Source organism: Lissotriton helveticus, chromosome 5_1 (assembly GCF_964261635.1).
Source record: "Lissotriton helveticus chromosome 5_1, aLisHel1.1, whole genome shotgun sequence".
NCBI lineage: Eukaryota > Metazoa > Chordata > Amphibia > Caudata > Salamandridae > Lissotriton > Lissotriton helveticus.
This window is the reverse complement of record NC_136065.1, coordinates 1,995,542,673-1,996,065,842: the sequence shown is the minus strand read 5'-3', so window position 1 is coordinate 1,996,065,842 and position 523,170 is coordinate 1,995,542,673. Positions and strand designations below refer to the sequence as shown.

The window sequence follows — 523,170 nt, the reverse complement described above, 5'->3', positions numbered from 1 at the left end:
CGAGCTCCAAGGGTATAATCGCTTAGCGGACGGTACTTATGCAACAGTACTTGCATGGTTGCATGCCGAGGTGTGAGTTTGTGTCTCCGGGTCGGCCTGACGACGGTTGCTCACCGTCAATTTTGCCTTGTGTAATCTAACTTTGCAATTTGTCACGTGTAATGTTGACATGTTTCAGTTCCGTTCCTATTGAAAAGCGCTCTGACACTCTCGTGTAAAGTCCGTGCTATATAACATCGCTTAAATAAGTGACAATTTCTGATTGAGTGATCTATATTTGCACTAATTATCGGATCTCCGTAACTGTACGAAGATCTTTCAAAAATTTGACTGGGTTGCCGTCGTCGGCGACACACGAGGTGCGGCTGGTTTGAGTGGTAGCATTATAATATGATGCCATCTGTTGCTTCACACGGAGTATTCATGTTTAATACATGGTAAAGTTAGAGCGGCCGAATTCAGAGTCCTTGGGTATTGCCAAATCGACAACGGTCTTTGCTGTTGCGACAGTTCTATGCTTTACACAGATGCATTATGGGTATGCTGGATTTGCCATCTCTTCTATACTCTGGCCTCATTTGAGATTTCCTTTAGACTGCAATTCTACTGACTGCCGACAGAGGGCCACGCTCCGGTTTACATTGTCAGCCCGGCTCACAGGCGATCACGATGATAACATATGCTGACTGAGGCTTGTGCATAGAGTATTTTCAAAAATGTAAGAATTGGCAGCTGCAATACACAGTTAGCTGCTGATACGTTTTATGTCCACGGGGGACATTTTTATGAAGAACCGAGAATATGCACCCTCATAGTCAATGCTCAACATGAAGTACATTTATTTCAGTTGGGTACCGCGTTCTTGCGGCGCTGCAGTCTGGCCACAATGATTAACTATATGGACAAATAAGATTACGGCTAGGGCGGGCGTCCTCGAATCTGGGGACCGTGGTTCGAGCCTCTGCAGGCGTCCTCGGATCTGGGGACCGTGGTTCGTGCCTCTGCAATGACGCTGTACATCCTGGATGTGAGTCTTGCCATGCCACTTATCTCCCCGTGCGTAACTATAATGAATGTGTCATGTAATGCAACTGGTGCTATGTAAAGGCGCTCTGAGACCCAAGCCGTGTCTAGCCTGTGCCATACATAATAAACTGGAAAATACTTGTGTCTCTGATTGCTGGGACATCACTCGCCAGCACGGGCAAGACTCGGTTGCTAACTAGGGCGCTATATCGCGCCGGGCCGTCCTGTGTGTTCGGCAGGGTCCTAGAATCGCCCGTTCTTGGGGAGAGCGTAGTTGTGTGCTTCTCCCTGGACTTCTCCCGGGTTCCGGTTGTGACTCTTGTCTCATGCGCGGGCTCTCTTGTGCATGAGCACATTACCCCATGCGCATCGGGAACCAGGCAGTTTTATTGGGGCCACTGGCTATCCCTTTGGCGCCAGTAGGATTAAGGTCCCGCTTTCTCCACGGTACCAAATAATTCGCTAATATAGCGTGCAACTTTTGTTTTGCCTGCACCAGTTCCCGAGCGGGACCAAGGCACCGGATATGCCCTTGGTAAGCCTCTGGTAGGCCTCCGGCAGGCCTCTGACTCTGTGTATTTGATCATCACCTGTTGTCTATCTGGCATACTTGGATATGGGCGAAATGTACGGAGTTAATCTAGCTCACAGATTGAGTGGCCGCTGGGCAACTCAGATAGGTGCCTTTTCCTGTTCAGATGCTGCTTACACCTGTCACACGCGGTCGTCTCTCGCTGCTATTCAATTCAAATAAGCGGGGCGTTATTTGAGTAGGCCAGAGGTGCACACGGGTCTCCGCATGACAGGCATGTGGTATCCAGCACCTCCATCCCACGCGGCATTGGGAATCGGTGCAGCCGGCAAGCATTGTGGTAACTTAGGTTCACACCCAGTATACACGATGTAGGTTAACAACCAGACACCTGGTCGTGAATGTTAGTGGTTATGACTGTCCTTGATTGCCACTCCTCTACACTGTGCCCCTATCTCCCTTGCTCCCCGCATAAACCCAATGTTGGCCGCCGAGAATAACTTACACTAGACAACTCGTTCGTGGTGCTCATGGGCATGCATCGGAAACTCTAGGCCTGTGGGCACAGGCGTTTGCCTGGCTCAGATCGGCGCATAGTAGAACCAGGTTCAAGTTACAAGCAGGGTTAATGCTCCCATTATGCAGCGGGGCAGGAGCGGTAGCTCCCTCTGCTCCCCCTGTTTTACATAGCGCGGCTTTTGCCCATTGGTGTCGGAGCACATTACGAGACTCAGTTTCACTACATCCCCCGGGGCTACTAAGCGGATATTAGACAGAAACGTCTTAGTTGCTTAGGAAGGTACACCTTAATTGGAAGTGCTTCAGTGCCTGTGAGACTAGCAGCCAGTCGACACTGCATGATTTACTCAACAAGTACATATTCTGGGTGCCTGCCTATGAGTTGTATTGATATACTCCTACTTTGGGTTGGAGTACCTGCATTTAGGGCGTGGTACTCCAGGCCTTCTGCTAGTGTGCGCTGCATGAGGCCGCTAATGTGCAAGTGTGACTGGCTGCCCCTGGGTCATTATATCCTGTGTATACCTAAAGTCCCTATGCTGGTGTACGTTGCACGAGGTGGTGGTTAGTAGAAGTAGCACAACGGTGGAGCTTACCTTTGCTCTTTTTCATAACAGATCCAAATCGCGTGATAGGGCCTAGGTAATTGCATGCAAAGTCTTGTGGTTGGGTCCCCCCCCCCCCTAGAAGCTAGAGGTGTTCGGTCCAGCTGAGATTAAGCCAATTCCTGTATGGAATGTTTTCCAGGTTTTAGTCGGTGCCATTCCGGTGGATCGCTTGTATAGGGTTATAGAGCCAAAGTTGGGTATGAAAGAGTAGTCTAAGGACAAATCATAGAAATATACAGAAGTAAAGTTGAGTGAATGTCATCTAATTCATCAAGGGGCAAATATACCTCCCATTTCTGGCATGCGTCATAACTATTATCATACCTGACACCACTAGTTATAGTAAGTAGTAAAGTAGCAATGGGATATTGGTAGCATTGCCTAAAACAGGTTAGTTCGACCATTTGAACAGATGCAAATAGAACACAACAGGGTAATCAGTGTGCCAAAGGTGGTAGTGGATGTGTGGAACTTTTCTTGGCCCCCGCAGTATTAGCAGTACGTCCGGTATACAGCCGGCAGCGTTTCTCTTTCCACATTTTGCGGAGTTAATTTTTTCCAATGCTGGAGCCTGAACTGCCTTTAATAACTATAGTCGTGGGCCCCTAGTAGACTCTCAATAAAGAGTGCGCCAGAGTAAAGTTTCAGCCACTGGGAAACCCGGAATGTCTCCGGTAAGCGTTACTAGCGTTAGCGTTAAGCGTTATCTCATCCCTCCCTGCTGGTAGACAGGCCCACCCAGGAGTGTATGGTTACGCGGGCGCTTGTGCATCTGGTGCGTTAGGTAACCAATCTTTTCTTGAGTAGCACATAGTGGTGCAAGAGGTTAGATAAGTGCATGTGATTACTAGTTATTCCTGGTAGAAGATCACCTGACAGTTGTCCTGTTGCTGGGAAGATACCTCCACAATCGGGGCAAGTAGAATTACTAGAAGTGTAGGTCCGCCTCCAATGTGGGGAAAGGTCAGGTAGTGTCAGTGGAAGTGTCCCTTGTTGGGAAATCTTGTTTGTCAGTTCCAAGACTCACGCCTTCTCCCTCTCACGCATCAGGCGGCGTAGCCACTCTAAGCTCTCGTCCACTGTGACGTAGAGTATGTGACGTATGCTTATATATGACGCATGCTTTTGGTAGAGAGAGTGTATTCTCGGTACCTGGCTGACTCTTTCCTTGGGTTACAATGTGAGGCCTCCCCCCCCCCTTAGTATAGGAGACCTTCCATTTTTCCCCATGCCTTCTTTTGGTGGGGGCGCCTTAGTGCTCGGGCCGTACACCTAATCTGACCTCTGCCGTGGGGGGGCGGTGTCGGCGGCCTGCGGCCCCCGTGGGTTAGTAGACAGGGGGGCCTGTCACCGTGGCACCCTTCCCGGCCTTTGTGATCTCTCCCCCCCTGACAGCATTGCTGCGGGCGGTGCGGGCTCGTACAGTGATTGGGCACTTGCATCCTTGGCATCCTGCTGGGCAGCTAGGACACAAAGTTCATTAGTATAGCGTCATCCCACGACGCCGGGAATCACGCACAGTGTTGTCTAAACACCTTGGCTGCCTGAGGGCTATAAATTCCTTTAGGCCCCTCCCAAAGTGAGAAGCTGGCCTGACTTGCCATGTCACGCCTTCACCTCTCTTATGCATTAGGCGGCGTAGCCACTCTTAGCTCTCGTCCACCGTGACATAGAGTATGTGACGCATGCTTATATATGACGCATGCTTACGGTAGAGAGAGTGCATTCGTGGTACCTGGTGAATCTTTCCTTGGGTTAATAATGTGAGGCCTCCCCCCCTCCTTAGTATAGGAGACCTCTTCCATTTTTGAGTTTCTCTTCAGATGAGAGAGGGCCTGTAGCTCCGGGAGGTGTCTTTAAGTGGAGAACCTTTTGGGCCCCACACCAGGCCTTCTTGTGGTGGGGGCGCCTTAGTGCTCGGGCCGTACACCTAATCTGATCCTGTCGTGTGGGGGCGGCCTGCGCCCCCCGTGTGTTAGTAGACAGGGGGGCCTGTCACCGTGGCACCCTTCACGGCCTTTGTGATCTCCCCCCCCTGACAGCTTTGCTGCGGGTCGGTGCGGGCTCGCACAGTGATTGGGCACTGTCATCCTCGGCATCCTGTCGGGCAGCTAGGTCACAAAGTTTATGTTAGTATAGCGTCATTCCATTACCCCGGGAATCATGCTCAGTGTGGTCTACACACCTTGGCTGCCTGAGGGCTACAAATTCCTTTATGCCCCTCCAGATGTGAGAAGCGGGCCTGACTTGCCATGTCACCAACCTGGTCCCCCCCCCCCCCCCCCTCCTGGGTTCAGTTTATCATTTCCCTCATGAGGGTCGTATGTCATCCTTCTCGACAGGCTATCCTCGAGGTAGCATGGACTTGCAGCCATCTGGGCAAACCAGGGGGCTGGTGATCCTGGCTGTTACCTTGGTAATACTATAGATCACATGTCAGGCTACCTCGCAAGTTGTATCCCAATAGATGCTACGCGCACTGCAGGAGACTTTGTATCCTTCGTGAGTTTAGTGCACAGCGTATACTTGGCAGTTTCAGTTGAAGTTTGAGAACTGCGCTGTGGCAGTAGTCGTACATCATTCGGTTTAGTTTACTGATGCTTTGTACGAATGTGATTAGCAGGGGTCGCCCCTTATCGCTTGGGCTCTTTCAGGGGTATTCCTTCTGACCCGGGTCAGCTGCTTTATCCCGGCTTTGCCCCTGTGCTCTCTCTAGTATAGCTGCACAAGCGTCATTCTAAGCACTCTTTCTCCATGTCTGCGGAGAACGGCGTGCAGCAGGAGTTACTTACTGGGTATAGCCTGCTGACGCTCGTGGTGAAAGGATGGGGTTGAGTTGCTGGGCATGTGCTGGAACACCTATTGTCGATTCAAAGCACATTCAGCAGTTTTGGGACCCTCCTCAGCCTTGTCATTCGCCTGGTAGAAGGACTTCAGATAACCAGGTTAGTGGTTTGACTTCAGGTAACCGGGTTAGGTTCTCCCTGTTGCATAGCTTTAAACACCCGGGGTATCGGCAGAGTAGGGGCAGAGGGGCCTGGGGTGTCTTTAGACATGTTATGTTCATGTCAGGATCAGGTCGCTTCGAGGTGGACAGGGTCCACCGCTCCCCGGTTGCTGTGGTCTTGTTCTTAGACCGTTTAAATGATGCTCTGCAGAGCAAGGTTCAGGTTTCCCTGAAATCTAAGTGGTGGGGGCCGTGAACGGTTTCCCCCAACGGAGGGGCCAGCAAACACAAGATGTTTCTGGACGAGGTCAAAGGTTACATCGAGGAGGATGGTGTTACCCACGCCCGCAGGCTTTGACCTGTTCTTCCTAGATTTTAAGAGGCTTTATGAGCAGAGGTTGCAGGTAATAAGGAGTAGCAGTGGTGGGGGGGCCTGTGCGGCAGCGGGTACCACCGCACAGGCTGTGGCGGAGTTACTGGGCGATCCGGAAGAAGAGAGGTGCAAACGATGTACTTCAGCGGGCACATAGGGGTGCCAGAGCCTAACCTGTATCCTCCGGTGAGGTGCAGGAATTCGTGTCGGCGCCCCAGTAGTCCTTCGGGCGGTTGTGGGCCTGTGCAACCGGGGGTTTGCCTAGTCACGCCCCACAAGGGGCGTGTCAGTATTTATAATTTTATTATACAGCAGTTGGGTGCTTTGCCACTGTGCTGTTTGGCTCAACAGGCGGGCAGGTGGCGAGAATGCAGCCTGCCCGGGATCGCCCGTAATGTCTACCCACCGTTATTACATATGTTGTATGTAAATAAACCTGCAGCAATTTTTCTCCCAAACTTACGTTGTCTGTGTATTATTTTGCACGTTTGGGGAACTAGGGGGTGGGAGTCTTCTGTGGCCCTGATGTGACTATGCGCCTGCCCGAGGCCACGCAGTGGCCATTGAGAGGGCGGGCCAATAGTCACGGAGGGCTGTCCCGCCCCCAGCATGATGTTAGCCTCTCCTCCCCTCTGGTTGGAGGAGGTGGCTGTTCGTTATTCTCGTCCAGGGGCGGCGGGGAGGGGCCTCCGTGGGTACTTAGGCTGCTGCACCACGTTGGAGGGCCTCTTTGCCGCCCCGGACGCCGACGGTGCTCGTCGGGACACTCTTTTCCCTCCCTTGCCTCTAACCCAGAGTGTGGGTATGGGGGAATTTGTGGAGGTTTTTTAATGTGTCCATTTATCGTTGCAGGTTGGAGTTAAGCGGAGTTACTGGGCGATCCGGAAGAAGAGAGGTGCAAACGATGTACTTCAGCGGGCACATAGGGGTGCCAGAGCCTAACCTGTATCCTCCGGTGAGGTGCAGGAATTCGTGTCGGCGCCCCAGTAGTCCTTCGGGCGGTTGTGGGCCTGTGCAACCGGGGGTTTGCCTAGTCACGCCCCACAAGGGGCGTGTCAGTATTTATAATTTTATTATACAGCAGTTGGGTGCTTTGCCACTGTGCTGTTTGGCTCAACAGGCGGGCAGGTGGCGAGAATGCAGCCTGCCCGGGATCGCCCGTAATGTCTACCCACCGTTATTACATATGTTGTATGTAAATAAACCTGCAGCAATTTTTCTCCCAAACTTACGTTGTCTGTGTATTATTTTGCACGTTTGGGGAACTAGGGGGTGGGAGTCTTCTGTGGCCCTGATGTGACTATGCATGTGACCCCAGAATGTTTGTGTCTGTAGTGCGGCGTCTGCTTCTAGGAATGTCGGAGTCTCGGCTGTGCTGCATCAGGGGGTGTGCGTCGTTGCTGCAAAACAAGCAGTGTATGCCTCTAGGCTGTTTACTGAAACACATTTCACACGCTGGCGTTGAACGGTAACAGTAAAACTACAAGTTCCAGACTGCAAAGCGCTGCAGTCTAAACAATAAGGACAGACCTGAAGGTGTCATACACGGCATGGTACACTTGTCAGCCTTGGCTCTGCGGTTATTGGAGCTTTGAACATCTGCAATATCCCCTATTTGTGACTGCATTTAGAGTGGTTTGCATGCCACAGGTGTACAGTCTCTGTGAGGGCAGCGTCAGCAAGTTATCTGGCAGCGTTTACGCCTTTTTTAAATCGGAATCTTCCCACTCTGACATGGGAAATCAATGGAGAACAAACACTGATAAAGCCATTAGGTCTGGCCAATTGCTAAATGAAATTGATTCGAAGATTTTTATAGTGCCTAATCACCCTTAAGGGTACCCTGGCGCTTAACAGGTGTGCGGTGCTTGGCTTGAGGGACCAGATCCAGATATTTCGCTTCTTGCGGAAGTCAAGAAGTGTTGTGGAGACTCTAATGTGATATTGGTAGTTGTTCTATTGTTCCACAATTAAAAAAAAATGTATGAGAAAGCACGACCGCCTGCTCTGCTGCCTTTGCGCAGGCGTGCCACGTCTATTGAGAGTCCCGCTGAGTGGAGGTGCTCGGCTGGTTAGTGGATCTGCATGCGGCTGTTCAGGTGGGCAAAACCTGTGTTGTGTACTGCTTTGTATGTGTGGATCAGGAGTTTGAACTGTGTGCTTATGTACATGGAGCAGGTGTACCTCCTTTAGGTGTGGGGTGATGTGAGACCAGGGTGGGAGGCAGAGACCAGTCTGGCTTCTACCTTCTGGACAGTCTGAGTCGTTTAGTAAATTGGTTGGTGATTTCCGCATAAAGGGTCTTCCCATAGTCCAATCTGCTGCGGTTGAGCGTTTGGTGACAGTTTTTGCTGGTGTTATTAGGCATCTACTTGAAAATCTTTTTCATTATCCTCAGGGTGTGGATACAGGCCGTGGCGACGGCGTTCAATTGGGGGGACATGACTAGCTTGATGTCAATGATGATCCTGAGGTTTCTTGTTTATGTGCCGGGGGTGGGTCCAGGGTCTAAAGACCACCAGGTGGACCCCCATGGCGAGGAACTTTTGGTGGATGATTGGATGAATGTGTATAATGAGTGCATTAGATGGATGAATATGTTAATGCTTGGATAACTAATGGGTGAATAGGTGAATGAATGATTAGCAGGATTTCTAGAGCGCACAGCTACTCCAAGGAGTGTCTAGGCCCTAAAACAGAAGTAAGAAGCAGAGGCTGAAAGAATTAGAGGATGAAAAGCCATGTCTTGAGTTGTTTTCCGATAGGCCTCTCACTTTCAATTTGACGTAGTTCAATGGAAAGTGTATTCCAGACTCGAGGGCCCAGAATAGAAAAGGACTTGCCTCCTATTTTTTGTCAGCCTAAGTCTAGGAACTTTGGCCAAATGTCCATGCGAAGAGCAGAGAGTTCTAAGGGGAGTGTAGTAATGGACCTTGGAAGACAGGTGCTTGGGGCAAAAGGATCCTTCCACCCAGTCCTGAGGCAAAATAGCCGGGAGCTGGAGGTACTCTTCAAGCAGACAATTTGCACTTTGATTTTAGAAATTGCATTTTAACCTGTAAACTTGCACTTTGATTTTAAAAATTGCATTTTAAATTTGTGTATTGCTCACTCACCCTTCTCTGTGTTTCACGCGCTTCTCACACCAAATCCTAAGCGCACAGCCGATCTTAACGCTGCTCGCGCTCTTACCAAAACAGCGGCCGCCATCAGCACAGGCGTGCGCGCAGGCCACGCCCATTCAGGCCACGCCCACTTAGGCCACGCCCCCGGACCGAGCTATAAATACACCGCTTCCTCTAGCGCCTGACTGATCTTTCCACCCAGTCCTGAGGCAAAATAGCCGGGAGCTGGAGGTACTCTTCAAGCAGACAATTTGCACTTTGATTTTAGAAATTGCATTTTAACCTGTAAACTTGCACTTTGATTTTAAAAATTGCATTTTAAATTTGTGTATTGCTCACTCACCCTTCTCTGTGTTTCACGCGCGTCTCACACCAAATCCTAAGCGCACAGCCGATCTTAACGCTGCTCGCGCTCTTACCAAAACAGCGGCCGCCATCAGCACAGGCGTGCGCGCAGGCCACGCCCATTCAGGCCACGCCCACTTAGGCCACGCCCCCGGACCGAGCTATAAATACACCGCTTCCTCTAGCGCCTGACTGATCCTTCCACCCAGTCCTGAGGCAAAATAGCCGGGAGCTGGAGGTACTCTTCAAGCAGACAATTTGCACTTTGATTTTAGAAATTGCATTTTAACCTGTAAACTTGCACTTTGATTTTAAAAATTGCATTTTAAATTTGTGTATTGCTCACTCACCCTTCTCTGTGTTTCACGCGCTTCTCACACCAAATCCTAAGCGCACAGCCGATCTTAACGCTGCTCGCGCTCTTACCAAAACAGCGGCCGCCATCAGCACAGGCGTGCGCGCAGGCCACGCCCATTCAGGCCACGCCCACTTAGGCCACGCCCCCGGACCGAGCTATAAATACACTGCTTCCTCTAGCGCCTGACTGATCCTTCCACCCAGTCCTGAGGCAAAATAGCCGGGAGCTGGAGGTACTCTTCAAGCAGACAATTTGCACTTTGATTTTAGAAATTGCATTTTAACCTGTAAACTTGCACTTTGATTTTAAAAATTGCATTTTAAATTTGTGTATTGCTCACTCACCCTTCTCTGTGTTTCACGCGCGTCTCACACCAAATCCTAAGCGCACAGCCGATCTTAACGCTGCTCGCGCTCTTACCAAAACAGCGGCCGCCATCAGCACAGGCGTGCGCGCAGGCCACGCCCATTCAGGCCACGCCCCCTCTCTACAATCATGTGCATGCACAGGAAGCGCAGCGGACGAGCGCAGCGGGAGCGCCGTTTGCGCGCCGAAGGCGCGCCTAAGGCAAGCCCGTCTGCGCCCGTCCGCGCCAAGACCGCGACAGGCGCAGGTAACTCTGCCCAACCCACCCCCCGTACCTCCTACCAACCTAGCGACCTTCGTCAACTACAGGCCACTAAACATTGTCCATGCAGATTCGATCCATCTACTTTTACAGGCCCACTTAGGTGCAAACTCTGCCACTGGTCCGCCGAGCTCAACTCAGCCGCCCCATCGGCCAACATTCTTCAGGCCCCCCTACCCTCCTTCAAAGGCGGCCTGATCAACGCTCGCTCCATGTGCAAGCACAACCAAGATATACACGACCTCATCTTGGAGTCCTACCTCGACTGCCTCATGATAACTGAGACATGGCTCACAGCAGATAGCAACCCTGACATCGCCGTTGCTCTTCCCCTGGGCTACTCACTTTTTAGGGAAGACAGAGCCAAAGGCCGAGGCGGTGGTGTGGCAATCATCCTTAAAGATTCCTTCCCTTGCCATACCTTTAGTCTCGAGTTTTTGAAAAAGACTGAAGGACTAGGCTTCTCTATCAAATTGAACGAACACACCTCGTTCTCCGGCGGACTCATCTACCGCCCACCCGGCAATGCATCAGAGTTCCTCGACTCGCTGTACGACTCGCTAGGACATCTCTCCCTTAGATACCCTTCTTTCACCCTCCTTGGTGACTTTAACCTCCATCTTGAATCGAAAATCGATACTCATACCATCAACTTCATACAATCGCTCGAGATGTTCAATTTTAGGCAACTCGTCACCTCACCCACCCACTCTCTGGGTCATACCCTTGATGGAATTTGCACAAACTTCCCTTCCTTGATCACTCTTTCCCCCTTACCCCAGATTTGGTCCGATCACTCCCTGATCCCATTCCACATCCTTAGTAAAAACCCACCCAATCGTGACAAAGCTACCTTTCACCCCGACAATCATATCAATTGGAAAAAGGTTCAAGAGAACATCACTCACAATCCTTCAATGCAAACTCAAACGCCCATCCTCTCCGGCAATGTTGACACTGACGCCGATCTTTTCCATAACTGGATCTCTCAAGAAATCAAATCCAGAATCCCGCCCTCACGCCCCCGTATCTCCCGGGGCAAAACTAAAACCAAAACCAATGCCCCCTGGTTCACACCAGAACTTGCAAAAGCACATCTGCTATGTAAAAGGGCAGAAAGAAAATGGCGTAAGACATACGAGGCTACCAATCGCTCCTCCTATATCGCAACAAGGAAAAACTACCTTTTGGAAATTAAACAGGCCAAAAAGAACTACTATGTCAATGCCATAAAAAACGCGGGCCAAAAACAAAAGGCCCTGTTCACGATTGTCAAATCATTCACGCATCCAAAGGTACTTCAGCCAGTTATCCCCCCTTCCCAGAAATTTTGCGATCAAATTTCTGATTATTTCGAGGAAAAAATAGCCTCGCTCCAAATTAACTTCCCCCCCCTCACTATTCCCCCAGTGTCCCTCTCACCGGCTTCCCTAGGCATCACGCTAAGCCGTTTCTCCCCGGTCACCCTTGAGCAGTCGAAAAAAGCCATTCTGGCCTGCAAATCTGGCGCCCCGTCCGATCCCTGTCCCCCCATGATACTTCACCAATTAATCGATAAGGTCAACCCGACCATCAACAACCTAATCAACTCCTCGCTCAGCTCAGGCTCAGTACCCAGCTGCTGGAAAAAAGGGATCGTCAAACCCCTTATGAAGAAAGCAAATAAACCCTTGACTGATCTCACCAATCTCCGCCCTATTTCGCTACTCCCGGCCTTAGGTAAAATCACGGAACATCTAGTCCACAGCGAACTGAAACGCTATCTGGACGATAACAACCTTCTTCACCCCCAACAATCCGGATTCCGCCCCAAACATTCGACAGAAACTGCTCTCATTGAACTGTCAGACACCATTAAAACTCTACAAGATCAGAGAAAAAACTCCATCCTAATCCTTCTCGACCTAACGGCGGCGTTTGACACCGTCTCCCACACCATCCTCATCAATAGACTCAGGGACATCGGGATCTCCGACTCCGCCCTATCCTGGATTACGTCTTTTCTCTCCGACCGTTCGCAAACTGTCACGCTTGGCCCGTTCCATTCCAAAGACAAACTGGTCTCCTCAGGTGTCCCACAAGGATCTATCCTAAGCCCTCTCCTTTTTAACGTTTACCTCATTCCTCTCCTTAATCTGATAGAATCATTCGGCATTCCTGTCACTTCGTATGCCGATGACACACAGCTCATTGTGCCACTGGACAAACTTTCTACCAAAGCTGAACTCAACCTGAAACATTGCCTGACTGAAGTATTTCGATGGATGGACACGAACCACCTGAAATGCAATTCAAACAAAACAGAGATCCTCCCTATTGGCACAAATATCTCCTTTTGTCCAGCATTATGGTGGCCGGAAAATTCTGTTGCCCCCCCCCCCAGACTGTGTCATCGGCCAGGAACCTCGGCGTAATCTTTGACTCTCACCTTTCCTTTGATCAGCATGTCAGAACCGTCGCAGGCAAATGCTTCGGAATGATCAGATCCCTGAGAAAGTTCTTCGACTTCCTCCCCATCGATGCCAGAAAGACGGTGACAGTCGCGCTCATAATCTCGCGACTAGACTACTGCAACGGTTTGCTTGCAGGAGTCAAAAAGAGCACCCTCCTAAAAATGCAAAGCGTACTTCACACTGCTGCCCGTCTCGTCCTGGGCCTACCCCGCAGATCCTCCATCTCCGCAGCGCTTCATTCACTTCACTGGCTCCCCCTTCACAAAAGGATTTTATTCAAAATGCTGATTATAGCCTTTCGTGCCTACAATAAGACAGGCCCTAAATACCTCACCAGGCGCTTTCCCCACTATGTGCCCAGCCGTCACCTTCGTTCAACCAATGACAACCTCATCCTCATCCCGAAATACAATCTGAAAACGAAAGGTGAAAAGACCCTCAGCTTCCTTGCATCTAAAGCCTGGAACAAACTGCCCAAAACCCTCAGACAACAAACCCAGGAAAAATCTTTTAGAAAGCTGCTAAAAACATGGATCTTCAACCTCCCGGACGTTTATTCCAAAACTTCCATCTAATCCTCCTGGACTGGTTCATTTAGGTTCCAAGCGCCAAGATGCTCCCTCCGGAGCGAACGTCGCGCTCTAGAAATACCACACAAAATATCACAAAAAAAAAATATCACAAAAAAAAAGTGGTTCAAGGCTCTGTACATGAGGACAACAGTCTTGAACAGCATCCTTTTTTGAACAGGGAGCCAGTGCAGGCTATTCAGGTATAGCGAGGCTGAAGTTCGTCTAGGTAGGTTGAGAACCAGATATCTGGCTCATTTGCAGTTTCCTCAACAGCTGTTGGGGGAAGACCTGCATACAAGACATTGCCATAATTCAGCTTGGATACAATGAAGGCCGGACCACAGTTTTCCTCACAAACAAGGAGAGCATCTGTAGAAATGTTTTGGCAGTTCACTTTCGGCCAAAGCATGTGCCAACTACTGTGTTAACTTGGCTATGTAGTGTCAGCTGTTTGTCAAACTTGTCTCCCAAGTTTTTTACTACATCAGCTTTCAAGTTTGGTAGGAGAGCCCCTTTTGGCCAATGGGTTTGCAGGTTGAGGTAGAAATTTAAGCCATAACTAAGAACCTCTGTCTTGTTGGTGTTGCATTTAAGCTCATTAATACTCGTCCAGTGGAACACAGCTGATAGGCAAGGTTTAATGGTATCATGGGTATCAGAATCTCCCTTCTTGAAAGAAAACAGCAGTAGAATGTCATTGGCGTAAGAGATTATCTTTGCCCAAAAAGAATCGACAATGCTGCTAAAGGGGTCAAATATATGTTAAACAAGCTTGGGCTGAGGTCCGAGCCCTGGGGCACTCCAACCGAGACACTGCTGTGCAGGACAAGAAAGATGTCATCCAAATCTGTCTTTGAGGAAGGATTTTGGCCACTTCAGCGCTGTGCCCCTATTGCCTATATCAAATAGACGGGCAAGTAGCCTGAAATGCGGGACCATATCGAATGCAGCAGAAAGGTCAAGCAAATACCAGGACTGCCTTTCCTGATGCATCTAACTTACTTCGGGCACTAAATTTAGAACGAACCCTTGATTGGCTGGGGTTGGGGAGTGAGTTGGATTTAATATAGTCTGAGATCTGCTGGTTTACAAACCTCTCCACAAGTTTTGATGAGGCTGGTAGTAAGGAAATAGGCATATAGCTGCTTGGAATATTTGGGTCTGGATTGGTTTTTTTCAAAAGAGGCGGAATGTTGTCCTGTTTCCAGTTAGAAGGAACAATGCTAGAAGACAGAGAGTTTGAGGGGGAGCCAGACTTAAGAATTAAAATGCAGCTCCCAAGTCATCTATAGAGATTGGGTCAAAAGAGGAAAGTATCCAGGTGACATTGACTGAGGGTGGAGTATCAATGACTCAGTGACCTATTATGGATAAACCTTTGTTCAATTTTTAAAATGTTATTATAAACAACTTGACCGAGGAAGTTTTACTGTGGTGGCAAGCCAATGTGTTTAATCATTTTTTGACTGTTTTAAAGATCTGTTTGGCTTATTTTCTCCAATATCAATCCCTCCCTCAAAAAATATCATTTTAGTGGAATTAATTAGATTGGCATAGGTTTTTATTGCAGACAGTGTGTGCAAGAGGTGTGGCTCAGCAGCCAGGGCGACTGCCCAGCACCATGTGACTGTGGGCAATAGCTTGCTTAATATTCTGATGGCCCCCAGTGCCGGGAAACCTACGGGTAGCTGTACGCTTTACAAATACAGGATAAAAAAAATACAGGATTGAAGAATCGTTTAACAAGAGGGTGCATGGATGGCTTGCCAGATGAATGAGTGAGTGAACGCTGATAAGGCTGTAAACTATCATTAACACTTCGCAGCCCTCATCCTACTCAACCTATCAGTGGCCTTCGACACCGTCTCCCACCGCACACTAATCGCCAGACTACACGATGCAGGCATACAAGGAACAGCCCTGGACTGGATCCGATCATTCCTCACTGGAAAAGCCAAAGGATCAGACTGCCACCCTTCCTATCCGATCCAATGAAAATCACCTGCGGAGTCTCACAGGGTTCATCACTGAGCCCCACTCTCTTCAACATCTACCTGGCCCCACTCGCAGCCATCATCTGACAACACAACCTCAACATCGTATTCTACGCCGACGATACCCAGCTCCACCTCTCCCTCACCAAAGACCCCACGACTGCCAAACTCAACTTCCAGAAAGGAATGCAAGACGTCGCAGTCTGGATGACCAACAGCTGCCTGAAGTTCAACGCTGAGAAGGCAGAAGTCCTCATCCTCGGTACCACCCCTGCTGCATGGGACAGCACCTGGGGGCGGTCCGCCCTCGAAAGCCCACCTACCCCCTCAGACCACGCCAAGAACCTTGGCATCGTACTCGACTCATCACTCATCATGTACCGACAGGTCAACGCCGTCACCTCCAGCTGCTACAACACCCTCCTCATCCGCAAGACCTTCAAGTGGCTCCCCCCTGAGTCAAGGAAGACAGTCACCTACACACTCATCACCAGCAGACTGGACGACTGGACTATGGAAACGCACTCTATGCCAGCATCAACAAGTCCCTACTCCGCAAACTCCAGACAATACAGAACACCGTCTCCAGACTCTTCCACGGTAGCCCCTGACACGAGCACATCAGCCTACACCTAAAAAGTCTCCACTGGCTCCCCGTGGAGAAAAGAGTCACTTTCAAAATCCTCACTCACGCCTACAAATGCTTACAGAACAATGGACCCAAATACCTCAACGACAGAATCAACTTCCACGTACCCAAAAGAAACCTCCGATCTGCCAACCTTGCACTGGCGCATCCACTGAGCCAGAGCAGGCTGAAGATCCATCACTCACATTGCAGCCAAGACCTGGAACGAGCTACCGGCAGACATCAGACGCGCCCCCACCCTGAACACCTTCAGGAAGACCCTCGAGACCTAGCTCCTCGGCTAAACAGATCTCCTCCCGCAGCGCCTTGAGACCCTCACAGGTGAGTAGCACGCTTACAATGCCCTGATTAATTGATTGATAGGTTAAATCACCAAAATTATGCTTGACTGCCTTCAGACATGGGCCGATGGAAAAATTAGCTTTCAGAGGTCCAATTTGGCATCTGTCCTGATTAGGGCACTGTGGAGCAGTCCCTCAATTTATATCTGTTTATAAGTAATATACTGTAGCCAGGAAGGGCAAGCTGTATCAGACCTTATGGACCTGAGCACTGCCTTCAACTCTGTTATCAGGTTTAAGCTCTGGAGCATACTGACTGATACGGGGGTGGACCAGTATATTGTCAATATCCTTGGAGAGCTTCATTATGAGGTCACCGCCAGTGTGAGATTTGGTCCGGGTAGAGAGACAACTTCAGCCTTTAACCTGGTGAGAGGCATACACAAGGTCTGTGTTTTGGACTTGTTCCTATTTTAATTGTTTATTAATGGCCTGGAGGAGACCTGCTTGCTTTTAAGGTTGACAATTCCCCGCATAGATGACTGCAGTGTGTTATATTCCTGTATTAGGTCATTCCTAGAATGATAATATGTCATGTAGAATGTACAGCATGTCATGTGGAATGTGTGGGAGTAGGAATAGTCAGTTGGATATTACCTGCCTCCTGTGGATGTCTAAGTTGTCTTGTCTCTACAATAAATCTGCTTGGAACTACCCCATGCGTGGACTCATTACATCCATTACTACATAAATACTGGCGACGATCGGGAGACCAAGTACAACGAGCAAGTAGAAGAATTCAAGACAACGTTCACATTTCGGAATTTTTACTTAAGCGACAAGGAGCTTTTCTTAAGGAAAATATTTCCCTGCGTTCCCTGCGTTGAAGAATCTTTGCGGCGCAAGGTAATCACACAGCAGCACTTATCTATTAAAAGCACGTCATTCAAAAAACGTGAAGCAGCAACTTAAAGAAGCAGCTGCCGACGGGAACCACTACAGCGGAGGAAGCTGCTGTCTACAGGAACTACCAAGGACTGGAGCCACAACTGTGAGTGAAAAGTAATAACTTTATGAAGAAAAACCTTCTTACTTACATGTTGTGTTTCCCACCGTTGAACGGTGCATCTTTTGAACAGTAGCGAAATCCTGCGCACCCGCTGCTGCATTGTGTCCTTGTGTGCCATAGCAACGCGCCAAAGACTCCATCGCGCACTCCGTGGTCCCGCGACTGTGAGGAATTCTCCGGCGGACAAACGGAGTGCATTCTGGGTATTACCCTTTCACCTGACTGACGTCTGACGTCAGCAACGTGCCGCCATTTTGTTTATTTTCTTCGTGATTCTTCACAGAAAATACAATCACGAAGCGTTTGTTCACACAAAATAGCTATTTCTACAATATTCTTACAATTTTTTTTTTTGGGAGCGATCAACTACTATTACCAACAGTCAACAAGGTAATAACATTTATTTAAAAAAAAAAAAAACATTTTTTTCTTTGTGGTAAATACAATGTCTAATATTGCTGCTCCACCTCACTTTCTACAAACTGCTGGTGAACCAAGCATTGAGTGGGATCTATGGTACCCAATGTTTTTAGCCTACGTTGATGTACTGGAAAAGGATGGGTGCTCAGCAAAACGCAAGTTAGCTCTCCTTAGACACTGCCTTGGTGGAGCAGGGATTAAAGAATTTGATAATCTTCCGCCCATTGAAGGTGCTGGAGACATTGATGTATTTGAAAAAGTTTCTAGACAAATGAAAGTCCGTTTTGGCAGAAAAATAAATACCGTTATGGAACGTTTTAAGTTTTATTCCCGCATCCAGAAACAAGATGAATCGATGTTTCTGCTTTACGCTCATTAGCTTGTTCGTGCGCATTTGAAACCATTTCTTACGAACAAGTTCTGCGAGATCAAATAATGATGCGCACAAAAAGTAAGAAAATTCAGGAGAGACTTTGGTTGGGCACAGAATCCTCCTTAAGTGCTGTCATTAACATTGCGAAGGGGATTGAACAATCAGAATTATTCGTCTCTGAGATTAGAGGTCAAACACCGAAGTCACAAGTTCCTGAAACTGAAGTCGCATTAGTAAAGGGTCAAACCGCCTCATCTGGTCCTAATAGATTTCCTCCCAAGAAAGACAATGAAAAAAAATTCCCAGACAATAAGAATGTTACTGATAATAAGTTTTCTTACAGGAGAAATGTATCTGGTTATAGATGCGGCAGTTCAAACCACTTAGGGAATTACCGGGGGTGTCCAGCTTGGGACAGAGTATGTGTCAAGTGTAAGAGAAAAGGTCACTTTGCTAATGTTTGTCGTTCTTCCCAAAGGGTTAATTACATTTCTCAAGAGGAAGAAGAAGTTTTACAGAGTTTCAACTGCATTTTATCTGTTGATGAATCGGAACAAAAAGAATTTCCTTCCTACACAATTTTAATTGATAACCAACCCATTCTTTTAATGATGGATTCATGTTCATGGTATTCCATTATTGGTCTGAATCTCTTTAAAAGTCTTTGGGGTGAAAGAAAATTATCATATCCTGATATTTCTCCAGGTGGGTATTCTGGGCAGAAAATAAATATTGAAGGTTTTTTTTGGGCTGATATTCAAGTGGAAGATAGGTACACCAAAGGGAAAGTATACGTAGCCACCAAAGGTGTCGCTATCCTAGGATGGCCACATCAAGGATTATTGGGGATCAAACTCGACCCCAATGCTGATCCTCCAGTGTATTTGGGTGATCCGTCCATATTAAGTATAAGCGATTTAGGAGACAATACTCTTTTTGTAGAGAACACTAGAAGAAATTTTCCCGAAGTTTTTAAGGATACTTTAGGGAAATTTACAGATTTCAAACACAGGATTATTCTTAACGATAATGCTGTCTCAGTTAGACACAGGGTCAGAAATGTTCCGTTGGCATATCGTGAGAAACTTAAAGAAATTCTAGGGGATCTAGTGTCTAAACGTATCATAGAGCCAATAGAGTCCTCCCCTTGGGTTTCTCCTGTAGTTTTGTCCCTCAAAAGTTCTGGTGAGCTCCGCCTATGTGTGGATCTCCGCAGCTTAAATAAAGAAATATGGATCGATAAACACCCCCTCCCAAATATTCATGAACTGATTTCCTCACTCACTGGTGCCACTGTATTTTCCACAATTGATTTGGCTAGTGCTTACCACCAGGTCGAACTGCATGAAGAGTCAAAGAAATTAACAGCTTTTGTGACTCCAGAGGGCATGTTTCAATACTTAAGGATGCCTTTTGGACTTGCCAGTGCTGCCTCTGTCTTTCAGCGTTTAATGAAGGAGGTTCTTTCTGACTGTAAAGGAGCTATCGCGTTCCAAGACGATATCCTAATTTTTGGGAAAGATCTTAAGGATCATGATCACAATCTACATTGCGTGTTGTCTAATGTTCAGAGAAAAGGTCTTACTTTAAAATTTAATAAGTGCAAGTTTAGACAACCGAAAGTGGAGTATCTTGGACACGAAATTTCTAAAGATGGCATCAAACCGAAATTCAATCATGTTAAAAGCATTACTGATGCTCCTGTTCCTTCTTCTAAAGAGCAACTACTGTCTTTCTTAGGACTTACTGAGTTTTATGGCAAATTCGTTAAAGATTATTCTACTATTGTGCACCCTTTACGATCTTTGTTAAAAAAGCAAGCTAAATTTGTATGGGGTAAAGAACAACAGTCTTCTTTTGACACTTTAAAGGGTAAAATTATCAATGCTCCTTTCCTAAAACCTTTTTCTGTCCATAAAGAATGTATAGTTTGTGTGGACGCGAGTAATGTGGGCCTAGGTGCCGTGTTGATGCAAAAAGAACATTTAGGTGAATGTGTGGTATCTTATGCATCCAGAACATTGCGGGATGCTGAATTTAATTATTCCACAATAGAGAAGGAGCTTCTCGCTTGTACATGGGCGACTCAGCATTTTCGTCAATTCCTTTGGGGAACAAAATTTACACTGAGGACAGATCACAAACCACTTGTAAATATGTTGTCAGCTGGTGGTGGAAGAACTCTCACTGCTCGCCTTGCACGTCTTGCTGCTAAATTGCAGGAATATCGCTGTGAGGTGGTTTATGTTCCTGGACGCTCTAATGTGCATGCAGATTGCATGTCACGTTTTCCTATTAGTAATTTTTCTGGCAGGGATCTCTCTGACGAGTGTGATGTAGCCTTCACCCTGTGTGATGTTAACTTAATTGCTGGGAAAGATCAAGAAAATCTTATAACCGAGAGTAGTTGGGCTACAGCCATGCTTCAAGATGTTGCGCTTGAGAAAGTTAAAGTTTTCTTGAAAAATGGTTGGCCTGAGGAAAAGAGAATGAGTGGTGATTTAGCTTCCTTTTTTAAGGTAAAGGATGAATTGATGGAAATTGATGGTATGATATATAGAGAAGATAAAATTGTTCCTCCATGTGGTATTAGAAACTCCATTTGTGGTCTGGCCCATGAGGGCCATATGGGGATGTCTACCACTAAGAGAAGGATCAGAGAATTTTACTGGTGGCCCAGTATGGACGCCATGATTGACAGGTGGGTTAGAAACTGCTCACCCTGTTCATTAAGTGATAAGTCTGTGAAACCAATTCCTGCTGGTATTTCTCCTGTTGAATTTGCTCTTGGACCTTGGAGGAAGTTAGGAATCGACATTGTCGGTCCTTTTAATTATCAGTCGGGGAAGGATATGTTTGCTGTAGTTCTTGTAGATTATTTCTCAAAATGGCCCGAATTAAAAATTGTTGAAAAGGTCAGTTCTGAAATCGTTGTGGAATTCTTGAATGAGGTTTTCTGTAGAGAGGGTTTGCCAGAAGAAGTCGTTTCCGATAATGGACCACAGTTTGTGAGTGAAGTTTTTGTTTCATTTTTGAAAACTTGTGGTATCCAACATAAGAGGGTCTCAAATTATTCTCCACAATCTAACGGCCAGGTGGAACGCTTCAACAGAGTAATTAAAGAGTCTTGCCAGTTAGCCTTGCGAAGTGGTTTGAAATGGAAAAAAGCTTTACAAGCCACTTTGTTCACTTATCGAATGTCCCCCAACTCTGTTACAGGGTTATCTCCTTTTGAGATTTTGCGGTGTAGGAAGCCAGGCACTAAAGTTTTCCCTTGGTGGTTGAAGGCGAAGGATTCTGTGTATTCGGAATTAGACATGAAGGAGGTTAGAGATCGTGTTGGTAAATACCAAGAAAAGATGTTACAGAATTTCCCTCAGAAAAATATTTCTTCCAAAATATCTGTAGGTGACTTTGTTAGGGTGAAGTTTGGTGGTATTATTCCGAAGGGTGTTTCCAGGTGGTCTTCTCCAGTTAAAGTCACTGAAGTTTTCAGCAAAGCTGTTAGAGTGGAAGGTGGGAAAATCTGGAATTTTAGGCGCATATCGATTTGCAAATCTGATATTTCAAAAAAACAAAGGAATGATTGCTCGGATGTGAAATCTCAAGGAAGTAAGCCATTGCCTGAGATTGATTCAAGTTTTCCTGGTTCACATGAAGTTTTTGACAGTTTGCAATCTCCTCATGCGTTTGTTCCCCAGATAAGTACTAATGATTCTTCACAGGTTGCTTCTTCTGGTGTGGATGGAGTTGTTTCTAACGAATGTACTCAGGATTGTAATTTAGAACCTGTTTGTGTACGCAGCAGTTCTCGGGTGAAACATTTCCCTGGAAAATTTAAAGATTTTGTATGTTCTTAAGAAAAAATTTTTTTTTCTTCTTCTTTCCTTTCTTCCTGTAGGATCTTTCATTTTTTTTGGGTGTTTTTTTTGTTTTTTTAGGGGGGAGGTGTGTTATATTCCTGTATTAGGTCATTCCTAGAATGATAATATGTCATGTAGAATGTACAGCATGTCATGTGGAATGTGTGGGAGTAGGAATAGTCAGTTGGATATTACCTGCCTCCTGTGGATGTCTAAGTTGTCTTGTCTCTACAATAAATCTGCTTGGAACTACCCCATGCGTGGACTCATTACATCCATTACTACACAGTGTTCTCACGTTAATCTTTGCCCATGACAGCAAGGGCCGTACAATGCTTGCTTGATCGCTTTTGCCAGGTCTGGCTTAGATTTAAGGATCAATCAGGCCAAGATGTATGTTATGATCTTTGGTGCAAAGAAAAAGGACAGCACAGCCTTTGTAGTTAACAGCTTTAGGTTTTGGACTGGGCCTTCATTTTCGTATTTAGGTCTCCCCTTTGACACTCAGTAAAGGTTCCCCAAAGACTAGTAGACCCTTGGCTTCCTCCAAAGCTGTTGAGGCTCTTCTCAACTTTGGCCGCAGAATGGGCTATATGCCATTCAAGGAACTTGTGGCCAACTACAAAGCGAAATGTTGTGCTGCTGCCTCCTATGGGGCTGGGTTGCAGGGCATTAATGACCAGCGGAGTCTGGAAGTAATTGAGAATAGTTTTATGAAAAGGTTACTAGCTGTCCCCGGAAGCACCAGCTCCTTTATATGCCACTCCTTGAGGTTGGGATTGGGTACGAGAATGATTTTATAATGTTTCAACCACTCCTCCCATGTCTTAGAATCAGGTCTAGGACCCAGACCTCTTTCAGCAGATCCCCTGCTCACCTACAGTCTTAAACTTGCCGAGGCCTGACAATTCCCTAGATAAGATATATTTGCGATACCTGCCTAAGTCTGCGACGCGAAGATCAGTTTACTTCACCTAGTAGTACAGCAGTTGCCTCCCTCCCTTCACTAAAAAACACTTTTTTAGCAAGTCGGATGAATGAGAGATTACGAAGGATGGTAGATAGGCCTACAGTTCAAGCACATATGCTGATCTGTACAAACAGTGGAACTGAACGCTACCTAACCTGGGTTTGTAACCAGCACCACAGATTCTTGTTGGTTAGACTCAGACTATGTACAGTGCACTTTTTGGCTGCTTTTCCTTGTCAGGGCTCTTATTTCCCCAGCGTTCTCTTCCTGTCCCTGTGAATATCACTCAGCACAAAGCATGGTCCGCTTTCTTTTTTTCTGTAAATCTTACACATCCCCCAGAAAACACCATGTGTTACCTCTTTTAAAAGAAGCGAACATATTGCAAAGCAGCTTTTAGTTATTTGAAGGCCCTTCCTTCTGAGGAAATCTGTTTTTTAACTTTCATTCAACGTGCTATAAAGCAGAGGGCGACGCCGATTATATTTGAATAGGTCTTTCACTTTTTACGACTATCAGTATTAAATGGCTTTTTTTTTACTGTATTTCAAATGAAACCTTTATCCTGTGCTATCTTATTATGGTTTGTTCTAGAGCTGTATGGTTTTGTTGCTTTACACTTGTATGGTTTAGTGACACCAAATTAACTTGTTCTGAGTAACTGAGTGTATCAATGGAAGCAGATAACATTCTTATAAGACGAGCACCTCTTGACTAAAGTGATGTTATTAAAATGACCTGTATCGTGGAAGTGCTAGTATCACACTGTTCGAGACATCATAATGCTAATAATTTCCACAATAGCTAAAGAATTGCCATCATTATGCTGGTACAAATAAATGTTCAGTAGTGGCTCCATTATGTTATTTGTGTTCACAGATTGTCTAGAATTATTAGTGTTTCCAAAGTTATTCTTTTGGTGGGCTTTGAGGTTCACATTGTGTACAGAATTATCCCCATTTTGCGAAGAATTGACACACTAATGTTAGGGCCAGCATTGTGCCTGAAGTGAGTACCATCTAGCTCTGGGGGCCACAGCGGGGAAATAACTACCATTATTATTCCAGGGTCTGCATTATGCTGTGGGTGCCCCATCATGTCATAGATTCCCAGATGACACATCATAAGTAGCTCATACTACTCTTACCTGCCACATTCCACTGTACATGTCTGCAGAGAACACTCGCAGGTTTCACACCACCATAACATCAACTTTCTATAACAGACACAAGCATACCCTTTATCATTGCTCCTCCTTCCTAATCATCCTAATATGATTTAAACTCATGGCACTTCCTTTCAGCACAGAGGACCTAAATTATTGTGCCTGCTAAAAATGTGCATGAAGTTTCAGCTGAAGCTCCAGCGCAATACAATATTAGAACTGTACACTGCAACAACACAATGACGAAACTAAACACACACACAATTGCCTTGTGTTTTTGTTTTTTGTGTGTGACCTGTTGAGTTGTGTGCTACAGTTATTGTGTTGTTTTCTGGTTGTTAATGTTATATGCTTTTCTATTTCCATAGTAGTGTGTTTTGTTGAAATGTTTTCTCTGTCTGTTATGTTGCTGCTATTTTGTTGTGTTGTTTGTTGACTGAATATGTTGTTGTATTTATGGGATGTTGTTCAGGTGGCTGTGGTTTTGTGTTATTATTGTGTTGCTACTATGATGTGCTGCTTTATAGTTATTGTGTTTTACGATATTGTCTGTTGTTATGTGTGTTGTTGACTGTGCTACTATTGTGGTTGTGTAGTTGTGTTTCATGATGTTTTTTGTGCTGTTATTGTGGTTATGTTTGTTGTGTTCTTGACTGTGGATCAGGTTTATACTAAACTGGAAATTCAATCCAACAAGAACTATGGCATTCTTCTTGCTAGTCAAGTCAGTTAAAGCAGCATACAAACCGTACAATGCCAATAGGTCTGGCTTATGAATGCACTGATAAGCCATACCTAGAAAAAAACAAGTACCTTAATGACCTCCCATTTGTGCTGCTGACAGAGAAAAACGCCATAAGTTATCTAGTTATCCAAGACACTTTTAATAGCTTTCAATGACGTGTGTGCCCCTGAAAGTTTCACCTTAGGCAGCTAGATAAATAAACAAAACAATCACAGCTTTGTGGAGGGCAAGCACTTTTTTGTGGAAGCACAAAACTTCTGCCCAATCAAAACATGTACTCCTGACTTCCAGCATGTGGGCATAGTTCAAGCATCTCTCCTGCGCTCTCAAGCCAGACCATGAAAAGGAAGCCCACTGTTCCATGAGGCAATAGGGAGACATTCTGATGTACTGGGCTACACGTTAATTTCATGGTACCCCTTGGACATTCTTTGAGACGAATGCCTATGTTTATACCACAAGATCCAGATTTCAACAGGCAGCTGCCATCTTGGCTGCTCCCACTATAAAGAAAGACAATGCACAAAGAAGCATACACCATACTGTTTTTCCAGTCGGTCCTAAAGGGGCCTTGACCTCGCACTGGTGAGAGAATCCAGTGTTAAGAATCGGGAGGTGGAGAGCGCACGGCGTGGTGGTTCAAGTTGGCCACCACTTGAAGAGTTCCATTCGGACGAGCAGCACTCACGAACGAAGGGACTATTTATTGGCAGCATTTCTGAATGGAAACGGTGAATTCTGTGATCGGAATTGACCGGACATAATCGGGCAAGTTTCTAGTTCATAATGCGGTCTCATGAGCATTCTGTTTGCTAATTTTGTTTTCTCTAACAAGCAGCCGCCATTTTGTTTTCTTTTTTCCACGCAGCATTTTTCCTTTTTTTCTCTCGCTGCAATGCTGTTCCTTGCTTTGCCCTCAGAGCTGCAGCATCGCTCTGTTGCTGAAGAGACCTGGTTTCTTTTTTGTGCCTGTCATGCTGGAATAGTGACTCCTTCAACCTATCTCCGCTTTGGCTTTTTCAAATTACCTCAGTAATACACTTATCAGCAATGGTTATAAATACCAATTACGCAATGGAAAAAAGGGTGTGAGTACATTCTCTACACAGCATTCTTTGTTTGCACATTTCACATGGTCTGACAGTCCGCTTCATTAATATTTTATTGTACTTTTAACCCGCTCATTTAGTGCTCTACATTTTAACGCCTTCTGTCGCTGCGCTGAGCGGATTGTCTGTCATTCTCTGGTCAAACAGGGTGCTGTTTTGCATTGAACTTTCTCTTGGCTACTACTCTACGACACCACAAACAATTGGTTCTTTTTCCACCTTTATTTTTGCTCCTTGTTACAACATTCCTGTGATGTTATTTTCAATATGGATCCCTCGCATTCAACCAAATCTCATGGCACTTCTTCTGGAGGTCGTAAAGAGCCAACTGCATCTTCTAGTAAACGCATCAAGAAAGATCCACCTTCCCCGTCGAAATTACCGCTTCCTCTCACGCTAGAGGATATCATGGAGGAATTGCGCCTCATTCGTCCTTTTCATGACTGACACGGTCGCTACTCGTCGCTACTCTTCAGAAGTTGGACGATAAATGGTCCAGCCTTGATACAAGACTTACTGATGTAGAACAAAAAATTTGTGATGCTCAGGACGTTGTCGCTAAAGTTGATACCCTTACTAAAGAAGTCAGCCAGCTTCAAAAGACCACAGATGATTTGGAAAACCGCAATAGGCGCAATAACCTGCGCATATATGGTCTTCCGAAAGGTTCTGAAGGGTCTGACATAATTCAATTTTTGAAAACTCAAGTCTTCAAATTGTTGGTCTCCGAAAGCACACGGATTTCAATATTCAAAGAGCTCATCGTCTAGGACCAAAGAATACATCTTCTACTTCTAAACCTAGAGGCATAATTGCCTATTTACTCCTATATTCAGACCATATGATGATTCTCAATGTAGCCAAACAACATAAGCAGATACTCTGGTCTGGCCACAAAGTTTTCTTCACCCAAGATGTTTCTAAACCAACTGCTGCTCGAGTGAAAGAATTCCTAGACCTTCGAACTGCAATGAGATCAATCAATGCACGCTACGGCCTAATCCATCCCTGTTTTTTTAAAGTAACCTATAAAGAAAGAACTTTTAGCTTTGAAGATCCTGCTGACCTTCGATGGTTCATTCATACTCACAAAGGAGAACTTATGGAACTGAGCAAACCCTAATTGTTCCGCTAATGACTCATTGCTTTGTTTTGTTAGTTTCAGTTTAATATGCAATTCATTAATTATAATACTTTCTTTGTTTATCCTCTCGCTTGTCTCACAGGTCTCCCCTTTGCAGCTTAGTTGTAAAATGTTTTCATCTGTCTTGTCCTGTCGTCTGAAATGTGTGATCCAATTCTGCTGCTCTTTCCCTTAAATGTTTGGTAAGTCCCCTTCATTCAGTCTTATTTGGTCACTTTCCGTTTTCGATACTTCTCTTTTAAGTAGTTTTATATTATTGTATGGTGACCTGTTCTTCTTTTTTCTGTGTCTCTTGTTGGTGTGGTTGTCTTGAGCCCTGCCGCCCCCCTTCCACACTAATGTTCTTTGGTGATTTGTTCTTTATGGCTAAAGCCATCCGGCTTTTTGTCATCTTCTTTTCAATGTTTTCTTTAGGGGTACTATGTTCCCCTCCTTATTAATATTCTTTTCTCTCTTTTCCTTTTTCTTTCTTTTACCCCTCTTTCCTTCTCTTTTTTTCACTGCTCTCCTCTTTCTTGTCCCTTTATCTTCCTTCGCTCTGGCAACATTTATATTACTTGTTTTGTTCTCCATCTTCCTTTTCTTCTTCTCAGTATATGATTCTCTACAGTTTCCCTATCCTGTTTGGGCTTATATTTGTATGGTGGTCATATGGTTCAATTTCTTCTCTTTCAGCTTTTCATTACTATATATATCTTTCCATCCTCTAGCTTCCCTCATTTTTCTCAATCTATTCTTCTTTAAATAATCTCTACTCCTCTGCCTACTCTTATCTAATCTCCAGGGATGAGTGGTCTTCGCGTAATCTCTTGGAATGTTAAAGGTATTCGCAAACCCTAATACAAAGCAATGTGTTTTATCTCATTTAGCACGATTGAAATGTCAAGTAGCATTGTTACAAGAAACACACCTTAGTTTACAAGACCTGTCTTCACTGCGTAAACAGTGGGTAGGAGAAGCCTTTCATTCTGCAGCAGTGATCAACACAAATGGTGTTATTATTTTGTTTCATAAATCTTTGTCTGTCTAGTTACACAACGAGTTTCACGATACCAATGGTAGATGGTTATTTTTTAGATATTACTGTTATTAACACACAACTTTCCTTTTGTAATGTATATGGCCCTAATGGCTTAGACTTAACCTTTATGAATGACTTTTCCATGCTTCTTTCTTCACATGCTAATGATGATATAATTGTAGGCAGGGATTGTAACCAACTCATGGACCCCTTCTTAGACCGCAATTCACGGTCCAGATATGTTCCCAACAAGATGCAAAAAACCTTTTATAAAAGCTATTTCATCCAGAGGCTTCATAGACTCCTGGAGGATCTCTCACCCCGACACACTTGAGTTCTCTTTCTTTTCTCCAGTACATGCATCACACTCCCGCATTGATTATATTTTTCCCACCCAACACGCTTTTCAATTCATAACTAACTCAGAAATAGGTTCTATTCTTATTTCTGATCACGCCCCTGTCATTTTGGACATGGACTACACTTCACCTACTCTCACCACTCGGCGCTGGCGCTTCAATAACTCTCTCCATTTAGATTCCTAGTTTAATGTGCAATTTACGCTTTTTATGGAAGAATTCTTCCATACTAATCTTCTCTCCACTTCTCAATTTCACTCTATTTGGGATGTCTTCAAGGCCGCTGCTAGAGGATTCATCATTGACTTTGTGTCTCGAAAGAGGAAGAAAGCCCTTTCGCAATCGTCCCACATCCTTAAACAAATTAAAGAACTTAAACACATTTATTTCACCACGAAGTCCTCTGACACACTCTCCTCTCTTATCCAAGCGAAAATTCAATATAATAAACACTCTTGGGATTCCGCAAGCAATAATATGCTAAAATGTATGGAGGACGAAACAAAGCAGGCAAATCCCTTGCAAATTACCTTAAAATTAAAAAGCAAAAATCCAAGATCATAGCTATCAATGATATCCATGGGGATCTTCAATCCACTGACGACAAAATCCTCGATTGCTTTGTACAATATTACTCTTCCCTTTACACTCCGGAATCTACTCCTTCTTCAGCACAAGTTGACTCCTTTTTTCAATCCATTCCCAAATCTCCTGATAATCTTACAGATCTTTCCTCCCTAGATAGTCCTATCTCTGAAAACAAAATACTTAATGCAATTACTCTTCTACCCAAGAACAAAAAACCTGGTACTGATGGCTTCACAGTCCATTTTTATCTCCACTTTAAGAATATTTTAATACTGCATTTCCTTTCATTGATTAATTATTTTCTCGCCAAAGGAGAATCCAAGGGTTACTTTACACAGGCAATGTTATGCCTAATCCCCCAAAAAGATAAAGATCCCTCTCAGTGCAAAAATTGATTGTAAAATGTATTCAAAAATTCTAGCCATTCGTATTAACAAAGTCATTCCCGAGCTTATTAATATTTATCAATCTGGGTTTATTAAGGGTAGATCCATTACAGATAATTTGAGAACTCTCCTAAACCTTGCCTCAATGTCGGACTCCCCAATTGCAGCCATCACCTTAGACGCGGAAAAAACATTGGATAGGGTCAGCTGGGACTTTATGTTTAGAGCATTAGCATGGCATGGCTTTAGCCCCTCCATTATTCAATATATTCAACTGTTGTATACTGCCCCCCTACTTCAATTTGGGTAAATGGTTCTCAATCAAATTATTTTTCTCTTCATAGAGGCACCAGACAAGGTTGTTCCCTTTCCACTCTTCTTTTCATTCTTGCTTTAGAACCCTTCTTAGAGAAAATTAGGCGTTCAACATCCTATACTGGTTTTACTTTTCAGAACATTGATATTAAATTCACTGCCTATGCAGATTACATTTTACTTTATATTTCCAACCCGACCACCTCCCTGCCCTCACTTTTCTCTTTAATACAAGAATACTCTTTAGTATCTGGATACACATTGAATATAGATAAGTCTGAAGTCCTACCTCTTAATAAATGTTGCCATTCCCATGTGTTCCACGGCTCTGGCTTTGAATGGAACCCTAGTAAGATTAAGTGTTTAGGGATTCTTTATGCTAATTCTATTGGAGAAAGTATTAAACATAATCATAAAGATGTACTTAAAAAGCTTTCTTTACTCATAGACGGATGGTCCCCCCTTTTCTTATCTTAGTGGGGATGGTTAGCAACTATCAAAATGATGCTTCTTCCTATCATTAATTTTTATCTCTCTGTGCTTCCTAATTCTCTCCTACTCTTTTTCTTTAAAACCATTAACTGCATCCTCGCGAAATTCTTATGGAATAATCGTAAAGCTAGAATATCTCTCTCCCGTCTCAAACAACCCAAAAACTTAGGTGGAGTCAACTTTCCCAACCTTAATCGATTTCACTCAGCTTTTACTTTAAAACAGATTTGACCTTTTTTAACAGTTTCGCCTGCCCCTCCCTTAACAGCCTGGAGTTCTATAGAACTTGCGCAATTCTTTGACCTTTTTCTTTACTCACAGCTACTCGTGAGATTTCTCACTCCCATATTCAAACACTCAAAAACACTTGCTCTCTCATTGTTTCGCTCCTTTCTCTCACAGGCTGATCTTCACCTCCTAACTCCAATTTGGTACAATAAATTCTTAAAGATTAAAAACAGAGTGCTTTTCTGGAAGGAATGGTTTGACAAAGGCATCATCACCTATAATAATCTATTTAAAGATAACTCCCTGAGGGATTTCTCAGACATTCACGACTCGTTTCTTCTCTCCAACAAATATTCCTCCCAGTATCCTTTGCTTAAGAATAACCTAACCTCCCTTCATACTCCAATCGGTTCCCAGACCACTGCTGTCTCCACCCTCTCCTCTTCACCAGATTGTTCTACTCCTCTCAAAGCTGCTGCCATTTATAAACTACTCTCTCATCCCTCTCCTGATAGATCCAAATCTAGGCTTGAGCTTTTGTGGGAGAGGGACTTAGCCCAGGAATTTTCCCTCCAGGTTTGGGATTCTATATGATCTAAAATACATATTGTTTCCCGCTCCGCCGGCACCACACAGACTTTATATTTCTTTTACAACAGACTTTTCTTTACTCCTTTTGATTTACATAAATTTAAGTTTCTAGATTCTACAAAGTGCTGGTCATGCTCATGTGCCGATAGCGATTTACTCCATATGTTTTTTCACTGCCCCTTAGTTAAATCCCTTTGGTCTCACCTTTGGTCTAAACTAAATATATCAGCTACAGATTACCCTTTTGACATTGTTCATATTTTTCTGGGTGGTTTCTCACCCATTTGGAATGTTCAATGTAATGAACGTAAATTTATAGGTCTGTAGCCTTTTCTTTTCAAATAATCACAACTAATTGAAAAAGATACCTCAAAGATTTAGTTTAGTGCCTGGTGGAACCTGTTATGTCACCACCATAGGCTGGATCGTGCCTTTGCTACAACTGTACCTTTATTGATTAATAAAAGTCATTTGTTATGACTGCCCTGAACTCATTTTCTTTCCAGACAAGTTCCTTGATTTTTACCTTCTACTTTTTCCCATTTTCCTTGTATACATTACTCAGTATTTCTATTTTTATTGACTGACAAGTTATGATGTCAAAAATGTATTTTAGGTTCCCTTTCTTCCCCCCTCCCTCTCTCTTTCTTTTTCTCCCCCTCTTCTCCTCAAAACAAAATACCTTTTAAAAAGCTTGTTGTTCTTTGTACAGTTTTTATGTCCCTTTTGGGACTCCATTGTATGCGGTTATATTTCCTTATTCTTTTACCTTATTTCATTGCCATATGTTTTTGTAATGATGTGTTGCTTGGCCTATCTTACTCAATAAAGCTTTCTAAACTAAAAAATAATCAGGAGGGGAGTCCTGAGGGTTTTCAAATCCAGAGGTGCTTGAGGGTGAGTTGAAGATTGTACATGATGACTCTGTTGGCTGCATGTGGTCCACGAAGGCGACTCTCATAGAGGGCGGCCTCCTTAGTGCCACATGAGGACACACAAGACAGTCTAGTGTGTGGGATTCCCCCCCTCCCCTTAGGGGTCCGTGCGCAGTGTCACTTCCAGTAGGGGGTGGGCGGGGATGAGGTATAAGGGCAGGGCTTTAAGTGGGATGAACAAACTGAAGGGTCTCTCAAAGGGGTATGACCAATGTAATTAAGGGCGTGGCTTAAAACAGATAAGCTAAAAATCTTGCTTAGCATAGTGTGCCGCCCGACTTTTATTTTGCCATGTCTGCATCCAGATATGATACAAGTAACATCGTACCTACAAGTAACCCTGGGCGGAGTACTACGCTACGCTTGCGTAGTTTGTGAAGTTTGCGCTACTTCGCACTACGCGAATTACACGCAGCACAGTGCAAACACGCGTAGCAGTCATTTTTTGCTTGCTCACGGTCCTCAACGTCAAGTTTGTGACCGCGAGCGAGCAAAATGACATCCCGGCAAGACTTTTTTCTCGTTCGCAATCAGCAACATCAAGTTGCCGATCGCCAGCGTGGAAAATAAACCACACGGTGAGATTCTCAACGCGGGGAGGTCAGGTTTCTCATTGCGAGTGGTCGCGTATGCTCACGACCGCTTGCGGTGAAAAACTACCAGTCCGCGTTGAGAAAGATGCTGCTCGAGTAGAAATCTACTCGAGCGGCAGAAAACGACTGCTTGCACTGTGCAAGATGCGGTTTGCACTGATTGCACAGTGCTGGATACTTGTCTGCACTGTACAATCAGTGCGAACAGCATTTTGCACAGTGTACAGTTCGGGCCTCACGGAGCGCAGTGTCTCATCCTTCGCAGGATGAGACACTGCGCTCTGTGAGGCCTGAACTGATTGATACTACGATTAAAGGGTCAATCAAAAAGGAGGACTCACATAAGGAGTTTGGATGACCTGAGCATCCCTTCAAGCGGGTACGAGAGACACAAGCTTAGTGAGGTCTTTCTAGAATTCTGTGTCCAACTCTGGTGCTGTGACGAGTTGTCTAGCCCTGAAGAGTTTGCCAAAGTCTGTAGGCACTGAAACATGTTGGCATGTGAGTTTGGTATGCATGGATAGCAACCAGCACACATTTTTAATTTGACAGTTCACTCCTAGTGAATAATAAAGTAATTGTGAGAAAGGTGTGACTGTCAATTTTAATCACACTTCATCACCACTATAGAGTGTACTTATTTGCCGCTCTATTGCACTTACACGGTCTCATTTCTTTTGTTTGGACACTGTTTTCTTTTTGGGACAAAGTGACCGCCGATGATGAGAACAGTGGGCTTATCTGGTGAGTACCTGCCAGTTACCCCTTTGGTGCTTCGCCCATGAGGGGTCACTTTGTCCTTCCACACTTTTTTCACCAATTGTTGCCGTAGACTGTTTATTAAGAAGCTGATTGGTGTACTGAACAGATGGAGTAAAGCGCAAAACATTATAAATCAGTCACCGTTTTTTCCTTCTGGAGGCATGTCAGTGGAAAAAGGGCTTTTTTAAGTGATAGGCAAAAGAGTTTGCAAACAACCACGGAAAAATAATAGGGTTCATTTTGCTAAAAAATAAAAAATGTATGTGATGTATACACTTCGCAGAGTAGGAAACCAAAGCGACTAACATACTCTATTTCAGTACAATTTGCCACAGAGAACGGGTTTGCTTGTGTTTGTGATTTGTGGGTGGAGGGCAACCCGCATTCTCTTTCACCCTCCGGGCTCCTTTTTGAAGATATGTTATCTGGATTAACCCATGCCTGATGAAGCAAAGCCCCATGGCTCTGCGAACTTGCGCCTGGCTCTGTTCATCCTTCTCCAGGACTGTTCGAGGAGGGAGTTCTACTTTTAGCCACAGCTATGTGGCCCTTCAAGCTAATGTTGGCTCTAACTGCCTGCAACCTGTGGTTGCTATACCTCTAGCCTTAGGGTGCCTAACACCGGTTTCTCCAATTTATGGAACAGCAGAATACTTGTTCAGATGCATGTTTCCACAACCAGCCAGTCTACTTAGGCTCAGAGGCTGGGAATTTTATGCCTTACTGAAGCAACCCGTAACGTGCGCATACTTCGTTGACGTTGACCGGACATTTATACAGGCATTTTTGATTGCCCAACCATGGTGACGAAGAATGCTAGTATTGTGCACTTTAGTGCAGCCCCCGTTCCCTGGACGGTGTGAAAACTTCCTCTGTCTACTAGGCTTGTTTAACTAGCGTTTGATCACGTGTCGCTTTGAGCTCAATTCAGCTAAAAAACTAGTTCTTTGTTATCCCTGGAATGATTGCCCTCAAAGCCGGACTCTGCTTTCCTTTTGATCACCTTAGAATTCAGGGTGGGACATCCATATCCCACATGGCCAGGGAGTCGTGCGTATATTAACAATGATACTGTTAGCATCCACTATTCACCGTTGCAAGTATTGCCGCAGCCCCCTTTTGCGGGCAGCTGGGACCACACTACCTCACCGCACGTTACCTCCTTCTTCATGCAACTCCGTTATGCTCTTGTGTGTCCCTGAAGAGCACCTGGCAGGCTACTATCTGATGAACTAGGAGCAAGTGACAGTAACAAAGTGTGTCCTCTTGTACTTGCCATGAATCCCCTTCATTCTTGCAGGAATTACACCTGTTCGGTGGGAAAGGGATGTCTAACCTTAACCACAGCTATATTACCCTTCAGGCTAATGTAGGATGCAACCTGTAGTTGCCGTCCATCTAGCACTATATGTGCCTGAACACCTGTGTCCCCAATCTATGGAACAGCAGCCTACTTGTTAGGTGACCGCTCCCACAACCCGCCTGTCTACTTTGGCTATCAGGGCGAAAAGTTTTATGCTTAACTGAAGCAACCCGTAACCTTCCCTGGGAGCAGAGTGCACATATTTTGTTGCGGTTAACCCGACATTTGCACAGTCCTTTTTGATTGCTAAATCATGGCGCACAGGAATAACTAGAAGCATGTGCTACTGAGCAAGTGTCTTCATGCACCTGCCATGTATCCATTATTCCTTATGGGAATTTAGCCTGCTCAGTTTCCTCCATGGTCAATCCCCCTAGGCATTCCAGGTTTGTGATTCTGTCTGATTTAATCCAGTATGCACTGTCTGTAATATAGTGCCTAACATTCGGGATTGACTTTGCCCTTGTTTACCTCACATGCTAGATTATTCCCACATTTTGGGAGGGGTTAATGCTGGCCACCCTGTGCAGTCCCCAGCAGTGGAACATTACCTGCTCCATTACATTTTTATTTTCTTGAATACTGGACATGCTAAATGCTCTTTTTACATAGTAGTCTTTTGTGCTTGACACCTTGTTTTTCCATGTATTGGGACAGCAGCACAATATGTTGCCTGACATCGTCCCCACCCAGCCTGGCTAATCAAGCTATCCTGGCATTTGAGCTTACTGTGTAGTGAAGATATGATATTGCTTGCAGACATTGCTATGTTATCATACGTGAACTATATGCTTCGACACCATTTGTCCGCTTTTGCACACAACACTACATGCCTCTGTTCTCGTAAATAAAACTGCTTGCTTTTCTTCACATGAGAACGGTCTGTTTTTCACAAGTGTAGGCTTACACCGCAACCTCAGTCTGCACAGAGTGTTCAAGGTCGAATAACAATGTATGCTGTTAATTCATGTTGATCAGTCCCACGCACTTAGACATAACACGAACGCCGCTGCAAATAACTGAAACTCAGGTGCTTATAATATGGCATTGCATGCATGAACTGGGCACTTGGAGAAAACCTTTCCATCTACAGAGAGCTGTGCTTGTCCTGGGATGTGATTCACTTCATCTGATCTTGGAGGTATGGGGTTCCCAGTTTTAACCTAGAGATCTTCTATTATTATAAAAGCTAGCTCCTAGCAAGGGAAGGGTGATACAGACTGTACTATAGTCCTGGTTCTACTATCATTATAATATTATTTCTCCCTTTGTGTTTTATGGAATTGTAACAATGCTGATTGTATTATTATTATGCATCTTTTTTAATTAGTATTGGCGAAAGTACTGCATCTTAGAGCACATAGTTAAAATAAACATTTTAAACTATACCGTGTCTCTGATTACTCACATTGTGGACTTGTATGAGAGTTAAAACTAAAGAGTGTTCTTGATTCCCACTATTCCTGAGAGTTCACTAAATCGCTTGTTCTGAATTGTCTAATCCTTGGTGTAGCACGGAGAGCGAATGAGACACTGATGCTAGTCGGATTGCGGTTCTGGGCACTACAATACACAGAGGTCCTGGTTTCCTGCGCATAGTTCTGTGCATGAGCAGAATCCCTGCAACAACTGAATCAACATGTCACCTACCCTCGGCTCTAGAGTGCACTTACTTTGCCCTGCTGACCAGACCATTGCACAGACCTCTTTGATTGCTAAACCGTGTTGAACACATTAATGGGGTCAATTCTGGTTCGAAAGAATGCATGTATTGTGCCCACTATAGGAGACACCTCACCCTTTCGTGAAGTTACATCTTACGCAGCTCCCAGACTTGCTTTACTGCAGTCCGATCACAGATGCACAGTGCCTGCTATCCAACTGTGACCCTAGATGTTTAAACCAGCAAGGGTTTTGAAATCCAACATTCCCAGCTGCAGCCCACTTTCAGTGAATCCTGTGGGACCCCTCTGCATCCCTGCAAAGGACCTTGTTACTTAATACCGCCCCTAGCACAAAATGCCCAGCAGCTTGGTGAGGAAGATTTCTGAGCCCAACGTACCCCAGTCTGTGTTTCCAGCATTTATTCCTTCTAGGGGCTCCAGGTCGTGTGAAGTGTGTGTCACTGTCCTGGCAAGGCAAACCCCATAGCCTGTCCCACCTTGGTGACTATCCCGCCCTGGAATATGTGACAGTAAGCCAGGGAGTCCTTGTGTACTTGTTATTTATAGCTGCTGCAAAATGCCTTGGTCCCACTAGTCAATACCTCGATTATTTAAATTAATAATACTGTGCATATGAATAAAACTATGCCCAGGCTGCTGAAAATTTCACACGTTAGTAAATGTGAAACATTTTGGATTTGTCCATCGAACTAAGCCCGTCACCACCCTAGATGAAGTCTTGCCCTCCCAAACTTCTGCTAGTATACCAGGGAGCAGACAGAACAGTGGGAACAGGAGGGGAACAGTATGCATCAATACCTGCCCTTTCTTGAATACTGGGAATGCCAAATGTTCTTGTAGTCTATTCATGCTTTAACTTTAACTTACTGATCCAACCCAGTTTGACCCCAAAACTTTGGGACAACTTTAGTAGTAACATGCCCTCATGGTACATGACATTCTACAAGCCCTGTGCAGAAATCCCCCTTTGACCTGTGGTCATTCTGCTGAAAGCCCTGTGGGCTTGGGGGAGGGGAGTGCTACTAACCCTCAAGTCCTAGGCACTCAGGAAGCATCCCTCACTGCGGCGGGTGCCCTAAAGTCTTTATTATAAAACCTTTAATGGGTAACAACCCGGTTTGCACCCACCTTAATGTGCCATGCTGTGAGCAATTAGGTACCCCACCTATCTCTTCCCTATGAAAAGATTAAACCAACTGGCCAAAGCACAAAGCACAGGCAGTGAGTGTGACCAATGAGACACCCCAGTTCTGTGTGATACAAACCCTAACGCACCGTGTGCCAGTTTGTGCATATCATTTTGGGGTTGACTAAGCCCTAATATGCCCCCTTACCTGGATGATCCCCAGTACGAGGGTATAGACTGATGACCAATTGCTGCGCCAGCCAATAAACATGTAGACATGGAATGAATTTACGCTATCTCATGCCCTACAAGGCCGCTTGGTGTGCCACCTCATCTAAACCAAGACAAGGGTGCAGCACCCTGTCCTTATAACCTGCAAACCCATCCATCATCTGCACTGACGGATGCTGTGTCGCCATGCTGGCGTCCCTCACCCAGCATATGTATCCTCTTAACACTTTTGCTATGGTATTCCAGCGTGACAAAAGGTTAGCCAATGTATTTGGATATGAGGTCAGGGAGTAAAACATGAGCAACTATACCTGCCCCTTAAAATGCCAACTGTACTGGTAATTGTCGGTATTTGTGCTCCAACCACATCTTCCCAGACTGTTGAGAGACGGCACACCTTTCATGAAGCTCCTGGGATGGTGAGAACAAAAGTACCTCCCCTACCTTTTTTTTAATTGGGGGCCTGCCCCATGACCAGTGAATTGCAGCCCATGTGCTGTAACCCCGAGATACCCAAAACATATAGAACATAGCATAGAATTGCCATACAGCCCTTCAGAATAGCAGTGGGATGCACTGTCAGCCGCCGGCCCAAATGAAAAAGAACGAGGGAAACCACACACTGTGCTTATTAGCACTCGCCGCCTGATGCAGAAGGCGGAAACGCGACCTATTTGTATAACCTTGTGAGGTGCACAATGAAGGTAGTTGCCGTGACCGAACGGATATAAAACTGTTACCAGCATCCGTCTTCCTCGTTGACCTCAGGCCCCCAAATATTGCCACAGTGACTTAAGAGCAGTTAACACTTGCACAGCGAGAAAGAATGCTTTGCACTTTTGGCAGTATTTGTGCCATGGACCGCACATGCCTAACAAATCAACTTTGAGCCCCCATAACAATCTACTGAGGGCGCATGACCACCCGCAGCGCCACCCCCGGCGCCAACCAGGACAGGCCGAGGTTCAAACCAGGCATCCAGCCGCCAAAGAACAGCATAACAATCCACAGCGAACAGCGCGGTCGCTCGCAAAAGCCCCAACATAATGACCCAACCTTGATCACAGTGCCGCCTATAAAACATAGTCTGTGGTTTGCCAGACACACAGCTTGCTAACCGGATTAGGCAGCATTGCTGATGCTGCCCCTAAGCAACACACGTCCTGGTAAAAATTGTAAATTGATACTTGTATAGCGCACTACTCACCCGCAAGGGTCTCAAGGCGCTTGTACGAATACCGCTGTGGAACCCATCCTGGCTTTCCCTGTGAGGCGTCCACTCCTGGGCACCCCCAAGGTGGAGGCCAGGCATCCTTAGCGTTGTGGAGATTAAGCAAGCTATTGCCCAGAGTTGCAGAGTGGGACTCCATGATTGGAATAGGCACCGAGGCGAGAATTATCAGGTCCGTGGAATTTTGAGCCCAAGACTCGCCGAGGCGGGGTATTGAACCCTGGTCCCGGACCAGACCTCTGCATCAGGGTCTGCTGCTCTAACCATTTGAGCCACACTTCTGTTTAGCTGGGCAGGCAATTTAGTGGAAACTGTTAAGGTATAGAGAGGGGCCAAGGAATGACATGGGCGGGAGTCCCACTTGCAGTGCATTTCCTAAACAAAGGAGCAACGCCCTATAAGGAGCATTTCATTACTGTATACGGAGCAACTGGCATGTCCTGGAATGCTGGCAAAGTCGCTGCAAGAGTGCAGTCAGCGCCACCCAAAAATGCCTAACAAAGCAAAGCATGTGCCCCCAGAAGCAATCTGCTGGAGGCGCATGACACCAGCAGTGCCACCCCCGGCGCTAAACAGGGCAGGTTGAGATTCAAACCGGGCATCCATCCTCCAGAGGAACAGCACCACCGCGTGTGACCCACGGGTTAACCTAGCAGCTAAAAGGGGTGCATCGGCATGACCAAACCACGACAATGCGCAGCCCAACCGGGTCTTGGCCCTCTCAATTTAATGACAGCCGCGTGGTCGGTGTCTTTTGAAGCTCCCGTTCGGCCTAGATTTGGTCCCAGCATTGCAAATCTGTTGGCGCAGTGAACTGCCGAAAAGCGGGTTTCCCTGGGCCCCTAAAGTGTGATCTGGGCCGACAGCAACCCCCACGATACAGCATTGCTGCCAAGGTTCTAGATTGCTTATGTCAGACCCCCCAGGATATAGCGGCATGGATTAGCAAATTTAGCGGCACAAAAATGGAAATTTAACGGCACAAATATGGAAATTTAGCTGCAATTTTGCAGCATTTTATTTGACCATTTTTCCTACAACAAACACAGATATCTTAGTTTTTTTTGTTATTTAACAACATGAAGCTATGTATATTTGGTTTATTTACAATGTAGACACTTTGTTTCCCTCGAAAAGCAAGACGTCCTCTCCGGCAGAACACAAAACGTCCGCCTTTCGCTACGAAGCCACCAAGATCATCTGCGGCATACGCTAGGGCTCATTCCTCAGCCATACGCTGGCACCACTCGCCCGACTTCACAACCTCAACATCATCTCCTATGTCGATGACACCCAGCTGATCCTCTCCCTCGCCAAGGACCCCCACACCGCCAAAACCAACCTACACGTAGGAATGAAGGCCGTCGCCAAATGGATGAGGAACAGCCGACTGAAGCTGAGCTCGGACAAGACGGAGGTCCTCATCCTCGGATCCACCCCGTCTGCCTGGGACGACTCCTGGTGACGACCGCACTGGGAACACCTCCAACACCCACCGACCACGCACGCAACCTGGGGGTCATCCTCGACTCATGGCGCCGTATAGTGGGTGGTAGGATCTCTCCCCAAGCTCCACGTGGGGTGCAAGCGGCAGGAGAGGAGTGCCGCAGCGAGGCCCAGCCGGGGGCGGAGATGGCGAAGCACGTGGGCGAGAGCAGCATTTTTACTTCTCCTTTCAAGCAGGAGCAAAGTTCTGTTTTCTGCCCTGAGAGTGCTGTCAGGGTGTGCCAGCACTCTCCTGGACAGAAAAAAGAAGTGTCCCGGGGATGGGGTCCCCGGGTCACTGCTAAGATCTGGCCCCAGATCATGGGTTTGGGGATAGGTGACCCACACACACACACACACTCCCCTTCTTAAGAGGATAACCCACATACACTTTTAGAACAACATGTTTTTTGTTGGCTATAAGCTTTGACTTCAACTACCAGTCTTCTTGATATCCTCCCTTATTTGTACTTGCTCCAGATAGATGGTAAACAAGAGAGACAAAAGCCACCCCTGACCTGTGTACCCTTGGTGATTCGCTCTGGTTCATAAACCATCCCCATTGTGACAGACCTTGTACTTGGGCCAATGTACAACACTTGTACCCACTATACAAATGCTTGCCCAAAGCCCATCATCTTCACATCCAACCAGAGGTAGAACCAACCGACTCTCTGAAAGGACTTCTCAGCATCTAGGATGATCATGCCAACCTCTGTATGAAAAATGATGACTGCATTAAATGAAGCAATGGCTTTAATGACATACTGTTGTGTCACTTCTGTGTATAGAACCATTCTGTTGGGGCAAGACGGCTCTCTTCAACCCCCTCCTCCCTTACTATACCAGCGTTGACTTCTAATACTTTTGGAGCCACAATTGATGAAAACGTTTATGAAAAACCATAGGCATAAAAAATCTTCCCCAGTTGCTTTTCCATTAGGAAGGGCACTTATAACCTGCAAGATGTCATCCAAAGTGGGGGGCTAATCTGACTTTATAGACGTCTCTGCAGTCAAAACCTATTTGAATCGGTTTCAGATATTACTCCAACTCTACGGTTGTACAGTTGATGTCCTCCCAAAAACAGTTTCTGATAAAATAATTGAAACGTGTCAGTAAGATCAAATTCCTAACATCCCAGATAAAAACTACTGTATTTGGTTTTAACAGATTTTTCTGTCCTCTATAATTTGATTCAGGAGTATTCAACTATTGGCTTGTTTCGCAGTTATTTATTGAAACAAAAAAAAACATAAGGGAAGGGGTCTGGGAACATAAGCACTGTACGTGAATCAATCATTCAGTACAGAATGCAGAGTGCAAATCAAACATTAGCACTGCAGAGACATAGCATGAGCTGGTCCCGCAGAGCAGGGGCCCTCGGAGGCCAAGTGAGGGTAGTACCAAGGACGATACATGGGTTCACAACTGTACACGGATGGTCAGCGTTGTAATGGGACAACACAAATAAAAGGACTCAATATGGCAAGAGGGGGAGAGGGGAATGGGTGGGAAGACAGGGGAAAAAGTGGGGAGCAAGCAAGTAAATTAGAGATAAAGGAGAAGGTAGATATGGAAAAGGCAAGAGGGGAGAGAGGGACGTGGATGCACACTCTCAAGGGTCGTGACTTGGGAGGGTCTCAAGTGCAACAACAGCGTAGTATATCATCTGTCCACCCCATGGGGGTCAAAGGTGCCCTAAACTAGGAGCTAGTGCGCATCATAATGGGTTAACTATATTCATACCATGTTTGCCGTTGTGACTTATATGTCACTGCCGCCTTTTCCCTAATACTTTTCCATAACCGTACCCTGCAAGTTAAGAGCACAAGCTAGATATCATGTTCATCGGGCAAATTTAAAAGATCACATAAGTGTTTTTTATGAAGGCAACATTAAAAAGTATATATATTTTTTTCTTCGCATCGCAGGGGGCAGGGCTGAGAGCGCCCCCCATTCTGTCGGGACTGTTTCACTTGCATCGCTGGGACACTAATGGACTGCCGGGGCAATCGAAGATGGGTATTGTACTGGTCGCGGGGCCGGGGGTCGGGCGGCCGGAATGCAACATTATGGTGTTTTTGGGAAATTCGATGGCCCTCCTCCGGCCTTTTGTGGATTAGGTTTTTTCTTCTTTTCTTCTCTTCTTTCTGTTCTAAATTTCGGGTTCGGTTTCTGGGCGACAGGCGCGCAGCTGGGGGGGGGTAGGCCGTAGCCTCCGCATACGTGCAGGGTGGGGGGGTGGGGGTAGGGGTTTGCTTTAGTTTCAGTTTCTATGGGCCTTTTTTCTCTTGTCTTCTCCTTTTCCTTTTCTTTCCTCCCTTAGGGTTGTTAGGTGCTTTGGGGTAGTATCACCTCCTTTCTCCGTGTTCGATTCTGTTTTTTATGGTTTTGGTGTTCCGAGTCCGTGGGGCGGGCGATGGGCAACATGTACTGTGTTATTGTGCTATTATCCTGATGGTCACTATCCTTTGTTGCTTTTTATTTTACTCCTTGTTTTGCTAATGACTCGTTGGTTACCTGCCATAGTTTTCGATGGATTGAATGCACCTGATCCTTCTTTACCACTAAAATTTAAAATTAACCTCATTTCTCCTAGGCCTGGTGGTCCCGCTTTATTTTAGCCGCGTCTTGGACAATTGCTGTTTATATATTCTTGGGGACTGCTGCGTTGCACTATCCGTACTTTTTGTGCTATTGATTGCTTTCGAGGCCGGCCTGTATGGTTGTGGGCCCGTATCTGTTTGCTGGCTATGCACAATAAAGGTTTTAAAAAAAAAAATAAAAAAAAAAAAGGATATATTTTTTTAACACACAAGAGATGTAGACCATAGATTTATAACAGTATTTCGAGAGTGTATTATATTTGTGTGCATCTCACCTGTGGCATTTTTTCTATGCAATACATATGTTCCCTTTTAAAAGCCTTTTGCTCGTTTGTAAGCACTCCCGAATTCATATAAGGAGCAAAGGCAATGTGAAACTAAAGGAGCAACTCATAAACTCGAAAAGGCCCTTCGAAACTGATTTATACATTTTCAATTAAGACTGCCTATTTATAAATGTTGAGGCCGCAAATGAAGCACATCCCACTAGATGGCGCTAGATGCTAGCGCGGTAGAACATAACACTTGCTCGTGCTTATGGTGTCCGTGGGTCCAGTTTAAGATTTCAGTATTCACTAGAAAAAACAAACCCGAGATGAAAGCTGATCTCGTCTACAGAATGTCTGTGTGCCATGTGCTTTCCAGGAGGGGGGGGGGGTGGCTGGCTAAATTTTCCAGCCCTAGGCAGAGGGGTCAAAGAAGGGTTGAAAAACAAAGCCTCATTAACAAGTGAAGGGTCTTTTAATGACCTGTGAAGTACTCGGGTGGCTGGCAGCTCGAAAACTGACTGTCTGTGTGTGTCCCGGGAAGCTGCTGACACACACGAGTGGGGGGCGCGGGGGGAACGAGTATGGGGGGGGAGGCGGCGCACAGCCAATAAAAGGCATTGTTTGTTTTGCTGTCTTCCGGTAGAGACACTTTTTTGTAAATATCGCGGCCAATATGGTTATTATCGCGGCCATCGCGGTAATCTGCTGATTTTGCGATTTTTTTCGTGAATCGCGAAATCGCGATAAACTGGAGGGTCTGTATGTGTGACACTTTTATAATTTCAGTGTAATTATGAGTGAGCAAAATCATGCATTAAAGTCTCCGGAAACAGACTAGTATCAGAAATTACACCCATTTGGGAAATGAAAAACTCTAAAGGACGTTGTCGCATGAGCTTTTAATCCTTTTATTTCTAAATACACAGCACCCACCAACCCCCTCAAGTCAGCACCAGGTGCAACTAAACCACAAGTAACAAAGGGATCTCTGTGACAAAAGCAGTAACCCACTGAGCGAGCCACGTAAAATGCAGTACTGTGTTATGCTGGTACACGTTCTTTGCAGCAGACACATTAACCCTCTGTGCTACTTCATGATGAGTCAAAACTGCCAGAAGATGAAAACTCTGACCACTTTCCAGCAGCAAAATCAATCTCCAGTGTTATCTTTGTCCTACCAAGTGCACAGTGCTGGGAAAATAACCACTGCTGCTTTGGACTGCCACTGTAGCTGAACCGTATGTGGAATGACAGTCACTGGCTGCAGACTGCTGCTCAGACTGTGTTACAGGTACAAAGAGAGGGGTCCCAGAACGGGAGAATAGATAAAGCACATCAATCAAGCGAGATACCTTAGCTTTTAGAGTACAGTGTTATTTAATCACTGAGTACTCATCTTTAGGTACATTGCATAGATAAATTACTTGACAAATATTAGTGCCTAATAACAAGGAAGGGGACGGGGGAAAAAAGTGGAGTGGTAGGAAGTGGTGCAAGGTAGGGAACGTGATGCAGGTCAAACATACTTATTTATAGGTGAAAAAGAACAACATTTCCAACTGGCTTCAGACGGGAGCCAGACATTTTTACATCAAATGATCATGAAGAATTAAAACAACCAAACTTCTGAGGACAGCAGTACAATTCGTGCTAGGTGTAGAAGCTGGTACAGGGGCAGGGCCGGACTGAGAACCAAAACCGGCCCTGGCAAAGTGCTCGGCCGGCCCCCTGGGGGTGCGACCGAGCTCTTTGCCTGGCCCGTTTTCGGCCTATTTTGTTACAGGGCCGATTTTGCAGGTATGCTGCAAAAATGGCCCTGTAACAAAAACGGCCCCCAGGGCCCAAAACCGGCCCCAACCCTTGCGGCGCACCGGGGGATTGCCCGGTGCCCGCAACGGCCAGTCCGGGCCTGTACAGGGGATGGTAGTCTACGTTTCGACCCAGAAGGCGTAGGATCAGTAGTCCCTTACATAAGGGTCTTCATCAAGACGGGAAGTGGTGATGGACAAACTTCCTGTGAATAGGTCAATCACGGGTATGTAGAAACGCGCGTGTGACAGTAAATGCATCAGCTTGTCATGGTGCTGTCAGAGTTGATGTGGTCTACTTAGAAAGGGAATGAATCCAGTGGAAGCCAACAGTCCTTCCAACGCTGGATTAATCCCCGTCTCAGACAACCGCGGTACGGGTTACCGCTTCCTGGCAGCACTACTCGTCAGCCTGATAACTCATGTACTAAGACCTAATCTCTTCCACCGGATTCATTCCCTTTCTAAGTAGACCACGTCAACTCTGACAGCACTTGCCAGTCAACATGGCATTACCAGACGGCACGCAGGCTCTGCAATGGCAGGCCTGAGACACACTTTTCAAGCTGTTTCTCTGGGTGGCACAACCAGTGCCCACCAGCAGCATATGATTTAAAAGCCCTGGGCACACGCAGTTCACTGTACCAGGGTCTGACAAGTAAACCACATAAGCCAATCATGGAGTCACTAATCCATACATCAATTTACCACAGGTAAAGCATATGCACTTTAGCACTGATCAGCAGTGGTAAAGTGCCAAGAGTCATAAAACAGCTAACTACAGGTCAGACAAAATACAGGAGGAAGGCAAAAAGTTCAGGGATGACCCTGCAAAAAGGGCCAAGTCCAACACCCACCTTAATTCCTTTTCCAACTCTGCGAAACGCAGATGGCACAGGACTTTTAAAGAGGGGCATACCAATTGTGTGCTACAGTATGTATCATGCTATCCCTACCATGATACAACCTGGCGAGTTTGGGGAGTAGAAATTTTAGGGCCCCCCACATGCCCCATGCTGTCTCTCCATACCCCCTCAACGTTCCTTTTACATTGTGGCTTAATCCAGAACTGTTTTTAATTTTTAGAAGCATGCTCCCGCAATTGAGATACGTCTTTTAATGTTGGGCCAAGAAACAAATCAGTTATCGTAAAATACATAGCAATACCAATCTTAGACAATGTGGCACTTCTAGCAGCTGAATTAACTAAGGCATTGCTCCTTGTATCCAACACGAGGGTGCTTGTGTGCAGTGCATTCACCACTGGTATCTTCTCTGGTGATTGTCAAGCATTTAAAAGTATTAGCACAAATTGCCAGTTATTCCTAGCAGTTCCGACTGAGGTAAGCAACACCTTTGCAACCACAGAAGCCCAACACCCCGTGTCACTCCCCAAGTGCACTTTCAGTCCATCTGTACAGTGATCGTCTTTATTTTGGCTAGGATGCAGGCTTTTGTGAGTGCAATAAGCACAGCAACCTGAGTGAAACAGTTGGTAGATGACAACTCCCCATCATTTGCTACATAGTGCTTACAGTGTCACAAAGATTCAGCTGTGTGGATCTCCATCCTCTCTAGTGGGCATTAGTGAAGCAGAGTTCAAAGCGGCACAATAGACCAGGATAAAATAGGAAAAAGACAACAACATTGTGTATTGAGACAGTCAGGATGTGCAGAAGTGCTGGGTTTCCGTAGCGAGGAGAAGCACAACCACAGAATGGAGCACAGCAACAGTTAAAATGGAATTTAACACAATGTTTGCAGATAATTCAACAAAATATGAGGGCCCTCCCACACACCCAAACATGATGGAAGCTCAGACCCAACTGGGTGTAGAATTGAAGAGTAATAATCGAAGTGCTTTTATTAATCCCCGTGACTCTGTACTAAGATTCAAAGTGCATCTCTATTAAAGTTATGGCAATACAATGCGAACGGATTGGCATACTCAGGGAATCCTAGAGCGGGTGCAGGACTCAAAGCTTGTTTGTTTAACAATGCTTTATTGCATAAAGAAACAGTCTAGTTAACCACCAAGGAAAGCACTTGTAACCCTGTATGTCATTGACATAATAACACAGTGACGGCCTTAAAGTCCTTCTTATCTATGTTCTCTTTTTCCCTTTATTAACCCTTCCCACCTCCATTCTTTCGCATCCCTCCCAATGAGTCACCCCTTTTTCAACTATGAATAAAAGGCAATAAGACTTCTCCGCTCTATCAATATAATATCTATCAAAACCGGTAGAGTTGAAAGCCTAATATGAAATAATAGAATAAAGCACTTTAGTGATGGACTTTTATTTCTCCTTTAATGTATATCCTCCTATCCATGGATCCATGGCAACCAGCAAATCAGCTTTCAGAGAACACATTTCTCAAGCAGTTTCACAATTGCATTTTAGGCTTCACCAGACTACTGGAAGTGCTCAGGGGTATCATTTTGGACATACTCTTGCAAAAGATTTGCCATTTTCATGTAGCCCAAAATCCACTGTCTACAATACCCAGCCAATCCCAGAAAAGTAAATACCTGGGAGACAGTTGCAGGGCAGTGGAAATAACAGATGCCTTCAACTAGTTTAGAGAACATGGTTCCAGGTGGCAGAAATTTCATGACCACAATATTTTACTCTGGCAAGGCAAAACTGTATATTTTCTTTTGAAGTTTATATGACGTTTTAGTAATTTTGGTGAGGATTTGGCCTAAGTCCTCCTTGCACGGATCTAGAGTAACAGATGCCAACAATAAGTCATCTACATATTGGGTTAAAGTAGAACCTCGGGGGAATGCCAACATGTCTCGATCAGCGCCAGTGCCAATGACATCCCGCCCTCACAAGAACTGTGCAACTCACTAGCCATCTTCTTCCACCGCAAGATCGCGGACATCCATGACAGCCTCAACACCACGACTGCCCCCACTAGGCCAGACTCCACCTCCCCTGCGAACACCACCAGCACCAACCGCCTGACCTCATGGTCCAACGTCAACGACGACGAGACACGCAAGGTCATGCACTCCATCCACTCAGGATCTCCGTCAGACCCGTGCCCACACCACGTATTCAACAAAGCAGCTGCAGCCATCGCACCCCAACTACAGAAGGTCATCAACATCTCCTTCGATACAGCGACATTTCCAGAAGACTGGAAGCACGCCAAAATCAACGCCCTCCTCAAGAAGCCCAAGGCGTACCGCAAGGACCTCAATAACTTCCGGCCCATCTCCCTGCTCCCGTTCCCAGCGAAGGTCATCGAGAAAATAGTCAACATGCAACTGGCCGCCACCTCGAAGACAACAACATCTTGGACCCGTCCCAGTCCGGATTCAGACGAAACCACAGCACCGGGACAGCCCTCATTGCTGCCACAGACAACATCAGGCGCCAACTAGACAACAGCGAAACACCAGCCCTCATCCTCCTGGACCTGTCAGCCGCCTTCGACACGGTCTGCCATCGCACTCTGAAGACACGCCTCCAAGAAGCCGGAATCCAAGAGAAGGCCCTCAACTGGACCACGTCCTTCCTCTCTGGCAGAACCCAGAGCGTCCGCCTCCCACCCTTCCGATCCGATGCCACCGACATCATCTGCGGCGTCCCCCAGGGCTCAGCCCGACGCTGTTCAACGTCTACATGGTCCCCCTCACACAAGTGGCCCGCCACCACGACCTCAACATCATCACCTACGCCGACAACAGCCAGCTCATCCTTTCCCTCACCAAGGACCCACACACCGCCAAAACCAACCTCCACTAGGGAATGAAGGCAGTCGCCGACTGGATGAAGAGCAGCCGTCTGAAGCTGAACTCGGACAAGACTGAGGTCCTCATCCTTGGACCCACCGCCTCAGCCTGGGATGACTCCTGGTGGCCGACCACACTGGGAACAGCACCGACACCCACCAACCATGCACGCAACCTGGGATTCATCCTTGACTCCTCCCTCTCCATGTCTAAACAGGTCAACGCCAACTCCTCCTCCTGCTACAACACCCTCCGCATGCTCCGCAGGATCTAAAAGTGGATCCCGACCAAATCAAGAAGAACGGTGACACAGGCCCTCGTCACCAGCAGACTGGACTACGGCAACGCACTCTACGCAGGAATCCCAGCCAAACACCTACGACGACTACAACACATCCAAAACACCTACGCCCGACTGATCGTCAACGTCCCCCGCCGCAGCCACATCACCCCCCACGAGAGGCCTACACTGGCTCCCCGTCGACAAGAGGATCACCTTCAAGCTCCTCACCCACGCACACAAAGCACTCCACAACGCCGGACCAGCCTAACTGAACAGCAGACTCAGATTCTACACCCCCACCCGCCTGCACCGCTCCACCAGCCTCGCCCTCGCCGATGTCCCCCGCATCAAATGAACGACCTCCGGCAGCAGATCCTTCTCCTATCTCGCCGCCAAGACCAGGAACACCCTTCCTACCCACCTACGGCAGACCCAAGACCTACTCTTCTTCAGAAGACTCCTCAAAACCTGGCTCTTCAAGCAGTAGCGGCACCCCCCCCCCCCCTCCCCTCAGTGCCTGGAGACCCTCATGTGTAAGTAGCGCGCTTTACAAGTACTCTGATTGATATTGATTGATCCTTCTTCACGACCAGTAAAAAGGCTGAGTGAGACTCCATACATCCTTGCGGGAGTGAGGTCCACGACAGCTAAGACCCTCAGAATTTCAAAGAGAAGACAAACTAAATTCTAACTCTCTTCATGTACGGGGATGGAGAAGAAAATGGAACAAAGGTCAAATACAGTGAAATATTGAGCGTTTGCTGGGATTAAGGAAAGGACGGAGGTGGATTTGGGGACCACGGAAAGCTTTGGTTGTCCTAAGGTCCTCTACGAATATAGACATGTTGACCTTTCCCGCCTTGCGATCAGGAGAATCAGGGTATTACATTGATTAACAATGGATACTAATCAAATTGGCTGTTGCACGGTAAATCCCTTCCTCCAGTTCAGTTTTTAGTGGGTACAGGATATCCTAGGTTGCTTTTTCTGAGGGTTGATCTTTACTTTCATGAGTTCCATTGAAGAGAGAAATCCCACGTCATTGGCAAAACTGGACAAAAATGTGGACAGTACACGTGAAAGCAATTCATTTATATCAGGGGCATTACAACCTCGCCCACTTGCCCTAGACGACTTCAGCTCTCACATAATATTGCATGTACATTGTTGTTTTGGTATCAATGTACATTTAAGAACACCCCTTCAAGGGTATAAAACACAGTGTCATTGAGTTTGCACAAATTATCCCACAAATTGGGATAATATGGACGTTGGGAGTAAGCAAGAAGGAATGACTATCAGCCTGAGAGAAGTGAACAGGGGAATTCTGAGGTTTTTAGAGCCAACCAACTAGCAACCATGTCAACAAGGTAAGTAGTGCCACCCGTGACACAATTCATGTACTGGTATTAGGACATTCATACCACAGTCGGAAGCTCTCGGGCTGTTTTAAATTTCAAGGTAAGGGTTTTTGGGCAACTTGATGGAAGCCAGACTTATCTGGGAGGCCTGTCACATTATTGGGATAGTCTTATTCCAATGCCCCAGCTGACAAAAAGTGAAACAAAAGCCTCCTGCGCGCAGGGCCCCTCCCCATCTCCTTCAGTTCTCTCTATCAAGTCTAATAATACCTGTTCTCCCCTTTTGTTCCTTCAATCAATCAATCATTCAATCATTCAAGACATTTGCAGAGAGCAACAGATAAGCTAAGAAGACTGCAGCCCCTTTATTCCCACTACACTGAAATTACCTTGCTCAAAAAAGTGCGACGCACAGCCAGGTTTTCAAAGATTTTCTAACTAGACAGTCAAACCTAACCTTGTGACAATGTGGTGGACAGTGATTCTAAGTCTGAGCCGCAAGATATAAGAATGATACCCCTTCCCATTTCTTGCAGCCTCGGGACATGGAGCTGTCTAGCATCAGATAACGTAAAGTTCTAGTTGGCTGATAATGCCGGAGTCTGTCAGAGAGGTAACGAGGACTTGTAACCTGTGAGGACTAAGGTTTTAAAAAGGATCCTCTCTTGGACCAGAAGCCAGATGAGGAGAAATTGGTAATTTTCTACGAATCTTCAAGAGTAGACAGGCTGCTCCAGTTCGTACGACCTGCAGTCTCTGTAGCAGGTAAAATGGCAAATCCATGTCTAGAGAATTAGCATAATCTATGCAAGAAGTGATCAATGCATGAATCACTGTTCTCTGCACCTGGAAAAGGAGCAAGCCCAAAAATCTTTTCAGAGATCTTAATAGAGCCAAGCAAGAGCCAACTAATTTAGAGATCTGTGGGGGCATGGTCAGGTGGAGCTCTATTTTAACACCTAATTTACCGTCCAGAGAAGTCGAAGGGGGTGGAGAGTTGGCCCACTTCGGGCAGCAATCAGATCCTCAGCAAGGGGAGGGTGAACCCAAACAATGAGAATTCGATTTTCCCCACTGTTGCACTGAAGGTTGATAGTCCACAACCATTCAAAGACCGCTTCCAAAGAGTTCTTAAATGCGATATATGCTTCAGATGTGTCCTTCTCCACAGAAAGAAAGCATGGAAATATTTCTGGCTCCAAAAGAGTCAACTAAAGGGGCAAGAGAAGCCATATAAGCATGAAATAAGGTCCACAGACCGGCAGTATGCCAAACTTGAGCTTTTTAAAATCAGAAGAGTGTGGGGCCATCCAAACTGCTTGGATCCTGTTCTCCAAAACGAGCAAATGCAATTCACATCAATGTCTTACAGATGCTGGAGAAGAATCGTGTGTGACATAGTATCAACAGCCACTGATAGATGTACTAAGACAAGGGCAGTCTGTTTTCATTGATCAAACAGCAGTTTGATGGAATCCATCACCTTTACCAAAATCTTTTCCCTGCTCTCCTGGAATTGTTGAACTCCTCCATCTTGAGTGGGATGGTACCGGCGACATGGAAGCATGCAATGGTACGGGCCCTGTTAAAAAAACCTTCCCTCGACCCAGCTAACCCTAGCAACTATCGCCCGATTTCTCTGCTCCCATGGGCATCTAAGATCCTGGAGAAGCACGTCAATACCATTCTGACGAAGTTCCTCGAGGAAAACCATCTCCTCGATGCGTCCCAGACGGGTTTTCGCCCTAAACATGGGACAGAGACTGCTCTACTGGCTGTGACTGAGGAGGCGAGACGGATCTTGGATCGGGGGGGGGGTCAGTGGCAGTGATCCTCCTCGATCTAAGGGCCGCGTTTGACACGGTACATCACAAAATTCTGATGAACCGTCTCGCCGACCTGGGAGTGTCCGGAAAAGCCCTGGTTTGGTTCGAGTCTTTTCTATCGGACAGAACCTTCCAGGTCTTTGACGGCACATCCATGTCATCAAGCAGGCCTTTGGGGTGTGGAGTCCCGCAGGGCTCATCCTTGAGCCCTACGCTCTTCAACGCATACATGAGGCCGCTGGCTGGGATTGTTCGTCCGCATGGCATCAACATCATTTCCTATGCGGACGACACCCAGCTGGTGGTCTCCCTTGCGCAGAAGAGTGGCCTCCAATCACCGCCCAATTTAGCGGCGTGCTTGGAGGAAGTGAGGAGTTGGATGATGAGCTCATGCTTGAAGCTCAACGACGACAAGACCGAACTCATGCTCCTGGGCCCGGCGGCCCCCTCTACTATGGATCTATTATGGCCCGCGAGCATGGGGGCGGCTCCTGCCCCCAGAGATAACATCAAAAGTCTGGGGGTATGGCTAGACAAGTCGCTGAGCCTCAATACACAGGCCACCAAGGTGTCGGCTACCTGCTTTGGCCTCCTCAGGGTGATCAAAAAAATTCGCCCCGTCCTTCCATTTGAGGCCAGACAAATAATCATACAGGGCCTTGTCCAATCCCGCCTGGACTTCAATAATGCCCTCTATCTTGGAGCCCCCGACTATACCCTGAAAAAACTCCAGCGCATTCAAAACTGTGCTGCCCGGGCGCTACTGGGAGTTCCACGAAGAATTTCAATAAAAACTGGCCTAAGAACCCTACACTGGTTGCCTGTTAGGGACAGAGTGAAGTTCAAAGCTCTGTGTATTGCTCATCAGACCCTCTGGAAATTGGGTCCAGAAATCAACCGCCCCCTGATTTCTCCTTACCTGCCCAACAAGGTGCTTAGATCCTAGACTGCATCACTGGCCAAGATTCCTAGAATCTTTAGAGCCATAGCAGGAGGACGTTCGTTTTCGTATAATGTGTCAAGATTGTGGAACACCCTTCTGTAGTATTCCTATGTCATCTAGAATCTTATGATGTCACTCAATAGAGTGTTAGGTCTTGGAATGTTTTCCCTTGACCACTGTCAGTTACTGCTGATCTGAGGCGGAGGTGATCCCTTCCTACCTGTGGTTGTTAAGCTGTTTTACTCATGAATAAACCTACTGAACCTACTTCCTGTGTAGCCTTCTTACTACACAATTATTGGCGACGTTGGGAGCAGTGAATTTCATGAAAACAGCGCTCACTCGTCTACTACAGTTCCTGTTTCGTGCAAAACCCGCTTTTGCCAACTTTAAAGAAGTGAGGAACTTCTGTTATCAAACTCAGCTACCAGAATTTGCTGTTATCACCCTCGACTACCAGATCTAATTTGTTACCATCGCCATCCTCCAGAGTCACGTGAGTCACTTTTCTGGATTTTAATTGATGTACCTCTACTTTTCGACCGCATTATCGAGCGGTGTAAAATTTAAAGCATTACGAATTTCGAATTAGATACCATAATACACTCTTCATTAAGAGCGTATCTCCTCTGTTGCTTTCAATTCAAAAAACTCACCTCGAGCGTTTTGAAATTCGTTTAGCTTCTCACGAGGCTTTGCTCGAGCCGCTCTTCACCGCGCTCCATCGCCTTTGTTTACCAAGACTGTTCTCTAGTCTCAAGTGCTATTACCCACGTCATCGCGCGTTGCAGACGCTCTTGGCGGCCATTTTACTAAAGATTGAAGCCGAATTTTCGCTTCACTGAAACATCTTCGCAAAAACCAATTACAGTCTCATATTACATGGCGATTTGGAGCGATAAAAAGACAGATAAGCGACTATATTAAGAACAATTAATAGTGACTCAAACAGAGAAAAACGACATTGGAAAGTCAAGGAAATTCATTCTGCAAATCTTTTACTACGGTGATTTGCACACCAATTACATGAAAATTTGCAAATATTTTACTACAACGATTTGCACAACAATAACATCAACACTTTGTTTTTCAGGTTGGATTACATTAGAATTCTTATTACTCAAGTTTCAAGCTCATTTATTTGCTTATAAAAATTTTTTTTAAATTTTATTTACAAATGTCTAACATTGCAGCACCACCTCATTTTCTTCAGGTTGCAGGCGATCCTCCAATAGAATGGGATCTTTGGTTTCCTATGTTTATTGCTTATGTGGATGTTTTAGAAAACGAGGATTGCACAGCAAAAAGAAAACTTGCTCTACTTAGACATTGTCTTGGTGGTGCAGGAATAAAAGAATTTGATAATTTACCACCCTTAGAAGACGCAGGTGATATGGATGTATTTAACAAGGCTTCTAAGCAAATGAAAATTCGTTTTGGCAGACGGATTAATACTGTTATGGAAAGGTTTAAGTTTTATTCTCGTGAACAGAAATCTGATGAAACTATTGAGGATTACGTGGCAGCTTTACGTTCACTAGCATGCACTTGTTCTTTCGAAACAATATCATATGAGCAGGTTCTCAGAGACCAAATCATGATGAAAACAAAAAGCAAAAAGATCCAAGAAAGACTTTGGTTGGGCACTGAAACCACTCTTGCCGCAGTTGTGAATATAGCTAAAGGTATAGAACATTCTGAAATGTTTGTATCTGAGATAAGAGAGAAAAATCTTAAAACCAACGTTCCTGAAGTTGAAGTAGCCATTGTTAAAACTCATTCCAGTAATTCCACTCCAAACACCTGTATTCACAAACCTGTTTTTAAGAAAGAATATATAAGAAACACTAGTGAAAATAAGAATTTTACCAAAAGAAGTACTATTGTTTGCTACAGATGTGGTAGTACTAACCATGTGGGCAATTATAAGGGTTGTCCTGCTTGGGATAAGATTTGCATCAAGTGCAAAAAGAAAGGGCACTTTGGCAATGTGTGCAAATCTGGTCAAAGAATCAATTACATCTCTCCTGAAGAAGAAGAGGTTTTAAATAGTTTAAATTGCATACTGTCCATTGATGAATGTATTCAAAATAATTTTCCTTCTTGTACTATCTTTATGGACAACAAACCTATTGAAATTTTTGTTGACTCTTGTGCATGGTATAGTATTATTGGTAAGGATATTTTCGAACGACTTTGGCGCAAGAGGGAACTCTTAAGTCCTGACATATATCCTGGTGGGTACACAGGACGGAAAATCGCATTGGAGGGTTTCTTTTGGACCAAACTGTTTTTTAAGAACTGGGATGTCTTAGCAAAGGTTTATGTTGCTACCAACGGGGTCTCCATCCTGGGTTGGCCTCATCAACGCTTGCTAGGTATCAAATTAGATCCAAATTCTGTACCACCAGTTTATGTTGAGGAGCCCCGGTTTGAAAAGCACATCACTAACTCTCTAGTTAACTTAACTTTGAAAACATCTAGTGATTCTGATTTCACTAAAAGCATACTCAAAAATTTTCCCGAAATTTTTAATGATAAGTTGGGAAAATACATCGATTTCAAGCACAAAATAGTTTTAAATGACAATGCTGTTCCTGTCAGGCACAAAGTGAGAAATGTCCCTTTGACTTACAGACCCAAGTTAAAAGATATTCTAGACGATTTAGTAAAAAGGAGTATAATTGAGCCTATTGAGTCTTCCCCTTGGGTTTCGCCCATTGTAATTTCAGTTAAAAGTTCAGGCGAACTTCGCTTATGTGCAGATTTGCGCAGTCTCAATAAGGAGATATGGATAGACAAACATCCTTTGCCTAACATACACGAATTGATTTCCGCTTTGTCAGGTGCAACTGTGTTCTCCTCAATTGATTTAGCTAGTGCCTACCACCAGGTGGAGTTAGATGAAGAATCAAGGAAACTTACTGCTTTTGTCACCCCAGAAGGCATGTTTCAGTACTTACGCATGCCTTTCGGATTGGCAAGTGCAGCCTCCGTCTTCCAGCGCCTTATGAAGGAACTATTGACAAATTGCAAGGGGGCCATAGCTTTCCAGGACGACATCTTGATTTTTGGAAAAGACTATACTGAACATGATGAGAATCTAGCTGTGGTTTTGGGAAGAGTTCGGTCCAAGGGTCTTACTTTGAAATTCAACAAATGTAAATTCAGACAAGATAAAGTGGAGTACCTGGGCCACGAAATATCTAGTTACGGAATTAAACCCAAAGTTAATCATGTTCAAAACATTGTCAAAGCACCCTCTCCCAATTCAAAAGAACAATTACTTTCCTTTTTAGGATTGACCGAATTTTATGGCAAATTTGTAAAAAATTATTCTGATATTGTGCATCCTTTGAGGGTTCTTTTAAAGAAAAATACTAAATTTATTTGGGGTAAAGAACAAGAAAATTCTTTTGCTATTTTGAAACAAAAAATTGTTGAGGCCCCATTTTTGAAACCTTACACTGTGGGCAAAGAATGTATTGTCTATGTTGATGCAAGCAACATTGGGTTGGGTGCTGTTTTAATGCAAAAGGATAAATCTGGTGAGTTTGTTGTCTCATATGCCTCTCGAGCTCTACGTGACGCCGAAAAAAACTATTCAACCATTGAGCGAGAATTACTTGCATGTACGTGGGCTACCCAACACTTCAGACAATTTTTGTGGGGCACAAAATTCCTTTTGAAAACTGATCATAAGCCTCTGATCACTATGTTAGCTGCTGGTGGTGGCAGAGTTCTCACTGCTAGATTAGCGAGACTAGCAGCTAAATTACAGGAATACCGTTGCGAGGTTGTGTACATTCCAGGACGTATGAATGTTCATGCGGATTGCATGTCGCGTTTTCCAGCTAGAGTAGAAGTTGGTGACAGTGTTGATTGTGATGTTGCTTATTCACTTGCAGATGTCAACATTATTTCGGATCAGGAAAGTTCTTTAATTCTTTCTGAGAAAGACTGGGCAGAAGCTATGGAAAACGACTCTGTTTTGACCCAAGTTAAACAATTCTTGATTAGAGGTTGGCCTGAAGAAAGGAAACTCTCTGGAGAGTTGGGATCGTTTTATAAAGTTAAGGATGATCTTATGTTAAGTCGAGACATAATTGTCAGATCAGATAAAATCATACCTCCTTTTAGTTTGAGAGAAAGTATTTGCAAATTGGCACATGAAGGACACATGGGCATGTCCACCACTAAAAGAAGGGTCAGGGAACACTACTGGTGGCCTGGTATTGACGCCATGGTAGATAGTTGGGTCAGGAATTGTTCTCCGTGCTCCTTGAGCGACAAGTCTGCAAAGGGCATTTCCGTTGAAACTACTCCCATTGAGTATGCTAAAGGTCCTTGGCGAAGGTTAGCAATTGACATCATTGGACCGTTTAGCTATCAGTCTGGTAAGGTTATGTTTGCATTAGTTCTGATTGACTACTTCTCTAAGTGGCCTGAATTGAAGATTGTTGAAAAAGTTTCTTCTGAGCATGTAATTGAATTTCTTGACGAGATATTTTCTAGGGAAGGCTTACCGGAGGAACTTATTTCGGACAATGGTCCACAGTTTATCAGCAATGAATTTGAGTGTTTTCTTAGGAATTGTGGTATTACTCACAAAAGGACCTCTAATTATTTTCCCCAGGCCAACGGCCAGGTTGAAAGGTTCAACAGAGTCATTAAGGAATCTTGCCAATTAGCTATCAAAAGCGGTCTGAAGTGGAAGAAAGCTCTTCAAACAACCTTGCTAACCTACCGGTTATCTCCCAATTCAGTCACTGGTCTATCCCCTTTTGAACTATTGCGAGGGAGGAAACCAGGTTCCCGTCTTTTACCTTGGTGGTTAAAAGGCGATACACCCTATGAAGTAGACTTTAAGGTGTTAAGAGATAGAATTGGGAAATACCAGGGTAATATGATTCAACATTCTTCTAAAAAGAGATACAATACCTGCAATGTTAAAATTGGTGATCTTGTTCGTGTAAAAATGGGTGGGTTGTTCCATAAGAATGTGTCTAGATGGTCTGATCCTATCAAAGTCATTGAAATTTTCAGCAAGGCTGTCAGAGTCGAAAATGGGAAAATTTGGAATCTCAGAAGGGTCTCCTTATGCAAACCTTGTGTTCCTTCTTCACAAAAAACTTCTTTCCCAGAGAAATTTGTCTCAGACAAGCTGGTTTCAGACTTTGGCTCAGACCATAATTCAGACGGTTTTTCTGGTATGCATGAAGTTTATGACAATTTAGAAAGGGAGGTTGTAAATAATTCTGATGTTGTTATTAATTCTGATACTCCACCAGCTCCATGCTTTTCTGTAGACAATCAATCTAATGCAGAATGTGAAGATACCTTATTAAGACGCAGTGAGCGTGTGAAATGTGCTCCTTCAAAGTTTAAAGATTACGTTAGATCCTAAGTGTTTTTTTTTCTCCTCTCTTTAAGAGTTATCTTAATTTTTTTTTTTCTTTGTTTTTTTTTTTTTTTTAAAGGGGGGAGGTGTGTAGTATTCCTATGTCATCTAGAATCTTATGATGTCACTCAATAGAGTGTTAGGTCTTGGAATGTTTTCCCTTGACCACTGTCAGTTACTGCTGATCTGAGGCGGAGGTGATCCCTTCCTACCTGTGGTTGTTAAGCTGTTTTACTCATGAATAAACCTACTGAACCTACTTCCTGTGTAGCCTTCTTACTACACCTTCCTTTGCACCTGAGAAGCAACCCCAACTTGACCAGTTTCCGGAAACAGCTCAAAACCTATTTGTTTCAGTAACTACAAACCTCCTGTTCTTCTGAGGGTTTCATGTTTATTTCAGCGCCTGGTCGCCTCAGGGCAACTGTAGCGCTTTATAAATTTTATTTTCATTTCATTTCATTTCACTGTCTCCGTACGGTGATGCGATCTGAAGCTAGATTGCAAAGCGTGAAGTAGGTAACCACACTCTATATAGGTGGATAACTGGGCATTAATCAATTTTTCAAGCATCTTTAAAGCAGCTGGAAGTAAAGAGATAGGACTGAAATTAGCCAGTTGAGTCCTATACACCAATGTTTTTTTTTGCAGTGGGACCAATCTGTTCTGTTTCCAACAGGATGAAACAGTGGCTGATTGAACAGATGAACTAAAAAGCTGTTTGAAAATGGGATTGGTCGTCTTAACAATTACAGGCCAGCATTCGGTGAGGTAAAGGATAATTTGAGGAGCCAGACTAGCAAGAAAGAATCAATAGTTCCGACTCCGGTAATGTGACCTAGAGGATCTGCATAACCTTTCAGTATTGATCCTCTTCATACCTATTTGTCTTTTGTCCATACTTGAGGAGATGGATATGCTTTCAAATTAAAATGATTTTGACGATCTTGTCCTCGAACAATTTAGAGAGATCTTGGCACAAGCCAGCAGAAGTTGCAGTTGGCTGTGAGAGGGACACCAGGTGGAGAATATGCTTGACAGTGATTTCAAGATTTCTCGCGGATTGTTTGCAGCTGAAAGTATGCGATCAGAAAAAAAGCTAGACTGAGCTTTTTTTCTATTGACCCATGATATTGCTTAGTGTACTTCTCCATATCATCTAAAGAATAGTGCCTCTTCCAGAGCCTCTCTAGTTTCATGCACCCTTTGAGAGGCACAACGTCCCATCCTTCACTATTCTTTGCATGTTTTGTAGTTTGAAGGAAACTAAGTTTTATTCAGCATTTTCTTTCCTTTTTGGTGATGCCCCGCACAATGATTGGTGACCACCACCAGTTCAGACAACGTTTTAGTCTGCCATCCAATACAAATTGTCGTTGACTGACTCCTCACACTTGGTGGTCACCTCTGTGCAAGAGCAGCACCTACAGCTTTCAGAGCCAACTCCGTCAGACGGGGTCTGTAAAAATACCTTTTAAACACATCCTTAAGTATGTCAAGATAATCAGCTCCATTATTTTCTTTTTGCGACTCAAGATCTTAGTCCAATTGGTTTTCATTAAGCACACATCCGCAATCACATTTAACAATGCTTCATTAACTGCACTCAATTCTCCATCATTTCCAGGGGCTACTCTCAGCAATGGCACTTTCTCTATCAGTCTTTCTCGGACATCTCTCAGCACCACCAATTGCAAAAACTGATTCACATCCTCCCAATAGGGTCTGGAAACCTCAAACACACTTTGCAGTTCTCTCAGAAGTGAGTGGGATTATCTCTAATATTAGGGAAATGTTGCTTGATACTCATTGAATTGGAGGCAGTCCTTGGGATGGGGACTATATCTTTACCCGCAGCTGCAGGGTAGTCCCTCAAGAGGAGAATGGTAGGAGAGAAAGGTCCTTCTTTGATGGTATCACTTGCTGTTCTGCAGTCTGTCTCAAGCTTTCCAGGGCAAATATAGGACTTTGTTCTCGTTCTCTACATTTCAGGCAGGACGTGCATGCACTCTAGAATGACCCACACTATTAGCCTCTGATCTGGTCACTATACCACCAGCCAATCACATTGCAGTGCTCGCTTGCACATGCGTTCCTGTAGGCACGGCACCATTTCCAGCCAGCAAGGAAAACACATCCAACAGTTTCTCCTATCTTTTGTCCTTGCTGTCTTTCTCCTTCTCTAGTGGTTCAGTGATCTGTGGGAAAAGATGTGGAGGCAGTGGAGCAGCTTGAGCACAAGTACTAACTCCGTATATAAGGTGGCTAATTTGGCATTTAAATTACACCTGGGTCCCGGCCATACTTTTGACTTGGGATTCATGCTATCATGTGTGTGCCTTCTCATGCCACTGTATGAAGAGGGACCATTGTTCAACATATATCATATTTGTAGGAAACTTCATTTTTTTGTTGTAAATTAGCTAGTCTTTCTGTATCAAAGATACAATGTTCAGGAAAGGATTTCTTCCCGTCCTCATCTGTGGGTCCCACCCACTCTTGCAAATATTTGGACACGCATTTGCCATGTTGTTATATAGTATGAGAAGGAGCTCATTTTCAGTGGGGGCTCGCTACATTTAGCTTGTTTAGCCACCATTACCGTTCGTTGCAGTTCACTCATACGTGAGTAACAGGATAAGTTTCCATGCAGTCATGTTTGGGGAGGGAAACGTATTGTGTACTCACACTCAAAGATGTCCTTGTGGGGGGAGGAGCCTAGCTCGCGGCCGTAATGGTCGCCCTTTAGCTCAGCTCCCGCAGCCCTCCGTCCTGATTGCCTATCGTGTCTTCTATCCTGTCCGGGGACGACACATTTTTGGGGCATTGGAAACATAACGGCTTGTTTGTACTTACCATCCGACCCCGGGGTCTCGGTGTGCAGTGGCTCCGGAGTTGTGGCCTCTGAGAGATCGGGGCCTCTGCGAGACTTGGACCGGGACCTGGCCGGTGGGATCCGACGGCTCTCGGCCCCGGCCGAGAGCGAGAACCAGTGTTGGGAGCCGATGTGCGAAGATCCCGGCGATCCTGACCCGGGCCTGCCCTGGTGGCCGCGCGACCGACGTGGGTGAGAGGCCCGGGGACCTTAGTCTGTGAAGGGGTCTCTCCCCGCCGCTGCTTTGTCCGGCGGCCCTGGTCCTCGGGGCCCGGACTCCGCTTGATTGGGGCACCGGTGCTGGTGCTGGCGGAGACCCGTCTCGGGCGGACATCCTTTTGGCATCGAGGCCGCCCTTGCTGGGACCCCCGGAGCTTGTAAAGTCCTACATTTGAGAACTGTTCTTTCCGGGGGTCTTGGTGAGCGGCGATTGGGCTGATTCACGAAATGGCGGCCGACCCTTTGAAACGAGAATCACCCTGTGGCGGCGGGCCCGTGTTGCCTATTGGTGTGGGGAGCGGAGCTGGTGGACGTGAACCGACGGTCAGAGATATCCTGGAAGCCCTGAGATCCCTACACGCTTCCCTGGCCCTGGGCGTCTCGGTGGGTACGCCACGATCTGCCGCCATTTTGGGCAGCCATTTCTTCTTGTCGCCCTCATGTTTCGAAGACTTCATTGCCTCGCCCCCCTCGATTGACTTGAGTGTCTCCGCCACTGATCGGAGATCGTGTAGTGTGTCGGTGACTTTGGGGCGCCCTGCTTTTCAAGGTTCGGACCCCGGGGACTTGGATGCTGTACTGCGACCCTGTTCGACATTGTTGCCTGAAACTATTGGTGGACTGCCTCCTGTGCCTGCTTCGATGACTTTGCCTGTGTCTATAATTGGGGCCACCTCGCCCGCTCCAGTGGCGCAACTGAACTCCTGTTTTTCATTGCTCGTGCTGCGATATTTGATGCATCGATACTTTCTGTTTGGACTATTGCTCCCTTGTGGATCTATCTACCCCCCACGTAACTATGCTAGTCACCATTCCACTCGATTATATGCTGATTTCGTATTTAGTATGTGGTTTTACATTGCCATGTGGTGGGTGGGGTTTGTCGCTCGAAAGGGTTGGGGGTGAAATGTACGACTTCCGCTTGATTCCGGTATACGATTTAATAGCATAATTGTTTTTAATCGTAGAAAGGTGGGAGGTCCCCTTCTCCTAATGTTTTGTGGCGCGTGATGGGCTGTCGTCCTGGTCTTTTTTTGACTGTGCTTGTCTGGTTGGGCGGAGGGCTGCGGCCGCCCGTTCGGATTATGGTTATTCTGCTCCTCCCTCCTGTCTTCTTTTCTCCGCTTTTGTTGCCTTTTTGTCTCTTTCTTCTTTCTTACTTCTCGCTATATTTCGGGTTCTGGTTTAGGGCGACAGGCACGCTGTTTGAAGGGTGGGCCATAGCCTTCTACAGGGGTGCAGGGTGGGACGGGTGGGTTGGGCTCTACTTTTTGTTTGTCTTCTGGTTCTATGGCCCTTTTGTATCTCTTTTTCGTGAGGCCGCGTCTGTCCCGACCTCATATGGTGTGTTTCGGGTGGGGGGTGTGGCGTCGTTAATCCTCCTGCTATGTTTCGGCTGTCTTTCTCCCCGATCGCCATACCCCCACTTGGGCCGCTACTCCTTTTGTCTCCTGTCTTCCCGCCACGGGGGGCCTGTGTCGGCGTGTCTTCTTCCTTTCGTTTTTCATATTTTCTTATTTTCCTTTTATTTTTTTATTTTGTCTTCCCTCCATTTTCCTTTCCCTTTTTTTTTTTTTTCCTTCCTGTGCCCCAGAGGTTACTATGGCGGGCTGGTTTTGATGCATTGTTTTTCCGATCCCTCTGTTCTGGCTTGGTAGTGTCTTGGGTGGCGGGCATGTTACGAGGATAATGCTCAGGGGCTGATTGTGTCTCACGTATCCTGATTTTCTTGAATGCACCTCTGTTGCTTCTTTCTGTACCTCTCTTGCCTCTTTCTGCACCATTCTTCCCTCTTTCTGCACCTCATCTTTTTCTACATCTCTCTTGCCTCTTTCTGCACACACAGGGCAACTTTTAAACTGACCTCAGGCTTAGCAGTGCACACATACAAGTGCAGAGAATGGCTGCTGGCCTCTAAACTGACATGCCCTATTATATGCTAGGGACTTAGAGGTAGTTTTAATCCACCTGCCCTATTATGTACTAGGGCCTTACAGGGGAGATTATGCCAATCACCGGGGTATTCCAACCCATAGTGTACCCTAGCGTATGTAGGTTTTTTCACTGTATTCTAAGTGTCTTTCAGCATTGCACTGGCTCCGGGCCTGGTGAGGCAGAGCCCTGGGTCAGTCAGTTAGTTATCACTAGTACCAGTCAGTTAGTTATCACTAGTACCAGTCAGCAAAAAGTTAGGGGGTGCCCAGGGCACAGGATGACTTTGCAACAAGGCCTCTTTCTGCACCTCTGTTGGTTCTTTCTGCATATCTCTCGCTTCTGTCTGCACTTTTCTTCTTCTTTCTGGACTTCTGTTACCTCTTTCTACATTCCTCTTGCTTTTTTATGCGCCTTTTTTCCTCTTTCTGCAGATGTCCTACCTCTGTAGGCATGGTTAGAAATTAGCATTTAAAAAAACCTTTGAAATTCACTGAAAAGAACCATAGGTTTCAGGGACGTTATAGTTAGAAAGTAGCATTTAAAAAACATGGAAAATCACTGGGAAAAACACCGTTTCAGGGACGTTATAGTTAGTTGGACATTTCACTTGTAGAAAACCAGAGAAATTCAGCCATTATAGCTAGTTGAGCGAACTAGAACTCATTCCCCCGCAATGCACTGCTGATGACTACTGGTTGTCACCGGTAGATAGTTACTGTTAGGACTTAGGTTTCCATAGGAAAAGCGTTTTTTGCTTTGCCAATGACTTTGGCACTGCTTGACATATCTTCACAAAATGTTCTCAAAACTTCTCCTTTTTGGTTCAGCTGCTGTGTTGAAAGTTTTGGGGTGCTCCGTCAAGCAGGGGCCGAGAAAAAGGGGGGGTCCCAAACGTGTTTTCCCCCATGTGATGTCAAAGAGGATTATTCATTTTTTGAACGTGACTACAGCCCGAACCGCTGAAGGCAATTACATCAAAATTGGCAGGAAGCTCGATGTTGATCTATAATGTGTGCTTTTAGTTATTTGGTGTAAATCCATTCAGTAGTTTCAGAGATATTTAAGTTTAATAAATATAGATATCTGGGAGCCCAACAGACTACTGAAAACCTACTGAAATTTGATAGGCTGCCAACACTCCAACCAGGAAGTGTTGGCAGGCAACTTTTGACTCGGTTGATGCTCCCCTGCAGTCCCAATGTTTATAAAGTGGATGCCCTAGGTGTGCCCTTTTGTCCTTAAGCCTGAGGGCTTAAGGACAAAAGTTGACTTTTCCCCCCTAACCAGTAGTGCGCCAGGAGGTGCGTTTGCAGAGTGGTGGAGAAAGGGGCATGGCTTCCAACTTCCTCTTTGCAATCCAGCTGTGTGGTACTTACTGGAGGTAACAGAAGGGGCAGTTGTCCCCCAAAGACCCTCAGGACTAAAGTGGATTTCTTCCCCCAACCAGTAGCTCACCAGGTAGTGTGTTTGCTGAGCAGTGGAGAAAGGGGGCGTGGCCTCTAAAGTCTTCTTAGCAATTAGCCTGTGTGGGACTTACTAGAGGTAACAGGAGAGGTGGTTGGCCCCCAAGGACCCTCAAGAGCCAAGGGGACTCCATCCCCCAACTAGTGTTATGAATGAAATTGAGACCTTAACATAGGTACTGTCTCAGAGGCACAAATCCTTTGTATCACAGAGACAAGCAGGCCCTTTCAGAGACAAGCAGGCCCTTTCAGAGACAGGCAGGCCCTTTGACCTAGATTAGCCCTCATTTCACAATAACGAGCAACAGAGAGGCTGTCCCCTTATCTGATCACTGTGTGCTCTGTGCACAGAAGACGGTCCATCCTAAATACGTAATCTCCATGTCCAACAGTGACTAACCTATGTCACAATAAATTCTTGGAAACAGACCAAGAACACATCTTCCTCTGACCAACATTACGTCAATCCAAGACACCTATCCAGTATAAGTATACCTCCCTTTGCCCAAGCAAACGAGAGGAGACAGAGACTTCCAGGCCGACACTCTGCCCGAGGCGCTGCAACCTGCGTCATGCCACAGCTCCAGCTGGCAGAGGTCCATCACCCATCTGTGGGTGTCCAGCTCAAGATCAGGATGAAGTCCCACTAAGGTAAAGGGGTTAGACTAACTCCTAGGGGGATTCTTGGCTCTCTAAGACCTACACACATGCTAGGTACACTTAGGTACATCTAGTTAGGCATCATAGGAGTATAGGCTTTATCTTAATGCATTCTGTATTTCATGTATTTGTTCATTACTATTGCAAAATGGTATAACTATACAAAGCCTTTTTATTTAACTGCACTGCTGGCCATAATTCTCTGCTACTGTCCGACAGTTGTCGCAGCACATATAACCAGTACTAGAAGAACAACTGTGCAATAAATTTTATTGTAAACACACCCAACTGTTTCTTCTATGTACTTCTCTGAGATGAGTGACTGAATGAAAAGTAGTATATTGTTTCAATGATCCTGAGGGATGTGGGTTTTATGTTATGTGGTTGCCAGAAGCTATTCCCATCTTGTCTTCAAGAAGTTTCTAGTGGCCTCTGAGCTAGCTGGTACACAGTAATTAAGTTTAATATACATAATAGGGGCATACAGACCTCAGTCCTATGCCAAGCCTATCGTGTATGTTATTCCAATGCGCAGAACCTATAAGGGATATAGGAACTACACTACATGGCGCCCAACTGTGATTGCGGACTTATTTAACAGTAGAATCTGAGTAATTCAGTCATGCTTATTCTCAGAGACCCTACTCACAAAACGACAGACGTCTGGAGTGGGTAGGCACAAAATTCCGCCACAGCCAAGTAGGCAAACCTCCTATGAAGAAGCTGTTGGTTAATCAAGCTTGAAGGAAAACTTTCCCGAACAATTGTGCCTTTTTAAAACCTTATCTGAAAACCCTTTGTTAGGACATTTTGTTTTCACAACACAATGTCTGCCGAGGCAGCTGCTTCTGTCACTGGGACACAGGTCTCAGACGACGAAGAGGAAGCAAATGCAATACATTTTGTACCCAAAATCAGGCATGGACTCACACAAAAACACCTCAGACATGATTTAACAGACCGAGGAGTTACAGTGATAATTATAGAGGCAAACGAAGATTATCAAACATGTGTTCTATTCGTGGGTTATATTCCCAGCAGTAAATGCAATAACTCAGACTTTTCATTCTTACATACATGAAAAAGTCCCAGCGGTCTACACTCCTTTTGAGGAGATTAAGATTCCGCTCACTAACCAGAATCACAATTTCTGGTTTAATGGCGCCCTACAAACAAATAAATAAAACCAGGCTCAGTCCACTCCGTAGACTAGGAGCTACATGGCCGACATTAGCCTGCTACACACAACATCCTGACATTGATATAATGCCACAAGATGCACTACTCTTACAACACAAAGAGTTAGTGAAACTCTTACAGAGCCATGACACAACTCGTCATGAGGACACTTGGTGTCCAGCCCACAGTAGCTACAAATAATACAGCTCCTACACAGAGCACCGCTTCTAAAAATCACTCCACAAAACACACACCCAGTAATGGGTAAACTGCCCATGAAACGTGAACAGATTCCTTTCTGGGTAGCTCAGAAAATCACCCAGTTAGAAGAAGTATTTCTAAATAACACACCATTTGAAAGCATATAATGCTAACACTCTGCTTGCCCATAGGGATAACACCACAGTTAGAGGACTGCACCAATTGAGGTACAGTCTTTGCTGCCATATATACCAGAACCCCCTGTGCCCCCACAGCCGGTCGCTCCTCCCCACTGCTCTGCCGCCTGCCTGCTTGCCGCTGCCTGCCTACCGCTGTGTGTGGTGAGTGAGTCGCTGCCTCTGCCTACAGCCTGCCTCGCAGGAACCACCGGACGCTCTCTGCTTGCCGCCGCTGCCCCCTCCTCACCCGCTGACCGCCGCCGCTGACCCGGTCACTTGACCCCCGTTCTCCCGCCGCCGCCCCAGTCTCCTCCTCCGCCTCCAGTCCCGCCTCCCCTCCCTGCCCATTGGCCACCCCGCCTGACCCTCCCTCCCGGCTCCTTATTTATGACGCCCCCTCAGCGACCGCGCAGCGGACGCGCGCAGCGGGAGCACCGATTGAGCGCCGAAGGTGCGCCAAAGGTAAGCCCGTCTGCGCCCGTCCGCGCCTGGACCGCGCCCAGTGCCAGGACCCCTGGCCCCCACCGACGGAAGACGACCCGACGAACCTACAACGCCGCCGAACTCATCGCACTCAACACCGGCGGCATCCCGGGGTGCCACCGAGCCACCCCGAAGCACACCCACGGACCCTTCCGCTGCCACGCCTGCAAGTTCTCCTGCATCCGGACCTACCCTGCACCAGCCAAGCCGAACACCAGCAGCAACCACCTCAAGTGCATCCTGCTCAACACCCGCTCCGTCCACAGACACACCATCGAACTCTGGAACCTTCTCGACACCACAGCCCCTGACATCGCCTTCCTCACGGAGACCTGGACGAACGCCTCCTCAGCGCCCGACATCGCCATCGCCATCCCAGAGGGCTACAAGATCACCCGGAGGGACCGCACCGCCAACCAGACGGGAGGAGGCATCGCCATCATCCACAGAGACACCATCCGCATCACGACCAACACCGACGACACCCTGACCACCGCTGAACACCTGCACTTCCAGATCCACACCGACCCGAAGACCACCCTCAGAGGCACCCTGATCTACCGACCCCCGGGACCACGCACACGATTCAGCGAGGACATCGCCGACTTCATCAGCCAGCATGCCCTCCCCTCCGCCGACTACATCCTCCTGGGGGACCTCAACTTCCACCTGGAGAACAACAGCGACCGTAACACCATCACCCTGCTCGACAACCTCGCCAACCTCTGACTAAAGCAGCTGGTGTCCACCCCCACCCACCTCGCCGGACACACACTCGACGCCATCTTCTCATCCAGCAAAGACATCGCCTTCAGCCACGCAACAGAACTCCACTGGACGGACCACAGCTGCGTCCACTTCACCTTCAAAAGAACGACGATCCACCACCACCAGCAACAGGTTGCCCGAAGAAGCTGGAACAAGATCACAGCCGACCAGCTCACCGCCTCCCTGAGCCAGCACCCTCCTGCCGGCTCAGCGAACCCCAGCCAGGCCGCCGACAACCTCACGAAGTGGATCAGCAACTGCGCGGACGAACTCGCCCCGCTGAGGACCCCGCCCAGCAGACCCGGCAGCAGAAAAGCCCCATGGTTCACCGACGAACTCAAGAGCTCCAAGAAGAACTGCCGAACCCTCGAGAAAGTATGGAGAAGGGAACCAACAATGGACAACATGACCAACCTCAAGCTCGCCACCCGGAAACACCACCAACTGATCCGCGCCACCAAGAAAAATGCATACAAGGACCGGCTGGACAACAACGCACACAACTGCAAGGAACTCTTCAACATCGTGAAGGAGCTCTCCAGCCCTAACGCCAGAAACAACTACATCACCCCGTCGCAAGACCTCTGCAACTCCCTCGCCTCCTACTTCCACAACAAGATCGTGGACATACACAACAGCTTCAGCATCCAACCGACACACGCCACAACCGCAGCAACGCCACCCACCACCACCCTCCGCGCCTGGACTCCGATCAGCACCGAAGACACCGTCCGCACAATGAACTCCGTCCACTCCGGATCTCCGACCGACCCCTGCCCTCACCACGTCTTCAACAAGGCCGACGTTGTCATCGCACCCCACCTGCGGGACATTATCAACACCTCCTTCGACACCGCCACCTTCCCGGAGAGCTGGAAGCACGCAGAACTCAGCGCTCTACTCAAGAAACCTACAGCGGACCCCACCGAACTCAAGAATTACCGTCCCATCTCGCTCCTCCCGTTCCCGGCCAAAGTCATCGAAAAGACCGTCAACAAACAGCTGGCCGCCTTCCTCGAGACTAATGGATCCCTCGACCCCTCACAGTCTGGCTTCCGAGCCAACCACAGCACCGAGACCTCCCTCATCGCTGCCACCGATGACATCTGAGCCATGATGGACAACGGAGAAACAGCGGCCCTTATCCTCCTGGACCTCTCCGCGGCATTCGACACTGTCTGCCACCGCACCCTAGTGCAGCGCCTCGGCAACATCGGAATCCAGGAGAAAGCACTGGAATGGATCACCTCCTTCCTCGACGGAAGAACACAGAGAGTCCGCCTACCACCGTACAAGTCAGAGGCCACCGAAGTCATCTGCGGCGTCCCTCAAGGATCCTCGTTGAGTCCCACCCTCTTCAACGTCTACATGAGCCCCCTCGCGGCCATCGCACGCCAACACAACCTCAACATAATCTCCTACGCCGACGACACCCAGCTAATCCTCTCCCTGACCAACGACCCCGCCGCCGCCAGAGCCGACCTACACGAAGGGATGAGAGATGTAGCCGAGTGGATGACGACCAGCCGCCTGAAACTGAACTCAGACAAGACGGAGGTCCTCATCCTGGGCTCCTCGCCCTCCGCCTGGGACGACTCCTGGTGGCCCCCCGCCCTGGGCACCGCACCCAAACCGACGGACCACGCACGCAACCTGGGCTTCATCCTGGACTCCTCCCTCTCCATGACCAGACAAGTCAACGCCGTCTCCTCGTCGTGCTTCAACATCCTGCGCATGCTACGGAAGATCTTCTGGTGGATCCCCACCGAGACCAGGAAGACTGTCACCCAGGCCCTCGTCACCAGCCGACTGGACTACGGCAACACCCTCTACGCCGGAACCACCGCCAAGCTCCAGAAGAGACTCCAGCGGATCCAGAACGCCTCAGCCAGACTCATCCTCGACATCCCACGAAACAGCCACATCTCCGGACATCTGAGAGACCTGCACTGGCTCCCCGTCAACAAAAGAATCACCTTCCGCCTCCTCACCCACGCACACAAAGCCCTACACGACCAAGGCCCGAGCTACCTCAACAACCGAATCAACTTCTACGCTCCCAAGCGCCACCTCAGATCAACCAGCCACGCCCTCGCCGCCGTCCCCCGCATCCGAAGAGCGACAACAGGAGGAAGGTCCTTCTCCTACCTGGCCGCCAAGACCTGGAACTCCCTCCCAACCGACCTGCGCCTGACCCAAGACCACCTCTCCTTCAGGAAGAAGCTCAAGACCTGGCTGTTCGAGCAGTAACGGCACTCCCCCCCCCCCCCCACCGCCTTGAGACCCTACGGGTGAGTAGTGCGCTCTATGAATGCCTTGATTGATTGATTGATTGATTGAACTCATGGTATTCCTTCCTTAGCAGTAATTCCAGATGTCTTACGACAGATACAGAACAAGTATGGAGCTGAACCAGCTCTGACCTTAGTTATGATATTACTAGGTAATTATGACCAGGTATCAACAATAATACTAGCTAACATTAAAGGGGAAGCAGCTTCAGTGGCGATCCGCCAACATCTGAGAGAGGTCAGTCTTATAGACCAACCACAAGAACTTCCCAAAATAATTAAAACTGCATATGCAGAACTGGGAAGGGACAGTTTGGGTGGAAAAGCTTTTAAAAATCACAGATAATGGGCAGTCCTGAGAAGGACACTTCTAAGCAGACATACTTCTTCTAAAGAAGAAGTGGGAAAATAAAATAAAAAACAACATTTTTCAGAAAAGATTCTCAGTCCCAAGGTAGGTCTCCTCAACAGGAGCCCTCTGCAAAGAGGTATAACTTTGGTATAGGGATAATATTAGGAAAACTACAGTGCTTAATTTGTAAAAAAAAAATATATATATATATATATATATATAAAACAAACAAAAAAAAGTAGTGCCGGGGCTCTCAGCAGGAGGACACTAGAGCTTGCACCACCGGTTGCCCCTGGCAGCTCTGCCAATGACAGCACCTACACACTACTAATCATCACACTCTTAAAAGTGTGACAATTCATACTATTCATACTATTACAGGCCCCCCAAAGCTATAAAAATGGCTTTGGAGGCAAATACTACTAATTGCAAATTTAAATTATGAACAGAAGTTGTTGTGCTAGTACCTAAATTGGCAGACATCACTACCATGTGGCAGACAGTCATAGGCCCCGGCACAAATTAAGCACTGGAAACCTGACAGGTATCAGGATACTGATACAAATTCCTCCAGATATACAACACAGGGAGTGAAGGAAAGTCAGCACACAAAGAAGAGCGCAAGCAGTCCAGGGACAAGCACGCTCAGGACTCTTCTAAAACAGAAGACAAGTCACACCTCAATTTAAAAAATAAAACAACACTTATCCGGAGTAATTGCTGAAACTAACTCGTCAAGGGAGAAAATGGCGGCCGGTCAGTGCGCCCGGTCGGGAGCTCCGTGCCTATACATGCAGCAGCAATGACCTAATCAATATGCGCTAGGAAAACTTTCGATCACCGAAGGGACTCTGGAGGGATTATTAGCGTTGGGAATTGCGAAATAGGGACATTCCACAATCGATAAACGGACGGGCAGTGGAAAAAACTTAATCCAGGGGATAGAAAACCTCTTCGAGCCTCCGCCCCTGCCCTCACTCCCTGCACTCCGTTCTACCCGCCGAGAGGTTTCAGCGCAAGAAGAATGTGAAAGGAATGCAAGAAAAGAAAAGTGTCTCACTCTTACCCGGGGTCCACGTCCTGCATCTGAAACAGCAACAGGCGCCGTGTGCAGTGCATCAGGCATCTGCCGGACGGTGGGAGGCGGCCTCCAAAGCAAACAGGAACTGCCAGCAGGTCGCACAGAGGGTCTCCTGCTTCTTCCGGGGCAAGGGAGGCAGGGACAGCAGGGACAGCAATCTCGGCAACTACAGCAAACAGAGGGTGCACTGTAAGCTCAATAGGCACGACGGAGCAAAAGGAGAGGAAAGCTCCGACAGGAAGAGAACATCATATCCCAAGACTGCTGTTGGCCCAAAGAAGGAGCGCAAATTGAAAAAGCGGAGCCAGATAGAAGAGTGGTGGGCAGAGGAGCCCATCCAGACTTCCCCTCTAGAAGTCTCCGGAGGACTCAAAGTTCGGTACATGAACCAGGTAAGCCAAGGACAAAGCCGGGAGGAGGAGGTGGAGGGGGGGGGGCTGAGGTCGTGGGGAGGAAGGCTGAAGGGCAGCAACTACAAAGGCAACTTCAACTGCAAAGGCAACAACAACAGGATAGCCACCTTAGAACAGATCCCTGCGAAAAGGAGGAGGAGGCCATTGCAGCAGGGGGACCAGAAAAACCGGAGAAGCCAGGTCAGACCCCAGAGCCTAAGGGGAGGTCCACATATTGCTTAAGGAATAGACAGTTTTTTAAGGTGAACCAGCTACCAGCCACTAAACACCCCGTTCCTCCACGAAGTACAAAAAGGAAAACTAAGAAACCCCCTAAGGTTCAAGCAAAGGCAGGGAAAACATCAAAAAACCCAGGGGGGTTAGCAGATGCGCGGGAGGGGACGGACAGTGTAAAAATTAAAATAACTCCCTCTCTAAGATCCTTTTTTAAGCTACAAGAGCAAAACCAGGAAAAGAAGTGGGAGCAAGGCCCAAATTTAAAAGCACCTGGTTCTGGTCCTGAGCAGAAGAGGCCTCGTGACCCCTCTACCTCAACAAACACCTCAACCAGACCCACGACTAGCCTGGATATGTCAGTATCAGGGGAAGCAGAAGCAGAACTATCCACACAAGCTCACGGCCTGATTCAGACCGAGGCCCTAACCCCTCTGGTAGATCCAATACCAAGTCAAACGAGAACTTCCACAGACATACTCCTAGAGAAAATGATGGAAGAAATCAAGTCGAGGTTTGAAATATCTGAAGGAAACCAAAGTAAGATCCAGGAGGCATGCGAACTATTAGATACAAAACTAAATGCCTTAGGAGAGAGAGTGTCCGCTGTAGAAGCAGAAGTGGTTTCAATAAGTAGAAGAGTGGAATCTAACCAGAGAGAAATCAGAACATTGAGAGAAACAGATAAAGTAATCACCGACAAACTAGAATCGTTGGAAAATCACTCTAGACGATGTAATCTGAGGGTTCTAAATGTACCGGAAGGTAAGGAAGGCTTGGACATTAAGAAGTACATTGTTTCCTTGCTAGAGGAGTTCTTCCCTTGGACCAAAGACCTTGGACTAGAAGATGATATACAGAGGGTACATAGGGACCCATTCGGAAAAGGTAAGGAAAGGAAGAACCCAAGGAAAATTTTGGTCAACTTTCGAACATATTCCCTCAAGGAAAGACTCCTAAGTGAAGCCTTGAAAAATGGTTCATACAATAAAGATGACTGGTCCTTCAGGATCCGTTCGGACATATCCAAAGCTACACAAGACAGGCAGTGGGAGTTGGGACAGATGATGCCTGAGTTAAAAGCACTTGGCGCTTCCGTCCAGATGAAATTCCCGGCCTCCCTCCGGATAATGTGGAGGAATAAAATGCACAATATCAGAGACCCTAAGAAAGTCGAAAATTTCTTAGATCAACTACGTGACCAAACACGGAAATAGATATCACGGAATAACTGCAGAAAATTTTTTGTCAGAATATTCCTAGCCCACAAGATCGAAGGCACGGATTAAAGGCACGGAGCTCAAAGAGGGCTATCAACAAAGCCCTAAAGAAGAAAAAGGGAGGTTTCTCCAGGGTAGGGTTTTTTTTAACTTTTCTTCTTAATTTGAGCACTACGAAAACAAGAAAGAAATAAGAAACAGTAAAATAATGCACGGGAGATGGGAGCAAGGTAGGGAAAAAAAAAAAAAAAAAAAACGTCCTCAGCAACAATCAGAATAATCAGAAAAAAGATAAGGAGTACTCGGGGGTCCATAAAAAAGAACAAAAAAAAAAAAAAAAAAAGAGAACTATATAAGAAAAAATGATGATGATGAAAAAGGATAAAACGCAGGTGAAAATAATCTCCTGGAACGTTAATGGCTTAAGAGTCAAGAGTAGAAGAAGGAGAATATTAGAATACTTAAAAACATCAGACAGTGAAATCATAATCCTCCAGGAAACACATCTGCTAAAAAAAGAGTGGGAAGACATCGTGAAAAAACTACATTGGGTAGACTCTTACATCTGCACTGACCAGGAGTGTATAGTTAAAGGCGTTGCGATTCTCCTTAAAAAGTCTTTAAACGCAAGAGTGGAAGCATCAGAAATTGATCCGAAGGGGAGATGGGCATTGGCCAAAGTAAGGATACGAAACAATGCCCTAACAGTAGCAGGCTATTATGGTCCAAACATAGACGACCCGGCCCCGTTACAATCCTTGTATTCGCATTTGCTCTCTGTCTCATCACCTATCATACTAGGAGGAGACTTTAATATCATACCGGACCCAAAAACCGACCGTCTTCCTAGTAGAAGACAAATAACCCTGCCAAAAATGAGAGAGTGGCTGGGGGTGTATAAAAGGGATCTGTGCCTAGTGGACATATGGAAGGAAAAGGGAGAGAGGCACAACAACTTCACTTTCAAAAATAAAAAACTCGGAATCCAATCAAGAATCGACTTCTACCTCGTAGATCAAGGGCTAATCGGAAAAACTGTAAAAGTAGAACATATCCCTGCCCATCTCTCAGATCACTCGGCGGTCTTGATCACCCTGGAACTGGAACCTAGTAAGGAGGGCTCAAGATGGACTTTGGATCGAACAACCCTCCTGGACCCTCAGATTATCGACCAGCTTAAAATACAGACGGAGCTCTTCTTTGAAGATAATAAGGAAGGCACCTCAATTCAGACCACCTGGGACGCATACAAAGCGGTGATCAGGGGACACATCCTTAGCCTAGCGGCACACAAATCAAAGGGAATAAAACAATCGATCCTAACTTTGGAAGATAAGATAAAAAATTCGGATTTACAAATTGCCGCAGCAACTTCTCCCTCTCGCACAGAGCAACTGGAGACAGAGAGATCAAGACAAAAAGAAGATCTAGTAGAGATCTTGGAAAATAAAGTTAGAGAAAAATGGGAAGCTAGCAAACTCGCCCATTATGAATATGGTGAGGGATGTGGTAAGATGCTCGCTTGGAAAATCAGGACAGATCAATCCAGGAACAAAGTTGCTTGTATCGACCCTAGAAATCCAGCGGAAAATGGATCAGAAGAAGATGTAATAAAACAAGAATTTCTTGCCTTCTTCTCAGATCTATACAAGGAAGACTGTAATCCAGAAATTGGAGAAATAAAACACTTCTTAGACCCCTTAAATCTTCCAATGTTATCACCAGAATTGAGAGAGGAACTAAATGCGGAGATCTCAACTCAGGAAGTAGAAGATGTATTAAAAAATCTCAAGAAAGGCAAAGCAGCTGGTCCGGACGCTTTGCCGAACGAATTCTATACAAAACTAAAAGAGGCACTGCTTTCCCCTTTAACAACTCTGCTGAATAAAATCTTCCTGGAAAAATGTGACCTTCCAGATTCCTGGAATGAAGCCACAATCACTATCCTCTTAAAACAGGGTAAAAGTCCAAAAAAATGCGAATCGTACCGCCCAATCTCAATCCTGAACTGTGATTATAAGATCTTTACACAGATTATGGCTAAGAGACTGGGGAAAATAGCGGGGCTGTTAATAAATAACAACCAGAAGGGCTTTATACCCGGGAGACAATTACAAGATTTAACGCAAGAACTGTTTGCCTCCATAGATATAGCTACCACTGAGAAATTACCTCTATCAATAATCACTATCGACGCAGCAAAAGCGTTCGATAGAGTCAACTGGGTATATCTAAGTGAAGTCCTAAAAAAATTCAATCTGGGGACAAATATCCTGAATATGGTGGCAAAAATATATACCTCCCCCAGAGCTCAAATCCTAGTTAACGGCAACCTCACCACAAATATCCAGATAAAGAGAGGAACAAGGCAGGGATGTCCCCTTTCCCCCTTACTTTTCAATTTCTATATTGAACCCATGGCAGAACGTCTTAGAATTGATCCTTCAATATCTCCTTTTATCTTCCGAGACTGGTCTAAGAAGATAGCCCTCTATGCAGATGATCTGATGATTTTCACTGATAACCTCAGTGGTTCTCTAATAACAATTGAGGAGACCTTGACCAATTTCGGAAGCTTCTCTGGTTACCAAATTAATCGAGATAAAACGGAAACAATGAGTTGGAATGACAATTCTATCAGTCCCTATAACAAGAATATTATCAGATACCTCGGAATAGACCTAGTTAAAGACCTGGATAAAGGAACAAACACCAACCTACAAAGAATTGAAAAGGAAGTCAAGAAGTTACTGAAAGTGTGGGGAGGTCTACCCTTGACTCTACTCGGTAAATCGAACATTATAAAAATGTCAATTTTACCAAACTTTACTTTTGCCTTTGGAGCTATACCTCTCGAATTTAAAAGAGAAACAATAAAAAAAATCCAGGGTGAAATCTCAAGTTTCATTTGGTCTTCAAAAAATACCAGAATTGCCTGGAGTAAGCTAAGAAGGAAGAAATATCAGGGGGGAATTGCAAGCCCTGATCTCCTTGAGTACTGCAGAGCATTCCAATTCAAATCAAGCAGGAAGCTCCTAAACACCTTTGAAAACTATCCGCCGCATTTTCAAACAATGACTAACAAAACCAGCCATTTTTTATACAAGTTTGGACACCCTAAATTTAAAAAAAAAATTAAACTCAAGATGCTGAAGTCTGCGGCCAAATCATGGTTCGGCATAAGATGTACTTTAAATATCCCCTATTACAGCGATCTGGCCCCCATCTGGGACTCACCTGGCACCCCAGAATGTCTTAAAGACAAACTAGCGCTCCCAATAAAATCAGCAGGAATAACAAAGTGGGGACATCTTATGTCCCAAAAAACCCCATTGGATTGGGAGATTCTATCCTCAAAAACTAATGGCTCTGTAGCAAAATTCAAGTATTATCAGATATCTAGCTGGGCTAAATCCCTGAAAGAAATCAGAGCGGGAAACTTAAACTTGGAAAAAGAAATGCTGAAAACGGATGTTATACATAAAGAAATCTCGCTGTGGTATTGGGCCTTGATCCATGCTGGGGAAGAAGAATTCCAGATACCGGAGAGAGTATGGGGGAAAGATCTGCCGACGTTGGAGCTAAACAACCAATGGCAAGTATCTATGAGCAAATGTTGGAAAATCGTAACATCAGCTGCCCTAAAGAGAAACCATTTGTTCACATCTCACAGAGCTTACTGGACCCCGAAAAAGTTATCGAAATTTCCCGGGGCGACAGTAAAAGCCTGCCCAAAGTGCGGTTTGGAAAGAGCCGACGACCTACATATGTTTCGGCAGTGCCCCCTTCTCGACGACTTCTGGAATGATGTGGGTAAGACGCTAGATGGGGTACTAGGAAGACATCTAAACGTGAGTATTGATTTAATTATTTTTGGGGTAATGAATCCTAGTGTTCCAGAAAAACTCTAAATTACAGGAAAATCTACTTTTCCTATTTATATTGTTGGCTAGGAGAGAGATCTGTGTGAGGTGGGTGAGTCCGGTTCCACCAACTCACAGTGAATGGCTAACATCAATACTAAGAATATACAAACTAGACAAAAGGAAAGAACCTAGTAAAAAATTTAAGTTCTGGGAGATATGGGAAAAATATCAGCTAGGATCTAGCTAAATTGTACTTGAGCATAATTTCAAGGGATATTGTCCCTATGGCTGGCTGGTCTGGAACAGATCCATCTGTGTAATAGTCCAATGATTATGTGCGAGCAATGGAAAGTCAGGAGAAGGCCTGCATGAGTAGCCATAATGGCTAGCTCTCCCCCCCTACGACTAAATCCTTCAATCAAGTAATGGAAATAAGGGGACCCTCCTCTCTGCTAAACGATGTAGGGGAACTGTCTAGATACTCACGTCCTGTTACACGACAGTGAAGGCATAGAACCAAAGAGAGATTGGGGCCCCGACAACTCCTTACCAAAAACATTGCACTAATGAGGACAAAAAAAAAAAAAAAAAAAAAAAAAAAAAAACACTTCTCTTTACTTTAAGAAGGCAATGATTTGCGAGATTTCTTAATGGGACCTCGCAAACCACATCAAAAACGTTTTATATACGCCGGTATATGTACTGCATACAAGGAGGCATGGAAAGTGACACAAATAGAGACTGCGGAAAGAATACGAGAGATTGATCGTATTAATTTAGAGAAAACACTCTCTGTAGTAGACAATGGTTTAACAACTCTGTCCTCCAGAATATATTCATTGGACACCATTGTATCATATGCAATTGATATAATAAAACAAGACTTGCTAATGTTACAACATGGCCAGTCTCAAATACGATTTTCCAGTTTCAGTATTGTCTGCAGCATATACCAGAAGGCCTATATGAAAGGTTGGGTAAAGAATACATTAAGTCAACATTGACTTTACCTTACACTACATAAAGGGAAAGAAGTAGTCCTTAAGGTCAACAACTGCAAAAATTCACTAATTGGTACACTTTTGTGCAAAGGTATTAATTTACACAGAGCCTGTGATAGTACTGCGAATAACCTTTCATGCCATCTGCACGGGACTCCCTCCACAGTGATAGAACCAGTTTTCAGGCAACTATGTCAGGGAGCGTCCAAAGGGAGAAAGTATATTTTTCCTGAATTTTGCAACCATGTTCCCTGTTGACCTTAGACATGCATAATGCACAGGAGTGGACAGTAGCCCAAGCCCAAGCAATGTATAAAAATCACACTGGATGGGATGAAGGCTCAACCCACCATGTGATCCTGTTAATAGTTTCACCACTTGCACAAAGACACATGCTGTCCAACATGCAGATAGTGCCGCATTAATGAATACCATTATGCAGGAGAAAATACAAATAAACACTTGTTATCTCAAATGAATGTTTCTGTCAAACTTTAGCACCTGAAAACAGGTACCTAACAGCATTTAGTATATTAGAGTCCCAGAGACAATTTTTTGTCATCTCCCCCGTGGGTATAAGAACAGCTCAGGGGTATTTTCTGAAAGAATTACTGAATTGCTAAAGCACTTTGATGAAGAAGCGTTGTCCTATATTGTGTGATATTTGTCTAAACGGACAACCTTTTGGGAAAACACTTGACCAGGGTGAGTACCATTATTATGGGATTGGCCTCTGGGGGCTACAAATTTAATTTCGAGAAATCAGAAATTGCCCACCTCAGTATTCTATTGTTGGGATATGAGCTTTCAAGTAAAGGGAAAAGCCTGGCAGCTAACTTTTTAAAAAAAAGTGTGCACTGCTCCAGCCTCCAAATACATTAAACAACTTCATATCAGTACTGGGATTCCTAGATTTTGGCAGAACATACATTTTTGATTTCACAAACCTTTCTACGACATTTTTCAAACATGACTTTTCAGTCAAACACTGGACATAAGAACACACCAATATTCTTTGTTCAAACCAGGAAGATATTATTGCTTCCAAATACATACACAGACGTGTAAACTGGCACCTATTGGTACTCAGTATCATTTTGGGTCAATTTGGGTACATTAATTTTAACTTTTAATAAAGGTGAAACTGTACCATTCACATACGATTCTCATCTGTACACAAACACAGAAATTAGTTTTAATTCAACAGAAAAATAAATAAATTCTGACAACCATTCAGGCTGTAGCAAAAGAAAGAGCACTGGCTAAGGGGAAGAGGCATGATTGTTGTCACCCCAGTACATGGGCTAGCATTCCGAATGCCAAAGCTTTTCATCCAGAATGGATACAAAGAGCTATCTCTTTTGCTGCATCAGACTTTGAATGCAGACTTGATTCAAGTTTAAAAACACAGGCATTCCTGCAATATGAAAAAGAACACCATCTACCAAATGAAATCTTGCCTCTAGATCAGTATGAATTTTAATTTACACTGATGGGTCTGCCCCACCGGCCTTTTTTGTGAAAGATCAGATGCTGGATGGCAAGTTCCGTCCTCTTTGCACCAAAAAAACTACCTCTAGGTAATAGCATGGCTTGGTTGGCAGCTTTTAAAGTCCTGATACTTGCACCTTTAAACACGGATCGAGAATTCCCCACACTCATTGTGTATGATTCCTTTTACTGTGTGCAATAATATAATAAAAATTTACACCATTGGGAACAAAATGGGTTTAAAGATGAAACAAGGTGGCACAATTAAAATACAAAATTATGGGAACAGGTAGTGGAGTTGAGAAACGACCTACCAAAAACTCACGTGATTAACACACTGAGTCATCAACGTGATGGCGTGCACGTTGAAGGGAATTCATTGGCTGTTGAAGCCACAAAGGGGGGCTGTTCACACAGCTTCCATAGCTGCACACACTCGTCCAACAACGAGAATAGACGGTTAGAATATGGTGGCTGTAATTGCTTCACGCAAAGCAGCACAGCAGTGCCTAAGAAATTTCCACTCAAATACTCCTACAAGTTAGATGCAAATAACATTCCATATGCTCAGATTCCTGGAGTGGGGGATAGAGTATTTTCAAAATATGGATAGTAGGCAGGAATTAATCATTTAAAGCACACAAGGGCTTGGGCTCCGCGCATTCAGGGGTAATAGCTACTATTTCTTCATTGCAACAGTGCTATTGGTGGCCTGGGATCAGAAGACAGACTATTGGCTTTGTCTTGAACTGCAACATCAATAAACAAATGCCAGGCTACACCATCACAAGACCCGCGCAGGTCCCATTGCTAGACAGCCTCAGACTGTCCACTTGATCGTGTCGTGTAAAGGACCACTGCGGCCCCTCACATTTTGAGGTGGCTTGAAAATATATCTTAGTGGCAGTGGGTCCTTGCTCAAGTTTCCTATAAGTATGGCCTCAATACTTGGCTGACGTTCAAAACTGTTATAGAAAGATTTGCGAGTCCACAACAGGAGATACGCAATCAACGTTACACCCTGACTGTGGCCCCACACTTGGCTCTCGAGCCTGCTGAGAGGCCAAGGAAGGGATGGACGCAGTATTGCGGTACTCCTCTCCAACGCCATCCTGAGGGAATTAAGGTAGAGGAGAGGAAGGACTGGTGCATAGAGCAATCCTTAACAGCTAGGGTATTAGGCGGGGCATTGTGGGGTCAAATACTTATATGGATTCAGGGGAAAATACACACTCAGCCAAGAAGCTCTCTAGGAGGTGTCACCTCATTTACAAATATGGGAACCTGATCATACATGTGAAGGCACAGTGGCGGATGAAAACCATTCTGTATCTATGATCGTTTGGCTGTTTTACAGGAACTAAAGGAAACAAAGATTCTGTCAAAGTGAAACAGGCCGCCACTGGGAAGTCGAGGTAATCACGGCATGTCCTGTCTGAATCCAAAAGTCATGGATCTGGGCAGGGAGAGAAAAAGATCGCGGACACAAAGGAATTTGGGCCCTCATACAGAAATACATGTGCCACTCCTTAAAGTGAAAGGAACAAGAACTGAACTTTTGCCACATCCTGCCGTGATAAAAACACCAGATTCGTTTCAAATGAAAGAATCAACCAAAACCTCTGTGGCCAATACTGAGCAGTAGGCCTTGTGAATTCCACAATAGTAGACGTCCCTCTCACTACTATTCCAGAAATTTAAACTGAAAGGCTCATCAGGTTTGAGCAATCAAATCCATGGAGTGGGGGACTATGCAACAATGCAATGGAACCAGTTCTCCTTGAACCAACCTTTCAAATTAAAAATAAAAATCAAGACTACACTCAAGTTGCAATTTGGCCAAAAACAAATGTGTACACCAACGTTTTTTTCAACAAAAGCACCTATTAATAAAAGCTTCTACGTTTTCTCAACAAAAACATCAAATAAAAAAGGCTTCAATGTTTTTCAACAGAAGCATCAATTAATAAAAGCTTCAACGTTTTTCAACAAAAACATCAAATAAAAGCTTCAAAGTTTTTCAACAAAAGCATCAAATAATAAAAGCTTCAAAGTTTTTCAACAAAAACATCAAATAATAACTTCAACATCTGAATGTTTTTTCAGCAAAGACAACTATTAATTTCAACATTTCAAGGTTTTCAACAATAACAGCAAAGATAACTTCAACTAAATACGATGCAATTTCAACAATTGAACTTACAGCTACTGGCTATTTCATTAACTGTGATACGTTTTCCATGGCTCCACGTGAACAGGAAGCAACAGCCAGCCAAAAAACAAACAACAAACATACAAGTACGAACTTTTGAACCTTTTCCTTTCCAAAAGATACAGACCTGGCTTCTCCATGAATAGAACTATGGGGTATTTCGGGGTTCATCTTTTTCTGTTCTGGCTTTGCTTAGAGCTAGCTTTTAGTATAACTCTTAGTGGACACTTTCTACAACACAGGATCAACATAAAACGGAAGCCACGTCCATTTTCAATTCAAATGCAAAATAGACTTATAAATGTATTCGACCTGAACAAACCTTTATATTCTAAATGATGTACCCAATCATCCAGTTTTTAATTCTGATTAATGTATTTTGAACTTTCATTCATTTTCATTTATTTTTATCATGCATTCAGTGATGTAATTACCTTCAGTACATTTTTCTGAAAATTGGGTTACTGATACAGGGTATAATATGCTGTCTGTTTTAAGAATAATTGCTACACTTTCAGATCATGAAATATTAGAGATTTATTCATATTGCAATGCTTTATACCTGTTACCTTCATTAAGGTTATCAACTCCTACAGAATTGAAATGCATCTAAAAATGTGGTTGTTTAAACACCAGTAGGAACGTTGCCAAACACCACCATACATACATCAGCAGGGGCAACTTTAGATGCTATTTACAACACAACAGGACAGACCCAGTTAGGAAAGCATGGGTGGTTTGGCCTTTTGACACAAATACCTGTCACAGAAATGATTCCTGAACGTCACCAAGGGACTCAGTATACATAGGCCAGACCTACTTTATGTACAGATAACATCCAGAGGTAGTGAAATCCTACAGTGTAGGGAAGCTGTGCCCAAACACTGACAGTAGTAAAAACGAAAGTTTCCTTTATAAAATTCAATGCTTAAAGGCAATCTGAAAACCATGCTTGTGCAGCATCTTTTAATTTTTCACTTTACATCAGCTAAAGAAATATTTTTTTCCTTTTTGCAAAATGGCACTCTTAAATACAGACTGCCCCTTTTTCCTTTTTGATAAATTCGGTCTTTCACATACAAGCAGTGTGATACACCTTGGGAATACCTCGAACAGGAACTATGCCTCTCATGGTTTCTAATTTAAAAGACCAGTCTGACAAGACTGCAACTTACCTATTCTTGCAATAGAGAATGTGCATCTGTCTGACACTTCCAAAGGAAAACGCCAGTGGCAATTACCACCATGCAGAGTCTGCTGAAGTCCCATGCTTGGCTGTGTCCCAAGCGTATTCCCATCAAACCAAAGCATTCCTTGCAAATCCAGTGGGTGCTTTGTGCTTCATTTAGCAACACCAAGGTATGGATTGAGGCCTCATCGGCGAATATGGCTGAAGGTGAGGTACGAGTAAATCCAGGCACACAGGTACAATCTTCAGCACCGGCTGCCTCAGAACCAGCAACTGGCAGCACTGTCTTTCTGTGCTTCCACAACGACTATGCGAGGTATTAAAAAGGTCTGTTCACTGCAGCAAATGGCTACGAGAAATGTTGTGACTACCAGCACTTTTTATCTCTAGTTCTTCAAAACATGTCCTGAAACACATTTTTTCTGTTATTGTTTCAACTTTCACCGAGTGCTTGGAGCTTTCCCTCTAAATTGACTTTTTTAAAGAAATCATGGTCTTCTGAAAAAAGCATGAAAGAGTTTTCAATTTTATAAACAGAAACTTTTATAAGTAACTACTTACTCTAAAGAGTATATATATCTTTTTTAATGACACTATAGATTTTTCCTGTCTCCACAGAGTCTATAGTAATTTTACATATTTTAACAGCTGCTATTTTTTTCAGCTCATACAACTCTCATGCAACTACCTGCCAATTATATGCAAATGCCTATTTTAGTCACGTAGTTTGCTTTTAATGGGTTATTAACTCTTGTCCATAGATTGGAGTGGGTGTTATGAATGAAATTGAGACCTTAACATAGGTACTGTCTCAGAGGCACAAATCCTTTGTATCACAGAGACAAGCAGGCCCTTTCAGAGACAGGCAGGCCCTTTGACCTAGATTAGCCCTCATTTCACAATAACGAGCAACAGAGAGGCTGTCCCCTTATCTGATCACTGTGTGCTCTGTGCACAGAAGACGGTCCATCCTAAATACATAATCTCCATGTCCAACAGTGACTAACCTACGTCACAATAAATTCTTGGAAACAGACCAAGAACACATCTTCCTCTGACCAACATTACGTCAATCCAAGACACCTATCCAGTATAAGTATACCTCCCTTTGCCCAATCAAACGAGAGGAGACCGAGACTTCCAGGCCGACACTCTGCCCGAGGCGCTGCAACCTGCGTCATGCCACAGCTCCAGCTGGCAGAGGTCCATCACCCATCTGTGGGTGTCCAGCTCAAGATCAGGATGAAGTCCCACTAAGGTAAAGGGGTTAGACTAACTCCTAGGGGGATTCTTGGCTCTCTAAGACCTACACACATGCTAGGTACACTTAGGTACATCTAGTTAGGCATCATAGGAGTATAGGCTTTATCTTAATGCATTCTGTATTTCATGTATTTGTTCATTACTATTGCAAAATGGTATAACTATACAAAACCTTTTTATTTAACTGCACTGCTGGCCATAATTCTCTGCTACTGTCCGACAGTTGTCGCAGCACATATAACCAGTACTAGAAGAACAACTGTGCAATAAATTTTATTGTAAACACACCCAACTGTTTCTTCTATGTACTTCTCTGAGATGAGTGACTGAATGAAAAGTAGTATATTGTTTCCATGATCCTGAGGGATGTGGGTTTTATGTTATGTGGTTGCCAGAAGCTATTCCCTTCTTGTCTTCAAGAAGTTTCTAGTGGACTCTGAGCTAGCTGGTACACAGTAATTAAGTTTAATATACATAATAGGGGCATACAGACCTCAGTCCTATGCCAAGCCTATCGTGTATGTTATTCCAATGCGCAGAACCTATAAGGGATATAGGAACTACACTACACTAGTAGTGCGCTGGAAAATGCCTTTAGCAGAGTAGTGGAGAAAGGGGGCATGGCCACCAAAACCTCTCAGCTATCCTGCAGTGTGGGACTTACTGGATTTAACAGGAGGCATAGTTGCCTCAAGAGCCAAGGGGACTTTGTTCCTCAACTAGAAGTGCGCCCCTGGGGGTTAACTACCCTTCCCGTTACCTCCAGTACATCCCTCACAGCAGGATTGCTAAGAGGTCTTCAGAGGTCATGCCCTCTTTCTTCCCCCACTATGCAAATACATTTCCTGGCACATTACTGGTTGGGGAATGAAGTCCTCTTGGATGGTGAGGGACCTTAGGGGCCAAGAAGCCCTCCTGGTACTTTCTGTAAGTCCTACTCAGCAGGAATCCTGAGAAATGATCAAAGGCCCCACCCCCTTTCTCCACCACTCTGCAAACACCATTACTACTTAAACAAGCATTTGCAATGCAATAGGTCCCGCATTTGTGAGAGTTCGAGCTATTGACGGTGTTAATGGCAATGTCTTTTACCTATGAGTTTTCTGTTAGGAGTGGAGTGAATGTGTGTGGAGTGGAAATATGTGGGTTGTTGTGGAATTGTGTGTGGAGGAATTATGTGGTGTGGAGAGGATTTGTGTAGTGGAATAATGTGGCAAGGTGTGCAATGGAATTATGTGGATGGTAGCAGGAATTGCACTATTGACTCCAATATTGGGACTGAAAGAAGTAGTAATGGAAGCTCAGTTTCTCGGCAAATACAAATTGGAACATTTATTTTGGTTTTAATATGTTAGGTAAGGTTCTTAGATGGGTTTTAAAAGGATTCTAGGTCTTGTTTTTATTTAGAAAGTCAGTAACAATATTTTCTCATGAAATCACCTTTTAATAATTTTCTTATGAAATCTTTTGCTAAAACTATTAAGACATTGAGGGTACTAAGTATTTTAGATATTGTATGGTTTTTATTAACTGAAACAATAAAAGACCTTTCACTTTCACATGTATAGTAATTATGTGGTATTGAGTGTACTGGAATTATGTGGAGTGGGATTGTGTGTTATGAAGTGCAACTATGCAGAATGGTATTTTGTGTTGTGGAGTGGTATGTAGTGGAGTTTCCCTTTTTTGTGTGCTGTTGAATTTTGTTGCATGATGTGGAATTTTGTGGTGTGGACTGGATGTATGTGGTGTGTCGTGTAATTGTATTGTTGATTTGAATTATGTGGTGTGGTGTAGAATGGAAATGTGTAGAGTTGAATTGTGTAGAGTTGAATTGTGTGGCATGTAAGTTTGTGGCGTTAAGTGAAAAATATGTGGTATTAAGTGGCATGACATGGAGTGTATTTATGTGGAGTGTTGCTACGTGGCATTGACTGGATTTCTATGGAGTGGATTTATGGAGTAGAGTACTTATGTGGAGTTGAATTATGTGGTGTTGAGTGGTATTATGAGGAGCATAAGTTTTGTTGTGTGTTAAATTGTGTGGAGCTGAATTGTGGAATTGTGTGCGGTTGTGTGTAATTATGTGGCATGGGATGGTATATAATTGTGCGGAGTGAAATTATGTGGCATGTTGTGGGGTTGTATTTTGTTGAGTGTAATGTGTTTTGGAGTGGAGTGTAAACATGTGGCATGAAGTGGAATTATGTATTGTGTTGTGTGGCATGTAAATATGTGGTTTTGAGTAGTATTAAGTTGCGTGGAGTACTATTATGTGAAGTGGAATTATGTGGTATGAAATGAAGTGGAAATATATAGTTGAATTGTGTGGCATAAAGTTATGAAATGTGCTATGTGTGGTAGAATTATGTGGTGTGGATTTGGAGAAGCCGTGCACACTGTGGCTTTTATGTCATCGAGTATGAAGTTGTCCATTTGTTGGAAGAGGACTTCTTTCAAACAATTAAAATGCAAGCCTAAACCTGTATATTTTTTCACCAGAAATGTTTCACCTGAAAATGATTCTTTGTATGTTGTGGTTGGTGCAAGAGTTTGTTTCCATTTATGTTATTGACATTTTAATTGTAATGAACAGTAAAAGGATGCTGTTTTCCTATGAGGCATGTAGAGCGGTTTCCTCTCCCTTTGTGAAAGTCTTCTGAAACTACTGGAGATCACTTGCAAAGGAGTCGACATGTGCAAGTGTTCACTGGTGTAAGCAATCCACTTCCTTTTCATCTATGGAACACTAGTCCTTAGTGTGGTGTACATGGCAGTAAGAACTCGAAACAACCAATGTTTCCTTCAAGCCTACATTGCTTCAGACACAAATCTTGCAGCACTCACAAACAGCTTCTCAGCTGCTAACCAAGGGAACAAATCATCTGTCTTCTACGGAAACCCTTACTGGTTTTGTTTTAGTGGTTGTACATTCTAGGAAGCTGTGCGTTAGTTAAGACCCTCTCATCTTCACATACGCGATCTATTTGTCAGGGGACTACAGGTAGTAGGCGGTCATCTGTTTTTTTATAAGTCCAATCTTTACTGCAGCCCCAAAATCCTCTCAAACAACTGGCCCAATTTATTAGTGAGACTGGGCAAAAAAAAAAAGCCTAGGGCTGCTTATAAAAAGTGCACATGACTGCGCTTAGACTCTACTTGTACTTTTAGTTTATAGTCTTTGTATTCTGCATTCATTATGCAAAGCTTGCATTTATTAATGTATTCTCTGAAGCAGCCTCATTGTGTGGCGACCTGGCTCAGAGATTTAATAGTTTATATGATCTGCTAAAGACATGTAACAATTTCTGAGACAAGAACGAGCGCTGTAATTGGAAGGGGCAGGCTGTCACTCTCGGTGCTGCGCAAGGCCTGGAGCTAGGGTAGGACGAATGTAAGTCAGCTACCTACACCTCTCCCAGAGCAACGACGTGCTCCGGCTTCCCAGTCAGCCTTAGACTGTGTATCTAGGGGTCTACAGTACTCCCCAGTACAAGTCTACTAGGGTACTCCCTACAGCATCTGGTAATTAACTCGCAGATTTTCAATAACAGACGGTAGTGCACCATTCACATTTAGTTACTTGATTCCTGATGAAAAGCCAACTGACCCGTTAGGGGCAAACTGGGCACAAAACATGTTGACCAACTTCACCATGACACCCTTTTAGGAACATTACTCCCACATAGGGGCACTCGCACCGTTTTTAACCAGGCTAGAGCTACCTAAACCATTAAAACTTGACCTAAGTAGAACTGCTCCAGACCTATTTTACTTTATCTCACTCTCCTGTGCACGACCCAGCCCTCACACGCACCTAACAGCTTCTTAAAAAAGGTCCCAGATAAAGAGCCCCGTTTACGGAAGCCTGTCAGACATTGCAGCGCCGGCCTGACGAGGGGCAAACGCCCTATGATGAAGCATGACATCCCCAGGGTGTGTGAGGGCATCACGAAGAAAGACCTGCCTGGCCCCCACGCCCAGCCAGGAACTGCACACTCTCTTCAGACTTGCACACAGGAGACATCTGTGGTGGGAGGAAGAGCAGTTCTGATGTGTTTTAGTGCACAGGCCCAAGGTGCCCACTATAGTGCGGAGTCATGTGACCATGAGCAGGCAGCCCACAAAAACAAGTCATTAACTGTAATGAGACGTTGGAACAAAACACTAGTGTATGCAGAGTTTTCTCCTGTGCCACTCTGCAGGGGTTGCTGCTACAGTCTTCCATCATCGCCCCTGCACAACCTAAAATAAAATCAAATGCTCTGAAGCGGCCAACGCTTCACAGTTGCGAGGGTAAAAATAAAGTCACAAGTGCGTTTGGAAGGGGGAAAACAAACTAGGACACGCAAGAGACGAAACAGGATTGCTGAACAGATGGTAAAATAGAAACAAGCAGTTGCAGGAGAGTGTCCTGCCTGCAACAGCTGGTAGGAGGAAGTCATTTAAGAAAAAAAGGCCCACAGACTGTTAATAACAAGCATTTGCAATGCAATAGGTCTTGCATTAGGAAAGTTTGAGCAATTGGTATTGTAAATGACATTTTTTATTTATGTGTTTTTTAAAATAGCGAAATAGCTTAGTCATTTACAATGCCAATAGTTTTAACTTTCGCAAATGTGACACCTATAGCATTTGTAATGCAACATGTGTTGTATTTTTAATAATTAATACTTAAATAAAAGCTATTGTAATTTATAATGGCAATAGCTTAAACTTTTGTAAATAACTTTTGTGAAGATTATGTTCAGTGTATTTTATGGTGAAGAAAATACAAGAACGGAAGTGAAATATTAACATCTTTTTGTGACATTTGTAATAAAGCTTGAAACATTGAGAGAACATATTTGAACCAGTTGTTGTTGAATGGTTGCACAGATTGATGCTGTGGTGGCGCTGAGTGATGTTGTGGTGGCGACAAGTGATGCTGTGGCGTTCAGTGATGCTGTGGTAGCGCATAGTAATGTTGTGGTGCCCCCCGAGTGATGCTGTGTTGGTGCTGAGGGATGCTGTGGTGGTGCTGAGTGATGCTGTGGTGATGCGATAGATAGAGTGAGAGCCACAGATAGATAGAGTGAGGGCCATAGATAAATAGAGTGAGGGCCATAGATAAATAGAGTGAGGGCCATAGATAGATTGATAGATAGAGGGAGGGCGATCTATAGATAGAGTGAGGGTGATAGAGTGAGGGCGATACATAGAGTGAGGGCGAAAGATAGATAGAGTGAGGGCGAAAGATAGATAGAGTGAGGGCGATAGATAGATAGAGTGAGGGCGAAAGATAGAGTGAGGGCGAAAGATAGAGTGAGGGCGATAGATACATAGAGTGAGGGCGATAGATACATAGAGTGAGGGCGATAGATACATAGAGTGAGGGCGATAGATACATAGAGTGAGGGCGATAGATACATAGAGTGAGGGCGATAGATACATAGAGAGGGCGATAGATACATAGAGAGGGCGATAGATACATAGAGTGAGGGCGATAGATACATAGAGTGAGGGCGATAGATACATAGAGTGAGGGCGATAGATAGATAGAGTGAGGGCGATAGATAGATAGAGTGAGGGGCGATAGATAGAGAGAGGGGCGATAGATAGACAGAGTGAGGGCGATAGATAGATATACAGATAGAATGAGGGCATTAGATAGAGTGAGGGCGATAGATAGGGTGAGGGCGATAGATAGGGTGAGGGCGATAGATAGGGTGAGGGCGATAGATAGAGTAAGGGCGATAGATAGGGTGAGGGCGATAGATAGGGTGAGGGCGATAGATAGGGTGAGGGCGATAGAGTGAAGTGGCCTTGTGGTGGTGGATGTGGTGGTGGTGGACGTGGTGGTGGTGGATGTGGTGGTGGAGGATTTGGTGGTGGTGGTGGATGTGGTGGTGGTGGTGGACGTGGTGGTGGTGGACATGGTGGACGTGGTGGTGGAGGAGGTGGGTGTGGTGGTGGTGGATGTGGTGGTGGACGTGGTTGTGGTGGTGGACGTGGTGGTGGTGGTGGACGTGGTGGTGGTGGTGGACATGGTGGTGGTGGAGAACATGGTGGTGGTGGAGGACATGGTGGTGGTGGAGGACGTGGTGGTGGTGGAGGACGTGGTGGTGGTGGTGGATGTGGTGGATGTGGTGAACGTGGTGGTGGTGGACGTGGTGGTGGTGGACGTGGTGGTGGTGGATGTGGTGGTGGACCTGGTGGTGGTGGTGGACACGGTGGTGGTGGTGGTCACGGTGGACGTGGTCGTGGTCGTGGTGGATGTGGTGGACGTGGTAGTGGATTTGGTGGTGGAGTGGTGGTGGACGTGGACGTGGTGGTGGACGTGGTAGTGGATGTGGTGGTGGATGTGGTGGTGGATGTGGTGGTGGTGGTGGTGGTGGTGGTGGTGGACGTGGACGTGATGGTGGTGGTGGACATGGTGTCATGAAGCTTAACCCCTTTCTGGAAAACCCACCCCTTTCCCGTGCTCCCAGCACGCTTCATTAGTCAGTGTGATTGTGTACTGTAAATCATGATTTTAGTGTTGTAACTTAGGGCTTTTCCTATATTCATGACTTTCCTTTTGTTACCACTTTATTTTGCCTAGTTTTTTTGCATCCCAGTGTGATTGGAAAGATCCTCGTTCTGTAAGTAAAGTGAGCCTTAATTATGGTGAGCCTTTGCCTGTGCACAGCCTGGAGTTCAAGATGCCAGCCTCCGTGCAGGTAAGGGCCCTGTGTTTAAGTTCCAGCGTTGCACGCACGTTGTCTGTGCGCGACTGGGTACGGCTGGGTGCGGTTCTCTATTTAAACCGCACCCAACCTTCCAGAAGACGCTTTGCCTTCCGCCCAGTGTTGGAGAAGGTTCGCGTCCGGAGCCTCGCAGGAACTCTTCAAAGGAGCGGATGGAAAACCGGCTGAGCAACGATCACAGAAACATCACATCTTCAAGGGAAAGCTAAGTGAAACCTTTGTTTCTTTCTTCAAGGCGCCCCACGCAAGAAAGGTCAAGAGATTTAAAAGGACAATAACACTATCTCGGGGAAGAAACGGAAGGGGACTTTGACCTTGTAACAGAAACATAGTGATTTAGACAAACCAGTATTACAAGAAGTATTGTGATTATTGGGTTTCTTGGTGTTTGTAAATGCTAGAGCTTCAGTAGAAGGCTTGGTGGACTTGAAAGTGTGCTCTAGAGAATCTATGAATAGTGCAAAACTTTATTTTAGTAAATGTTTTCAAAAAGATACCTGAACAGTTTGTGATGTAAAAGAAAGATACCTTTTGTATTAGTCTTTTGTACCAGTTCTTTACAGCCTAAAAAAGAATCCCCAATTGGAAGGAGACCAACAAGAAATCATACAGTAAGTGAATGTCTAGGAGTTAGTGTGTTCTTGAAGAAAGAATTAAAGAAATACTTTCTAATTCAGGCTTCTTGTTTTAAAACTCCAAGGGTCGTTTTTTCCAAGTGAAGACTGCGCAAGACAGACTACAAGAGGTATCTGACGCCTTGACCATCACGACAAGACAAGACAAAGAAATACTGGACGAAGACAAGACAACACTGATTGCAGGTAGGCGTTTAGGCAAACAAGACATTCACTTTTACAAAGTGGGAGGGGGTAGGTAGGGAAGGTTAGTGTTCTAGATTTTAGGGTAGTTAAGAAAGGATCAGAGGAGGCTCCTGAGTAATATCTTGATACTTGTTGCTTCGCAGGTCGACAGCAAATACAACCCTTCAACCCAACGTCTACGTCCAGTACCGGCCCTCTTCCCTACAGTCTTGCTGTGAATTGTAAATCAGTAAGGTTTTAGTTAGTAGTCAGGGAAGTTGGTCCCTTGCGTCTCTGCGAAATCTTCTACGTCTTCCTCAAGGCTTCAGCTTCAAGACAAGGTAAGGGACAACGTAGCCAGTCTTGACACATGGTGGACGTGGTGGTGGAGGAGGTGGGTGTGGTGGTGGTGGTGGACGTGGTGGTGGACGTGGTGGTGGTGGTGGACGTGGTGGTGGTGGTGGACGTGGTGGTGGTGGTGGACGTGGTGGTGGTGGTGGACGTGGTGGTGGTGGTGGACGTGGTGGTGGTGGAGGACGTGGTGGTGGTGGAGGACGTGGTGGTGGTGGAGGACGTGGTGGTGGTGGAGGACGTGGTGGTGGTGGTGGACGTGGATGTGGTGGTGGACGTGGTGGTGGTGGACGTGGTGGTGGTGGAAGTGGTGGTGGTGGACGTGGTGGTGGTGTATGTGGTGGTGGTCGCGGTGGTGGTGGTTGTGGTCGTGGTGGACGTGGTAGTGGAATTGGTGGTGGAATGGTGGTGGACGTGGTAGTGGACGTGGTAGTGGATGTGGTGGTGGATGTGGTGGTGGAAGTAGACGTGGTGGTGGTGGACGTGGTAGTGGCCTTGTGGTGGACATGGTGGTGGCCGTGGTGGTGGTGGACATGGTGGTGGACGTGGTTGTGGACATGGTGGTGGACGTGGTTGTGGACATGGTGGTGGTGGACGTGGTAGTGGTGGTGGACGTGGTAGTGGACGCGGTGGTGGTGGACGCGGTGGTGGTGGGCGCGGTGGTGGTGGTGGACGTGGTGGTGGTGGACGTGGTGGTGGTGGACGTGGTGGTGGTGGAGGACGTGGTGGTGGTGGAGGACGTGGTGGTGGTGGAGGACGTGGTGGTGGTGGAGGACGTGGTGGTGGTGGAGGACGTGGTGGTGGTGGAGGACGTGGATGTGGTGGTGGACGTGGTGGTGGTGGACGTGGTGGTGGTGGACGTGGTGGTGGTGTATGTGGTGGTGGTCGCGGTGGTGGTGGTTGTGGTCGTGGTGGTCGTGGTGGATGTGGTGGACGTGGTAGTGGAATTGGTGGTGGAATGGTGGTGGACGTGGTAGTGGACGTGGTAGTGGATGTGGTGGTGGATGTGGTGGTGGTGGTGGAAGTAGACGTGGTGGTGGTGGACGTGGTAGTGGCCTTGTGGTGGACATGGTGGTGGCCGTGGTGGTGGTGGACATGGTGGTGGACGTGGTTGTGGACATGGTGGTGGACGTGGTTGTGGACATGGTGGTGGTCGACGTGGTAGTGGTGGTGGACGTGGTAGTGGACATGGTGGTGGTGGACGAGGTGGTGGTGGGCGCGGTGGTGGTGGACGCGGTGGTGGTGGACGTGGTGGTGGTGGACGTGGTGGTGGTGGACGTGGTGGTGGTGGACGTGGTGGTGGTGGACGTGGTGGTGGTGGACGTGGTGGTGAAAGTGGTGGTGGTGGTAGACGTGGTGGTGGTAGACGTGGTGGTGGTAGACGTGGTGGTGGTAGACGTGGTGGTGGTAGACGTGGTGGTGGACGTGGTGGAGGAGGACGTGGTGGTGGTGGACATGGATGTGGTGGTGGTGGAGGTGGATGTGGTGGTGGAGGTGGACGTGGTGGTGGTGGACGTGGTAGTGGCCTCGTGTTGGACGTGGTGGTGGCCATGGTGGTGGTGGACGTGGTAGTGGCCTCGTGTTGGACGTGGTGGTGGCCGTGGTGGTGGCCATGGTGGTGGTGGTGGACATGGTATTGGTGGTGAACATGGTGTTGGTGGTGAACATGGTGAACATGTTGTTGGTGGTAGACATGGTGGTGGCGGACGTGGTGGTGGACGTGGTGGAGGTGGGTGTGGTGGTGGTGGACATGGTGGTGGTGGATGTGGTGGGTGTGGTGGTGGTTGTGGACGTGGTGGTTGTGGACATGGTGGTGATGGACATGGTGGTGGTGGATGTGGTGGTGGTGGTGGTGGTGGTGGTGGTGGATGTTATGGTGGTGGTGGGTGTGGTAGTATGGAGGGATGAATACAAGAGGCAGTGAGAGAAAAGAAGTTATGGGTGATGCGGTTTGCTGCCAGTTGCTGCTGCCACTCTCTGATCTCACTTTTCCACCATCCTCCATCTTTGTTACTCCACATGTGCACCATCTTCATGCCAATGAATTTGAGTTTATTAAACTTTCTAACATACCACAACTCTAGACCATAAAAATGTGTAATTCCCAAAACCTGCACCACAATATGAATCACACTGGAAATGCACAAAACCAAGAAGCCTGGAAACATGGCAAAACCCCAAAATAGCCCACTGGACCCTGCAGGGCTTTACGGCAGACGTGGGATACAGGAAAAACATATTGGTTGGGTGGGGGAGGGTATGGCGATAGAGTGAGGGCGATAGATAGACAGGGCGATAGATAGACAGAGTGAGGGCGATAGATAGACAGGGCGATAGATAGACAGAGTGAGGGCGATAGATAGACAGAGTCAGGGCGATAGACAGAGTGAGGGGCGATAGACAGAGTGAGGGGCGATAGATAGACAGAGTGAGGGTATATAGATAGACAGAGTGAGGGTATATAGATAGACAGAGTGAGGGTATATAGATAGACAGAGTGAGGATAGATAGACAGAGTGAGGGTAGATAGATAGACAGAGTGAGGGTAGATAGATAGACAGAGTGAGGGTAGATAGATAGACAGAGTGAGGGTAGATAGATAGACAGAGTGAGGGGCGATAGACAGAGTGAGGGGCGATAGACAGAGTGAGGGGCGATAGACAGAGTGAGGGGCGATAGACAGAGTGAGGGGCGATAGACAGAGTGAGGGGCGATAGACAGAGTGAGGGGCGATAGACAGAGTGAGGGGCGATAGACAGAGTGAGGGGCGATAGACAGAGTGAGGGGCGATAGACAGAGTGAGGGGCGATAGATAGAGTGAGGGCGATAGATAGAGTGAGGGCGATAGATAGAGTGAGGGCGATAGATAGAGTGAGGGCGATAGATAGAGTGAGGGCGATAGATAGAGTGAGGGCGATAGATAGAGTGAGGGCGATAGATAGAGTGAGGGCGATAGATAGAGTGAGGGCGATAGATAGAGTGAGGGCGATAGATAGAGTGAGGGCGATGGATAGATAGAGTGAGGGCGATGGATAGATAGAGTGAGGGCGATGGATAGATAGAGTGAGGGCGATGGATAGATAGAGTGAGGGCGATGGATAGATAGAGTGAGGGCGATGGATAGATAGAGTGAGGGCGATGGATAGATAGAGTGAGGGCGATGGATAGATAGAGTGAGGGCGATAGGCAGATAGAGTGAGGGCGATAGGCAGATAGAGTGAGGGCGATAGGCAGATAGAGTGAGGGCGATAGGCAGATAGAGTGAGGGCGATAGGCAGATAGAGTGAGGGCGATAGGCAGATAGAGTGAGGGCGATAGGCAGATAGAGTGAGGGCGATAGGCAGATAGAGTGAGGGCGATAGGCAGATAGAGTGAGGGCGATAGGCAGATAGAGTGAGGGCGATAGGCAGATAGAGTGAGGGCGATAGGCAGATAGAGTGAGGGCGATAGGCAGATAGAGTGAGGGCGATAGGCAGATAGAGCGAGGGCGATAGGCAGATAGAGCGAGGGCGATAGACAGAGCGAGGGCGATAGAAAGAGCGAGGGCGATAGAAAGAGCGAGGGCGATAGAAAGAGCGAGGGCGATAGAAAGAGCGAGGGCGATAGAAAGAGCGAGGGCGATAGAAAGAGCGAGGGCGATAGAAAGAGCGAGGGCGATAGAAAGAGCGAGGGCGATAGATAGAGCGAGGGCGATAGATAGAGCGAGGGCGATGGATAGATAGAGTGAGGGCGATGGATAGATAGAGTGAGGGCGATGGATAGATAGAGTGAGGGCGATGGATAGATAGAGTGAGGGCGATGGATAGATAGAGTGAGGGCGATGGATAGATAGAGTGAGGGCGATGGATAGATAGAGTGAGGGCGATGGATAGATAGAGTGAGGGCGATGGATAGATAGAGTGAGGGCGATGGATAGATAGAGTGAGGGCGATAGATAGATAGAGTGAGGGCGATAGATAGATAGAGTGAGGGCGATAGATAGATAGAGTGAGGGCGATAGACAGATAGAGTGAGGGCGATAGACAGATAGAGTGAGGGCGATAGGCAGATAGAGTGAGGGCGATAGGCAGATAGAGTGAGGGCGATAGGCAGATAGAGTGAGGGCGATAGGCAGATAGAGTGAGGGCGATAGGCAGATAGAGTGAGGGCGATAGGCAGATAGAGTGAGGGCGATAGGCAGATAGAGTGAGGGCGATAGGCAGATAGAGTGAGGGCGATAGGCAGATAGAGTGAGGGCGATAGGCAGATAGAGTGAGGGCGATAGGCAGATAGAGTGAGGGCGATAGATAGAGTGAGGGCGATAGATAGAGTGAGGGCGATAGATAGAGTGAGGGCGATAGATAGAGTGAGGGCGATAGATAGAGTGAGGGCGATAGATAGAGTGAGGGCGATAGATAGATAGAGAGAGGGCGATAGATAGAGTGAGGGCGATAGATAGAGTGAGGGCGATAGATAGATAGAGAGAGGGCGATAGATAGAGTGCGGTGGCCTGGTGGTGGACGTGGTGGTGGACGTGGTGGTGCTGGACGTGGTGGCGGTGGTGGACATGGTAGTGGTGGTGGACATGGTGGTGGTGGTGGTGGACATGGTAGTGGTGGTGGACATGGTGGTGGTGGTGGTGGACATGGTGGTGGTGGATGTGGTGGTGGTGGTGGTGGAGGTAGACGTGGTGGTGGACGTGGTAGTGGCAGACGTGGTGGTGGACGTGGTAGTGGCCTTCGTGGCGGATGTGGTGAGGGCTGTGGTGGTGGACATGGTGGTGGTGGACATGGTGGTGGTGGATGTAGTGGTGGTGGACGTGGACATGGTGGTGGTGGACATGGTGGTGGTGGACGTGGTGGTGGTGGACGTGGTAGTTGTGGTGGTGGTTGTGGACGTGGTGGAGGTGGACGTGGTGGTGGATGTGGTGGGTGTGGTGGTGGTGGACGTGGTGGTTGTGATGGTGGATGTGGTGGTGGTGGTGGTGGATGGGGTGGTGGTGGTGGATGGGGTGGTGGTGGTGGATGGGGTGGTGGTGGTGGATGGGGTGGTGGTGGATGCGGTGGTGGTGGATGTGGTGGTGGACGTGGTGGTGGTGAAGGTGGACATGGTGGTAGTGGACGTGGTGGTGGTGGACGTGGTGGTGGTGGACGTGGTGGTGGTGGACGTGGTGGTGGTGGTGAGACGTGGTGGTGGTGGATTTAGTGGTGGATGTGGTGGTGGACTTGGTGGTGGACGTGGTGGATGTGGTGGTGGTGGAGGTAGACATGCTGGTGGTGGACATGTTAGTGGCCTCCTGGTGGTGGACATGGTGTTGGTGGTGGATGTGGTGGACGTGGTGGTTGTGGACGTGGTGGAGGTGGGTGTGGTGGTGATGGTGGTGATGGTGCACGTGGTGGTGGTGGACATGGTGTTGGTGGACGTAGTGGTGGTGGATGTAGTGGATGTGGTGGGAGTGGTGGTGGTGGATGTGGTGGTGGTGGAGGTGATGGTGGTGGTGGATGTGGTAGTATGAGGGCTGAATACGAGAGGCAGTGAGAGAAAACAAGTTATGGGTGAGGCGGTTTGCTGACAGTTGCTGCTGCCACTCTCTGATCTCACTTGTCAACCTTCCTCCATCTTTGTTATTCCACATGTGCACCATCTTCATGCCAATGAATTTGAGGTTATTAAACTTACTAACATGCCACAACTCTAGACCATAAAAATGTGTAATTCCCAAAACCTGCACCACAATATGAATCACACTGGAAATGCACAAAAACAAGAAGCCTGGAAACATGACAAAACCCCAAAATAGCCCACTGGACCCTGCAGGGCTTTACGGCACACGTGGGATACAGGAAAAACATATTGGTTGGGTGGGGGAGAGGTGGACAGTAAGTTGCATTTTGGATTGGGCTGTAGTCCTCTGAGAAGCCAACCAGAACAGCTGCCCCGTGTGAGAGAGACACCACTTTCTTCAAGGTATGTACAAGATTTGCTTTTGAAGGAATACATCTCTGGTGTAACTATGTAAGCATGTGGATTATTGGAACATGTCAGAAATTAATTTAAAGAACAGCCCGTAAAAACCATAGCGGTTTCATTCATAGTTTTGGGAAATAGTGCTGAAAATGGATCATTTGGTAGTAGTTAAACAGTCAATTAAGCACTGAAAATACTCCCAAGTCATTGGCCTTCTTTGCAGGATAGGGCTATGGAAGAGAAAGTAGGTGGTCAGGGAATAACAGTAAGTGTCGAGTAGCAACCAACTAACGTTTCTCAAATATTCCAGACTACCAGAACACTGTAACACTTCATTAAACTGAGAAACCCATCATTCCTGTTCAGCCAACTCTGATGACGTAATGGAGGAAATGGAAGAGTTATTATCTATGATGGAACCATAAACTACATATACCCTAACTAGATGCAGGAGAAGGAAAAAGAAACAAAGAAAGAGGGTACGAAGGACAGAAAGAAGGAAACAACCATGAAAAAGTGCTGACAAATAGACCAAAAGGAGATCGATAAAGGAAAGACAAAAAAAAGGAAATATCGAAGCAGAGAAAAAGAAACCGCAATTAGACAGCAAAAAGGCAAAACTGAAAGGATCAAAAGGAAAAATGGTGATAAAGGAGAAGAGAAAGAAAAAAGGAAACGAAAAAGAAACAAAAGGGAAAGGAAGAGACAAAGGAAAAAGGAGGAGAGAAGAAAGATGAGAGAAAGAAACACGGGAAGAAGAGAGAATAAAAGCAGGAAAGAGAAATAAAGAGGGAAGGAGAAGAAAGGAAAAAAGAAAGAAAGGAGCGAGAAAGGAATTAAACCAGGAACAGTGCAGCTTTGAAAATAACCCTGTAAGTGTTTTAACACCGATCTTAATGAAAGAGAAGTTCACAAGAGGTAAAAAATGTTAAACGTGTGCTTTTATCGAACCTTCATTTTGCACTCAAAATATTGCAAGTAAAAATCTTGAGTAAGTTGATAGATAGCGCCTCACCTGAGAGTGTGTGCAGACATAAGGAAATGGATAAAAAAAATCGAGAGGATGAGTAAGGTATGGAAACAAGGATTAAAGCATAACAAGCTCTCGGCATTATCGTCTGTTTCCATGCATGCGGGCAGACAGAGCGGTAAACATCTCACATGGCTTCCCATTGATGTGGCAGCAGATTCAACCCAGAGGGTGCCTGGAACCCCGAGGCGGGTTTCAAGGAGCAGATAAAGACGTAAATGAGTGGAAAGAACGTCCCAGCGGCGACCAAAAGAAAGCAAGAAAAGTCGCTTCCATGCACTTAAAGTTAACTCAAACCTCGCACAGGAATACCTCACACACGTTCAACAAGGATTAAAGCATAACAAGCTCTCGGCATTGCGTGGTGGGGGAGCGGCTTAGACACTTTAGTGAGGCAGCTCTGCTCAGCAAAACAGCAAAGGCTTAGACAAATGGTGTGGGTTGTAGCTGGAGATGTGCACGCGCCTGGCTCACATGAACTGTACCCGATCCGCAGTTTGGGTAGACTTTTGAAAGCCTTACTATAATCTCGACAAACAAGCATTGCTAAAGCAATGCCGTAGTCAAGACCTAAAAACTGCAGAGGAACAACACTAGTAAATGGGCCAGTCCTCATGGGAGGTTTCAAAGTAGAAAAGGCAGTACTAAGGAGGGACTACTAAGCCTATTCATGTATCAAAAGCAACCATTTAGAAAGGACAGTAACAGGAGCCAATTGAAAAGATGGGCCGAAAATGGGCAGAGCTTCATGTCCATACCCGAATACAGCACGTCTCAAAGAGACAGCGCAAGGGCTGCCTATGCGAGATCTAAAAACTATAGAAATTCACTAAAAAACAAAAGATTACAAGGATGTTATAGTTAGGAATTAGCATTTTTAAAAACCTTGGAAATTCACTGAATAAAACAAATGTATATATCCTTATCATCCACCGGTAAAGCAGAAGCCAACTGAAGATTGGGAGAACAGTTCAAAAATTGAATCTACCAATGAAAGCTAAAGAAGAACCAAATGTTGATTAGAGGAAAAAATTAGTCACAGGAAGGGGGTGGGACATCGAAATTACCGAAACACCGTATAAGGGCAACACTTCTACAGCCCTAAGGTACATGGGTGAAGAAAACCAAGAATTGGGTTAAAGAAGTGAAATACACAATAGAGGGGGATATTCTTCATGAAGAAGAAACCCCATCAATAATAAGGAATGCATAGCTGTAATGATCAATTAATCAATGAATAAGGGGTTTATAAAGCACGCTACTCAACCGTGAGTGTCTCAAGGCGCTGGGCAGAGTTGGGGAGTGAGGCTGCTCCGGATCAGTCGAAGAGCCAGGTCTTGAGGCTCCTCCTAAAGGTGTGCATTGTGGGAGAGCGTCTGATGTAGACTGGGAGCTCGTTCCAGGTCTTAGCTGCGACATAGGAGAAGGCTCTCCCGCCTGCTCTGGTTCTGCGGATGAGAGGGGTCTCTGCCAGGGTGAGGTCTGCGGAGTAGAGGTTCCTTTTGGGTACATGGAAGGAGACTCCTTTGTTGAGGTATTTGGGTCCGATGTGGAGGGATTTGTAGGCGTGGGTGCAAAGCTTGAATGTTACGCTCTTCTCGATGGGAGCCAGTGGAGGTCTTGTAGGTGCTGGGTCATGTGCTCACGTGTCGTGGGATTCCAAGGACGATTCTGGCTGCGGGGTTCTGGATAGTTTGGAGCTTGGGTAGCAGGGTTTGTTGATTCCGGTGTAGAGGGCGTTACTGTAGTCCAGTCTGCTGGTTATGAGTGGGTGGGCGACAGTCTTTCTGCATTCGGGGGGGATCTCAAGGGTAGGATATTAGCAAACTGTACAGAACAAAATTAAAATAGTTGGTAATGGGGAGAGATACCAAAGGGGACAAGCAAGCCAACAAAAAAACTAGGTCCAAGAGGATGAAACCATAGTGTTCTAGGAATTATTTCAAGGAATGAGAAATCCACCAAAAGGGGGAGGAGCCATTATCACACAAAATGGACCACACACTATCTTGGCAAGGATACAAATGGCCTTGATGCCACACATATGTACAAGCTCTGAAAAAGGAGGTGTTTGTGGCAGTAAGACTTGCCTGTAGGCAATTAGTATGATAGATGTCCTGACAGGAAAAGTCAGAGCAAGGACAGCAAGACCGGTGGTAGAGAAAAAAGTTGGCACTTAAGTACTAACACACAGATAAAGAATGTGGAGAAAACCACAAAAAAGATGATCAGTGGAACTGTTTGAAAGAAGAAAAACACCCTTGTGAAAATTAAAAGAAGTGAATAGAACATGAGCACCAAGGTAGTCCATCAAAAGTGTACCCTGCTGAAGAAGAGCGAGAAGCTTAGTAAAAAAAAATTAAGGGCACATGTAGAAAAGAATGTGCCATTGGGAAATAATGGCCAGGCCAGTAACATGGACAACAGAGTAGAGACTGTGGCATGTGTCCCACTGCTCCAGTGGAAATGTAGAGCCTTTGGCGAAACAGAATTACACAAGGTTAGCAGAAAAGATGCTCCCTGTATAGCTCAAGGAGAAACAAGAGATTCATGAGAGAGCTATCATTGAAAAAGCTATAAAGAAACTCTCTCCAGGGGGAGAAGAGTGAAAGGTCCCTATAAGGGATACTAAACGCTATCTATCAGCGTAAGGTGCCAGGGTAAAAAGTTCCAGCAGTTAGGGTGCGAGGCAGAGCTCAAATTCTAGACAACAATTAGCTCTGGGTCATGTGCATATAAAATTGCTCTAATGAGCATGTAACACAGGGAATTATTCTTGTGTGAGAAAAGAATAATACAGAAAAACAATCTCTTAGGCACGGAGCCCACAGCCAGAGAACCAGAGCAAGAGGTGTTAAACCCAAGTAGGGTCATAACGGAACCATAACCAATCATCAACAGTGTAATATGGAGAAGAATAAGACCTGCAGGAATACCACAACGGATGTCACCATTAGCTGGGATAGACAACCATGAAATACTCAATCAACAAAGAATTGAACGACCAACATCCCCTATACACACTTAAATGGGTGGATTTAGGGTGATAGACGGAAGCAAGATCAGGGACAAATTTTGGTTGCACTCCGACTTTTGCAAAAACAGAGTCGGCATGGCACCGAAAAGGTGGGTGCTATCAAAAGGCATGTCAAGCAATTGGTCTGAACAGCCTCCAAACAAAAAAGCATTGGCATAGCCAATAGGTCTCGCCTTTGGGACCTCATAAGTGCTTAATCAGAGCTATTGGCTTTGGCAAGGTTTTTAAAGCATATGGTAGAACAGAGTACTGTACTGAATAGTTATTAAGTCACTCACAGGAGGCCTGCCGATTGAGCCCACAAATACTGTGGCGCTGCTATTATCTGGTCTGATCACATCCATAGAGCAGTGCAGATAGCAGCAGGGACTCAGTCCTGGCAAGACTATTATTCTTTTGGAGACACAATATAACACAATGTTGGGGAGCACTTTCTGTAAGGACCTTAACAAAGTGCTGGGGTAGCAACAGTTTGATACTTAAATAAAAACACTTAGACCACAAGGAGTAGATCGAGTTGTCCACTCTACTGTACTGTCTGCCCATTCATTAAGATCACAACAGATAAAGGTATTCGTTCAAAAAATATTAAATAAGCGATACAAACATGCACGACCCAGGTGTCCTACAATTAGCCCAAAAGGTCACCAAAACAAACGCACCCTGAAATAAAAAGGTGCAATGTTCCTACAATTTTCTTATCCCGTGCGCAGACTTGAGAGTGTTGTCCACCAATCTCTGTGAAATCCTTATACAAAACAACTCTCATCTGCGGTTTCATTGCCAAACCCAAAACAAAAATGCAGCCAAACCCAAATATAATTTTGATGAATTGATGAGTGGGGTGTCACAAGTAAGCGAAGCAGTGCAGTCAGTGCGCCACTGAGCGTACTAGCTAGCCTGTAATTGTTTTGTCAGGCATAGTGAAGCTCCCAACTGTGCAGCAGTTGGTAATGAGTCCCTTGAAATTATAATGCTGCTCTCCCTTTATCCATCATTAAAAAATAATTGAGCCAGACACATTGTTCTGAGAATCAAAACAGCTTGTGAATTAAAGGCAGAAAAGTCAGTTGAGTATTAATGCACTTAGAGGGGTCTCATGGTTTGAAAGTGCATGATTAATTGCGGTGAAGCTCAAATTGCTAGCAAAGAAATGTCTGCCCTATGTACTTTAATTAAAGGCTCATAAGGAGTCCAAGGATTTCACTAACACAACTTTGAGCTCACCACAATTCAAAACCGCATCACATGATTCATCAGACAAGAGATAGAAAAATATATCATTTTATTTTCTTTTTCAGGATATATATATTTTAGAAGGTATACAAAAATATCAATACATAGACAAATGACAATAGTTCAATCACATAGACATAGATAAAACACCCCACAACACCCATTCATCTTCACAAAAACGCTCCTCTTACATATCCTCACACATTCCACCAATCACATCCAGCTTAGACCAATTCATACAACAACCTCAGTACACATCGTACACTAATACACTGAGGGCGTCCTGCGGCGTCCTCTCAGCAAATTGCCGGGGAGCTAAGATAGTAGTAGCAGGACGGGAAGTAACCACGCCAATGCGCGTTTTGGTGCCAGGCCCGATCTACGGCCGCACCTTCATCAGGGCAGGTATACGATGGGAAACAAGGGGGCAACACAATATCAGGACAGCGGCCACTCTCATACAAGGGAGGCATGTCTATCGTGACGCACTTCTTGAATCGATATTATAGGAGTCGCGTTTTTTCAACGGTGACACACCTATTAGCAGAAACACACCCGGTCATCTCCAAATGTGAGAGAATCCAAAGAGGGCTTACTTCACGCAAGGTGAATGTAAGATAACTCTTCACGTCGAATTCCGTCTGGAAACAGCTTCCTTCGCGCAGGCTCAGAACACGGACTGGATTCCGAGATAGGCCGTTACGGCAGCAAGCGGAAAGCGCAGCTCCGAATAAGCTCGTTCATGGCTTCGGGCAGATTAAACCGATACCGGCGGACATCAAAGGTTCGGGCGCTAGAGGGCTCTCGTAACCAACAGGCGCCTATCTGGGCTTCTCAGCATTTCGTCCGGACGCAAACATAGGTGTGCAGCAGCTCCGGTTACGTTACACAAGAACATTCATTTTATTTTATTTTTTGGTAGGCACAGGGAGATTAAGTGATTTTCCCAGAATCACAGGATGTGGACCGACCCAAAGGCTCGAACCTTAGTTTACCAGCTTCTAAGTCGGCAGCTCTAGCCGCCAGACCACCTCCTCTTTGGTTCAAGGCAAAACTCACTGAACTGAACACCTCCTCCAATTAAGCAGTGGCAAAGAGACCGGTACGGTCAGGTGGCAGCACGGCATCGCAGGTGTCTGTGCCTAGGTCCTTTACTGCCTTGATGGTCTGGGCGTCCCACAGCTCCATATTACCCACTTTGTCAGACAGGCATTTGTGTGGCCCATACTCTGGGGTTACAAAATACAAACTGCATCTCTGTTGTAACTCTAACAAAACTATATACAGCTACGTAGGGTCAGGCAGCTGAGAAGGTAACCATTGTAATTGTAATTGTAATTGTAAAGGCTCTTCTATAGCGCATGGCTACTCGGGAGCATCCCAGCGCTTAGGACTAACCAAAGGGAGATAAGTTGCAGGAGAAGCGGAAAGCCTAAGTTTGTCTAGATCTTGGGAAACAGGACAGTTTTTAGCTTCTTTCGAAATGCAAGTAGGTTAGGGTCTTGTCGGAGGAATGGAGGAAGAGCATTCCATAACCTAGCCGCATTATACGAAAAGAGACGACCTCCTGTACGGACCCTATTAATCCTGGGAATTGCCAAAAGGTTTTGCTGATTCGAGCGAAGATTCCTGGATGGTTTATATGACTTAATCATATCATCTAGGATGGGGGGGCCCCTCCCATAGAGTGTTTTGTGGACAGTACAGAGGGTTTTAAAGTGAACCCGCTCCCTTATAGGAAGCCAGTGCAAGGTGCGCAGTGAGGGACCTGCTGATGTACGGTAACTAGTAACCGTAAGTAGCCTCGCTGCAGAGTTCTGGGCGACCTGGAGTTGCCGGGTGACCGAAACAGGGGCTCCAAGATAGAGCGCATTTCCATAGTCCAGCCTAGATAGAATAAGGGACTGGACTATGTTTTTTTTAGCTGTTTCGGGTAGCTGAGGAAGGATTTTACGAATTGTCTTTAACAATCCAAGCAAACGGCCACTGTCTTTCTTGCCTGGGTCTTAAATGACAGCTCCGCATCCAACCAGAAACCGAGGCTTTTAATCTCGGTCTTTGGAATGGGACCCAGTCCCATACAGGAAGGCCAGTGTGTAAGGTTGTTAAATGTGGCTTTTTTTCCAAGTAACATCAGCTCAGTTTTCCCCCCGTTTAATTTCAGGTGAGAAGAGTCCATCCATTTCGCAACCGCCTCCAGGCAGCTGCAAAGGTTGGTCGGGAGGGATTCCACCTGATTTAGGGAGACAACTAGCTGGGTGTCATCGGCATAGCTTACTAATCGGATTTCGAAGGGAGCCACTACTTCTGCCAGGGTCGCCATGTACACATTAAACAGTGTGGGGCTAAGGGAGGAGCCCTGTGGCACCCCACACTGTAATGGTACTGGCAGGGAACAGCTGTTCTCCAAAAAGACCTTAAAAACTCTATCACTAAGAAAAGACTCGAGCCACATAAGGGCCTTGCCCGTGACCCCAATCCTTCCAAGGCGAGATAGGAGGACACGGTGGTTCACCGTGTCAAAGGCAGCGCTGAGGTCCAGGAGGATAATGGCCGCGCTGCCACCCGCGTCCAGAATCCTCCTGGAATCCTCGACCACCCTCAACAAAGCTGTCTCAGTTCCCTGCCCTCTCCGGAATCCTGTTTGAGTAGGATGGAGCAAGTCATGGCTCTCTAAGAAAAATGCCAGCTGTTTATTCACCCATTTTTCGATAAGCTTACTGATGCCAGGGAGAAGGGAAATGGGGCGGTAATTGGAGAAATCTTCAGGGTCAAGGGTTGTTATTTTAAAAGCGCCCTGACCATGGCCAGCTTCCAGTCTTGTGGTACCATACCAGACTCAAGGGAGATGTTTACTAAATTAATGATGTGAGTACTGATGTGGGGCAGCGCCAGGTTTAAGATTGTCATAGGGGCAGGATCGAGCGGAGAACCGCTCTTTATTGAGTTAATAAGCGGGGGTAGGAGTTCTGCACTGAGGGGGGAAAAAGAAGAAAGATGATGCAAAATGAGATCAGTATCGCCTATCTGAGAAGGAGTTAGTTCTTCCATGAGTAGGGGGGGGGGAGGGAGAGGAGGATCTTTTGGATTTTAGCGGCAAAGAAGTTTGCTAATTTATCGCAACGAGCACCAGCTTCCTCAACGGATAGTAATGATAATGGCGGGTCCGGGGCTTTTAACAAAGATTTAACTATCTTAAACATGTCTCTTGGGGCATTGGCAGAAGCCTCAATTTTTTCTGCGTAGATGGTGGATTTGGCCATGTTAAGGGCAGATTTATATTTCTTTATGGCGAGTCTATATTTATTTTTCTTCTCATCAAAATGTTTTCGCCACTGCCTCTCCTCCCTTTTACATTCCTGTGCTAGCTGATATTGAGCACTATTCACGCATTGCGGGTGGTCCCTGATTTAAAAGCAGCCACTAGCGCATTTTTAAAGCTCCTGATTTGCTATTTGATTTAACTTTTACTTTGCAGCAATACCCACTGTTTTTAATTCCCAGCCCTCCCACCTGCACTTTAAATGACTGAAACCCACCGCTGTTCGGCGGGCCCTCTTCCCGGCTTCTGATCGGTCCGTGGCGGCCATATTGGGCAAACCTGGGGACGCCTGCCGGTGCCATTTGGGACATCGCGCGTTCTAGTCGTCAGAAGGACGCTAGAAGGCTTCAAAAGGAGGGAAAATTAGGCGCTCTCTCTTGCTAGCTGATATTGAGCACTATTCATGCATTGCGGGTGGTCCCTGATTTAAAAGCGGCCACTAGCGCATTTTTAAAGCTCCTGATTTGCTATTTGATTTAACTTTTACATTGCAGCATTACCCCCTGTTTTTAATTCCCAGCCCTCCCACCTGCACTTTAAATGACTGAAACCCACCGCTGTTCGGCGAGCCCTCTTCCCGGCTTCTGATCGGTCCTTGGCGGCCATATTGGGTGAACCTGGGGACGCCTGCCGGTGCCATTTGGGACATCGCGCATTCTAGTCGTCAGAAGGACGCTAGAAGGCTTCAAAAAGAGGTCATGCTGACGCGCAGCGGATAAGCGCAGCGGGGATGCCGGATTTCCGCCTGAGTTCAGCCCGTCTGCGCCCGTCCGCGCCGAGGACGGGCTGGACGCTGGACACTCTTGTATACTACCACAGGTAACCCATCATTATTCCCTTTTGGAGATATTAGCTCTCAAGCTGTCTCACTTGCCCTGTACTCACAGGTTTTCTCCGGAGGGTATAATGTACTCCTCCTTCTGTCATACCTGTAAATCGGCTCTTCTACCCTCTGCTTTTTCTAAAAGGAGCTCTATGAATGCCTCCCTATCACCTGGGGACACGACAACTAAAATGTGATTCCTGGTTAACGCCAGGTCTCTCATTAAAAACAATATCGCGTTCCATGAGTTCGTTGCGGACAGACAACCGGAATGGATGTTTGTGACGGAAACATGGGCCTCTGAGTCGTCGGGTCACGATCTACTATTGGCCATTCCCGAAGGCTTCAAATTGCTACGACAGGACAGATTTAAACGTAGAGGGGGGGGACTTGCCATTTTATGTAAATCCTCCTTGCCCTGTAAGATAAAATCCTTGTCAGTGGCCTCGGATCCTTTTGAGGCACTCTACTTTTCTATTCTATGTGCCCCGTCGGTTTCCTTCTCCGGAATCCTTATGTATAGACCTCCCGGTCCTAGAGCTGCCTTCAGCGGGGACCTTTTGAGGATCCTGGAACCTTATTTTGGTAAACCCCATCTGACAATACTAGGGGATTTTAATTTTCATTTGGAAAATTTAAGGGACATAGATACCGCTAGGCTGGTGGACTCACTTGGAGCCTGTGAGTGTACCCAACTGGTGAATAGTCCGACTCACCGGGCGGGTCACATTTTAGACGGCATATTCACTAATGATTCTAGACTTTCAGTTGGTACTCCGGTGCCTCTAGTTTGGTCTGATCATATGGCCGTACCTCTTTCGTTTGCCTATGCCCCGGCAGAACTATCTGTCCTAACCACTAGTACCAGAGGTTCGAAAAGGAGTTTTAGGAACATTACCAATGAAGTCTTTGCTCCATATATAGAGATGAGTAAGTACTCTCCTCTGAGAGATGTAGACGAGGCAGCTGATGGGTTGGTCAATTCCATCACCAAAGCTGTTGAGGAACTGGCCCCTCTATCTTATCGATACTCGGCGCGTCACAAACCCTCTGCCCCATGGTTCACAGAATCATTAAGACTTCTGAGACAAAGTTGTAGAAGACAAGAAAGAAAATGGAGGAAGACCTGGGATCCGACTGAAAGGGAGGCACACAAGCGTCTGTTAAGAGACTACAAAGCTAGTGTCATTAGGGAAAAACAGGAGTTTTTCTCTGATCTCACCACCTCCCTCACCTCTTCTAGGGAGCTCTTCAAGATTGTGGACTCCCTCTGTTCCCTTCAGGTGCCTGATCCAGTCGTGGGCTCGCATGAGCTATGCGACAATATCTCGGAGTTCTTCCATAAGAAAATTGAAGACATATATCTTGCTTTGGAAACTCAGAGGAACACCCTAGGGGATCTCTCTCTCCAAACTCTGGTCAATCTAGAATCTCGGCCAAAAGACCCCCCCAAGAGCCTTACTTATTTCCCGCCACTTACCCTTGAAGGGCTCGAGCTCTTGCTCGATCGGACCAAATCGTCATCGCCTCTCGACCCATGCCCTCTGAAGACCTTGAAGGAATGTAGGACTACACTTCTTCCGCCTCTCCTTGAAGTGATGAATGGAGCCATAGCTCAAGGCATCTTTCCTTCAGCTTGGAAAAGGGCGATAGTGAAACCTCTTCTTAAGAAGCCCACGCTGGACCCGGAACAGTTGAAGAATTTTAGACCTATTTCACTGTTATCCGCTCCCGCAAAAATGCTTGAATCTCACCTGAATCTACATCTTTCTACCTTTCTGGATTCGTCTGGGTTCCTTGATAGCTCCCAGCATGGATTCAGAAAGGCCCACAGTACGGAGTCAGCTCTGACTATGGTGGTGAACAATATCCGTATGAAGGTGGACTCAGGCCAAACCACGGTGTTGGTCTTACTGGACCTCACAGCAGCATTTGATACCCTGTCTCCCTCTACGCTAACATCACGCTTGAGGGAGGCAGGGATTGCGGGTCCGGCCCTGAACCTTCTGCACTCTTTTTTACATCTTAGAGAGCAGAGAGTCATGCTTGGTGAATTCCTCTCCCCTGCTAAATCCTTGCAGTACGGGGTGCCACAAGGGTCAGCCCTGAGCCCGACCCTATTTAACATTTGTGTGGCCCCCCTTGCGAGGTTAGTAAAATCGCTGGGGATGGAGGTTGTGTCATACGCCGATGACACTAAAATCATGGTGTCGCTGGCCCACTCTGCTTCCACCTCGGCCACCAACTTTAGGATCTGCATGCAGACAGTCTCGGACTGGATGATTCAGAACTCCCTAAAGTTGAATGGCGACAAAACTGAGATTCTGGTCTTTGGCAAGGACCAGGATGTTTGGTCTAGTGAGTGGTGGCCGTCAGCTCTGGGAACTTGTCCATCTCCTTCCCAGTCAGCTAGAAATCTCGGCGTAATTTTTGACACTTCACTGTCCATGAGTCTACAGGTCAATCGAACAGTGGCCACCTGTTGGGGGGTCATTAAGATCCTTAAGAGAATCCTTCACTATCTTTCTCCTTTAGCACGCAAGCAGACGGTGGTTGCATTGGTTGGTTCCAGGTTGGACTACTGCAACGCACTTTATGCAGACTCCAACAAGGGACTCATCCAATGCCTTCAGGTCGTACAGAATGCGGCTGCTCGATTTGTTCTGGCGCTCCCTAATGCATCCTCCGCAACAATGGCCAGAAGGAGTCTGCATTGGCTCCCTATACATCTGAGGATCTCTTAAGATCTTATGTTTAGCATACAGAGCTCTCGCAGATGGGCCATCGGACCCCCTAGGTTCCCTTCTGACTCGCTACATGCCTAGCAGATCCCTCAGATCATCGGAGATGAATCTGCTGGTGGTCCCTCGTGCTAGAAGGGTACGCTGGGGAAGTAGAGCATTTTCCATTGTGGCCCCTAGACTGTGGAATTCCTTTCCCCCGGAGATCAAGACTCAACCTTCTCTGCCCCTCTTTAAAAAAGCGCTAAAAACCTGGTGCTTTATCAAGGCCTACCCATAGTGAGAGTATATTCGTAATAGCTAGTTTTCATTTGGTTAGGCGCCTTGATGCCCATTGGGCTTAGTAGCGCTATATAAATCTATTTTCATTTCATTTCATTGAGGGACCTTAGGTCTGAATTAAACCAGGGTTGTTTAGTAGGGCCTTTCTTATTTGTGATACACTTTTTTGGAAGCACGCTATCCAACGATTGTTCAATCCATTGATTGGAATCTTTATTTGCCCTATCAAGGTCCTGATTGGTCAGAGGCTCGCTCTTCTTCAGTACTTCTAGCCAATCATTCAGTTCTAATTTCGTCCAGCGCCTACCTAGGGTTTTCTGAGAAGGTTTAGTTGAGCTAGATCTAGATGTCTTCCATGTGAAGGGAATTACCATAGGGTCTGACCAGGGAATCGAATATGGTTCAGCTGAAGTTAAATCCTCAATGTTTGAGAATATGGGGTCTAAGAGATTCCCTTTGGAATGGGTGGGATGTGAAACTATCATACTCAGTTCACAGGCGGCTAGATCCTTAGTCAATTCTGTTGCAATGTTGTCTGACGAATTATTAAAATGGAGATTCAAGTCTCCCAGTACTATAAAATTAGAAACCGTGCTAGCTAACTCTAGGGTAGTTTCGGTTATTCCTTCTAAAAATTGTCCTATTGGGCCAGGTGGACGATAAATTAAAAGACCTGAAAATGACAGTTCTGAGTATAGTGTGATAGAAAATAGTGCACTTTCACAATCTGGGGTGGGACTATCAGTCATACGACAGATTAAATACTCCCTATAAAGAATGGCGATTCCTCCTCCAACCTTAGGTCCTCTATCCCTATGTTGGATCAGGTAACCAGGAGGGAGAGCCTGAACAATGTCTGGGCCAGAAGTGGGTCCAAGCCATGTTTCAGTCAAAAAAAGGATATCAAGATCCAGGTCTTGAATTAATAGGGAAATTTCGGTTGCATGTTTTGGTAGTGAACGGCAATTGAGAAGTGCCATTTTCAGAGCTGTCTCTGTTTTCCTTGTATTACTAATCACCTCCGTCGCTCTAAAAGGACAGTGTTGACAGGAGAAGCGACAAAGCGCAAGGTCCATAGAGTGAATACAAGAAGATGTAAGTGCCCCCTTTAGGGCGAGAAGTGTCGAGCGAGAGTATGTTAGTAGGGAGGTAGTTGATAAAGCAGAGGTCCAGGGCCCTGGGCCCGACTGGGCGCGAACGGGCGCAAACGGGCTTACCTCTGGTGCACCTCCGGCGCGCCATCGGTGCGCCCGCTGCGCGCCGTCGCTGCGTGCCAGCATGAACGGTGAAATATATAGGTGGTATAAACCCGGCCCAAAGACTAGAGCGCCTCCCAGCCTATGGCGGCCACTGGTGTAAGGCCTGCCTCCCCACCCAAGATGGAGCTGTTGTGTAGGGGGAGTGAGTGTTCCCGCTCAAGCGGCGGGTGCCCAAATCAATTTTTTAAAGTGCAAGTAAGTGGGGAGTGTGAGCCTGATAAAAAACGGCGATTTCCAGATATACAACGATTTATTTTAAAAAGTGATTTTAACAATGCACGTGATACATAGCACCCTGAGCAACCCAGCCATCAGAATATTGTATGTTCGAATTTAGAGCGCATACTTACATTATTCAAAGCGAAACTGCAAGTCCCACAATGCAACGTGTGCTGGGCAAGTGCCAAGGCTTGTCTAAAGTAATCGCCTGGGTCATAGAGAGGCTTGCGTGAAACCAAAAAAGGACACTGACTTCCTCACAGAGGAGAACGCGCAGATCCCAGCATTTATCCTGCGCTATCAGCTGGTTTGCGGAGCTCCGTAGCTTCACCTATGCGCATCCCGGAAAAACATAGCGCCCAAGCAGCAGCGGTCTCCATGTTTGTTAAATAAAATACTTTACAAAAATGAGGAAAGGAACACTAGGGAGGGTGGGGTGGAATGCCGAAGCAGTATGGAAGGGGACTTGAAAGCTACGGAGGAGAGGGTTAGAAAGGATACAAAAGCAACACTGGTTTGGGGGAAAGCAATATGGTGGCCGCAGATGGTGAAAGCATTGGAGAGAAGTACACAGGCACGCTCGAGGGAGGAGTGCAGGGAGGAGCAGGCGGGCAAGAGAGAGTAACACGGAGTGTAGTGGGAGGGATAATCCTGAGGGCGATAAATAAACAAGCGTGCTCATATCTGCATCAAAGCAAAGACTACACTAAGAGCCGGCAAGAAAGTGAAAGCGACCGCAAGCAGGCAAATGTAAACAAGCGCAAGCGGCCACGCTAATTACAAACAGATGGCCCCTACGCGCTGCTGCTCTCTCCCGCAAGGTGGATGCCACCACAAGCAAGAGTGTGAGGAAAAGTGCAGACCGATTTCGAACGGTCATCTCCTTGAGCAGCGCATGCGTGCTGCGCTAGACTCGACCTAAAAAGCAAAGGTGCGTAGCCAGGCACAATGTTATAGCGCCACTGATGAAGCCATGACCTGATCTACCGAATCAGTGGTATTCATTGATGGAGCGTAAATGTTTAAGGAAAGTTACCTCTATTAATTTTCACCTTCATTAGACATTGTGACACTAATTACTGCTTTAAACATGACTGACTGCTTGATTCGAAAATGCAAGATTTCATACTGCATCTCAAAAGCATGCAGAAAGATTACAACATGGCAAAAAAATGAAAACATAAGCAAGAAAGAGAAGCATGAAAACTGATTGATAAATGATATTAATGAAATTTGAAAAATATAGATCGATATATAGAATAAAGTGTGGTTTAATGATAACAATATGAAAATGTGTCATGTTAAAATAAGGTTTGCATTATAAAGGACTCAAAAATAGCGAAAAGGCTAGAACTGAAGATGACCATTAGATTGAAAACATTACTGCTCATTTAGGGACTTTGGCTGTATTTACGTATTGCTCCCATGAGAAATGATATTTAGAATTAAACGAGAAATTCGTACAAACAACTAATTGTGTGAAGAGAAATAATGATTTTAACGTGGTAATGTTTTAGCAAGATTTCATGTAGGCCTCAAATGCTTTTTTCTTGTACGAAAACTCAGGGACATGTTGAAATGATTCCTCTACCAGCTGTGAGAACTTTTCCTGAAGCTTCTTTTCCTTAGCATTTAACAAAGGATGTGCTCATGTAACAGCAACACTTTTTGACAGAAACGTATCAGTTCTATTGCAAACCCTGAGAGAGTGCTGGGAACAGACAAACTGGTGAAAAATGAAACCCCTATTTTGAGGAGGGGATGAAAATGAACTAACAAATTGAACATAATGGATTTGAAAAAGGATTACCTAAAGTTCCCAGATTTCGTGGTGAGGCATTAATCACCCCATGAGTGGCCAACTGTGGGAAACCAATGGAAATTGTATGAGCTAATCAAGAGATACTTTCGTGGGTGTAAACTACGAACTATTTAGAGTATAATTGCTCCCTGGGAAAAGGATCAGGGCAGGCTATCTTTGCTATTTTCTAGCCTGGCAAGCTGTCGGACTGAACTGTGATCTTTCTGATGACTATTCCTGAACTTAACTTTTCTGTTACCTGCACTTTGCCGGCTGGTAAAGTTGAGCAGAGCATAATCTTTCGGCTGAAGGGTTAAATCACTCCGACTGTTGCACGCTGTGCTTCAGTTTTCCCTTGACATTTCCTGAACCCTACTGATTCCTGACTTAATCAGAAACGAATCTTGGTTTGTATGATGTTATGCTTGTACCATTAAATGTATGTTTTTGTGTTCTCCCTCTCTTTTTACGTGTATTGCAATGTATCTCTGAAATCTGTCATGTGTTGATGATTGTGTTATCAAAAGAGACCAGCTTAAATATGACCAATATTGTTAGGACTCTGATTAGATTTGTCATGGGCACCTCGTTGGTGAGTTCATGAAGCCCTCACCCACCAACCTAGTTGTGCTGCGACGCCTGATTATAGCGGAGCTGGTATTTTACTGAGAGTGCAGTGTGAGGTGTAAGTGAAGTGTGAGTTAAAATGGCTTGGCCAGGGTCCCAGTACCCGAGGGTAAATTAAATTTCAATAACTGGGCCCCGTCAGCGGTTAAAATAAGGCTTGGGGATGTTTAAGGGAGGCCAGTTACAACCTCCTACATCCATCAGTTGGTCGACATGTTTCAGCCACTGCCTTAAACTAAATCTGGCTTTCCTCAGGACCTTTTTTTTTTTTTTAAAAGAGTGTAGTGCAGGTTAAAAAGGAGTGTAATCCAGGGTATGTGTTACACTCACTAAGGTGTTTCTCTAAGTGTGAGAGGGGATTCCCTTCTCATATATGCGCTTAGATTTTGCAGCCAATGCTTCCAGGAGTGCTACCCGAGTACGAGGACGGTGCAACAGGTACAAGGCAAGCTCTGACCAGAAAAGCTGGTCAACCCCTTACCGCTTCACTCCTGGAAGCATTGGCTGCAAAATCTAAGCGCAAAAAAATCTATATCTCCTGCAGGACATCCCATATTAAATTTGCTTGAGTCTTATCTCATTATTTGCTGCTTGTTTATTTAGGGTATTATTCATGCATTTAACTGTTGCGTTTACCAAGTGTGTTATTATTTCTTACATATAAACATATATCTCTAAATATATTTGAATTTTGTGCATGTGGCATCTGGGAAAGCCTTTCTGTTAGAGAGCATTGTGTAAAATAAAATCCCAAGCCTTATTCTAAAAAGAGTCTTTGCATATTGTAAAATAAAACCCATTTCTAAAAGGTGCTGTGTTACGTCTCCTGCTTCACCCTGTGGGTTTGAGCCACCGTGTGGGAGATTCTGTATTATCTGAAAGACGAAGCAAGACATTTTTGGCACCACTTGTCAGGATACGAAAAGAAAATTAAAAGGGGAAAGAGAAATGTTTTCCAGAAAAACGAAGGCAGAGTCACAGATGCCAACTGAGTTATTTGAGAGGGGGATTGCCGCTCATAAAGAGGGAAAAAAAACTTGGTATTTCAGACATAAATAGTGGTTTCATTTTGAAGTGATTGCTTAGCATTTATCAAAAATGTGGACAATTGGCAAAAGAATGTAGTGAACTGAAAAGAGTTAGCTGACGCTAAGTTTGAAAACAAGACTTTGAAAAAAAAAAAGAGTTAAACATGTACCAAGCTCTGAAGCAGTTTGTTTTGCCAGGCTGTTCAGATAGCCAGGTTGAAACATTCATGAAAAATGTGAACTTAGAGATGCTGCCAGTTAATCTGCAGGTTTTAATTAATTCCTTTGAGGACGTTCCTCGCTCAGGAATACATTTTAACTGAGAAATTGTACACAAGCAGGAAGATAAACAAACCAGCCTATTAGAATTAGCGATCGTTGGCTGCAGTTATAAATCAGACATGTCAGTGAATGACAGACCTTGCTTCATATGGAAAGACACTACTTTGAAAAAAGAAATGCAGCATTGTGCTTTTGAATCTGCACAACAGACTGTGCAGTGTGTTTTAAACGTGTGGCCAATATAGAAAGGTGACAGTGAGTTATGTGTGCCAGTTCAGGGACAGTGTGCTACTTTGAGTAATTGTGAAAAACAAAGAAAGAAGTGTATGCTTTTAAACTTGTGGGATGAAACATTTTTAAATGCTGGAAACTATTTAGCTTGCACATTGACAGACACAGGGCAGATGACAATACGATATAATGTGATTTTGACTTTTGAATTTTCTTAAATACAATGGGAAGAAGCAAATGTAATAAATTGTTACATACAGACAGAAACTGCAGTTTTGTTTTGCATGAACAGTTGGTGCAGTTCCCAATAGAAATTTCAGGGGTGGTGCTTGAGGTGTCCGAGACACAGGATTCCCCAGTGAAGTGGCAAATTTTACTGCAAAGTGCAGCTACTGTGTATGCTCATGGTCCTATACATTCACTAGACAGAACCAGAATAATTATTATTATTATATCAAACCTTTAATTCCCTTATGGATAAAAAGGCTAAAATCTTGGAGACAGAGGTGGTGACACACAATTCTGATTTGGTGTGCATGACTAAGTGCGAGCACCAAGGAGAGAAAGACCATAAAAACAGGTGGGCAGGGAATGAAGGGATGCATATTCCCTTAGACTTACTTAGAACTGTGATTCCAACATGTCAGTATGCACAGCGCAGGCCAGTCCCACTGAAGCTGAGGGGCGAGTTGAAGAAAGAAAAATTACCAGAGCCGAGCAGATGGATTGCCTTGGGCTTATGCCAATTGATAAAGGGAGCACATATTCAGCAGTGAGTGGAAAAATAGTCCAGAAGAAGACTGCCCCAGCCCTTCTTACTGTGTAGGGAAAAGGAAAATTTCACTCCAATATTAAGAATTCAGAGGCCAAAATGTGGGTAGAATTCTCAGATATATCACCAGAGCCAGCAGAGAACCGTGCAGACTGTAATGACAATATTTTGCCATCAGACCCGAAACAGAGAATGGAAAACGTGGGCTTTTTGAAAAATATTTTTTGCAAGAAGTGTGATGCTTGTTTCTTTTCCAGATCATACTGCGACGTGTTGGTGTACATGATGTCCCTGTCCTGCGAGTGGGTGCCTTTGTCTGTGTGGCCTCATGTGGGTATGGGACCCCTCTCCCGTCAACCCTGGAGTGATCACAGGACGGTGCAAGCTGACATCCTTTAGCTGAACAAACCAGACAAACTAAGCAAGAGACTGATCATGAAGTGATAACATAAACATGAAATAAAATGTTCACAATTATAATTTTGAATGCAAGAAGGCTGTGTGTCTTACACACAGAAGGCCATTATTTGTTCTACAAATGCTGGTCAATTTGAAGAGAAAAAAAAAATTGTGAAATCTAAATTGAAGATGTTTTTCAGTTTAAAGATGTTGATGTTGCTGCTTCCATTGTAGAAGTTCCAGTTATTAGCCATTTGTGACATTAGGAGTATTACGGAGTTCATATGCTTGATTCTATTTGCGCATTCAGTTTATGTATCCATCAAACATTTATTCTTTCTGCATATTCAGATATGAATGAGCTTTTTAAGATGCTTTTTACATGCTTGTATGATTTCATTGTTTTAATGTGTGTTTCAATAATATTTGTGCTTTCAGTTCAGCACATGAGCCTATAATGTTACTGTTTTAACATGTGCTTCATTTATAGTTGTGCTTTCAGTTAGGAAGTTCAGTTTTTGATATATGTATGCTATGATAGTCAATGGTCATGGGGTGGAATGTAGTGCCAGAGGCACTCTTGGGGTCTGACACACTGTGATGACTTTTGACTACCATTATTTTAATTGACTTTGGTGTTTTATTTTATCCTAGCCTGAATGTACAACGTCCTGCATATGCCTTGCTTCTCTTAAAGGTTTATTTCTTGTAATCTTGCAGTGTTTCAGTGGGAGCGGTCTCGGAGTAGAATAGCCTTGCCAAGAACAGAACGCATGGGATGTGCATTTGAAAGCATGTGAGAGAGTTAGGAGTGGAATATACTTTTTGGTCTTGAAGTGCAGTGTTATGAGCAGTGGTGCACAAATGTGCTCTGTGTTGTACATTGAGAGATGAAGTATGTGATGCTATAAGCATTGGGGCACAAATGTGCATTAAGTTGTACATTGATAAGTATTATTAAGTTCTTGCTATTGGCTTTGACATGGCCTCATGTCATCCTGAATTCTGACTCTGCCTGGCTTGAGCTTTATCTGCGTGCACAGCCACGCTTGCAAGTTGTTTGTGTTAATCATGTTCAAGGATTGTTTTTGTGAGAGATTGTTTAATGTACCCTGGAAGGCTTTTATGAGCTTCGACAAGATAAAGGCTTGAACAGTCAAGACTGTAGAGGGAACATGGGAACGCCTTCCTGCCATGGAATGCTTGCTTGGAAGCTGGCCAGTCCTGGTAAGATTCCTTTGGCGCAGGGGGGAGGTTTCTTGAACCTTCTAGTGCGAGTTATGAGACTATAAAGCTGGGGTTTGTTGACAGTTGAGCTTGGGTGCTCACTTACAGAGTAGACGTACTGCTGTAAGACAAACAGAACTTGAGTCCCGGTCGAGAGTCCAAGCCAGCTGTGAACAGGCCCCCCAGCGAGAATTGGCAAGGATGTCAAGTGAACGATCGGGTGAGGTGATTTGTTTCTGACTAATGCCATTGTGATGCATGGTTCCAGTGACTGTGGTCATTTGAGGTGTTTGAGCTTTGATTATTGCCATTGTGATGTGTGGCCAGTGGCTTTGATCATTTGATGTGTTTTCTTTGTGATGTGTGACTGAAGGAGGTGCACATCCAAAGTAATAATTTGAAGTATCTAGTGTGTATATATATCTTTCTGATCTTTTGCAGGAAGTTCCGTATTATATTTGCTTGAGTTTTATCCCATATTATTTGCTGCTTGTTTATTCATGGTATTATTCATGCATTTAACTGTTGCATTTACCAAGTGTGTTATTATTGCTTGCATATAAACATATATCTCTAAATATGTTTGAATTTTGTGCATTTGGCATCTGGGGAAGCCTTTCTGTTAGGGAGCATTGTGTAACATAAAACCCCAAACCTTATTCTAAAAAGAGAGTCTTTGCATTTTGTAAAATAAAACCCTTTTCTAAAGGTGCTGTGTTATGTCTCCTGCTTCGCCCTGTGGGTTTGAGCCACCATGTGGGAGATTCTGTATTATCTGAAAGGCGAAGCAAGGCACTCCAAAAAAGATATGGGACATTTTGTGTATCGGTTTGTGTCTAGAGACCAGAGATTAGTGCAAATATTCAACAGCATTTGATTTGTTGGCAGAGCAGGTCTCTAGAAGAGATACTTTGTTATGCCAAGTATTGTGGACACTATATTTATTCACATCACAGGAAGATGAAAGAGAAACTGATGTTGGCACAAATGAAAGCAGCAAAGACAGGGTTTGTGGGTTTTGATTCAGATCTTTCAGGAATGATACAGGTACACGATTAGAATACTAGTAGAATCTAAGGCATTATGGTAAATCCTGTACCAAATTTGATGCCTCAAGGAAGAGGATGAGGAGCAAATATCGAAGCTTTTGAAAAAGGCATATCCATTTCACAGATGCAGAAAATTTGGGCATTTCAAAGCGCCAGTGTAAGGCAAATTAGGTGAAGTCAGGATAGATAGATTGATACAGTCTCAAATTAATAACTGAATAATGAATAAGCATATGTCAGTAGGAAGGGGTCAAAGAATGCCTCAAGCTCCTATATAAAATTTGAATGGACAAGTATAGAACTACAATGCAAATATGGGTTTCCATACAAATGATCAAATAAATTCAAATGTGCAGGTGTCCTCCCAGTATTTGTTACAGATGGATGAGAGTGACTCAGACACATCTCAATGACGGTGCCTGAGAGGGGAAGAGGAATGTGTGCTTGGCGCATCCTTAGAGGCCGTGTTTGTAAGGAAAAGAGGTACCCCCGACTAATATTCCTAAACCGGGGTAAATAAATCAATTGTGAAGGAAGATATTTAGGAAAAGTGAATAAAACTTATGGACCTAAACAGACAACATGATATAACAATCAATAACAATGTACATATAACAAATATAGTGTACAGTGGACAACAATTACATTTAATAATTTATTTATTTTTCTGTTTATTGTAAGAATTGTTAAACAATAATACATAGAATAAATATGTCCAGTACCAATGATAAAACTGTGCTTGAATTTTATGCTTAAATGTCACAGTTTATAAAGTTCAATAGTAACTTTTGAAATTCATTAAATCAAGGAACACATTTGAAAGAAAAACAACAATCAATGATGACATGGCTGTAAATTCTGGTAGTTGCTACGCGTGTTTCGGCTATCAGCCTTCATCAGGAAGCCAGGATTTGAATTCAAGAAAAACCTAAACAGAATACAAATATCCAAAAATCCATATCTGTGTTGTGCTACGGTCCTATATACATGATTAAAAATGGCCAAATAAATAGCACAAGGTCTAATTAATTACAGTTAATCTATCAATAATATATGGATTTTTGGATATTTGTATTCTGTTTAGGTTTTTCTTGAATTCAAATCCTGGCTTCCTGATGAAGGCTGATAGCCGAAACACGCGTAGCAACTACCAGAATTTACAGCCATGTCATCATTGATTGTTGTTTTTCTTTCAAATGTGTTCCTTGATTTAATGAATTTCAAAAGTTACTATTGAACTTTATAAACTGACATTTAAGCATAAAATTCAAGCACAGTTTTATCATTGGTACTGGACATCTTTATTTAATGTATATTATTGTTTAACAATTCTTACAATAAACAGAAAAATAAATAAATTATTAAATGTAATTGTTGTCCACTGTATACTATATTTGTTATTTGTACATTGTTATTGATTATGTTATATTGTGTTGTCTGTTTAGGTCCATAAGTTTTATTCACTTTTCCTACATATCTTCCTTCACAATTGATTTATTTACCCCGGTTTAGGAATATTAGTCAGGGGTACCTCTTTTCCTTACAAACACTGTCTCCCCAGCCTGACTGTGTGGTTTTTTTTCCTTAGTTTTATTGTATTTATTGCACTAGTCGTAGCTTTGTTGTTAATATAATCTGTTTTTTTGTCTTTACCTTTGTCCTTCTCACCACTGTTTCCTCACTCCTTACTAAAACACTATTACTCCTCTAATTCTTTTCTAATCTTATTGGATTTTGTACCATATCATCATGGATAAACTATTGACTTTTGGTTTCTCAGACAAGAACTTTGCGTCTTTGGTAGGAGACCTAGCTTCCATTGATAACTTGCCTACAAGTAACCCACAGACCAATGCTGAGATTCATAAATTATTAGCCCTTAAGAAAAAGAATAGAATTACATGGCCATTTTGTTACAATATCTTAGGGCAGGGGTTATCCCCCAAGGATTAAGAGTGCGGAACATCCCAGGGTTACTTGTGCAAATACATAGATTCTTGGAAAGATGGTCTCTCATAGCCAATAGGTGTTCTAGAGACCTCATGATGCTTATTGTAGAAACCGCCAAAGAGTTAGTACAAGATCTTTTACAAGAGATATCTGAACTAGAAAGTAAACTTAAAAGCAGTCTAGCTGTAGAAGAAGCACTAAAAAAGTTGGAAGAAATGGAGAATGAAATGCATTCCTATAATGATTATCTCCTTAAAAGAAAAACAGAAAAGCTAAAGAATAATATTCAGTTTTTCAGCCAGGAAAAAGTATACCCTTATCTGGCTGATAATTTCTATCAACCAGAACCATATGGTGAAACCGTAGAACAGTCTACATATAATAGACCCTCTAAGAAGGTCACCACCTTTTCCGATACATCGGATTCCGATACTGAGGGGCAGAATCACTACCAGGAACAAGGCCCAGGTAACAGTATAGGAGGTAACCCTAGAGGTACATGTCCTTTCTTAGCCAGGCGAGGCACTATACAAGGATGCTGGAGAACCAGATACCAGCCAAGGTTCAGGGGCAATTTTCATCAGCCACAGAACCAGCAATATCCTACACTACAGAATCAACAATATCCTCCACCTCAGATCCAGCAATACCCACCACCTCCAAATTACCCTCAAATACATAATACATACCTCAATCAGGATCAATACCTGGTAACCAGACATGCACAGTACTGGCGAGACTAAGGGAAATCCCTATTTTTAATTTAAGTAGTAATTCATTAGATCGTCCCACAGAAACGATATTGACAAAAGGCCTTTCCTTCGTACCTCATTGCAAAATCAATACATTTGAACTCTTCAAAGACCTCATGATCTTTTTTAGACAAATTAGACTTCAAAATTTCTTTGAAGGTACAAATGAGAATTTTGTACAACCAGAAATAGATCTGGCCTTAAGCCCCTGTCGGATTTTCTTCCCACCTGAAATAACCATCTTTGAACATGTTTTTAACAAACTTACAGCAGCAACCAAACTTATCCAACCACCTACTTTTAACATCACACGCGAAGAACATCTAGCACTTGAGGCACTTAAACAAAATAATGACTTAATAGTTAAATGCTATGACAAAGGTGGTGAGATAGTTGCCCTTGATAAGGATCAATATATCTTGAAGATGGAGCAATTACTCCACAATGACTTACATTACATACCTATACATAGAGACCCCACTAAAAGAGTGCAAACAAGTATTCTTCAATTGACCACACAGGCACTCAAAAAGAATTTCATCTGTGAAAGAGGGTGGCAATTTCTCAATATACAACAGCCCAAAATGGCAGCAATATATGGAATCCCCAAGATTCACAAAGACAGCAGTGATCCCCCGTACAGACCAATAGTTACAACAATTGGTTCAGTAACAGAGTATGTCGATACCATTTTAAGACCATTTTTCTCACAGATTCCCTCTTACATCAGGGACACGAGAGAGATCATAAATGTAGTAGAAAATCTTCAATTTAATGCAAATAGGCAACTGTTGATCACTATGGACATAGAGGCCCTTTACTCTAACATTCCACAAACAGGAGCAATGGAGGCAGTATCTTGGTTTATGGAAACATACAATATTGACTGCCCGAGATCATTTGTTTTGGACTGTTTACGTATAGTCTTAACTGAAAACACATTTGAATTTAACGGGTCCCTATTCAAACAAAGGGTGTAAGCATGGGGGCTTTGTGTGCCCCAACAGTGGCTAATATATATATGGCCCTGTATGAGTCAAAATTTTTGTACAATTAAATCGCTCCGTTTAGTGAGTCTGTGACATCATGGTATAGATATATAGACAATGTCTTTTTTTATTTGGACCTCAGATCCAGAAGAGCTTACCACATTCGTTTCCTGGCTTAACTTATGCGATAAAAACATCTTTTTTACAGCTACCTCCAGCAATAAGAAAGTGGAGTTTTTGGATATAATCATCCAAAATAGAGAGAATTGCTTAGAAGTAGATCTTTACATTAAGCCTACAGCTCGTAACACTTTGTTACATTTTACTAGATTTCATCCTGAGACACAAAAAAACAGTATTCCGTTTGGGCAGTTCCTGTGCTTTGGCAGGAATTGTACCACGGTACAGGATTTTGATAAAAGAGCTGAAGAAATGAAAACCAAATTCCTAGTACGTGGATACCCCAAACGTCTCATATGTGATTTGTACAACCGGGTGAGTTTCTTTGACAGACAGCACTTACTTACGAAACATCCTAAAGAGACCAATTCTAGATTGGTATTTGTGACGAGACAGTCAACTATGAATGCAAAGATGCAGCATTTAATTAACACGAATTGGCATATTTTAAATGCTACTAGGCCGAAAAATAGCGTGTTACCAAAACCCGTATATGCGTATAGGAAAAACAAGAATCTCAAGGATCTTGTTGTACGTTCCAGGATGCAGACTAAATCGCCAAATTCAGTGCAAACCTCCATTACCGGTCAGGCTTTACCTACTGGAAATTATAAGTTCCCTTCCTGTGTGGCTTGTGAATTTGCAATTGAAGCTAGCCAATTTTCCTTTAACAACGTGAGCTTGCAAGCCAAGACTTTAACTAATTGCAGAACAACCAACGTAGTCTATTTATTGTTATGCCCCTGCAATAAAGGCTATGTGGGTGAAACAGCACGCATGATGTCAACCAGATTATCAGAACGTAGGTCAGCAATCCGCACACAAAAAGTACAAGCCCCTTTGATGAAACACTATATGGAGGCTAAACATAGTGCTGATGACATACGCTGGCTTATTTTGGAGAAAATTCGCACAACCTCTGGCACTATAAGTACGAACATACGTAAGTGCAGAGAGGTATACTGGATCTTTATTTTGAATACTTACCTCACCGGGATGAATAATGAAATACCTTGGGATCAGGTCCTAAAATACAACTGTGGATGAATCCTGGAACTTTTGAGTGTATAGCTTGTACAACAAGGCTTTGTTGGTACAAGCTGTCAGACAGTTTGACAGTTATGAATAATTTTCGCTGGTTAACTAAGAGCTTTATTTTAAGCTTGTATATAAGCTTCTCTATAAGAATTTCTGTATTTTCAATAATATTTTTTAGGACACATATACAGCAACTATATATCCTTTTAGTATCTAGAGATAATCATTTTTGTCTTTATGGTTTCACATATACTTGACACAACTTATTGCCCAGTCATATAATCCATAGTTCATGGAACTGTATAAATATCGATCTTTGTTTCTCCATTGAAATCTTTTCAAAGATGTCCGCCATAGGCGTCTGCTCTCCCTTCCCCTTTTTCATTTCCTTGCGTTCTAACATATTTCTTAGCTTCCGGGTCATGTAATCTACATTTCCCGTATGCGACGCGCCTTTTCACCAGCTTCTGGTATATAAATATCGAGCAACATTTGGTCGCCCTTGTTGCTGACCGGAATGCTGCGGTGACCCTTTTATCTACTTTTGGCACTCTGAGCATTTTTAAAAACGGACAAATTGAATAGAATCTCACACAGCGTCTAAATAACCGGTAAGCTGCCGTACATCTAATAAAACATTGGTTTCGCTGCACACTAGTACCTTAAGTACCGCTATTTTCAATGGTTTTTGGTAGTTACTATTCTTTCCCGGTTTGTTGTTTAGGGTCCGGAGCACCTATACTTACTACCGCCGTGCATGCGCTCTACGAGTCCATTTACAATATCGTTCCAGCCGGTTCTAGGAATAGTCCATTTGAATATAAGCGCAGACAGCTTTTTAATAAACAGTAAGCTGTTGTGAACTCAACAGACATCGGTTTTCTCTAAATGTTAGTAGTCTATCCATTGTCATATTTAATAATTGTTGTAAATGTTGATTCCTCCCAGTTTGGCCATCCCAGGTCCTGGGTACCTGAATTCTTTATTGATTTGTATGCATCTCACCAGTCCTTTGAAAATATCGTTTCAACCGGCTCAGTACTATGTTTTCGGTAAGTGGTTATCCATCATCACCATTGCCCGCAAGTGTTTATCCTGCCATTAGCTGTTTTTATACTAACTGGTGCCGATCTCTGGTTCACAGAATTATTGACCAACATATATTCCATATAATTGAACCTGTCAATAACTCGTACATGGTTTTTACATAAATCAGGTATGCTTCCAATTATTTTACTATTTCTGTGTTAAATACTGTAAAGATCCATCTATTGCCATCTATGTAGTCAAGTTTGGATTAGAGATATTAGATAGCACATAGTAATCAAAGTAGGTATTATCCTGGTTAGTTAATATCAACCACCGGTTACTTCTTTGTTCTAGAGCTTTTGCTTGCCTCTTCAAGCACCAAACAAGCAGAGACCTTGAACACTGGTCCGTACTGTATTTTTTCAGATCATCTAGACAGTTTTCAATAGGATTTGAAGGTAATAAAACGCACTTAAACAACATGGTTGTACTTAATGTTTAGTGCAAAGATGATACCATCATTCCAATATATACAGATCCCTTCTCTCCATAGGTTTCTCATTTATACAATGGTAGTATTTTAACAGTTGGCCCTCATCGCATCATATTCCTTGTGCGTTTAGTAATCATGATATAGCAACATTGTATATATAACCATTTTTCCTTTGTTTCTTTCTTCTTCTTGGTTGGCTTTTTCGACCTTTTTCTTTTCTGGTTTCCCTTATATCTATTCCAGTCAAAAGTTTTATAGATAGGATATCTTGAGTGTATTCAAATGGTAATGGATTTGTGGTGTTAGTGACTAATTGGCACGGACCCTTTAAGTTCTGGGTCACATTTGTTAGGTTGTTTAGAATAAGTATGCTATGACTAGTAGTTTTTATTGATAGATTAACTGTAATTAATTAGACCTTGTGCTATTTGGCAATTTTTAATCATGTATATAGGACCGTAGCGCAACACTGATATGGATTTTTGGATATTTGTATTCCGTTTAGGTTTTTTTTTAATTCAAATCATGACTTCCTGATGAAGGCTGATAGTCGAAACGCGCGTAGCAACTACCAGAATTTACAGCCATGTCATCATTGATTGTTGTTTTTTCTTTCAAATGTGTTCTTTGATTTAATGAATTTCAAAAGTTACTATTGAACTTTATAAACTGACATTTAAGCATAAAATTCAAGCACAGTTTTATCATTGGTACTGGACATCTTTATTCAATGTATATTATTGTTTAACAATTCTTACAATAAACAGAAAAATAAATACATTATTAAATTTAATTGTTGTCCACTGTACACTATATTTGTTATATGTACATTGTTATTGATCATGTTATATCGTGTTATCTGTTTAGGTGCATAAGTTTTATTCACTTTTCCTAAATATCTTCCTTCACAATTGCATCCTTAGAGGTCGTTCAGAATAGTCACTATGTGGATGGCAAGGTGAATGGAACACTAATTTAATTCCTTGTAGATACTGGTGCTACCCGTTACACAGTGAGAACTGTGGAAATTCCCAACCTAACCCTTTCGGGAGGAAGAATCCAAATAGTAGGAGTATATAATCAGTTGATTTCCACTCCAGTGACAGAGCCTATGGAAGTACAAATTGGAAGCTTCGAAGATTTGCATAAATTTGTGGTGTGTGATTCTAGCCCGGTTAACTTGTTAGGACGAGATTTGTTGTGCAAAATGAATTGTTCCATTTATTGCACACCAAATGGAATAGAATTCTATACAAAAGATGAAGATGTGGAGTTTAAAATGTCCAGACAAGAAGCTGAAGTAAATAGTTTGTTTCCCTTATTCACTGAGAAAGATTTATTGATGGAGTTAAAGATACGGTTCTGCCTGATGTGTGGGTCTTTTCAGGTAAAGACATTGGTCTAATGAAAGGAGTAGCTCCAATTCGTATCACAGTAAAGCCTAATGTAGAATACCAAAGAACACCAGCATATCATTTGAGCCCTGAGACTATTGCTTGAATAACCCCTTTGAATGAGAAATTAATTGAACAAGGAATGTTAAGAGAGATTGTAGGCAGCAAATGTAATTCACCTATTATGGGCATACGAAATCCAAATGGAAAATATAGAATTGTTCAGGATTTGAGAAAAATAAATCCGATTGTAATACCTTGATGCCCAATAGTGCCAAATCCTGCAGTAATTCTTTATCAGATTGGTATGAAGCTGAATGGTTTCAGTGATCGATTTGTGTAAAGCCTTTTTCTCCATTTCCTTTCACCCAGATAGCCAATATTTGTTTGCCTTCCAGTTCGTAACACATTTTTTGGCATGGTGCAGAGTTCCACAGGGGCATAAGCAAAGCCCCTCCATCTTCAATCAAATATTGAAAAGAAATTTGGAGTTATTGGAAATGCCTAATCTCTCTGAGGTGGTGCAGTACATTGATGATTTGTTGGTTGCATCAGGGACAAAAGAAGTTTGTGTCACTGATACTATTGCTCTACTGAATCATTTGGCAGTAAGTGGGCATACGAAAAGATACGTTCTTTATGTGGGACACCACATTGAAAAGTGTGCGAGACAAGTGTCTCAAGATTGGATCACTGCCATTCTGCAGATGAATCAACCAAGTACACAAAAAGAAGTTTGAATGTTTTGGGGAATGTTTGCTTATTGCAGGCAGTGGATTCCAAATGTTTCTCTGATAGCAAAGCGACTACAGAGATTGACACAAAGATCTGTCTGATCCTGTACTCTTTTCTTGAACCGCAAGACAGTCGGTGTCGAGCTCCAGCATTGGGCATGCCCGACTTTAACAAAAGTTTTACTCTGTTTTGCAGTGAGTGCGAAAGTTGTGCACTATTGGTTCTAACGCAAATGCATGGAACTGCATGCAGACCTGTGGTATATATTTCAGCTACATGAGATCCTGTGGCTTTCATTTCAACTGGATGTTTAAAAGCTGTTGCTGCGCTTTGCATGAGTTTGGAACAGTGTGAAACAATTGTGATGGGCCACTCTTTGAAGGTGTATGTGCCACGTTTGGTTGAGATTTTGTTAACACGATATCAAACACAGCATTACACTAGTAGTCGGTTAACAAAATATGAGCAAGTGATTCTGGGCACGGAGAATGTGACTGTGACAAGATGAACAAGTTTGAACCCAGCTACCTTGATGCTGCTGCCAGGAAATGAATTTGTTGTGGAAGAAGCTGATCATGATTATCTTGATGTGACTGAACTGTGTACCAAGGAGAGACCTTCTATTCAAGACACCCATTGCCAGAATCAGATCATGTTTTGTGGATGGATCATGTTTGAGAAATCCTGAAAGTAACTTGTGTGCTGCGTATGCGATCTGCACAGTGGTAGGGGTTGTGGAAGCGTTATGAAGGAAAGGAGTGTATTCAGCACAAGTGGCTGAATTGTTTTCACTTACTCATGCTTGTAATATCACTGACCAGATGAGTCACCATATTTACGGACAGGCAATATGGTTTTGGGGGGAGGGGTGCATGACTTTGGGCAATTGAGGTCCCAGCGTGGGTTTATGACCACTTCGGGTTCACCTATACGAAGCAGAGAGTGTGTGAAAAACCTAATGATGGCACTATAACTGCCAGCTCAGATTGCGTTGTTGAACTGTTCCGCCCACCAAACTGGACATGATTATGTGACTGTTGGCAATAGATATACTGATGAGATTGCGTATTTTTGTGCTCTAAATTCTTATGCATTTAATAGGGAATCCTTGAAGGAACACTCTGATGACACAGAATGCAGAGTGATGTTTTCAGTTGTTGAAAAATTGGAAGAAATTAGAGAATTACAAGATTGAGTTCCACAAGCAGAAAGAGAAGGGTGGATTAAAGCACGATGTAGTCGCAGGCAGGAAGATGAAGTGTGGGTTTACACAGATGGGAGACCTGTGTTGCCAGATATACTGTTGTCTCCGATGGCAAGGATTTGGCCTGGATCCACACATGTAGGCAGAGATGCCATGATGCGACTCTCATCAAACTGTACAATACCATATTTAGAGCCATTTTAGAGAGTCGGTGCCAGAGATGTGTAATTTAGGAAAACAGTGATCAGCATGGGTCAAATTGGGAGGTCAGGAGGTCCTTTTACCCGAATGCAGCTTGATTTTATAGAAATGCCCTCTTGCAATTAATTAAAATATGTCTGTGTGATTGTGTGTCTGTTTTTATTTACGTTCGGTTGAGGCATAACTTACAAGATGCAAGGACAAACTGTAGCTAAATTGCTTCTAACAGTTAATTTTGAGATTTGGATTTCCGGTCTCGTTGGAATTGGATAGAGGAAGCCATTTCAATAACCCAGTTATATGACTGCTTTGTGCTGCTTTGCAAATTGAGCAGAAATTACACTGTGCCTATCGACCGGAAGCATCAGGTGTGGTTGAACATGCAAATGGGACAGCAATGTTACGTCTGGCAAAAGCGTGTGCGTACACATCCTTGAAATGGCCTCATGCATAGCCTCTGGTGTTGATGGGCTTGCAAAGTATCCCAGACAGAAGAACTGGATTGTACCCTCACAAAATAATAATGGAGAGGGCTATGAGACCGCCTACAGTCTCAGGAAATCAGCTTGTAAATATTTGATGACTTGGTACTCAATTATTGTAAAGGATTGGCTGATGTGGTATGTTTTGTGTCCCACCAGTTTGGAGAAGTCCCCACTACTATTCAACAGGAGCAGAGTCACGACCAGTGCCCAGGCGACTGGGTACTCATAAAGAAACACGTGAAAAAATCCTGTTTGGAATGTTGTTGGCATGTACCTTATCAGGTGTGTAAAAGACTTTTATTTTGATCTGTTAAAATCATAAAAAGAGTGGAACATACCACCATAATGAAAACGTCATCATTCAGATAGGGATAATACATTAAAAAATTTTTAGTTATCGTGACCCTCGTGTGGGATGGAACCAGAGAGCAGTGGATTATCATTAACAGCGATGTAAACATGTCCATGCTTTCTGTTAATGCCAGCAGAAAATGGAGAGTGAGCAAAGTTCAAAACAGCTATGCCAGTTTCTTAAGTCACTTTAGTTTCATATCCTTGAACATTTACTGGTTAGATCATGTTTGTGCCTAGGGCTTGTTATCGAGAGGGGCTTTGGAAGAAAGGGAGTACAGAAAAAGGTCTGAAGAGGACAAAAGGCCGGCTACTTTATACCCAACTGCCGGGTTCTTATTTTGATGTTCCATTCCCTCCTAGGTTTTATGCTGATTCTTTCTTTTCTAGTTCTTGTGATGCTAGAGACAAAAATGTGATGGTGTTACAAGACAGTTGAACTGATGAGCCGTTGAGGCATTTTATGACGGCCGCTCTACAAGTTCGGATTTGAGTTGCTCTTAGGATTGGCCTTAAAAGTAACGTCCTTAGGTCATGTAGTGCCGGACAGATGCATAATAGATGTAATAGTGACTCTGCTCCGTTGCCACAGAGGCGGCAGTCCAGGGATGCCCAGGTCTGTAGCCATTTTGGGGTCAGATCTTGGTTTGAAAAGGAACCCAATCTCAGTAAGGTCAATTTCCGCTTGTAGTGGTCTATGAAGCATTCTTGCAAATAGGGTTGTGGTTTCATATGCTTATAGGATGAAATCACAGACCATGCATGACTTTTGCCGGCAAATGTGGTTTTATCTGATTGAAACGCAAAAAATGTAATTGATTTGTTTGTGTTTTTTTTAAAAACAGGATATGACATGGGTGTTTGCCAAGCTTCCTCCAGATTTAGCGTTTGAAGCGCTGGTTTTAAGATTTGACATATCGATTTTTTGTTCGTTGATTGTGTTTCTACCTCCTCCCAACAATGGTGGGCAAGTGTGTTGTCTTCAGCAGCCCTCATACGCCAGTAATATTTGGCCAGAACACCTTGTCTGGCCTGCGTCTCGTTCGTTAATCCACATTCCAGGCAAATCTGCACCTGAGAGATGTGTCGTGGGATTAAAAACAGTTTTTTATACAGTGTGGACTGAGCTAGATTTAGCATTTGGGAGTCCTTAGTATTCAGCATTTCTGAGCCATATGTTATCGCTGGCAAAAAATTTGCAGCCACCACCTTTAGGAGATGGTTTGTTGAACTACCAGAATCTGATGTGGTGAACCAGTGGTGACAGTGAGACGACCTGAACAGACTAAGCACACAGTCGTGTGGGCATCAGCTACTGGTTCTCAAGACACTGTTGTAAGTGAGAGTCAAAGAGAGTTGATCCCGGTGGGTAACAAGGGTCAGAAAAAAGGGGACTCAGCTAAGCGAGGGGTTGACTCAAATGATATAAACAGTGTACCAGAAAACAGAGTACGAAAAGGAGACCATTGACCCAGAAAATCCGAACGATTAAGAAACGTATTGACCGCAGGAAGAATTCCTTCTACTGTGATTGAAGTCTCCAGTCAGTCTGAACAAAGTGGTACAGACTGATAAGAATCTACAGTACGCAGAACAAAGCGTACGAATTCCAAGTCAGAGATATGCAACTCCAGTGGACAGATCTAGCCGCAGCAAAAGACTGAGGGAAAGAATATTAGACGTTTTGTTTTAAAGACTGCACCTCATACAAGCCACCTTGAAAGAGACTGTGTGGAATAAAAGAAAGGTTCTGGAAAAACAAAGGCCAATGGACAAACAAAGGAATAAAGGATTGTGATAAGACAACACCATAAAGGTATCGCCCAAAGCCTGTTGATTAGCATTATATAAAAAGAAAATGGATACATCATGTTTCGAGATAGAAAATCCAAATTAAACTTCATTAAGGCGAAAACGTATATGTGCTTGCTTTATGTTAGCTTTTGTTCTAATCTTTGTTTTGATGTTGATAATACTAAATCTACCTCATCATGTTTATACCTTTAAACCTACTAATGTGCATGTGAGTACGGCTACAGAAATAACAAGAGTGCAAGAAGGAGTGATGGAAACTAGTGATCTAATAAGTAGTGACTTACACAAGGATCGTTCTATTAATGACTTTTCATTAAAAGTATTTACCAAATTATTGTACAAGTACGTTGACACGATGGATGCAAGAGATGGTTATGTGTGCATTTACCTACTCAATTACCTACGTCTGTGTCTGAGGGGGTGACTTATCACCTACCTTTAACTTATAGTATATCTTGTAGTGTACCTACAAGTTTGTTTTATTGCAAAGAACAGATTCAATACTACGTTTCTAATTATGATCTAATATTTTCAGAAGTTCCGGTTAAGAAAAATGTAAATAGAGTATCAGATCCACAGGATGCTCAGGTAATGGGGCAATTCTTTCAGCCCACATCACCAATAAAAACGATACATACGCATCGCAATAACCTTACTTGTGCTTTGCCTAGGGTAGAGCAAGAATTCATTAATTCAGTAAATGATGGACGAGAAGAAATAAAGAAGAAAGCTGAAAACCAAAATAAAAACACCTCCATAGGCACATGGGAAGGTGAACATAAAAAGGGTGACACATGCGCTAGTACACTAGTAGCAAAAGGGCCAACGAGAGAGGAGCTCACTAGGAGAGCTCCGCTAGTTTGGGGATCACTTTAGCTTAATGTCCCTCTTTTTAGCTCCATCTGACGCCCCACTGACCTTGAGGAAAGAGGATTTAATACAAGAGCAACAGGAATATTTTCTTGACTAACCGTTGATACATTAGGGCAATCTGAAGGGTCCGGAGATCGGAGTGTGCCCCCGTATGACTCGGCAACAGAGCTCAATGTCCAGGGACAACGCGGTCGCTGCTGCAGTTGATGGTCCCCACCTGAATGCCTTGCAGAGCGCTGGTCATAGAGGGTGAGATTCGTTCGGTGGCGGGCACTTCCGACGTGCGGGACTAGTCTGCAGGCTCTGGAGCATTTATGAATCCGGGACACCCGCCCCCCCCAACCCGATGCATGGGGAGCACGACAAACAGAGCTGACGCTGCTGCTGGCAAAGGAGCACTCGGGAGGTCGGGTCACCCTCCCGGCTGGAGCGGAGGAGTGTGGCCATCGAGAGAGGTCGTTGCGGAACACAGAACCTCTCTGTTTACATGCACCGGAGCGGAGCTTGTGGAGGCTCGGGTAGCCTTCCCAGCAGGAGCAGATGAGCGCAACAGGAAAAATATGTCTCCGCGGAGTCCAAAGCCCACGAAAGCAGCACTAAGGTACCAGTGACCAGCGACCCCCTCCCACCCCTTCCCCTCATTTCCTCAGCACGAGATCCACAAACTTGAAACTGATTTCAGAATGGCCCCCCGGACATCCGCTTGTCTACAGAGGGAGGTATGCCAGTTCTGTTCAGAGGCCATAAGACAATGAGCCTCCTTTAACACGGCACAGCCTAAAGAGCTCAGCAGACAGTCTGAACTCCGCGGTATTTGCAGAAGGAGTCTGGCACATATCGAGACACAACGGTCTCACGCTAAAGCCTACCTTCATATTGTGAAACTGGCCACTTGTATAATACTCAGCCCGAGAGGGTTTTGTGGGGCCCTGGCGGGACCCCCAGCCCTTATCTCCTCGGCTGGGTTCTACATAGCTTCCAGAGCTTTACCATCTTGCACCACTCCATTATCACATGCTTGCCACATTGCCAAGCTCATACTAGGGGGCAATTGATCTATTCCTGAGTGAAGGCATGCAGATCCACCTCAACTTGATGAACCCGAATTCCTGGATAGGGGAAGAACTCAGCTGCCTCAACAGATCACACGAAATGGCTACAACAGAGCAATAGGTTAACAAAGAAATAGGACTACCTCCCATGAGGTCCTTTAACTGAAATAGACAGAGGACTTCCTTGCTAGCACTGCTCTAGTTAGCTAACAGAGCAGCCATCTTGGACCGTCTTCACTCATAATTTTGTTTCTCTTTCCCCCTAAAGGGCAGCACTTTGCAAAGACATCTTTCCATTTGTATACCCCCGTTAATCAAGTTTTACCCACATTATGGAGCGCACCAGGAACTTGCTCCATCAATTACCCCCAAACCTCTAAAAAAAGCAGCTAAAGGCTTCAAACATAACTTATTAAAATCTTATCCTGAAACCCCAATCTCTGACCCATACTTCTCCATGAACAAAGGTCTCATCAAGAAGGACATCATCATCTTTACTAAAAGAAGAGCTCAATGAAGAAAAGCCTTTCTCGCTTTCTTTAAGGTCTCTCTCATGAGGAAAACAGTGCACGGATTCACACTATCTATCCTACCCTCCATATTCTTCAATGCTGCAGCCACCGTTAATATCTATCATAATTGAATCATCTTCATACAATCTACCGACCGCAACCTTAATATGATAGATCACATATTTACGCTCATCAAGGAGAGAGCCTCTCTAACTCACCCCTCCTCTCCATTCAATCGTTTTGAAATGTTCAACTCCCATCCTGATCCCGTTATAATTCAGGATTCCCAGCTGTCCCCATCTGCTCCGATACAAACTCTAGACCTCAACGACTCACCACCTAAGAACTCATTCCACCTTATATCCGCCTCACTCCTTAACCCTATCAATACACTCACTTTCCCTCCTCACCCTGCACTACCTCCTCCTCCCTCACCATTACTCCCAGCACCTCCCTTCAACTGTTAGCTCCACCTATACCCCACTGATTCTGGCCTAGCCGTCTCTCAGTCCCCTCAACCTGCACTACCGCTCCCACCCTCACCTCCCACCATTACTCCCAGCACCTCCCTTCACCTCCTCAATCCCACCTACTCCCCCACAGATCCTGGCAATGCAGTCTCTCTACCCCCTCAACCAACACTTCCTTCCCCACCCTCTCCATTACTCCCAGCACCTCCCATCAGCCCGTCAACCTCACCTTTACCCCCACTGATCCAGACTGAGCCCTCTCTCTGCCCCCTCACCCTACACTTCCTCCCCACCCTCCCCCAGACCATTACTCCCAGCACCTCCCATCAGCCCGTCAACCCCACCTTTACCCCCACCGATCCTGGCTTAGCCGTCTCTGTCCCCTCCCCCTCCGATCCCCTCACTCCCCCCTCCATCGTCATACACACAGAAAGAGCACTTTGCATTGTCCCCGACCAAGACTCCTCTCAAACGACACGAAAGATGCTACTACTCCGCCTACTCTATGTCCATCCTTCTAATAAGGACACTCTCACGCCTGACCCCCAGACTTGACCAGATATTATCAGCACTTCAGCAAGTCAAAAATGACATCCGAACCCTACACAACCTTATCTTACAACAACCCAAGTTCACTCACACTAAACAGGAATACAGATCTTTCCCTCGCTCCAAGATCTCTTGTGGCACCCGCCATCTACTTGCAAGCTCCCAGGCTCAGGGGTCTCCACGTTGGAGCACAGTTCCGCTCCCTAATGCCTTATCCCGCCCCAGCAGGATGATAAACCCTCTATCTGCTATAGAAATAGGGGCACTCCTTCGCTCTTACGAGCTTCCTCCCCCTCCACATAACGCTGGGTTTCCAGTTCTCACGTACAGACTCCCAAATACAATCTATCCCTATCAACACCTACAGAGCCACCAGACACAACCTCACTAGAATCTCCTTTACAATCGAACCCACCACAGTATCTAACAAGATGCGGTTAAATTGTATTCTCCTGAACTGCAGATCTGCATCCAGACATGCAGCTGATATAGCTGACCTACTACTCACTAATGAACCTGACATTCTGATCCTGATGGAAACTTGGTTAAATGATGCATCTACACCCATCATGGACATCTTGCTACCACCCCCCCCCCCCGAACTATGAAATCACCAGACTAGACAGAACGGACAGACCAGGAGGTGGGATAGCCTGCTTACATCAGAGCAGCCTAACAGTGTCCAACTCCAATGCATCCGCTTTATCTTCAAGTGAATACCTCTGCTTAAACATCGCCAGTAATAACAAACAAATATGTTCTTTACACACTTTTTACCACCCTCCTGGAGATAACCTCACATTCATAGAACAATTCATGTATATTTTAGCGTCAAATGACAGCCAACAAAATAAGCAAATATTCCTGGGGGACTTCAACCTTCACTGGGATGACCAGACTGACCCTGGGGTAAACCGCCTCAAAGCTTTCCTCGCCGACCTTAATCTCAACCAAATATGTAACAGCCCTACACATGACAAAGGTGCAATTCTCGACCTAGTAATCTCTAAAATGGACTCCACACAGCTTGACTCGATCCTCCCCTGCGACTAGTCTGACCATCACATCATTACATTCCAAGTCTTGGAAACGGTTAAACGACTCCCAACACAACCCCTTAGAACTAAGATCTGGAAGAGAAACCTGAAAACGTCGGCTCTAACCCTATAGCATCATCTAACTCAAACCTTCTATGTCCCCGGAAGACCTAGCCGATGTCTAGGGGCTGACCAATAACTACTTTCACTCCATGATCAACCTACTAGATAAAATAACCCCGCTTCAACTGAAAAGAACTTCCACAAAAGTCTCAAAACCTTGGTATGATGGGAGGCTAAATGAAGACAGACGCACTCTCAGATTAATTGAACGACGTTGGGAGAGCCGCACCATCAGCTGACCACCTCAAGCTTCTAAGAATCGCCAGAAACTCCTATTTTAGAAAGATCAGAAAATCTATAACAGACTTCTTCAGGACTCAACTAGACCAAGACAAGAACCGTCCCAAAAAGTTATTTGATCTTATCAAAACCCAAACCAAGAGCATACCCAGTCTCCCGAACGCCATCTCTCTTAATCTACCCAATTGTGATCAATTTGCCTCCTTCTTCCCTTCTAAAACAGAATTCATAAAGTCAGATCTACTCAAGGACCTCTTATCCATCTCAGACATGGAAAAGAACTCATCATTACCCCTGGCTGTTGCACAAACTAACCTCCTCCCAAAATTCAAACTCAAACAATGCAACTTGGTCCCACTTCAACACTTACAGTGAAGATTCCATATTTAAGACGCTAACCGCTCTGAAACCCTCCAATCATTTCACAGACCCGCTCCCAGCTAACTACTTAAAAGACTTCATTCCTCTGTTATTACCTCTCTGGACCAAGATCATAAATACGTCCCTCCTTCGAGGATATATTCCAGACATCCTGAAAACAGGTCAGGTGTTGCCTATCCTAAAGAAAACAGCTGACCCCTCGGAACTAAATAACTATCGTCCGATTTCTAACATACCTATGCGAGTTAAACTCCTGGAAAAATGCGTTAACATGCAGCTGAACAGTCACATTGATCAATTCAACCTGCTTAACCAATTTCAATCAGGCTTCAGAGCAGGTCATAGTACCGAATCAGCCATGACACATGTAATTAACGACGCTCTAAAAATACTGGACCAAAATGAAGCTTGTTTACTTATCCTACTCGACCTGTCGTCAGCATTGGACACCGTCAAACACGACAACCTGCTTGAACTCCTGAAACACAGACTGGGAATGTCTGGAAGTGTATGTAAATGGTTCGCCTCCTTCCTCTAAAATAGATCCCAAAGATTCAAGGTCAACCAATCTCTGTCCGAACCCCATGCCAGTCACATTAGGAGTTCCACAAGGCTCCTCCCTCTCACCGACCCTTTTCAACCTGTTTATGGAACCTCTTACCGATCTTCTCAGCCTCGCCAAGATTCACTTCCATATGTATGCAGACGACACCTAAATCTACATCAAGATCCACTCACTTGACATCAAATCACTCAACTCCACACTACAAAACAAACATGGCTGGCCGAAAAACATTTGAAACTAAACTCCCTCAAAACGGAATTCCTCTTTATCGCTCCCCCTAACAAAACTCCCACTATCCCGGATTGGCTGATACACTTAACAGCTCTCAAAGGACAACCTCTCATCGTCGACTCAGCGAAATCGCTAGGGGTAACGCTTGACAGCAACCTAAAGATGCTGAAGCATATAGGCGCCTCCACAAAAGGAGCTAACTTCCACTTGAATACGCTGCAAAAAATGAAACCCTTACTGCCAGCCTACGATTTCAAACAAGAAGTTCAAGCCCTAGTAATACCTAGAGTGGAATATGGGGCGGTAACTTTATGCGGCCTCCCAAGGTCATCGACAACCCCACTAAGAGCCACTATCAAGACTCATCACGGGTTCAAAGAGAAACTCTCACATATCACCTGACCTGAGAGCCCTCATTTGGCTACCGTTTGAAGCTAGAATTCATCTTAAAATCGCTTGTATGACGCACAAGGCTTTACACCACAATTCCCCGCACTACCTAGCTCAGAAACTGGTGCTCTCTGCGGGCATCAGAACCTCCAGGAGTGCCAAGACTCTTCTTCTACAACCACAACGATTCACCAAGAAAAAAACCTATATCCGATCATTCTCTGGTATGGCTCCTAGGATCTGGAACGCTTTGGCCACTGAAACAAGAATGAACCCATCCACTGCCTCCTTCAAAAAAGAAGTGAAAGCGATACCTCATGGCTAAATTCACGTGAACTCTGTCCTTTTACTGTATATTATAACTAACTATGTCTTTGTGCTCCATAGTTGTTGTTAGAACCGGGGTCTCTAGTTGGCAGGGGTATGCACCCTAGTCCAAGTAGGGACCACCGCTTCCGACCTGGTAGCTTGGCGCAGAGCAGCAAAGGCGTTACTTCAGAGGCAATGTGTAAAGTATTTGTGCAACACACAACGGCGATGACCCAGTAAAAACACTCACAAAAGGAACACCACACCAGTTTTGTATAAGAATAAGAATTTCTTTATCTAAAAATTATGCGAGAACCAAAAGCAGGTAAATCCAGCTCCAGGCAAGATCAATAATAAAAAGGATTCCAGTTTCCAAGCAAGATCAATAATCAAAAAGAATGAATCCAGTTCCCAGGCCTGATCAATAATAAAAAGGATTCCAGTTTCCAAGCAAGATCAATAATCAATAAGAATGAATCCAGTTCCCAGGCCTGATCAAATCACCAAAAGCTCATGTGTGCCAAGGGCTCCTGCTGGTAATGTCTTTCTCACAGTGTCCTTGGATGGCAAAAGTTCACTTGAGGTAGGTTCTTATGGTCAAAATTCACTGTGGGAAGGTTCTTAGGCCAAAGTTCCCTTGCAGCGTAATAAGTGTGCCTCTCATAGAAATGATGCTCCCAGCGTAGGAAGTGCGGCTGCCCAGGCGCTGCTGGTAATGCAAAAAAAATGCCCAAGTGCCAATTACCAAGTAATTATGCCCCCGTAGGCCGGTCAGTGAAGGACAGTTCCCAGCCAAGCACAAAGCTCACACTCCAGGTACCCGGCCAACCCGCACCCCACCCCCTCACAGCAGCCTGGTTGCACTGAGGTGTTACCTGGGGTGGTGGTTGCGGGCGCGGGTGCGAGGCTCCTCTCCCCCTGGGGCCTCGGGCTCAGCAGGTGCTGCACAGGTGGGGGTCACGGCCACACAGCGCTCCTTTAGCACAGCGCTTAACAGTGCCTCCAAGTCCGGGGCAACGACGGAGCCTCCTGCCACACAGCGCTTCGCTTCTCAGCGCTACACAGCGCGCTCCGGTCCCAGTGGCGGTGACCTCAGAGCCAGTTTCAGTTGCTTGCGCAAGAAGCAGAGGCAATCACAGAGCCTTCGGGAGGATCACGGGGCAAGCAGTGCTGATGGCAGGCACAGCGTTGCAGGGCAAATCTTGAGAGTGTTGTTGCTGTTCCAAAGGGCAGTCTTTAAAACGCTGTGGTCCAAGGACAGGTAGTTTCCTTTAGCTTAAAAAGGGTGCAGTCCCAAAAAGGCAATCTTTAAAAGGTTGAAGACTCTTTAAAATGCTGTTCAAAGAAAAGTAGTTCCTTTGGGATGTTGTGGAGACACTCTGGTGGTGATGTTGCAGTCTCCCATGCAGGGCAGGATCATCAGACAGTAGGGCAGCTCAGTAGGTTGTGGGGCAGCAGTTCCTTGGAGCAGTCAGCCTCCTTCCCAGTGGCAATCCTCTTGCGCAGCAGTCCTCACTCCAGCAGGGATTCTTCCAGGTCCAGCAGTGCAACAAGAATGTGAGGCCAGGACCCTCCCTTATATATCTTTTTAGTCTAAGGGCTAGAAAGTGGTGGAAGTCTCTGGAAGGGTCTGGGGGCAGGGGCTTCTGGAAGAGTCCAGGGTGTTCTGGTATGTTCCCTGCCTTCCCTGACCTAGCTGTCACAGTGACGAGAGACAGGCCGTTAAGGCTACAGTGGGCTGCCCGTCACAGCTCATCCCAGGGAAGAAGGTGTGAATCACCACTCCCACCTCCCAACCCAGGCAGGCTATCAGTACGCAGAGGGGAAGGGGGAGTCTGCAGCCTAATCTAAGTGTAGGCAGGAAAAGGTCCCCTTTATAAAAGTGGGATCCCTAGCGTAGTAATGCCCAAACCCTATATATCATTGGAAAGGGTTCCCCGCCCGGAGTCCAACAAGACCAAACATGATAGACTTATTAGGTCCCTGTCAGAAGTTATTCCATAAGGGGAGGTTCCCAATGTTAGCCTATTGGAGGATTAAACCTTACTGCGGTAGCAGTGGCTTGTGGCAGATATGCCAGCCTCACAAGGTTTTAGGGAAGAGCACCTGCACCTCAGCACTGTTTAGCAGTGGTGAGGCGCCCAGAGTCCTAAGTCCAACAAAATATAGGATAAAAATGGGAGGCAAAAAGGGCAAAAATGTAGGGGAGACCACCCTAAGGCTGACAGGTCTAACAGTTGTCCTTTTGTTTTTCGCGCTAGCTTATGTACATGTATAAGCTATGTTTAGCTGTTTCACCTATATCTTTGTTTGCTACATCTTGTTTTCTACATTGGACTTGTAAAGCGATCTGATACTCGCAAGGGTCTTGTTCACGCTATATAAAACCCTCAAAATAAAATAAATGTGCTGCAATGACTCTAGATTGGCAACATAAAGGAAAGCTTTGCATACTAAGACATATAACAGAATACAATAATAAATTCCTTGGTTCCAGTGAGTGTAAACATAACTTCCTGATAACGGAGGTGGGGGATTATATTTGGGTTGGACTGATCCTGTTTTTCCAGGAGTGTATTATGTGTGTGGGAAGAATGCTTATTATAAATTTTCTAAACACGGGTATGGATGTTGTTATATGGGAATAGTGTTACCTAAAATCTATCATGTGAATCAACATGATGGAATCAATTAAAAGAAACTAACATGCTTTAGAAGAGGAATAAGTGCTGCAGAAATTATTGGGGATATTTTTGGACCAATAATACCTTCAGTTGGGGTAACATTGAATTCGCACAAAATTCGAAAACTTTCAACAGTGGTAGATCGATTATCTACAGATACTGCTGGTGGATTTCTGGTATTAAATACTGAAATAGTTGCTATTAGAACTATGATTTTGCAAAATCGCCTTGCTTTAGATGTGCTTTTACAAAAAGAAGGTGGAGTCTGTTGCATGCTTAAAGTTCAGCAATGTTGCACTGATATCCCTGATAGGAGATTTGAGGGGATATATAAGTAACATACTTAATATAGGAAAAGAACTAACAGAACTAAAAGCAGATGGTTCTTGGGAGAAAAGTGGGAAAGGATTTTCTTCAGTGGGAAGTTGGTTTGCAGCACTAAGAAGTACTTTAGTGGGAAAAATACTAACACCATTAATGGCAACTGCTATTGACCTATTGATGATAGTACTAGTACTGATATATAGATATTGTAAACAGAGAAGTAACTCAAAAAATAGAGGACAGAAAAGAAAAAGAACTGAAGTAAAATTAGAGGATAGAAAATATGATTACTATGAAGTTATGAAAAACATGGAACAAGTTAGATTGAAAGAAATGAAAACAACTGCATTCTGAGGTGATATCAGATTATTATCAGATAAGATTGTGTGATTGCTTGATTCGCCATCAAAGGGGGAATTGATGGAGCGTAAATGTTCAAGGACAGTGCCTCTATCAATTCTCATCTTCATTAGAGGTTGTAACACTAATTACTGCTTTAAACATGACTAACAGCTGGACTCGAAGATGTGAGATTTCATACTGCATTGTGAAAGCATGTAAAAATTTGACAACATGGCTAAAAAATGAAATCAAGAGAGAGAGAAACACAAGAACTTATTGGTAGATGATATTCATGAAATTTGAAAAGTATATATACAATATAGAATAACGTGTGATTTAATGATGAAAATATGCTAATGTGTCATGTTATAATAAAGTTTGCATAATAAAGCACTCAAAAATATCTAAAACGCTAGAACCGAATACGACCATTAGATTGAACACATTACTGCTCATTTAGAGACTTTGGCTGTGAAAACTTGTATTGTGTGAAATGACACATAAAATAATGCTTTTGAATAGCAATGAAACATGTAAAAGCTTTAGTAGTGCACAATATTTACATATTACTCCAATGAGAAGTTATATTTAGAATTAAACGAGAAAGTCGTGAAAACAACTAATTATATATAAGTTTATTCGATCAATAGCATGATCATGTAAATCAGCAAAAATCTCATCCAATATATGAATTCATTCGGACTTAAACAAATTTTAAATAAGATAGTTTTGCTCCCTCCAACACTATAAAAACTATTAAAATTAGAAATTTCATATATGATTAAAAGAGGAGACTTTCACATTTACATCAAACTAAAATATCAGAGTTCAAGGTTTCTGAGCTCCCGTAATCCACTGGTGCTCCTAGGTCTGGGTTGCTTGCGGCCTCATTTGTCTTTCTCAGAGTCATTTCTATTATCATTTTTTACCTCGTCCACCAGGCATAAAGCAGGTATCTTGAGATTGTAAATACTAGCCAACTTGTAGTGTCGGACCTGAAGATACGTAGAGCATCAGAAAAGGCAGATGACAGGTAGGAATTATCCAAGTTCTCTTGAGATTAGCAAAGGAGGAACCAAAGATATCAAAATGTTCTAGGGTCTCAGGAGAGAAGTGACAAGATGGGCACAAAGATGTTCGAGAAGCATTTGCCCGAGTACTTATCCTAGAGTTTAACAGGAAAACTCCATACCTAAATTGGATATAAAGTGCACGTGCCTGCGGGGGTTCAATATCATCCATAAACATTTCAAAAGCAAACCATCCCTGAACATTTATAAAACTGGGGGTTAAAGTGCCATGTGCATTAACATCAGTGCATTGCAAATCAACATATTCTCAGTACCTTTTTTAAAGCAAGGGAACCCTTTTTTTTGTAATGGACTTTGGTTCTTCCCACATGAACCCTAACCCAAAGTCAGTCCTTGACCTTTTCGAACCAATCAAGGTAAACTGATTGTTTTTGTAAAATCAGGAGCTCTTCCAAAGCCTACTTACGGGGACCTTTGTACTAGTGGTCCATAGTCTTACCTAGAACAAGAGTGCCTTTAGAATAGCAAAATAATTAATGGGTTTAAGACCAAGGTCAAGTCTTAATGGCATGAGGGTTTTTTTACTGGTAAGTTGAGGATTGCCCTTAAGAACTTATTCTCAGCATGTTCTAAGTGCTTTAGACTCTCCAGCCCCCACAGCTCGGCCCCATATAAGGCTGAGCCTAGCCCTTTTGCCCCATATAAGGCTGCGCCTAGCCCTTTTGCCCTATGTAGTTCCAGATAGGGGAAGTAGGTCGAAAAGCAGAGCCCTGACCCTCCCTGATATTGCACAGCAGACATGTTGAAGGTTTAGGATGCTCTTTTCTAATTGGGGTGTGCAAGCTAGGTTATCGCTGATTCAAGGATAGTTACCTCTATCAATTTTCACCTTCATTAGAAGTTGTGACACTAATTACTGCTTTAAACATGACTAACTGGTTGACTCGAAAACGTGAGATTTCAATCTGCATCGTAAAAGCATGCAGAAAGGTTACAACATGGCTAAAAAATGAAAACATAAGCAAGAGAGAGAAACATGAAAACTTATTGATAGATAGATGATATTAATGAATTTTGAAAAATATATATACAATATAGAGTAATGTGTTATTTAATGATAATGTGCAAATGTGTCAAGTTAAAATAAGGTGTGGACTATAAAGCACTCAAAAATAGCTAAAATCTAGAACTGAAGGTGACCATTAGATTGAAAACATTACTGCTCATTTAGAGACTTTAGCTATATTTACGTATTGCTCCCATGAAACTTGATATTTAGAATTAAACGCAAAATTCGTAAATACAACTAATTGTGTGAAGAGAAATAATGATTTTAACGTGGTAATACGTTAGCAAGATTTCATGTGGGCCTCAAATGCTTTTACCTTACTTGTACGAAAAGATAGGGACATGTTGAAATGATTCCTCTACAAGCTGTGAAAACGTTTCCTGAAGCTTCTTTTCCTTAGCATTTAACAAAGGATGTGCTCATGAAACAGCAACAATTTTGACAGAAATATATCACATTTTATTGCAAACCCAGAGAGAGCACTGGGAACGGACAAACTGGTGAAAAATGGAACTCTTTCTGAGGAGGGCATGAAAATGAACTAACAAATTGACCTAATCTTCAGGATTTCTTGGTGAGGTATTGACCACCCATTGAGTGGCCCACTGTGAGTAATCAATGAAAATCCTATGAACTAATCAAGAGATACCCTTGTGGGCGTAAACTAGGAACTATTTGGGATGTAAGTGCCTCCTGGGAAAAGGATCGGAATGACAATCTTTGTTATCTTCTTGCCTGGCATGCAGTCAAACTGAACTTTGATCTTTCTGATGACTATTCCTGAACGAACATTTTTGTTACCTGCACTTTGCCGGCTGGTAAAGTTGAGCAGGGCATAACATTTCGGTTGAAGGGTTAAATGACTCCTCCTGTTGCACACTGGCTTTCAGTTTCTCCCTGACATTTCCTGAACCCTACTGATTCCAGACTTAATCAGCAACCAATCTTGGTTTGTATGATTCTATGCTCGTAACATGAAATGTATTTCTTTGTGTTCTCGCTCTCTCTCTTTAAGTGTATTGCAATGTATCTCTGAAATCAGTGATGTGTTGATGATTACCTGTACTAATGATAAAAGATATTAAATCTGAACTAAATGTATTTTCATGTTTGGCCATTCAAACTGAGGTTTAGATAAAGATCACAATTGATTTGATTCTCTTCGTGTTTGTCGTTTCTTGGAGGAGTGGGATTTCCTTGGCCTTAAGAATGTGGAATTAACAATATCTGTGTTTAGATGTTTGAAGTGTTTGGTAGATTTGTTTGGCAATTCTTTTCCAGGTCCTCATAAAGGAGTTACCGTTCATCTTAAATATCTAAGTCTCTATTAGCTCACCTAAAACATTCATCGGAGGACCCATAGTGAATAAAATGATATATGGTGTTTTGAAAAAAAGTTATGGGTCAATTCTGTTTGTATTATAATGTTTTGTAGGTAGCTGAGGTGAATAAAGTAGAAAAGAAATTTTTATTTTGCTTTCGGTTGCAACACCATCCCATAGCTAATGATTAATTTAGCCGCCTGCAGCCCATCTTGGATCAACTGGGTAAGCGCGCTCCGGGTGTTGTCTGGGAGCGATGGCAACAGACATGTAAAGGAATCCCACAATCTACGGGAAAGTTGTCCAAGACTGCATGTTGTATTAATGGAAAGCAAAGCAGAACTTGCGAAGAAGAAGGTATGCCTGTCACAAGTGTCCGGTTTCCTGGAACCGCTGTCTGATGGAACATGAGGAAGATAGTCAATATCCAGCACGGCCGAAGCAGCCTGTACCACCAAACTATGGGGAGTAGAGTGCCGGATGAGAAAGGCCAATCACCAGGGGCCAGACGGTGTCTGTTCCACTGGGTTTCCGGTTTTAGGTTTAGCCCATCTCCCAACAAAATTTCATATATAGGCGTCACTACAGGGAAGCACCGGCTCCACCCCTGTTGGGCAGTGATGGAGAACACTAATTAGGGGATCAGTAGATTCTGCTACAAAAGGAAAAGGTCAATTGAAAGTCAGACCAACTAGTCATAGCAGATCAGCTAAAGAGGAGTGCACCTCCATAGCAAGACCAAGAGGGGAGAGAAGGCCAGAGGTTGGGGAAGACTCTAATCTACTAGCTCCACCCAGTTGAGTTAGCCTGCTATCCTCCACAGGAGGCTGAGCAGCATGAGAAAGGAAGGTGCGGAAATCCCAACTTGTTCCTATCACCTCCTAAACAGTGTTCCCCCACAGGAAAAAGATTGGAAGGGTCCACAGAAAGCAGAAGAAGGGTATCTGAGATAGGCGGCACCATTTGCTCTGCACTCAATGTCGACTTTCAGGAAGGGGGAGTGGCTTGGGGTCTATTGGCAGAGTCGGCTGATCAGATACAAGCACAGAATGTGGGAACCCGAAAGGGCTGTGCATCGGGGGACAAGAATGAGTCAACCATCGAAACCAAGGGCCTAACTGAAGCAGAGGGCCAACTTGCCTGTGTGGATGCAGTCGAGGCACATCTCACCTCTTTGGGGCCCAAAGGCGCTCAGGGGGGAGGGGAAGACCCAAGATAGCAAGCAAAGAGCAATAATATGCTAGGATCTGCAACAGAGTTGCCCCAGCTCCATGGTAGACAGGAGGTGACATGAAAGTTGTAATCTCTGCATGAAGAAAGTCAGTGAATGCCGCAACTTCAGTCTCCTGCATCTAGAATTACTGTGGGACGACAACGGAGAGTGACGTCCACCACAACAAATTTCTGGACCGGGCTGACAAACGGACCATTCAGTGACTTCGAGAGCCACGCTGACAGGAGCGTCATACGACGTTCCTGCAGTGTCTTCGGTCGATGTAGACTACAGGAGTCACACTCCTCTGAGTCACGGTGCTCTCCCAAGCACCACATACATAGGGAGTGAGGTTCCGTGGACGACAGTTGGCGTCCAGAAGACCCATAGAGTTTAAATAGAAAAAGCACACTCTTTCAACAATTAGAACGTCAAAGTAGGCCAAAAACGTCCTGAGGGAATTGTTTCTCCGCATACTCGCAACGTGGAAAAGAAGAAAATGATTTCTACATGTCGGAGAGGGGCTTATATGGACTACGATAACGACGCATACGTGGACGATGTTGATACTGAGTAGCACAACGTCTTCTATAGATGCGCAGGGGTACTGCTGGAAACATTTTCTAGATCCAGTCCGGCACCTGAAGAGAGTTCTAAGGTAAGGAATCTGCGGCTAGACATCTCTATCAGATAAAGTAGAAATCGGTAGGGAAAAATAGAAAACATAATACTTACCTATATCTAAGGGCACAATGCAGAACACAACTAAAGTGTACTTAAAAAAGCATGGCTATCTTTACCTGTTGTAAAGGCAGTCAGTAGCCTAATGCTTAGTCATTACTATGCACCGAGGTAGTTTCACAAAATACTGCAAAACAACAGATATCACAAATTTTAAATGCCTCATAACTTACAAAATAATTACCAAACTCACCTGTAGTACCCAAAAGGATCATCTGCACACCATAATGTCTAATCCGCCCAAATTTCATAGAAATCCGTTTAGCCATTTTCACGCTACATCGAATACCCAAGTCTATAGCAAATGTAGTGGTGGATAAATGAGTTTTGGGACCCGCCCATTTTTATCTTTGCACCCCTTTTGTCCAATCACAGCAAAACTTTCCATTCCCCACCAATGTAGAAAAAGCTAAAGGTCTGGAAAGGCTTGAGGAGATTCTTCAAACAAGGTAAAGTTATTTGCAAGCAACATTCTGAGGAATTCAATAGCTCTTTAGTCTGCTTTAATACTGCTAACTTTTCTGTCCCTTCACCCCTCTGGAAATACGTTCGCCACACCAGAGGACTTGTGCTACAAAGTGTTTTTATTCCAGGCAGAAAGATCCGACACGTTTCGACCCTTGCGGGTCTTGATCACGTCTGTTTAGAGTAAAGTGCTTTCATAGTGCAAACATACCCATAGGGGCTACCTCTTCCGGGCTGAAGGATGTCCAAAAAGTAAACAACGTGAATTAAACAATACAGTGTGCAAAATTAAGTTGAATATATGCACCCACTCTCATTCCAACTTTCCCTTTTTTACAAGTCGACTGCATCTTTCTTTGCATGTAGTATGAAATGAGGTTTGCTAAACATAACTATTCGAGAAAACATTGTTGCCATACATAGCTCTGTGGCAATTGCGTAATCCGTAATCATGGTGGCTATAGATAGGGAAACAGGACTTGGTATGCCAAGGCTTCCATATTATTCAGTTCAAATAACATTAACTGTAAAACTCAATCATAAATGGAGTTATGTACCAAAGTTGAAATTATGTTATCATGAAAATTCATCACATATTTACATATGAAAACTATTACTTTTGTCATTCATCATGCCCAAGAAAATTATAATATTGTGCTCTGTAGTTTTTACAAACAAACACAAATATTGGTCATTCACATTTACATGCTGTGTTTGTTATTGCAGGACTATCTTTCTTATACAATTTTTAGTAGTGAATTAAATAATTCTCACAACCTGCTAACAAACAATGTAAAATTGCATAGTACATCCAGAGTCGCTGTCGGTTTCATAGTTAATCATTCCTAATAGGAAAGGAAAGAAGAAAGTGATCACTCAGTTATACATACAATAAAGTTCTCTATTATAAAGACAAAGTGATTCCAGTGGTTAAAATCGTCTATATTTACAGACAATCAAGGTGAAATGTAAGTGCACATTAATTTTCCAGATGCACATCTAATTCTTCACTGACATTCATTCCTACAAGTGCGCTTTTATATACTTTGATTCCAGAATAGGAAAGGCCTGTGATTCCTTCTCTGCTTCTGGGGTTTTAAGCAACCTTGGGCCACATGTGCAAAGCATTTTGGAGGTCAGAAACCGCTGATCGGGCAGTTTACGACCACAAAAATGCTAGTACATATGTACAAAACACAAATTACATGTCGTTATTTGGAAGCGTGTTTAGGGCGGCCCTTCCAAATACCGAATCTGAATGAGATGTATGAATATTTTGCGACCGAATTAAGAATTCATAGTTTTCTGGCTCCTTCAAGGAGTTGGTAAACCATTATCAAATGGAAAGGTACCCCCAGGGGAACCCTTCTCCTTTGAGTATGAAAAACATATTTTTTAGGAGCAGGCAGTGGTCACATGGACCACTGCCTACTCTTAAAAAATAAAACCGTAAACTTTTTTTTTTTTTATGAATTCTGTTTTCCTTTAAGGATAACTGTCAGCATTTCCAACAAAAAAAAAAGATTGCTTTATTAAAAAGCAATCACAAACATGGTGGTCAGCTAAATCGCCTGCTATATCTTTTCTAAAGAGGCTAGTTTGTATACAAGAATAACCAACAGTAAGTTTAAGGTTGGAAAATTCTATTGCTTCCTTGCTGCAATTGACTGTGAACAGAAATGTATTTATTTAGCGATTTATAGAGCGCCTGGTGACCCGGAGGCATCCCCGCGCTGTATGATGCTGAAATGATGCTTTTAACAAGAACTTTTCAAATAAAAAAGGACGAACAACGTTGAAGAAAAACACAACAAGACCTATAGTTACATCAAATGCATATATTGGCGCAAGTACATTAAGATGTCTAGGTACATTGTACAGTGTACTATAGGTTGCTGCAATTGTGTGAAAGTGAATAAAGAGGTCTTGGAACACGTAGTGACTGAAAACAAATTAAAAGATAAAAAGGCAGTGCTTCAGCTGCCTGCGTGCTGCTTGTCAAGGATGATATAGTGTTAAACTTCCATATATCCAGGGCAATCAAAAAGTTGTCTTGAATGCCCAAATGGGGCTGTTTTTATTCCAGGCAAGAATTAAGAGTGTCGACGTTTAAACCCGAGAGAGCGGGGTTGCTTAGGACCATCTGGGTGGGTCTTCATCAGGACGTTGGGGGTGGAGCAACATATAGTTGCATGGAAACTCCATAAGACAAATCCTAAAGAGTTATGTAGATAGTAACACTGCTTCCAACTCTAACATGTTTATTATTGTTGACAAAGCCAATAGGCTTGTCTTCCTATATGAATGTGGTGACACATTGGCAAAGCCACTAGGCTTGCTGTGTAAATTGATGTGGATTCCTGTTGACAAAGCCTGCAGATCTGCATTATTTAAAATTATACCCTTTATATTGTGATGATTGCTCTCATTGGCTGGACCTGTACGGGGTTGGCCACAGGGCATGTCCTCAAGAGGGCCAGTGATGTTTCATAGTTCGGTATAACCCTGGGCAAAGCACTATGCTATGTTCGCGGAGTTTGCGAAGTTTCAGCTACTTTGCACTATGCGAACTGCATGTAGCACAGTGCAAACACGCGTAGGGTAGTGCAGCGGTCATTTTTTGCTTGCTCTCGGACCTCAACGTCAAGTTGGCGACCACGAGCAAGCAAAATGACATCCCGGCGAGACTTTTTCCTCGTTCACGATCAGCAACATCAAGTTGCCGATCGCGAGCGTGGAAAATAAACCTCCCGGCGAGATTCTCAACGCGGGGAGGTCAGGTTTCTCATTACGAGTGGTTGCGTATGCTCGCAACCGCTCGGGATGAGAAACTACCAGTCTGCGTTGAGAAAGCTGCTGCTTGAGTAATATTCTACTCGAGCGACAGAAAACTACAGCTCGCACTGTGCAAGATTCCGTTTTCAATGATTGCACAGTGCCGGATGCTTGTCCGCACTGTGCAATCATTGAAAACGGCATCTTGCACAGTCGGAACAGCAGGCCCGGACTGGCCATAGCGGGCACCGGGCAATCACCCGGTGTGCCGCAAGGGTGGGGGCCGGCTTTGAGCCCCTGGGTGCCGATTTTGTTACAGGGCCCTTTTTGCAGCATAGCTGCAAAATTGGCCCTGCAACAAAATGGGCCGAAAACCGGCCCTAGCAAAGCGCTCGGCGGCACCTCCAACCCCCCCCCCCCCTAGAGTGGGGAGGAGGGGGGCGGCCGAGAACTTTGCCAGGGCCGGTTTTGGTTCCCAGTCCGGCCCTGCCGAACAGGGTACTACGCAGTTCGAGTGGTGCTACGAGTAGCTCGCATAGTACTATTTCGTGAACTACGCCCAGGGTTAGTTAGATATGGTAGTAAAATCATACTTTACATTAAAAAGAAATCTCTGAAATTCATTGAAAGAAACACAAAGGTTAGAGCGATGTTATAGTTCGGTCTGGTAATAATATATTAGTTTATACTAATTTTAAAAAACATAAAAATTCACTGAAAAAAACACAAAGGTAACAGTGACATTCGAGTTAGGAGAAAATGTAAGCTAAAAATACTCTCAGCCTAAATACGTCTCCGTACAGTAGATTTGTAAAAAGACTCTGGAAATCCTTAACGTTAGCTAGTTTAAATTAGAGGCGACATATAAAGAACAGAACAAAGTGTAAGCATTCAATGACACGACATATTCAGATGCTGTTTTTCATCTTTTATTTTCAGCTATGCAAAGTACGCAGATGATGAAACCAGACAACGCGTTTCACCCAAACATGGGCTTCTTCAGGCCAAAGAAAATTATTTGGCGATGAAATAATCCTTCACGTGTAGTCAATAAAACGTTGAGAACTGTTATTTCTGAGTGGAGAATAGCAAAGCTCTCGAGTAGATGGGGGATTCTCACTGAGTAATCCCGAATCCCATGGCAACCGCGACGTGTCAATGGAGCCGTGTCCGGAGGCCGTCTTTCAGGCAGTAGAATTTAGCGCAACGTTGTCAATTGTTTATTGAACATCTGATTTATGAAATTTAAACAAACCCTGAACATTCTAATTTCAATCAGAGGCCAATGTTAGCCGGACTCTGTAGAGAACAGCTCTTACAGTTTCTCCCTGTTCCAGGCAGGACTAGTGGCTTTATCTCCCATCCCATATCCTACGTAGCCGATCCGCAACATTTTGCACCCCTGGCAGGTACTCCACTAGGGAGTCTATTGTGTGAATCATTGCGAGGCAGGTTGTTTGACTTTCATGATGCTTATAGCAGCGTTACCTAATTTCTCCTTGTCTTGTGCTTTAGTCACCTCTTGAACTCTGTGTGTGTGGTTCTAACCTCTATCCTCTCAGTTTACTGTGTCTTTTTGAAGTAACTGTCTTTCAGAGTCCAGGTCTGTCAGGTTTGTCTGCATTTCCCTTTACATTTAACCTATTTGCATTTGTGAATATAGTTTGTCTGTGTTCCTGTGTCATTCTATTTGTATTTTGGTGCAACTCTGCTTTCATACATTTTCATCCCTACTCCTGTGAGTAGCTGGCTCAGTAGTACCTTCGTACTCTGTCCTGTGGGGTGCTCATCTGTCGGTTTGTGTCTTTGGAGCTCTTTTGTGATCGTTTTACTAGTTTTTGTATTTTCCTATTTTCTGCCAGCATTTGCTTGAATGCCCAGTGATCTCTTTCATAGTCACAGCACCTGTGCAAATATAAATCTACTTCCAGATTCAGGATCACAAGATCTGACACTTCGTTTGAAAGCATGGCTGACTGACATGACGCACACATAGTTTCAACCCTTCCGAATCCAATCTGCAGTTTACCCACCTATCGGTATGTGAGAAACACAGGAAACAATACACGTCAACCCGTTTGGACCAAAGTCTGATATCCAATAAAATACAATCATCTAAGCTAGTATAGTTCAAGCGGTTGTAAGTGCGCCCCCCTCTTTGTCAGAAATTGCTCTCCCGTTACACGCTCGAAGGCCATGATTCAATGTAAATACATTTAACTGGACTACAACAGCTGACCACTTCTTCATAGGGTGAAGAGTCAACCCAGGAACTGACCATTTGTGGTCTTCATCGCTGGTAAAGTCCTCCGTGTGAACGCTCAATGGCTGAAATTTACAGTTAAAAACACCAGCAACAATTTTATGAGCATCGACCAGATAGGCTGCCATGTGGGAGTCCATAATGTCTATGATTGAGGATTCTGAACTGCTACCCCAGGCCTTCCCTACATATTATAGGCATAATAGCAGTAAATAGCAGACTAACACATAAAACATCGGATGAACCTACGTCATTCTCTTTGGCCAAGCCAGAACGTGTGTTTTTCACCCAGATGGTCAGCCCGCCTAATAGTCCTGTAGAAATGTAAGTCGGGGTAAAACTGGGGAGATGAGGACCAGGTCTCTTGAAAGATGCAAATATCAAACATATCAATAAACTGACACCGGTCTACAGAGGAGAGTTTGGAGGCTAATCCTACCAGATTCCAAGAGGCAAGCTTGGTAGGTGGCACAGAGGAAACGCCTTTAGCGATGTGACAGTGCCTTTTAATGACTACTGGTGCATGGCCACTGACATCAGAGGATGGAGAGTTATTGAGGTCCCCCAAATCCTCCAGCTATTGAATACTGGAGTCTGCAGAGTGCAACAGCAGCTTCCCCGCATTTTTTGGTTCTGCTCAAATACCTTTGGTGACATTTTAAAGAGAGAAAACTAGACAGTGGACATCAACCTCCATATAACAACTATGGGTATATCTCCATATTACACCCCAAAACATGTGATTGATTTAGGAAATCCTTCCTGACATCCAAGTATTAAAGTGCTAATACTGAGTAGCTAATGGTCTAAAGTAAACATCTTTTAATATGGTTTTCCCCCCCCGAGGCTGCTGCTCTGTCTGGTCCTTACTGAATCTCTTCGTGTGTTGACTGGGTTGATCACCCGACCTTGGCAAATGACACTCAGGGTGGAGTAAAGGGAGTCCAAATGGTCATAGGTAGAGGGTTTTTACAACTACCAGGTAGACATTTCCACTTGAATGAGTGAATCCGAACGGATCCTACAGTTAGGCAGGACACCTCTCTCTCCATTCAAATGGTAATAATTATGAGGCAAGGCACCATATATAAAATATGAAGCAAAACATGCAGGTAACTAGTTTGATTTGGATATGTACTTTGAAAAATAAATCTCAAAAGTGGTCAAGGCACACAGTTCTAATGTGTGACTGGTATATTCTGCCCTTAATATGCGACTTGTATATTCTGCCCTTAATATGCGACTTGTATATTCTGCCCTTAATATGTGACTGGTATATTCTGCCCTTAATATGTGACTGGTATATTCTGCCCTGCTTTATGCAACTTCGGGTTTTTGTTAGGGCTTTGATCTCTCCATTACGTGTTTATTTAAATCCAGTGCCTGTGGGACCATCATATTCAGAAAGAGTGCAGAAACTCTAAAGCCTTAGGAGCAGTTAGCCAGGTGAAAATAATAATTACCTACAGATAGAGGAGACTCCAGTTTAATGGGCCAGCAATGGCTTACTTACTCCTGTGAGGCAACCCAAGACGCACACTAAGGTTGACAATTGCTGGCCTTTTAAACCACCAAAGGTGGAAGATTTCAGTTAGGACTTAGGCCCACATGCATCAAGCATTTTTGGAGTCGCAAACGGTGCGATTCCTTAAAATCGACCGTTTGCGATGCCAAAAGTGCAATTTTAGAATTCGTAACATTTTTGCGAGTTCTAAAATTGCGATTGCTTTTAAGAAGTCGCAGATGTGCGATTTCTTAAAAGCAATGCATCATTACTTTTAAAAGTGCAAAATCGCAATTAGGGTGTCAAATTTACCGAGTGTTTGAACCACTCGGTAAATTTGGAAAAAGTGTTTAAAATGCTGAAAATGTTTTTTTTCCAACATTCATGTTTCACACACACATTCATGTTTCACACACACATGTCCTTAGGACATGTGTGTGTGAAACATGATGCGAAAAATACATTTCAGGGGTGCATGGGGGGGTCCTTTGGACCCCCCCCCTGCACCCATGAAATTTTCAAAGTGCCACTCGCAATTTGCTAATGCCTTCCCATTTACTCCTATGGGCCTTTTGGCCCATAGGGATCAATGGGAATTGCGAAAATTAACTTAAGAATTCGGTATTTATTTGGGATTCGGTAAAAATTGCGATTTTTACAGAATCACAAATGAATACCGAAAATAATGATGCATACCATTTTGCACTTCTTAATTTGCGAATCCTTATTTTTCGCAAATTAAGAAGTGCAAAATGTCTCAATGATGCATGTGGGCCTTAGAGTATCATCCCACATTTGGAACTAACCCCCACATGCATCAACCTATTTAGGAAGTGCAAACGGTGCGAATCGGTAAATTCGGCCGTTTGCACTTCCTAAATACGTTTTTGGGATGCATGAAACAATTCGCTATTTTTTGCATTTCTTAAAAATGCAAATGCAATTAAGGAATCGCATTTGTGCGATTCCTTAAATGCAATGCATCAATTTGTAAAAAATAGCGAATTTTGAAATTGGAAGTGCAAATTACCACGAGGTTGACCCTCGTGGTAATCTGCGAAAATCTGTCAAAAAGCAAAAAAATGCATTTTTGAAACTGTCATGTTACAGACACACATGTCCTTAGGACATGCGTGTGTGAAACATGCACTTACAAATGCATTTCAGGGGTGCAGGGGGGGTCCTTTGGCCCCCCCCTGCACCCTTGGAATGCATCAACAAATTGCGAATTTGTAAATGCCTTCCCATTGACTCCTATGGGCCTTTTGGCCCATAGGAATCAATGGGAATTGCGAAAATGCACTTAAGAATTCGGTATTTATTTGGGATTCGGTAAAAATTGCGATTTTTACCGAATCACAAATGAATACCGAAAAAAATGATGCCTAGCATTTTGCATTTCTTAATTTGCAATTCGTTATTTTTCGCAAATTAAGAAGTGCAAAATGTCTCAATGATGCATGTGCCCGATTGTCACTAGAACCTTGCAGGATAGCACATGGCAGGTAAAACGGAAATATGGTTTGCTTATCACCCCTGTAAATCACATTTGCTTTAATTTCCTAAAAGGCCTGCTGCCTCATCTGGGCCCAGGCTCTGAAACAGCCAGTCGAATGCAAATAGGGCAAGGTCTAGAAAAGTTTATTTACATAACATTTCTGACAACTCTGAACCACTTTCCTTTTACCACATTATAACTGGCCCACACTGCAAACCCCTCAGCAATATTTACACCTTCATATGGAAACGTTAGTAGGTTATTATTACCAATGAGGTTTGAGATTGTGTTATTGTTTGTGCACCGTTTTGTATGTTGAAAACATTGTGAACTCAGTTGATGGTCCTGTGTTAGCTTGGGTTGGGTTATAATGCCATATACTAAATAATGGCAAGGTGAACGGGAGCAATTGATTTCCTCTTCTTTTGTTAGTGCAAGTATTTTCTCGGGATGTGTGTGGCACAGTCTGTTTTTTGTTTCGCAGAGTGACTTTGTTAAATGCAATCGCTGCTTAGATGTCGAACATGTTCATGTCTTGTGTCAGTGTTGATCCTACATGATTCTAATCAGACTGTGTAGAGACCTGTGGGTCTTATTTACAAGCCCATTGCACCACTCGTGCAACACTTCTTTTGCCACACTGGCAGCGCAATGGGCTTCCTCATATTTACAAGGCCATGTAAAGACACCCTGCGTGCGCACATCGCAATAGGAAAATGCCTTTAATTATTGTTTCTGTGCTGGAAGGAAACCTTCGTGCACAAAAACAATCATCCCCTCAGCGCAGGCACCCTTGCAACATGATGCAACGGTGCCTGCGCTGGCGCACAACTGCTGTTTGTGTGCTGGTGCACGCGAGAAGGACAGGAATGCGCCATATCTTGCAGGTAGGCCTACTGCGCTGCCATGTGTCAAAATATTGTAAATGAGGCCCGATATGTTTAGAAATACCTGTAACTCCCAACGGGGCTTTTAGAAAGAGAAGTAATTACGTCAATCCCATTCTGTGAAAGCAGGTGCCAAGGAAATTTTTGGAATGTTTAAATGTGAGAATGAGACAAGCTAGTAAGTCCAGGTGGTGAGTATGGTATTCATGTAACTGAACAATTTTGCCTCCAGTTTTTCTAATTTAGTATGACATTTTATTGATGAAGCTAAATCGGAGGACAAGGATAAATATTGTATTTCTGAGCAACCAGCTTGTGACCTTTATCGAGTCCAATAAACTCCTTGACACCACACAATTCTGTTTCAAAACGGACACAGCACGGAGACCGCTTTTCCCAAGGCAACTAAACAGACCAGGCAGGTTTTGGATCAGGGAAAAGGGGAAGCTCTTATCCTGCCTGATCTCTCGGCTGCCTCCGACACCATCAGTCACAAACTACTGCTAGGTCGACTGGCTAACTGTGGGGTCACAGGCTTGGCCTTGGACCTATTAAAATCTTACCTAGCAGATCGGGAGCAAATAGTAAAATTGGAGAACTACATAGCTCATTATTTCTTCCTTCCCTGCGGGGTCCCTCAGGGATTCTTGCTGAGCCCAACCCTTTTTAATATTTATGTTGCCCCTTTAGCTAAGTTGATAAAAAGCTTTGGATTCTCCCTGACCACCTATGCGGATGATACCCAAATCATCGCATCCATAGGATACGACTATGCTGGTACAAGGCTTAGATTTATGTTTTTCCATCTGTGTAGTTATTTGTTAAAACTACCGTTTGCACTGTTTTTAAATATTGAGAAAAGGGAGGTATCCATTAAACATATTTTCCTCCTCTTACTCAATTTTAGCTACCACACCTCACACATTTTTTGGTTTACTTTAATGAGCACTGCTTTTCAACTACTTCCTGATACCTACTATTGAATACAACTAGTTTGGAACTGATGTGAGTGATTTGGTTGAGTCTTGCCAAATCTGGCACTGGGTGTTCAATCTCCCAGATGCAGTTTGAAGGTTCCCAAATGATGTAGGGCGGTACAGGTTGGGAGTCTGATGGGAACTCTTTGAATATTTGGAGAGACCCTTTGACAGATATTGCGAGTTGATCTGTTGACAACACTTTTCTTTAGCGGTTAAGGCACACACACCTCAATTATATTTTTGTGACCCCTTGCTATTCTTAGGTTGGTAAATTCAGTATCAGGGTTGTAGCATTGGCAGGTCGTTAAACATTCCCTGGGACCCCTCTTTTGTGTATTGAAATATTAGATTTATGATTGCATGTTGGCTGTCCAAGAATGGATGAATTCCAACTGTCTGCATCAGCCTGGCCAGCTATCATGGTTCTATCCCTACCCCAGTACAAAAAGCTTGTAATCTGGGAGCGATTATGGACCATAAATTAAACTTTACAGATCAGGTAAATAAGCTCACCTCATCCACTTTCTGCACCTATAGAACAACCAAAAAGATCATGCCTTTCATACCTGACAAGTTGCTAAAGATCTTTAACACCTATTTGATGCTTTCGGAAATACACCACATCAACAAACTTCAGGGCCTCCAAAATGCTGCAGCTAGACTTTTGCTGAAGATTCCCAAATTCTGCTCAGTGTCTCAGGATATAAAAAACCTACATTGGCTTCCCATTAAGGAAAGCATGACCTTTAAGGTGCTATGTCTAGCTCATAAGGCTCTTGACGATCTCAGCCCTGATTTTCTGAATCATAGCTTCAAATGGTATCACCCTACCAGTAGTCTTCGCTCGGCAAATGCTAAATTAGCAGTACTCCCAAGATTCAATTAAGTAAAATGGGGTGGCAAGAGCATTGTGATAGAAGCACCCAAAGTGTGGACCACACTATCTCTCTGCATAAAAACAGCCTCCAGTCTCCTTGTTTTCAGGAACGCTGTAAAGACCTGGTTGTTTAGGGCCTGATAATTCTGCAATCCTGCAACACTTTTAGCTGGACTGAATAGAGCCTAGATGCCTACGGGTAGTAGCCCTCTTTACAAATACAGCTAACATAACATTTAGATAGATCCCTGTGTCTGTTATTACCTCTAAGAACCCCTGAGGGATGTTGGTGTAGAGTGCGTTGTATCCCATCGTTTCTTAGATTGCCGTAGGAGGAATCTGTGATATTCTTTTTACTCTGCTGCCTAGGATTGTTGCATTTTAGATGAAGTTGTTAATGTCTGTAATACGTGCTTTGGTTCAGACCAGAGACATTTTCTATCACAGCTTTTTCAACTGACTAGGGTAGCCTGGTTTTTGCATTTCAAGAGGCATATAGATAGCATGGATTTCTAGAAACTAGATTCTTCATTAGATCATGAACATTAATAAGGATTTAAAGTAGGTTAGACACTTCGGTTTAGAATTCATGTGTGCTACCTTTGGCTATTTACCTATATTGGCTGGTGAATTGGTTTTTTCTGTGTAATCGTCCATGTTCTTGATCACCTGTGCCTCCCTTTACCATTGAGAGGTGTATGGCAGAACTAGATGCTAGGCTAGTAGTTATGCCTTTTAGCCCTCTAGATTACAAATAGGAGCCAACATGTATGAACATCAGTACAACACAAGCACGTGTTCCAACAACATCTAGGAACAGACTACAAAAGAAATGACCATCTTCCACCAGTCAGCTCTGTCATGTATATAATATGCCCTCTCAGGCCAAACCTCGCTCTTTCTTTGCTACTCAGCAGACAATTAAATGCCAATAATGTTTTCTTGCACTTTTTGGTAATTAGTGCAGTCTTGATTTATGTTGTATTTGGTATAACTAGTTTGCTCTTGCTGTGCATTGCATTGTTTTGCTTAATTTACCTTCTTTTTCTGGTCAGCACAGTGACCTCTTGTTATTTTACTATAGCGATGATGAAGGTGCTGCCGTTCACTGCCTCAGAGCAGTGCCCTCTACAATTGATAGGTGCACAAAGCTCCTACACATTCCATTGGGAGGAGAACGTATCTGATTTTATCTTAAGTGGGTGCCGCTCAGAAGGATCGCGCTCGTGGCATCGGGGAGAGGAGTTGGCCTAACGGCTAGGGCGCTCGACCTCGGACCTGGGGAACTAGGTTCGAGTATCGGTAATGATGCTAAACCTCCTGTGATTCTGGGCAAATCAATTATTCTCCCTGTGCCTAACAAAAATGAATGTGTGTCCTCATGTAACGTAACTGGTGCTATGTAAAGCACTCTGATACCCGATTCGGGTCAAGTTCGCGTTATATAAAACTCTGCAAAAAAAAAAACTTCCGGCCAAATATAATGGTTGAGGCTCTGGAGCCATGTCCCATCTGCAATTTTAGTTTCTCGGTGCTGTGGTGTCGCAGTACTGAAAGTTTGAGCTATTTCAGTCGCAGATAATGCTGGTTACATTTTTTTTTGTCAGGAAAAATTCCAGCAGTAGCATGAGTAATAAAATAAAATCCAAGAAGCCAGAAAAAATTGCAGTACCACAGGCTATTAGGTGCCCCTGTGGAGTTGTAAAGGGACCACTATTTGCCACATAAGGTACTGCATCCCTAATGCAATTATACAGAAAAAGATTGCAGGTAAGCATATTTTTCCTTTATTTGTATTGGAAGTGAGATTTGTGTTAGCTTGAGTGTTAAAAATGCACCATTGTTGTTTATTTTAATAGTGCATTTTTAAACGCAAAGTAACAAAAATCTCTTTCAGTAAAAACAAATGGAAACGTATGCTCGGCTGAATCTTTCTCTTTATTATTGCATTAAGGGTGCAGTACCATATATGACTAATAGAGGTCCTTTTTACAACTCCATAGGGACACCTAGTAACAGCCTTTTAGTACTACACCTGTGCTTTTTTTCGTGTATTTTCTTTTATTACTTATGCTACAGCTGGGATATTTGTTGACAAAAAATAAAAATCAAAGAAACATTATTATTTGCAAGGGCAGTTACTCAAACTTTCAGTAATGTAATACTTATTGCATTGCAAATGCTTGTATTGAATTTCATCCACCACAGCATGCATCATAGGGCAATGGGTCAGCCAACTTCACCCTATGGCTCTTACGCAGACAGTGAAAGCATTTGTCCTGATCACGTCCTTATTTGCCTTAACAGAAATGAAATGCATTTATTTGCAATGGTGGGTAGGTGGTTAATGGTTTATTTTGCCATTGATTATTTCTTCCCATTCCTTATCCATTTTTTTATTCATCCTTCTGTACTGAATCTATAGTTACAGTAATACAAAGTTTGTAGTACATTTTTTTTTTGCTAGTGACAAATGATTTTATCATCTCTTTGGAAGATATGTTGGTTCCTTTGTCGATTCTCTCCTCATGTTTGCTCAATCAGGGCTGCTTTACTTGGGGATCCCCTATACGATATCCTGCCCAGAGCTCTACAATCTACTGAGAGCCCTGCAGCAACATCAACCCACGCTCTGACTCCGTATTGAGGCGCAATGGGAATGGCCGTTCCTCCTCGATCTCTCCCTGCCGCTTCTTCAGATGCCGCCCACGTCCGCTATGAGCGAGCAAGGGACAGCCGTGCACCCCCCTCGTTTCCAGCTCACCCTAGCGCCAGGTAAGACCCCCCTATGCTGTGCCGCACGCCAGTTTCCCTCGCGTAGCGAGAGAGCTGTGCGACACTCTGTCGGCCGCCATGTACCCCGCGCTAGTGTTCCCTTCTCTCCCTCCTTCCATTAAAAACCCAAGAGAGGTTGAAGAGTTAATCCAGCAGATGAAAGCACACCAGAAGTAAATCCTTTCTTAAAAATTATTCTTGTTTTTTGTGAACCCCGAAATGGCAAGAGAGCTCAAATAATATAGGGTGCCCATCACAAGGTCACTAGGAGATAAAAGGGAGGATTCCCCAGGGAGTGTGAGGGGGGGGTACACATTTCACACCTAAATATGTATATACTTTGTCCTCTAGTAGTAAAAATATGCTTGAATCTAAGAGATAAAAAAAACTCAACCCCCGATTAGAAATAAATCTTAGGAAATGGACAAAGAACTAAAAAGAAAAACGCTGAATATTTTAAGTTGGAACGTTAATGGGCTTACGGTAGCCAGCAGACGGAGAAAAATCCTGGAGTATTAGAAGCTATCACAGAGCAAAATAATTATAATACAAGAAACACATCTGCTGAAAGATGAATGGAGTAAAATACTAAAAAATCAAAGATGGATAGAACATTATGTCTGTACAGATCAGGAATGTTGCATAAAAGGGGTGGCAGACTTGGTGGACTGTATTGCAGGTAAAAATGGAAGATTATATAAATTATGACAACTGGCACGCAATTGTAGGGTACTATGGTTCTAACATCGAAGATACGGCCCCACTTCAGGGCTATATAATGCTCTTTTGGACATAAATGCCCCCATTATAATGGGGGCGATTTTAATCTTGATTGATTCAACTCTAGATAAATCATCGACCAGGAACACAGCTAACACCCCAAAAATGAGAGCCTTCCTGAAACATATAATGGTAGATCTAGGCTTAATTGACATTTGGAGGGAAAAAGGATGTAAGAGTAGTAGATATACATTTAAGAACTAAAAATACGGGCACTCCTCAAGGATTGACTTTATTTTGGTAAACAACAGCATAAGTAATACAGTTGTAAGTATAGAACATAATGTAGAGCATCTATCGGACCATTCTGCTGTTCGTTTAGTACTTGCATTTAATCAACCAAGAACACAAACAAGATGGGCTTTGAATCAGGTACTCCTATTGAATGTTAGTTTGGTTGAAATCTTAAAAAAGACAAGTGAGTTTTTTCAAATTACTAGGTATACAGCACCAATGCACATAATATGGGACACATACAAAGCTTACATGAGAGGAAGATTAACTAGCCTCTCCATTAATCAATATAGGGAGCGGAAGGCCAAAATCAGGGAACTGGTAGATAACATAATGAAATCATGTAAGGAACTAGAGAATCCTCTGAACACACAAGCACTAAAAAAACAAGAAGACTGGCAGGAGGCAAAGTATTTATTATCGAGTTTCTTGGAAGAAGAAATTAAAAAGAAATGGGAGGCAAGCAAACTTTCCCCTTACGAATATGGAGAAGGCTGCGGGAAGTTGCTGGCATGGGAAACAATAGTAGAAGTAAATAAGAATAATATTTCAGAAATTTTAGTTGTTAAAACAGGGCGGTTCTATAAGGAGGATAAATAAATAAGGGAGGCGTTTGCTAGGTTCTTCGAGGATCTATACAAAGAAGATACTGTGGCAACAGAAGAGCAAATACAAAGATACCTAAAGGAAATACATTCTACTTGTTTAAACCCCACGTCACAGAATTTTCTCAATGCAAAGATTAGCTTAGAGGAAGTGATGTTAAGAATGGGAAGAATGAGGGGCGTGGCTTGATGGCAACGCAGGCAGATGCCTAAATCCAGAGCTCCGCAACTCCGGGAAAGAAACGGCGAGCCAAGCAGCGAAACAGACCCCGATCCCGCCAACTAAGGGTTTGAACGAAGCATGAACCCCGGGAGAGCAGACTGCTGCCCATAAAATCGAGCAGAAGCGTTAGGTCTGCGAGTGAGAAGCCTGCAAGCCCCACGAAGACAAGGTGAAGTAAAGACCCAAGATGGCGGAGTGAGCCAGAAGAGCAGCAAGCGATGAAAAGCGGCGAGAGGGAGAAAACCCACCATACGGACAGCGGGTAGAGAGTGAGCTGCAGGAAAACAGAGAGGTGCAGCGTAACCGCGTAACAGAACAATAGGAAGCGGGACACACAAGCAAGATACGCTGCACAGCCAGCACAACACGAAAGCGAAACCGAAACTGATGTAGCTGTGGAACACGGGCGGCCATCTTGGGGACACGGAAGACTGCGAACAAGGTGGAACAGCGGCAGTGGTGCGCCCTCCGCCGTGACACGGCAACCAGGGGAGAACTTGTGCATGCCGGTAAGAGCAGCGCGAGAGGCACTGAAGCGAGCAGGAAGCAAAGCGGAAAGCGGAAGGTGGTGTACATACCATCACTAAGCGGTAGCCATCTTGGATGGGGAAACCGCAAACATAGCACAGGCAATTTTTGCGAACTAGGAGGACGAAGCCGCAGAAGGGAACACAGAGGGAACCAACGGACAGCGAGTGCAGGCCAGAAAAAGAGAGCGGCGCTAAGTGCACAGACAGAAGGAAGAGAAGAAAGGGCTCGGGGAGGGTGTGTTTACCAGCACGGAACGGCGGCCATCTTGGTAAAGGCTACCGTCAATAGGATGCACAACTCAGAAACCACGCCCACCCTGCAACCCAAAGGAAGTGCGTGATCAACAGAGTACAAGAGACACAGTCAGGCACTCGGACGCGCACATAGCTCGCCAAGGCCCGTAAGCTAAACCTGCACACAGAAGAGCTACAAGCAACCACAAGGAGCCAGACAACAACTAGCCTGACATTCTGGCAGGGGGGCACACTAGGGCCAAGAAGAACAAAGGGACACGGCAAAGACGAGAAGTAGAACGGTAGCACAACGATAGCGAAACAAACCAAAACCAATCCCTAAAATACCAGCCAACCGTACACCGCACGGAACCAGGTAGCACAGGCGGCACAAGTCAATTGCTGCACAATGTAAACGGAATCCTGGCGTCCAGTAAAACACGAAAAAGAACAATAAAGTGGCCCAGCAGGTTCTCTTTCAACGAGGGACCGAAGGTAAAAAACACCACACGTACGGGAGGTAGTGAACCACTTCAAACAAGCCAGCAGACTGATCAACAGAAGATAGACAGGCTATCCATATACCTAGAAAGGAGAGGTTTCGACAGAATGACGGGCAGAGACGACAAAATAGCCCAACGATAGCAAAAAAATAAGGAAAGAGATATCGGAATCATATCGGAACCACCAATCAAAATTAAAAGCTCCGCCTCGAACGAAGCAGCAATGGAAACCCTGCTCAAAAGATCGCAGAAGCCAACGATCTAGCCAAAGCTACCAAAATCTCCATGGACAATGGCCAGCTGGAGCTCACGGCCATAAGGGTGGACCAAAACAGAATTGTCAATAGAGTGGGAGAAGCAGAGAACAGACTAGGTGACGTTGAAGACAGAACAACGAAAAATGAGTGAGAAATTCACCAGGTCTCCAGAATAACCAATGACCTACAGAGAATGTTCGCAGACCAAGAGGACAGAAACAGGAAAGGCAACATCAGGATCCTGGGAGTACCAGAGGACGAGGAACAGACTGTAGGGTCGTGCGCAGCAATGCTGGAAATCTTAATTCCGAAAATGACAGGTCTTAAATTCGACAGACCCTTTGAGATTGACAAGGCCTACAGAGTCCCAGCAATGAAGCAACAGCATGCAAAAGGGCCGAGACCAATCATATGCAAACCAACGCGGTCCGGGCACACCGAGGCCATTTTTGCGTTCGCCAGGAAAGGCCAAACGGTGAGATGGAATGGCCAAAAGATAATAATAACGCAAGACTTCTCAAAGGGAACGGTAGAAACAAGAAAGGGCTTCCTAGCCCTAAGAGAGAAGCTTATGAGAGGAAACATCACGTTTAGTTTTGCAGGGCCAGCCAAAATGCGCATAACGGACAGAAGGGGAACGCGCATTTTTGACGAACCGTCTGACCTACGCAGATACCTCCAAGAACCAGAACAAGAGGATATGGAAGCCCTAAGTCCAGGGACGGCGAAGAGGAAGACGTCCTCAGACAGCTCGGAAGCAGGTGCGGCAGGAGGTCACTAAGGAGAGAACGACTTCAATCATAGGAAAGAGAACACAATGAAGCAGACCAGAAAACATATCCACCTCGAACAATTAGACCAGACCGCGGTGACACCTTAACACTTTAACTACCTCATGTACATCATCTACCTCAGCCACCGCGGGCATGGCAAACAACCTAAAACACAAACTGTACTACCATCTCAGTATTATAACCTCAGGAACTAGAGGATGCACAGGACTGCGGCACAACAGAAATATCCTTTAACAGACGTGAACGATAAGAGTCAAGGGAAAGGGGTAACAGGGACTCGGGGGGGCGGAGGGCGGGGAGGAATGTTGCCGTCGCACGTTTACTGTACTTTGGCAGGGGGAGGGGGGAGGCGAGGGGGGGAGGAGGGAGGAGAGGGAGGGCAGGGGGGATGGGGGGGGAACAAACTACACAAACATTAGCAAATCTGTGGAGACACTCTTTTTCTTTCTTCTTTTTGCTCTATCACCATTCCCAAGCACCCACTAAGACCCCAGGGGGGGGGGGGCGCAAGTCCACACACAAACCAGTAGACATGGTTGCAGGTCACGCCGAGAGCCAGGGGAACATCGCGGAACAAGCGCAGGCATAAGCGAGGCACACACCACACCATGACTACACAACTTAAACACGCGCAGCCACAACTAACCTCAGACATCAAGATTGTGTCCATGAACGTCAAGGGCCTAAACCACCCTATAAAGCACCGACAGATACTAGAACACCTAAACAAACTCAAAGGAGATATTTTCGTCCTCCAAGAGACTAGAGTGAGCGAGGAGGACGCAAAACGACTTCAGGCACGGTGGATAAGCGAGGTGGTCTGCTCTCCGGCAGTAAACAAAAAGGGGGGAGTTATCACTATCATTAGCAAGAAAGCGAAACTTAAACTACAGGACTGCCGTGCAGACACAGAAGGTAGGAGGCTAATCACAAGTATGAAGAGAGGTGATGACACCATACACGTAGCTAATCTCTACGGCCCAACCTCAGCAAACAATTTTGGGAGGAGGTAGAGTGCGAACTCAGCGACATCTCACTGGGAGAGGTGCTAATAGTAGCGGGAGACATGTACTTAGCGATGGTCAACGCCACAGATAGACATCCACTCAGAGCCAGCCATACGACACTAGAACAAACTACCCTCAAAAACCTCTGCGCCAAACTAACACTGTCAGACCCATGGAGACTACAACACCCCAGCACAAGGGAATACACCTTCTACTCACACCCACACAACTCATATAGCAGAATCGACTACATACTCATGTCCTCCACACACATGCACCTCACACAGGCAACAGAAATTGGTCCCATAACAATATCAGACCACGCACACATCACCCTCTCCCTAAGCGGGAAACACAATGTGAGGCCTACCCGCTACTGGCGCCTTAACAGTGACATTCTAGAGAACCCCCCGAACATAACGGAAATAGAAGAGGCAATTAGAGAGTACCTATCCTTCAATGACAACCCAGATACTGACACCTTTACCCTTTCAGAGGCACTAAAGGCCACGGTAAGAGGGGAACTCCTAAGCATCAAGGGCAGGATGAACCACAGCAGGAACAAAAAAATACAAGAGCTAAAGGACCAGATCAAAGAACTAGAAAGGAACCACTGTGCAAACCTAATAGACGGGAACACACTCACCGCATTAACAAAGTAAAAATACGAACTGAATAGGACACTAAGCGAGAGGGCCAGTAATTGGATCAACAAATACAAGTCCATCAATCTCTGCTCGGCCAACAAAGCGGGCAAAGCACTAGCAGGGTACCTCAAAGCCAAACAGAGGCAATACTCAGTCGCAGCAATTACAGACAACAAAGGCAGAACACACACGGACAACAAATCAATCCTAGAAACCTTCAGGGGTTTCTACAAGGAACTATACGCGGCCGACAACTCGCTGGCCACTGATGGAGGCATCAGCCTTCTAGACAAACTAGACCTGCCCAGCCTAACAGATGAACAGAAAATATCATTAGAGCAGGACATATCCGGGGCCGAGGTGGAGATGGCCATAATCTCCCTGAAACAGAACAAGGCACCGGGGCCGGACGGCTTCACGGCGGCTTTCTACAAGAAGTTCCAGCCCCTCCTAAAAGATACCATGGTCAGGGTCTTCCAAACATTTGCAGCCAGGGGGTGCATGACGAACTCTAAGGCAGAGGCGAACATCATTGTCATCCACAAAGAAGGGAAAGATCCACAATTCGCTCGGAACTACAGGCCTATCTCACTAATAAACGTGGACTGCAAGATCTGCGCCAGAGTGATGGCGGTAAGGCTAAACACATACCTCCCTCACCTAATACACAGATCACAGGTAGGGTACCTTAAAAACAGACTTTCACAAGACAACACCAGACTTCTCTGTCACCTCATAAACCGCACAGACAACAGCACAGAAAAGGCAGTAATGATAGCACTAGACGCCGAAAAGGCTTTTGATAGAGTCTCATGGCCATTCCTCAACGAATGCATGAGCAAGTTCGGTTTAGGCGACAAATACAGAGGGATGATCATGTCGCTCTATCAAAACCCCCGAGCACACGTGGTAGTCAACACATCCACGTCGGCGCTAGAAAGAGGGACAAGGTAGGGATGCCCTCTCTCGCCAGGACTATTCCTACTAGCATTAGAACCACTCCTCCATATGATCAGAACCAACCCACTAATAACTGGAGTTCGCGTAGCGAAGCAGGCATTCAAACTGGCAGCATATGCGGACGACATCCTGATCACCACCCACAACCCAGAATCATCAATCGAAGCCCTAATGGCCACCATTGAGGAATATGCCCACGTCACGGGTTACAAACTGACCCGTGACAAATCCGAATGCAAACGATGAACTGCCACACGACAAGGGAGGTGCTAGGCGTCTCCGGTCTGGCGTGGCAGACAAAACCCCTGAAGTACCTAGGCCTCCTCTTCAGCAGAGACCTGAGGACAACGCTAGACAACAACGAGGAGGCAATGCTAAAGAAAATAAAGGGCAAACTGGAGGAGTGGAGCCCGAGATACATTAGCTGGTGGAGTCGGATCGAAACGATCGAAATGATGGTGACGCCTATGCTAAACTATCTGCTAAGCATGCTACCGCTAACACTAACGTCGGATTTCCACAATAAATTAGACAAAGCGCTCAACATATTCCTATGGGAGGGTAAAAGAGCCATAATCAGCCTCTCAAAACTCAGACTGAAGAAAGACCTAGGAGGGCTCAACCTAACTAACTACAAGGCATTCCAAATGGCATTGTCTGGCGAAACAGGGCATACACTGGATCTCCCCCACACCGGACTATACGCCAGTGTGGTTGGATGTGGAAAGGAAATCCTCGGGGGGGGGGCAGACCCACTGATGGCACTAACGGCAAGCAGACACCCAGAAGCGAAAAATGCAATCATCAGGAACACCAAGACAGTCATGCTCAGGGTGGACAAAGAACTGGAGGTCAGCATCAAAAACTCCAAATGGGAATCCTTGTGGCACAACCCCAGAATAACATACAAAGGAGACACACTAGTGAATGTGGGGTGGTGTAGCATAGGCATCACAGTACCAGCCCGAATGGAGCTAAACAACAACCCACTCACATTGGAGGCCCTACAGGGCACACAAGCTACATAACAGAGACTTTTACACCTTCCTCAGCATCAAAGCAGCAATCACTAGAGCCAACTTATCAAAACAGAGGCCCTCAATAATACAATACACACAGAACCTAAACAAAGTGGGACACCAAACAGCGAATATTTATAAACTTATCACCCCCCGCACCACAACGCTCAACAACAAGACACTAGCATTCTGGGAGGGGGAATACCAGAAACCACTGAACGAGCCAGCAAAAGCCAAACTATGGAATTCGGCGTCAAAAAACAAAGTTACACCCCAGCTAGCCCAAACAAAATACTGGCTACTGCATAGACTACACTGGACACCAGCCAAACTAGAGACAGTGGGAGCCAGAGACAGTGACACCTGCTGGAACTGCCAAAAGGCTAGGGGGGGGATCTAGCACACGTTATATAAGAATGCCCCAAGGTTAAGGTCTTTTGGCGCAGGGTAAACGAATTCATAGACACACTCACAGGCTGCCAAACCACACGCGGCCTACCAGGCATCACCATGGCCTTCATGGACACATCGCTTGACTCGAAAGGAAACAGTGACCTAGTGGATGTCCTGCTCACAGCTGCCGCCAAAACTATCTTGGGTAACTGGAAGGACACTGGGAAAGCCACTTTCAAACGTTGGTTTAACTGGGTGACCTTCCTGCGGGGGGCAGACAACATCACCGCAAACCACCAACCAGCCAACCATACAGCAAGAAAGGGGATGTGGGCAGCCCTAGACGCTCATCTGGAACAATACCCCCCCCCTCTTTCTTCTTTCTCTTTCTTCTCCGCCTAAAACCAAACAGCCAAGTAAATGTTTCAAACTGTATTGTATTACTTTGAAATAAAAAAAAAAAAAGAATGGGAAGAATGAAAAAGGGGAAAGTCGCAGGCCCAGATGGCCTCCCAAATGAGCTATATATAGCTCTTAAAAAAAGAACTGGCCCCATGGCTCACAGAGCTTTTAAATGATATTTTCTTAGAAGGGGAGGACTCACCGCGTTCATGAGAAGAGGCAACAATTAGCATCATATTAAAACCAAATAAGAACCCTAATCTATGGGAGTCATATAGACCGATTTCCCTTTTAAATTCAGACTACAAAATATATACCCAGATTTTGACAAAACGTTTAGAGAAGGTGATCGACCAATTAATACACATAGACCAAAAGGGTTTTATGAAGGGGAGACAATTGCACTATTTAACCCAGGAGTTGATTGGTACAATAGATTTAGCAACAACCCACAACATGCCCCTGACGATCCTTACTTTCGATGCTGCTAAAGCTTTCGATCAGGTTAGCTGGCCTTTCCTACTGCAGCTAATAAAGAATCATGATCTGGGGGAGAATTTCCTAAGAGCAGTCGCAAGGATATATAGAAACCCGACAGCGAGTGTCTTAGTAAATGGGAATCCTACAGACCAGATACAAATCAAACGTGGGACACGTCAGGGATGTCCGCTTTCCCCTTTAGTTTTTTTAATATATACATATATATATCGAACCCCTGGCAGAGAAAATTAGAGCAAACTCCAATATAATTCCTTTTAAATACAAATATTGGGGGGCTCTATGCAGACAATCTGATGATCTGTACTAGTGAAATTAAGATATCTTACCCCGAGATTGTTAAAATGCTTGAAGACTATGGTAACATTTCTGGATACTCAATTAATCAACAAAAAACTGAGATAATAGAGTTGAACACAAAATGTTATAGCTCCTTGGTGATAAAAAGAGATCAGGTATCTGGGGATACAGGTGGCCCACAACCTAAATCACCTGGCTAGTAAGAATTTTATAAAGGTTAAAAAGGAATCAGAAAATCTTTTGAAGGCCTGGCACTATCTCCCATTATCCTTTTTAGGCAGATCAAATTTATTGAAAACGTCCATCCTGCCAAAGTTTGGTTTTTTTCGATACAATTATGCTGGGGTTTGGTCTGGGAGTGCTTAAAAAAACTACAAGGAACACTGAATAGTTTCATCTGGGCAAACAAAGGGGTCAAGATTGCCTGGAAAAAAACTTCGTAGGAGGAAGATCTATGGGGGAATTGCTAGTCCTGACCTAATAGTTTACTGTCGAGCCTTCCAATATAAAACTTTTAGATCCCTACTCCTGGAAAATGCAAATTATACCCCGCTTTTAAAAGCGCTAACAACGGAGGAGGAAAATATGGCAAACTTCTTCCTTTATAAATATGGCCTTCCGAAATACTACAAAAAAGTGAGACTAAAGGTTTTGAAAGCAGCAAGTATCATATGGTACCAGTTCAGACGTTTACTGGGGATTCCCTACTTTTGTGCTTCGGCCCCAGTTTGGGACTCTCCAGGAACTCCTCCATGTCTCAAAGACAAACTGGCTTTCCCATTAAAGCAAGCCGAATCAACAAATGGAATCAACTTTTGCAAGACAACGGAGTGGTTCCACGGGAAGTACTATAAAGGGTTACAGATGTACACCTATCTAAATTCAAGTATTATCATTTGCTGAGTTGGGTGAACAGCCTGAAGAAAAGAAGAGAATATAATGTGGGCTCTGAAAAAGAATACCAATTAACACCCCTCAGAAAAAGAGGTATCAAAATGGTACTGGTTAATGATTGAAGCAAGAGATAAACACTACTTAAAGCTGGAAGGGATCTGGAAGAGGGACCTCCCAAATTCGGAGCTAGAAGATATATGGCAAGTATCGATGACAACACTCTGGTGCACTGTGAAATCCGCACCCCACAATAAAAATCATATCTTTACAGTGCATAAGGCATACTGGACGCCACAAAAGCTGTCCAAACTTGGGAAACAAGAGCCGTAGATGTGTCCAGAGTGCAGCGAAGAAAGGGCGAATGATGTCCATAAGTTCTGGTGGTGCCCTCTGATAGCGCCCTTCTGGCTAGAAGTGGGTAAGATGGCTATAGAGGTTATAAGTCAAGACATCAAGGTAAGCCAAATGATTATATTTGGGGTGGAAGAAGAGGGAAGCAAACTATCCAGAAATCAAAAATCTTTGTTATATATACTTATGTTATTGCCAAGGAGAGAGATGTGTGGTAAATGGGTGTTGCCAATAGCGCCAACCAAACTAGAATGGGTATCATCAATTCAGAGAACAAGGTCGCTAGATTGTAAAAGCTCAATGGGGAAAGGGGGGGGGGGGGGGGGGAGTAGAAAGGCCACATTTTGGGAGATCTGGGAGAGATGGGAAGGTCTAAAATATTAGCAACTGTTATAGATATATAAAGTGGTCTGGATAAAATTGGTCCTATGATTCAAAATATCAATAGCCAAGTCAATAGAGGGAAGGTCTTATTCCAAGAAAGATTTAACTAGCTGGTTCCGGAGCTGGAAAATGAGTGTATTCTGCAATTCTCTTACCACGGTGAGGGGAATAGGCTAGCGGAATTATCTAGTTACTCTGCTAGATCCAAGCTTACAAATACCTATATTGATGTTATATGAGGACACAAAAAAAAACCACCCAAGACCTTATCGATAGAAATCTCACTAGGGATATTTCCTTTCTCCATCCACAGATTGCATTCTGGAGTACTTGGTCATTTACGGAACAGGGACGTATCACCTGCCCAAACATGGTGATGCACCCCAGCTTCTATATTTCTTTCATAACCTTACTGCATCAATCCCACAATTCACTTTTCATGCCTTGCATTCGATATTGGGAGCGTTTTTATTGAACATGGGGTGGAGGCATGTGGCATTGCGCAAGCTGCAACTGCCAGTAGATAGAGAGGCCTGGGAGCGCCAAACCTGGAATGTCATTACCTAGCAGCACAACTGCAGTATCCGTCGAGGTGGTTGGCAGGTAGGCAGACTATCAGTGGCCAGGGTACAGAACGTGCACGTAGCACAGTGCAAACACGCGTAACGTAGTGCAGCGGTAATTTTTTGTTTGCACTCGGTCCTCACCGTCAAGTTGGCGACCGCAAGCAAGCAAAATGACATCCAGGCGAGACTTTTTCCTCTTTCGCGATCAGCAACATCAAGTTGCCGATCGAGAGGGTGAAAAATAAACCTCCCGGCGAGATTCTCAACGCGGGGAGGTCAGGTTTCTCATTGCAAGTGGAAGTGTATGCTCGCAACCGCTCGCGATGAGAAACTACCAGTCCGCGTTGAGAAAGCTGCCGCTCGAGTAAAAATCTACTCGAGCGGCAGAAAACTACAGCTCGCACTGTGCAAGATGCAGTTTTCAATGATTGCACAGTGCCGGATGCTTGTCCGCACTGTGCAATTATTGAAAACGGCATCTTGCACAGTGCGAACAGGGTGCCACGCGTAGCTCACGTAGTGAGAAGTGCACTACGCGTAGCGCTACTTCGCAAACTACGCCCAGGGTTAGAGTATACACGGTATAACGCACATATTACCCTATTCTTCCGCTATACGGATTAGTACCATTGCACCATTCCGGGTACTTGTAGGGCAGGATGGCCTGGTGATATGGTCTGACACTGGAGTGAGTACTCTTTGAGATTTGTTTTGGGATAGAGCACTCATACCCTTCGGTCAACTACAAGAGGAATACAACCTACGGGCTGGACACTTCCTGGCCTATGGCATATTGGTGGCTAATGTAGGTTATCTATGGAATATCACTGACTCAGAACATGAGCAACATACCCTTGTACACGCTTTACACATCAAGGGGAATGGCCGCTGCCTGGTTACCTGGTTTGCCAAAACGCTAGCATGCACAATGAGTTACCCACTACTAGCGACACGCAGAATTGGAGAAAAAAAAACCTAGACTTTGACACCCAAAGATTGGGATCGGGCCTCACAGTATTCACAGAAATCATCCTGCAATGCTAAGTTCCTATATATCCAACATAACATACTGCACGGGGCTTACCTGAATCCAGCCAGCCTCCATAGAATGTTTCAGGCTTCCCACCTATGCCCCAGATCCCACACGCCCAACGCAGATTTGATACGCATGTTCTGGGATTTTGTTGTAATGTATACCTGAAACCATACTGACAGATAATGGTGTTCAACTTGTTTCCAAGGATATGGAAGATTTTCTTATTAATTGTGGGATTGTTCACAAGAAATGTGCCTTATACCACCCTGAGTCTAATGGAACTGTTGAGAGGTTCAACAGGGTCATAAAAGAATTGGAAGGAAGAGGTTTCAAAGAGAGTTGGTGTGTATCGCTTTGCACCTCATTCTACAATTGGCAAATCTCCTTTCCTTTTGTTTCGTGGGAGGCAACCTAATACTTTCTTAGAACTACCAGGGGATAAAAAAAAAAAAAAATTCTGACAGGTGTGGGGCTGCTGATTTAAGTTCTTGGAAAGAAAAGGAAGATCATAAGTATTTGAAAAGTAAAGAATATTTTGATGTGAGATATGCTGTCAAATCTATTAATGTTGCTGTTGGGGATCTTGTCATGGTTAAAATACCTGGTTTCTGTGTTTCTTGTGCTTTGAAAGTCATTAACGTTTTTGATAATGCTGTGAGAACTTCTGATCATAGGGTTTGGAATTTAGGCAGAGTCGCTGTGTGTGGTAAGATGGATCATTTAGGTAACGGTCTCCATGAGGTCTATGACAAGACTGTCCCTGAAGTTCTGAAGAGATCTAAGAGAGAGACACATGCTCCATCATACTTGGAGGACTATGTTGTATAATTGTTGGGTTGTATATATTGTTTTTTTTTACTTTCATTTTTTGTTTTATTGTGTAACGGAGGGAGATGTGTTGTAATGTTACTTGGTTTAATATTTTATCTTTTACCTGACTTCCATGTATTTCAATGACATCTGTTATTTCTAGAATTGTACAGCTGCACTGGCTCAAAGTTAGAACCTTGTGAGTTCAGATTACAGAGATGAGGCAGAGGCAGTTGGGTGGCTGAGCTGTTGAACCTTACAAACTGAAGAATAAATATCCAGAAGGAATAACTTCTTCTCCTGTCATCATTCAAAGAATTAACCTTTTAACAGATTTCCCAGCAGCAGCGATATTATGAAGTGTGGTTACAGACAGGGCACAACCACCTACATACATTGGAAGGGATAATGCTTGGCCTACATGGAAGAAGGAAATCCCCAAAAAAGTAACTACTCTGTTCATAACCCTGGAACTGCTCATTGTGTGCCACTCAATAGCAATGTATTGGAAGGCACACACTCTCCCAAAGGAACGGCACTGGTGGGCAGCAACTTTGAAATGGAGTAGGGCTGATGCAGTGGCTCTGCAGCGAGAAGAGGCAAGGCGGTTACGGAGAATCCCAATATCGCAGCTATGCTTCAAGAGCTGCAGCTTTTGCCTGATACCCCATCAGAAGGATAGGTAATAGATTAACTGGAAGATACAAACATGAAAGGGGCTATGTGCCGATACTCGCCTCAGGCCACCCCATCTCCCCCACACTGCACTCACTGTGGTTTGGGGGGATCCAACCTTAAAAGATACATCATATGCCCATCCACAGACATTGAGGATCTCTACCCACGTCCCCATGGAGGGAGGGAGGGGGGGGGGGAGAAGCTACACCTACTGATTCATGGATGAAGTAGGTGCGTGCTGAATACAAAGGGACCTGCTACACATAAAAGAGACTAGTAAAGGAATACAGACATCCAAAAATGTTGATACTATTGCTGAGATCTGAAGATTTAAAGAGGTTATTAAGAACTCTTATTGTTATAATGAACCATTTACTCCTGCCGATATTCATGAATTAATACTCTGAAATACATTTTACTATGATGTAGCATGTGATGCATTATAAGCTGAAAAACGAATACAAATTTGTTAAAACAATACTTGCAATAAAAATTATTAAAAAATAAAAATAACGCCAAGTTTGCTAAGGTGACACTTACTGACTTTGCCATTGCTTGTTTGTTGTTTTACCATTACTGCCAAGTAGCGCACCATGTTATGTCTGACACCTTCAGCCAGTGCTGACTTTTTGGCTAAAATCACTTTGCATGCTCTTGTCCTTGAGCCCAAAAAACACAACGACATGTACCACAATGCAATGTGATGTTAGGTTCTAAAGAAAACCCAAGACTGATAGAATGAAAATGATGCCCAAGGCGGTAAGCAGTTATGTTCTTGTTACAAAGTGCTCACCCTCCTTCCTAAGTTGACGGGCACTGTTCTACCTCAGCCCAGCCGAGGCAGATGTCAATAATGACTCTCCTCAGAGTTTGTGAAGGAAGGGGACCCTTGGTGACCAGAGCACAGTTCCTGTGCCCTAGAAGCAGAAGGAGTATGTTTGTTTTTTCTCCCTCTACTGCTGCTTGCTGTGCTCACGAACTGTGGGTTGGTGGCTGTCTGCTTACATCCCTCACACCATCTGAGGGCAGGCAGCAGTCAGCTCTGAGCTTGCATGCAGGAGCAGGTCACTATGATATCACTGCTCACCCGTAATGACACTTTAAACACACACCTTACCTGTCATGAAATAAGTTAAAGTATACACATCCCCTTTATCTGGTAATAGTGACATGCACAGTCCTCTTACCTGGTGTTGCCAACAGTCTCCTTTGCTCTTATTGCTGTCCTTTCACTGCCAGGATCCGCAGCGCTTTTGCATTTCTACCTCCATCGTCGCCCTCTGTACAAAAGAAGGGCCGCAGGGTGGGGGGGAAGGAGACCCCTGGGAAGGTGAAGAGCAGAGACCGGTCATCCACATTGTACGCCGAGAGCCTGCCCGCCTCATAGTCCAGGAAGAGACCTACAACCTTGGGGTGCACACGGGGAGTCAGGAGGATAGAGGGGGAGGTGCCAGCTATATACATACTATCAGTGAGCCCCATTGTCCAGTATCCTTTCTCAGGTGAAGCTCTGACCTCCCCCTTCCTGCTCACAGACTCGTCACAAACCCCCAGGATCCAATGCGTCTTGTCCCCCACCTCTACCTCCCAGTAATGCCTCCCGGCGCTCAGCCTCTCTCTCCCCAGGACAATGGGCCCGGGATGGAATCTCTGACGACTGTACGGCAGGTACTGTTCTCCGTCTCCAAGCCTCACACTCCTTCCATCACTGGACAGGATGAGCACCCGATGAGCAGTGTCCGGATCTAGAGTCACCTCAGCTGCAAAACAGAGGGAAGCAGAGACCAGAGGTCAGCAATAGTCTGTGTGGGGAGACAGAGAGTGCCACAGATAAGGATACAAGGGGAGAGACACAGACAGGGATTTATGAGTCGATGACCAGTAGGAGTAAACACTGGGCACCATCCAGTGGTAAAGGTTACTGGACATCTGGTAGGGACACAGAAAAGAAGGATTCATCTAAGAGGGCAAGTGTACACTCCGCTTCCTTTCAATGGATTTTTGAAGTGGGAGAACATGACAGGCCATGATTACAACTCCTTAAGGCTCCTAACTCTCAACATGCTCTTCTGTTCCAAGCTCATTAACCCCTTGGCTGCGGTGGTAATTCCGCCGCAGCGCTAGGGGGAACGGGGGGCGCCATGCTCGTGACGGAACCACTCCGTCACGAGCCTCGGGCGCGCTGTGCTTGTGACAGAGTGGTTCCGTCACGGCCCCGCCCGCTCAATGGAACGCTCAGTGCAGGTGCGAAATCGCTGCCGCGCAGGCGTGGCGGCTGGGCCATGAATGAACCACTCCGTCATTAGCACAGTCCGTCCGAGGCTGGTGACGGAGTGGTTCAGTCACCAGCACCCAACGGGTTAAATGCTGTCAACACAGCCAGCCAGTGCTGGAATTGATAAAAATTTACTCCCGGAACTCAAAGATTGGGTTCAAGGTGTTGCAGAGGTAAGGGGGTGGAGTCATGAAATGCATATAATCACAGTCAACTTAAAATTTTATTTTTTAAAAATCAGCTCCCCAAAAATTGGCAACAAGGTTAAATGTGACAGTAAATCGGTTCTACTTACTTAATTGGTTACAAAGAGACTGCAGTTTAAAATATCTTACAAGGTTAAGACACCTGCTGCAGAGATCTTTGCGGGCCAGCAATTTCAAGGGGATTACAGTAATGGTAAGATACCTCTGGTGGTTAATGCAGTTCCTGCTGAGTTCTTTGTACAGTAAGTTTTAACTCACAAAGGACCATAGAGGGTTACTATGCCTGCTGTAAAGCATATTGTGTAATATACAGAACACAGAGTTGTATTTTATGTAGATAGAAACTGGGTTACTGCTTTTGAAAACAGATCATTCTGCCACTTCCAGTTCATAATTTGTAAACCTTCTAATATAACACAGTGAGTTAAGAACCAACATCGATGATTTAGTCATGGGTTTAGATCCTCATTGTTTTTTTCTCAATCTGTTAGTCTAATTTTGCAAACAAGGGGATTCCTTGGGTAGGAATAAAAAACAGCACTTACCTGTAATTATGGCACTGCAGCTTGAAGCTCTCCTAGATTCACATGCTTTCACAACCCTGCCTTCTAGTGGTTGGGTCTGGAAGAGTTTTTGTTTTTTATTCAAAACTTGATTTGTTAGCTTGTGGATAGGAGTCAACACAGGTGAAGCCCCTGTTGACTTCAGACGTAATCTCACAATGCCCATATGCATGCCCAACAATTTATATTTTCTTTTGTTTTCCTTTTACAAACCTCCAGTAGTAGGGAAGTGGGAGGGCCACATCTGGATCTAGAAGATTCTCAAGCAGCACAACCATAATTACAGGTAAGTACCTGGGTTTGTTTTGCAGTATGAAATCTCTTCTAGATTCACATGCTTCGCATATATTTTGTAGCAGTATTACATACCTTGTGGCAGGTAAGGGGGTGGAAACGGTTTTTAAATACGGCTTATACCAGTTCAACCTCTGTGCATGAATGTAAGTCAATCCAGTAATGCTAATTGTCTGCATGAAGACATAGGCCATTAAGGCCATCATAGCCCCTTTCTTCCTGACAGTGTGCCCTTGGTTTAGTAAACAAAGGATTGTTTGCTAGAGTGCAACACAGCTGAATAGTTTGTACAATCCATCTTTAAATCTTGGTTTTACATCTTGACTTGACAGATCTGCGTCTGGTGTTCCCCATAGTTTGAAAAGTGTCTCTACTACATATTGATTCAGCCATGAGGCATGTGTGCAACAGGTTTGTTTGCTTCGTCCTTCTGCTTGTCATTATCCATTCCTGAGACATGATTTGCTACTAATGAAATCTTCTCTGCAATGGCTCCCTTCCAAATGCTCCGGGCTAAAAGTGACAGTGTGAAGCCCCCCAAATACCCCCATGCTTGCAGACGTAAAACAGCTGGTGTGCAGTGCATTAATATCTGCACAGTTTTCCCCCTTACTTTGCTCTGAAAGGTCTTCCGTGCTGGGAATTTTTTCTTCTTTAGGTTGCCCATGTCCGCTACCCAACCTACCAGTAAAGCGTCCTTGGTGATGATGGCTTGTGGCAATGGTGCTTTGAAGGATCTCATTTTGAGCATATTCCCTACGCTCAACCACCTCAGTCCTTTGCTAACTCTCTCTGTTAGAGCCACTAGATCCTTCTACGTGCCTGTTCCATGTGCCCACTGATTGTTCTAGCATTCCTATGCCTGTTTCATTTGTAGTCTTGCATTTGGAATGAGGTGGATACAGGAAACTACCATCCCTATCCCTAGGAGATTCATTACCATACTCACTGTCAGACAGCGACGTCTGGCAGAAGTGCATTTGGGCCAGCATGCTTTGGACCCTTTGTGTAGGCGGATATGACTATTCCGTTCTGTGTCTAATCTAGGCCGTTCTGTGCCCCTGCAACCAACTGTATGTGGGTCAAACTCGACAAAAGTTAAAGACACGAATCCTCCAGCACTGTAGCAGGATTAGGTGCAAGACAGCGGAGCACCGCTTGTGGAACATTTTTCTACCAACATGCACACTCCAGAATCTATCAAATGGCTAGTGCTGGAGAAGGTATCTCTTGGCCAATGAGGAGGTGACCTATGCCCTATCCTTAACATCAGGGAATGTAAGTGGATGCACCTACTGGATACAGTGAGGAATGGTCTTAAACAAGATGCCACCTATGCCCAAATGGCGGGTCTACATGCAGAATAAAGCTGATCACACTGGCCTTTAGACTAGTACATACAGGATCGACACTAGTCTTTAGATACCAATCCAACACATCATATACATGCCATTTTATGTATAGCGGTCCCTGTCAATGGGTGGGACACATTTAAAACACGACGTTACTCCAGCTTTTCCCCTTTCTAGGGTTAATCCTTTTGAAATAAGCATCTTTTTAAAGGTATATACAATGACTAACTGCACCTCTTTGTATCCCCATTTGATTCATTGTAATCTTCAATGTTGAATATGTAATGCATTGTATAATCAGGTGTGGGAGAGTGCTCACTATGTATGCTTATAATGCACATACATGCGCCCAACCAATGAACATATATATTCCGATGTTTGCTTCTGTTAATAATGCATTTATAACGCTTATCGAACAGCCAATCCGTTAGTAGATGTTGCAAGACATTTGTACAAAGTGAATACAACCACATTTGTTTTAAGGTTAATATAACATGTTCACTACGGATATGTTCCTCCACGCCTGAGAACCCGAGATAATTAACCTTGCCGTTACAAACACCCCAATCTATGCCAGACCTACGCAGGGCCGTGCAGTGCCTTTCATCGCCATGGAAACGAGCGACTTCGTTCCAGCACCAAAACACGCCTCTTCCCTCCCCATTGGCCAGACGGGTGGCGAGCTCCCAGGAACCATCGAGCAGCAGCACCTCGCGGTGCACGCACGTCGTGGTTCTTGTCTACATCTAGCGTGAGCAAACTGAGCAGGCTTATTGTTCGAGCGGACAGACCACGTTGAGGACTGCCCTTTGGGGCCCACCAGTAGGAGGGGGGCACTGACCACAGACACAAGAATGGTGTGATAAAGGCCGCTTTATTGTAATCAGGTGCACCCTTCCTAACCCCAACCTTGGCCTGCGCCGCACAAAACTATGTCTCACTAAATAAGTGAATGTCTAACAACCCCCCTCCACAGCCCCTAAATGGATCCCTAACATTTTCAAACTCAAACACATCAATATGGCATCCCGTCTGCAACCTACCCCCCTGCCTACAACTGCCAAAAACCTCAGTGTACCCCACCGCCTACAAAAACCAACCCAGGCCTCTTCCAATACCCCCAACTACCCCCTTTTTTAAGTAGGAGATGCGCCACTCGAAAGCCGCATTAGCGTCTTTCGACCCCCCCCTAGGACTCCAGCCTCCTCGGGTACCTGCTCACCCCCAACGCCGCATCCAGTGCCTCCTTCAACTGCACGATGTGTAGCTCCATCCCATACCGTGAGAGATGAACCCCATCCTCCCGAAAGAAATACACCGCCCCGTACCTAAGCTCGGGATGCTCCATCCTGCCCATCCCCTCCCTGGCACAGAAATCCTTCATCTCCCTGTTGATCTTTCTCCTCGTCCTGTCAATAGCTCCCGGGCACTCAGCTCCCCTCCAACACCTTCTGGGGATAAAATCCGACCAAATCAGATGACAACCTGACCACTGTCTCTTAATCTCTAACAAATCCTGTTTCATCTGCTTGACCAGGGCCAAACCTTTACATTGCACTAGGTTATTTTCCCCCAGATGTAGGACTACCACATCCGGGCACCCCCCCCCCGACCACATTATTCAGCAAGGGCATCAACTCATGCCAACGCATTCCTCCCTTTCCCCGCCAATGACACCTAAACAATATGTCATCCAATTCCAGGTTGAGCGTCCGGTGATTGTCCCATTCAGCCCTCTCAGCCCTCTTGACAAATGAGTGGCCCACAATGTAAATGTTCAGAAGCGCCACCTCCGGCCCTGCCACAGCACCTGCAAAGACACACATGTAAGAGGGGGAAAACAGATTTTAGACCGTCCCCGCTACCCCCCGCATTCTGACATATCGCCTGTAACAGTCAGACTTCCACCGCCCCAGCCGCTTGATCTCCCCGGTCCCCCACCCACATCGCGCTGCCTCCGTCACCGCCCCGATCCTGAAGGAATGCGTCCCAAACGCCTCACCCATATTCCGTAGGGCGTGCCGCAGAACCCACAAAGCCTGGGACGCCGTCACCCCGCCTCCGTCCTTCCGACCGAAGACCTCACTATCCGTCGCACGTCGACCCGCCACCAGTCTGCAACCCCACATCGCCGGACACACCACCTCCCGACCCACCGGTCCCAACAACACCACGTCCCCACACCCCTTTGATCCGTCTTCGAGCATCGCAAGCGCACCGCCACTTCCCGGGCCCGCATCTCCACGTCCTCCCACCGTAGACCTCGCCCTCCTTTTACACCCACCAGCTCCGACACCCGAAAAGCCCCAAAAAACAGCCAGGACATGAGTGGAAAACAAAACCGTCTCCTCTCCGTTGCGACAAACCGACGGCAGCGCAGCAATCAAATCCACCAACAAACTCCCAGTGATCGACCGACGCTGAGCCACGCCCACTTCCCTCTCCCTTGCCCACCCTTCCAGTAAACGAGTCCCCAACTCACCCGCCGACGGTGGATAACCCCACCACAACTTCCCCATGAACGCCACCGCCGCCAGCTTGCCCGCAATCGTGACCCGCGACAATCTTCTGTCCATCAAGCTCAACATGAATCGCACCACCTGCTCCTCCCGCCCCCATGGATCTCCACGCCTTACCGCACCAGAGCGTGGACGCTGCCACCGATGCCCTCACCAGCTGAATGACCCGGTGTCTCCCACCGACCAGAGCACCCCCGGGACCGGCGTCTTGGCCGTCTCCGCCGCCTTTGCTAGCCCATGGAACCTCTGCCACTGTGAACGAGACAAGGCATCCGCAATGTCATTGTCCGCTCCCGGCACGTGGCGCGCATGAAATATAATGTCCAAACATCGCAGCACAAAAACTCTCATCAACTTCAACACCTGGGGGTCCCAAGCCGACTGCCTGTTCACCACATGTACCACCGACATGTTGTCTACCCGGAATAACACCCGTTTGTGCGCCAACTCCGCCGCCCACACCGAGACCGCCACCAACAACGGGAACAACTCCAGGAAAGCAATGCTCCATCCCCCCGGCTGCCAATGTGTCGGCCATTGCTCCGCGCACCCTTTTCCATCCCAAAACAGGCCAAAACCGCTGACACCCGACGCATCAGAGTACAGCGTCACGTCCCACTCCCAATCATCCGACGGTGCCATCGGCACACCATTGAACCGTTCCAGGAAAACCCGCCACATCCGCAAATCCTCCTTCAATCCCGCCGAGAGACGCACGTGGTGATGGGGCAGCGCCAAACCCGACAGCGCCAACCCGAGCCGCCGACAGAAAGTACGACCCGCTCGCACCACGCGACATGCAAAGTTAAGATGCCCCAGGAGGACTTGCACCTCCCGCACCAGCACCTTCTGTTTTCCTAACATGTCGCCCACCAACGCCAACATCACCGACCTCTTGTCCTCAGCAGGCGTGCTTCCATGGCCGCTGAGTCGAGCTCTATACCGAGAAAGAACAACACCGTATTGGGACCGTGAGTCTTCTCCGGCGCCAGGGGAACCCCAAATTCCTCCATCATCCCCGCCAAACCATCCAGCAACCGCTGGCAGTCCATTGCACCGGGTCGCCCCACCAGGAAGAAGTCATCCAGGTTGTGCGTCACAATCTAAGAGCCTGTGCGCCTGGAAAAAGCCCACTGCAGAAAGGAACTGAACCGCTCAAAAAGCGCGCAGGAGATGGAACACCCCATCGGCAGCGCCTTGTCCACAAAAAAGCCACCGTTGAACTGGATCCCCAGTAAGTGGTGGTCCTCCGGGTGTACCGGGAGCAAGCGCAACGCCGACTTTATGTCACACTTTGCCATCATTGTGTCCCGCCCCACCCTGGACATGAGCTTCCACGCCACATCCACCGAGGAGTTTGACATCCAACGCAAAGTCCGACGCGATGAAATCATTGACTGACCCTCCCGCCGGCCACGACAAGTGTTGGATCAGCCGGAATTGCCCCGGCTCCTTCTTGGGCACAACCCCTATCGGGGAAATAATCAACCCCGGCAGCGGCGGCTCCGAAAATGGGCCCACCATACGGCCCTCCTTGACCTCCTTGAACAGTTTCTCCCGAACAATGCCTCTGTGAGCCTGTACCGATTTTAGATTGTCCGCCCAGCGCACAATCCGCGGTCCCTCATAGTCCAGCCAAAACCATCCCAAAAACAGCTTCGCAGCATGGCTGCGTCGTCTGCCCGCGGGTACTCCTCCAGCCATGGTTCCATCCGCGCCACTCTAACCGGCGTACGAGCCTTTTCACAAAGCTCCAGACCCCCCCGCCGTTCTGAGCCTCCCCGCCCTGCAATCCGCCTTGGGCGGGCTGCTGTCCTGGCGGCCCTGTGACACCCCAGCAGCGTACCACCGGGTGTCGCTGCCCGCACTTAGAGCACTCGTGCCGGATACGGCACACCTGCTGGCCACACGCCCCCTTATTGAAGTCTCAGCAAGCCCCGATAGTGCTCTGACCATTGGGCTCCCCCTGACCCACCCCCCCCCTCCCCGCGGGTGGGGCGGGCTGAAAAGGGGGCCAGCGCGAGCGGCAAACCGCTGGCCGTATAGACGGTGCGACCAAACTTGGCGCCACCCATCGTCTGCTGGTACAGGTCCGAATCCATCTCCCCAACTTTGCCTCCGGGTCAGCCGCCATTCGCACCCGGAACTCCTCGTCATAGTGGGACCAGGCGTACCCCCCGTATGTCACCTGTGCCCTCCGCAACACATCCATGTACTTGAATAGCGCGATGGACCGATCCGGGAATTTTTCACAATATACGCTGGCGTATATTCGAAAAGCCGCCGACCAATTGTCGATTGTCAACGGGACCTTGGGGCGCCGGGCTAACTCCTGTTCCTCCTCCTTGGACCCCTCCTTCGAAGTCCGCTCCCTATGCAACAACTTCAGAATGTCGATGTATTCCCCTTTCCAGATCTTCTCCCTCGTCGCCACCGACAAATGCGCCCCCAGCGGCTTGGTCACCCCCATGTAGGGAAGCTTCCGCACCGGCACCACGCAACTCTTTACCCCCCGCCGCGGCTGCCCCCACCACCGCTCCGCCTGACGCCGTCCCGCACGACCTGCCCGCGCTCGCCATCCGTCCTCACCCCCGTGTCCTTCACATACCGACCTTTTACCAGCCGTCCCTCATCTTCCCCCCAGGTATCCGTCCCCACAGACACCTGCACACAGCGCCTCTTGCCCGCACCACTCCCCACTCCGTCTCCAACCTTACCTGGCATCAAGGTCGGCGTCTGAGCTGGATCCCGCCGCCTAACCAGTGGAGCTGAGGGGGCCATCACCCTGGGCGTTGCCTGCTGTGGCCGGCCCTGCAACACACTGCCAACAACATTACTAGATCCCCCCTCCCTTATCTCCCCCTCCTCTTCCAACTCCCCATCCCCCATGTCCTGTAGCCCCCGGCCGTCCCAACTGTACTCCAGCCGGCACAACCCCGCTTTCTCCCTGCACACCCGCATCAGATCCACCAGATCCACACACTCGCCACCTACACTCAAACCAACAGAGAAATTAACAGGCGCTGTCTGCACTCCCCTGCCCCCGGCAGCCGATGTGACCCTTCGGGGGGGGCTGACGTGACTCCTCCAGTCGCCGCCCGACGCCGTCCCATGCCATGTTTCACGTTGGGGCACGACCACCCATACAAGGCAGAGCCGGCCCATCCCCTCGGTGGAACGGAGCCGCATGCTGCTCACCCGAGCCGCTCACCAACATGTCCTGCGAATGAAAAAAGGTGGAGTCCAGCATGCCGGGGAAAAAAGGCCCTTCCTATCCCCCCCACGCGCTGCCCCGACCCAAATCCGCTGCGCCCCTCGACCCCAACGCGCAGAGAGTCCCCCCTCCGCACCTGTCACCCCCAGCTCCCGCCCCACCCCCTGGCCCCCCGCCCCACTCCTCCCCCCCCCCATTCCGGCCACTGCGGTCCTGCACCACCCCACCACCCCCCGGACCACCAACCCGGTCCCACCCCCCCCAACCCAGCCCCCCACTCCCTGTCGCCTCCCCCCATCCCCACCCGCCAACCGTGTGCCCCCCCGCCACCTCCGCACCCCCCCGCCCCTCTCCTCGGCGCCTGGCCCCCCCACACCCCTTCCCTCCTCCCCCTTACCGGTGACTGCGACCTGCTCGGCCCACCGCGCTCGCCTCCTCCCCGGACGAGGACCCCCAGTGCAGCTCACTCTCCGCACCCCCTTGCCCCCCCTCCCCCGTCCACACCCTCTTCCCTGCCCTCCCCACCCCCCACCTCCTCCATGTCTGACTCTTCTATCAATAGGGGTGACCCCATCCCCCCACCTCCTGGCCTGCCACCACCCTCCTGCAACACCCCTGCACCCCTCCCCAGGCCCTCCCCGGTTCCTGCCCCCAAGCCTTCGCCCTCCACTCCTGGCACCCCCCGCAAACCTACGGGGCCCCTACCCCCCTGTCAGTGACTGCACCGCCCTCTCCCCCAGCCCCCCCTTCCCCCCGCCCACAAACTCCAAAGTAGGACGTCCTTGTACTCCCAAAGCCCCCTTTGCACTTTGCTGCGCCTTTCCGCGCCTTGCGGCCTTGCCTCGCCGTCCCCCCCCGCCTCCCGCCCGCCCCTCCCACCTCCCGGGGCCCTCCGCGGTCGTGACCGCGGAGGCCCAGGCGATCACTGCTGCCGCGGCGCCGTTGGCAGCACGCCGCGGCGGCCTTACCTGGAGGTCGGGCCGCATCAGGTCCATGCGGCCCGCTTCCCCGAGCAGCCTCATTGCCTCCTGGACCCGGAGATCACTTAAAGCTGCCATTTCCTCCGCGTCCTCCACGACAAGCCGCCTGACACAAACCACCGCTGACAGCCGCAACGCGAGACACCACGGCGCACGGCCCAAAACACGAGCCCAAAGCTTTCCACCGGCTGCAAGGTCACTGTCCCACAAAATGGTGGACAGTGACACATGTCTTCCAGCTTTAACCACCCCCCAGCCCAAAAACAGCCCAAACATAGCCCAAAAGCCCAAACCCAGCTCAAGCAGCCCAAAAAGCCCTTCCTGTCCGCCAGGTCCTAGGTCCTCCTCCCCTCCTACCGGCCCCAAAAACCCCGTGGGGGCAAGCTTCCCGATGGTCCCCCCAAATCCCCATTTTGCGAAATCCGAAACTATGCACAACCTTTTTTAATGTTAAAGAACCCGCACACGTTATTTTTTTGCTCATCTGCACATACTCTATTTTAACATCACTACGATTGACATGTTTTTTAATATTAACCTTCTCCGCATTTAATAGGTTGTCAGATGCTATCCACAAAAGGGAACTCTTTAACGTGGATGTTCTCATCCACACCTGCAAACGCGGTTTCGGCAGTCTTCCAGCGTTCATTGTCCCACGTACTAAGACATTTTTTAACCACCACTCCGAGCTCTTTAACATCATTTGGATCTTCCACAGCGATCTTTATGCCTCTATGAGCACTTGTAATACTAACCATGTACTCACTTAATCTGTCAGATGCTATCCACAACAGGGACTCTTTAACATGACCGTTCCCATCAACATATTTAAAACGCGGGTTCAGCCGTCTTCCCATGTTCATCTTCCCACGGAGTAGGAGACCTCTCAGTGCTTCTTAACATCTTTCTTTTGGATTTTCCTTCCAGGGTTTTGCTGTGGAGAACGTGGCATAATAATATAGTGCCACTTCTCTTGGATTCCCTCTAACTGACCAGCGTGTAATTGACCTTTCTGCGTGATGCAACAGCCCTGACTACCCCCTTCTTTTCCCTTCTTCCCTCAGACCCTGATCTGGATTCACTCCATCTTTTGCATCAGGAGAATGACTACCCCATATGCAAGATAAACCACAGAAGTGAGTGCGCTACCCTTTTCTGCCCCGACATGTCCCTCTTCAGATTTTCAGGAGCCTTTTGAGAGCCCATTAAGCATCGTACCTTGCCCGTCCTTCCTTACACAAGTAGGTGTAATATGTCTCACCTACCTGACTTTTCACCACAGATATTTATTTTATCACTGCACCGAACCAATATTAATTATTCTTAGGTGCTCACCTCAAGAACTTGTCCTGACGAACACCCTGATGTGAGGACAACACTTCATCTTGCTCGGGTCGAAAAGTAGACCGTTTTACCTAACCACCCACGAGCTCATAGAATGGAATAATTCAATTGTAAACATATCTATGAGCAATGTGTATATAGGAACTAACAGACCTGTAATATCCTGGAAAGGTAATCTTGTATATAATTGTGTCTTTGTCACAACACCTTTACCCTGTCCCTCACTCTCCAATTCACTACCATCGCCCCATCTTCCTTTCTTCTCACACAGAGCACTGTGAATACTTTATGCACTACCAGTGTTTTGGAACTAATGCATTGCAACCCATTAATGCTTTGATTGACAATCGCATTTAATGCTGATGTTACCTATGGAAATGAAATTTCTATGTTTGAATTTGTTTTGAATCTCTAGTGGTGAATTCCTCTCTGTTGTTTTGTAATTTCTATGCGAAAAAGAACTACCTTGACCATTCTCGTTCAACGTACTCTATCTTCTGAGGTGGGCAGCTACCACTGCCAGGGTCTTGGTGAAGACCCCTGGAGCGCACTTTATTCCGAACAATAGGACTTAGAATTGGTGATGTTCTCTCTGCATTATACATCTTAGGTACTTATTGTGTGATATGTGAATAGGTATGTGGAAGTAAGAGTTCCACTGTGTGGTCTATTGTTGCTAGGTAGTCACCTCTGCCTAGCAAGGGAATAACATCCTGCAATGTTGTAATTTGAAATTTCTGTGTCGTTATGTACCTATTTAAATGGCACTGGTCTAGAATAGGCCGTGTTGTCAGGTCTTGTTTTGGCACAAACTAAGTTGGGGGAAGTTTGAGTCACTTGGAGGAGCTAGAGGCAGATCCTCTGGAGTTTCTGCCTCTTGCTTTATATCTGCCTCCAAAATGGGGCTTGGGTTGTTGTTGCTGCCACTGTGTTTGACCTGGGAATTGGCTTGCCCTGGTCTGCTTTAGCCTCTGTGTGTCAAACATCTGCTTCCCCTGCTGTCTCTTTCCTTGAAAGCTCACCCTCTTGAATGCAGGCCTTAAGACCTGAAGGGCTTCCATTGCCTTTGCAGACTCATTGAACCTCTTCATCTCTTCCAATATGTGTGCCACCATGGGATCAAAGAGCAGCTTCCATCTGAGTGGCTTATAGATGATACTGGATTGCACCTCAGGTTCAAAACTTTAGATGCGCAACCACTCTGTGGCCAATTGTCTAGTTGCCAAGTCCTCAGCAGCAAAGGCTGACTTCAGGCAAAATTAGCAATGTCTATTCCCTCCCAAAAATGCTTTTAGCTCTTTTGTGTTAATCCTCGGGAGGTGTGAAATAAGGTCTTCCATGTCCTCTCAATATGATGAGCAAGCTGGTTTAATAGGCCACTGTGGGGTTCTAACTGTCTCCATCTTTCTTTCTATAGCCCCCATCCTCTTGCTCTATTTATCTGGCAAGGGTCCCATGGATGCTAGTGACATGGCTCTCTTCCTTGCCTCAGACACAATTAGGGAGTTATGGAAATGATGTGCAGAGGGGATGGTCCTGAGGGATCGAATTCTATCTCCTCCAGAGGTGAGTCAGCCTCCACGTTCTACCACAGCATTTCCTCTTGTGGTATATCAAGCCCCACTTCATTATGATCCACACTGAAAATACACTATTCATCCCCCTTCATTTGTGTGTCCTGTCTTTCCTAGAGAGTTTCTTCCTGTTCTGCCCTTATAGTCTACTGTATGGGTCTTCTATCCCCTACTCACCATGCTTCCTTCAAAGAAGTCATGCTTTCCTTGAAGGCCTTCTTTTTATTCATTAGGTTTTCTATTTCAGTCTCCAACGCCTCTTTTTATCCTCTCAAAGTGGACGATGTTCCAAATGGACCTTCTCCATCGAGGGTGCAGATTGCTCATTTCCTCTCCTCACTCTCCTCTATGCTTACTCTTTGACATATGAGACATTTGACTGGAATGTGGTACAGTGGGCTTAGGGTATTTACAATGTTTTTTTTCAGCCTCCTTTGTCTCAAGTTCAATGTCTTGGTGTTCCCCCTGAGCCTCCTGCACATCTGCCTCTATTTTGGGGTCATCAGAGAAACCCATCTCGTCGATCAGCAGAGCACTCCTCTTCTGATTTTTCTTCTCCAACAAGTCCACCCTATCTGTATTTGCCTAATGTGCTGGAAGAATCTTGTCTCTGTGAACCAGGGTCTTTGGTTTAACCCCTTTGCTGCTAGGCCTTAACCTCACCCGTGCTAAGACTACTTTTGACTATTTGAGGTAGTACGCACCTAGACACCTGTAACTTTTTGTCCACAAAAGGTGTCCTTCAAATGTCCGTCCATTTCCTTGAACATCCTGAGGACTGTGGTTTGTGGATTGCCCTGGAGAGGACAGACAAATTATCCAAAATAAAGCGACTTTTTTTATTTTTCCTTTTTTAAAGGGGAAAATGTGCTGCAGAAGAACGTGTCTGGTTTGTTCTCTGAAAATGGTATCAACAAAGGATTTGTGGTGCTAAAATCAACTTTTCCCCAGATTTCAGGAACAGGCAGACTTTTGTCAGAAAACCAAAATTTTATACATAGTTGTGGCATTTTACTGGGACAAAGCCTATTTTTCCTAGTTTCAATCTCCTTCCAGTTAGTGGTACAAATAGGTATAAAAGCAATAACGGATCCCAGAACACTATACAATTTATGAAAAGAAGCCACAATTCTGAATTCAGCAATGGGTCATTTGTGTAGATCCTTCAATGTTTTCCTATAGAAACGAACAGTTGAAATAAAGAATTATATTAAATTGAGTTGAAAAAAACAGCCATTTGTGCCAATGTTTTTACCTGTAACTTCTTTTACGTGTGGCAGATTTTTGAAAGCAATATGCCATTATGTCTGATGGTCCCTTCTGGTTGTGGTGATATATGGAACTTGTATGTTCACCAAGAACCAGAGGTACCCAGAGCCAGTAAATGAGCTGCGCCTTGAAAGGGTTTTTTATTGAGTACCAGATAAATAGCAATTCATTTGGTAAAATATAAAGAGTGAAAATTAGGTATCAAGGACACCTATGTATTTCTGAAATGGGAATAAAATATAGAGATTAGAAGCAGTAGTTATTTGCACATCTTCCAAATTATTGGTACCCATACTAGCATGTGAGTTAGAGGACATTTTTCAAAATTGCTTATTTTTTTACACATTGCCTTACATTTGGAAGGCAGAAATGCATCGAAAGTCAATTGGTAATAACACTTGCTCTACAATTCTGTGTTCCCACAAGTCTCCTGATAAAAATGGTACCTCACTTGTGTAGGTAGGCTTGGTGTCCAAGTAACGGGCAAAAACTCAACGTGGACACAACACATTTCCCAGGGTAAATTGATCCTTCTTTTGCAATGTGACTAGCTGTGGATTTTGGACCCTAGCTCAGACGGCACCTAGGGAAACCTAGCAAACCTGTACATTTTTGAAAACTAAATACCCAGGGATATCCAGGATGGGGTTACTTGTGTGGCTTTCACCAGGTCCTGCTACCCAGAATCCCTTGCAAACCTCAAACTTTGTCAATTAAACACATTTTCCTCACATTTCTGTGATGGAAAGTTCTGGAAGCTGCAGGGGGCCACAAACTTCCACCCACCTAGCATTTCCCAAAGTCTCCTGATAAAAATGGTACCTTACTTGTGTTGGTAGACCTAGAGCCCGTGATGGGAAACACCCCAAACTTTACTGTGGAGACTCCAAAATTACCGATCACAAAAAGACTTGGTTTTGAGAGGGAGACACCTGCGTTTTTTGCCCCAGGCTTGGCAGGCAAATAGGGACATGTACCAAACCCAGATATTTCTGAAAACTAGACACTCGGGGAGTCCAGGGAGATGTGTCTTGCATGAATCTCCCAACATTATCCTACCTAGAATCCCATGTAAACCTTAAATTTAGCTAAAAAAAAAAAAGGTAATCAAATTTTCCTCAATTTTCTGTGTGTGAAAAAGTTGCGGGATCACTGGGCTGCCACAAATTTCCCACCACCCAGCTTTCCCCAGGTCTCCTGATAAAAGGGATACCTGATTTGTGTGGGTAGGCCTTGTGCACACAACAGGAAATCGCCCAAAGCGTACTGTGGAGACTTCCGAATTATCGAACGCAAAACTCTCTGATTTTGCCAGGGAGTCACCTGCGTTTTTGGTCCTGGGCTCGGCAGACATCTAGGGAAACCCATCAAATCCAGACAGTCACTCCACATTTTCTTACCCAGAATCCCCTGTAAACCTCAAATTTCCCCCCAAATACCTACTTTTTCCCACATTTATGTGTGAGATCATCGCACCAGCACAAATGTCCTACCACCCAGCGTTTCCCCCGGTCTCACGAGTAAAATGATACCTCACTTATGTGGGTAGGCTAACAGCCTGCAACTGAGAAGGGCAAAAATGGAGAGTTTAAGGGGATAGCACAGCAAGCTCTACGCACTATATTTGTTTTTGTGTATGTTTTAGGCAGGCTCTGCATTGGATAACCGCACAAATTAGATCACTTTTATCGGGAGACCAAGAGGAACATTGGGTGGTAGGAAATTTGTGCTGGCGCAGTGATCCCACTGGGAAACGTGAGAAAAATCAGATTTTTTAGCTAAATGTGACTTTTGCAGGAATTCTGGGTAGGAAACTATTGGGGGATCTACGCAAGCCACACCTCCCTGGACTCCCCCCGGTTGTCTAGTTTTCAGAACTGTCTGGATTTGATGGGTTTCCCTAGATGTCCGCCGAGCCCAGGACCAAAAACCCAGGTGACCACTTTGCGAAAACCAGGTTGTTTTATGCTAGATAGTGGGGCACCTGTGTTTTAGGTCCTGGGCTTGGCAGCCATATAGCCAGCCTACCAAACCCAGACAATTCTGAAAACGAGACACCCGGGGGAGTCCAGCAAGATCTGGCTTGCGTGGATCCCCCTACATTTTCTTAATCAGAATCCCCTGCAAACCTCAAGTTTAGCTCAAAAGTAAAATTTTCCTCACATTTTTGTGTGAGAAAGTTGTGGGATCAGAGCAACAACGTGAATTTCCTACCACTCCACGTTTCCCTTGGTTTCCTGATAAAAATGATACCTTATTTGTGTGGGTGGGCCAAGTTCCTGCAACAGGGTAGGCCCAAAAACCAGTAGAGATTGAGAGGGAATGAAAGGGGTCCAAGAGAGCAGTTTCTTTATACGTTTTTAGGCTGACTCTGCTTTGGTAACCCACAGAAGTGAGGTATCATTTTGATCAATAGGCAGAGGGGAACCCTGGGCATTAGGAAATTTGTACTGGTGCGATGAGCCTACAACTTTCCCACACAGGAAAGTCAGGAAAATATGACTTTTTAGCTAAACGTGAGGTTTGCAGGGGATTCTGGGTAAAAAACACTGGGGGATCCACACAGGCCACTCCGTTAGTCCACGCACACCCGGGTGTGGCTGGTGTGCTGGACGAGCGGTGGGGTGGCGGGGCTAGGAGGGGGTGAGATGGGGTGGTCATAGGTGTCACGGGTGGGAAAAATAAATAAAATATTCTTTAAAAACTTACCAGCAGCTGCTGCGACACACTTTTCTCTTCTTCTCCAGGTGGAACAGGCTCCCAGAATGACCTGCGGCCAATCCTGAAGCTGTTACGCATGAGAGCACCTTCAGGACTGGCCAGAGCGCCCTCAATTGGTTCTCCAGGACAGACTCATTCTGTTCCTGCTCTCTCCAACCCAACTGCGTTGCTGGGTTGGTGAGAACTTTCACTGCGCATGACAGTTTGGGCGGCCTGAACCCATCAGTAGCGGCAAAGGGAGAGCATCTACCACTCCCCTCAGTCATCCCCCTGGCGCGGCCCAGACTGGCCAAGAAAGGAAAAATAAAACAAGTGTTTATCATGGTTTCATTTTTCCTGTCCTACCATTTTTGGGGGTTGACACTCCTATGCCATAGCAGAGAAGCCGCTGCGCACACAGCCAGCCAAGCACCATCCACACACACCACATGCCAAGCACCATCCACGCACACTGTCAGCCAAGCATGAGTCCACGCACACTGCTAGCCAAGCACCAGTCCATGCACACCAAGCAAGCGCCAGTCTACACACACCGCCACCAAGTGCAAGTCCACACACACCACTAGCAAAATGCCAGTACTCACACAGCCAGCCAAATGCCAATACACACCGATTGTCAGCAGAACTCCAGTTCACACACATACAGAAACTTTCAATTTTATCTAGTGGTTTTCAGCCCCTCTTAGAGGGTCAGATGAACGTTACAATATTGCTGATCTGCCCCCAAGGGGGCAGGAAAAGCCCAAATGTGTCCCTAGAAAAAAAGGGGAGCGACCCTCGTCTATAGGGCCGCTCTCTGACATGCATATATACCTATCTCTGATCTCTAGTGGTAAGTCTGTCCCCCTGTGGAGCAGATCAGGGGTAATTATCCCCATCTGGCCCCTAAGGGGGAGCGGAAAAACTGTCCAATTTGTGTTTGGGGCGACTGGCATGTCCATTTTGGGCAGCCACAATACCCAATTCTAAAAAACAATCCCTGGTGCCTAATGGGCTTTCTGCTGGAGCCTTGGTTCTGCCTGTATGCCCCCCTCTGTGGAACTGTATCGGAACTGGGCTGGGTCTGGGTTAGCTGGCGTGCCTCCAGCTCTCCCTTTCTTTGATAATTTCTTTGACCACACTGGGTCGGACACGTGCCTGGGCCACTCCCTTGGGCATTGCCTTGACTCGTCCCGATTTGTTGATTTGGTACCTTGTCAAATTGTCACATTGTCATATGGACAGCCCGTCTTCTTCCAACAACTAGGTCCCGCAGACTGCTGTGTGGAGGAGTAGAGAGGGGCAAAGGAGCATCAGCAGAGACACTGCTACAAACAGGTTACAATCAGGATTAGCCCTTCACTTTGACCCCTCAGCCTGCTTTGGAAATCGCCATCTGGGAAATTACTGTAGGACACCTGGAGGAGAGCACAGACGCCATCAGGCGTAATTAAAGAGGGGCAATCAGGCAGCTTTAATGCCTTTGCCTGAGGCCCAGCCTACTCGGAGAAATTGCCACCTCCACAGAGCAGCCAAGGGCCCAATCTACGAGGCACTAAGGAAGGCACTTCCTTTTCTCCCGGGATGGAAGCCATCTCACTGAGCATTCCACCAATGGCGAGCTAACGCTCTCGAAAAATGGAAGGATCAAAAACCTAAGATACGCAGCTCAACACAAAAAAACATCTAAAGTAACGGAAGTGCGGATGACAACTCAAGAGGGATTTTGCACATCCCTCTCCTTCGGTGGTGTGCCCAACCTTAGCCTCAATCAGACAAACCAACCTCCCTTAGAAACCCCGGTAGCTACTAAATACACCAAAGATGGAGATTGCGTAACCCCATTAACACTCACATACTCATCTATTGTTAGGGCACGCATGGATAGTGAAAGGGCCAGCTATACTAGTAGCGGAAGCCCCTCAGAAATGAAGAAAACCTCAATAACGGACTTCTTCTTAAAAACAGCCCCTCTTATTACCCAGCTACCCCATCTGGACACCTTGCACACTACAGACTCAATTAAGGAGAAATAACCCAATGGAGGCCCAGCAGCTACCCCGGCCCCCACTGTGGGTATAAGATCTCTCATAACTCCGTCTCCTACAACAAACAGTAAGCACAACCATGCGCAACCATGCGCAACCACACTTAATATATAGCACAGTTCTTGATATATCCTCTGGAAGCCCCTCGGATAGCCTGTTGGTGGACATGGATTTAACAACTAGCACGACGGAGAAAGACAGAGGAGTCGAAAAGGGAATGTACCTCCCAATACTCAAGGATAGCCCGTATAAGGCACCACCCCATCTTAAACTAAATTGTATAACCGCGGCTGCACAGATTCACAGCTCAATGGAAATAGGCGCAGGAGTTACAGGACAACAGGCTATCGCAGGCTGCAGCCTCTGGCCTACTGATCAAGCAGTCTATGAAATGTTTAAAGGCGGCCAAAGGGGAGAGAACACTGGCCAGGACTAGCCAGGGGTCCCTTCTTGAACCATGGGCAAAAGTACAATAAAATCTACAGAGTCCGGGCAGGCACTCTAGCAGCATGAGCTCCAACCCCCTGCAGTTCACAGCTCCATGCTAAGTTCGAGCATCATGGAAAGCCTAATATCTGCTTCTAAAAATATTACAAACATTGAACAAGATTCTCTACTGGCGTCTATAAATGAAACTTTAGCAAATACAGTAAGGGCCCTGACATGGCAGTCTGATAAATTAGAGATGTAACTAGACCTAATTCAAACCCTGGGTATCTCAATACTAAAGATCGAGGAAAAAGTCAGCGCCCTGCATAAGAAGTTAAAAAAAAGCCATAGGCAAGGAATCTCCTTGCATTTCTTGTTCCTGCCATTTGATTGCTAAAAAATTATGCACCTTGCCAGATGCTTTGAACTTAATGCTAACGGATATAAAGCTGGCACTACAGTAACTACTAAGTAGTACCCATAGCAGGTTCGACCAAAAACCAACCGACAAAGAACCTGGTCGCAATATGGAAAGAGAGACCTCCACACTGGAGACAGCCGATGGGGAAATCTCACAGCTGGGCGTGATGCAACCAAAGCAAGACCTCGCAAAACGTCCATCATGCACTTTGGAAGTAAATCACAATCATGGGGCTAGTTTCCCCCCCACAGATCACGAGTCGGGCCCGGAAATGAAGGACAAACAATCGCCATGTCACCAACATAGAAAATCTCCATCTAATGACAACAAATGGCCTGTTGCCCTATCTAAAAGAGCAAAAAGAAGGCCAGAAACAACGCAGAGATAGATCGTCTTTCAAACCAGCCTCTACCCAAGCCAATAAAATTAGACAACAACTCCCCTAAAGTATATCCACTGTTTAAAGGTTGTGGCAACTTGAAGAATGCATTACGATCTGCACAATTACCTGCTTCCTCACCCCAGGCAACCCTGGCCTTGACAACGACACTACCTAAACTGAATACAGCCCCTACCGTGGTACAAAGTCAAGCATCACAATCCATTACATCAGGACCACATCGGCCGGGGCTCTCACTCAACTACGCGAGACCAGTAGGAACCTTTGCCCTTCAATAGTGGTAACACAACAAAAGGTGTAGCAGTAGGACAAAGGCCGGCTTTCTTATCCGAATGCACAGAGATATTAGTCCATTCCTCAACCAAGAACGACCTATGCCCCATCACCGATCAATTGCGACACTTAGAGCCCTCCTTTCACTCGCAGAGGGTGCAGCAACCCTTAGGATGGCTGGTGACTTCAGCCCCACAAGAAGCTTTCCCTTCTGCAACAGAAAGTGGAGACCCACGGAGATCATTTCTAGTGCGTGAATTGATTAGACCAGTGATCAACAATCACTTTCTCCTACCTCACCCTAACAATGAAAGTCATACTAAAAGGTGCCTAGGCAAGGATCAACCGACCAAGCTGGCCCTCTTTCCATACTACCCCGTCGGAAGGGAGGCATGACATACTGAATCGATCCAACATACTAAGGTTACTTCAGGCTACTTCTATTCAGTCGAAGCTAACCTCAGACGACATACTGAGCATGGAATTCAAAACTACCCCAGAGTGCCATAATGGGAGGGAAGCCACATTTTTAACATTAAAAACAACTTCACTGGCAGAAGATATACTAGACTGTAAGGCCATCCTCGAGGAATGGGACAAAGGAATTTCAAAAATACAAGCACCGAAGAACCCAGCACTGTTAAGAAAGCTACATGATCCATCCAACCCAAAAGTCCACCCCTATTGTATACTGAGGGGGACCGAGCCCCTGCTTCGCCAATCACAGATAGATAATATAAATATATCTTGTTTTCACTCTTCATCAAGGGGCATGACCAGGAAAATAGTAACAGGACAAACAGTGGGTGCACACCAACCTGACCAGAAACTAGTTCCGCACATTTTGCCGAGTGAAGCCTTGGCTTATTCCTAGCAGTGAGAAGGGTGAATTAGAGCCACATCAACTGATAACTATTCTGCCATTGAATGTAGCTAGGCTCTCAAGACTTCTAAGCTCAAATACAGCAAAATTACTGCTATTGGCATCTGACGTTCTTGTTTTCCAAGAAAAATGGTCATTAACCCCTTTAATAATTGCCGGCTTCCAAGAGATCCATCACGCAGCTAAAAAAAAAAAAACATCTTTGGGAGGCTCTCCGGAGGCCTGTCAATATACCTCAACTTGAATATGAAAATAAAAACACACTCAATTCCAATTCAAGATGAGATGCTTCAAGCACTCGTACTGGAGAGCACCAAGTATTCGGCGCCCCGCCTTAAAATCCTCTTGATTAACGTGTACTTTAACAGCTTTGGCTCAGCATGAGCAAGACTACTCCGCCAGCTGTGTTACAATTTGGATCAAATCCTTTGCGATCAGGTTAATCATGACATAATAATCTGTAGCAACTCTAACCTGCGACAACTAGGATCATTTAATACTACCTGCTCACCTCTAAATCCCCTAAGCACCCAAATAAATAATATTTTAAGTAAACACGGCCTACAATCCGTATAGATTCTAGATAAAAATCAAGAATGATCATCTCAACTTTTCAAGACCTTGAGGGGAATAAGTACCATCGACTAAGTTTTTACCTCAGCTAAACTCATGAATCACTTTGTGAGCTTTAAAGTGCATTTCTCAAATGATAGTGACCACCTTCCACTTCGCACAACCTTTAACATTAATCTCCCGAAATGTAAAGGCCACAAGGTTCTGGGCACTTCCTGCAATGATGATAGACTACATCTAACTCAAAGAATAAAATGGGGCCACATCAATTTACGGAACCTAGCATCTTGGAAAGCTGCTACAGGACAGTCCCTGCAATCCCAAAGTGGCGAATACCTAGTAACTCACTGGGCTCCTATAACTAGGGGCATCCATGAATTACTTAATCTCCAAACAGGTCCCGGGCTTCATCAATTAAAACCCATCAATAAAAATAAAACTATTTTGGCTAGCTCACGCACATTCGCCAGCTGACTATGGCACGTAAGAAAACTTAGAACAAGCAAGTCAAAGGCGACCGGTCATTGGAACTCCAAGGTGCAAGAAAACAGCACAGGTAACTGATATGGCAGGAAAAAAAAATCAGCAGAGGGAAAAGGATTGGCAATACATCCACTCAATCATGAGCAAACACAATCAGGCAGACCTATGGAGATGCATCAAAAACAAAACAAGCCAAGAGCTCATAAGGAGCAACTCCATCACCGAAGCCATGTGGTCTTTGCATGTAAATAACCTTTATGTAGTTGATCAACCAGGAGCTTCTCGTCTGGAACACTCCAATCTCTCTGATGATTCAGAGGATTGTGCCTCGATACTTACGACTAATAGCATTCAAAAAGTACTAAGCAAAATAAGATCTTCAGGCGCACCTGGTCCAAATGGCCTTCCTGCCCAACTGTTCAAAGAAGACTTGTCACTATGGTCCGCAATACTTTCCTCACTGTTTACAACCTGCACTAAACTCCATCAAGTGCCCGACAGCTGGAGAGGTTCAATATTGCACACAATTTTTGAAACGGGCGACAGACTGAATCCCTGCAACTATCGGCTGATAGCCTTATTGGATATCGAGGCTAAGATCTATGCAGCCGCACTCTTAAAAGATCTAGAGGCTTGGGCAACAACAAATGCAATAATTCCTTTCTGCCAAACAGGCGTTAGACCCAATACCTCCACACTGGAAAACATAATCACCTTATCCTATCTTGTCCACCAGGCAAAACACCAGAAGCTCTCAGCTCTCTACGCATGCTTCATGGTCTACTGATCTGCTTTCGATCTGGTGGACAGAGGTATCCTATGGAGAACACTCCAGGTGTGGGTATTCCCTGCGGCCTCCTCAACACCATCATATCCTTTATATACATCTACCTGGGTGAGGGTCAAGTTATCAGACACTGCGTTAACTAGGAAGATTAACACCAACCAAGGGCTAACGAAAGGGTGCGTCCTAGCTCCAATGTTGTTTAATCTATATACAGCAGATATGTCCCGGGCACTTATCATCGCTAATCTAATCTCCCCAAAAATAGACAATACTAAGATCACAATATTGCAATACGCGGATGACATCGTCCTCCTTGACAGCTCAAAAATAGGACTCCAGAGAGCATTAAATTCCCTTCACTTATACAATAGTGTAAACAAGATGAAAGTAAATGAAACCAAAACAAATGTGTTATCCTTTGGAAGGACGCTACAAAAAAATAGGTAATAACTGGTCCCTGGGTCTGCAAAAAATGTCTGGAGCCAAATCTTATAACTATCTGGGCACATAGTTTTCTGCTAACGGTGCATCAAGAACACACAAGCACCACTTAAAGGACAAGGCAGTATTAATAACTACTAGAATGTCAATTATATACAGCCCTTGAAAGCCCCTCCTCAGCGCCAATCAGAAAGGTGCTGAGGGCAGTACTACCATCCGCAATTACTTACGCCAGCGAGGCCTTTCCAGGTCAACTCACCAAAACCATCAAAAACTACACCTAAAAATATATAACGAGTGTTTAAATTTCCCTACTACACCAGGGGACCCTTGGTGAGACTTGAATACGTCCTGGAGGGCAATGCATGGTCTAGTATGGGGTCTTTTATAAAGTACTACCACAGATGCATTACGGCAATGCCAAGAACCCTGACATTTATTTTGCAAGGCAATTTCAAATATAAAATCAACCCGTTGGCCACTTACTTAAGGTCGGCAGTAGAAGCTTTACACATCGACCTGACCACTCTAAACACTTCTTCACTTACATTCCACTGCAATAAAAAGCATAATGAAAAAAACAGACTAAACTACTTTCCAAGACCACGGACCTGCAAAAAATTAATTCTACACCGCCATAAATGGCCCGGGCAGCATCATACAACGACAGCCAAGTCGGACTTGGGGCACAACCTTACCTCAACTGCTCAATAGGGAAAGCTTACCTGACCAACATCCTGGCGGCAAAGATGCTGGCATTACAAATCAAAGACTTTAATCTTAATCTTAACTGGCCACTGCTTTCTAAAGTAGTTAAGTGCAGACTCTGTGGCTACAATCTGAAACTCTTCTACATCTACTCTGAAACTGTCCGATGTTGCTCGAACCATATTAAAGCCACTTTTCCTAATTCATGGTATAAGAACACGTAACCACGCAATGAACTGGATTTTTAGCACCATGGTCCCCCTCGAATTGGCAAAAATAGGCACATTTTTCAAAGCAGTGCAGGACTTCCTTAAAAACTCACAACAAAGCACTGAGATGATCATGAACCGTTAACTCTTAGCTCTTGGACCACTGACAATAATGCACTGTAGAGCTTGACCACGCTGTAATTTAGTTTTTTCTTAGTTGAAACATTTAATCCATTTTATGGCCATTTTTCACTTACTCTTAATCACGATCTCCATAAAAGCTAAGGGAAAAGGAAGAAGGTAGAGAGAAAGCCTGTATACCAAGAGTTTTCTTTTGTTCGGGCGCAACATGCCCTCTACATTATATGGTCTTGTAAGGAACCATTATTCTCTTCTGCCTTTGCATAATTATGTTCCTTCTTTTCAAATGTTTTTATTGTCATGGTTTTAATTAATCTACACAATAAACTTTGTAGTGACTTGACTTGACCTCTTATTGGAGGGGGGCTTTAACAAAGGGAAAAACCGGCCTCCAAATCATAGTTTCTCTAAGTACTTGTGAAGTGACAAGCTGTGTTTGCCTTTGGTTCCTTCCATTGCCTTGGCGTCTAGTTGTTAGGCTCCAGATGGCTCGCTGCCAGGATGATACTTTGACAAAAGTAAGACGGATGGCCCTTTATATGAGAAACACAAACAAGCTGATTGGAGGCTACTTGCAATAAGACTAACCACTGGTGATAGCTTGGGGTAGAACTCCAACCCATTGTTCTTTTGCTTACCATACCACCTCAGTTTGGACCCAACCATATGTAAATAAGTCTTGACCCTGCTACTCAAAGAGATGGAGGCTGTGCAGAGTGGAGCTGGTCCTGTGACGCGAGGAGTGCTCAGATAGCAAAGGCCTCGACTGTATTAGACAGACCCTTTGAGTGACTGGCTCTATGAAGAATTAACTGCTGTGGTAGGGCAAAGGGCTCTGCTGGTCAGTAAATGGCTGTGCAGACAGGAAATTACTGAGGTTCCAAAGAGTGGAGGACTGGGCATAGGGAGACGTTCTGGATGTAGTGTAGGGAGTGGAGGGCTCTGTGCAGACAGAAGAGTTCTGGTGATAGTGGAGGGCTCCCTGTGTAGTGAGAGGAGCTCTGCAGGAAGTGGAGAGAGTGGATGATGTCTAGATGGAATGGAGGGCTTTCAGTGGAAAGAGGAGCTTTAAAGAAAGTTTAAAGGGTGGAGGTCTGTGCATAGAAATTTCTAAAGTTGGAGTAGATAGTAAAGAAAGTAAAGGGTTTTGCAGAGACAGGTGCTCTACAAGAAGTGGAGAGAGTAGAGGGCTGTGAGGAAAGGAGACTTAAGAGGGAGTGGAAGGCGCTCTGTGCAGAGAAATGAGCACAAGATGGAGGGAGTAGAGAGTTGCTCAGAGAGAGGGGCCGGAGAGACAGTGGAGTGAAAGTGGAGTGTGGAGGGAGAGTTGGTCTAGATTGAGTGAAGAGATTGGAGGGCTCTGCACAAAAATAATCACTACAGAGGTTGTAGAGGCGGGCTGTGCAAAGAGGGGGTGTATTACCTAAAGTGAGCCCTTCAAATTTCTAATTTAAGATACGGCCACTGACAATTTTGGGCGGACAGGTGTCCTAAATAGTTGAAGAGCTGAAGCAGGATCACTTTAGGGATCGGGGGTTCAGGGTTGGGGCTTCTTGCTTCCTTTCTGAATGATCGGACTCCGATGGTGAACCGTGGGCCTTTTTTCTCTGCTCCCAAGACTATGCCGTGTGGCGTCCCCCAGGGCTCCTCCCTGAGTTAGACGCTTTTTAACATTTATGTGGCCCCGATCGCCAAAGTTGTAAGATCGTTTGGGTTGGAAGTTGTATCCTATGCAGATGATACGCAAATTATGGTGTCTATTACCCATAATATCAGAGATGCGGCTTCCAATTTCAGGCTCTGCATGGAAGCAGTTGCTTCCTGGATGAGTTCAAACTTTCTTAAATTAAACGGGGAGAAGACTGAGGTGTTGATTTTCTGCAGTAGTTCGGATAACTGGTCCAGCGACTGGTGGCCAGATTCTTTGGCCGCCTGTCTCACTTGGAAAAAATCTTGGCATTCTGGTGGACAATTCTCTCACCAGGAGTAGGCAGGTGAGTAGGACAGTTTCCACCTGTTTCGGGATTATTAGAACTTTAAAGAAAATCTCACGCAATCTTTCATTGGACTCCAGTAATCAGGCTGTGGCCGCACTTGTGACGTCTAGACTGGATTACTGTAATGCCCTTTATTTGGGCATTAACAGAGGTCTGATTCAACGGCTACAGCTAGTACAGAACGCTGGGGCCAGGCTTGTGATGAACCTACCTAAATTTCATTCCATCACCTCCTCTCTCAGGGCGTTAAATTGGCTTCCCAATGACCGCAGGATTCTCTTAAAAACCTTATGCTTAGTTCATAAGGCTTTTCTGGGACTGGTCCAGAGGGTATTAAGATAATTTTACATTGTTATAATCCCTCTAGGAAGCTTAGGTCGGCTGATAAAAACGTGCTTACAGTGCCAAGGTTCAGCAAGGTTAGGTGGGGAGGCCATGCCTTTTCTACGGTTGCTGCCAAACTTTGGAACTCCCTTCCTTATGATCTTTCCGGCCTTCCCTCTCACTCACTGTTTCGTAAAGCTCTGAAGACATGGCTCTTCACTCAGTCTGCAGTTTAACACTCTCTGCCTCCATCATGCATAGTCTGCTTTAGCGCCTTGATGCCCTTGGGCTAAGTCCGCGCTTTATTAGATTTCATTCATTTTATTCACTTTACCACCTCAAAAGGCGGCAGTAGTTCCTTATCAAAGGAAATGTAGATGCTTGAGCTGCCTTTTGCTGAAAATGTAGCAGCTCGTGTTTGTGTTTGTATTGTGTGTTTGTATTTATATAGCGCCTTCTACCCTGAGGTCTCGTAGCGCTGTAATCATACCGCTGTGGAACCCTTCCTGGCTTTCCTGTGAAATGTCCACTCCTGGGCACCCCTAAGGTGAAGCCAGGCATCAAAGCGCTGCTGGGGCCGTTGTGGAAATTAAGCAAGCTATTGCCCAGAGTCACAGAGTGGGACCCATGATTAGACTAGACACCGAGGCGAGAATGATCAAGTCCGGGGAAATTGTGTCCAAGAGCCACCGAGGCGGGAATTGAACCCTGGTCCCGGACCAGACCTCTGCATCAGGGTCTCATGCTCTAACCATTGAGCCACGCTTCTGTTGGCATAAACAACAGAATAGAACACAATAACATATAACCCAAAACATTACGGGGCAAAGAAGTTAAAGCAACATGCAACACAACAAACAATATCATATTGTAGTAATGCAGCACAACAACACGTTAGCACCTCCAGATACCCGCTTCCACAAGATGTTTGCACCAAGCACTGCCTTAACTCACATCACCAGATGTAAATATCACCAGTTCAAAATGTTTTCTGATTCTGCTCAGGTGCTCTATGTGGGTTGTACAGAGTGGAAGGCTATGTTTTTACAGACATCAAATTACAGTTTGTATTCCCGCAAATACATGAACCAGTCCCCACAGTCCCAGCAGCATTACGTACACGAGCATTGATGCCAAGCCATGTAGCTTCACAGACCCCAAAAGTGCTACAGACCCCAGCCTCATTGCAGAAACCACCAAAAGTACATCTCCAAGCAATAGAACAGGTATCAGTGTTAGTGCACATCCTAGCAGGAAGAAGACTCCAGCAGTGGCACAGCCCTCAGCAAGAACACATATCCAAATACCAGCAGTAGTACAGATCCCAGCTGCACTACAGACCCCTGCAGAGCTACATACCCGAGAAGTGCTACAGAACCCAAGCAGCGGTACAGACCCCAGAAGTGCTACAGCCCACCTCCTAATTTCAGAGTCCACCAACACTACATCTCCCAGCAGTGGTGCAGATCCCAGCAATAGTGTATACCCTAGCAGAAGTATAGTCCCCAGCAGTAGCACACACCCCGGCAGTAACACGGATTCAAATACCAGCAGTGCTTGCAGATCGCAGCAGTGGTGCGGATTACATCAATGGCACAGACTGCAGCATAGTGCAGATCCTACCAGTGGTGCAGACCCCAGCAGAGCTGCAGACCCCCAGAAGCATATTAACCCCAGCAGAGGTAGAGCACAGAAGTGCTACAGACTTCAGCCTGATTGCAGAGGCCACCAACACTACAGCTCCTAGCAGCGGTTCAGATCCCAGCGTCAGTGCACATCCTAGCAGCAGGGAAGACTCCAGCAGTCGGACAGTCCCCAGTAGCAATCCAAATCCAAATACCTGCAGTGCTGCAGATCCCAGCAGCGCTGCTGATCTCTGCAGTGGCACAGACAGCAGCAGAGTGCAGACCCCCGCAGCGGTTGAGGTCCTAGCAGCAGTGAAGACCCCCTCAGTGCCACAATCCGCAGCAGGGCAGATTGTCTGTTCCCTCCTGAAGAGCTGCTCTATTGCCTGCTGTGAACAAATCATTAACAATACCAGAAAAGGAACAACAATAACCCACATAGCTAACAGCAGAAGCCCTTTGACCTGCTGCACATTGCTAATAAATGACTATTAACAAGAAGAAATACAAAAGAATTAGGAAGTGCAGAATCAAAAAGAAGGACCATCTTTAGTTACCTGCAAATCTCCGGGCCCATCTCCACTCTAGAAGAAACACAGAAAACAAAAACAATATAAATAGAAGGTAAACACGCTTAGCTCTAAAATCTACATTTAACTGTGCAGTTGAAAAGGTATATTGTAAGTGGAAACATTCTAAAATCCAATTCACTGGGAAAGGAAATTAGCGTACCTTTAAGCCTCCAAACGTTCACCTTCCCTTAATGCAACTCTAACCTAACTAATCCATAAGCATAATCTAGCCTAACTCTATTACCTAACCGTGACTCTAGACCTTAATCCTAACATTTAACCATAACCCTTAACTAAACCAATCAAATCAAGCCGTGACCTAACCCTTAACAATAGCTAATACATCAAATATTCACTTGCAATTCAATTTTGTATTGTTAATATACAAACTAGAGGTTTATGTAAACAGCTTCATTTAAAAAAAACTTAAAATACAACTATTTATATGAATAAATATATTACATTCATGGGACCTTTTTTGTGCCATGACCTACATTTTTACCGCAAGCGCCGAACAGGGCAGAATGCCTTTCGAGATCCTGTGCATCATATACAAGTGCCTGGAAGGCAGATCTCCACATCCCTTCAGAACAAGATACATCACTCCCAGACCGCAACTTTCTCCACTCCGTCCAAGCAGACCTCTACGTGGTTTCTGATCCAAGTACAAGATCTGCCACAGCCAAATAGCCTTTCATTCGAAGTTGTATGACCTGCAGCGCAAAGAAACTCTTATCTTAACTCCCTGTGCTCACTGCTGCCACATAGGTGGTCTTCTTCTGAAATGATTCGGATATTTATCCTGCCAGACAGTATAAGTGCCATCTATGACGTTGGTCCTTGGAAACCGTGCCTATTGCACAAGGTAAGATCAATGCAACTTCAAATGCAATGCCAAGGACACAAATGTCTTTAAAAATCTGTGGCACTAAGAGCTCCCTAGAATGATTGTTGACCACTGAGGTGGGCTAATGAGGAGTGGACGATTCTACCTCGTGTGTAGTGTACGGCCAGTTTCTAGAGCTACTATAGAACTTTGCCCCAGTTGGCCTACTGGACAGGGCAGAGATCTTTGAATACCCCTTTTGAAAATTGTGTTCCTAGTTGGGAAAGGGGGATGGTTAGGGGGAGGAGAGGGGTGAAACCTACTCAAACAGCAACCACAATCTCTGTCAGGGTGGAACAAAAGCAAACCTCAAATTAATCTGTGCTTAACACTCTGGTACCTTGACACCAAAACAGTCAGGCTTAACCTACAGGCAATGTGTAAACGATTTATGCAGAAATAAAAGAAATGCCCCAAGAGGCAGATCAAAGGGGTTCGATTAGAAATGTCCTTATTAAGAAAAACAACCCTCCCAAGAGTAACAATGGTACAACACAGGACGCTCCACTCTTTGGCCCACGCTCAGCTCAAGTCAGCAGCACGAACGAACACAGATGAAGACAGTCCGATCAGATCTGCACACTGAAGGATAAGACCCCCCCTCCCCCCTGTGAGGAACCTAGGACCAAGCAGTAGCGACTAGGGCAGCCCATGAGTATTCCCCTCAGAAGCAACCAAAAGGCCCACCCAGGGGTGGAACCCCACCACTTCTCAAAGAAGATGTGGGGCAGGACACCATAACTAACAAGACTCTTGGCACAGCCCCGCCCAAGAGCAGCTCCATAGTAATGACGACCACGCAAATCCACCAGCCCAACACCCTCTTTCTAAACCCTCAGACCATGGAGGTCAGTGAGCCCCAAAATGATTTTAAAGCGCCAAAACCAACGATCTTCCAGCCCCAATCATCTCCCTCGGCCCCTGTGTCTCCAGTGGCCGGGGAGCTCACGCCTTCGTTCCTCTTCAACCTCGAACAAAAGATCAAAAGAACCCTTGATCTAACTCCAAATCGGTCATGGCCTTCAGCGTCCCCATGGGCCCCTAACTCAAAAACTGAATATCTTCCACACAACATCAGCGCTGAAGAGGATTGTGAGAAATCACTCTCGACCGCGACAAACAGCGCCACAAACAAAGCCCTCTTGTGGCAATCGACCAAGATGGAAGTGCAAATAGACCTCCTACAAGCAATTGCAGGACGCCTAGCTAACATTAGCTCCAAGGTGGAGGACCTAGACAAAAGGATCTCCCAATATGTGGCCTCTAACCGGGGCGAATGCTCCTGTAGCTGTTCAAATCTTATCGAGAAGTTGGCCTCCCTCCCAGAGGTTCTAGTTGACATAGTCGAGATAGTAAAAGGTTGCATGGAGGCACCGACTTTAAATTACACAGACAATCCGGCAAGGCCCAACAGTCATATTCCAATAACACAGTCAGCAGGAGTTTCATTAGAACAGAAGATCACAAGCGACAATGGCAAAAGCGCAGTGCACACAATCAACACTCCTGTCAGCAGCCCCGAAACACTCAGACGTACAAAGTCCAAACCTCAGGGCTAGCGACGCTGTTGGAACAGACTCACAGGAACATACTTCATTCTCAACTAAACCCTTCCTATCTAGGAGAGCAAAAAAGAAACCGAAGAAGCAACACAAAATGTCAAAGCTCAAAGTGAGACAATTTAAGCCATAAAAGATCACCCAACCACCCTCACAAGGGGACACAAAAGTCACTCAGCTTTACCCAATCTTCACCAACAAAAACTGGGGCAAAAATGTCCCCCCAGTTTCTACGTCTTCAGAAACTCAGCACAAGCCAACCCCACCACTAAGCACCTCCAATGCAAATGGCCAAAGATCATCAGAAAGGGTGAATCACCCCACAGACAACGATTCAACGACAGGAAAAAGTCCATCTACCGCAGAATCCCTCATCCAGACAGCCTCGGTAATACAGACATTACAGTCGGCTATTCCAAATCCACCACAATTAAGTCCGGGGCTTCAGACTGCTATTAGGAGTAATCACGGCCGAAACAAGCGGCCTCAAGCAGGACCTGCCTTAACTCACCAGGGAAGCTCTAGCTTACAATCAACCCCAGCAGAGACAGCCACAGAAAGGGGAGAAAGAACCATAACAGTGGGTGCACCAGCAGTTGTATGAGGTGGTCCTCACACCAAGATTCCCAAGCACGGGACAGCATGACATCTTGAATCGGAGCGACATTCTACGTCTCTTCAAACACCTAGATACCTTAGATAAGATGTAAACAGGAGACCTAGAATGGGTGAAATTCCTGAGCATGAAGGGAGACACGCATGGCGACTCATCAGTGGTGGGCCTGAAGAACAAAGAAATACAAGTTGTGAATAATTCCACCCAACTCGCCGAGTGGGGCATCGAAGTCCAGAAGTTATCGCACCCAAAATACCCACACGTCTTGGTCCCAGACTCAGGGTGCAAGACCACCCGGTCTGTCCTGCATGGGACAAATTGCTCGGGACCCTCGAATAGAAGCCAGGCGGGCCAAAGGGACATAATGGGCATCAGGATCTCATGCCAAAACCACCATCGGGTTATACACACCATCTCCCCTAATACAGACCAAAAGGGACTGGCAAGAAGGAGGCCACAGTATTCCTAACCACGACAAAAGCCAGCTGGTCAGTGGAGATGCTGGGCCAGGTCTAACCCACAAACAGCAATTAACAATTTCCAGGAACATAGCAGGGATTAGCAAAATCTGCAGAAACGAAAATCTGAAGCAGTTCCTGGAAAGCAGGGGCATAATCTGTGTCCAAGAAACATGGGCCTTGTCCAGCACTCCCCGGGCTGGGTACTACGAACATCAGGTCCCAGCCATTAAACAACCTCTTTGACCATCCAGCCGGTGGTTTATCGGTTTTCATAAACATGAATGTGCCCTTGCAGCTACAGCTATCAACTCGTACTCTAACGGACTACAAGCCCTATAGATCAGAGGTCAGAATTTTAATAAACATCCAATGCGCTTCTTATTAATAAACGGTTATATCAACCCAGCACAGACTCTTATGAAAGATCAGCTTGAGGCAATGGCACAGAACCTTGAAGACTTGCTAAACAAACATAACTCACACCAGGTCATCCTAGCCGGGGATTGTACTGAAAAAAGCTCACTTGGCATCCTCAGTTCACCTTCCAGGACACGTCAATAATAGACTACATTATGGCTAGCGAAGAAATGGCGGCCAGAATGGAAGACTTCGAAGTCGCAGACCGGAAGGATAGCAATCACAGGCCATTAAGAGCATTGTGTCAGCTAGAAGTTCCACCAGCTACCATCTACCAACCTTTAGGGATGACCAGTGGGGAGGAAATGCATAGTGTCTTGAGGAGGACCAAGTGGTCAGACAAGACCGGGAATAGACTTCAAGCTTGGTTGGCCCAGAAACAGGAAGGGAGCCTGCTCACCGAGCCTTCACCCATAAAAGGATGGAAGAACATTATTGAGGACCTACAAATCAAGTGCGGGAATATCAAGATCCATAATCCGAGACTGAAAGGGCAACCGAGACCAAGAAGCATCTGCTGTCAGGGACTGTCCGGGACTATGTGGGGAACACGGTCAGGGACTTGGACAAGGAATGGGAACTGGGTAGAAGACGTACACAGAAAGGAGGAGTACAGTGCTGCCCAGGATCATACAGGGAGTCAGAGGAGAAAAAGGGATCCAAAGGGGAAGCCTGTACAAGTGAACAAGATGGGTAAGACTCAGAAGGGAAGGGCACTCACAAGGCAATTTAGCATTCAGACTAACTACACCCAGGACGGACGTGCAAGACATATATATAATACAACATTAACAATAAAGGGGGGTGTGGGGTAAAGCACTCAGGAGCTCCACATGGTAAGACTGAAGCTCAGTAAGTTTCTTACCCGCAATTGCTGTTACAGATACGGACTGCAAATACACACATGTAGGATATGCATGCAAAGGCAGGGTCTGTGGAGCTTATACCTATAGTGATGTTATAAATGTAACTCAAAGGCAAAAAACTCACAGTGAACAAGAAACACCACCTAGGTAGTCAGCTGAGCCCACGGATCCTGGCGATCAAACAGGAACGTGCAAGCCAGTAACAGCAAAGGGGTAGAACTGAACACAAGCACAATAGACAAGGAGCTAGCAAGGAGGAGTGCTTAACAGGAAAGGAAGGAAATGACAGGGCACACTTCGCAGAAAGCAGGCAACAAACATACAAGGTAACAGAAGTAAGACAGCAGAATAGAAAGGCAGCAAACTAGAACTGGGACCAAGGAAATGGAAAGCAAGGCAGGGACTGGAAACGGATATACAGAAGGGGAGGCTACAAGGGTATACTAGAATAGTGCAGGTTAAGGAATCAAGAAAACAAAGTAGCATAGAAGGCAGTGCTGGGGCAGGAACAAGAAGTGAGCGAAGGCTCAGGAGTCAAGGCAGCACTGCAAACAGGTCTGGTTCAGGAACAGGGAAATTACTAGAGCTCAGGAGTCAAGGTAGCACTGAAGGCAATACTGGTTCAAGGAAACAGGATATAGCTACAGCTCAGGAAACAAGGAGTCAAGAGAGCACTGCAAGCAGTGCAAATAAGGAACAATAAATAGCTAAGCCCAGGAACAAAGAAAAACTATAGCTCAGGAACTCAGGAAACAAGGTAGCACTGCAAGCAGTGCTAATTCAGGAGAAGGGAAACTGCTGCAGTTCGGGAACAAGGAATACTAAGGCTATGGGGTAAGGGTAGCACTGCAGGCAGTGCTAATTCAGGAACAGGAAAAACAGCAGCAGGTCAGGAACAAGGCATAATTAAAGCTCAGGAAACACTGGAAACAAGAATAGCAAAAGCTCAGGGAACTCTGGAAACAAGGATTTGTCTCACCGGTAAACAGCTACAATGACCAACCTTAGTCTGAAGGGAGCTGGGGCTTAAAAGAGCTCACAGTAATCACATGCAGCAGGTGTGAGCATGCTAGCAGCAGCCAGCCACAGGTGAGCTGAATTCCTCCACCCATCCTTGGCCTGCAGGGGTGGAGACAAAGCAGTGAACAGGGAATTATGGGTAATGGAGTTTCAGGCATGAATAGGCTGGCTTCATGTATAAGCAGGCTGGCTTTCACAAAACCCGGCATGGATTGGGAATGGATGTCAATTCCCAATAAGTGTCCAAATGCCTGGAAGTCAGGATATGCATACAGGTGAGTGTCTGGAGGCATATTAGAACACTGGAGAGTCCCACAGTTCAGCCCCCTGGCGGTGGGCACGAGAGCACAGGGAGCGAATCGTGACATCTGCCCAAACAACGATATACAAGAATGCAAAAGGCATCTGCGCAAGGCCCTCGCAGAAAAGAAAATAGGGGTTAGTCGAACAGAGGGACCATCAATCGCATCGCTGAGGTCATCCTTTAGGAAGAAATGATGAGAACACAAAAAAGCCAATATGGAAAGCGAATGGCTCAAAGTCTTTTCTTTACTCAAACAAAGGAACCCAGCACAACTCTGGAGATACATAAACCGGTGGAGTAATAGAGTACCCTCAAGAGAAAATGGAGTGTCTGAAAAAGAATGGTTGCTACATTGTGAACCAGCTATATGTAACAGCGCCCTCCAACCGAGATCCAACAAGTGGTAGGGTGGACCCAACCAGGCAAGCCGAGCCAGTCAATATAAAGCCAGGAGTCAGGATCTCAAGCCCAGGCAAGGTATCCATGTGCAATAGATCCCCTGCCGATGCCCAGGTCCCCTTACCAGCCCAGATAAACGCCCAACAGGTCATAAATATCATCAAGAGTATGAAAAATGATGGGGCCACAGGCCTAACGGAATCCCAGCACCGGTTTTCAAACTGGGACCCTGGGCGTCACTCCTAACCCCGCTCTTCAATTACACCTACTCGACCGCCTTAACTCCGGAGTCCTGGAGGGGCTCCATATTGGTCCCCATTTTCAAAAAAGGAGACCACCTAAAGCCGCCTAATTATAGGCTTATCGCCCTGCTCTATTTGGAAGCTAAGGCATACGCCCATCTACTTCTGGCAAACTTGGAGAAGTGGGTTGAAGAGAGAAACATAAAACCATTGCATCCAACTGGCTTTAGGCCGTAGGTATCAACCATGGACAATGGCCTGGCGATAGCGTATCTTTCAGCCCAGGCAACCCTGAAGAATCATCCCCCTCTCTTCTGCTGCTTCGTGGATTATAGCACAGCTTTCGACAAAGTAGTCAGAAAAAGACTATGGTGGAAGTTACAAAACTGGGGCATTCCATCACATCTCCTGAGGGCAATAAGATTATATGAGGACACCTGGGTGCGGATTAAAACAAGTGCCAGCACAGTATCCCCCAAATTAGGCATGGAGAATGGGCTGAAGCAAGGATGTGCCGGCCCCCATCCTCTTCAACCTATACACGGCAGATTTGGGGGAGGTCCTAAAAGGAGCCAGTTTAGTAGCCCCAAGACTAGGAAGTGTGTGGCTGCCAGTGTTACAGTATGCGGACGACAGAGTCATAATGGACCACACAATGGTGGGCCTACAAAGAGCCCTAAACGCATTAAATAACTTCAACATCAATAATAACTTGACAGTCAACCAAGGTCATCATTTTTGGGTCCCACCATCTGAAAAAGATTGCACAGTGGCAACTGAGAAACGTGCAAATCAACTCAGCGGCCTCATACAATTACCTAGGGGTCTGGCTGACGGAACATGCTAAGGCAAATGTACACCTAAAACAGCAGAGCTCCAAGGCCAGCAAGGTTATACATCTATTAAAACAACTAAGCCAGCATCTGATCAGCCCATCCGCCAGCCCAATTCTTACAGTCTTAAGAGTGAAGCTCCTTCCAGCAATTAATTACGGTCACCTAGCCTTCCCCGGGAAATTGGACGCCCTCTTCAACACAGCCCAAGCCAAGGCGCACAAGGCAGTGCTTCTGATACTGAGGACAGCCAGACTGGAGGCTAAGACTGGAGTTAGATCTGGCAGGCCAGATCTGATGTGTCGGGGGGAGATTATAAAGGCATACCTAAGGACATTAAGGGCACCGGCCAACTCCTTAAAAAATCATCTGGGACCAATCTTTGAGACGCCTGGCTCGGTCTGGCACTCTAGCCTAGGAAACACGATTAAAGCATTGAAAATAGAGGAAGAAAGTATCAGGCGGCTGGACATCCCCCTGAATGCCTAGAGAGAGCAGTCAACAAACAAGTGCACGAAATCGCCTTTAAACAAGACTTTAAATCTCTCCGCCGAAGCTCTCATTTAGATCCGTTGAATAATTCCTACACAGCAGGTAAAGCACAACCGTACCTAAGTGAGTCCATCACCACACAAGTCCGAAGCAAAATCTTATTCATGGGCTGACCATGCTAGGGATTGTGGAATTAAAACCCTGCATGGGCCGCGCAGAGGGGAATCCATAACCTTTAGACCAGGGGTCTCCAACCAGTAGCTCAGGAGCTACTGGTAGCTCACCAGCACCCTCAAAGTAGCTTTCAGAGGTGAAGCCAAACCAAGTCAATCTCAGAGATTCTGTGTATATTAAAGAAGGCAGCACTGCTCATTTCACTACCCTTAAGAGTAACAGACAGCCAAACCAATGGCAGGGCCTGTTGATAACACTCAAACACACCCTTTGGTGGCCTATCAATCAATCAATCAGGGATTTATAGAGCGCACTACTCACCTGTGAGGGTCTCAAGGCGCTGGGGGGAGGGTGTGGGCGGGATTTGGGCAGCTCAAGTCATTCAAAAAGCCAGGTCTTGAGGCTCTTCCTGAATGCTTTCAGTGTGGGGCTTCATCTGATGCTGAGGGGAAGTTCATTCCAGGTCTTCGCCATGATTTAGGAGAAGGGTGTGCCTCCTGTTCTGGTTCTGTGGATGTGAGGGATTTCGGCCAAAGCCTGGTCAGCGGAGTGGAGATTTCTTTTGGGGGTGTAGAAGGAGATTATTCCGTTGAGGTATTGGGGTCCGATGTTGTGGAGACCTTTATAGGTGTGTGTGAGCAGCTTGAAGGTCACTCCTTTTTCGACGGGGAGCCAGTGGAGTGCTCTTATATGTTGGGTAATGTGGTCTTGTCGTGGGATGCTGAGGATGAGTCTGGCTGCGGTGTTCTGGACAGTCTGAAGTTTGTGGAGTAGAGGTTTGTTGATTCCAGCATAGAGGGCGTTCCCGTAGTCCAGCCTGCTGGTGATGAGTGCATGGGTGACAGTCTTCCTTGATTCGAGGGTGGGTCCATTTGAAGGTCTTGCGGAGTATGCAGAGGGTGTTGAAGCATGTGGAAGCTGCCACGTTGGCCTATGGGTCTACCACATGAACCATCTTTATCCACTTTAAATCTACCTAAGAAGGAGATTGGCTACGTTATCCACCCTGCTCGATCAGTCGCACTGTGTGTGACATCAAAGAATAGTAGCAGCAGTAACCAGGGCTGACCCACCAAAGGGTGTGACTGCAATAACTAGAGTGAAAATGTGTTAGTTGGGAGCACGATCAACCAAAGAGCTGAGGAGAAGAGAGTATGCATCCTGGGCAGAGAAAATTAAAAGCATCACATTCATTTTTGTGTGGGTGTGTGATATTGTGTCCTTTCCAAATAAACAGCGGGGATTCCTTAAAGCTACTCCTAGCATCAAGGACTGCCAAATATGTATGCTGGTCTCCATCATAGGAATATTATCTCCTACGCAATTGTGACCATTCATGGTATAATTCTGTCTTAGCCATAATATTTTCGTCCTTGACTATTTTGGGCATACAAGTCTAGTAATTACATACTTGCTGCCATCACTGACCTATTAAGAGCATTACTGGCCTGCTTTTAGCCATTCCTGACAGAGTGGCAACAGCTTCTCCCATAACAATGGCCATAACTGATGGATGTTGGGCATCCAGCTGTGGCACAGTGGTAGCCCTGGTTTAATGGTGGGCATTATTGTCATAACAGAGGCATTCTTAGAGTTATGGTGAGGAAGCAGGGCCTATGATTCCAATACCTGGGTATTTGAAGCATAATTTGTCCATGAGAGGCATTTTTACATGGCGGTACTCAATAAAAACAAAAAGCTGATGTTTAGGGACTGTGTATTTTCTAACAATGAAAACTGATTTTATTTTTAAAGGAAAAAAATAATGCTTCTTCGGAAAAGGTTTTTCTTCTGGAAAATTGAGTTTGATTGCTCAAAGTGGAATGGGATTTTGATAGAAAAATATGTGTATTTTCAAAAACTAATATGCCAATGTCGACAAAATATTGCAATTCTAAAACACATTTAAAGTTGACAGTTGAATAATAATTCAATTGGAGTTGGGGAGCCTTACTGCTGTGGTAATACCCTTTGTGGCACACAGCTTGTGATGATTTGATATTTACTTGATTACTCGCATTTATTAAACGTTTTCCTAGCATTCTGTTGATAACTTCACCTGGAATTTTTGAGTGGTTACTACTGATAATTGTGCTTAGGGTGGTCATAGTGTAATGTTTATACATATCATCAGCATTTGACAGTGATAAAATATGCTTGTAGCTCAGCAGGACTTTCCTTGAGCAGAATTAGCTCTCATTACAGAAAAGGTTGGAGACCCCCGCTGTAGACTGTGCCCCTACAATAGGGAATCCTGGCTGCATCTCTTGTGCTGCTGCCCCAACTTTAATAATGAACGTCGGCGACTTCTGCGCCCGATCGGTCTCAATAAAGGCATAAAGTCGTGCAGCGAAGCATCAGCCCTGTGTTTTTCAACCACCAACACCATGGCACTAGCGAGACTGGCAAAACTCATCCACCAAATTAGGATAGCCCTAAAAGTCGCCAACGAAAGCAGCGAAACCCTGGGGAAGAACACAGTAATCTCTGTGGAGGAAAGCGGATTGGTTCTCTTAACGATGCACCAAAGATCCACCGACAGTACCCCTTTCGCATGGTCTATAAAGACAGCATCGCCCCTCGAGAGAGAGACCTAGTGAGCCATAGAGGGCAGTTCAAGAGCTCTGCAAAGCAGTTTATCTGCAGGGCACAAACAGGGGCTCCAAGAACACGTCCCTAAATGCCACGGAAAGACTAAGTGGGACTCGGGGAGGGGTGTCAAATTTTATTTAGCACTGAGGTTTGAAACCACTGTTTTTAGCTTATTTATACTGATTGTTTCTACTCTAAAGATTTTAATTATACAGTTAATAAACATCACAATAATAATCCAGCATCTTAGAAAAATAGAATACATTTTTTTATTTGATACCAACACAGCAAAAATCCAATACGTAGAAGCAGAGATATGCAAGTTTAAACATTTCAGGTAGGTAAAGTGGCTAAAAACACAAAGTGCCACTTGTGGCTATCTGGTTGTGCAAGCCCGGGTGAAAGTCACAAGTTCAGGCCGACCACAATAGAGTGCAGGTCCGATACAGGGGATAGGATAGTCCTGCAGAGTAACCTTCAAAAGACCAGGTTAAAGAGTTCAGTTCACGGTGGTGGGGTCCACATGGAGCAGGTAGAGCATCGCAGATGGTCGTTTATGTAGCACACAGAGCAGGCCAGGCATTATGGATGGTCATCGCTGTAGCACGGAGATCTTGTTGGGAGTTGCGTACAGTTGTTGCTGGAGCTTCAGGTTGGCAGTCACTGTGAGCTGTTGGTGCTGTTGCTTAAAGTGCATATCGCGCATTGCTGGGCTTTACTGGTAGTCGCTGTTGCACAAAGATTCGAGTTCAAAGGAGCTCTGAATTTGTGGGCAGCAAAGGCAGCAAAATCTTGGTGCAAACAGGCTCGTTCGTGGTTGTGAAGTGCCCAAAACTTCAGGATTTCTTCTTTTTCTTGGGAGAAGAGCTCAACTGATGGCACATCAAGGGTCCAGGACCTGAGGGGCACCTCCTGGGGGTCAGGATGTCACTCCAGCATACACCTGCAGGGTTCAGGAGAATACACTTGTAGGTCAGATGGGCAGATACAGGGAGCCTCTGGGGCTTATGTCCCTGTAGCTCAGAACAGTAGTTCAGTCAGGTGTCCGTTGGGAGCCCCTTCAGCATTGGATGAAGGGTACAGGTCCAGTCTTCCATCTCAGCAAGCAGGTCAGTAGGCAGCAGGGCAGCAGAGTAACAGGGCAGCAGAGTGGCAGTCATTCTTGCAGCACAGCAGTCCTTCAGTAGTATCCACAAATCCAGGAGTGTACTGAAGAGTTAAGACTAAAGATCCATTATATATACACCTGGTGCTCACTTTTAAGTAGGATAATTTTCTAATGAATTCCCTTTGAAGTTCTTGACGTTTCCTGCCTTCCCTCCCCTAGCTCCAAGCTGGCTGCATCATGATCATTGCTTTTGTGTGAAGGCAGGGCCCAGTCTATTCAGTTGTATCAAATTAAGTTTTATTTTTTGATTTAGACTTCTACAGTGATCAACAAAAATAAATACAAATTCAATTAATTATAATTCATAATACAAAACATACAGATAGCAGCTATTTAAAAGGATTTAAAACATGTATACATATTCTAGCACACAAATTATTAGGTGGAAATCATAACAATTCTATCAAATCTCTAACAGTTAATATATTGTATCTAAAAGATATGGATTTTTAAAAAATGATGTCGGGCCTCTACCAGAGTTTTGTTGGTGCATGATATTTAACACATGGTTCAGTTCTTGAACTCCTCCACTACATAATTCACATAAACCGGTCTTATCTCCTATATTTTTCCAGTGCTTTGTGTGTGCTTTTATTGGTAAGATCCCTAAGCGCAGCATGATGATGTAGCGTCAAACACTGTGTTCTAATGTGAAGCTCAGGTATTTGACGGATCTTATACTCTAGGGTTACCTCATAAAGCCTATAATGCAATAACAGAGCAGTGCACAATATCCAGTTCCAAACTGAGTCTTGGTGTATTTTAGAAATAACTTCAGGAATGTGGTTGACCATGCATGAAGAAAGGCTGTTGAGCTCTGAAAATGATCTAAGGCTGCCACTAGATTTTCATTGAAGGTGTGTCCTGTGCAGCTCTTAAAGGTGTAAAGCTTTGAGGGCCCTTAAGGAGTCTTCTTCTGCATGCAGTAGATTGTATGCCCTTCTAATTATATTAGCCAGAGCTCTGAAAAAGGCACTTACTATTGAGATCTCTAGACGCAGTGCTTGAACTGGTACCACTTGGCTCACTGTAGTTATTTAACTAAGTAGCATCCCTTAATACAAGTTTAATTTATTCCATTTGCTTATGGGTATATTATAGTAAAGTGCATATCATAAGGTTGAAGGGATTTTTGCATGATATGCTATTAAGAGAAAGTAGAAATGTCCCTTTCCAGAGGAAGAGAAACATCTCTGTAAAGCTCTTGTGTGGGCTGCCGCCTGGAGTTCTATATGCCGGAAATGGGAGGAAGTTTCAAGTATCTGAGAGTATACTCTCCCCAGATAGGTATAGACTTTTGCAACTCCCATTGGCCTCTCACCTAATTTCCAATCATAATGAATATGATGTTTTTCCCTCTGAACAGTACTACCTGCGTTTTAGAAATATTTACTTTTTAAAAATACATACAAAGTGAACAGTGCATCTATATTTCGCTATAGACCGATTGGTGTAAGGTCAAAAATGACCACATCATCGGCTTACATTAGGGTGTGCATGCTGGGTGAGGCTATTTTAGGAGGAAATTATCAATATTTAAAAAGCAGTCTGGTAAATCACTTAAAAATAGGGAGAACAGGAGAGGTGCTAATAGACATCCCTGCTTCAGACCGTTCGATGTGGGGATCTTAGGGTCAATCCCTTCCCCTCCCCCCACCCTTTTACACTCACCAATATGTTGAAGAATGAAGAGCGGCAATTAACCTTAGAAGGCCTTCTGGTATCTCCATTGTTGCGAGTTTCCTCCACAGGGTGGGTCTATCTACCCTGTCGTAGGCGGTTGAGAAATCAACAAATACACTATGAACTACCTGAAATTTAAATATGACCTACTTGTCAATAATCGTTTGTAAAATTGCTATATTGTCCCTTATGGAGTGCTTTAGAAAAAAAACTGCTTGGACCATGGGAATCACTCCTCTGGCAAAGGCACAGTCTTTCAGATGGTTTAAGATGCTGGCTGCAAAGATCTTTCCTAATGCGTCCAAAAGTGTGAGTAGACAGTAGTTGCGAAGGTAATATGCGTGACCCTTTTATAAATTAATGAGTGAAATAACAATGCTCCCTGTCCAAGAACTCAGGATTGAGCCAGTTTCGTAACTATGAAAAAGAGTAGGGCTAGGAACTTACTCCAGTCTTCTGGATTGCTCTGCAGGACTGTCACTGGGATCTTATCTGGTCCCATTGTTGCTGAAGCTCTGGCCTCATTTATATGCTGGGGGATTTGTTGCTCGGTTGGAGCCAATATCGGAAGCATCTTTTAAAAGAGGATTGCTATTTCTATTGGCTGTCGGATTTTCTTTATAGAGCTCAAGAAGATGCTTTCCTCATTCGCTTTGTAGTGCTGGAGTGGTTTTCGGAGATTTTTTTTATTACAGATTGCTTTTGCAATTATGCACCAAAATATATCTTACTTTTTTGTGTAGCTACCACTTGTAGGTCTATCCAATTTTTATATTTTTCTTCTCTACTACATTTCTCCTCATCTCTTTTAGTTTTTTTGCAGCCTAGAGATTTCATTCTTCCTGGAGGATGAAAAAAGTCTATGAATTGCTGTCTAATTAACTTGTTCAATCTACTTGTGAGGCATCGCGCTAAGTTGTTTTTCATTCTTGATATGATGGAATTTTGTGGGAATGTTAGCTTCTGTAATGCATGTACAACTGAGGTGAGAGTATTTCAAACTTGTGATGGAATAAGTTTGACCGCATGTTTTTCGCAGCTGCGAGGAGATGATTGCTGCATTCATTTTATTTATGCTTCTGGTATTCCTAATAATTCAACCTTGTTTTTGTGCCATTACAGGATCACCATTCACATGTGTTAGTGACCCTGAAGAAGCAGGCTGTAGAATTAATTCTAGATTTAAATGAAGAATTGTACGATCACTCCCTTGTGTAAATTGGTTATTAAAGTGTTGAGATTTCGGTAATAAATAATGTACGGTGATGACATAATCTAATATGGAGGAGCTGGTGGCTCCCCTTCTTCTGAATGCTGCCGGGACGTTTCCATCTATTCTACCATTCAGTATCACGCCATTAATTCTATTGGTTAGTTCTAATTGCATTTTTTTGTGTTTGTCTGCTTTTTCAAGTCTGGCAATTCTGGAATTGGGATGGACCAGATTTCTTCAAAATGTTTATTCCTGTCGGTTTTTATTAAGGCATTGGAGATTTTCCCGTTAAAATCTCCCATTAGCAGAACTTGCAAATTTCCTATTGTTTCGAGAATAGATTTGACTATGTCGAATATTTTTGCTAACATCTGATTAAAATCAATGCCTGGAGGGACATAGATGTTAAAGAGGAATAATAAATTGACGGAATAAGATTTTTCTTTCAGGAAATTTAGCTTTACACATTGAGGGGCTGATTCCCATCTTGCTTGGTAAGCTCTCCATACGAATCGGACCTGGAGGGCTTTCCAAGCGAGACGCGCTGTGCTTGTCCGACCGAGCGAGTACATTTCAACCGCATGGTTAAGGACTCGGTTCCGCCGGACTCCCATAGCACTCTATGGGAGCATGTGTATGGACGCTCCCATAGCATAAAAGGGGTGGGTGGGGAAAAGCATACACACCGGTGTGGGCACCCCCTTTTGCCTGCCACACTGTGCATGCTTGGATCAGGGGTCCCATGTGCACCCGCCCGGGACCGATTCGGAGTGCTCTGGGTAAAGGGGGGCCTGCTCTGGCCCCCCTTAGATTCCAACCACTGCTTACACTCGCTGAGACAGAGTCGATACAGCTGTCCGAATCATGCATCGTACTCTGAATCCCGCTCCATTGCGCAGCAGGATTTGGCACCACACAAGTCAGACGGATAGATTCGGGTTCGTAAGCGAATTTGTCGGTGCGGATGTGATCTTCGCATCGTACTTGGTCGTTAGCATGCTTTCTTACTGGCTTTACTTTACATTTCTCTTTATAAAATGCGTTCCTTTTATAATCTACACAAATACTTCAAACCACCCTCCTCTCACTTTACATTTAGCCGTACCTCTACTAACTTTTATAATAATTGTTTTAAAGCTCTTACCTGGACAACGCTCTTCCGTGCTTCTTCTCCCTCAATGATCCTCCCTAATGACATTTTTATGTACGTGCGACTACGTACTGCATTTTCCCAAAAATAGAAAAAGGATCATTCCGTCCAAAGAAAGCTATGAAAAACTGCGAGTATATTTTTTTATTATACTCATTTTTTTATGTTATTTTTTTTTTAAAATCTATTTTTACTTTTTCTCAAAATATTCAGCCCTGCAGTCGGTAAAGGTGTGGTTGGATCAGGTTGAATCTCCTTCCGCTTCATAGGACTTTCCACTTGCCTGCTACTTGTTACCATAAATGGTATTAAAATATGACCAGATGACCTCAAACAAATTCTTTTCTTTTACATATTACAATTATCCAGGTGGCGTACTAAAAAAGTGTTTGTATTCAAAGCGATCAGCCTGAGAGTTCAATTGTGGCGTACTAACCCGATAATTGCAAATTAACGGTAATTGCAAAGTAACAGTAATTGTGTTGTAGAAGCATGTGTAAAAAAACATGCATTGTAATGGTACCTGTGAAATAAAAGATGCGTTGTAAAGGCAATTCGTAGTAATATCCGCATAGTTTACCGATTTAAGATCCTTTGACGGTTTAGGGGATCATTTTGTGTGGTGAAAAAAAACATTTCTCCAAGATCATATATGGAGTCTGTGGAAGCTTTTTTCCTGTAGTTGCTACTTTTGAATCTATTTACGGGTCAGGTTGTGTTAAGAGAATTAAGATCCTGTGAAGAATGTAATCATTTAAAGTTGGGTGCATGAGGATTCAATGGTGCAGATATTTCCTTTGTGTAGATATATTAGTCACACATTTTGCGTAAACTCTTGTTGGTGGATTTTCAGCTTCCATCTGCTTCATTTTAACTGGTGGCTCGTTTGAGGAGAGGACTTGTTGTGAAAACTTAATTTTTCTGTTTTTCCGCTTACAAATTCTGCGTTTCTTTCCTTGACCCTTTTTCTTGAATACTTTATGGGAATTTTTGTTTTTTTCATTAAAAGATTTTGAAGGTTATGATCTTTTAGTTCCTTTATCCTCATTGCTCTGTGATAGATATGATGTTGAGGGTTGCATTGGTGAGTCAGAAGTTCCTCTTTGATTGAATATTTAATAACCAGGGGTGATAGAATTTGAATCCCTTTCCCCTGCTGGAGCCACAAATAATCTTTGTAGGGAATAAATCATGTAGACTTTTGCACCTTTCTTTCTCCATTACTCATTCTGCAGATTTGTGTTGCACTTGTTATTTTTGGGAGGTTGATTTTTGTAGCCTCCTCGGATTGTATTATTATTTGGACAGATTCCAGATCCTCTTTTTTGCCTTTTATCTCAGAAGCATTTCGAATTTGTATGTTTGGTGAGATTTTCATGTTGCTTTTTTAATCCTCAAGGTGCTGCAGCACAGTGATTTGTATTTACAATATCTGATCTGAGTTGGATGTAGATTTTTCTAAGAGGGCTAATACTGATCCAGAATTCTCTGCAAAGAAAGGAGCGATTCAGAGATAATGTCTTGCTTATTAGTAGGCTGAGTGGCCATCAGCAGTGGAGAGTCTGGAGAATGAGATAGATTTATCTCTGAACCAGAGGGGTTACCCAGAATACTATTAAAAAGTTATATAGTCTCCTTTGATGTCTCAGCACCCACTACAAAACCCCAGAAATCAAAATAGACCCTTTTATCCCAGCTACCACACATTTACACCATCACTTACAAACAGTACACAACTCTATCATATACCACTAACCAATCCACCCGTCACTAACACAACCCCATTCCACACCATACTGAACTACATCCCATTCAGATACAAACTCCCCACTCTAATGATGCCTAACAGACCCCTTTTTGTCACTAACAAACCTATTCTCAGCCTTCCATAATTTCAGCCACTAACACTCCTTTTCCTTCTACCACAATAACCCAACCACTCAACACTTACAATCCACTGAACCACACTATGGGGCCGATTAGGATGGCGGACGGACTTCCCGTCCGCCGTGGACCCCTCCAGCCATCCTAATGTTGGGGGGGGGTCATTTCAGGGAGGATGGCGGACGGATTGCCCCCGCCGGGCCGGCGGTGGCTACCGCCAGCCCGGCGGGGCAATCCGTCCGCCATCCTAATCGGCCCCATTATCTCTTCCAGTAATCAAATTTAACACAAACACTCTAGTGCATCCCCTCTTACACACCACATACACTCTATTCAAAAACACATCACTACCCCCTTTACCTTACAACTTCAACTCACAAACAATACTCTACCCACAAATCCTTCTCAGAAAACAATATCAGCACCTCCCTTCACTACTCCTCAAAAATAAAACATAACACACACCAGCACAACAAAATTTCACATGCACAACTCCTCATACTTTCCATCACAAACTACAAACATACACCCACCTTTCAGACTACACAAATGATTTAAACTGCGAACAAACTCCACTGCCAAGCTTTCTCTTCTCCCCCACACCCAACTTATATACAGCAACACAGCAACTCTTTTAACCCCTTTGGACAATTTAGAACCTTACTACATAACCCACATGCTGCACCACCACCCCTAACTCCTATACCTTCCGCCCTAAACATATGCAAACAAAATAAGCAACATGCCACTCCTCACAGCTTCACTTCTCCATGTCTACTGCACAACAAGCAGACACTACAAAAACACAGCTCACCAACTCACTCTCAACCACCGTCTCCACCACCCACCCACACACACAGACTCATCAAAATGCCTTCTTAGCCTGCTAAACAAGGAACACCATACAGAACAGCTACACAATTGCTATCCATATACAGTTATACCAACACTAAGGACACACCTGCTACAAGCCCAAAAAATACTGATCACTGTTCTACAAAACGAAACAAAGTTGCACTATCACCAAAACACATTCTCTAAACTGTCTACTAATAAATCTACAACCTTGTCACTGACACAAAAAGAGATATACCGTTCATACCTTAATCATGGTTGGGAGATGATATGGCTCCGTTCCTCTAGGCTATCAAAATATCACACAAAATTGTATAGGCAAAAGAGGAGGTGACTGAGCGGTTTTGTTCAAGGAAACATTACATAGCACTAAAGCGGACGGCGTTTCCACAAAACTGTGAGGTCCTTTTCACCAGATGCACTCAGACACCTTCGTCCTCCTGTAACTTCCTGATCCTTTATAGACCTCCATCTAGCAATGCAACATTCCTAGACACACTTCAAACCTCATAACAATACACTCCAACCTTTGCATTCTGGGTGACCTCAACATGTAGTTTGACAAATCCAATATGCCCCATCCGGAAAGAAGCATCACTGGCAAACACGCACTGAACCTGCATCAGATCGTCTGCAAACCCACACACATCGCTGGACACATCCAAGATGTAATTTTTGCAAATGCAGAACTAGTTCATTTTCAAACAGTAACTCCAATCACAACATAATACACAAAGCAACACAACTAAAACCACCTTACGTGCATCCACCTATCGACCGAGGATCAAACACAATTTGGAACACCTAGAAACACAACTAACATCCAGCACAGATCTAGACACAATAAATTCTCTTAAAAAACTATGAGTTGCAACAGAAAGCTTTTGAGATTGATGGATTACCAAAAAGTCTGCCAAATTGAAATAACCTGCATTCGTTCCGTGACACAAAAACACCCATTGGCTAATCAGTATATAATAAGCCCTTTTAGCATGTTAGTAGGCGCTATAAAAGAAAGTGGTCCCCAGGAAACCACAGGGCTTGAGGAGAAGGTGCAGAGACCAGTGAAACTTGAGATGGAGCGAGACCAGGAAAGAAATAGTACCTCAATTCAGTCCGGAGACAGAGATTGGTTGGAATTCAAGGCGCATTCATTCACGTTTCATGGCTGTCTTGCACAGCGTGCTCTCTGTAAGGGTGACAACGTTCAACTGGCACGTGTGTGGAGATGCGTGCTCGGGCTTTAGAGCAGCAGTGTTTGTCATGAGATAAGGACAAGATTTCAGGGCTGTTTACAGAAATGGTGCTAGGAACTCTGAGTGACTGAAAACATCTAGTGCTCTTAGACAAAGGAAAAGGTGGTCCCTTTCACAGTTGCTAAAATGAGACAAGTGTAAGGCTACAAGTGATGGGGCAGTGCTCTGTGGGAGGAAACAACCCATGAAAAGGAAAGAAAAAGGAAAATGTAACCACTTGGAAGCAAGGATTTTTAAAGGACACTGAAATAAACAAATAATAAGCAATGGGCAGGCTGTAAGCCCACAAATATATTCAAGATGTCTTGCAGAGACAGTGCATACACTGCCTAGTCTCAATCTAAAGAATCATGCAATTTCAACACAGATACAGGTCAGGATGAAGAAGGCCGATACATGACAGTACAGGCTATACTATATTGAACACAATACTGAAGTACAGAGTAAGCTACTGACATTAATAACGTGGTAGATAATATGGAGAGGGGAGCTCAACGCTTACTTAAATTGACACAGTTGAATGGCATGGCATACTGGCACCTAAAGTCATCACAGATGGTATGGAGGCATATGAGCTACTAGATTTGTAGAGAACTAGATACCCTACTAGTCATGAAGGCACAATCAGTGCATAACCCATTGCCAGCATAGATAGACAATGGTTAGCCACTATTGATGCCAATATGTGGGCAAAGGAGATTGTTTAGCTATCCAGGACATTTTCAGGTCACGCACTAGTACTGTTAATAGCTATCCCTATATGCAGACCCCCACAGTTTATATGGAAACTGCATGCCACAGCACTAACCAACAGAGTTTTAGGGACAGAGATAGTCGAATACGTTAGAAAGACAGTGGAACACCTTTCAGACGCCCTAGGTTTCTTTACTGCATGCCAGCTTTCTCACTGGAAGGAAAATGGGATTTTGATAGTTGGGAATTGTTACTTGACTGGAACATTTATACTGCTAGACATGCTTATTGAGGAATACGGATTACTTACAGGACAATTCCTGATATACAAGCGTTTGCATCTCTTTGTGGAACAAGCATGGAAGAACCTGATAATCATGGGGCCCTACAATTAATAATGACTTTGGGGTCTGAGAGACGTCTAGTGACCTTGTTTCACAGTGCATTAAATAAAATGATGTGTAAAGATCTGGAGGGCATTAAGACAGAATGGGAGACATCTCTGAAATCGAGAAGGGCTTGTTTATCGTTCGCTCAGTTTAATGAAACACATCAAACTTACTTCACACCTTCTAAGATAACTGCGCTATATGGGGGAGGCATCAAGACATGTGCACGGTGCACCTCATAGGATGCAGATTTCTTACTCGTGGTCTGGGGGTGCCCATAGGTCGGGGTCTTTTCAACCCAAATTATCCAACAGCTAAACCAACCCTTGATAGAGAAATAGAATACACTCTAGAGTGTACTTACTTGGAGGTTTCTCTAGACCGACACCGAAAAAACTGGCATTATATCAATTGCTATAGCAATGATATTAGCTATAAGGCTAATCGTTATGTTTTAGAAATCTGCAGGTAGGCCTTCGTATAATAGATGGATCAGGGATGCTGGTCAGTGGGCACGAGCAGAGGAGGAGGTCTTACTTATAGTGGAGGCAAGAGGTATACATACGCATTTAATAGCCGATCTTGGAATGGCGTTTTACAAGCCTTCGAAGAGAATGATTTTGAAAGCTTGATATCAAGGACCATGGGGGAACAGGTACATAGCCGCATCAATGGAGGGTCCTGAAACTCATTCCCTTCCTCCCCTTCCCTCTTCTGAACCTCACCCCTTCACCCTCCCTCCCTCTTCCGATTGATCAAACAGGAACATTGAGAGGAGCTTAAACTACTTGAAGTGGTATGTGTTGCCAATGACAGTTTACATTTTACTGGTCAACTACCCACAGAATATAGAAGAATATGTATGCATATACACAAATGAAGTTGAGGAAAGGTCTAATTCTATTGACTGTTATTTAGATCTGTTTCAGTTAAGCTTACGCCTCACTCTGTATAAATGTATGCGTATATAGTGTGCAAAAGTTCCATATTGAAAAATGGCTGACAAAGAAAACATCAGACTGGTTATGCTAAAAATATGTACATGGTATGTTTGTAAATGTTTGAATAAAAAGATATTTAAAAAGCAGATAGTCGAATACTTTGAAAAAACAAAGGCTCAGCAGATAGCATGGGCATCATCTGGGAAGCTTTCAAAGTTGTTATAAGGGGCATATGTATCAGTAACAAAACAGGTATCCTGAAAACTTTGCATAGACACATGAAATCCAGGAAATGGAACGGAAATAGGAAACTCCCCTAGACCGTATGGTACTGGCCAAAAATAGAGATGCTTTGGTCTGCGTCAGTTGGTTTCTTTCTCCCTACCCCTCTATGTGTTTACATGTTACATTAGGGGGTTCAGTGCAGTGGAGAATCTTGTAGACCCTCTCCCATCTTGTGTGAGTTATGACAAAATTAGAGAGTCACAGAGTACAATGAAAAAGCAGAGTAGGAAATTAAACATATGTACTCACATTCTACAGCATAGGCATATGGTGAAGTGGGAAGTCCAGGCAGTGATCTAGCAAATAAACTGACCAGTACCATGGAAAAACACCAAGGAAAACACAAATGTCACCAAAATTTGATGAAAAAACTAGCAGAGTATAACGATGCCAATAGTATGATTACCAACTTTACCGAATTTCACACAAACTTATACGATACCGAAATTGCTATTTTGAATGGGAAGTTAGCAGGATACTTAGACGGAGTGGCTCTGGCCTTGTCAAGTGATGGATAAGGCAACATTCTGGCACAACCCATATCCTTGGATGACATCAAAGAGGTGGTAACAGAACTTCCAAATAAAAAAAACCTGGGTATGGACGACCTCACAAATTAATCTTATAAATAATTTGCTCCCCTGCTTGGACCCCAATTACAAAGCAATGTATGCGGAAGTGCTAGAACGAGAAATCCTTCCCCCTACACTTAGTGAAGCACTTCTAGTCCCACTTCTCAAACCTGCTAAACAAATGGAGCATTACGAATCACAGACCACTGTCCCTCAGAAATATGGATACGAACATACGATTTAAAATAATACGTAACAGCTTGATGCTGCTATTCCCAGATCTGGTACTACCGGACCCATCAATGTTTACCAACTAGCTCTACTGCCCATAATCTGGAGGCTGTGGCGGTACTACTAGGTGCAGCTTAGGCGTTTAATTACCTGGAATAGGAATATATGTGTACATTATTACAACAAATGACTATGCCCCTGCCTTTTATAGGTTGGATAAGTGTGCTATATAATTGCATATTGGCTCATATTCGTGTTTCTGAAACAATCGGTATGAAAGAGGCACATGGCAAGGATGCCCTCTAGTCCAGATACTATAGAACCATTGGCTTGCATGTTAGACCAAAAGTACTCTGTATACACAATAAACTTCACAGATCACACACCTGCTATATCTATTTAAGCAGATATCATGGTTTTATATGGAAACAATCCAAATGGGCACGCTCACACTGCTGATATAAGACAGGGGCCTCCAACCTTTTCACCAATAAGAGATACTTATGTTAAATGAAAATCATCCCGTGCTACTAATATTTAGTATAGTGAACACATCAAACCTGATTACATTATTGACCATACTATGCAAATTTACAAGCAGTAAACATGTTCATAAATCAAGCAGGGTTATCAGCAGCAATATAAAAAAGGCTTGGGATGCCTAGTCATAGCTAAAACACAACAGCCATAGCTTGAGTGCTCCTGGAACCAAGGAACTTTTCTGAGTTCTCTGCCAGTCTAAAAATCCTCAGAATATCCCCTTTTGTTTCTATCGTCCAGATCTGTCACTTCTTTTTCTATAGATTCAATATTCTTCAACAAGATATCTGATTTTTTCCCTCGTGCATCATTTGTAGCTTCAGGTTAGCTCATTTTGGATTCATATTCTTCTATCCTGTTACATTGTGATGTCTCTGCTAAGATCTAACATTTCATCCATGTAATATATCAGTATAATTTTTGGGACGTTAAGTTAAGTCATGTAGCACATTTAAATTTTGTACAATTACCTCTGTGTTGCTTGTAGATTCATATTTCCCTTTTATTGGTGTGTCTGTATCGGCAGTTCTTGTTACATTCTCATAAGTCTATTTTTTTGCTCCTTGTTTTTAGTTTCTTTTGTCTCCAAGAAATGCACTATATATATGCTTGTTCATCCAGTGGCAGTAGTATGTAGGGGACACTTTCCCTGTTTGTGCCATGGCGCACCTTAAAACAGGTGCGCCGGGTGTAAACATGGAATGTACGCTCCATTACTTTGAATGTGCTGCCCCCAAGGCAGCCGTGAAGTTGTGCTGCCCTGGGAGCAGCGCATTCAAGTGAGATACAGAGCAGCTTTGAAGCAGGCACTCTGTATTTCACTGTGCAAGCGGCAACCTGCCTGTACTTTTAAGTGAGCCTCCTGAGAGCTTCTATGCCTCTGTGCCGAGTCTATAATACAGCTTGGGCACATAAGCAAGGTGATTCCCTCATTTGCATGAGGCCATGTCCCCATGCAAATGAGGGAACACCCTCTGATGACAGCGCTGACACTATATGTGCGCCAGAGCTATCTGTATTACAGAAAGGGCAGCACAAGCGTCCGCAGCTCAGTCTGCGCCCCTGGGGAACTTCCGTAATATGCCCCTGGTGGTTTGTATGAGAAAACAAACCTGACTGATTAGTGCATGGTGCCAAATCGAGCCATTATAATGCATGAAGAATAGATGGGAATTGTAGAAAGTTGAAAAGTTCTCCTACTTATAGTGAAGCAAATAGTCTTAGTAATTCAACAGCAGAAAACACATGTTCTCACAGTGCCGTTACAATGAAATTATTTATTCCTCACATATATCAGCAAGAAACAAAGAACATTAAGAAACATTCACACACAGTGGGATCAGAGTTACTCAGTTAGGACCAAAATTAGAACCCTGTATTTTAATGAGCATGCAAATGTGAGCTTTCCACCCATGTGCTGCAGGAGAAAACAATAACAGCAAGGTGAAGGATGGAGCTCTTGTATTAATCTCCACCACTGGCAATCACTTGTGTGCCGCATCCCATTTCATTGTTTTTTGCCCACTAAGCCACCTCAGTTTGGACCCAGCTATATTCATATCTGTGTTGACACTGCCCCAATGGGAACAGACCAACCCGAACTGCCAGGCGTGGAACTGGAACACCGGCAACCCAGGACTGGTTTCACCTAGATTACATTCATCAGCTAGATATACCATGGTTACAGCGCCACAAACAGCACGGGACTCATGTCTAGGCATTCCCATTGCACTCGTTCTCATTTTCTTGGATGCTTAAAACGCTTTTGACGAGATGGACTGGACCTTTCTGTACCTCAACTTACTGAAAATGGGTATTGGCCTTGTTTTCATGAGAATTATTTTTGTAAATTATACAAGGCTGTTGGTAAGAGTTACCCTGAAATATAAAAATACGATTTATATGGAAAGGTAGAGCACCTAGGATCCCTCAAAAGCTACTGTTCCAATCCAGGGGGACTAGGGGATTGACGGTAGCCAATATCCCTCACCGCTACTTGGTGCCCAACCGAGAATTTTAACAGAGTAGTCCGTGCTTGAATCTGTGAAGAAGTGGCGCACAATGGACAATACATTAATGCCACAAACCCCTTTGGGACTTAGTGTGGGTAGTTAAACAACACAGCCCCTCAATGCCTACTTCAGCATCTCAGGGAGCATCACCTTAAAAGCTTGGGATAACAGCCACATTGAGAGGGACGGGAACTCATTCCTCACCATACATGCCCATCCATTAAAATCCTGCCTTCACCCTTGCTTTGGAGGGCAAAGCTTTTTGACACTGAAGGGAGGGCAAAGATAATAAGGGATGAGAACAAGTTTTTGGGAAACTAATAACACTAAAGCAATGGGTCAACTGAGAAGAGAGATTCATTAGTCTTACACCGTGGTCCTGGGTAGGGAAATCTATTACAAAATCTGGTTTGGGTAGCACTACACACTATCCCAGCTTCATAGCACTTACCACACTGAATCCACTAGGTGCTGGAGAGGCTGTGGTGTGCTGGGAAGGGCCCTTCCCATTTGGTGGCATACACTTAGGTTCGTCCATTCTCGAAAAAGGTGGCTCAAACACTTACAAGTATATTGGGATTTCCTATACCATTACACCAGAAGTGGTTTTGCTGGGCTTAAAACCAACTGAATTGCAGGCACTGCGGGAGCAAGAGTGATACAGGACACTAAAATGCTTGGGCGCTGCCAAACTGACCATCTCATTTAACTGACAAAGTGCAGACTGCCCCTCATTGCATGAATAGCAATCCAGACTTTGGTCTATTTTAGCGAGGGAATGACTGATTAGCAAATGGAAGCTCGTGAATATTACGCTGTGTGGTGAAGTGTCACAGTCTGCACTTCATCCAGCTGGATGGACTTGGGTATTTTTGCCTTAAAGTAGATTGAAGGATCATCTCCTGTATTTCTTTCTGAAATTTGGCATGGTGGTGGTTGCTGGCCATGCCTCTGAAGGATTGTGACTTGGTGGGCAAGTTGGCAGGAGGATTCCACCTTTCGAGGTTGAAGACCTGAATGGAATATGAAGGGTAGTTGGGGGTGAAGTGGGTATTGCCCAGATCTGCGTTGCACTATGCACTAGACTTGTTAAGGCCTACTGTTAAGCTAATCAGTAAACTGCAAATGTTCAGCAATCTAGGACTGTTTTGGCACTTGTTTTATTTCTTGAATTACCAAAGGAATGCATTATGAAATTTAATAAAAAGATGTACGCAAAAAAGGTTATAAAAATAGGGGACTCAAACAGTGGTGGCTGGTCCAGAATACAAAGAAAGGTACAAAGAACCAACAAATTACCCGTAACACTGTCCACTACAAGTTGCTTGCCAAGCAAGAGAAGGCAAAAGGCCAACACATCTGAAGAAGATGTCTTAAGGGGATCAAATTCCTCCTTGCTGCACAAAGTAACAAACGTAAGCACCGCCCAGAATAAGCAGACTGGGTCAAGGGACGGTGAGCTGAAAATGAGCCTCTGCAGGAAGGTCAGGGGAGCTTAGAATGCCCCACAAACCCTCTAGACATGAAGATGGAGGTACAGGAGGTTTGGATCCATTGGGAGAGGAGGCCTGCCACGAGTGGAAGTAGAAGAGGAGGGCATGGGCACCGATGGAGAAGATTTGAATACCACATCATCTACAGCCTGTCTGGCACTATCAAGATCATCTGTGCATGATGGCGATGTAGCTTGTTCCGAATCAACATAATTAGAGAGATGTGAGGAAATGTGCAGTGAAGGTGACTGAACAAATTTCCCAGTGCTCCCTGCTTCTGTGGCTAAGAAGTCCACTGGAGGGCTACTCCATAGCGTGAAGATGGCTGGAAACCACTTTCTGCTGGGGAGGTAGGAAGGCCTTTAGAGAGACAGTTTCCAGCTCCACTCCGATGAAGAGGACACAGGGACAGCTGGAGGTGCAACTTGCGAAGGTAGACTGAAAACCACAGGTCAAAGAGCAAGAACATGGTGGACTGCAGGTGGTCTGATGATAGAAATGGCAAGCCCACCTTCAGCAGCCACTCACTGAGGATCAGCACAGCAGAGATTCCAGGCCTGCAAAGTTGTGCCATATACACAGGTATTACTTTTGTTAAGTCTCAAGGGCCTAATGTTAACTGAAAGAAAAGGTCCACACATTTGTGGAGCCCACTTAACAGAACAGGTACTGCCTGTGCGACTGCAGGATTATTATATGAATATACATCATGCAATGAGAAAGACTCTGTGGAGTCTTTTATCTCCAAAGTCAAAAGGAACTGGGCAAGAGAAAGTATCTTGAACTTATACTTATGTAAGAATGCATTCTGAACACAAAGGCCAGTAGAGGGAGGTGACCATTGCCTTTATTAGGAACAAGAACATAAAAAAAGAGTAGCATGCCTTTTAATCTCTGCTGTATGCTAATTTGTGCCCAGCCGTGGTGCCCACCATATCCCTCCAGCATCAGTGATTCAGTCTGCCAGAGAATCCATACTGTTTTATATGAGATGCCACCTGGTAGACAAATTTTCCAAATCACCCGCACATTTTTCGGCCCTCTGCCACAGTAGGATTCTGGAAAGGATAGGGAAGCTCACTCAATAAGAACTATTTAAAAGATAACAGCAGACCTGGGAAACTGCAGCACCAGAAAGATGAAAAGACAAATAGGAGGATAGAAGCATGGAGTGATCCACAGTATGAAATGTAGTGGAGTGACTAAGAAAAATAGAAAATAATATAATATGTTAGTTATCCTGTAAGCCTCGGTCCATGCATGTAGTGCTGTAGATTCACTTGCTCTGCATACTCCTGCCATCTAAAGTTGGGCTAGGATGTTTGCAAACTTATCTTTCCTCAAAGAAGTCTTTTGAGGCAAGCTGTGTAGTGACTCCTTCTAAGGTTGGTAATGTGCATGGTTATCAATTCCATTGTTTGACTGTTCTCTGCACACTAGGTGTGGATGAAGAAGGAATATATGAAAGGAAGATTAGATGGCCATGCCAAAGGAAGAAAGAGAACATATATCTGCAACTAGCAAAGGCTTCCAAAGAGGTGGACGGGTGCATGTGAATCTACAGCACCACATGCCATGAACAAATGCTTACAGGGTAAATAACTTATTCCTTTCATGGCATGTGTGGCTTTAGATACACATGCTCCGATTAGACTGTAAGGCAGCGACCCAATGAGTGTTGGCCAGCCACAGGAGGTTGCATAAGACTGAACAGACTTGGTAGGCTATCCATTGCATGTTGTAGCCTAGGACATATAAACAGTAACGTCTGCTGAACGTGTGTGGAGTGGACTATGTAGCTGCCCTACATATGACAGCTATGGGGATACTGCCAAGGAGAGCCACAGAGACGTCCTTCTTGGGAGTGGACTTTGGTATGGGTGTGGCAGCCAACTTTCTTTCAGCTTTAATTTAGCTAGTTTGGATATCTGACAAGCCAACTGGCTCTATCCGACTTGGTGAAAGCAACAAAGAGTTTCTGTGTCTTAAGAAAAGCTTAGTTGGTCTGCAGAACAATCCTATCAATATGAACTGTGAAGGGCTCTTACAAGGTAAGAGCCTTTTGTTTACTAACACGCTGCAAAGGTGTGGTAACTACAAGGAAGGCTACCCTTCACGACAGAAGCTGTAGTGGGCACTAGTGTAAGGGTTCAAAAGGAGGGCCCATGAGCTGGTTAAGGACAATATTGAAGTTCCATATAGGGATGGAAGGAACCCTAAGTGTAATAACTCATCTGAGTTCTTCCATGACTAGCCTAATTAAAGGATTCTGAATAATGAAAAGTGCTCCCTGTTTTGCAAGGAAGCTGCAATTATAGCTAGATGAAGGCTATGGGAAGTGTAAGCTAAACCAGACTTCTAGAAATGAAAAAAGTAGCAAACTACATCCTGGACCACAGGTTTGAGTTGCAGTTTAGGGTGGTATTCCCCCAAACATTTTCCCTGCGTACACCTCATTTTGGCTGTATTCTTTTTGTTGGCCTTAGAACTCAGCACTTTACCACTGCCAACCAGTGCTAAAGTACATGTGCCTCTCCCCTAAACATTCTCTCATTGTCATATCCACAATTGCCATACTTGATTTATCTGTAAGTCCCTAGCAGAGTGCACTACCTGTGCCCTGGGCCTTTAAATTGAATGCTACTATTGGGCATGCAACACTGATTGTGCCACCCAACAAGTAGCACTTTCAACATGCCTCAGACCTGCCCCTGCAGAGCCTGTGTGTGCAGTTTACACTGCCATGTCGACGTGGCATTTAAAGCCCCTTGCCAAACCTAAACCCCCACTTTAATTACACATCAGTCACCAATAAGGTCAAGCCCATAGGGCTGGGTGCTGTGTAACTAAAAGGTAGGACATGCACTTTTAAGTTTATCATGTCCTGGTAGTGAAAAACACACCCATTCATTTTTCACTACTGTGAGGCCTACCCCTATCATAGGTCAAAATTGGTAATTTTTTATTACAATTATAACCTGTAATTCCTGATGGAGAAGAAGTATCTCTGTCATAATGTCATATCATTGGAATGGTAATGATAAATACTCTTTGCTGGCAAAGTTGAATTTATCATTGCTTTTTTAGAAATGCCACTTTTAGAAATATAATTAAATAGGTAATAGTGCCAACAAAGGATTTGTTTTAAGAAAAGGTTTCAACCAATGTATCAACTATATATACATAGTGTCTAAACATGGCATCGTAAATCAAGTGCATATTGTATATTTAATTTATCTGGAAAAATAATTTCAACAAACGAGTATGTCTTTCTATCAAATTTATATTGAAGATCAGAAGCATAAAATGTTGGGTGTTCATGAGAAAATCTACGGATGCATTGATAAGACATTGTAATTGTAATTATTATCTATATTGGCTTACTAGTCGTCAATGCATGTAAACCCACTTCTCAGGTTGTAACAAATGAGTCTGTCCATCATATAAGAACTAGACACACAAAAGTGAATTTAACTACGACTAAAAGGAAAGTTGGGTTAAGTGTTGACGTTTCAATCCCTGTTCTGTTTCTGTGAGAGCATCTTCAGGACTGTAAAGTAGTGTGAAGATCTAAGACCCAAGGCAAAACATTTTTAGAAAAACAAGGAGTCACAAAACTTCAACTAATAAGAACTATATCCAGACATACACCCAAAATAAAGTAATGGATACCATCACCTATTGACTAATTAGGTTGGTGAGTCAACATGTGACTTGGATTTAGCAATTTTCTCTGAGTGAAGGAAAATCTGTGAATTGCCAATGAGAAATGTAATCAATATTGGCTGGTCATTGCGCTTAGTTGGGATTAAATCATGAATGCCATACTTTCACTGGATATAATATGTGTAATCTCCCGATCAGTAATGGGTGAATTTAAAATGTGTCTGAAAAAAAGAGAAAAGAGAAGTAACTTCTTATTTTTCACCATATTCTATGAGGTTAACTCAAATAGAATCTATGCAGCCAAATCATGTAGTTCAAACTGGACATCATGATATTTAGTAAAGTCTTGCTCTCAAAAATGCCCATGCTCTTAAAAATTGCATCATAGGATAAAAAGATGCTCTTGTGAGAAAACTGCATCTATTATGTGCAAGTTATCGGAAAAACAGGCCCTTTGAAAATAAAGCAGGTGTTGTGAGCCAAAAAGCGATGTTGCTCGTGAATGCGTCTTACTTGTGTTGTTGCGGTCTTTGAATATATCCTAGCCCACCAACATGGAAAGGTTGCATCCTCCAGCTAGCCACCGCTCATTGGGGTACTGCTATACAGTTTTGGCAGGGCATCTGCCACTACAGCCACACATGCCACATACGGAATAACTTACTTATCCTGAAGTCACTTGTACTTCAAAGGCACAGCTAGGTATAAGTACTGGGTCTCTGACCCCACCAGATCAGACACTACTGGACCTGTGAAAAACTCTCTGAAAGGAGGAAGGACTGCTGTGCTGCTACGAGGACTACCACTCTGTTGGACGGCTGCTTATGAAGAATTGCTTTTCTGCTGTGCTGCCCTACTGCCTGCTATCCTTTGCCCTACTGATGAAGAACTGGACTCTTGCCTGAACTCAGAGTGATCTCCAAGGACATGCTGGCTTGCCTCCTCATGATGGCTTGCCTCCTATTTTAAGACTCAGGGATATCAAAGTCTTTCCCCAAGGAACTGTGCCTAGTCCCCTGGAAGTGGATCCAGGTGCTTGCTCTAATGGAACAGATGCATTCTCTGTTGTGTGGAGCAGAACCAACACATTGCAGGTGTTGCAGAAACAGAACCGGTGCATCTCACTTGGAATCAGAGCATCGCCATTGGAACAGACACATCGGAACCACTTCCGCTGCAGTGAGACGATAGACTCATCCCCTCAACTGCATGAGAAAAATAGTGCAACCGCTTCAGAATCAACGCATTTCAAACTCAGCACTTCATCTTCCAATCTGGTGTATCGCCACTGTTGCATGGAGAAAAGAGTCTTATCACCTCAACTGTGGGATTGACAAAGAAGCATCGCTAACCTGACCCCCACTGTTGCGACCATGATCAAGGTACTTTTGTTCAGCAGGCCCTGTACATGGCCTGCCTGAACTCTTCACTTTGCCTTAGGCCAGTGTGGCCGGATATTGCTTCTAAGCCCTATTCTGACTTTTGTTCTTTAAAAATTCATATCTTGACTTTTACACATTGGATTTTATAAAAAAACTATCTATTTTTCTAAACTGGTTTGGAGTCTTTTTGTGTTTTTATTGTCTTACTGTCTGAAGTGTTGCACAAATACTTTACCCATGGTCTCTTAAGATAGCTTGCCTGCTCTGTGCCAAGCTACTAAGAAGACAAGTACAGATTAATTCATGGTGAGTATCTGACTGACCCTGATGAGGACTGTGGTTCCCGCTTTAATAGGGTGCATACCTCTGCCAACAAGAAACCCAATATCAAACAGTGAATTGATGTGCTTTGGGAGGCAATTTTCCACTTGGCTACATAACAGGCTAATTTGGTGCATCTAGGTACCTCATACATTCTTGAAATACCTGAAGATAACTAAACTCTAAGACCTCAGGACCCAGATCGCTAAATTGAGTTACCTGCAGCTCAGAAGTGTGATTAAACTGTGGCTCTGTGTGAGAGGGTGCGGCCTGTTTGAAAGCTTCTCCTGAGGAACCGCTGACAGCACTAGAAGGGTCGTAAACCAAAATTGTCTGGTCCATCTGGGAACCACCAGGGCAAGAGTGAGGGATATTTGAAGAAGCTTTCATACCATGTACAAAAGGAGTGGGAGAGATGGAAAAGTGTAGGCAAATATCCCTGACCAGTTCATCCAAAGAGCATTACCTATGGACTGTGGGTGTGGAAACCTGGAGGCGAAGCTGCATCATTTTGCGTATTGGGTGGTGGCTCAGAGGTCGATATCGGTAAACCCTCAACAATGGAAATAAAGGAGTAGGACTTGTGGGTAGAGTTTCTACTCGTGGGCTTGATGCTGCATCCTGATTACCAGGTCTGTAAAGTCGCTGTCCAATCCAGGCAGGTACTCTCCTAGAAGATTCATCTTGTCGTGAAGTGTCCAACACCAAATGAGGAGTGTGTGTGGCTCCTACGTTTTGAACAACATATTGTCTGTCTTTATAAGGACTACTTTGTGTTGCACCAGAGGGAAGAAAGCTTGGAGTGCTGGCTGAATGGCCAGTAGTTCTAAGTAATTAATGTGGAATCCTTGTTGGTGCAGTGACCACATACCCTGTGAGGTCTGTTGCTTAAGATGTGCCCTTCATCCTCTGCCCACTCCTGGTAGGTACACTGCTAGGAGATGTATCTTGTGGTGAAGTGCTGAATGCCAAATGCTCTGTGCCAGTGTTGACAGCTACAGAGTGTGTGTGGCTCCCAGGTTTTGAATATCATGTTGTCCATCTTTAGCAGGACTACTTTGTGTTGAACCTGGGAGAAGGAAAGCAGAGTGCTAGTTGAATGGCCAGTAGTTCTAGGAATTTGATATGGGAGTCCTGTTGGTGCGGTGTCCACATTCCCTTAACAGTAATTTGCTGAAGATGCACCCTTCACCCGGAAACAGCGACGTCCCTCATGATAGTCACTGGGAATTGAGTTTAGAAAGTGCCTGCTCCATAACTGCTGGTTTCTGTTCCATCTATGCAGAGTGTTGGTGGCCCATATCATCACTTGATCCTCCCATACAGGCTCTGCCCATTGTGCTGCCAGGCACTCCAGTGGAGGAAGCACATGTATTCTTGCGTGGGGAACTATGGCCATGCAAGAGACCATCGCTCCAAGTAGTTGCATTATTATTCGGTCAGGTGGTGATGTGGCTGAAAAAGATTCCAGTAACAGTTGGAAAGCTTGACCTGTTCTTGGCTGGGGTAAGTATTCCCAGTGAATGTATTGAGCACTGCACCCAAGAAGGGCTACACCTGTATTGTGAAGCCCAGATTATAAATAAGTATTAGCATGGTTTGCGTGAAATATGCTGTTGCCTGTTTCCACTCTTGATCAACCAAGCAACCATTCATTCAAGTAAGGAAACACATAGGTAAGTGGCTGCCACAGCATGACATTCTTAAATACCCTGGGGGCTGAAGTGACCTCGAAAGGCTTTAGTTTGAACTGAAAATGCTGGGCACTTACCACAAACCGCAGATAGCAGTGGTGAGCAGGATGGATGACTATGTGGAACTATGCATCCTTCAGATCGAGAGCGATCATAAAGTCATGTTGTTACAGCAGTGGTGTGACCATATGAACATTTTCTGATAGGGCTTGAGGTGGAGAATACGACTTAGGGTACTGCCTTTTTTATAGCAGGGTGTGATGTTGTTTGGAGATGCAGTGAGCTCTAGGCAGTAACTGTGTTGTACGATGGAGATGACCCACTGGTCGGGGGTTATTCCTTCCACTGCAGCAGAACACCCGGAAATCTAACCAGACAGGTGTAGTGTGATGGGGGTGGGGTGGAGAAGAGTCACATCTTTGTGGAGGCAGCTGCTTTGGCCCTGCCTTTAGTGTAGTTACCTCTGTAACCTCCTCTAGAGTAACCACACATTGTTGTCTGCTGCGATTGGTAAGAGGCTGGCTAGTCTGGCAAAGTGGTCTTGCTGCCTCCCCTGTATTGGGCCCTATGAAAGGATCCTCTCCTTTATCTTTTTTAAACTTCTTCAGCATCTGATCCTCCTATGCTCTGAAGAGATGTTCACCACTGAACGGCAGAGTCAAGAGATGGTGTTGCATTTATTGCTTAAAGTCAGAGACATAAAATCAAGTGGAGTAGGAGGTGTAGGAGCAGGAGGAGATGCAGGAAGTTGGCTAGTGTCCCTGTCCAATTACTTTCTTTGCTTAGAGGGAGGTGTGGCTTCCAAGGAAATCTGTCCTCAAACTTCAGTTTCCTCGTCTGTGGGAGGGTGTTTTAAGGCTTGGGTAGCAGCTTTGTAGAGCTCCTCCCAGTCTGTGGGTGCATAAATGGTAGCTTTTGGAAGACACCGAGTTATCCTTGTAAACACTGAAGAATCAGCTGCTCCAAGTCACCCGATCCTGCCACTGATAGGGGCTTTGGTGACAAGTGGGTCAAAGGACTATGTGGGCCCAGCACTTTTTTGGTGCCAGGATTGTCCTCCATGCCATTTGAAGCTTCAGATCTGAGCAGAGTTTCTGCGCTGGCTTCGGCAGTGGTGACGGAGCTGAGGGGTTGTTGCCACAAAGGATGGCTGTGCCTTGTGGTGTTCCTTTGGCACCCGAGATGCGCGCACCAAAGATGAGCGTGCAAAACCCAGACAAAGGCGTTGCTATAGTCCCAGTCATCGAAGCTCCGCAAATGCGAAGACCAGAGAAATGTACAGCATTTTCCATGACAACAGGAGATGATAGAGAGATAGACCGAAGAAGTCCAACAACGAGCTTAAGAGACATCAACCCAGAACTGTAGTTCATACACCCTTATCCTTGTAAAAAGAAATAACCCATACGTGTATCCTAGTAGAAAGAAAGAACCCTCAAACGACGGGAGAGCACCAAATGTGGAATTTCACCCAACATGTTATCAGTAACTTTTTCATTTTTTAAGAATTTGTAGGAAGACTTGTTCTATTTCATCAATACTTCTCGATATTGTATATTGCCCTTTAAAATGTATCAGACAAGTTCTACATAGGAATTGCTCATTCAAGAATCCATAGAGATTAAGGCCACACCCTTAATGGGACCATATTCTGTTAATGGGAAGCGCAAACAAATGTATGTATATTTAAATTGTAAGCATTTACGTCTATATAATGTATATACTATAACTGACCTACGTGTGCTTCCTACTCATGCATAATGACCTTTCTCTTGTAAATATGATATGGCAAATTACTAAAATTGTTACTATTGAGTTTACAACTTTTGTGATGCACTCTGCTACCATAAGGGTGGAGTCGGCATTATACAAAACCACAAATATAAAACCAAAATATAAATAAGTGTGGGCACTGCGGTTTTTACACTTTCAAAGCCTGAAATTTTGTTCATTGTAGGCCTTGTGAGTGCAAAACCTTTTTATATATCAGGCCCTAAGCGGATAATTTAAGGATTAGTGGGCCACAGTTCGAGTTTGACACCACTTTGGCTGCCAAACCTCCTAAAGAAGCACCTGCTTTAAGGGGAAAACACTATTCATAATATCCACCATATACTGGGAGTTTCTTTTTCAGTTGAGGGCATTTTCTGCTCAAGACCAAAGAACAGGCTACTGAGAGGAGGGGGATGGGACATCTCTCCTCTGAATCTGGCTCCAAGAATATTTGAGAGTGGCATAGCACACAAGTTATGCATCTACTTTATGTCTTAGGGCGAACAAAGCAAAACCAAAGGGGATGATGAACGAAGTGTTGAACATTGTAAGCACTCATCCCCAGTCAACTGATCTGGGTTTAATCCATCATAATTCTTTAGCTCACTCCACCACCCCAGTTCAGATATGGCCATATGCAAATCAGTCTAACCCTGTAACTCATGGGAACAATCCAGTCCGAACTGTCAAGCCATGTCTTCCCTGGACCTGAACCAAGCATCCTGGAACCGGTTTCTGGCTAATCAGCCATCATCAGCCAGGCTAGCTTGAATCCAGTGGCAAAGTGAGCAAGGGACCTACGTCTGGGCATACCCTGCCAACTTAGAGCAAGCAAAGCAAAGCAAAAGCAAAGGGGATGATGGACGGAGTGTTGTTCCCATGAGGCACATGGTCAAGACGGATTTGCATATGGCCAGGTCTAAACTGGGGTGGCATGGTGAGCAAAGGAATGATGGATTTAACCCAGATCTCTTGATTGGGGGTGAATGTTTTGATTTGTTCTGCATTTCGTCCATCAATTGTTTATCTTTTGTCTACTTTAAATCTAACATTAACTTTTATTATAAGTTGGGGTCAACTAAATAAGTTTTGCATGAATGTATCAGGAGAGGGAGTCAAGTCAGACACTGAACTTCCTGTGTTGAAGAGGTCACCGGTCAAATGCCGCTTTTCCGTTTGACCATTATAGATAATGGGTAACCCAAAAAGTCACGCCGGATCTGGGCACAATGCGGGAATGAAGAGAACGGTCCGCGACTCATTCAAAGAGAAATGCATTCAAACCTGTTGTGTAAAGACTCCAACACTGGTATTTAATCCCATGTGGGTGCCACTAAGCGTATTCCATCAAAGTTCTATTATATTTGCATACCCTGAATTTTAGAAGAAAAAACAGCAATAAAGCACCAGAGAAGCATAATTCATCTGCAATGAATGGATTCTAAAAGTTAGGATACAATCTTAATTTCATTCAAAAGGTGGATAGGTTGCAAAATTGGAGAAGGAAAAGGGTTGTAGGGTGTGTTCGTGTGGGGTTGGAGAAGGCGAGGATCACAGATTTTAAGCAAAAGTAATTCGATTATTCATAACAATCAACTGGTAATGGAGACCAGGGTTGAGAGACCTGTCCATAAACAGACATGTTATTACAATAATACATTTAATTCAATCATGCATCTTTAGAATATAGGGCGGGCAGACAGGTACAGGCCTCGTGTGGGTAGAGAGTGTCGACGTTTCAACTCGGCTTACGCAAAGAGGGTGTGTTTGGACCTCTGCTGCGAGTCTTCTTCAGGACGGGGTTAGGGCAACCTGGGGGTAGAGAGTATTGATTACTATGGCGCTGCGATACTCTTAGTACTAATGGACTTGGTGTAGTGGAGACACTAACCTAATCCTGGTGCTGTTCAGGCATCACAGGTGTTGAAATTCACAATGGGCCGTTGACCACTGTCACACGACCGGTTACTACTAGTGAGGGGAAGTGCCTGCGGTCACCAACTGCACAGGAGACGAAGCTTCCCATCCCCTCGGTGTGGTGTACTCCAATTACCTCCACGATATGGGCCCCAAATTAAGCCTGTATATATGGTGAATTCAATCACGGATCCTAAAGACACAACCATAAGAGCAGGTATAAGAAAACACATAGATAATGGACAAGATACAATGTCCAATGTGAATTCCAAAAAGAACCACCCCTGAGAGCGAGTATTAGGAATCCCATGTTTAAAGTACAATAAAGAATACTCCTCTAAGGAGGTGAAACTATTACAAGTCTATGTACAAGGTTAGCGCATTCCTACAGTTAAACAAACAGAAACACTATGTACAATGAGTTTGAGAAGGGTAGCGCGGCCCTACATTAATATCACAAACATGAATATGCAGAACTCTATGTAAGTTACGTGCGTCCGACAACCAGGGAAGGACCCTGTAGATGTCTAATTTGCAAGAGTGGTGAGAGCTGTCGGACAATCCATTTCTTCTGAAATTCAAGCTATGCAAATATAATATAACTCTGATTACATAAGCTTAGTGGCATGCACATGGGATTAAATACCAGTGTTGGAGTCTTTACTTGAATTTATTTCTCTTTGAATGAGTCACAGACCACTCTCTTCATTCCCGCTTTTCCTTATGAGGCTGATACTCCAAAGTCCATACCATTGAGTAAATAAACACAAGGTATTTTACAGATCTTCAAAGAACGTAGGCATGCTTTATAAAGTTGTGCCTAATTATTGCATTCATTTTATTATCTGCTTCGATTCACTTACGCTCTTTTATAGGTTAAGGTTTTCGTGTCTTCGAAATATCTCATATGCCAACTGAATGTATTGGTGAGTTGATAAATACAGGCATTTATTGTGTACTGGACATTCTTCTTACCACACTAATGACAAATTTGTGATGTCTCACCCAATGATTCCAATATTTTTCTCTCCAGGTCCACATCCTTCTCCAAGTCTGTCTCCTCTTTCTTCTTTAACTTATCACCATCCATACGCTGAGCTTTCATATTCTCAGACCTTGGAAAGAGAAAAGTGGAGATGCTATCAAACACCCAACTGTTCAGAAGGTAACAGTAGGAGAGGAATTATGTATTGAATGAGATATATGAGAGGAAATAAAAAATGGAGCATCAACTACGGGGAAAAATGAGGATTAGAACACCAAGGTACATACAAAAAGAGATCCCAATAATCGGAATGGACCTTTATTGAGAGACGCATGTATGTATGAACATATATGATATTTCTATACCGCACTATAAATGGTCAAAGACACACAATGTCAATGAATACAAATCCAAGGGCATAGCACATCCGTGCCGTGAATGCGCACTTCTGGCACGCTGAAGGTGGACCTAAGGCAAGCTTGTCTGCGCCCAGATAGTGACCAGTGCCAGCCCCGCTGCTATTTTTTCCTCCAATATCAACATCAATATAACCTACACAAGGGAGGAACTGCTGAAAAAACCTCCAGAAAGAGACCTTCGTTTACTACTCTCCAACCACAGGTGAATCTGGGTAGCACAAAATGTCTGGTCTGCAACTTTACGCTTTGCACCCTTTAAATTAGAGACACTCCCTCAAGCAAACTAGCGACCACGAAGAAGGTAATTATAAAAGATCCACTTGAATGCACTTTAATTAACGAGTTTAGCAATTCTACAGACACTAACAAAACTGGAACCTCGCCTTCATCACTGAAACATGGGCTGGCCTTTCTAAGGGCCAGACCTGGGAGCCGCCATACCCACAGGCTACCATATATCAGACTAGAATTACCCATTACAAGAGGTGGGGGCCTGGCGATAATTTATAATAACAAACTCATTGCCATGTTCTCCCCCCTTTTGCATAATGCAGAGTATGAAGCCCTTTCATTTAAAATTCGACACTACCCAAACAACCCCTTTAAAAGCCCTCTTCTTTACTGCCCGTCAGGCCCCGGATCTGTAAATACCCAGAATTTTAGCTTTAACTAGAATCCAGATTTAATACTGCGAATTACACCATTCTAGGCGACTTTAATTTCCACCCGGAGATTGGTTTTCACAAATATTCAGAAACCCTAATAGGAATCATGACTAGCCTACGCCTTAATCAAATAGTACCTGATCCTACTCATATGGATGGCCATACCCGGGGCGGGATCTTTACAGAGAAACCCCTCCATAAAATTTAGGAAAGAACTACCGCTTATGCGGTCCGACGATTCAGCAGTAATGACTGATATTACATTAACAGACAATGCGCCGTCCATAACCCAACCCCATTAAATGAAAACAATGTGCCTTTTGCATGAACTTGACCCAGACTAGCTAAATATGTTCCTCAATAGGACAAAAACAACGTATGCAAATAACTTGGACCAGGTTGTCTCCTAATAGCACACTTGGTTAAACAACGCTGTGAATCAGTTACACCCTGAATAAAAAAAAATCCACAAATCACAGGCCAACTCCCACGGAACCGTGGTTTTCAGATAGACTCAAAACTCAAAAATAATTGGGTGATAGGCTAGAATGAAGATAAAGACATCACTATAATGTCAGAGAAAGAGACCGATAGAAAAAAACTTTAAAAGAATAAAAAATCATGATCTTTGAAGAAAAATAGTCCTTTCACAAATAAAATTGGAACGGCCAAATACACTACTAGAGCGCTTTTTAAAACAAGCATTTGCAATGCAATAGGTCTCGCATTTGCGAGAGTTTGAGCTATTGGCATTGTGAATGACAATACCTTTATGTTTTGGTTTTAAAAACAAATATAAGGCATTGTCATTTACAAAGCCAATAGCTCAAACTCAAGTAAATGCGAGACCTATTGTATTACACACAACCTACTCCTCAGGGACCGACTCCAAAATGTGTTCCATCGGATATCTCACTGCTAAAATACATCAGCAAGTTTCACGCTCCCTGCTGACATCAGCTGTGATGGTATAGTTCCCAAATCCAAGGAAAAGTACGGAGGCTGGAGAGTCAGTGAAATTACGGAAAATAAAAGGAAGCAAGCACTGTGTTTTACCGTCACGATTACACACAACCTACTCCTCAGAAACCGACTCCAAAATGTGTTCCATCATTTTATTCAATGCCTGTAGCACTAATTAAATTAGAAACAACGTTCACTTCAAAAACCACTTCGCCATTGTCCCTGAACTCCATTGTGCTGTACTTGCGCCCGTAGAAGGTGGCACATCCCGGTAGCCAATGTGCATGAAGTGTAAATAGACCCTGAAGCATATTATATTCAATTTATAAAATTCCCAAACGCAGGCACACAAATAAAATTACTATCGTTTTTTTTTTTTAAATAATGTGGTTTTTCGCAATACGTTTTCAATTTTGGTTTAAATAACTTCGAGTTCATCTTTATTTTGTAACTGTGCTGATAAGAGTGTAATCTATTTTCATTTGCTTTGGAAAACAAGACGTTTTACTCCACGGATTATGAAACAATCACTTCTGTCGGATCATACAAAACAAATATCACGACCGGACACTTATTAAGTGCTATCTCAGTGCTATCTCATCTTTTGTATAGCGTACAGTCTCACAAAAACCTCTTTAGACAACAGAGTTAGTTTAAATGGGGTGACACGAATATAATGTTTCGAACGCACCTTTTAGAGCTGCACAAATACATTGGTATGAAAGGTATTCTTATGCGCATTCTCTACAATAATATCGGGAGAATTCCGACCCTGCCCAGTCTTCTACAAATCCAGTCTGCAAAATAAACGAGCGGCAAAGAACACATAGGACAAGCCAGCAACAAAACAAAACGAGACGAGACCTGACACGCAAATCGAATTTCCGGCCGGGAGAAAGGAGAGGCGTGACACGCACGAAGGAAGGAAGGGGCGGAGAAACAACGGAGCGGACTGCCGAGTCTGGGCACAGGGAGGAACAGGACGAGAGGAGTATAACAGACCCGGTGAGGGGGGGCGTCGGGGCACATTGACGGTGCCCGCCCCCCCCCCCAGTGATGGAAGCCCTGCGTGTGCCCGGTGAGTGGGGTTGGGAGGGTGTGTGTGTGCGGGTTTGTGTGTGATTCTAAGCCCTGCGTGTGGAGGGGGTGGGGGGGTGCGGGGGCGGGAGGGGTGAGTGTGTGCGCGTGGAAATGTGTGTGCGCATGCGTGACTTTGCCTGTGTGTGATTGAGAGAGCATGTCAATGGGAGGCAGGGGATGTGCACGGCGCCGTGCGCGCCCTCGAGGGCAAATCTGAGACAGCGAGTCTCGTGCACCAACGCTGTCTCCGATTCCACCCGAAAGTAAAAACAATAGGTCCTTCGCTACGCTCGACCTAAAAAACGAATTGTCAGGGGGCGCTAGAGGGCGCACATGCAGAATGGCCGCACGTGAGTTAGGCTCCTGCACGCCTGGAATAATAATCCTTAATTTATCCTACAAAACCAGCATTGCAGCCTGATCGTAGTACATCCGAGGGTCGAGTGCACAGATCTCTAAACTCGGTGAAAGTTTGATGCAGATCCGACGTGGCAATATGGAGAAAGCAGTAAAGGAGCTTCTGACCGACAGCAACGCCAACGATTGAGAGTGCGAGGGGGCAGCAGCCGAGAGCTACGATACACCGAGGATCCTCGCCGGAAGTTCAGGCCCGGTGGAAGAAATCATCGCAGTGAACTCGGGACAGATCGCCTCTCCTGCTAACACAGCATAAAAGGTACCGGAGTGGCACGAAACTGCTGTCCAATACCTTGGGAAGAAGTTTTGTTGAATAAAACAGAAGAAAGGTAAAGCGGCGGGACAGGGACGCGGAGCGCGACCGGAAGCTGAGCTGGTTTTGGCCGTATCGCCATCGAATGGGGAGAAGGTTGAACCCATAATAGAGGGACTACAAACACTCGTAACTACATGCAAGATTTGGGAGAGTCACACATAGAGGGGTAGCTGCAGATCCGCTTTGCGTCTGGACTGCCGCGGAAGTTGACCCGGTGTGACCTCTGCTGCCTGATTTGCGATCCCCCACGATAAAGATACCGCGGTAAAGATATCTGCCTCGACCGCAATTATAGACAGTGAGATGAGACACTGATGCGCATGGTTGAAGTAAATGGTCCGCTGGCAGGGCTCATAAAGGCTAACGTGCAGGTGATGCCCGGCTTAAACAATAAGGTTGCTGGGGTATTGTGCTCAGTAGTGGCCGATCCACGGTCTAATGCTACGGCTTGCGGTTGTGGCGACCTCGCAGAGCCTGTGAAAATTGCGGAGACACGTGCGGAGTGCCAATACATTTGAGCGGAGGCTACGAATAGCGTGTGGTTGCGCCAACCTGCTATAAGACACCTCATTTACAGGTCAAGGAGAGACACTACACTCAATCTCAAGACAGTGCAGCTTGGGGGGCTCGGATTAAAGACAACCTGCATCCATACACACAATTGAAGGCAAGATGACCTCCTAAACATATAGCACTGGGACGCCCCATTCACCGATACTCACTGAGAAACTGCACAGCGAACGGGCACTGACAGATCACACATATACACTACTCTTATTGTGGTTGATATACCAGCTATCTTCCCCTCGGATCTGTTGAGGTTGAGGTGGACAGAACATTGATTGCTCCTGCATCCTCGCCTTCATGACAGCGATATCGTAGATACCGCAGGTCTGGGCAGTGGAACATTCTGTAGATCGCAAGGTTACATGACGGCATCCTTCAGCCGGGACGTAGATTCTGAGGTCATCTAATTAGGAACTCTGAGTGCATCCTCATCGAGGGTCTATAGACGAATTACACTGTGTTCATGAATATAGGCTCTGGCCTTCCCCGCGAAGCACGTGCAAAACGAACGCCGTCGAGTGCATCTAGTCCCAGCAACAGAATCACCATGGGTAAACCCGACAACCGACAATCTAAATTGCCCTTTGAATCCACGACTGCCAAAAAAGGGACAAGGAACGCATCAGATGTTGGAGGATCACAAAGCCCATCTACGGCAGGAGCGAGTTCTAGCTCTTCCACCACGGATATACAGCAGCTGGTACAGGAAATGAGACAAGGATTCGCCACAGTTGTGGATAAAGTAGACCGCATGTCATCTAGGATGGACGCTATCGTACAAAAATTAGATGTACATGAAGAGCGGATCACCGAAATAGAAAGACGGATTTCTGATAATGATGATACCACGGCCTCACATACTACACAACTCACAAGAATGGACAATATCCTCAGTAATTGCTGCCAAGAATGAGGAATTGGAAGCTCGCAGCCGACGCAATAACATCCACGTCATAGGCGTGCCGTAGTCCACCAACACGGGGCAAATGGAGGAGTATGTGGAAAAGATACTCCTTACTGCGATTGGTCATGAGGCGTTCTCCAAGCAATTTATAGTCGAGAGAGCGCACCGCTCGCTCGGACCTCGACCTAAACCTGGGGCCCCACCGAGACCTATCATTGCACGACTCCTCAACTATCGGGACCGCGATGTGGCGTTAAAGACAGCACGCACAAATCAAACGCTATCATGTGAGGGCGTCAGTTTCTCAATTTACCCTGACTTTAAGCCAATAGTACAGGAACAGAGACGTACATTTTTGGAGGTTAAGAAGAAACTCCGCGCTCTAAAGATTGACTATGCACTCTTGTACCCAGCGAAGCTGAGAGTAACCCACCAAGGCAAACAACACTTCTTCGTAAATCCGCAACAAGTGGAAGATTATTTGAAAACTCTGCGGCAAGCACGGCAAGGAAACAGGAATCAAGATGAAGACAGGCAGGAGAACGAGCAGTTGCTGGAGGATGATCTCTGAGTTGTCGTACTGATCGTCGTGATGCCGAGATGACCTAATACCATACACTTCGTGATCTACAGATGGACCTCTATTGAGAACGGAAGCCGATGTAGGGTGAGAGTGTCATGGACTAATATTGGACTGCTGGTGGTAATGTATTCCAGGCAACACCCCCCTCACTTGACTAAGCCCACGTAGGGCCGAACAGGAGGAAGGGCGGAGGTGAGGGGGGTGGATATGTGCATACCTTGGATGTCTCCCTTAGGGAATACCCAATGTTTATGTTTGTTGCACTGCAGATGTTGGGGTGTTTAAGCAGTTTTGTGGGAGAGGGGTGGGATGGGAACTCTGGCAAGTTGGGGAAGCTTCAGGGGGAGGGGAGGGTTTCATCGAGACTTGCATGGCATTGCATGATGCAGTGGAAAGCCACGGTGTGCATATTCGAGACAGATACAATTATAGATACATCGCAAATGGGTTACATAACTTGCTAGCAAAAGAGAAGATGCTATCGGATGAGGCGGGGCAGAATACACACCTACCAGGACATACTTGCCTAAAGGCCACTATGACTGAGGAAAATCAGCCACTGCATGGGGAGATTGGGAGAGACAGGTACTTTAAGGAAAAAGGCAAGACACACATCCATATTTACAGGCATTCGAGGTGTCCTATGGGTGGGGCACAGGTGGAATTTCTCATTGACATGCTTAATACGATACTAAACGGTTATGGCTGACAATAATGGAACATCTAACATAACTGTTTCCTGGAATGTCCGAGGACTAAACGATGCCAGAAAAGGCAGAAATGTTTTAGCTTATTTAGAACTTCAACGTGTGAACATAGCATTATTGTAAGAGACACCTAGCACCACGGCTGGCTCATACCTTTGCGAGTAAGTGGGCGGCTTTTTTCCTATTCCAGAGGTACTGTTATTTTGATTAAAAAGACCCTCCATTTTACCAAACATGGAGAATTTAGTGATGCAGATGGAAGATATGCTATACTATGGGGTAGGCTTGGTACTGATACAATTACCTTTGTCAACTGTTTTGTACAACATTGTGGGGGAGAGTTGTTGATATCGGATCAATGCACATACTTTGGGGTGGGGATTTTAATGTGGCAATGAATCCTACATTAGACAGAGCGGATGGCTGTATGCAATATAATATGAAATCCAAAGATGCTATTTGTGGTATAATAGAAGAGGGAGGATTGATTGATAGCTGGCGTTACTTGCACGATGAGAAGAAAGAGGGCACACATTTCACATCACACACCAACACGTGGGCCCGTTTAGATTATTGCTTCCTTTCTAAAGGTCTGAGCATAGACATGGGTAGGGCCCTACATCTAGCCAGAACTTACTCGGATCACTGTCCGGTGTTGGTACAGCTGCGGCTTCCCGGGTATGATGGAGTCAGACCTTCATGGAGATTGCAACCCACAGCCCTGCTGGACAGCGCCTTCAGCACGGAATTGGAGGAGGAAATTGCTAGTTTTTTCCCTCGGAATAAGGGCTCAGTGGATAGTGTGGAGATGATATGGGAGGCGTTTAAAGTGGCAGTGAGGGGGTTCTGTATAGCTAAGAGCTTCGGGATATTAAGAGACATCAGGGGCACTATACACAAATTGGAGAAAGAGTTGAAGGCTTTGGAAGAAGATGGTAGACTCCATAAAGACTTTAGGCAGAAATTGTCGGAATTTGAAGTTGAAGCTGACAGAGAGGTGAAGTTTAGGGGTAAACACTGGGTAGCCCGTAAGTACTGCGAAGGGGAAAGACCAGGACGAGCACTAGCTGGAATCATCGGGCATCCTCGGTTTGGAAACACTGCACAGGAGGTCATTACAAGAGATGGTGGGTGTCACCGGGACATGGAAGGAATTCTCCAGGCCTTTCACACACACTACAGAACGCTTTACACAATTCATGGGCATACAACAGAGGGTATAGAAGAATTTTTCGACGATATATATGCTGGCTAAGTGATTTGCACAGGCAGTTTCTAGCGGCCCCCTTAGAGTTGGATGAGATTAGAGAGGCAAAAATTGGCAAGGCATCGGGCAGCGATGGACTGTCGGCTGAATTTTACAAGCATTATATAGAAATCATGGCCCCAGTCCTTAAGGAAGTTTACGAAGAGTCCTTGGAGATTGGAATATTGCCCTGCTCGATGAGGGAGGTGATAATTACATCTCTCCTGAAACCAGGGAAAGATCCTGTTGACTGCGATTCTTACCCTCCGCTGTCCCTCATCAATTGCGACGCCAAAATATTGGCCAAGGTATTGGCCACACGTCTTTCCCTACTTATGACCAAAATAGTGCTCCCGGACCAATCTGGATTTGTCCCGGGGCGCTCCACAAGCCACAGTTTATGCACCCTCTTTTCATGGATACAAACTATAGCGCCCGAACTACCGGTCGCTGCAGTATTCCTGCATGCCAAAAAAGCATTTGACTCGGTTGAGTGGCATGATTTGTTCGCTGTCCTAAATAGAATGGGATTCCCCAGATTGTTTATATCATGGCTCCAATTGTTATACACACAACCCACCGCTAGAGTCCTGATTATTGGACGGTTGTCCGCACACCTCTCGATCACAAGAGGAACTCGACAGGGGTGCCCTCTTTCCCCCCTACTGTTCGCCATGGTGATAGAACCCCTAGCTTGTCGGATACGGCAATTACATAAGGAAAGCGCTGTTAACTGCTTTCAGAGGCAAATAGGGGTGTCATTATATGTGGATAACTTAACTTTGTACGTCAAAGACCCCCAAACAAACCTCAACTCCTTGTTAAGAGAGTTCTTGGTGTATGGAAGGATGTCAGGCATACAAATAAATTGGAGTAAATCACAATTTTTTCCACTCACCGCAGCTGTTAAGGAGTTTCAGCTAGATTACCCACTCGAATGGTGTGGCTGGGACCTCCGATACCTCGGAATACAGATATCCACAGATACGGACGAGACGATAAGATTGAATTATGGGACGGCGATCACCAAATTGACAGACAATATAACACGCTGGATCTCATTACCGATTTCCTTAGCGGGTAGAGCATCACTTATGAAGATGGTCGTTTTACCACGATTTCTTTATCTATTCTCAAATATACCCTATTATCCGGGTGCCTTCTTCTTCGCAACACTGCGTTCAGAATTATTGCGATTGTTTTGGGGAGGTAAGCGCCCGCACCTAAAATGGGCATATGCATATCATTGGATGGCACCTACACCATACATGCCGCAATTGGCGGCAGAGGACTGGGTGGCACACCCACTCCCACTATCTGGCCTTATACATGGTCCAGTTACAGCGATAGACACTAAACACACCACTGTATCGTGTACGATAGATGCCTGGAGACGCATAGCACGTAAGTTACAGGTGCAACTTGTATACTCCCCACGGATGCCCCTCACATATCACCCTAAGATGCCACTTTTACAGGAATCGGGATTTCGAGCGATGTGCAGACGTGTAGGGATTGTTAAGTGGGGTGAACTATTCCAAGATGGACAATTTCAAAAGAAGGAGCAAGTGTTCCAAGAACTTCAGCCTACTCCACTTGATGTATTTTATTACATACGCCTCTCGCAGGGATTGAGAGGGGTGATTCCGAATTTCCCAACTGAACCCGAGATAGTCGCCCCATTGGACAGGATGCTGTGCTCAGGCGCAGATGGGTGTCAAGACTATATAGGGACATCAGAACATATAGTCAAGAAGCCGATAGCCCGGCTCGCATGAAATGGGGGATGGATATTGGTAATGAAATTACAGAGGAACAGTGGCACTACTGCTGTGCTATAACTGCCCAAATTTCGGCGAGCTGCCGGCTAAAAGTTATACACTACAAGTTCCTACAACTGCTTTACTATACACCAGTACTGAAGCTTCGATTTCAGTTGTCAGAGGACGATAGATGCCTGAGATGCAAGGCGGAAGGCGCGGGGTTCATACACTTAGCATGGGAATGCCCTGGGGTGTGGGACTACTGGACGGAAGTACATACGGCTCTTCAGGCGATAACTGGATGTCCCTTTGATAAAGACCCACTGATTATGTTGCTGGGATACACTATGCAGATACCCAAACAACATCGTAAACTTTTGGATATAGCACTATTGCTCGCCAAGCGCAGAGTGGCATGTCGTTGGGAGCGAGGCAGGGCACCGAAGTTTAAGGATTGGCTAGCAGATATCATACACTGCCAAGAGCAACGCGCTGTATATGCTGATGCGTTACCACTGAAGTGCAGACCTAAAGATATATGGGGGCCCCTTCAGATGTATCTATTGAGCAATGTAGATACCCCCAATGACAATGAAGTGACACCGGGTGCAGAACCTATCTCCTCCCTGACAATGTAGGCAGTGATTTACTCTGAGGTCAGCTAGCTGTAACCTACACTGGATGGTGCAAGCATAGATGACATAAGTTACAATAAAGACTCACCAGTAAGGCATAACAGATTGCTCAGTGATGGTATTTGCGTTGTCATTGCCAGCGGAAATTACGCATCTTCTTGTTTAATATTGCGGAAATGTTAGAAATCGATGCTATGTTGTAAGTCTAGGATGTAATGGACAAATGACCCTTATTTCTTATCCATCTCGGATTCATGTCAATGTAATACTGCTGTTTAACAATTAGCATGCTATGTATAACAGATGTTCTGACTCCTTAATGCCTTATTGACACCTAGTGCTTATTTTGATTGTCTTATCTGTAATGCCTGTGTAATTCTCCAATTCTTGTTTTTTCTTTTTTCTTTTTGTCATTTCCTTATGTACTAAAAAACGTATAAATAAAGTAAAAAAAAAAAAGAAACTAATTGTCCTCCCACTTCAGAAAGTAAAAGTACGAACACCAATCAGACCTTCTGCAACTTTCCAGCTACTTTTTTTCCAGGCTCAAGTGGAAGAGGTCTATGCGGCTTTTACAGCCAAATTCGCATTAACCTCGTGCTCCTCCGGAGATGCCCTCCTCAATCAGTTCACAATCCCTGACATCGTTTTCACCACTCACAATCGATCAGGAACTATGACTTACCAAATCCATGAAGTTTCAATCTCCCAACAACCCTGAAAAGCCTTCAACAGATTCCAGAAACAATCTCAGCTTATCTGACATCTTTAAAAACATGTTTAGTACAGGCTATTTCCTAAAAGTCTAAAAAAACTACACTTATATTACAGCTAGTTAAGAAAACTAATCTCCCTCTAACAGACCCAAGCAACTATCGGCCGATAACCCGATTACCATTTCCAGCAAAAATTATTGATAAAGCCATGAACCAGGACCTCACTTCCTTTATAGATGCAAATCAAAGTTTAGAACCAACTCGGTTTGGCTTTAGAAGCCAACACAGCACATATTCTGCCTTGCTTGTTGCATCAGTGAATATAAGAGCTTCTACCATCCCAAGCCAGGCACTTTCAAGGCATCGAAGGACATAAATAACAACAATCTAAATATACTTTTAAATAATACCAAACCTGAACTATCTAATGATCCCTGTACGGCTACTTACCAATTTCATGAATGGCTGAGTGACGCCACGTCTCAACTGGCACCCACTAAGTCCCACTCAAGGAACAGAAGTACGCCGACTGCTCAATGGTACACAGAAGAACTAAAAATACAGAAACAATTAACGAGAAACAGGGAAAGGTACTGGCGACGAACTTACGACAGTGAAAGTAAGAATAAATATAAAGAAGCGCTAGCCATTTATAAAACCATGATCACGACAGCAAAGAAGCACTTCTTTACTCTACATATAGAGCAAGCTAAAAATTCTAGCAAACAGCTGTATAACTTAGCTAAAACCCTATCGGGTAACACACCAGACTTAAACCCCCCCCCCATCACAATTACTATGTGATGCCTTGTCTGAGTTCTTCTTCACAAAGGTGAACAATATATATCAAGCTTTCACCTCGGAACCCAATACTACTGCTGCCCCGTTCTCGCAGATAGCTCTGAGTAATACCATGACGAGTTTTAAACCTCTAACGACCGATCAAACTAAAACCATACTGAGGTCCATTAAATCAGGCTCTGCACTGGACCCCTGCCCCACTTCGGTGTTAGCCATGGTTTCAGACACAATTAATCCCATTATCACTCACGTTTGCAATATAATATTGAGCTCTGGGACCTATCCAGACGCTTTAAAAAACACATTGATTAAGCCTTAAAAAACCAAATCTTGACAGGAATGATTTGAAAAATTACCGGCCCATAGCAAATCTTCCATTTCTGGCCAAACTGACAGAGAAAGCCATGAACAATCTGCTTGATGATACCCAGTTTGGGTTCCGTAAATATCATGGAACCGAAACTGCCCTCATCAAGGCAGCGGATGATATTAGACTCATCCGGGACCAAGGAGGGACAGCTTTGCTGGTACTCTTGGACCTCTCGGCAGCATTCGACACGGTTGACCATAAGACCTTGGTCGACCGTGTCGAAAAAATGGGAATCCACTCCGCTGCGAGAGACCTGCTTGCCTCCTTCCTGGCTAATAGAACTCAGGCGGTCACTCTTGGACCATTTCGATCTGCCAAATTGTCGCTGCCGTGTGGGGTTCCTCAAGGCTCATCCCTTAGTCCGACACTTTTTAACATCTATGTGTCGGACCTTGCCAGTGTCATCAAGGCACATGGGATGAGCCTAACCTCGTACGCAGACGACACACAGTTGGTGTTGGCCATTAAGGGTGACGGACAGGAAGTGGCAGAAAGGTTCCAAAGAGGCATGATAGCTATCGGTGAGTGGATGGCAGGAAACTGCCTGAAGCTCAACTCCGAGAAAACGGAGGTCGTCATCTTTGGCAATCTCTTGCCACCGTGGCCCAATATTTGGTGGCCATCAACATCTGGCACCCCACCTTGCCCAACCCCCAAGGTGAGAAATCTGGGAGTTACCTTTGACAATCAGCTGAACTTTATGGCTCATGCCAATAAGGTAGCGTCCACGGCCCATTTTAAGCTCAGAATAATCAGGAAAATCTTGCCTTTTTTGCCTGACACAGCCGCCAAGACCCTGGTCACGTCATTGGTTTTAAGTTCACTAGATTACTGCAACGGACTCTTTCTGAATGCACAATCCAGAGTCACAAAGAAGTTGCAGACGGTACAAAATGCGGCAGCACGCCTGCTGTCCAAAAAACCAAAATTCGCACCCATCTCAGATACTCTAAGGTCCTACCATTGGTTGTCCATTCAAAACAGGATAAAGTTTAAAGCGATGTGCATAGTTTACAAAGTAATGCAGGATCAGGGGCCTCGCTTCCTTAAAGATCACCTAATACCTTACAGTCCTGCTAGAAAGCTACGATCTTCAGCACTTAACCAATTAGTGGTCCCACGTAGCAGAACAGTGACATGGGGTGACCGCCGTTTCCTAGTTGCGGCCCCCAAGATCTGGAATACCTTACCATACCACATCAAAGCCAGTCCATCGCTCTTACAGTTTAGGAAAAATCTGAAGACGTGGTTATTCAACCAATAAATATAGTACACCTACTGCATCCTCACCTCTAAGGAATGACATAACTGCAGTCTAGCGCCGAGACACCCAAGGGTAATTGTTCGCGCTCTATAAATGTCAGAAAATAAATAAATACTGACAAAGGATAAAAAGTCACTCAAATCTAGTTAGACCTCTCAGAGGCATTTGATACAATCATGATATCCTGGTAGATCTGCTCCTCTCACTAGGAATTAGAGGAATGGCACTAGCCTCCTAAAATCATTCCTGTCAGAAAGGGAGCAATGTGTAGCCCTGGATAATTTTGTATCAAACTCCTTAATTCTCCCATGGAGGGCTCTACAGGGCTTCTATTGTAGGAGGCTAAACAATGGAAGTCTACAGCCGGCAGAATATGGAATCAAAGCGAAGACCAACTCACAATTTAGGATGCGTCTGGATGCTTCAGGGGAACCCAGCAGACTGAGCTGAAGTTCCAAGAATCATCCAGCTCGTTCTAAAGAAAATGCAATAAATACAAAGACACAGGAGACAATAAACAAAGACACAGGAATACAAGGTTCAATGCAATAAAAGAAAACGATAAAAATCACATACTACACTTACCCTTTTTAGCCTATACATCACACTGCTTGCCAAGCTGGGATCTCAGTAATGTCTTTTGCTGACAACATCCAAATCATGGTCTCTGTTTCAGGTAACTCAGACCACATGGCTGCCAAATTTCACGATCAAATGAAAAGAATAGGAGACTCGAACAGCAATTGTTTAAAATTGAACGCAGTAAAATTGAGGTTCTCCTGTTTGGAAACAATACTTTTGTTGGTCCAGGAATAGGTGGCCCCAGGAAATGGGTTATTTGCCAACACCAGTAGAAAAAGTAATGAGCCTAGGAATTCTGTTCGACAACCGGCTGACATTTGATAGCCAGGTCAACCAATTACCTAATCTGTTTTTTACATTCTTAAAATAATTAGGAAAATTCTTCCTTTTATTCCAAATACCCTTCAAAAGACTAGATTACTACAACTCCCTGTATATTAATATACAACAAAAAGTGCACATCAAATTACAAACATCGTCACAAGCCGCATGGTGACATCATCCGCATAGAGTGGGACGGCACACAGCTGAGGGCTTACTGGAGGGAGGTGTGGGACTATTGTTGTGTATCGATTTAAATTCCGTATGAATATCCCAATTCATGCCCTTACATAGGTACAATTCCCATTGCCCTTATATAGGCATAGAAATCCAGCCCTTATTTAGGCATAGTCCATGCTACCCAAATACAGGCATGGCTACTTGCATCAGTTCATCTACGTCACTACAAGTTCTTGTAAAACCGGACTCTTAAGCCTTCATGACTTCCCCTTGCTTAGATATTAATGTCTCCAAGAACTCATTTATTATGCATGAACATCTTTTCCTTAGGAGTTCATTCATGATGTTCTCATGCCCGACTTTTACGCTAATACTGGTATTCCTAAACACCTTCATGGTATAAATATACCTTCACTTGCTATGGCAAGGCACGGTTCGGTTCGGACACGGCTCACCACAGCAAGTCCCGAAGGAAATCAACTCCTCAACAGACGCACTGACTAGACGCTGCCATCCTCCTCGCAGACATATCCAGCTCCAGTGTTTCTGATTCCCCTTGCGGTGTGTTAAAGATCGAGTCCCGGGAAAGAGATACCAACCTCTCTCATTCTAAGGTATGGAGCGGATAAGAACCTAGAGAAATATTTGGCAATTTTTGGCACAATTAAACTAAACTAAACTATAGCTAAAACAACACCTACTTTTCCCTCGTACTAGACTTCGGTTAGGTACGCTGGGGAAGGATTATTTTTGAAGAACCAGTTGAGTATTTTAGCCTGTTATTTATCTATGTATTTTTATATATGTCATAGCTACAGACCATGCTATTACAGTATTATTTTATATTACCGTTTACGCTGTATGCATTATACTTCGCATTCTGTCTTACGATTGGAGCAGTTCATATCTCTTGCATGAGAAAGAAGACTGTTCAATAAACCATTTTTATTGAAACGCCCGTCTATCTATTCCTATGCAAACTCTGTAGAAACGAAGCATGCAGGATTGATTGTGTGAAATAGTTATTTATTGTTTCCACGACTCGGAAGATATTGGTCCGACTCTAAGGGAAACAAAGTTGTCATGTTTATGCGGTAGTCAGAAGCTAATCCCTTCTTGTTCATTCGAGAAAGTTTCTAGTGACCTCGGAGTTAGCTGCACACACAAGTAATTAAGTTTAATGTACTCGATAGAGACATACTGACCTCAGTCCTATGTCAAAACTATAGTGTATATTATTCCAATGCGCAGAGCCTATTAGGGATACAGGAACTACACTACATGGCGCCCAATGGCTTGGTAAGGCACTAATTTAACGCTAGATATTGAAGTAACTCAGTCGTGCTTTTCTCAGAGACCCCTTTACTCATAATACTCCAATAGACGTCTGGAGTGGGTAAGGGATAAATATCCGCCATAGCGGAGTAGGACGGAAAATCCTATGTATTAGCTTTTTGGTTTGTTCAACGTTGAAGGATACAGTGTTCCAGAATATTGTGCACCTTATCTTTGTTTCATTGAAGCTTGCTCTGCAAACTTTCAGTAAACAATGGCCGACGAGGCAAACTACATCGAAAGCGGTGGAGCTACAGGTGACAATGCCGGAACAGCTTTAAACTACACAGGTTTCCAAGAAACTGACGAGGATGCTATAATCATCCCTTCAGCCATCACTCTAAAACTTATAAAACATGGCCTAACATCAAGAGGTGGTAGGGCAGTTTTTGTGACAGAGGCACATGAATATCACCAGACAGAGGTATTCTATTCATGGATAGTATTTCCAGAATCAAATCCAGTAACGCATGTTTCACTTCTACAAAGAAGATGATCCACCAGAGGAATATATTCCTTTCGAGGATATTGAAATTCCACTCACATACCAGGAGCATGAGCTCTGGTTTAAAGGCGCCCTAAAACATTTAAAACAAATGACCAGGCTCGGTCCTCTAGGTAGACCAGGAGCTACATGGGTTTTTTTAGCTGGCTATACACCACATCCTGACATTAATGACATGTCAGATGTAGAATTACTCACACAACTCAAAGAGTAAGTCAGAATCTATAGACAATTGGTTCAATATGTGATGTGGACTCTCACAGTCCAACCACCATTAGTTATTCCACAACAAACTTCTCACCAAGGGAATACAATAAAAATCACTCCACAGACTTTACACGCAGTCATGGGTAATTTTCCCGCAAAACATGAACAAATTCCATTCTGGAAAGCTCAAAAGATTACTCCAATTGAAGCAGTATTTCCTAACACTAGCCCTTTTGAAAAACACAGAATCTTAACGATCTGCTTACCAATAGGGATCACACCGCATCTGGGAGACTGCACCACTTGGGGCACAGACTTTGCTGCTATCTATACTAAAACACATGGTGTCCCGTCTATGGCGGTAATACCTGATGCCCTGAAACAGATTCAAAACGAATACGGGGCAGAGCCTGCTCTGAATTTAGGTATGAAACTACTGAAAGATTTCAAACAGGTCTCAACAATAATCTTAGCTAATATTAAAGGAGAAGAAGCATCAGTGGCGATCAGCTAGAAGTTGAGGGAATTTTATGTAACAGAATGTGAGAGAGAGGGCACCAGGTCATGAACGTTCCGTGGATCATCAACGGCCCAATGCACCCTGGGACCTGGAGGCCGAGAAGGCGGAGACGTGTAACCGTCAATTATCCTCCCCGTGTAATATCTCCCTACAGCGAGATCCAGTACACCACCCAGAAGTGGGTGGAGACGAACTAGGAAGTGAACACGTCAGGCCAATGAAAAGGTAAGAACTCAGGAAGCAGTTGTCTTGGAACAACAAGGAGGAGCGAGAAGTGAAGACGCCGAAGACCGAAGGACGTCGAGAGAGGACAATGCGGGAATCCAGGAGTACGTGGGACTTGGAGTCGGTCAAGGAGCAGTGGACAGAAGAGGGGGGGTGTCCGCCGGAGGAGGTTGGTGAGCATCCGCAACTCAGGAGAGTTGCGGCAGAGCCGGTGAGTGATGCCGTCTCCGAGGACTCGGGAGGTGAAGGCGGGAGGCGTATTAAGGGGAGGGACGGAAAACTGGTCACGCTGCATAGAATTACCCGTGTTTTGGTCCCATATTGCTACCCTGTGCCACGCTGCCTGTGAGAACGCGCCTTGATACATGTTTTGAATGGCTGCCACTGTTTAGAACAAGCCGTTATATATGAATGTCATTTTTCTGCCATTAGTAGTGAAACACGATCACCTGAAACTTTCTAGACCACAGCCTGACCTTCGCTTCTATTCCGTATCTTCTACCCCTTTTTCACCCGGTACTATTCATCTTTCCGCCGTATAATAACCTGGGGATTGCAGTTCTCTTTTCTTTAACCGGTGCACATTTCCTGGCGGCCTTTTTCCTCACTCCCCAATGTGGTGACTGGTGACTGGTAATCCATAACATCCTAAAGACAGAGTGTCTGACGGCTCCATTTTGAACTCCTATGAGCCTCCGAGGAGCCCCCATCGAGAGTGAAGAGGAGCCCGGAACAACTTCAACACCAAATCCCTTCAGCTCCCCACTCCGTGCGTCCGAAGAAGACCAAGAAGAAAGAAATTCTGTTTTGGACAATATTGTTGTGACTGTTAATAAACCACCCCTTCTTAGAAAATATATTCAGCCTCCTCGCCCGTTTATCAAGCCTGCCCTCCCACACAGAACAACCACAAGAACTAGCCAGAATAACTGAAAATTCCTATGAAGAATTAGGCAGAGACAGTTTGGGTGGGTAACCAGTTAAAGCACAACTGTCTGAAAGTCCTGAAAAGGTCTTCACCAAAAACACTCCTACATCTTCTAAAAAGAAGTGGGAAAATAGAAAACAACCTTCCAAAGAGAAGCGTTCTCAATCCCGAGGTAGGTCTCCTCAAAAGGAGCCCTCTGAAAGGAGGTACAGCCTCAGGAATAGGGATAATTTGAGAAAACCTGGCCGGTATCAAGATACTGATACACGTTCCTCTCGTACCTTTCAGATATCATCACAGAGATCCGAAAGAAGAGGACGGTCAGAGAACAAGGAACAACGCCTGAAGTCCAAAGACGATAAACACCTTCAGAAAAGTAAACCAAAACCTCAATTCACCAAAAAGAAGGTAGCAGGTCTAAAAATCAGACATGCCGAGGAGCTTGAGGACACAACTCAAGAACAGAGAATGGGCTCAGACAATGTTGGACAGCACAGCAGAAGTAACAATAGCTCGCCAGAACCTGAAGGGTCATCTGGAGACAGTGGACTTGAATAAATTCATCCAAGTTGAAACTGCAGACACCAGGGTTAGTTCTCCACATAGGTTATATGAAATAACACTCCGGATGGAGGGAGACATACCACGAAAAGTGAAAGCACCCTTTTGGGAGCAACTTTCTAAGGGCTAAGATATACTTCTAGCAGAAAAAGACCGGCCACAATAATTTGTCAGGGAGTGCCCACATGGCAAAGACATCATTATGCCAGCCTTCTCTAATCATATTCCAATACATTTAAAATATACTTATACAAGGAAATGGGCAGTGACCCAAGCTCCTACATTATACAAAAATCATGTAGAATGGGATGAGGACTCCCCTCACCACGAAATCCAGTTAAAAAAAAAAAATCAACAAACTGAACAAAGCCAGTACCCAGTTAAGCAAGAAGCTAAAAAAACAGGTCAGGGAGATTTTAGATCAACTTGAATACCAAGGGATGATTGAAACATGCACCTCAATGAACAATCCTTTGTTTACTGTCGCCAAACCAGACAACACATATCGTTTAGTTTTGGATTACACACACACTCTTGTTGCAAAACATTTGCAGTGCAAAATGCACACAGTACAGCATTAATGAATAACTGTGTAAAAAATATGAAACCACATTAGATATTTCTAACGGTTTCTTTTGTCAAAACATTGCACATGAAAGTAGGTATTTGACCGCTTTCTCAATAATGGGGACACAGCGTCACTTCTGTTGTCTCCCTCAAGGATTCAAGAATAGTCCTGGGTTATTGTCAGCAAGAGTAACAGAGTTACTACAAACTTATGATGACGAGGCATTGTCATATGTCGATGATATCTATTGGACAGACGATGACTCGGATAGGCACCTGAACAGGGTGAACACCATTGTACTGGGCTTCGCCTCTGAGGGGTATAAATTCAATTTTAAGAAATCCAGAATTGCCCCTCTCAACGTCCTTTTTTCTAGATATGAACTATCAAGTGAAGGCAAAAGCCTGGCAGCCAACTTTTTAGAAAAGTGTGCGCTGCTCCAACCTCCAAAAACGCTGAAGAATTTACAATCGATTCTAGGTTTCTTGAATTTTGGAAGAACTTACATTCTAAACTACGCAGAAAGGGTTAAACCGCTCTACAAATTAATCTAACCTGATTTTAAATTCATTCATTGGAAAAAAGAACACAGAAATTTTGCATTCACTCCAAAAAGACATGTTCGCAAAAACATTTACATACATGCGTAAACGTACGCAACTTAATGATCAGAATCATTCCGGGTCAATGAGGATTCACCTACTTAACTTTTAATGAAGGTGACAAAGTACCAATTGCATACAAATCACATTTGTATACACAAGCAGCAATGAAATTCACTTCAACAGAAAAAATTCTGACAGCAGTTCAGACCGCTGTAGCAAAAGAAAGAGCCCTAGCACAGGGGAAGGGCATTATGATCGTAACTCCTGTACCTGCCTCAGAGGCAGTGACAAAAGCGAGCATTCCAAATGCAAAAGCTTTACATCCGAGATGGATACAATGGGTGAATTCTCTTACTGCAACTGATGTTGAATATGTTTTTGATCCTTATTTGAAAATACAAGCATTCCTGCAATACGAACAAGAATGTCCTCTGCCTACTGAAATTCTGCCTCTAGACCAGTATGAATGTATAATTTACACTGACGGATCTGTGCAACCCGCTACAGGGGGTAAGCAGGCTTATAGTGCAGCATGAGCGATCGTTAAAGGTCCTATGCGCGATGGCAAATTCAGACCTATGGTCACAAAAACGCAATCTCTAGGAGATTGTACAGCTCAGCGAGTTGAACTACAAGCATTCAAAATGGCATTTGAAAATACGGATCGCGAATTCCCCACATTCATAGTGTGCGATTCTTTCTATTGTGTTCAATCATATAATTAATATTTACAGAATTGGCTTCAAAACGGTTTCAAAGATGCAAAAGGTAGCACAATCAAGCATAAAACGCTTTGGGAACAAGTTTTTCAGTTGCCAGATGGATTACAAAACACTCACGTGATACACACGCTGAGTCATCAACGTGATGGTGTTCATGTTGAAGGAAATTCATTGGCTGATGAAGCCGCGAAGGGGGCTGTGCACTCTGCTTCCGTAGCTGCAATCACTCGTTCAAAAACAAAAATAGACAGTGAAATAATGCTGGTTGTCAACGCTACAAGCAAAGGCAGCGGTGTAACGTTACCTAAAGGGTTTCCACTCAAATACTCATAACTGATACAAATAATGCTCGAATCCCTGTAGTGTGGGTTAGGGTATTTCCAAACATGGAACATAGATTAGGACTAATCCTAGCAGCACATTAAGGGCTCACCTCTACTCATGCAGGTCTATTAGCCAGAGTAACCTTATTAAAACAGGGATACTGGTGGCCCGGCATTAGGAAACAGATAATAAACTATGTACTGGGCTGTGAAATATACCAGAAGATGAAAGTCTCTACTGTTTAATATCCTGCGCAGACACCCATGTTAATTTTAGATAAACCATTAGCTTGCGTTTACCTGGACACCTGCAGTCCCTTACAAAGGGATGGTAACTATAAATATATCATGGTCACATTGGACTCGTGTTCGAGATTTCTTTGGATGAGGCCTCAGCGCTCGGCTGACATTCAAACTGTTATAAAAGATTTGCGAGTCTTTATTGGCACATACGCAATAGGCACACTATACTTCGACCAGGGCCCTGAGTTTAGGTCTCGAGCTTACAAAGAAGCCATGGCCAGTTTGGGCGTTGCATTGCGGTACTCTAGTCCATTTCATCCGGAGGGAAATTCCGTTGTGGAAAGAAAAAACCGGGACATAAAGCAGTCTATAACAGCTAGGGTATTAGGTTCGGGTGATGGGTGGGTCCAACATCTAATAAGTGTCCAATGTAGTCTAAACAACTTGTCAAGAAGTTCTCTAGGGGGTGTCACTCCTTATGAGGTCTTATTTGTGACAAGAATATTGGTTCTGGGCGTTAATAGTCACACATCAGTGGTGGAAACTAAGAAATTTGATATCAAAGATCATTTGGCTGTTTTACGGGACTTAAATGAACTAAGACGAAACAAAGCAATGTGTTCCTGAAGCCAACTAGCACTGGGGAAAAACAGCCGTTCCAGCAAGGCCTGTCTGGATCTCAAAGCTTGGTGATCTAGTCAGAGAAACGATTGCAGACTCGAAGGCATTTAGGCCTTCTTAGAGACAACCAGTACCTGTCCTAGCAATCCACGGATCAAGAACACTTACTGCCACCCCTTGCTGGTAAAAAGGAGAACAGGTTTGTGTGCATCGACCTGATCAAACCACACTATGTGGCTGATACTAAACAGTAGGCCAAGTGGACTCCCGACAATGTAGCAGACGCACTCCTCTGGCTACAATCCAAGAGGTTCAAACTGAGAGACTCATCACAATTGAGGAATCTGCAGTGAGAAGAGAAGGACCAAGCAACAAAGCTATGGAACTCGTTCCTCTTGAGACCCAAATAACAGTTCGCCCTGAAGCACCTGTCTACAATGAAGTAACAAGTGATCAAGTGGTTCCAGCGATTTCAACAAATCAGGATGTAGTTCCAACCATGGCTCTGGCTATTTCATTAACTTTGATACATTTTCTGAGGATCCCAGCGAACCTGAAACAACGCCAGCAGAAAGAACTTTCAAAGAACAAGCAGTAGACTTTTTTTATCACCTGAAAAAGACTTATCTGGTTTCACCATGGATTGAACTTTGGATTGTGTTGGGAATATTTTTTCTTCTACTTTGGTTAGCTCTAGTAATAACTCTGGGTAGGCTGATAACTGGAAGATATGCAAAAATAGACACAGCAAGTACACAAGGGAACTTACTTCTGAAGCCACACAAATCATCCCATTGTGAACAAAGAGACTTGTCAATCAATCAATTAATCAATCACTGCATTTGTAAAGCGCGCTAAATACCCGTGAGGGTCTCAAGGCGCTGGGGGGGGGATTGCTACTGGTCGAAGAGCCAGGTCTTGAGGAGTCTTCTGAAGGCCAGCAGGTCCTGGGTCTGTCGTAGGATGGTGGGGAGAGTGTTCCAGGTCTTGGCGGCGAGGTAGGAGAAGGATCTGCCGCCAGCAGTGGTTTTTCGGATGCGGGGTACTGTGGCGAGGGTGAGGTTGGGTGAGCGGAGGCTTCGGGTGGGGGTGTGGAAGCTGAGTCGGTTGTTGAGGTAGGTGGGTCCGGTGTTGTGCAGTGCTTTGTGTGCGTGGATCAGGAGCTTGAAGGTGATCCTTTTGTTGACGGGGAGCCAGTGCAGGCCTCTCAGGTGAAGTGTGATGTGGCTGCGGCGGGGGACGCGAGGATGAGTCGGGCCGAGGCGTTCTGGATGCGTTGGAGTCGTCTCAGGAGCTTGTTTGTAGTTCCTGAGTAGAGGGCGTTCCAGTAGTCGAGTCTGTTGGTGATGAGGGCCTGGGTAACGTTTTTTCTCGTGTCGAGGGGGATCCATTTGAAGATCCTGCGGAGCATACGGAGGGTGTTGAAGCAGGACGCGGAGAACAGTGAACATCACAGCCGTTCCTATTCCTGATGGTATAGCTTGAGATAAAATAGAATATGACATTTTTGGCCCGTCGCAGCGGTTGAAGATTCCACACTTATTCAAGATTTCATTAAGTGACGTTATTACCTCTAGTACCTTTTCTGATGATTGGGACTTCGAGACGGTTAATAATAGGATGTCTGATCTAGAGATGTCTGCAGTATTCACAAATCGTGAATATTTGAAAGTTCATCAGTCTATGAACAAATGTATGTTATAACCATTATGGTCATAATTTCTTGCACAAATCTACAATGCCTAGAAATGTATGTATGGATAACCAATGGGAACATTGTACTACACCTCCAAAGGGTAGCTCGAAAACGTTTTCGAATAACTTTCCGTATTTTTCAGGGTTCAATGTATCCAATGCAGAAGCATTTTACTTTAGAAATGTGAACAAAACAGGAATGAAAAATGTGTTGACCAATACAAAACAGATTTATTCTGCAGCCTTTTATGCCCAACTGTCTAGACAGGGTTTCGACTTTTGGAAAGACAACATTGAGACAAAAACTGTCTGGGGTTCAAAAGATTGGCAAGTGCAGGGGATAGAAGCTATGTTTAGAGCATGTATCATCCCTGAGCAAATTATGTTTTTGAATGACACTGTCCAACAAACATCTTGCCTTGGGTTAGCCAAGATCAAGGTATTAAACACACCGATCATACCAATACCTGCGAGTACTAGCTCTACATGGGGGGAGGTTCACGTACATAATATTTTGCATCACAACAGATCAGATCCAGATTGAAACAAATGGTTGCTCTGGCCCATAGACACAAATAACTGTCAAGATCGGTTCCTGAACAAAACTCAAGGTTTCAAAGTCAATAGGCCAGACCCAAGATATGTTCAAAGACAGCATCCTGGGGTAATAACAACTTACAGTGTAGGGAAGCTATGCTTTGATTAGCTACAGAAAGCTACTCTACAGGATGTAAAACAACACTTATCTTTACTTAAAGATGGCGAAGACCTTAGGGAAGTCTTGCTAGGACCAAGAAAAGCGCATCAAAAATGTTTCATATATGCTGGTATATATATGCTGCATATAACGAAATATGGAAGATTACACAAGCAGAACAAATACGAGAAATTGATCGTATTAATTTAGAGAAATCTCTCTCTGTAGTAGACAATGGGTTAACGGCTCTGTCGTCTAGGATATATTCATTGGACAGCATTGTGTCTTCTGCCATAGACATCATGGAACAAGACTTGGTCATGTTGCAACATGGTCAGTCTCCGCTACGTTCGATCATGCTATTAGATTGGATGTAGGTTAAATTTGCATTTAGGCTATGTGCCTTGGCGTTTAATCAATACTACGACACGGTTTTCAGAATTCAATCTCACTGATAAACAGATCAAATTGTCACAAAGAGGAGCAGACTATACGGTGCTGAGCATTGAAAAACTGGAAAGATTACTATTTACAGTGGCAGAAAAGCCAGCCACTGAGTGGGTAATACATGGAACAATCACTCGGACGGTTACAAATTTCCATTTTCAGTATTGCCTAGAACACATACCAGCAGGCAAATATGAAAGGTTGGGTAAAGAATACATCAAGACATCCTGGGATTTACCGTAATTTGATGCATGTTTCAAATGCAAGGAAGAGCCTAGGCCACGGACTGTTTAAACAAAGACCCTTTATTTTTCTGCTGACACGTTGTGAAAATGATGCTGTAATGGTGAAGAGATGTTCACCCACCCCAATTTTGTCCAATCAGAAACCAAATAAGTGATGGTAGCTACATTTTAGATAGATTAAGTTAGGGATTTAGAGTATAAAAACCCCTGGTTTTGTCTAGTTGTCGTCGCCTTCTCAATTTCTATCGGAGATGCTGCCCGATTGCTGACCGATTCTTGAATGTAAGAACTTTAATGCTTTTTACTTGTTTGCTTTGCAGGATTTAAAGGATAAGAGGAGGGTATTAGTTAGGGATGTTAGGAGAGAATGAATTTGAAACTATCTGTTCTTTACTAAACTTTAACTGAATTCTAAAAAATGCGACTTTTTCTGAGCTCTAAATAAAATGATCATTTTTTAAATAAAGTTTAAGATTTTACTGAATAAAGAATTTACTAATGCATGAATGTCAGACATAATAAAGTCTTGCTATTAATAAAGATTGGGAAATGGAATTTTAAAAGCTGGTCTTGTGATTTTCCTACGCCTAATTTTCATTCTAGTAGATCCATTGCCACTAGGGTGGTGTGTCTGAATAATTAAAGTCTGAATAAAACCATGGTAAAGTGTAAATAAAATTGCAGGTATAAATAACTGATTTAAGTAGGGTTTAGACGCTCCACCAAAATGTTATAGCATTTCTTCATTGCGTTTCACCAAAGCCTTGAAGCCAAGTGTAAGTGAACAGGGTAAATGCGCAGTGTTATGGGCCCCACTGATGCATGATTTATGTGTTTAAAGGTTTCAGGGAAATGGTGAGTATTGATTAGAAATGATTTCTGGAGTCACGCTGTAGCAGTTATACCTTGGAAGCAGAGTAGTGGTTACTAAGGAAATTAGCTAGGGTTATGTATAAAGTACCATATAGAGTTTGATGTACAGAATTATGACTAACATCTGTTGAGTTTGTATTACGTTATATGTAGTTCTGAAAAGGCTTCATAGAGTAGGGTGAAGCCAGTGCCTCCGTCTGCAGGTGGAGGAAGTGTGGCAAGGTAGTCGCACAGTGAATTAGTCAGTTTCAAAAAATGAGTATCGCCGAATACTGCGGTGGTATCGTCGCATGTCACTGTTTAGGGACCTTAGGTGTGAAAGGATAAATGAATAGTGAGGACAGTCTATAAAATTTCAGCCTTCAAGCATAGGGATCATTCCGTGCATCCCGATTAAAACTTACTGCTGGGAGAGTAATAGGTATTAACCCGAGCTTGATTGAAGGGTAAAGGGAGTGGCGCCTCTCTTTTGCTAACAAAAGAGGAATTCTGTGGTGGGTTAGATGGACGCGCTGCCTACTGGTAAACAGAGTTCATGTATATATGTATAGGGTTTTCCGTATGAACGTGTGTAAATGATATTGCAATACGCGTTCAAGTGAAACTCTGGGATTGTCTCTAAGGAGGTGAAAAAGATCTCTGTATGTGCTTTCCTAGAGAAACGAGATCGTTATTGCCTGATAGAAGGGTAAGGCCAGTAGTGTTGCTTTATCGGCAGGTCTAAAAAATTGAGGAAATAAGCGTCGTCTACTCCGGTTACAGAATACTTGTGTGATAGAAAATTCTATCACTTTATTAGCGAAACAGATTAGTGGAATTGTTTTGTGTAAGTTACTAACTGATTTTGTAAAATATCTTGTAAATACGGATTCTTGAAAAAGACCGTGTAAAGGAGGGGTCAGTCGGCGCTGCAGAAGCCGGAGCGCTGGTGACGTCAAAAGTGCCGCGCTGGGATTGGTCCACGTGACTGAGACAGAGTAGGAGCTGATAGGTTCATCATGAAAAAGCAGCAAAGCGATTGGTTAAGCACTTAGAAAAACGTATTGTTTAGTTTTCTAATTGGTACGATAGTGTGAACCGCACTGCTATTGGTTGGTGTACAGAACAGCAAACAGGGAAGTGCGCGATCTTTTGAAAGGAGGGAAAAGTTGACGAAAATGTCATACTACTATTATGAAGATGAAAAGAAGAAACCTTCATGGTTTAAAAGGAAGAAAAACATGTTTGTAAAAGACAAAGAGGTAGTTACGAGAGAGGGAAAAATACTTCCTTCACCGAAAACGCCTGCTTCTTATATGTTGACGAAATATGGATATCATACATGTGTTTGGTTGGAAAATTGGGTACAGTATACGAAGGATGATGGTGTGTTAGCCTTTCCAGAAGGAGGATCGTTTGATGTGGCAATTTTGAGAAATTTGAGAGACAAAATGATGAAGCTTGAACCGAGACCTAGACCAACTCAATTTGAAGCGTTGGTTGAATGGGAAGATGAGATACATGAAATGGAGAGTGAGAGGTTAAGTAAGCACCTTAGACTGAGAGTTAGAGGTAGAGATTTGGGGAGAGAAACACATGAGATTAGAATGCGAAGATGGAGGGATGGAAATATGTGCGATGGCATGTATCCTGTCAGATTGGTAGAAGAATTTGAGGGACGGAAAAGTACAGAGAAGAAAAAGAATACAGAATCAGGAAATCAAAGCTATGGTGAAAGTGAATCAGAGGATGCTGTTTTAGAAGAAATATTAAATAGAAGACCACCCCCGTATCAGCCAAGTTCTTTATGGACTACTCCAAATGCCCCGATGACAGAAGAAAGAGTTAATGAAACGCTAAAACAACCATCAAATTTCAGAAATTTCCCTGAAAGAGTAGAAACAAGATGTGTCCCGAGTACACCGATAGGAGAAGTTAGAATTACAGGAACTCCTGTGCAAGGTAACAAGTCACACAGAATTGTGCTAAGTGCAGGAAGACAAAGTAATGAACAGCGAATAGGTCTGATTATGAGCGTTCTGCACATGAATTGAATCAAAATCTTAATAAAATATGGAAGCTGTAACTGTAGCAGTAACGATAGGACCTGTGATACCAGTATTTGATGATCAGAAAATAAAAGAGCTGAGTAACAATTCCGTTACAACAAAGCCTACAGAGAGTAAGAGAAAGTACTTATCCTGATTTGTCTGAAATAAGGCAGAATACGAGTGTAAATCCACCCGAGTTAACTTTTAATAAAACAAAATAGATTTAACGCAAACGCCTATGGGACCATCAGAGTGAGAGTTGAATGAATGGATAAAAACGTTAAAACTAAGAGAGCAGGAAACAAAAGTGCTTGATGTGGCCAAATTAAAGATAGATATGGAAGAATTAATAATTGGAACAATCAGAACAGATAGATTAAAAACTTACCAGGATGATGAGCTCATGTTTTTATGTAAAACATAACATGGAGAGCTAAGACAATGTATGACCAACTAGAAGAATTGGTAAGTGAATGTGGAATAGATTTTATAAAAATAAAATCATTACAGAAATCTTTGAGTAGATTTTGCAGAAAGAGACATTGAAAATATGAATACTGCAGGAAGACAACTTCAGATAAAAGATTTGATTGTGTTACGCAAATGGGTTGATGTAGGTAAATGGAGAGCCAAATGGGCAAAGAAGAAGAAAATAGTGATAATTCTACTTTAGCTTTCCCCATTAGAGGAAAGGGAAAAGTGGCAACTGAATTCCCCATGGGAGAAATTCCTGGAGGAGGATATGTACATGTTCCTTGGAGCAGACAAGATGTACTGTCATTTACGAATGATTTTCCAAAATTGAGAAAAAAAACAGTAGAGTGGTATCGGCAAGTCGACAGATTTGTAAAGGTGTCAAAGGTATTGATTTGGATGGGTTATTTGACATAGTAGTGCCAACAGATTTATGGACAGAATGTAAAATATCTGTGGATTGGCCAAGGGAAGAGTATCCCAGAGATGAGAAAACAGGAGCCCCATCACCAGATGTGATGAGGAAATATGAACAAGTGATAGTGTGGTTGAAAAACAAAATACCTCCAAAAGAAACAGATTGGGTGAAGATAGACAGAACTACCCAGGAACCGAAAGAAACTGTGCATTCATTGTATGAAGGGTTGTTATTGGTTTTCAAGCAATATAGTGGTTATGAGGAACTAAATGAAAAGGACATGAGCCACTTTGTATATAGATTTGTGTATGGATTGAGACCAGAAATTTCAGACATGATTAGACATTGCATGATGGATTGGCAGTCGAGTTCAGTGGATAAGGTAATGAGACAAGCAAAGTATTGCAGTGAAGAGATTGATGCAAAACAAAAGAAGTTAAAAGAGAAAGTCATGTGGGCACAAGTAAAAGTAGCAGAACAACAAGTAGCACAGATGGAGAATAGGAATGCAGGGGGATCAAGGTGGGTTTAAAGTCAAACCTAAATTGGTAGGGAATATTGATGAATTGAAAAAGAAAATGCCATGTTTCAACTGCGGCAAGATAGGGCATTGGAAACGAGAGTGTAAATGTCTGCCTAGAGTTAATGAGGAACATACATCATTGAATACGCAGGTGCAGTTTGAGGTAAATCAGCAGCAACCGCAGCAACAGCAGATAGCAAATCAGCAGAGTCAGGTGCCGCAACCGCCACAGCCATACAGTGGAAATCAGCAGAGATACTGTGCAGAGACAGGATTCAGCGGAGGTGAGCAGGTAAAAAGACCGCAAAGAGTAAATGTGTGTTCTCAATATTGGTTGCAAGAGGAGAATGGCAGTGAGCTGGATGAAAGTTTCTGACGGTGCCTGAGGGAGGAAGAAGAGTGTGTGCTTGGAGCCACTCTTGAGGTAGATCAGTCAGGTCCATTTGTGAGTGGAAAGGTGAATGATGTGGAAATAACTTTCCTAGTGGACACTGGTGCTACCCGTTCTACTGTTAGATCAGTGGAAATTCAGAATCTTCCTCTCTCGGGTGAGAAAATCCAGGTTGTAGGTGTGGCTAATAGACAAATAAACACTCCTTTGACAGAACCAGTTGAAATAGAGATTGGGACATACAAAGATATGCATCAGTTTGTAGTGTGCGACAGCAGTCCTGTTAATTTGCTAGGCCGGGATATATTGTGTAAAATGAATTGTTCACCAGATGGCATAGAATTGCAGACTCCGGATGAAGATAGTTTGTATAAACTGACAATGCTCATGATTGAGGCAGAGCAAGATAAACGGTTTCCTGTTTTTGATAAAGAGAAAATTCCTGTTGAACTGAAAGAGGCAGTAAAAGAAAATGTGTGGGACTTCACTGGAAAGGATATAGGTTTGATGAAAGGAGTTGATCCTGTGAAAGCGTCCATAAAAGAAGGTGCAAGTTATCCGAATATACCTCAGTATAAATTGACGGCAGAGGTAGGAAGGATTTACTCCAGTGATTGACAAAATGATTGAGCAGGGAATTCTAAGAGAAATTGAGAGCAGTCTTTGTAATTCACCGATTATGGGATTGAAAAAGCCAAATGGGACATTTAGAATTGTGCAGGATTTGAGAAAGGTTAACAAAATCATAGTCCCATGTTGTCCAATTGTTCATAATCCAGCAGTGATTCTGTATCAAATACCACATGATGCAGAGTGGTATACAGTGATTGATTTGTGCAATGCGTTCTTTACTGTTCCATTGCATCCAGAAAGCCAACCAATTTTTGCGTTTTGTTTCCAAAATCGTATCCTAGCATGGTGTAGAACTCTGCAAGGGTACACTGAGAGTCCATCGATTTTTAATCAGCTGCTAAAGAAATCATTGGAAAATCTGAGCATGCCTGGAGAATCTGTGTTGGTACAGAGTAAAGTGAAGGAACTGAGATGGGATTTCCTGTGAGGGTGTATGTACCTCATTCAGTGGAGATTCTCCTCACAAGAGCGAAGACTCAGTACATGACTAACAGCAGAATGACACGTTATGAGAAAATAATTTTGGGAGCGGAGAATGTGACAAATTGCAAGATGTGTGAATGTCAACCCATCAACATTGTTACCGGATACTATTGAGGCAGAAGTGAAAGGTGAGTTGACCATAAGTGTTTGGATGTTCTGGAGTATTGCACAAAGCCTCATCCAGACATCAAAGATGAACCTTTGGTTGAATCAGATTTTGTAATGTTGTGGATGGATCTTTCTTGAGAACAGAGAGTTGTGTTCTAAGTGCTGCATATGCGGTCTGTACAGTAGCAGAAGTGTTAGAAGCATTTTGTCTGAAAGGAATTCATAGGCTCAGATAGTGGAGTTGATTGCTTTGATACGAACATGTGAATTGGGAAAAGAGGTGAAAGTAACCATAGTGACAGATAGTCAATATGGTTATGGAGTTGTTCATGATTATGGACAGCTTTGGTCCCAAAGAGGTTATTTGACCTCTGCAGGAACACCTATTTGGAATGCAGAGTTTGTAAAGACACTGATTGATGTGATACAGTTGCCTGAAAGATTGGCTGTGGTAAAATGTTCTGCTCATAAAAAGGGTGAAGATTATATCACCAGAGGAAACAGTTACGCAGATGCAATTGCTAAGCATTGTGCAAAGAATAAAATGTCTATCAATAGAGAGAAAACTGAAGAACATGTTCCAAGTCCTTTAATGCTAACAACTGTAGTACAAACTTGGCAGGAAGTGAAACAGATGCAGGAAGAGGCAGGAACGGAGGAAAAAGATATTTGGCTAAAATCAGGTTGCAGACAAAGGGAGGAAGATGAAATTTGGGTTTACAAAGATGAAAGACCAGTAATGCCCGATAGCATGATTTCAGATATGGCCCGAATGTACCGTGGTCAAGCACATATTGGCAGAGACGCTATGATTCGTCTCTTTAGACAGACTTGGTATAATCCTAAAATCAGAATGATTGCTGAAAGTTTATGTCAAAGATGCTTGGTCTGCCAGCAATTTAATCCAAACCGAAAAACTGTTGTAAGCTTGGGAACCATAGGACGGGAGTTCAAATGGATTTTGTTGAATTACCTCCATGCAACAGACTCAAATATGTTCTTGTGATAATCTGTTTGTTCTCTCAATGGGTAGAAGCTTTCCCCACGCGGAGAAATGATGGATTAACTGTTGCTAAATTGTTCTTGCGTGAGATAATACCATGTTTCAGGTTTCCGGTCACGATTGAATCGGACAGAGGCCTGCATTTTCAAAATGAGTTAATGCAGATGATTTGTGAAGCTCTGGACATTCGCCAGAAGCTACATTGTGTATATAGAACTGAGGCTTCAGGAGTAGTTGAACAGGTAAATGGAACAATTAACAACAGGATTGCGAAGATGTGTTTGGCAACAGGAATGAAGTGGCCTGATGCTTTGCCACTTGTTTTAATGACACTGAGAAGTATACCTGACAGAAAAACTGGATTAAGTCCACACGAGATCACGAGATCTTAATGGGCAGAGTGATGAGATAGGCTTATGTACCAGTTAATAAGTTATTAACAATAAATGATGACATCATACTGGAATACTGTAAGAATCTATCTGATGTGGTAACTTCTGTACTCCACCAGGTGGGAACTGACAAATTCTAAAGAGAAAACTCCAGCTCATGATCTCGTCCCTGGGGACTGGGTAAGAGTGAAAGTTCATCGTAGAAGAAATTGTCTGGTACCAAGGTGGCAAAGAGCACGTCAAGTTATCTTGGTCAGTACTACTGCAGTTAAGTGTGCAGGACTGAAAAGGTGGGTTCATGCTAGTCACACCATCCGTGTGCCTGAACCTGAATACCCATACGACAGTGAAAGTACAACTGACTCTGAAGGTGAACCAGAGAAGGATCCAGATACTGAAGATCGACAAGAATGTCGACATCTGGAAGTATCAGAAGCCAGTTCTGCGTCTGAAGGTGAAGGTGAAAGGTGGATTGTTGAAATACCAGATTCAGAAGATCAACCTGAAGATCGAGAATCGGTAAAGATAAGCACCAGTAAGGACGCAAAAGAAGGTGAAGAGAACCTGTTGAAAAAGAGAAAACTGAAACGCAAACTGAAGACTCTGGAAGTAGGAACGAAAATCCTGAAACTGGGGAAGAGGAAGTAACTCACGACAAGGATGACGTTCCAAGTACCAGTTATGAAAGTGTTCCTGACAGAGTTAAAGTAGAGAAAACAAAAACTGATGAAGATAAAGACATTGTAAAGATCATAATCAATGATACAGTAGAAGATACTGAAAGTGAAACTGATGACAGTGCAGATGACACTCCATTAAGAAAAAGCACAAGAAAAAGAGCTCGGAGAGTGGAGCATAACACTGTAGAGCCAAAGACTAAGAAAGTCTGCAAAGGAGACAATTGGCCTAAAGAAGCTGGAGGATTGAGATTCAAAATAGTAAATAAAACAAAAGAGCAAGAAGATCAAGTAAATGAGATTACCAGTCAAAAGGAAACACTGGGAAAGAAAATAGAGATTGTCCGAAGGCCAAAAAGAGTAAGACGTCCAAATCAGAGATACAAATCACCTGAGTGGACATATATTGTACTACCACCAATTGTTGAAGTTAACAGCAGTCAAGAAAACCTGTACAATCCAAAGCCAGGTGGGAAAAGTGAGTAAAAGAAAACAACAAAGGAATGGAAAGTTAGGTGCTCAAAGTAGATGATATTAAAATAAAGTCTGAAGTCCTGTGAGACGGATATTGTAAATATAGGAGAGGTCAGAGTTGACAAAAGGTCAAAGAAAACTGGTTAGAGAATCTAATTATAGTATAATTTAGAATAGAAATTGACACAAGGTCGAAGAAAACTTGTTAGAGTATTAAGTGGTGTGAAATTTATAGGTGACATAAGGTCGAAGAAATGGTGTTAGGGAAAATGGCAATGAACAATCACAAGACAAAATGTTCTATTTTTAGAAAATGGTGTAGATGCTTTATAATATGTATGGGATTGTTGATGATATTGTGGGTAATTTTACCTATTGTGATTCCTTTCCAGAGTAATTTAACAAAATGAAAACCAAATGTGAGTTCAAGTAAGCCAATTGAGAAAGAAAAAAGTGCATGAAACTCATGTGTACAAACCAGAGTTGCATCAAGATAGGTCTATTAGCGATTACACCAAAAATACTTTTTCAAAGTTATTGCTTGAATATATTAAAACTATGAATGTTGATGACTTATGTCTGCGTAAAATTGCCAGCATCAGTGTCAGAAGGGGTGACTTATCACCACCTTCCTCTTACATATGGAGTAACTTGTAGTGTAATTGCAAGTTTGTTTTAGAAGACTGGGAAACTAGAATATCATTATTCTAATGTGGATGAAATATTTGCAAAATTAAAGATTGACAATTCATTAAATAAAAGAAAGCATGCAGAGCTAATGGGAGAATATTTTCTAGAAATAGATTAGTTAACACGAGTATGCTTTTAATCATAACTGGACATGTAAAATGAGAATTGAGGAAAAGGCATTTTTGAATATGGTTGAGGAAAGGAGAATTGCTTACAAACGAAATGAGAAAATGAAACATGCAAAGTCCAAATATTATACATTTGATGATGAAAATATTGAAGATAAATATGTGAATGTAGCAATTAACATAGATGCACCAATGGTGGGAAAATGTTGTATTAGAATAGATAATTCAATGTATGACAGCTACCTATAGAATTATGGGAGGTTGGGGATTTAAAGGAGGAAATGATCCTGTTTTTCCTGGAATTTATTTTATTTGTGGGAAACAGAGCCTATTATAGACTGCCAGACCATTGGTATGGGACATGTTATGTGGGTTTGGTCTTTCCTAAAAATTTCCATGAAGATAGAGGTACTAACGGAAAGCATGAGATAGGTAAAGTTTTAAGTCGAAAAAGAAGAGAAACTGTGTTAGAAATAATAGGTGATGTATTTGGAGCACTGATACCAGCATTGGGAATTTCGTTCAATGCAAATAGAATTAGAAAATTGTCCACAATAGTTGATAAATGATCAACAGACACAGCAGGAGGATTCCTGATGGTCGATACTGAAATGGTTGCTATGAGAGCTATGGTTATGCAAAATAGACTTGCCCTTGATATAATTTTAGCAGAAGAGGGAGGAGTCTGTGGAATATTGAAAGTTCAACATTGTTGTACTTATATTCCAGATAAAAGTCAGAACATTGAGAATTATATTATAAATATTACAGATTTGCATAGAGAAATGGAATCACTGGAGGTTGAAGGTGTCCTTGAAAAGCTGGGTAAAAGTTTCTCAGCAATCAAGCATTGGTTTCAAGAAATAGGTAGTTCAATTATAGGTAAAATACTAATACCGTTAACAATCTTAGTGATATTCTTTATAAGATTATGTTGCATATATAGAGGTAGGAGAAATGTTAGACAAACAAAGAAAAACTGACAAGAATAAGAGAAGAATGAAATGGAAATGGAAGAAATCAAAGAAAAGTTTTTCAAAGACTCAAAAGAGAAAGAGACAAAAGTGTAGATGACATTAACATGAAGAAGTTGAAACATGTTCTGATAAATTTTCCAAAATTTTGAGTGTTATTTCGTGATAAAATCACCAGATGAGGGAATTGATGGAGCGCGGTGGCAAACAAAAAATGTTGTGTACCCCTCTCGAAGTCAATGCCCCATAACGTTAATATTCACTGATTGCATGTTTTGCGAAATTAACCAACCATAGAGTATGATGCACACATTATTTTCTTTTTATTACATATGGGGAGACTAATTTTGCTTGCATGTTGCAATAAAACTAGCTAATATGTATTGTTATTGTGTTGTGGATTAATGCACAGCTTAGTTATACACTAAACGCAAATTAAATGTGCTTATCGTATTCATTAATGTTGTGGAGTGGTTGAAAATGTAAGTATAAAACGCATTTATGTGGCTTATCTGCTAGGTAACAACTAATGGGAGATATTAGTATGGTGGGAGGTAAACAGAACGGGTTTCAATTCAATAATTAACATGAATTTGTGTTTGTTTATATGATAGTTCCAAAAGTGGCCTCTGAGGCCTAAGTGAAAATGGCTGCTTGGGCAAACTGTGAGCAAGAGCTGAACAGCACAGGCGTGCCAAAAATCTGCAAGTCAGAGTGAACTGCCTGTGCTCGAGGAGGTTCAAGGCTACCATGGCCCGGAACCTAGGATGGGTGCCAAGCATGGACGATGTAATGCTCAAAGCCGGAGGAATTTGATGCATGTTTCAAATGCAAGGAAGAGCCTAGGCCACGGACTGTTTAAACAAAGACCCTTTATTTTTCTGCTGACACGTTGTGAAAAGGATGCTGTAAGGATGAAGAGATGTTCACCCACCCCGATTTTGTCCAATCAGAAACCAAATAAGTGATGGTAGCTACATTTTAGATAGATTAAGTTAGGGATTTAGGGTATAAAAACCCCTGGTTTTGTCTAGTTGTCGTCGCCTTCTCAATTTCTATCGGAGATGCTGCCCGATTGCTGACCGATTCTTGAATGTAAGAACTTTAATGCTTTTTACTTGTTTGCTTTGCAGGATTTAAAGGATAAGAGGAGGGTATTAGTTAGGGATGTTAGGAGAGAATGAATTTGAAACTATCTGTTCTTTACTAAACTTTAACTGAATTCTAAAAAATGCGACTTTTTCTGAGCTCTAAATAAAATGGAATTTTAAAAGCTGGTCTTGTGATTTTGCTACACCTAATTTTCATTCTAGTAGATCCATTGCCACTATGGTGGTGTGTCTGAATAATTAAAGTCTGAATAAAACCATGGTAAAGTGTAAATAATTTGCAGGTATAAATAATAACTGATTTAAGTAGGGTTTAGATGCTCCACCAAAATGTTACAGCATTTCTCCATTGCGTTTCACCAAAGCCTTGAAGCCAAGTGTAAGTGAACAGGGTAAATGCGCAGTGCTATGGGCCCCACTGATGCATGATTTATGTGTTTAAAGGTTTCAGGGAAATGGTGAGTATTGATTAGAAATGATTTCTGGAGTTGCGCTGTAGCACACTCACTATGCTAAAATGATTAGTGCTATCAAGTGGCCCCATGGGTCAGGAAATGTGGAAACTGTAGGGTTTGCCACAGCATGCCGCCGCAGGAGGTGCCAAACACACAGAAGGGCCCCAGCTCCTGCCCCCAGTCGTCCCCCAAGGTAGGTCCCAGTCCTCATTGGGTCCTTTGGCCTATTGTAGTTGGCCAGTTCAGTAAGGCCAGACTGCAGCACCAAGGACCTGGACCCAAAAGCGAGAGGACGGCCAAGGGAGATCCCTTCCCCCCCCCCAACCGCACCGGGACCTAGCCCGGCTGCTTCCGCGACAGGGAGCACACCCCCCTCCCCATCCCCCCAATGGGCGCCTCACATATGTTGTGTGGCAGTCGGTGGCTCCTCTCGCTCGACACTCCAGGCCCAGGCGTCTCGTGGTGCACAGGTTGCGGTCCTCGTCCAGGCCCTGGCACCAGCTGCAGGTCCTCATCCCGAATGGGACACCCACAATGTCCCCAAGTTGGATCCTCCGCTCCAGCAGCCCGAGGTCCCCAGGAGCATCCACCAGCAGCCACGAACTGCTGCTCGTGGAGGTTTTCCCTATGTCCACCAAGCCGCAGCAGGCTTAGCCATGGCAACACAGGCTATGGGCGGCTCGGTTGGTGCTGCCGGACCCGAAGACAGCCCCAATGACTCCCCCAAGGACGGCAGGCACAGATAGGGCGTCAGAGTGCCGAAGCACAGTGGTTACAGGCAGGATTATGTAGGATGACTTGCGGGCCAGGGGAGCTCACTCAGAGCACATCCTCCATGATGAGCCGCTTGGCTCTGTCTACTACATACTTTAAAAAAAAAAAAAAAAAAAAAAAAAACTTTTAAATAAAGGCTTGCTGTATATATAAAAATGTTTATGTTAGTGCTGAGTTCAGTCAACAGCAGTCCAGTGCTGCTGTTGATTAGGGGTGCATGTAAAGGTTAGGAGGACCGCATGCGACCCCTGGGCCGTACTTTAAGTATCACTGAGACAGTCTGCAACATTTCAAGGACGTTTGAGGTCCATTCCGGATGTAGCTGCATTCTCCCTACCTACACTGGTGATGCGACATTGGAAAAGTACAGTGTAGTGCTCTCCATCTTTCTCTCGTTTTTGAGGGAACTCTTTACATAGTAATATTGAAGCTTCTTGTACAAGGGAATCACTTTACTGACAAAAGGTGTGTGTCCGTATTGGTATTTGTAAATGTCCCAGAAACCCACGTCTACATAGCATATGTGTTCGTTCAGTGGCGTCACTAGGGTTGGTGTCACCCAGTGCTGGTAACTCATGGTGTCACCCCCTCACGACTTACCCCATGAATCCATGATGGACCTCCTCCGAATCCGCCAATGCCAAATAATGGGGCCATACAGAATGGTTTTAGTACTAACTCCCACATTGCCCCATCACTTGACACCCCCAGCACCATCAATAGACCAGAGTGGCAGGTGCACCAAATAAAGTACCATCCCAGCATGGCGAACCCTTGTGCTTGTCTGCGCCAAAGTCGCACGTGGACTCATTGCCGGTGTGCCCGGTGCATCATGCGGTGGCGCGCAAATTCCACAGCCAAAGTTGTACTCAAGTAACTGATGCATGGAAGCCGGGCTTCGGCACAATAGTCACGCAAATCGTGCATGGCTGGTGTGAAAACTCCGGTTGTTTGGCGCTCTCCTGCACCCTGGCTCAACCTTGGTCTAGGAAAGGCCACGAGCAGGGAACTTTCAACTGCTGCTGCTGTGCGAACTGATTTTCAGCAGAAGGCCTGTCCATAATCGATCCTTTTTTAGCCAAATAAGTGCCACAGTTAAGCTTTCTCGTGCCAGCCACTGCACCCGTGAGCTGGCACTCATACGGGGACATAGTATTCATTTTCCATTTCACAACCCGATGTCTGTGTGAAGTATGTGAAACACAACATACTTTCTTGCAACATCTTACATTACTTTCTCTGACTGGCAATGAAAGGCTGTACAGTTTCCCTTTTCGAAAGAAAAGCTGAAGAACTTGGAAAAATCCCAGGTTGATTCCGGGGTCTGTAAAAGGTAAACTGTCTGTCTGGCTGCAGCCGGGGATGAGGTCATGAGGACTGCCCTCACCTCCGCAGCCTCACGATCACAGGTGGCATCAGACTGTCAAGCAGGGATTATCATCGACATCAGCCGAAATCCCCCAAAAGGCAAACATCCCACCAAAAAGTGACAGAGCAGAGTCCCTTAAATGCCAGGGAAACTTCCTGAGCAGCCTCGTTTGGCAGCATCCTCTCGGTTGACCGCTGGAGACCGGGAGGCTGCGGTCTGGTGGTGCGCACAATCCGAGGCCAGAGCAGGCGGCTCCAGGGCATGGCTTCAGGGGGAGGGTCCAGACATGTCTGTTCGCCCCCATCATCAGCGACAAGTAACAAAACTGCAACGCATTCTTCATTCACAGGCAACAAGCCGCCTGCCGCCTTTGCTCGGATGTGTTAACTTTAAAAATCATTGTTTTAGGAAGTTTATAACAAAGCGCATTGCTGTATTTAAGCGCAACGGAGCACATGTAAGACCAAGCAAGCATCTATTTAGCAGATTAAGTCAGCGGGCACTCACTGTACTTCACCAGTTACAAACTGTTTCTATTCGATCTATTTTCAGCACAAGGCGGATTACACCCTGAACTATAAGCGTCCAGCGAAAAAACAAGGGGTCTCCTCACAGACAGTAATATTTAGCATGTCACCCCATGTGATGGTGTCACCCGGTGCGGGCCGCACCCCCCGCACCCCCTAGTGACGCCACTGTGTTCGTTTACGGCCGTCACAAAAGCATTTTTTTTCCCCATGCTACCCCGTCCTTTCCAACCTGTACTTCCCTTTTTTGGGCAGCTTTCTCGATCGTTGGCTATGTATACCAGGGCTATAGTCAGTACTGTTTTACCAAAATGTGCCTAAATGCGAACAAAGAACTGAAATACAATATCATCCACATTAAGAGAAAGGAAATTAGTATAGGAAATTTCAATAAAATATAATTAAAAGACAACAAAAAAGCAATAGCACAATTCTAACAGACACAAAAAGGAAGCTGTGAAATAGAATTTAAACTAGTAAAGTATGAGAATTTTAAAAAGAAAAAATAAACGAACAAATCAGAAAGACATGGAGTAAAGAAAGGAAATTAATAGGAAGATGGATAAAGTAAAAAATAATCAATACAGGAGGGCAAAAGTATAGAAAATACAAAAAGAAAATAGGAACCTACACCTCCCATTGAGTAGTAAGTTTCCATGGATGAATGGTCACTTTGCTCCTAGCACCCAATAAGAATACTTAAATTAGAAGATAGTGAGCTTTTGAAAAATGGGCTTACACAAGAGAAATAAAGACTGCAGTGTGATATTAGTAATTTTAATAAATCTTCCTTACTTTTTTATATGGTAATCGCTGTTAAAAAAGATAACCTTCACATCCTGGGAACAGAAACACAAACAGATACATATATTACAATAGAGTTTACGTTCACAGTGAAAATTATTTTACAAAGTTATTCGCAAGTGCAGTATTTACTAATAACTATATACAAATATACATATGTTAATAATGAACACACATTTTTATTACTGCACAAATTTACTTAATTATCCCATGAATGCATTCAATCCAATATTGCTCAAGAATAATACTAAAGTGCACTATTGTAACAAATAAATGGTCCTTCCTGAAGATAATGTTAGTTCTGATAAAGAGCTATTGTGTTGTGACGGAGTAAATTCGAATTGATGTGTAATCAGTTTCTTGGCTCCCCAGGACTATGCATAAATTCATGAGGTATCTAAACTCTTCAGTGCCACTCCATGCGGTCCCACCGACTCACACCTCTGCAACAGAAGTGGTCAGTACTTTTGTAGTGATAACCTATGGAAATCCTAGTACTGGCCTGTCTCCGCACTACTCATTGTTCTCGTCACCTTGCACAGTAGGGTAAACCACTAAACTATAGAATTAAATGTCATGTCCTGAGGCTCCATTGAGAACAACCCATTCCTAGTGGGAATAAAAGGGTAAACAAACCTTTACTTATGAGGGTAATGCATTACCGGTCAATTGCGATACTCTTTATGTACATGAAGTTAATAGAATTGTAGTAAGTTAGCATGGAGGAGCCCACTAGAACACAACATTGCATCACTTTACAAAAATAAATCTCAAATAGAAAACGATGGGTTTACACTCTGTGACCCACAGTTGTGGGAGTGAAGAACGTTATCTCTAGGATGTGAGAGAAAACAAAATATATACATCCTTTGTTAACAGAAAACATGCCTTCAAGTGCAACTAAACTTCTTCACTGGCAATCTGTCCCAGGAAGGGGTTAAGACTAATGGCCACAAGGACTAGCCAGGATTGAATATCCAGTCTCTCTGTTTTGCATCACTGGCTGCTCTAAGTGAGGTATGAGATTGTGCCTGTCTGATATCCCTTCTTCTTCAATTTACTCTTCCACAACATGATACCTTCTTTATCTGTGCCCTTCAGTATGGTGGTGCTGTAGAGGGTCTGTGATCTCAGTCAATGTCAAGACGTGCTCACTCGGCTGTAAGTGACTACACTGCCCCAATCTAGACACATACTCTTCCATCAAAAAACGCACATGGCTCTCTATGGGCTAAACTCCTATCAGCCAGGATCTCTCTCACTAATTGAAGAACAGCTTCCAACTCTGGAATGCTCCATTTTCTTCAGAGCTATTGGATTGCGAATCCTGGAATTAATGTTACCTGTTTCAATCCTCTGCTTAACATTGTTCCATTGGTGTGCATTAGATCTATGAAACTGGCATTTCAAAAAATGAAAACCACTCAGTTTCAAATGTTTGTTCCTTAGATGAACTATGGGAACATCATACCAATTCTAAACCACTCTCCCTATTACCCTCAAACCTCAGAGGTTACAGCTGAAAGGCAAAATAATATGAAAAATAATTATTAAAAGCTGAGAAGTTAGATCTTGGATGTCTAAACATCTATCCATCAGGGCTACTGAGCTCAAAATTGATTAAATTACTCCAAGCAGCTAAAAAGACAAACATCCCAGGATTTGGGAAATGCTAGAAGATTGTTTGAATCTGAAAATTGATTAAATCCATTCTGAAATACTCAACCCAGGAGCTCCCGAATCAGTGATCGCTCTGTTAATCGTTACACACTTTTTGCTACTTTTTTATTCCTTAAACGTTTCCTCATCATTAGGTGATCTTGCCTAGCATGGTTAATGAAAGTCCTCATAAAGGGATACTATCGCTGTAATCAATGCCTCTTGAGGAAAAGCTTTGTGCTAGTAGCAATAGAACAGATAAGAGCGGCATAGCTACTCAGATTAACTAAATTAGATGCACCATTCAAAATAAACTCAATGTCAACGTTGCCTATGTGAGGTGTTGGAGTAGGTGACAAATAAACAGTGCATTTTCTTGAAAATGGGAAGGCATATTAGAGTAGGAGCCAACTATACCATGAACCATAGACCTTGGTGAGGTAAATATATTAGCCACATATCTCTTTGTTGTTGAATTAAACTAGGTATGATAGGCTATGGCTAGGATGATTGCATGGCTTTGTAAACAGACTGGTAATGTTAACTTCTGGACATGTATTCTGATAACACTGTTTTAGCTAGATGTTAAACTAGCAGACTACAGGCTCTGCCTTTGTTTCCTAACATCAGTCTACACAATCTGATATCGCTGGTTCCTTGGAAGGAACAGGGATTCCTTAAGAGTCTCATACACCCCCTTTGAACTATTCAACCTTTTAGCTAGAGTCTTTTTCAAAGGCCTCTGCTAAAGACTGTCAAATTCATTCCTGGTGCCCACAGGACCGACAGCGACTCCTGGGCCTCAACTGTAGTGGTTGAGATTATCTGGTACTGGTGTTCATCCCATCATGGCTTCAGGGTAGCGAGGGTGAGCAGTTAGAGGCTTCTCAGGGAGGCAGTGTGGGGCGCTGAACTCCGAACTCAACAATTAACCAAAGGACCTAATAACGTCAAAGTCCACTTCACTGCCTTTTAAGACAAGAAAGCACTTAACACTACGGAATTTAAGTTGGTGTACAAGCCAGTAATCCTGATTGCAATTCTCCATTGAGACTCTACACCCGCTGAGTTTCCTGATTCTAATACCAATGCAGATGAACCTCTAGTGGCCGGTTCCCCAGTAGTTAGAGCAGAAGCATATATCAGGCTCATGTGCAGTCTAATTGTCTCCCCAAGTCAAATGGGAATTCAGTGAATATTTTTGAGCAAAGACAGTCCAGGGGCAACCATGTAGGTCATGCATGGGCAACTTCTTGGTGCACGCAGCTGCCTAGCTGCACTCTGAAGTACAATAAACTTGCTACTTGAGAGCAGGTGAGCTCCATCAGATCGCAGTATAGTTTTCACCCCAACTAGCCTTACAGGCCAAAACAGGCCCAGGCCCCAACTATGCCAATGGAGATAGTGATTGATCCAATGTCCTCAACATCAGAGATGCAGCTCTGACCATGCCGGTACAAGCAGCTGCACATCTGGTCCCCTGATGTCTTCAATGTGCAGATGCAGCCCCAACCTGGCCAGTACAGGCACAATGCTCAAAATGGTTCAAAAAGTAAGGTCCGGGCTGTCATGCTGAAAGTAATCGAGTCCAACCAAAATTGCATATAGAATCAAAAACCAACACACAATATCTCATTGTGACACAATTCACACCTGGCACAGACAAACACAGTGAAGTAATACCTTTTACTTTAAGACCCTGTGAAGTAGTGCAGGGCTCCAGAGGGCAACGGAGGGAGGGAGGGTCTGCAGAGAGTTTCCTACATTTCTTAGTAAGTTATGCAACTCTAGATCCTGCCACTGATATTTCCTGTGTCTTTGTGATCAGGTTGCTAAGTGTCATAATCTGCTGCCCACAGACTCGTGAAACTCCAAACTGCCTGATGGTGTGCGCTCATGCATTAGCTGAACGCACAAATTCCTTTAAAGAAAAATACAAGTCCCATTAAGCCACAGGGCTCACACCAAATTGCAGGCATTGGTCACCCTTTTGCAGTCCCAGCGTTTAAGGTCCTTGTGGCCCACAGCATCAAGATACATAGTTGCTGTGGTAGGACCTTGTTGCCACAGTGTTGACAATTCACAGACTGTGTTTATCCTTGGAAGTCGAACTGGGTTTACAGAAGTATTCTAGGAAACAATTGTGTTTAAAGATTTCAACTCATATTTACAAACTCTATTTGAGGAGTCATCCTTTGAGCATTATGAACTAACATCTTGGGCATCTTAGTATTTCTATGTGTCGCGCAAACATGATTCTCAATTCTTAACAGACTTTGATAACCTTGGCTGTGATGGTTATATGCTACTAAGTTATTGAAAAAGGGTGGAAAAGGGTGGACAAATGACTGGTTGTTGTCAGGTGAACTGCGTAACACTAAAGCCTATCTATTATGATATGGTATCAGAACCTGTTGAGTTGAACATAATTCTAATCACAGAGTGTGTTCATGTAACACTGAAGGTAGTTGTCTGAAGTTGAACACAGTTTCATCATCCCCCAGAGAGTTCTACAGTATATCATACATCATTTTAGGTACTATAACAATATTGATAACATCACTAAAGACTCCTCTCGTCTTCCAATATAAACGCTCTACCAGTTGAAGAAAGTGCCCAGCTGCGTGACTAGCCAGTGTAACGATATCTGATGTCTGTTATCTCTTATACTAGTCCTCTTTCCCTGGGTTTACTTTTAACTATATTATTATTTTGTGTTTAGTTTTGAGTGGGTTCAGAGAGGCATGAAAGTATAAATCGCTGCTGCTGGATCTACTTTACAATGTTGGCACTTTCTGGCACGGATGATGGTTTGCTGACCACCTTGTTCTATAGATTTCCAACTCTTTCTTACGTTCAATAACTCCACCTCCTGCTGCTGACATTTCCAATCGAGGTCTGTGATCAGTCTCCTGAGGACACGCTGCTGCTCTTCTAATGTGGTCACTGCCTCCTTGATGTTATGTAGTTCCTTCTTCCCTTCCTCTTTCAGGTTGCTGAGACGACGAGATTTTTCCCTCTCCAAAAACCTCTGGAGCTTCTCAAACTCATTAATGACTTGCGCTTTTTGGCTCTTTAACTTGGCCTGCAACATAAAAATAAATTATATATTCACATTGCTACCACCTGAGAAGTCTGTAATAAGTTGATCAATTGACACTGGAGCGGACCCATTACACAGCAGGTTTTCCCATCATTAACGGAGCGATTGTGGGTCAAGTGACAGTAACACAGAGGAACCCCTGATACGCGCGCTATATAAGTCGCAATACATTTACATTTACCTCCCCCGGGGGCCACTTCCCAAAACTCCAACACCCCCCCAGTTTAAGGGGTCGAAGGTTGTAGAGGACAGAAAAACAAATGGCTTGGGGTGCAGGAAATCACGAGGGCCATTTGCATATGCGGGTGAGGGTTAAAATGTCACTCTTATAAAAGGACTTTGGTGTCCGTTACCCAAGAGAAACACCAAGCTGCACTTGGAGCCAAGATTCCAGACTGCACCACTGCTCAGACAGGAAAAACAGAGGGCGCATCTCACACAGACAGGAACAGGGGGTGCAGCTCACACAGATAGGAACAACAGAGGGCGTGTAGTGATTGCATGTTCCTTTAAATGGAATTCTTTCTATGTATTGTGGAATGTTCTCTTACAAATGAATGTTCTATTGTGTGTACTGAAACTGGAGTTGGGATTCATTCTTTGGATGAACCTTCCTTCCAGCTGCATCTATTCTTTACCGCTTAAGAATAAATACTATTCATTTAATTTCATGGAGTTCTCTTTATTCACCTTGGACCATTACTACAATTTTGGCGACGAGGATGGGATCCTTGGACCATTACTACAGGGCGCTTCTCACACAGACAGGAACAACAGAGGGCGCATCTCACACAGACTGGATCAGGGGGTGCATCTCACACAGACAGGAACAGAGGGCGCTTCTCGCAGACAGGTACAACAGAGGACTCTTCTCACACAGGCAGGAACAACTGGGGGCACATCTCACACAGACAGGAACAATAGAGGGTGCTTCTCACGCAAACAGTAAAAGGTAATTGGCAGACTTGTCGTTTCGCCATAAAAACTAGGAAATAGTTGCGGACACGCAGAGCTGCATTTTACATGGCAGTATTTAAGAATATTCGGGGTTCCCTAATGTGTGTGTCTGTCTTTGGGTTCTCAATTTGCTCCGTATAATGTCCCAGAAAATTCTTTTTGGCATGATTTTAGCTTTGCCCCCTCTTATGCATTCTCTGTGTACATTTTTTGAGGCACTGCTCCTGCCTTGCTCTTTAGGTGAATGTTCTCCAGGGCGGTACAAAAGGGGGTGGTGATGGACGGAGCATCTGAACCAATCAAACACTCACACCCAGTCAACAGATCTGGATTTAATCCATCACCGTTCTTTAGCCCACTCTGCCACCCCAGTTCCGACATGGCCATAGGCAAATCAGTCTGACCCTGTACCTCATGGGAACAGTCCAGCCCGAACTGCCAAGCCATGCCTTCCCTGGACCGGAAACAAGCTTCCTAGGACCGGTTTCTGGCCTTCCAGCGGTCTTCAGCCAGGCTTGCTTGAATCCAGCGGCAAAGTGAGCAAGGGACTCACGTCGGAGCATACCCTGCCACACTTATGGCGGCCAAAACCGGTACAAAAGGGGGTGGTGATGGACGGAGCATCTGAACCAATCAAACACTCACACCCAGTCAAAAGATCTGGGTTTAATCCATCACCGTTCTTTAGCCCACTCTGCCACCCCAGTTCAGACATGGCTATATGCAAATCAGTCTGACCCTGTGCCTCATGGGAACAGTCCAGCCCGAACTGCCAAGCCATGCCTTCCCTGGACCGGAAACAAGCTTCCTAGGACCGGTTTCTGGCATTTCAGCCATCTTCAGCCAGGCTTGCTTGAATCCAGTGGCAAAGTGAGCAAGGGACTCACGTCTGAGCATACCCTGCCAATGCAGGTAAATGAGAATGACAAGGAAAGTCAACCAAGGATAAGCAATGGGTGCCCCTCACCCCGTGTTTTTGGTAATCGACAATATGCCTTGCAACAGACAGCACATGCGCTGTCCACCCATCTAAAAAAGAAGTGTATGAACCAAAATGCACTGGCTGCAAAAAAAAAAAGAGCAATAGAGGACAAGTGTAAAAAAAAATTAGTGAACGTACACTATAACCAGCAATCTAGAATCTGAACAGCTTTCTTCAAAGCTTGAGCAGAACAAGATAATAGTGAATAATCAACAAGGGCAGCGACAATGCAAACGGAGAGGTAGAAAACAAAGTGGCAAAGAGAGAACTGAAAAGGGGCACCAGGAAGAAAGAAAGAAAAGCCATATTAAGTGGAAGAAAGAAGCAAAATCGGGTGAAAGACAAATTCCAAATGGGGAGCAAGACATAAAATCAAATTATTGCATGGCGAAACCAGTGTGAGACTTTAATTCGACCATATAAAAAAGCATCAACTCATTTTCAATGTGTTCATAATGAAGGAAAAAGCAATTGGCAAAAACAGCTGCAGAGACATTTACGCAACTTTTATGCTGGCCACGGTTGTGTGTTACCGTTCGCAACAAAATAGCTTAAAACTATAGTGAAAAATTGTGCAAATAAAAAAAAAAGAAAACATTCATGTTGAAATCCCTTAATAAATAAACCCACTATATGTGAGAACTATAACAAAACACCACGTTCCATTTGCAAAGCGGGTTTGTGATTTAGAAGCTTCACAAACTAGAACTGGTAATAACATATGCGAGCGAACTGACAGACTAGCAAAGGTTATCACCGACTTCAAGCTGGCGGAGCAGGCAGGCCCGACCCCTTCTAGCTTAGCACAACTTCGAGCACAGGAGTCGGAGCTTCAGCCGATCAGCAGCTTTCCTCTCTCCTTTTAAACAGGGCCGTCATTGCAAGCGCTTTCTCGCACTCGAATACATTGACGACCCTGCAGACAAATACCAATGTGGGCCCGGGGCTCGGTTAATAATGACACAAATAGTTACCCTAAGGCGCTTTCTTTTCTCACCTTAAAGTAACTACTTGTATTAATTGTGTGTGCCTGCTGCTGCCTCATAGGAGAGGTTGGGGGCTGACTTGGGGGAGGGAGGGGCAGGCTAAGGAGAGCCAGAGCTTGCTTGCTTCAGGTCCAGGTCCAGAAAAGAAACCAGGTAGCTGAATCGTGCGTGCGTGCACATTGGACGCAGTCAGAGGCAGTAAAGGGGGCGCCACCTCCCCTTGAAAAATTCCGCACACAGGGCCAACTACAGCTCAAAAATAGGTCACCCGCCACATTGGTCTTTTACCCGCACAAATGGCGAAAATGTCACCCAATTGTGCGGCTAATCGCCCAATAAAGTTAAGATTTTTTTTAAAAAGGGAGGTGGGCGAGCCATGGCATGTAGAACATACAATATTTTGAGCTAAAGTGTGGCTGAAGTATGCCACATTTTGCCCTGTATCATCCTCGATCCTCTCTTTACCTCAAGCTCTGGGAGGGGGGCGTTTATGTGCTTGCAGGAGCAGTGCCGCCTTTAAAGTTAAATCCAAGCAGGGAGGAATTTTCCGATTCCAAAATCAGTGCAGAGCACAGGGATAGCAACAGGGAGGAAGGGGTTAAGGGTGGGTGCATGGTGGGAGGGTGACTCAGTGAGGGAAACAAAGATAAACCCCTTTAAGGGGCTTGTCTTGAAGCAGGAAGGTGACTTAACATATAAAGCTGCCGACTTTGGAGCTGTAGAGCAGGGTTTGAGCCTCAGCATGGGCTGTATCACCTAATCATAAATAAATAAACAGCGATTTTGGAGGGGGGTGGGGAGAGACAAATAAAAAAAAACACACGTGGAGGGGCGAGACAGATACCATTAAAACAAACTGTTGAATGTAGCATCTGAAACCAAATGAAACAAAACAGTGCACAGAATCGAAGGGAGGAGGTGGCTCAACATATAACGCTGCCGACTTTGGAGCTGGAGAACAGGGTTCGAGCCTCGGCGTGGGCTGTATTAATCATAAATAGGAGATCTCAGATAGGGGTGGGGAGAGAAATAAAATAAGCATTGGCAATGCAACAGGGGGAGGGGTGCAAGAAGGCATGGGAGGGGAGAGGCACAGGAAGAAAGTAGTCTGTGCAGTAAAGAGTCAAGTAGGCGTGGAAGGATACAAGTGAAGAGATATCCATTATAAGGAGGGACTAACAAGCCTACAACCAATCGGAAGGCAGCATTTAAGACACAAGCCAATGGAAATGATGGGTGGAAAGTGGGAGGAGCTTCCATGCTATAGTGTATAGTGTAGGTCTCAACAAGACAGTGCAAGCGCTGCCTAGGCAAGACCTAAAAAGGTATGGAGAAAGGGAAGAACCTTGGGGCACCCCATATGTGATCTCTGCTACTTGTTCTGATAATGGTTTAATTTTACATGTTTCAACAACAGTTTTTACAGTGGTACCAGCATATGCATCAATAGTTTCCCCATTTGGCAATTTTAAACAGGACCAATCTACCCATAGATCTTTCCTGAAAGGGAACATCTGTTAGCTCAATTCGGCCTTTAGTCTGTTCTTCAGTTATGAGGACACATTTATGTGGTATAGTTTTTGCCTCCTCTGGCAGGGACAGACAGGTAACCGTGTTCAAGGTGGTGCAATGATGCAGAATAATATTGGGGTATACAATTGTAACTCAATGTGACAATCAAGCATTATTTAAATGCTAGGTCTTTATTTTGTTCAAAACCAGATCAATAGCATGTGGAACGTATACATAAACTGTATTTCCTAATATCAAAGTTTCAGCCTGCTGTAATGATACTGCAAAAGCTGCTGTATCTCTCCAACAATTTAGAAGACCGCTAGCTACAGGATCGAACACGACAGAAAAATATGCACATGGTCTTTTGCCATCCCCATGTTACTGAGTAAGAACAGCAAGGGCACATCCTTCTGGTTAGTGTACATACAAATGGAATTATTGGTCATAATCTGGAATACCCTAAGCATTTGCATCACATAATGCTTTTCTAATGTGATCAAATGCAATCTAATGTTCTTGTGACCATGGTACAGGATCAATAACATCCTTCTGTGTCAACTCTTGAGGAGGGTTGAACATGAGGAGAAAGTTCAGAATCCATTGTCTGCAATAATTAACCATGCCCAAAAAGGATATGACCTGTTGTTGTCTGTTGGGAATTGGGTGTCCTAATATAGTTTTATCTTCCTCTCCCACCTCGACAAAAGGTGACCAAATAGGAAACCTCTTTTCAAAAATTGTAATTTGGTAGGAAAGACTTTAAGTACATTGGTATGTAAGAACTACAGCAATTCAATAGCACCCTCAATACAATCATTTTTAGTGTCACAACATAGTACCAAATCATCAAGTCATTGAATTAAAACAGTGGGTTATTGTATTGTTAACATATCTAATTCCTTCTTAAGCCCTTGAGAACAAATTGAAGGGAATTCTTTAAATCCTTGTAGGATTTGTACGCATGTGTTTAAGCGTCCTTGGAAACTGAACAAGAATATGCATTGGGATGTAAGGAAATGGAAAAGAAAGCATTCTTTAAGTCAATACGAGATAAATATGTCCCCCATTGAAGGAATAGTGGCAAGAATTATTGTTTGGTTTGGAACCACTGGAAATATGGGTTACACAATTTCATTGATTTCATGCAGGTCAACCATTAGACGCCATTGATCACATTTAGTTGGTTCATAATTTTTTTTTGTCTATGAGTAAATTGGGGCTGTTAGAAGGACTTTCTACAATTACACCATCCTCCAAGAAATCGGAAATAACTTGCTGTAATCTCAATCCACCTCCTGGTGATATTTTGTATTGTAGTACTCTGGGTATTCTGCTACTAGGTTGTAGTACAATGTGAACAGGGTCAATTAACATAGTACCTACATAATTTTACCCTACTGCTGTTACTCCGGTGGGAACAGTTTCTTGCTAAATTTTGGGTAATCCTTTCAAACGCTCCACCAGTCCTGTACGTGACATATATACACTTGAGGACACAGGAGGGTAATCTTCATGGCATTTAAAATATAGTACATCAGTTGGACATCTTATTATAGTGTTTAATCTTTTCAGAAGGTTCATTCCCAACAAATGTAATTCACATTTGTCAGTAATTACAAAAGAATGCTTCTCTTTGACTGGCCTAATAGTATTTGAGAAAGGTTTAGTAACAGGATTAGAAATCGCAATATTAAAAAAATGTACAGATGTATTCACTTGTCCCAAGAATGGTACAGGTGAGGAGGATGGAATTGGTAAAGCACAGGAAGGGTATCTCCATGCTAACGGACGGCAAAAGACCCCCATACCCGGTGTACATGATTAGGTAGTTTGCATCATGAGTGTAAAGTCTGTTTACGCAAGGCAGCCGGTTCAGCGGGCATTTGTTCCAAGACCCGTCTTTCTGCCGGAATTCTCCTCTATGCCCCCAAGGGGACAATACATGGTTTATATGATAAGAACTACTGTGTTGGGAAACTGCAGCTGTGCTACCATGTTATGTCTAGAATGTGAGGAGCGGTTGTTGAACGAACAACAAAAACGATACACTATGTTGTTATGTAGTCTAGGCAACCTCTGGTATATGTGCAGACAGATTCCTTTTTTTATGTTTACATGTATTTTATTGAGCTTCAAAGCAAGGGAATCCGTGAACGAGCCAACATGCTCTGTATACCTCAGAATGCAATCCGGCAAGAGAATAATTACTTTGGCAAAGAAAAATGTAACCGTAAAAAAGAGAAACCCCCGCCCTCCCCTCCTCCCTCCCTGTATTGAAGACATCTCCAGAAGCGGGGAATGTCAGAAAATAGATAGATGCGCCAGGAAGCAAGAGTGTTTGCGGCCGCTCGTGTGGGGGGGGGGGGGGCAGCGAGCCGTAGAAGTCCCAATATTTGGGACATGTAAGCTCCGTGAATTCTGACGTTAGTAGGGCGGGAAAAAAGGTTCCCATAGGTCATGACAGGAGGCCCCGGGTGTGTCAGGGAAAGAGACCTTTTCCATCCTCAGTATAGTCTCCAGTCTATGAAGGCACTCCAGTCGTAGTACCTCAATGAGTAAGTATATTTTGGACTGCTGCCCCCAGAGCAAGTGGCATCTATTTGCCCCCCGAGATTTAAGAGATTTAAGGGGTAATGTGAGAGTGAGATTTAAGGGGTAATATGAGAGTGTTGGGGAGGCCCAGGAGGAAGTAAGCCAGAAAATGGGGGATCTGGGTGTCAAAGTGGGTGTTGCCTTCATCAAGGATCTGTTGCCTGTACGCCCCAAAGGAAGGACGGTCCCAAAGCAAATGAGTGAGAGTGCCCAGCGAGCCACAGGCTCTCCAACACAATGGACTGCGGGAAGGGTTACCTCTATTGAGTCAAACTGGGGTCAGGTACCAGTAAGTGGTCACCTTCGTAGAAGTCTCGATGGAGGCCACATTGAAGATATGTCGAGCCCTGTAGAAGATATCATGCCATTCTTTTGTCTACAGGGTTCGACCCAACTAGTTTTCCCAGCTTAACTGACTCAGAGTCTTACCAGTGTCAGAAGTGCATTTGATAAACTTCTAGAAGTCCGAGGTCAGACGGGCATCGTCATGGCGAGTCAGCAAACACTTGTCAAATGAGGTAAGGTGCCTCTCCCCCACGTACCTCACCCAACACCCAATGTCCGACTTGTAGATAGCGATAGCGCTCCGTTTCCGGTATGTCCTGCTCCTTGCAAAGATCTGTAAAGGACCGGGGTCCCGACAGATCGAAAAGGTGGCAGATAGAAAGGCAGGTGGCCTTAGTCCTGTGATGGAACTTTTCGGCATCCAAGCCCAGTGTGTAGTCGCGGTTATATACTATAGGTGTTATCGGAGACTGGAAGGTCGTAAGTTCTCTAGAAGTAGCAACCCTATCCCAGGCTAATAGGGTAGGATGAGTGACCTTAGAGAGGTATAGATTTCGAGGCCTTCAGCCATGCGCAAGAAAGGGAACCCCCCCACAAAGGCCGACCAGCAAGAGACCTATACATAAATAACCAGTGCTTTTCAGAATCCGGATGGGACCACTCAACTAGAGCGCTCAGTTGAGCTGCCTGCCAGTAAATCAGGGACCCCCAATCCCCACCTTGACAGGATCTCTGTAGGTGAGTTCTCTGCATAGCCAGCCCCGCTGGTCCCTCCAGATGAAGCGATCTGTATCCCGCTGCAGTGAACGGATAACTCCCGCTTGGGGGCATTACGGTAGTGTATGAAACAAATAGAGTATCTGGGGTAGTATCATCATTTTCACTGCTGCTATGCCGCCAAGCCATGATAGTGAGTGGGGTCTCCATTTCTGAAGGGAATCCCGGACATGCCGCAACATTGTTGTTTAGTTCTATACATTGGTGGCCTGTATGGTGGCTGAATCTTGCAAGCCCAAGTAAGGGATCAAGTCCCGAGCCCACTGGACCGGATAGGATCGTTGCAACAGCCCCAGTGTCTCAGGGGCCAAGGAGATGTCTAAGGCCTGAGACTTATGCACATTGATATTGAAGCCAGATGCTAGTGCGAACCTATCTAGCTCAGCAAAAAATGCAGGCAAAGACTCCTTAGGGTGTTCCAGCGTGGCCACCACATCGTGGGCATAAGGCAGAGTTTGTGTTCCGTCCCTCCGAAACGCGCCCCCTTGATGCTAAGGTCGTCCCGCACTCGTTGGACCATGGGTTCCATATACAGGGCAAACAGGAGCGGTGACAGAGGGCAACCCTGTCGCATCCCCCTGCATATGGGAAAGGCTGGTGAGGCGGTCCCATATGTAGGATTCGCCATAGAAGTAGGATTCGTGTACCTCCCATAAACCCAATCAATAAAGCAGTCAGGGATGCTGAAGGGGAGAAGAGTCGCCTTGAGGTACAGCCAATGGACCCTGTCAAACGCTTTCTCAGTGTCGACAGAGAAGATCATACGCTCCGTAGGGAAGCGCTCCGATCTGTCCACTAGATGCAGGAGACGTTTTGTATTATCGGAGCACTGATGGCCAGGAACGAACCTGGTTTGATCCGGGTCTATTAACCCAGGTAGATGACGGGAAAGTCTCTGCGCCAGGATCCCAGTAAAGATTTTTAAATCTATGTTCAGGAGGGATATAGGGCGAAAAGAGCCATATAGACAACGACCCTTGCCTGGTTTGGGTATGGCCGTAATCAAAGCCTCCAGCATTGAGGATGGAAGGGAGGCATCAGGGGCAGACCCAATTGAGTTCTAGACCCACGCCAACAGTGGGGTGAGGACGGCACAGTAATTTTTATAGAAAACAGAGGAGAATCCGTCCAGACCAGGGGCTTTATGGAGCTTTAAGCGGGAGATTGTAGAGATAACCTCTTCCAATCTAATGGGAGCTGCAAGCTCCTCCACCTGACCCGGTAGAAGTCTGGCCGTGGGGACTCCCTGCAAATATTGGGCTGAGCTATCTGTGGCCAAGGTCTGGGCCGCGTAGAGATGCTCATAAAACTGCCGGAATGTGGGCGGCAATTTCGTGATTCATGTCATGTACTGCCCCTGTTGATCCAGAATCCCAGTAACATGAGAGGCTTGTTGCTGCACGTGTAACCTGTTGGCAAGGAGCTTCCGGCACCTATCTCCCCGCCACATAAAATGTGTGCCGCAATCAGAGGGCAGAGTACTCAGCCCTATCCAGATCCGCCAACTGTTCCCGGGCTGCCTTAAGCTGCTTCCAGACCCTAGGTGCCCCTGTCCTTTGGTGGATTTGTTCCAGTTCGACAACCTCCCCAGTTAGTCGCTCCCTCTTTTCCCGCCGATCCTTGTCTGCTGCCGCTATGCCCAAAAGTTCTCCCCGGACCACAGCTTTTAGGGCTTTCCAGAGAGTTGTCGTGGAGATGGTTGGGGGGAGTCATTAAGGTCTAGATAGTTGGTAATACAGTTATGAATTTGCTGCACCACTGAGGGGCGCTGGAGCATCGTCTCTAGGAGGCACCAGAATCTAGGGGAGTGTCGGTGATGGTGCAAAGACAGGGATCTCTGCACTGACAAGTGGTCAGATAAGGGGCATGGGAGGATCTCCACTTCACACGCCTTTTGCGTTAATGGGTCAGAGATGAGTATGTAGGCAATCCTGGAATAAGTCTTGTGGGGGTGTGAGTAAAAGGTGTATTCCTTGGACCCCGGATGGCGCAGTCGCAAGGCGTCTACCAGCCCAGCTGTCTCCCAGCATCAGACAAGGTCCCAGTCTGTTCCCACCGCTGCCCCGATTGGTCTATTGCACCCTCAAAGAACAGTTTAAAGCCCCCCTCCTAATAGTATAGCCCTGTCAGGGAGGCAAGTCAACTCATGGACCACTTCCTGGATGAACTCTTCTTGGCTTTCATTAAGAACATACACCGTAGCAACTGTGAGTGAGTGGGGGCCCAGGGCAAGAGTGCGTACCAGAAGTCTGCCTTTGATCTCAGCCTATTTGCTGCCCACTTGGCCCGAAAATTTAGCAGAGACTAGTATTGCCACCCCTGCTGTCTTAGTAGTTCAAGAGGAAAACATCCGATATGGGAAGGCCTGGATCTCAATCTGTGCATGTCAGTTGGCCGAAGGTGCATTTCTTGAAGCAGACAAATGTGAGCTCCAGAGTGCTCAAGGAAGGACAGGAAAGCTAGTCGTTTGGTAGGATTATTAAGCCCCTTAACATTAAGGGACAAGATGTGAATGTCCGTTGTTATGTGAAGGAACCCAGGAGGTAATAGTGTCAACCACTCTAAAGCCCACAATTGCGAACAGAGGCACAAAAAGCACATATCTTTAACCCGTCAGAGCTGGAGGAAGGAGGAGTGAACCCAAAAACCCCCAAGAGAAAACATACAACGAAGAGCATCAACGTACCAAGTTCATAGAAGTCCTGAGCCTTCCACCCCATGGAGAGGCATGAGGTGGATAGCAGGAGCTCCCATCGCCCCCACCCCACACAGGGCACCACAAAGTACAGCTATCTGGATCCCAAATGAGTTACAGTTGTCGTTACCATAGCCGGTCAGCCTCAGTCTGCGGCAGAAGAGTCCCGGCAGAGTTCAGCATCGCTGTGCGTTCTTTAGCCATGGCTTCCGGGTCTGGACAAAGATGCAGAGGGGACTTCCCAACTCATTGCCAGCATGCTGTGTCTGTGCGGCTTCCACTGGGGCCTTCTCTCTCTGGAGTATCACAGTCACTGTCCGGTAGATGAAGGAGCGATGAGGCCTCCCAGAGAGAGCAGATCTGGAGGAGCCTGCCCTCCCACTTAAAGATGAGCCTCAATGGATGGCCCCAGAAGTAAGAGACGTCCTTGGAGCACAGGAACGCTGTGACAGGTCAGAACTCCCCTAGTTTCTGTATGGTTGAGGCCACTAGGTCTTGGAACAGGAGAGGCCTGCAGGAGCGAAAGCTTATGGGGTGCTTGGCCCACGTCTCACACAGGAAGCGTTCTTTGAGCTGAAAGTCGTACATGCATGTTTGCATGTCGGGAGGTGGGGCAGTCGCCGATCTCTTGGGCCCCACGCAAGGCGTCCAGTCGAATTTGATCCGTTGCTCGGGGGAGTCTCCCAGGATATGGTGGAACAGTTCCACTACAAATGCCTCAATGTGTTGCCCCTCTGTCCCCTGAGGGACCGCCCGGATTCGGATGTTGTTCCGTTGGTACTCCAGGTCCTCCGCATGGGCTAGGAGATCCAAGTGTTGGTCTTGAAGACATAGAACCTCCTCGTCCCACACGGCTGTCTGCTTCTCCATTTCATCGACCCTCTCCCACTGAGTCAATGTCCCTACAAATCACTCGGATCTCTGCGGTTAAGTCATTCTTCATGGTGTGAAATTCGTTCGTGAGGGTAGCAAAGAGATATTCAAAGATGCTGCGGGTGACCGGCCCCTCCAGCTCGTCCTGTTCATGTCCGGCTTTGAGGCCCCCTTGCGCTGTCGGAGCCTCGGCCCCTCCTGCCCCAGATTTAAGAAGAAGGTCCTTCACACATCAATCCTTCATGGACTTGTTTGTGGCCATCGATGCGCAGCCAACGTCCAAACCCTTGTGGTGGGGAAGCGACAATGGGGTTAGCGAGAAAAGTCATAGAGCCAGGAACTAGGTGATCTCCCTTCCAGGCCCTAGCCCTCCAGCCATGTTCCCAGGAGGAATGAAGCAATGGGGGGGGGGGGGGGGGGGGAGGGGGTGTATAGGCCCAGTGTGCAGTGCTCTGGTTCGGTCTCTCCCCGCGGCCCCACCACAGCGCCACTCCGCTGCTCTGCTCCCTCTCAAGTTGCTCACTGGCAGTCACGAGGTGGGTGCTCCCAAAGTCTCCCTCAGGCCTTAGGCCCTCACCTGTAGCAGTGTCCCGTGTGCGCCAGACAACGCCTCAGCGAGGCCCACACATTTACCTGGTATGGGGATCTCACGCCTTTCCTAGTGGTGGTGGGTGCCCAAAGGTCCGCAAATCGCTCAGGAGAGGCCCCCGCTGGTCAGTGGCAGTCAGAGGAGCGGCCTGCTCCCTCTCGTCGCAATGCCACAAACACACGTCTTGGCCCAGGGCAGAATCCACCCAGTCCCCAACTCACCAACTGCCACTAGGGGCAGGGGGGGACCAGGGATGCAACAATCCGCTGGTGTCTAGGCCAGCAGCTACCAGAGAGGGTCTCCCCATCATCCGCTGAAGGCGCCGCCGCTCCAAGGGGGGGTGGGGGGGTGGAAGGGTGCCTCACTCCTGTCTTTCAGCATCGAGATCTGTGCAAAGGCACCTCCATGCCACCAGTTGACTATGGGGCCGCCGCGTCTCACCCCCGACTAAGCTGCGCCGCTCGAGGCCTTCAAAGGAGGGAAGTGCAGTTGGGTGCTGGGGATCAGTGCGCAGCCGTCCTCTTCTTCCACTGCAACCACCAGACAGGCTGCGGGCTGTGCGTCGCTGATCAGTGCGCCGTCCATAGGGCTCAAAGGCTGCTCCACTACCAAAAGCAGACTGTGCAGATTTACCAGCACGGAGCAGGGTCCGGAATGCAATTTGAGGATCCGCTGAAAGCAGCTAAGCGGTTAGGGTCCAGGCCAGGGGTCGGAACGACGAGCAGGCACGTCCTACTTGGTCGCCATCTTGGCCACTCCCCCTTTGCTCTCCTTTTTTAATGTCACATTATGCCACGTCACTACTTGTAGCGTCATGTAGTTCCTAGGACCTCCTAGGACCTGTGCGTTTTGGACAACCTAAACTAAGGGTTTGGTGTAAATACAGATGCTTAACACCTCCTACAGGATACGTCAACCATCAGACCAGCTAGCTCTACAGTGCCACTACCACTCCCCTGTATTCTACAGTGTCATAGGTAGTTTTTGGCAACCACTGAACCAGACAACCCTGATACCTCAGGGACCGTGGAAAACAGTACTCTACTTTTTGCTCAGTCACTTGTGCTTGCTTATTCTCAGAACACACACACACACAGAAGGATGATTGGGAAGTTTTTAATAAGTATTTATTGATCAAGCGTCAGTCTAGTGTAGAGCATATTTGCTGCAATGATCAGAAGAGAGAAACAAACAAAAGTGATCTTGAGCACCAATATCGAGAATAGTAGATACATTTCTGCCATCTTGCTAAAGAGATAGACATGAGCTGGTTATATAAAAGAGTAGCTTTGGTGTACTCCTGCAATGTGCTGCCTACCTACTTAGTCTAAATGCACCTAGCCTCGATATCTAGGTGAAACGGGTATATGTGCATATATGTGCGTGCTAAAATGTAGCCAGGAATCCACAAGGGAATTACCACCCCCTCACCTGATGGTAAAGAATGAAGGACCCCGTCTCTGCTCGAGGGAGACACCTCGCAAGGGATGTCAGATCGCAGCTTGTCGAAGGATCAGCATGCAGCACCTTGGCCCAGCTTTGAAGTAATTCTCCTCCGATTTGTAGGGGGAAATAGTGGTCTTATATACTGGAGTGGTCATTCCAGAGTTTTCCCTAGGATCGATGTGTTTTGAAAAGATCGATGATTGTTTTTCAAAACAAACGCGAACACATACAGTGGGCCTGTTTATCAAAAATATATACATATTAAATTATTTGTTTTGTTTCTCTATTTTTCTCGCTAATTGCTTACAAATTTTTATACAAAAAGATAATACCAATGGTGGCTGTCTGACAAAGAAAACACCATAATAAATACACTGACAATTCAATGGGTGACTGGTGACATACAGTGCAAATGGGTGACCTTTCAAATTCAAATAATAAAGAAGACAATAACATATGGCAGTAACTCGATGTGGGGATGGGGTTATTATTACTCTCCTTCAATTGTAGTCGGCCTTGCCGCATTTGTGGCTTCATTTAAAATCAACAGCGCCCGTCTTATCTGCTGTCACACGCACACGATTGGGCCAAGAGGACTACAATTGAAGGAGGGCAATAATAACCCCATCCCCACATCGAGTGGACCATGGCTGGGGTCTGGGATGTCATGTTACATAACTAATGGATACCGTTTTAGACACGCCATATGTCTCTTTCTTTGAATACATTTAAGGCTGCCCTTTGGTCTGTTTTAGTCCTGAGGAAGACCCGCTATGATGTATAGTGAATAATACGATCACAGGGTCGAAACGTTGACGACATTACATTATATCCTATGTCAGCTATCCTTGGAATATATTAACAAGATAAAGGATACACAGAATAAAACATTTTTGGGACATTTTGGATTATTTGTGGTTCCGAGGTCACATGTTTGTGTATGTGATCACCGGGAGATTTGTGAATTTCACTATGTATATGTGAATGTGATATATTGTTCTTTATGTTCTCTGGACAGCTGTTGAAAAGAGATATGAAAAGAGTTAGAAATACATATTTTGATATATGAAAAATAATATATTTAAAACAAGTTAATGGTTGCGTCGTGTCAGTGGTTTTTGTAAATCATTTTACAATAAAGATTTGTCTATTTTGAGTAGGAGAAGTTTCACACATGATTGAGGGATCATTTATAGGCCCTTTTAGAATTTAATGTTTAATGAAACACATTATTTTACAATTCCCCTTAACGAGATTTGATTCAACCAACAGAACTGTTGGTATCGGTACCCAGCAACACTCCACAAGATACACCTGGATACATCTGAGCAGCGTTGGAGGGGTTGTGGGCTTCTAGGAATTGTAGTGTAGTTCCTATAGTCCCAATAGGCTCTGCGCATTGGAATAATATCTTCAGTAGTGTAGACGTAGGACTGAGGTTATCTAGGTCTCTACTGACTATATTAGACTTAAGTTTTTTTGCCAGCTAGCTCAGAGTTCACTAGAAACTTTCTCGACTAAGCAAGGAGGAGTTTAACCTCCCTGGATAGACAAGAAGGGATTAGTTTCTGACAACCATAAAACATGACAACTTTGCTCTCCCTGATTAAGAGTATATCTCTAGAGTCGTGTGAAAACAAAAGACCGCTATTTCACTCAGTCAAAGGTGCGTACTTAGTTTCACCAGATTGCAGAGAAAAAGAGAGACGGGCGTTTTCAATAAAAGGTGGTATTTATTGAGCAGTCTCTTTCCTCATACAAGAGAAATGAATTGCTACAATTGCAATACTTATAGTTAAGAAAAGTGCATACAGTAAAAGCAAGATTATAAAATACTGTAAAAGCATTGATATGGTTTCTTAGCCATATGATACTTTAAAATGGATAAAATAGATACATACATACATTGACTAATCGTACTCAACTGGTGCTTCTAACTACGCCTACCCCGGTGTACCCGACCTAAGCCTAATACGTGGGAAGGAGTAAGTAAGTAGCAGTTTAAGTTAAGTTTGTTTTGCCAAGAATCTGACTCAAGAATTCTCTGTAAGGGTTTAGTCAGTTCAGTACCTGGGTATTAGAAGGCAGGAGGGCTGGTATCTCTATCTCAGGACTCGATATCCCAGTCACACGCAAGGGTAAGCTGAAAGCGCCGGAGGCTGGATTTCTCGGCAGGAGAAAAGACAGCGTCTTTCTCAGCGCGTCAAGAGGGAGGGGCAGCGTCCGTGGGCTCTCGCATCAGCTGGGCTCTCGGGCAAGTAGTAGCTGCTCCAGATTCATCACCACCACCGTGTGTTTGCTTAAGGCAGCGTTGGTATATTTATACCTGAGAGGTGCTGGGTTTGACGTAAGGATGGACATAAGACGTCAATAAAGATGTCACGAAGAACTGCTCGTTCTTACAGTGCTTTACAGGAGTCCTTCGGACGAATTCAAAACAAAAGCAGCGGGGATTTCCCAGGTTGCTGGAGGCTTGGATTTGTTTAAGAACTCGGTGTGCTTTCTAGGGGGCTGGAGGAATAGGCTTGCTTAATGTGACAGCATGCGCTATGACCGAATTGTGAATAGGGTTTCTATGCCGTTGTAGGGATATTATTGATTTATAACCGGACAAGGGCAAAGAATAGAAATATCGATTCAGGTACCTAGATAAGTACACTACACCCACTCCACAAATTCATGTCCATAATTACTAAAACTAAGCAATAGTAAACATATCTAATGGTGCATGTGTATACCGATCCACCCCAAAATAAAAAAATTTGCATTTGAAATGGCGTACGCGAAATACATGAAAAATGAGTATAGGTGCTGTACGTTTTTCAAGCAGAGTAATCATTCATAAAATAGGATGCACATATATATCAGCAGAATGAATTTGCGAAAATTACACACGAAATGGCTCTTAATACAGAAAAGAAAAGTGCGAGACCATTTCATCACATATAAATACAGTTATTTGTAAATATGCTAGAGGCTGAGGTAATATATTGTCTCTAGAGTTCCTAAAAATAGAAGCTCTGTTCTCTAAGAATAGTTCTACTTTAAGCAGAGAATGAGTGCCAAAAAAGTAAATATTTTGGAATCGGGGAAAAAAAATCATTTCGTTATTCAGGGGAAGAAGAAAAAACAGTTCCAAATATTTCCAGTAGCTTTTGTTTTTCAAAGCCGAAGGCCGAATTCAGAGTTCAGGGAACGCTGTGTGCTCGTTTGCTTCAAAGTTATTATTTCTGTTCAGGGGAGAACATCATTTCAGACAGACTTTCAAAAAAGCAGTTTACCGCTTCAGGTGAAAGTTCGACCAAGTTGGAAAATGTCGCGACCATGCAGTCTTGAGCATGATTGCTTTCATCGATGTATTGATCAGCATTGCTTACAGAAGGTCGTACCTGGTTGATGCTGCTCTCATCTTGTACTTCACTACCCTTTAATCGCAGTGGTGAAGTTTCCACGAATGCCGTCATCAGGATAGGTAACCGCTGGGGACAACACGATGCATAAGCCTTTACGGGACTTAGCAAAGTATCTGTATCCAATGGTACTTCTGATTGTAGTGTGAGACAGATGTCCAACACGCATTCTTCTCCGCACAGCATACATCTTAACACAGGTAAGATACAATTCTGCCAGGTGGGTCTGAATGAAAGAAACCAGGTCATATTCAGGTCTCTTAGCCGCGCTAAACCAAGGACTTTAGTTATGCGGTCCCGATAGCGTATAGCCAGGATCGTTTCTTCCATTGTTGCTGGAGTCTTGTCTGTGACATGGCTTGCCATAACGAAGCAGTAGAATCAAGAATAAAATGCCTGCTACGAGTCCCAACAAGAGTGGAAGGCCGCCAAAGACCGAATGGACAAAATTAGGAAAGATGCCCAGGACTGCTTTAAAAAGGTGTCAACAGTCCCGAAACAATGGTCTTAAATACACTTGGGATATCATTTGTATCTGAAATGTTTAAGATTTGGTTTAGCATTTCTGCGAAATGTAAGGGGCAATTTGTTGATAAAAGGTCATGTATGTCTGCCGTTGTCCTTGCAATTTGGAGATCATACGTTTCTTTTGATGACCTCAAGGGCACAGGCGTCTGTAAAAGAACGGACTTCATTCTGCTTAAAGTATCAATTCGAATAGAAGAGATTTTCAAACTGGGCCAAATGTTTCCCTCCCTGTCTGGAGTGTCGTTCGGATACAATACTTGCATACAACAAGTGACCATGGACGAAACGCTTACTAGATAAGCTTTTCCTGGCACCAAGCCACAACATCTATGGTCCACAATTAGAATGTAGCTCCCGTTCGAAAGCCGTCTAAAGAATGGCTCTATTCGAGTTGCAGGTGTGCCAAGCTGGTGACATGAAAGGTTATTTGAAGTCCCCTCACAGGCCCCATGTAGATTTATACCCTGACACAGAAGTATACCACTTAGTGATTTTTCACAATTATTACCACTAAGAAATACATTCTGTCCTTTTTCACTATAACATGTGTGTGTAGGGTAATTTCCATGATGACTTAATGTATCCTTTACCCAACCTTTCATACTGGCCTGCCTGTATATACTTTTGGCAGTATCGAAATTGGAAAGTTGTTATCGGAATAGTTATGATTCCGTGTATTATCCATTCAATGACAGGTCGTTGTGACATTGTCAATGGTAATCTCTCAAGTTTTTCAATGCTCAAGATTGTATATTCTGCTCCTTTTTGTGCCAAGCTGATTTGTGTATCAGTAAGGTTAAAGATAGAGAACAGTGACGTTGTGTTGATTAAACGCCAAGGCACGTAGCCTGAACGCAGATTTTGTAACGTCCAGCCAAGCTGTACAATAGAACGCAATTGGGACTGACCATGTTGTAACATTAGTAAGTCCTGCTCTATTATATCGATTGCAGATGATACAATACTGTCCAGTGAATATATTCTGGAAGACAGAGTCATTAACCCATTGTCCACAACAGAAAGTGATTTTTCCAGATTGATACGGTCAATTTCCCGTATTTTTTCTGCTGTTTCAATTTGTGTTTCTTTCCAAGCTTCATTGTAAGCTGCATGTATAGAGGCCGCTATGAAACGTTTTTGACGCTGTTTGCGTGGTCCCATTATGAAATCACGCAACTCAGCACCTTCTTTAAGTAAAGTCAAGTGTTGCTTAATTTCTGCCAGTGTGGATGTCTGTAGCCATTCGAGGCAGAGTTTTCCTACACTGTATGCTGTTACTATCCCTGGATGTTGTCTCTGGGAGTATTTAGGGTCTGGCCTGGTCAATTTGAACCCCTGTATTTTGTTCAGGAATCTATCTTGACAGTTATTTGTGTCTGTGGGCCAGATCAACCATTTTTCCCAATCAGGATGTGTTCTGTTTTGGTTTAAAATATGGGATACATCTATCTCAACATCTGTAGTGCTATTACTGTCAGGTATTGGTTTTGGAATAGACGGTTTGTTTAAGTCTTTGATTTTGGCTAGGCCAAGACAGGTTGTCTGTTGAATTGTGTCATTCAAGAATATAATTTGTTCTGGGATCATGCAGGCTCTGAATAATGATTCTATACCTTGGACCTGCCAATCTCTGGTACCCCAGATGGTTTTAGTTTCAATATTATTTTTCCAAAAATCAAAACCAAATGTATTCATTTTTTCAAAAAAGGTTCCTGAATAGATTAATTTAGTATTTGTCAGCATGGTTTTCATTCCTGTCTTATTTAACAGTTTGAAATAAAACGTTTCTGCTTCACTTGTGTTAAACCCTGAGAAGTATGGGAATTTATCATAAAATGTTTTTGAACTGCCTTTTGGTGGAGTTGCACAATGTTCCCATTGATTATAATTAAAAACATTTCTAGGTTGAGCAGATTTATGCAAAAAATGGTTAGCATAGTGGTTGTAGCAGTACATCTGTTCGTAATTTGATGAACCCTGTAAATAATACTGTTCTGTAAATTTTGCTGACATAATCAAATCAGACATCATATCATTAATACTTTCAAAGTCCCAATCATCAGAGAATGTGCTCGGTTTTACAAAGTCACTTAATGAAACCTTAAATTGATGTAGATACTTCAAGAGCTCGACCGGGCCATAGATTTCGTAATCTGTTTTGTCCCAAGCTACCCCACCGGGTATTGGATTGGCTGTGAAATTTACTGATGATAGTTCTCTTTTCTCGATGTGTGAAGACTTGTGTGGCTTTAGGACCAGGTTGATGTTCTAGCTTGCTGTGTCCATTGTAATATATTTTCCCTCAATGAAGTGTCCCAAGCATAGCACCATGATGAGCCAAAGCAGGAGGAAAAGTACACCTAGCACCACCCAAAATTAAATCCATGGAGAAATCCAATAGGTTTCTTGGAGTTGATGAAAGAGTTCTTTTGCTTAGTCTTTAAAAAAGTCTTTGTTATTGGCTGTTCTTCTGGTTCACTTGGTTCCTCAGAAAAATCATCGAAATTGATGAAGTAGCCTGATGCAGTTCTGTCAATTGTTGGAATTGCTTCTGGATTTTCATTTGCTTTTGGAATTTTCTTTGTTTCATTAGCATAGTCTGATGCTACATCGTTGTAGACAGGTGTTTCTTGACGAGCTGTAGCAATTTGGGTTTTAAGAGGCATAAGTTCCATGGCTTTGTTGCATAGTCCTGTTTGATTTACTGTAGGTTTATCAAATGTGATTAGTCTCTCAGTTTGAACCTCTTGATTTGTAGCAAACTTTGGTGTTCTGCTATTTCTTGGGAGTCCACTTGGCCTACTACTTATTATTGGCCACATGATTGTGGTTTAACCAGATCGATGGATGCAACTCTGTTCTCCTTTTTACCAGCAAGGGGCAGTAGTACAACTGATCTTGTTCCATTGACTGCCAAGACAGGTACTGCTTTTCTGTAAGAAGGCCCAAATTCCTTCTTCACCGCGATTTTCTCTCTGACCAGATCCCCAATCTTTGGAATCCAGACAGGCCTTGCTGGGACAGGTGGTTTCTCTTCAGTGGTTGTTGGCTGCTGTTTCAACTTTATGTTGCTCAGGTCTTTTATTGTTTCATTTAAGTCCTGTAAAATAGCCAAACGATCTTTGATATCAAAGCATTTTCTTTCTACCACTGAAGTTTGACTATCGAGGTCCTGGATATGCATTCTAGTCCCGAACAATAGTTCGTACGGACTGAAACCTTTTAGAGAATTTCTTGGCAGATTATTAAGACTACGTTGGACACTTGTTAAATGTTTGACCCACCCAACCCCCGAACCTAATACCTTTGCCGTTATAGATTGCTATATGTCTCGGTTTTTTCTTTCCACCATCCCGTTTCCCTCAGGAAGGAAGTGATAAGATTACCGCAATGCAATGCCCATGCTGGTCATGGCCTCCTTATAAGCTCTAAAGCTAAAAGCAGGTCCCTGGTCAGAATGTAGCATGCCAATTGCGTATATGCCGATATAGACTCGTGAATCTTTTATAACAGTTCTGGCGTCAGCCGAGAGCTGGGGTCTACATCCAAATGAATCTCGTGCAGGAATCCACTGCGACCATGATATATTTATAGTTGCCATCCCTTTGTAAGGGACCACAGTGGTCCAGGTAAACACACGTTAATGGTTTATCTGAGATCAGAAAGGGCGTCTGTGCTGGTCGTTTCACTGTCGAAACTTTCATCTTTTTGGCATATTTCACATTCTAGAACATAGTTCCTAGTTTGTTTTCTCATGCGTGGCCACCAGTATCTCTGTTTTAATAATGATACTGTGGCCGAAACACCAGCATGTGCAGAAGCGAGCCCTTCGTGTGCCGCTATAATTAGTCCTAACCTATGTTCCATGTTTGGAATTGCCCTATCCCCCACTCCAGGGATTCGAGCAAATGGAACGTTATTCGCATCAGTTATGTAGGACTACTTTACTGGAAAGCCTTTCGGGAGTGATTTTATCGCATTTCTTACTGTAGCGCTGACAGCTTGCAATATCTCGCTGTCTATTTTTGTTTTTGACCGGGTGATGGCAGCTACGGAAGCCATTTGCACAGCTGCCTTCGCGGCCTCATCAGCCAATGAATTCCCTGCAACGTGAACGCCATCACGTTGATGACTCAGCGTATGTATCACGCGAGTCTTTTGTAGTTCTTTCTGTAAAAGAACTACTTGTTCCCAAAGCGTTTTATGCTTGATTGTGCCACCTTTTGCATCTTTGAAACCGTTTAGAACCCAGCTCTGCAAGTATTCATTATAAGACTGAACGCAGTAATATGAATCGCACACTATGAGTGTGGGGAATTCGCGATCGGTATTTTCAAGCGCCATCTTAAATGCTAGTAGTTCAGCTCGCTGAGCTGTACAATCTCCTAGAGATTGCGTTTTAGTGACCAGTGGTCGAAATTTTCCTTCGTGCCAATGACCTTTAACAATCGCGCACGCAGCACTGTAAGCTTGTTTACCCCCAACTGCGGGCTGTGCTGATCCGTCTGTATATATTATACAGCCGTAGTGTTCAAGAGGCAAGATTTCGGTTGGCAGAGGGCATTCAAATTCATATTGGAGAAATTCTTGTGTTTTTAAATTAGGATCAAATTCGTATACCACGTCTGTTGCAGCAAGAGAATTAACCCATTGTATCCATCTCGGATGTAGTGCTTTAGCATTTGGAATGCTTGCTTTTGTTACCGCCTCTAGAGCTGGTACTGGTGTAACGATGACTATTCGTTTACCTTGTGCTAGGGCTCTTTCTTTTGCTACCGCAGTCTGAACTGCGGTTAGAATTTTTTCAGTTGAGCTAAATTTCATTTCAGCTTTTGTGAACAAATATGATTTGTATGCTATTGGTACCGTTTCTCCCTCATTAGAGGTTAGGTATGTGAATCCGCATCTTCCTGGGATGACTCGGATTACAAGGTTGCGTGTGTTATCGCGTGTTTGCAATTTTGTTTTAGCTAACATGTCTGTTTGCAATGATCTCAAAATTTCTGTGTGATTTTGAGTCCAATTGATTGTTTTAAAATCTGGTTTTATTAGTTCATAGAGAGGTTTAACCCTCACTGCATAATTTAGAACGTAAGTTCTTCCGAAATTCAGGAAACCTAGAATTGATTGTAAGTTTTTCAGCGTTCTTGGTGCTTGGATTACAGCACATTTCTCTAAGAAATTGTCCGCCAGGCTTTTGCCTTCACTTGATAATTCATATCCTAAAAACAGGACAGTTAGATGGGCAATTCTTGACTTTTTAAAGTTGAATTTGTAACCCTCTGCTGCGAACCCAAGTATTATGGTGTTCACTCTTTCAAGTGAGTATCCAAGTCATCATCTGTTAGATAGATATCATCGACATAAGATAATGCCTCATCATCATATATTTGTAGTAACTCTGTTACTCTTGCTGAGAATAATCCTGGGCTGTTCTTGAACCCCTGTGGGAGTCAACAGAATTTTTCTGCGAGCCCATTATTGAGAAAGCGGTCAAATGCCTGCTTTCAGGTGCTATGTTTTGACAAAAGAATCCATTAGAGAGGTCTAATGTTGTTTTGTATTTTTTGCGCACGATGTTATTCATTAGTGCTGCACTGTGTGAGTTTTGTACTGCAAAAGTTTTGCAACATGAGTTTAGATGTCTGTAGTCCAAAACTAGACTATATGAATCGTCTGGCTTGGAGACAGGAAACAAAGGATTGTTCATTTGTGAGGTGCAAGTTTCAATCACCCCCTGGTATTCAAGTGGATCTAAGATCTCCCTGACCTGTTTTTTAGCTTCTTGCTTAATTGGGTACTGCCTCTGTGCAGTTGGTTGAGATTTTAACTGGATTTTGTGAGGAGGAGAGTCCTCATCCCATCCAACATGGTTTTTATATAATGCAGGAGCTTGGGCTACTGCCCACTTTCTTGCAAGTGTATATTTTTTATGAATTGGAATATGATTTGAGAAGGCAGGCATAATCATTTCTTCGCCATGAGGGCACTCCCTGACAAACTCCGGTGGCCAGTCTCTTTCAGCTAAAAGGATGTCATAGCCTTTGGAGAGGTTATCCCAAAATAGACCCCTTATTTTCCTAGTCTTATCTCCCTCTATACGTAATGTTATTTTGTATATTTTATGAGGTTTGCGAACTCTGGTATCTGCAGTTTCCACCTGAATGTATTCATTCGTGTCCACTGTCTCCAGATGATTCATCAGGATCTTGCGAGCTATGCTCACTTATGCTGCGCTGTCTAGCATTGTCTGAGCCCACTCTCTGTTTTTCAGCTGTGTCCTCAGTATCCTCGGCATGTTTGATTACTTTAATACTGGCTACCTTCTTATTTGTAAATTGTAGTTTTTTACTTTGATGAGCAGGTTCCTTGTCTTTGGACTAGACGTGCTCTTCCCTGTGTTCTGACCGTCCTCTTCTTTCCAATTTCTGCGAGGAATTCTGAAAAGATCGAGAGGGACGTGTATCAATATCTTGATATCTATCAGGTTTCTTCAAATTATCCCTATTTCTAAGGTTGTATCTTTTCTCAGAGGGCTCCCTCTGGGGAGACTTGTGTCCTGGGTCCGGAGATCTTTCTCTCCGCCGAGGAGACCTTCCTCTGGACTGGAATCTTTTTTCTTTGGGAGTGGATTGTTTATTTCCATCCCAGCTCTTTTTTGGAGTGTTTAGATTATTTTTAATAAACATTTTTTCAGGATTTTCAGTTAGTTGGGGTTTTACTGGTCTCCCACCCAAACTATCTCTTCCTAGCTCTTCATAGGATTTTTCTAGGATTCTGGCAAGTTCAAATGGTTGTTCTGCTATATCTGTTTCTTTCAATTTCTGGAGAAAAGTTATATCCTCAGTTGCCAATTGAACTAAGTCTCTATATGCCTGTGTTAATTCTTTTATTTTAACTAAGAGTTCTTCGCTTTACATTTTAGTAATGTCAGGATGTGGTGTGTAGCTGGCTAGAACCGGCCATGTTGCTCCTGGTCTACCTAGTGGACCGAGCCAGGTGTTATGATTATTATGTGTTAGGGCGCCTTTAAACCAGAGCAGGTGCTCTTGGTATTTTAATGGGATTTCAACCTCCTCGAAAGGAGTGTATTCATCTGGAGGTTCCTCTATTTTGTAATAGTGGAAGTCGTGTGTGACAGCGTTTGCTGCTGGAAAGTTTATCCATGAATAGAATACCTCTGTCTGCCGATATTCATGTGCCTCAAGTACGAATATGACTGTACCACCTCTCGATTTTAGTCCATTTTCTATAAGTTTAAGAATTATAGTTTTTCTTATGTTGACCGGGATGAGTATAGCATCTGGGTCGTTCTGCAGGAGACTTGTGTTATCCGCTAGGAGTTGAGCTGCTATTCTAGCTGCCTCCCTTTCTTCTTCACCGTCTGACATTTTTACTGACAGAAGGGTATTTGTTGCAGATCAGGTTTCAAGGAAACAAAGATTAGGTACACAATATTTTGGAACACTGTATCCTTCAACGTTGACTAAACCAAAAACTATACATAGGAATCTCTTCCTACTAAGTTCCGGCGGATTTTACCCTTTGACCCACTCCAGACGTCTTTAGAGTATTTACGGGAGAAAGGGTCTGTGTGAAAAAGCACGACAGAGTTACTCTAACGTCTTGTGTTAGATTTATCGCCTTACCAAACGTTGGGCGCCATGTAGTGTAGTTCCTATAGTCCCAATAGGCTCGGCGTATTGGAATAATATCTTCAGTAGTGTAGACGTAGGACTGAGGTTATCTAGGTCTCTACTGACTATATTAGACTTAAGTTTTTTTGCCAGCTAGCTCAGAGTTCACTAGCAACTTTCTCGACTAAGCAAGGAGGAGTTTAACCTCCCTGGATAGACAAGAAGGGATTAGTTTCGGACCACCATAAAACATGACAACTTTGCTCTCCCTGATTAAGAGTATATCTCTAGAGTCGTGTGAAAACAAAAGACAGCTATTTCACTCAGTCAAAGGTGCGTACTTAGTTTCACCAGATTGCAGAGAAAAAGAGAGACGGGCGTTTTCAATAAAAGGTGGTATTTATTGAGAAGTCCCTTTCCTCATACAAGAGAAATGAATTGCTACAATTGCAATACTTATAGTTAAGTAAAGTGCATACAGTAAAAGCAAGATTATAAAATAATACTGTAAAAGCATTGATATGGTTTCTTAGCCATATGATACTTTAAAATGGATAAAATAGATACATACATATATACATTGACTAATCGTACTCAACTGGTGCTTCTAACTACGCCTACCACGGTGTACCTGACCAAAGCCTAATACGTGGGAAGGAGTAAGTAGCAGTTTAAGTTAAGTTTGTTTTGCCAAGAATCTGACTCAAGAATTCTCTGTAAGGGTTTAGTCAGTTCAGTACCTGGGTATTAGAAGGCAGGAGGGCTGGTATCTCTATCTCAGGACTCGATATCCCAGTCACCCGCAAGGGTAAGCTGGAAGTGCCGGAGGCTGGATTTCTCGGCAGGAGAAAAGACAGCGTCTTTCTCAGCGCGTCAAGAGGGAGGGGCAGCGTCCGTGGGCTCTCGCATCAGCTGGGCTCTCGGGCAAGTAGTAGCTGCTCCAGATTCATCACCACCACCGTGTGTTTGCTTAAGGCAGCGTTGGTATATTTATACCTGAGAGGTGCTGGGTTTGACGTAAGGATGGACATAAGAAGTCAATAAAGATGTCACTAAGAACTGCTCGTTCTTACAGTGCTTTACAGGAGTTCTTCAGACGAAATCAAAACAAAAGCAGCGGGGATTTCCCAGGTTGCTGGAGGCTTGGATTTGTTTAAGAACTCGGTGTGCTTTCTAGGGGACTGGAGGAATAGGCTGGCTTAATGTGACAGCATGCGCTGTGACTGAATTGTGAATAGGGTTTCTATGCCGTTGTAGTGATATTGTTGATTTATAACCGGACAAGGGCAAAGAATAGAAATATCGATTCAGTTACCTAGATAAACACACTACAGAATCTTCCACCTTATATAGTGGGATTGCCCTACGATCAGACCCTACTAGAATGAGATATTTTGGGATATCCTCTGCCAAAGACCCTGATTTTGTTTTATTGGAATTACGCACTCCCCCTTTGAAACACTATGAAGGATACATCCATAATCTCCCAAGGACATCATGCTGCTGAACACCACGATCAGAAACACCCAATCCTGGCTTGCTGAGAATCACCTCAAACTCAATGCTCTGAAGACCGAGTTCCTCCTGATCTCACCTCCCGCTAAAATATCCACGGCTCAAACATGGCTTAAGCAATTAACGGCTCTAAATGTACAGCCCATCGTAGTAGACTCAGCAAAATCTTTAGGCATAACACTTGACACCAATCTCAACATGCAGCAGCACATCAGCAAGGCAACCAAAGGAGCGAACTTCCAAATCAATACCCTGAGAAAACTTAAACCCTTCCTTCCTGCCAAAGACTTCCAAACTGCAGTACAATCTATGGTCATCCCGCACATAGAATACGGTAGCACCGCCCTCTGCGGGCTCCCCCTAACTACAACGGCACCCCTAAGAGCGTCCCTTAACGCCGCAGCGAGACTCGTCACAGGCTCAAAAAAACACTCGCATATCTCCCCGGACTTTAAATCACTGAACTGGCTACCTTTTGAAGCCAGAATTCAACTGAAAATCGCATGCATGACACACAAGGCTGTGCATCTGAATTCACCCGCCTACCTCACTCAAAAGTTGACAATTTCGGGTGGCTCCCGAACTACTAGAAGCACAAACAATCTTTTGCTGAAACCTCGAAGATTTCGGAAGGAAAAAACGTATAAACGCTCCTTTTCAGGAATGGCACCCAGGATCTGGAACTCACTCCCTCCTGAAACAAGGCTCATCTCCTCCAACACAATCTTTAAGAAAGAAGTTAAAGCGATCCTCATGGCAAAATACACATGACCTATTACTCCGTATCACTCATGAATCTGCTCTGTAAGTCCTGCCCGACCTTGGCCTATTGTACCACCCGTATTATCGAATTACGTAATTGTATACGCTCACTCTTTGTATTTTGTTATAATGTTTGATGCACCTGGTGGATTATGTATATTGTTATATTGTTGACGCACCTGGTTGACTTTGCACACTTTACCCTCTCCACCTCAACGATCCTTACTTCCCTTCTACTGTCGCACCTGTGGGACTATACATCCTGCACACACCCACCTCAACTTGGCCCACCTTTAAACTCTAAATACTCTAAACACGCTTAAGCAGGTATATGCTCCTTGTTATTGCATTTTATGCTATTGACGCAATTGTTTGTCTATACTCAGTGTACCTACACTACCACACCTGTGACCTACCTCATGTCCTTTGACCTACCTATGTAACTAGCACCTTGTACCTAACTACCTCATATATCACTTTGTATATACGCTTTATTACTTTGTATTTTTACTTTGTATTTTTACTTGTAAAGCGCTCGGATATCTGCAAAGATCTTGTTCGCGCTGTATAAAACTCTCAAAATAAAATAAATAAATGTGCCTTTGTTTGGGGGTGGCCAAGATGGCTTTGGCTGCCGCATGGAAGAAAATATCAGCCCCTTATATGTCTCAGTGGCATGCTCGATTGAGGCAAACTTTTACCATGGAAAGTCTGACCGACAAACTCACAAAATCCCGAAAGGGAATGGACTGTATATGGGGTCCTCTTGAAAGATCTCTTGGTGGGTTTACTGTTATCCTCTTGCCATCCACATACGCGGCCCCTTAATCTGTTCCAGACTTTTTTTTTGTAAATATATTTTTATTGCAGATTCAGGAAGAAACACGTCCAACAGGCCAACCTATACACCGACGGCACCCAACATACAGTTTGATAGCAATACAATACACAGCCGATAAGCCCACATCCCGGAGGCTGGGCGGCGCTTCAATGAGCCATATCACTGGAGGTACCTCGGTGCGTGCCCTATTCGGGCCATAGGTCAATTGTAACATATCGTATCTGCTTTTACCCCAGAACAACCAACCCACCCTCTCCATCTAGTCCTAGGCCACTCCAATGTCACTTCTCTAAAATAGCACGACTACCTCCCAGGGCCACCCGGTTCCGGGAGGCTGCCGCTGGCCGGCAACCTACCCCCTCCTACGACTCCCTCCCAGTACCCACCCCCCCAACTGCTGCTAATGCGGGTTCCACCATCCCCCTTCTGCTCTAGGGTGACAACTATCAGGAAGTTCTGACAATCAAGTAGTCCCATGGAATCCCGTCCTATATCTGATCAGTCTCTTCGCCTTCAGTTAAGTAATCCCTTAACGCCTGCACTACCAGCTCCCAGGACCGCGCCAGTTCCAAACTTTTCTCGTTACCAGTTCTAGTCGCCTGACGCATCCTTAGCACACTCTCACATCCCGACCACTTCACCAATTCATTCCTCCATCTCCGCACAGACGGCCCCTCTGTAGATTTCCAATGCCAAGTGATTTCACGCTGTGCCAGTATTAAGCCCAACCCAATGAATTTGCTCGTTACCTTGGTCTTTTTGGTGTGCGGGAACCAAAGAAGCAGACATGCAGCCATGTCAAAGTCTACCTCCCGATCCGTGACAGCATTCAGGAGTTCCCCCACCTCAGACCAGTAGTTCCCTAACTTCGGGCATCCCCACAGCATGTGGTCTAGATCCACCTCAGGCTCTAGACATCGTGGGCACATGGCATCAAGCACCTGGAAGTGTCGACGTAACCTCTCCGGGGTCAAATATGCCCGATGGAGAACGAAAAAATGCACCTGCTGAAATCTCGCATTCCTCGTCCCTTTCCAGGTCCTGTGCAACACCTGACCCCATACGGAGTCCGGGATCTGTTTACCGATACTGGCCTCCCATCGCGATTTCAACTCAACTAACGGCACCAGTCCTTCATTTAACATTCTATTGTGGAGGCAGGTCACCGCCTTGACGGTGCCCGCTGCCATCACTACATACTGGCACACCATCGTCACCTCCGGTTCCGCCAGTCCACCCCCCCCAATGCCTCTGCATCGCTGTGACAACCGCCGCATGCAACAGGAAGGTACCACTCGGCAGGCCGAATTGCTCTTGTAAAGTCTGGAATGGGGCCAACGTCCCGTCCACATAGAGGTCTCCTACCATCTGCAAACCCAAGTCTTCCCACGCTAATAATTGGGACCAATCACCTCCGTGCGGTAAGGCAGTCAGCATTCCCAGCGGAATCTCCGGTGCGTACGGCCGGCGCTTCCCAGCCCTCTTCAGGTTCCTATTCCAACACAATCTAAGTGTCCTTTCCTCTATCGTTAGGTCCCTACCAGCCAGTCTCTGTTGCATCACGATAGCCGACAAGACATGTCTCTGAATGCCGACCCCTCGGCCGTCATCAGGCCCCCTAAATTCCCTGGCCACGTTCTGTGTCAGGACCTGGAGCTGCGCCGCCATATAATACAACTCATAGTCGGGGACAGCCATCCCTCCTTCACACTTGGGTCTCGTCAAGGTGGTCAATGCCACCCTTCGGCGACCCTGGCCCCATAGAAAGCCAGTCACCAACGTCCTCAGCTCTCTAAAGATGCCCTGCGGGATCCATACCGGCAACATTCTAAAGTAATAGAGTAGCCTCGGGAGTGCCACCATTTTCAACAGCGCAACACGACCCAGCACGGACAGCGGGAGAGAGGCCCAGAAGTCCATACTGCCCCTCAGTGCTCGGATGCAGCGCCCCACATTCCCCTCAAGGAGGTCCGCTGCGTCATGGTAGATGCGCACTCCTAGGTAAACAAAACAAGAGGGTTCCCACACTACCGGTCTCGGGAGCTGCGGGCAGAGCGTGGTCTTCCGCAACGGAAACACACAGGTCTTAGTCCAGTTCACCCTGAGGCCTGAGAGCCTCCCGAACCTGCCCAACATGTCCACCGCGCCTTCCAGTGCCCTCCCAGAGTCCGCTAGGTACAGTAACAGGTCGTCGGCATATAACGATATATAATGCGAGTCAGGTCCCTGCGCAATCCCGTCGTAGACAACTCCCGATCTTGCCTGCGCCGCTAGCGGTTCCATCGCTAGTGCGAAGAGCAGAGGGGATAGCGAGCAGCCCTGCCTCGTGCCCCTACAGACCGGATAAACCGGAGAGACCAAGGCCCCCAGCCGCACCCGCGCCTTAGCCGAGGAATAAAGCACTCTCGTCCAGCCCCGGAACCCGTCCCCAACCCCGAACTTCAACAGCACGCCATCTAGAAAATCCCATTCCAAGCTATCAAACGCCTTTTCAATATCAACCGTCAGCACTACCGGGCCCTGTTCCGCCGTAGCAGCACTATCAATGACCCCGATCAGCCGACGGATATTCATCGAAGTGCTCCTAGAGGGGATGAATCCCGCTTGATCCCTATGCACCAAAGAGGTCATCAGCGGCAGGAGCCTGGTAGCTAGGATTCGGCTCAAGATCTTGTAATCTACGGTTAGCATAGACAACGGACGATAAGAAGAGACATCCAATGCCTCTCTGCCCGGCTTCAGCAGTGGCACCACCAGCGCCTCCCTCATAGAGTCAGGCAACCGCCCCAATTGTCTCGCCTCCGCATACACAACCTGCAGCCTGGGCGCCAACACTTCCATAAATTTGGCGTAGAACTCGATCGGCAATCCATCTACCCCAGGGGTTTTGTTCCGTGCCATATGACTAATCGCCCCTCTGATTTCCGCTAGGGTGATGGGGCCCCCCAGATCCCTGGCTTCCTCCTCATCCAGTACCGGTAAAGGGATCTGGTCCAAGTAATTACCTATGTCCGTAGCCGCCGCTTCGAGGTGGCTGGCATACAGTCCCGTATAGTAGGACTGAAAGCGCCCCAGGACCGCTGACTGCGAATAGATCACCTCCCCATCCTCCTGTCGCACACTCATGACCGGGCACCCTCTAGGGTTCGGATCAGCCAACTTCGCAAGGAGCGTGCCCACTTTATCTCGCTCCTCATGCACTTTCACAGCATACAATTTATAATCATAGCACCGCAATCTCTCCGTCTCAGTCGCCACCGCCTCCTTAGCCTGCAACAATCGGTCTCGCAACTCCGGCCTCTCGGGTCTCTGCCGTTCCACCCCTCTCAGCACTTCCTCCGCCTTCGCGAGGTCATTCAGCACTGTTCCTCTCACGGTCAGAAACCGTCCCATACACACCCCCCTCACCACCACTTTCATCGCATCCCATTCAATCGCTCTAGTCGCTGTCGACCCAGCATTAGCCGCAAAATAGCTGTCAATGCCCTGCCGAACCGTGTCACAGAACGCCGGGTCATCCAGCGTCTCCGGACGAAGTCGCCACGTAGGGACTGCCGATCTCGCCAGCTGCCATTGCATAGAGAGCAATAGGGGGTTATGGTCCGAAATGGTCCTGGACAAATACTCTGAGTGAGTCACCACATTCGCGAGTGACTCGCAACACAGCACCGAGTCCAGTCCAACATGCAGATCATGCAGCGCGGAGAAGTAAGAGTAATCTCGGGTTTCGGGGTGTTGCGCCCTCCAGACATCCACCAAGCCCCACCTCTCCTGCCAGTCCCGCCTATGGGTCGCAAGTCTGCGCACTGGGGAGTCCACTAAAGGCGGGTGCGACCTGTCCAACAGCACATCAGAAATGGAGTTAAAATCCCCCGCCAGCAATACAGGGCCCGCCAAATAATACGCCAGTGAGCGCGATAAACCCTCAAAGAAATGTGCTTGATCAGCGTTAGGGGCATAAATGTTACACAGCACCACCTCCCGACCATATAGCCGTCCTTCCACTACCACATACCGACCCTCCGGATCTATTCTCTGACTCGTGACTTGGAATGGCGTGCCCGCTCTGATCCATATCAACACCCCTCTGGCGAATGCCGAGTAAGTCGTGCCAAACACCTGACCTCGCCACCTCCTCTGTAACGCCCCACATTCCTGCTGCGTCAGGTGAGTCTCCTGAAGCATCGCTATCTGAATGCCCCGCCTCACCAAGTAGGCATGCACCTTGTGGCGCTTAACCATAGTACGAATACCCCGGACATTCCATGTGACACATTTCAGGTTAGGTAACGTCCCCATAGAGCATCAATCCCAACAGTGGCGCATGCCAATAAATGTGACCCGCAGTGCAGCAATTGTACAACCCCTTCAAAACATGTCCCTCAACTCCCACCAACCCCCTCCCCAGGACAGAGCCTAATAACCCAGCTTCAGCCCCGTTCCAAACCTTAAACACCCAACACATCACACTAACCTGTGGTCGTCACCACAGAAGACCTTAAGGGTCTGATGAAGGCTGTGGAACCCCAGACCAGGACGACAGAGCAACCACCCCGCGCCTGTAGCCCCACACTGCTAATGCAGCCCCATTCCTGGCAGTCCAATAGGAGTCAGGAGCGTCCACGCCGCCAGGCCTCACAAAATGTTCAGCGGCCACAATCCTCACCCATTAAAAATGCCATCTGATGTCTGTGGGGTGACCTCCGGCCCCTGCACTCCCCCCACCTCAGAGTCATCATCACCGGTCTTCTCCCCTTCTCCTTCCGAAGCCGAGCCTCTGGAAGCGTCCTCTCGCTGCGATCCCGTGATGCTCGCCGTGGCCTCCAACGCACTCTGTCGGCCAACATTTGCGCCTCTCGCTCGGCCCGTTGGCGCCTATTCCGGGAGCGGATGCGCTGTGACTTCCTGACCTTGACCGGTTGTTGACGATCCCTTGCGGGCCTGTGTGCACGATCGGTCCCCGCACGATACAGTTCCAGCCAAGACCATGCTTCATCGGGTGTTTGGAAAAAGTGAGTCCTGTCATCAACGATGATCCACAGCTTGGCCGGAAAAAGCAAGGAGTATTGAATCCCTTCCTCTCTCAGCTCTTTCTTCACTGACAGAAAGGAAGCCCTGCCCCGCTGCACCTCCTGCGTGTAGTCCGGAAAAATTGTCACCTTGCTGTTATCCACCTGGAAGGGCCCTTGGGATCTCGCCCTTTGGATCAGCAGATCCCGATCTTTGTAGTGCAGCAGTTTGACCACCATCGGTCGGGGCGGTCTGCCCTCCAGGGGCGGCTTGGCGGGCACCCTGTGCGCTCTCTCCAGCGAGAAGAAGGGGGACAGGCCCTCCGGCGCCACCACTGTCCGAAACCAGTCCTCCATGTAGGCCACTGCGTCACCTTTCTCGATTTTCTCCGGAAGCCCCACCACCCGCACGTTGTTCCGTCGGTTGCGTCCTTCCGCGTCCTCCGCTCGACGCTCCAGGATCGCCAGACGGCGAATAACGTCCTCAAGTTTATGTTCTGCAGTGACCACGGCTGGTTTCAGCTCCTGGAGCAATTGTTCGTTGGATTTCACTCTGTCAGAGCTTGGCGTGGTCCGCTCTCAGCAGGCCAAGCCCCGTCGCCACCTGCGCTATGTCCTGGCGCAGTTCTTCCTTTGTAGCAGTGATAGCGGCCAATATCGCATCAAGGCGGAGATTCAGCCTCTGTTCCTGTGACGAGGGCCCTGTCGTGAAACCGTCGTCTGCCTCTTCTGACCTCCTGCCTCCCCGCTCCGGCAGTGCGGCGACTCCAGCTCCCTGCGCGGCCATCTTGAGCGCGGGAATCCCTCCGCCCCAAAAGCCCCCACTGAAGACGGCCGGTGGCGGCAGCTCCCCCTGTCGTTCCGATCCTGGGCCCACCCGGTGTCGCCCAACGAGATAACCGATCAAGCGCAGCTCTCCTACCTCCAGGTCAAGCGGGACCATGCGGGGCCAGCCGTCCTTCGTCCACTCTCAGCTGTCAGTCTCCGGTCCAGAGGTCGCAAGCCCTTCCGAAGAGGCGGGCAGCCGGAAGTTCGTGTTCCCGGGTAGACCGAGCCCTCCGCCCCCGGTAGCACCGACCCTCGTGGGTCTCAGCTAGGGTGACCAGGTGTCCCCGTTGTGCCAGGACGGGCCCTGTGGTAACCTGTTGTTTCAGCAAATTCCAAAATATTCAGCTCATGCCCCCTTATTTGGAGAGGGTCGAACAAAAATGGTGGGGGGTGTATTTTATGCTTCACAAAGCAGGGATAGTCAGCTGTTTCTCCAAGAAAGCAAGTCAATCAAACGGTGAAATTCGGGGCAAAGAATGGCAGTCTCCGTGTGTTGCTACTGCATGTCCCGTAAATCTCTCCTGGAGAGCGTTCCCATCACCTGAGGTAAAGACGTAGCCCTCCTTGCAATTTCGTGAAATGACCCTAATTGGGCTGTAAAGTACTGGCCACCCTAGTCACAGCGCGCTTCAGGGTCTAAAGACCGCGGTGCCGGTCCGGCGCACCCTTGCCGTCTACCGGGTGGGCCCACCTCCGGCGGCCAATCCTCCAGCCGCCTCCCGGCCTGCCCGCTCCCCGGACTGACCAAGCGCCGCGGGCGGCCGCTCCTCCAGCGCCCTGACAACTCGCTGCTCTTCTCTGTGCCTCAGCGGCCCCCGCTGCGGTGCACTCAGCGGCCGGGCGGCCCCGCAGCACCTCCGTCCGCTCAGCGCGAGCTCAGGTCCAGCGCTCCAGGGGAGCAGGTGGGGGAGGGGCGCCGCTACCTCCAGTTCACCGTGCCGACCTCTGCCGCCGCTCAGGACCTGCACCCACCGTCCGCTCCTCGGCTGACCGCCTCGCGAGGGTCCTCCAGGTGCCTCCAACCGGCCCCGCACCTCTCTCTGCTCAGCTCCCGGAGCTTCACTCCGTCAGCGCCGCCATCTTGCCTTCTTGGGCCAGCGAAGCCGATCCGGTCGCCAGGTCTGTCCCCACGCGGCGCTCAGGGTCCCGACGGGGGCCAGACGTTCCCCTCCAGGTCAGCGACCCTCCAGGACCTCAGTCTCAGCCGCCAGGTGTCACGGGGCTGTGTTTCGCAGGAGAAAAAACGGGACTCGGCGCGGAGCAACTCGCTCACGCAGCCATCCCGGTCGGCGTCGAAACCACCAACTCTTAATCTGTTCCAGACTTGACCCTGCCTAACCCTAAAACAACTTTGATTGGCCAAATCAACTGCTTTAGGACTTCAGCCCATATCTGCCACTTACTAGTAGATATTACTGATGCTGTGTTTAAGCACGTTTCACTATTCTTTCTTTTTGTTTACAAATTTTCCCTGAGACCAGGAGGTCTTTCTATTGAGCAGTAGGACAGAGCGGGTCAATGGGCACCTAATGCACAGTTGATGAAAGTAACCATGTATACAATTCTGTTCTATTTGATGGCAAGGTCTTTATATATGGTTTCTGAAATGCTATGCTGTCCTGCGTAGGTTGATGAAAATACTAAACTATTTGGAAAAAGAAAAATAATCAAAAAAGTACTGTAATCTGCTATAAAATAAAAAGCAACTATAATTGGTCAACGACTAAAGGTTAACCCATGAAAAGTAGGGGGCACAAGTTATTAAAGCAATGCATAAGCCATAACATTTGGTGTCCCCATTGTAAACTGTGTTGGGTTAAACAAGAAAGGGTGGTATTTGGCAGACAAATACAGTTTTCAGCCAGCATAAGACCCTGTCAAATTGTATTATCATGAGATCTAACCCTACAAAACTAGGGGGATACCAAATATTATAATACATATAGGCCTCTATATCTGGTATCCCCTCGAGGAACTAAATGTGAAAGTTTCAGAAAATAAATAAGAAAATGTGAAAGGATACTGTAATCTGCTATCTAATAAAAGTCAACTTCAGGTTGTCAATGGCTAAAGGGTAGTGGGTAAAAGATATTACGCCAATGCATAAGTCGCAATATTTGGTATCCCCATAGGAAAAGATGTTGGAGAACAGAAGGAAGGGTGCTGTTTGGCTAAAAAATACTGTGTAAACACACATCCAACATAAGAACATGTTAAATTGTGTTCTGGTGAGTTCTAACCAAAGAAACTTCGAGGGATATCAAATATTATAGCCTAAAAGGGCCATTATATTTGGTATCCCCAAAAGAACCAGAACTTCAGTTGGTCAATGGCTAAAAGGTAACGCATGAAAAATAGGGGATACCAGATATTACAGCAATGCATAAGCAGTAATATTTGGTATCCCCTTAGTAAAAGATGTTTGGAAACACAAGGAAAGGTGGTATTTGGCCGAAAAATACTGTGCTCACACAGTCAACATAGGCCCATGTCAAATTGTAATCTGCTAAGCTCTAACCTTAGATACCTAGGGGATACCTAATAGTATAGCTCTTTTGGGCTATTATACTTGGTATCTCCCAAAGGAACTGGATGTGAAACCTTGCGGAATTAAATCAAAAATACCAAAAAAAATACTGTAATCTGCTATCAAATAAAAGGCAACTTTAGTTGGTCAATGGCTAAAAGGTGACCCTTGAAAAGTAGGGAATATGAGATTTTACCGAATTTATGAGCCGTAATATTTGGTATACCCATAGAAAGAGAAACTGGAAAACAAACAAGGGTTCCAGTTGACAGAAAAATATGTGCTCAACCGCACAACATAAAACCATGTCAAATTCTGGTAAGTTCTAACCCTAGAACAATAGTGGATACCAATATTGCATTTGGTATCCCAAAAGGAAACTGAAGTAAAACCTTATGGAATTATATAAAAATGTGAAAGATTTTGTATAGCAGACACAGGTCTGCTACAAAACAAAAAAAGGCAACTTCATCAGGTGAACAGCTAAAAGGTAACCCTTGAAAAGTAGGTGATACCAGATCTTACAGCAAGGCATAAGTCATAATATGTGATATTCCCCATAACAAAAGATGTTGTAAATCACAAGGAAGGGTGCTGTTTAACAAAATACTGAGTTCACCCAGCCAACATAAGATAACATCAAATGTTATCCTGGTAAATTCTAACTCTAGAAACCTAGAGGGATACCAAATATTATATTCCATATGGGCGATTATTTTTGGTATCCCCAAAAGTGACTGATTTCATTCCACAAGCTTTCACATCCAAAAGGTAAAAAGATAGTTTAATTTGGTATCAAATAAAACCCAACTTCAGTTGGCCAGTGGCCAAAAGGTTCCCAGTGAAAAGTAGGGGATGCCAGACACAGCAATGCATACACAGTAATATTTGGTATCCCCATTGAAAGAGAAAGTGGAAAACACAACAATATGTTCCTACCCACACAACATAAAACCATGCCAAATTGTAGCCGGATATCCAAATAGTACAACAATGCAAAGGCCAGAATATATGTGATATCCCCACAGTAAAAGATTTTAGAAAACACAAGGAAGGGTGCTATTTGGCAGAAAAATACTTTGTCCGCCCAGCCAACAGAATGCCATGTCTTCAATCCTGGTAAGTTCTAACCTTAGAAACATAGGGGATACCAAATATTATAGCCCTTATGAGACATTATATTTGGTATACCGAAAGGACGCCGATGTGAATGCTTGTGGAATTAAATCAAAAATGTGGAGATACTGTAGTCTGCTATTAAATAAAAGGCAACTTGAATTGCTCAGTAGCTAAAAAGGTAACCGTTGAAAAGTAGGGGAATTCCACATTTTACAGCAATGCAGGACCCGTACGTAATATGTGGTATCCCCATAGTAAAATATGCTGGAAAACAAAGGAAAAGGGTGCTATTTGGTAGGAAAATACTGTGTTCACCTAGCCAACAGAAGGCCATGGCAAAATGAATCCCGGTAAGCTCTAACCCAAGATAGCCCATATGAAACATTATATTTGGTATCCCCTAAAGGAACTGAATGTAAAAACTTGTGGAATGAAATAAAAATGTGACAAGATATTGTAGTCTGCTGTTAAATGAAAAGCAACTTGAATTGTTCAGTAGCTAAAAGGTAACCCTTGAAAAGTAGGGATGACAACTATTACAGCAATGCAGAACCCCTACGTAATATGTGGTATATCCACAGTAAATGATGTTAGAAAACACAAGGAGGGGAACTATTTAGTAGGATAATACTGTGTTCACCCAGCCAACAGAAGGCCACTTGAAATAGAATCCTGGTAAACTCTAAGCTGAGAAACATAGGGGATTCCAAATATTATAGCCCACAAGAGGCATTATATTTGATATTCCCAAGAGGAACAGGATGTAAAAGCTTGTGGAATGAGATCAAAAATGGGAAAATATACTGTAGCCTACGATCAAATATAAGGCAACTTGAATTGTTCAGTGGCTTAAAAAGTAGTGGATACCAAATATTACAGCAATGCATGAGCGGTAATATATTGTATCTCCTTAGGAAATGATGTTGGAAAACTCAAGCAAGGATTCTATTTCAGAAAAATTAATGTGCTTGTCCAGCCAACATTGTAATGTCGAATTGTATACCGATAAGTTCTAGCTCTAGAACAATAGGGGGGTACGAAGTATACTCCAGAGGAACCAGATGTGAAAGCTTGTGGAATTAAATCAAAATTGCAAATCAAAACTGCAAACTTCTGACAAATGAAAGGCCAATTAAACAGGTCAGTGGCTAAAAGGAAACCTTTTAAAAGTGAGGACTAAGATATATCAATGTGTGAATAATTAGGTTTAGTATCCCCATACAAAAAGATATTTGAAAAACACAAATATTGGATACAGATTGTAAGAAAAAAATATTGTGTTTGCTTAACCAATATGTACATATCCTGTTACTTACCCATTTTAAATACATGTTTTCAAAATGTGAAATACAAAATGCTATAGAACAAGGGGAGCATGTGCTGTAACCAGTGGCACCCTAGGGCTTATCCACCACCAAAACCAAACAACACGCTGTTTCAAGGATATTTTTTGATTTTCAGTCTTTTATTTGAAAATGTTTCCTTGACTTTAGCATGCCCTTCACTTGGCACCTAAAGCAACCACCTAGTATACCTATGTCTATAACTATAAACCCTAACAGTAACTTTTAGGTGTTAAACTGAAGCTTGTGCTGCAGGTGCTGGAAAGTCTGGATTCTCTGTGGGTTGTTGACTATTGCACTATTGATTCCTATACATCACTTTTAGTGTTACTAAACTGGCTAGCCTACTCTTTTTAGCCACAAAAGCACTTTGCTTGCTACAATTGTTCAGCCATACTGCCAATCTTAAAAGAGAAACTACAAGCTCCAAAATGCTCGCTGTAGGCTAAAAAGCGAAGACTGACATCTCTCGTAATATAGAGCCACTTGACACTGGAGTTGCAACAGAAAAAATATATAGTTTAGTTATGCTCACTATTCTGAAACAGCCAAAAGTTGGCATGCAAAACTGTATTTGTGTGAAGTGCCCTATATTAAATTGTAAAAATCTTGCTTCCTTTTAATAATCATAGTAGGAAATGACCATACTTTGTGCGGTGTCTCTCCAGATTTTTTCCATATCTGCTTTGCTGGCTTTAGAACTCTGTGCAATTTACCCCTTCTAGTAGAGGTTCTGTGCGCCCTTTTAGATGTGGTTAATTTGGCTTATTCCTCATTGGAACATTTAACTTGCCTGAAAGTGCCTAATAAATGGTGTCGAAATTGAACACAGTGTCTAGAAAGTTAATGCCACTAGAAGACTGCAGGACCTATAGTGCCATCAACTAAAGTGGCAATGCAAACATGGCTTCAGGCCCACCCAGTATATCCTCATTGCTGCACTGTAAAACCTTTGGTTCATTCTTTCAACATGACCTTTTTGACTGGTGAAATCATTCCTTTTAAATATAAAAACATAACCTCTACATAGGCCTTGTAGCCCACAAGGCAGGGTGCATGATATACAAAAGTAGGACAGTAGAAATTTAAAATTAACATGCCTTTATAGTGACTATAAAGCAAAAGATATTTTCACTGTAAGAAGGCACTTGCAATCCCAAACAGAATCACTGCGAAGCCATAGTAAAAAAAAAAAAAAAATTGGCATTTCCGGTTAGGGTCCAGCTAGAAAAATGATGAAAACTATTTTAATAGTCATTAAACCCCAACTCATTGATGTGAAGTCATATTTTTAATGAATATCAGTGAAAGGTCTATTTTAGAAAGATACCAGTTTTCCCAGCTTGATACTGCTGGGGGCTAATTTGCATTCACTAAAAACCAGAGACACAGCTAGGACTTAGTCACGATGAATGCTACAAAAACTATTCCAAGTGCAGGTACAATGGCTTGGGTGTTGTGAGGTGTTTTTCTCTTCCCCAGGGAGACCAGTGTGGTGGACGCAGGAACTTACCCTAGTTGGTGCCAGGTATAAATAAGGATCCTCCAGACGCCCTTTTTAGAACACTTTATGAGCCTGTGGAAGAAGAGTAGAGGAATGGACCTCCTGTCTGTAACCATAGAGGAGCCTTGAAGGATTGGACTACCCTCAAGAACGCCACCCGCAAACACCACCAGCTGATCCGCACCACCAAAAGGACAACATTCAAAGAATGACTGGACAAAAACACCCACAACTGCAAGGAACTCTTCAGCACCGTCAAAGAGTTCTCCAACCCCAACGCCGGAAACAACTACATCACACCCTCGCAGGACCTCTGCGACTCACTCGCCACCTTCTTCCACCGCAAGATCGCCGACATACACAACAGCTTCGGCGCACAGACCACGCACCGAACCAACGCCCCCCACCACCACCACCCTCTGCAACTGGACCGCGGTCAGCACTGAAGCCACCACCCGCACGATGAACACCATCCACTCCGGATCACCAACCGACCCCTGCCCCCACCACGTCTTCAACAAGGCCGACTCAGTCATTGCACCCCAACTCCGGGACATCAACAACATCTCCTTCAACACCGCCACCTTCCCGGAGAGCTGGAAGCATGCCGAGCTCAGCGCCCTCCTGAAGAAACCAACAGCGGAGTCCACCGACCTCAAGAGCTTCCGCCCCATCTCGCTCCTCCCCTTTCCTGCCAAAGTCATCGAGAAGACCGTCAACAAACAGCTTGCTGCCTTCCTCGAGACAAACGGATCCCTCAACCCTTCGCAGTCCGGCTTCCGAGCCAACCACAGCACCGAGACCCCCCTAATCGCAGCCACCGATGACATCAGATCCCTGCTCGACAGCGGGGAAACAGCGGCCCTCATCCTCCTGGACCTCTATGCAGCATTCGACACGGTCTGCCACCGCACCCTAGCACAGCGTCTCAGCAACATCGGAATCCAAGAGAAGGCACTGGAGTGGATCATCTCGTTCCTTGCCGGAAGAACCCAGAGAGACCGCCTCCCCCCGTTCAGATCCGAGGCCACCGAAGTCATCTGCGGTGTACGACAAGGATCCTCACTCAGCCCCACCCTCTTCAATGTCTACATGAGCCCCCTTGCAGCCATCGCATGCCAACACAACCTTAACATCATCTCCTACGCCGACACCCAGTTGATCCTCTCCCTCACCAACGACCCCGCCACCGCCAGAGCCAGCCTACACGAAGGGATGAAAGAAGTCGCCGAGTGGATGAAGAACAGCAGCCTGAAACTGAACTCAGACAAGACGGAAGTCCTCATCCTGGGATCATCGCCCTGTGCCTGGGACGACTCCTGGTGGCCCCCTGCCCTGGGCACCACCCCCAAGCCAACGGACCACGCACGAAACCTGGGCTTCATCCTGGACTTCTCCCTCTCGATGACCAGACAAGTCAACGCCGTATCGTCATCGTGCTTCAACACCCTGCGCATGCTCCGCAAGATCTTCCGATGGATCCCCACCGAAACCAGGAAGACAGTCACCCAGGCACTCATCACCAGCCGACTGGACTACGGGAACACCCTCCATGCAGGAACCACTGCCAAACTACAGAAAAGACTCCAGCGCATACAGAACGCCTCCGCACGACTCATCCTGGACATCCTTCGCCGCAGCCACATCTCTACCCACTGGGAGACCTGCACTGGCTCCCCGTCAACCAGAGGATCACGTTCAGACTCCTCACCCCGCACACAAGGCTCTCCACGACATAGGCCCGAAGTACCTCAACAGCCGCCTCACTTTCTACACACCCACCCGCCAGCTACGATCAGCCAGCCTCGCCCTCGCCGCCATACCACGCATTCGCAGAGCCACGGGTGGAGGAAGATCCTTCTCCTACCTGGCGGCCAAGACATGGAACTCCCTCCCCATCCACCTACGGCTGACCCAGGACTACCTCTCCTTCAGGAAACAACTCAAGACCTGGCTTTTTGAGCAGTAACGAACCACTCCCCCCCCCCCCCCCAGCGCCTTGAGACCCTACTGGGTGAGTAGCGTGCTATACAAATTGTTGATTGATTGATTGATTGATTGATTGATTGACCTACAACCCCAGAAAGTGGACTCCAAGGGCCTGATTACGAGTTTGGCAGACAAGTTACACCATCACAAAAATGACAGATATCCAGTTTACCATATTACGGGTTCCATTATATACAATGGGAAAGACAGAGGAAGTCGGAGTGGGAGAAGTGAGACGGACTGTCACCCAACGCAGAGCTGAGCCGAGCCGAGGAGCAGCGTAGAGATACGAGCCGCTGCTGCCAGCCAACGTGACCTCAGGAGGGAGCCTCAGAGGGGGCCCGGCTGAGGCAGTCATCCCGCAGTGAGTAGAGAGTGTGCGCGACCGCCATTAGGAGCGGCTCGAAGTGAGTGCCCTTCCTCTGCGAAAATCCTGGCGGGGGCCCGGCGGCACTGAGATCTACCAAGTTCTCCGGAGATCTGCTTGAGACAGGTGAGCCCCCCGGCCTGGCTGGGTGCAACGGAGCCTGGTCGGGGGGCGTGCATGGATGGCCGAATTCATGTGCTGCTCTGCTTGGGCCTCTGGCACCTGATGACTCCTGAATCTCCTTGTCTTTACTCAAATTTTTGGGCGAGGAAACTTTCATGCATTCGCTTTCATTGTCCGATTTTTTAACCTCAGGAGGTGCCTGTGTTAAGTGCTCTCTTCCTGCTCCCTGACTGAATTGTTGACCATCAGCGCGAGGGGGCCTGCCTCTGTGCTCCGCTCATTCTCCTGTTGTGTGCAAGGACGCGCTGCCATTGTGCCTCTCCTCCTCCTCTGAACATTTTTTGAACTCCGCGCACAGTAGCGCGTTCATGGTTTTTGCTCCTGAAAATTATACCGCATGGACTCTGCAGTGAATTCCTTTCTTTAGCGTGGAGAAGCGCTGTTGGCAAGGTTTCATTTTTATTTAATTTTTATTTCTTTCACTGCTGGTGAAAGAGACTGAAGATTATTGTTTCCTCACCTTTTACTAGGAGTCAGCGCAGAAAAGAAACTGTTTCGGTCTCCTTTTGTGCTTGGCTGCGCCGGTAATATTTGGTTTTTGAGTGCCCGCACTTTCTTGCCACTATCACTGCCATCACCGCCGGGGCTGCAAGGAGGAGCTGGACTGGACTACAAGACCCAGGCTCCTTTGCGGCACCCAGCTACCGCCGCAGCTGATCACGCATGCCTGGAGGTGCCTCAAAAGCTCCACAGGGATCCCGCAGAGCAGGACGCGCCCGGACCAAGAGCAGGCCTGTCTGAGCACGTCCGAGACCGCCCGAGGCTGGGCTGGGCCCACTCTCTGTCATCTACCACAGGAGGGGAAGCCTGTGCCCAATGAGGTACCGCTCTAATTCTTTCTATTGGGTACGGGGACTAAGTGCAAAATGGCCAATTGTCTCCTCCCTGATGTAGTCCTGCTTTTAGGTGTTAAGAGGGGTGGTGGGAACCCTGGACGCCTTTCTGAAACGAGCGGAGTCGGTACTCACACATGAAATTCGGATTACGGAGAAAAGACTCTCTTTGGGCATGTAGATCTTCATTAGGCGGCATAAGGCGGGCGAAGTCACCATTAAACGACTGCACAGATACTGATGCTTTGTCTATGCATGAGGACCTGGGCTCCACGACCTGTTCTAGTGGTCAGGAGGGCTTTTCATCATCTCCCCAAGTGGTACACCTATTGAGCCCCGTAAATGGCACAGATACAGGCAAGGGCATGGCCCAGACAAATGCAAGGATGCCGGGAGAAGTCTTAAGTGGAAAGGACAGTCGGACTGTAGTCTCTTTGCCGTTTTCCTCATCCATTGTGGTAACCAGTCCTATTAGACAAACAGAAACTACGTCAAGACAAATGGCCACGAGATCCAAAAAACATACACGGGAAAGCCCGGGGAAGAACGGGAAGACATCTCCACTAGTAAATAATGTAAAGGAATCCCCAGTTAAGCGTGCTAGGAGGGTTATTGAAAAAAAAAAAATAATAGGCAGAAGCCTAGAGCTAAACCCCTCGCTGCCAAATGCCCAAATCAAGATCTTGCGGTTGAGACGGAACTCCAAGGGCCGCCAGAGAACTTCAAACAACAATGCCCAAATGCCATCCTGCCCGCAGATGTTGGAAATGAAGACCAGTGGAAAAGACTGGAAACAATGGCGATTGTTTTCCTGGACCTTTTATTAAGTAAATTGTCATTAATGGAGGAGAAACTTTTATAGCTGGAAATGCCTAAAAGTATACCATCCAACCTGCTGGTTACAAGAAGGTGTCACTGTATTCAGTCTGTGCAACCTTTGAGGGATCCCCCTGTAACAGAGGGGGTAGAACGCACAAAAAAGATGCTTAAGGTAGCTCAAACAGATTGTGGAACTAGTCATCATAAGCAGGTTGACAATATGAGCAGAACCGCAAACCAAGTAAATTATGTTTTCCACCCCAATGCAGTAGTAACATGACCCAGGATAAATGGAAGATACTCGGATAAAGGGGTTGACCGAAGGCGGGAGGAGGGGCTAGATAAGGCACAGAGGGGTGGCCGAAAAAGCCTAGAGGAAGTATCGACTGTACCCAACCCAAAGGAAAAGTAATTAGAGCACCACATCTCAACCCTGGAGAGCCACCAGTAATAGATCTGCCACCAGAAAGTTGCCCCTATACAGTGGTCTTGACAGGAGTCCCAGGACACAAACATGAGCAGGAGGAGACGGTCACCCAGCTTATTAATAAAGTGGCTCATTAGTTGTCCAAATATGCTAGATTTAATATTAAAAATCACAGACACATTCTGATGGCCAGGAGGGTGTCCTGGCTTGGTAAGTCGAGGAAAGTATTCCCAGGAGACTGTAGTATCGTTACACTTAGACACCCGGAGTTGGCAAGGGAGCTCTTTGGGCATGCAAATGGTTTATTTACTTTAGAATCTTGTATTAAACCATTACCTTTGGGCTTCTTCTATAGACCAGGGCTCAGTACTGACTGAATACAGAGTAACCTTCGCTGAGAGGAAGGGAGCGTGACTGTGCAGTGGCAGCTACTAACGTTTTTGCGCCACTTAGAGACCTGAATGATATTGACTGACTAATTCCCAGGGAGGAGGGTGGTAGTCTGAGCGATATTCACTCAGCACAGAGGTGGTAGAAACGAGGGCGGAGTCACATGGAAGAACACCTGTAATACCCCCAATGGAAACCAGGGACTCCAACTCGCAGAAATATAAACCACCCGGGCAAATCAGCCACCAGAGGGGTCACTATTACACCCGTAACGGATACAGGCATAAGACATGGTGGAGACCTGAAAATGATCTCATGGAACGCAGCAGGATTATCTAATAAACTTGGGATACACAATGGCTTACCTAAGTGAGACAGTTTAACATAATCTGTCTACAGGAAACGTGGGAGGCAGAGAAAACTTGTTTTATTGAAGGATATAAAACCTTTGCGTGTGCCAATGCCTGATCTAACAGAGCTGTAGTAATCATGTGACAACCTCCCAATGCCTGCTCTATTGTATTGAATTGTATCGGAGAGTGATATTTTATGTACGTTTGGTTTTATATATGCTTTTATGATTAGTTCTCAAATCGAATAAAGTTATTTATTGATTGATTGATATACAATGGAATATAACAGAACTCGTAATACAGCGTACCGGATATCTGTCACTATAGTGATGGAATAACCTGTCCGCCAAACTCATAATCAAGCCCCCAAGTGTCAGTTGTCTGAACTGTGTAGCTATAGGGCCACAACTAGCTGCAAGAGGACTTTTTCAGGAAGTCATGAAGTGTCCATATGACCAGTAACAACTGTCCAGGACTTGGAACCTGCTGATGGCCCCTGCTGGAGTGAGTCTTGACTTCCAAGTGTTGTTTCACAGGTCCTAGAAACATGGGTGGTGCCTAACTGCACTTGTAATACCACCTCTGAAAAGCTAGGGCTTACAAACTTTTTGGATTTACAGACCTCTAGAGAACCAAAATGAAGTAACCCAGTCTATCCACCCAAGGCACAGCCTTGCTGATTTGAAGAAAGGAGTTTCTCCCAATCAGAGCTTCTCCGCAGCAGCAAACCAGTGGGACCTGTGCAATATGGTACCCTATCTCATGGAACACATCGTCAGATACAGCTTGGTGACTTGAACCACTGAAGGATTTTGACTTCAATTTCACAGACGGAGTCCCATGGTAAAATTCTGTTGTGACCATAGACTATCATTGGTGTGTAATCAGTTTCGGTGCCATTATCACTTTATTCTTAAAAAATTCACATATTTGGTACTACTTAATGGATTATTCTTGTTTTGAAGTAATTTTACTTATTAAATTGTACTCAATGTTCCTACATAGGTTCGTGATTTTTAAAACTTGGGTGTTTGGACTTTATTACTGTTCGGACACTGAATAGATAGGTCAAACATTGCCCTAAGTTATGTCTGTCTGCACCACTGCTATCAGGGTGTCTAACTCCGGTTAATTAGTGACTTTGGAGGTGCACCCTCTATTCAGTTGTGATTATTCCTTGAGATGGGCAGTTGTCCACCCCAAATATTAATCCATTTTCTTACAATCATTGAAGAAATTGAAATTTATAAAGGAATTCTTTGTGTGCTTCTTGTTTTAGGTTTATATGTCAAAAGGAAAAAATACATATTTGTATTGCTTTTTTAATCAGCATGGACACAAAAATATAGGGCAAGCTGGTAAAACAGCAACGAGGTTGTATGAACCTAACCAAACATGCACTGTTATTCAGCTAACTGTGCAAGTTACGTTTGTCAGTAACTTCTACTAACATTCGGTATACAAAAACCCAAACACGTTATTTTCCCGTTTTAATATCTCGCCTATTCTCATTGCCTTTTTTAATCTTCACCCTTTAATCTTGCCTTTGTTTCTATTCTCTTCCCCTCGTGTTTATTTCATTATAATTCCATATGCTCAAGTAAAACTATTCCTTGCTTTCAACTATGTATATTAACTAAATTGTCCTTCATATCAAGTTTCATTCTTTGTATTTATCGCGCTTTCTATCTGTCTTTACAAGTGCAGCAGTGACCCGCTGCAATATTAGACAGGTTCCAGGTGATATATAGGCAGAGCGGAGATTGGCATCCAGTTGAATCATGCATCCCTTAACTCAGCCCCTGGAAAGATCGGCTGCTTCTGTCTGAACCTGACAGGGCAGAATTTAATTTACAAATAGTGCTGAAGAGCATGGGATACATGATACGATACGAATATTCGATATTACACAGCACCGGCAATCTGGAGGCGAGTCAGCATGACTGCTCAGACAGAATTCTGACATCAAGCATCCTTTTTACTCCAAGTGAAAATCCAGGTATGCGCCTGCTCAGATATGCATTCTTCACAAGCCTCTCTCACTTTTACATCAAAGGAAGTTCTCAACTCCAATGGGGGCCTCCCGGCTCCTCTGCTCAATTTAAAGGACATCACAGCACAAATGATATCTAGCACTGGAATGATAGTCAGAACTGCCTGGGTGAATGGTAGTAGTTTTATCCGCCTCATAATGATAAAAGGCTGAATCAACCCAAACAAGATTCAAAACTATGATCAGCATATTACTCAAATATCTCTACAGAGCCCCTCAACCCACTGTGTTAGTTATTATCTGGTAAAGCTTCCCTCCTATGCCAGGACTTCGGCTGCTGCCATCCTGTTTCTAGAGACTAGCTATTTGTACAGTTGCAGGTAGGTCTCTGGGCACAACGTATGGGCTGACCCCATACCCTGACCTCATTTAAAATAGTTTAAAATGCCCACCTAAAAGTTCTACGTCAGTACTCTTTGTATTTTCTGCACATAGTTTGTTCTTCAGTTGTATTGCTCAATTGTGGCCCACACACCCAAATATGTACAACATGGTTGTTTCTCACTGTCCACTGGTACACTCTGCTAGTCTGTTTGATACACCTTAAACAAGCACTACACAATTGTTGCTGAAGCAGACATTCTTAACACATGGCTAGGAAAAAAGAAATGTACAGAAAATGCCATAAATAAACAAAAGACTAGGGGGACATGTAACAGGGGCAGTGGCCATGAAGTGAAAAACAAAGCGAAAGGTGTGACAAATAAAGCCAATACCCCACTAAAAAGCAATTATTTCCAAATGGCAGAAAACCCCCCCAATTTAAATGGTCGGCCTGTTTGCAGCCCATAGATGAAACACAGTATAGCAACAATGGGGCGACCCTGTGTCCCTCAGACCCTGGGTATGTATGCGTTAGGCTACAATGGTTCTGTCGGGGCTACAATGGTTCTGTCGGGGAGACCACAATTGCTTTGAAGAAAAAACAATTTAAAAAGTACCTGTTGAATAAGTATGACAAGTATAGCATTTACATTGGTTAAATCATGAAAAGCAAAGCAAATAACATTGGAACGCATATCAGATGACGTTGGAAAACAGAATAAAGCAGAACACCTATTAGTATATGCTTGCAAAAGACTCTTCTTTTATATCCATTAAAGCTTGAATCAATATTCACAAATAATCAGAAGGCTGTCAATACAGGATATACTGACAACGGTGACGTGATATGGTGACATTAAGTGCTCAGTGATAGTGGTTCAGTGCATATATACAAGGTGATAGTATGTACAATTTGTTATACCGGGAACTAGAAAGCGGTCAGAATGACGGTAGGCAATATCTCTGGTAGACAGCAGGTAAGCTTATGGATTTAAAAAACAGAGATTTGATTGATCTGAACCATATATATTCATCCACCTTTTGACCCTGACAGAGCGTTATTAGCGTTACTAGAATGTCGTGGCGGGTCTTCTACAGGACAAGTGGGAGAGTTGACAGCCCGAAAAGTGGGATGACTCACTGAGGCATCCCTTGCTGGGTGGAAGCCGTCAGAGGATCTGCACACGTCAGATAAGCTCAGGGAGTAAAGATTACTTCATAAAGTACAGGCCCTAACACGATGTGGTATTTAATTCCAGAATGTGGAGGAACCAGAGTAAATGAGGTCCCTCACGGGGCCAGGCATCAGTCCTGAATAGGAGTGTTCAATTCAAAAGTGCTCGGCTTTAGCACTCAGACATTGTCCCTAACTCCACCAATCTGGCCAGTAGCACAGAGTTTTTAATTTCCTTTACAAGGCTGCTTTCAAATTGTCTGCCTGTCTCCTGATTATATATCTTGCCTATGGAAGGTGCCAGAGCCACACGTGTGAACATCTTCTGTTGAGCATAGGTTTCTACTGTCTCTGGTGGTCACTGATGGGTGCAATTATGCAGTTGCACAACCACTGACCTGAACTGGATCTTGACCGGCCGCATAAAAGGAGCATGGGTGTGCTAGTCAGATTAAAGCAGATCACTCTTCCGAGTCCTGACTGCACCAGAAAACCAAGTGCTGCCAGATGAGGGTGTTAACCTTCGAGTGGCAGGCCGGCTAGTGGCAGGTAGCAAGATGGCCAAATTACGGTGGTTGTAAAGTGATAACTGAGCCTTACCCCCTCGAAGAGCAATAGGCTAACAGGCAAGGCAGTTGGAGCAGGATTGGATCTGCCAGCCAGGCAAAAACTGAATTGGTTTTCTACAACATGCAACTGATGACATCCTGGAAGATAAGTCACTTCTGCTAAGCACAGTTTTGCACTTATTCACAAGGCTATGAACACCTACGTCAATGACAAAGACCGGCTGCATCAACCATATTCACACTGAGAATTAGACATGGTTTATTAGTCTGACATAGAAAGATGAATTGTTTCAAAGAACAACACTGAAAATAAGTCCAATCTTTTTAAATAACCTTTCACTGTTGTATGCATTATGCCAAATATAGGGGGATGTCTGATGAATCTGAAATACCTAATAATAGTAGGCTAGATAGCTAAAAACCTTTAACAAGGTAATATGAAAATTAGTCCAGATTGCCAACCTTTTGAAAAAGATTTAAAAAAAATAAGTATTGCCTGGGTCATTTAAGTGACTTTATGGTTTGATATTGTATGCGGTCACAGAGTCCTCGCTACAAGTAACTGCTATATCAGGTAGTCTTAGCTTACCTCTAGCTGTGTCACTTTGGTCTCTTCTTTGCAATGCAGTTCAAGAACATATTCCCACTTTTCCTTCAAACAGACTCTATAACGCTGACATTTTTCCTAAAAAGAAAAAAAACATTAGATTTGCAACGCTATAAAGATATTGTGCAAATATAATTCAGAGGTTGAGATACAGACTTGTCCTTTAATAAAATTGTTGTAGTCCTTTACTGACCACGGAAAATATCCAAAAGGTACATAAGGATGCCAAAAATGACATCATTGCTCTCGAGCACACAATACACATTTTAGTCCAAAATCAGTAATAAAACCATCAATGGTGTCCCATTTCTTCTTTATTCAAATTGATTCCCTCAAGTCTTTCATTTGTTCCACTTTTACCAGTTAGCCTTCAAGTCACAGGTTAGCCAGTTGACCAGGAGGTCTCGTTAGACTTCATGAGGTCAAATAATCATACAATATGACAATATTACTCCATCCCTTAAGACAGCATAAAACCTTCAACAATTAAAATTACCATGATCTGAATATTCATGCAACGTGTCATCCTATATTATAATTAGTAATAGATTCTAAAACGAACAATCATTCTTCATGCTTACTTCCATGCTTACTTCAGTGTGTATGCGGTCACACAAATGTAACGTAATCACAACTAATAAACCACATCATGCCACACCAAGTGAAGATGTCTCTCAAAAATTCTAAAGAACAAACACATTTGCCTCAATCTTACTGGGGCTACCCTCTCCACTTCCTTAACTGAAACCAGCTTCGTTTATAAGTGCAAAACAGGAATTGTCCAGCCTTATGTATGTTCCTAAACAGAAAAGTTTCAAAATGTCCCTTATATGCTAAGGAATCCACGCAGATCTAAATCACCAAAATAAACCGAAATACACAGACCTAATTCACCGCTACCTATTCTTTAACAAACCATCCAGGGGGCGTGGCTTGGACAGCAATGGAGAGAGTTGCCTAAATCCAGGGCTCCGCTAATCCCAGGGATTACAGTGAGACGATAGCGCGACTCCCGCAAGCAAAACGCAGCTTCAACTAGATCAGACTAAATCGGAACCTCTGGAGAGCAGATGGGCCTAAACCACATCGAACAACAAGAACGACAGAGCCTGTAAAGTTGAGCTGAAGGAGTGGACCCCAAGAGAAAAGAGGAGACCAAAATGGCGGCTGCGGTCTAAGTGGGTGAGACGGTGATCCAACAAGAGCACAAAAGTGAGGACCACGGCGTTATCGAAGAGCCACTACGAGGTCAGTGCTGGACACCCCCTACCCCGGGTGGCATACCCCACAACAGACACTCCGCAAAGGGTCTTACCGGTACAGCAACAGCAGTCAGTAATCAAAAAAGAAGGCACTGCAGGGAGCAGCCATCTTGGGGCGGGCAAGACGAGAAGGAGCTCAACAATAACTGCGGTGGACAGGAGAGCTAAGCAGAAGCCCACACTAGCCAGACTTATGGTACCAGCAGCGCGATTCTAACAGGAAGAAAACAGTAAGGCAAGTCACCGCGATAGCGCTCAGTGGAGACCCAGAGGAAAGTTCGAAACCGAAAGCAATACAGGGACGCCGCCATCTTGAACAGACCCACCCCTGGAGGGCACGGCGCCAGTGCTGACGATAACAATATCCAAAGCGCTCGCAAACTAAACATAACAAAGGCGCCCAATGGAGTCAGCACTCCTGCATAATACCAAGCAGAGAAGGCAGCAAAATCGAGAGAGGAGCATGTAGACCAGCCATCTTGCAGACAAACCAGAGAATAAGTGAACCCACCCTGAAGAGAGCGGCGCCAATACGAGGTCAGTCACCCCGCGTGGCCTACCCCACCACCAAAACTCAGCGGAAGCCACACCGATACTGTAGCAGTGGCCAGAAATCGAAACCAAAAGGCATAGTGGGGGGCAGCCATCATGGGGTGGGCAAGAAGAGAAAGAGCTCAACATTAACCGTCGGGAATAAGAGAGTAAAGCAGTAGCCCGCGCTAGCCAAACTCGAGGTACTAGCAGCGCGATTCAAACAAGAAGGAAACAGAAAGGTAAGTGGAGACCCTGGGGAAAGTGCGAAACCGAAAGCAATACAAGAGCCCTGCCATCTTGAACAGACCCACCCTGGAGAGCACAGAGCCAGTGCTGACGAGAACAATAACTAAAGCGCTTGCAAACGAAATACAACAAAGGCACATAATAGAGCCAGCACTCACGCACAAGACCAAGCAAAGGATGCAGTTTCCGCCAGATCCGCCATCTTGCAGATAAACCCGAGAATAAGGCATCGCAGGCGGCAGCGACCCCCGTGCGATAACAGAGAAGAACGTTTCGTGCACACACACACAAAGAGAATTGGTAGCAGAAGTTTGACTCATTGAGCGCCCCTCCAACATCCAGCTCAACTGGAAGTCACCGAGCGGTAGATATCGCAGACGGAGGGGGTAGCGGGGAAAATAAGTGCGCCTCACAAAAATGATCAGACGGTGCCAGACTGAACCACTCTTGACCGTGCCAACAAAGAAGTCTAGTCACGGAAGAGAACACGCACGAAGGGGGCAAAGCACACAAAAAGAAAGATGGACAAAGGTGCCCAGAGCAAATAAGAAGCTCCAAACTGAGTCTACCACAACCAAGAACATATACAAGAACAAATTGGCAGAAGAACAACGAGCCACAAAACGTTCGCCTACGAGGGCAAGAAGCCCATTCAGCACCACAAGACTGCGACAAGAGATTCAAAACCCTGCGAGCAAAGAGGGGCCTAACAAAAATGGCCGGCAATGAAGGGAAACTAGCCCAACAGCTGAAAAAAACAAAGCCTGAAGGACTCTCGGAATCACCCATAAAACAAAAATCGGACATCAGGGGCACATTGGACAGCATATTAAAAAAAATGGCTGAAGTCCACGACCTGGCAAAAACTACAAAAAAGACCACAGACGCAATCCAACTCGAACCAGCTGCTGTCAGAGCAGACATCCACACAGCGAATGGCAGGTTATCTGAGGTCGACCAGAGAGTCAGCGACAGAGGACAGGTCACAGCTCACAGGAAAGGCGATCGGCACCATTGCTAAGGCGACCACTGAACTCCGTAAACAAGCAGCAGAGTTTGAGGACCATAACAGGAAAGGAAATATAAGAATTCTGGGAGTGCCAGAAGGGGAGGAAGATAAAGCCGGCTCGTGTGTGTCACTCATTCAGAACCTCATCCCCAATCTGACAAATCTCAAATTCGAAAACCCCTTCGAGCTGGACAAAGCTTACAGAGTCCCAGCCTTCAGATAATCCAACGATAATATGCAAACTACTACGCTCACACCAAACTGACGCCATCTTTGGGGTAGCAAGGAAGAACCATAACCTGCAGTGGAACGGACACAAAATTATCCTCACACAGGACTAATCGAAGACCACTGTAGACATCAGGAAAGGTTTTCTAGCCCAAAGAGAAGCTAAGGAAAGAACAGCACCTTCTCCTTCGCTGGCCCAACCAGATTCAGAATAAACAACAAAGGAGTCACGCTAACCTTGGAAGACCCAGCGGAACTGTCACGATACCTAATGGGTCCAGCCGTACAGGTAATGGAGATGACAACCCCGCAAAGCAAGAGGAGCGCCTCACCAGACCTCTCGACAAACTAGGTTAGACCCACAAGAAGCTAATGGAGAACATCTCAGAACGTAACCAAAAGCCAAGAACTAGGACCACACGACCCATAAGGAATAAAAGGTTACGACCACCACAACACCTCTATACACTAACGGAAAGGAAAATCTACCTCATGAGCTTCCCATGACTGCAACCATTGCACAACACACATGACCTCATGGAAAGCCCGTTGTATACACAGTATGGCATAGACTTCGACACCAGTGGATAGAGAAGAAATGGCCGATGGATAGGTCAGGTAGCCTGCTCACCGGCAGTAAGCAAAAAACGGGGTGTCATCACCCTGATAAACAGTAAATCCAAGATAACTATTGAGAAAGAACAGTATGACGATGACGGGAGACTACTGATCACCAAGCTGAAAAGAGGTGAAGAAACCATACTGGTTACAAACATTTACGCACCAAACACAGATGACAACATACTGGGAGGGGGTAACGAGAGAACTAGAGGAGTGCAAGCCGAACGACATGACTGTGTTGGCAGGTGACTTCAACCTAGCTCTAGACCTCACCCTAGACAGACAATCAAGGTCACAAGCCTGACCCCCCAGCTTCCCACAAGATTCTAAAGAACATATGTAACCGATTAAACCTAGAAGATCTATGGCACCTACAACACCCCAATACCAGAGATTACACCTTCTACTCTAACCCTCACAACTCCTACAGTAGAATAGACTACATCCTCATCACAGGCTCTCACACACACACACACACACACCTGATAGAACACACAGAAATTGCGGCAAAAACAATCTCTGACCACTCTTGCACCAGCCTACATCTAACGGGTCGACACAACTAGCACATCACACGTAGATGTGCGATTCAACAACATAACCATGGCAAAAAAGGAGGACAAAAACAGAATTGAGAAAGCAATTAAGGACTACATCAAAGAAAACGACACACCAGACATAGATCCAAAAGGCCTGTGGGACGCCCTTAAGGCGATCAGAGGCACGCTAATAGAAATCAAGGCCAGAAGGGACAGAGAAAGAAAAGCACAGCTAGACCAGCTAGGAAAGGACATCAAATAACTAGAAATTAAGCACTTTGGGGACACCTCGAACATAGCCGCCGTGGTAGAGCTCACAGGAAAAAAGTACGAATTCAATAGGATTCTGAGCAATCAAGTTGGCTTATGGATAAGAAAATATAAACAAATCAACCTCTGTGAGGCTAATAAAGCAGGAAAACCCTAACGTCATATCTCAAACACAAATAATGGCAACACTGTACCTGTAGGGAGAGGTGTGGCGCCGCGGCCAGGGCGACTGACGCTGGAATCTGGGGATCAGGGTTCGATCCCCGGCTCCGGCGGCAGGTTAGCCCAGCACCATGTGACTCTGGGCAATAGCTCGCTTAATCTTCCCGACGGCCCCCAGCGCCTAGAGACCCTTACGGGTGATTGTGCGCTTTACAAATGTGGATTATTATTATTATTATTATTACCTCTACAATCACAGATGCAAACAACAAGACACACACCCGGAACAAAGATACCCTACACAAAAAAGCCGACAATCTGGACAAGGAGGGCTGCTCAGCCTACTTAGACAGACTAAACCTACCCAAGATAATGAAAGAGGAAGCTAGGGCACTAGGCCATGACACAAAAACTAACGAATTCACTACAGCTATTAAGGCACTAAAAGACAACAAAGCCCCAGGACTAGATGGATATACAGTGCCCTTCTACAAAACCTTCCAAACCAGTTACTTCCGGTCTTGAATAAAGTCTTCAACCACTGCGGAAGGGAGGGGGTTGTAACAGAATCTATGTCACAAGCCAAATTAATCGTCATACCCAAAGAAGGCAAAAACCCACAATGGCCAAAAACTACCGCCCCATCTCACTAATAAACTTAGACTGCAAGTTATACGCCAAAATACTAGCCACAAGACTAAACAAAGTGCTCCCACAGCCGATCGGGAATACACAGCTAGGCTACCTGAAAACACGCATGTCTCATGACAACACAAGACTCCTCTGCCAGGTCATAGAGCACTCCTCTAAAACATAACTCGGCGGTTGCAATTACGCTAAATGCAGAAAAGGCCTTTGACAGAGTATCCCGGCATTTCCTAGAGAAAATTATGCAAGCACACAGCCTAGGAGATGGCTTCACGCAGAAAGTCATGGCACTGTACAAAAGCCCTAAAGTACAGATAGCTATTAACGGTGCAACATCGGCCCAATTTAACTTCCAGAGGGGGACGAGACAAGGATGCCCGCTATCCCCGCTGCTGTTCCTACTTGCACTTGAACCCCTGATTAGGGACACCCTAGCTAACAGAAATATAGCGGGCGTAACCATTAACACCACAGCCAAACTTGCAGCCTACGCGGATGACTTACTCATAATAACGGAGGACCCCGTTCACTCCATACCAGCACTCATGCACACTATTGAAATGTACGCTAAACACTCGGGATACAAACTCAACAGAGACAAATCAGAATGCATGCCCCTCAACATACACACAACCAGAGAGGTAATAGGAACCTCAGGGTTGGCTTGGCAACCTGGGTTTGTCAAATATCTAGGTATCCAATTTGGGAAAAGCCTACAAATGACTCTAGAACAGAATGAGAAAACTACCCTGGAATAGATCATAGGGCTACTGGAAACCTGGTCGCCCAAATTTATCACCTGGTGGGGCAGAATAGATACAGTAAAGATGATGATCACTACCATAGTAAACTACCTAGCAGGTTTGCTCCCCCCTGGCTCTCACGGATGATTTCCACAGAAAGATAGACCAAATGTTAAACAAATTTATATGGTGAGACAAGAAACCTAGAATTAGCCTCCCAAAACTAAGACTAGAGAAAAAGCTAGGTGGTCTCAATGTGGCGGACCTGAGAACCTTCCAGGCAGCCTTCATAGCCAGACAAGGTATGCACTGGGTACTTACGAAACAGCCATACCCACCAACCTGGCTCTCTACAGAGAAAGCCATCCTAAATAATGCAGACCCTCTAACTCTCCTCACCGCCAACAAACAGGCACAAAAGAACAACCTGATCTTTCAAGATCACTAGGCACGCGCTGCTCCAAGTAGACCAGAAGAAACACTGGGAAACACGTTAGGCAAACCCCAATATTAAATACAGAGGGACATGCAGATATGGAGAAAGCTTGGACTCTCATACCCAGCCCAGTTGGAAGATGAGGGGTTGCCCCACACCTTCAACAGCCTGAAAACACGACACAACCTCCCCGACATGGAACTATACAATTTCTTAGCAATCAAAACAGCCCTAACAAAATATAAGCTAACCAAGCACAAACCCTCAATCTTTCAGTACATGGAAACCATAAACAAGGCAGTTCACCAGTCTCACACTTGTACAAACTCCTCCGCCCAGTCTCCTCCAAACACAACGCAAAGAACACCAGCTATTGGGAATCACAGCTAGGCTTCAATCTCACTGACAAGAACTACAAAACTTCCGGGCGGCCCCATCAAAAAATATGATATGCCCAGTGCTAGCACAGACTAAATTCTGGTTATTACACCAAGCATACTGGACACCAGCTAGTCTAGCATCGATAGGCCTGAGAGACGACAGCTGCTGGAACTGCGGCACAGAAAGGGGAGACCTCGCACACCTCATCTTTCACTGTAGGAAGGTCAGCAAATTCTGGGGGAAGGTGTTCAGCTTCATCAACAAAGCTCTAGGCTGTACTCTAGAACAAACATTTGCCACAACTACCACACATCACAGCAGACATAGCCACTCAACAGGATAGAAACCTCCTGGACTTCCTCCTGACGACAGCAGTCAAAACAGTGCTAGCCAAATGGAAGGACACCACCAAAGCCACATTCAAGGGGTGGCTGAACTGGGTGAAATTTTTTTAGAGGGGCGGACATCACTGCACTAAGACACACACCAGGGAGGAATACCAACCGAGGGATGTGGTCAACACTAGACAGCTTCCTTAGTCCATACAAACCTCCATAAACAACAGAAGACGCCAGACCAGCTATACGCAACCCAACGAAGATCCGGTTGTCTAACACCAAACAACTTGTGGTAAATAAATAATTAATTACCGGTACTATTTTTGAATACATTAATAATAACAGATAGCTCAATAAATAAGAGGCAGGATCCGAGGAATCTGAGTCTAACAAGCTTTAATCAGGCATAAGGGAAGGGACAGGATCGGGACAGCCTGAAATAGAATGGCATAGAAGGCAGCTGCAACGTCTTATTAACAGTACAAGGTATATATAGTAAAACATCACAGTTACATTACATACGGTAGGCGTAACAAGTGACAAGCGTAAGATAAGAACACATGGGCGTGAAAAGAAGGCGTGCACAGGGCGTGCACGTAGACATGTGATGAGAACGTCACAGAAGTGTCATGAAATGGGTGGATACATGGAGGGGGCTACCTGAGCAGCTGGAACCTTTAACCTAGTGGTGCGCGTAAACGGACAATGACGTGTTACCGGGGAGAACTGGGGGCTCTGACTTCTGCACTAGAAGAGGAGACTAAAGTCTGAAATGTCAGGGCGACATGTACCTATAGCATATCTGATATCTCGTGTTTGGAGTACATGTTGATAGAATCTAAAAGTCATCAGGGTAAAGGCTACTTGACACTAAGGCTGGTGCATGCATATATTCTACATGTATTGCGTGTGCTATGAATCTTCTATGGATATTAATACAGTAATTCACTTGCATGGAGACAGGAAGACTAGACTATAGCTGAAGCTGTTTATGCGGTTCGTTAGCTTAGGAATGTGAAGACGGAGAGCTGAACTGATAACTGTAGGCATAACATATTCTTGGCAGGCAGGCAGACAGAGCCAGGCCGGGCCCCGCGCTGCACGGCAGGAAGTAAGTGAAGGGTCAGGGATGCAGGTGGGGGCTGTATCGCTCCTCAGAGTGGGTTCAGGAGACTGGAGCTTGGATCTAGCGTCCGGGCCCTCATGAGGCCTAGAAACGGGGACATTTTGCTGAATTAACGTGCACAATGGAAAACGTTGTCAACATAGGCCTAATACTCGTTGCTTTCACGAGGACTGGAAACTGGCTTACTAATGTTGGACACAACTTATAATTGCGTCTTTAATCTGGTCATAGGGGAATATAGGGGGATATATGCATATCGATCATGCACATATAACATAGGATGGGGAACACGTAGGCACACATGACAAGGCAAAATTCAATTTTCCTCATTTCCTCCTTGTGCCCTACGTTTCCATCAGGAAACATCAATATTCATGATACCATCTATCATTTCATATAGCATCATTTGCTCGTCTCGAATCTTCTTGGAACGGGACTTTGGACTAGGAATACAGGATGTAGCGCACAAGCTGCAAATCGCAGGGCCACATTGTAAATAGAGACAGCAACTGAATATGATCATTACTGCTATACCTAGGAATGACAATACTTTCCATCCCCAGGCAGATATTATACTCCAGAGCCAACCGGACCATGTCCAGGTGCCTGGATTCTGGTGTAACTGATGGGCAATTTTATGAAGTCTGGTTATAGCTGAATAAACAGACGGTGCGTTATTAGGAATGAAAATGCAGCAACTAGATCCGATGACTCTACAAGCTCCTCCCCTATCGGCCAGTATGACGTCAAGGACGAGACGATTTTGAAGCACGACAAATCTCATAGCAGATTGCTCCTCGGTTAAGTTACCTAGAGCGGAAGTAGTCTCATTCACTACTGCTTCAAGGGTTCTAGTTAGCCTACGTATTAACTTACTATTCTGGACAGGACATATGAAGAAAAAGAAACCTTTATTGAAGTCTTGGTATTGTTCTAAGGTAGTTTCAGTCTGATCGACAATTGGGGACTCGATCTCCCTTCTATGTCTAACGTGTACTAGATGTGTGTTTCTGTGATAATCGGATGGGGCTAGAAAAACGGGTGGCAGTAGGAAGGCAATGTAACATGTTCCATCCCAATCTAGGGGCAGACGTACATATGCGGTCTGACCACACACAAAATACGAATGACGTGAGGCTTTGAAAATAGACTTCCCACTGTCACTATACTCGACCATAGTAGTACAATCACTATGTCCTAGATGTACAGAACCATTCTTTCTGACACATAATTCGCCTTTCACTGGTAGAACTGAAATAGCAGGCAAATCTGGGGGTAGTCTTGGATTGAACATTCAAAACCATGAAATTCGAGGAATAATTACCTAGATCATATACTTCATTTTCTAGATCTAACCCTGTTCTATGGGAAAGACCTTCCTTGTCTGGGAAACATGTTCTATTCAGAAGGGACATATCATTTGAGGATGACGTTAACGTGGACCATGCTCCACACGAACCATTGTGTGAAAACGGATAAGGAAAGAGTGGCAGAACTCCCTTCGGTGTCTGGAAAGGGGGTAGTCGACCACACACCCAACAATTAGTGGCATTGCTAGTCTGGTGTGAATAGTGTAACATACGGATAAAAGTATTATTGCGCATGGCAAGACGATAGGATAACCCGTGAGGAGGCAGGTCACTAAAAGTGTGCTCTTCTGTAACATTAGAAAACATATGTACATGTGAATCAATAGGAAAACATAAATGTAAAGCATAACTTATGCAGGTAACCATAAGACTCAGAAATGTCATGAATAATAGAGTAATAATACATCGACTTCGGAGATTCTTTTGATAACGGATTCTCTTAGAGTTTCGACTAACTCTCTCACTGTGTGGGTCTATCTCATACATGTCAGGAACCTGTCTAACCGTTTCACCCGAGAGGGACTTAGACAATTAAACTGGCTGACTTACTAGACCTTAATTTTTCTCTATACTCCTGCTGCGGAGTTTTCTCTAACAGGGGAAGTTTAGATTCAGTGTCTGGACAGTCCTTGAGAACGGGGCAGTCTTTGAAAAAAAATTTTGGCCGAAGTCCATGAAATCGCTTTACATGACTGCAGTGCAACCACCCCTTCCGGCCTTCGACCTTGATGGCCGTCCTTGTTGTTAGTAGGACAAGTCTGGGCTCCTTCCAACGGGGCTCCAGCGGACTTGAACGATCAAAGTTCCTTATGAGGACTAGGTCGCCTGGTATGACCTCATGCGGTTTCACGTCGGTGTTGTCTGGAAAAGCGGCGGCAACCTGTGAACGACAAGAGAGTAGTGCAGACATCAAGGAAGCCAGGTAATCTGTCAGCATATTACTGTCAACATCTGTAATTGTACGTGGTCTAGGTGTACCCCACATGTTTGGGGGACGACCGAACACTACCTCATACGGAGATAGACCTGAACGGGAGTGAGCGACCATTCTCATATAAAAAAGGGCGACTGGCAGTGCTACTATCCAATCTACGCCTTTCTCTGCGCATACTTTGGCAATGCGGATTTTCAGAGTCTGATTATGTCTCTCTACAAGACCGGCTGCTTCAGGATGTCGTACACAGTGGAACTTCCACTGGTACCCTAACAGAAGGGATACTTGTTTCATGAGTTCGGATGAGAATGGCTGGCCGTTATCTGAATACACGACCCTCGGTAATCCATAGCGGGGGAAAAACTCACGAACCAACTGCCTGGCAGTGGTCGCGGCAGTGTAATCTGGGACTGGATATGCTTCTGTCCATCTAGACAAAGCGCATACAACTACGAGGACATACTTGAAACCTCGACATCGCTCCATCTGAATGTAATCCATCTGGAGGACTTCAAAAGGGTGGTCAGGAGGATGGAATCCACCTTGTTCCACCGGGACACCTTTACCTGGATTGAACTGACAACAGATCATGCAGGTACGCACTTTCTGCTTGGCGGCTGCTCGTAAATGCTTGTTGAACCAGAGGTTCTGAATACTGTCTAACATGGCTTTTTCTCCTAAGTGTGTTGGACTATGTGCGGTGTTAATAATAACTTGAACCATAGAGTCGGGGAGAAACCATGTGGCTTTTCCCTTCGTCAACCATCCTTGATCTGTCTGGACCCCTCCTTGTTCAGACCATTTCTTGATTTCGTCGGGAGTAGCATGTGACTGTATATCTAGTACGTCTTGTGTAGGGTCCTTAACTGTCATACAAGTAGTCTGGACTGGAATGTCAGTCTGTGTCGTGTTAACTGGAATGTCTGGAGTCTGAGCTGTAAGCTTGGCTGTTCGATCTGCTAGATCGTTACCCTGGGAAATGATGTCAGTGATTTTCGTATGTGCCTTGCACTTCATGATAGCGATAGCTGTCGGTAAATGTATTGCATCTAACAGAGCTTGAATGAGGGGGCCATGCTGAATCTTGGTTCCATGAGAAGTCATGAAACCTCTCTCTTGCCAGAGTACTCCGAAGTCGTGTACGACTCCGAATGCATAACGTGAATCTGTGTATATGTTTACTTTCAGGTTCTTGGCTCGTATGCAGGCTTGGGTCAGAGCGACGAGCTCTGCTGCTTGAGCAGACAGGGTGTCAATACGATGTGTTTCTATAACTTCGGTTTCAGTAGTCACTGCATACGCGGCTACTAGTTCTCCTGTACTTGTTCTCATACATGAACCATCCACGTAAAGTGTCAGGTCGGGATCAGGTAATGCAATGTCTGTCAAGTCTTGTCTTGGCTTTGTCATGGTGTTAACAACTTCCACACAGTCATGTGTGGCAGGATTTGAAGTAACTGAAGGTAACAGTGTAGCGGGATTTAGAATGTTGCAGCGTCTGATTTCTATGTGTGGCTGAAACAGTGTCAGTTCATATCCTGTTAAACGTGCAATTGTCAAGTGCTGAGTCTGTGTTCGGTTTAAAAGAACTTCCACGGAGTGTGGAACTTGTACCGTCAGGGAGTGTCCTAACACTATGGAATCACTCTGTCTGATAGCTAGTGCTGTGGCTGCAACTGACTTGAGGCACGCAGGCAAAGCCTGGGCCACCGGATCTAATGTGCTAGAAAAATAAGCACAGGGCTTGTATTGTCCTGCTTGATCTTGTGTGAGAACAGATAATGCAGTACCATCACGTTCAGTGACAAAAAGTGTAAAAGGCTTACTGTAGTTCGGTGTTGCTAGAACAGGTGCTTGGCATAAAGCTTTCTTTAACTCATTGAAAACAAGTGTATGTTCTTGGGTCCAAGGGAGGACAGTCGATGTGGCTGCCTCCTGTGTCGTTAACTGTATCAGTGGTTTGGCTAGATATGCGTACTGGGGGATCCATTGTCTGCAGTAAGAAGTGAGGCCGATAAAAGCTCGTACCTCCTTCTGAGTCTTGGGCTGTGGAAGATGTGCTATTAACTGGATACGGTCTGGTGTCAACTGCCTACCCCTCTTGGACAGTAAGTGTCCAAGGTAGACCACTTGCTGGACACAGAATTGCAATTTAGAAGGGGACACCTTGTGCCCCATCTCGGCCAGGAAATACAAGACTGTAAGTGACGCACGTTCGCAGTCACGTTCAGAACGGGCTGTGATCAGTAGATCATCGACATACTGGAGCAGGGCCGTGTCAGTTGGCATGTGTATATTGTCTAGTTGTCTCTTGAGTGCTTGACTGTAAATACTAGGACTTTCTGTGAAACCTTGAGGAGCTCGTGTGAATTTATAGCTTCTTCCATTTAAACAGAATCCGAAAAGAAACTGGCTGTCTGGATGAATGGGGACACTAAAGAATGCGTTCTTGAGATCAATAACAGTAAAGAACGTAGCTTCGGAATCAATGGCAGTCAATAGGGAAGAAATATCTGGAACCACTGGGTACTGGGGTATGATACATTTATTGAGTTCTCGAAGGTCAATCACTAATCGATAAACTGGAGGTGCATTTGTATCAGTACGTTTTAAAATCGGAATGATAGGAGAATTACATACATTGGAGTCAGTTTCTACAACCACTCCTTGAGCAATGAGTTCGTCAATAATTTTCGATAAGGCTGCTACAGCCTCAGGTGGCAATTTGTACTGTCGGATTCGTGGTAATACAACACCTTTCTTCAGAGTGACACGATGGGGTGTAATGTGCATACAACCTACATCAGTTGGACCTTGCGCCCATAAATGCTGTGGTACATTCAATAATCGTGGATCAAAATCACGTAATACATAATGACCTTTAAAATCGCGTAAGAACAGTCTTACTCCTTCTGGGGAGCAACAAATTACTGCTCCTAATTCTTTCAGGGTTTTAATACCTAATAAATTTTCTGGACAAGATTTCGTAAGTAACAAGTCAGTAGTTCGGGACAATGGACCAACTTCTAGGGAAACTGGTTTCGATATTTCATTAACAATAGGCTTTCCTGAAAATCCAAGGGAAACATTTCTTGAGCCTGAGAGTGGAGCCCCTGGAACCTCGTCATGACTGATGGTAGTCCTACTTGCCCCTGTATCAATCAGAAACTTTCTGTCTTTCCCTAATACTTGACTGTGTACATAGGGACCCTCTTGATCTACAGGAATCTCGATGAGAGGCAAGCCAACCTCCCTCTCTAGGCTGTTTCATGAATACTGCTGATATTCTGGATATTCTGACTGTGCATACTGGTACATCTGTTGTGTAACGTGTTGTGTGGCAGCTATAGGCTGCGGGACCGTAACTGTCTGTTGCGCGTTCTGTGGTGACTGGGTATTCTGCGGAACTTGTTCTTGTCTAGGAGGACGTGGTCTCTCTTTCGTCTTACCAGTAGCTATGTTATGTTTCAGAACTGCACATTCGTTTATATAATGACCTGGCTGTTTACAATAATTGCAGGTCCCTTTAACGGGAGCTGCAGAATGACTAGTTTGACTCGGACCCCTCTTCTGACTGTCTTGTGGAACAGACTGTGCAACTAGCACTTTCATTTTCGTGTCTTTCATACGTCTCCTTTCGTGTTCTTGCTCTTCCCTGATTCTGTTCTGGTGATACTGGAGCATCTGAAGCATTTGTGACGGAGTATTAGCTTGCCAAGTACTCTCGACTTTCAGTACTCTATTTTTAACTTGTGGACTTGAATTCTCAACTAGTTTGGTAACAAAAAGATGTGGATACGACTCACTACTTGTTTTCAGACCACTATTTATAATGAAACATTTTTCAAATCTAGAATAAAAATCACTAGTGTCTTCATCTTGTTTCGGTTTACAGGCTGAGATAGCATCCCAGTCTTCCTTTTTCGTGGCTAGTAATCTTGGCAAGACTTGTATTAACAATTCGGGCAAAGCTTTAGCTTTTTCCCCAAGACCGGTACCTGGAACTCGTGTGTTATCTTCAGTCTCTAATGCGGTCCAATCTATCTTTTTCTCTCCCACCTCCCATTCTTTAAGTTTTTCATATATGCCCGCAGGCAACAGGACCTTTAACATCTTAATGATATCAGGATACGTGTATTCTCCCATACGGAGCATGTCCTTTAATTCACGGTGGAACCCTGCTGGATCTTTATCGTGACAGGGTATTAACTTTTTCATTTCCAGACGTTCTATTTTCGTGATAGGGGTGTAAACAAATACTCGTTCTAGATCACCCCCCGCTCCTTTAACTGGGTGTACTTCTCGTAACGGATTCTGTCTGTCTATGTAGAATGATTTTCCTTCTGGGGGTGGAACAGGAACAAAATGTGGATTCAGGAACGTTCTGTATTTGTGGCGCTGTTCTAAAATGACACTAATTAAATCGGTACCTAGAACTTTCCATCTGTTTAGGAGTAGCTCGTTCAGTACATCATGTAAAGGACATGGATCAGAATGCTGATCCTCATACAGTGTGATGAGGTGCTGGATCATATACATACCCACCAGACGCTGCTCGGCTGGGGGCAGCTTCAGAAACGTTTGGGCCACTATTTCATCTGAAAACGTGGTAGAATCACTAGTCCATCGGACTGCTGATCGGGCTAGTTCTTGTTCATGCATGGTACTAAGCTCACTATAACCTATTCGTAATTTCAGAATTTGATCGGTGGCCTGGAATACTTGTTCAAGAGAACACTGTTCTGGTACTGGAGGAGGAAAAACTTTCTTGTAATCTAGGCGTGAATGTCGGTCGGAAAGTCTAGTTCTACCTACATACGCTATTCTGTCGGGATTCTCGCTGTCTACCTCTTCACTGGAAGAGTCATTCTCTTTCTCGGTTGCTCTCATTGCTTTCTCTTTCTCGTGTATACGTAGAATTTCCTTACGGATTTTCCTGTACATACTTTCTATACTACCTTGTGTCTTGTGTTTTCCCTCGGCTATATTGTCACTCCATCTCGTCAGAGCTTTCATCTCGTCTTTATCTTTATCAGGATAATCTTGTTCTCTTATTAAACAGTTAATCATAAATTGCAGAATCATACTTTGAATCTCGACCTTTCTGTGTGCCATAGCTTCGTGAATACTTTCTGAATGCTCCCCTGTACGGATAAAATGATATATTCTGTCTAGATGTTCCTTCATATCGGGCAGGGTGGCCAAAAAGTTGGCAACCCGCCTTAAACGTACTGAATACAAGATCATGTGATCTTCACCTGGTACTGAATCATATATGCAGTCGGTAAGGTGTCGCTTGAAATCTGCGTATGTAGTCACTTTTGGCGTACGCTGTAACGCTGCTTCTCTCAGCGTCATTCGTTTTACTTGAGGCGGGGTGGTAGGAGCACCTCCTGCCGCTCCTCCTGAACTAGAATCGTCTATTAATACTGAATGTGCTGGTAAGGTGACCGGCAAAACTCGTGACGTGGACTGGTCCGTAGGTACTGGCACATGGACAGGGTTCCCGGGACCAGTGACTGGAGGAACAGGAATTACATTATTAACAGGGTGCTGAGGTGGAGCAGGCAGAATAGGATTTGCATACTCCGGGACAGTATCGTCCAAATAGGACGACAAAAATATTTCAGCTGCAGTTGGTTTATGACGTAGCTTAGTCGGGACCAAGGGTGGCGGTAAATTACAGGATGCTTCCGGGGTTGCCTTCGGCAAGCCCTCGGCAAGAAGAGGATACATACCTTTAATAAGGGCATTTCTCTGTCTGTCTGACTGTTCTGCTCTAACTCGTTCACCTTCTTCGATTAATTCCTTTTCTTGGGCTTTTTCTGAAGATTCCCTACTTAATTCTGCTTTTCTGAATTCTTTCTCGGATCTCCTGTGAGATTCTTTGCGCCATAACTCGATGGCGTCTTTCTGGGACTGTCTGGCTTTCTTTTTCCATAATGCTTCTTCTACTCGCATGATGCACTCGGCATCCCATGTACCTGATACAGGCCATCTATATTTCTCTTCAAGATATTTCGTGTACTCCGCCCATAAGTCTAGATATAATATGGCATCTAAGCCATGCTTGTGATACATAAAATGACCAGGACTGTCCCTAGGAGGGACAGGAACTGCTTCTTCGAGTAACCCTTTTCTAGTTTTGATCTGCCGTAATTTCGAAAACAGAGGCATCTTGAATTTGTACTTAGACTTTAACACAATACACAATAAACACAGTAATGAAATGGCAAACAAATCACTCATACCACGACATAAATATACATTAATAACAGTTCGAACAGAATACTACCTGATACACTGAAAACATAATACTTGAATTTCTCGAGAACAGACTTAATAGAAATACTAGATGCACTGCTAAAACAGTACAGAACATACCGGTCTCAAAAAGAGACACGTCATCCCGTATCCACCTAGATGAATACTTCGGACTGGATCTGTGTACCCAAACCCATCGGACCAGGGACAAACTAATGAACCTGTCTAGATACTTCCCTCGCAACGGTACTCACCGGGAAGCAGAAACTGAAGGCCTCGGACTGGACTGGACTGCTACGACGTCTGGTTACGAACTTCGGACTTCAGAAACAGGTGGGCCTCCGGATACCTCGGACCTTGCTCTCTCGGCTTGGGCTCTGGTCGGGACGAACCGCATTCCACACCGCCTCGTCTGGATGCCGGACCGCAGTCTCCGTCTCCTCCGTGGGCCTGAGGGAGACTTGAAGCAGAAATATCTGCACGTGCACGGTAGAGTTCCGTCACGGCTGTAGAAGGGTCAGGGGGCCTGCGTTACATCGCCGGCGCGTGGGGAAAGGGCTCGTCCCTATTCGGGCGCCATTATGTGGTAAATAAATAATTAATTACTGGTACTATTTTTGAATACATTAATAATAACAGATAGCTCAATAAATAAGAGGCAGGATCCGAGGAATCTGAGTCTAACAAGCTTTAATCAGGCATAAGGGAAGGGACAGGATCGGGACAGCCTGAAATAGAATGGCATAGAAGGCAGCTGCAACGTCTTATTAACAGTACAAGGTATATATAGTAAAACATCACAGTTACATTACATACGGTAGGCGTAACAAGTGACAAGCGTAAGATAAGAACACATGGGCGTGAAAAGAAGGCGTGCACAGGGCGTGCACGTAGACATGTGATGAGAACGTCACAGAAGTGTCATGAAATGGGTGGATACATGGAGGGGGCTACTTGAGCAGCTGGAACCTTTAACCTAGTGGTGCGCGTAAACGGACAATGACGTGTTACCGGGGAGAACTGGGGGCTCTGACTTCTGCACTAGAAGAGGAGACTAAAGTCTGAAATGTCAGGACGACATGTACCTATAGCATATCTGATATCTCGTGTTTGGAGTACATGTTGATAGAATCTAAAAGTTATCAGGTTAAAGGCTACTTGACACTAAGGCTGGTGCATGCATATATTCTACATGTATTGCGTGTGCTATGAATCTTCTATGGATATTAATACAGTAATTCACTTGCATGGAGACAGGAAGACTAGACTATAGCTGAAGCTGTTTATGCGGTTCGTTAGCTTAGGAATGTGAAGACGGAGAGCTGAACTGATAACTGTAGGCATAACATATTCTTGGCAGGCAGGCAGACAGAGCCAGGCCGGGCACCGCGCTGCACGGCAGGAAGTAAGTGAAGGGTCAGGGATGCAGGTGGGGGCTGTATCGCTCCTCAGAGTGGGTTCAGGAGACTGGAGCTTGGATCTAGCGTCCGGGCCCTCATGAGGCCTAGAAACGGGGACATTTTGCTGAATTAACGTGCACAATGGAAAACGTTGTCAACATAGGCCTAATACTCGTTGCTTTCACGAGGACTGGAAACTGGCTTACTAACGTTGGACACAACTTATAATTGCGTCTTTAATCTGGTCATAGGGGAATATAGGGGGATATATGCATATCGATCATGCACAGATAACATAGGATGGGGAACACGTAGGCACACATGACAAGGCAAAATTCAATTTTCCTCAAACTGCCCAACACTTCTATGGTCTGTTTTTACGTTTTATGTATAATTTTGACACGCGCCCAGTCGCAATAACTTATATGTTCAATGTTATATGTGTGCAAGACTGTGGGGCAGACAAGCGAAGAACATACGGCCAGTCATTCATCACAATCGAACACAGTTACCACCAGAAATCGCAGTTCCGTATGTGTATGCCAGTGAAACTTGACATTTGTTATATGTTACACCGTATTCTGAATGTGTAAATACCAATAAAAAATTAATAAAAAATAAATAAAATAAAAAAAACATCCAGTTCTACTCATCCAACCTGTAAAATAATCAAATTATACAACACTAATATTGTACATTATCGATCATCAGCACTTCAAATGTCAAAACCATAATCTAAATCATCCACACTTCTCTCTCTTCAAAGCACTCAGAGGTTCAAATACACCTTGTGTCCGAAATGTCCAAACTAGAAAATAAATTATCCTCACTTAATTCTCTTTGTAGTAGTCAGAGGTTCAAATTCGCCTGGGTTCCGTATGAGTGTAGCATTTAAAACTGCACCATCTTCAGTAGGACTTAAATACCCTTAACTTTTGTGTCCAATTAGGTTAAATGACCCTTTATACATAACTCTGTAGGAACACCAACTTTAAATACCACAGAACCCTGATCCTACCAAGAGAGAGCAATACCACTCAGTAAAAGCTCCATATTTGCATGTCACAATTTCCTATCCAAATAAAAAGAGTGACTCACAGTTTTGAAAACAATTATTGTTTCTTACTCAAGGCATATTCAACACAACTGTGGTAAATAAAATATTACCCTGGCAGAATTTCTAGGCATTAACAAAGTATCATGCATCAAATGAGAGACAGGATCCGTGGTGTCCAAGTTAAAATGGGCTTTATTCCAATAACTCGAGTCAAAGGGAGAATATGTTCCATCACCACTGAGGTTCAGGAAGAGTAATCTGACATTTAATAACAATGAACAGAATATATACATTTTACTCCTTGTACATAGGGAGGAGCGCTCCAGGCAGAGCAAGAAAAAAAGAGATAAGAGCATGTGGGCGTGTATGAGGGTGCATGAGGGTGTACACTTGATGAGTCATAGGTAGGTGTCATAGGTGGGTGGGTACCTAGAGGAGGAGTATGCATGACCAGCTGGAACTCTACCCTAATTGTGCAACTTGAGCATGGCGTGCAATTGACGTGTAATTGGGAGGAGAGCTGACTTTCGGCCTAGCAGAGAAATCTCTTGTGTCAGGGCGACTTGAGCACGTCTGGTACAGCTGATATCTAGAGTCAGGGGATGTTTTATCTGAAGTAAAGGTTGTTCATCACTAGAAAAAGAAAAAGCATATATTTCTCCGTTCATTGCATGGGGGCTGAGACAGAGAGTTAGGCCTTATCTGTCGCGGACGGGTTCTGTTTGCTTTTCCTCACCGGGCAGGGATGCCACTCTGTACTGAAAACAGATAACTGTTATTCATAATAATGTCTTGGCAGGCTTCTTGCTGACGTGACTGCAGTTTTCAATGTGCCAGGAGTCATGAAAACAATATTTCAGAAAGTGGTTTCAGGCTCCAACCACAAAAAAAGGGCTCAGTACGATATTTATTTAAAAGTGCACAATGCAAAATGCAAAATACATGGGCCTTCATTTTAGCTTAACGTTTGGGAGACTTTGATGACTTGACTTGCAGGACATGTTTGCAGAGGCCTAGTGATTCAGGCCACTACGAGAAATATGCATGGGTGACATGCACATGAATGTAACATAGGGTGTATGTAGTGGACATTTTTGGTCAGGCAAAATATCATTTTCCTCATTCCCTCCTTGTCACCTACATAACCCTTCAGGATACATCTATATTCATGAGACCGTATAGCTGATCATACAGAATCATTTCTTCATCTTTATCCTTTGTACATGTGGATGGGGAACGCAAGCAGTTGCACACAGGCCGCAAATCGCCAGGCCACACTGCAGACAGAGACAGTATCATGGCAGACTGCTCCTGGGCCAAGTTCGCCAGGGCAGATGCAGTCACATTCACTACTGCTTCAAGGGTTCTTGTCCACTTGAGTTTGTCTAACATGTTCTAGTTGTGAATCTCTGTGATAATGGGATGGGGCCAAGGAAACAGGTGGCAATAGGAATGCTATATAACAAGTCCCACCCCAGTCTAAGGGCAGATGTACATAAGCTGTCTGACCGCAAATGAAATCGGTATGGCGTGACGTTTTGAAAGAAGAAAGTCCTTCTGAGAGTGAAGTTCCTTGTAAATAGCTCCTTGTAAATAGGGTTTATGAAGAGCATGTCATTATTATAACCTGCTGAGTTTCTTGTAAATATGGCTTGTGAATAGCGCCATGTGGTCATGGTTTGTGCAGAGTATGTTGACATTACGTTAGGCAGGAGAGAGCTGGATTTGTTTGCGGGGGGGCGTGTCTTTGAGCGGAAATTCGTACCCGTTCCAGTGGAGGGATTTGGTTGCTTTTTGGTGAGGATGTAGGGCATCGCTTGGACTACTGTGATGCCAAATTTGAAAAGGATCTGAGCTGTGGAAGTGGTGGAAAAAGCATATTTTGTGCGGAGGTGCGATTTGCCATGTTATCCAATGGCCGTTTTTTCCTAAATTTTGAGAAATTATTTCGGCAGAACTCCCTTTGTTTTCTGATAAGGGGGTAGTTGGCCACATACCCAGCAATCAGTTGCATTGCTGGTCTGGTGAGAATGGTGTAACGTTTGAATAAAAGTATCGTTACGCAAGGCAAGTCGATATGACAATTCATGAGGTGGCAGGTCACTAAATGTATGCATACTGGATGAATGTATATGTGAGGAAATGAAAAAGAAAACATGTAGCAATAAACTAACACCAATTATAACAATGCACAGAATAAAAATAATGATCAAGGTAACAATACATCTACTGCGTAATGTCTTGCAGTATTTTTCCTTTTTATCTCTCATCTTGCTATTCTCATATGTGATCTTATACATGTCAGAAACTAGTCTAACCGATTCACCACCGGGTGGGCTTAAACAGTTAAACTACGTCTGACTTACTAGATCTTAATTTGGACCTATACTCTTGCTGAGGGGTCTTTTCAAGCAAAGGCGGCACAAAGTCTGTATTGTCATTAAAGTCAATGTTCTTTGCAAATGTTCCACATTGTCCGAAATACCGCTTAACGTGATGGGCATGGATCCAGCCCTTGCGTCCCTCCACTTTCAGCGCGGTCCTCGTGGTAAGAAGCACCAATTTCGGGGTCTTCCAGCGCGGCTCGAGGGGGCTGGAACGATCAAAATTCCTGATGCACACAAAGTCCCCTGGGACTATGGCGTGTTCCTTGACCTGGGTGTTGTCAGGGAAGGCGGCAGCAACCTGTGAACGACAAGAGAGTAGTGCAGACATCAAGGAAGCCAGGTAATCTGTCAGCATGTTACTGTCAACATCAGTTATCTTTCTGGGCATAGGCGTACCCCACATATTTGGCGGTCTACCGAAAACCACTTCATACGGAGATAGGCCTGTTCTGGAATGTGCTACCATACGCATGTAAAAAAGGGCAACTGGCAAGGCTACCATCCAATCCACGCCTTTTTCTGCACAGACCTTTGCTAATTTTGTCTTGAGGGTCTGATTATGTCTTTCTACAAGGCCTGCTGCTTCTGGGTGTCTGACACAATGGAACTTCCATGTATAACCTAACAGAAGGGACACTTGTTTCATTAATTCAGAGGAGAATGGCTGGCCGTTATCTGAATAGATCACCCGAGGTAATCCATACCTGGGGAAGTACTCGCGCACTAACTGTCTGGCTGTTGTTACAGCAGTATAATCTGGAACTGGATAAGCTTCTGTCCATCTAGATAGTGCACACACTACCACCAAGACATACTTGTAACCCCTACATCTGTCCATTTGGATATAATCCATCTGGAGAACCTCAAAAGGGTGGTCAGGAGGATGAAATCCGCCTTGTTCCACCGGGATGCCTTTACCTGGATTGAACTGACAACAGATCATACATGTTCGTACTTTCTGCTTCGCTGCGGCACGCAGGTGCTTGTTAAACCAGATATTCTGTAAGCTGTCTAACATTGCTTTTTCTCCTAAGTGTGCTGGACTATGGGCTGTATTTATGGTTACTTGTACCATGGAATCTGGGAGAAACCATGAGCTTTTTCCCTTAGTCATCCAACCTTGGACAGTCTGGACCCCTCCTTGTTCAGTCCATTTCTTTATCTCATCTGTGGTGGCATGTATGTCAAGTACATCTTGTGTGGGATCCCTGACTGTCATACTTATTGTCAGTAATGGTACCTCTGTCCTTGTCGTGTCTGTTGGTGTCTGGGCTGTCTGGGCTGTCAGTTTAGCTGTCCGGTCTGCCAGGTCATTACCCTGGGAAATGGTGTCTGTAACTTTGGTGGGAGCTTTGCACTTCAGGATAGAAATGGCTGTAGGTAAATGTATGGCTTCTAACAGGGCCTGAATAAGCTGGCCGTGCTGGATCTTGGTCCCATGGGAGGTCAAGAATCCTCTCTCCCTCCATAGTACCCCGAAATCATGAACAACGCCAAAGGCATATTGTGAATCAGTATAAATGTTTACTTTCAAGTGCTTAGCTCTTATGCAGGCTTGTGTCAGAGCGATGAGCTCTGCTGCTTGTGCTGACAATGTGTCTATTTTCTGTGTCTCTATGACCTCTGTAGCAGTGGTCACAGCATAGGCTGCTACTAACTCTCCTGCACTCGTTCTCATGCATGATCCATCTACATAGAGCGTTAAGTCTGGTTCTGTAAGTGCAATATCTGTCAGGTCTTGTCTTGGTTTCGTCACTATATTCATTAGTTCCACACAGTCATGTGGTGGTGCATTTACTGTACTTGAGGGCAAAAGTGTTGCAGGATTCAGAATGTTACAACGTCTGATCTCTATGTGTGGCTGGAATAATGTCAGTTCATATCCTGTCAGTCTTGCTACAGTCAAGTGTTGTGTCTGTGTTCTGTTTAAGAGAACCTCCACTGCATGTGGTACCTGTACTGTCAGAGAGTGACCCAGCACTATGGAGTCACTTTGTCTTATGGCTAGGGCTGTTGCTGCAACTGATTTCAGGCATGCAGGCAGAGCCTGGGCCACTGGGTCTAGCGTGGTAGAAAAATAAGCACAAGGCTTGTGTTTTCCTGCTTGATCTTGTGTGAGGACAGATAACGCTGTTCCTTCTCTTTCAGTTACAAAAAGCATAAAAGGTTTGCTGTAACATGGAGTCGCTAACACTGGCGCTTGACATAAAGCTCTTTTTAATTCCTCGAATGCCAAGGTGTGTTCTTGTGTCCAAGGGAGGACAGTCCCCCCTGCCTCCTGTGTAGTTAACTGTATGAGTGGTTTGGCTAGAAAGGCATACTGTGGAATCCATTGCCTACAGTATGAAGTGAGGCCAATAAAGGCACGTACTTCCTTTTGTGTCTTGGGTTGTGAAAGGTTAGCAATGAGCTGTATACGTGCTTGTGTTAGCTGTCTCCCCTCTTTGGAAAGCAAGTGTCCTAGGTACACTACTTGCTTTTCACAGAATTGCAACTTCGAAGGGGACACCTTGTGCCCCTTGTCTGCCAGAAAATGCAAAACTGTCAATGATGCATATTCGCATTCTTTTTCTGAACGTGCTGTAATCAGGATATCGTCCACATACTGTAGTAACGCAGTGTTGGTAGGCATGTGAATGCTGTCTAGCTGTCTTTTCAGAGCCTGACTGTAAATACCAGGGCTTTCTGTAAAGCCTTGAGGAGCTCTTGTAAAGACAAAGCTACGACCTTTTAATGAAAATCCGAACAGGTACTGGCTGTCTGGGTGAATGGGAACACTAAAGAAAGCGTTCTTCAAGTCGATAACTGTAAAATAAGTAGCCTCTGAATCAATAGCAGTCAACAATGAAGAAATGTCTGGCACCACTGGATATTGCGGTACTACACATTTGTTCAATTCTCGCAGGTCAATAATCAATCGGTACACTGGCAGTACACTAGGATCAGATCTTTTAAGGATAGGAATGACAGGCGAGTTACATACATTTGAGACTGTCTCTACCACTACTCCTCGTGCAATAAGTTCGTCAACTAATTTCAATAAGGCTGTTTCGGCGTCAGGTGGTAACTTGTATTGTCTAATATGTGGAAGTACTACTCCTGCTTTGAGTGTGACATGGTGAGGCGTAATGTCCATGTAACCTAAGTCAGTCGGTCCTTGTGCCCACAGGATCTGTGGCACGTTCTTGAGTCTGTGGTCAAAATCAGTCAGTACATAATGTCCCTTAAAATCACGTAAGAACAGTCGTACTCCTTCTGGAGAACAGCAGATAACTGCTCCTAGATCTTTTAATGTCTTCATACCAAGTAAGTTTTCTGGACATGATTTAGTAAGTAGCAAGTCAGTGGTACGTGACAGTGGACCAACCCCTAGGGAAACTGGTTTTGATACTTCATTAACAATAGGCTTTCCTGAAAATCCCAGGGAAACATTCTGTGAGCCTGAGAGAGGTGCCCCTGGAACCTCGTCATGACTGATGGTAGTTCTGCTCGCCCCTGTGTCAATCAGAAACTTTCGATCCTGACCTAGAACACGACTATGTACATACGGACCCTCTTGATCTACAGGAACCTCAATAAGGGGCAAGCCTACTTCCCTCTCGAGGCTGTTTCATGAGAACTATTGATATTCTGGATAGTCAGACTGTGTGTACTGATATATTTGTGGTGTGGCATTAACAGGCGGTGGTGGAGGATAATTCGCTACTGTCTGTTGCGTGTTCTGTTGCGTGTTATTCTGTCTAGGAGTGTACTGTCGCTCTTTTGTCTTGCCTGTAGCTATATTGTGTTTCAGGACAGTGCAGTCCTTTACAAAGTGACCTGGTTGTTTGCAATAATTACAGTTCCCTTTGACAGGTGTCGTGTTATGTTTGTTTGAAGTCGTCAGTACCGTCTGGGCAACCAGCACCTTCATTTTTGTCTCTTTCATGCGTCTCTTTTCATGATCCTGCTCTTCTCTAATCCTATTCTGATGATACTGTAGCATCTGTAACATTTGTGAAGGGCTGTTTGCTTGCCAAGTACTCTCAACCTTAAGTACTCTATTCTTGATCTGGGGTAAGGAATTCTCTACTAATTTGCTCACAAAAAGATGTGGAAATGACTCGCTACCAGGCTTAAGGCCACTATTAATAGTAAAACATTTCTCAAATCTAGAATAGAAATCACTAGTGTCCTCGTCTTGCTTTTGTTTACATGCTGAAATAGCATCCCAATCTTCCTTTTTAGTAATCAATAATCTTGGCAAAACTTGTATCAGGAATTCAGGTAGTTCTCTAGCTCTATCTCCAAGACCAACTCCTGGGAGCCTGCCCTTCTCTTCTCTTCTCTTCTGTTTCCAATGCATCCCAACTTAACTTTTTCTCACCCACTTCCCAGTCTTTTTCCTTAAGCTTTTCATAAATCCCTGCAGGTAACAGTACTTTTAATAGCTTCAGAATGTCAGCGTATGTATAATCTCCTATGCGGAGGATGTCTTTTAATTCACGGTGAAATCCCCCTGGGTCTTTATCATGACAAGGCAACATCTTTTTCATTTCTAAAATCTCTAGTTTCGTTAAGGGGGTGTAAACATACACTCGTTGTAACTCATTGGCCGCATTCTTAACGGGATGAACCTCTCGTAGGGGGTTCTGTCTGTCTATGTGTACGTTATGTCTGTCATGGTGTAAGACTGGAGGCATGTATGTAGTCAGAGAATATATGTACTTATGTCGTTGATCCAGGATTACATTAATTAATTCAGTACCTAAACCTGTCCATCTATCTAGTAAAATGTCGTCAAGTATTTTATGCAAGTGACCAGGATCAGAATGCTGACTTTTATACAACGTTATCAAGTGTTGAACCATGTAAATAACAGCCAAACGCTGTTCGTTCGGTGGAAGGCTTAAGAAAGTCTGAGCCACTATAGCACTGCTATATATATTGGCATTGGACACCCACTGGGTGGCTGACCGGGCCAACTCTATTTCGTGTTGTGTGGGAGGTCGCTCACTCCCTATCCATTGTTTCAGTGCTTTTTCAGTAGCCTGGAATAATGCTTCAAGGGAATACCTTTCTTTTATAGCTGGCCCCTGTTTACGGTAATCAAGGCACTTGGGTCTGTCAAACTGTCGCGCTTTTCCTACATAATTAATCTTGCCTTTCGGATCCTGACGATCCTCTACCTCTTCGGATGATGACTCGCCCTTCTCGTCAGACTCTTTTCTGTGTCTTTCTATTATTTCTTTTCGTATTTTCTTGTACATGGCATCTATCTGTCCCTGTTTCTCATGTCGACCGGCATCTATGTGATCACTCCATTCTATCAAACCTGGTTTTACATCTCCGTCCCCTTCGTCCTGTTCCCTGATCAGGCAGTTAATAATAAAACGTAAGATATGATTCTTAACCCCTACCTTTCTTTGTGCCATGGCTTGTGCTATACTATCTGGTCCCTCCCCCGTTCTAATAAAACGATACATGCTATCTAGGTGATCTTTCATGTCTGGTAATGTCTCTAGATATGCAACAGCTTGTCTTAGTCTACGTGAAATCACGACCATTGAACCCTTTCCTGGTTCTGTATCATATACACAAAATGGAATGGCTGCATCTACAGTAGGCACCCCTCCCACTGCCCCGGGACCTACGTCATCTTTTGCTAGCTGCTGCTGAAGTTGCTGGAGCTGATCTGCTTGTGGGGGTGGAGGAAAACCTGCATTAACGTAGTCTGGAAGGGACTCGTCTAGATACGAGGAAATGAACGCATCTGATGCTGTCGGCTTTATTCTATGTACTCTATATGGTACAGGTGGTGGCGTTCGCGACCTACTGGATCTTTCTGAGGTGGTCACTTTAGCTAGTTCTTCTGACAGAACGGGATAAATACCATTAACAACGGCGTTTCTTTCCCTATCAGTCTGTTCTGTTTTGACACGTTACCCCTCCTCCCGCAGTTCCTTTTCTCTGGCTTTTTCCCCAGCTTGTCTAGTTCTATCTGCTTTATTCAATTCTTTCTCTGTTCTCCTATGTGACTCTTTGCGCCACAATTCGATGGCATCTTTCTGAGAGGGTCTTGACTTCCTTTTCCATAGCGCTTCCTCCACCCTCATAATACATTCAGGATCCCATGTTCCCGAGATTGGCCATCTATACTTTTCCTCCAGGTCCTTTGTATAGTTTACCCATAAATCTAAAAACAAAATGGTGTCTAATCCATGCCTATTATACATATAATGACCAGGTGTGTCTCTAGGCGGGATGTTAACTGACTCTTCTAGTATACCTTTTCTGGTCCCTATCTGACGTAATTTTGAAAACAGTGGCATGTTTGAAACCAATATTCACAAAAATAGACTGAAACAATCAACAATCATTCACACACAAACAAATATTAAACACTAAAACAGTTACAACCTAAACTGATACAGAGAGCTAAACATGTACTTGAAAAACTTTATGCACTGAAATACAGTACAACCATACCGGTCTCAAAAATGAGACACGTCTTGACCGTTCCCACGTTTAACCGTGGGCCCGTCTTTACCGGTCTCACGTGAATGAGACACGTCTCTACCGCGCCCACGTTTACCATGGGCACGTCTTGAATCTTGATGCATTCCCCATAGTGGTACTCACCGGGAAGCAGGACTTGAAACTTGAAGGCCTCGGACTTCTACGCATGCGCCTTGGAACAGGTGGACCTCTGGAGACCTCGGACCTTGCTCTCTCACGGGCTGGGCTCTGGTTTGAGACGATCCGCGTTCCTCACCGCCTCACATGGATGCCTGGTCGCAGTCCGTCCTCCTCCTGGGCCTGAGGGAGTAGCGGGAAATCCCAATGGCGTGTACACTTTAAAGTCCGTCACGGCTGTGGAAGGGGGCAAAGACTAGACCAACAACTCCGGCGAGTGGGGAAAGGGACATGTCCCTGTTCAAGGGCGCCAATTAATGTGGTAAATAAAATATTACCCTGGCAGAATTTCTAGGCATTAACAAAGTATCATGCATCAAATGAGAGACAGGATCCGTGGTGTCCAAGTTAAAATGGGCTTCATTCCAATAACTCGAGTCAAAGGGAGAATATGTTCCATCACCACTGAGGTTCAGGAAGAGTAATCTGACATTTAATAACAATGAACAGAATATATACATTTTACTCCTTGTACATAGGAAGGAGCGCTCCAGGCAGAGCAAGAAAAAAAGAGATAAGAGCATGTGGGCGTGTATGAGGGTGCATGAGGGTGTACACTTGATGAGTCATAGGTAGGTGACATAGGTGGGTGGGTACTTAGAGGAGGAGTATGCATGACCAGCTGGAACTCTGCCCTAATTGTGCAACTTGAGCATGGCGTGCAATTGACGTGTAATTGGGAGGAGAGCTGACTTTCGGCCTAGCAGAGAAATCTCTTGTGTCAGGGCGACTTGAGCACGTCTGGTACAGCTGATATCTAGAGTCAGGGGATGTTTTATCTGAAGTAAAGGTTGTTCATCACTAGAAATAAAGAAAAAGCATATATTTCACCGTTCATTGCATGGGGGCTGAGACAGAGAGTTAGGCCTTATCTGTCGCGGACGGGTTCTGTTTGCTTTTCCTCACCGGGCAGGGATGCCACTCTGTACTGAAAACAGATAACTGTTATTCATAATAATGTCTTGGCAGGCTTCTTGCTGACGTGACTGCAGTTTTCAATGTGCCAGGAGTCATGAAAACAATATTTCAGAAAGTGGTTTCAGGCTCCAACCACAAAAAAAGGGCTCAGTACGATATTTATTTAAAAGTGCACAATGCAAAATGCAAAATACATGGGCCTTCATTTTAGCTTAACGTTTGGGAGACTTTGATGACTTGACTTGCAGGACATGTTTGCAGAGGCCTAGTGATTCAGGCCACTACGAGAAATATGCATGGGTGACATGCACATGAATGTAACATAGGGTGTATGTAGTGGACATTTTTGGTCAGGCAAAATATCAATTTTCCTCACAACCAACATTGTGATGATTAGTCAATCCCCTCAGCCACACTCAATTAGTCAATTCATTAGCGTGCCAAAATACTGCCAGGGCCATAACGATGAGAACATTAATCCTATCTTGGAAAGACTACCAAAATGGAGGCGCTTACCTTCTGCAGAGCGGCGGCTCCGATCCCAAAATGCGAGGACCAGAGTTCTGCACAGCCCGATGACACGTTGGAGATACAATAGTGGTAAAGATACGAATTTGCTCACCGAGGCTGGAAAGGACGACTGCCAACTCACAGAGGCTGAAAAATCACCGGGGAGAAGTGCAGCTCACCCTGCCAATTGCCGGAGCAGACTCTGCGGCCTTGCGCGTCTTCGAGGGATCCGCCGGAGGTGTGAACGGCAAACGAGGGGAAAGGAGTCAGGCAAAATAACAATTCTTCGGGTCAGTCATCCAGGGGCTCGTTATCGGGAGAGAGGACTGAATAATATCACCGGATGCCTTGCCTGGCCTTAAGATAGCGGCCAGCCAGGATGTCTAGTTATGATCTTTGGTACACTGCCGAGGGAACTGTCTCTTGGAGGTGAGGACCCTGTCCCTGATTATCATGTGGTGGAGTTTGAGGCGTCAGTCTGTTATTAAACTGTGAGAACTTCGGCCCTGCTGTGGGTTTGAGTGCAATTCTTCAATGGAGTTGCCTGGTTCCAGAATGGCGCCCACAGAGTACCGTGACTAATACAAATGGCAAAAGTCAGAACCCGAGGAATTGAATATCACGGCTGTCAGGAGGAGGTAGGAGGTTGGCCCCGTGCCTTTCCTCCCCCCACCCCGCGAACACCCGATATCGCATGCGAGACCCCCCATTGCTACTCATGCTGGCTGGATACAGTAAGACAGTCACTGCCTGACCCTAACGTGGCGGACTGGTTACACGCACTGCCATCGCGCTTAGGATACCACCTTCCTCCCCTCTGGCACAAGTTGCACACACCGGATGTCTCTCGACGTCCGTCCTGGGAGCTGCGCCCTGGGGGAGAAGCCCAGCACTAGCAATCGGAACAGCCACAACGCAAACTTGGTGCCCCCTGGCAGGGCTCACCGCCGACTGTGCCATCCCATGACAATGGCTGCCCGAGTGCCCCTGAAAAGGAACCGGGCACGCTCATTAGACGGCCGTGACAAAACCGGGGCACTATATTGACCGAGGCTCTGCCACACACGTCCCGGACAAAGGCAACACCCCGCACGCAAAGATCCACTCCAGCCTGCAAAATAGGGAAACCAAAAATCATGCAGAACCTGACTGTACCTGAGACTGCACCGGAGAACCAGCCGAGTACCCGCACATTGGCTAAGCTGGCAACTATAGCCCACCAGATACAGGGGAACTTCTTGCCAAACTACCTTCCCCCTACCCCTCCTCGCTCTACTCCTCTCCACCTTTCTGCTATTGACCTCTGCCTTCACCTGTCCTGGCCCTAGTTCCCACCCTGCTTACCTCCTCGCTCTACTCCTCTCCACTTGCCTGCTGCTGACCTCTGCCTTCTCCTGTCCTGGCCCTTAGTCCCCACCCTCTCTATCTGTTAGTTTCCCTCGTCATGTGAGATCTAGCTATTTTGTCTGATGCCCGATGGAGCTACCTGGTTTAGCTATAGGGGAGACAGTTCAGGGATTCCCTCCTTGGACGTCACCTACCCAGTCGGTCCTCAGCCAGACTTCCTTTTGTCTCTCCTGTCGTCTCTTCCCACATCCTCCCTCTATTTTTGTCTCCTTCTCTCCTCTCTCAATGTACTGAGACTGAACTATTTTTTCAAATGCCCGATGGAGCTACTTGGTTTAGCTATAGGGGAGATGGGCCGTGAACTCCCTCCTTGGTTGCCACCTACCCAGTCGGCCGTTAGACTTCATTTCATCTCTCCCTGTTGTCTCTTCCCCTATCCCCCCTTTCTCTCCTTCCATGCCCCCTCCCCACTACGCTCCATTTATTTTGCCCTCCATGTTTCTTTAATTGTTTCTCCCATTGAGACCAAGCTATTTGGCCAATTCCCGGTGGAGCTACCTAATAGCTATAGAGGAGATGGGTTTTGAGACTTCCCCTCGACCGTCACCTACCCAGCCGGACTTTGGACAGACTTTCTTTTCGTCTCTCGGCCGTATCTCCCTCCTATCCCTTTACCCTTACCCCCTTCCCCTCTACACTTCAATCATCTCGTCTTCTATGCTCTTGCGTTTGTTTAGCAACTGATGTAAATTGGAACTGATGTAATTTTGTAGTGTAATTTTCGTAGAACCTCATGTAAAGCGCTCGGATACCTCTGGGTCTAGCCAGCGCTATATAAAACTGAATGTTCCTATCATTGTATCGTACTATTTCAGTCGGCAGCCGGTCTCCCCTACACAATGAACAAACACAAAAAAACATCCAAATAATAAATACTAAAGAGCACAGGCCCAATTAATAAAGCCCTGGTCTAACCGGGTTTTATCTTAGTCAAAATACCATGATCCCGCTCACTCAATGTTAATATCAAAGGCCACATACGCTCATAACTCGGGCTCTGGTCTGCAATTGCTCTTACCCAATGTGCATTCGCAACATCCTAGTGGCAACATCTCACCCTAACTTGTTAAAGTTTTTTCTTTAATATAAAATTTAAATAAAACTAAACTAATATAAGAAAATAAAAATAATATTGGGAAGAATAACAGTAGTAGCCCTCATCCCAACTCCATTGTAGTTACAGATGTTACATCACATACAGTCCAATATAAGATCATATTGGATAGTACAATTAAGCTCACTACAATCTTATACACAAGTTATATTCCATTCTCCCTAAATTGGATTTACAATGGAATGGCACATCAGGTAACCAACAAGTTACATATTATTTCCCTTAAATAAATACTCTTATTCATGATCAATATTCATGCCGTGCTCTACCGTTCTAGCTTTTAGACAGCATAGATGCAATTCTCTGTTCCCACCTCTTGGGCCCAAAGGTATTTTTTCAATGGCATGAAACCAAAAATCAACATGGGGGTCTTTTTCTCACACATCAGTATGTGTGACAATAGAATACCTCATGTCACCACATTTTAATGCTAGAAGATGTTACAAGGTTTATTTTTTCATGGGCCTGATGATACCACCCACATACATTTTACAGGACATGCCAGCAATACATAAACAACAAATTTCATCTGACAATTCATATTAATCTTGATAGCAGAAGTTTAGAATTTACTATCTCTATACTTTTCTTTGAATAACATTGTTGAAGTTCCTTTCTGACCACAGAAAATGTTCAAAGGTATATGCCGATGCCCCTAGTACATCATCAGATCAATACAACTAAGGGCACACTAAATGTGCAGCAACTCCTATGGCATCTTATCTTAGCAGCACATCTGATGACATTTTATCTGAGCAGTAATTCTGTACACCATACTCTCTGGGGAACACCTCTTACGGCACCTTCTCTTGAGGAAGTAACCTTAATGATATTCACCAAAACAGGTTTTATTTATTATAACCGGCATGCTTTTATGCTACTAGGATGATGATTTTATATTTCTAGCATAAGAATTCTGATGATGGGAATTTTACCAGGCACTTGATTTATCATGACATTATAGTCATTGGTCAATGAATGTTGAAGAGTGGAATTTTCTCCACACAGAGGATGATGATGATTGGGGTGTTACCAAAGGTATTACGATGCCCAGATTAGATAGCACAGAGTCAATGATGCTGTAGAGGCTTTCTAGCGGAGAGATTGTTAAAATGAACATGTTCTCGGATATACAATTTATGTTAATGGCCAGGATAGCTGGCATAGCATTTATGATGGCAAATATATTGCGATATTCTGATACATAGCAAGCATTGGAGTTATGATGAGCATGTTATCCAGCACATGATCTCTGATGATGGGCTTGTTCTCCAGGCACAATTCCTGAAGATGGCCATCTTCTCTGGACATTTCTGGGATGCAGATGAACCAGCTGCTAACTGCCCTGTCCGCTTCCCTCCACATGGGAGAAGCGTCATTATCAGCAAACTAGAACTGCTCACTTTTTTTAAAGACTTATTTTTATTGCCATTTGACAGGTATTTAAATCAAAACAATCACTGAAAGACATTCTATAAACTTTGAGATAGAACAGCATGGTTGTTCTTTTTTCCATAGTGTGTCCGCATTCTAATCGCAGTCCCCGTTGAAGGGCTGTAGGTTCCTCTACAGTGTCCCAGGTTAACCCACTATTCGTGTGTGCCAGGTATGAGATAACTCTGGCTAGTGTGTCCTCTGAAAGCGCTCCGTGGGTATCAGGGTGCATTCACCTGCAGATGCGGCAGAGTTTTCTCGGTGTGGTACCTAAGTGCTTACTGACCTTGTGTGGGTCAGGGATAGGTCAGCAATGCCATAATGTAAAAGGGTTAACCAAACCTTAAGCTACCCTATCATTTCGGGGGTGGTGTGGATATACCATTTGAGCATGGGGGGTAGAGGATTCCTGAGGACTGCCACTACTGAGTGGGGGGCTTGGCCATAGTGGAGAAGTGTGGCTCAGGGGTTAGAGGCAGCAGACCCGGAAGCTGAGATCGGTCCTGGACCAGGGTTCAATTCCCCGCCTCGGCGGGTCTTGGGCTAAAAATTCCACGGACTCGATAATTCTCGCCCCGGTGCCTCCTCGACTCATGGGTTCACACTCTGCGACTCTGGGCAATAGCTTGCTTAATCTCCACAACGGCCCCTCGCGGCGGGATGCCTGACTTTCACCTTGTGGATACCCTGCTATCTCACAGGGGAATACCAGGAAGGGTTCCCTAAGCAAGCGCCGGGAAACCCACTGCGGGTAGCTGTGCGCTATATAAGCTCAACTACATTTACATTTACATATCCATCTGGCGGCTCGCCCAACCAATCTATCATGCATGCAGCTGCCATGTCAGCTGGCGCAGTGCACTCTACCATGCCTGCCTTTGGTGACCCATTGCCTGATCGTGGCTCCAGTGCCATCTAGCAAGCCATCCGTTTGGTCCCTGGCAACTAAAGGCAACTCCCATTCATCTACCACCTCCAACAACAGATCAGCTATCAGTCTCCAGCGCACTTCCTCCCTGAGCAGTGCCCTCCCGTCCGTATGGGCCCACATGGTTATGTCGCTGACCCATTTCTCCCTGTTAGGACCTACGGTGGATTTCCAGGCCATTGCTATGCACTTCTCTGGCAGTATTAGTGCTAGGTCAATGAACCTGTTCCAGACCTCCTTCGGTGGAGGCCTAGGAAAGGGCCCCCCCCAAAAGGCCCCTCTCTGGCTATTCTCAAGTGTTCAGTTCAGGGTCAGGTTAATTTTGCTAAGACCGACTCCCCAAAAATCTGAAGCCGACGCAACCCCATGTCATGTTTCTGCAGTCCATGTCTAGGGTTACACATGGAGGCATAGAAGGCCTAAATCTTAGGCAAGTTACACCGCTGCAAAGTACAACTCAATGTCTGGAACTCTCAGTCCATCCTAGAGTGGGGGGGGGGTGTAGGGTGTCAAATGCAACCGTGTGACTGCCTCAAACCCAGATTAGTTCCATAAGGAGAGTGTAGTGGCCTGAACCAGGGCACCAAGATCCTCACTGGGAGGTACACTACGTAGTGGAGCAGCCGCAGGAGCATAACCATCTTTGAAAGCGCTATACGTGCCATTATGGGTGGTTAGTGAGATCTTTAAAAGGGGACAGCAGTTCTTCAGTGATCTCAGTGATCTTCCCAAGTTCCCCTCGTGTAGGTTTTCTGCCTCATGGAAGACGAGTACCTATGTATTTAAAGGTGCGTGGTGCCCAAAGGATGTCGGATAGGCATCTGGTAGGGCGGGGGCACCATGGGCTGCCAGGAAGACACGTCTTGGCCTGGTTCACTCATTGCTCCAAGGAGCCAAACTATTTTAGGAGCTGAAACACATAGGAAATGCACTCTTTGCTGTTCTGCAGGTAAATCAGGAGATCATCTGCATAGAGGAAGAGGAACTGCTATCTTCCCTGCACTGTGATTCTCCTACCCTAGCCCTCTGTACGGAAACACTTTGCTTGATTGCAATGGGAACGAGGAGGGGCGACAGTGGCAATCCTTGCCATGTGCCCAGTAAGACCTCGTACAGCTTTGAAATTGCATGCCCTGTCTCGACACTTGCAATGGTGTTTTGTCATGTAGCTCTTAGGAATCCTCAGGACCTGTGTGTTTTGGATGACCTAAACTGAGGGCTTGGTGTCCAAACTGATTCCAGACACACCCCACAGGAGAGGTCAGCCATCTAGCACTACAGTGCCACTACCACCCCCTTGTATCCTACAGTGGTCTAGGTAGGGTTGTCATGTTCAATGGTTGCCAGAAACAGACTCCTCAGGGATCATGGAAAACCGTACAGTACTTTTGGCTCAGCCACTCATGCTTGCTTAGTCTCAGAAAATACACATCTAGAATCGATATGTTTTGCAAACAATCATGAATGTGTTTAAAACAATGCGATCATGCACAGCAAGCCTGTTGTCCAAGGATGATAAAAAAAAGTGGTGACCCTTATAAAGAATATTTATGCAGTGCATGAGAACTTGTTTATGTATGTCAGGTACAGGGGATTATGATAAAGTAGTAAGCAGCCTCAAGCATAATAGATGAGCCTGGTATCGAAGAGACAGAGCAAACTACTAAGTAAAAGGTCACCATTCAGAACAGTCATTGTCGTGTGGATGGGATAATGTATGTAAAAAGGGGACATACATGACAGGCCTAGCCTAAAAGACATAACAGTTTATGTACAGCAACCTTACCCGCCTCACCCTTCGTTCACCCAGCCCCATGCGTAGCATGGCAGCCTCCAAGAAGTCCCATCTCACAGTATCGAAGGCCTTCTTTAGGTCCACTGACATGACCATTGCGTGTGGGTTGTCTGCCATTTCCTGAAGACAACCCACATTATGTTGTACAGCTGGCGAAGGTTGAGGGAGGTATTGCAGGTAGGAATGAACCCATTCTGATTTGCATGACTCAGTTCCTGCATATGGGGCAGCAAACTGGTGGAGAGCACTTTGCTAAGGATCTTAAAATCTGTATTAAGCATGGCAAGCGCTGTGCACTCTGTGACCACCATCTCTGAGGAGCTAGATTATGGCAACCGGACGACCAATGCCTTCCTGCTTGTGGCCAGGAGCTGCTCTGCTGTATACCTACAGCATCTCCCACCTCTGAGCCAGCACTCCTGCAAACAGCATTAAACGCAATGGGGAGCCCGTCCAGTCCGGGGACTTTTCAGTCACCACAGCCTTGAATGCACTTTGTATTTCCCGAGTGGTTATTGGGTCCTGCAGACCCTCCACCGTTTCCGCAGGTAGGCTTCTGAGGACCAGCCAGTCCAAGAAGGCAGTCTCAAACAGCCGGTAGAGGGAGATGTAGTCATTTTAGAATGTGGAATTGAGTTCACCGGGTGAGACTAGTGTTTCTTCCCCCAGAGTCAGCGGATGGGTGATAGGGGCACTGCTTCCCTTGGGGCAGACACGCCAGACCTGGAGTCTTCCCGACCTCCCCCCTTCCTTGTATTTGTGTTCTACTGATCTCTGGTTTCTAGTAATCTCTGGAAGACATCTGGGTTAGGGTCCAGCTTGTACAGTATGTCTTTCCAGCCTTGTGAGTTTTTGATCAAGTTCACAGTGGATCCCCATTGTTTGGCTCAATCAGTGCCCTTGCACCACTACTTTGAAGGCCTTCCACTCCATCAGATGGTTCAAGGCCATCCCAGGGTTTGTGGCAAAGTAGTGTTCCACCAGTTTCGGCAAGGTGGTCCAGAAGGAGACATCTGTGAAGGCAGCTTTGTGCACTCTACATTGGTATCGTGGGCCGCTCCTCCATCAGCTGGAATGCCAGTAGGAGCAGACTGTGGTCAGAGAGGGTGCAACCAAGGTATTCCATGTGAGCGACGTATTTTCACATCTCTCTTGAGCAGATGAAGCGGTCCAGCCTCATGTGAACCTTGTATATGTTCCAGTAAAAAAGAGCAGTTCTTAGCAGCTGCATGCCAATCTCTAGCTGAAGATTGGTCTTTGAGCCCTCTATAGCCTCCAGGATTGTGTCCAGTAGAAGTCAGAGTGGTTTGGGCATGGAGTCCAGGGCCATCTCCACTTCCAGTTGGCCTGCTGTGAGTTCTCTGGTCCATGATGCAGTCCCTTCGCTCTGGTCTTCAGCTTGTCATTACCTGCTTGTGGGTAGGGCTGGCACATAGCATCTAGTACAACCCCTCCCGTTGAGGGCCACCCTCACAGCTTCAGCCCGTGGGGTGGCCAGCATCTACCTGTACCTCTTCTAGTGTAACTCTCACCCACAACTCTTTGCAGGGCCCAGCGCCAAGTTCCCCAGTCTCCTGGCTTGTCTTTTATAAACCTCCTACTGGCGGGCCCTAGCTGCCTGCTGTGTTCCCCAGGGTCAGTCTCATCCACCGCACCCCTGGCAGGTAACCTTCGCTTCTGCACCGCACTCCAAAGTCGTCCAGTTACTTGGTGTCCCTCTACCATGGTTCCGTTGTGGGCCTCACCAGCGGGCATACGGACACTGCCTTCTGGCGTCCTAGGGTCCAGCACTGCTTTGTGAGTTTCTGTGGGGCTGTTGGTCATCACCGGGTGGGGAGGACACTTCTCGTTTCAAGCTGACCACTGACCCTGGGCATGTTCTTGCTTGGAGGCCGAGCCTGCAGTGTACTCAGTGTCAAAGGGAAAGGAGGCTGGCCTGCCCAATTGCCGCAGCCACTCACCTGTCTGGGACGGCATGGGGGGGGGGGGCGTACTCTGTTGCCAGCATTCTCCAGTGTCTCCGGCCAGTCTGTCCCACAATAGCTGGGCTCTTGTTGGTGGCTTCTGTACGTGCCAGATTGCACCTCCCTGTTGTATTAAAATAGTGCCCCCCCCCCCTCTGGTGCTGGTCAGGCGCGGGCCCCCGGGTGCTTCTGCTGCACAAGCAGGGCCTAAACAAGGCCCCAGAAACTCCCTCCATCAGCCCTGTAGTTTTCAATTAGGAGTCACTTTCTGTGGTTGTGGAGGGAAGAACTGTCAGTGCAACCTCTTCAGCTGCCGACGGGGGTTGACTGCATTGTGTCAGGGCACCTTCACCAGCCTCACTCTGGGCTACCGCAGTCTTCCAGGTGGGCCCAGTGCCTTATGAATCCGCCATGTTGGCAATCTAGGCTTCGCATAGCTGCTAACTCATGATGAATGTGAGATGTTCTGAAAGGAGGAGGAACAGAAATAATGTTCCTTGGCCCTTGAAAATGCAGGTTAGTCAGCAAGAGGGTAAAGAAGCATCCAGCTACATGATGACTCTTTCCAGTCCTTTAGTAAGAATGAGGAGCTGGAGAGGTGTGGTACCCATCCTTTGGAAAGGGTGGGGAAATTGAAATGTGGATAAGGAAGGGCTTTTGCCACATCCCTTAAGTAAGGTTGTGCAACTAGAACACAAAGGGTGCTAGGATCACTAACCCCCCCTCCCCCCACGTTCTTCCAGACCAGAGAGGAAAGTGAGAGCAGAACTATTTTGAAGAGGGGGCTCCTGATCAAAGTGATATTTGATCCTCAGCCCATGGGCCAGGATGAGATGCATAGCCTTTTCTGTTACTCATAGGTTTTTAGGTCCGGCTAAAGACAGGTTTAGCTGTTTTTGCGAGATCTCCTATGACCGCACCATACAATAAAACATACGATGTCGGGCTCTGGATTTGCACATTATAGCCATTAGCCTGCTTGACTGAGCCAGCATCAGACATTGGCTGGTTTGGCTGTCATGTTTTATGAGACGCACATCATATATTTCAAATGTTAAGATTTTGGGGATTTTCTTCTATACATCTTCAGTGGGTGACTTGGTAAAAAGAAGTCTCTCTCTGGGATTATGAATTTCAAGATTGCCTCCACAAAGTCATGACACAACAACCATTTCATACAAGAGGAGATTATGTTGGTCTACCACCACAATCAGCAACTCTGTGTACGGTTCTTCCCAACAGAGAGTTGTCGTGCTCTCTGGTCTGGTGGAACTACCTAGTCTGTACATATTTCAAAGCAGCTACCACTTCTCTACTGGGGCTTTGTAGGACTAGAGATCAGTATCACAAACAGTGAAGGGATAGGCCTTATCCCAACTCCCCCTCAGAGAGAAGAGCATACTAGTGTCATCCATGTAAGATTGATCAGTCTTCATTAATCAGCGGCTGAAGCTTAAAATGAATAGGACATGTAAAGCATGTGTGTCAACATGTTGAGTGATATTTTCTTTCCTATCTAAACCTTCTTCTCTCCTTCCGGCATCAGTGCCCATTCCCGAGGCTACCTGGGCAGTGCAGACGCAGTGCAGACACAGACACAGACACAGTCACACACACACACACAGACACAGACACAGACACAGTCACACACACACACACACAGACACAGTCACACACACACACACAGACACAGTCACACACACACACACACACAGACACAGTCACACACACAGACACAGACACACACACAGACACACACAGACACAGTCACACACACAGACACAGTCACACACACACACAGTCACACACATACACAGTCACACACACACACAGTCACACACACACAGTCACACACACACACACAGTCACACACAGTCACACACACACACACACACACACACACACACCCCCCCCCCCCCCCCCGCGTTGGCCAGCAGGGTCCGGGATACCAATGATACCTGTGACCTAGGCCGATTACCGATTGACGTTTGCAACAAGCTACGCCATAATACTTTGCACTCGCTCTCCCCTGCATACAACAGCTCCTATATACTGTCATCTGCTGCTCTGAGGGACCTTAGAATCTCCAGATGGCTCATCCTTTGAACATACTCTCACTAAAACACAAAGGGGTTTAACCAGCCAGTTAAAAGAAGAGTAGTGGCGGATTGCTGTAACAAACTGAACAGGGCTATCATTTTCTTGCAAGAGACTCACTTAAAACCTATTCATGCTGCAAAATTCTACAGCCTGTAGATACTGGAATCTCATCGGCCCCCACCAAAAAAAAAAAAAAAAAAAAAAAAAAAAAAAAGAATACCGGCAACTTTTCTCATGACTAGACTACATCATGGTAAGCAACTCACTGCACCACCTCTCCCAAGCCCCATAATGTGAACCCATAGTGATCTATGATCATGTATGTGACTTAATTCACATAGCACTTAATGACCCCACCATATCACCAATTGCACTTCAACGACCATCGTCTAGATGACCCTAACAATAAAGAAGTGAGAGACGGCCATTGCAAACAACCTCCAAGAAAACAGCCCCAATGACACCTCCCCTGCACCCCTTTGGAATGCCCTCAAGGCCACGTTAAGGGGAGCACGGATTCATATTGCATCAGTTAAGCATAAGGTCATCTCATATCGCCTCAAGGAACTAGACCCATCTTCTAAACCCAAAGTACCCAAACCAGACAATCCAAATGTTTGGCCCTCTTATCCAAACTGCACACAGAACAGTAGGAATACAATAAAATCCCGAGACAGTGAGACCAAAAATGGATTGACGGGATCATAGCGGGTAGGCTATGTAACAAAATGGGAAAATCACTTATAAGGGATCTGTTTTTTGCCTATTTTAGATATTTTGTATCAGCCATAAAAACCCAGATGGGGTAGTCCCTACATCCACATTAAGCATATGTAATTCTTTAAAGCAGTTTTATGCAGAACTCTACAATGCTCTACAATGCTAATGTCCCCAACTTCCCCCACCAAAATCACTGAATATCTCAACTCATGTAACCAAAATATCACAGCAAGATCAAATAGCGATTACGAAACCAATCTGAGATGAGGAAATCATCTTGGCTATACGTTCCTTTAAAACTAGAAAGGCCCCTGGCCCAGATGGCTATTCAGTAAAATTTGATAAACCATTTGCCAACACAGTGTCGGGCTCCCTACATGCAGTGTTCCGTGAATATGCCCCCAAGGGCCGCATCACTGGGTCGCCCACTGAACCTACCATCTTCGTGATACCCAAGGAAGGGAAAAACCACCTAAATGTAAAAAATTATAGACTAAACTCCTTCGTTAACATGGAATGCAAGATCTACACAAAAATTGCAGCTTGCAGTAGGTTATGCAGCAACTGATCTCAAACCGGTTTCCTTAAAGGTAGACTTGCAGTGGACATCATCAGGACATTCTGCCATACCCTAGAAAGAGCAAAGTTATCCCTTTCACCTACAGAGACCCTAGCTCTTGACGCAGAAAAGGCCTTCAATAAGGTCTCATGGCCTTTCCTACATGCCATTTTACACAAATACCTCCTTGGCAAGGAATTTATACACGACTATGACCCTTTATTCAAGCCCAATGGCAAGGTTACGAATTAACGATCCCCTATTCCAAACCTTCGCTCTATCTCAAGGTACGTGCCAAGGGTGTCCCCTCTACCCTCTGCTTTTCCTACTGGTCATGGAGTCACTTATCGCCGCCCTCACGAATAAGCCAGGGATCGCAGGTATCAAATTCACTTCTGGCAGACATGTAGTAGCTGCCTATGCAGATGACGTACTACTGTTCACTGAAGATGCCCAACAAGCCATTTCAATCATCATGGAAGAAATAGGCAGATACTCATAAGTTGCGGGCTAGTCCTTGAATAAAGACAGAACAGAGGTATTACCCTTAAATGTATACTGTACGTCTGCAGTAATTGGTGAGCTTGGCCTAAAGTGTCAACCAACAGCCATCAAATACCTGAGTTTGTGGGCCTCCACAGACCTTAAACTCTCCATTGCACTTACTGAACAAAAGACGCTGACCAAAATCAAAGAACTACTTACCAAATGGTCGGCAAAAAATATCACCTGATGGGGACGAGTGGGAACAGTGAAGATGAGGATAGCCCCATTGATTAACTTCACATTGAGCATGCTCCCAGGGCTCTTATCCCATGCCTACTTCAAAATTGGTTGATATCGCCATCTCCAAATTCATATCAAAGAGGAAAAAGCCAAGAATCTCTATGAAAATCTTGAAAGGAGCAAATCCTAGGGGCGAATAAATATCTCAGACTACTTCTGTTACCAAAGAGCTTACCTTATCGTCAAGAAAGATGTTGGCTGAGACCACAGGAACCTAACCCTCCCCTCATGGATTAGCATTGTAGTCAGCCTCACGGCACCACTTCACCCTAGTTCCACCCTCACATCATCTCAAACCTCCCAATGGAACACTCCAGGCAAACTTTAATGGACACTAATGTAATTTCTACTTCACACGCTTAGAAAATCAACTACACCGCTCGACCCTAGCCTCCCTAGGTATAGCCATTCAATTAAACTGGATGGGAAAACACTATTTTGGGATACATGGGCTCGAAAAGGTATAAATACCATATTTAGAGTAGGATCGTGGGGTAATCCGCTCCCCTTTTCCACCCTACAAGGGAACTTCGCTCTACCTAGTATTGACTTCTATAAATTCCGTCGACTCTAAAGTGTTTTCAAGAAAACAAACCCTCTTATGAACTTGACCTACCTGCTCTGTTAGGTACCTTCAAAAGAAGAGGCAATACTGCGTCCCATCTATATAAACTTCTTGACACACACAATAGACAAGCTCGGAGATTATTGAACAGAAAAAGGGAACTTCATACCCAATCGGTGGACACATTAGCGAAACAAGACGGCAAAAGATTTGACACTCCCCCTTCAAGGCCAAAATCACCTCTGCCCTTGCCCAATCCAGAATCTAGTCCTTTCACAAAACCTACTGGACCCCCACTAGACAACACAAACTCAGACTGAGGGACTCAAACACATGCTGGTGCTGTGGGGATGACCCAGGGGACCTTCAACACGTTACACGTTTTTTAAATGTAAGATGACATTTTCACTATGGACCAAAATCCAAGACCTTCTGCATCCAATCACAAAAGTTCCAACAGAGACTGACTTCCTGTCTAAGCGTTAAGTTGAAATTTGTCTGTGCTTAGCATTACGTTTTCTTTTTGTTATTGCTTACGTGACAAGATCTTGCCTCAAGCTCATAAGTCTACTGCGACTGAAGAAACAGTTTGTTAGACGTTTCTGTTCCATTTGTTTGCATTGAGAAGAATGCCTGTATTACCTTAATTTAGCACACCTAAGCACGCGCTGCTCTAACTGGCCAGTTTTGAGAGGATGCTCAGGAGGGTTGAAATGATTAATATCGGACTGTACTTTTGCTTGGCTATTGCTATTGTGCATTAAATACAATTTAGCTTTTTGTTGTCACAATATGTATTGTGTTTTATTTTTCATCCTTCATAAATTCCTCCTTTCCCAGATCAATACATAAACACATACTAAATGCGGTCATGTTTCTGTCATCGGCTTTGCAGAATTGAATTAAAAAACAATGGGTTGGTTCATGACTGAAACAATTGAGAAGTCCCATCTACTGTTTGAGACACAAGACTTGCTTACAGGAGAGCAAATCAATGGCCTGATGGGGACTGTGTCTTGAGCCAGACAACTGGTGAGGCAAAATACTTCATGCATGTAGATATGCAGGTGATCTGTATTGCTACAGATCAAAGGAATGATCTAAAGCGGTCCCTTGTTCTGAGGAAGTACTGATCTATCCATATGAATTTACCAAGGTTGCTACAGGTACCACTCCACTGAGATGATCTATTGCAAGAAACAGCCACATTCATCTATCTTAAACTCCGAGCTTTGATGTGGAAATAAGTCTGTGCAAACGTTGGGATGACAGAAAGACTTTGCAAGTTCGGAGAGACATCCAGGAAGGTGATCCGATCCTGGTTCATGACTAATAACCAGTGCTGAGAGCCACTTACAGTACAACAAGTAATGGCACTATGGTGACTAACCAGAAACAACATCAATAATTATAATGCCCCCATCTTCAAAAAAGTCACAGGAAAAAATGTTAAAGAATGATTTCTGAAGTCACAGAACATGTACAAGTCGGAGCAAGAAGACTTTGGTGATGCAGGTTCAGGGAAGAGAATCACACTCCAAGCTCACAGACCCTTATTTAGACATATTTCCCAGTATGACTGCCCTCAAGCCATACCCGGGAGCAGTGCCCCCTTGGTGCACTTCAGTATCTGAGGCCAAGGACTCATCATCAGCTTTGCCCTAAACCTTAACCCTTAGGTGAAACTGTTCTATTCAAACATTTGTCTCTCCGAAGTGAGCGTTTTTATTCTAACAGGATCTTCTGGATTTGGGGAGGGACGACAAACATTTGCCTTCATGACTCCACGCAATGAAGTGCATGTTTTTGTTTGAGCCAAATATTCAGGATTGGGTGGCAATATTATGTTGCACGTTTGTAATTGGTCACGCCTTTATCTGGAGAACTGCACCTCCTGCGTGGTTTGAGAACACACCGGTAACATCAGGACTGCTATGGTGGAGTTAGAGTATTAAAGGAATGTTGTTGAGTCAATTAGTACATTGAAACTCCAGTTATAGTCTCAACATTAGGATCTTTATTTAAAGGAGCAACCTTTTAGTTGTAGAGCAACCTGGGAAGTTCTAGTACTCAATGCTTCCCAAACGATGGCTGTTCTTCTCTGCGGAGTCGAACCTTACAGTCCGCCCATTCTGGAGCAACAGAACAGCTGAACAAGTATAGCACAACACAACAGCAGTAAGTACATCAAGCAGTAAGTACCATTGCCAGTCTGTAATCCCCCCCATACCTGCAGTTCCACATAGCTTCATAGGGACCCTGAACATAATCCAATATCATCAATAAAAACTCAAAGTAATGAACCAATGAGGCATGAAGGAAAACTGCAGTCACTTCACGTTCCTAAAAGGACATTGTAATTTGTTTCAGTGACATAATATTTGTGATGAATGGACTAAATTCATACAACAGCAAAACCAAAATAATTATCCAAGCCCACAGAAGGACTCCCTACATGAAAGTGTCAATGTCTGGTGCAAGGCCCCCTTTCTTCCAACACCAAAATGTGGCCTCACTTATAGCTAGGCTATCTGGTCTTAGGTTTTTAAACCTAAATTAACTGGTAACACCCCTCTGAAAGAGAAACAGCCCACACCAGTGTAAACATATAAACACTGATAAACACCTGCGAGACCATAAACTAAAATGGCATTCAAAGAAGGGAAACAGAGTAATTTGTATTTCTTTCTGAAGGGACCAACACAATGCAATTTCGTTATGCAAGGTATTACCAAAAAGAGTTTTGTCGATGGGACAGGTGGTTTCATAATTCTACTTGTCCTGTAAAGAAAATCCACCTGGCCCTTTGGTGCCATGGAGAGCAGCGACAAATTATGGCACCAATCTCATATAAAAATTCTGATATTAGCCTTTCTGATTATGCCCAGGCTCAAACCATAGTAGGGTTTGAATTCTAGCAATTTCCTTATTTTTTTTTTTTTTTTTTTTGGTAAGACCTTTATTTACAGAAAGCAAATTACACAGCCTGAGCCTACAACCCTGAGGCCGGCTCGCCATTGACGATGTTTATCCAATAATCAATAAGTTAGCCATGTAAAGCAGTGCGAACATTTCAGGCCGAGCCGCCTTGTATGCCCTCCGTAGGACTCTTAGCAAACAGTCGATATGAGTCTTACATTTTGTCATTTTAGAAAAAGGAAGTTCAACATACCCCAACTTAAGACCTTGCATTGTCCTCATACACAACCTATACAGTGAGTGGAACAGTATTCCAGCATTTCCCTAGTGCAGCCTCCACCCCACTCCAATCACACACTAAACATCACACACATCAGTATAACTATAGGACGATCTAATCCTCCTCATCTTCCTGCAATGAGTTTAGGTAGTCTGATAAGAAACACCATACGTCCTTTGGTCTCGATTTCGCTGGTAATTCCTCCTCATACGTTTGCAGTTTATCTCGGCAGACGGACATATCATGCAGCCACACTTTTGTAGTCGGTACCCTACGGCTGTGCCAACATTGCGCCACCTGTCTTTTCGCTAATAACAGGGCGATTGCACAGAATTTGCGCTTCAATGCTCTGAATTGGGGTATAATACCTAGCAAACAGACCTGTGGCGTGCACTGTACCTCATCTTCTAACATGATCGTGAGTTTGGCAATAACCTCTTCCCAGTAACCCGCTACTCTTTCGCAAGTCCGGGCCAGATGCACAAAATCCGCACCCTCCCTGCCACAACGCTTGCATTTGTCTTCCTCCTGCAACCCAAATTTACGCAGTTTCGTCGGTGTGTAGTAGGCCTGGTGAATGAACTTGAAATGAATAATTCTCAGATTCCCGTTTGGTGTCAGTATCTGCGTTAGCGCGCAGGAGCTGTGCCATTCCTCATCTGTTAGTGGAGTATCTAGTAGCGCATCCCACCGCCCCTTAGCCTTAAGTGTGTGGCCTGCTATTTCTGATTGTGCAGCAGTGTACAGTCTGGACACCAAGTGTGACAGATCCCTTGTAGTGATCAGCATTTGCAGCGGTGCCAGGCTTTCCGGTTCCGCAGGGAAGGACGGGTAATATTCCCTCAATGCCCTTGTTAACCTATAGTATGTGAATCTAAACATAGGAGTCTGGTTTTGGATATAACTCAATTGGCCTATGTCCATAAATGTGCCTCCCTGAAACACGTCACCCATCTTGGCAATCCCTGCTCTAGTCAACAAAGACATCCCCACTTTTTCGTTAGTGACTGACAGCGCCTGATGATATTGCAATGGCATGTCCGGTGCATATAACGGGGTTTTGCGAGCCAACTGCCCTAGCTTGTTCCATGCTTTAATCGTGGTGTCTACAGTGTTGATATCCTTTGCATGTAGTGGTGGTCTGGTGTGCGACAATATCGCGGACAGGGGGACAGGATGGGCATCTCCCTCCTCAATAGCCGCGTGAGCGAGATAGGGGACCTCATGGTACCAGTATGCTGCATACAGTGCCTGGGCACAGAGGTAATATAGTAGGAAATCAGGCACCCCGAAGCCGCCCTGCGCAATCAGGAGCGTCAGTGTCTGCAGATCAATACGAGCTTGTTTACCCGCCCATATCAGGGTTAGTACCAGGGACTTTATACGGCGGAAGACCTCTCGCGTTGCCGTGATGGGTATGTTATTAAAAAGATATAGTAACTTGGGTAAAACGTTCATTTTGACGATCGCTATTCGATCAGCTAGCGATAGAGGTAAGTGGATCCACCGACGGATCTTTTCGTCCAGTTTGGAAAGTACCACCCCATAGTTAGCTCGCATGACTTCGTCCGGATCTCTGTGAAACATGACACCCAGGTAGCGAATCGGATCCTGCTGCCACTCTAGCGGGTAATCAACCTCAAAGGGATTTGTGGCGTCAGTGAGAGGTATGAGTGAGGATTTGGACCAATTAATCGCTAACCCCGAGTGTCCTCCAAATCGGATGTACTTTTTAAGTAGCGGGTTTAGATGCACCTCTGGATCGCGAACGTACAGCAGCATATCGTCTGCGTAGAGCGATATGTGTAGTGGCCTAGCCATAAAGTGCAACGCTGATTCCTTGTAATTATGCCGCACTATGCACGCTAGTGGCTCTAACGCCAGCGCAAAGAGCAGGGGTGATGGGGGGCAGCCTTGCCTCGTTCCCCGCCCAATGTCAAACGGAGCTGAGACATAGCCATTGACCCGGACCCTTGCACATGGTTGAGTATATAGCAAGGAAATCCACTGGACAAACCTTTTAGGGAAACCCATCCTGTTGAGGACAGCTAGCATATAACGCCATTCAATAGAATCGAATGCCTTCGCGGCGTCAAGCATCACAGCCACCGCCCTAACCGAGGGCTTCAGGTAGTGCGCCAACGCAAATAGGGATCTTGTATTATGCAAGGTGGATCTGGTGGGTACAAACCCCGCTTGGTCCGGAAGGACCAGTCGAGTCATCAAAGGGGACAGCCTAACAGCCAGCAATTTAGCAAGTATCTTCGAGTCTACGTTGATCAGGGACAGGGGTCTGTAGGAATCGCAGTGTTCCGGATCCTTGGATGGTTTTAGGAGTGCAATGACCATTGCTTCCCTTAGTGTGGGGGGGAGCAGCGATTTCTCAAAGGATGTACCATACATGTCCACCAGATAGGGGGCAATGATATCTACAAACTTCTTATAGAATTCGGATGTGTACCCATCAGGGCCCGGTGCTTTTCCATTTGGGAGTGAAGCGATCACCTCAGTGACCTCTTCCACCGTTATTGGCCGCGCCAAATATTCCCTATGAGCGTCCGATAGCCAGCCAATCGCCACATCATGCAAGTAATCATATGTTTCTTCCTCGGTCGCTGTTGGTTGAGATTGATATAGAGTGCTATAGGAGTCCACAAAACTTTTCAATATGTCAGTGGAATGTGTTTGTAATACCCCCTCCCTAGAGTTAACTCGGAGTATCGCTGATTGTCCCCGTCCCTCACATATTTTCCGCGCCAGTACACTCCCTGGTCTACCCCCCTCTCCAAAGGCCCTAGCCACATGCTTGCGATTTAAGTATTTAATTTCTGATGTTAAAAAGTCAGCATGTTCGGTGTGTAAGTCGCGTAACTTGGGCAACAACAATACATCCTGCGTTGTTTCGTACTGCAGTTCCAAGTCCCTCATTTGACTTTCGCAGCGGCGAATCTGGCCCCTGAGGTCCTTAAGTACTCCTATGGTAGTGCCAATGCAGACACCTCTAATCGTGGCCTTAAAGGCTTCCCAGAGGAGACATGGGTCCTCAGTAGTCTGAGAGTTAGTAGCGAAGTATTCTTTGATCGCCTTTGTCAAGGTGTCAACATATATTGGGTCTGCGAGTGCCTGGGAGTTAAAACGCCATTGAAATGGGGGGGGTGCGTAATGTGGAATGTCCATCTGCAACAGGACCGGGTTGTGGTCCGATAAGGTGCGTGGCAGCACTTGTAACTTACAAACCCACAGAGCCACGTCTTTGGATCCCAGCCAGTAGTCCAGTCTGGACCAACTATTGTGAGATGCGGTGATGTGTGTAGCGCCAGGCGCGTCAGTGTGTTGTAGCCGCCAGAGATCTGCTAAGGCCAGATCCTCCATCATGTGACCCACCATCAGTCTTGATTGTTTGTGTTGTTCTACTGACTGTGAGGAGAGATCCAGCCCATCCCGTAATGTCACGTTCCAGTCCCCCCGCATAACATGTGTGTGTTAGTATGTTTCTGCATGTGTCCCCAAACTTCCCAATAAAATTCCGGCGCGTCAGTATTCGGGCCATATACATTAAGGAGTGTGATATGTTGTCCTCTTAGTGTACCTGTCACCAGCACATACCTGCCAGCAGGGTCCTGTGTTACATGCTTTTCCTCAAAGTTGATCCCTTTCTTAATCAATATAAGCACCCCCGGGAGTAAGATGAGTATGATGCCCTGTAGGACGCCCCCGCCCATCTCGACCCCAATGTGGCGTGTGTGTGCGGTGCGAGGTGTGATTCCTGCAGGAATGCTATATCAATGTTCCACCTGGTAAGGCTAGTGAATACCTGTCTAATTTTCTGAGGGCGAGAGAACCCGCGTATGTTCCAAGTAAGAACGTTCAGGCCAATTCTGCGTTCACTTCCAGAACCTGGTGTCCGTAAATAATGCCATACCACTTATACCTGCACACTTAAGGGTCATACCTGGAACCCGTCCACATCCAGCACTCTGATCATAAGTTGTAATGACAATCCCTCTCCGCGGAAAATCCAATAATGTGTACATTTGTAATGCCTTCGGTCTTTGTAAACAGTCAAACATCCCCCCTCCCCAAGTCCCACCCACTCCAGCATCCCCAACCTGCCGAAGCCATACCCCTTCAGAGCACAAATCCCTCAACCACATAACCCTCAACTCAGTGCTCACACTAAGAACTTGTATTGGGTAGTACCCTCATGGAGGACCGCCAGGAGCACAACCCTTCACCCGGCGGACGGGTGCAGGCGATACTAGAAAAAACTTGAACATATTCGCAATATATGTGTCCATCAATCCACAGTCCCCACTTCCCCATTACCACTCCTCACATGAGTGCAATCAGTAGCGCAGTCATATAGGAAATGCAACCGCACCCTACATTAATCAGGCGCATATGGTAGGAGCCAGGCCCAGATTAGTCGGTCTTCAGTCTGTCCCGCACATAGCCACCCCCCGGCACACGCTGCCGGGAAAACAGCGGCGGGCAGGGATGATCTCACCTCTGTTAGTTTCTACATCTCAACTGGACATGTATCGCAGTATTCAATTGTATGCCGCCTCCTTCTCCACCTCACTCCAGATCAGAGGGTCTATGAGCACACCCACGTGAAAAGGTCCCGACCCACCGCCCATAGAAGCAGCAATAGTTACAGTCTAACGTGGCTGCGTGAGTAGTTATCCGGTGGGGAGGGCGCAGCAGCAAGGGCCAATCGTGGATATCTGTCACAGTTCAGGCCAGGAGTGTATTACAGCCCTCGCCATCCCCACCGCTCCCCACCTTTTCAATGCCCAATGTCGAATCAACGCGCCAAAATCTCACCTCTAGGAGTCTCGTATCGGCCGGTGCTGCTCAGTATAGCCGGGGATGGCCATGTAGCAGCCCATTGTAGCCAACTGCGCAGCAACACTCACCGCTGTACAATGAGGTATAACTCCAGTTGCATCATTCCAAGTCTCTGTTCTGATCGTTCTGGGACTCTGACCGCGCCTCCCGCTGTATTTTCTTAATAAAATCAAGGCCGCTTTAGGGGGCCGCCAGCACGGTCGTCTGCTCCTTCAACACCACTCGAAGTCGGGCAGGATATAACATAGAATAGCCAATGTTCAACTCTCGCAGCTTAGCCTTCACTGCAGTGTATTCCTTACGTGCCTGTTGAACAGCGACCGTGTGATCAGGGTAAAACTCCAGAGTGTTGCCTTGATGGGTGATTTTGCCCTTCTCCCTTGCGAGCCTGAGGATCGTGTCCCTGTCCCGGTAATTAAGGATCCGCGCCACTATCGGCCTAGGCGTAGCACCAGGCGGTGGTTTGGGGCCTAAAGTCCTATGGGCTCTTTCGACAATGAAGATCTGCGACAGGGCCTCCACACCAAAGATATCCTTACATAGACCCTCGACGTAATGCTCCATCCGACCCGTGTTGGTCGATTCTGGCAGGCCCGTGATTCGCACGTTATTGCGCCTCGAGCGCGCTTCCAAATCCTCCTCCTTCGCTTTTATTACCTCCAAAATTCGTTCCATTCCCGCGCATTTAGTGGTGGACGTTCGCGCTTCATCTTCAACTGCCGATATTCTCGTTTCCGCTTCATCCAAACGTTCATGTTTTTCTTGTCGAGCAGCCATGCCATCCATCCTGCATGTGAGATTGTCAAGCTTACCATTTATATCTTGCAGATTCGATTGAATTGCCATCAGAATCTTCTCTATGTTGTTAGTTGACGGTGATTCTGAAGATCCGTCGGCCTCCGCCATATCCTCTGCAGGCTTTGTCGCCCTCCTGTTGTCAAAGGAAAGTTTTGGTTGCTGCTTATCTGGCTTCCCCATTGTGGTGGCCGGTGAATGCACTTTCCGCAATGTGGGTCCAGATGCCCTCGTTACTCTGACCGTCGTCGCTGTGTTTCCTCAGCAGCGGCACCCAGCAGCTGCACGTGGTGTTAACTCCTCGTTTGATACGGCCACCGCCAGTGGTCACTCGCCAGGGCGTGCGGGATATGGGTGGGATGTGGTCAGTTTACGCCAGCAGCCTCCAGAAGTAAGGCCGATGGACACGCCTGTGGCTGCAGGGGGGCACCACCGCAACAATCCAGGCAGATGGAACGCTACCTCTGTCGTGTGATCACCCGCTTCTAATGTCCCCCGGCAGCACCGGAACTCTCTCCCCGGTTAGCCAGTTGGGTGGCGCCAGGTCGCCGGTGGCAGGCCGTCCCCAGTCCCACTCGCTACGCAATGGTATTCCCAGCCATCTCTCTCGTCAATCCGCTGGCCAGCAAGCACCGCACAGCCGATTTCGCGTTCACTGGCGAGAGTCTGAAGTGCCCGCCATCTCAGCAATAGGCGCCGCCATATTGTCAGGCACTTGGGCGGTGTGTTGACGGACTCAGCCTATGCTGTTCAGGGGCGAGAGCAGCGCAAATCATTCACTCTGGGCCAGGCAGCAGGAGCTTACCCCCGGGCTGTGTGTGTTGGGTTATCCGGGCAGTCCTCCGCCGAATCCGCCGTTCTTGCGCAGGGTCCGCTATCTGCCGCCGGCCATCTTGTCAGGCAGTCCGGGTCTCGCCGCGATTATCACGGCATTTCTCTGCACTGCGGGGGCAGAGACCGCAACTGTCCAGCTCCGCTTATGCCCCTCATCTTCCCCCACATGTAGCGGGTCGCGAAATGTGGGTTGGTGGGGTTACAGCGACAATGGATCACATCGTGTGTGATCGCCCGGCGGAGCTGCAGCTCAGGCAGCCATTCCGCTGTGCGCCCCCTAGCGCCTCCAGCAATTTCCTTATTTTACCACCTAAGAAACAGTTCAAAGGTTGGAATGCCCTTCTCTGAACCTTGAACTAAGCACTTTTAATGCAGGAGGCAGCCGGGCACTTCAGCCCCCATCAAACTTGGCGTTAGGAGGCGCTGTGTCATTGCCAACACACTGGAGGCGCATAAAGGAACCTGTGGGCTCCCGCGGGAGCCCATCTCTGAACCTTGCACTAAGCACTTTTGAGGCTGGAGGCAGCTGGGGACTCCAGCCCCCATCGGCCTTTGCGCCAGGCAGTGCAGTGTGATCATCAATGAGCCGGAGGCGCATAAAGGAAGCTGCAGCTCCCACGGGCCCATATGCGACTGTCAGCGGCAGGATGAGGCGGGGCAACCCCATTTGGTTTCTGTTGCTGCAAGCTAGGCATCTTTTCTGCTAGTGCTGGTTTAGTCCGCCCCACTTGGCATTTCTCTCTTTTGTCTCTATTGCAATTACATGTTCCTAAAGTAGACCTTAAAACCACTGTTGGGTGGTCATTTTTCTCTTGTGTTTGGGGTTTGGTGACGGTTGTAGAGTATTGTCCCTCGGAACGCAGTGGTTAAATATAACCACCTGAGGGGATCCCTAGCAAGATGGCCACAACAGGGCCCAGAGTATGGAAAATCCTAAAAGGAGAAAGAAATCCCTTGGTGTAGTCTGCCATGAGACTATGGACCTGTTAATGTAAATCTTGACTGAGTGCCAGGAAATAGCTGATGTCGGCCAACCGAGCTCCTTTTTTCGGATAGGTAAGTTAGTCAAAACAGACAAACGTACCGATACTAATCTTGTTGCCCTGTCAACCATCTCACCCAAGCCATTACTAGGGGGAAAAAAAATCAGCAAAGTTATTACCACAAATGTTTAGCAAACGCTCAAAAGGGAGGAGCAAGGGTTCAGTAAAAAGACCTTCTGATCCGGAATCCGATTCTGCCACATCTGTATTATTCATGGAGTTGAGCGGGTCCCCTAGTGTGACACGTTACTCAAGTTGAGTGCCATAATAGATTTGATGTCCTTGATCATGAGGAGGTGGGGGGCTAGAACCGGATTAGAGAATCCCAAAAAGCTCTGCAAAGTCCCTGCTTGCGAGGTGCATGCATTGAAGTTGCTAATTGAGTCATTGAGAGAGGAGGTTACTGCCTTTAGAGCGGAGGTTGGTACCCTAACCGAGAGAACAGTCTGTAAGAAGGGGGTTCATCAATGGCTCTAGTTATCCACCTCACCTGAGGCACAATTAGCAACAGAGGACAAGTGCATAAGACCCCCATCCTTGTGGGTATGCTGAACCCTCTCATAAAATTGCTCTAGCAAGTACTTCATATCGACCCTTAGACTACACTAGTAATTACCGTCCGAATGACACATCTATTCCTTTTTTTGTTGTTGTTTAGCGCTATTGTAACTGGAAGGAATATGCAGGGAGTTGGCCATGTTAGGGCTGGACCTATGGTCCCAGATAGAGGTGAGGTGACACTAGATGAAGGGCATGCACCCAGGCTGGGGTGCGGGGGGACACGGGGATGGGGGTCAGTGAAGGATGGAGTCTATATGAGACCTAGGGACTAGGGTGCTCAAGACGTGATTTACCTCACTTAAGTTCCCACATTTTCCAGGGCTGGGTATGAAGATCAGGATTCATTAAAAAACAAAGTCACTCACTGGTTGAGATCTACCCGCCACTGCTATTCAATCATCAAATCTGTACAAAGATATAGCTCACCTGGGGCCTCTAGAGACACAATAGAAGTTAGATTTTTTTATAAGGACATGGTTACTGGTCTACTGGTGATCGATTCCTGTACTATCCCTCCTGCAAACACATCCATTAGGTATAGATGTCCACTAAGAATATAGCCAGTGTCTCATAGATCCACTGGGGCTGGACCTTCTCTTCACCCTTGTGGAGTAGGGAATGACCAACGATGACTGCAGCCTGGCAATAGAACAACTCTTGGCAGAAATATAGGGTGCTTAGGGCCCCCTATGACTCTGCTTACACCAAAGGTTCCAACATCCACAGGTTCAATATTTAACACTGAGAATTGTTGCGAGCCTTCCACTGTAAATGTAAATAGCGGTATGGCCCCTAGATGAAGCACTGTAGTAGGAGGGCTCCCAGTCCACCCTTCTCTAAAAGTCCAACCTTTTCTGAAGGTCCTAGTTTGGAATGTTGCAGGGATTGCAAAATTACTTTCTGACCCAGATTGGTGTACCCTTGTAGACTCCTATGATGTAACTGCACTGTACCCGACATAGCTTCATTTCTATACTTCCCTGGTCCAACGTTGAGTAATCAGTTTGTGTGGAGGGAAGCTCTTACAGGTTAGCAGGCTAGTGTGCCTCCCCTTCACTACTTAAGCCCCATGTCACCAGCGACGCGCAGCGGAAAGCACTAGCAGGCAGAAAACACGCTGACAGCCACCCCACTAGGAGTGCCTAGTAAAGGGCTCTTTGGATTAGAGAAATTGAAATATGTTTAAACTGCGCCGCATTGCACTGTAACTGACGTAGCTTCTTTTCTCCACTTCCCCGGCCCAACGCCGAGTAATCAGTTTGTGTGAAGGGAAGCTCTTACACACACGCACCGGTAGTTTCTACACTTCCGGTTAGAAGCAGCACGCAAGTTAGCAGGCTAGTGTGCTTCCCCTTCACTATTTAAGCCCCATGTCACCCGCGCCGTGCAGCAGTCGCGCGCAGTGGGCATGCCGGCGGGGCGCCAAAGGCAAGCCCGTCTGTGCCCGTCCGCGTCCGGACCGGGCCTAGGGCCACCCCCCTCCAGATACCTCCAAAGATTTTTGTGCCAAACCATTGATTTACACCTCTGAGCAGCTTAAATCGATATAGAATACCAACATGTGTTCTCGCAGTTGCCTGATCATTAATGTAGAGCGAATAACCCAGTTTCCTTTCGTTTGTTCCGCCTGTTCTTTTTCCTTCAATAATCACCACAAACCCTTACCTCCGTCATCTAAAGAGCAACATCCGGTACTAAGAACTATCCGGTCAGCCTCTATAAACGTATGGTCACTGCCCAAACACAAATATGACATTTTAAAATTTCCTTGAAGATCTTAAACTGGACCTTCTTTTTATAACAGAAATTTGGGGCGACCCTTCCTGTGGCCCAGATTTCTCCAGAGCAACTCCTGAGGGTTTTACGAGCATTAGATGACAGAACCTCAAAAAAAGGAGGAGGTCTGGCAATTATACATCGCGATAAATATACAGTGAAAACAGTACTCATCCCCACAACGATCTGTGAAGCAGTTAGCTTCACTATTACGATACCTCACTTTAATCCCTTTAAAGGCATTCTCCTTTATCGACCTCCAGCCTCTCAAACTGAATTTCTCACCTCCATGGGTTGTTTATTAGAGTCAGTGGCCGGAGGAAACAATTTCACCATCTTTGGAGACTTTAATTTCCACCTAGAAGCCCTTAAAGACCAAGATACCTTGGTCCTTCTGGCGGAAATTGTAGTAGTAGGCCTCATCCATCTGGTCTCATCCCACACTCACTCTGCAGGCCACATATTAGATGGTCTTTTTTCTAACCATTAACAACCTACATTAGGAGATATTATTCCCATGCCATGGACGGACCATTGTGCGGTCCTTTTTGATATTTAATTGAAAACTACCCCTGCTTTACCTACCAAATCCATCACCTCTAACTATTTTAAGGCATGGGGTAACATTGACTCGCAAGAATTTAAATCTAAACTACTTGCCTCCCAGCCAATCGCTCTTTCTGACCCTAAGGCGGCAACTACCATCTACAAGAATTGGATTTTGGATGCGGTCAACACGGCGGTCCCTGTTAAAAAAGGTCCACCAATAGGGCCATGCTATCCGTGCCTTGGTTCAACGAAACCCTCAGGCATGAAAAACAGTTGTAGACACCAAGAGCGTCGCTGGCAATCAGATTATGATCCCGTTCAAAAATTACACTACATACCGGCGCAGTCCAAATATAAACAACTTCTGGTTGCAGAAAAAAGTAAATTCTATTGCAATCAAATAGAATCAGGACAAGATTCGGTGAAGCACCTTTACCAGGTGGTCACTCGGCTATCTGGAGAAGGCCCTTCCACTTCCATAGTTGCTTCTCAAAACCTTTGCAATGCACTAGCAACTTACTTTCAAGAAAAAGTCAGTGACATATATTCTAACTTTACTACTCACACCTCCAGTGACTCTCTTTCAGCAGTTTCTCAAAAACACACTAAATGTCTGTGTGATGTCTTAATCACACCTACAGACAAAAACTGTGCTCCTTCATTGCAGGAATTTAATCACGTCTCTCCAGAAATGATTTCACACTTGGTGGGAATAAGGGAGAATCCTGATACAATTAAGGGGAATATAGAAGATCATAAGCTGCGGGAGGGTAATGATGACATTAACCAAGTAGAAATTACGTCCGTAGAGGCCAATGGCCATAATAATGAGGAAGGTTATGAGACTAATAGCAACCTTGACCAAAAGATGGGGGAAAAATGTGGAGGAGCTTGTTCCCCGTCATGTGGAAAGGATTTGGGTAATGCCCTTTTGTGTGAATATGCAGTAGACGAGAATAGGAAATCATGTACTCTTTTGTTCTGGAACGTGGCAGGATTGAGGCAGAAAATTAAAAATCCATCCTGGGAAAGCGTCATAAATGGTCTTGATATTTTGGCTTTGCAAGAAACTTGGTCTATTGACCCAGTGCATATAAGTGGCTATAGAAGTTTCTTCACTCCGGCAGTGGGGGGCCAACATGGGAGAGCAAAGGGTGGGTTAATTACGTACCTCTCAAATCAGCTCAAGTATGAGCAGGTCCGCTTCTCGCCAAAGTGCAGCTACTATCAAGTATTTATTATAACATTTCTAAAGCGCGCAAATACCTTTCGGTGTCTCGGCGCTGGAGTTGGCAGATTTCAGAGGATTCTCATGACAGCTTACTGGTTGAAAAGCCAGGTCTTGAGATGCTTTCGGAAGGATAATAGTGAGGGGTTGAATTTAATATGGGAAGGGACCCGATTCCATAATTTTGAGGCGGCCACCACAAAACGTTTATCTCCCCATGTTACCTTTTTTGTACATGGAATTTGGAGCTGTTGGGCTGAGGATGAACGTAATGTTCGACTAGGGTTATATAGTTTAATTGCATTTTTGAAAAATTCTGGTCCATTGTTGTTCAGGGCCTTGTGAATAATACACATGGCCTTAAACTTTATCCGCCTTCTTATTGGTAGCCAATGTAGCTCACGAATGATGGGGGAAATGGATGAGTATTTCGACGTGCCCGTAAGAATCCTTGCAGCCGCGTTTTGAACAAGCTGTAATTTGCTCAATACTTGCTCCTGTGCGTTAAGCAGTAGGCCATTGCAATAGTCCACCTTAGATAGTACCAAGGTGGACATTAGGGTCTTGCCTACAGTTGGGGGAAGAAATGGAAGCAATTTCTTTACCATTCTCAAGGTAAAGAAGGAGGCTGAGACCACTGCATTGGCATGGCTGACAAAGGTTAGCTTATTATCGAAAAGCACACCCAAGTTTCTCACTTTAGCTACTGGAGGTGGGGCAATTCCCAGTTCCGGAGGCCACCAGACTGGGGACCAAGACGGGGTCAGTTCACCAAATACCATCACCTCCGTCTTGTCAGAATTTAGCTTTAAGCAATTCTGATTCATCCAGACACTGATGGCCTTCATACCGTCCTGGAAGTTCGCTGCCACTGCCTCTCCATTTTTGTGTATCTCCAGGACCAGTTGTGTGTCATCGGCATATGATGTTAAACCTATGCCAAATGACTTAATTACCCTTGCTAAGTCCGACACATAGATATTAAAAAGTGTCGGGCTTAGCGAGGAGCCCTGAGGAACTCCACAAGGCAGGGTAAAGTCAGGAGAGCAGTAGCACCCCATCTTCACGGACTGCACCCTCTCGGCTAGGAAGGATGCCAGAGTTGCTCTAGCCCTACCCTGGATGCCCATGGCGGCGACACGGTCGATCAAGATGGTATGATCGACCGTGTCGAAAGCCGCAGAGAGATCCAAAAGTATCAGGATCGCTGCACCACCCCTGTCCATAATTATCCTGACCTCCTCTGCTGCTTTTATCAGAGCAGTCTCGGTCCCATGGCCCTTCCTGAAACCAAATTGTGTGTTGTCAAGTAGATCGTGCTGGTCGATGTAATTCGACAGCTGTTGGTTCATTGCCTTTTCAATTATTTTTGAAGGGTAAGGGAGTAAGGCAATAGGGCGATAATTTTTGGGCTCTAAAGGATTCAATGTAGGTTTTTTTAAAAGAGGTTTTACAATTGCCTTTTTCCAGATTAGGGGATAGTTGCCTGTTTGGAACATGGTGTTACAGAGGTTAGTGAGTACTGGGGCTATAAGGCTGGATAGTGATTTAAGGATAAGTGGAGGACATGGATCCAGTGGTGATCCTGATTTTACAATGTTCATTAGCTCTTCCATAGATGGTTGGGATAGTGGAGAGAAAACCTCAAAGTAGTAACGATAGATAACAAGAAGGGAATTAATTTTGTTGTCATAAATTTTTATAATAATATCCCGAAAAATGAAACTCTGAGCATCCTAAAAATGCTGAGTGAGCATATACAACATGAAATAGATAATAATGAAAGGGAAGTAATAATTTTTTGGGGGGGGGGGGGGGGGTGATTTTAATTGTCCACTCTGTAAAAAGGTTGCCCTGTGGTTTAAGGCATCTGTGGTTTAATATTAGAGCAGGAGATTAACCTAACACATTTTGACCACTCCTTCATTGGGGACTTATTCAATGAAATACTGTTTACGTATGACTTGGGATATGTAAATGAAATTGCCCAAAAACAAACTCCCTTTGTCCCCACATTGATTGGCAGAGGAGCATTGACCACCATTGACTTCATTATTTCTTCAAATAGTTACTGCCACAAGATTAAGAGGTTTAAGACCATAGAGTTACCACTAAGTGACTATTGGCCTCAAATAATGGAGATTGAAAACCCATTTTTTGAGCAGTATAATGATGGGTCCCTTTAGCGCACAGTCCCTGGTGTGATTCTTGGGAGGCAAAATGGGTATACTCTTAAATGGGGTAAGGTGGTCCTAGAAAAGTTCCTAGGCAAACTGTTGAAAAACTGTTCTGACAGTTTCGCGATTTGCCTGGGTGAGCACTCTGACAGTGAGCAGATAATAGAACATTTCAACATCATAGCTGCTTCAATTAGAATTAGTCTGCGGGTGGAGGTAAATAAACGGGCAAAGGGTAATAAGAGTTGGTTTGATAATGCATGTACAAGGGCATTGACCGACTTGAAACATGCTATTCATAGGACACCCCGAGATCCCTTACAAATAAGAGGTTTAAGAAAAATATACAATGAGGCATTAAAAAAATAGGAAAAATGCCATAAAAAAAGGAGGCCTTGGAAGTCCTATGTGCAGCGTCACAGTCTAAGGATGCATCTGCATTTTGGAGGGCCGTAAATGCCCCTTTTCTTTACGATAATACCAAGGCGCTTGGAGATTGCAATTGCTGAGGACGACTGGGTCGAACATTTTTCCAATCTTTATAGGTCCCAAGATGAAAGACCTATTATAGGTCCTAGTACATTGGGTGATATAGGGGTAGGGGCTTAGAAGCTTGTGGTAACTTTGGAGGAAGTTATGATGGGTTTGAAAGCAACAAAGGGTGGCAAGGCCGCAGGTCCTGATGGGATCCCAGCAGATTTGTATAAAGCAAATAGCGAGATCTGGGGCCCCATGCTGGTACAGCTTTTTAATGCAGCCCTAGCAAGGGGATTAAATGCGTCTTGTTTACCTCGGTTATTGTACCAATAAATAAGAAGGGAGACAGACAAAATTGTGCATGCTATAGACCAATCTCCCTTCTAGACTCATCTATAAAAATCCTTGGCAGAATCATACCGGCAAGACTTCAAAATTGGGCAGAGGAAAATGGGATAATAAGTGACCTGCAGTTTGGATTTCAGAAGGGCATAGGAACAATCGAACAAGGTTTAAATCTATTGATTGTTCATCAAAAATATACCAGGGTAAAAGGTGAACGCCTGTACCTTACGTTTGTCGACCTCACATCGGCATTCGATTGTGTGTCACATGTTAAATTGTGGGCAATCTTAAAAGGGCTGGGCGTGGAAGATTCTATCATTTGCTTTTTAAGAGAATTATATTAAGGGGCCACAGCATCGGTTCGTTATGGAAAGGGGGGGCGAATGTACCAGAAAATTTGGTGTTGGACGTGGAGTACGCCAGGGGTGCGTCCTGGCTCCATTTTTATTTCTGGTCTATATAAATGGACTTGAGCTTCATCTGTTGCAGGAGTGCAGTGATATGCCCAGGGTTGGCAAGAGATCTATCCCTGCACTCCTGTATGCTGATGAAGCAGTCCTAATGGCCCGGACTCCCTTGGCTCTACAGAATTTGATAACATCTTTTGATAAGTTCATGTTGAGTTTAGATTTTAAAATTAACTGTAGTAAAACCTTCTCCATGAACTGTGGTACAAGAATTAGGAAGCAAATGAGAAGAATGTTCATAAATGAAGTTCCCTTGGAAAACACCTCCACTTTCCCCTACCTTGGTATTTTGTTCCATGAATCTGGGTCTTGGACAAGTGCTGTAAAGTCCAGAACTTTTTTGTTCTCAAAAACAATAATGGCCTTAAAGAATTTTATAAAAAAGTTGGGCAAGAAACCAATAAGAGAAATCCTAACTATATATAATGCCACGTGTACATCAGTAGCTTTGTATGGCTCGGGTCTTTGGGGGTATTCCAACATTCAAATAGCCGAAAATAAGTTCATGAGGGATATTCTGACAGTACCACAAAGTGTTGCGACTTATATCTGTAACACTGAACTTGGACAACCCCATATATCAGATATAATCAGAACACAACCCATCCTCTTGTGGCATAGGGTATGGACAACAAACAAGTGTGCCGTGAACCGGGCTATGTTGCAGGATGTCTTAAAATTGGAAAATGTGAGTGGATTTAAATGGCTAGACTATGTTAAATGTTTTCTTATAGAAATCAATTGCCAACATTATTATGATGATGATCCACTCACAATGGTTAATATATCCAGAAAATTGTTGAAAAAATAGTATGGAATACCTCGAAGAGAAAAGAAGGCGAGAGGAAGTGAAGAAAAAGACAGTTACCTCGCATCTTTTGTTATTAACTGGTGATAAATTACAGCCGTATTTAACCCTGCCGATGTCCAATTATGATCGATTTCTCTTGACTCGTTTTAGATTGAATATCGTTTTTAGACTTTTGTCCTTCCCAGAAATGAATTCATGGTTGCGTGATTTGCCTATGTGCCCGTGTGATGAATCTTAGTCCCATCTGAAATCCATGTTTTATTCTTTTGTAAATTTAATATTTTACCACGTAGGAAATTTATTATCCCAATCCTCAAAGAAATTAACTTAAATAGATGTCGCCCAGCATTTTTAGAATTTCAGAGAATGGACACTGTTTTAACTGTTGCAGTAGTTTTAGGCTTTTTTATACATGTTTTTAAATTGCGGAAAACAATTGGTCTTGATGAATTATAATCATTTTCTTTTAACTATCCCTGTGTAAATGGTAATTTCATTTTGTTGCTTTTATGGTTATTGTCTTAACCGAATAAAGTACTTTTTGAACTTTTTTTGATTTCACACTTACTTACCACTATCAATTCTGGATCCCCTGATTACCCTTTCCCGCCGCTCACTCTTAAGTTGTTCCCTGACATTATGGGCACCAACTTAGCTGAGATTTTTAATGTGATGTTTAAAACAGCCACATTTCCCTCTATCTGGAAAAAAACTGTTATCAAATCGCTTATTAAAAAGAGTAATCTGGATCCTTCAGATGTCACAAGTTACAGATAGCTTGCCTTCCATCTCCAACTAAGATCATTGAAAAGATCATGAATGTTCAGTTATCAGACTTCATTGACCAAAATAATTGCCTGGATGAATCTCAGTTTGGATTCAGAAGGGGACATGGCACCGAAACTGCTCTCATCAAGGACTTGGTTGAAATTAAGAAAATATTAGATGGAGGAGGGGTGCAGTCCTGATACTGCTGGATCTCTCTGCGGCTTTCGACCAGGTCAATCATGTGACTCTGATAGACCGTGTCACAGCCGCTGGGATCTCCCATGGGGCTATGGCCCTTCTGTCCTCTTTTCTTTCCAACCGATCACAGTCCGTCACCTTTGGTAACTTCAATTCTGCGTTGTTTGCTCTGCCATGTGGTGTGCCTCAGGGATCCTCGCGGAGTCCGACCTTATTTAATATCTATGTGTCTGACTTGGCGAGGGTCATCAAATCCCACCACTTGGGCATAACATCATATGCAGACGACAAGCAAATGGTGCTGGCAGTTAACAAAAACGGTGAAAAAATGGTGCACAACTTCCAACAGGGAATGCTTGCAACCAGTACCTGGATGGCAGATAACTGCCTTAAATTAAACTCTCATAAGACGGAGGTTATGATTTTTGGCAAGCTCACCCCTGCCTGGTCCCCCACCTGGTGGCCAACAGAATTGGAATCACCTCTGTCACCAGTGGCAAAGGTGAGAAACTTGGGGGTTATTTTTGACAATAAATTGTCATTCATGCACCATGCAAATACGGTTGTTTCTGCATCGTTTTTCATCATTAGAATGATAAAGAAACTTCTTCCTTATCTTCCTTTCTCTGCCGCTAAGACCCTTATTAGTACATTAGTCATGTCTCGCATTGATTACTGCAATGGGCTCTTCATTACTGCTCAGGAAAGAGTACTAAACAAGTTACAATTGGTGAAAAATGCAGCAGCTAGACTGCTTGCAGGTACCCTAAATTTAAACCAATCTCTAACATCATCCAACAGCTGCATTGGCTACCGGTTAGAAACAGAGCCAAATTCAAAGCTTTGTGCATCGCTTTTAAATCAATACACTCTTCCGGAAGGGAGTTTTAAAAATAAATCATTACGTCCCTATACTCCCTCAAGATGCCAACGTTCATCCTCAGCAAACCTCTTGGTGGTACCACGAACCAAAAAAAGTCTCATCGGGCGACAGATCCTTTCTAGTTGCCACCAATAAACTTTGGAACAGTCTCCCGCCCCATATTAAGACAATCACGTCTTTACTTACATTCAGGAGGCAAATAAAAACATTGCTCTTTAATCAATAGTCAATTTTCCCCTGCTAGCATGTTCCACAGCACCGAGACACCCATGGGTATTTGCGCGCTTAATAAATCTTCTTAATAAATAAATTTAAAAAACAAAATCCTATTTCAGGAAACCCTGCAGTTTGTCTACTTCTTTTACAAGTGGCTTTTCAGCCTCCGACATTGACGCCAAACGGAAAGCGCAGGGTAGACCCTCTGGAGGTCTAGCCACTTGGGTGAAAAATGCTCTGGGGTCCAAAGTCAATCTCCTCCATTTGGACTCCCCTGGATATTTTAGGTTTAGAGCTGACCCTATTTAGTGGTTGGAAGTTCAGAAATTGTAATATCTATAATAGAGTGGTGCGTGCTCTAGAGGAAACAAATATAATTCACATACTAGATCATGCTTTGGCTGAGTACTCAGATGGTGTTCCCATACTAGTGGCAGGTGATTTGAATTGTACTTTTGGCGGGCGTGGCCAAGCAGCATGGCCGGCAGGACATGAGCTCCACCGGCTCCCGTCCTGAGGACCCAGATATCCTGTATATTTATCCTAACTGGGCTGCTTTTTGCTTGAAACGGGGGCCGGAAGCTCCTCTCACACTGGGGGCCCCCCTCCTGGAGGGCCACCGGCTGCCGTCCGCGAGTTTCCCCGGAGGCAGTGCTGGCGATCTGAAGGCCGGACCTCCGCCTATGTGAGGCCGGGGTCTGCGGCCTCTTCCGGAGCAGTGGTGCGGGGGCAGACCGGCCTTGCGGCGCCCCCAGAAGATCGCGGTGCCGCCTGAAGGACAGCAGAGCCCGCTGTCATCTGGGGCTCCGCCTTGGAGGAGTTTGTGTGTGGCTGGCGGGACCTGAAGACGGCCTCCATTGCCCGACCTCGTCCTGGATCTGGAGAGGAGAGACGCTGCGGCCGCCCTTCCCCCCAGGCGCTGCTTGAGAGACGGTGAGGGAGCCTCCCGGTTGGGTGAGCGCTCCTCGGAGGAGACCTCCTTTGTCTTTGGGGCCTGGGGAGCTGGCCCAGCGGTGAGGTGTGTGCGGCGCTACGGGGCATACATGATCGGATCTGCGCCCCTCCCCCGCGGAGCCGCCATCTTGCTCCTACGACGAGGCGGTCATTAGCCACAACGAAGGGGCCTGCAGATCGGGAGGCTCACTGCCCCGTGCTGGCGTACCGCGGCACCCCCCCCCCCACTGGTACATTGCTGATGAGAGCCCTGGTGGCCTGGGGGCTCGTGATTGTGGACATAGGGGTGAGTGACTGTGGATCGGGCTCCCTGGTCAATGCGAAGGGCCTGCCTCCTATGCTGGCCTAATTGAAGACGGTGTGTGCTGCTTGTTTTTTTTTTTGCCGCCTATCATCCTGTGGGCCCCAATCCTCTCTCGAGGGCCTTCAGTGGAGTCGGACTGTTGGCCCAGATTGTCCCTGCAGGTGCTGCTGTCTTGGGGGGAGGGGGGTGACTGGGCCCTGCACCCCTGGTTGTGGCGGAGGGGCCTTGCTTTGGACACAGCAGTGGCGCTACTGGCCCCTCACGGGCGTCCTCCGTATTGACGCAGCCTGGAGATGCCTGGAGGCGAGAACTGGTGCGCGGCATCTACGATCTGAGGAGCGGACTGGAGGCACGCACCTGGGCGGCAGTGGCTGAGTGAGGTCCTTGGCAACCCACTGGAGGAGTTGATGAGACTTTTGACTGCTGGCAATGCGCAAGGATAGGATGTCGGGTCTACCCAGTCCAACACCATTATGCTGTATACTACCCCGCGGCTGCCATCACAACGGATTATGCGACAGACAGGGCAGGAGGAGAGTGCGGATGGGCCGGCGGAGCCTTCCCGGGCGGAGCTCTTGAAAGCTATACAGGGCTCCCACTCTGCGCTGGAGAGGCAGATAGAGACTGTATCGATTGACGTCAATCTTTTGTGGACGGATCTCCGAAAAGTGGCGGATAAGGTCTCGGATGCTGAGGGCAATATTACCCAACTACAGGGTGAGGTGGCCTCCCTCCTGAAGACGGTCACGCACCTCACGGCCACGACGCATGCCTTGGAGCGGAGAGCTGAGGACGCGGAGGGTAGGGCGCGTCGAAGCAACATTAGGGTCCTGGGTGTGCCGGAACGACTGTAGGCTGAACGCAGAGCGCTTCCTGGAGACCTGGATTCGGACTCAGCTGTGCCCACACGGCCTATCGGATGTCTTCGTCATCGAGCGGGCGCATAGGGCCCTGGTCCCACCTCCGCGTGAGCCCACGAGGGCACTGATTGCTAAGATCCTGAACTATAAGGACCAGGACTGCATATTGAGGGCGGCGAGAGAGGCGGCGACTCTCCCCATAGAAAACAGTTGCGTGTCCATCTATCCCGACTACACACAGCAGGTACAGGAGCAGCGGAAGCCCTACCTGGGGGTTAAGCAGAAGCTCCGGGAGATGAAGATCCACTATATGCTTTTGTATCCGGTCAAGCTCAAGGTGATATCACAGGGCCGGGCGCACTTCTTTGAATCCCCAGCGGAGGTATGGGAGTGGCTGGAGATAAGGGGTGACGACCTGCCCCCGGGAGAACGTGGAGGGCACCGCGAGACGAGGGGGACCAGTCCTCAGAGAAGACATCGCGGACGAAGAAGGCGCCGTTCTGGTTCGGAGGGCTCCGAGGGGCCTAGAGTCACGGTGGGAGAGGATAGTGCTCTGCTTCTGGGACCTTCAACGGCGGGGGCTGGTCTGGAGTCCTCAGACGCGTCCGCCCCTGGGGAAGTTTTGGTTCCGGACACCTTGCAGGACACTGTGCTGGGTACGGACTCTACGGCCCCGGTGATCCCGAAGACTGGACTTTCCGAGCTACTGACGGAGACGGCTCCGTCTTGAGGTACTGTCTGGCTTATGTTATGTTGTATCCCACTTTGGAGGGCCTCCTGTTGGGTCTCTGGGTTGTTGGGGATGCCTGTGGCCCATACTATTTGCCCTTGGATGGCAGAAGGGAGCGGAGGACTTGCATCCTACTGAAGAGGGATTATGCGGTGGGGAGTATACATATGTTTGGATGGAGAGGAGCCCGACCTGGGGCGGATACCATTAGCCAAGCCTAGGGCCTATCCTGCGAGTTGGGTCCTGTGGGGAGCTGGAAGGGGCGGGTGGGTGGTGTTAGTTTGGTTGTCTTGTGGGTGAGTGTTGTGTGAGACGAATGGGGTGGCTGTGTACGTCCTGGCACCGGCAGGGGGAGGGCAGGGTAACATGTTCTGTTGTTGCTGTCATCTTGCTCGTGGGTGGGGGTAGGTGTTTTGGGGGGTTTTCGGGGGGTGGGTTGGGAGGGGGAGTTGTTGCTGGCATCAAGTGTACTGTGATTTGGGTTCCTGAGTGGCTGGTCATGTGGGCTGGACCTACTGGCCTGGATAGTGTTCGGGCCGGAGAGTGGCGGATCACACTGTGCGTATCGTATGGCCCGGATGGGCGTGATCATAGACTATGGGTTTTAAATTCTTAACCTGGAACGTGCGCGGATTGGGCACTTGCACCAAAAGACACAGGGTCCTTTCCTTCCTCAGGCGACATGGGGTCTCAGTCGTGTGTCTTCAGGAGACCCACTTGAATGAGGAGGGTGCTCAGAAGCTGTCCAAGAAATGGCGGGGCCAGGTATTCCATTCCTCCTTCTCACTTATGCCAGGGGGGTCCTAATCTGGGTGGTGCCTGGGGTTCCCTGTGCCGTTCAGTATGTTGAGGCAGACATCGAAGGCAGGTACCTGCTGCTGCGGATTAAGTTAGATGGTAGGTATTTCCTGCTCTTAAATTCCTATGCGCCGAATGTCGATGACCCGGGTTTTTTTTTCCCCATCTTCAGGAACTCATTGTTTCGGACCTGGACGCCCCCTTCCTCTGGTTTGGGGATTTTAACTGCGTGTTGGATCCGGATTTGGATCGGCATCCTCCTCGCTCTGGCACGAAGCTGCGCATGACGGCGCGACTCAGGGAAGTGATGCATAATTTGGGAGCGGTAGATGTGTGGCGTACGGGCCACCCATCTCAGAGGCTATATACTTGTTATACCCCAACGCACGGCACCCATAGTAGACTGGACCGCATCCTTGTGGCCAATGTTGCCGCGTCTCTCTCCTTGACGGTTACCCACCAGGCCCGTTTTCTGTCGGACCATGCCCCAGTGACGTGCTTAGCACAATGGGCGGACCAGGTTACGCGTCCCGGTACTTGGAGGATGCCAACGGACCTTCTGCAGGACCAGGTAGGGAAAGACCATGTGGCGACTGCCCTGACTGATTACATAGATTTGAATTGGGAAGGCGGTGATTTGCCTTACTCAACCAGATGGGAAGCCATGAAAGAGGTGGTGCGTGGTGCCTGTATGGGCCTCACCTATGGGGTCCGGAAGCACTTGCTCTGTGAGTTACGGGACGCAGAGGATAGACTCCGGCGCTGTCAGTCTCTGCCGGATCCTGTTGCTTCGGACCAGGAGGCGGAAAGGGAGGCCCGGGTGTCCGTCCATGACATTCTTACCCGTCTGGATAAGTATACTTTGGGCCAGTATAGGCAGCGTCTCCACCGCGAGGGGGACAAGTCTGGTCGACTGCTGGCCTGGATTCTTCGGCGGGAATTCGCACCGGAGCGGATAGTTGCCCTACGGGCTCCCACTGGTGACATGGTGCACTCTGAGTCTGATATCCTTGAGGTCCTCCGATCTCACCTGCAAATGGTGTATACGGCCGACCCCTCGATCACGGAGGCATCCTATCGGCCGTACCTCCAGTGATTGGCTCTCCAGGTCCTCTCGGAGGAGGCGGCGGCGGAGTTGGATGCGGCGTTGACTCTCCGGGAGGTCAGTGGCGTTGGCCGCCCTCCCGCGGGCTAAGGCGCCGGGCGGAGACGGCTTCCCACCTGAGTTCTACCATTCGTTTGGAGATGTCCTAGGCCCCCTCCTCCTGCAGGTTTATAATGAGGCCCTGGAGTGTGGCGCTCTTCCGCCCACCATGAATGAGGGGGAGGTCTGTAGGATCTTGAAACCGGGGGGGGGGGGCACAGCTGCGACCCCGTGGCGTTCCGGCCTATCACTCTGATCAATACAGACGTAAAGATCCTCACCAGACTATTGGCAACTCGTCTGGCCCCACACATGGCACACTTGGTACATCAGGACCAGTGTGGGTTTATCCCTGGTCGTAACACTGCGATGAACCTCCGGCGTCTGAACCATATCATCCACGAGGTGCGTGGTAGGGAGGAGCCCCAAATCCTAGTGTCCATTGACCTGGCTAAGGCCTTTGAAACGGTCAGCTGGGGGGATCTCTTGGAGGTGTTCCGGATGGCAGGGCTGGGGCCAGTGTTCTGCAATTGGATCCGGGTGCTCTACGGAGCACCCCGGGCTAGGGTTCAGCTCGAGTCGGCCCGCTCCGAGGAGTGGTCTATGGGGAGGGGCACTCGTCAGGGGTGCCCCCTGTTGCCGCTCCTATTCGCCTTGGCGATAGAACCCTTGGCGGTCTTCATTCGTGCAAAGATGGAGCAGTGGGGTATTAAGGTGGGCGATACCGTCAACGTGATCTCCCTCTATGCAGACGACGCTCTGTTCTATTTGACCTCCCCGAGTGACTCGCTCCCCGCTTTACTGCGGTTGCTGGACCGCTTTGGTGCTGCCTCGGGGCTGCGCATTAACCCTGGGAAGTCCCTGATTTTTCCTCTGGCGGGATGTGCTGTCGACCCGGGAGTGAGCCTCCCGTGCCTGGGGCTGAGATGGGAGTTGGAGGCCTTCCGGTATCTGGACATTCAGGTGGCTTCGACTGACGAACAGCTGGTCCGCAACGCTGAAAGGGTCCTCCGCTCTTTGCACCAGTCTGTGTCCTTCTGGAATACGCTCCCCCTTTCCATCATGGGGCGGTTAGCAGTTGCTAAAATGGTGATGTTGCCTAGAATATTGTACGTCCTGCAAAATACGCTATGCCCGCTTCCCCCGCGAATATTTTGTACGCTCAACTCGCTGCTCACATCTTTACTCTGGGCGGGCAGATGCAGTAGGGTTGCGCTGCATACTGTGGTCCAGAGCTGGGAGGAGGGAGGCCTTGAGGCCCCGAGGTTTGACCTCTACTATTACGCAGCCCAGCTCCTGCCAGCCGCAAGGTGGTTCGCGGACACAGATAACTGGGAGCTGCAGCTCCTAGCGGGCAGAGCGGACGGGAAGGCTTTGCAGGTGGCTTTGATGCAGGGACGGGGGTCAGACGAGGCCCTGCCCTATGTGGTGCGCCATGCGGCGGGTATCTGGCAGCGGTTTGTCGAGAAGGTCTTGCGGCGGGCCCCTTTTCACAGGGAGCTACCGTGTGGATTGTGGTCCCGGTGCTGCTGATGGAGGAGAATGTGTCCTTCTGGGAATGGCGAGACGGCGGGTGTGAGACTCTGGCGGACCTTTATCCGGACGACTCCTTTGTGTCCTTTGAGCGTGCTACAGAAGCCTTTGACCTAAGCAGGGGACAGTACCTGCACTACAGGGGACTCCAGGAGATGGCAAGGGCGACCTGGCCCCAGTTCCCAGAGACACCTCTGTTGACCCACACCCTCAACATCCTCCTTTCCTGCAGTAGAGGAAAGCGGCTGATCTCCTTAATGTACTCAGCAATGCGACGGGACTCCGCCCCGCCGATCGCGCCGTCCTGGGCGGCGGACCTGGGGGTGGCCCTGGAGCCGGGACAGCGTAAGCGTATTGGGCTCCTGACCAGGAATGTCTTGTGCAATGCAAGGTTTAAATTGATCCACATTAATTTTGTGCATCGCACCTACATGACCCCGGTCTCCCTGAACCGAACCACGAAGTCAGACTTCGTGGTAAATAGCGACCAAAAATAGCGAATTCGCAATGTAGAAATGGTTAATGAATTGCATTTAAGGAATCTCAAATAGAGATTCCTTAAATGCATTTCCTCGCAAATGTGCGAATTCTTTATTAGCGAATTTTGCATTTGGGATGATGAATCCCAAATGCAAAAATTGCACTCGCAAAGGGCCAGATTCTCAGAATCTGGCCCTTTGCGAGCGCAATTGAGCTTGATGAATCTAGCTGTATGAGAGTAACAATAATGCGAGTCACTGCTGTTTGCAGCACTTGCATTTTTCACACTATTTTTTAGCACTAAATATGTCCTTTTGCCCAAAATGGAAATAAAGACACTTTTCATACTAAAATATAGCTCTAAATGCCAGTTTTAGTAATCTTTCCTAAATTTCTCGTAATTAAACATAAGCAAATGAAGTAAGTTTTGCAAACCTCTAACGGTGTACTTTCCCCTCGCAGGCCACCATCACTGTGAAGGTAGCCTAACCAAGGGAATCATAATTTGAGTTCTGCCCCTCTGATTCCATATTTTGCAAATAGGTATATTAGTACTTAGATCGGATCACAAAATAAGCATCACACTTTTAGAAGCTGGTTATTTGAGGAGGGGGAGTTTCCCTGCCACTGGCCAGTAGTGCTTCTGTATGGCTAACTCGAGGGTTGATTTTCATGCCTTAGAAGCACGTCGGTCTGGACGTCACCCACGCAGCAGTAAAAGACTCTACTGACTGGATACCTCAAGTTGACTAGCAAACAGATGATAAAAGTGATTGATTTCAGGTAGAATAAAAGAAACAATGCACAGCCAGTGCTGGTTAGAAGTCCTTCACCACAGGCGTGAGTAGAATGGATTAAATCCGTGCAGAGAGGCACATTTCAGCACCTTGGCAAGCTAAAACTGCCCCTGAACTAACCTAATATTTTACCTTTGAAACTGTGGCTGCCCTGGTGATCCCACCACCTCACCTATCCAGCGCAGAACAAGAAGAATGGGGTAGTAACAATCATCAGCAAAAACTCCAACCTAGCAGTGGTAGACTCACAGGCAGACACCAAAGGAAGAACACTTGTGACCACACTTAGAAGAGCGGGAGAGACATTCCATGTGGCAAACATATATGGCCCCAACTGCGAGGACAAACCATTTTGGGAGGGGGTAGGAGCACAACTACACACCCTACCGCTGGGCGACCTGCTGATCGTTGCAGGAGATATGAACCAAGTTCTTGATCCATCGATCGACAAGCACCCGCACAGACCGAGCCACTCGACAAACAATCCCAACATCCTAAAGAATCTATGCTCCAAACTAAGACTGAGAGACCCATGGCGCCTAAGCAACCCAGATGCCAGAGAATACACATTCTACTCCAACCCACACAACTCATATAGCAGAATAGACTATATCCTAATGTCAGAAACACACACCCACCTCATAGATCACACGGAGATAGGCCCCAGATCGGTATCAGATCACTCGCACATAAGCCTAACCCTATCGGGCAAGCACAACGAAAAGCCAACCCGCAGATGGCGATTCGATGACAGTCTACTCCAACACACCTCAGCGAAGGCTGAGATAGAGGAGGCAATAAAGGAATACCTGCTAATGAATGACACACCAGAGACAAACAGGGAAGTACTATGGGACGCCCTAAAAGCCACCATCAGGGGAACAGTAATGACCGTTAAAAGCAGGATGAACAGAGGAAGGAACAAGAGAATAGAAGACCTAGAGAAAGAGATTAAAAAGCTGGAGAACAGCCACATAGCCAGAATAGAAGATAGTAACACACTCACGAACCTTACCAAACGGAAGTACGAACTTAACAGAATACTGAGTGAGAGAGCAGGGACCTGGATTAATAAATACAAATCTATTAACCTCTGCACTGCAAACAAAGCGGGCAAAAACCTAGCGTCCTACGTAAAGGGGAAACAGAAACAGCACACGATAGGAGCCATCAAAGACAGACACAGCAAGTCCCAGACTGCAAACAAGGACATCCTAGAGGTCTTCAGAGACTTCTATGAGGGACTGTACACCAAAGATGAAACGCTTAAGGAGGATGGAGGCAAAGAGCTGCTAGGAAGCATAACCACACCCACACTATCAGAACGAGAACGCAACATCCTAGAGTTGCCCATAACGGAGGACGAGATAGAGAAAGCCACGGCAAGCCTCAAAGACAATAAGGCACCGGGGCCGGATGGTTTCACAGCTGCCTTCTACAAGCAGTACTTGCACACTCTCAAACCCACAATGAAACAAGTATTCACGGAATGTGTCCAGACTGGACACATGGCACCCTCAATGGCTGTGGCAAACATAATTGTCATACCAAAAAAAGGGAAGGACACAAATGAGGCGAAGAATTTTAGACCTATCTCCCTAATAAATGTAGAAGGCAATATCTACGCAAAAATACTAGCCAACAGACTCAATGCGTACCTACCCAAACTGATACACAACTCTCAAGTTGGCTACATCAAAAACCGTATGTCCCATGACAACACGAGACTACTATGCCACATAATCAGCCACTCCTCCCGAAGCAGCAATGCAGCTGTCATGATAGCCCTGGACGCTGAGAAGGCTTTCGACAGGGTTTCATGGCCCTTTTTAGATCAATGCATGGGGAAATTCGGGTTGGGGCCAAACTATAGAAGGATGGTGATGGCCCTATACAACAACCCCAAAGCGCGGGTGGTGGTCAACGGAGGCACATCAAACATACTACACCTAGGCAGGGGAACAAGACAAGGCTGTCCACTCTCACCAGCCCTCTTCCTATTAGCCATAGAACCGCTCCTCACGATGATCAGAACGAACGAAGACATAGCGGGAATACCAATAGGAGGAGAAACATTCAAGCTAGCGGCATACGCTGATGACGTACTAATAGTCACAGAAGACCCAGAAAGATCCATTAAAGCACTGACTGACACTATCGGGAAATACGCCCAGGTATCAGGGTACAAACTCAACACAGACAAATCAGAGTGCAAACCCTTAAACATCCACACAACAAGAACGGTACTAGGAACGTCCGGACTAACCTGGCAACAGAAGCCCATAAAATACTTAGGCATCCTCTTTGAGAGAGACCTAAGAACGACACTGGAACATAATTAACAAGCAACAATCCAGAAAATTAAGGATAAAGTAGAAGGGTGGTCCCCCAGATTCACTACATGGTGGGGAAGGGTAGAAGCGATAAAAATGATGCTCACACCGATGGTCAACTACATGCTAACCATGCTCCCACTGACTAACACAGAAGACTTCCACAAGAGACTAGACAAGATACTGAACAACTTCTTGTGGAGAGGGAAAACACCTAGAATCAGCCTACGCAGGCTTAGGCTCTCAAAAGATCGGGGTGGTCTAAACATAACTAATTTCAAACGATTCCAGGTAGCCTGCATTGCCAGACAGGGGCTACACTGGCTAGACCCAAGACAGGAATACACCCCAGCATGGCTTACACTCGAGCGGGGACTACTAAAAGGCATGAACCCCATCGCCCTCCTCACCGCCACCCGACACCCAGCAGTCAAGGACAACCCAGTCCTAAAGAACACGAAAATAGCTCTTTTAAGTGTTGACAAACTACTGACAACAAGCATCAAGGAAGGCCAATTAGAATCCATCTGGCACAACCCCAGGTTAAGATACAGGGATAGGGTTCTAGACATGCACGAATGGTACAAACATGGTATCTCCACTGCCCAGGACCTTCAAAAACATGGAGCGCACACAACCGTTGACACCCTCAAGGAAGCTCATAACCTAAAAAGCATAGAGCTCTACAACTTCCTGAAAATCAAAGTGGCAATCAGGAAGGCGAACCTCAACAACCGGACACCATCGCTCATACAACTTGCAGCCAGTCTCAACACACTAGGACACCAAGTAGCACACCTATACAAAACACTCGGCCCCAAAAACACCAAACTCAACGACAAGGTCACAAATTTCTGGGGAGCCGTAGCAGGGAGGGAACTAAGTGAGGCCGAGAAAGCAGAACTATGGAGATCAACCTCTAGGAAAAAAATTACGGCAACGCTAAACCAGACCAAATATTGGCTAGTGCACAAGGCATACTGGACACCAGCCCGCCTGGCCTCCTTGGGGATCCGAGAGAGTGATGCATGCTGGAATTGTGGAAACTGTGGCTGCCCAATTACTTAAGTCTACACCAGTATGTCACCAAACATTGCACGATAAACATGTTTTTTTTACATGTTTGAAAAGTGAAAGGGGTCAAATCATCCACCAGACACTTGTGAGCGAGATCAACTGGTCTACTGTTGTGGTTACAGGCAGTTTGCATTTCAATATGCAAATGATGGCGTTTCAAGGGGGTCTGTTGCCCTTCTACATCTATGTGACTCCCCCAAGAAAAATACTTCATGAGCATCAGGAGTGCATTCTAATGCACACTGAGGACAAAGAGATGCATGACCATGTCCATCACTGGCTGTAAGAGAGTCCTTTGTTTAAACAGCGCCAAAACGCAAGTCTTAATTTGGGGGCATGAGAGGGGGGGTGCAGCCAAACCATGATCTATTTGACCTACAAACCTGGTTTCCCCTCCTAGTGCACACGTCTAAGTCAGAAACCTAAAAATCATCTTCAATTCAAATATTGCTTGCGTTACCCGTCCTGCCGGGATCGGATAGTATGATTTTTAGGATGGACACTAATAGCGGAGCCCTACTGATGGTCCTCATTTACCGTCCACCCCAAAGCATGCCCACATTTGCTGCATCCTTGGCAGAACATCTGGCCCCTTTGATAATCAGTTACCAGAAAATTGTGCTGCTGGGTGATTTTAACCTCTGGATGAACTCTACTGAGTTGGTCGGGCAGGCAGCTGCACTGAAGGAAACTCTTTCAGATCTGAATCTTACCCAGCAGATACACCTCCCTACCCACGTTAAAGGACATGGCCTTGACCAGATTTGGTCACAGAATATCCCTCTTACCATCAATTCCATTACCCCATGTATCTGGTCGGACCATTTTTTGATCGACTTCTCTATCACTATCACTGAAAGCAGGAAACAGCTGTTTCAGCAAGGAGGGAAAGTCAGACTCTGGAAGCACGCTGACCTCCCTGCCTTTATTGACACTTTAACATCATCCCTCCCCCTGTTAGACCAGGACATTGAAGGGATGGAAAAAACTTTTTCTAGCTGGCTACTTCAGGCAGCTAATGTTCATGCCCCTTGTTCCAGCTTTCCTCGCTCCCGCACCCAAGATGCTCATAGGTGGTTTACACCGCACCTTAAAGCCTTGAAACTGCAAGTCCGTCAAAAGGAGCGAAAGTGGCGAACAGCGTACTTAGATCTCGACAAGGCCGACTACTGCAGGGCGCGGAAAGAGTATCAGAAACTCATCCAAAAACACAAAACCGATTACTTCTCAGAAAAAATCCTTCTATCACGCAACAAATCCAGAGAACTGTTTAATATTGTGGAGAGCCTCAGTGGTAGCGACAGAACCTCCTTAGCTGTGGCTCCAACCCAGGACCTCTGCAATACACTAAACGCTTTCTTTTTTAATAAGATCTGCACCATAAAGCAAAGCATTCCCATCATCTCATCTCCCCCTCCGACTGATCTTTACTACAACCCATCTACCCTGGAATCTTTCCCTCCCATTGATGTCGCCTGCCTATCTAAACTCCTTTCCAAAGTTAAGTCGGGCTCCCCCGAGGACATTTGCCCCCCATATATTCTGGGCGAGGTGGGAACCGCCATCCCGGAGAGTATTCTCTCTATGCTGAACGGATCCCTCTCTCAGGGTTTAGTCCCCGCCAGTTTTAAAAAAGCCCTCCTCATCCCTTTGCTGAAAAAAGCTGGGGCTAATCCATCGGACCCCCTTAACTATAGGCCCATCTCTCTGCTGCCGTACTGCGCCAAACTTTTGGAGGCCCATGTCTGTGATAGTATCTCCAAATTTTTGGAAGACTCACAGTATCTTGCGCCTAATCAGGCTGGCTTCCGCCCCCTTCATTCAACTGAAGCAGTCATCGTCTCAGTCCAGAACACTCTGAGGCGGAACGCCGATGAGGGGATCCATCAGGCTTTGGTGCTACTAGATCTATCGGCGGCATTCGACACGGTTGACTATACCATCTTGGTCAACCGTGTCGAACAGGCTGGTCTCAGGGGCTCGGCGTTAAGCTGGATCCGCTCATTCATTACTGGCCGCACACAATCGGTGAGACTGGGTTCTTTTACTGCTCCCACAATCCCCACAACCTGCGGAGTCCCTCAGGGCTCCTCCCTGTCACCGCTGCTTTTTAATTTATACTTATGCCCCCTGTTGTACTCTCTCAGGAACACAGGAGTAACCATACTCAACTATGCGGATGATCTGCAGCTCATCTTTCCCTTAAACACCGAAGACTCAGTGGTAGTGTTTCAAAACACCATGTCTCACATCCTGAGTTGGATGAGCTGCAGTCACCTGAAACTCAACCCAGGCAAGACTGAGTTGGTCTTGCCTGGGCGGAGCGCATTGAGTTGGAACCCTGGTTTCTGGCCAGTCAGCATGGGAGCTCCACCATCCAAGTCGCTCTCGGTCAAGAGTCTAGGAATTCACCTCAGTGAAGATCTTTCTCTGAAAAGACAGGTCGGGGCAGTGGTGTCCTCCAGCCTATTTCAGCTGAAGAAAATCAAGAAAATTGCTCGTTTTTTTTCTCTGGAGGCGCTCACACAGATTGTCATCTCCCTGGTCCTGTCCAGATTGGACTTTTCCAACAGCCTGTACCTTGGGCTCCAGGTCGGTGAGTTAAAACGCCTCCAGCTGATTCAGAATCAGGCAGCCAGACTAATTCTTAACCTAACTAAGAGGCAGTCTGTTAGATTAGGCTTAAAACAACTACACTGGCTGCCTGTTGAGCAACGGGTGGCTTTTAAGACCGGGTGTACTTTATTCAAGTCCTTACATCAAACTGGCCCCCTATTTATTAGAGACCTGTTCAAAAAATACAACCCCTCTCGGAATCTCCGCTCCATGCACAAACACCTTCTGATTGTCCCTTCTTACAAAAGGAAACGTCTTGGAGGTTGCTGCTTTGACCACCTTGCAGCCACCTTCTGGAACTCTCTTCCCCTGCACCTAAAAATGTGTGACAATATTCTTAGTTTCAGACGCTCCCTTAAAACATGGCTCTTTTCTCAGGCGTTCTGAAAAGCTCCTCTATGCGTCTTCTGGCTGTTGCGATGTGTTCCTGTCCATAGCGCCATGAATCCCCCGGGCGAACGAGCGCTCTACAAATACATCTCAATATCAATATCAACAATATAATTAAAAAAGGAGTCAACTTTCAGAAACAAAAGTTCTTCCACATCTTTAAACCTAACATCAATTAGTACAGACACGAACCGGGGTCATGGTCTACCTGGGTTACTACTATGTGGAGATTGCTGTCTCTGGGGCCCGCACCCCCATCCTTTTTCAAGGCCGGCTCTGACTGAAGAGAAACAATGTAAATTGTTACATGGTTTCTCTTCAGTCCTTGGTCAGCGCGGAGGAGCTCAGAGCAGACTGCACCTGCAGCTGCTTTAGAGCAAGACACACACAGCTCTCTACCCATGAGCTGAGGGGGCCCCCTTCAGATACTGAAGACTGGGGTCCCCCGCACCGCGGGGGCTGCGGGGGTGTTTGTTATACCCCTGTCCCTATCCACAATGCCACATAATTCCACTACTGCACGACTGCTACAGACGCTGTTCTAAGCCCGTGAGCCACTGCCGCTACAAATCACTGGAGGCGCAACAGCAAAAAATGCTCCTCCCGCTGATCTCGGCAGCCAGTTATCCTATTCGGGGCTTCTCTTTGTAGTGCAGACAGAAGGACGACAGGTCTTCTATAAATCCCGCAAACAAACGCCGGACTCCGAGCACGTTGGACACATCCCTAAGAAACAAGCTTTTCAGAGATACTACAAGTGGCTTTTCCGATTTGACCTTCAGCTCCAGCTGCTTTTTTGGCCAATTTAAAACTGCAGACAAAGGACATCAACTGAAACTTCCGTCCATTTCCACCACCGCATGCCACAACGCTCTTTTCCCTGAACCTATAAATTGCTCCAGGTTCTTCCGCAACTTTATTGTCCATCACTGGATGAGAAAATAGTTATTTTGGTCCTGAGGAGAACACCCCACAAAACTGACGGGGTTCGAAACACGTAGACCCGTGTATTTCAGTGTGGTGAAGCTAACAAATGTGCTGTTTCGACAGCTAAGGCTGGCTTTGTGCGATTTATAATCGTGTATTAAAACTCACCAGTGCTTTTTACGAATATGGGCACAGCCAAGCCTTGATATTAATTTGTTACATTGTTTGGTCTTCAGACCTCCTAGCCAGTCCACAATTGCTTATTATTTTTCCTATGCTAGGGGTACATGAGTTTGTGTGTGAGTGAGAGTGTCTGAGAAAACACTGTATGAATGTGGAAGGATTGGGTTGAGTGAATTATTGTTTGATTATGTATTGATCTGGTTTTGTTGTACATAGATTTATTTGGTGCGTAAATGTCAAGAGTGTCAGTTATTTTTTGTTAAAAAAATTCCTCTGAAAAAAACTTGCGGCGTTTCCAAAACGTAATGAATTGTCTTTTCGAATGAAATAAAGATTATCGATTATTCAGGGCACAGACTGACCAGTAGCTTTAGTGTCTGCTTAAGTTGAGTTGACTAATTATCACTATTGGCACTTCTGGTAGTTTAATTACATAATTCCACTACACACCACACAATTCCAACCCATACAATTCCACAACTAACAGTTCCAATTCAAACCACATAATGCCACACCGCATACATCCACTCCAAACAAAAACACATACATAAAAGACATTGTCACTTACAACGCCAATAGCTCTAACTCAGCCAAATGCAGGACCTATTGCATTGCAAATGCTTGTTTAAAGATGGGCACCAATATTTATTCAAACCAAGTTTGTAAGAATCCGATCGTACTACATGCGTTGATTACTTGCGTCAAAAGCAGACCCCATATTGAGGGGGAACATCCTGAACAACGACTCCAGAACAACGAGTTCCGGAGTCACGAAAGCGTAACAACGACTTGCCTGAACAACGACTCAGCCTTAGCTGAGTAGTGTTCGGGCAGGGCGGAGTTACGCTTGCGTCGTAGTTCAGGACAAACCTGCCAGCTCTATTTCCGGGTGTAACTCGGAAGCACTACAAAAAATAAAATCCTAAAAAAATGACTTGTCGTAATACTCTAAAAAACAGAAACTGACTGACTAATGATCTTTTATAAACATCGAGAGTTAGGAGGAGCGTCACAGAGTACCAGGTAAGAGAGTTTCTTTTTCAGGGGGTGGGGGGTTTAGGGTTACATTTTAAGGGGTTGGGATTTAGTTAATAGGGTTTGAGGGTAATCATGTTTAATTTGAGAGCAGCGAAATTCGATATTAGTGGGAAGGGTGTTTGGAGTAAAAATAAAGGATTTTGGAGGCTTTGGGATTTGTTAGTAGGGGTTGGGGTTAGTTTAAAGGGTGTTTGGGTGAACATATTTGCTTATAGAGTATGGGGAAAAAGTTTTAAAAGGGTGGGAGGATTGGGGTAATAGTTTAAAAGCATTTTTTTAACACGCATTCCTTTACCACAAAAAATCGTGGTAAAACAAAATCGTGGTTTAGACGAGGTCGTGGTGGCGACCTCGTTGTTAGGGAAGTCGTGGTTGGGGCAATCGTTGTTGCGACATAGAATCAGCCTGATTAACATCGCTAAGGTCAAAATGTAAGTCGATCTGTTGGCTTGTTAGCAGTTGTTCAGGCTCATTAACTGCAGGCACTTCTCCTTGGGCCTCCGGCAGTAGTTTATTATAAAGGTTTGAATAATGATCTACCCAATCTGCTCACTTATAGCTATCTCTAGTGTTGCCATATCTCTATGAACCAGGAAGGGTGAATTAACTGCTTTCCAAAATGCAAAAGAGTCTCAAATTTCCGATGCTGCATGTAAAGCACGCCAGGCTTCTTCTTTAAAGGTTTTTTTCCTTTCTTTTAATACACTCTTGTGCATCTTTCTTGCCTCTTTAATATCATCCTTATTTTTGACTACATTATGTAAGGTGTGTTAAAAGGAACGAGTAGGACTTGGTACATTTAGAATAAAACCACCCAAGTTTTTGGGTGGCTTTTTTATCGGTTTTCACAAACAAGGCATTTCTAATATAGTCAGATATAGTGACAAAACCCTTCTATAATATCTTTATGAGAGGTCATTTCGTCCAGGCATGCTAAGAAGACATCTTTACAGTTTAAGACAACTTGTCTCGTAAACTCATCTGGCTCCACTTTAGCCCTACAAAGAACATAACCATTTTGTCTACTCAGAGTTATGTTATCAACAATGTGGGTTGGGTTGTCTCTCATAGTTCCCTTATTACTGGAAACCAACACACCCAAACTTACAGCGAAATGATCACTCAGAGACTTCTCGTGGGAATTAAAATCCTTAACTCTGGAAGAATGTCTACACGATGTTAAAGTCAATGGTTGAAAATGTGCCCCAACCATTAAAAGTGGAACTAATGGAGACCGGCGAGGAACATAACTTGTTAGCAAATCCTAATAGAAAACAGATCTTTAGTTGGGGAAGGCTGTAAATTTGGTATATAAACAGCTTAATGACTTAAATATGCCCTCAATCAAATCATGTGGAACACTTTTGTAAAAATTCACTAAAGCAATGCAAAATGATATATCAACATCAAGGACAATGATTTGAAAATACCGATCAGCAGCATTCAATACAATTGTTCTTATATTAAGGTAATTTGAAAAATGTGTCCATAAACCCCCTTTGATTTTACATGAGATGATATAACTGCTGGTATATGAAAAGTTTTGTATCAGTTAATATGAATTGGCTCCTCCACCCAGGTTTCCTTAAGACTGACAATATCAAATTTCTTCACAAAGTCAATCCATAACTGGTTGGTTACCTTAGTTTTTAGACCTGCTACATTCCAAAACATAATCTGGTACATATCCATTCTCTTGCTTGCTTCACTTATCTCAAACTTAGCTTCAGCAGCAGATACTATAGAGGCGACACATGAGGTGGGGGATGGCATGAAAGCAGTGTGTATAGTGAAGGGTGTAAAATTGACATTCTCCACCTCAGTCGCTACTGAAGTAAAGTGGGGATCATAAGCTCCACAAATCTTTAATGGTGATTTCGTTAGGGGGGGTAGTCAATCACTACTTAAAGCATTGTTTCACATTGCTGAATTTCCAGACGTTTTTCTGGTAAGGAAATCCATGACCTGCCCCAGGCCTCAGCCGATCTGGTGGCTTCTAAGCGTAGTCAGTTAAACTCCTCAAGGTTAGGGAGTATGACAAATCTATTATGGACAGGTATATTAAACCAGGGCCTGCCATTCGCTTTTTGGGGCTCATTGGTTGCAGTAGTACGGTTGCTGTAGGTAGGTTGGTAAAAGTATCCCAAAGGCACCAAGTTAATGCTTTGTACTGAGATATTATGATTTTCTGTACCGAATTTTCTTTAAAAGTTTGTAATAAGTCTTTTAAACTATTCCGCTGATCTAGAACTAAGTTATTGAGCAGGCCCTTTTACGTAATTGATTGTTTCCAGGTATTTTGAGGTGGTGGGGGGTGACTTATTACGGGGATACATAGCCTCATGAAATTGAGGTTTAACACAGTCATCAAATCATTGAATTGTGGGTGTTTTGTTGAGGAAAAGTGTTGGGGTGCCACAATTTCAGGGTCACGGTGCTTCTGAGCAGAATCCTAAACCTTTTGCTGTAGTTGCACACATGGTCTGCCCTAGTCAGTTCCATGCTACCTCTCCCCTCTGAACCAGCCGTGGTCGTTGGTGGACGTGCTCTCAGAGAGGCAGTGCTTCAAATGGAGAAATAGAATTGCAGGCACCAGAGTACCTGCTTGTTTCTGAGAAGTACTGGTACTCTCCAATTAAAAGCATTCGGTTACTCTTGAGAAGGGCCGGTACTCTCCCTGTCAAAATAAAAAAGTGCCGGTACTCCATACCGGACAGTACCGGCCCATATAATGCACTCCAGAGAGAGCACCATCCACCCTTGTAAGGGCCCTAGCAGCCTCTGACTAAAAACATAAACAAATACGTTGGTATTTTGTTTCTTTTCAAATCATGATCCATATCAATGTCCACTCGGAGCATGCTGCTGCTTTCGAGACACACACACACACAGATAAACTGAGGGGCCTTTCATGTTTAAAAGACGGACCACCCCCACGTCGTGGCGTGAGGAGTGTCTTTTAAGCCACTGGTCCGATGAACTCCTGGGCAGCCTCGTGTAGCCTGGTTCCACTCCCATGTGCCCCACCTTTACAAAACACACACCGACCATGTACTCCTTGGCAGCCTCTCGAAGTGGGGTACCGTGTAGCCTGCCCCCTCCACTTTCCCACCTCTGTAGCACACATACCTTGTACTCCTGGGCAGCCTCTAGAATGGGAAGCATCTTGTGAGTCTTGTGGTCCCCTGACATGCTGCAGACCACACAGATGGGCTCCTGGTCATCTACACAGAAGAGTTTCCATTTCTCTTCGTGTTTTCTGCACCTGTTAATCCCGTGGGGGGTGGCACTCGGGACCTGAAGGTGTTTGGCGATTTCCACCATGTTCGCCAGGTGCCTGTTGGGCCGGAGGGTTTTGGTCTCGTAGACTGCTCTACACTGAGGACAGGGGAAGTGGTTCTGCACCCCCTCCCCGCACCGAGTAATACAAGAAAAACAGAAGGCATGGCCGCACTCCGCAGACACGGGGTCTGTGAAGTACCCTAGACAGATGGAGCAGGTGGCCTCCTGCTTCAGGTCTCGGAGGTGGTTCGCTGCAGCCATGTTCCTGCCGGAGAGGGAATGACGAAGTTCGACATTCGTTTCTCTGTCCCGGTTTGTGAAGCGGGAGTGTCCGTTTCTTCTACCATATACACCCTCGCATTTTCATTGGCTTTTGCAGCAGAGAATGGGACGGTCGGCGGATGAGCCGAGATCGAGTACAGCTGAGCGGGATCGTCGCTCTCCAACCTGGGACTGTGTGCAGCAGAGAAAGGGGAGGTCTGCAGCAGAGCCGAGAGTATCAACCGGCGATCCCAGAATGTCTGGGTCTGAGCTGGGAGTGTTATTAGGGGATTTAGGAATATACGAATCTGCGTTGGCCTGTATTGGAGCCTGTATAAGTTTCCGCACCTGGCTGTGTCGCAGTCTGTGGGTTTCAACCCTTACTGCATCATGAGGGCTGTTTCAGCTCTGAATACTGACTTGATGTCATTTGTGACACCTTTTTACAGTATTGGATGTTTCTAAACTGTACCCTGCACGCTGGAATGCAATGGTAAACAAAAACTACAAATCCCAGCATGCAAACCGTTATTAGCTAAAAGTCAGAGCGGGATAAAAGGAGCACCATGCTTGGCATGGAGTCACTTAACTCTTCCTGTAGAGTATCGGGCTCAGTAGTGTTAACTGTCATCTGACGAGTGCTATATGTGACCATGATGGGGGTGAATGAAGCCACCTGGTAGCTCCGTGGCATTTCGGGAGGCCCTTCCTGAGGCAGTTAGTTCACTAGCAGTAGGGTCTGCCAATTTTTCTATCGTAGGAGACTTGAATCTCCATTTTGATACCCTGTCTCTTACCTCAGTGGGTGGGATGGTGGCGGACCTTGAGGCCCTTCAACTATTCCAGCTGGTCTCGGACCCCACTCATAGTGGTGGCCACATTTTGGACCCCTTCTTTTCCAACCTAGAGGGGGCTACAGTGGCCTCCCCCCTCCCCCTGACTTGGTCAGACCACTTGCTCGTGACTATTTCCTGTCCTCTCATGGAGGCCCCACTTAAGCCGTCGCTGCGAGCCTTGCCCAGACGGCGTTGGAGCAAGTTAAAGGCGGAAGATCTCTATCGCCTTCTTACTGTTGATCCATTGGATGTAGCAGAGAACGTGGATTCTGGTTATGACCATTTCTGCGGATGGGTAACCAGAGCCCTCGACTCCCTTATCCCGATGGTTTCAAGTAAGTGTGGTCCCCGCGCCCCCAGCCCCTGGTATGATGGCAATCTGCGGGCCTTGAAAAGTGTCTGCAGACGTGCAGAGAGAGACTGGAGGAAGAGGTACGACAGCAGCAAAAAAACCTTGTACACCGCTGCTGTCAAGTCCTACCACCGTGCGGTTTGTAGAGCCCGGGCTGCATATTACGCCCTGGAGTTCCGCAGCAGTGGGAATCCTGTTAAAACCATCTTTAAAGCTCTCAAGGACCTTGTGGCAAGGAAGCTTGCCGGTAATTCCATCAGCTCCAATACCCATTGTGAAGCGCTGGCGGCTTTCTTCCTGGAGAAGGTCCAGACCATCTATAGGGCCTTTCCCACTGTTGCACAAACCAGCGCGGGGTCATCCACCCTGCCGGATCTGGTGGTATTAGACTCTTTCCCCTGTCTCTCCTCGGAGTCTTACACGGCCTTGGCTCTTCGAGTCAAGTCTGGGTCGCCAGCTGACCCGCTCAAGCCACTAATGTTCAGAGACCAGACTTTTGCTCGCCCGGTCTGTGACCTAATCAACATGTCATTATCATCTGGCCAGGTGCCTTTGAAATGGAAGCATGCGGTAGTGATGCCCATTTTGAAAAAACCATCTCTCGACCCTACAAAATCGGAGAACTACCGCCCGATTTCGCTTCTCCCGTGGCCAGCCAAACTCGCGGAGGTGCACGTTAACACCGCCCTCACTGATCATCTGTCGCGTACCAACATTCTGGACGACACCCAGAACGGTTTCCGGGCTGGCCACAGCACGGAGACAGCACTGTTATTCATGGTCGAGCACCTGCGGGCAGTCCTGGATGCAGGTCAAACGGCGGCGCTTGTTTTGTTAGACCTAAGCGCCGCCTTTGACACGGTCTCCCATGAAATTCTCCTGCAGCGTCTTGAGGAGATAGGGGTGACCGGTACTGCACACCAGTGGTTTCGTTCGTTTCTCATGGACCGTTCCTTCTGTGTGGCTGCCCCGCCCTATCAGTCCAAACGTCATCCTCTGTCTCTTGGGGTCCCACAGGGTTCCTCGCTGAGCCCCACGTTGTTTAACATCTACGTGAGGCCGCTGGCTGAGGTTGTGAAGCTCTGTGGTATGACCATGGTGTCGTACGCAGATGATACCCAGCCAGCGGTCACGATCAGCGGGGACTCCGGGGTGGATGCCCCAGGATTCAGAGAAGGACTGCGGGCGGTGGCTGGTTGGATGACGTCCAACTGTCTCCAACTAAATGCCAAAAAAACGGAGGTGATGGTCTTTGGTAAGCGGACGGAACTATGGGGAGACACTTGGTGGCCTCCTGAGCTGGGTCCCACCCCCATTCCGGCTGTGGAGATCAAGAATTTGGGGGTGTGGCTGGATCCCTCCCTCAATTTTGTTGGCCACACCAAAAGGACGGCGGCGTGCTGCTTCGGCATCCTGCGCAATTTGAGACCTGCTCTTAAGTACTTCGATGCCGCAACCCGTCAACTTGGGGTACAAGCAACGGTTCTGGCTCGGCTGGACTATGCCAGCTCCCTTTTTATAGGGTTAAACCAGGCCGAGCTGACCCGTCTTCAAAGAGTGCAGAACGCAGCGGCCAGAGCAATCGTAGGTCTTCCTAGGTTTTGCTCGGCCACTCCAACTCTGCGAGCCTTGCACTGGTTACCCGTTAGGCAGCGGATCCACTTTAAAGTGCTGTGCATGTCTTTTAAGATTCTGAAGGGTTTGTCACCCCCCTTATTGCGTCAATTCTTGTGCCCATACATCCCGGGCCGTACTCTGCGTTCTCTGGACCAAGAATTAGTAGTAGCCCCTCGTTTCAAACTCAGTCGGGCCGGGGGTCGCTCCTTCAGGGTGCGGGCAGCCGCACTTTGGAACGCTCTCCCTTTGAAAATTCGGACTCTTGGCGACCTGCTCTCCTTCCGCAAGGCCGTTAAAACTTTTCTGTTTTCCCAGCTATGTTAATTTTTAGATTCCTTTTAAAATTCTCTGTTCCTGTTGTGTTGTGTTCGCTACCTTGTCGGTGCGCCGGGACGCTCCTTCGCTGGAGCAGCTGCGCGCAATACAAATTGCACTAACATAACATAACATAACATAACAGAAGATATAGGTTTAAAAGTACTGTGTATACCCTGCAATGTAATATGCACAAGGAATCAATATGGTGAAACTCTACTAGCTACTTCTCAAGTAGGGAGGGTCATACAATCTTATGTTACCTGTGTGGGGTGTAGTACTAACTTATAAACGATCGTGGATATGCAGAAAATGCTGAATCCGAATTCATGAATATGGAGCAATTCACTCTTGCTCATAAGCGCTACTGAATATAATAAATAATAAGCCAAACAACTATTCCAAAACAAGAGTCTGACAAGAGACAAAACGAACTCAAGAAACACTGCTACCGTCTCAGTACTAGCTAAATGAAACACCGGATTTGAGACACGAATACCTGCAGTGTAAGTACCCACACAAAGTTTCTAGGAGAACTGGAAGCACCGATCACAGGACCCGACGAGACCCGTAAACGCCACCACCGTGACCCGGAAGAGACTCTGGACTTCAGACCCGGAAGGAACGCGAAGCGTTCTGTGAAAGGTGAGGAAGGACTTTATGGGAATGGCACGCATGCGCTAACGTCCGCGCATACGTGATGGGCCTCTCTGTTGTTTTGCCAACCATTCGTTGCGGGAGAAGCGCCAACCCCGTATCTGCCGTTCGTGCAGGCACGACACTCAATTCAAATTACTCACTAGACAAGAGCAATATGCTGCCTAAAAAAGTGACAACATTCTGGAAAAAGCAAACACTCATAAGAAATGTAAGATTAATTGAAGCATGTGAAATGTAAGCAGGAACAACATGGTTACCTTAATGCTTTTGCACTTATTATTCAGAAATCAATGAGTGCTGTTGCATGAAAAGTTAAGGCCATGACTACAGAGCTGGAACGGATCTGCTTCAATGCCCATTGCTTATATCCTTACAAAACGAAAGCAATATGGTTTAAAAAGACCACATTCGTGAATACAGAGGAACGGTATGCATTTTTATCTGGGGTAAACAATGCTGTTCCGAGAAAGACAAGAAAACAAATGTAGCGCTTCACTGGCAAACTCTGTGGAGTAGCACTAATGTGTTTTGGGTGTGAATAAAATCAATCTGGCCCCTTATCGACCCACTCTGTCTTGCTTTAGTTATTTTTTTACATTTTGAACCTTTTATTTCTCTCCATCCCAAGGCTGCACGTTGGAAGTGAAAAATGTCACAAACAAGATGACCTTTCCAGCAAAAAAGTTTTTCTTTTATGGATTCATTTCACAGGGGAACAAATAAGGAAAAGAAAGAGGGAATAATGGCAACAAGGCCCAGGGAAGGGGCCCCCATACCCTGACCTTGCAGCTTGCTCTAGTGCTTTGAGGCCCAGGGAAAGGGGGCCCCCTCCCCTGGGCCTTCGAAGCTGTAACAAGGCATTTCTTAAAACACTTCCCTAGCACCAGTTGATCTGGCTGCTCCCTCCTCCCCTCACCCTCATCTCCTTACCTGTGTCTGGCTGGTCCTGTAAACAAAGGGGCCTTCTGTCATATAGCAACAAAATGCGGGAATGGCCGGTACTTAACAGAGGTGCTGCCCGCCCCTGACACTGTGAGCCATAATTGCTGGCCTGGCTGCTGTGCCTTCCCCACTGTTTGTCCCCCCCCCCCCACCCCTGCGACCCCAGGAATGCCACCACGGTGTGGACTCCAGACATCTCGCATGTGTATTGTAATTGTGTGGGGCGGGGGGGGGCCTGTTGGAGCAGGTGGGCAATCTGTGAAAGTGTTTCATTTCACAGTGAAGCAGGAGTGCCCCCTGCCTTTCACCTGAGCGCGAGGCCCTGGGCAGCTGCCCATGCTGCCCATGCCTAGTGCCGATCCTGCCTCGAGGCAGTGCAGCGGCAGCAGGTGCCGGAGGTCCGGGTACCAGCTGCACCTCTGAGCGGGCGATTGTCCCAACCTCTCTTCTGTGGTCACCACACCAGGACATTTGGATCCTTGAACTGCCTTATGCCTCCGTTGCCATCACAGACCTGCGAGAAAGGAGGTAGTGTTGCAGGGAAGAATTCAGGATAAGAATCTGGAGGCCCCAGATCACGAGCGCTACTGCGGTGAGTGCTGGTACAGGAGTGTGGGGGTCTGAGAGTGCAGACACTAGTGTCAGAGTGTTGCTAGTCCCGAGGGTTGCTAGTGCCGTCAGTACTTCGTGACTGATGTTCTGTGAGGGCTGATAATGGTTTTGGTAGTGTGCCACTCACACCCTGCAAGAGGTGTGAAGGTGCTCTTGGTTTTCAGGTTAGTTTGCTTTTCTACCAACATGTTTCCTCTTATGTTATGTTATGTTAACAAGGTTTTATATAGCGCTCGTACACCCAGAGGTTTCATGGCGCTGACTGACAGATGCTCTAGAAATAGGGGAACATTTAAGCATGGGCCTGGACGAACAGCCAGGTTTTAAGTTGTTTCCTATATATCAGGAGGTTGGAACAGAGACGGATTTCTGAGGGAAGGGAGTTCCATAATTTGGAAGCAAGGGTTGCAAACCTGCAGCCTCCCCGGCGTTGGAGTCTGTAAGGGGGAATTGTCAGGAGGTTTTGGTTATCGGACTGGAGGCTGCGGGAAGGAGTGTATCTGGGTAAAAGGTTGTGGATAAATTGGGGGCTGCGGGCGTAGAGGTATTTGAAAGTGATGCACGCCGTTTTAAATGTGACTTGTTGAGAGATAGGGAGCCAATGAAGTTGTTTTAGTAAGGGCCTTACTGATTGCCAACGTGGCAGTCAATGAATCACTCTTGTTTATGTTGTGGCCCTGGATGGAAACGATCAATATTTATTTGATGATCAACTAGTTTTATCCTTCAAGCAGCACTGCAGCAACTGTGTATAAGGAGGCTCCTCGCCCTCTGTTGGTGAACTTTGGTGGTCGGTTTACCTCAATGAAGCTGCCAAAAGATTGAGAGGTGGGGGTGATTTATGACCCAGGCTATGTATTTATATTAATTTTGAGAACTTTTGCCTATTGATCATGTCCCCACTCGCCAACCATTCCCCCTGCCTCATATTTCCGACTCCAACCAACATCATGTGCGTAAACAGTCACCAAGGGTCAACAGTCAAGACCTGTCAACAGGCTCTTAGCCTCCCAATACACGACAGTTTAGTGTCGCAGACACTCACCCTGTGCTCTGGGGTTTGGCCTCCGACCTCACATAAACAGCTCCACAGCAGGTGCTCTCCCTGGCGGATGCCTCTCCTAGTACTTCAACCCGGAAGTCAGTCCAGCTCTCCCGTGTGCATGAAGTAACTCAGTGTGGATGTGCTTCTAAGTGTCATTTATGTGCAATACACTGATGTCGACAGGAGAAGCTGGTTCGCCACCAGGTAGGATCATTATATTGTGCGTGTGCTAAAGGGAACACACGCATGGATTCACCGAAAAACACTCTACTCGCGCACTAGATGGGTCAGAAAAGCTTGGAATAGCCCCACCCACTCCTGTCATCATCCAGACAGCAGAGGACCAAACACTACACAGGGGGTCAGTTGTTTGTTTACTGTAATACGCACACACACCAGTCTACGACACTGGCTCTTAACCTGTGGTCCGGGGACCCCTTGGGGTCTGAGACACCTACTCGGAGCCCTTAACGGCCCAGAAAATTATGTAAGTATTAACAGATTAATAAGGTGTATATAAAGAAGCGAAATGTTAAACTGAACATTTTAAAACATTGGATAAATATTGTTTTGCAGTTCCAATCATCAAAATTGCTTATTTTGGGGTCCCCCAATTCCAATAATGGTTCTGTGGGGGCCCCTGGAGTCCACGAAGTCAAAAGGTTAAGAAACACTGGTCTACTCCTTATGCTGTTTGTAAGAAACTGGTTATTGGTTTAGAGGAGTGGACACCCCAATTGAGTAACTCGCACAATCCTTGTCCATGTGACCCACAAGAAGTCACAAAATCTACCGGTGCTTAACCCTGGGGTAGCGTGGCACACACAAAGCAGTTAGATTAAACTTAGAGGCAATGAGTAAAGTATGTCCCCAGCACACAAACGGTAATAATGTGAAAACACAAGAAAAATCCACATCTAGTTAAAAAAAATAGAGTACATTTTGATGAATAAAATGAACAAAATCAGTTGAACCAGAGATGTTGATTTTTAAAGTTTTAGGTAAAAATACCGCTCAGAAGCACAAAGTGGCACTCTCGCTTATCTGTTCGCACTGGACCAAGGGAAAGTCACAAGTTTAGGCCAACCACAATGGAGCGTGGGCCGGGTACAAGGACCATGTTAGTCCCACTGAAAAGTTACATTATCAAGTACGGCGTAAAGGGTTCCATTTGTGTTGGGGGCAGTGGTGAGGTTGAGGAGGAGGCTCTCAATGCAAATAGCTGGTCATCACCAGAGCTTCGCATTGGTAAATCATCATGGGCAGTCGCTGTGAAGTGCAGGTCTCGCGTTTCTTGTCGGCTTTGACATTTGCAGTGGCAGGTAGACCAGGTCCTGCTAAAACTTTGCGTTGTCGTTTGTCATGGGCGGCAGCATTTTAGTGCGAACAGAGATGTCCATGTCGGAAACTGGCAGCGGCAGCAGCATGTTGATGCAAATGGGGACGTTCCCGGTTGCGAGGAGTCTAAACTTCTGGATTTTCACCTTCTTCTTCAGGAGGAGGTCTCACAGCATTCAGACAAGGGTCCAGGACCTGGGGGCACTTCTTGGATAACAGAAGGGCTCATGTTGCTCCAGTTGGTGCTGGTCAGTTGCAGGGATGCCTCTGAAAACGTGTGTTCCTCTAGCTCACACAGGAGGTAGGTCAATGGACCCTTTGAGTCACTCTCAGTTGTTTGGTTTCAAGGCAAGCAGGTCCAGCCTTCCTTCTTCAGACAGCAAGGCAGTCCTTCCAGCAGCAGGGCAGTTCTTCTTCTGAATCTTCCACAGGTCCAGGAGTTTTCTGATAATAGGTTCTGAAAGCCCCACTTTTATAGCTGGTGCCAGACTTTGTGTGAGGAAATCCCCCCTCACCCATAAAGAAACCTGGTTCTGGTCAGTTCTTCCATTTACCCTGGTCCTGGCTCCAAACTTTCTGGCATGACAAAAGGCAGGGCAGGCCTGGTGTCAGGTTTCTTTGTGCGTGATGCAGGCAGAGTTCTTTGCGTAATCAAGGCAGGGCATCCCCTATCCAGCTATCCTGTCGGGAAGACCCTATCTCTTCACACCTAGACTTTCTTTGTCTCACTGTCTGGAAGAAATACACAACCCACAACAGCAGAGAAATTCACAGGCATGTGACCACAGGGCACTGGCAGAATGGCGCAGTTGGATTGGGGCAGGAAAATGTAAACTTTCTAAAAGTACCATTTTTAAAATTATAACTTTAAATCCGACTACACATTTAAAAAGGATTTTAAATTACAATTCATTTGAGTACAGACATCATATTTCAATCTGTTCCCAATCTGAAGATAATAGTTAAGGCAATAAGGTAAGAAAGCCTTAGTCAATGGGAGACGTAGGCCTTTGAAATTAGGCGATTTTCACTGCCAGGACATGTAAAACTTAAACCCACGTCATACTTTTTAAATACCATTCACCCTACCATATGAGCCTTTAGAGCCTACCTTAGGTGTGACTTATAAATATTAATAAGGAAGGTTTAGAACTAGCAAAAGGTTATTTTGCCTTTAGAAATGGCAGTTTAAAACCACCCACACAGGCTGCAGTATCAGGCCTGAGACATGTTTACAGTGCTACTTTAGTGGGTGGCACATTGAGTGCTGCTGCCAACTAGTAGCATTTTACATTTATAGGCCCTATGTATAGGTAGTACCATATACTTGAGACTTATAAGTAAATTAAATGTGGCAACTAGAATTTCACCATGTTTTAAGGGGAAGGCACTGTCACTTTAGCACGGATTAGCAGTGGGAAAGTGTACTGAGTCCTTATGCTAACAAACACGGCTTTAACAAAGTAAGGAAGCGAAGGTTTTGAGATTATCAAACCTTGGATGTCAAGTCTAACACTGCCACATCATTAAGGTTTGATATGGAGGCCTTTTTAGGAGTACCACAGCATAACTTTCTGCTTTAGAAAGGGCCTGTTGCTAGCATATAAAACACTGTTGATGTTTTTCAGTAGTGACTAGCATTCCACCTATTAGAACTTGTGGTGCCACACTAGAGGATACTGGGGTAGGCATACATTAGACGGGAAGCTTTCCTTTGAGACCCAAGTAAATAACTGCAACTTCATTGTAGTTCATGTGAGAATTGATTTGAGGACATTATAGGGAAAACAGGGGGTTACTCCACTCTATTTGTAAAAAAATGGCATATTTAAACCTGGTGTCCTTACCATGAATGACAGGGGAGTGATGGGTCAACAGTTCACTAGACTCTAAGATGGCTTACCTTAATAGCGGGCTGATCTATTCTGTTTTGAGAGTGTCCAAGACGATGGATTGTGTGAGGAAGACCTTGAATCTTTTGAGACATGGTGTGAGTGCTTCTCCTAAGAGATATTTGAAAGAGGATCTGATCTTTACAGGGTGTCCACTTAAGAGGATGTCTTAGAGGTCTGTAACTAGGAGCATTTTAAGGACGTTCACATGGGTATGTTTCCTCTTCTGATGGAAAGTGTGGTAGGTTGCTTCCAGGTTTTGATAATACTCTGTGAAGTTTCATTATTTGGAATTTTTCAAATAATTGGACTGCCGGATCATTACATCCTCAAGAGTGATCTTGTGAATTATACTTGTTTAGCATGACCTTTTCTGAGCAGGAATTACAGTAAAAATATAGTTAGCTCAACAGTGTTCCTTAACACTAACATTCCTAGTCCTAGGTATGAACCGCACACTGGCCTTGCCAAAGGAAAGCAAAATTAAACAATTACATTAAAAACATTTCATTTTTCCTAACACTATAAACAAACCAACAGCCTTTGTTAAATATGTATTTATATTACTTGCACCTAATATAATTCCCACCAGCGCACATACCATTAAGGGAAATCTATTATTTTTCTAAGCATTAACAGTTAACTTTCATTTATTTGAATATGTTGCAAATTGTGAATGCCCACCTCTCCTCGTTGAATGGATTCTTACAGAGCAATGTAATACCCAATGTATTTCAAAGGAAACTCTGGAAACCATATTGACCGTCATGAAACAGAATGATTTTAGAGGGACATGACAATGGAAGAAAGGTGACCTTTGTCCCTGCCTGCAGGGTCGGTCGCTCCACACACCGCGCGGCTCCCCCCCGTGAGTTCCAGGACCCCTCTGCTGCTGTCCCGCTACAGCCGTGTGCCTGGAGCACTGCTGCCAGTTCTTCAGCCTGCGTCTTAGCCTGTGCCCCTGTATTTAGTTTCGCTTATTGTAACCTGTGCCCCTGTATTTAGTTTTACTTAATTGTATCCTGTGCCCCTGTATTTAGGTTTGTTTAGTTTTGTTCTATTATAGTGCCAGTCTGCTGGTATTGTTGCACTTTTGCTGTCCCCGTGTCCTTTCCCGCCGCTTCTCCCCCTCCCCGCTCCCCGCCGCTGCTCCTCTGCGGCCCCGCCCACTTTTCTTTTTGTATCCCGCCCATTGGACACCCCGCTCCCGCCTCCTAGCTGCTCCTCCCTCCCAATTCGCCATTTATGGAGGTCGCCGCGCGGGAGCACAGCGGGTGCGCCGATTGTGCGCCGAAGGCGCGCCAAAGGCAAGCCCTTCTATGCCCGTCCACGCCTGGACCGCGCCCAGCGCCAGGACCCCTGGTCCTCGACGATGCCAGCGCACCCGACGGACCTACAACGCCGCCACCCTCCACGCACTCAACGCCGGGCGTAACCCCGCATGCTGCCGAGCCACCCCGAAACGCACCCACGGACCCTTCACCTGCCAAGCCTGCCAATTCACCTGCCTCCGAATCTGCACCGCACCCGCCAAACCGAGCACCAGCAACAACCACCTCAAGTGCATCCTGCTCAACACCCGCTCCGTCCACAGGCATGCCGTCGAACTCTGGAACCTCCTCGACACAACCTCACCAGACGTCGCCTTCCTCATGGAAACCTGGATGAACACCTCCTCAGCCCCCGACATCGCCATAGCCATACCGGATGGCTACAAGATCACCCGGAGGGACCGCGTCAACCAAACAGGAGGAGGCATCGCCATCGTCCACAGAAACACCATCCGCGTCACGAGCAACTCCGACGACACCCTCACCACCGCCGAACACCTTCACTTCCAGATCCACACAGACCCCAAGACCACCCTCAGAGGCACCCTCATCTAAAGACCCCCGGGACCACGCACACAATTCAGCGAAGCCATCTCAGACTTCGTCAGTCCACACGCCCTCACCTCCACAGACTACATCCTCCTGGGGGACCTCAACTTCCACCTGGAGAACAACAAGGACTGCAACACCACCGCACTGCTGGACAACCTCGCCAACCTCGGACTCAAGCAACTGGTGAACACCCCCACCCACTACGCCGGACACACGCTTGACCCCATCTTCTCCTCCAGCAAGCACATCTCCTTCAGCCACTCCACCGGACTACACTGGACAGATCACAGCTGCGTCCACTTCAACTTCAGGAGAACCACGACCCACCACCACCCGCAACAGGTTCCCCGCAGAAGATGGAGCAAGATCACCGCCGACCAGCTCACCACCTCCCTCAGCCAGAACCTGCCCACCAACACGACGGACCCCGACGAAGCAGCCAACCTCACACAGTGGCTCACCAACTGCGCTGACGAACTCGCACCACTGAAGCATCCTCCCAGCAGACCCGGCAGCAGGAAAGCCTCGTGGTTTACCAACGACCTCAAAAATTCCAAGAAAACCTGCCGCACCCTCGAGAAAGCCTGGCGCCACAACCAGACAGCAGAGAACAGTACAGCCCCAAGAACGCCACCCACAAACACCACCAGCTGATCCGCACCACCAAGAAGACAACATTCAGAGAACGACTGGACAACAACACCCACAACAGCAAGGAACTCTTCAGCATCGTCAAAGAGCTCTCCAACCCCAGCGCCTGCAACAACGACATCACACCCTCACAAGACCTCTGCGACTCACTCGCCTCGTTCTTTCACAGCAAGATCGCCGACATACACAACAGCTTCAGCACACTGACCACGCACCCAACCACCGAACCAGCGCCCCCCACCACCACCCTCTGCACCTGGACCTTTGTCAGCACCGAAGACACCACCCGCATGATGAACACCATCCACTCCGGCTCCCCAACCGACCCCTGCCCACACCACATCTTCAACAAAGCCGACTCCATCATCGCACCCCAGCTCGGAACATCATCAACAGCTCCTTCGCATCCGCCACCTTCCCGGAGAGCTGGAAACATGCCGAGCTGAGCGCCCTCCTCAAGAAACCCACCGGGGACCCCACGGACCTGTAGAACTTCCGCCCCATCTTGCTCCTCCCCTTTCCAGCCAAAGTCATCGAGAAGACCGTCAACAGACAACTCTCCGCCTTCCTCGAGACCAACGGATCCCTCGACCCCTCACAGTCCGGTTTCCGAGCAAACCACAGCACCGAGACCGCCCTCATCGCAGCCACCGACGACATCAGGTCCCTGCTCGACAATGGGGAAACGGCTGCCCTCATCCTCCTTGACCTGGCAGCAGACTTCGACACCGTATGCCACCGCACCCTGATACAACGCCTCAGCAACACCGGAATCCAAGGAGCGGCACTGGAGTGGATCATCTTGTTCCTCGCCGGTAGAACCCAGAGAGTCCGCCTCCCTCCATTCCGATCCGCGGCCACTGAAGTAATCTGCGGCGTCCCGCATGGATCCTCACTCAGCCCCACCCTCTTCAACATCTACATGAGCCCCCTCGCAGCCATCGCCCGCCAACACAACCTCAACATCATCTCCTACGCCGACGACACCCAACTGATCCTCTCCCTCACCAACGACCCCGCCACCGCCAGAGCCAATCTCCAGGAAGGAATAAGAGACGTCGCAGAATGGATGAAGATCAGCCGTCTGAAACTGAACTCAGACAAGACGGAAGTCCTCATCCTCGGACCATCTCCCTCCGCCTGGGACGACACCTGGTGGCCCCCTGCCCTGGGCAGTGCACCCAAGCCTACGGACCACGCACGCAACCTGGGCTTCATCCTGGACTCCTCCCTCACGATGACCAAGCAAGTCAACGCCGTCTCATCATCCTGTTTCAACACCCTGCGCATGCTCCGAAAGATTTTCCGATGGATCCCCACCGAAACCAGGGAGACGGTCACCCAGGCCCTCGTCACAAGTCGCCTGGACTACGGGAACACCCTCTATGCGGGAACAACAGCCAAACTCCAGAAAAAACTCCAGCGCATCCAGAACGCCTCAGCACGACTCATCCTGGACATCCCTCGCCGCAGCCACATCACTGCCCACCTGATAGACCTTCACTGGCTCCCCGTCAACAAGAGGATCAGGTTCAGACTCCTCACCCAAGTTCAAGTTCAAGTTCAAAAGACCTTTATTCGAATTCCATAAAATTCATAAAAGTACCACATAAAAAACAACAATTCATTTGCAAAACACATTATTACAAGATTATCAAGTTTAAAATATATATAATACAGTACGGTACAGTTCTAGTGAGGCAAATTTCAAGGATTTTCTATCATTTTGCGCACTCGCGTTAACAGACTCAGTAAAGTGCTAGTGCGAAAAATTAGTTCATCTGAGTCCAAGGAAACCAACATCAAATAAGACTTTTCCAGCGAGAGGGGGCGATGTTTCCTAAAATATGGAGTTAAAAACCAATTAATATATCTTAAATAAAATTTACAGAAGAATAGGAAGTGCTAATCATTCTGTGTGCTGACACCATCACACGGGCATGGGTTGAAGTCAGTGCTATGTCGATAGCACAGAGGGAAGGAAAACAAAAATTTCACTGAACCCGCTCTTAAACGAAACAAAAGTGATCTCTCCCAGTTAGTCATGGGTAGAGTGAGGTAGGGCGGGAGTGGGTATCTGCACAATTCGTTTCCCATATATTTTGCAACAGTTGATTTTATTGATTCTCTTCCCATCCTTTCAGATTCAAAAAGTGCATACAGTGCATGTATAACCTCTGTTTCATCCTTGAGCTCAATCTCGGAGAAAAGATCACCTTTGCCCACGGCACTTAGTGTTTTAAAAACTCCTAAGAGCCATGGGATCTTCATGCCACGGTCACAATTTAAGCAATCTTTTATAATATTTTGTGTGAGAGTGGCTGAATTGTTCCTCCAGACCTTAACCCAAAATAATGCTGGTCTAGCCCTGATTAAATCACATACATAGGGGAGGTTTAGTTCATTATGACAAATAAAATCAGAGGATGAGATTGGGGCGCCCAGTATTTTTCTGCAAAAACGACTTTCTTCCCGCCTAATGCATGCGCTGTCTCCCAACCCCCAAACCTCTGCTCCATATGAAGCTACTGGTAAGCACTGTAATCTAAATATTTTTAAAATAGCTCTTGTGGCACCTTATTTCTTCGGGCGGGGCAAGCTCAGAATAGAATTGGTGGCTTTCGAGAACTTGCTCGTGGCGTGGGCCAAGTGCCCACTCCACGAGCCGTTCGCAGCGAAAACCAACCCTAAATAAGGAAACGTAGGGACAGATTCGAGTTTGTCTGTCCCTATGTGTATAGTATTGAGCTTCCGCTTCCCAGGGCCACATGACATGATAAAAGACTTTTTAAAATTCACACGCAGGTCTAGTCCCTCCATATGTTTGACAAAACTTTGAACAAGTAAACGGAGGGCATTTGGTGTGCGGGCCATAAGCACCGCGTCATCCGCGTATAATAAAACTGAAAGAGGTTTCCCCATAATTATCGGTACATCGCTGGTGACTTGTTTGAGGGTTCCAGATAGGCCATTAATAGAGATGATAAACAACAGGGGTGCTAAAACGCACCCCTGTCCCACCCCCTACCAATATCAATGGCTCCAGAGACCGCTCCGCCCATCCCAATCCGGACCTGTGCTTTTAGATCAGTGTGTAGATAAGCCAGGAAATTAACAAGGGTCTCATCTAGGCCATAATTCAATAAGATAGTCCAGAGTTTGGATCTATTCACTAGATCGAAAGCGGAAGAGAGATTCATAAAAGCAAGGTAAATGGGAGACGATCGAGCAATGTTATACTTTTATCAATTTTAAATTCAAACATTGCTCTACTGTCCCCACCCGCTCCTGAATCCCATCTGACACGGGTCTAATAACTCTGTGTTTTCAGTCCATTCAAGCACCCTGTTATAGATTACTCGTCCCAAGATTTTTAGGGTGTTATCCAGAAGGGAGATTGGACGGTAATTAACTGGGTCCGACCTATCTCCCTTTTTAAAAATTGGGACTCCTCACCCACGCACACAAGGCTCTCCACGACATGGGCCCGAAGTACCTCCACAGCCGCCTCACATTCTTCACACCCACCCGCCAGCTCCGATCCGCCAGCCTCGCCCTCGCTTCCGTCCCACGTTTTCGGAAATCCACCGCCGGAGGAAGATCCTTTTCCTACCTGGCAGCGAAGACATGGAACTCCCTCCCCACTCACCTACGGCTGACCCGGGACCATCTCTCCTTCAGGAAACAACTCAAGACCTGGCTGTTCGAGCAGTAGTGACCCCCCCCCCCCCCCCCCTCAGCGCCTTGAGACCCTTACGGGTGAGTAGCGCGCTTTATAAATTCACTGATTGATTGATTGAAGAAAGTAAATGTTGAACAGATCGTGGTTTAATGCTTCACAGCCAGTGTTTCAAAAAGCGTTGTTTAGACTCTGTTTGAAGCATAGCACGAGCTAGATTTCCAAATTAAATCATTTGATGAGAAATACACACAACTCAATAAAAGACGAGAGCATTGGGGGGCGTGACCAGAGGAACATGGCGGCAGGCTAACGCCTGCCGCGGGAGCTCCGAGCGGAGCCCCACGTTCGAACGGAGAAATGCAGATAGCGGACACGGAACACGGAGGATACTTGCCCGGTAAGAATGTGGATTTGGGGGAGCAGCCAACCAACGGGAGGCTTGCCCCCACGGGTAGTTTTGGGGCCCTGGGGGGGGGGTTAGGGGGCACCGGAGACCCAGCAGAGCTATTTGGGCTGGTTGGGCTGGGGGAGGTTTCTTGGGCTATAGTTGGGCTGTTTTTGGGCTGGGACCTAAATAAACGGACATCTTGTGTCACTGGCCACCATTTTGGTGCAGTGACACAGCAGCTGGCATCAGGGCAGTGGGGGCACGAGTTTTTGCGTGGTTGTCGTGGTTAGGCCAGGTGCGCGGTAGTTACAGTGGGCGCGGCGTCTTCCTTGGTTCCTGGGCCCCTCGTCTGTTGGCTGTGCGGTGCGGGAAGAATGGCGGCGCTCGGCGACCCCCGTGTGCAGGAGGCTCTCAGGCTGCTGGGGGAGGCGGGCCGCATGGACCTGATGCGGCCCGACCTCCAGGTAAGACCGCCGCGGCGCGCTGCAAACGGTGCCGCAGCAGCGGTGATTGCGTGTGGGCCTCCGTGGTCTCGGCCGTGGAAGGCCCCGGGAGGTGGGAGGGTTCGGGAAGGGGGCGGGTGAGGGAGGCCGGCGGGTCAAGGCCGCGACACGGGGTGGGTCCCGGAAGGGGGCGGGAGGAGGCAAGGGGGCGCTCTGCGCTGGTTTTTGAGGGCGGGCTGGGGTGCGAGGGGGGTTGGCTGGGGAAGGATCCGGGGGCCCTGGTAGGGGGGCGGGAGGCGTGGGGGACAACGCGGGGGGGTCCAGTTTCTGGTGAGGATGGCGAGGTGGCAGGGGTTGGGGGGGCCCTGTGCGGGAGGCGGGGGTGCCCCAGGAGCTAGTAGATGTTGGGGCTGGGAGAGTGGGGGGGATGGGCAGGGTGCCGGGGGGGCGGGGTCTCCCCTGCTCATCGAGGAGACGGACATGGAAGAGGAGGGAGGCAAAGGGGGGAGAGGGGGGCAGGGGGGTGGCGAGAGCGACCTGGATTGGGGGTCGTCGTTGGGGGAGGGGGCAAGCATGGTGGGCCCGAGCAGGTGTCCGTCGCCGGGGAGGGCGCGGGGGGGGGCAGGGATGGGGAGGTGCAGCAAAGGGTTGTGAACTGGGGCCAGGTGTGGTGGGGGAGGGGGGAGGCGGGGGGAGTGGTGGGGGCTGGATGGGGGAGGCAGGGCCGGGTTGGGGGTACGAGAGGTGGGGAGGGGGAGTGGGACCACAGTGGTCGGCATGGGGGGAGGGGATGGGGTGGGGGTCAGGGGAAGCGGGCGGGGGTTAGGGGCACCTGGCGCGGAGGGGGGGTCACTCGGCGGGGTGGGGACGGGGTGCGCAGGGGGGTTGAAGCGAGGGCAGCTCTTGGGGAGGGGATGGGGGGCCTTTTCACCCCGGCATGCTGGACTCCACCTTTTTTCTTTGGCATGACGAGCCGGCTCTGCCTTGTACGGGCGGTCGCGCTCCAATGTGGGACATGCCATGGGACAGGTTGGGGCGGCGACGGGAAGTGTCGCCGCTAGCCCACCCCCGAAGGGTCGCGCCGGCCGCCGGGGGGAGGGTGGTGCCTGCGGTTCCAGTCACTTCAATGCTTGGTGCGAATGCGGCAGTGGAAGAGAGCGAGTGCGTGGACCTGGTGGATTTGATGCGGGTGTGCAGGGAAAAGGCGGGTTTGAGCCGGCTGGAGTCCATGGGGGACGGCCAGGGTGTGCGGGATGTTGGAGTGGGGGAGTCTGAGGGGGAGATACGGGAGGGGGAGGGGGGATCGAGTAATCTTGTTGGCAGTGTGTTACAGGTACGGCCACAGCAGGACGCGCCCAGAGTGACGGCACCCTCAGCTCCACTGGTTAGGCGGTGGGATCCAGTGCGGACGCCGACCTTGACGCCAGGTAAGGTTGGAGGCGGAGTGGGGAGTGGCGCGAGCAAGCAGCGCTGTGTGCAGGTGTCGGTGGGGACGGATGCTGGAGGAGGTGAAGGAGGGCGTTTGGTGAAGGGCTGTTACGTGAAGGACACCGGGGTGGGCACGGACGGCGTGAGCGGCGTCGGTATCGGGGAGCGCGGGGACAGGCGCGGACGCGAAGGCGGGGGTCGGCGCGACCGGAGGGAAGGAGAGTTGTGTGGTGCCGGTGCGCAAGCTCCCGTACATGGGGGTGACCAAGCCGCTAGGGGCGCAACTGTTGGCGGGGACGAAGGAGAAGATCTGGAAAGGGGGAGTATATCGATAGCTTGAAGTTGTTGCATAGGCAGTTGACTTCGAAGGAGTGGTCCAAGGAGGAGGAGCAGAAGTTGGCGCGGCACCCCAAGGTTCCTTTGACGATTGACAATTGGTCAGCGGCCTTCCTCATATACGCCAGCGTATATTGTGAGAGGTTTCTGGATCGGTCCATTGCGCTTTTTAAGTACATGGATGTGGTGTGGAGGGCGCAGGTGACGTATGGTGGGTACGCCTGGTCCCACTACGACGAGGAATTCCGGGTGCGTATGGCGTCCGATCCAGAGGCGAAGTGGGGGGAGCTAGATTCGGATCTGTACCAGCAAACGATGGGCGGGGCAAAGTTTGGGCGTACGGTGTATACGGCCAGCGGTCTGCCGCTCGCGCCGGCCCCCTTTTCGGCTCGCCCTACCAGAGGTGGGGTGGGGCAGGGTGAGTCCACTGGGCGGAACCCGGTTGGGGCCTGCTGGGATTTCAATAAAGGGGCGTGTGGCCGCCAAACGTGCCGTTTCGGCACGAGTGCTCCAAATGCGGGCGGCGGCACCCAGTGGTACGCTGCTGGGGTGTCGTCGGGCCGCCGGGACAACAGCCCGCGCAGGGAGCAACGCAGAGCGGAGGTTCACAGGGTGGGGGGAGGGGGGCAGATGGGGGGGTCGGGGACTATGGCAAAAGGCTTGTACGCCGGTAAGACTGGCGCGGATGGAACCCTGGCTGGCTGAGTACCCGCGGGCGGACGATGCAGCCGTTTTGCATCAGGGGTTCCGGGAGGGTTTTCGGCTGGGCTATGAGGGCCCACGGATTGCGCGCTGGGCGGACAATCTGAAAGCGGTGAATGCTCACAAGGGTATTGTGAGGGAGAAGCTGTTGAAGGAGGTCAAGGAGGGCCGCATGGTGGGCCCATTTGTGGAACCGCCACTGTCTGGTTTGATTATCTCCCCGATTGGGGTAGTGCCCAAGAAGGAGCCGGGGCAGTTCCGACTGATACAACACCTGTCGTGGCCGGCAGGGGGGTCAGTCAACGAGTTCATATCGGCGACGTGGCGTCGATGTCTTACTCATTAGTGGACGTGGCGCGGAGGCTCGTGACGGGAGTGGGACGGGGCACTATGATGGCGAAGTGTGACATTAAGTCGGCGTTCCGCTTGCTCATGGTCCACCCGGATGACCACCAGTTACTGGGGATTCAGTTCGACGGGTGCTTTTTTGTGGACAAGGCATTGCCGATGGGGTTCTCAGTCTCCTGCGCGTTGTTCGAGTGATTCAGTTCCTTTCTGCAGTGGGCTTTTTCCAGGCGCACAGGTTCTGAGGCGGTGACGCACTACCTAGATGACTATTTCCTGGTGGGGCGACCCGGTGCAACGGACTGCCAGCGGCTGCTGGACAGTTTGGCGGGGATGATGGAGGAGTTTGAGGTTCCTCTGGCGCCAGAGAAGACGCACGGTCCCAGTTCGGTGTTGTCCTTTCTCGGTATAGAGCTCGACTCAGCTGCCATGGAAGCACGCCTGCTGGAGGACAAGAGGTCGGTCATGTTGGCATTAGTGGACGACATGCTGGGAAAGCAGAAAGTGTTGGTACGGGAGGTCCAGGTCCTCTTGGGGCATCTTAACTTCGCTTGTCGCGTGGTGCATGCGGGTCGTACTTTCTGTAGAAGGTTGGGCTTGTCGTTGTTGGGTTTGACCCTTCCCCATCACCACGTGCGTCTGTCGGCAGGGGTGAAGGAGGACTTGCAGATGTGGCGGGCTTTCCTAGAACAGTTCAATGGTGTGCCGATGGTGCCGGCGGAGGACTGGGAGTGGGACGTTACGCTGTACTCCGATGCGGCGGGTGTCGGCGGCTTTGGCCTGTATTGGGACGGGCGGTGGTGCGCGGAGCAAAGGCCGGCACATTGGCAGGCAGGGGGCCGTAGCATCGCTTTCTTGGAGTTGTTTCTGTTGTTGGTGGCAGTCACGTTGTGGGCGGGTGCGTTGGCACACAAGAGGGTGTTGTTCAGAGTGGACAACATGGCTGTGGTACACGTGAACAGGCAGTCGGCGCGGGACCCGCAGGTTTTGAAGCTGATGAGAGTTTTTGTACTGCGCAGTTTGGAGAATGACATTATGTTTCATGCTCGCCACGTTCCGGGAGTGGACAATGACATTGCGTTCACAGTGGCAGAGGTTCCATGGGCTAGCCACGGCGGCAGAGACGCTCAAGACGTCGGTCCCGAGGGAGCTCTGGTCAGTAGGAGACGCCGGGTTGTTCAGCTGGTGAGGGCGTCGGTGGCCGCGTCCACGTGGAAGGCGTACGCGCAGGCGTGGGAGGAGTTTTGGCGCTCGGGTGCGGTAAGGCACAGGGATCCCTGGCAGCGGGAGGAGCAGGTGGTACGGTTCATGTTGAGTCTGATGGACAAGGGTCTGTCGCGGGTGACGATTGCGGGCAAATTGGCGGCGGTGGCGTTCATGGGGAAGTTGTGGTGTGGGTACCCCCCCGTCGGCGGGTGAGTTGGGGGCTCGATTGCTGGAAGGGTGGGCGAGGGAGAGGGGGGCGCGGGTGGCGCAGCGTCGGCCGGTCACGGGGGCATTGCTGGGGGCTTTGATTGGTGTGTTGCCGTCGGTGTGCCGCAGCGGAAGCGAGGCAGTATTGTTTTCCACGCTCATGTCCTGGCTGTTTTTTGGAGCGTTTCGGGTGTCGGAGTTGGTAGGCTCGAAAGGGGGCCGGGGACTCCTGTGGGAGGACGTGGAGATGCGGGACCAGAAGGTTGCGGTGCGTTTGCGGTGCTCGAAGACGGATCAGAGGGGGGTGGGGACGTGGGTGGTGCTGGGCCCTAGGGGGCATGATGAAGTTTGTCCGGCGGCGTGGGGCCGGCGCTTGGCGGCAGATCGGAATGCGGCGGACGATGTGGTTTTCGGTCGAAGGGATGGCGGCAGGGTGACAGCGGCTCAGGCTTTGTGGGTTCTGCGGCACGCCCTGCGGAATATGGGTGAGGACCCGAAGGCGTTTGGGACGCACTTGTTTTGAATTGGGGCGGCGACGGAGGCAGCACGGTGTGGTTGGGGGAAGGAAGAGCTCAAGCAGTTGGGGCGGTGGAAGTCAGATTGCTATAGGCGATACATCAGGATGCGGGGGTAGAAGAGGCGCTCTGAGCTTGTTGGTTCGCCCTCTGATATGTGTGTCTTTTCAGGTGCTGTGGCGGGGCCGGAGGTGGACAGCCTGAACATTTTCATTGTGGGACACTCATTTGTCAAGCGGGTAGAGAGGGCTGAATGGGACAGGCACCGGAAGCTCAACCTGGATTTGGATGACAGTTTGTTTAGATGTCACTGGCGAGGAAACGGGGAAATGCATTGGCACGATTTGATGCCTTTGCTGGACAATGTGGTCCGGGGGGGGGGCCGGGGGGGGGGTGCCCGGATGTGTTAGTTATACATCTGGGCGAGAATGACCTGGTGCAGTGTAAGGGTTTGGCACTGGTCAAACAGATGAAGAGGGACCTGTTGGAGATTGAGAGGAATTGGGCAGGTTACCGCTTGATCTGGTCAGAATTTATTCCTAGAAGGTTCTGGAGGGAGGCGGAGCGCCATGGGGTGATCGATAGGACGAGGTGGAAGATCAACAGGGAGATGAGGGATTTCTGTGCCAGGGAGGGGATAGGCAGGATGGACCACCCCGAGCTTAGGTATGGGGCGGTGTACTTTTTTATATTCAACATCTGTTTTTATTTCACCCCCAAGAGGGAGTACGCATAAAGAAAAGGTGACATGCACACAGCGATAAGCCTACAACCCCCAAGGGGCCGGCCGCGTCAGGAAAAAATGCAATAACATACTGTGTCTACATGGCCTGTGGTCTCATCAATCTTATACACAGCGTTCTGCCTACAACCCAATCGGACCGGCCGCGTCAAAGAATAGAGATAGCTGTCCACCACGCCTAACGGTCACCACGCATGATGTCGGGCCCTTAGGGCCGGGCGCCAACCAGAGGCCAGAACCAAGAAAACTATCGGACCATAGCGGTCCAACTTACAACCGGGAGCCTAGAGGGAGGCAACAGAACAACAAGGATAGCGGAAAGAGAGAGTAGAGAAAAGGTCAGAGAAGATGTTGATCGGGTTCGTTAACTGCCCATTCACGCGGATCCTAGCCCTTGGCGTAGCGTAAGGCGCCATGATTCTGGCGACCATCTTCGGACCAAGTCCCATTTTGCAAAGGACCACCCGGAGGAATGACCAGTCCACCCGGTCAAACGCTTTCTCAGCGTCTAACGATAGGAGGCAGGCCGGGATCTGCCAGTGGTGGACCTTCCCCACCAAATGCGCAATTTTTCGTACGTTATCAGCCCCTTGGTGGCCACGGATAAAGGCCACCTGGTCCGGGTCGATTAGGTCAGGCATATGGGGTCCAGCCGCTTAGCCAGCACCTTAGTATTAATTTTAAAGTCGGTATTCAGTAGCGCTATCGGGCGGTACGACGAGCAAAGTGTGGGGTCTTTCCCAGGCTTCGGAATTAGGGCTATTTCCGCCATTCCCATATCCGGAGAAGGGCCCTGGCCACCATCGAAGGAGGTGAAGAGTCGAAGGAGGTAGGGACCCAGCTGAGCCTGGAACAGGCGATAGAAGGATAGCGGCAGTCCGTCGGGACCCGGCGTCTTCCCCAGACTGAGCTCGTTACGAGGCTATCTCTTCTTGCGTTATCGACTCCTCCAGGAGCCCAGCCGTGTGGGGGTGCAACGTTGTCCCACTGTACTGCTCCAGGACCTCTTCCGTCAGGGCAGGAGTCGGCGGGTCCGCAGTGTAAAGCGAAGTATAATAATCCCAGAACGCCTGCAGTTTATCCCCAGTCGCCCTAGACCCATTAGGAAGCACCACATTCGCTATATGGGACTTGGCCGCCTTGACCCTCAGCCTCCTCGCTAAGAGCTTCCCAACCTTATCCCCTCCATCAAAGTGTAACTGTTTCAGAGCCTGAAGGGAGCCTTCAGCCCTATTCGTACGCAGCAGTCGCAGTTGGCCCCGAAGATTCGCCAGGTGGCGTCTCGTCTTTAAGGTAGAGCCCTCCTGATATTGCGCCTCCGCTACCTTCAGGTCCCTCACCAAGCCGTCTTCCACAGCCCTCCCCTCTCGTGCCCTCGCGATCACAAGGGATGTAATATGACCCCGTATCGTGGCCTTAAAGGCGTCCCAGACCACCAGAAAAGGCGTCTCAGGCAGGTCGTTGGTCTCAAAGTAGGAGGTAATGGCTGTGCGAATGTCCTCAACATTCGCCACATCGCAAAGGATGTGTGGTGGTAGATACCATTTCCGCTCTCGTGGGCGGGGGGCAGTCCCGCGGATCCCGAAGGAGCAATTCCACATGCGCATGGTCCGAGATAGATATATCCGACATCTCCACTTCCACTACATCCCTGAGAAGGTCATGGGATAGGAACATACAATCGATGCGAGAATAAGAGCGGTGGGCACTCGATTAAAAGGAGTACTCTCGCTTGTCCGGGGAAAAATATCGCCACGCGTCAAACAATCCTAGGTCGCCAATCTGTTTGCGAAGCGCCAGGGACATCGCCCCAGCCCCATTAAAGGAGCCCTCGCTCCGGTCGATCGTTGGACACCATACCATATTAAAATCGCCCCCAAGAATTAGCGAGGGGCTACCCTGAGGTATCTGATCTCGCAAGAGGTCTCGGAGGAAACGATCCTGCGCCTGCTTGGGGGCATACACATTGCACAGTGTTAGACGGCGAAGTCCCACCACAACAGTCACCTTGAGAAAACGGCCATCACCACTTCGGAAGAGCCTATCCTCCCCCCGCCTGATGCCAGCTTTGCACAAAATCGCCGCCCCTGCAGTTTTCGTATCCGCCGCTGCCCAGTACTGGAGTGGGTATCTAGGGTGGGCAATGCGCCCAGGGTCTGCCCGTAGAAGGTGGGTCTCCTGCATGAAAACGATGTCCGGGTTATGTCGCAGAAGGTAGTGCCAGATCTGCTTGCGCCTACTGGGCGAGTTAAGGCCCTTAACATTAAGGGACAGGATCTTTAGGGGGCCATTCACACTACTAGCCATGGCAGGGACCATCAGAAGTCGCTATCAGAACCATCCTCACCAATCTACACACCATCCACACGCCCCAGACAAGGATCCCCCCTCTCCTCTCCCCACCCGCCACCCTTCGCACCCTCCCAGGTCCCGCACAGAAGAAAAGAGAGGCAAGAAGAAAGAAAGAAAGGAAAAGAAAAGGAGCGAGGAACAGAAAACAAAAACCAGGCAGCCGGACAGGCTGGATGTATGAACCAGATAAGTACGGCCAACAGGGCCAGAGTTCTCTGTCCCCAGGATAGAGCATCCTACACCCGCAGGTTCGAACGCTCTTCGGGATGTCACTCCCCAGGGGGCAGTCCAAAGGGGACATGGCTATCAGAACGCACCAGGAGGTATGGAGCTCCCACCGCCCCAGGCCCAGTGTGCAGGAATCAGGGGCACGCTAGACCCCCCCCCCGCCACTCGACCCCATGTCCGCAGAAGGAGACATGAGAACAGTACCTCAGGAAGAATGCAGCATGTGTAGCGCCATCGTCAAGGCGTAGGAGGGCGCGCCTTGGGGGAGTGCCCCTCGGAATCAGCCACGGTCTCTTCAAGAGCTCGAATGTGGGCAATAACGTCCTGTTTAGCCTGGCTGTGTGTGGGCTCCGCAACAGACGGGGTGCGCCGCCTCCTCGGCACAGTGGTCCAGTCAGGTCCAGTCGGTGTTCTCCTACGGGACGAAGGTCGAGAAGGGCTCTCCGGGGGAGAAGACGAGATGCGGAGAAGCCGCGCCGCCTCATTGTAGGATCTCAAAGCTCTGCGCCTACCCTCCCACTGGAAAATAAGCGCGAATGGGTGGCCCCACTGGTAGGGAATGTTCATGCTCCGCAGCTTCTCCGTCACTGGGCGGAACGCACGTCTGCGCTTCAGCGTATTAGGCGCCAAATCCTGGAAGATTTGAATCTTGTGGCCCTTGTATTGGAGGTCAGGCTTGTCTCGCGCGCACTTCCAAATCTCCTCTTTCTCTACAAAAAAGTGCACCCTGGTTAGGATGTCCGGTAAGAGGCCCGACCGCCCCGCAGGGGCCGCCACTCGATGCGCCCGATCAAGAGTGGGGGGTGAGACGTCCTCATCTCCTCGGACCTCATGAAGAAGCTGCGCTACGTAGTCCATCACGCCCTTCCCCTCTTCTCCGAGTGGCACACCACGAATACGGAGGTTGTTGCGCCGACCTCTGTTTTCCAAATCCTCCTGCATGATCTGGAGCTCAATGTTTTGTTCCTCAAGGGCTATCAGGCGCTGCCACAGATGTTCCTGGTCTTCCGTGCGCGTGTCCATGGTCCTCTCCAGGCCATCAACTCGGTCTCCCAACTCCGTGACCGCCTTCTTAAGCTCCGTAACGCAGGAGTGCACCTCAGATCTCAGGGAGCCTATCTCTGCCTTAAGGTCAGTCATAAAGGCGGCCATGAATGCCTGGGTAACTGGCGGGTAGTCCGCCGCCCCTCGAGATGGGCCCTCCCCGGCCGCCGGTGCCCCCGTCTTGCCCCACATGGCCACTACAGTGTTATCTTTAGGGGCCGCCGCTGGGTCGGCCCTGCCGCCCTTATTAGTGCGCGTCATCGTCTCCTGCGGTCAGAGGGATCCTCTGCAGGCCAATGTCCGCCGCTCCTCCGTGAGCCCACAGCACCAGGCAGCAAGCAAAAGCAGAACCAAGGGGGGGGAGAGGCCCACAGGAACAGCGCACGAGCGTGGAGTATAGGGAGCAGGCCTGCACCCCGGCCACCCGAGGGCCCAGAGTCCAGATCACTCGGCACCCGCAGCAGCAGGACAGCAGTGGGCCCCCACACCTCTCCCAAAGCAGTCTAGGTAGTTCTGAACCCCCTGAGCAAAGGTACCTTGCGACGGTCCGTTCAGTTGCAGGGCGTCCCCTCCACTCCAGTCCCGCAGCCAGCGCTCGCTTCAGGGGCCACCGGCGTAGGATCACCACATACCGTAGTTGCACCGCCTCAACAGAGCAGCGGACGCCTCGCACCACCAGGTCACCGTGCTCCGCCTCCTCCTTCTCGCCGTGGTCGCTGCCCGCCAAGGTCAGGTCAGCCGGATGCCAGCAAAGGTCCACAAAGGGAGGACAACGGCAGGTCGCGGTCAGGATGATCCGCACTCCGCCGCGCTTAACCGCCGTGACACTGCACACCCAACACTCAGGATGTCAAGATGGCGGGCATCGTCTGCTCCAACTAGTGCCCCCGGGGCACCGCACTCAGTAACTTGCTTTCGGGCCCCCAGCCACGGCGTTTCCCCCGCTCACCAATACATAGCGGAGCTGGAGTAGGATCGTCCGGTGTGCCGCCCCCCGCCAGGACAGCAAGCAGCGAACCTCCGCCTCAGGGCTGCAGGATGGCGGGCTCCGGTCCCGCTGGGCACCCGGTCGGCAAGGAAAGCACGGCTAAGATTCCCCCTTCTCACGCTGGCCCGTGGCCACTCAGTCCAGATACTCCCACCTCTCTGCGGGGGTCAGGGTGGGCAGGCCGACGTCCGTCGGCGCCCACCGCGCCTCTCTGTCAGCCGGTAGCGAACAGCCTCTGCAGGGCACCAAGATGGCGGAATGGCGGGCTCTGTCCGCGCCGAGTCGTCCGTCCACACCAGGCGTCTCTCAGGGCACCACTGCTTCAGCACAGCCCGTGGACACACGATTATAGCCGTTCACCACTCAGGGGCACAGAGGGGAGAGGCCAGGCACCCCAGAATCCGCAGTAATAGCGTATGATTAGGCCAGCGGCAGCGGTAGCTCCACAAGAGCACGTCCGCTCACATCGCCGCTCAAGCCGCGGTGTACTTTTTTCGGGAGGATGGAGTGCATCTCTCACGGTAGGGGATGGAGTTATACATCGTGCAGTTGAAGGAGGCGCTGGATGGGGCCTTGGGGGTGCGCAGGTATCCGAGCAGGTTGCAGTCCTATGGGTGGGGGGTCAAAATGCGCAACTTTGCAACACCAACGCGTTGAGTCGCAGTCAGCACGCATGCGCGGCATCGCAACACTAACACAGTGAGCCGCGAGCAGAACCGGCATAAAGCCCTTACAAGGGCAGGCAGGAAACGCTAATTATCCAATCTAACAATGATCGCAGCCCCGGGAAAAGGTACAAATACCGGTACTTCGGTCTCTCCTTGGCATAATCACCGGAGCCACGGAGGGGTCGGTCGGGAGGAATTTCCTCGCTGAAATCGTGAGTAAATATGGCAGAGAGCTGCACTATATCTACCATGCCAATGTAAGTAAAAATGGGACTCTGATCTCCATTTTTCTGACAGGTGCTAAATAGCAGAAGGGACCCTGACGTTTGGCTCATGAGGCATTTTTACCTCTACAAAACAGTATGTTATCAGTGCATATGGGCATGTAGTGTCCTTTGTCTTTTGTCTTTTTTGCTTCACAGGGGCACTAAACATGATATTCAGCATCCCTTGACCACTAAGGGTGATATGTTCTGAGTAACGCCAAACGCCAATTCTACAAAAAATGTGTGTTTTATGTTATATGTCAGTGAGTCTAGTTTGTAACTTTTTTTAAACCCCACTATAGGCACGACAAACACCTATGGTATGATACCTTTACCGCAACCTCTGTCATCCACTGGTCACTTTACCTATGGTTGTTGAAAAGTAGACCACCACAAAAAAAAAATTGTCTTCTTCTCTTAACAGGTCGACCATTAAGCGGCGTTTTGTTAGGTACATTGTTTTACCTGCACTATAGTCCTCACTTTTATTACAAATTCTGATACAAGGTAGAGAAACGTGAGTAGGGTGGGGATTTGTGTACCCAGTCCTGAAGAAGGTGTTTTTACACCGAAACATGTCGACGCACACAGAGAGGAGGTAATGCACATTGTTTGCTTTCTTAGCCTCCCACACTTTATTTTAATAGCACCAGCCCGGGGGCCCATTAAAAAATGTTCTGTCACCCCACGAGCCAGGTACTTTTTAAACTTCACTCACCTAGATCTAAACCCCACTATACACTCACATTTAAATACCCCATCCACACCACACATAGTTTTCTCAAGTGCTCCCGCGTATCCGTAGGTCGCAGCACGCCGTACCCCGTAGAGGGGTACGATGATCCCGATGATGAAGCATGACACCAAGGGGCCTGTTGGTGTGTGAGGGGACCAAAAACAACATGGGTGTTCCCCAACTTTGGAGAACACGCCCTATACTCAAGGAGTGGATTCAGAGGTAGCCAGGCACAGTGGTGGCTGCGAACTCGGGCGGCGGCAGCACGGACTGGTTCTCAGCGCATCAGCAGTGGGATAAGCATTGGGAATATATCCTGCATATCTCCAAAACTCCCAGAGCAACAGTGTGCTCCAGGCTGTTGTCTGTGCGTAGCTGCTAGAAGACCACTGTATGGGGTGAGTTGAGGTACATGGCTTTTGCCCATTTGCCACTTAAACCAGCTTGTGCCCCTTTTACTGATAAAGCTATACTACCAACTATTTCAGTAGAGGAAGCAGGGGAGGCAGGGGATGCTATTGTGCCTGGTGGCTTTGTAGTGTTAAATTATCGCCTTACCAAACGTTGGGCGCCATGTAGTGTAGTTCCTATATTCCCAATAGGCTCTGCGCATTGGAATAACATAAACGATAGTTTAGACGTAGGACTGAGTTCGACTAGGTCTCTATTGCATATGTTAGACTTAATTGTGTGTGCCAGCTAGCTCAGAGGTCACTAGAAACTTTCTCGAGTAAACAAGAAGGTGTTAACGAATAGACAAGAAGGGATTAGCTTCTGACAACCATATAACATGACAACTTTGTTCCCCCTGAAATAAGGAATATCTTCAGAGTCGCGGAAACAATAGATATCTATTTTACTCAGTCAATCGTGCATGCTTCGTTTCACCAGAAATGCAGAGAAATAGAGAGACGGGCGTTTTCAATAAAAGGGTTATTTATTGAGCAGTCTTCTTTCTCATGCAAGAGAAATGAATTGCCACAATTGCAATACCTGTCATAAAGTAATGTGCGTACAGTAAAAGGAGTATTATGAAATAATATTGTAAAAGCATTTATATGGTTTCTAAGCCATAAGATACTTAAAATGGATAAAATACATACAATGATAAAATACAATGATAAAATAATGACTAAACGTACTCAACTGGTGTTTCTAAGATACGCCTACCCCGGTGTACCTAACCTAAGCCTAGTACAGGGAAGGAGTAGATGAGTTACAGTTTTTGCCAAGAATCTGAATCAAGAATTCTCTAAGGGTCTAATCAGCTCCGTACCTTTGGTATAGAATGAAGGAGGTCTTGTATCTCTCTCTAAGGACTCGATCTCTCAGTAACCCGCGAGGGTAGCAGGGAAACACTGGAGCTGGATTTCTTGGCAGGAGAAAAGACAGCGTCTCTCTCAGCGCGTCAACAGGGAGGGTCGGCTTCCTTCGGCACTCGCATCAGCAGGGCGTCGGGCAAGTAGATAGCCGATCTGCTCCAAACCACCTTGTGTTGCTTAAGTCAGATGTTGGTATATTTATACCTGGAAGGTGCCGAGTTTGACGTAAGGTTGGACATAAGACGTCACTAAGAACTGGCAGTTCTTTCAGGACTCTCAGGAGTTCTAGGACAAATCAAAACAGAAGCAGGGGGAATTCCCGGGCTGCTGGAGGCTTGATTTGTTTAAGAACGCGTTGTGCTTTCTAGGAGTCTATGGGAGTAGCCTTGCCGTATTTGGACTGCATTGGCTATGACTTAATATGGATATGATTCCTATGCCTTTATAAGGATATGATTTGTTACAACCACATAAGGGCATAAATCGGGAATGTTTTAATTAGGGTCCTAGATACATTCACAACACCCACTCCACGTATAATGTCCATCATTACTAAATACTAAGCAATACTAAACATATAACCATGCATGTGTTTACCAGCCCACCCCAAAATACGTAGTAAGCATTTGAAATGGTATATACACGAAAAATGAGTATAATACTGTACGTTTTTTTGTAAGTAGTGGTGTCATTCAGATAAAATTTCTGTAGTGCATTATAATCTTCACTGAATGAATCACGAAATTTACATTTATGAAATGGCTTTTAATACAGAAGAGAAGGTCGAGACCATTTCATCACATATTTATACAAGACTGTACATGTGCTAGAGACTAAGTCAAAATATTGTCTCTAGATATTTAAAAATAGAAAATCTTGTTCTCTAAGAATAGTTCTACTTTAAGCAGACTATCATGTGCCAAAAAAGGGTAAATATTTTGGGAACTGGAGAAAAAATAATTTCGCTTTCGGAGGAAAACAAAATAGTTCCAGTGTTTTTAGAAGTTCTGTTTATCTCAATTGAAGGCCAAATTCAGAGTTCAGGGAACGCTGTGTGCTCGCTATTTCAAAAGTTATTCTCGTTGTTAGGAGAGAACACTAACTCAGATAGGCTGGTAAAAAATGTGTCTACAACAGTAGGTGAAAGTTGGACCATGTCCGAAAAAGTAGAAATAGTGCATATGTGCGAAGCATTGCCATCATTGGTGTCTAGATCAGCAATGGTCACGGAAGGTTGTACCTGTGTGCCGCTTTCATCTCGTACCTCACCGCCACCTAATCGTAATGGTGAGGTCTCAACGAATGCGGTCATCAGAATGGGTAGCCGCTGGGGACAACACGTTGCATGAGCCGTTACCGAACCAAGCAAAGTATCAACATCCATAGGTACTGCTGATGGGAGTGTGAGACAGACGTCTAACACGCATTCTTCTCCACAAAGCAGGCATCGTAGAACAGGTAAGATGCAATCTTGCCAGATTGGTCTGAATGAAATAAACCAGGTAGTATTCAGATCTCTTAGCCGAGCCAAGCCCAGGACTTTAGTAATCCGCTCTCGGTATTGCATTGCTAGGATCGTGTCTTCCATTGTAGCCTGAGTTTTGTCTGTGACTTGACTTTACATATCGGAGCAGAAGGAACAAAAATAAGATTCCTGCTACGAGTCCCAAGATGAGAGGCAGGCCGCCGAACACAGAATGCACGAAATTCGGGAAGATGCCAAGAACTGCTACAAAGGGTGCTAACAGTCCCGAAGAAATTGTCTTAAATACATGTCACTGGTATCTGACATGTTTAAGATTTGACTTAACATTTCTACGAAATGTACGGGACAATTTGTCGATAATAGTGTATGTATCTCTGCCGCTGTCCTTGCAACTTGCAGATCATACGTTTCTCTAGACGAGGTGAAAGGCACAGTTGTTTGTAAAAGAATAGACTTCATTCTGCTTAAAGTATCAATTCGAATAGAAGAGGTATTCATAGAAGGCCATATTGCCGCCTCCATGTCTGGTTTGCTGTTTGGATACAATACTTGCATACAACAAGTGACCATGGAAGTAATGCTCACGAGATAGGCTTTTCCTGGCACCATGCCACAACAGCTGTGGTCACTTATTAGAACGTAGCTGCCGTTGGAAAGCTGTCTGAAAAAAGGCTCTATCTGTGTAGCAGGGGTGCCATGCAGGTGACATGAAAGGTTGTTTGATGAACCTTCGCAGGCTCCATGCAAGTTAATTCCTTGACACAGAAGTGTACCACTTAGTGATTTTTAGGTCTCGCTGGTGTTAGCAGCGCATAGCGCTGCTCCAGCGAAAGACCTATTGTTGTGGGTTTGCCGGGAATGGCTGACAGGCGTTGGTTACTGGCATTACCTAGGCGATTTCACCTCGAGGACGCGCTTTAGCTCCGGGCTTGCATCACGTGTTCAGACTCTCCTGGGCGCTGCAGCTCTGGTGTTGTGAACACGCCTAATCACTTCCGTAAACGTGGACCCAGCGGGGTATGCCGCGAGCCTTTAACTACCGACCGCCAGTGAGTATTTCAGATAAAAATCAATGACGCGAGAACACTTCTGTCCCACAGACAACTCTTTGTAAAGTTAAAAAAACAACTGTAAAATAATGCGTGAAGCGTCAAATAGTGCGATATATACTTCACCAAGCCAGGTGCGCACCGTGTATTTCTTAGGCTGGTGAGGCTATTTAATGGTTCAACTATATGTCTGTACCTCAACACCAAAGCAGCATGCACCTGTATCTGCAAAGGGACGGCGCTCCACTCCCCGATACCATGAAAGACGACAAAGTTATACACCCCGGGCGCGCCCCCGTTACACCCTAGGCTGCGGGTGACTGACTGGCAGTGCTCGCAGGGTGATTCCGCTGACCCGGGAGCGCCCCGAAACACCACCCCCTCTCCTCGGCACTGTCCTCACCTTCAGTGCTCTGGGGCGATCCGCGTGCCGGGCCGGGCAGGAGGGACCCAAACAGCAGGACGGTGCAGACCCAGAGCTCCCTCATCCTGCTCCGGTCCTGCTGCCTCCGTCGGGCTCCAGGATCCCAGGTCGTGCTCTTTGATGCTCCACCACCTCTCTCAGCCCTTCCGGCTTCAGTGCCTCCTGTCCGGCTGCAGCTGCTCCCGCTTCACGCTTCCAAGGCTCTGCAGTCACTGCTGCCCGAGCTCCAGGTGCAGCTTCCCCGGCGCTTCAGCCTCTCTTTGAGCCCCCTTCAGCTGCATTCCCCCAGCCCCGCCAGCTCCCGCCGTTCCAGCCCCGGGCTCCATCTGCTAGGACTGCTCCTGTACCAAGTTCCAGAAGTTTGCTGGGCTCGCCCTGCTCATTCATGCCTGGAGCTGATGTCACTCGAGCCCCTCCCTCAGAAATGCGGCCCGCCTTAAAGAGACAGTGCACGCGGAATGTCAGACCTGGAAGACCCTCCCACTCCGGAACCCGGGTGTCCCGCAGGGTCAATTTAAGTGAGGATTATTACAGTCTGCACCTCATTGCTCCGAGGCTGCAGCTGCAGAAACACACGTAGGGGGCAGTGCTGCCGGGTCAGACCCCAAGGCTTCAGCTAACCAGTAAGCGGGGGTTCGACAGTTGGACATCATGACAGTATTGCAGACACAGAGGCCATTTCCACTCTGGTCAAGTGTCCGTAGAGTCCGAAACCTAAGCAATGACCTGAGGCATGGATATTGCATGTGTCTTCAGGTCAATGGTGTGATCGAAATAGATACAGCGTTAGGACAGGGCTGGGCAGGGCACCGGGTAAACAAAGGGATGGGCAAAGCTGTAGTGCATTGGAGTAGGGCATGTGGGTTATTCAGAAACTTGTCTTATTCCCGCACCCTGTCAGTGTTGCAGCGGCATTAATTGTGGTGCACGTACGACTTTAGAAAGTGGCTGCCAGTGGCTTCATCACTGTATAACTTATGTACTGCTTCACCCTTCTCTTGAATCCACTAAGCGCTCCTTTGCATGGTTGACCGCAAGTATGCAGTTAACTTCCTGTGACTGTAGCTGGGGATAGCATTGATGAGCCGGCTGGCTATTTTGAGTTCCTTAAAAAACCTCTGATCTGAATTGCGTAATTCAGTGACTTTCTATGGGGTTTTGGCAAATTCTGCTACTTTTAGAAGGCAATCAGTCGCTAACAATGCTGTGGATCTGTGCTCTCAAATCCAAGAGGTCCAACCGGCTTACTTTCTTGAATAGGAGATTAAACGAATCGTCAGAGTTAGTAAACACTCTAAATGTAATTACAATAAAACACATTCTTCCATTACATCCGACGTTTCCATATTCTTAAACGCCCCACAACTACTGGGTTTGTCCTAAGATTCATCCAGGCTACAGAGGCGTGTATAACACTCTTTCACGTGACGTTCTGTGGCCTTTATTAGTTGTTAGACTGATATTGACATGCCATTTGACATAATACCTCAATAATGGAATGATTAATGAAACACAAAGGTTACTGTTTAGCAAGGAATACCAAGCTTGCTTCATAGTCCTTCTAAATTGTCAGCAATGCATCCCCTTGTCCAAGTTATACAAACATATTATAAAACCGTTCTCCTACAGGTACTTTGAGTAAATATGTCCTCGGTTAGATGCAAATATTTATATACCCCCCTTGTCCATTAACTTCCCAGTGTGGCGGACACTTCCCCTTTATCTATTATTCATGCATGCGCAACCACCTAGCATAATACATTTCATCCTCCTCTTTAATAAGTGCTGCTAATATCTATCTATTTTTTTTTTTTACTAAACTGCAAATCTTTCTGGATGCAAAAGGTATATCTGGACATTCATCCCGCTATTGGTGCTATGCTATAGGTGTCACATTTGCAAAAGTTAAAAATATTGGCATTGTAAATGACAAAGCTATTAATTTCGCTATTTTCAAAACCAACACATAAATAAAAAAAATGTCATTTACAATAGCAATAGCTCAAACGTTCCTAATGCGAGACCTATTGCATTGCAAATGCTTGTTTACAGTTGTTACCACTAAGAAATACCCCTCTCTTGCCCCCACTCCAACATCTATGTGTATAAGGCAAATTCCAGGTTGACTTGATGTATCCTTGACCCAACCTTTCATACAGGCCTGCTGGTATATACTTTTGGCAGTATTGAAACTGAAAAGTTGTTATCGGGATTGTAATGGTGCCAAGTATTATCCATTCAATGACCGGTCGTTCTGACATTGTCATTGGTAATTTTTCTAGTTTTTCAATGCTCAGCAACGTATAGTCTACCCCTCTTTGTGCCAAAGAGATTTGTTTATCATTAAGGTTAAAGATTGAAAATAATGACGTTGTGTTGAATTGACGCCATGCCACGATGCCTGAATGCAGATTTTGTAACGTCCAGCCCAACTGTACAATAGAACGTAATTGGGATTGGCCATGTTGTAACATTAGCATATCCTGTTCTATTATATCAATAGCAAATGATACAATGCTGTCCAGTGAATAAATTCTGGAGGACAGAGTCGTTAACCCATTGTCCACTACAGACAGTGATTTTTCCAAATTAATACGATCAATTTCTCATATTTTTTCAGCAGTTTCAATTTGTGTTACTTTCCAAGCTTCGTTGTAAGCTGCGTATATACCGGCGTATATGAAACGTTTTTGATGCTGTTTGCGAGGTCCCAGTAAGAAATCTCGCAAGTCAGCACCTTCTTTAAGTAAAGTCAAGTGTTGCTTAATTTCAGGTAGTGTGGAGTTCTGTAGCCATTCGAGGCATAGTTTTCCTACACTGTATGTTGTTATTATCCCTGGATGTTGTCTCTGGGAATATCTTGGGTCTGGCCTGTTCTGTTTGAACCCCTGTATTTTGTTCAGGAATCTATCTTGACAGTTATTTGTGTCTGTGGGCCAGATCAACCATTTTCTCCAATCAGGATTAGTTCTGTTTTGTTTTAAAATATAGGACACGTCTAACCCCTCATCTGTAGTGTTATTTCTATCAGGCATAGGCTTTGGTATAGACGGGTTGTTTAAATCTTTTATCTTGGCTAGGCCAAGACAGGTTGTTTGTTGAATGGTGTCAATCAGGAACATTATTTGTTCTGGGATCATGCAAGCTCTGAATAATGATTCTAAACCTTGTACCTGCCAGTCTTTTGTACCCCAGACAGTTTTTGTCTCAATGTTGTTTTTCCAAAATTCAAAACCAAATGTAGACATTTTTTCATAACAATTTTCAGAATAAATCAGTTTAGTATTTGTCAACATGTTTTTCATTCCTGTCTTATTCATCATTTTAAAATAAAACGTTTCTGGATCAGTGATATTAAACCCTGAAAAGTATGGGAATTTCTCAAAAAATGTTTTTGAGCTGCCTTTTGGCGGAGTTGGACAATGTCCCCACTGATTATAACTGAAAACATTTCTAGGATTAGCAGATTTATGCAAATAATGATGCCCAAAATGATTAAAGCAATACATTTCTTCATAATTTGATGAACCTTGTAAATAATCATGTTCTGTAAATTTTGCTGACATTTCTAAATCTGACATCATATTATTAATATTTTCAAAGTCCCAATCATCAGAGAAAGAACTAGGTGATACAAAGTCACTTAAAGAAATCTGTACTGATGTGGATATTACAAGAGCTCAACCGGGCCATAGATTTCGTAATCAGTATTGTCCCATGCTACCCCACCAGGTATAGGAATGGCTGTGATGTTCACTGATGATAGTTCTCTTTTTTCAACGTGAGAGGATCTGTGAGGTTTTATAACCAAGTTGATGTTCTGACTTGCTGTGTCCATTGTACTGTATTTTCCATCAATCATTCTTCCCAAGCATAAAACTAAGATGAGCCAGAGCAGGAGGAAAAGTACACCTAACACAATCCACAATTCAATCCATGGTGAAATCAGATATGTTTCTCCAAGTTGATGAAAGAGTTCTGTAATTTTGTCTCTGAAAGTTTTGCTTGCTGGCTTGTCTCCATGTTCACTTGGATCCTCAGAAAAGTCATCAAAATTGATAAAGTAGCCAGATGCAGTTCTGTCAATTGTTGGAATTGCTTCTGGATTTTCATTGATCTTTGGATTTGCTTCTTCCTTTGTCATATTAGTATAGTCAGAGGCTACATCATTGTAGACAGGTGTTTCTTGACGAACTGTTGCAATTTGGGTTTCAAGAGGCACAAGTTCCATGGCTTTGTTGCATAGTCCTTTTTTATTCACTGCAGGTTTATCAAATGTGATTAGTCTTGGAGCCAGGCCGGCGGCCAAGATGGTCGCCCGGGCTCCCGGCTCTGTCGACCCCTCTCCCCTTGCTGCTGGATCTGGCTGTCGGGGCGGCGCTGCTGCCACTTTCCTGGATGTCTGAAGAGGACATGTCCCGCCGAGAGTTACTCCAGAGGCTCTCCGAGCTTCAGGGACTGAGATATGCTTCCCGGTCGGTGTGGCCTACGCGGGTCCCGGAGCCGGGACCTCACGTGATACTGTAGCCTGCCATGAGTGGAACAACAACGGCTGGGAAGACCCGGAAAGGACCGGTCACCCGCCGGGGCGCTCGAACCCGCCCTGAACTACTACCTAGCGTCCGTTGCTGAATGCCGTCCCCTCGTGTCGGATGGCGGGCCCCCCCACCCGGATGCTGCCTTGCTAAATGTGGACATGTGACGCAGCTCTTTATCTCTCTGCTGGAGATTGATACGACCCGTTTGCTACTGTATGTGTCCCGTGCCTCGGCTGATCGGGGCCAAATGATGCATGGCGATTTGGAGCCGTTCGGACACATTGGGTGGCACAGATGAGACCTTCGGTGTGGCGGTTGAGAGGGCTGTTACACCGTGTGCAACTGGGGGGACGCTCGTCTGGTGCACATAATGGCGGCTCTGGGGTGAACTCAGGTGGCATTTATGCTGTGCGCCCCATTTGGTGGTGATACCCTCATGGACCCCTGCCCACCCGAGGCGACGGCGCTGCGCATCTCAACAGGAGCACGGAGTTCGCAAGCCCCTTCCCGTGTTTTGGCAGCACAGCGTGTAGACCGGGTTCGCGTGGCGATCAGACCCTGACATAAGTGGAAGTACGAGAGAGCCTGCTTCGGTATTTTCACTGTGTGCCTTTGTCCAGTGCCTCCCTCTACAATCTGTGGTAAGGCCCGGATGGGTGTCTCTACGGGACCCTACACGTTGCTGATGAGTGGAAGTTGTTGCGTGGGGTCTCCTCGATCGTTACAAAGGGCATCGTTGGCATGGGACCTGGTCCATGGCCTCATGGAGTGTTCGGGGATTCCACCGGATGTGCGACTTGTGTGTGACTCCTTTGTTGCCCGTTCCCTTGTGGCCGACATTGTCGTATAACCTAGACAAATTGAACTGCCTACTCTTCCTGAACCGGACTTTGTCTTACTGCATGGGATGCGGTCGTGGGCTGTGAACGGCTGTGAAATGTGTCGTGTCCTGTTGTACTGCAAGATTTCCTGCCCTTCTTCGAATATCCTGGTTTCTTGTACTTTTGGTGTTTTGTTGACTGCGCATTGCGCGGACTGGGACACGTCTCTGATTAAGGCCGGATGGGGCTGGGTTGCAAAATGGTGATCGTATCCTTCAGATGCTGTAATGGGGAGCCCTCACTGAGGTTGGGTGACTGGGTGAGCTGGCGGGGCGATTACTGTTCTGATTCGATAGGTGCCTTGGATATTTCGCAACAGCGCTGATGTACCTGTAAGCTACGCGGGGGGGGGGGGGCCTGTACTGGGGAACCCCCAATAAATTTTTTTCTTTCTATTTTCTTCTTTTATATTTCCCTTTCTTCTATATTTCGGGTTCCGTACACCGGGCGACAGGCACGCTGTTAAGGGGGGGCCGTAGCCATTGGCAGAGGTGCAGGGTGGGGGGTTAGGGGAGGGGTACTATTGTTAATTCCTTTTTTATGTTTCTAGGGCCTCTTTCTTATCCTTTGTCTCTCTTGGCTCTCTTTTCACTTTTCCTCCCTTTTTATTTCTTTTGGGAACGGTGTCATAGGCTGCTTTCTATACGTCCTAGTGGTACGGATTACAGGGGTGGATGTTTCTATAACGCGTGTTTGCAGTTTTGTTTTAGTTAACATGTCTGTTTGTAATGATCTTAAAATTTCTGTGTGTTTCTGAGTCCAATTAATTGGTTTGAAATCAGGTTTTATTAATTCGTAGAGCGGTTTGACCCTCTCTGCATAATTTAGAATGTAAGTTCTTCCGAAGTTCAGGAAACCTAGAATTGATTGTAAGTTTTTCAGCGTTTTTGGAGATTGGAGTACTGCACACTTCTCTAAGAAGTTGTCTGCTAGGCTTTTGCCTTCACTTGATAATTCATATCCTAAAAATAGGACAGTCTGGTGGGCAATTCGTGACTTTTTAAAGTTAAATATGTACCCTTCAGATGCGAACCCAAGTATGATGGTGTTCACTCTTTTCAAGTGTGTCTCCAGGTCATTGTCTGTAAGATAGATGTCATCGACATAAGATAATGCCTCATCATCATATATTTGTAGTAACTCTGCTACCCTGGCTGAAAATAATCCTGGGCTATTCTTGAATCCCTGTGGGAGACGACAAAATTGCTTTTGTGCCCCCATGCTTGAGAAAGCGGTCAAATACCTGCTTTCTGGTGCAATGTTTTGACAGAAAAAAACATTTGAAATATCTAATGTCGTTTTATATTTTTTGCGCACGATATTATTCATTAGTGCTGCACTGTGTGAATTTTGTACTGCAAATGTTTTGCAACAAGTGTTTAGGTGTCTGTAGTCCAAAACTAGACGATATGAATTGTCTGGTTTGGAGACAGGAAACAAAGGATTGTTCATTTGTGAGGTGCATGTTTCAATCACCCCCTGGTATTCAAGTTGATCTAAGATCTCTCTGACTTGTTTTTTAGCTTCTTGCTTAACAGGATACTGCCTTTGTGCAGTAGGTTGATTTTTTAACTGAATTTTATGGTGAGGAGAATCCTCATCCCATCCTACATGATTTTTATATAATGCAGGGGCTTGGGCAACTGCCCATTTTCTTGCATATGAGTATTTTTTATAAATTGGAATGTGATTTGAGAAGGCAGGCATAATCATTTCTGCGCCATGTGGGCACTCCCTAACAAACTCTAGTGGCCAGTCTTTCTCTGCTAGAAGGATATCATAGCCTTTAGATAGATTCTCCCAAAAGAGACCTTTTATTTTCCTAGTTTTGTCCCCCTCTATACCTAGTGTTATTTCATATAATGTGTGGGGTACACTAACTCTGGTGTCTGCAGTTTCCACCTGAATGTATTCATTTGTGTCCACTGTCTCCAGAAGATTTGTCAGGATCTTGCGAGCTATGGTCACTTCTGCTGCGCTGTCAAGCATTGTTTGGGTCCACTCTCCGTTCTTGAGTTGTGTCTTCAGGATCCTCGGCATGTTTTACTTTAATGCTGGCTACCTTCTTTTTGGGAAATAGTAACTTTTTACTTTGATGAGCAGGTTCTTTGTCTTTGGACTTGACGCGCTCTTCTTTATGTTCTGACCGTCCTCTTCTTTCCGATTTCTGTGAGGAAGTCTGAAAAGATCGAGAGGGACGTGTATGAATGTCTTGATATCTGTCAGGTTTTCTCAAATTATCCCTATTTCTAAGGTTATATATTTTTTCAGAGGGCTCCCATTGTGGAGACTTGCCCCCCCTCTCTGGAGATTTATCTCTTCATTGGGGAGACCTTCCTCTGGTCTGGAAATGTTTTTCTCTGGGAGTGGTTTGCTTGTGGAGAAGTGTGGCTCACTGGTTAGAAGCGGCATACTCTGAAGCAGAGATCAGGCCCGGGACCAGGTTTCAATTCCCGACGTGGCAGGGTCTTGGGCTCAATGTCCGCGGCCTCGATAATTCTCGCCACGGCGCCTACTCTAATCATGAGTCCCACGCTGCAACTCTGGGCAATTGCTTGCTTAACCTCCACAACGGCCCCAACAATTACTGGGAGGCCTGGCTTCACCTTGGGGGTGCCCAGGAGGGGCATCTCACAGGGAGATCCAGGAAGGGTTCCACAGCGTTATACAGCGCCGGGACGCCCCGTTGCTGGGGCAGCTGTGCGCTTTACAAGTATACTACATTTACATTTACATTTATTCCCTCCCACTTCTTTTTTGGAGTAATTACATTATCTTTTCAGGATTTTCAGTTAGTTGTGGTTTTAGTGGTTTCCCACCCAAACTATCTCTACCTAATTCTTCATAGGATTTTTCAATTATTCTGGCAAGTTCAAAAGGTTGGTCTGCTATATCTGTTTCTTTTAATTTTTGGCGGATCGCCACTGATGCTGCTTCTCCTTTTATGTTGGCTAGTAGTAAAGCCGAGACTTGCTTAAAGTATTTCAGTAATTTCATACCTAGAGTTAAAGCAGGTTCTGGACCGTATTCATTTTGAATCTGTCTTAGTACGTCTGGTATAACCGCCATGTGTTTTTGTCTATATTGAAGCAAAGACTGTTCCCCAAGTGTCACAGTCCTCCACATGTGGTGCGATCCCCATTGGTAGGCAGATTGTCAGAATTCCGGGTTTTTCATGAGGGGTAGTAATTTTTGAGCTAACCAGAATGGAATTTGTTCCCGTTTTGCGGGTATTTTATCAATGCATGATTGTATATTCTGCAGTGTAATTTTATTTGTGTTCCCCTGGTGAGGGGTGTGTTGTGGAATTTTTATTGCTGGTTGGACTGTTAGAGTCCGCATGACATATTGTACCAATTGTCTATGTATTTTAATTAGTTGTTTTAGCTGAACTAAAAGTTCTCTGTCTGACATTTTTTCAATGTCAGGATGTGGTGTATAGCTGGCTAGAACCGGCCATGTGGCTCCTGGTCTACCTAGTGGACCGAGCCTGATAATGTGATTTTGATGTTTTAGGGCGCCATTAAACCAGAGCTCATGCTCCTGGTAAGTTAGTGGAATTTCAACTTCCTCGAAAGGAACCTATTCCTCTGGAGGTTCCTCTATTTTGTAGTAGTGGAACTCGCGTGTCACAGCATTTGCTGCTGGAAAAGTTATCCATGAATAGAATACCTCTGTCTGCCGGTATTCATGTGCCTCGACAACAAATATGACTGTACCACCTCTTGGCGATACTCCATTTTCTATAAGTTTTATAGTTAAGGTTTTCCTTACATTTACCGGGATGAGTATTGCATCCGGTTCATTTTGTTGGAGACTTGTGTCTTCCGCCAAAAGTTGAACTGCCAAAGCATCTCTTTCGTCTTCACTTCCCGTCATTTTACTGACTGAAAGTTTGCAGAGCAAGTTTCAAGGAAACAAAGATTAGGTGCACAACATTTTGGAACACTGTATCCTTCAACGTTGACTAAACCAAAAACTAATACATAGGAATCTCTTCCTACTAAGTTTTGGCGGATATTAACCTTTTACCCACTCCAGACGTCTATTGGAGTTTTTATGGGAAAAAGGGTCTGTGTGAAAAGCAGGACTGAGTTACTCTAGCATCTAGCGTTAAATTATCGCCTTACCAAACGTTGGGCGCCATGTAGTGTAGTTCCTATATTCCCAATAGGCTCTGCGCATTGGAATAACATAAACGATAGTTTAGACGTAGGACTGAGGTCGACTAGGTCTCTATTGCATATGTTAGACTTAATTGTGTGTGCCAGCTAGCTCAGAGGTCACTAGAAACTTTCTCGAGTAAACAAGAAGGTGTTAACTTTCCTGAATATACAAGAAGGGATTAGCTTCTGATAACCATATAACATGACAACTTTGTTCCCCCTGAAATAAGGAATATCTTCAGAGTCGCGGAAACAATAGATATCTATTTTACCAAGTCAATCGTGCATGCTTCGTTTCACCAGAAATGCAGAGAAATAGAGAGACGGGCGTTTTCAATAAAAGGGTTATTTATTGAGCAGTCTTCTTTCTCATGCAAGAGAAATGAATTGCCACAATTGCAATACTTGTCATAAAGTAAAGTGCGTAGAGTAAAAGGAGTATTATGAAATAATACCGTAAAAGCATTTATATGGTTTCTAAGCCATAAGATACTTAAAATGGATAAAATACATACAATGATAAAATAATGACTAAACGTACTCAACTGGTGTTTCTAAGGTACGCCTACCCCGGTGTACCTAACCTAAGCCTAGTACAGGGAAGGAGTAGATGAGTTACAGTTTTTGCCAAGAATCTGAATCAAGAATTCTCTAAGGGTCTAATCAGCTCCGTACCTTGGGTATAGAATGAAGGAGGTCTTGTATCTCTCTCTCAGGACTCGATCTCCCAGTAACCCGCGAGGGTAGCAGGGAAACACTGGAGCTGGATTTCTAGGCAGGAGAAAAGACAGCGTCTCTCTCAGCGCGTCAACAGGGAGGGTCGGCTTCCTTCGGCACTCGCATCAGCAGGGCGTCAGGCAAGTAGATAGCCGATCTGCTCCAAACCACTGTGTGTTGCTTAAGGCAGACGTTGGTATATTTATACCTGGAAGGTGCCGAGTTTGATGTAAGGTTGGACATAAGACGTCACTAAGAACTGGCAGTTCTTTCAGGACTCTCAGGAGTTCTAGGACAAATCAAAACAGAAGCAGGGGGAATTCCCGGGCTGCTGGAGGCTTGGTTTGTTTAAGAACGCGTTGTGCTTTCTAGGAGTCTATGGGAGTAGCCTTGCCGTATTTGGACTGCATTGGCTATGACTTAATATGGATATGATTCTTATGCCTTTATAAGAATATGATTTGTTATAACCACATAAAGGCATAAATCGGGAATGTTTTAATTAGGGTCCTAGATACATTCACAACAGCTTGTGTACCTTGAGCGAGGTGAAGAAGGGAAAGAGAAAAGAAAAGAGGGTGTCACATCCTGAGGAGACCGTAGCTAAAAATAGGTATCAGCTGCGATCGCAAACTCAACTGGGAATTAAAATTAAGGCCACTCTGGATTCCTCAGGGGGTCCAAAGAGAGTGGTGCCACGTCTCTTCACAGACAGAAGGGCCCCAAACCAGGGGGAGTAGCAAGGTGCAAAGCGCTGGGTGGCCCCTCTGTTAGAGCTACTCCATCCCTCAAATCTTACTTTAAAATAATAGAGCAAGCTGTAAGATCACAAGTACCAGAGCAACCGGGTAAACAAAGTCTAACGGGCCAACTAGATCGTTCTAATCGAATAGACCAATCCGGTCACAACATGCATGACAGCCTTCCCCCAATCAATCTTGAGAATCGTTTTGCCGTTCTATCAGTTGCGCAAGAATTAGAAAGTAATGTTGACTGTGTTAATCATAATCATGCTGATCCTACCATTAGCCCTGTGAGCACTGCGAGTTCTATCATTTGCTCTGCCTCTTTACCGGTTGTCCCTATATCATGTACCTCAACGGCAGCTGCTCTCTCTCCAACCCCACAAGAAGCTACCCAATCCCATGTTAAGTCGATTCAGCAATTGGCAGAAATGGTGGAAGTCGATGATGTTACCGAGAGAGCCAGTGGCGATGTGCTGCAGCTGGGGTCTTTTCTTCAGGCTCTAAGGAGTGATTTGCTTTCTAAGTTTGCAATCTCGGAGGCAAACCAGAGGGGGATTCATGACAAATGTGAGGCCTTGGAGTCCAAGTTAGACGATATTTGAGCACGCACAGACCTGTTGGAGTCCGAGGTTAAAACCCTCTCTAATTCAGTCCTCGCCAATACGAAGGATATTGGGGAACTTAAAATGCAAAATCGTGCCTTACAGTCAGACTTGGAGCTTTTAGAGACACAGGCCCGCAGAAATAACCTGAGGGTCCTCAAGATCCCAGAGGGGGCAGAGAAGGGGGACATCAATGCTTTCATATGTAAGCTGTTAAGGGAAGGTGTTTTGAAAGACCGGCCGATATTGACTTAGAAGCAGAGATCCAGAGAGCCCACAGGGATCCGTTCAAACTTCATCCAGATAGAAAAGCACCAAGAAAAATCTTAATGAACTTTCAGACCTATGCGGTTAAAGAGTTGATCCTTGGGAGATCTTTGACGGGGGTGACATTACATCATGAGGTGGGAGCGTATCAGATTTGCTCAGATATTGGCAGAAGCACAGCACAAAGGCAGTGGGAGTTAGGCGCTAGAATGCTAGAACTTAGAAGTCTGGGGGCGCAGGTCCAAATGAAGTTTCCTGCATTACTTAAGGTAATGTGGAACAATAAAATGCATAACTTCAGCCTGCCAGATGATGTTGATGCCCTTTTACTCCAGATGAGGGGATAGATCTGCTGGACTTAGTATAGGGCCGGTTCTGCTTTCCCTTGCCTTCCTGCCAAGTATTATGGTATGTAACTATTTTTTGGGTTCTTGCCTCCGTATTGTGATGGTGTGAAAAGTGCGAATATAGGAAATACGAATAAGGGTGAATAAGGGTGGGAAAAAAAAGAGGGAAGATATAAAACACAAAATAACTAAATATCGGTGGAGGATCAACTAATTAATCTGTGGTATATTTTGTGAAATAACCTGGCTGCGTCTATTTTTTTTTTTTAGGAGAGACGTGTCTGCAAAGGGAGGTTGGTGGTTGAATTTAGAGACGTGGGGCCGCTTCATGGAGGGTCCCACTTGGCGCCTTTTGTGCGCCGAAGGATGGAAGGAGGTTTTCTCAAGGGTGTGTGTAGGGGGGGGAGGGGAAGGGGGTCGGGGAAATATTGGAAAATTGTCCTCATACACATTCTGGCTATGTTTAATGACTCAAGTTGGGTAGTATGTTTTTTTTGTATTAGATATGAGTAGGCTACAGGAGATTAAGTTCCTTTCCTGGAACGTCAATGGTGTTAGGAATCCCAGGAAGCTAGACCGAGTAGGCGAGTTTTTAAAGAAGAGCGAGGCCCACGTTTATTTGCTACAGGAGACTCACCTGGAAGCCCAGGATTGTAAACAAAGTTTTAATAAGTTTAGTTGGGCACAGGAAGTCTTGCTCTCAAATCAAAGGGGCTGTATTAGAGGGGTAGCATTGATTATACGACACAATACGGGGATCAAAGTAGAGAAATGGGGAACCGATCAATCTGGGAGGTGGCCAACTGCAACTCTTTCTATTAGTGGTGTACTAGTAGTATGTGCTGTCTATTATGGACCAAACGAGGATAGTCCAACCTCTCTTTTGAACCTTCAGGCCAGTCTGCTAGAAACATCCGCTCCTGTAATACTTGGCGGAGATTTTAACTTGGTATTCGACCCAGATTTAGATCGCACATCTAAAGCAAAATATAAGGCACCACCTAGAACTTTCTCCGCACTTAAGTTTCTGATCAAGAAATTTAGGTTGTTGGACATATGGAGAGTTGATAAAGGGAACACCAGAGAGTATTCCTTCTATAGTAAAAAATATAGGCAATACTCAAGAATCGACTATCTTCTAGTCGATCAGAGTCTGCTGTCCGACCTTAAGTCTATTGCCTATATTCCTGCGTTGATATCAGATCATTCCGCAGTAGAGGTGAGGTTAAATCTTAAAATGGAGGGGTGGCAAAGGAGATGGACTCTAGACAGGGCCTTATTATTGGATGAGAGGGCGATTACTGAAGTGAATGTAAAAGCAGAAGAGTTTTTTTAGTTTAATTTGGCCTCTACAAGTAATCGGGTAGTGTGGGAGACTTTCAAGTCCTATCTTAGGGAGCTATTGAGCTCCTTAATGATAAACAAAAGGAGATCTGTTAAAGAAGCCGATGCAGATGCCCTCAGGATAATTAAGGATAAAGAGAAGGAGCTGCAACAGGCAGCCCTTGTGTCTAGAAACATTATGCCACAATACGAGAGGGAATTGGTTTGTCTGCAAGCTGCCTTCCAAGCCAGGATAGATAAAGTTGTGAAAGATAGATGGGATGTCAGTAAATTACAGCACTTCGCCTATGGCGAAAAATGCTGCTCCTTGTTGGCTTGGAATTCAAGGACAGATCGGGTTAGGAATCATATTAAGAACTTGGTTCAAAGAAGGTCTGGCGTCCTGCTGCAGGAAGACGACGAGATCAGAGGAGAGGCCAGATCCTTTATGTATGATCTGTATAAGGAGGATACCGAGTATAGTCCGGACACTGTAAGAACATGGCTGATTCAAAGAAATCTACCTCGTTTAACTGAGGCAGATAGGTCATATTTATCTACTGGTATTACAGAGGGGGGAGATTATAGAACAATTTAAAAAGATGAGTAGGGGGAAGGCTGCTGGGCCAGATGGGCTGCCTGTTGAGATATATATGGGCTTGATGGATCGGGTTGTGCCGGTTCTAAAAACTCTGTTCAATAAAATATATTTAGAGAAGGAAGCAATTCCGCCATCATGGTCAGAGGCAACGGTATCCCTGATTCTTAAGCGAGATAAGGATCCCCAAAAAATGGAGGCATATAGGCCCTTTTCCTTGTTGAATTCGGACCTCAAGATCTTCTCTGGAATTTAGGCCGCTAGGATGGCTAAAACTATTAAAACTATTATACACCCATATCAGAGGGGGTTTATACCAGGAAGGCAGCTCAACAAACTAACTTTTCAAGCCATAGGGGCAATTGATGTTGCAATTGAGAAGGGGTTACCATTAACCCTGGTTGCAATTGATGCCGCTAAGGCTTTCGATCAGGTTAGCTGGATTTATCTCTGAGAGACTATGTCCAGCTTCGGCTTCCCTGGAAATTTTATTGAGGCTGTCAGACCCCTCTACTTAAATCCACGTGCGAAAGTTCTGGTAAATGGTACCCTCTCTGACTGGTTTGATATATCAAGAGGGACCAGACAGGGTTGCCCCCTGTCACCTTTATTGTTTAATTTGTATATTGAGCCTTTTGTTTGTTCCCTTAGAGAAGATCTCTCTATTTTACCTTTTAAGATCGCGGACCTGGAACTTAAGTTCACCTTGTATGCGGATGATCTCCTAATTTACACATCTGACCACATTAAAGTTATACCCAGACTGTTTAAGCTAGCTGAGGAATTCGGTAAAGTTTCCGGCTATAAAGTTAACAGAGAAAAGACCGAAATTATGAGCTGGAATTCCGGGTTGCAGCATCGGGGGTTAAAGGTCAGATGCGATATTTTGGGATCTATCTTGCACAGAAATTGATGGATATACCAAGAGTCAGCTGGGTGAAAGTTTCCAAGGAGGTGGGTGGCCTATTGTCACGTTGGGCGAATCTACCACTAAACATCTACGGGTGAGTGAACTTAGTAAAAATGATTATACTACCCAAATTAACGTTTTTGTTTAATTCTATTCCACTTTCTTTTAATGCTAAAGACCTTGCTGCTCTTCAAGGTAAAATCGGGTCATTTATTTGGGCGACCAAGACCCCGAGAGTAGCATGGAAAAAGCTTAGGAGAGGGTTGAAATTGGGAGGATTAGCTCTGCCAGATTTGCTAGTCTATTGCCATGCTTTTCATTTTAAAAACTTCAGGATGCTAGCAAACAGGGCCGACTCTACCTCTTTGGTTCGTTTGTTTCAGGCCTTGTTGTGTGATGTCCCTCAGGGACAGGAATTCATTCTGTACAAGTTTGGGGACCCCAAGTACTACAAAAAGGTTAGACTGAAGGTTTTATAGGCTGCCCTGAGAAACTGGAGATATATTACTATCACAACCTCTCAGATCAGCAGGTATCCAGTTATGGGGAGATCTCCAGGAAGAGGCACAGCTTATTAGTTGGGAGAAAATATGCAGCATAACCAGCGGGACGCTGACAAGATTTAAGTACTATCAATTGTCTGCATGGTGGTCATCCCAGGCATGGAGTAATGAAGCCTCAAGCATAGCAGAGGGCCATGGAAGCGCGAGCTATCATTCTGCTATGGAGCATTTATAGGAACAGGGGATTGTTTGGGGCAGTGTACTTCCGGAAAATGGGGAGGATTTGCGGAAACTCTGGTGTGATTCCTTCTCTATGTTACAGGCAGTGGTTAAACCAGCTAACCTTAGAAGGAATCACTTGTACACTGCTCACAGGGTGTACTGGACTCCAGGCAAATTGTCCAATATCTCCACAACAATCTATAATTGTCCCAGATGCAAATATCCTGCTGCAGACGATCTGCAGGTGTTCATGGATTGCCCGAAGATCGGCTACTTCTGGATGGAGGTTTGTGGTTTCCTGGAGGAAGTATTGGGCCTGCAGATTGAAGTAAGTGCAAGGCTAATCTTTTTCGGTCTTTTGCCGGATTATGGTGTGAATGCCCTAGCTTCAAGGTTTGCATTTTATGTAGTAATTATTGCAAGGAGAGAAATCTGTAGATCCTGGAAACTTAAGGCACCCCCTTCCTTTGCTGACTGCTTAAAGAACATCATTATGGTCAGCCAATCGGACATGGCTTGCAATATCTCTAGTGTGGATAAGATCTGGGCAGCCCTAGAAATGTGGAGAGAGAAGTAAGATCAAGTCCTATGATTATGTCGGAGGGCTGTGGGTCCAGTCCTCCCTAGTAACAGGTGGGTCCCCAGGTGCGTGAACGGGAGTGGGACTCGGATACAGCCATACCTCTGGGAAGACTCTACCTCTCCTTTCAAGCCAATTACAAGGGCGGTCTCCAATTAGGGCTTGCATCAAGGAAGTAGAGATATTCCATCTTGAGGGTCTATTTATGGCATGTATGAGGACAAAATAAAAAAAATAAAAAACAACTCAATAAAAGACTACAAGTACCAGTACTCAAAGGAACCAGAAGTCATTATTTATAGCTTCCAATTGTGATCATACTTTAGGGAGTAGTACAACTTTTGTTGTGAGTACAGAGTAGAACGCCTTGACACCAATATGTGTAATGGGACTGCAATATGATAGGTAAATATTTTTATTATATATAATATATATATTCATTTTTTAGAGTTTTATTTAGTGACTAGACCCAAGACATCGGGTATCAGAGTGCTTTACATGAACACCAGTTTTTTTACAGAAGGTCACATTCATTTTTGGTAGGCACGAGGAGATTAAGTGTTTTGCCCAGAATCACAGGATGTTGAGCGTCGTTGCCGAGACCCTAACCCGATTTTTCAGCTTCGAGATCGACCGCTCTAGCCATAAGGCTACAGCCTCTCCCCGAGATTTTGATTTAGAAAGTTGGAAAACCATGGATTATCTCATGATAGATTATGATCGGATTTTCTTCATAAGCCACTGCACAGGCTATATGTGCAGTTTACACTGCCATGCCAGCTTGGCTTTTAAACCCCCCTTGCCAAACCTTAAACTCCTCTTTTATTACATATATGTTACCCCTAAAGTAAGTACTAGGTAGCCCAAAGGGCAAGGTACTATGTAATGGTGTTGCGTTTTGATTTAGATACCCGTACATAGGTTTCCCGAATCTTGCACATATATAGGCACAACTCACATTGCCCTTATTTAGGCATAGAATCCCAGTCCTTACTTAGGCATTTGCCATGCTATCCAAATACAGGCATGGTCACCTACATCTGTCCATTCCACGTCACAACGAGTTCTTAGAAACCAGATCCTTAAGCCGTTGGGACTTTCCCTGCTTGGATTATTGATTTCTCCAAGAACTCATTTATTTTACATGAACTACTATTCCTTAGAGGTTCATTCATGACATCTCCCTCTGCCCGACTTTACGTCAATGCTAGCATTCCTAGGCACCTTTCAGGTATAAATATACCTTCACTTACCATGGCAAACCATGGCTCGGCTACACAGCTCGATATGGCTCGCCACGGCAAGTTCAGAAGGAATTCAAGTCCCCGCCTGACGCACTGACCAGACTGTGTCATCCTGCTCCCAGAGAATCCAGCTTCCAGTGTTCGGACTCCCTTCACTGGGTGTTAGAGATTGAGATCCGGAAAGAGATTCCCACCTCTCTCATTCTAAGGTATGGGAGCAGACTAGACCCTAGAGGGACTCTTGGCGCATATATATATATATATGTTACCTACTGGAGTCGCCAGTAGGTATATATAGTTAGGATCGATTTCCATAGGGAAATCGCAACATTCTATTTGGAATAAATTTGGCGCCGGTTGAGCAATCAGGCTGAATTTTTCAGCAACTTTGCCTCGCGGCTCTCCGCTCCTTCCCTGAAAGTTTGGGGGGATTCGTCAAGTGGGGGCTGAGATAAAAGGGGGGTCCCAAAACGTGTTTTCCCCATGTTAATTTCCATAGGGCGGTCTGTCGCAGTTTTAGCTTGAAAGGCTGAATGGATTTTCACCAAACTTGGCAAAATTGTAGGGACTGGTAGCCCGATGTGTCTTTGCTATGTCTCAAGATATGTACTCCAGTGGATTTTGAGTAATTTAGGTTTAAAAAAATGTATATATCTGTAAGCGCGATCCGGGCGCGCCACGCGACTTGCGCACGGCAAGCTGATTGGTTCTCGGGTGTCTGTAAACATTCGAAACAGTCAGCAGCGGCCGCCATCTTGTGTCTCGGTAGGATTGAGATACAAGAGGTGGCAAAAATCAAAGGGGGAAATGAGCAAAAGGGGGCAGGGTACACCCCCCCTGACCCCCTAGGTTTGATGTGGGGGCCATAAAAGGGTCCCGTGGGACAAAAAAACCCCATTTATTTTTCGATTTTCGCGGGGGGAGCGCCCGGTACGCGCACCGGGGAGCGTACCAGGGAGCGTACTTAGGTGAAACATAGTGAAAATAATAATAAAATAATCATTTTGAGTGATTACAGGTAGGGTAGCTCTGAAAAGAGCTTTTGGGTTCTGTGGCTGTTTTAGGTACCTACAAGTGTGTCCCACACACACCCACATGCACACAACCCCACACCCACACACCCACACACTCCCCACACACACTTCACACATGCACACTTCCACCCACAGTCAAACACCCCACATCCCCACATCGACACCTTACACATCCGCACCCACACCCACATCCCACACACCCGCACTCAAACACACACCTCACCCCCCCACCACACACACACACACACACATGCACATACACACAAATATCTCACAGACACACCCCACACATCCCACACACACATCTCCCCCCCCACACACACACAGAGACAACTTACAGACACATCCACACATCTCATACATACATACACATCCTACACACATACCTCCCACACCCACACACACCCCACACACACCTCACACACCCACACTGCCACCTACACTCAAACACCCCACACACACCTCACACACCCACACTCCCACTTACACTCAAACACCCCACACAGTCACACCCACACACACACCTTACATACCCATATCCCCACCCACATCCATATACCCCACACACCTATACACCTCATCCCCCCTAGACACACACACACACACATACACACCTCACAGACACCCCCCACACATCCCCACACACACCTCCCCCATGTCTACACATGGGGAAAACTAAGTGAAACACTAAAATAATAATTTAAAGTGCTTAGAGGTAGGGTATCTCTGAATAGAGTTGTTGTGTTGTTTGGGTGTTTTAAGTACCAACATGTAGGTACCAATGCTGAGTCTTAAAGGCAATGTACACCATCTCCTCTGTAGATAATTTGCATGTTGTTACAGAAGTTATTGTGGTATATGGAATCTATATTATAGTCTGTCAGGGAAGCAGAAACAACATGGAGGCAGGAGATGAAAAAGAGATGTCAAATACACATTGGAGATAATATAGTGGGAGAAAGGAAGTAACTATGAGCAAAATTATTATGTAACAGAAATACGTTGCACAGTATACTATAAGTCTGAGTTTATATTACAATCAATTTGGTACTAGTTTATGAATTACATATAATAATGAATAATGTCTCAAACAATTCTTGATTATTAAATATACATTTATTTTTCTGATTCTTTTTCAAAATTTAATAGAACGTCTAACATTTGACTGTCCGAAATGTCTTCTTTTTGACTGAACATAACTTCCAACATTTGACTGTCAGAAACGTCCTCATATTGAATTAAGAAATCCACAGATTCTACACATTGTAGAAGTTCATGGTCCCTTGATTCATCCATGAATTCCAAGTCAATGTTTTTTTTTTTTGCAGAGTTTTATATAGCGCGAACTAGAACCGAACCGAATCAGTTATCAGAGCGCTTTACATAGCACCAGTTACGTTACATGAGGACGGACACACATTCATTTTAGGCACGGGGAGATTAAGTGATTTGCCCAGAATCACAGGGGGTTTTTGGCGTCGTTACCGAGACTCGAACCGAGTTCCCCAGGTCCGAGGTGGAGCGCCTTAGCCGTTAGGCCAACCCCAATGAGCAAAGAGAAACAGTAAAATAATATTTTAGAGTGCTTTGAGGTAGGGTAGCTGTTGTGTTGTGTGGGTGATTTACTTACTGCACTCCTTCCACTCCTTTTCTCAGAACCTCTGTTCTCACAGTTCTTCATTCCCGTTCACTCAGTCCGTCTATCTTACTGTAATTGTCTCTGTCTCTTCACTCTTTCACTACTTGTTCATTATGCTTTCTCCCTGAAGTTCAAGCACATTACGTTATTTACATTTCTTTGCTGCTTCAATTATTCCCTTTCTGTTACTTCTTCTTTTCTTCTTTTAGTTTTTTTCTCTGTAAATCCACATGTTTTAACTTTATTCGATGTTATCCATCTTATTTCATCCCTCTTTATTTATGCACACTACTTTTTTCTCTCTCTCCTTTACCAGTGTTATTTAAATCTGGTTCCGTTATTACCTTTTATTTGTACATCATTTTTTCTCTTTCCTTTTAGTCTTTACAGACACTCACATTCTTCATGTGCCTCTGCTTTAGTATTCTTCTTCTCTCTTTCTTTGTTTCACAGCCTTATATTTTTTACATTTTCTCTCTTACACTTTGTTATATCTTTTACACTGTTTTACTATGTATTACACAGTACATCTGTGTTGCTCTCTCTTGCTGTCTGTCTCTTAACATTACTCTCTCTTTCTCTTTCTCTTATGCTCTCTTTCTCTTGTTTTTTTTTTCTTGTTTTTTGTGTTGCGCTAACGGGGCGCTCACCGGTGCGCGTACCGGGAAGCGCACCCATGAGAAAAATGAAGTGAAGAGTGCTAAAAATTTTAGTAATGGGAGGTAGTTCTGAAAAGAACTTTTTTTTATTTTTTGTTGTTTTATATTTTTTTTAATTTTTCTGAAAAATTCTTTTTTTTTGTATTTTTAGAACAATTTTATGTTTTTTTTGTTTTTTTGGGGGGAAACAACGAAAAACAGGCATTAGAAAGGGCTCAACAGGAGCAAAAAAAAATCACTTTTTGGGGCGTTTTGAGCAGTTGTGATTTTCAAATGCTCTGTTCATTAAAATCACACTCATCTCCCCGTGGCAAAGTAGTCCCCCACAATAAATACACACTAGCTTGATGTGTTGAAAATTGCTCTGGATATTGGGGACCGTCTCCCTCGCCTCTGGTCCCGAAAAACTTTCCTGTGTTGAGGTGGTGGCCACAGGAGTTCGTGGGTTTTCACGGAGGTCACGCACCTCAGCCACGCTGTAATTTATTGGATGCCACCTTTGCATGTGGCGATGCATAGTATAGTTCCCATAGCTATATTTTTTATCTGTGCCTCGGGACAGAATTTCTTTGCAGATCAGGCATGTGACCTGACGGGCATGGACTTTTTTTTGGCTTTCTGGGAATGTAAAAAATTGCCAAATGAAACTGTCCTTGTGGTGGGATTTCCGGGGCTGTTCAGGCAAGAATACTCTCTCATGTACCTCCTCTTACTCTTCTTCCTCCTCTTCCTCAGGGTTGGGAAGGAACTGGGTAGGTGGTCCTTCCTTCCTAGGAGGTGGTGGTGGTGGTGGTGGGGGTGCACCAGCTGCAGCTACTATTGAAGCCATCTCTTAATAATAACAAGCATTTGCAATGCAATAGGTCTCGTGGCATTAAAGTTTAAGTTATTGTCATTGTGTATGACAATGCGTTGCATAAATTTTTTAGCAAACTTTGAATTGGTGAGCAGTTTGAGTGTGTGCAAGAGTATGCTGTTGCTCACAGCTGTTATTATTCACACAGCTCTAATGATGCACCTCACCACAGGGCTGACGCAGTTATTATTCACAAAGCCCAGGCGGGCCATCACAGCAACATTGGATATCTCCGGAATTGTATTTTACAGACTGACATCATAGCACAGTTATTCGACGAGGAAACGAGCAGCGCACAGCTGGCGAACGCATCCCCTCAGCCGGAGCGAGCTTTCAAAACACAGATGTCTCGACTCGAGAGAGAGAGAGAGAGGAAGTCGGGGTTCAAGGGAGCGCTCGGTCCCGTGGACTATGGTCTGACCTGGGCTGGGCACTGTGCAACAGGGGGGCACAGTAGTACAACCGGCAGTGCTTAATTTGTAAATGAAAGAGTGCCGGTGCCCGAAGCTCCTGCTGAGAAGTCCACGGCGGGGCAACTGAACTTCGACCTCTTTAATCCTCTATCATGCACCCGCTGCTTCTTTATCTGACTCCCGCAAGTACCTACTATTTCCCTTTGTGACAGTTTTCCGTCTTTGTCGTCCTGTGTCTTTTCGAATTGTGCGTTTTCCTTTTTTTGCTCTAGTCTAGGGAATATCTAACGCGGAACAAGTAAGTGCCAGTCCCCAAACAAGTGCTGGTGGCCTTCCGGCAAACCACCGGCTCAAATTAAGCAAGGACACCCGGGGAGAAAGACGCGCAGACCCACTCAGGGAAGTATATGACTAAAGTCTGGTGGACAAGTGGACTAACGTATCTAGTGCAGTCATCGGTCTGCGACCGCGTGGTCATGTGTTTAAATCCCATCTGGTCCACTCAACCTTTCATCCTTATAAGGAGGACAATAAAATGAGTACTTTCGGTTGGGCAACAATAAGAATCTGCTATTTCAGCATCAAGATACCTTTCCTGTGAACGCCATGCTTTCTGTTACAAATTATCCTTGAATTACGTTAAGAAAAGCAAAAACAGACTGCACTAAAAGAGCAACGATTCCAAATGAAGGATGGTATAAATAAAATCTAAACACAATGGGCAAAACTTGGTAGAAATCCCCGTTCACCAATTACAAATGGTGTCTGGTTGTTCACGTTGCTTCATGTGGCTCTTCGCACATATGACTGTGCCTGGAAGAAAACACAGAAAATCTACTATTTAAAAGTAAAGGGAAAAACTTAAATCAACAGACGCCATTAACTAAAAATACGAACTCCAAGCTGCCTGTGGAATCAACTGGAATTTACTCCATGGCAGTTCGATAGCCAGCGCTCTCTAACGAAGGGCGTTTAGAAGAAGAAGGGGAAGGTGGCGCGCGCTGCTTATTTTGGTCAGAGTCCAAAACCACTGTTTTGAGAGGAACAACGTCCAACTTAATCTTTGCCAAACCGGTCACTGTACCGTGCACCTGCTGCAGTTTTGAAGACAACATTTGGGGGGTGCGCCAACGGTAGGACTGAAAGGCCTGAGAACACCGCAGGCTCACCGGTTGGCGGTTACAGCCGGAAATGGGTGGTGCATGTATGATTGGAGATGACGTAAAATTCAAACAATTCACGGGGATTAAGGCAACTGGGACTGCACCAATCTAATTATTGGGATAATGTAAGCCAGACTATGGTGCACAGGACCGGAGGTTCAATACCCGTAAACCCCCTAGGATGAGAAACCCTTCAACAACAAACCCACTAATTTGGTCTAGCACCCATCATTATATCACAATCATCATTTCTTTTTCATTTGAATTCAGCAAAACACAATTCAAAGGGCATAGCATAAATCAGTTATTGTCATGATATATAACATCAACCCAGCATGCACCAAGCTCCGAGGGGGCCACAAGCTGTTCTGAGTTTGCATCTGAGCTCCTATCTGGACAGAGAGGACGGCGGAACGAGACGGGAGAAGCCCCGAGCTGCTGACACGGAGGAGGACGCTACTGCGCGCGCACTCCTAAAAACGAAACCTATGGTGGGGGCGGGACTTCCGTTTTGTGAAGCCCGCGCCCACGGAGTCCCTGGAGGAGCAGTGGTGACGCGGGGCTCCCATGCCCTAGGGAGAGCCCCGCGGTCGGAGGCTGCACAAGTCCAGAGTACCGGTGAGCGGGGAAGGGGGGGATGCCTGTATGTGTGCGTGTGTGTGTGTCTGTGTGTGCGACGGCAGAGGGGTGGGGGGGATGTCTCTCCGTGCGTGTATGTGTGCTTGTGTATGTGTGTGCGCATGCGTGCAGGGGGAGGTGTGCCTGTGTATGTTTGCGCTTCCCAGGAGACAGCCACGGCGAACGCGTTCGCGCGCGCGTGGCCTGCGCCGATCGCCTTTTGCGAGATGCGCGCGGCCAGGTGCTGTCTCCTGGGAAGCACAGTCAGTAACAAAAGATCTCCTGGCGGACACAGCGCTGACGCGCTGTTACGCCACGAGACCTAAAAATAGGTCTTCCTCTCACAAAGTTGAAAGTCAGAGTGAGAAAAAAGGTGGGGGCTTTCATCATTTGGGAAAAAAAAATGTTCTAAACCAATGAAAAGTGTTATTTTTAGGTCACATGACCTAGCCTTACATCATTAGGAAACCAAAAGTGAAATGAACCAATAAAAAGTTTTATTAACAAGTCACATGACCTGTTACGCTTACGTTACGCGCTCCGCGCCGCGCCCCGGATCGCTTCCGGGGTGTTGCGCTTCGCGCCTCGGTTCGCGCTCCGGAGCACTTCCGGGTGCGCTAACGCGGCGCGTCATAAGACGCATTACGCGGCAACGCGAAACGTCGCGCTTACGCGACGCGTCACGATGTTGTTTTCTAACGCGGCAGTTGCGCTAACGGAACGTTTACCGGTTCGCGGACCGGGTCGCGGCACCAAATTGAGCTAACGGGAACCTACCCGATGCGCGGACCGGTAGCGAAACAAAAAAATAAATAAAAAAATAAATATATACATAAAAAAATTATATTAAAAACATAAAATATATTTTTCGATTAAAAGAAGAATACATTTTAGAGCTTTTGATATTTGCTATTAAAAAACCATTGAAATTCACTGAAAAAACCATAGGTTATAGACCATATATAGTTAGGAATTAGCATTTACAAAACCTTGAAAATTCACTGAAAAAACCATAGGTTATAGACCATATATAGTTAGGAATTAGCATTTTTAAAACCTTATTTTACTCACACAAAACCATTGAAATTCGCATATATAGTTAGTTGTACTAACTATATATTTCGCGCACCCGCAATCCACTGCTGATGATGTCACATATTACATCATTCATGACATGTTCAGTGACATCACTGATGACATCTCAAATGACATCACTGATGACATCACTGATATCAACATCCAGTGTCTGTATGTTTCTGTAAAGTTTAAATATGTCTTACATATTGAAGAATGAGTGGATGTATAAGTGTCTGGATGAAGGAATTAGTAGGTGCATGACTGACTGTATGAGTGAGTGATTAAATGTGTCTCACTGAGTGCATGGGTTAGTGGCTAAACTGTCTTAATTTGTGCATCATTATGTCTGTTGTTTTGTAAACTGCTGCATGTGTTGATCAGTAGCTATATGAGTAACTATATGGGTTATTGATTGGTTGCCCAAGTATTTGTATGGGAGACTGAGTGTGTGTGTGGGTGGTTGGGAGGTGTATGACTCTGTGCATAGATGTGTGAGCAGTTGATTCACTAGATTTATGGGTTCAAAAGTGCATGTGGAAACAGCTGTATGGGCGGTTGACTGTGTGCATGAGTGTATTGGTGAGTGAATGGATATCTCAGTGCTACATGTCAAAGTAAGAACATATGTAAAACACAGTATATGTGAGAGTTGACATATATAAATAACTGTGCATAAGAGCCAGTGAATGTGTGAGTGGCTGTATGGATCATTCTGAAATTGTATCAGGGATTGTATAAGAGAGTAAATATAGTTAGTATCTGTTTGAATAAGTAAGGTGTGTATAACTGTATAGTTGAGGAAATGGAGGTGTGATTGATTCTTTGCATGACTGACTAGGTGTGTGAGTAACTCCATGGATGAGTGACACTCTGTGAGTGTCTGTTTACACTGAGTGTATATAAGGTTATATAAGAGTCTGAAGAAGTTCATCGTATTATCACATGAATGATGTCATCAGTGATGTGATCAGTCATGTCAAATGAGATGTCATCAGTGATGTCATCAGTGATGTCATTTGAGATGTCATCAGTGATGTCATCAGTGATGTCACTGACCATGTCATGAATGATGTAATATGTGACATCATCAGCAGTGGATTGCGGGTGCGCGAAATATATAGTTAGTACAACTAACTATATATGCAAATTTCAATGGTTTTGTGTGAGTAAAATAAGGTTTTAAAAATGCTAATTCCTAACTATATATGGTCTATAACCTATGGTTTTTTTCAGTGAATATATATATATATATATATAAACTACAGCTTACCATACTATAGAAAACAGCACCTACTTCTTACCTCGTAATACACTGAGGTTAGGTACACTGGGGTAGAACTAATGAGAAGCATCGGACGAGTATCCACATTTTAGCCTGTGTTATTTATGTATGTATATATGAATATATGTCATAGCTAAAAGACAATGCTATTGCAGTATTATTTCTTCTTACTGCTTACGTTGTACCTATTATATCTCGCATACTGTCTTGCGATTGTAACAGCTAATATCTCTTGCACGAGAAATAAGACTGTTCTATAAATCCTTTTATTGAAACGCCCATCTATCTATTTCTGTGTAACTCTGAATAAACTAAGCATGCACGATTGACTGAGTGAAACTGTTATCTATTGTTTCCACGATTCTGAGACGGTTCCGATTCTAAGGGAAACAAAGTTGTCATGTTTATGCGGTTGTCAGAAACTACTCCCTTCTTGTTTATTTGAGAAGTTTCTAGTGACCTCTGAGTTAGCTGGCACACAAATTAATTAAGTTTAATATAATCAATAGAGGCATACTGACCTCAGTCCTATGCAAAAACTATAGTGTTTATTATTCCAATGCGCAGAGCCTATAAGGTAAATAGGAACTACACTACAAGGGAAAGGCAGGACATATATATTTAGGTTTTACATGTGCTTATAGGGAAAACTCCCAAATTAGTTTTTCACTACTGTGAGGCCTACCCCTCCCATAGGTTAACATTGGAGATCCCTTGTTACATCTAATTAGCTGTAATGTCCGACTGGTAGGGGGTAGAGCTTTCATATTTAGTACCTATGGAATGGCAATGATAAATCCCCTTTAATGGAAAACTCAAATTTATCATTACTGTTTTAAAAATGCCACTTTTAGAAAGTTTAAGAAAGAAACAGGACTGTTGTCCTAGACACAAGGTGCACTACTATTATTCACTAAAAAAGTGTAAACCATTTACATTCAATATGTGAACGAATTTAAATGCTGTATGTGAGAAGGTGGCTCTATATATACTGGACTAGAATGAAGTACAGTGTGCATAGAGTCCACCAACCCCAGAGGTATAACGGAGCTTAAAGTCAGAAATGACCTTACTATCCAAAGTGGTAGCTTGGTCGAGCAGTACGGCAGTACCATAGGACAGTGTAAAGTATTTGTTGTACACACTCAGTCAGCAAAAGGTTTCACACATTCAAGGACAGAACTCCAGGCCAATTTTCTTTTATATCCACAGATATAGGGGTTTTATTTTTAGAACCAACAGTTATAAAAATATACTTTTCTTGTTATGAGTTCTCTCATGTAATTACTTTGCAAAGGAGCAATAAGGTTTGTGCACACAATTGACACAGATTTGACAGTAAGCAACACAATCTTAAAACACACTATAGCATTGAGCTCAATGGGTTTTCCACATGTAAGTACAGTTGATTACTATTTAGATTACTTTAGTAGTCCCAGGACCTAGATTCAGTCCCGGGGTCTAAGCTGATACCAGATTAGCAAGAGCGTTTTAGTTACTGTAGTGAACTTTCATGAATATACAGCTGTTTTAAAAGTTCTCACTTAGAAACTTTTCAAGGGAAATCTGACAATGTTATTCAATGGGAGAAAATTCAGGTTGCAGGTAAACTACTATTGCGTTACTTTTGTAACCCAGCACTGGTCTCCTAGGGCCAGCCCTGGGGCCTTAACTCAAAATAGGTAGGTAATTGTGTTTCAGTATTTCGTGCGATTTTTAAAGAATATTTCAAGTTTTCAAAAGAAGACACTTAGAAGAAATTTCATAGAAAAGCAGACAATGGATTCCTATGGAGAAAATACAGATTACTAGTAAACCCGGTAAGGATTACTTTTGCGGTTCAATACTGGTCTGACAGGTACAGTACAGGCTTCTCCCCTGATCACAGGTGAGTACTTCGGAATTCGGACTTCGGCTGATTTTATATGAATATTTTCAGTTTTCAAAAATACACACATAAAATTTTCGAGTCACAATTGGTCAATGTTATCCAATGGCAGGTAAGTGAGTTACTGGTTTCCAGGTGAGTACTTGGTTGGTGAAGTTATTGTTCTGGGCATAGACCCTGAGGTCCCCCAGGGTCAGGTAAATACAGTTAGTTCAGCCCCAGCAGCACAGGGGCGGCCGGGTGCAGAGGTAGTCAGGCCCAATGATATCCAATGAGGGAAGGGGGGCCTTCAGTTGGTGGCTACTGGCTAGTAGGCCACGCGACTGGGGGAGCTGGGCTTTGGGTCACTTGCTCAAGGCAAGGGGGGAAGTAGGATAGTGTAGTAATGTTAAGTCATTCTAACATGACATATTGAATGTTGTTACCTCCTTGGTGGTAGAATGTTTGTGCTTGAAGCTCCCAGGGCTGTTGATGTTATTCTCTGGAAGCTGTGGAGACGAACGGTAATAAATACAACTTATTCTCCTCTTTCTATGTTCGTGGTCACTTCAATTGGCGACGAGGTGGGTCTACCGTTCATGTCTCCATCCCACGTGTGCAGAATATATCCATCGAAGATTAATATTTTTTTTTCTCGATTTTGCTGCTCATTTTTTTACAAAGAAAACTTGTAATCTAATCCTTTGAAGTGCATCGGGTTGAAGAATCGCCGATGGGACAGTATGTCTCGGCTGATAAAGAGGAATTTATCATTGACTTACGTTTTTAACCTTTTTGCACGAGAGGATTTCATCAAATTAAAAGAGTGACAAACTGTCAACATTTCACTGTATCTTATGTAGGAAGGAAGATCGAATTAAAAGGTTTCTTTGAAAGTACTCTAGTTTTCAAAGGAAAATCTATAACAGGAAAGATTTATGTGGCAATTAAAGGTTTGAACATCCTAGGGTGGTACCACCAAGGGTTATTCGGAATGACCCTTAGACCTGGTACAAAGGAACCTGTGTCTATTGTCAATGAAGGAATACCCAATGATTACTCATCAGTATGGGCAATAAGAATTCCTAATGTTTTTTGTGACAAACTTGGATTGATCAGAGGTTTTAAACATCTCATTAAGGTAAAGGATGGAGCCATTCCTGTGAAACACAAATTACGCAACGTACCTTTTAGCATCAGGGATGATTTAGCGAAAGAATTAAAGAAAATGTGTGAATCAGGTGTGATTGAACCCATAGAATCCTCCTTGTGGTTAAGTCCCTTGGTCATCGCGTGGAAAAAAAATAGAAATCTCAGGGTCTGCATTGATCTACGCAGTCTCAATAAAGATATATGGGTTGATTCACACCCATTACCTCGTATTGATAAGTTTCTAAGCTTGAAGGCTCTAAATGGTTTTCGAAGATAGACTTATCTTCGGTGTATCATCAAATAGAGTTGGACATGTCATCCAAATATCTAACTGCTTTTGTTTCCCCAGTTGGAACTTTTCAATTTAAAAGGATGCCGTTTGGCCTGGCGTCGGCGGCTTCCATGTTTCAGCGTGTGATGGAAAAGGTTTTGTTGGGGGTTCAAAACATTGTTGTTTTTCAAGATGACATCCTGGTTGCAGGAAAGTGCAAGTCATCTCATGATAAAAATCTTACTGAAGTGTTAAGCAAATTACAAGAGAAAGGCATAGTTGCCAATTTGAGCAAATGTGTGTTTGGAGTTGAGTCCATCGATTATCTAGGAAAATGTATCTCAGGAAGGGGAATTCTTCCAAGAGAAGGGCTGATAGAAGCCATTGTCAAGGTTCCTTCTCCAAAGACTAAAGAGCAAGTCCCATCATTCCTGGGTATGTGTGAGTTCTACTCTAAATTTATCTCTAACTTTTCAGCTAAGACCGCTCCTTTGCATGAGCTTTTGAAAAAAAGAACTGCCTTTCTGTGGGATCAAACATGTCAGACCGACTTTGATAATATTGAGAGTGAACTTAGGTCTTGTAACATTTTGACTCCCTTTGATCCTTCGTTGAAATCGATTGTCTCTGTTGACGCAAGTTTAGATGGTCTTGGTGGCATGTTAACTCAAATTAAACTTGGTGTTGAACACACAGTAGGTTTTGTTTCTGGATCACTATGTCCTAGTGAAAAAAATTACTCAGTCATTGAGAGAGAACTTCTGGCTTGCTGTTGGGCGGTAGAAAGGTTCAAAAGTTTTCTCTGGGGTAGAACTTTTAAGTTGTTGACTGATCATAAACCTATCATCACAATTTTGAATGGTATTGTAGTGAAAGATCACACTCCCAGGATAGCTACATTGAGCTTTAAACTACTTCAATATAATTTTGTGGTGGAACATATTTCTGGAGGAAATAACATCAGACCTGATTTTCTTTCAAGGTTGCCTTTGCCATATGTGCATAGTGAGTTTATGGTTGATGATGATGAGGAATTTTTAATTGGGAGCATTGATGTTTGTAATGGAGGATGTTTCAATGAGGAAGAATGGTTTGATGCATTACATTCTGATTCTGTTCTCAAGGAAGTCAAAAACTTTATTATTCAAGGTTGGCCAAAGGAAAAACATTTAGATGGTGAATTGCAGCCTTTTTCGAAAGTGGCTGATGAATTGTCTCTAGAAGTTGGGGAGATGATATTACGAGGTGATAAATTTGTACCTCCAGCAGGCCTGAGAGATCGCATTATTATGGCTGGACATGAGGTTCATCTTGGACAAACTTGCACCAAGCGTAGAATTCGAGCTATTTATTGGTGGCCATCAATGGATCGTCATATTGAGAATGTGATTGAAAAGTGTATTACTTGTTGTTCTAGTGATAAAGTGATCAAAGGGAAGGTTGAGTTGCCGTCTGGTCCATGGATGAAATTGGCTCTAGATTCCATTGGACCTTTCAATGTATTACCCAATAAGTAAAAGTTTGCGTTGGTTGTTGCAGATTATTACAGCAAGTGGTGGGAAGTGCATTTCATGGTTGATGCCAACACACACGAAGTGATTAGGTTCCTGGAGAGTCTTTTTGCCAGAGAGGGATTTCCCAAGGAATTAGTGTCAGACAACAGAGTACAGTTTGTCTCTAAAGAGATGTCCAGTTTTCTATCAGGTATTGTTCATCGTCGGGTTGCGCTTTACCACCCACAAGGAAACGGTTTTATTGAGCGCATGAACCGCATTTTGGTTGAATGTGTGCAGTGGGCTGTTTCTGGAAAAGTTGAAGTAAGAGAGGCTGTGCAGAGCATGCTTTGGGCTCAACGAACCACACCGGTTACTGAATTTGGGAAAAGTCCTTTTGAGTTGTTGAGAGGGAGAGTCGCTACATTTAGTATGTGTCCAGCATGGATGAGGCAGTGGGGATTAGTTTCCAAAACTTCTACATTACCTTCTGAAATGAGAGTTAATGGTGAGGCTTATCTCCCTGTATATAATAAAGTGAATATTAAAGGAAAGAGTCCATGTCATTCAGAAGCGAGTTCTCATAAGGAAGTCTGGGCTCATAAAATCAAGGTGGGAGATTGGGGTAAAAATAGAAATTCCTCCCAATGTACCCAAAGGTTTGTCAAAATTCAGCCCACCTGTTTGTGTTGATTCAATTTCACATTACGCTGTCAGAGTCAATGGAAAGAATTGGTGGAATTTATCCAGAATTTATAAAGTTCCTGACAAAGTTGTACATCAGATGGGTTTAAAATCTAATCCTGCTTTTTCTTTCAATAAATCAGCTCATGACAGTTCTAAGTCTGACAAGAATAGGGGAAGTTCTTCTTCTGGAACATCTGCAGACACTTCTGTTCCATTCTTGCGGAGGAGTGGTTGCAGGAGATCTACTCCCAAACGTATGGATTTTTATAATATGGTAGTTATTTATCTGCTGTTTTGTTTTCTCTTTTTGCAGTATTATCTTTTTCTTCTAGAATTGGTTTACGTTGAAATGGGTGCTTTTGAGCCGCCGGGCGCTCAATGTTATCCAATGGGAAAGGTAAAAAAGGAACAAAGGCTGCCGGCTTGGGGACGGAGACTCTCCAGGGGCGACCAGCACTCCGAGAGGTAAGTTGGAGTCTTGGAGTACAGGTAGGTACCCCAAAGGGAGGCACAGGGGGCTGTAGGGCGCCGGGTGCAGGGTGTCGGAAAAGCTTACCCTCGGGTGGTCGCGGTTGGGGTGGCCCCTGGTTCTGAGTCTGCAGGCGTCGTCTGGTTCGTCGAGGAGGGTCTTTGGGCACTGGACTTCGGGTCCCAGTCACCGGGGGGACACCCTCGTGGTCTTGGTTCGGTTGGGCCCGGCCCGGGCTCGGCTGGTGCAGAGTGGCCTGGTCCGGAGCTTCCTGGCTGGCACCAGGTGGGTTGTTGCAGCAGAGCCTCTGCTGATGGGAGTTCCAATCTTCAAGAGGGTCAAGGCAGGCAGGTCCTCTGGGTGTCCCAAGGTTGCTGTCCGCGGGAGTCACTGGGTTTAGGCAGGAGCAGGTTCCAGGGTCAACAGGCCAGTAGGGCTGGGGCCAAGTCAGTTGTTGTTGTCCTGTTGTTAGCAGGTGCGCGGCGGATCGTCGTCTTCTTGATCTTCTTTTTTCTTTTTTGTATCGGAATCGCAGACGCAGGGAAAGGTTGTTCCACATGAGTCAGATGGTGAGAGAACAGTTCCCACGTAGATTAAACAAGTCCCAATGCATTCCGGGCATATACAGATTCCCTTCATCAGGGTAATCTAGAAACAAATAATTTGCACAATGAGACTTCGTAATACTAAACTCAACAATACAAGAGGTTCAAAAAACGGCCAAAGAATACCATGAGTCGAACATCAAGAATTAGATTAAGGCAAATAACTCTCACTAGAAACTGCAAGAAATTGACAGAATATCAGCCCGCTATAAGAAAACACAATAGGAAAAAATAGAAAAGAACCGTCACCAAACTGAAGCCGTGTGCGTTCCAGTGATGATTTGATTATGGACTTTTGTATATTATGAATGGTACCTTTGGATTCTACTTTTCTGTATGTACAGCATTTAAGTTCGTTCACATATTGAATGTAAATGGTTTACACTTTTTTAGTGATTAATAGTGGTGCACCTTGTGTCTAGGACATGAGTCCTGTTTTTTTCTTTCACTTTGAATCAGGCGGCCGGACGGAGCCACCCCAGATGGTGCATACTTCAGAAAAACGACTTTGTTTCTCTGGTTTATACTGCATTATTCAATTGTGTTTACTTGGAGTGCAACCCAGCTGTTATTTTGTTTCTCTACTAGAAAGTTGGCATTTTTCTGCCGTGATTCCTGTGTGCCTGCTGCCTGTCGTCAATACACGGCTCGGGTGGGGGACAGCTAGGCCTTTTGCATCCCCTCTTTTTAGCCGCATATAATGTGAGCCTAATGGGCCATTAACTTGCTTGATGGGAGGAGGACAGAGCTGAGCACTGCCTCACTTACACCTGATTGGGCTGAGTTGTGTCCCCATTCAAAGGCCTGCTTAACTCCCTGTACTGAACCCAGAGCCAGCGAAGGAAGGGAGGATCTCTGTGCACTTCAAAGCCCCTCTCTAAAGTCTCCCCCCTTCAAAGGCACCTCTGGGTATGAAAACTGGTACTGACCATATCAATTCAGTTCACTCTTGACCTGTGGATACTCTGCGAGGAAGAAGGACTGCGTGCTGCTGAAGGACTGCTACTCTCCTGCAATGCTGCACTTGAACTACTGCTTTTCTGCTGTGCTGACCTGCATGCTGCCCTCTAGGCTTGGGTGAGGAGGACTGGACCTACACCACTTGAACCCAGCCTGACTCCAAGGGCTTGTCTGCTTGCCTCCTGTCCAACAGCAACTGAACTCTGCCATCTGTAAATCCTACCCTGCCAAATGGGGCTATCCGGTCCTGGCCCCTTGGAAGTGGGTTTTCTGTGTTGACTCTTCAAAATACATGCATTGCCTTCGTTGCGCCTATTGGAACCGACACATCTCCTTCAGTGCAAATCCAACACCTTCTTCGAGGACATTACTGCGCGGCTCGACGATGGCGCATCACCTACCTGGGAAGAAGCCGCTGATGCACCTCGAATTGCACTGCCTTGGAAGCATTGCCTACACCCAGAGGGATCAACACCGAAGCATTGCCTCCTCTACTCCATGTATCGGGTCAATTGATGGCGCAACAATGTACTTTTTCAGCAGGACAAGGTTGGTCCCTATATCTGACCCGTGCTCCATCACGGTCGGCCTGAACATTTGGAGTTACCGCATTAAAGCTTATACTATCAAATAGGATACAAGATTGATAAGGTCGGATTCTTATCTAGATTTTTACTTACCAATCTTTAGAATCCGTGGTCAACTGGACCTTTTTGCCTGCTGAGAGTGTAAAGGAAGATTTCCAATTCATGAACCACAATACTTGCAATAGCCAATTTAAACCAATTCAAAGGATCACTGACTACGAAGAAAAATTTTGAAAGATTTATTACATAGCCAAAAATAACTGGACATACAAGCACCTCAGCAAGAGGTTTAGAAAATAAACCGGAACTAATACAAACATAATCCTGCGCAAGAGTCTCAGACGATTCAAGATGATAATGAGAATGATCTCTACAAGCATCAGGCAAACAATGACTGTCCTTACTTGAAGCGTGGACCGCATTTACTCAAAAGAAAGGAAAAGGTTAGTCTTTCCCTACACTAACCCTAAGGTGACATCCCTACTTAGCATCCCTCCCAGGCAAGAGCAATGGTGTTCACAGTGAGGACTTCCTAAGAAGCACTTTCACTTTCAGAGGTAAGTAGTCTAAGCATTTGAGCTGGTTCTAAGATGCTCCTTCTCTAAAACTCCTGTTCCAGTCTACCTCATCTCTCCGTCTCCCTAGGTCTGCAACTGCTCCAAGACTGCGCTAAGACTAAGACTGACTAAGAACTGACTCTCCACCCTCTGGGTTCTGTCCCTAATACAAAATCCCAAAACAGTAAACACAAATTAAAACACACTCCTTCGGCTGGTCTTGAGTTCTGGGTTTTTCCATCCATCTTCGGCAGTTTCCAAAAAGTGTTGCTGTGTCCTTGGGTCCCAGGCACCTTCTCCGCCAAATGTATCTCCTTCCAAATGCCGATTGACTCCCCCAATACCCGTCACGGCCATCCTAACTCCTGAAACAAAGAACTATTCTACCTAACGAGGTCCGTGTCCTTGCACCTGCAACGGAACGATTATGAAAAAGCAACCTTGCACGCACAAATCTACAGTTTGAAATTCAACTGAGAAAGGAGCCTTCCTAAGGAAATATCCATTTCAGGCCTTCAGATTTTAGCCAACATAGAAACTTACAATTAAGCCTTTACCAGCGTTTTTATGTCTCTGGCCTTAACACGTTTAAATGCATTTCTAACACAAACTTCATAGGCTTCACATTCAAAGTTAATTCAAAAGCATTATTTTCTCATTTTGTTTCTGAAGCAATACATTTTCTCATGTTAAAGCATTACTCTTTATTTCATGAATAGCAAACCTACACATGCAACTTTAAATATGGGGCACGTTGATTCTAATGCAACATTTTATACGTGCAGCAACAATTCTACATTATTTAAGACATATTCTCGGTTACAGCACTACATTAGTCTTCAAATTATATAAGCACACTGTAACCACGGGACCAGGAAAGGGCAGGAGACGTGTTTTTGTGACACTAGTTTTTAATTGATCAAACAGAGCGTCAGTACAGGTCTTGCGAACTGCTGCTCGTCGCGGCGATCTGCTTCTCTCTTTGCGGGTTTTCCTGATTACTCCTTCTTCTTTTCTCCTGACTGGGCTCCGCCTTCTAGGGGGCTCTGGAGGCTCCGTGCTGTCCACCCACGCCGACACCGATAGGGGAAAGGAAAAGAGAGGCAAGTATCAGTGCGGAGCCACAGGTACTTAAGTGGCAACACAGGGAAGGGGTAGTGAGGGACAACACACAGTGCAGTGAACCCCGTAGGTAACGTCAGGTTAAGTAAATGAGGAGGGCAGGTGCTCGTGAATTGAACCCGGGAGTCGTCCCTCAGGCTTCTCCCCCCCTTTCGGTCAGCCGTCTGGCTCTCTTTGTGAACCACCCCAGGAAGCGGTTACGCACCTCTGTGAGCCGTACCCCTCCTGGCGTACGGCTGGGCGGCTCGTGGTGTTGGCCTCCAGGCGTTCCCTGTCCTTCCTCGGCTCTCTCGGCGGCTCCTCTCTTTGGCAATGTGCGGTCCGGGCTGCTCTCCGCGTTCGGCTCCTCGTCCCAATCCTGACTCGTCTTCTCTTCTCCGTCCGTGAGACTGGTCTCGCTGATCCACCTGCTACAGCCTTGCCGCACAGTCTCGCTGTCGTCGCGTCCTCCTCTCCTCTTCTCTTCTCTCTCCCGTCCTTCTCTGCTCCGCTCCTCCTCGCTGCTTCCCGCCTCTCCACTCTGCTCCACTCTGACCGCTCCTCCGGTGTATAGACACACCTGGTGTTGGGCGTTCTCCTCCTTTATCCAACTGCTGGGCCCCTCCTCCGCTACACCTCCGGACTGGTTAAAGGGCCAGGCGTCTTCCTCATCACAGCTGTATGAGTCGTGTCCGGTCCACTCGGAATACTGCGTGGGCTGTGGAGAGAAGGGGGGGGGTCATATTTGATCAGTTTGCGCCCTATCTCGGGGCGCGCCAGGGGGACCCCGTTACACACACTTCTACATATTACAATATACTTGATTAGGTACTACAATTCTAATGATCACACGTTAATACAGTCCTCTAAATATGCGGGTGCTGACTACTGGTGATTATGATGCACCCCTACAAATTTCTGGATAACATGGCGCTCTATCAGCCCCCGCCCCCTTTGATGACCTCTGCCATCGCCAAAATACACCATCCTTGGGGAAAGAACCGACTTAAACAGACCTTGTGCCATTCTTCCTCTCCTGAGCAACTCCATGTTTTTAAGGTTCTGATATTGACTGTCCTGCAGTCTCTCCATTCGCCTCTCTTGCTCTCTCAATGATCTCTCGATTCTGTTGGACTTATACCACTTGTAAGCCCTAATCAGACCCCACAATCCAGTCACACATGCTAGGACTATAATGAGAGGTTTCAAAACATAGCCAAGGAAACCTTTTCCCAAGTTTGCAAACCAATCTCCCACCTGACTAAGGGGCATATGTATGTAATTTACATTTTGCAATTCTCAAATAGCGATTTTTAAAGAATCGCTATTTGAGAATTGCAAAATGGAATGTATGTAATAAATCGCAATTTTTTTGCGAATCTCTAAAATGCCTTAATTGTGATTAGAAAATTGTGAATCGCAATTAAGGAATGAGTGTCCCGTTCATTCCTATGGGCCAAAAGGCCCTTAGGAATGAATGGGGATACATTCTCAAATTGCGATTTTCTATGAGAAAATCGCAATTTGATAATCGCAATCCCAAGGGTGCCAGGGTGTCCAAAGGACACCTGTTGCACCCCTGGAATGTGCATGTAAGTACATGTGGTGCACATACATTCCCTAAGGGCATGTCTGTGCGCCACATGGCACTTTGAATTGTGAAAAGAAATGCATTTTAACAGGAAATCGCAAAATACCATCTCCTTGGAGTAGGCGGTATTTTGCGATTCCTTAAACCAAAATTGCAATTTGCAAGGCACCCCTACATAGCATTTAAGGAATCGCAAAATTGCGATTCCTTAAATGCTTGAGCAAAATTAGGAATCACAATTTTTGCAAATTCCTTATTTTGCTATGTGGCCCATACATACCAAAACGCTGTTTGCGATTCGCAAACGGCTTCTTACATATGCCCCTAAATCCTTTACCAACCTTTTCCCACACACCTTCTTCGGTTAAATCTTCAATCTCATGGATCGTAGTAATGTTACTTATATATTTCTCCAGACCTTTACTGTTGTCTGGTATATAAGTACAGCACTTTTGGACCTTCAAAAGTTTACAGACTCCTCCCTCACTTGCTAGAAGGACGTCTAAAGCAAGGCGATTTTGCAAAACCATGGCCCTTATCGATAACCTCTCTCCTTCAACCAACACTAATGATTTCACTGTATTCATCGGCAATTCATCCACAACAGTCGCCAACATTCTAATCTTCACTCACAGTCAAGGTATCACCGCTCCAAAAACATCTCCAACTATTGCTGCCGCACTTGCACCTCGTTTCACTCTTACATGCGTTCCTCCTTCTAAAAGCTCCAAATCTTCCGCATGATAAATCTTAGGGAAAATGATTGCCAAATAACATGTTCCATAATATTTTGCATGCAATCTCACATAGGCATTCCTCCCACACACATAATGTACTGTTGGTATCACCTATTTAGAGCCTTGCAAAAAGTATTTTACAGAATCTTCTAAAGTAAAGACATGATCACACGGGGTCTGTCCTACTGCAACATTCTCATCTGTCTAATCCACTTTACCCTGCCCTGAATCTTGCAACTGTTTTTGTTTTCTGTATCTATCTTCCACTTGATCTATGAACTTCTTCTCTATATCTGACAACCTGCATGTCAGATTATGGCGATGAGCATAAACTGTATCTAACTCTACAGTAGGTATGAAATATTTCCTAAGTCTATCTTCTGTTTTGTAATAATCATACTTATTCAAATGCTTGTGAGTTGGTACTTCAGGAAGCACTGCATCATAATTCGAAAAGAAATACTCAAAACTATTTCGTCCATAAAAAATGCTAAGCAACAAACTACACGAAATACCATATGTCAATGGAAGATGGTGATATCGAATACACTCATCCACTGAGGCAGGCACCTGCATAAACTCTTTCGCATCCATTGCATCAATATACTCATACAACAACTTCGCATATGTATTAAGCTTAAAGTCACTTTTAGAAAGATCTATATGAAATTGACGGCTCTCTTCTAGCAGCAGAGATCTCTCAGCCCCTATGGTGACCTAATTCTTGCTAGGAGTAGTAGGTGTAGGTGTCCCCTGTACCTCCACTGCCTGCTCACGTGGTACTAAATATGAAACTACCACTACTATAATTATGAAGTGTATCACCACTCTTACAAGTGTACCTATAATACATCTAGACCTACGATGGGTATTCCCAACCTTCATGGTCTCAAGACTTTTCAAATCCTCGGTTCAGCAACATACACTCAAACGTTTCTTGTTTTTCTCCAGTTGCTTGTGAACCAACTCGAACCATACCTCAGGATGCTTGAAGTCCCCTCTGCTATTTCAGTTCAGTTCCTTATTTACACCATGCAAAAGACAACCCTAACCCTTCTCCGTCCTCTGTGAAAAGTTCCTAAATTTCTTCTTCTTCCACTCGGACCTAGGTTAGTTATATCAACTATTTCCAACAAAGTCTCTTTAATCCAAAATAAGTTTTGATCCAACTGCATCTAGAACATGCTGCAAAAGTTCAAGACAAAGAACAATAGATTCATGTGATGGCACTTGAACTGCAAATGTAGGAAGTATCAGTCTATTCAAAATCAGATCACAAATTCTGCTCATCAAAGGTGGAATCGGGACTGTAAGGGTCAGTACTCCTTCGATTTCAAGTCCTGGCACCAGTAACACCACGTCCAGTTTCACATTAGGACTTGTACTAACCACTGTCACTGCCCTCAGCCTCCCGGTCCTCAGTACTCCTGGCATCAGTAACGTCCACTCTGGAGTCACATACTTTCTGCTAGGCACCCTCATTCGTCTTGATCTCCTAAGACCTCCACGAGCTTGCCCTTCTTCGCCTTTGTCTGATTCGGAGTCTTCAGACATCGGAGCAAGATCCCTCTTGGAGACCAGTCTCAAGTTCAGCTGCCTCTGCCTTTCCGGCCACTGTTGTTCTGTTCTGCTGGTCCCCCTGCTCTCTTTGCTCACAACTTCTCTCTGCTGAGTCTGATTCTGGATCACTTTCACAGCAACTTCCCCTTTCGGAGGCAGTTTCAGTGTCACTGTTGTCGTAACCCTCCTCAGCTTGGTCAGGTGAGCAATCAGTTTCGTCAGCCACCCTCACAGCTTGGCTTGTCTCCTCCTGTGGCCCTGCCACCTCAGCTGGATTTTCACTTGGGAGAGGAGCTGTTTCTTCCAAGGGTGCTGAAACTCGACGGGTGTGAGAAGCATGGACCCAGTTCGGCAGCCCTCTACACTTCACCGCAGTGTTTGTTACCAATATGACTTGGAAAAGCCCTCGCCAACGAACATCCAAGCAGCTCTTCCTCACTTGCTTCCGAACCAGCACCCAGTCCCCAGGACTCAGATCGTGATAGAGATCACTTGAAGCTGGAACCACAGCAGCCTGCACCTGATGGGACACAGAACGGACGACATCAGCGAGTCCCTTGCAATAATCGAGAATTACATCTGTGATGCTTATTAAGGCTGTCAATGGCACTGCTGGTAATCTCATCACCCTCCCCATCATCACTTCATGAGGTGAAAGACCTGTTCTCCTGTCTGTGGTATTGCGAATACTCAACACCAGGGGCAAAGCATCGGGCCACTTCAGAGACGTGGATGAAAATACTTTTGCCATGCGAGCTTTCAAAGTCCCATTGATCTGCTCCACTATCCCAGAAGCCTCTGGACGATAACTACAATGGAGTCTCTGCTCAACATTCAGTGCTGTGCAAAGCATTTTCATGATTTCACTATGGAAGTGTGTTCCTCTGTCCGATTTCAAAGAGGTCGAAATCCCAAACCTAGGAATACGTTCCCTTAACAACAGCTTAGTCACTGTGTGTCACACCTAAGTGTATGGTACCCCTTCACCCACCTTGAGAACACACATACCACTACCAAAATGTACCTCAACCTGTTGCACCTATGCATCTCAATGAAATCCAATTGTATTCAATCGAAAGGCCCTCCCGACCTCCCAATGCGACTAATTGTAACCACTGTTTTCGTTCCAGCATTCATTTGTTGGCACGTGAAAGACCTCTGACACACAGCTTCAGCCACTGCACGAAATCTCGGATAGTACCACGTTTCTCTGAACACTCGCACCATTGCATCTCTTTCCCAGATGCACCACACCATGGATCTGTCTTGCCATCGGGCTCAGCAAATCAACTGGCAACACTGCTCTCCCATCACTTGAAACCCAAATGTCCACATCTCCTTTCATGCAGCCTGACTTCATCCACACATTCTTCTCCTGTTCTGAAACCTGTTCCTGCAGGCACTTGAGCTCATCCCAAGTATCTGCCATAACTAACATCATGTTGAACTCGGTTCTTTCTTGGCTCCCCCCATGTCTTGTTCAGTAAAGGAGTAACCTTGTTCGACACATAAACATGCAACCTCGTCCGCGTAGCGGTTACCAAGTGACACAAAATCTGTCCCCTTACCATGAGCCGTGCACTTTACAACAGCAATGTCTTTGGGGTGTTGAAAAGCTTTAAAAGCAACCTCACGAATTCCCCATTCCGGATGGGTGATCCAGACGATGTCATGTAACCCCTCGGGGACCATAACTGTCCAAAGTCATGAACCATACCAAACCCCTACTGGCTGTCAGTGTAGATGGTGATTCGAATCTGTTTTGCTGCCAAGCAAGCACAAGTTAAAGCAATAAGCTCAGCCACCTGAGCGGTGTACTCTTCTTCCAGGCATGCAGCTTCAACCACTCCTGTTATGGTACATACAGCAAATGCTGCTCTCAACTGACCGGCACTGTCTCTTATATATGTAACAATTCCTAGGCAATTAGAATAAAAACAAGGGAACTAATGTATGTGGAGGACATTCAATGCGAAAATTATTAAAATCATATAATTTTTAATAAGCAACATCAAATTATCCATTCAAATATAAAATACATCACAATATAAAATACACAAAAATGTTGACACTAAGGCTGAACAAAGGAAAAAACAATGATCAATAAAACATAAAGAGGGTGGCAAGAGAATGTTTCTCGACGCGCGTTTCGGCGTACAGCAACGCCTTCTTCAGGAGCCACACAAAATTCTGTAACGTATAACAAAAGCAAAAAAAGGAGATTTTTTTAAATAAATGTTGTATGTAATAAAATTACAATTGTAAATAAGTCCTCCACAAAAGATATTAATCCCTAATATGACAGTTAATAAAATTAGAATCAGAGAAACAAATATTAAGAAGGCAGATATAACAACTAAAAGCATCATATTATAATGCATAACCACTCAGGACAATTTGTCATATAATGTTATAAATGTAACATAAAGTTACTATAGGTGGCAAGTTATTATACCTATGCATGTGAATACATGTATAGAGATTCAGTTTCATGCAAAATTCTAACAATTGTTTCACATAGCAACACAAGGGATCAGAATATATTTTTCATAAATTATATTTCATTACACTTTATGAACAAGGCATCATTCATGAACATAAAACTTTATATGTTACAAAACTGTCTCTTATACATGAATCAACAAAGTAAATCTCATCAGTGTCAGACAATGGTTCATCAACAATGTCAGGTCTCGGATTGGTACACAGTTCAGTCACATCGAGACAATCGTGGTCCTCACAATCTTCATCAAGCGTGTTTGGCAACGGCATCAAGGTTGCAGGATTCAAATCAGAACACCTCCTAAGGGTCACATTCTCCGCAGCAAGGATGACCTGCTACTAGCGTGTGAGCCTATTATTGGTCAGGTGCTGTGTCTTGGTCCTGGTCATCAACAATCCAACAGAATGTGGCACATAGACTGTCAATGCGTGACCCATGACAATATTTTCACATCTTTCAATGCTGACATCCGTTGCAGCAACGGATTTAAGATACCCGGGCAACGCTGAAGCTACTGGATCTAAAGTAGCTGAGAAGTAGGCAACCGGTCTACGGACACCTCCATGATCCTGAAGTAAGACTGATAGTGCACAACCCTCTCGTTCACAACAGAATAGTGAAAGAGGTTTGTTGTAGTCAGGCATTCCCAGTGCCGGAGCACGACAGAGGTCCTCTCTCAACTCCAGGAATGCCCTCATACAGTCGTCGTCCCATGGTACTGGATCACTCACATCCTTGTGCGTCAGTCTCTGCAAAGGTTTCGCCTTCAACGAGAAGTTGGCCATCCACTGGCGACAGTAGTCAACCCTCCCTAGGAACATCCTGACCTCTCTCTGTGTAGAAGGCATCGTCATTTTCATAATTGCCTCAATCCTATCAGGTGACACCTTCCTCTTGCCTTTCTCAATTCGGAGACCCAAATACTGCACCTCATTCAAGCAGTACTGTAGCTCATTTGGCGACACCTTCTTTCCATTCTCTGCCAAATGATTCAGTAAGGGGATGGTCTCAATTCTGCACGCATCCTCCGTCTCTGACGCCACAAGGAGGTCATCTATATATTGGACGAGAACAGAGTTCTGCGGCAGTACAAGACTCTCAAGATTCAACTTCAAGATCTAATTAAAGATCGATGGGCTCTCTGTATACCCCTGAGGGAAATGACATCATGTTAAAACACAGTTTTCCAGCTTAAATGCAAAAAAAAAAAATTGTCTTTCCTCGTGCAATGGTATCAAGAAGAAAGCCTGACAGAGATCAATCACAGTGAACCATTCCGCTTTGCATGGAATTTGAAATAGTATCACAGATGGATTCGGTACCACTGGACAACATGGAACATCTATATTGTTGATCCTACGCAGGTCCTGCACAATCCTGAATTTCCCGCTCGGCTTCTGCAGGATTCTCTGCTTGATCATGGACTCAATCACAGGCTTTATCCCTGCAATTGATTCTGGTGTCAAATTGTACTGAGGCGTTCTCGGGAAATCGACATTCTGCTTAATCTGGATCTTAACTGGCTCAACGCCTTTTGTTAAACCTATGTCTTCTCCGGTAAAATCCCACACCTCCCGTGAGCCCGAATCTCTCTCATCAAGTGGAAGTTCTTCCACCGTCACTACAGGGTGCATTTATATGCACAAGTGCTGATTTGCAATCTTAAAGGTAGCATCACCGTCATTCGTTTGCAATTCCACTCCCTTGGTGGTGCAATTGAGTTTGCACAAGAGGTACCACCCTAGCAAACAACGGGGCTTGAATCGCACACCACAAATTGATGTTGGTGCCGAAACGTTCCTATCCTCACAGGAATCGGTTCCATCAAAGGGTTTGTCATTCTCTTATTTGCAACGCCTACAACTTGGATTGATTGTCCCGAGAGGGGTAGGTTGGAGACTACTGCAGACCTCACAGTAGAATGGGTAGCACCAGTATCGACCAAAAAGGTGGTAGGGTGACCATCAACATCAGCTTCCACAAATGGTCCCCTCTGGTCTACCTCCAGGACTGCCCCAAGAGTGCAGTCTTCCTCCCCCCTCAGGCACCGTCATGCCAACGGATCTATGTAGCTATCGTGGCTGTCATCAAAAAGAGGCATCTGCTGGTAAGTCCAAATCCCATGAGGGATCCTCAGTGGTAGGGGAACCTGTGCTCTTGGTGCCTACGTCCCCCCTTTCGTCGATTTTGGCCTTGTCCCAGAGTTTGACACCTCTGGTACCTGTACTGATACCACCTCACTCTACTGCTCTATCTGATTTGCAGGATTCAAGGGGCACTCGCGTCTCCAATGTCCGAACTGGTGACACAAGTGACAGTCGGTGTTTTTTTTCAAAGTTGCCAATTCTACTCTTGGTTTGGAGCCTTCTCCGTTTCCCTTTCCCTTATTCTAGCCATTTTGTTTCCTTCCTAGCGTTCCTCCACTTGTCTGCATTTGACCTCCCTTATCAGCCGCTTGCATCTGAACCAGCATCAGTTTGTCCTTAGGCTTACTATGCTTCGAGTCTACTTCATCACTGCAATATCTAGCCTACTTCAGTATTTCGTCTAGCGGTTTGTTCTGCCAGCAAATCAAAGTGTTGCTGGATCATAAGGCAAATCTCAGGTCTCAACCCTAGGACAAACTTCGAAACAAACTGTCCCATATCCTTAGCGTCCATGATATCCAGTACGCTGTACTGCTTAAAGAATTGCAACAGTCTTTAATAATACTCATGTACCGTCTCTTTTGGTTACAGAACAGTTCGGTCTATCTTCACCCAATCAATATCCTGTGGCGGTACCTTGGATTTCAACCATGTGATCACCTGCTCATATTTTTTCATAACAATGGGAGACGGACCGCTTGTGACAACATCCCTGTCTGGTTCAGTAGTGGGCCATTCAATAGCAACCTTACAAGCTACCCACAAATCACCCAGAACCACTATGTCAAACAGTGTGTTCAAATCAATCCACAACACCTTTGAGATCTTAACAAACTGCTCAACCTGTTTGTACCACTCAACTGGGCTCTCCCTCAGCTTTGGGAAGTCATTTGTAAATGCAGCCAAATCTCGACTCCAAGGCACATGCACATACCCTCTGCTAGACACCTCTCGTAAAGGTTAGTTCCCTATTCCTAGAGTTCCCCCTCCTGGAGGAGATGTCTCCAACACATTCCTTTTGGCGCTCTTTTTCTTGGACCATCTTTCTTCCCACTTGTCGAGCCTGCTTCATCCTCATATCCCTATGATCAGCTCCCTAATGTGGGTCTTTAGTCCAATTACTCTCTTTTCCCCCAAATCTTGATTAGTGTATTGTAACCAGTGACTACCCTGTAACATTTTCATTTTAGACAAATCCACATCATATCGGTTTGCCAATTCAGTTAACTTCTCATGTGCTGACCTTGCTTTGCGAGTCTCATCTTTTGCTACAACCAACAACTCGTCTGGCTCATAAAGTCCCACTCTCTCTAAAGGCAAGTTTCCCTCTACTATCTCATCTACTTCTGCTTTTAACTGCATCACATCCAACCTTTTTGCCTTTATCGCTGCCTTCAGAGTATCTCGACTAGATGCACCACTTGACTCCCTACAATCACTGTCCTGTTCTCTGTATCTGTTCGCTTCGGAGGTGTCCCTGAAAACCATTCTGTTCTCCGTAGACTCATGGTCCCAGTCCTCTCTTGGCCTGTCATTCTGAGTCCCTTCGACTGAATACCATGTTCTCAAATCCGATCTTAACTCAGCAAAGGATTTTGGTCTCGGTACCCTCAGATCCATCGGCCCTCTCGACAAATCTGCTATAGCTGGCAACAGGGTACTCAATTCTACAGGTCTTGGTAGTTGGACCAATCCACCCACTACACTGTTCCTTCCCAAGTTAGTACTCCCTTCCATTCCTGTCTGTGATGGATTTCCATTCGTCGCCTGATCTGGATTATACACTGCCTCTATGGGACCAATGGTAACCGGTACCGTAATAGCATCCGGCAACCTCCTAGGATCAGCACTTCCTGAATTCTGCATTGCCATCCCTCCTGTCGAGACTTTTCCCACTACTTCATTACTAGGAGGAGCTTGTGGTTCCCTAACTCCCTCGTCGGTGCTGATTTCTCCCCTTCTGGATATGGGTTATATGGAGGTGGTCTCTTGGACAGCAGCTGTCATCGGTGTCACTATCATCTTCCTCTTCATTCTTTTTCTGTGTGCCCCGTCTTGACCAACATTGGGAACAATGTATCCCCCTCAAGGGTCTGTACTCTCAACCTCTTCTCCAATGCATCCCCCCTCGCATCTTGAAATGCCCTAACAGACCTCTTCACTCTTTCCTGCCTTCGGTCCCTTTACCTTTCGTGTGCTGCCCTGATCCATGCATTCAGCGACTCAAACTTTGTTGGTCTAGGCAAGGGTCGCAATGGAGCCATAATCATTATGAACTGATATAACACTTCCAATCTAAATGTTCCATATCGGGGAAACGCCAACTCCTCATTTCTTTGAGTCATTTTACACCAATTCTCAAGCCGAAGGTTGGTGTGCAAACCCACATTCGTAGCCATGTAATGAGCTGGAGTATCCTCGGGTGGAGCCTCTTCTCTTCCCGGGGCATCTAACTTATTTTCTCCCTTAAACAAATCTCGTAAAACTTTAAAACATTTCATGATGAAACCAACGTTTTTCTTTTCGCAGCGCTCTTTTACTACCTGATGACAATCCACCAATACCAGCACAACTGCACACCAACCGCCCTAGCCTAGCGCGGCACCTTCTGACGCCACTTGCCTCCGCTTGCAGCAGTTCCCCTCCTTTATAATTTTGACTCTCACTCACGCCTACGTCCCATTCATACGCTGAAATCCCTTCTCTGACTGTACGTCCACAGTCTCGTGTAATTGTCTACTGCAAACTGGCAACTGTCTGTCCGCAAAACGACCGGACAATCACCTCAACTGATAGGTTACAAATGCTCAATGATCCACTTACAGCAACCCACGACCAGCGTCAATTACTCACGCACTCACACATTCGCTCCTCCTATCTCGGTCCAAATGGGTAGTGGATGGCACCTCACGACTCCCTTAACAATGGTCGACAATTACTCTGGGTGTCTGCTACACCCTAACCACTTAAGCTACTCGCTGAGCCTAATATTTTCCCGGGCTGCGCTCGCTCACAGCCTGATCTTCTTTCACACAACAGGCATTCCAACTCCGCAAGACCTCACAACACAAACACCGCAATCTAACAACATATAACCCTGTTCATACTCACTCTCCCACGAACTGCTTCTTTCACCGCACAGTCACTCTCCGTCGGTTTCTATGAAACGCCGTCTTCCACTGGTAATCCGCTGGACAATCATCAACTGAATTCTATGGGCCTTGGGAAACTCTTATCCTAATATAGATCTCCCTTTCCTCTAGAGACAACCATCCTCGGCTGCTACCAACTGATAAGGTCAGATTACAATAGCCAATTTAAAACAATTCAAAGGATCACGGACTACGGACAAAAATTTTGAAAGATTTATTACATAGCCAAAAATAACTGGACATACAAGCACCTCAGCAAGAGGTTTAGAAAATAAACCGGAACTAATACAAACATAATCCTGTGCAAGAGTCTCAGACGACTCAAGATGATAATGAGAACGATCTCTACAAGCATTAGGCAAACAATGATAGTCCCTATTTGAAGCGTGGAGCGCATTTACTCAAAAGGAAGGAAAAGGTTAGTCTGTCCCTGCACAAATTCTAAGGTGACATCCCTACTTAGCATTCCTCCCAGGCAAGAGGAATGGTGTCAGCAGTGAAGACTTCCTAAGAAGCACACTCACTTTCAGAGGTAAGTAATCTAAGCATTTGAGCTTGTACTAAGATGCTCCTTCTCTAAAACTCCTGCTCCCGTCTACCTCATCTCTTCGCCTCTCTAGGTCTGCAACTGCTCCAAGGCTGCACTAAGACTAAGACTGACTAAGAACTGAGTCTCCACCCTCGGGGCACTGTCCCTAATACAAAATCCCAAAACAGTAAACATGCCCTAAAACACACCCCTTTGGCTGGTCTTGAGTTCTGGGTTTTTCCATCCATCTTCGGCAGTTTACAAAAACCGTTGCTGTGTCCTTGGGTCCCAGGCACCTTCTCCGCCAAATGTATCCCCTTTCCTAATGCCGATTGACTCCCCCAATACCTGACCCGGCTATCCTAACTCCTGAAACAAAGAACTATTCTACCTAACGAGGTCCGCGTCCTTGCACCTGCAACGGAAAGATTATGAGAATGCAACCATGCACGCACACAATTCTACAGTTTGAAATTGAACTGAGAAAGGAGCCTTCCCATAATAGGGCCTTTACTAGAGTTTTCATGTCTCAGGCCTTTACACGTTTAAATGCATTTCTAACACAAACTTCATAGGCATCACATTCAAAGTAAATTTTTTCTCATGTTAAAGCATTACTCTTTATTTAGCAAACCTACATTTGCAACTTTCAATATAGGCATATTCTCGGTTAAAGCACTACATTAGTCGTCAAATTATAAAAGCAAACTTCTACATATTACAATTAGGGCTCCCGGTTTTCCATTTAAACAGATTTTTACATATAAATACAGACGGAAAGCAAGTTTTCCTTCATCTGAATTTATATATAAAAACTGGAAAATACTAGTACATTTTGCTGCGCTGCCGTGCTCCAGCAGACCAGCCTACAGTAACACAAAACACTTTTGTTGATGCCCCAGCTCCGCTCCGCCTCTCGAGTGAGGTCTTCATTGACATCAATCGAATCACAACCCCAACCATCTGGTGTCTCCCCCTCCTTAGAGGGTTAAGAGGTGTCAGCCCGGGCTGAGACAGTTACCCGGGCACACACACAGCCGCACCGAGTACTTCACAGGTCTTTGAAAGACCATTTACTTGTTAATGAGGCTTTGATGTTCTTTCGCCCCTTTTTAGAGCCCCTGCCTCTTCACTCTGCCGATTGCCCGACCACCACTGGACCATTCACTGACTTGTTCAACCTGCTGTGAACAGGAGGAAACCATCGCATATTTCTCCTCAGAATCTCATAACAACATAAGGAATTGGACATGGCGTTCCGTGTCCATTTCGATTTTCTCTATTACATACACAAATTCATAATTGATAGTTTTGGATGGAGAACACCAGCTGGAATCCGAGAGTCTGGCTCTGGGTATCTCCGCACGAAAGCCTGCTAACCTTACAACGAGGGCCTGAGGCGCCCTGGGGGCACACCACACGCAACCTAATGCAAAATAGAGGTTGAGGCAGACGTTATGTATGTCTTAGCAGAGCATCCTTGCAAAGCACGAACACATGAACCATCTCCGCCAGACACAGATGGCAAGAAGTCGGGAACAGGATTAACAATTCAGTTCCAGTGAGAGATCAAATTTCCATAAGGACTGCAAACTTGCAAACTTTCAAGAACTTTAAAATACACGCCCCCCAAAACTCTCCTGTGTGCAATAACGAGCCTGGTTTGCTGAGCTGAACTAAGAGAAAAGTGTCCCGAGCTGACAGGGGAAAAACATGCCAGTTTGCTGAAGAATTAGCCCCACCGCCAAAAATGTTATTAGCCCCCCCACCCTGAAAATACAAACAATAAATACATAACTAAATAAAGCAAGACAGAGTGATAGCAAAGTGGCCAGATTGGTTTTATTTACACTCAACACATTAGCGCCACCTTACAGAGTTTGCCAGTGAAGGTCTACTTTTCTTTTCATGTTGTTTGCTTTTCAAGCAAAAACACTAATTGATTTCTGAATAATGAGTGTAAAAGCGTTAAGTTGTATTCCCTATGAGTGTTTGCTTTCTTCCAGTATTTTGTTACTTTTTTTTCGAGCAGCATATTACTGTAGTCTAGTGCATAATTTGAATTGAATTGCTTCCAGGTGTTTATAGCGGGACACAATTGGGCTGTAGCTGAAGGCAGTGTGAGTTTTTCTCAGTGGGGCAGTATGGTGTTTAGTGGGGAAGAGTACGTGGCACTCTGCGGATGACAGAAACTGCAAGGCTCTGAGACAAATGGCTTGTCATAACACTTTTAAGCATATTTGGGACATTCTGCAAATGGCAAAGTATTCAACAGGATTACAACATTTCAAGGTACAGATGAATGTATAGTGTTGACCAAAAACAACCGAGCGCATGTGTGCATTGTCAATTTAAATAAATGTGGAAAAATACTAGCTGTAGCGTCGTCTTTTGCTTGTGGCAAAAATAAATGTGGATAAATACAGAAAAAATGCCCCAAAAATAAATATGGATAAATAGAGACGGAAATGGCAAAAATAAAAAAATACTATAAAACTGGGAGCCCTAATTACAATACACTTGATTAGGTACTACAATTCTAATGATCACACGTTAATACAGTCCTCTAAATATGCGGGTGCTGACTACTGGTGATTATGATGCACCCCTACAAATTTCTGGATAACATGGCGCTCTATCAAAATGGCAGTGGAATTAACAAACAATTAGCACCTCTTTTAAGTTTGTAAGTATAATGTAGAAGCAGTTATAGCATGCTCAGATGAATAAAACACTATGCCATCATATTAGTGTTGATCAGTATATGGAAACTCAATTTCACATATACAACAAAAATGTAAGTACAATTCAGAACACAGCAACAATGTAGTTTTGATCCAACACTGTGGTCGTTCTATATTTAATTTGAACTGCACTCCAAAATAACCGAAGTTGAACAGCACAGCATAGTCCATATCTATTCAGTATTTAGATAAAGCTGTTTGATTCGTTGACACGTAGGTAGAATGTAGGCGCAGACAGCCGACACGTGTTTCGTCGTGTAGATGACTTTTTCAAGGCTGTTGACAAAAGTAAATACTCTACTGTAAACTATAGATGGAATTGACAAATAATTTTCTTGGTGTCAACCGTTTCATAGATGCATTGCAAATTACATCTCAAAGTGCATATGGACAACATGCAAAGTTCCTAAGAGGAGGGTGCTCAATAGAAGCATAGTCAGACTTGGCTATGCTGGAAGTAACCCAAAGTACCCAAACGGGAAAGGGAAGAGATAAGGAAAAGAATTTCATCCAAAGTCCCTCGTAAAAACTTACTTCTGTGCTCAGAGTATGTAACTCCTACATTGTGGAGCCTCTCATACATAAAAAGGGTAACGAAAATAAGCTGAAGAAACACTGACACCAAACACGGAAGAACAGGAGGGGTAACAGTTCAGACAAAGAGCTGTATGCAAAGTACCTTGAAATGTTGTAATCCAGTTGAATTCTTTCAAAACAAGGGAAGAAACCTCCAGTCCCCTTCGTATAACGGGGTACTAAATGGTAAAGATACTTCTAAATCATTGAGAATTCAGTGGAGACAGTGGCAAATTCAAATACGACCTCCCATAATGAAGAGTCGAACTGCAGAATGAAAAGAGAGCGCTTTAGGTTATAGAGAGGGATACAATATGCCACTTTCCATTGAAATATGGTATCCTCTATAGTTTAGCATTTTGATCTCGTAAGGAAATCAATATTGTTTAAAAAGATTTATCAAGCGCACCAGTCACGTAATGCTCACAAAGTATACGTGACTCTATATTTGAGGTATGCATTCTGACTAGTGAGCGTGACACATATCTTTAGAGTGAGCAATTCTATAACTGGATAAAATCATTGAAAAAGCAGCAGCAGTACGTAAGCTCATATAAGAACAAACATTGTGACTAATTATCTGTACGCGTTTAGTTGCATGTATTGAGATCCCCGGCATCCTATAACTATCATGCCGCATTGTGCAATAGGCACTCGTTACTATTAAAATACAATTTAAATAAGGTAAAAAACATTAAATACTGTACCTTCAGCTAGAGATATATGAAGTACCCGTACTACCTAGGCAGGCCACTAGTTTGGAGCCTGTTGAAGAGAAAGTATCATGAATCGGCATCGGGCATGCGTTGGCCCATTTTTAAAAGAGGGCGGCCTATTGAGAACACAAAATCAAAAAAGTGGCTGATAATTCAACAATCCACTAAAATACCCGTCAGCTATATATTTTGACAATCTAGTGCGTGAGCTCACCCATAGTCGTAACGCTCCCGATTTTTCGGCGTCAATCTTTGAATGACCCGTAGTGCAACTACATTTAAATAGGCTCTACGAGGTCAGGTAGTAGTAAACATAGAAAGAGGAGACTCTTACCTGATACTATTCAGTAAACACGGGCGCAATTTTTCAAAAGAGTAAACCAAGTTAGTTTTAGCCTAAATTACGAGATGTTGATTGGCAAGATGAACATGTCACGTCATTTTGGACTATATCACTAGTGCAAATATTCATTATTTATTGATATTTGATCATTATCGTTTCCTTGGTTCTAAAAATAGTATTACATTTTGAAAAATGACAAAAAAATCTAAAAAGATCGAAAAAAGTTAAGGGGGAGACAGGAAAAGGGGGGCGTTTGGCAATGATACTGAAGCTACTAGTCACAATATAATACATCCAAAGGACAATTGGATGTATATTGAATTCTTGCAAACGCCATTAGGAATTTTTAAGTTTGTCTCATACAATTAAAACAAAAAAAACTCATATTCATGCCTTGTTAAAAGTTGCTGTAAACAGCCCAGCCGAGTTATAAAGACTAGGAACCTTTGTCATTAGGAGAGCCGTCCCAAACACAGAATGTGGACAGAAGAGATGTAACAGCACAGAAGAAAGCGAGAAACCATATTTTCATGGAATATGTAAAATTATATGAATACTTTTCATGGCATGCATACCTATGTGGCCTTCATGGGCCAATTTAAGAACTTTGGGCCAGATGTAGGTAATTCTATTTTACCGACACATAAATACCGAATTTTACCGATTCGGTATTTATGAATCGGTAAAATAGAAGGAGGGAGATTTAGGTAAATTCGGTAATTGAATTACCGAATCTGTAAAAATCGGTATTTACCGAATCGGTAAATACCGATTCGGTAATGCCCATTGATTCCTATGGGCCTTGAAGCCCATAGGAATCAATGGGCATTACGGTAAATACCGATTCCAGCAAGGGTGCAGGGGGTGTCACTTTGACACCCTCTAGCACCCCAAATACAGGCATGTGTGCCATGAGCACACAGACATGCCCTAGGGGCATGTCTGTCAGTCACATGGCATAGGTGTGCATGCACACATGTGCAAGCACACCTGGATTCGGTATTTTACCACCCAATTGGATTGGGTGGTAAAATACTGAATCTGAAAGGCCTTTGGGACTCAGAAGAGTCCCACCTACATCTCAAAGTTACCGAATCGGTAAAAATACCGATTCGGTATTTTACAGAATCGGTAAATTTACCGATTCGGTAAATTTACCGATTCTGTAAAATTTTTGCCCCTACATCTGAAAACCCAAATACCGGTCAGTAACGGCCGAATTCGGTCGTTACCGACCGGTATTTGGGCTCCTACATCTGGCCCTTTGTTCCTCATGGTTTCAGGTACAACTAATAAAGATGATCTATACAAAAGACCGTTAACAGTAGATAATTCATCAAAAACATGCTTGTACTTGAGAGCAAATTATTTTCGTCACTGTTGTGAGGCCATCCTTGACATAAAAAATTCAGAATTTCTTTAAACTCCAAATCACATTCAGAAGCTTTTCTCCATTCACTTTCTGAAATAACACTTTCAGCCTGATCAAAAATACAACAAACTAAGTCGAAATCCTCATGGGTATCCTTGATTTCATCATCAATGGTGTCAGATGGTAGCCTAGACAGACAATTAGCAAGAAGAGCCTTTTTCCCAGGTACATATTCAATGCTAAAATTGTGTTCCATAAGTCTGAATTGCCATCTTGCAATTCTGGGGGTTGCTTTTCCTCCCCCTTTAGTAGTGAAAAGATCGATAAGTGGTTTGTGGTCGACCCGAACTATGACATTTTAGCCATACAAATAATGCTTGAAATGAGTGATGTCCCACCAACAAGCGAGAGTTTCACACTCAATCACAGAAAAAGAAGATTCAGCTCCATGCAAACTCCTTGAAGCAAACGCAATGACTTCATCCTTACCATCTCTATTCTGTAAAAGAACGGCACCCAAACCTTTTTGGCTGGCATCAGTCATGATAATAGTTTTGTCACAAGGATCAAATGCTTTAAGAGGCATAGCATGAGCTACTTCATGTTTGACTAAATTGAATTCTTTAGTGCATTCATCATTCCAAGAGAAACAAACATTTTTCTTGAGAAGGGATCTAATGTTAAAAGTTTTAGACGCACAATTTGGAATGAAATGGGAATAAAATTCAATGAGAACCATAAAAGATCTTAATTGTTCCTTATCATTAGGAATCTCAAAATATTCAATGGCTTTGACCAAACTATGCTTGGGTTGCACACCATCAGCTGATGACTTGTACCCTAAATAGTCCATAGTAGTACAATTGAGTTTACATTTGTCTATGCCAAGAGTGACACCCTTTGATTTTAACACAGACAAAACTTTACACAGTCTGGTATTATGCTGATTCTGGTCTTCACCATACACTAAAACGTCATCTTGGAAAGCTATGACTCCAGGCATACCTTTAAACATACTTTCAACCACCTTCTGAAAAACGGCAGACGCAGAAGCCAACCCAAAAGGCATGCGCTTAAATTGAAAAAGGCCTTCAGGAGTAATGAAAGCATTAAGGTGCCTTGATGCAGAGTGTAATTCGATCTGATGATGTGCAGATGACGTATCTAATAAACTAAAAAACTTGGCACCTTAGAGAGTGGATGTCATCTGTGTGATATTGGGTAGTGGGTGTTGATCTATCCATATATTTTTATTTAAATCACACAAATCCACACACATGCGTAGACTGCCATTAGCTTTTTTTAGCTAGAACCACAGGAAAGACCCAATCAGAAGATTCAGTAGGTTTGATTACATCACATACACACAATCTACTTCATTTTTTCTTCAAGTCATGTTGTAAGGCTAGAGGCACCTTTCTTACTTTGTGTAACACCGGTTGGGCATTTCTTGATAATTTGATCATGTGTTTGAAACCCTTGAAAAGAGCCAAGTCTTCAGTAAATACTTCTGGATATAACGTCTCCCAAGAACTTGGTTGAACAGATAGAACCTGAAAGAAATCTTTTTTCAATATCACTTGTTGGGCATTATTTGGATCAAGTATAATACCAAGATTACCTTGATCTCCCCATCCGAGGAGACATGCTTCATCTTTCGCTACATATACAACACCTTTGGACTCACTATCCCTAAACATAAAATCGGCATTAAATTCACTAATCACATCAATAATTTTTCCACCGTAACCAATGGGATGTACACAAGATGAACTGAGAGTTTGTTCTGGAAAATTATTTTTCCAGAGTGATTCACTTATTAAAGTGAATTGAGATCCAGAATCCGCTAACATTTGCACATTTATACCATTCACTGAAATAGTACATTGAGGTCTTTTAAGACCTTGGGAAATAATACCCCAAATACCCTGGGCACAATCCATGTCTACAATAGGGAAAATGTCGTCTTCTTCACTGGGCGAGCCATTTTCTTCTGTTTAATGATTTAATGTTGTGTACTTTCTTAAATGGTGTGTTCTTCTTAGAATGACAAACTGCAGCAAAATGTCCTTTCTTGGAACATTTGACACACATTTTATCAATGGCTGGGCACGATAAGGCATTTGCAAGATGAGTAGTACTACCATATTTGTAACACATAAGTGTTTTGCTTGATGTATTGTCGGTACTTTTTTTATAAGGTTGAACTTTTAGGTTCTTAGACTTTTTATATTTGGATATATAAGCACACACCTTTTGGTTACTGCTGTCGGTTAAAGACATTTGCTCCAAGTACTTTCAATTCTTGCAGCAATCTCTAAAGCTTTTTGTAGAGCCAGGTTAGTTTTAGATAGAAGTGCCTCTTGAACTTTTTTATAATTAGTTTTTTCATCTAATTGGTCCCTAATCATATCCTCTTCGAAAGTCTGGTATGCACAAGAAGAAGCAAGAATACGTAAAGCACCAACGAATGTTGAAGCAGATTCACCTTGTAATTGAACCCTTTTATAGAACTTATGTCTTTCCATTGCAATGTTTCTACAAGCTTTGAAGCGGTAATCCAAAGCTTTTATGGCAGTAGCATATTCATCCACTACATTATCACCTTCTCCGTTATTAATGATGATATTCACTTTAGGAATGTGCTAAAGTATATCACGGCCTTCAGTGCCTAGACAATGTCTTAAAACAGCATATTTCTTTTTACATGTAAAAGATTCTCCATCAAAAGCTTCAAGATATGTGTCAAACCCTTCCTTCTATTTCTCCTAACCTATTTCAGGAGAAGCAGGATTAGGTATGAAAGGTTCTGGTGGAGAAATAGATTGTAACATTTCAAATGAATAAAATGTTTTAAAATAGTATGTGCGTACTTCAATGGATTTATATAATGTATCAACGAAAGAATTAAATCAAAATGAATGGTGTGCAGATCACCACAGTCAGCACTAATGGTAGACAATCGAAATTAGTACATTAAAATGACCAATTATAATAAAGGCAAATAGTACAAGCTAAATGACTAAATAAAAGGTGTGCGGATCACCGAGGTCAGCACAAATTACATCTGAATAAAAACAGTGTGCAGATCACCGAAATAGGCGCTGCAGAATGGAGAAAATTAAAATGAAGTAGTTGCTGATATCAGAATAAAGAAGTGGTGTGCAGATCACCGAAATTGGTGCAGCTATGGACTAAAGTATGTTGAAATAGATGCAGGCAAATGGTGTGCAGATCACAAAGTAGGTGCTGCAAAATGACCAAATCAAAATGAAGTAGTTGCTGACACCAGAATAAAGAAGTGGCGTGCAGATCACCGAAATTGGTGCTGCAACTGACTAAATTATGTTGAAATAGATGGAGGCAAATAAGAAAAGTCAATTAATTAAATGGGTGTACAGATCACCGAGACCGGGACAAACGAAAAATGCCTGATAAAGAAAAACGTTGCAGGCAATGGAAAATGCCTCATTTAAATGCTGGCCGCTGCCGTCGGCGTCGTGACGTCACACGCCTAGTAAGCGACGTGACGTCGTGTGCGGATCACTGTGAACCGCGTAGAAAAAATGGAGAAAGAACATTCAGAATGCTCAACGCGAGCGCAGGGTAGCGATGGCGGTTGGAGGCAAAACGGCAAATGAAAAGGCACAAACCGGAGGGGTGCCGTGTTGCAAGTAGTGTGCACCTTACCAGGGATTTGGTTCTCTTCACCGGACAGAGGAGCAGTTCAGTTCAGCATAGCAAAAGCAAAGTCCCCAGCATCAGCAAGACAGAGCGTGAATGGAGAGATGGCCATCAACTCGGCGGTTTCACACGCGTGGGGGTCATAATGACTGGCAGCCCGTCGCCAGTGTAAAGAATCCTGGACACAGGTATTTCTTTAAGTTGCTTTATTGGAAGTCAACAGGATCAAGAAAACAACAAATCAACTTTACTCCAGGCAGCAATCAACTCCTGCAGAATCCCTGCACCCAAAGTTCTTTCCATTCTCTTGACGTGCACAGGTTCCAGACGTCCAGAGAATGGAAAGATGACCCAATACTATACACCTGTGAAATGATAATAGGCAACTTGTGTTCACAGTCCACAATAGCTACCGTGGCAAGTTGCTGGCATATAGCCAAAGAAGCTGCTTTACCTTTAACATTAGAAAGAATCATTTCGGTGACAACAAGAAAATCTCCTACAAATTTCATCCCCAAATCTAGGGCAGGACTCCTCCATATTCATTCTGTATTTGTTGGAGGACCTTCTGTAAAACGCCCATTGAGGGATTGTGATAACAGAGAGTATACAGTGTGGCAAACACGGTCCCCCAAGTGTTGCAGTCAGGCAAAGGAGAAATCAGACCAATAGGCAAACACATAGTTAAAATTCTAAGTTTTTCCTGCGGACCCGTAAGGCGTAACACAGCATCAAGTTGATCAATTTTCTGGGCACTCCAACATGGAATGTCCTCATGATTAAATAGGCGTTTGCCCGTAACCAAATTTACAATCACCGGACTAATAACAAGTCCTGCAGCTAGTTGTACTCAAGCAGGCACAGCAGCTCTAGCTGGACCCACCAAAAAGGCACAGTAAAGAAATTGAATCAAACGTCTATAAAAAAGAACTACCTGGTCATATAACGCAAGCGTCTCTGCCAAATTCAGAGTTGCTAAATTGGAGTACGATGCAAAGCCTGAAAGAGTAGGCCAGGTGGTCCCATCAATACTTAGGGGGCCCATACGACAATGCCGGGGACATGGAGAAGGAAGCCATTAAACCAAGTCTAGAGTTCCCAGATCAAAGAGGAATTTCGAGAAGTGCATAGGAACGATAAACATTCGGTGCTGCTGCAGCAGTCCAAGTATGATACATATCAATAGCATTGACAGCTAGAAAGTAACCCAAGAATAAAAATCTTCAAAGCGGTACACAGCATCCACTTCAATCACAAAACCTACAGGAGTCCCCACATTAGGAGCACCATGCTGAAGCAAGTGTTGAGTAACCGCAGGGTGGCAATTAGCCACAATCGCAACAGCCATACTTAATAAGCACAGGATTCAAAAAGACAGCACAAAAGTGGGTATAAAGCTTTTAATAGTCAAGCTTGAAAAACCAGCAGACATAGGTGATACCTAAAAACTGTGGAGGAGAAATCCCAAGTACCAAGCAACGGGTGCGAGGGTATTGTGCACAAGTACAAGCATTACTCAGGGTTCCCATAAATAAGTACAAGACCAAACTTTGGTGGTGCCATGTTGCAGGGATTCTGCTCAGGAATAGAACTATGCTTGGGACCATAGAACATTAGTAGATAGGGACGAAGTCATTATACCATCTTAGTACCATGAGCCCGAGTCAGACTAGCTATACTGTCTCACTTCATATCCAGAGAGAGTAGTAAATTGACACCCCAGAACACCACCCTCCTGACCCTCTCTAGGATCGCAGTGATAGGACACCCCCTTTCACTTACACACTCATACTTGTCCACAATAAGATATAACGGAGACACGAAAGACATTGGAAACGTTTATTTAAACTATTGTACTCTAGAATGCAGTATACGTGCCACAGTCAGAAAACAACTGCCTAGCTAAAACGCCATCAGCATTGTCAATAAACAGAATATTATTTAAAAAACCTGTCATATTGTAAGACAGACTAGCCTAACCCCCCTCACCTTCAATAGAAGCAAACTGATTATGCAGTAAAGATCTCTGGGTTTAGCGGACCTCGTACCTCAGCATACACAGATGGACGTTCTACATCTGAGATACAGAAGTGATCTTCTCTCATAAAATATCTGTCTCTCTCTCTCTGTTACATTGCTGTGTATACCTATATGACAAGGTTTAGATGTTCATAAACAACAACTGCATTTCTGTGTTGTGTCTAGGTGCGAATGCCTGACAAGAACAAAATAACAAGGGAAATTGTTGTTTGTCCTAGTCTGCGGTTTAGACCAAATCCCAGGAAAAAACAGAACGAGAAAACAACTGCAGGTTCTGGGTGAAAATTTAATGTGGCACAGTGGCAAACATGCTTACATAGTAATGTGTGCAAAGCTAATGCGGCCTGTGTCGTGCACAGTTAGGCTAATATAGAGAAAACCCCTATGGACCCTTTAAAGAACACATGACACCTCATGTACCTGAACGATCTGGTGTTGATGGAACTCACGCCTATAATGCTGCAATGGAAACTAAACACCCTAGATGCCTACTGTCTTAAAAAAAATTAATGGTAAAGGTTGACCAGACACAAAAATGTTTTAGCTAAGATGAAAAGGAAATTTGGGGGCTACTTAGGTGGTGTACGTTTAGAGCAGGTTAGAGAGTACAAATATCTGGGTGTAACCTTTTCAGACGATGTAAGGTGGGATAAACAACTGGCTTCCTGGAGACTTGTACTATCCACAGTAGTGAATGGGGTGAAACAATATGGGCATACATTTGGGAGCCATACCTTAAGTAAAGTTATACAGAGTTAGCTAATCCCGCAGGCCCTTTATGGAGCAGAGTTGTTGCCTTGGGATAGGCGGGTATCATGGGAAGGTTTAGAAAATAATTCTCTAAATTAGCTCCTTGAAATCCCTAAAAATGGCAGGATTCAAGCTGTAAAGAGGGATTTAAGAACTGTAGCCTGGAGTGCCCTGGAGGATGCCAGAGCCTTGCACTGCTATTTTTTTTCTTAAAGATGGGATGCCTTGTGATAAATTGTCAGAGCAATTCTTACCAGAAATAATGGTAATTTACGCCGATAAAAGAACCCTGTGGTAATGATGTTGAAATGGTTGGGGGACCCAGAGATATGCACCAAAAGAGGGAAAGTGGCCCAGACCAACCATATAAAGAGTACACTCAGGCAATGTGCTTTAGAAAAAGTCCACATTTGTAAAGCGCACAATCACTCGTAAGGGTCTCTAGGCGCTGGGGGCCGTCGGGAAGATTAAGCGAGCTATTGCCCAGAGTCACATGGTGCTGGGCTAACCTGCCGCCAGAGCCGGGGATCGAACCGTGGTCCCCAGATTCCAGCGTCAGTCGCCCTGGCCGCGGCGCCACACCTCTAACTAAGAAAGAAACTAACTGAAGAGAGGATTTGCACTATCTTAAAACCAAGAGCTCAGTTATTCCCTACCTAAGCTCTCAGGAGAGCACAGCTCTGTTCCCTTTCTTTGATAACATTTCGAACATGCACCTGCGTAATGAAGTCTTGCATTTGAGGGTGGGAATCGACCCTGGGTGGCGTATCAAGGGACTAAGAATAGAAGTTGCTAAGAACAATGGGCAGTGGCCCTGTAAGCGAGGTAGGAAATATTCAATGAGCCATATATTGATAAATTGTGCATTCTTCATGGCGGAAAGGAAAAAGTTACTCTGACCTGTACTTACAAATTATGGAATCCAAACGATGGAAAAATGGTATGAATTTGACACATGACCTAAGGGATGGAGATGTAGCTATAGCAATTGGCCAGTATTTGTTTAAAATCCTAAAGACACCCGCGATATTACCAGTTTTTTAGGATTTTAACATAAGGGTTGGCATGGGTGTTTTTTACTTCATAAGTAAATCTTAATTGCAATGAGAGGATCTCCTAATAGGAATATGTGAAAGACGGGACGGGACTCATGTCTCAAACTGAAGCAAGATTAAGGGAGATCATTGGAGCTGCGATAAGCTGCTATGCACTTTGCACTTTATAAATGTCAGTAAGAGAAAATATGAATTGTTTGCCATTGGATAAAATCTTATTATGTTTTTTTTTTAAAGTGGTGTAAATATATCCGAGACTATTCAGACGTATTGAGTCAACGTATGGGGAAATGTTAATGTTTATGTTTTTAACTTTATAAATTGTAAGTATATGGGTTTGAAAGACAATCATGAATTGTTGTTTTACACTATATTTTTATTGTCTTTTTTTAATAAATTGTGTGTATATTTCTATAGGAATTGATTTCTTGGAAATAATGTATTTTTTTGACTTATTACAGCACTACATGCCACGAACAGAGGATTACAGGGTAAGTAACATAATCCGTTCAATGGCATGTATGGCTGTAGATACACATGCTCTTCATAGACTGTAAAGCTGTCCCTCCTAAAAAGCGGTGGCTAGCCTGTGGGAGTTGCAGTAGTTTCAAAAAGAGTATGTAGCACTGCTTGACTGACATTGGGTTGTTGGTGTGCTAAAACATCTACACAGCAGTGTTTGGTAAATGTGTGGGGTAGACCAAGTAGCTGCCTTACAATTGTCATCTATATGAATATTTCCTAAAAGAAAGCCATAGTAGCTCCCGTATTAAGAGTGCAATGTGCTCTGGGAGTAACAGGTAAAGGTTTGGGTTTAATGTAGCACGTTTGAATACATTTCACTATCCATCTAGCTATGCCTGATTTGGATATTGGGTTGCCTTTATGAGGTGGAGAAAAGGCTACAAAAAGTTGCTTTGGTTTCTGAAAGATTTAATTCTATCTCTGTAGAAAATGAGCGGTCTTTTAATATCTAGGTTATAAAAAGCTCTTTCCGCTACAGAATCAGGGTTAGGGAAAAAAGTTCAATGGACTGATTGAGGTGAAATTGACAGACCACTTTAAGTAGAAACTTAAGATTGGTAGGAAGAGAACCAGCTTGTCTTTATGTATTTGAAAGAATGGTTCCTGTAAGGTTAAAGCCTGGAGCTCACTAACACGCCTGAGCGAGTTAATGGCAACCAAGAAAGCCACTTTCCATGAAAGAAATTGAAGAGGGAATGAGTAAAGAGGCTCAGAAAGGAGATCCATGATTTTGGTGAGAACAATCTATGGTCAAGCTATTCCCTGAGATTATAGGTTCCAATTTAGCTGAGATTTTTAATGTAATGTTTAAAACAGGCACATTTCCTTCCATTTGGAAGAAAACTATCATCAAACCCCTTATTAAAAAGAGTACTCTGGATTCGGCCAATGTTACCAGCTACAGGCTCATAGCCTGTCTTCCATTCCCAGCTAAAATTGTTGAAAAAATTATGAACGCTCAGATATCAGCCTTTATCGACCAAAACAATTGTTTGGATGAATCTCAATTTGAATTCAGAAGGGGACATGGCACTGAAACTGCGGTTATTCAAGCCTCTGATGAAATTAGGAAGATATTAGATGGAGAGGGGGCCGCAGTTCTGATACTGCTAGATCTGTCTGCGGCCTTTGACACGGTCAATCACGTGACTTTGATCGACTGTGTCTCGGCAGCAGGGATCTCACATGGGGCCAAAACCCTTCTCTCCTCCTTTCTTGCTAATCGGGTCCAGTCCGTTTCTTTTGGCAAATTCAACTCGCCACCGTTCACTCTGCCATGTGGTGTCCCCTAGGGATCCTCGCTAAGTCCGACGCTATTTAACATCTATGTGTCTGACTTGGCGAGGGTCATTAAATCCCATCACCTGGCCCTAACATCATACGCAGATGACACTCAACTGGTGTTGGCTCTTAACAACAACGGAGAGAAAATGGCCCACAATTTCCAACTAGGAATGCTTGCAATAAGTGCATGGATGACGGAAAATTGCCTAAAATTAAACTCCGATAAGACGGAGGTGATGATTTTTGGTAATCTTCTTCCAGTCTGGTCCCCTACATGGTGGCCAGCAAATCTCGGATCACCTCCCTCTCCAGTTGCTAAGGTAAGAAACCTGGGAGTCATTTTTGACAGTAAACTGTCATTTATACACCATGCAAATGTGGTGGTTTCTTAGTCATTTTTCATTATAAGAATGATCAAGAAACTCCTCCCCTATCTTCCCATTGATGCTGCCAAGACTTGTCAGCA

At 45.4% G+C, this 523,170-nt stretch overlaps 1 protein-coding gene and 2 long non-coding RNA genes across 3 annotated transcripts; 1 reads left to right on the top strand and 2 right to left on the bottom strand.

Annotated features, from left to right (window-relative positions):
- The first annotated feature begins 91,891 nt into the window (after window positions 1-91,891).
- LOC144756147 (uncharacterized) lies at window positions 91,892-121,021 on the top strand. The gene is made up of 3 exons (XR_013595081.1): window positions 91,892-93,010; window positions 93,154-93,330; window positions 118,234-121,021. It is a non-coding gene; the product is annotated as an uncharacterized LOC144756147 (long non-coding RNA).
- A 28,268-nt stretch (window positions 121,022-149,289) lies between these two features.
- Window positions 149,290-426,681, bottom strand: LOC144753940 (E3 ubiquitin-protein ligase TRIM11-like). Its single transcript, XM_078641467.1, has 8 exons — window positions 426,149-426,681; window positions 342,230-342,325; window positions 291,191-291,421; window positions 286,669-286,712; window positions 246,443-246,552; window positions 207,444-207,470; window positions 178,042-178,614; window positions 149,290-150,035 (listed from the first exon to the last, which is right to left on the bottom strand). The coding sequence occupies exons 1-7, from the start codon at window positions 426,560-426,562 to the stop codon at window positions 178,070-178,072; spliced, it is 1,467 nt and encodes a 488-aa protein (XP_078497593.1). The 5' UTR covers window positions 426,563-426,681; the 3' UTR covers window positions 149,290-150,035; window positions 178,042-178,069.
- Window positions 426,682-509,432: 82,751 nt separating this feature from the next.
- LOC144753939 (uncharacterized) lies at window positions 509,433-511,153 on the bottom strand. The gene is made up of 2 exons (XR_013594604.1): window positions 511,039-511,153; window positions 509,433-510,635 (listed from the first exon to the last, which is right to left on the bottom strand). It is a non-coding gene; the product is annotated as an uncharacterized LOC144753939 (long non-coding RNA).
- Between the last annotated feature and the right edge of the window lie 12,017 nt (window positions 511,154-523,170).

Bases quoted from the DNA above. Each gene is read 5' to 3' on its own strand.
- LOC144753940 (XM_078641467.1), bottom strand. From the start codon at position 426,562: ATGGCTGCAGCGAACCACCTCCGAGACCTGAAGCAGGAGGCCACCTGC. The intron at 342,326-426,148 runs GTATGTGTGCTA...TTTTCTTTTTAG, and splicing joins AGGCTGCCCAGGAGTACAAG to GAAAAATGTCAGCGTTATAG. The intron at 286,713-291,190 runs GTAAGAAAGAGT...TTCTGTTCCCAG, and splicing joins AGGAGGTGGAGTTATTGAAC to GATGTGAAGGTTATCTTTTT.